The sequence below is a fragment of the Artibeus jamaicensis genome, unplaced genomic scaffold (assembly GCF_021234435.1).
Source record: "Artibeus jamaicensis isolate MK-2021 breed Jamaican fruit bat unplaced genomic scaffold, CSHL_Jam_final contig_548, whole genome shotgun sequence".
NCBI lineage: Eukaryota > Metazoa > Chordata > Mammalia > Chiroptera > Phyllostomidae > Artibeus > Artibeus jamaicensis.
Genome location: NW_026521883.1, coordinates 9,147,961 through 9,641,601, shown reverse-complemented (window position 1 = coordinate 9,641,601; position 493,641 = coordinate 9,147,961). Strand labels below are relative to the sequence as shown.

Here is a 493,641-nt window from a genome sequence, read left to right as displayed (position 1 = left end):
CCGGGTCAGAGGGCCTGCTTAGCAGGCCAGTGCCTCTGCCTGAGGCGCTGCACACCTGACCATCAGGTGCTTTTTGTGGGTGGTTAAAGTTTGGGGAGGGGTAGCCTGAGGCAGGAGAATGCAGCGGGCAGCACTGGTTTCTTGTACCCGGCTTGGGCAGGGGGGTTGTGGGGAGTGCCGGTACTGGCAGGTGTTTCTTTCCAACAGGTTGATTTTTTTTAAGTCTCTTGATTTCTTTCTACCCGCCTGTATTCTTATTACCACCTTTGATTTCGTCCTTCCAATCTTATATGCTTCCTTTGGCATAGCTGAAATATTATACACATGAAATGTTTTGTATCCTGTGCTTACTGTTTAACACTGTGTATTATAAGCGTTTTCTGTGTTGTTACGCGTCTTCACAAACTTTATCTGTACGCTGTGTCCCCATGGCCTTCCTCAGAGTGACTGTACCAGTTCCGGCTCATCCCTTGTTGTTGGATTCTCGGTTTTTCTGGTAACTTTTTACATTTTGATATAATTTCAAACTTAGTTATAGGACTATCCCAAAGAACTCCAATATTGATTTTTTTAAAGATTTTATTTATTTTCAGAGAAAGGGGAAGAGTGGTAGAAAAAGAGGGGGAGAAATGTACATCGGTTGCCTCTCGAAAGCACCCAGCCAGGAACCTGGCCCACGCCCCAGTCACGTGCCCTGACAGGGAATGGAACCAGCGACCAGTGACCTTTTGTTTTGCAGGACACTGTGCAAGCCGGTCAGGGCTCCAGTGTATTCTTTACCCAACATTCCCAAGTATTTACATTTTGCTGGAGGCTTTATGACGTAACAGTTTGTTTTATCTGAGTCATCTGAGAGTAGGTTTCGGATACTGTATCCCTGACACCCAGAACATCAGTGTGCATTTCCTTAGGAACAAGGACTTTCTCTCAAAGCTTGTGACAGTGAGTACAGTTACCAAAATCGAAAGGTTTTACACTGATGCAATAAATGCTGTTACCTAACCCGTGTTCCATGTTTAAATGTTGTCATTTGTCCCAATAATGTCCTTCATGGCAGTTCCCCTTCTCTTGGTGCAGGATCATTTGTTACTTTTAGTTGTTACACGTGACTACACATGTCTCCTTTAACCTAGGAGAGGTCCTCAGCCTTTCATCACTGTTGACACTTGAAGGAACACAGGCCAGGCGTCCTGGAGAAGGGGTCCTGGGTTGGCTCCATCTCATGGCTCCACACCCCTAGACCCAGGTTTGGCCCATGGGGCAGGAACTTCAAAGAAGTGTGGTCGGGTGGTCCCGTTAATGCTGACGTTTACTGATTTCTTGGTTCAGTTCATGTTGACCGGCTTTCTGCATTTTAAACTTACTGTTTTCTCCTTTGTGATGGACAAATAATGGGTGAGGAGATACGTTGAGACCATGTAAGTACCTCATCCAATGTGATTTTCTAATTCTATAATTTCTTCTACATTTATTGGCATTCTACTTTTAAAGAAAAGTATTAGTTCTCCCTATTTATTAATCTGCTTGTTTATCAATATGGATGAATGGATTTTTATTTTTCTCAAAGTTGCAAGCCATGGTTTTGATTTATTTTGATTTTCAATCCGTCCCAGATTTCTAGCAGGCTCCTTCACTTTTGAACACTTTCTTACTTTCTGGCTTAACAAGATGTTTCCAGCTTGTATCTTACCTGCCGCAGCCCTGGAATCAGCCATTTCTCCATGGAGTTTTGAGTCCTTTTAATAGAGAACTATACTTAGAAACCAAGATCTGGGCACTGGTGTGCCCATTGCTAGTGGGGCATCATTGCTTCTGGGCCTGGTCAAAAGAGCAAGGAAGTAAATATAAGTCTATATAGAAATATTGAGATGACATAAATTAAAAATTAGGTATTAAAATGATTAAATATTAAAAATTATGAATTCACACTAATAGTTTCAGTCTAGCCCTATAAGGTTTAGGCTAGTCTTCTCACTTTTCCATATTTATAACCTCTTCTCCAAAGAAGCTTAATTTTAAGTGTTTTATTTATTTTAGAGACAGGAAGAAAGGGAGAGAAACATCGATAATGTGAGAGGTACATCAATCAGTTACCTCTCATGTGCCCCCAGATGGGGACCTGGCCATGTGCAACCCAGGCCTGTGCCCTGACTGGGAACCGAACCAGTGACCTTTTGGCCCCCAGGCCGGCACTCAATCCACTGAGCCACACCAGCCAGGGTGAAACTTAATTTTAAAACTCCTTGTTTTGTTATGCTTTATGTTCCATCCATTGGTCATCTTGATGTAAGTCTGTTTTTATTATTTCCAAGGCCAACAGGGCCAGGCGTCTTCAGGGCCTGTGCATTTCAGCACAGATCTTGTGGACGGGGAAATCAAGAAGGCCAGTGGGGGCAGGGTGCGGAGTGAGAGGCCTGTAGGGGGAACAGTGACGCAGAAGAAGGAGGAGTCATTCCACCTGGAAACTCTGCTGGGACTATTCTGCCTTTCTCTGTCCTGGCGGCAGAGGTGGGCACCTCTAGGGAAATGCAGGTGGCTCGAGGTGGCCAGAGTCAGGTCAGAGGGTGGCCCATAAAGAGGGATGAGCAGAAGCCCAGGTCACAGGGCCTGGCGTGATTTTGAAGGCTCTGTGAACATTAGCCTGGAAGTTTGGGGAGCCACCAGAGTGATGTAAGCAGGAAATAACGTCGGCACCTTTGTGATTTAGATATGTCAGGTTTGAGGCAAGGCAAGGAGAGCCGCCAGACTCATGCTAGCCCGCTGGAGAGGCCCGTGGAAATGGGGCCGGAGCTCGGGAGAGGTTCCGACGGTGGAGATGGAGCCGAGGGGACCTGGTCGCAAGGGGAGGAGGCCTGGGAGCACCCGCAGGTGCAGGTGTCTGGCATGGATTTCAGGATACACAGGGAAGGCCTTCAGGACACAGGTAACCCAGGAGGCCAAATAGGTCTGGAGCAGCTGGGAAGGCAAGCACTGGGGACAGCAAGTGCTGACCCTGTCGTGTGAGCGGCTTCCCTGAATGGGGAGGGATACCGAGTGGGGAGGAAAGAAAGCTTTGATATAAAGGTGGGTCAGATTCAACATGTGAACAAAAGTCAGAGGAGAGAAAGAGAAGAGCCATCGTAGCCATGCCTGGGAGCAAATGCAGAGTAGGAGCAGGGAAGAAAGCTGGTGGGGTGGGGGCCGTTGCAGGGAGCAAAGGCCGCCTGCTTGCTCAGTGTTCTCAGAGAGGGGTGCCGGTGTACCTATTTTCAGCCCAGTGGTTTAGAGAAGAGGTGTGGACCTGAGACTGCACTTCCTCTGCTTCCCCTCGGGTTATTTCTCCTTCAGCTCTCGGGCTCTCGTGTCCAGAAAATGAGAACTTAGAGCTGGAGGGACCCGACATTCAGTGCTAGTAATTTACAGAGACAGAAGAAACGAGAGGAGTGAAAACGATAGTCAGGGTCACTTTCACACAGATACTTGCAACTTTGAACTCTTCCCACGTTTATATTCTGAATGCATCTGTAGCTGGGAACGCTAAAGTAAAATAACACTTTTGCAGCCCAACTTTTAAAAAGGGAGAAAGGGAGAGAAGATAGGGAAATCTACCAAAGATGGGGCCAGGAAGTGGTGATGGAAGGAGTATCCTTTGCAGAGTGTGGTTAGGGCCCACATGGATTGAAGACCATGGGTTTTGAGGGGCATCAGGCCCCGCCAGCGTGGGGATTTACTCACCAGTCCTCGGGGTAACAGGAAGGAGGGGGGAGGTCATGACAACCCCTCCCGGAGCCGAGGACACAGCCCTGCTGCAACCCCCTGCTCCGTGTCTGGGTCGAGGCAGGCCTGAGTGGAGTGAGAAATAGATGAGAGCAACACATCGCTGTCTGCTGGCCCCCAGTGTGTCACCACCCGCCGATGTCTGGTGACCCAGGTGCGTGGTTTCATGCTGGCTTTCTCCACCAAACAATAAACCCTCTGAAGTGGTACATCTTTATAACTCCATGGCCCTGGTAAAGGTTTAGGCTCAAAATAGGTGCCAAGTAGATGGCAGTCGAATGGTCTTCAGGTGCAGACACAGCCACCTGGCCTTCACAGCCTTCTGTGAGCAGGACCAGCCCGCCTTTTGTTTGTCTCCTTGCCTTTCACAGCCACACTGACACCCCCTGGGGACAGTCCAACTGTGCTCTTTCCCTTCCCACTCCTGTGTGGCCGAAGGGGCCTCCATACGTGGTGGGCTTCGTACAGGAAGTATCCTACCTCAGCTCCCGTCCCTCCCTCCAACCTCGCAGTTTCGCCTGTCTGAAACAGTGGGCCTGCCAGCCTGCGGACAGGGGTGCAGGGAGGTAGATGTGGAGGGCACTGGGCCGTGTGTTGGGAGACTGACGGGGTTCCCACGAACACCTCCAGAAACAGTCCATGAAGATGACTCTGCAAACATGGTGTTCATCCCAGCACCGCTTACAGTTGTAAAAACCGAAATCAGCAGGAAGGGATGAAATGAATTATGGTACAAAATACAATCGGATATTATGCAGTCACTGGAAATGATTTATAGCTCTATTCATTGACAAGGAAAACATTTTTGAGTGAAAAAGTAGGTTATAGAATACATGTATGGTCCACAGCTGTATAAACTCATATATACTCGAGAAGAATGTTGATTGAATCATTAACTATGGTTGCCGCTAAAGATGGTACTTTGCACGATTTAACATTTTTATACCATTTTATGTTGCTTGGAATTTCTATGTATTATTTTATAATCGTAAAGATTAAATAAAGCTATTTTTACTGTGGAAAAACAATCCGATGCATCCTTTGAGGCCTACTTTATATGTACATTCTCTAGGGAGCTTTCTTCGATGCACTGCCCCCCAGAATGGAACGGGAGCCCCGCCTCCTTCATAGTTCTTGGTGGGAACTGTCTTCGCCATCCTCGCAACCCTTCGGTCCTTCTCACCCTGTGTGCAGTGTGATGTCCCAGATGTAACCTCCTGGGCTCCGAACTGCTTGCAGTCATGGGCGCTTTGATGTTCTCACTCATCTGGGTGCCTTCTCTCCACCCCCGAAAGCAGCCTGAGGGGCAGTGGCCACCTTAGGCTCCAATGATTGTTGTTTCATGAACCTAAGGGCTCAGATGTCAGGTTTTATCAGAGATTCAGAAGTCAGGCCTGATTTGGGGTTCAGAAGGCCTTGATATGGCTGGCAGGGCTGGTGGGATGGTGCCCAGGCGGGGCCCGCGGGCTGGGAGGTGAAGCCATCTGCCTCCCATGCTGCCTCCTCTTCCCCCTCCTCGTCCCCTGTGGAAATGTGCCTTTGGCATGATGAGCAGACCTTTGGGGCAGAAAGCGCCTCCTCCCCAGGGCTGCCCAGCGGAAGCCGGCCTCTCGTATCCATAGGATGGATATACTTCGTCTACCCACAGGAAAACCCTGTTCAGTCCGAGGTAGGAGCTTTCTCTGAAGGGATGTGAGGACTGTTTCTGAATGACTGTGCTCAGCTTCCTCTTCCATTCTGAGTGACAGCAAGGAGGACCAAGGGGCCCTGGGGCAGCAGCAGCCTCCCCATAAAAGGAGACGGCACCTGGCAGCCGGAACGTGTGCAGGGTGGGGTCCAGACCGCCCCGACACTCTCCCTCCACCCCAGGGCCTACCAGCGGGGGCTGCCACGTGTTCTGCCCAGTGGGCATTGTCACCTCCCTTCAAAGACTGAGGCTCAGAGACCTTGAGAAGCCTGCCCGGGCTCCCACCCCAGAGCTGGCTGGAACCCAGTCTGCTCGGCTCAGCTTGTCTGCCATATCATTTCCCACAGGATCTGCAGGGGTGGATAAGAGGAACCTAGACATTAACCCCCTAAATTGTTTTTAGTTGCTTTTAGAGAGTGAGGACAAGAGAGAAACATCCCCTTGCTGTGTTCCACTTACTGATGCATTCATTCATTGGTTGATTTTTGCAGGTGCCCTGACCAGGGAGAAAACCTGCAAACTTGGCACAGCACTCCAATGCTCTGACCTACTGAGCTGCCAGTCAGGGCACCAAGTGGTTTTCTGAAAGACCTGAATAAATCTATACGGTAGGCCTGAGAAGGATAAGCTACTCACCTGACCTTGCAGGCATTTGAGCTTCTCTGAGCCCTGTGAGGTTCTCTCTCCCAGACAGGTGGTGTGTGGCCCAGCCTAGTAGCAGGTGCAGGAGCTGGAAGACAAAGCAGCAGCTGGGTGAGTAGCTGGGGACCGTCAATGGCAACAAACACTTCACCGGCCAAAAAATCACAGACTCACCCAGGGCCAGAGTGGGAGACAAGGGCACCTCCATTCCAGACTTCGAGGCCTGGCTTTCCCATTGTCCTCATGTCTGGGTCCCACGGTTCTCTTCATGATACACCCCTGTAACTCGAGGGTACCTGTGTGCATCTTTGTTCCTTGAATCCGAGTGCTGGGCACACCAGAGGAGCTGATTGGTTGGTCCACCCACATATCACTCCAGGGGGCTCAGAGCTGTTTTAGCACCAGAACTCCTCTGCCCCCTCCATGGGGCTGTGTGGCCTTGGATGCCGGTGACTGGGCCCTGAGGCCCTGGCTCATGTAGTCTGAAGCAGCTGAGCTGCCTCCTTTGCCCGGGGCAGGGGGCAGGTGACTCCTAGGAGTAACACAGCTGCTGAAGCCCACAGGCTGGAGCCTGCCTGTCCTCTGAGAAGGAGGGCACCAGCCACCCTGAGCCAAACTTTGCTTATGGGGTTGGGCTCAGGCAGACGCTTGTCAGAGGTGCCTTGCCAGCACAGCCTCTCCAGAGCCCAGTTCTCCACATACCTCAGTGTCCTCATCTGTGACATGGAGTCTGGACTAGCTCAATACTTTAAAGTGTTTTAGCAGCAGGACTACTTTTTAGACATCTACACCAAAGCCCAATATTTAAAACTGAAACATTCTTTCATTGTTATATTATTTCAAATTTACAAGATATACAATACTTAAGGCAAGCAATAAGTACTCCGAGGCTGTTAGAATTAACAGAACAGTTGCTAATTTACACCAACTTCTGCTTCCAAATTATTCTTTCACATTGTTTTGGTTGCACAATATTGAGAAAATCCGGAAAATTCTGATCACAGAGTCAGTAGTGAAATAATTAGTAGTTTCTTTTTTAAGCTAACTTCGCAATGTCAGGATACTGAAAGAGGAATAGTCGAGTTTGTTTTTACTGTTCAAAGTTGAATCAGTGACAATATATAGAATGAATCACATAATTGCTAATATCCCACAGTTTTGGCCTATGGAATGCCACATTCATATAATTCAGTGCAATCATAATAACTAACATTCAGTACTGTGTGCCAGGCCGCAGTGCATGTGAAACACTTGAGAAGCATGGTGTTAGTTAACGCACACAATTCTCCCGTGTCGGGGTGAGGACCCGGAGGCACAGGCATTGTCCAGGATTGCCCAGGTGGCCAGGGCTGGCCTGGGAGGAGCAGGCCACGCCCAGCCTTGCTCAGGCTCCCCGGGGCTGGGTCCCCTCTGAGCCAGTCCACTTCTGGCCACCTGCCTGGAAAAAAGAATCCAGCCCCTGTGCCCGGCAGCGCTGCCAGCTCAAGGCACCGGAGCTGCTTGTTTTCTTAACGGGGTTAATCAAACCTCCAGGGCAGCAAAAGCAGTGCCAGTGAGCAGGGCTCTGTGTGAGGGCAGCAGGAGGCGGGATGCAGCCCCTCCTGCTGGGGGCCTGTCAGGGGAGATGCCTGAACCCCCAGCCCCTCCTGCCCTCTGCTTGGCCTTGGTCCACACCCCCAGGCTCCAGGTCTGCTCAAGGCAGAGAGAGCAGCCCAGTTCCCTGACAGGGCAGCTGTGGGAGTCCCTGTGGTCCCCAACCTGTAGAGGCAGCGTCACCATGCCACTTGGAGGCTTCGGGCCTGGCCAGTGCATCCAGAAAACAGGTCGCCCCCCCCCCCCGAGATTGACAGGCCACATTATTGTTAGTGGCACTTGCCCAAGTGGGATCATCCACAGATGATTCGATCTAGAAATGCCCTGGACAAGGAAATGTGACCAGCCAGTACCTATAACCAACTTTCACCTAGAAATTTGGACATTAAATCCATATGTCAGAGAGCGATCGAGAAAAGACAAGGATTTGCCCAGAAAAACAACTTCTAAAACTGGAAGGCACTCTGAAGGGCCCCACATCTGTCACACTGCCTCGGACTTGGCTCTGAGCTCTAGTCCCATGCTGGCTGAAGCTTCACGTGCGCGGAACATTAACCTTGGCTCTGACCGGTAACTGCTTTGGGGTGTCCAGCAGCTCCTTTCAGGAAACTATTTTCCAAAACTTGTTTTCTGTTCTCAAAGACATCTTAAGTGGATCTGGTTTTCCTTCATTAATTTTTGCCCGGGCACCGTGGAAGGCTGTGGAATTTCACAAGTCATTCGTATCAAATCTCCCTGTGTAACTAATAATGAAAATCCATTGATTTGCAGCTTCTCAGGAACACTGGAAAATTAAGCAAATATCAAGGTGGACAGCACACAATCTAAAGAGAGAAAGAGAGGGGACAGGGGCCCGACTCTGAAGGTGTGGAGAGCACCCCTGTGGTTATGCCCGTGCTTGCCCCCCTCCAAACCTGGTAACCCCTGCTCCCGTCCTGCCTCTCTCCCAGGCCTCCCCCCTCTCCCTATCCTTTCCCCAACACCCCCCACCCCATGCATTCACACAGTCTTCCAGACAAGTGTTTTTTGAGCATCTACTTCATACCTGGCACCATGGCGGCAACTACTGGCAAGACAGACCAGGTCCCTGGCCTGATGGCGCTGAGTCTGGGGCAGAGTCCCGGAACCCAGGGAGACTCCTGATAAACAGTAACTACATTTTGGAAATGACAAGGTGACATGCTAAGGTGATTAGGAAGGAAGGCCTCTTTGAGGAGGTGAGTTTTAGGCTAAGACCTGGAAGTGTCAGGCTAAATCCATCACAAGAAGAGTCAGTACAAAGGCCCTGAGAAAGGAAAGAAGAGCTCGTTGGGTCTGCGGAACTGGAAGGAAGTCTGTGTGACCGGAGCCTGGTGCCCAGGTTTTAATTAAGCAGATGCCTTGGTGACAGGCGGTGCTGCTAGGTGGTGGGGAGTGGACTTTGTATGGAGGGAGGCCCTGAAAAACTGAGCGATTCATTTGGAGACTAGCAGTTTTCTAGGTGGTGGATACAGAGACGGAGGGGCAAAATCACTAGGACGGACAACCAAGAAGTTTAGAGGTTGGGGGGTCCCGGGAGGGGCCTCCTGGACAGCAGGACAAGCAGGGCAGGGTCCCTGAGTGATGGGGCCCTAGAGTGTAAGGCAGGAAATGAAACCCCAGCACTTCTCCTCACGGTGGGTCGTTTCCCTTCCAGGGAGTTTCAGCTTCTTGATTCTAGGGCCCTTGTGAGATTGGAATTTGGGGGGAAAGTGTGAAAAATAGTGTTGGTGAGCCTTGCTTTTCCCCGTTGGGGTTCATCTCTCAGCCTTTTCTACTCAGGTAGGAAGCTCCTCTGTGCCCGCAGGGGTGGAGCGAGTCAGCCCCCCCCCCCCCAGCCTCACCCCCTGAGACAGGTACTCCGCTTCCTCTTTCCCGCCACAGGCCTCCTGCTAGGTGTGAGCTCTTACAGACTGGGCCTCCTCTCCCTGCACCACCCACCCACCCAGGCCTTTTGGGGGAAGTCAGTAGAGTGGACTCTGTTGAATGACTGAGGGGTGGGAGGCTGAGGGGGGAGGAACAGAGACGCTTTCTAGCACAGGCAGTGGGAAAACTATGGATGGAAATCCTGCCACACACCCAGGAAGACCTGGGCAAGACCCAGAGGCCGGGCAAGAGCAGCCGAGTACCACCTTGCGCCGACCTGTCTTTTGCCCTGTACACCAACACTGCTCGTCTATGCCTCCAGGAGAAACCCACAGGCGGCCATTTCTCAACACGGACTCTGCCGCGGGCTTAACGGGGGATCAATTTTCATGCACTGTCCCCGGGGAGGCATATTATTCTAATTTCACAGATGAGCACAGGTCTACACAGTTTGGGGAAATCCAAGCTGTCTGACGCCAAAAGCAGAGCCTAGGTCCCTAAACTGCCTCTTCCCAGCAAACCAGGCCTGAAGCAGGTTGAACGGATTAAACAAACACACAAACACACACGCACCCCCACACACTAAAATGCAACAAAGAATGAATGAATGAATGGGCTTGTGGATGCGGGGGGCGGGGGATATCAAAACCAGATGGGGTCCACGCGTGGCCACTGTCACGGGGTCCAGGTTGAAGGTGGAGGGAAAGGGGTGGAGGGCAGCCTGCTCCCAGGAATGGGTGTGAGGAACGCAGGGAATGCCCCTGGTTGACCCCCAAAGTGAATGTTGACAAAAGCACGGCCCTCCGCCGAAGCGCGTCCTCAGTCCCCGCAGCAGCCGCCCCAGGCTCGGGGCCGGTTCCCTGCTGGGGACCGAATCTGCCCCCGGCAGGACCAGGCGCTCCAGGGGCCGCCCCGGGGCGGGGCCGGCGGGGCGGGGCGGGGCCGGCGCCTCGCGGGGAGAGTTACGGCTGCGATCTTCGCGCGAGGAGGGTGGAAAGGCTGGAGCGCGGATGCTGGAAGTTCACATCCCGTCCGTGGGGCCGGAGGCCGAGGCGCCCAGGCAGAGCCCCGAGAAAGGCCACATGGTGAGCGGGGGCAGTGGGTGTGAAGGGGCGCGGGGGCCCACGGGCTTTCTCCGCGCCGAGCGTAGTGGGGACCCCTCTTCCCGGGCCAGGCCGTCGGGGGACGCTCGGCTTTGCCCGCCCCGGGGACGGCGGTCCAGGCTCTGGAGGGACTGCGCCGAGCGGAGGGCGGGTCCGCCCGGCTCCGCTCGGAAGAGCCCGGGGAACGCGGCGGGGTCCCCGGGGAGCGGCGGCGCTCCGAGGCCGCTTGGTGCCTTTAAGCGCGGGAGGGCGTGCGGTCGCCCGGCGCCCGGCCTCACGCGCACCCGCCTGCCCGCGCCCGCCCGGCAGGTGTTCCGAGTGGAGGTGCAGTACCGCGGGCGCAGACACACCGTGCCGAGGCGCTACAGCGAGTTCCACGCGCTGCACAAGCGGGTGAGGCGGCGCGGCTGACCGACCGACCCCGGCCGGGCCCCGGACCAGCCTGGGAGGCTGCAGACGAGCTGCGGCCCCCGCCCGTGTCTCCCTCGTTATCACCTGAAGCCCTGGAGGGCTCAGGTCTTGGGCACTGACGTCTCTGCGGGCTGCGGGGCGGACACGGAGGGGCAAGTCTCAGCCGGTTCTGTTCAAGACCCTGCCCTGCAGGCTCATCCTCGGGCGTCTGCGGCTGTTGGGGCCTCTCGCCCCTGCCCCAGCCACACTCGCCCGGGCCGTCCTAGGGCAGAGCCTTAAGTTTGGGGGGGTGTGTGGGGGGAGACAGGGGAGAGCACTTGCGAGGGTGAAGTGAACTTAAGAGCTCAGTCGGGACACTGTGATCGCACCATGGTAACCTCCTGGCAGATCAAGAAACTGTACAAAGTGCCCGAATTCCCCTCGAAACGCCTGCCCAACTGGAGGGCGAGAGGATTGGAACATCGGCGGCAGGGCTTGGAGGCCTATATCCAGGTGGGCATGGGTCTCCGTCTGTTGCTGCTGGACTAGGGGTGTGGCCCAGAGAGGTGTGGGGGCATGGGGTGAGGTGGGATGCAAATGGTGGGCATGGTTTTTCCTACCCTAAGCATTAATTTTTCCAAACAGAATTTCAGAATTAATTGAATTCAGTTGCATTTAACTTTCATTGAACTGGGACCACCAGCCTTCTGGTTCCCAAGCATGTGGCCCCAGTTCAATGAATGCCAGTTCTTTTCCCCTCCAGGGTGAGTCCCTGCACTGACCTCATGAGGAAGCTGTAGGGCAGGGATATTTTCCCTCCTCCACACACAGCCATGCCAGAGTACAGGCCAGGTAGCTTCCTGGGCATGTACCCAGTGCTCTTGAACTTCGTATTCATTTTGGCAGGCCCCTGTGTCTTTCTTCATCTTGCCCTGGGCTCTGTGCATCACATAGCTGGGTCTCATACGGGCTTCCCCTGTCCTTCTCTCCAGGGCGTCTTGTACCTGAATCCGGATGTTCCTAAGGAGCTCCTAGAATTCCTGAATCTTCGGCACTTCCCCACAGACCCCAAAGCCAGCAGCTGGGGGTGAGCACCACTAGGGCCCATGGTTTGGCATGAAAGGGTCCCCAGTGTTGGCGAAAAGGGACTCTGCAGCAGGTGGAGGTTTCAGCCCAGTTCCTTTCACATCTGCCAGGCCTGAGCCTGGTTCTTTCACCTTGAGATATGACCACCCTCGTCAGTTTTCCTGACCCCGGTGGAGGGGCTGTGTTTGTATAGCCCTGGCTCCCCAGCCACCTCCGGAACTCAGCTAGTTACAAATAGAAGCAGTGGCCCCCTGGGAGGTGAAGTTCTGGTCTTCCGTGTCTCCACCCTTTCCTCATGCTCCCCTGGGCACCCCCAAGCAGCTCACATTCGTTCTTTTTTTCAGAGCCCTGGGGGAGTTCCTGCCTAATGACAGCAGGCAAGTTGAAGCCCCTTCCTGCTCCTGCTGCCGCCTGGTGGCCATAGGCCAGGGAGCTGGTCTGCGGTTTTTCTTACCTTTCCTACTGGTCCAGGTTTTCCTGTTGGTGACCCCTCCCCCCAAGACCAATGTCTGCTCATTTTTCCTTGTGGGTTGTCATCTCAGTTCCTAGTCTCTACCCAATAGAAGACTGCCCCACCTCACCTTCCACTGCTCCGCCCTTTTCGTCCTAGCTTGCAGCTGCACCATCAGCCTGTCATCGGCTTCTGCAGGGATCCCTACACCTGCATCTCATCCCCAGGTGAGGGGGTGCCTGACCTCTAACCCACATTTAGGGACCAGCCAGCAGGGTGGGAGTGGGGGGAACCTGCCACTTCTCAGCTTCTGGGACCCCTAAGCACTATGTCCCTCCTACTGCCCTCCTTTGGGACCACACCTGCTCTGCGGCTCCTGTGCCCCAGTAGCTGGCTTTGTATTCTCCAGGAAGCAGACACGGTAACATAAACTCGGCTCCCCGGTCTGCATTCCTCGCCAGCCTGGTGTTACCAAACTAATGTGAACTGCAAGAGCCCAGGCCTCACTTCAGGTGATGCACTGGCACCTGCTGCCTCGGCAGGGCCTCAGGGAGCGGCAAGCCCGAGGCCAGGGCCATCTCACACCACCTCTTCCCCTTCCTCTGGTTTCCCTCCCACCCCAGGGCCTCTGCCCAATGTTGTGGTAAATGGCGTGCTCCAGGGCTTCTACGGCTTCTGCACCAACCCAACGGACGCCCACCCAGGGGCTCCCAGTCTTCCTGCACCGTGGCCGCCGATGCCCTGACCAGCCCAGAGGCGTTTGGACTACCTGCCAGGACAGTCACATGCCTCAGTCTTGTGAGCCCCATAAAAGAGACATGGATTGGGTCCTCCTTGGCCTGGACTCAGGACTGACCCACCCCGGGGTCAGCACTAGTAGCTGGGATGACAGTCCCGCAGGCTTACAGCCCTGAGGCCAGGGCAGGGACAACAGAGGATGAGGATAAAGGGGAGAGTTAATTTAGGGGCAGGCCACGAAAAAGCACAGGTGTATTTCTTCACCTACACCAGCAGGGGGCAAGCAAAGTTTGAGGCATAATAGCTGGCAATTTAGAAGCAAGCAAAAAGCTGGAGAGTTTGTGAGTAGCGCCTGCAAAGGGTTCAGGCCAGAGCCCAAGAAAAGGATGGGCACCTGCTGCCACCGGCGTCCCTGTAGACTTGGGCAGAGGTGTTGCAGGCCCAAGAACCCAGTACATACACAGGTTATAGATTTTTTAAAAACACCTTTTTTTTTTAATTGGTCAGCGTTGGTAGGAGTCTGTTACAAAACTGGCCCTGTGGAATGTGAGGGGCGGGGTCCACTCTGTCAGATATCAGTGCCAGGGCCAGCGCGGCTTGGAGCCCTGTGGTGGGCTGGCTTCACCCCCACGGAGAGGGCAATGGGGCCAAACAGTCGCTCAGAGGGAAGAGGTCCCTGGGGCCTACTCCTTGGCAATGGCGAAGGGCTTTTCCACCTCGATCTTTCCACAGTCTGCAACGATCACGTCCTTCAGGGGCTTGTCCCGCCCATCCGTCTTGGTGCTTTCCACCTTCCGCACCACCTCCTGGGAAGGGAAGGTACAAACAAGGAGGCACAGTGGGTCAGGAGTCCACCACTCACAGAAGACGGGCCCCAGTGCATGGCCGGGGAGGACTGAGACCCCCACGGGACAAACAGCCTACAAACCCCGAGGCACCAATATCCTAACAGAATCACAGCCAGGTGTCAGCCCAGAGCAGCGAAAACCCAGCTGTGAGTAGGAGATGCAGCAATTTAATGCTCTGAAGTATAACCCAGGTTGGGCAAAGGATGAGGAGGAAGAGGGTGGCTGGGAAGTGGGTACCAAGTGCCCTGTACACCTCAGGTGCCATGCAAGCACACTGCATCCTGAGCGATGAAACGGAGGCCCCCTCGGTGGTGGGGGCCTGGCCGGCCTCTGCCTGGGGCCTGGGGGCCTGCAGGACACGGGAGGCACAGAGAGGCCAGCTGTGTATTCTTAAGTCCCCCCCAGATTTGCAGACATGAACACTGGTCTGAATCTGTGGGCTACCTTTTGGGAAAGGGATAAAATACAGGGGGCCCTGGCCTCAGAGGTCTGCCACATCCCTGGTAATGGCTGCCCAGGTTTAGCCCCCATCTCCGAAACTCACCATGCCCTCCAGAACTTTGCCAAACACTACATGCTTGCCATCCAGCCAGGATGTCTTGACCGTCGTGATAAAGAACTGGGAACCATTGGTGTCTTTGCCGGCGTTGGCCATGCTCACCCAGCCGGGCCCATAGTGTTTCAGCTTAAAGTTCTCATCGGGGAAGCGCTCACCGTAGATGCTCTTACCTGGGAATGCACAGGAGCAGGTCAGGGGAGCTGGGCTGGCACAGACCACACCGATCTTTGGGCTGAGGGTACCAGGGTCTCAGCCTGCCCTGTGGCAGCCCAGGCTCAAGTGGAGTGTGCAGGCTCACGGGCCGTTCCTGTCCTCGGCTCTGGCCTTTGGACCAGGCCATGCTGACAGGCAGGGCTGCTTCAGGGAACAGCTCACGTGATGGGTTACTTTGATAATGTAGTTTATGGCTTTTAAATAAGGCACATACTAAAGACCGGTGTTGGCGATGGCCCGAGAAGCCTGCCTCTGAGGGATTTTGGAGGAGAGAGGTGCTGGCTGGGATGCAGGGGGGGAGGGGGGGAGGGGGTAAGAAGCCTCTAGAAAAGAGGAATGTTGTGGTTGACTAGCTTTGCTTCCTCAGAGCACAAGATGCTGAGGTAGCTGCCATTTGGGTTCTGGAAAGTCAAGAATGGTTTCTTGTCAACAAATGAACGGAAAATAAAAGGTGACAATGAATGTATCGGTGTCCCTCCATAAGGGGGGGACCTGGGCCAGGGTACAGGAAAAGGAGCCAAGAGCAGACACAGTGTCAGGGACCCTGACGTACAGGGAAACACCTGCCTCCTTTTTGTCTCCTAGAGATTAACACTGAACTAGTGAACTGGCGCTGTGAGAAACCCAGCAATGAAGAATTAATTTTCATTTTGTTTTACTAGACACCTTCCAAAACCCTTTTCTCCCTCATCAGTACACTTGGTTTCACTCTGCGGTTCCACAGAGCGGAACCAGGTTGGGAAGTTTCCTAGACTGATGCTCCTCAGGGACATGCTTCTGTCCTTGACAGAAGCAGGTGGGGAAACACTGAAAACCCAGGATTTCTAGACTCTGGCTGGTAGGGGGTCCTGGCCCACGCCCACTTCTCAACCCCACACTGGAAGACACCAGTCTCTCCCACCGCAGTGCACCACCGGCTCCTGGCTGGCTGCGGACTAAAAGCCTCTCCATGCGAGAATCTCTGTAAATCTCAACTGGCTGCAGGGCTTTGATTATTAGCGACACCCACACAATCCCCAAATCCACATGGTTCGCTCCAGTCACTGTCCCAAGCGAGATGGCAAGGAGCTCCAAACTTAGAGGGGTGGTGCTTCAGGTTAAACTCCACATACATCGTTGTGCTTCCCAATGGACATCAGCTGCTCCTCTGCCAGCTCTTCCATGACACTGCGGCCCCCACCCTGGTCACGTGCTCTTTCTTTCTTGCCATTCCTGCTGCCCCCATGGCAGTAAGGGCTACTGCTCAGGGTGGTGACAGCGCCTGCCACTCTACACACAGAAAACCCCACAGGATGAGGCAGGAGCTACTTCAAAGATGAAGAAACTGAGATACAGAGAGGTTAACGGGACCCTAGCAAGGAAGCAGCCAAGCTGCAACTCAAACCAAGGGGGCCTGGCCCTCACATCTCTGCTCTTTCCCACTAGGTTGTCGTCCAGTCCTGGGGCTCCAGCCCCCATCACCCTACGCAGGCACAGTTACACCAGTCCCTTCGCCGGTCTGCCTGCCTGCTTCCACGTCCTTGTGGAATCTTGCCACTGAATTATTTTTCTTCAAACTTCTTTGTGGTTGGGTCTTCCCTCCCAGTTCAAGTTTTCAGGGGACCCTCACTCCATGTAGGACAAAGCAGTGTGCGCTACTTCCGTTCCCCTGACCCCACTGTGGCCAAGTTCCCACCGCAGAACACGGCTCATCACATCATCATCGTGCCTCTTTCCTGCCCATTCCCACTCCCCCAGCCAGGACCCCGCTCAGATCTCTCCTCACTGGTGAGGCTGTTTCCGAGCACCTTGGCCCCATGCCATTCCTCTGCTTGCCAGCCCTTGGCAATGGCTGACCTCAGCATGCACTGTGACCTGCCAGTCAAGGTCTCACCCAACCCTCCCAGCACCTGTGGCTCTGATCACTCTTCACACAGGAGAACGGGCCCAGAGGACTCACTTGCAAGGTCACAAAGCAAGAGGGCGGCAGACACCAGGTCACACCCAACTGTGTCTGCCTCCACGAACACGGTGCTTTGGGTTGTGTCTGCTTTGCCTCCTTCCACTGCGCTGCTGCCACCACTTGCATCGTGTATTGTTATGATGCCGGCCTAGTGTTTCCCCCTAGTTCTGCCCACCCACGTGATCACGGGAGGGCAGAGCCCAAGTCCTAGAGGCTGTAGCACAGCCGATGGGAGTGTTCAGGGACTAGAGTGAAAGGGAGTCGCCCGTGCACTGGTTGTTGTGTTCCAGCACCTGCCAGAGCCTGGCCCGGTAAGGACTCATTGGTCGGGGAGCTGCAGGTGTAGTCCGAGGGAAGAGCAGGCCACGCACCCAAGCATGGGGAGACCTGTGGGTTAGTCCAGGGTATCTGCCTGCCTGCCTGTCCTATGTTCACAAGTAATGCAGAGGGGAGACTCGGTCAGCTCTGGCCAAGCAGCCTCTTGTGGGAGACTACCAAGAAAAGCAACTTCTCCCACCCCCACAGGGGCTTCCACGGTCGTCCACACAGTCATTGCACACCTGACCTGGAATCAGCTACCCATGTGCTTCACTCTGCCCCTCTCCCACCATGAGGTACTGCAAGAAGCCACCAGGGCTGCAGGCCTGGCCCAGCAAGTCTGCCAGCTGGGTGAATCCTCTCATGTCCACCTGACCCCCCATGTCCACCTTACTCCCTCCTCTTTGTACTGGGCTCCGCGTACTAAGAAGGGGGCAGCTGGTCTCCATGCAGATGACAGGCCTGCCTCCAGAGCTGAGGAAGAGGCCTGTCTACCCAACAGAGCCCAGCCCCCCGCCTGCACTGACAGACCCCCGAGGGCCTGAGTTACCTCCAGTGCCATCTCCCCGAGTGAAGTCTCCACCCTGGATCATGAAGTCCTTGATCACACGATGGAATTTGCTGTTTTTGTAGCCAAATCCTTTCTAGAAAGAGGGGTGAGAAGGTGAGGAGGTGGCACGAGGCACCAGGCAGACATTAAACAGGCCCTGCAGGAACCCGGCACACAACTCCTGCTCATGGCAGAGACATCATGGCAGGCCAGTGCCATCGTTCACCATGCAGAGTGAGCAGTGACCACAGGCCAAGCTTGGGGCACGAGGGTCCACGAAAGGCTAGACTGCACATTCTTCTGCCTTTACACAATTCCAAGACTCTCTATAATTCTACCTCACATAACCCCTCTGCCTTTTCTTGCTCAGTTTTTCCTAGTCATAAGAACAGATGCAGTCTTGGCTGGTATGGCTCAGTGGATTGAGTGCCGGCCTGAGAACCAAAGGGTTGCCGGTTTGATTCCCAGTCAAGGCACATGCCTGGGTTATGGGCCAGGTTCCCAGTAGGGGATGCTTGAGAGGCAACCACACACTGATGTTTTTCTCCCTTTTTAAAAATAAGTAAAATCTTAAAAAAAAAAAAAAAAAAAGATACACAAAAAAAGGTTACTTGCTTAACCCAATGAAAAGTTGGAATATAAACTTTCATAAAACAGGGCCCTGTTGTCTCCTTAAAACCCGGGAAACTCTGGGCCCCTTGCCCTTAAAAGAAAGCTCTGGTGCGGAGACCACGGACTAGTTTCCACAGACATGCTTTCTTCAGTTATTGCAATGTCTTAAATATAAATTTTCTCAAAAGGAAAAATCCAAATTTCTGGATTCAGTCTAAAAAACTCAAGATCTGATAATACTGCCCAGGTGGGAGCTCTGGCCGTGGACTGATGGTGACGGCAGCGAAGGCCGGCTGGACGAAGGCCACGGCAGAGCGGGCAGGTGCGGGTGGCTGGCAGTAGAGGCGGCTGTGGTCTTCAGGGCGCTGTAGGTGGAGGCCTGGCTGGGCCAGCAGTGAGAACGGCAGTGAGGTGGCTTGGGGGGTACTTTGGGTGCCACAAAAGCAACTTGGAGAGCTTGGCCCAGGAGTAAACAACCAGCCATGCCCAATGAGAGGGGTCACTGCTGTGGGGAGACCGGCTGCTGCCCTACTCTGCACTCTGGTGGTTCTGGCTGCTCTGGACTGTCCTCGTCCTCTTTAGCTGCTGTTGCTGCTTACATCATTGACGAGCTGCAGCAACAGCAGTGGCAGCGTGAGACCCACTTGCTGGCCCACCACAGGCCATGCCATGGGGCCAGCCCTGTTCCTACCAGTCCACCGCTTGACCTTGGCCCCCTCAGCGCCTCCAACCCTCAGCTTACGAGGACATGGTTCACCACCTGGGCACACCACTACCTCCTTATACGGCGGTCCCAGGCTCCCCCATGACTGTTTCCAGGGAATGTTCCTCCTGCTCCTCCACCTCCGGCTGCCCTGCCCACTGCGAGGGAACAAATGTGGAAGGTGTTTCCTCCCACCACAGTGCCCCCCTCATTGGGGGGGGTGAGCCTGGGGCAGGGGTGAGCCCTGCCCCCACAACCCCCACTGTCACTGTCCCTGACTGACTGGTGACTCGGTCATCAAGCTCTGACCTTGTCCTGACTCCAGTGAGGGCGAGCCAGTCAAGGAGGCTAGGCTAGTGCCACCGGCCAGATCGAGGGGACCGCTGCCCTTGTGCGCTGCTTCTAGATCCCTAGATCCCATAGCCCCAGTTCCTTCTGTGGGGCTGGCTCCCGGTGAGGGTATATCCCATAGGCAGTTTTGGGAGGCTGGGTGAGTTACCTGCCCACTGGAAACAGCCCTGGTCCCAACTCTTTGAGTTCTCTCTGGTCTCTCTCTGCCCTCCTAGAGTCTGCCTGGAAGGGCTGGGGTCCTAAGGAGAGAGGCCACGTCTGGAGCACTGTGCCAGCTCTACCCACAGTGATGCACACAGGAGCCTTTGATCCCACTGAAGAAATGAATGGCAACAACAGAAAAAGATATGACACTGGGGTCCCCTTGCCGACAGGGCAGTCTGTCAGTGCTGGTGGCCACTGCTGAGGGCGGGCCATGCCCTGTGTTGTCTGCTGCCAGCCCTACTTGCCACCTTCACATGGTTTGAAATGGCCTACCTCCGCTCAAGCCACTTACCTCTCCTGTAGCTAAGGCCACGAAATTATCCACTGTTTTTGGAACTGTCTTTCCAAAGAGACCAATGACCACTCGGCCTATATCTTCATCTCCAATTCGAAGGTCGAAGTACACCTGAGGAAAAAGAGCATTCTAAACTCAGCCTCTTCAGAGGGGTCCTTGCTAGGGAAAGGAGGGCCCAAGAAGCTACCCCGAGGATGGCAGAAAAAACAGAGCATTATTCTAAGAGTAGTGTTTTCGAATCTGATTTTGGTCGTGACAAAAACCCTATGAGAATCTAATGAAAATTCCAGACCCATTTCCCAGAAAATGTTTACACTCTCCCTAGACAACAGGGGAAGAACCTCCGCTCTAGATAAATAATGAGCCCAGGCTCTACAAATTAACATTAAAAAAAAAAAAAAAAACAGCACGCAAGTTTAAACTATACTGCTGTGCTTTGTAATCGGAAGTGGCTAAAATCTGACCTAAGTACAGAAAGGACACACAATTTGGCAGACGTGATTTTTCACCGTTTCGCCAGCACTGCAAGTTATTTGCAAATAGGCTTCTTTCAGGCTGAAAAGAGATGGGACCAGCTGGGCAAACCCAGGGGCCGACTCCTGGGTCAGGGCAGGGATTTCGGGCAGGATCCGGGTCATTCTGTGATCTGAATGGGGGAAGATGGTCCAGGGACCACGAGGCCACAGCCGGGACATTAGGGAGGGGCTGAGCCAAATCCGAGGACGCCCAGGCCAAACCCAGGCAGCGGAAGAAGGGCCTTGCTAGACAGGTCTCGAGAGAAGGCAGGCCGGACCTTGACGGTGACTTTGGGTCCCTTCTTCTTTTCATCGGCCGTAGAGGATCCTGGCAATAGAAGGAAGAAAACGGAGCCCACGATCAAAGCAGCGGCGAAAAGAACCTTCATGTTCCGCTCTGAAAGGCGCAGCATCCACCAAAAGAGGAAAAAGGGGTCCCGGGAGCCAAGGGCCGGAAGAAGGTGGGGGCACGACAGCGTGAGCAGAGGCGCCGCCATCGAGAGAGGCCGTGGGGGGAGACCGGTGCTCCTGCAGGCCTCCTGAAAGGAGGTTAGCTTCATTTCCCCCCTGTGAATCGGCGACGGATAGTACGTCCCCCTGGGGGGCGGAGCCAGACTCGCATACTTGGCTGGTGAAGACGCGGGCTCGTGGGTGGATGCCACGTTACTGCATCCTCATTGGCTCCCCAGCTCCCGAAATGCCCACCCACAGGAAGAAGACCGCAGAAGGCCGTGCCCCTCGAAGAGCCCACGAATTGGGTTTCTGAAACTACAAAACCCAGCATGCAGAGCGGCACACCACTTGGCCCTCCCTGCCTTTACGGAAGTGGAAGACTTTTGGAGGGTTGTGGCAGTCACTTTATGTTAGGAAGTGCTTGGGTAGGGGCAGATGTTCACCATTGCCCTTATTGGGCCAGTCAACCACCAAGTTGAGTTTAAGTGTGGTAGTTTCCAAAACTCAGGGCGCGTTTATGCTCACTCAGACTATGACCTTATACAGCCCCTTGTACTTGTCGAAAAACTTGCTTCAAAACCCACTTTGACTTAATCCCTGCTATTTTACCTTTCCCTTCCCTTCTGTAATCTTACTGTGCTTACCACAGGATAAGTGCACGCTCTATTGTATACTGTTTTTCAACTTTCCCACGTAACTACATAGTGTGTGTGAGTGAGCAACCACACTGTGTTGCACTTATTTTGGATATAGCTCCCCCAATGTGCTGCAAGGCTAAGCGCTAGACAAATTAATAGTTGCGATAGTGAGAAAACGTCACATCAGCACCAACGTGGGAAATAATATGTGCAATGGCCTGAGGTTTCGTCTCCCTGTTCTAGAAACCTTCAGAAAAGTCTAGGTAGTTGTTAGGTGCCCTCACAGAACTATTCCAGGTCTTTACACACACTTGGTGTTCCAGTCTACAACATACTTACTTCAATATTGTAAATCTTAACATCCCAAAGTACATTCTTCCAAAACGTGGACCTATGCATTATTAAACATCGTAAAAATTAACTTTTAAAGGTTAACAGAAATTTCTTGTTTTCGCAGCTCATATTGAAGGTAAGCATGGCTCTTTCTATAGCTAAACTTAAGTTTGGGCTCTGCATGAGGTGCTGACCTAAGCTTGGGGTTATGCATAGCCACTGGCATTAACTTGTCCTTACTTGCACTGAAGTCACCGCATGCTGGCTGCAGGGCCTCAACAGACAGTTTGCACATAACACAAATGACATTGGCTATTTTTAATCTTCGCACCTTAATCCAGACCACCTCAATCAGGTGGTGGTTATTCTAGATAAAACTGTTGCACTGACAAATATGATCTTCCAAACAATTCCCCTCCCCTTCATTCTTTGGGTCTGCCAAGCCTTTTTCCTCCTATCACAAGTCTTCCACTACTGAAGCCACTGAGAAAAATGTTTACCAAACTGTTTTCAAAGTAGTCATCTCAACATGAGGAACAAATTCTAAAATGGCATAAAAACAGCCTTCCCCACCCGGGCAACCACTTCTTAAAGAATTAAAAAAGCTTGATGGATAACATGCTCTCAATATGAAGTTTTTCTCTCATAAGGATCTTAAACGTTTTTTCTGCTCTCATCTACCAGTGGGGGTGGGGAGGGAAGTCATTAAGTAGCAATTAATGTGATAGAAAAAAAGAACCGAAACCAGCCGATCATGTCCAGATTGGCAGCTGTTCTTGTGGCCAATATATGCCCTTTTGAGTTTATACAGAACACCACAGCTGTACCTTCTGTCTCTATAGATGTTCCCCATTAGTAGAACAGAATTACAAAGCTACTATTTCAAAGTTGTTAGGCAGAGTAGATCCTAACTTCCTACTGTTATACCATCCAAGAACCACAGGGATACTGGAACCAGTGTCAGTGATGATGTCCAAATTCTGCCAGGAGTATGTATATATTTCATAGAAACATTTATCTATTAGAGAGGGGAAAGGAGGGAGAGAGGGCGAGACATCGATATCCTAGAGAAGCATTGATCCGTTGCCTCTTGCACGCCCCCAACTGGGGGACCTGGCCCACAACTCAGGGAACTGAACCAGCAACTTCTCCGTCTGCAGGCTGGCACTCAATCTACTGAGCCACACACCAGCCAGGGCAGGAATATTTATTTTTAACATGACCCACAGGAGAAGGCAATGTTCAGCCCAAAGTATCAGACACTATTTTCACTCACAGGAGGCTTGAATCCTATCAAAGTTAGTCCCAGCCAGGTTCTTAGTTACGAATGAGCCAGTGGAGATAAAAGAAAACAGACAAAATCCAAACAAGCAAAATTAGCCAAGAAAGGTAAGACATTTTATTTTACATACAAAAAGGGTGCAAACTGAGTCCTTCCTCCCCAAACTGGGGAAGAGGTATACTTAAAGATCACATTTGTGTTTTCCATGGTGCCCTAGGAAATGGGCTACTCTGAGATAGCAGTATCAAGATCCACTTTCCATTTTCTCCAAAGAAGGCTACTTCCTCTGCGGAGGTGTTTTTCCTAATGATGTAACAAATCTCTCTCCTGGAGGAATCATTTCAAATACATTTGAAATTGACATTCATGTTTAAAAATACTACAAGTTTCATTTTCACAGCTGAGCTTTGTGACCAGTGCCAGAGTTTATGAAACATTACACATCTAAAAGGTAAAAAAAAAAAAAAGGCATTTAACAATGATCAGACACATCCACACATCAATTAAAACTGATTTCCACAGTTGATTTATACATTATCTAGTCTTAAAAAAAACTGCAACCAACATCCCAACATCTTTTTAAAAGTACAGTGGGCAAAGATGAAACAAACAAAATAATAATATAATAAATTAGAGCATGTAATATATCCAATAGGAATAGATGAATCAACATTATTTTCCATTGGGGGCTTTTATATTTTTGGTTTTATCTTTTATTTCCTGCTGTTTACTCTTCTGCTTGATAAATGGCGCTCATTCCCAGAGCCAGCTTGCCATGACATTAATTTGAGAAGCTCACTTGTTATTTGTTTACATCCTAGAATATTCAGGAACACATGGTCCCAGCAGCCTGGGCTGAGTTTTTATGAAGTGAAGTGCGCATAAATGAGCACACACACAAGTACACAAACGCAATCACACACAACCATCTGTAAATATTCCCCCCCAAAGAAATGGCTCATCTTTCCTGAGACATTCCTAACAAATTGATAAGCCTCAAAATAAAAAGCTTTCCGTGCAAGGGCTGGCCTGGGATTTGGTCTGGAGCTCGTGAAGAGGAACACTGAAAATGCCTCACCTGCCCTGAAAGAGGGGGTTTCAGGGTGCGGGGACAGTCAGGATAGCTGTCCTGGGGGTTAATGGGACCACTGCACCCTCCTTTCTTACCATGGAGAACCGACCCTCTGCACTGAGACTTTGAAGGTGATGATGGCACCAGAAAGATGACTGTGAGGAGTAAAGAAAGAAACTAGTGAAATAAACTGTCCACTGAACTGAGGTTTCTTAGTAACATCAAGTTTGGTAATCAAACTAGAAATATATGGAGTACACATTCACTTTTCTTTGTAAGCTGATTTACAAATACTGGAGTGGACCTCCTGGTTGCTTTTTGAAGAAATATGTTAACTACTACTGTCTAGATCCAGGGAACCTACTTACTATTTTGAATACAATGAGGAAACCTATCCTTTTGCACTTAGTCACCTGCAAAAGCAGTTGGAGAAACCACGTTCTTAAGACTGCTTGACTGATCAGACTTCCAAGATTTCTTATTTGTGGCTAAAAAACTGCTCAAAACTCTGCAAGCCCTCAGAAGGGCCAAGGTTTCCTCTTTCCTTATTCAGATACAAAATCAACACCACTACCCGTACCCCCCACCCTCCCACCAAAACAAAACCTTAGGAACCCCATTTTGATTCCTACCAACCCATTACAGGGAAGACTTGAGAGTCACTGTCCATCAACCTCTAGAAGAACTTGCCCGGAGCCCTGAAATCGGCAAAAGCAAGAACCCCAGATTTAAGTGCCTGTTACTTAGATGGCCAAAGCAGATGGTGTGCCTCGTTATTCTGGCTCCCTAAGCATCTCTGGAATTCGTCTGCCCACCCCAGGGCAGTGTGGGGATGGTGGCAGTGAACCGGCAAAGGCAATGTTGGCTGGATGCTGCTGCAAGCTCCCAGTCTGAGAAACTCTGGCCCTAACGTGGCGGCTTTGACACTGGAGATAACGTCAGGGCAACTCACTGGGAACGGGAAATGGGTTTAGATATGAGTATGGAAGAGGTAACTGGGACACAGGAGGCATGTGGACTGGGGAGAGATGCGTCAGAATGACCAAGTTCTCTTCAGAAGATGCTGTCTAGACTGCTATGGAATTACTTATTTTTAAAAAAATGCAGGCCATGCTTGCTCACTGGAAAGGGGTACATACAGTTATCTCTCTTGCATAAAAAGTTAAGGCTATGATCTTTAGTAACCACTCTGATAAAACAAACCATCACTGCATATTTTTAACATTCAAAGTGATTACTAACAGAATCAACACTGAATATGTACTACTACTGTACATTTCCAATGAACTAAACTGGAAGTTACTTTAAAGGCAATGGACACCTCTTTTGGCTAATGACAGGGGCTGTTTCTATGCACTTGGATTTCACTGAAAACTAACAGCCATTCGACACTTCCACAGTCAACCCCAGGATCCTGCTGTCTCCCGTTGCCCCTGCATTCCAAAGTGGAGCTCTAACTGGAGGCCAACCTCGTCACCTAACTCGCAGCTGTCTAGACCCAAACAGTGGGAGAGCGGTTCAGTGTGATAAGTTAAGGCAGTGAGGAAAGCACTCTGGCTGCTGGCCTGCGCTGCCTGCTCTCCCACAGCAGTCTGGGTTGGTGGGGTCAGTGGGCACCACCGAGGTGTGTACCGCAAGTGACCAACCCTTACATGCTGACTTCACAGCCACAAGTCACGCTCTGGTCACAAGGGAAGGACCCTTCGTGCCCGGGTGAAGTCCTAGCCTGCCCGCCTCAATCTGCTCAGGATGCAATGCCTGAAGGACTGTAGGACTTGGGAGAACTCTCAATGGAGTAATATTACAGTTTTTAAAAAAATGAACAGATGCTGTTAGTGCTTAATTCAGAAATAACTGCATCAATCCCAAAGAACAAGCTCTCCAGGCATCATGGCTGTGAAAATGAAGAAAGCTCACACCCTACCAGGCAAGTGGATCTGGGTGGGTGGAGGGAGCGCCCACCCCCACGGACCTGGCTGAGGCAAACAGCTAAGCAACTGCAGCTACAGAGCAGAGGAGGGAGCCCTGAGGTGCTGGTGAGAATGGAAATCACGGCCAAATTTCTCCTTAGGTATTCATTTATTTAAATTTTAAAGAAAATCACAGTAGGATTTCTCAGGGGTCTGGGAAATCCACCTTGGAGTGCCAGTGGCCCCAGAAGGGTCACCATTGTCCTGCGTGCCAGACGGGCCTGGGGCTCTTCACCTCTGTCATGAAAATCGTATCTTTAGTAAGAGATTTGTGGGCACACAAACAATACATTAAGAAGGGCCCCCCAAACTGCACAGGTTCAACCCCTCAAGAGCTAGCCTTTAAAAAATTTAAGACCAAAGAGGTCACAACCCAGCTGCAAGGAGGGGCTTGCCCTGCAGCAGAGCTGGGCACTGCCTTGGCTTTCCTGTGGGGGTGGGGGCGGGGAGGCACTTAGTGGGGTGTGGAGTGCAGGCATGTCCAGGCTCTGCCACCACTTCTCGCCCTCTCTCGGGAGGCGAGGCTTTTTCTATACAGGTATGAAAACGTTTCTATATAGGAAGTTAAAGTCACCCAAATGCCAATTAAGAAATTGTAAGTTTCCGTGATTACACCTTAATTACTAGATAATGTCAAGGAAACAAATCCCAATATTCAAAATCGTGGGGAAGGGGGTGTGACACCTCTGCTCAGTTTTGTGTACAAAAAAATTTCTTTTAAAGAAATGGAAGATTACAAAATTTACATAAGCTAAGCGGGTTTGAAGCCAGGAGAATAATATTTCCTGTCAAAGGCCTGACGGGACAGGGAAGCCCATGAACTCTGCTTTATGCTGCTGCTCCTTCTGCTCCGTACACCAGCAGGCAGCAGGCACCCCACACCCTGCAGTCCAAATGACAGCCTGACACCTCAAGTCAGGGGCATGTGTTCTCAACCCCCCCCAGACTAAGTCACCAGTCACTGTCCTGCATGCTTAGCTGTTTCCATTCCCAGATACAAGACCTTGTTCCCTGATGCAAACAATCCTTTCTCCTCTATCACATCTGGAATGTGAGGTCACTGAATAAGCCACTGAACTCAAATGAAAACTGAGCACGTGAAGACTGACTCCATACACTTAGAATTTTTAAAGCAGTGAATGAGGAACCAAGACCCCTCACAGTGGTATGCCACGTGACCACACCATGAGGGGAGGCAGAGTTTAATGGGGAGAACATGCTCTAGCTGCGTGGCCATCTTTGTTAAGAATGTACGTCCAACGGAGAAGATAATTTCAGAGCTTTCATTTTAGACTCCCTTCCCTCGGAATTTTCCAGCACCAACTAATCTTACCCTCCTGTGCCCTACAGCCCCATGAACTGAGTCCTCAGCTGGCTCCTGTGGACCTGCTTGGAGAAAAGTCTGCAGGTGCCTGGTTACAGCCAAATGCTGTAACTCAGCTCCATTCCAATTTTATTTCCTGGCCCTATGATGCCAAATCCTGAGTTTCCTTTGGCAGGTGGAAGGCAGGTTCACTTTCCTCCTCTTTTTGTCCACTAGTGGCAATATGGTGGTGGCTGCTTCATAACTAATTTTGCCCCCTAAGTCGCTAAGGAGGTCGCATGGCTATCTAGTTGGAAGTCCCTGGCAGTGGAGGAAATAGATGTTCAGATTTTCTAGTCATCTCCTTCTCTGGGATGAACCAGCTCCTCGGCCCAGTCTGGCTCGGATGGCCCCTCCCCCATGCTGGAGAGCGGGCTGTGCAGACTGCAGGCTGGTGAGGTTGAGGGGCTCTGGTAGGGACAGTGTTCAGTAGCTGAGAAGATAAATGAAAATTCAAGTATGTTTCCTTGCCAACCTGAGTATGTCCTCAGAATGACATCGAGTTTGGCTTCTTCTCTTCTGGGTGCTGCCGACCCAACTCTTTCCACAGAGAATGTCCTCTGCACTCATGTTCTCTCTGAATGGCTTGGCTGGCCCCATCCCCTCAAAACAGGAAAAAAAAACCTCCCAATATAACCAGACACAATATGCATCTGCCATGTTTTCTGTTAAAAAACAAAAAACAAAAATGAAACCCAAAAAAGTGCAATAAAGTCAGTTTTTTTTCCTTTGCTCAGAACAATTTGCATTGTTCTACCACTGACGGGAGAATTGAGTTCGCTTGTCAAGAAAGCTAGGAACGCCAACACGTGGGGACAGTAGACTGCAGATTTCTCACAGCTTGTGTCCTACAGTGTCACTTCACAGGAGGGAGGGAGGAAGCACCCCGCACCCCTTGGCTGGCTGGGGATGGAGGCGGCACAGGCACAGAGGAAGAGGGAGACATACTGTCAAATACACCTGGTGGGTGGAGAAGGTTCTTTTCCAGCTCAGGCCTGTCATCTTCCTCCTACTTTTTTGGCTGCACCCCAGCCTCTTGAGCTCCTTCAGCAGACAAAGCCTTCACACTCACTAGCTTTAGTGCTGGAAAGGATTGAGGGTGGGGCAAGAACCAGGAGTAAACTAAAGGGAGGAAAGAGAATAAGTAGTCCTTGAGTTTTTGTGAATGACACCTTCACTGTAAACAATAGGAAGGAGAGTCAACCAGGTGGCCCCAAGGGCAAGCAGTGGAGGAGCAGCAGCTCTGGGACCTGCTCAGAGCTGTAGGCAGGTGGGGATAGCCACTGACCCACTGGGCCCTGGCACCCCACACTGGCTCCTTCGGGGGGCATCTGTTTTCTTGGTTTTGGTTTGGATCTCCACCCTCCCTGACAGGGGAGTCCTTTCCAATAAAAATGGCAGGAGCTGCAGGTGCAATCGAGTCAGAGTCCCCAGGGCCTGAGGACTCCTGGGAGGCACTGGTCACTTGTGGCGCTGAGCAGTCTTCTTCCTTTTCCTCTTAAAGAAACAGCAGCACCTAAAGCACAAGGAACATTGCAAGTCAGTGTAAGAGGCCTGCAGCTTTCGACAGACTTCTGCCTGCTTCTGCTTATTGCAGGGGGTGGAATTTTCTCCCTGACACCCACCCGAGTGCTGCCCACCATCTACAGCGCACATCCGGAGGCGGGAGGCAGTGCCTGCCAGGGAAAGCCGAGGGAAGTAGCTGCTGCATTTCGCTCTGCAGCTACCAAACCTAATTATCAAAACGCTGCAGGCCAGGCAGGGCAAAAACAAGCATTTTTGGAAGGAGAATGAAGAAGGCTTATTTCCTACTCTAACACACTGCCCAAGATGCCTCATCCTTCTGTAGAACCAAGGCTGACAGTCCTCAGGGCTGCATGTGAATAGGCTACAATCGTCTGCCCCATGATATAGAGGGCAAAATTATTTAATGCAAATGCAGTGGTCAGCAGGTATGCAGGCTAAACTAAGGCAAACAAATCCCATGGAGAGTATAATGTTTGGAACCCTAGGAGGATCTCATGATGCTACCAATGAAGGCATAAGGATCCTCTCTATCCCCATCCCTGTCCCCTCAGAGCTACTTGGAGCAGGCAGAAGCAGCCCTGATAAGACCCATGAGACCGGATATCCTGACTGAAATCAGCATAGCCCACTCTTCATTCAGAGAAGATCAATGCCATGGCCCAGGAGCAGATTGCAAGGAGGCATCAGGTGGCAGGTCCTCCTCAACCTAGCTTCCGACACTGCTGCTGCTGTGCCACTCTGGGTTACCGGGTTGGCCCTGTTCAGGATGGTGGCTGGGGCCTGCTCCTTCCATGAGCCCTCCCAGTGCTGCTTGCTAGGCAACGGCCACAGCTCTGGCACATCCCTAAGCCTGAGTGTGCCCTCCCTACTCCTGCCCCTAGAATAGGGAGCACCCCTTGCTCGGTCAGTGACTAGTCCACAAGGAAGTGATGAGGGTGGTAGCAGGGCTGGTGCAAAAGATATGTCCTTTCCAGGATGCTGACAATTGGGAAATGAGAATGTGAGGGGCAGAAGGTGATGGATGAGTCAAAGATGTGTGATGAGGGAGGGGAGTAAAGTTGGAAGTTTAACTCAGGTTTGCTGGGCCCTTGAAAAAAAAGCTTTTCTGAGAAAATTATCTTTGAGTCGCTTTTCCAATCCTTCCAGGGTCAATGCCAGAAATATTCATTCACATGGAAATAAAGAACTGTTGCTTACTTCCTACCCCTAAGTTCTCCACTGTGGCTAAGATTCCCTCTTTTTTCAGTCAGACCCCTGGTATTTCCTACACCCATGGAGGTATAGTTATTAAAAATTTGGAGAACATTACTTAGAATGCAAAAATAAATATCTGCGCAGACATAATGGGCTTTAACAATATCTGAATGAATCAAACATGGATTTTGGAAACAGGAGCCTCTTAAGGTTGTAAGCTTTTCTAAGAGTATTAATGACATTTGTGAAATACCACTAATAGGTATGAACACAGGTACTAAACAAAGTGTCGTGAATTGGAGACTGAATGCATTCTTTTAAATAAAATGATCTTTATCTGGACACATATGCTTTAGAAGGCAGAGATTCTCCAAGTCAGATGTCCTGAGATCAGTACTGAATAGGGTGGAGGTTAGGCCCCACAGGAGCACTGGGATTTCAGTCAGTTACCTGTCCCCACACCCATGACTTTCAGAGGGCGACCAACACTGAAGCCAGTTTTTATTCTTACTCTTTTTAGAGGGTGCTAAGATGATGATTTTTTAAATCAAATTTTTATGACTCAATTAAACTTCTTTTTAATGTTTTTAAAAGATTTTACTTATTTATCTTTAGAAGGGAAGGGAAGGAGAGAGGGAGAGAAATATCAATGTATGGCAGCCTCTCGTGCTTCCCCTGCTGGGAACCGGCCCACAATCCAGGCATGTGCCCTGACTGGGAATCGAACCGGATTTTGCCTTTAAGTAAGAGCAATCATAACAAAGTTTGCAGTGCTGTTGGTATTTCTTTTTTACCGCCTCTGAGGTGAGCTGCAAGAATGAAGGAATGCTTATAAGCACATTGCGGCCTGATGTGTGGGGTTCAGCTCACCTGATCGGAGGAGACTGTGAGCTGTGGCTTAGGGCCCTATTTTAATTTTTGCTGGTTACTATAGCTAAAACTTTAACAGTAGCAGAAGCTTTTAACAGTTCTTTCCACAAGAAACAGGACCCATGAAACTGGGTCAAAAGCCAGACCAAACCCAGACTGGCTCTGTGCAGATGTCTCACTATCAGAAGAGAATGAAGGCACATGATGAACTCTTCCTGGGTTGTAGGTTTCCTTCCGGTTGATTCTTTGATTGGATGACCAGAAGTTCCTAACATGCTGCAGTGACACTTGATCTATTCTTCCTGTTCACAGGCCACTAAGTGCCCTTCCCCCAAGCCTCTGAGCCACTCACTTGCCTCTTCTATGAGGCTGCCGAGTGCTGCCAGAGGGGCCACAGCCACAGCTCTGGCACACCCCCTTACTCCTGCCTTTGGAATAGGGTATACCCCCTGTTCCGGCAGTGACTAGTCTAGAAGGGGGTGATGAGGGCTGTGGCTTGGCTGGTGCAAAAGATACGTCCTCTTACTGTATTCTGCCTTTCTCCCTTCCCCTATTCCTTTGCTATGCTTTTCTTTGCTCTTCTTGTGCATTCTTCCCCTGCTCTAATATCCGGCTCATGTCCCACAGTATTCATGAAGTCTTCCTCGACTATCCTGTCCACAGTGACCTCTCCGGTGTAATAACATAAATACCCTGGAGAACCACATGTCCTTTCGAGTCTCTATGTCTTACCTCTCCAGTGAGACAGAACCAAAGCTCTTTGGGGAGGGGGCCTTGGGACTCTAGGAGGTCCTAGAGTTCCAAGCACTGAGTTGGATGAGCACACCGTGGGCCATGTATTTGTAGTGAGAATCACGTGACTGACATCTTACAGGAAAAACCAGGCCATGACACTATCAGATCACTTAGACTCATGTCTGCAAAATAGGCCCAACGTACTTCTTAATACTGTGAGACTATAAAATCTATCTCCATGAAAGCCACTCGCTACCTCCAATACATCCCTGTCCCTGGGAAACCCCACAGGCAACTTGGCTGAGGGCTGGGAAACCGGTGCCCAACCCAGTCACTGAAGACAAATAGAAACAAAGCAGTCCCAGAGTCCAGCAGGCCATTACCACCACACAGAACGGGACCCCACGCATGCAGACAACGTGGGAGAGTCACACTTTCAGACTGCGGCAGACTGACCTAGTGAAGGAGCACCTGGAAGGTCACGGGCAGTGTCCAGGAAGAGACCTGGGCAGGGGCTCTGTCTCATAGCAAGAATGTGCCTCACCAAACCAGGCTTCTTTAGGGTTTCCCCTTGTGTGTACCTCATACTGTTCCTAAGAATGCATTCGAGGAGCTTGGAAAAGTGAGGCTCCGGTATCTCACCGGCCAAATCAGCTGTTGGCCCACTATAGTCTCTTATAGGGAAAGGGGGGAAAAAGGGCAATAAACAAAAAGTAAACAAACAAAAACCCCAAGACAACAAAATATCCATCTCTCCCCCAAAGGAACGCTCTTTTTTGAGAGACTCACATTCTGAACCTGGAAGACCCAGCTGAGTCAAAAAGTCATATTTTTTCAAAGCAGCTGATTTCCAGGTAGAGACCAAGTTGTAGAATGTGCCTATCTGGCAACAACTGTCTGTGGGGTTGTGAGGAATAATCTAAACAACTGAGGCAGTAGTAACTTTGTCCTCCTAACCCTGTCCCTCTCTGTCTGATATCTGGTTGCATTACTTTGAGAAAACAATTCACTCTTCTAGAAATAGAGAGAAAATTTTGAATGCTGTGGGGCAGATACTGTTTTGACAGGAGGAGGCAGCAATGAGGTGAGTATGAAAGGAAGACGGAAGAGATTAAGCCCTGGTACAGGCCTGCCCCACCCCACCTCACGGACCTAGTTCCCTGGTCTGGGCAGTTATGGCAAAGGTGGCACAGGGAAGCCATTCAGTGTTCCTAAGGCATTTTGTTTGGCTTTGCCGATCCCAGCCTAGTCTGGTCCACTCCCCTAGCATGTGGACTGGAGAGAGGGACTCACCACAGGTTGAGCATTTTCAGGCAGCTACAGAGTGTGTAAAGAGAAAAACACAGAAAGGAAGAGAGAGAGAAAGAGGTATTAGTCCACAGACGTGAGATGGAAGCGACTCCCTGTGAGCCATGCAAACATGCAGCATGTTGTGTCTGTGTTTAGTTCTTCCTCTGTCAGGGTAGAGGGAGTAGGCCCAGGCCACTTGGTCCACACACGGCAGTGGAGGAGGCCGGTCCCTGATAGAAGCATCACGGTGGGAGCTGGATCTTGGCGAGGGATAAGGCCCAGGAGGAAGAGAGCTCATGGGGGCCCCTTTCCTGGGCACATTCCAGAAAGGTAACAGAAAAGGAGCAAATGATCCTGCCTGTGAGAATTCAATCAAGCACCAAAGCCAAGCCATTTGGTATCTACATGAAGTCTTAGTGTGCAATTTGTAAAGCTAACCTCCCAACTATTCAGAGGGAAAGAGAAGCCCTGAGGCTTTCTGCAAGTCTAACATGCCTGACCAAGGCAGTGAACAGTTAGCTTGTCTTCTAAGGGGGAAATGAGGGTTAGGAGACACTTTATCTATGAGGACAGGACTCAGAGTGAGGAAGGTCACTGCTCTCGATTCAGGTATAACTGCCAGAGAAGAGCCCAATCCCACGCTTATTAATTTTCAGGGGAAATGACACCTGTATTTGCTAAAGTCAGTGGATAACCAAAAATTCCTAAAGTCAACCAAAACGCAGCCTTACCTCACTACCCTTCTAATCAAGTTTAAACAAGGACATGTGTCCTGTAGCCAGAGAAAAAGGAAATTGGATGTTTATTTTGTAAATGGAACAAAAACTAAGACCCTGAATTTCTCTCCTCCTTTACACAAAACAAGCTAAGTGAGAAAACCCAAATTAAGAGCTTGGAAGTGAACGTTTCAGTCTTCCCAGGACCTCAGTTGAACCTTAATACAGTACACAGCCCCCCCTTTCACAAGCAGACTGCAGAACAAACGGCATCACAGCTGCACGTAATGGGGGTTGTTGGGGCACCCTGTGCCTCTCTCTCTACTCTAGCCATGACTTCTTCTCATGCAAATGAGTAAGCAGGTGAACCCAGGCTCTGCCTCACTCTCCCCCAGTACACACAGTAGGCCAAGAAGAAAAACACGGCTGTGCCCTGAATGCTCCCTGGGCAAGATGGACCAGTACCTCATGACATCACTAGGGGAGTCAGCACACAAAATGACCACGCTGTAAGCTTTCGGATGACATTAGGCCAAATACAATTGCTCTCCTCTGGTTTCTACATCTTGAAGGCCCAGATCTAAGACTGGTGATAAAGAGACACAGCAGTCCCTTTTTTGCTAAGTGGGGAGATGTTAATCTCACTTTACATCCTAGAGTTTAGGTCATACCAAAACAGAATACACCAGCTTGGAATCTCTTTGTGTGAATGACTCCCTATCTCACACACAGGACACAAACACCACACTCACATACACAATTAATGTACACATTTACTGAAATGAAATGAGATGAATGGGTTCAGAAGATAAACCTGTATAGGGCATATTATACGATTAAAGCCCGTTCAATCTTGGTGTTTAAAGTACATTATTAAAATCAGAGCTAAATTTCTAGCCTTCAAAGTAACACGATGGTGAACTGAAAGTAAGGCTGGGTGGGAATGGGTGCAGCCATCTTTCGAGCCCAGACAATGTTCGGATCAGACCACACCGAGGGCAGTGGTTCCTACCCCTGGCTATACATTCCAGTCACCTCAACTTCGCACATTTCCGATGCTCGGGTCATATTCAGACAGATCAGATCAGAATCTCTGGGGCCAGGATCCAGGCATTCCTATATTCTAACAAGCTCCAGGTGACACCAAATTGCAGCCAAGGTTGAGAACCCATAGGGAAGGAGCACCGCATTGTTTACTTGGGAGAACAGAGTTTTGTCATGGAAACTGAAAAACTGTGAAAACCATTAAAATCTCCAAAGTACCTGAGAACAGGAAGCGTGTTTCCTTACTGAAAATAGTCTTTTCCTGGCATAAACACCCTCCCTGCCATCCTTATGTAGATGGAGACCTTATATAAACTGGGGGAGGAGCATCTGAAGCTGCCTATATTCAGCAGGGACTTGATAGGATAGAGTCCAAGTCATCCTCACTTGCTTTTATCTACTGGGTAAGAATCCTCAAGTCCTGGCTTTCTAAGAAAAAGACCTTTTGGAAGTGAAGTGAGCCCGGCATATGGATGGGCAGCAAGGACTGACATACACAGTGCGTCTGGAAGGAAGAAAAGCAGGTCTTGACTGGCCTCTCACTGCCTGACATCCAGAGGTGTAAGCAGGTTCTGGCTTGTATTTAGGTTATGTGGAGGCTCAAGAGACCACTTAGGATGCAATTTCACCCCATACATATGTTGTCTACCTCTGAGAACAGGACACTGGGATAGCCTGAATGTTTCAAGGGATTTACAAGATAAATATCTGTATCAGGCTTGGCAGCAGTTACTGATTGGTAAAGGACCTCTCTCTTCCTACCGTACTTCTTCTTGCAGGTTAAAACTGGATCTGAATTTGGGATGGGGCAAAAGGGAAACAGAGTGATAGAAATGCTGCTTTTGTAGAAGAATCAGCAGTTACTTCACCTTCCACCCCATATTCTTAGAGTTTAAACACAGAGCATGCAGAGAGTGCCAAGGGGCTGGTGGTACAGACGGGGCAAGACATTCACATGCAAGAGCAGCAGAAAAGGTGGTAGTGGTAAGGTAACCTCCTTGACCTCTTGGGATTGGTGTGATTTCCTTTCCTTTCCAAAACCCTTTCATTCATAGGTACAAAGGCTATCTTTCTTGCCTGACATATTTGAGTCTCTCTGAATCCAGAATCACTGAAGCAAGAACAAAATGGCCCTGAAACCCTTGCTCCAGGACTATATAGGCAGAGCGGTTAGCCAAGAACCAGAAATGTCATGCTGTGCAGCACAGCCTGGCTTACTGCAGAGACACGCAGATTGTTCTGTGTCCCGCAGGGAGCAAGCAGCTCCAGGGCACCAAGAGGCTCACGACTACTGTTTATTGTAGGTCTTCTACCACGACTCTTAGTTCACTATGTCATCTTCCCCATGTGAACCAGAAAAATGTGACTGTCTCCCAGAAATCACAACTAAAGAAGGGCAGCAGCAGCCTCAGGGTCCCATGCAAAAAATAAAATGTTCAGAACAAGAAAGCTGTGGACACAAGCATGAGGAATTCAGTTTGAGATGAGCAGCACACAGAGAGGAAGAAACAGATAAAAGATTTTTCAGTCTCTGACTCAGAGCCCCCTTGAAAGATGAACGTACTTAGCTTCCTCCACTACCTCCACCTCGGCATGAGCTGTGATTGGTGCATTGGAGTGAGCTCCTGTGGGGTCATCGACATTCAGCTCTCCATTGGTTGAGCTAACCACCTGAAACAGAAAGACAGAGTGTGACAGACACCACGACAAAAGGAGCCTCCTACTGGTGCCAGAGAGGGCCACTAAGGGAGAGCTGGTCTCTAGCTTAGGTACTAGTCAGGCAGTATCTGGAATGTGTTTTCCTGGGTTGAGTGGCCAACTGTCCTAATTCAGGAAAGGTACCCAGACCCTATCATGTAAGAACACAAAATTCAATCATGGAATCATGTAACGATAATCACTGAAGGCCTACTAGACTAGAGTCAGGGACTCTACTACAGTGCACGTGTGTGTACTGGGTATGTGTAAATTTAATCCTCGCAAAAAATTCCTATGCAACAGGCCATATTACTCTAATCGTGCTCCTCTTTACTTCCTCTGCTGTAATTGTGTATCGACTCACTGATGATGCTAAAAAAATTCTACAGGGGAAATCAACAGTGGGCATCAGAAACTATAAGCAATCAAACTTTCCTTTAGAAGTTTCTTCATGGCTTTGACCATCGGTTTGAAATTATTCAAATAACAAGACTGCCATGTCCTCTCTGGTGAGAGGGCAGACGGTAAGGAAACACTTTCCTTTGGAAGACCAGTCGTATTTCAACAACCTTTATTTTCAGGTTCAGTGTCATTCCATGTCTCACTGATGGTCCCCGAATTGTAACTGAAGGTTCTCACTCCTGCCATCTGGTTAATGTGGACCCGAACAGGCTTCTCTTGCTTGTACAGCTGCTTCTGCCACCTGGCTTCATTTCCAGCACATGATCCTGCTTATGTGGGTGCTGGGGAGTGGGAAAAGGGACCCCGCTGTACAAACCACTCTGCTGTTAAGGATCTTGGCTGAAACATGGGAAAGAACCACAAAATAGAATAAATGGTTCGGCTAGCATATGCACTTGGGTAAGTAACTTTATTTAGCTGAGACTGTTTCTTACAGGATGATGTGAGAACTATACAAGGAAATGTATAAGGCAGTGTCTGGTACAGTACTTGGTGCACAATAACAGAGGCAGCATAGCACACTACGTAAGAGACCGGCTCTGGACTCAGTCAGCTAGGGTTGGAACCCTAGCTCTACCACTTACTTGCTGTGGGTCTCTGGGCAAGATCCTCACTCTTTCTGTGCCTGAGCCTCCTAATCTGTAAAATGTGGACACAGTGCTGCTTACGTAATTGGGTTCCTATGCAGACAATCTACAGAAAGTGCTTAGGCCTGGGCCATGGTAGGTAGCAATGGCTCAATAAATATTCCTATTACTGTTATTCTCCCTTTATAAATGTTTATTCTTATCTCCCTCTAGATCTGGGGTCTTTACCAGCACTTCATTTGTAAAAATTTCCTGCATAGTCATAGAGAAGAAGGTGGGAGGAAATGCTTAGTATAAATAGTGTTTAGGGTATTTATTTAAAGAAGAAAGAGCAGACAAGGTTAAGTACAATACTAATTAGCAGTGTATGCCCACTATTACTACTAAATTAGAAATATTTATTGTCCTTATTAATAATACATGATTTAAAAAATGAAAATGATGCTGTATGATTAAAGAAACCTACAACATTAAATTTGGACTTACCCAAGGGAGACCCAAATTTCTCCTAGTGATCCAATTTAGCATCTCTGATTAATGGAACCATCCGATCTTATTTATCTCCTGACACGATATAATAAATACTGTATAACATTATCTATGTAGTAATCTCACCAAAATAAGTTTTTTCTGAATCTAAGTGTGATGAAAACAAACTGACAAATCCAAAACATGGGACATTCTACAGGACAACACGGCTGGAATCTTCAAATAAACATGTCTTAAAAAATCTTTTCTTCTTCCTTTTAAGACAGGGGTGACTTTCACAAATTAAAACAGATTAAGAATTCGGAGACCAAGAGTTTGAAAGAAACCAAAGAGGAATAACAACCAAATGCAATGCATGAACCCTGATTAAATCTGGAACACTGTAAAATTAATTTTGGGGACAATTGGGGGAAATATGATGTGAAGTGTTCATTAGCTATTATGGAAGTATTATTCATTTTCTTGGCTATGAACATACTGTTTTGGTTACGTGAGAATGTTTCTGTTCTTAGGAGATGCAGGCTGAAGTATTTTGATACAAAATGTAATGATGATGGCAACTTACATTCAAATAGTTTGGTGAACACTCCCCTTACTCCCAAACCCTCACAGAATTAAAGCAAATAAGGTAAAATCTTAATAATTTGCTAAACTAGGTTAAGGATATACACAGGTTTACTGCATCTTGCCCAACGTTCCCGCAACTTTTCTGTAGATTTGAAAATTTCAAGATAAAAAGTTGGGGAAAAACAAGCAAAAACTAGAAGTTGAGGAGAGAGAGGAGAACCACAGCTCCTCGTGCTAATGCTGTCCTGTTAACGTCCTCGGCCTGCAGTGGCTTCTCGCAGGAACATCCTGGCTGCACACTAGTGACAGTGCTGTAAGAGCACTCTGTGAGCACGAGGATTAACAGGAGAAATCACAGCAAGTTTCCTAACGAACAATTCAGCAACTAGACAAGATGTTAAGTAGTGTCCTGGCCTCCACTGACGTGGACAAAGCAGGAGCCAGCACCACCACTGCAAACAACCCGGTGACTCTGGGTCATGGGCCTGCTCGCAGTGTTTCTCACATCTCATACTAATTTCTCCTTGCTGTGGAGGCCCACGAGCAATGTGCTCGGGCACTCAAACAAAGGAAGAGGTTATCCTCACTTTATAGACTAGACATCTTGTCTGTGCCAGTGGAAATCTGGTCTCAAATGAATCAGGCACAAACCCTAACACCAGTTGCCTAACCTTAAACTTAAATTCTGGGCCTTCAGAGCACCCATTCAATTACTTTGGGGTGGAGGTGTAGTTTGTCAAGCCACTGAGCTGCTGCCTCCATGTGCAGTGGAAGAAAACAGTAGTGCAGGTGACCAAAGAGCTGGACTGCAGGCTTAGCTGATCCTCTGTGGGCCCTGGCTTCCAATTCTGTTTGGCTATGCCAATAACCTTGGTCTTAGCTACTTCATAATCACTGTACAATAATATCTAGGACAGCAACTGGAAAAATTGTAAAAAAAACCTTATGAATAAATTACTAATATTTTAAACAATGATAATACATTATTAGTATTTAAGAATATGTTATACTTTTTCTGTTGAACTTTTAAAATGTAACATCATTTTTAAAAATTTATTTTCAGAGAGAGGATAAGGGAGGAAGGGAGGGAGAGAAACATCAGTGTGTGGTTGTCTCTCGTGCTCCCCGTACTGGGGACTTGGCCTGCAACCCAGGCGAGTGCCTTGACTAGAAATCGAGTTCAGAGGCAGTTGAACACTTTGGTTCACAGGCCAGCACCCAATCCACTAAGCCACACCAAGCAGGGCAGTATAATGTCATTTTAAAAAAGCTTTATAGGTATATCTGGAATACTGACATTTATTTTGTTGTAATCACTATTAAAACTAATCCCACATTCCTCTGCTTATATCACACAAGAACAAAGTAATTAATATTTTATGGGATTATCCATGAATAAAGAGACTAAGGTGAAATACTGTTTGAAACTTGAGTTCTTAAATTGGTTAACATTCCTTTTGAGAGTCTCAAAAATTTGAGTTATTCATCCCATTTTTCAAAATATTAATGTGGCCCTGGCTGGTGTAGCTCAGTGGATTGAGCACGGGCCTGCGAACCAAAGGATTGCAGTTGGATTCCCAGTCAGGGCACATGCCTGGGTTGCAGGCCAGTTCCCAGCAAGGGACACATGAGAGGCAACCAGACATTGATATTTCTCTCCTTTTCTCCTTCCTTTCCCCTCTAAAGATAAATAAAATAAATAAAATCTTAAAAAAAATATTAATGTGAGGAAAAATCAAAGCCATGTAACAAATGAAGAAGTATTTTAGCTGATAATCGACATTTCAATCATACTTCTTATAACTAACATATTTGGTAATTCTCTAGTTTCCCTAACTATAATACTAAACTCAACAAGAATTATAAATAATTAAAAATTATAAAGACTTGAGCACAATAAATATTGGCTAAATATTACATTATTCTTAAGTCTTAGGCCCTTGATTGGTCCTAGATATGTCTAGGTATTTCCTATATAATTTATTTTTTAATTTTTAAAGTATATTTTATTGATTATGCTATTACAATTTCCCCATTTTTCTCTCCCCTTTATACACCTCTGCCCGGCACCCCCATACCTTCCAGCATTCCCCCCCCCACCTTAGTTCATGCCCATGGGTCGTACATATACATTCTTTGGCTTCTCCGTTTCCTATACTATTCTTAACCTCCACCTATTTTGTGCCTACCAGTTGTGCTTCTTATTCCCTGTACCTTTTCCCCCCATTCTCCTCCTCCCCAATGATAATCTTCCACGTGATCTCCATTTCTGTCATTCTTTTCCTATTCTAGTTTGTTACTTAGTTTTTGTTTTTCTTTTTTAGGTCCAGTTGTTTAAAGTTGTGTTTGTTGTCATTTTACTGTTCATAGTTTTTGATAAGTCCCTTTAACATTTCATATAATCCGGGCTTGGTGATGATGAACTCCTTTAATTTGACCTTATCTGGGAAGCACTCTTTCTGCCCTTCTCTTCTTAATGAAAGCTTTGCTGGATAGAGCAATCTTGGATGTTAAGTCCCTGCCTTTCCTGACTCTAAATACCTCTTTCCAGCTCCTTCTTGCCTGTAAGGTTTCTTTTGAGGAATCAACTGATATTCTTATGGGCACTTCTTTATAGGTAACTGTCTCCTTTTCTCTTGCTGCTTTGAAGATTCTCTCTTTATCTTTCATCTTGGGTAACAATTATATGAGTCTTGGTGTGTTTCTTCTTGGGTACAACTTCTTTGGGACTCTTTGATTATCCTGGACTTGCAAGTCTATTTCCTTTGTCAGATCAGGGAAGTTTTCCTTCATTATTTGTTCAAATAAATTTTCAACTTCTTGCTCTTCCTCTTCTCCTTCTAGAACCCCTACGATTCAGATGTTGGAATATTTAAAGTTGTCCTGGAGGTTCCTCAGCCTCTCCTTACTTTTTGAATTCTTGTTTCTTTATTCTGTTCTGATTGAACATTTATTTCTTCCTTTTGTTCCAAACCATTGATTTGAGTCCTGGTTTCCTTCCCTTCACTCTTGGTTCCCTATGTATTTTTCTTTATTTCACTCTGTATACACTTTGCTTCTTCCTTTATTCTACGACATACTCAACCATTTTTGTGAGCATCCTACCAGTGTTTTGAACTCCATCTGATAGGTTGGCTATTTCCTCCTTGCTTAGTTCTTTTTCTGGAGTTTTGATCTGTTCTTTGATTTGGGCCACATTTCTTTGTCTGGACACACTGGTTAACTTGTAAGGGGCAGAGACTTAGGTATTCATCAGGGTGGGGCAACCCACCTTGCTACGTTGTGGTGCTGTATGTGAGGGAGGGGTTAGAGAGCAAACAATGCCACTTGCTAGCTTGCTTGGCTCTTGCCCCACTTTTTGTCACTTCCCTTGCTTCCCACAAGCAGACTGTACCCTTTCAGGTGTTGATTCCCAGGTGGGTGGGCTTGTGTACCTTCTAGGACCCTGTGGGTCTCTCCAACAAACTCTCCCGTGGGACTGTTTCTCCTACTACAAACCCCCACAGGTTTTCAGGCTTTATTTCCTGCACTGGAACCCTGGGTTGTGCAGTTTGTCTCGCTCCCCAATTGTTCCTCCTGGCACATTGGTATGCAAATGTGGGACTGTCTGGTCCACCAGCCACTGCCTTGGCCTTGCTGCAAGTCCTCTCCACTCTGGCTGCCTGTCTCTGCCCCTCCCACCAGTCTGGGTGAATGTTTCTCCTTTAAATCCTTGGTTGTTAGACTTCCACACAGTTTTATTTTCTGGCAGTTCTGGTTATTTTTTGTTTTTAAATCGGCGGTTATCCTTCTTTTGGTTGTGCAAGGAAGTGAAGCGTACCGCCTCCATCTTCACTGGAACTAGATCACCTACAGGTATTTCCTGTTTTAATTTAAACAACTTTTGAGTTATATTTCTGAACAACAAAAATATACTGTCTTCCTGAATTTGGGCCCCTACATATGGAACACCCATGGAAATACTGGAAGGATGGGAATGTAGGGGCCTGCCTGTCAAGTAAGTTGGAATGGAAGCATCCACACGCTTCATCTGAGCGAACTTCTCTCATTTCAGAGTGCACTCCTAACAGGTCATGGTATCTGCAGGTCATCAAGGTTAGGCCAAGCATGATTTGACCATACTATCCTTGGGAAGTAAGACAACTCAGAAATATGAGCATCTGTTATGTTAGAAAAGGTACTGCTGATTGGTTTGCAAAAAAAGCATAACCTTTATCAGTTTATAAAAGTTGGGGCTAAAATCAAGGAGGTAGACACAGTGAGGAACAGTGGTGTCATAATATTAGGGAAGTGGCACAATTACATGCCCCCATTCAAATGTCAAAGAAGGTGGCAGAACTTAGTTTACAGGGAGTCAAGGAAGGTTGCCTTTTTTGAACGTGCTGACAAAAACTTTGATTGCAATTCTAATCTAAAGACAACCCCTCAGAGTAGACAGGAAACACTGTCCAAATGAGCACCCCTATGTTCTAAAAACACAAATCTAGTAAATAAAACTGTCCAAATATGCCTGACTATGAAGTGCTTCCATTTTAAAATTATTTATCTTTTTTTCCTAATTATAAAGTAAGCCTGTTTGTCCTGAAAAAATTAGAACATTAAAAAAGACAACATAAAAATGACAAGTTTGTAAGCGATATCATGTGGAAGTGACTAGTGGGAAATTTGATATATGTTCCCTGAGAACAAGGGGATGTAAAGTACTTACATGTAAGAACAGAGAATAAATACGATGGGCTCTGTGGGCTACAGAGTCTGTGTCAGAGCCACTTAACGCCACTGCGGCGTGAAAGCAGCCACAGGCAGTATGTGAACGAATGCGTGCGGCTGTGTTCTACAACACTTCCTGTACAAAAACCGGCACAGAGGGATTTGGTCCACTAGTTGTGCTTGCCCATCCCTCTTCTACATTATTTTTTTCTTCTGCATACACTAATATATATGTTTGTGTATATTCCCTTTAATAGTTTTTCATACATATATGAAAATAAATAAAAATGGGGCCAAATTTTACATACTGTTTTAAAACTTGCTCTTTCCACATCATATGTTGGACATTCCTGTAGTACCCACAGATGATCTCTCTCCACTGTATGTGAGCATCATATTTGTTTAGTTAACACTGAACTGATGAACATTAAGTTGCCTCTGATGTTCTGGTATTAGAAACAAGTCAGCAATAAACATCCTAGAACTGCACTGTCTAGTAATACAGTAGCTGCTAGCTGCATGTGGCTACTAAGTACTCAAAACACAGCTAGTCCAAATCGAGATGTTTGTTCTGTAAGTATAAGATCCATGCTAGATTTCAAAGACTTAGTTTAAAAAAAGGTAAAATATTTCTAATATTTTTAGATTTTACTTATTTACTTTTAGAAAGAGGAGAAGGGAGGAAGAGAAACATCAGTGTATGAGAGAGACAGTATCTGTTGCCTCTCACATGCCCCAACTGGGGACCTGGCCTGCAACCCAGGCATGTGCCCTGAGTGGGAATCAAACCAGTGACCTTTCAGTTCATAGACTGGCACTCAATCCACTGAGCCATACCAGCCAGGGCTATTTCTAGCATGTTGAATACTGACTACATGTTGGAATTATTTTAGATATATTGGGTTAAATATATTACTAAAATGTTTCACCTGTTTCTTTTTACTTTTTAAAATGTGGTTACTAGAAAGTTTTAAATTACAATCGTGACTCATATTTCTCTTAACAGCTGTGTTCTAGAACATATTTCTTTAGTATCTGTGCATTTCTGAAGGATATTTATCTGAAACTTGATTAACTAGATTGCAAAGTGTAGATGTTTAAGATTTTAATAGATATTGCCAAATTAGCCTACCAAATAGTTGTAAAACATTTCAACAAGATAGGCTATTATTAAACTTGCACATTTTTGCAAATGTGACTGACAAAAACTAATGTTTATTTACGTGTATGTATTTTTAATTGTCACATTTTACTTTTATCAGAGTTATATAAGCACACTGCATAAAGAATTAAGTATTTCTACAAGGATCGTTACAAAAAACAGCAGTCCCTTTCCCCCATTCCACTATTTCCCCTTCTTTGATAGCTGACTCTTGTTTTTTTACCTACGTATCTCTAAACAACATGCATTTTAATTAATCATTTTTGGAATCATAGCCAACTTTTCCATTCATCTATTCTCCCATTATAATTTATCCTGTACTTTTGACCAGATCAACTGATAGTGTTTGCATCACAACTATTAAGAGCTATTTACACTATATTATGGAGTATACTATGGTTATCTTTCCTTCCTTGTATAATTTGTCCTCCTTGGAGTTAATCATCTTTTATTAAAATTTATTTTTACTTAGCTTTAAAAAAAGACATTTATTTATTTGTTTGTTTATTTACTTGTTTTCAGAGAGAGGGGCAGGGAGGGAGAAAATGAGGGCAAGAAACATTAGTGTGAGAGAGAAACATTAGCTGGCTGCCTCTTGCATGCCCCCAACCAGGGACCAGGCCCACAACCCAGGCTTGTGCCCTGACTGGGAATCGAACCACCAACCTTTGAATTTAGCTTTTTATACATTAGTTACTTTCAAGTTATTCTGACATGTTGCCACCTAGTCAATCCATCATTTTGATAAAATTGCTCATAAAGCCTTCTGACCACCTCTGTCTGGGACAAACTATCCTATGCTGGGATCTCCCGACCTCGCCATTATACTTGGGAGTCCCTTTACTTCTCCTCTGGATTGGATTTCTTCTTTCCCATACACTTATTTTTCTCTCTTGGTTTATTCACTCGTTTTCATAGTGCACATCCTCTTGTAGCTTCATTAAAAAGGATGCATGAGAAGTAAAATTTTTGAGATCACAGATTTCTAAAAACACCCTTACTCTATTACATTCCCACCAGATTGACAGTGTGGCTGAGTAAATTCTAGGTTGAAAATAATTCTCCCCTCAGTCTTGAAGGCACTGCTCATTGGACTGCCATTCAGAAATTTGAAGCTATACTAAATCCTGACCCTTTCTTTGTATATGACTGTTTTCTCCTTCTGGAAGCTTAAAGACTTTTATTTGTCCTTGGTGTTCTGAAATTTCACAATGATGTGCCTTTGTATGGTTCTATCATCCATTATGGTGGGCATTCGGTGGACCCCTCTGATTTGGAAATAAGTCTTTATGAATTTTGGGAAATTATTTTGTTAATGATTTTTCTCCCCTCAACTTACTCTGTTCTCTCCCTGGAACTCCTATTTATTTAGAAATTAGACCTCCTGGGTTCTCCTTAAATGTTATATTGTTTTCTACTATTTTCATCTTGCCGTCACTTTACTTTCTGAGAGCCCTCCTCTCAACTTTATATTTCAAACTATTGAGTTTAACTTTTTTATTATGTTTTTATTTTCCAAGTGGTCTTTCTTTTTGTTTGTTTGCCATAAGAGGGTTCCTTTTGAAAACAGCATCCTTTCCTTGCTTCACAGTCACCTTATCTTCTGTTTCTGGGGAGATTCCGACAGTAAGGCTTTTATCGTTGCTGTTGCTGTTGTTTGCTTTGGTCTAATACATGCATTCCTTGGAAGTCTGGTACTCCCTGACTGTCTGCTCATATGTAAAAGTGGGGAATGCAAAGTTAATAGGCACTCTCAGGACAGGGGATAAAACTTTTAAAGTATGGATCTCACTGCAGAATGACCTGGTCGGGCTATTTCATTAGGGGGAACCCTTTTGTCAGCAAGCTCAGATGGTGTCTTTTAGGCTGGTCAGATTCCCCAGAGCCAACTTGATCGCCTGTCTGGAAAGTGCAGACCTGACTATCAGCACTCTGAAGAACTAAATGGGGAAAGCTGACATCAGAACGCACTCATTCACCTAATCTCCATTGTTTATCAGGCTGGTACTCTGCCCCCAAATGTACCTCATCTCCCCTAATACAGAGACCCTCTATTTTGGCTTTTTAAAGAATAAATCTTTGGTCTTTGCTGAGAATGGGGAAGAGCGTCTAGGGGTCTCTGGCTTTTGAAACAGACTTATTTAGCACATGCTCCTCCACACCCACCTCCCCCTTTAAAAGAGCCGACTGCTGAGCCTTCTGGGGATTCCCCAAGGCACGCGGGCTCCCAGCTTTCCCTTCTGCTGGCACAGGGTGCCATTTTCTTGAGAACCCTAAGTCATTTAACAAACTGCCCATCTGCTCTCCAGCTTCTAACACTTTGTTGCTATTGCCTCCTCTTTTATTTTCTCTATCCTTGTATGAATTTATGTCTTTCTAAGAAATTGCTTTATCGTTCTTTTAGTGTCATTTCAGGAGGGCGTGAGAGCAGATTTCCGTGTTTAATCCATCATTTTTACCTAGATGTTCCTGTGAGGTTTTTATAGGACCAGAGCTGTCTCCTAACTTCAGTGAATCACTCCATGTCAAGAGCATATCCTAGACAATCAAGCCTATCTCGATGCATTTTTGTGTGCAAAAGGTTTGTTTATCCCTTTGTAAAAATTTCTATTTGGTAGCTCTGGTTTCACTTCTGTGCTCCAATTGGTGGTGTCACTTAATATGAGAAAAACATTTTGGTTAAGATTAAGACAGTAACATAAGAAAAGTTAAGAGATACAAGTATTTCTTAAGTACTAGAAAGAACAGAGATTCACAACAGTCCAAATGAAGTCAGAAATAATTCCCCAAAACCACATTTACTCCAGGAGAAAATAGGAATCACCCAACCACTTGGGTACCCACTCAGAAACAGCTAGCCAGGTCTAATGAACATTCTCACCTTACACAATGAGGCACACAGCATCATGGAATGCGCTATAGACACAGTCCTGTATCCAAAAATACTTAATTTTATATACTTCAGGCCTTTACAATTCAGACTGAACACCAACACACTTCTACCCTGACATTACTCTTTATGGTCTATCATGAGGGCATCAAGACTGTAGAACTAGTTTCAGTAAAAATCAGTATCAGAAATCAGACATTTCTTAGTCAATGACAATAACCAGCAATCATGTCAATAAGTGACTCTTACAAGTCCATGTAGGTAGAAAATCAGCACAGATATTCAGTTACCTATTTCTATAGGTACCTCAACCTTGCTGTAAATTTCCATTTTACAGGAGCCTGAGTTTCAGAAGAAAGCCAACATTCTACTAGCCAAGCTGGGAAGGCCAGTAAAAAGCAATGAAGGCAGTAAATACCTGCACTGATCCCCCATGGCGGTCTGCAGCCAAGTGAGACGTCAGGTACGAGGTATTGGTCTGCCGGCTGGGCTGGATTTCCCACTCTCCTCGGCGCTCTGACGATGCAGTCTGCTCAGGCATTAGGAAGCATGAGAGCGAGATATTGAAGGAAAGGTGAAGCAATGGCAAGAAATAACAAAATCAAGTATATCAGCATCCCTGAGGGTTTTGTTTTTGTTTTGGATTTTAAATTAACAACTGCTGCAACGCACTGGGAAAAAGTTAGCTTGGCTACATTCAGTTCCGCCTGATGAACCAATACATGACAGTCTACGTACAACACACCATCCTCACCCAAGACACAGAAAAAAAATCACCAGAAAGAGTAAAACATAAATAAGTAAATAAAAATCAAAAGTCGGAAGCATCTTTTAGCTTCCATATTAATAAAATTTCAGTAGCCACTAAGCAGAATGTTTAGTAGCCACTAAATCAGAATGTTAAGACTGTTGAACAAAGGAATAATCATACTTGTAAATCATTTCCCTGACTATAGATCAATCTATCCATCTAAACAGAGAGCAGTCAATACAGAAAATTCCTAGCATTAGAAATCAAGATAATATGCCTTTTCCTTAAATAGGGAGCCCGCTATTTAACATAAAACTCCAGGAGACTTCAACCCAGACAAAATGAGCTGCGGGAGTGGCTAGAATATGCTTTCTTAAACAAAAGAACGAACAAACAATCTCTTCAAAAGCAGGTTCATAGATAAAGAATATGAAAAGATGGGGGGAGGGGGGAAGAAGGCTATAGTTTCCCCGATTCCTTTAATTAACAGTCCCGAGTCTGGAATCAGAAAAAGTTTAGATGCCATTATGAATTACTTTCTTCTAAAGCAAAAGGCAGATCTTTTATAAGAGGGCTTTCCATTCTAACTCTTTTTGGATTCTGCTTTCACCTTTGCAATCATTCGGGCGCTCTCCACCTCTTTTTTTAAATCTCACGTTATTCTGATCTTGCTCATACGTGACTTTTTTCTGAAGAATCTGTCTAGGCGCCTCTTCCCCTGTGCCAGATGGCTGAGGAGGCGTTAACATGATGCCCAGCTGTAACAGCCCTAAAGCTCTACAAAAATGAAAAACGAGGAGTTGGAGAGGCAGCAATAAAGGGATTAGTAAATCAAATTTTAATTGCTGCTGATATAAACAGCAGCAGGGGCTGTGATATGATATTGCTGCTCTGCACGAAACCAGTAAGAATTCTAGAAATCTTAGAAATGCTCTAAGCTATAAATGTTGTATTCTGTAAAAAAGAAAAGAATGATGAAGCAGTGGTTTAAGGTTCCATGTTCACACTCCCCTTTCTGTTGAAAACAGTTGTTTTAAGCTTACTTATAAGTCACCAAAAAGGTTATCCTTACTTTTTAAAAAAAGCCTCATATACTAGCTGCAGCTTACTCATCTTTGTTAATGGAATATGAAGTCATACGGATAATGGCACTATAAAGGAACCTGGCCATGCTTTCTGATGTTCCTCAATGAATGAGCATATTCTGTAAAAAGGCAGCTGTATTAATTTGTTTGCTATATGCTCTTACAATAGTGGGGTTTGGTTTTATACTGCTAGTCACATTTGAGAGAACCAAAGTTACCCAAAATATACACCCTCTCCAATTATTTCTGCTAACAGGGGTTCAGATGTTTCAGTTTCCAAAATAACACTGTGGTTTATAACATAGTCATAACTGTTTTATATAACTTACTGGCAATGTCCATATCCTCATAGCACTTAATCTCACTATTCTCACTACTAGAGATTTGGGGATAAATCTGTTCTTCTAATATTATAAGTAATATCTATTAGTGATAGCCTCTTCAGTTTTCTTTAGGACTTTTTTTAATTAGCAATAATCGCGCCTGAGATAAACCTCATTGGCTATGATACTGCCACTGCGCAAAGCTCTAGGACTTTTAAAAAATAATAATGTTGAGGCAGACTATTTAAAAGCTCCTTAACTATTATACAGAACTGTCAGTTATCAAAAAATTTAAATGCTTAAAAAATATCCAGATATTGGCCCTGGCTGGTGTAGCTCAGTGGATTGAGCACGGGCCTGCGAACCAGATAATCGCGGTTCGATTCCCAGTCAGGGCACATACCCGGGTTGCAGGCCGGTTCCCTGTAGGCCAGTTCCCAGCAGGGGATGCATGAAAGGCAACCATACATTGATGTTTCTCTCCCTCTCTCCTTCCCTTCCCCTCTAAAGATAAATAAATAAAATCTTTAAAAAAAAAATCCAGACATTTATAAGCCAACGGGGGGTGTTTTGAGTTCTACAATGTGTTCAGTGCAGTTACTTCTCTTATGAGTGCTCTCTATTTTGCAAGAAATGTACATAAAACATACATATGCTTTTAAGCTTAACAAATCTATAGTACTCTGCTAGTGCACAGCTGATCAACTAGTATTTCTTCTTCTTCTTGGCATGGATTTTTTAAAGAAAAATTTATTTACTTTCCGAGAGAGGGAAAGGGAGGGAGGAAAGAGAGGGAGAGAAACATTGATGTGTGGTTGCCTCTCACATGTGGTTGCCCCAACTGGGGACCTGGCCCCCAACCCAGGCATGTGCCATGACTGGGAATTGAACCAAGTGACCCTTTGGTTCTCAGACTGGCACTCGATCCACTGAGCTACAACAGCCAGGGAGGATTTTGCTTTGTTTGCCTGTTTAATAGCTAAGAGTCATTTTGGGTCATGTGTGATAAATGAGGTGGGAGATCACTTTAAAAAACAAAAAAAATGTGTGCTCTAAAGCAATAGAGATGATATTCTTCTGTTTCATGTGAACTAGGTGTAATGAAATTCCCAATCAACTATTATTTCAATTTTTATTGACATACATATCAGAAATCTGGTTTGATATTACTACTATCCTATTCACGGGGCTATGTACTTGTTTATATTCATTCTAGCTAAATAAATAAAAAAGAATCAAGGTATTTGTCTAAATGCAAATATCTGCAAATGCAGATATTTTTCAAAGGGCTAAAACTCACACTTCATTTCCACCCTCAAAGTACTGTGCTACTTATGTTTTAAAGAGAGAAAATGTTAACACTCCCAGTTGCTTCGTAAACACTTCCAACCGTGACAAAGGCAGAGCACACGGCACCGCCCTGTACTACTGCCTTCCAGTGCCTCCTGTGTTCTCTGGAAGCAACAAAACCAATGACAGATGCAAACCGGGGGCTGATAGGTTTATTACTTCGGAAATTGCCTTTTATCCTAACGCTAAGCTCTATGGCTGTTCTTTTCTGGAATTTACGGGCTTGGATTGGTATCTAAAAGTTGGTGCAGTAGGAAGGGTCACTGGCCAGTTTTAGAAAGCAACTAACTGAGCACCTAGGAGCCAGATGAAACCGAGAAATGTCAATAACTACAGTACTCTGCTAGTGCACCTTCCCCTGAAAGGTGTTCTAGGCAATGCTGGGTATGTAGGGGTTATGACTAGGCACAATCAGCACAGGAGCTGGGCAAACTGAAAGGGCATGTAAATGGAAACTGGCATGTGAAAACTTCCCTCTTAGAGATCACTCATGCCCGTACGTGTGTGTACCAAAAAGAGTATCAGGAGCATCTACAGACAGAAGAGCATTCAGCAAAATCAATCTCTGCGTTAATGCAGAGGCAGGGGTCCGCGAGGAGTGTGAATCCCTAAAGGTAGCAGTGAAGCAGTGGGAATTCCTTGGGGGGACACTTCAGAATTTCCAGTTGCAACTGTCTTACCGATGTGGAAATGCTTGGTAATATCCAGTAGGTGAGCGTGGAGACAGCGATCCAGCATGGCATACATCAAAGGCAAAGCTAACAAAAAATACTTCAGGGAAAACACAGAAGCCTGGTGTGAGAAGTCCAAACCACCACCTGTGGCCAGGGAAGAGGAAACCAACTTCTCCCAGAAGCCATTTGGCAGGAATTAAGGGACAAAGGAGAGAAGACACTAACAAGAGCACAGGAAAACAAAGTTTGCAAACACCTCAGATACCACCCTTATCTAGGCCTTAAAAATTATTTCAAATTCTTATTGGAGACAAAGATCCTGAAGCAAAAGGCAGGCAAAACATTTTTCTCCTGTATAGCAAACAAAAACAATCCTATTCTTTACATAAAGCTACTTCGAAAAAATAATTCTGATTACATCTACAAAGAATTTTATCCATTTCAGTATTTATTGCTCCCAAAATACTTTAAAAGTTGCCATCTACACAGAACATCTGGGCCTCCCGTCAGTCTTCTAAGACCTCATTTTATAATTTTCAACTACAATTCATAAGAATAGAGACTGAGCCCTGGCTGGTGTGGCTCAGTGGATTGAGCTCCAGACTGTGAGCCAAAGGGTCACCAGTTTGATTCCCAGTCAGGGCACAGGCCTGGGTTGCAGGGCAGGTCCCCCAGTAGGGGCTGTGCGAGAGGCAACCACACACTGTTGTTTCTTTCCCTCTTTCTCTCTGCTTTCCCCTCTCTCTAGAAGTAAATAAAATCTTAAAAACAAACAGAGACTGCATAGTACCAAAGGTTAGCAATAAACATACTATATTACATTATCTCTTACAACGCTTCCAAGATAAAAAGTTAATGTAATGGGAATAAGATGCAGAAGGAAGAATGGTAAAGGAAGCGCTTTAAGAAAATTTGGGGGTGTAATAAACCTTAGATAGGAAAATTTCAAAAGCTGGCAAGGTTATTGAAATATATACTTTAATGAAAATTAAAACTTCCTCCTATTAAGCTCATAAAATAGAACTAATTTTCCCACGCTGAACAAAGGTTATTCCATGTAACCTGTCATGTGTACTAAAAGTGACTTCCCATATTCTACAATACATACTTGATCATGTATCAGTGACATATGCAAATCATTGATAACTTGGAAGAAATGATTTCCAAGCTCAATGCCACGCAGGCCCACAGAGATGACAGTATCACTTCTGTGGAGCTCAGATAAAAACCACAGGGACCATCCTAGAGGTTTAAAACTCAGTACTTAAACCCTTGCCCTATTCCTACTCAAATGGTGTAAGATACCTTCCCTAGGAAATTATTATTTATCTAGGTGGGATTACTCCAAAATCACCTTCCTACAAGGAAATGCCTCAGGATACAGGGAGTCTGCTGAAATAAAAAATACTGAGGAATGCACGTACAAGAAAACTAGTGAGCAGCAGTGACTAGGTGATAGAATGGGAGAAACTAAGAGAAAGACTGCATTTCGGTTTTTCCTGTGCTTGTTTCAGTGTCCTCCGTGGAGTTAGGACTCCAGAAAGGAGGAGGGACAGGCCCATTCTGCACTGAGCTCCATGCTGGAGCGGGGCAGGGCAACTGTGAAATTTGTACACCTGACCTCCTGCTGGACAGCTGGCAGCAAGTTAAGAAATTGCACATGGGTGGGGAGGCAAATTATCTCTGAGCAAACTCATACACCCCTTCAACCAGCAAACTCTAAACCTCACTGAAAATGAAGTAGTACTCTGTAAAAAGGAAGGGAATATAGAATTAATCACTTTTTAAAAAGGCTACTGGACTTAAAAAAATAATAAAAGATATTTGCCTTATGAAGATCTCTGATCATCATGGCTACTAACAAATGTGGTCTAATTTCCCCTTTGGAAAAGCTATGCTTATAACATTCAGTAAGCACCACAGCACTAAACCACATATTTATCTAAGTCTACATAGTCCTTAAATCTAATCCCTTGGAGTGCAGACACAAACAGGTAAATGTGAAACCATTCTTTTACTGGAGGTACATCTTCTCTAGAACTCAGCATGACTGGACTCATTCCATTTTTGCTATTTATTTCTCATGTGTTTATAAGGTGCTGAGTTAGTTTAAATACAGTTCTAGAAGGATTAGTGCTCAGCTCTGCTGATTTTAGATTCATATTTTCCTACCTAGTCAAAATGGAGAATTTGCAAGTGAATGGTTCATCTAGTAGAAAATTACAAAGTATAAACTCTTTTCCTTAAACATATGCTACACATATAAAAACTAGTAAGCAATCTTTTGAGAGTCAATATTATCAGGGATAGGATACCATGTTTGGAAAAGTTTAATGGTTCTTGATGACCAACAGGACTCATTCCAACCTCAAAACAGATCTGTTCTCCCTAACCTTCTTCTGGGCCAAGTACCCTTTCTTCATGTGCCCACAGAAAAGCAACCAGACAAAAGGAGTCAAGGGGAGAAAAAGAAATGATCGAAATTGCTGAGGCATGGTAGTACATGTCTAAGTAGCATTTACCTGAGTAAGGACTGTCACAAGATTTAAAGTTCTAAAGGAGCAGGAAGCATGTATATCCTAGTTAATGCGGTATTTTATATTTAGTGTGTTGAACAAGCACACTGAATAAAACCCTCAACAGCACAATATACTCTAATGTTAGATCTCTGGACACTGGTAGGTCTTACTTCCTGATCAAAGTGGATCTGAAGAAAATGCAAGGGAAGCTCTGCCAGGTAGAAATAAGCAGAAGTATGAAAGTTTCCATTCCCTTCCCATGGGATGCAGAGTTCTTCAGAGAAGAACCAAAACCATGAAAAGATTTACCGTCTCTGGATCTGGGGAAAGACAAAGAGCCACGGTAAAAGTGACAGAAAAGACTAACCCATGGTAATCTTTCTGAATGGATCTGGTTTTTAGGAATATTTATTCTATCCAATCTCGTGATTTAATTACAGTTTTCTAGCTGGGTAAAAATTAATATTCAAAAATTGTTCTTAAAAAGCTGATATTACCACAGTTTTAAAAGACAGAGCCAACAAAGGTGAGTTTAATGCAGTTCTTTGAGATCTATTACCGCATCTGGGAACCAGACAGTACTCAATCCAAAACACCTACCACCTATACCAAAGCCATTTTCCCCTGGCAATTCTCACTGTGATGGAGAACTAACACAACTGCCTGAACTTACTCTGCCTCCAGAGCCCGCTGTGCTTTCTACACCTTTTCCTTGAGACAATCTAGCCCTATTCTGGCTGCCAATTGAGGCAGAATGTCTCTGTGGAAAAAGAAAACAAGTAGGCAGAAAAGTTTCAAATTTATTTTTCATGGGAGGTTAAATAAAATCTGGATCTTAACATCTGACTTCATTTATGCTCATGTGACAGATTCATTCATTCACTCAACCCATTATTTATCAAATGCCTACTATTCCAGGCATTGTTTTAGGTGTCAGAAATATAGTACACAATGAAACAACAAAAATCTCCATCGTTACAAGACTTGTATTTGAGAAAGATCCCCAAAGGTTAAATATCTATAGCCAAAGTCTTGGGATAAACAAACATCAAGTTCTCAGCTCCTCCTCTTTTTCCTCCTACTCTAAGTTTGGGGTCAAACAAGAGCCCTTTAACTCCCATGCTCACTACTCTACCACACAACTGATAGGCAGGTTTGCCCCAAATAAAGAGGGCTCTTTAAGCATTATCATCAACGTCATGTCCATGCCTCGATTTCCCAAAAGCTCTCCAGTGAAAGAGCTTTGAAAGCTATAGCTCTTTGAAAGCTATCCTCTGCCTACTAACCATCTTCAGCTGAGATACATTGCTAGTATTTCAAACTCAAGAAGCCTAAATTCAAACTCTAAATAAGTTTCTCCCCCAACTTTCCCATTTCTAGTAATAGTACCACCAACCTCCTAATTATCCAGGCTTAAAACCTCAGCAATGGCTTTGTCTCACTTTTCTCCCTCAACCCTGACACCATGCGCACTGCTAATTCTGATAGATTATATCCCCGCGCCATTTTCCAGTTCTGTTTCACTTTCACTACTATAGCCCATCAAGACAACCCCTTTACTTCTCAAGGGAACTCATTGTCTTCTTACTGGTCTGCATGCTGGTTGCCTAGCTGTTACTACCTTCTGGTGGAAATAACTTTCATTTCCACTTAATTCTTCTAAGAGCATTTTAAATGCAGCTTCTTTCATGAAATTCTTTGTCATGCTCAGAGTAGATGAAATGTCTCCTTCCAATCCTTGATGAGGGTAACTGGCATCTTGGGAAGCTTATCTGTTCTGCCTTATGCCATAGTTATCTGACTACTTGGCTTACCTGCTTGTCATTTCTTTGAGCACAAGGACTCATATTTAATCTGGTATCCCCAGGACATACCTCACATAGTAGGTCCTCAGCTAGATTCACTGAATCAAAATTGCTGAAAAAATATTTGCTGACTTCAAAACTTGAAGAGAATTAGTCTAAAAAATCATACTGCTTTTGACCCCAGAGTCATAAAAGGGACATATTTAGCTGTAATTTTTCTTAAAAAAAAAAAAAAAAGCACAAGAAAAACACCTTAGAGATGGAATACAGGCAATGAGATCACAGACCAAACACAGTGGAAAGGCTTAACAGACACTAGAACTCCGTTTACCCACAGGGCACAGGGCAGAAAGAATTCTACTCAGCAAGGACTCAGAATCCTGCTGGAAAGGAGATGTAAAATTTGCATTAATATGGGGAATTTCAATCCCTCAGCAGCCACAGGATACTAAAAATCCTGAAAGGGAAAAAAAAAAATCAGGGAGATCTTCAGATTCAACTCTTCAAAACAAAGTTTATTGCCTTTCAGATGAGATCTCATTTAAAAGTATACTGAAATTCTCTGTACTTTCTCAGACACTGTTTGACCTCATTTTCTACCTTGGCAATTTAAGTTTGCAACCATCTGTTGTTCCCATACTTTAAAAATCCCCTCAAAACAGCAGCACTGATTATGAATTCACTGAAGCAGAAAACACCAGGGAAACCAAAGGAAACACGTTGTAGTTCTCAAATATTCCCCAAACCATGAGCAGGTAGGTAGATATGTTGATTAGACTTCACTGCTTACTTAAATTATTTATTTTTCTAGATCTTTTCTATTTAAAAGCACTTTTTAAAAAAGGCAAATTCCAATAAATGCATTTTCATTATAAGGTAATAGAACTTCATTATAGAGTACTTTAGAAAAATATTACCCAGAATGCTACCTTTTCCAACACTAATTATGTTAATACTTTGGCATTATCTCCTTCCATTGATTCTCTCATTTTCCCTTTTCCTGGGGAGAAAGGTTTAGGGATTTCTAACTTTGTATTCTGATTTCTTCACTATGCAAACCATAAACATTTTCAGGTTGCTCCAAGTTTTCCTAAATATTTTTTAAGTGCCCACATAACATTTACAAGTCATTTTTTACTATAACCCAGTTTCTTTGATGAAGGATTTGAGCTGGATCCATAACCATTCCCTTACACCTGGACAGATGGGTCATTTCTGAAACTTTGCTGCAAATGGCATTGTGACAGCTTTATATATGTAACCTAATCTGTATCTTGGGTTGTTTTATTATGACTGATTCAAAGAAGTAAGATTATTCTATCAGACAGGACAGTAACTTTATCAAATTACTTTCTAAAATATTTGTAACAGTTTGCAAAGACCAATGTATGAGTCAGTTTAACTGTGTACTCAACCATGCTTTTAAAAATGGGGCAGGAGACAGAACAACTGCAGAAGTTGATGATATTCTGTTCTCAACATGCAATTCTGAGCTAACTGCTCTGGTCGAAGCACGCGACTTTAAATCTAATTAGGGTACATAGTGTGCTAACCCCATCTTTTTGCCTATCTACTCACTCATATATAAATTTCCTTCCTTTACACATTTCTTTTTCTTAACCACCAAGCCACACATTTTGCTAAGCACATGAACTTACTGGTGAGTCTATATTTTGCATGTACTTCACTGTACACACGTGTGTGTATTTCTATAGACTACTTTTAACCTATGTACTTTCACATGTGCACCTGTGAGAGGAGTGTTGTTGCACTGTCAAAACATCTGTGGAGACAAAAAGTGAGGTCAGGGGTGGGGAGAAACATGCTTATGTGACAGGCAATAATGGTTATGTGCGTGTGCACGCGCATGCAAGCACACGTGTATCTGTTTATCTATTTATTATTCTTTGCTTATTTGTCTACCGAAGTCCTCATTTTTCTCTTAGCAATACAATATAAAAATAACCATCATGTTCATTTCCCAATTAGTTTCCTCTCTTTAAATGTCATCAAGTTTGTAGATTTTTTTGTGTGTTTGCCTCCTCGGAAGAGAAGCCTCTCATTCAAACCACTAGCTTCCCTAGGCATGAACACTAAAAGGAAGATGTCACAGCCTTCCTGGAGTGGGCTGAAGCAAAGCTGGGTCTTCATCCATAAGTCTAAAGTTAACCTGAGTACAGGACAGAGGGGGGATGGAGGTGCCAGTTCATTTCCAGGTCAACTGGAAGTTCAAATCACCCACCCTTCAAAATAGCAAGGAGAAGCCAGCACTAGCAAGAGCTGCACACTGGGGGGCCACTGAGACCCAAAGTGGGTCAAGCCTGTACATCCTGTCCGTCTAGCAGGTCCTTTCGCCCAGTGGTTTCTGACAGGCCCAGATTCTCTAGGGCAGATGCTTCACGTAAGGCGGCTGGCTATGTTTCAGTGCCGTTACACAAATCTGGAGGGATGCTAGAACGCCACCCCACCACACCAGTGAAAGCTGGTGTGGCCTTTGTCTTTAATTTCAATATATACACTTAAGCAGAGAAGCTGAAGAATTTCGGTGCTGGCATTAGCCACAAATAAAGGGAATGTCTGAATCAGTGAAGGTCCAACACATACCTGATTTCGCAAAGGCTGTTGTGATGGCCGATCCCTGTGTGTGTGGCTTTCTCGAGTTATTGCAGATGCACCAGAATCTACATGAACTGACCCTACTGGAGTAGGCTGGAAAAATATAACAAAAAGTCAAATGGGGGAAAGAGGTCCAACTCATGCCTCTGCAAAGGACAGCGCCATTCAAATTCTAATAGAATAGTAGTGATTATTATTTTCGGCCACCAAAGGCAGTTTCAAGTCTCCTTGTCTTCTGTTTCTTTATCTAAAAAAAGGATGCAGCTTGGTTCTCAATGATTCATTGGAGAGTAGCTTGCCTTTGTAAATTAAACAAAAAATAAACCCTACAGTGACGTCTGTTGGCACGCTCTCAGGCCCTGCCATCCCCGGCCAGAAGAGCAAGTTCAGAAGTGTCCTGTGGTGCTGGGTTACACTCCTACAGAAGTCAAGCACCTTAACAGCTTATCCAGCTCCAGCTTCCAGATATTCAATAAAAATCCTTCAAAACTGGCTTAAATTCTGATGTCTTAGGACATAATGGTCATAATCTTAAAAACATATAAAGGCAGTTAGTTATTCCTACTTCCTAATTCTAGTAAGAGCAATCTATGGCATCACCCTGAAAAGGTTGGTAAGTGTTAAGTCTACAGTCAAAGGAATGTTTTTTTTCTGCTCCTAGATTTAAGCAGAAAGCCTGGCAAGTACAGGGGTGAGGTATTGCTGGCTACGGTGAGGAGGCAAAGAAGGACATACTCACAATAGGCCTCCCGACCCAGTCGTAGGCGTAGTCAAAGGTGTAGCCTTTCCTTTCGAAGAGGTCTGTGAAGAGGGTCCGTAAATACTCATAGTCAGGTTTTTCAAAGAAGTCTAATCGCCTGACGTATCGCAGGTAGGTCGCCATCTCCTCTGTTAGGAAAGAGGTGAAAGGCCACGCTCATTAGCTGAATGCTTCTCATGGGTAGAAGCTCTGGGCCAAGCAAGGAGTGTGGTAGAGGCTATTTGACACAGATGTTTTCTTTATGGACCAAATGAAAGCAATGAAACTTATCTTGGTCTAAATAACAATAAAAGAAAATTTAAGTTTTCTGGTGAGTGCCTTCACCTAGAGATTCCAAGTCACACTCTCCATCTACTTCAAAGGTTTAGTCATATTTACTAGCGTGTCCTTTTAGCATCTTACCTGGAAAGTTTTCACAGAGAGCTTCAATGGGAGTATTCCGTTTGGTGTCACCAATTTTTTGATATCTCTCTTTTAATGTATCAGCCTGAAGAGAGTAAAGAGAGAAACTTATTTGGAAAGAGGTACTAAGGAGGGGAGGCCCAGTGTGTCTGGGAACACAATGGTGGTTTCTCTCAAACTGGCAGGGTTTGTTAGATAGTCTCAATTGTTTTCTCTCAACACTAACAAGAAATGCAGTAGAGGCTATGTATTGAGATAAATATAAAACATCTACTCTGTTCTGCAATGTGTACTTAAAAATACACTTAGTAGTCTCAGATAAGCATCATGAAATGTAATGAGAAAAGTGGGTGGGAAAAGAAAATAAAAGTATATAGCAACATTATCAACACTGCAGAATCACAGTAGTCTCCCATGGCCACTGGGTTCAAAAGCGATTCAGCCTTCTCCTTACTAGAACAGCTCTATGACAAGATGAAAAATAAGCTCTATTACAAGATGAAAAATACTGCTAATCCAAGTTGGGGCAGATAGGCAGAGGGCTTTACATCGTGTGTATTGTGAAGTGGAACGGAAAACAGAGTAAGAAGTAGAAAACAGTGTCTTTCCACAATGAGGTTCCAGAGGGAGGTGTTATCTGCGATACAGGCATGGCTAATAAACAGGTCTGATCTATATCAGTGGCTCAAAGCAGCCAAGCATGGTTTGCCCAGCGCTACAGACAGGGCTTCTGGAGCTCGCACCGACAATGTGGTCTCCAGGGAGTCCCAGGGGGCTCTCCACCTGGCCTGCTGCACCTGGCTTGGAGCAGTGACATCCTGCAGCCAGGTGGAGACATTTTAGACCTATCATTAAAATGATTCATGGACCGTGAGAAAGTTTCAAATGATTAATCATACATACACGAATGCACTGTTTGGCTACATGATGAGCAAATGGGATGGGAAACCCTACTTGACAACTGTCAGTATCCATGAGAAGACATATATGACTAGGAGAAGACTAGAAGAGAGGAAGTTAAGGGGAAAGAAAGAAAAACTTCTCAAAAGGAAGGGGCAGAAGCCTTACTTTTCAAGATCATGTTCTAGAGAGCACAGCAAAATCAATCATTCTGCCCTTTCGGGGGGTAGAGAGTGTAGGAGGGGTTAGCAGGCATAGGAGTACTCAAAGCTAATGATTAAGTTTCATACTAACATGTTGATATAAATAAATTCAACTAAATAATATGTCTCACATTTAACTATCTAATGGGACTTAGCATGGGCTAGAAGCTTACCATTTTCTAGTCTACAGCCAGAGACACAGAGTAATTACAATGGTTGTATTTATAATTACAACGAACTTTGACATACGTGTACTGTACTGACACCTACCAAAGGAAGGCTGCTTCTTTAAGCTGCACATTTTGTAGGCCTCATTTGGTACAACACTGGAAGAGCACTGTTAAGCCTGTATTTTTGTTTTAGTTCAGGTGAGCACTCAGCCTACATACAACGAACAAATATTTTCCAGTTCCCCTTAGGAACACACCCAGCCCTGCTGGCCTTGCTGGTAAAATGTGTAGCAGCTGCTGTCATCAATTTGTCCCAGAAATGCCCCAACACACTGGGAACACTTGTCTTGCTACATAATAGTAGTGGGGGAGGCATAATGACAGAGAGAAAAGCGGAGTTGCCAAGGCTGGGAGGGAATGATGGAAGAGATTATGGAAAATCCAAAAACAAGGAATAAGGATTCAGAAGGGGAAATAGACAAATGTGAGCAAAACAGAGCTTCAAACTTCAGGTAGGCACCTATAAATACAGACTGATGTAACTAGTCCCTGCTTTTCGTCTCTTAGCCAGTCTTTTTCCCCTTTGCACTTCTTGCAGACAGCAAGTCAGCAACCCCTTCATTAACAACTGAGCAATGGAACAAAGACCTCCACCAAGCACTTTCAAAGATACCTTGAGTCCTTGCCAGGGCAGGCTGCCTCGAAGGAAATACATGAACATATGGCCTAGGGCTTCCAAATCATCCCGCCGACTTTGTTCTAAAAGGGAAGACAGATCACACATTACATTTGCAGTTATGGAAGTAGAAAGGGGCTCAAAACCAAAGCAGTCCATTCACAAACCCTTCTGTTCTCGAAGGGTTCTGTTTATGAATTCCTTGCATATTGAAACTAGGGATAGTATTTTAAACCAAGACAAGAGAAACAATGTGTACCTCCTCTGTCTAGACCTGTCACTGGCAGGTAAATATGAAGTGAAAAGAGCAAATACTAAGCTAAAACCAAGTCCAGACCACTAAATGGTGAGTAACCACCCCTCACTCAATACTGTCACCTTCCTGAAAGTACGATAATTTAAACGAAACGTTATTTTCAGTGTATGGGCTACGATTACCCTTAGTCACCATCAGAGAAAAGTGAGCAGCAGACTAGCAGCTAAAGCTGTTTAAACTGTCCATTCTGGCCAGGCCTGTGAAGACACAGCTGCAGAATGCCTGGCATACATGGCTAGTGCTTTCTATGTGTCATAAAAATTAATAATAAAAAAAACTAATACCAAAATTTCATTTGATAAAACCCAACATCAGTGTATAATCTCTCGACTCCATTCCATCCTCACCATGTTCCATAGCCACCTTAAGAAAAACTTAAAATTTATTACTGAGGTGCCCTTTGTGGGAATCTAAAACAGGATCCCTGCATTCTGGGAGCTTATCATAAGACAGGCTGCTGGGTTTTTCTTTCTTGTAATTGGACTGATGAAATGACAAAAAACTGCAGAACTGTGACTTCATCCCATCGCACCACTGGCTGTCAGACCGAGTTGTAGTTCATGCCTCCACTTCTAATTTACCAATTATGGTTCATCTCAGACATTTTATGGGTTTACTTTTCATAATCAAGTTTGGGGCTTTATTTAAAAAATACAGAAGCAAGACTAAGGGGCTACCTGAAATCTGACTGCTTTCACTGTGCGAAAGCAAAACCCAGGAGTCTGGGAAGGGGGGAAAGCTACTCAGCATGTGTTTAACTGCTGCACCAAGCATGGGCGGTTTGCACGAAAGAGTTAACAGTGCTCTACATAGAGACAAACAAAGAAAAGGCAACTTTCAAATCTGCCATTTGAAGGAGGTTTTTGGAAAGATGGTCAGTCACTAGAGGCACCCCAATATGATAAATAAGTAACATAAAATTGAGATGTACATCAATTGAAATGATCTTTAAAAGAATAAAATAAAACAGCAAGACCAGGAGCTTCTGTCTATTCAGCTGGCCTAAAGTTTGCAATAAATTTTATGTGTAATTGAAAACAAAAAGCCATCAGACAAAAGCAGAGTTTGGTAACAGAACTTAAACAAATTAAAAAGAAGAAGCACGGTGAGCTGAGGCCTTCCACAAATCAAGGATGAGAGAGAAACCACACCCTGTAGTTTCTCATGCTACATCACATCTACTCATCAGATCTCCATTTTTATATCCTGTAACAAGAGGCCCCTTGGTAATAAAAAATTCTCTACAAATGGTTGCACTTTAGTTAGTTGAACACTAGAGGGCGAAACTCTCCACATTTTCAATATTGATCAGCCCTACAGGAAAAAAGCAATTTCTTTCTCTTCACAACAAAACCTAGTCATTATGAGAGGAGACTTTTAAGAAACTACTAAAACTGATAAATGAATTCAGTGAAGTAGAGGATACAAAATTAATTTCCAGAAATCAGATGCATTTTATGTGTCAATAATGAACTATCAAAAAGGTGAATTAAAACAATCCCATTCAAATTGCTTCAAAAATAATAAAATGCACAGGAATAAATTTAACCAAGAATGTTAAATATCTGTACTCAGAAAATAAGAAGACACTGAAGAAATAAACTGAAGAAGATACAAGTAAGTGGAAACACATACACTGTTCATGGATAGGAAGAATTAACATCATTAAAACTCCCATACTACCCAAAGCAATCTATAGATTCAAAGCAATTCCTATCACCATACCAATGACATAGTTCATGGAACTAGAACAAGTATTTCAAAAATCTATACAGAACCACAAAGGCCCCCAAATGGCACCAGTGATGTTGAGAAAGAAGAACAAAGTTGGAGAAATAATGCTACCTAACATCAAACTACACTATAAGGCCATAGCAATTAAAACAGCTGGATACTGGCATAAAAACAGACACACAGATCAATGGAACAGAACAGTGAGCCCAGAAATAAACCATGACTTTGTAGTCAAGTGATATTTGACATAGGAGGCAAGCACACACAGCAGGCTAAAGATAGTTTATTCAATAAATGGTGCTGGGAAAATTGGACAGATGCATGCAGAAAAATGAAATTAGAGCACCTTCTTATGCCACACACAAGAATAAATTCAAAATGGATTAAAAACTTTAATGTTAAGACTTAAAACCATAAACACACGAAAGAAAACAGAGGCAGCAAAATCTTAAAACACTATTCATAGCAATATTTTTTCAGATATATCTCTTCAGGTAAGTGAAACAAACAAAAATAAACAAGTGGGACTACATCAAACTAAAAAAGATTCCGCACAGCAAAGGAAACTATCATAAAAAGATAACCCACTGAATGGGAGAACATATTCACCGATACATCTGATAAGGGGTTAATAACCAAACTTTATAAAGAACTTATAAAACTCAAGACGAAAAAAACAAACCAATTAAAAACTGGGCAAAGGACCTGAATTGACCCTTATCCAGAGAGAACATACAGATGGCCAATAGATCTATGAAAAGATGCTCAACATCACTAGTCATTAGTGAAATGCAATTAAAACCACAATCAGGTAACATCTCACCTAGGTCAGAAGACTATCATCAATAAATCGACAGACAACAAGTGCTGGTGAGGATGCGGAGAAAAGGGAACCCTTTTGCGTTGCTTGTGGGAATGCAGATTCGTACAGCTACTGTGGAAAGCAGTATGACGGTATCTCAAACAATTTAAAATGGGAGTGCCTTATGACCCAGTGATTCCACTTCTAGGAATTTATCCGAATAAACCTGAAACACTAATTTGAAAGAACATAAGCACCCCTATGTTCACTGCATTATTATTTACAATACCAAGATTTGGAAGCAGCCCATGTGTCCTCTGGCGGATGAGTAGATAAAACAACTATGGGACATTTACACAATGGGATATTACTTGGCAAAAAAAAAGGAAATTTACCCTTTGAGACAGCATAGATGAACCTGGAGAACATTATGCCAAGTGAAATAAGCCAGTCAGAGAAAGACAAGTATTATACAATTTCACTCATATGTAGAATCTAATGAGAAAACTGAACTAACAAACAAAATAAGAGACAGACTCAGCAGGGTGACAGCTCTAGGTAGGGGGTGGAAAGATGGACCAAAAAAGAAACAGGACTCATGGACATGAACAACAGTGTGGTGGTGATTGCAGCGGGGGGAAGGGGGGAAAAGTGAAAGAGGGTAAAAGGGGACAAGTGGTAATGAAAAAAATACAATAAAAAATAAGGTATTAAAATAATGAAACAGGTCCTGGCTGGTGTGGCTCAGTGGATTGAGCACCAGCCTGCAAACCAAAGGGTCGGCCAGTCGACTCCCAGTCAGGGCACATGCCTGGGCTGTGGGCCAGGTCCCCAGTAGGGTCGTGCGAGAGGTAACCACACATTGATGTTTCTCTCTCTCTATTTCTCACTCCCTTCCCCTCTCTCTAAAAATAGAATTAAAAAATTAAAAATTAAAAAATAAAAACCAACAGGATTAGAATTCCTATGAAAACCTCATTGGTCTGAGACACTGGTCCGAATTTAAAGGGCATTTGACAACCATCTATATGATTCTCTGTACCACTGGAAAAACAAAATATGGTGACAGGTTGGCTCTGACCTAAAAAAGCTCTGGAACCAGGAAGTCCAAGTTCGGAGAGGTTCCTGTAGAAATAGCTATACAAGAGATGAAGGCATCCAGTCTGACTAAAGTAGATGCTTAAAACATTTTGTTGATTAATAAGCGATAATTACCACTATAGAGTTTTTACTATCAGGCACTTTGCTAAACACTTCATATGCATTATTTCACAGAATCCTATAATTTAAAGTACTATTATCATGCCCATTTCATAGATGAAATAACTGAGGCAGAGGGAGGAAGGTTATTGGCCTAAAATCACCAATTTTAAGTGAAAAAGCCAAGATTCATATCCCTTTTCTTAAACATTACACTATACCTTATACAAATACAAAACATACCTAATCCCTCCCCTTGTCTGTTCTTGTCTTTCTTGAAAGAATAAAAAAATCAGAACTTAAACTGTGCTCCTAGGGAACACACACTGAAGCAACAATTTCTAGAGTCTGTTAGTTAAACCAAGCAATTATGACTTTCCTTTTCACAACACAGTCTGTCTCCTTGTAAAAAGAAGGGAATATTGAGCACTACGCAAGAGACCTTCACTACACATATCACCCACTCAATCCTCAAAACATCCTTGTGAAATGTTACTCTCTATTTTACAGGTGAGTTTCAGAAAGATTAAGTAATTTTTTAAAAATTTCATTTATTTATTTTTTGAGAGAGGGGAAGGGAGGGAGAAAGAGAGGGAGAGAAACATCAATGTGTGGTTGCCTCTCATGCATCCCCTGCGGGGACCTGGCCTGTGACCCAGGCATGTGTCCTGACTGGAAATCGAACGGTCAACCCTTTGGTTCACAAGCCAGCGCTCATCCACTGAGCCACACCAGCCAGGGCAGAAAGATTAAGTAATTTATCCAAAGTGACACTGACAGTAAATAGCAGAGGACCTTCTAGTCTAATTTTAAAGTATCAGTACTACATTTAGTAAGGATTTCCATGTGGTTACTGAAAAAATTCTGAGAGTATTCATGATTTCATCTCAAACTGTATCACACTACTTTGCAAATGTCATTTTTACTCTTTGCTTATATACTAATTCATCATTTGAATACCTGTGTAGTTTACTCAATGAGGCAACTTGGTAGCTATTTATCTTAGTCCTTACAATTACTAGTATATAACAGTTCACTAATATAGTTTTTTCATCCTTGCCCGAGGATTTGTCATCGATTTTACAGAGAGCCCTGGTCTGGTGGTTCAGTATGGGAGCACTGTCCCATACACCCAAAGGTCGCAGATTTGATCCTTAGTCTGGGTGCTTAAGGGAGGCAATTGATTGATGTTTCTGTCTCTCTCTCTTTCCCCCTCCCCGCTTCCTGTGTGTCTAAAATCAATAAGCATATCTTGGGTGAAGATTTAAAAAATTTTAGGAAAGACTTATATTTTAGAGAGAGAGTGAAACATGTGAGGCAACATCAGTTGCCTCCCATATGCGCCCTGACTGAGATTGAATCCTCAACTTAGGTATGAGCCCCGACTGGGAATTGAACCTGTCACCTTTTGGTGTACTGGATGATGCTCCAACCAACTGTGCCAACCAGCCAAGATGACATTTCACTAATATTTAAATACCTGTTATAATTAGCTGTGTTTAAGATTGTGGAACTTGCTAATATCCCATTTATATGTCTACTCTCTAGGGTGGTGATATTTAAGTTTTTAAATCACCTTGGAACCTTGTCTCCAAACAGCATTTTCCATGAAAGACCGATACATAAAACAGATAAAAAGGGAAGATTTCTGGAGAAGTTGATGAGCGGCCCGGGGCCCCACCTACCTGGCCTTCCACTGTTCTTTAGGTTTTTCTCACAGATACTCTCTCCTGGAGTAGCTCCTCTCAGAAGTAAGGATTTTTGCCCTGATTACAGCTTTTTGCAATATTAGTGCAAACTGTCTATTCTGAATACAATGCAAGGCCCATGGAAAAGCAAACATATTTTCACTGAGTAAGACATAGGCTCTTCCTTAAAGAATTATTCGTGGAATTGTGTACAGTGAACGGAAGCCTAGTCCATGTTTTAGTGAAGTGCTCTTCCCCAAAGAAGATACCAGCCTGATGCCATATACAAGGTCATCTGTACCAAACGCATCACTAAACTTACTCAAATGCTATCACCTCAATACAGTAATTCAGTTACCCACACAGCTAAGAAACTAAGCATGTGGAAATATAATACGGCTGACCCATGAACAACAGGGGGGATATGGGTATGGACTGACTAGAGTCAAAAATCTACATATTACTTTTGACTCCTCCAAAACTTTACTAAATATAAATAGCCTTCTGCTGACCATAAGCTTTACTGATAACATAGTCAATTATGTTATTTATAAAATATATGTATTATATACAGCATTTGTACAATAAAGCTACAGAAAAGGTTAAGAAAAATCACAAAGTATTTATCAAAAACTGCCCTCAAAACCCCACATAAGTGGATCTGTGAAGTCAAACTCATGCTGTTCAAGGGTCAGCTTACAAAGAATTAAAATCCTTAGGTTGTCAAGAGGATACTCAAGAAAGTCACTAACCTACCATTTTAAGTTCTCGAGTATAAAAACCACTTACCTTGTGAAGCAATAAGAATCACAAATTGTAATGCACAGTGGGGACAAAAGTGTTATTGAAATAAACAGTTGTTTTAAAAACCCACCCTGTTCATGGAGTAGAAAATAAACACACCTTTGCCGAGATGCGTGTTGATAGACATATATCTTGCAGTTCCAGTTAAACTCTTGTGTTCCCTGTAAGGTATATGTTTTTTGGTTTCAGGATCAATGTATTCCTTGGCCAGTCCAAAGTCTATAATGTGTATAACATGCTCTTTCTTATTGCCTTGTCGGCCAATCAGGAAGTTCTCTGGCTTAACATCTCGGTAAATGAGATTTTTTGAGTGCACATATTCCATTCGAGAAAGCTGAAAGAAAAAATAATAATACAAATAATCTAAAGAAGTTTATTAAAAAATACAGCAAAACATCTCCTTTATCAGCCCAAAGTGTTAATTATTGAAATGAAACTCATTTCTTTTTAGCACCCAGAGTCATTTTACTCTTCTATACCAGAACATATTTTTGGATACTAATATTCACATAACAAACGTCAAAATAAAAGAATAGGATCCGACAGTTCAGCTAAAGCTCATAATGTTGCAATCTGCAAATGATAAATAGAAGTAGGTGTTTTTATGCTATTTCGGAAAGTAAGCATATGAGAGGCAAGAAATATTTATTCCCAGACAGGATATCAAAGTGTGCTGGCAGCCTTTGAAGACAGGCCACTGCCACATGCACCTCCTGCCCACGCCTTCCTCCTGGTTGAACAGGACTGGCAATCTCCCCTCTCTTAGCAGCAGAAATAAGGGAAGTGAGGCCCAGAGAAGTTAACACTGGACTGATATCACAGAACTAGCAAGTAGCAAAGGTAAAGGTGCAGTTTACGGTATATGTGAAAGTAAAAATAGCCCAAAATAATCATGAAATCGTTTAAAATTTCATTAAGTTCATTTCTATCTAGAAAGCTTTTCTACTTACTACAGAAAGGAAAGCACATATATTTAAACTTGGACTCAAAAACTAAAGTCAATTTTCTACCATTTCCAAATTTTTGCTGTATGGTGGAGGGGTCCATCACTATCTCAGACCAATAAATATGCATTTGCATCCTCCCCGAGGGGCTGACAAACTTCTCAAAGGAACTGTCTTAACTGCTCCCTAAACTGGTAACAGTGTGGGATTCGGGAGGAGCTGAGAGGGCTGCCTCTTCAGCTGTGTCAGTCTCTGTGCGAACTGAAGGCCAGAAAACTAAGGCGGGAATCTGACTGTTAGGGCACTGTTCTCCATCTCCAGTCTCTCCTTGGATGCGACAGTGAGGGAGAGGGAGGACATGACCAAACCTTGCATTCATGTTTGTAAAACCTCTAAATAAAACACCTGAGAAATTATTTGCACTGTACCACTTCACCTAAACATGCTTTTTCTCCTTATTCTAAAGTATATGCTTCCACTTCATCTAAGTGTAGGGTATTGTACAGAGGTACAAATTCTCAAAATAGAGCAAAAGGCAGATGCAGTGTGACTTCTCTAGCTTAGGCCTTCTTGCCACAGCTAGCCTCCTAGAACGCCATTAAGCCTGTGAGTTTGCATCTACTGGGTGTCGCTGCACCTAAATCACCAAATCACCTAAGTCATCAAAAGGGACAAAAGGATGTGTTGGGGGTGGGGAATGGGACCTGACTATCCTTTTGCACAAGAGAAATGCCAACTTACCAACTGGATGGCTATCATTAACACAGTCTTCAAAGTAAAAGTTCGGTCACAGAGGTCAAACAAGTCCTCCAAGCTAGGGCCCAGGAGCTCCAGCACCATGGCATTGTATTTCCCACATGGTCCAAAGTAATACACCTGCGGGAGACCTTCACCTGAAAGCAGAGGGCAAATGGGATGGAGAATGGGGAACACAAAAACCAAAATATAAGATAGCTGCATCAGCACTGAGTAGATATAAAGAAAGTACAATTTGTAGGTTTCCATTTTCCTTCACAGTCCCTACTGAAGAACTAAACTGAGAACAATTGCTTCAAAGGAAACTAACAACGGGTGGGAAAGGGTGTGTCATTGCACAATATGTTCAAACAAGCAGTTATTTAATACCAGAGTGTCAGAGGCATTTCCACTGCTACATGAGACTGAGAATGGCTCCTGATCCATTACTTGATCAAAGTGTAAACTGTTCTTCCCCAAGGATGCCCAGAAGTGCACTATCATAATAGGTTCAAAAGGTGGCTTGCTGAGCTCAAAGGCCAGGCTAACAGACCCTGTTGTATTAAATGGTTTCATTTCACTTCCTATGCTTGCTGACAAAGCCACATATGGAGCTAATCGCGACTGTCGTCTCCAGGACAAATCAGACTGATGGGGTTAGGTCACAGATGGTACAGCCTAACCGTCTTCTCACAGGGAGACTCCACAGTTTCCTGTTTCATATTTGCAGGAGTAAAGTCAACAGACTGGATTTAGTTACAGATAAGCAATTAAGGAAAAAAAAAAAAGGCTGGTTGTCCTCTAGATTTGAAATTCACAAATATAAGAAACCAAAATCTAGATTTTCTTAACTAAGTGACAACCAGTGAATAAATTTCCTTCTTAGGGAGGAAACTGCAGGGCTTCTGGTCAAGATGGCAGCGTAAGCAGGCATGGCTCACCTCTTCACACACCACATCAAAACTACAACTAAAATACAGAACAACCACCGCTAAGAACTGTCAGAAATTGAGTTGAATGGAAGTCTGACAACTACAGAATCAATTTAAATGAAAGTCTGAAAACTAAAGAAATAGAGAAACCACATCCATCCAGACTCACAGGAAGGGTGCAGACACAGAATGGGCTTTTCCCGCACTCACGTGTGGTAGATAAAAATTTGGAAGGGATATCTTGGAATCAAGAAGTTCCAGCATCAAGACCCCAGACTAGGGTTTCTATGCCAGGAAGAAAACAACCCATAACTTCACGCTGCAAAAATCCGGTGGGGATTGAGTACATGGAATAAACTGCTAGAGCCCCATGCAGTTCCTTTTAAAGAACCCACACACAAACTCACCTACTCAGACTCACTCCTTCTGAGTTCCAGCACCAGGGTAGCAGCTGGAAAGGCACCAGTAGCATACAGAAAGAAACTGAAATGTCTGGCATCAAGGCAAGTAGAGGCCATTGTCCCTTTGCTAAACCCTCCCCCTACAGAGCTGGCAAGCTGGTGCCATATCTGAGATTCCATCAACCTGGCTAACACTGTTTGACCCACCTTGAAAATTCCCAGAGTCTTTGCCCAACCCAACTTACAGGCCCACCCAAGCTGCTTTTCCAAATGATTGGCTGGTCTTGGCTCATACTGCACAACTTCCTAAATACCCTCAAACAAGCAATAGCTGGCTTTAGTGCACCCCAGGCTGGGCACTAGCAGTAGCTATCTTAGATTCACAGCTTGGGACTCTCCAAGCCCAGCATAAGTAGCAGACATCTCAGATTGTTTCACAGCTCAGGCAGGGTGGCCTTATGCAACACAGGTGGGGGTTGACCTTGGCCGGCACCACCTGGGGAACCCCAGGGCCAGCATATCCACTCAACAGCTACAGACCATGTGGAAGCACATGCCCATGCCCCTGCACAGCTGATCCTCCATGGAGGACATAGATTGGTGGTGAGTGGTCACAGCAAGTCCTTGCAGCTGACTGGTCTGGGTAAATCCCTCCCATTGATCTGCCAACAGCAACCAACGCTCAACTACAAGAGGAGGGTGTCCTCAGGCCACATGAAGGGCACACTTTGAGTACCCAGCTTGGGTGACAGGGGAGGCTATGCCACTGGACCCTACAGGACACCTAGTATATTAGGACACACTGCCAAGACATGGAGTCAAAGAGGCCCTACCCAATATACAGAAACAAACACAGGGAGACTGCCAAAACAAAGAAACAATGAAACATGACCCAAATGAAAGAACATATCAAAACTCCAGAAAAAAGAGCTAAATGAAATGGAGATGAGCAATCTATCAGATGCAGAGTTCAAAACACTGGTTATAAGGATGCTCAAGGAATTTAGTGATGACCTCAACTAGGGACAATGAATGGCCTCTGCTTGCCTTGATGACCATAAAAAAGATCCAGTCAGAAACAAAGGATACACTAATTGAAATAAAGAACAATTTACAGGGAAACAACAGTAGGGTGGATGAAACTGAGAATTAAATCAATGATCTGGAACATAGAAACAAAAAAACAACCAATCATAACAGCAAGAAAAGAAGAATCCTCCCCCAAATGAGGACGGTATAAGCAGCCTCTGGGAAAACTTCCAGAGGTCCAATATTCCCATCATAGTGGTACCAAAAGAAGAGAAAGGGCAATAAATTAGAAATCTAGTTGACTGGTGTAGCTCAGGGGATTGAGCGCGGGCCTGCGAACCAGATAGTCGCGGTTCGATTCCCAGTCAGGGCACATGCCTGGGTTGCAGGCCATTTCCCTACAGGCCAGTTCCCAGCAGGGGATGCACAAAAGGCAACCATACATTGATGTTTCTCTCCCTCTCTCCTTCCCTTACCCTCTAAAGATAAATAAATAAAATCTTAAAAAAAAAAAAAAAAGAAAAGAAATCTAGTTGAAAAAAAATAATGAAAGAAAACTTCCCTAATTTGGTGAAGGAAATAGACATGCAAGTCCAGGAAGCACAGAGAGTCCCAAACAAGATGGATGCAAAGAGGCCCACTCCAAGACACATCATCATTAAAATGCCAAGGGTTAAAGATAAAGAGAGAATCTTAAAAGCAGCAAAAGAAAAGAAGTTAGTTACAAACAGGGCAGTTCCCCTAAGACAATCACTTGATTTCTCAAAAGGATCTTTGCAGGCTAGAAGGGATTGGCAAGATATACTCAAAGTCATGAAAAGCAGGGACCTAAAGCCAAAATTTTCTACCCAGCAAAGATATCATTTAAAATCAAAGGGCAGGTAATAAGTTTCCCAGACAAGAGAAAACTAAAGGAGTTCATCATCACCAAACCATTATTACATGAAATGTTACAGTGACTTATTCAAGAAAAAAATTAAAACTATGAATAATAAAATGGCAAAAAATATGTATCTATCAACAACTGAATCTAAAAAACAAACTAAGCAGCCCTGGCTGGTGTGGCTCACTGGGTTGAGTGCTGGCCTGCAAACCAAAGGGTGACCAGTCTGACTACCGGTCAAGGCACATGCCTGGGTTGTAGGCCAGGTCCCTGGTTGGGGGCGCATGAGAGGCAACCAGACATTGATGTTTCTCTCGCTCTTTCTCCCTCCCTTTCCCTCTCTCTAAAAATAAATAAATAAAATATTTTTAAAAATTAAAAACAAACTAAGCAAACAAGAAGGACAGAGACAGAATCATGGATACAGGGAGTATTTTGATGGTTGCCAGACAGGAGGGGTTGTGGGGGGTGGGTGAAGAGGTGAGGGGATTAAGAAGTTCAAACAGGTAGTTACAGAATAGCCACGGGGATGTAAAGTACAGATTAGAAAATGGAGTAGCCAAGAAACTTAAACTCGTGACTCATGGACATGAACAATGGTGGGGAGATCGCTGGAGGGTGTGGGGCTGTTGTGTGGAGGGGCAAATGGGGAAAAAATCAGGACAACTGTAATGGCATAATACAATATAATTTAAAGCAGTATATTGTAAATATGAAATATTCTGTAAGTAAATGTTAGATAGCACCATGTGAACAGTGATTATGTGTAAGGCCTCAGAACATTTAAAAAATCTGGTCTCACAGAGCAGAAACTCTTCCATCTTACATATTCATGTATACTATGGTCTACAGGTGAATATGGTCATTACTTCTTGCTTTTGCCTATAAGATTTTAGACAACAAAATTCTCTCCATCTTCCTATCCCTTTTTATTTGTATAGGCAGTGGTGCTTACATCTGCTAAGATCTGCATGTTTATGTCTACAAATTCATGTTGACACCTAATGCCCAGTGTGGCCTTTGGGAGGTGTTAGGTCATGAGGGCAGAGTCCTCAGGAATGAGATTATGGTTTATGAAAGAGTCACCCTCCACCTCAGCTTTCACCAAGTGAGGACACAGCAGGAATTCAGCAGTCTGCAATCCACAAGAGGGCCTTCACCAGAACCTAACCATGCTGGCACCCTCATCTTGAACTTCCAGCTTCTGAAACTGTGAGAAATAAATTTCTGTGTTCATAAGTCATCCAGTTATATGTGGTATTTTGATATAACAGCTCAAATGAATTAAGACAATATCCTCTACTTAAAACTTTAACCCACATACAGGCGGCCCATAGATATATGAAAGGATTCTCAACATCGCCAGCCATCAGAGAGATGCAAGTGATCATCTCACACCTGTCAGAATGGCCATCATTAATAAATCAACAAACAACAAGTGTTAGAGAGGCAACCCAAGTGCACTGTTGGTGGGAATGCAGACTAGGGCAGCCAGTATGGAAAACAGGATGGAATTTCCTCAAAAAATTAAAAATGGAACTGCCTTTTGACCCAACAATTCCACAGCTGGGAATATAGCCTAAGAATCCCAAAACACCAATTCAACAGCTTATGCACCACTATGTTCATTGCAGCGCCATTTACAATAGCCAAGATTTGGAAACAACCTAAGTGCCCATCAATAGATGAGTGGATTAAAAAAAAAAAACACACCCCACAGTGGTACATTTCTATAATGGAATACTATGCAGCAATGAAAAAGGAATCCTTACCCTTTGTGGTAGCAGAGATGGAACTGGAGACCTTCATGCTAAGTGAAATAAGCCAGTTGGTGAAAGACAACTACCAGGTGATCTCACTTATAAGTATAATCTAATGAATAAAATAAACTAAGGAGCAAAACAAAACCAGGGGCACAGAAACATGGAACAGACTGACAGGTGTAAGAGAGGAGGTGGGTGGTGTGGGGACCGGCTGAAAGAAGGTGAAGGGCTTAGTCAAAGAATGACCCATTCATGGGTATGAATGACCCATGGATCGTGACAATGGTGTGGCAACTGACTGTTGGAACGGGGGACAGGCTGGGTGGAGAGGAGCAAAAGGGGAAAAACCGAAACAACTTTAATAGCAATAAAATATTGAAATTAAAAAAAATAAAACTTTAACCTACTGTGTGCATCATTCTCTCCAGGGCAGGTCTTACATATCTGGAGATAGGACAATTCATTGTTATCTGTGTGTTTAAATATTTCACACATCAGTCTATCTTGTTCCATCTAAATACTAAACAACTTGAGTGTTTTAGTGAGTTCACTCCTAGCTTAGGTCATCTAATACAGCACATCCCACTCCTGCTGGCTCTACAGATGTCCACTGAATTGTCTGGGCGGTCATTTTCATTCTCCCTATCTCCAAAAGGAAACAGGATTTAATTTGAAATGTCTTTTCCCCTCTGTTGTTTTGAAGAACTCATTCTTCAGTTGATTTAAAATATATAAAACCTAACAGCTATTCCCAATGAGTCCTGCTGAGAATTCTAAAGAGAACACTATCACGAAGATTTGTTCCTTTTATTAATCAGACGCATGGTAGATGGCAGTCTGGGGACCTTTTAAATTTAAATTCATATTCTAAATATTTCTGATGTCACTAAAATCTGGTTTTCCTAATACAAGTATTTCTTCAAAACAGGATGCAGCAGATCTTTCTTAACAGCAGGACTCCTAATGACAGTGAGTGGCAACCTTCCCCAGGGATAAGCTTCCCGTCTCCCGTGATGACAGCAGTGACCAGACATGGAGGCAGAAATTGCTTACTGAGGCGGTTCCAGAAAAGCTCTTTCAAGGGAGATGACTCAAGTTGGAGTTATGTCCCTTTGAAGATGGCTGAAGCCCCAGAAGCCAGCTAGAACTAATAGGATATGTTAGTGCCAAGAATGGATAGAACAAAAAAAGAGAAAACCCTGAATCCCTGATGGCTGTGGCGTGACCATACCAATGCTGGAACTCCCTTCCCTCTGGACGCCAATGCAAAAGAAAACTCAGTCTCCACACCCTGGCTGAACTACCGTTGATTAGATTTTTAGAGGGAAACTTGATCATAATTAATAAATATAGTATTCCTTTAGTTGGTTAAACTGCCGCTTTGGGCACAACATCCTCCTTAAATGCAAGCTAAAAGTCAGGGCTGTTTAGAAATGTAATACTGGCATAATTTCCTAGACTTGCTGCCAATACTTAAGGATCAGTTTAAATGAGACAAATGATCATCTTGTTCCTGAGTCTTTAATATCAAATCAAGGCATCTCGTTAGAAATTTCTATGTTTACAAAAAAAGTCACAAAAGTATCCCGAGTGATGGCTATAATTTCTAACTGAAAGGTCTATCACTCGTGACTCCTGCCTAGTAACTTCAAAGACGTGAGAAGTTCCTCTCAGCAGCATTACTGTTCCTTTTATTAAATACCCTGGGACCTCACAATACCCTCGAGGGCTTTGGGCTGCTCAAGACAACTTCTCAATTACTGAGAGGCTTTGAAGCCTTTCTCAAAGATGGACTAGGTCCAAGTACTAGTCTTGGAACTAGTCTTAGTACAAGTCGGAGTCTTGGATCTAGTCTTTGTAAAGCCATAAAACCAGTATGAATCAAAGTTACTTCCATGTTACATAGAATATATGTGGTACAAATTCAAATATAAGCGGCAGTGGTGCTCAACTGGAAGTGTGTCTGTTAGAAATACCTCTGAAACTAAAAAACAGATGCAGTGACTTCATTTCAAACCCATGAAAACAGAACTTCTAGTGGTGGATGTAAGCACAGTTCCACAGGTGATTCTGAAAAGTAACCTTGGCTGCAAAATTCTGTATCTAGAGGGTAAGAATAAAGGGCATTTATTCGTTTATGACTAATATATTACCAGGCTCAGAAACCATTGACAGACCAGTTTCTTTCGTAAGTTCTTTCACATCAGAACAATTAGACTCAATACCATTTGAAGGGAATCATTTTAAGGCTATTTAAAAGGCTTGTTTAGAGTTTCTTAGATATTATAGAAAATGTGCTTCTGAGCAGAAAAGACTCTTTGGAAGATGTAGCTGTAATTTATTAGAACTACTTGTACAGAAAGACACCCACACAAGTTCCATTTCTGTGTCTGCTTTCTTGCATGACCTCCCGTAAGGTCAGCCAGTGCTGACGGTGACACACAGATACAACTCACTAAGAACATTTGTTTCTCTGGTCAGAGACCTAGCACAGTGATTATTTATCACTGGGCTGCATTTAAATGACAAACCTTGTGTTTTCTATTTTATTCTTCTCTTGCAGAGCCATCTTAAGCATCACTGCTTAAGAAACTTTTAATTATTCAACATTATGCTTTGAAATGCTTTAATAAGACTGGGTATGAGGGCAAAGCTATTAATGCAACATAAACTATACACGTGGGAAACAAGGTACTTCCTACAAATAATTATGAGGCAATGAAAATGAAGTAAAAGAGGTAGGCAAGGTAGACACACACTGAATTCTTCAATTCATGGTATTTTGGAAAGCAAATTAGTTTTATAATCTCTCATCTATTCTGGAAATAAAGCACTAATGAGTTCTCCCTTCAAAATTAAAGAAATGGATTCTGAATTTTCCTTTTTGAAGGATTTACAATAGATTTCATTATACTTCCTTTAGCCACAAGTTAAATCTCTTATAAACCAAAACTGCATATTATATTTTATATATTTCCATAGGGTACTAAGAAACAGTTTTCCCAGCCATCAATAGCATAGTCTTATAATCCTGCTGGACATATGGCTCACACATATATCAAGTTGCACAAAACAGGAAGTGAGATGTACAACACTCCAGCTAACATTCAGTCTGTCATACATTTAACTTGGATTAAACACACCAAATCAAGGATAGTGGTTTATGATCCCGGCTGTTACCTGAAAAGATTCCACAATGCATTATGAACAGTAACTACTCTAAGCAGAGATATTTTAAAATGTACATCAGGCTGAGAACTGAAATAGAACCACACTGAAGCTTTTGGTAATTTGATCACATTATTAACTAATAATTAGCCTTTCATCTTTTTGAAAAACTAAATTACCTACCTGTGAAGCAATTTCAAAGTCACATACCTATGTTAATATCTGGATATAAAAAAACCCAACTTCTATATTAATATTCTATGAAAAAATAAGTATATATTGGTGATAACTATCTTCCAAGGTCAGGGCTGGAAAAAACCTTTAAGGGCATAATTACTTCAGTAATTCCTTTCTTTTGTTTATAATCAGTTTTTTAACATTTAAAGAAGTAAGATAGTTTTTCTCCAAAAATTAAACTAGCCTTGGTCCCACCAATGGTAGTGGCTTCCAGCACAACTACCTAATGTTCTTTAGTGTTTGAGAGAATCAAGGAATTATTGATACTTGAGGAATTATCATCAATAATGTGAAACATGCCCTGGCTGGTGTAGCTCAGTGGATTGAGCATGGGCCTGTGAACCAGACAATTGCGGTTCGATTCCCAGTCGGGGTACATGCCTGGGTTGCAGGCCGGTTCCCTGCAGGCCAGTTCCCAGCAGGAGACACACGAAAGGCAACCATACATTGATGATTCTCTCCCTCTATCCTTCCCTTCCCCTCTAAAGATAAATAAATAAAATCTTAAAAAAATAATAATGTGAAACAAATCCAAGATAACAAGAAAGCAGAAAGAACAGGCAGATAAACAGGATGGTATTCCACAGGAAGAAGTGAAAGTGAAAAATGAAAGCATAACCTTTACAACTCAGGAAATAATTCAATTAAAACAAGGCATTACTACAAAGATATGAGACAATGCATGTGTTTCCCTTTTAAGAAAAGAACAGAATCCCTCTCATTTTTCTGACTCTGAAAAATGCCTCTTTGCAATATGAACCAGTTCAACATATGAATCTACTCAAAATGCTGGTTTAATAAAAAGAACAGCTAGACCCAGAATTAAGGAATCAGGATTACTCTGTGTGTCTTATAATGAAAAATGTTTTACATTCCTCTTGTTCACAGGCCTCTTGGGAACTGGAATATCATTAAACATATGCTGCTAACATGAGCTCAGATTTGTATAGGGCGGGGGTGGGGGTGGGGAGAGAAGGTGAGGAAACGCCGTGAGCCACAGAAACCGAGCTTTTACCATTTCTCTATAATACATACACAACTACCGAGGCCTTGAACCTTAAAGTAAACAGGTTCAAAGTTTTATCTATCCAAAGGAGTCAGGAAAGAAAGCTCAGGATAAGATGGATTCCTTCTGTAGTAGACAGCAGCTAAGATAAAAACCATTTATAAAGTATTTTGTGTATTGGAGGTGGGGATTCTCTTCCCCAAAAGACTAACTCAACTCATAACTAGTAAGTTTAGACACAACCAAGTTTAGAGACAACAAAATATCAGCAACAGAAAACACAGCCAGAACACAGAAAATTGAACTTTTCAGAAGTCTGATAACAACGAATTCTTCAGTCTGACCGGTAAGAGGGGCGAAGCCAGCAGCTGGCGGAGTGGGGTTGCACAGGAAAACTCGGTCAGATGGACTCAGGTGCACGGATCTCAGGCGTGGGGTTATAACGGGCAGACCCAGTGAGCGACCCAATGAGTGACCAGTGGACCCAGCGAGGGCGCAGGGCGGCAGGTTGACTGTGGTCACCCATTCCTGCGCAGATAGACTGGCGAAGGAGTAGATAGTGAGATGGGACCGAGCAGGCCGCAGCGGCCGGAGGCAGCAGAGGGGGCCGCCATTCCCCACCCACCCACGGCGTCACAACCCAGTGACCTGGGCGGCCCCGCCCTGGTGAAAACCTAAGGCTCTGCTCCTCATACTTAACGGGCACGGACAGACCAAAAATGGCTCAAGAAGATCTCAAAGCCCCAGAGCCCATAACTCTAAGCCACGAAGAAATAGCAAAACTTTCGGATGCACAGTTCAAAACACTGGTGATCAGGATCCTCACAGAACTGGTTGATTATAGCCACAAATTAGAGGAACATATGAAGGCTAAACTAATTGAAATGAAGAGAATTGCACAGGAAACCAATAGTAATGGAAAGGAAACTGGGACTCAAATCAAGGGAGTGAACCACAAGGAAGGAAAAAATGACCAAACAGGAAAATATGAAGAAACGAGAATTCAAAAATAATGAGGAGAGACTTAGGAACCTCCAGGACATCTTTAAACACTCCAACATCCGAATTATAGGGGTACCAGAAGGGAGAAAGGAACAGCCACCAGTGGAAAACTTATTTGAACAATTAATAAAGGAGAATTTCCGGACTTCCGCCAAGATGGAGACGTAGGTGGAACCACCTTGCCTCTGTGCAAAACCAAATCTAAGAACAACTATTTTTAACAACAATCACAACCAAGCCACATGGAAAATCGACAATACGAAGTCCAAAGACAACTAAATGCTCAGCTAAACCGGTAAGAAGCGAAACCAGCAGTGGAGCAGGTTAGCAAGAAAAAATTCCCTGGTGCGCGGTGCGTGCGCAAGCAGCCGAAGGCGCTGATCGCGAGCTAGCTACGGGAGCGCACAGGGAAGAGGTGCGGCGGGCTGTCTCGATCGGTTGCGCATCTGTGTGCGGATAAACCAGTGAGAAGGGAAGCTTGCGCGGGACAGCAGGCTTGCACAATTCAGATCAGATAAACAGGCCCGGGGCGAGTGGTGTGACTGGACGGACTGGGCTAGCGGAGAGGACGCCATTGGTCCCTCTCTGACCACGCCCCCACACACAGCGTCACAAAGCAGCGACCTGGGTCGCCCCGTCCTGGTAAACAACTAAGGCTTCGCTCCGCTTACTTAACGGCACGAATAGACCAAAAATGGCTCTAGGACAACTCAGAGCCCCAGAACCGATAGATCTAAGCCATGAAGAAATAGCCAGTCTTTCAGATGCACAGTTCAAAACACTGGTTATCAGGATCCTTACAGAACTGGTTGATTTTAGTCTCAAATTAGAGAAACATATGGAAGCTAAACTAATTGAAATGAATGGTAATACAAAGGAAACCAATAGTAATGGAAAGAAAATTGGGACTCAAATCAAGGGAGTGGACCACAAGGAAGAAAAAAATGATCAAACAGAAAAGAATGAAGAAATAAGAATTCAGAAAAATGAGGAGAAGCTTAGGAACCTCCAGGACATCTTTAAACGTTCCAACATCCGAATAGGGGTACCAGAAGGGGGAAAGGCACAGCCACCAGTGGGAAACTTATTTGAACAAATAATAAAGGAGAATTTCCCCAATCTGGCAAAGGAAATAGACTTCCAGGAAATCCAAGAAGCTCAGAGAGTCCCAAAGAAGTTGGACCCAAGAAGGAACACACCAAGGCACATCATCATTACATTAGCCAAGATTAAAATGAAAGAGAGAATCCTAGAAGCAGCAAGAGCTAAGGGGACAGTCACCTACAAAGGAGTTCCCATAAGACTGTCAGCTAATTTCTCAAAAGAGACTTTACAGGCAAGAAGGGGCTGGAAAGAGGTATTCCAAGTCATGAAAACCAAAGACCTACAACCAAGATTGCTCTACCCAGCAAAGTTTTCATTTAGAATGGAAGGACAGATAAAGTGCTTCTCAGATAAGACCAAATTCAAGGAGTTCATCATCACCAAGCCCTTATTATATGAAATGTTAAAGGGACTTACCTAAGAAAAAGAAGATGAAAAAGATGAACAGTGAAAGGACAGCAAACTCACAGTTAGTAACAACCACACCTAAATCAAAAGCAAACTAAGAGGACAGCTAGATCAGGAGCAGAACCATAGAAATGAAGATCTCATGGAGGGTTAGCAACAGGGGAGTGGGAGGAGGAGAAGGGGGGAGAAGGTACAGCAAATAAGTAGCATAGACAGTAGATAGAAAATAGATAGGGGGAGGGTAAGAATAGTAGGGGAAATACAGAATCTAAAGAATTCGAGACACGTGTTCATGAACTAAAGGGGGAAATGGTGGGGGAGGGGTATGCAGGGTGGAGGGGAATGGAGGGGGGGAATAGAGCAAATGTAATGGCATAATCAATTAAAAAAATAAAAATACTTTTCTTTTTCGCCATCTTGAACCCTGTGGTGACTGCCGGGAACCAAACTTCTGCAACAACAAATATGTCTGGAAGGCTGTGGTCCAAGGCCATTTTTTGCTGGCTATAAACGGGGTCTCCGGAACCAGAGGGAGCACACAGCTCTTCTTAAAATCGAAGGTGTTTATGCTCGAGATGAAACTGAATTCTATCTAGGAAAGAGATGTGCTTATGTGTACAAAGCAAAGAACAACACAGTGACTCCTGGTGGTAAACCAAACAAAACCAGAGTAATCTGGGGAAAGGTAACTCGTGCTCATGGAAACAGTGGCATGGTTCGTGCTAAATTCCGAAGCAACCTTCCTGCTAAGGCCATTGGACACAGAATCCGTGTAATGCTGTACCCCTCCAGGATTTAAACTTACTGATAAATAATAACCCTGACTGTGTGGCTCGGTTGTGGGCCCTCTGGCAAAGCAAAGGATTCCAGGTTGGGAGACATGGTTGGGTTGCAGGTTCAGTCCCTGGTCAAGATGCAAAGGATAGCCAACTAATGAATGTTTCACTCACACATCTATGGTTCTCATCTTTTTCTCCCTCTCCCCTCTCATATAAGTAAATAAAATCTATTTTAAAGAGTAAATAAAAAAATAAAAATAAAAATAAAAAAATAAAGGAGAATTTCCCCAATCTGGCAAAGGAAATAGACTTCCAGGAAATCCAGGAAGCTCAGAGAGTCCCAAAGAAGTTGGACCCAAGAAGGAACACACCAAGGCACATCATCATTACATTAGCCAAGATTAAAATGAAGGAGAGAATCCTAGAAGCAGCAAGAGCTAAGGGGACAGTCAACTACAAAGGAGTTCCCATCTGACTGTCAGCTGATTTCTCAAAAGAGACCTTACAGGCAAGAAGGGGCTGCAAAGAAGTATTCCAACTCATGAAATCCAAAGACCTACAACCAAGATTACTCTATCCAGCAAATCTTTCATTTAGAATGGGAGGACAGATAAAGTGCTTCTCAGCCAGATAAGATTAAATTCAAGGAGTTCATCATCATCAAGCCCTTATTATATGAAATATTAAAGGGACTTATCTAAGAAAAAGAAGATAAAAAAGATGAACAGTGAAAGGACAGCAAACTCAGTTATTAACAACCACACCTAAACCAAAAGCAAACTAAAAGAACAGCTAGAGCAGGAGTGAAAACACAGAAATGAAGATCTCATGGAGGGTTAGCAACAGGGGAGTGGGAGGAGGAGAAGGGGGGAGAAGGTACAGAAAATAAGTAGCATAGACAGTAGATAGAAAATAGATAGGGGGAGGGCAAGAATAGTATGGGAAATATAGAATCTAAAGAACTTGAGACACATGGTCATAAACTAAAGGGGGGAATGGTGGGGGGGTGCAGGGTGGAGGGGAATGAAGGGGGGAATAGAACAACTGTAATGGCATAATCAATAAAATAAAAATTAAAAAAAACTAGTAAGTTTAAGGGATAATAACCTAGTCTATGAAAGCTTTCCACTTTCCTTAGAATTAGAATTGCAGTTCCTGTGATTTAAGTTATGAAGACAGAATTTTTTTTAATCATCACCCAAGGACATTATATTTTCATTGCTTTTAGAGAGAGGGAGGGGGAGAGAGGGAAAGAAAGAAAGAAACACCAATGTGAGATAGAAACATTGATTGGATCTGACAGGGGATCGAACCTGCACCCTAACCGGGGGTCAAACCTACAACCTTTCAGTCCACACTGGCCAGGCCAGAGCACAAAGAGAATTTTAAAAGCCAAGAGGAGATGCCCAATTCCTCCTCACACATATCTGAATAACTAAAACATCAAAGTTCCAGCAAGCATCTAGAAGGAATGATAAGAAAAATAAAAAGTTGCTCAAAGTACAGTGATCCCCTTCCTGACTATCCTGCTCACTCCCATTACACTATTTTCATCCATGTGTCTATCTTCCTTACCACTGGAAGGTTGTATGAAGGTAGTGACTACTAAGTGTTAATTATGTTTGTATGTCAATGCCTAGGACCAGTTCAAGCACATGCTAGATAAAGGTAGAATAAGTACTAAGTAAGTAAATAAACACAGCTCAATGAAACACCACTTGAATTTTCTATTTGGATTGCACAATTCTCGTTTCAAAATGCTAAATACACATATATACACAGTAAAACAAATTAATCAGATTTTATTTATTTTTAGAGCGGGAGGAAGGGAGGAGAAGGAAGAGGGAGAGAAACATCGAAGTGTGACAGAAACATCTATCAGCTTCCTCTTGCATGCCCCCAACCGAGGACCTGGCCTGCAACCCAAGGAATCCAACTGGCGACCTTTCAGTTTGTGGGACAATGCCCAACCCAGGGAGCAACACTAATCAGGGAAAATTAATCAGATTTTAAATGTGCAGGGAATGCTAGCACAATTGATATTTCTGAGTGTTTTTTGTTTGAATTCCATAAGAATGATTAATTCAGAGTTGTCATTTTACGCTAACTTTCTTCTGTGTATTTTCTTCCATGACGGCTGTATGTGGTAATGGCAGTTTTATCTTGCTGTTCCCACGTGTAGGTGAACTATGTAAAATTATTTAGTAGCAGCAAAAGCTGCACACAAATATAAATGTGTTCTGCTTGCTTAGAAAACTACCCACCCATCTCAACAGATTAAATGACCAACAAAATTAGTCACCTAAGTCACCTAATGTGCAAAGGAAGTCTGATGACATCTTCCTTCCCCTTTCTTCTCCCAAACCATTTATAGGCCAATTCTTTATTTTGATCTTGGATAACGTGGAATTACATGTTTTTTTTTCTTTACATAAGTAGTCCTTGTCCATCTCACTTAAACCTCAGCCATCCTGTGAAGAAACGAGGGGAACCACTAACCCTAACTCCACACAGAAGACAGACCATGAGAGATGTTGTGTGTCCTTTCCTTGGTAACAGGTTTGCCCAAGTGAACGTAATCAGATCTCTCACCTGCAAATCCACTGCTCACTTCTTTTACTAGCTGCCCATATTCTCTGCCTCTGTTGTTCCCTTTCATTCATGTGATCGCCAAAATTATTCCCTGTGCTCCCTATCCCACCTCTTCCATCCCCCCACCCCAGGAAACTAGATCAGGGTGGATGCTTGAGCCATGTCAGTACATGACAGTAAACCCTAGGACTTCCTTGGAACCTCAGAGAAGCAGCATTCTCCGTCCCTCCCCCACCCCCGACCAGCTGTGATAGCTAATTGCAAGGAGCTGCCAGAGACTACTCCATAAGAATAGGTAGACTACCTATCTGAGAATGAAACTAAGACAGAGAAAGCAGAGCCGTGAGCAACAGACAGATGAACAAATATACCACATAACCTGAGGGCCAGGGAGAAGGCTGATCCTGGATCCGGCTGGCCTGAGGTGAGACTATTGCTGGACTTCTCAGTCCTGTTAGCCAAGAAATTCTTCCCCTACCCACTCTCTCTCTTAAGTGAGATGGAACTCATTCAAAAATGAAAGTGTTTAGACAAATATGCACATCATACTGCAACATATCCTTGTGCCCACATTTTTGGGCAAGGATGCATATTTAACATTCTAGCATATACTGCCAAATTATCATAGTTCTAAATCCTCTTCGGTCTCTGTTCTGTCCTGGGTCCTGTACCTATTTTCAACAGTTAGTACCATAGTCCTATTTCTTAAGTATTCAGGCCCATGGATATTTAAAAATGCTTTCAGAACCCTTCTTAACCCATTATTTCCAAAGCCTAGCATGAAGTTATCTCCTAGCTTTTAGAGGATGTCTCCTAGCTTTTTATCCAAATTATCATTGATATTTCAAAGTCAGGAGAATCCTTCCCACCCCATTATTTGTTCAATGCTACAATTAGAAAACTTCACTCAAAGAATACTCCTATCACAAAAGTCTATTAGCCCTAACCTGTTCTACAGGTTATGAAATATTTTTATATACCTGCTCCCATTTAAAACTAACAAGTACATATAGATATTTACTTGAAGTGACTGGTTTCTGTCACGTAACAGGTGGTACAGGCAAGACCCAAAACCCCAACTTTTGCCTCCAAGTCTCAGGCTTTTTTTTCTGTATCACATGTACCTGTCTATGCCCTAAATTCAAAGACATCTAGAGTGACAGCAAGTACTACTGAGTCACTTACTCTGACAGGAGATTAACTGATTTTATAAAGATTCCGTAAAACATGATCAGTACATGAACCTAATAGAGCATCACAACATACTGATGACGCCGAAAGATTATAAACTCAAGTAAATAAAGGTTATTATTTCCCTTATAAACGCACAGGTAAGATTAAATCAGAAATGCATTTAGTGGTATTTTTCTAATACAACTACTAAGGAGTCAACTGTCATATGAAGCCTAACGATCATTTAGAAATCCAGAAGGTAACTTGGCATATGTTTACATTAATAAAGAAAGTATAAAAAGCAGACAAGCACATGTTTTCATTAACTTGGGGACCATTTAACAAACCGTTCCCAGGAGTGCCCTGAGAAAGAACGAAACCCACCAAGGCGCACTGCCTAAGCACGGCACAGAACCAGAGTGCCCTTTATCACTGAACTCTGCTAATATTGAAATATCCCTTTTCTTAAGCATCATGATAGCCCAGGGAGAGGAAAGTACCAAGTGTCACCCTCACTTTCTGAATAGGAAAAGCAGGGTTTAAGTGGCTTGCCACAGAACCAAAACCAGTCGGTGGAACAGATGGTCCTGCCTGCCATTTTTTCCCCGCTTGGGCCTTCCCCCAAATCTCTCTCCAGTCAGAACAGCTGTGACCTGACAGGACATTCGAGATGACCTTTTAATTCTGATCACTGAGCAGGCATGGAGACGTGAATGGAAGCAAAAGTAAACTCATTTATCTTGCTGATTTTCAGTTAGACTGAGGAATAAGTTGCTGCAATGTTCCTGCTTCCCAGTTTCAAATCCAATTAAGCTTGAAGTGTCTGATGTTCAGTTTCTCCATTCATAAAACATCACAAATGAGAATGGAGTGCTGCTGTAACAGTAAAAAAGGGCATCTAACCTTGATGGAAGGAGCTGGAGCAAGCTTCACAGAACAGGGGTCATAGGCCAGCTCCTGAAGAAGGATGGTTAAGAACTCATTAGGCTGGTGGGGAGGGAGTGAATCTGCAGGCTGAGGGAGCTAAGTATATATATAGGGAGCTAAGAGCACTGAGGAAAAACTACAGTAACAACTCTCTAAAACTGGAAAAACTAAGGCTATTTTGCTTTCACCTGGAGTTCTTTTAATTCTGAACCACTGGTTGTTTGAGTAAATGTCTCTAAAGAATATGGCACAGGTCATTAATAAAATTGCAAAGACAAGGACATCTGAGTAAATAAAAAGATCAAAAGAATAAAAAAGTAAGGATTTATCTGAGTATTATTATACACCCATACTGCCTTAATATATCTTTAGTAACAGCTTCACAGGAAGTGTTTTCTTCTAAGCACACACTAGGAACTCACTGCTGCACTATAGCAGGCAGCACTCTATAACATAAATACAGTGCGAGCCATGAATGACAACAATGAATTTAATTTTTAGTTTTCTAGAAACCAGTTTTTTATAAACTTTTTTTAAATCCTCACCTGAGGATGTTTATTGATTTTAAAGGAGGGGGGAAAGAGTGAAAGAGAAAAAGAAAATATTGATGTGAGAGAGAAACATTGATCAGTTGCCACCCACACACACCCTGACCAAATATTGAACCCGCAACCTAGGTATGTGCCCAGACTGGATATTGAATCTGCAATCTTTTGGTGCATGGGACAATGCTCCAACTGAACCACCTGGCCAGGGCTAGAAGCCAAACTTTAAAAATAAAGAGACTTCCAGTCAAGGTGGTGATGTAGGCAGACATGGTTGGTCTCTTCACACAACCACATCAAAATAACAACAGAAATATGGAACAACCAGCACTCAGAACCTTCAGAAATTCAGCTGAATGGAAGTCTGACTACTACGGAATTAAATCACATCCATCCAGACTGGTAGAAAGGGCACAGGTGCAGAATGGGATGGTCTCTTATCCATATCTGGTGGGTAAAAATTCGAGGGGGATGTCGTGGTAGCCTCAACTCCATACCGGGCCCCTCAACCCAAGGTTCCAGTGCCAGGAAGACGAGTCTCCACTACTTCCTGCTATAAAAAAACAGTAGGGATTGAGTCAGTGGAAAAAACTGCTGGAGCCCCATGCAGTTCCTCTTAAAGAACCCACATAGGGACTTACCTACTCAGGTTCATCCCCTCTGAGTGAGTAGCACTCAGGGGAGCAGCTTAAAAATCACCAGTGGTATACAGGGAGAAACTGAAATGTCTGGCATCAAGGCAAGCAGAGGCCATTGTCCCTTTGCTAAACCCTCCCCCTACAGAGCTGGCAAGCTGGTGCCATATCTGAGATTCCATCAACCTGGCTAACACTGTTTGACCCACCTTGGAAATTCCCACAGTCTCTGCCCAACCCAACTTACAGGCCCACCCAAGCTGCTTTTCCACATGATTGGCTGGTCTTGGCTCATACTGCACAACTTCCTAAATACCCTCAAACAAGCAATAGCTGGCTTCAGTGCACCCTAGACTGGGCCCTAGCAGTAGCTATCTTAGATTCACAGCTTGGGAATCTCCAAGCCCAGCATGAGTAGCAGCCATCTCAGATTGTTTCACAGCTCAGGCAGGGTGGCCCTATGCAACGCAGGTGGGGGTTGACCTTGGCCAGCACCACCTGGGGAACCCCAGGGCCAGCACATCCACTCAACAGCTACAGACCATGTGGAAGCACATGCCCATGCCCCTACACAGCTGATCCTCCATGGAGGACATAGATTGGTGGTGAGTGGTCACAGCAAGTCCTTGCAGCTGACTGGTCTGGGTAAATCCCTCCCATTGATCTGCCAACAGCAACCAAGGCTCAACTACAAGAGGAGGGTGTCCTCAGGCCACATGAAGGGCACACTTTGAGTGCCCACCTTGGGTGACAGGGGAGGCTGTGCCACTGGACCCTACAGGACACCTAGTATATTATATATTAGGACACACTGCCAAGACATGGAGTCAAAGAGGCCCTACCCAATATACAGAAACAAACACAGGGAGACTGCCAAAACAAAGAAACAATGAAACATGACCCAAATGAAAGAACATATCAAAACTCCAGAAAAAAGAGCTAAATGAAATGGAGATGAGCAATCTATCAGATGCAGAGTTCAAAACATTGGTTATAAGGATGCTCAAGGAATTTAGTGATGACCTCAACTGCATAAAAAAGATCCAGTCAGAAATGAAGGATACACTAATTGAAATAAAGAACAATTTATAGGAAAACAACAGCAGAGTGGATGAAAAGAGAATCACATCAATGATTAGAAACACAAGGTAGCAAAAGACAACCAATCAGAACTAGAAGAAAAAGGAATCCCCCCAAATGAGGACAGTATAAGCAGCCCCTGGGGAAACTTCCAGAGGTCCGACATTCACATCACAGAGGTGCCAGAAGGACAAAACAAAGCAAGGAACTGAAAATCTATTTGAAAAAATCGTGAAAGAAAACTTTCCTAATTTGGTGAAGGAAATTAAATCCAGGAAGCACAGAGAATCCCCAACAAGATGGATACAAAGAGGCCTACTCCAAGACACACATCATCATTAAAATGCCAAGGGTAAGTTAAAGAGAGAAGTTTTAAAACAGCAAGAGGAAAGCTGTTAGTTACCTACAGGGGAATTCCCATAAGACTGTCAGCTGATTTCTCAAAAGGATCTTTGCAGGCTAGAAGGGAATGGCAAGAAATATTTAAAGTCATGAAAAAGCAGGGACCTACAGCCAAGATGGTTCTACCCAGCAAAGATATCATTTAGAATCGAAGTGCATATAATAAGTTTCCCAGACAAGAAGAAACTAAAGGAGTTCATCATCACCAAACCATTATTATATGGAATGTTAAAGGGACTCTCACTAAGACAAAGATCAAAATTATGAACAATAAAATGGCTACAGACACATATCTATCAGCAATTGAATCTAAAAGCAAAGAAACAATTTAATTTAAAAAACAAATGAAAGAACAGAGACAGAATCATGGCCACTGGAACATTTTTGATGGTTTCCAGATGGGAGGGGGAGCAGGGGAGGGGGAGAGTGGGTGAAGAGGTGAGGGAACTAAGAAGTACAAATAGGTAGTTATAGAATAGCCACAGGATGTAAAATACAGTATAGGAAATGCAGTAGACAAAGAACTATACACATGACCCATGGACATGAACAATGGTGGAACTGCCTGAGGGAGTGCGGGGGGCTGGATGAAGGGATAATGGGGGAAAAATCAGGACAACTGTAATAGCATTATCAATAAAATATAATTTAAAAAGTAAAAATAAAAAGAATTAGGTGGAATTACGTTTAATAATATATTTTATTTACCTCATATCCAAAATAGCATGTAATTAGTTTAAAAATTATTGGGATATTTTACATCCTTTTTGGAAGGAGCTAAATCTTTGAAACTCAGTGTGTATTTTATACTTATAATGTATTCAGATCTGCCACATTTTGCATGCTCATATGCACTTGTGGCTAGTGGCCCAGCTCTGTAAAGAGTTATGAAAAATATAACTGAGGCTGTCTTATGTACAAAACTGCAGCAGGAAAGAGCTCTTATACTTGGCAATCTGTATGACCTTAACCAAAAAGCCTTCTCCAACCCACAACTCTCTCCTTCCTTTAAACTCTCCAGAACTGCTAATTCTGTTCATCTAGAGACAATTTCAGGTTGTCTCTCTTTTAGAATATAAGTTTGGGGCAACGTGTCTATTCTTGTCCACCAGTGAATCCCCAGAGTATACCTTAAAACAGCCTTTAACCCAGCTGGGATAACTCAGTGAGTATCTCTTTAATAAATTCATGAACAAACACATACCTACCTGTCTCTGGATCTTAGCTTATTTTGTGCTTGGAGGGCTTTCTTACTCTTCTACTTGAACACATCCAAGTAAATCATACCCCCTTTTGAAAGTTTAGCCTCATAGCTCTCAATAAAACCTTTCCTATTCCAAATAATTATAAACATTTTTCCCTCAAAACTTCCATATAATTTTATCTGTAACTTAAAAAATAACATTCCACTGTTTTAGTTTGCATTATTACTCAGACACATTAATGAGCTCCTTGAGAGTAGTACAATACCTTACAATCAGTAAACATTAAATTTTCCTTCCAATAACGCTCCAGTCTCCTGTAGGGCAGAGACCATCTTGTTCATAACTCTCTGGCTCTCAAATTAATCAGCACAGTGCTATGAACTCAGCTGATGCTCTCTATGTTTTTGTTAGAGTAAATTTCATCTCCTTGCATTATGAATAAATTAATTGTTATTAGTTTAATAGCCTGTAGCAACAGGCTACTGAAAATGATGAATTAAAGCAAAATAGAGTTTAAAGAAATATGAAAAGTTAAAAGTGTGTCAGACTGTTGAAAGCATAAAAAAATGCAGAGGTGTATAGGGCTGACAAACTCTTCTTTTAAAGTGGGTAGAATAAAAACTACTTGCTTAGGAGTTGTAGCAAGAATGTAACGGGTCACAAATGTTAATAATCCACCTTTTTGTTGGTGTCTTAAACATGCTTATAATGTATATGTTGTAAATACAGAGGGCTCAGATAGAAACTAGATTACTATTTTAATAGTAGGTACATGAAGTTATCTGTATATAGTTTGTTACTGGAACTTGAAGAAAATATTCTCTCTCAGCAATGACGCTTGATAAGAAATGTATTAAGTTTTAATGCAAGACAGTGGGTACATGCTTCCCCTTCTCATAATCCATGGGAATGATTCACTTCAACGACTGACTCATCTTTTTCATTTCATAATACTCCATAGATTGAGGGATGTTAAATAAATGTTATCTTTCTTCTTAATGGAACTTTACAAACTATGAGTTAGTAAGGGTAGTGACTGAGGGCTACAGTCAGTCTTATAATAGTCACTAAGTTTACTCTAGTCCTTAGTTTGGACTGGAACTTTAGTCTTTCACCTCAAGTAAGCTTTCTTAATGTCTAAAGAATGGCTGTGAGAAGACGGAATGAAGAGGCCCATGCAGGTACGAGTTAAGAATAAAGACAGAAAAGTATGACCTTGAATTAGAGGGAGAAATGGCATCAGAACCCAGAGGGTCTGTGTCCCTTTATGAGCAAGCTCCCACTGACAGGCTTCGGTGACTGACACTTCCCAAACCTTTGTCTGCATAAGCACCATACAGCACCAGTTTTCTGGAACTGATTACAACGCTTCAGCCCAGTCCACTTACATATAAGTTACTTGGGTTTATTTTAGAACCTTATCTTCTGTTTTTCATGAAATTGCTTAAAAAAGACAAAATCCAAGTAACATATTTGGCCTTCACATTGAGCAAGTATCTCTAGCAGTTCTGCACTTTGCAAAACAATACACTGAAAAGGTGTTAGTATTTTGTGTTTCTGTGAGGTGTGTGCAGCACAAACAATTTCTATAATAAAACTCACAACACTCCATTTGCAATTAAAGAAATTATGGGCCCAACAAGTCTTCACCAGAAAAATGTTTAAAATAGAATCCCCTCAACCCAGAAGAGAGAAGGAAATTTTTATGTATGTGATTAAAGGAAATTACTCTATATGCTTCATGTGACTTAGAGCTATTTCAAAGTTTTAAGGGGCAGAAAAGGGACACATAGGGTTTAGCTCTAATAGATAAGGAAATCCTTACGGCATTAGATGTGAACTTTTTTGCTTATATTTTGTTGTACAACAGAGTACCTTATTAGCCATAATATATGAAATGTCTCAATGCTTTAAATTATGGAAAATACACATGAAGGACACACAACCATGGAATTTAGTCTAGAATGGCTGGGCTTCAGAAATATCAGTTCCTTTTTTGGTTAACTAGTATAGCTTGTTAATAAAGGTTTAGGTCCTATTTAATCCTTGGAAAATCAGATAGAAATTCACGGTACTATCACCACTGAATTAGCTCCATTAAATATTAGCAAGTATTAGTACTGAGTGTGTGAATCACACCTTTCCAAGCCCACTAAATCAAACAACCTGTTGTATTTTTTTCCTCACAAAATTAAGCATTAGTCGCAGATTGGACTTATGTTGGTAATATCAAGGAAAGCATTTAAATGTCCTTTTAAAATGTTTTCTGGACAATGTAGGTGGGTTTGGAAACAAATGCACAGACACACACACTCTTTAAAAGGAAAAGATGGTGACCACACCACACTTTCCTTGTCTGAAGTTTGTCCCACTATACTAATCTCAAGTTCTCGCTACCGACTCACCAACTCGAGCACACTTTTATATTTAGGTTCTGCTCCCTAAGAGGAACAACAGTGACGCAGGTGCTGCTCCTTCTGCAAAGAATACACACTAAGACTCAAACATTTTTTCCAACATCCTCCTTACCATTATTTACCCAGAAGACAGAACGTCACCTTTTTCGTTTTGAGTATGAGGTTGCTGCTATTGCTTTCATGTTTACTTACTTCCTATAGGTCCCTCACACTGAAAAGAGCCAATGCTTCCTAAAATGAAAGTAGATGATGCGGCTTTAAACCATAACTCATCATTCCGGACCCCTTCGAAGTATGAGACAGTCCGCCTTTCTTAACATAGGCCCAAAGCAGGTTTTTCTCCTAAGATTATTCTTTTCTTTCTCCTAAGATCAGTCTTGATGGGTAAGTACAATAAACACGGGTACAATTAATTGTTAAAAAGGAAGTTTTCTTCCTGGGATTACTCACTGCCCTATGCCAGGACACCATGCAGCTGTTTTAGGCTCTATTCCCCATTTAGAGAATCTCGAGATGTTGAATTGTCTCAAGGAAAAATGTTTTGCTTTCTAGCAAGGGACAGGAAAAGAGAAAAAGTAACAGCTGCAATTCTCTTGCCACACTATTAAGTGTTTTCTCCCAGTTCTTAAAGCCACATTCTTCGAGAACCTGCTTTCTGCTGCTGAGTGGCGGAGTCCACGAGACTCCACACCCTTTTGAATGAGGTACTTGGACCAGGACTGAAGAGCTGTTTCAAGTTCAATCAGCCAGTTCCTTTTCCAAGAACTTGCAGTTTGGACACTGGACTCCAGACAACCTCTGCTGGTGCTTGATTGGAGAGGGCCTGCTGCACAAAAGGCCTTTGCCTACAAAGTGTAAGGAGAAGCCGAGAAGGCTGGCGATGCGGAGAAAATGAAGAGGGCTAGCAGCAGCCAAGGCCAGAGATTTTGTGACCCTACCCAGAGGGAGAGCCCAGTGAAGTGTCAGAGTCCAGAAGAGTTGAACAGAAAGCCAGGGACAAAGAGCAGTTGTCTTGGTTCCTAGAGGCTTTTCAAGTCCTCTGTTCTAATCTCGAGTGAGACCTGTATTATTTCCTTACTTGGTCCACAATATGTCCCTGTGATCTTCTAGTAAACCTTTCAGATCTAAGCTAACTGGAGAAGATTCTGTTGTTTATAACCAAAAGAGTGTTGTCTAAGGCACACACATAACTGCTTGTCTTCCTCCACATTAACCATCATTTCCTAAATATTCACTATGTGCAAAACACTAACTTGCTACTTAGAAAGAAGAAAACCCCCCAAAAGATAAATAAGATACAGATTCTGCCCTTAGGGAGCTTACAGGTAGTAAACAGAGGTGAACAGCTAACCTGGTACTAGGGGAAGCCTTAAATAAAAATTTGTAAAATGAAGGAAGAGTGTGATGTGAAATGGCGTAAGAACCAAATTTAGCTACTCAAATTTAACGATATATGCTTGGCTAAAAAAAGCTTAAGAAAATTAAAAAACAAAGTATTTTGCAGATGTATACCTTATTACATCAACTCTGTACCACTGTATACACTATACATCTATGCTACGCAGTACTCATTTGCTGAACCTGGTAATACACACATCCACTTAGATTTCGACTTCCCATCAAGACAGCAGCATAGGTAAGCACGCCTTGCCTCTCCACAAAACCACACCAAAATTACAACTAAATTATAGAACCACCATCAGTCAGAGCCAACAGAAATCAAATTAATGGGAGTCTGACAACTACAGAATTAAAGAAACCACATTCATCCAGACTGGTGGGAGGGGCACAGACTCAGAACAGGCTGGTCCTACATCCAGGTGTGGTGGATAAAAATTTAGGAGGGATATCTTGGGAGCAAAGAGTCCCAGCCCCACACCAGGGGATCTCCAGGGTGGGGCAAACGGTGTTGGCCAGGTTGATGGAGTCTCAGATATGACGCCCACCTGCCAGCTCTGTGGCTCTCCCTGCCTTTCTGTCTGGAAGAAAGCTGTCCCACAGCTCTCACCTTGACACCAGACACTTTAGTTCTTCCCCGTGTGCCCCTGATGTCTTTCAAGCTGCTACCCAGGTGCTGAAGCTCAGAGGGAGTGAGTCTGAGTAAGTTCATGTATGGGTTCTTTAAGAGGAACTGATTGGGTCTCCAGAAGTTTCTCTCACCGACTCTTCCTTGGCACTTCTCTGCCTGGCACTGGAACCCTGGTATGGGGCTGGGACTCCTTGCTCCCCAGATACCCCTCCTGAATTTTTATCCACCACACGTGGATATGGGACCAGCCCATTCTGCGTCTCTGGCCCCTCCTATCAGTCTGGATGGATGTGGTTTAATTCTGTAGTTGTTAGACTTCCATTCAACTTGATTTTCTGATGGTTCTGAGTGACGGTTGTTCTACTACTTAGTTTAAATTTAAATATTTATTTATTTATTTATTTTTAGAGAGAGGGAGGGAGAAAGAGAAATGTCGATGTGTGAGAGATAGTTGGATCGGTTGTCTCTTGCACACCCCCAACTAAGGACCTGGCCTGCAACCCAGGCATGTGCCCTGACTGGGAATCGAATTGGTGACCCTTTGTTTTGAAGCTGGCACTCAATCCACTGAGCCACACCAGCCAGGACTAGAACTTACAAAATTTTTTAATTGAAAAAAAAGTTTTTCCTTTGGGCCAACTGCATGTAAATAATGGTAAATTCCTTCTCTAAACTTACTTTGTTTTTTTAGAGGGCAGAATATGAGATCTAGAATGGTATCTTTTCTGAACTATAACTATTAAAGAGTGGAGCCAAGCAAAAAGTTGATAAACTATGACCCCTGGTTTGATCTGACTGTGTCCAAATAACTCTCTAGCTGTTGATGGGCTAGTTATGTCTGAAGATCTGCAGTGCTACCGCCACTATATTAGTAAGAATCACACATAATTCTGACCTTCAAACAGCATAAATCCCAGAACTTTTACCATGGAGTTTTTGGATGCTCTGAGGTCACAGGTACTAGTAAATATACATGTCTCTAACTGTGTATCAAATCCTTATAGAAATAACTTGGGGACTCTGTTCTAATATCTTAAATTATTCATTCATATCTCTATTCTGTTTCCTTAATATAGTTTCTCAAGAATTGTTGGCATAAGCAAATGAAGAAGATGACAGTTTGGAGAAGAGAGTATGCTTGAAAGAAAGAGGCTGAAACTTAACATGATGATCTCATCACTAATGAAATCTACTCAAAGAGTTTATATATGAAGACTTCATCAATTTAACAATTTGTTGAGTCTCTTCTTTGGAACAAGCGAGATTCAAGTTTTACAATAATGAATGAAAGGTGTTTGTTGCCCTTAAAAAGCTTACGATCCAGCAGCACATTACACTGTGAGAAGTCTACAGGATGAGAGTGATACGGTTCTCTGTGCGTGCTCTCAATATAGTGCTTTAAGGGTGGAATATACTTCTCTGGGGTAACTTCTGTATTGGGCAAATTAAATGGAGTGGTCAAAAGGAATAGAAGTGTTGGTCACAGCCATTCCAGAGCAGGGGTCAGCAAAGTATAGCTCATAGGCCAAATCTGGCCCACCTACTTTTGTATGATAAGAATAATTTCTGCATTTAAAAATATTTGAAAAAATTTAATGAAGAGAATTTCATGACATGGGACTATTACATAAAACTCCGATTTCAGTGTCCACAAATGAGGCTTCCTGAGAACACAGTTCATTTGTTTATACAGTGTCCATGGCTGTTTTATGCTGCAAGGACAGAGCTGAACAGCTGCAGGAGAGACAGATGGTCCACAAAGCCGAAAATATTTACTACCTGTTCCTTTACACTATCCGAAAAAACAACTCCAGTAAAAAAGATCAAACTGCCGTACCGATCAGTTCTGTAAAACCATGTTGTGACCACAGCACAAGGACCAGTCCAGCCGGTTCAGTTCACGTTTGGTCCTGACCATAACTGGGGCTGTGGAAGTAAAATTGTTCCTTCTCACCAAAGAGGCTCGAATGAGAATAATTATGTTTCAACCTGACCACATTCAGCTCCTCTGAAAGAAACACTTCCCTCAGTATCATAGATGTGATGAGTTCCCAGTAGCCAGAATTTTGCTCTATAGAATCAGAGAAAGGACTGGGGAGTACCAAGTGACTATAGCTTGAGAATGCATCAGAAATTTTTCAAAAATGAAACTGTTCCCTACTCAATTCTTCTGTGGCATCCCATTTAGAGGAAATCTGTCCTTCATTCTGATATATTTTAAAGCTATGGGAAATGTAAATAGGATATTTCCATTTCTGCAGGAAAGTTAGATCTTCAATTTCAATATAAATCAATACTGCTTTGTTTAAGTAGACGTTTCCCTTAAGAATTCACAGCCTACAAAATTTTTCAAAATAAATAAATAAATTACAACAACAACAAAAAGTAAATAAAAGAATTCAAGGCCTTTACAGACATTACCTCATTCAACCCCAGTAGGTCTGCAAACTCATTAAGAAACAGAAGGTTTCCCTGTTGTCTGAATAAGGAAACTGAGGCACAGTACAGGCACAAGGTTCACACTCGAGTCACAAAAAAACAGCTGGAAAAACTGGGCCAAAACTTTCTCCACACTCCAATTCTTGGCTATAATTCACACTGCCTGTAATTAGAGATGGCAAGTGCCTAAATCTGCACAGTCCTCAAAATGTAATTTCAAGCCTCCCTTTTATACTATTTAAGACCAGTTTGTCCTGAATTTAGTGTTGTATGTCTCCTCCCTCTGTAATATCCCTGGCAGAGAGATTTGTAAAAACTTTTATACGTGGTAAGAAAGGATCCAGATTTCATTTTATTTCCCATAGATTCTTTTTTCTTGTTATAAAAACTTTCTGCCCAACTGGAGATCAAACAGTTTTTCTAAATTCTTTAAGCACTCCTGACTGTTGGGCATCTAAGTTGAGGCATATTACTTGTTCCCAACTACTCGTTATATGATTCACTTACATTTTAAGTAAAATTCCCATCTTTCCAGTATCTTTTCAAATGTTCTTATTTTTAATTTCCTGTGTACTGCTTCCTATGTTTGCCCAGCCTGTTTACAATGCACCCCTCAGGAAGTTCACAACATCACTGAAGGGTTTTGCTGATCTCACAATTTCTTACAATTTTCTTCAGAGTCATGCTTTATTCAGAGTCATCCTCTGTTGAAGCAGAACCATGTTCTTTTAATTTTTTTAAAAATATGGAACACTTCATGAATTTGTGCGTCATCAATGTGCTGGGGCCATGCTAATCTTCTCTGTATTATTCCAAGTTAGTGTAGCACCATGTTCTTTTTACTTTAACAGTTGCCTAGATTTGAAGCTCTTCTGGTACCAACCAGTACCTCCTATATTTTTTTATGACACACAATACCATTCCCTCCCAGAAACTTCAAAATTGCAAAGCTTGATCAGCTCTACAAACTATTCACAGCATAAAGGTTTCAGTGGGTGAAAATGGCTTGCACAGGATAGCTCTGAACTTCTCAGTTGTATACATGGTACATCTACTATTCAACATAAATGATTAATTTGTTTTGGAAAGAAATGTTTCACAACCTAGATCAGCAAAGGACATAAAAGGTTTTAAAGGCAACAAAGACAGCCTTCGAAGGCATGAGATTGCGGGTAACATGTGAAAAAGAAAATCTTATTCTTTCACTTGGGGGAGATTCTGGGCCTGCTTTAATTAAATATTTTTACTGCTATGTTCCACTGCTCTATTATAATTAGGTAAGGGATAATGGGTTAAAGGTCCCAAGTATCTGTTAAGTATGCGTATGTGTGTGTTCATATATATCACGAAAAACTGTAATATTTGTTCTAGTTGTGTGAAATACACCATCGGTATCTTGCGTTGAATCTATTGTACGAAAACACAGGGCAAACACTTCTAACTTAGTTTTGCCCACTGTGTGACCCTAGGCAAGTTAGTTACTAAACTTCTCTGTGCTCAAAAGTGGGAAAAATGAAGTAACAAATAAAGCACCTATTGGATACCTAAGTTGACTTGCATTCTCTGTCCCATGAGATTTTTGCCTTGGCTTTGTTACATTATGAAATTATAGTGAATATCTTGCTATCTTTTTAAAAAAACATTTTATTTATTTATTTTAGATAGGAGTGAAGGGAGGGAGAAAGAGAGGGAAAGAAACATGAATGTGTGGTTGCCTCTCTCATACCCCCTACTGGATACCTGACTTGGCTCACAACCCAGGCATCTGCCCTGACTGGGAATCGAACTGGTGACTCTTTGGTCTGCAGGCTAGCACTCAATCCACTGAGCCACACTCGCCAGGGCTCTTGCTGTCTTTTTTTACATCAGGATTAGCATCTCCTTTATAAGAGAGCCAAGGCAGAATAGTCATTAGTAAATCAGAATAGTTGCTCGAACTTAGATGACCTATGATATAATATTTATTTCTAGAGCCCTTGAGAATTCTTCCCAGGCAGGTTGCTAGGTAGGAATGGAATTAAATGTTTAACCAAAACAAGGTGAGTTACTCCACTACTTTTAGGACCTCTCATTATAATGAGGAAGGGTCCAGAAGCAAAGAGATCATTGCAGTGTCTGTCTATATTACAGTTAGGGCTTCCCAAATGCCTAGTGAGGTGGAGGAAATTTTTAGTCAAAGTAGTAGGGTAGGTTATTTACTATAAACATCAAAGCTATTGTTCAAAGTCACTGTTCCTAAGAAACAGTTAAACCTGAGAACAATAATAGAGGGAAACTTTATAGCCAGCAGCCAGAGGCCTCCACCATATTTTATCTATTTGCACTCTCATTTCCATATGCAGAGTCCTATTTTCTTGCCATTTACCAATCCCCATTCTCTTTTATTTGTTTCTGCCCTTTCTGACTCATTCCCTCACCTTCCCTCCCTTCTCCTGCTATTTCTGCTGCCTGCTTGGTTCTGGTTCATTCACCTTTTATGTAATTATCAAACACATATTATACCAGGCCCTTATCACGTGGCCCATATCTAGCTATGAACGTTCATGCTCATACTGTCCCTCACCTATCTTTAGGCTTCCTGTGTGTTTAGGCCACTGGGTTTGCCTATCTCTGTCCCAAACCTTTCATCTATCATGTCCAGTTTTTGTGTGTTAGGGTACAAGCAAAAGTGAGAGGCGTAGAAGTTTACTTCTGGGCAAGGGAATTTTAAAACTGACAATGTGTTTACTCCTCTAAGTAAGTGAAAGGACTCTGAGAACACAGGGAAACCTAAAAACATTCTTATAACAGAAAAATGTGGGACTTATACATGGTGACTATTATATAATTAACACAACACTGATGACTGAAGAAAATGCTAAGAACGTAAGAAAGATGGTTACGATTCAAAGGATGCTCTCATTTGCTGATTCCAAGGCTCACAGCTTTTAATTACCATGATTAAATACTGCTCTTCTTTCCTGTGAGACTGGATCACCGTGCCAAATCAATGCTGAAGCTCCCACGAAGGCCAGCGAGTTTCAGGGAACACAGAGTCCATGTTTAAGTCCCAGATTCCTAATCTAGTGTACTCACAACTTATAGAAACTACATCTGAAAAGCATAATTGTACTCAATTCCAAAGTCCTTTGGGCCTTGAAAATCAAAACATAGTGATATAAAAAGGCACAAAGCTGGGCAGGGGAGGCTGGGATGGGAAAAATAGACAAAAAACTGTACTTGAAAAATAACTAAATAAAATTTAAAAAAAAAAGGCACGAAGCAAAAATAAGACAAAACTGAATGATGTATTTGGTTTACTCACAGAGAAAAATCTAAAACTTTGATTTTCCAACACTGAGGAAAGAATAATAATTTTTCATAGTCATTACATATAGTTATAGAGTTTCATGTTTAAGAAGTTTTTCTTTGTAATAAATTTAGAAATTCCCCAGCACTCTCGGGTTCGAACCATGATTTGCATGTGAAACCCTACCTCGCCCCAGTCATCCAATTATGTGAAACACTAGACAATGTTCTCATTTTGATTCACGGTTCAATGAATGTCCATTTTGCCAGAGTTATATTTATAATGTAATTAAATTCTAAAAATATGTTTATGTTTTCTGAAACCAAGGAAGATACCAAGTATAATAAATATGTGTACTAAAATGTTTCTTATACAGTAATGTGTGGTCTTTTATTTTAACTTCTGGACAAGATGGAGGCATAGTTAGATATGCTTTGCTTTCTTGCACAACCAAAAGTAGGATAGCAACCAATTTAAAAACAGAAAACCACCAGAACTGCCAGAAAAATTGAACTGATGTTAAGTCCAACATCAAGGAGTTATAGGAAGAAACATTTATCCAGACTGGTAGGAGGGGTGGAGACAGGCAGCTGGGATGTATAGGACTCACAGCAAGGCAGAGGTTGGAAGACCAGGAGGTACCACATTCATATGCAAATAAATCAGGAGGAACAACTGGGGAGAAAGACCATGCAACCCAGGGTTCCAACGAAGGCAAAATAAAGCCTCAACATTTCTGGCTGTAAAAACCTGTGGGGGTTGCAGTGGTGGGAGAAACTCCTCATCTCACAGAAGAGTCCACTGGAGGACCCATGGGGTCCTAAAACAAACACAAATCCACCCACTTGGGAATCAGCACCAGAAGGGCCCAATTTGCTTGAGTGTAGCAGGGGAAGTGACTCAAAGCAGGGCGAGAGCTGAGCAAGTAGCACTGTTTGCTCTCTAACCCCTCCCCCTCATACAGCACAACAACATGGTGAAGAGGGTTGCCCCACCCTGGTGAATATGTAATGCTCCACCCCGTACAACATAACAGGTGTGCTGAGACAAAGAAATATGGTCCAAATGAAAGAACAGATCAAAACTGCAGAAAAAGAACTAACTAATGAGGAGATAGCTGGTGAGGAGAAAGTCAGTTTATCAGATGCAGAGTTCAACACACGGGCAATCAAAAGGCTCACAGAAATGATTGAGTACAGTCGCAAAATAAAAGAAGTGAAGGCTATACAAAGCAAAATAAAGAAAAATACACAGGGAACCAACAGTGAAGGGATGGAAACTGGGACTCAAATCAATGATTTGGAACAGAAGGAAGAAATAAACATTCAACCAGAACGGAATGAAGAAACAAGAATTTTAAAAAATGAGGAGAGGCTGAGGAACTTCTGGGACAACTTTAAATGTTCCAACATCCAAATCATAGAGATGCCAGAAGGAGAAGCGGAAGAACAAGAAATTAAAAACTTTTTGAAAAAATAATGAAGGAGAACTTCCCCAACCTGGTGATGGAAATAGACATGTAAGTCCAAGACACTCAGAGAGTCCCAAAGAAGTTGGATGCAAGGAGAAACACACAAGACACATCATAATTAAATTACCCAAGATTAAAGATAAGGAATCTTAAAAGCAGCAAGAGAAAAGAAGACAGTGCCTAAAAAAAGTTTCCATAAGACTATCAGCTGCTTTCTTGAAAGAAACCTTACAGGCAAAAAGGGCTGGAAATAAGTATTCAAAATCATGAAAGGCAAGGACCTACAACCAAGATTACTCTCTCCAACAAAGCTATCACTTAGAATGGGAGGGCAGATAAAGTGCTTTCCAGGTATGGTCAAGTTAAAATTCATTATCACTGAGCCCTTATTATATGAAATGTTTAAAGGACTTACCTAACAAAAAGAAGATGATCAAAACTGAACAGTAAAATGACAATAAACTCGCCACTATCAATAACTGAACCTAAAAAACAAAAACAAACTAAGCAAACAAGTAGAACAGGAACAGATTCACAGAAATGAAGATCCCAGGACGGTTATCAGTGGGGAGGGGGGTAGAATGGGGGAAAAGGCACAGGGAATAAGAAGCATAACTGGTAGGTACAAAATAGACAGAGGAAGGATAAGAACAGTACAGGAAATGGAAAAGCCAAAAAACTTATATGTATGACTCATGGACATGAACTAAGTGGAGGGAATGCTGGAAGGAGGTGGGGAATGCAGGGAAGAGGGGGATAAAGAGTGAAAAAAATGGGACAACTGCAATAATAGCATAATCAATAAAGTATACTTAAAAATTTTATTTTTAATAAAATCTTAGAATCAAGTAAGTCTTTAAAATCATGTATTCTAACTTTTTACCCCTGCACAATTCGCTCTCACAACATCCAGAATATATAAATGTTCACTTCTGCCTGAAAACTGCGCTCCCTCTAAGAGACAGGAAATCCTATTGCATAAGACAGCTTACTACAGTTCACAATTTGCTTTTAGTTCCTATAAGGTGTTTGAAAAGAAAGGAAACAAGGCATTGCATCACTTTAATCATTTGTTGAACTTATGCCTGAAACTCTTAACACACAGCTCAAGAGAAATGGGGACAGAAAGAGTTGCTTGGTGAGAGAAGAGGTAAGGGAAAGACAATAAAGCCACTGCTGCAGTCTTTAAAAAAATTAAGTAGCCTTGGCCAGTGTGGCTCAGTTGGTGGGTGTCATCCTGCAAAACATAAGGCTGATGATGGTGTGATTCTGTGTCTGGGCACGTGCCTGGGTTGCAGGTTTGCTCGGTTGCAGGCTGGGGCATGGGCATGTGTGAGAGGCAACCAATGTTCTCTCTCTCTTTCTCCCTCCCTTCCTCTCTCTCTAAAAATAACTAAATAAATCTTTTAAAAAATTAAGTGGATACTGTACAATAATGTATTCAAACTAAAACACACAATTTGTGTCTTTAAAAATTTAGTCATAACATTGGTCAGGGGAAAAATGCACAATACTAAAGAATTAAAGTCAAAATTTAAGTGACACTGCTTTCCATTTCTAATCGCACTCTTCAAAGATTATTGTTATTAAATTTTATGTATATCTACTCAGATATTTTATGCCCATGCTAACATCTGTATTATTATGTATGCATTTCTTACGCTATATAAACACAATCATGCTATATAGTTTTGTAAACCTTTTCCCTTAAAAATTTGTTGGGGCATCTTTTCATGAGTACCTAGGACTCCACCTTCTACACATCATCATTTTTTATCCAGATCCATGTTGACGACATTTAGATTACTTTCACACTGTTAAAACTGCCAAAATTTTTCTCCTGAAATTTGTTTCAGTTTTTTTGCTCTAGCATCATGTAGAATAAACTGAATCTATCATTTAATAGCTCCCTGAATATTTGAAAAATCGTCACCATTATCACAGAAACGGGAATAAATGGAAGAACATATGAAAGAAAAGTTCTGAGTGTCATAATACTCGGGAATCACAAAGAGTGGAAAATGATTTCCTTAAATAAAAGCGATCTAAATTGTTACAACACAAAATGGTTGGCTAAATTGTAGTTTTTGAAACTGATGAGATATTACACAGCGATTGCAAACAGGGACTCTGTAGCACCATGACAAACATTACAATGGCACAGTGAAAGAAAACACGCTGTTGCATGTGAACTGAGATTGTGACATATATCTGCATGTGAAAAGGAGGGAAACAGTCAAGTGAAATGTAGCTGCATTAGGGTGATAAGAGCATGAATCATTATTTCCTTTCAAAATATCCTTTAGTATTTTGTGATTTGGTTTCTATAATAAATGAAAAAAATGGTAGTTATTAGAAAGATCAACGTGCCCATTCTTAGTTTCATGGCCCTCAAGGCCCCCTTTGCTTTCTTCCCTGAATATACTCAGATATCAGCCCTTACAGTGAATAGTCAGGTCTTGAAATTCTTGATGGCAAAGCTACCATCAGCAAACAAAGCTTGAAGTGTAACTGCCCACGAGAGAACAGAGTGGGCTGGAAGGGAAGAAACAGAGATCGAACAAGAAAAAGAAGGGACAACCAGAAAGAGCTCCAACTTAAACCATGTTCATGATCGTCCAGTGCTACCATTTTTGTTCTATCTCCACATGAGTAGAAAACTGGTATAAATCTCCAGATCACATGGTCAGGACAACTTGGGAGTCAAAAACCCAGGGTAATGGTTAAGATCTAATGACTCAAGGAAGAAACAGCCATGTTCAAGCCAACACAAAAGTTGGCTATTCCTATTTTAAGAATTTAGAGCCTCAAGCTCTGGTCACAAAAGCAACAGCAGTATTCTTTAAATTCATAAGCACTCATTTCTCCCAAAAAGTTTCATCCATTTATTTTATAACTTCCTGAACAAACCTCAGTCACAATAATATTTTTTAAAAGTATATTTTGCAAATCACTGGTCTATACTGAATATTGACAAAGCATTGGTGAGTAAAAAGACAATCACATTATCTCAGTCACTGTGTGGTTCTGATGAGAGTGGCGTATGTGCCCTGGCTGCTCCAACATTAACTACTGAGGAGATGAGTCACATTTGCAGCTGGGAGCTCACTTCAGAAAAATAGGGACAGAAATACTTGTGCTTATAAGTTAGCAAAGAAGCTCTAGTGTTTGTGTTCACATTTATAGTGAGACGGTAAAACCTTGTCTACTTTCTTGTCAGCTGATCTACTTTCAATATAAATTTCCATTTTTGTCCATTCCCAGAGAATATTTTTTATTAATAACTTGGCAAAACTCTAAAAAGGTATGCTTATCAAATCTTTCTAACTCCTTTTGGTCACCAAAATACTTCCCAATTGCCTACTATGTGAAAGAACTATGTTGGGCCTTTACAACTGAGACACAAGGGTGAAGGTACAAGCTCTGTTCTTTAGGAGCTTACAGTCTTATGGGCAGTAGGGTATGCAATCGCAATTAAAACCAGCCTTTTAAAAACAGAATTGGGACTGAAAAATATCCCAGTATTAGTAATAATGGGATAAAAATAACATGACATGTAATTGCTCAAAGTCAATTACATAAGCACAGGATGCAAAAAGCCCTGATGGCAGCTTATATGAAAAATATGTAAAGGTTTCAGCTGAGTAAAACTCCATAAAATCGTAAAAACCAACTACGTAAACTGGCTGTTAAAGTAGTTACGATACGTTAAAAAAATATTGTGTTGAGATTAAGGAAGAGAACAATCCCACTCTCTCCATATCGAGTGTTACTGGTGCTGTTTTATGAAGCTAAAGAGGAACATCACAAAACTCGGAGTGATGGTGTCGCACATAAGTAAATGCTTGCTAGCAATGATGGTGAAGTATCTGTAAACCATATTATACAAAAAAAGACAATGAATTGAAGGCACACGGCTTAACACAAGACTTGGAGGGGGTGGTAGAAGGGCAGCATACGATTGTGATGAATGCTTTGGAGCTGGTAACCAAGGCCTCAATAGTGCTCCATGACAATAAAGAAGGGCAAATTTCGGCCGGAATTCCAATGCCTTCAGATTCCCAACAATGAATTACCTTATAGATTAATAAATTCTGTGGCTAGGAGTAGTCAAGCAGGGATGGATGACCAACTGTTAAGATGCAATTCTTACACTGAGTGGAAATTATAGATCTCTAAAGCTCGTCCTACCTTGGAAAAGCTTGTGGCTATCTTGTTAGCAGCAAGGATATCAAGAAGATGACACCCATCACAGCTACTCTAAGAACAGTGAACCGTCTCAAAAAGCAGAAAAGATGTTAGGATGTGAGGAATGACTACTGAACTTCATGTGAGACCTAAAAGGCTTTGTGACTTTTAGATGATTGTTAGAAGAGACACTGGGAGGACGGCCAATGGTGGCCAGCCTACCTGACTATGAGCCAACAGCTGGCCTGACCACTATAAAAGAAGCCTCCTATTCCCACTGATTGCAATAGATGTTCTGGTCTCAGAGGTTGCAGTTTTTCCTTGCTGCCTTAAGGGAAAGGCAATTTTTTAAGCCCACTTTCCTCCAATGATCTACCTATTTAATAATGTTCTCTGGCCCTGGCTGGTGTAGCTCAGTGGATTGAACATGGGCCTGCGAACCAAACGACCTCGGTTCGATTCCCAGTCAGGGCACATGCCTGGGTTGCAGGCCAATTCCCAGCAGGGAATGCACGAGAGGCAACCATACATTGATATTTCTCTCCCTCTCTCCTTCCCTTCCCCTCTAAAGATAAATAAATAAAATCTTTAAAAAAATAATGTTTTCTGTACATGCACAGTTCAAAATGTCAAGAATCTGTATGTTCTCCTATATTGGGGACAGTATGAAAACAGCAGCACAGATGCTATTCCTATGTTAACAGGTTCATGAGATGTTGGGGCTCCACAGTGAAAAGGGAGCATTGGCCTGATCCTGCAGGTCAATTTGGAAGGGCTTACAGAGGCAATTCTGTGAACTGGCCTGGTCACTTTTCTTAGACTCACTCAAACTTCGAAGCTGGGCTAGATCTATCGTATTTTTACCTGTGCCTTAAATTGTGAGACATGTACCAACACGTTTACCATCAGTGAGTTGTCATGATTATCACCATGAAATTTATGAAATTAGGAAACACTAACAACCAACCTTTAAAAGTTATGGGAAGTAAACCCTCAAGTTATACATATTTCCCATATGTCCTATGCACTCAGTTGCCACTCTTAAATCCTATGCACAAAAATAGCCAGGCACACTCCGTATTTAAGGATACCATCAGCGAACAAATAGTATATACTAAGAGGCTACTGTGAGCAAGAATTCCTGTGAAGTTCAATGAAAGACAAATGCTCATTCTGGCCAACTTAGGTTATGACTATGGCTGATTACTGCCATTGTCAGAGTATAGGACAGCTTTAATAACGCCAAGTGGCTCTTAAATAATTCTTTATATTCTAAAAAAGTGAAACTCAAATTCCTTCAATAGTACCTTCAATAGCGATACTTGAAGAAGAAACCACATTTTGGTCAATCATATAAAACTGTCACACTGGAGAACTCAGAAAGCAGAGGAATGTCTACCAATGTCAAGTAATGAAACTAGCACTTAAGGATTTCATCTTCTGTGAGAGATATGCTATAGGTCCAACTTCCTTAAGGTTGGTAAGCTCAGTCAAGATATTTTTTCTGGAAGCCAGTAAGGTATTTAAAAAAATTAAAGCTTTTAGGTAAACATAAAAAACAAAATGAACAAAGAGGCATGTCTTTAAAATAATAAACTTAATTTTTAAAAATCCTCAACGGCTGTAGGTCATTACCATTATATAAACAGATCTTCCAAATTAATGAGAACAATGGATAAAATGACGGTGTTATGGCATTTCAGAAAGTGTATTTTACAGTATGTCTTTAAAACGGACATACAGTCTCAGCATGGTAAAATATAGTTTGCAAATTACCAGCCACTCATCCTTTCTTTTGGTATAGATAAAGAAAAAGAAAGAGAATGAATAAACTACCAAAAAGCAAAACCCCATACTACTTGTGTTTCAGGTGGGGGAAAGCACTCGAAGGATGGTTTACAGTTACAGTAATAGCATCGCAGATCCCCAATCAACTCAACTGCTCTCCCAGGAGCCAAAGAGGAAGTAGCTTTTCAGTTGCCTATGTTTATTTTTTCTAGATAGCAAGTAGAGGAGATATACAGTCTGCTAAAAGAGTAAAGAAAATGTGCGTATTTTAAGGCTTCTGGTGAGCTGCATGTTAGTAAACGGAGAAAACAGAATTGACTTACCCGCACTGCCAAGCTGTTTATAAAACCTGTACTCTAAATGAAGCTGTGGGGCACGTGATTTTATTGGTTCCTGAAACCCAAAGAGAGATACTGTCATCAGAATTAGATATGGAATCTAAAGAACTTGTGACACATGGACATGAACTAAAGGAGTAGAATGGAGGGGGTGGGATGTGCAGGGTGGAGGGGAACGAAGGGGGGCGGAATGGGACAACTATAATGGCATAATCAATAAAACATTAAAAAAAAGAATTAGACAAGTAGATTTTTTTCTGTTCCTAAGTTTTCAGCATAAACCAGACTAAAACCTCTTAATATTTTTTGTATTTTTCTTCTTTTGACTTTAAATAATTTTTATTTTTCAATTACAATTGATTTACAGTATTATATTAGTTTCAGGTGTACACGCCAGTGATTAGACAGTATGTAACTTACTAAGTGGTCATCCCAATAAATCTCATACCCATCTGACACCATCCCTAGTTATTACAATATTAATGACTTTACATTCCGCCGACTATTCTGTAACTACAAATTTGTACTTCTTAATCCCTTTGACCTTTTTCACCCATAAGACCACTTAATATTTTAGAGATAATATCCATACGTGATAGCACTTTCTTACCACAATTTCTCTGTGAAATCAAAACAAGGGGGAAGATGAATCTAAACTACATACAATCCTTTCCACAGATATTTAAGTAAAAATATTCTGTATGAGCCATCATTCAAAAATAGCTCCCCCTCATCATTAAGTGTTCTCCTGAAGTGTATTTTCCTAGGAAACTGGATGCCAAACCTTTAAATTAACTATGGTGTGTATTTCCTGCTTGTTTTATTATGAATTTGGGGTGATAAACAGCTTTATTGTTTTTATAAAAATGCTATGTGCTCAGGAAGAAAATTTCAAATCAAAAATTAGGAAGAAACTAAAAATAATCTGAGTTCCTATCATTTTACAGAGAAGACTATTAACATTTTGGTGAATGTTTTTTCAAATATTCACGTATGTAAGTAGACTAAAAATATATTTTAAATAAATGAGATCATGCTGTATTTGCTGTTCTGTAATGTGCCTTGAAATTCAACAATGTGAGAATGACATTTTTCTGCGGCAGTAAGTAAAGCTGTATATTATTTTAATGACTGTAGGAACCCTCCGTATGTATGTATGTATGTACACACACACAATTTTTGGACACTTCGACTGCTTTCAGTTTTCTGTATTATTGAATAATGCAGTAGAAAAATTTTTACATATAGTTTTACATTTAAGAGAATTAGATTATAAATGCAATTGAAATATGTAACTTTAATCGATATGGTGTTCAAGTTTTCAAATACAGAGTTTTCTAAAGACCCCAGAGATAAAACAGACGAACTCCCACACTAGGCTCTATACCAAACTTCAAGAATTGGCTGGTTAATAATTTTGAGTTGACAGTATACCAGGCAACTAGGTAATGAGAAATTCAAACATTATCTTTAAAGATATATCTGCATACTTGGTAGGATGATTTTTATCGAAACCACAGAAAATAAGTATTGGCAAGGATATGGAGAAATTGAAATCCTTGTGCATTGCTGGTGGGAATGGAAAATGGTGAAGCTCATGTGAAAACAGTGGCAATTTCTCAAAACAGTGGCAATTTCTCAAAAAATTAAGCATGGAATCACCATAACATCCAGCAATCCCATTTCTGGATATCTACACACACACACACACACACACACACACACACACAAAATCAGAACTCAAATTGATATCTGTACACCTATGTTCACAGAGGCATTATTCACAACAGTCAAAAGATAGAAGCAACCCAGGTATCTATCAAAAAAGGAATAGATTAAAAAATGTGGGCACATTTTATTGCAAACTTAAGATGGAATATTATTCAGCCATACAAGAATATTTTGACACAGGCCGCAACATGGATGAACCTGAGGACAGTATGCCAAATGAAATAAGCCAGTCTCAAAAGAAAAAAAGCTACAGCATTCCATTTATACAGCAGTCAAATTCATAGATACAGGAGGTTCAGTAGTGGTTACCAGGAGGCAGAAGAAATGGAGAGCTAGTGTTTAATGAGTGCAGGACTTCAGGTGAGGAAGATGAAAAAGTTCTGGAGATGGGTGCTCAACAATGTGAATGTACTAAATACCACTAACCCATACACATAAAGAATGGTTAAAAAACCAAATTCTTGATGTCAACTCCTTGTCAGACATATGATTTTCAAATATTTTTCCCATTTCATGAGTTGCCTTTTCACTGTATTCAGAGTGCTTTAAAACAAAAATTTTTAATTTTGATAAAGTCCAACTTATCTATCATTCATTGCTTATACTTTTCCTTTTCATTGCTTATACTTTCAATGTCATGAAGTTTTCCCCTAAGTTTTCTTCTAGGAGGTTTATAGTTTTAGCTCTTGTGTTTAGGTCTTTGATCCATTTTGAGGGTCCACCTTCACTGCATGTAGATATCCAATTTTCCCAACACCATTTGTTGAAAAAACTGTCCTTTGCCCCATTAAATGGTTACTTATACTTTTTTTTTAATTGTCACGTGAGGACACGTTCACTGATTTTAGAGAGAAGCAAAGGAGGGTAGAGAGAGAGGAAAACAAATATTGGTGAGATAGAGAAACTTTATTGGGCAGTTGCCTCTGGCATGTGCCCTGACAGGGACCAAACCTGCAACCCAGTCAAACCAGCGACTCTTTGGTTTACGAAATGAAGTTCCAACCAACTGAGCCCCAACTAGCCACAACTGGCTGGGGCATTACTTACCCTATTTCTTAGACAGGCTCGAAGGAAGGGGATTCCACAGCTTCCCTTGATAATTCATGATGATGTTAAGTAAGTTTCATGGCAGGAAAGGTTTCTGTATGTAATTTAAATCTCTACCACTGAAATTTAAGCCTCTCTTTTATGTCCTCAAAAACAGATAAAATAGCTCCTCAATAATCTTCAAATAACAAAACTATTCAATCATTTCTCAGACTTCCTTTTTTCAGGCAAAGTAATTTCAATTCCTTTAACCTACCCTCATTGGTCTTATTTTTTAGCTCTTTGATCATCTCACAACTCTTTCTGAACCTACTTGAAGTTTTCTGCATTCTTCTTAAAATACAGAATACATTAAGTCACAAAATTCAGAGGTTTTCTTGAAGTTATCTGTCTATCCCTTTGCTTCTTAGGTTTTATCTAAATCAATTCATGCAGACTGGAACACAGTAGGTCCTCACTTAATGCTAGTAGGGTCCTGGAACTGTGGCAAAACAATGTATAATGGAACCAATTCTATACAACAGGCTAAGAGGTATAAAAAGCAGTTCCTAGGGCACTGATGAGTTGCCCTAATAAAACAACACTGAACAAAATGTTATTCAAGGACCTGCTGTATCATATTCCTAAGGAACGCTAAAGAACTCATTCCCTCATTTATTTGTAAAATCAGCGATCATTAGAGTTGGACTTCAAGTTTTTCAAGTTTCTTGTAGTTAGAAGAAAAATACCTAATATTAATTATCCTGCAGAGTCACTTCCTTATTCATTTAGCTCTTCAGATAGAAAGGGTCACTCTTGAGTCTCCTTTTGCTTTTAAATCTCCCACCTTACCACTCTCAAAGCTGGCAATTACAGAATTTGTTTGCAAGATCACAAATAATTCACATGGAATCAAACAAACATAATTAACAAAATTAATATGGAACCAGACACAGGTTGATCTAAATACTAAAATGCAAAAGTGTTTTTTCTGATGAAAAAGTCTGTTGGTTCTGACAAACCACAAGGGGCAACAGATCCTACATCAAACATAATGCTTTCAAAACTGTATAATGGAAATCTTTGTAAGAAATATTCAATCTGATTTTGGGTAATTAACTTAGCAGATAAAAAAGCAAAACCTCTTTAGATTTATAAGCTGAAAGTGGGAATACAATCACGTATGTTCAAAAATGAGGGGCTTTTATTGGCAAACAGAAGGACTTATAACCTCCTTCAGTACACAGTTCTAGCCTGCTCAGTCAATTGGAGCTTCAAGGTGCTCTTCTGGGAGCACTATGAATAAAGGACATCGGACACAATCAGCCTACAGCTTGTGGAAGGCAGCAAGATTAGCAGTGTGGAGAGATTTTTCTTTTTTACAATTGTTAGAAAAACTCTGTTAAAAATAAAACCAGAAATATCAATGAGGGTGAAGGAGGAACTCATTACCGAATTTTGTTTAAACTGTATATATATATATTTTTTAAATTATATTTTATTGATTATGCTATTATAGTTGTCCCAATTTTCCCTCCTTGCCCTCTTCCACTCAGTACCCCCTACTCTCTAAGGAAATCCCCACATGTTTGTTCATGTCCATGGGTCATGACTATAAATTCTTTGGCTACTCCATTTCCTATACTGTACATCCCCATGGCTATTCTGTAACTACCTATTTGTACTTCTTAATCCCCTCAGCTCTTTACCTATTCCCTCAAACCGCCCCTACCATCTGGTAAACATCAAAATGCTCTCCATATCCATGATTTCATCCCTGTTCTTTTTAAAAAACATTTATTCATTTTTAGAGAGAGGGGAAAGGAGGGAGAAAGCAAGAGAAACATCAATGTGTGGTTGCCTCTCATGCACCCCAAACCAGGGACCTGGCCCACAACCCAGGCATGTGCCTTGACTGGCAATTGAACTGGCCACCCTTTGGTTTGTAGGCCTGCACTCAATCCACTGAGCCACACCAGCCAGGGCTACTTAGTTTGTTTTTCAGATTCAGTTGTTGATAGATATGTATTTTTTGCCATTTTATTGCTCATAGTTTTGATCTTTTTCTTAAATAAGTCACTGTAACATTTCATGTAATAGTGGTTTGGTGATGATGAACTCCTTTAGCTTTCTCTTGACTGGGAAACGTATTACCTGTCCTTCCAGTCTAAATGATAGTTTTGCTGGGTAGAGGAATCTTGGCTTTAGGTCCCTGCTTTTCATGACTTTGAATATTTCCTGCCAATCCCTTCTAGCCTGCAAAGATTCTTTTCAGAAATCAGCCAACAGTCTTATGGGAACTCCCATGTAGTTAACTAACTTCTTTTCTCTTGCTGCTTTTAAGATTCTCTCTTTATCTTTAACCTTTGGCATTTTAATATGATGTTTCTTGGAGTGGGCCTCTTTGTGTCCATCTTGTTTGGGACTTTCTGCTTCCTGAATTTGCATGTCTGTTTCCTTCGCCTATTTAGGGAAGTTTTCTTTCATTATTTTTCAAATTAATTTCCAATTTCTTGATCTTTCTCTTCTTCTGGCACCCCTATGATGCAAATGTTGGAAAGCTTGAAGTTGTCTCAGAGGCTGCTTATACTGTCCTCATTTTGGGGGGATTCTTTTTTCTTCTTGTTGCTCCGATTGGTTGTTTTTTTGTTGCTTATGTTCCAAATTATTGATTTAATTCTCGGCTTCATCCACTCTATTGGTGATTCCTAGTAAATTGTTCTTTATTTCAATTAGTGTATCCCTCATTTCTGATTGAATCTTTTTAAAGCTGTTGAGGTTTTCACTAAGTTTCTTGAGCATCGTTATAACCAATGTTTTGAACTCTGCATCTGACAGATTGCTTATCTCCATTTTATTTAGTTGTTTTTTCTGGAGTTTTGATCTGTTCTTTCATTTGGGCCATACTTTTTTGTTTCTTTGTTTTGCCAGCCTCCCTGTGTTCATTTCTATGTATTAGGTAGAGCTGGTTGACCCCCTGTCTTGGTAGTGTGGCCTAATGTAGTAGATGTCCTGTAGGGTACAGCCTCCCCTTTTACCCAAGCCGGGTACTCAAGGTTTACCCACCACGTGGTCTGAGTACATTCTCCTCTTGTAGTTGAGCTTTGGCTGCTATTGGCAGGTCAATGGAAAGGATTTACCCAGCGGTCAGGTATAAGGACTGGCTGTGACCACTGACCACCAACCTCCTCCCTCTGTGGAGGACCAGCTGTGCAGGGGCAGAGTGGTGGTGCTCCAACATTATCTGTAGCTGTCCACCAGGTGTACAGGCTCTAGGGTTTCCTGGGTGGTACAAGGTCAGCTACCACCTATGTTCTGCTTGGGGCCACCCAGCATAAGCTACAAAGCAATCTGCAGATGGCTGCTCCTTGTGCTGGGCCTGGAGGTTGCCAGGTGAAGACAAGCTGTGAACCTAGCTTGGTGCCACTTAGCAAGAGATACAGGGGCTGCAGGCTCGATTGAAGCCAGCTGTTGCTTGTTTGAGACGACTTAGAAGATGTGAAGGATGAGCCAAAAACCAGTCATTCATGTGGAAAAACCACTGTTAAGAACTTGGGTGGGCTCCATAAGCTGGGTCGGACATTGCGTCAGAGAAACACCAGGGATGGCAAACTGTGTGAATTGAGTTGATGGAGTCTCAAATACAGCTGTCTCCTGCCAGCTCTGTGACTCTGTTCAGGTTCAAAAAAGAAATGATGGCCCCTGCCAGCTGTTCTTTCTGAGAGAATGTTGTCCCTCAGCTCTCGCCCTGATGCCAGACACTTCAGTTCCTCCCGGTGTGCCACTGGTCCCTTTCAAGGTGCTGCCCTGGTGCTGGAGCTCAGAGTAAGTGGGTCTGAATAAGTCTGTGTGGGGGTCTTTTAAGAGGAACTGCTTGGGATTCCAGAAGTTTCTCTCTCCTTGACTTAATCTCCGCTGGTTTTTACACACAGAAGTTATGGGGATTTGTCTTCCTGGCACTGGAACCCTGGACTAGGGGGCCTGGTGTGGGATTGGGACTCTTCACTCCTGAGATACCCCTCCCAAATATTTATCCACCACACATGGGTGTGGGACCAACCGGTTTCACGTCTCTGTCCCTCCTACCAGCCTGGACAGATGTTTACTTTAATTCCGCAGTTGTTAGACTTTCATTCAACTCAATTTCCGACAGTTCTGAGTGATGGCTGTGCTATAGATTAATTTAATTTTGTTGTGGTTGTGTAAAGGGGTGATCCGTGTTTACCTATACCTCTATCTTGACTGAAAGTCCCCAGAATCCACATTGTATATGATTAAAAAAATAGGTTCCTAGATATCCAAGAAATGAGAGCCCGCAATGAAGATCCAAACACAGTAGAACTGAAATAGTACCAGCAAGACTTCCTTTCATTTCTCTGCCGGATGCTGATTACACATTTCCTCAGAAGGAAGGCTATTTGCCAGAATCACAGTTATTCTGGAACACACATGTCTGCCTGAAATCCTAAACCAGCAGCAGCCAGTTACCTTGTAGGACTGTTAACACTTAAGGCCAATTTTGCTGTTACAATGAAAAGGGCTCAATTACTGCCCTTATATTGCCCACAAAGAATATAGACCAAACAGCAAGAGAGGAGACCCACAGACAAGATTGTTATCCTCTAAAAAGCCTTTATTTAAGATTTGTTTTAAAGAAAAATGAGGTGCTAAAATATACCATACTAGATAACATAAAGTCTATTTTTAGCTTTAATTCAGCCATATAAAATAGAATGAAGATTTATTAAAATTTAAAAGTAAAATGTAATCATCAGTCATGGCAACAATACATTATGCAAGTTTTATCTAAATAGGTCAACTAGTATGAATCTGGAAGGAGAAATCTAGATAGAATGGTCCCTAACAGAAGACTCAAAACATAGCTTGATAAATAAGAAACAATAACAAATACACAGTACTGAGGCAATATTTTAAAATATTTTAGGGGCTGCTTATTCCTGTTACTATTCCTACAGCATCAAAATTATTACAACTTACCAAAGTAATAAAACAGAAAAAGTAGAAGAGCAGATGAACTAGAGGACATATTTACAGAATAGCCAAATCTGTATAAAGTTTTAAATGGTTAATCCTTTTGATAGTCAATCTAAGAAAATATTTGGCATGCACTGTTACATTCATTACCTCTTCTTACTCCCATTTCTTCAACAAGAGTTCCAAGGTAACAACCAGAACACTTGGTTCCCTAGCAGCTACCTGCTTTAAGCCCTGCTCTTTGCTCACCTCTTTGTAGAGAAACCAACCCGATAACCGTCAGTTTTTCACAAGACAACTCTTAACTCCTCCACAAACTGACAAACTGAACAAGAGGAAGGGGCCAACCACAGAGCAGGTGTGGATGTAGTAGGTGAAACTCATGAGAAAAGAAGAGCATTTAATTGTCACAAGATCCAGCCTTCAACCATTAACCCCTCTGTCTTTGAAATAGTAAAGCCCCAAACTGCCCAGAACTACCTGCAAACCCTAGGAAACTTACTAGAATTTAGTGGGAGGACAAACATTTATACACATTTCATAGAAACTAGAAATATAAAACATTTCATATAACTAGAGATGGTTTTATATCAACCTTAAAAATAAAGAACTTTTTCTTCTAAAATTGTTAATCCTTAAAAATAATATAATTATTCTTTTTTAATAGGATGATATTTTCAATGACTAGTTAGTTATAAGATTAGGACTTACAAAACCAATTAAACTCTTTGCTTCAAGTTTGACCCCATGATGCAGTTTTCATGTTTGGCAGCTTTTTAAGACAATGGTTAGATGATTAAATTTGTTTCTGTATTAAATCTATTAACAAATATATTTTTAAAATTAATCCACCACCTTGACCAGTGTAGTTCAGTTGTTCTGGTGCTGTCCTGAAAAGTGAAAGGTCGCCAGTTCAATTCCTGGTCAGGGCACATGCCTGGGTTGCAGGTTTGGCCCCCAGTTGGGGTGCATCCAAGAGGCAACTGATTGATTTTTCTCTCTCACATTGAGGTTTCTCTCCCTTTCTTTCTCTCTCCCTTTCTTTCTCCCCCCTCTCTGAAAATAAATAAGTAAAAACCCTTTAAAAAATGAATCAGTCATATTCAAGAAAATGGTAAAATTTCCTAATTATTTTATCTTTCAAAGTAGCACTGTGAAAGATACGAAGTTCAGCAAAATTACTGTTTTTTCCAGTGATATTTTTTCCCTTCTGGCTGTTTTTTATTAACTACTTTTTATTCATCATGGCTAACATTATAGTTAGCATCATCTAATGCATACAGTGATTCATGATTATAACACCGTATACTGAAGAAAAACGACTATGTGGGATCATAGGCAAGTGGAAAAAAATCAATGTTAGTATTTTTGTAAATGTTCACAACTACTTCCTGTAACAAGAAAGATGTGAGGGGTGAGAGCATTAGCATATACTTAGCACAAACATAGATTCTACTCACCAGTTTGATAGCTACATATTCATTGGTGTAGAGATTTTTACCTAGGGGAAAAGCAAAATGTATGTTTTAGTGACATTTATTCAGGAAAATGCAAAGCAAAATTGTAGCTTACAGGTCATGAGAAAGGTCACATTTCCATATATGAAATATGATTTGAAAGTAAAAAGCTAAACAGTAATGATGAGACCCAGGAAGACAAAAAAAAACAAAACAGCTTTGAGTGTTTGAAAATTTAAGTTAGACATGAGAATTTTTTTAAAAAGAAAAGAACTCTCTTTTTCTCTCTCAAATATACAGGTTTTGTCAGTTAACATTTTTCCAATCATTAAACCATTGAGGCCAAGGGGGAAAAAAAGCCAGAATTTCAAAGATACAGAGATTTTTAACTCTTGGCACAATAAGCACAAATCCTCGCTTTTCTAACTCACTGACAAATGGGGATATTGAAATCATCTTTTTGTGCCTAGCAACAAACACAGTATCTCAGCAGTCCCCAACCTTTTTGGTACCAGAGACCAGTTTCCTGAAGGACTGGGGGGGGCAGGAGGAGCTCAGGTGAGCTTAGCTCCCTCACTGGCTATGGAGGTTTGGGCAGGAAGACAGAAGGTGGAGCTCCAGTGAGCTTTGCTGGCAGCCTGGTTCGCAGGTTGGGGACCCCTGTAGTATCTGATGTACAAGTGGTAACAGATGTTGCTAAGGGGAACCAAGTTGACTTGATACATAGAGAAGGTTCTGAGAAAGTTCTAGGGCAATAAAAAAAAGGCTAGTTTGGCCCTGGCTGCTGTGGCTCAGCGGATTGAGTGCTGGCCTGTGAACCAAAGGGTCACCTGTTTGATTCCCAGTCTAGGGCACATGCCTGGGTTGTGGGCCAGGTCTCCAGAGTAAGGGGTGTGCGAGAGGCAACCACACATTGATGTTTCTCTCCCTCTTTCCCCTTCCCTTGTCCCCTCTCTAAAAATAAATAAATAACATCTTAAAAAAAGAAGAAGGCTAGTTTAGAATCAGATGATGGGTAATCCTCAAAGCAAATGTAGGAGTTCCAACCTCATTATTCATTCACCTTGCTGAGAAAACACCAAAGGTCTTTTGCTAAGAGAAAAAGCACAATGGTCAAAGTTGTATTTTTTAAATACTAATTTGGTCCCAATGTGTAAGATAAAAGAGAGGACAGCAAGTTTTTATAGCAGAACATTTAAAGATTAACTCCTACCACATAAAGTGTGATTATGAAGATTACATGAGTTAGAATACATCAAAGTCCTTTGTAAACTGCAAGATGCTGGATAAACCTAATTTTTATTACTTTTATTATCATTATAGGTATGAGGCAATAATTTCTGAAAGAGAATGACTTAAAAGTAGGACTTATATCAAAGAAATTTTAAGAAACATCCAGCCACTTCTGGATTACATGTTAAAGTGAGGGGTGATGAAAAGAGAAAGGTCAAAAATGAGGCTCAATCAGTGCAGAACAAAAAGAGAACCAAGAGAGCAGGCAATGATCATTCCACTCCACCATGATGCCTTCCTCCAAGTTCTCACTAAACCTAAAAATAATAGACAAATTGAGAAATACTCCTCATCTTTGGTTTTCATGTCTGTATAAAAGATACAATCACAGAAGCGTAATAAATGAAACAGTCTGTGTAACGCCAAATGTGATGACTGATGCTTCACAAAATGCTAGCTTGCTTGTATTGGCATATTTTCGGGGGCAGGGCACCAAAAGAACTGAACACATGTCACCCCCTTAAAAAATAATTATCTTTACACCTAAGAAGCACTGGGAGTGACTAGATAATTCTCTTTGGCTATGCATTACTAGAATAAACTCCTTTGCCAGGGGGCATCATTAAGACAGAACAGGCAGACACAATATCTTTCCATGTAGGAAGGTAGACAATTATTCAATCACTATCCTCAATGATAGATGACAGTAAACAAAAATTTTGCTCTGGAAGATGCCCTTGCCAGGTAGCTCAGTTGGTTAGAGCATTGTCTTGATATGCCAAGGTTGTGGGTTCAATCCCTCATCAGGGCACATACAAGAACCAACCAATGAATTCATGAATAAGCAGGGGAACAAATTGATCTTTTCCTTTCTTTCTCTCCCCCGCTTCCTCCATCAAAAACATCTATCCAATTTTTTAAAAATTTGCTCTGGAAGAATTTAAATACCTCTTACTATTTCAACTAAATATTGATATATATGAATATATATTGATATATGTTGTATATAGTAACTGTAAGAAAGGCAGGGAGTTTAATGTATATAAAAATACCCGTGATAAGATGGCACAATCCCAAGAACTCAAAGCTTTTAGTGTCTGTTACATAAAATCCACAATGCTGCCCAAGCCCACTTCCTGGCTATTAATGGGTGTGGGGACGGGACTGCACTAGACAGTAGTTTTTGGAGCTTTACATCTAAACCCAGCCCATTGGAAGCAGCAGTCCTGGATGTGATGCTGCCGGTAAAACCTGCTGCATGAAGACTTCTTGTTTTAGTAAGACACCTACAGAGATGGCATTTATCATAAGCTTCATTGGACACAGCATTACTTCAAAGAACTAGCAGGTCTCAACTCTCAGTCACACTGATAAAGGAACACACAGCCTCAGGCTCTCAGTTTTAGTTAGATCTCCAGCTGTCAACATTTTCTTGCCCTAAAGTGAAAGCAGTACATTGATAAATTATTGCCTAGAATGTGTGAAAAACAAAATCCGGTCAAACCCTTATTAGTAGTTAAAACAAGAAACCAATTTTTTGTAACTGAAGACTGGCTACTATGGCCATGTAGGGTGAAGAGGACAGGCTGGCCTATTACCTCCACTACTCAGAGAGCACCTCTTTGAGAGCAGTATGATCAGGGGCACTACAACTTTAAAGAAAAGGCCAGAGGTCCTCCTCATTTATATTATGTTCCTTCTGCTAGTATATTAGTATACCATACAGAAACATTGCCCAAATGGTTAGCAGTTAACAGCGAGGGTAATGAAACCTGGAAAAGTCCATCTGACTCTAGGACTCTTAACGTCTTTCAGTTTGTTCCATCCATAGATCCTAAAAATTTGCAAATTTATTGAAAAATCTTAACAAGGTTATAGAAGCACACAACCTATCAGTTTTTCTGTTCTTTGGTTGGCTTGGGTCTTGGCTTTATTAGCCAAGACCCAAAACAGACAGCTCCATTTATTCAAAATGCTGAGATTTCCTAAGAAACTATGAAGAAAAAGTAACATTTTATATTACAATGACTTCATTTTCAATAAGAACACTTTTAAATCTCATGCTGTATCATAAGCCTACATCCCTTCAAATGAACAATTTTCAAAATTTTTTAATGTAGCAAAACCACATCTTTCAAACAAAATCTTATTAAAAACGTAATACACGTTGGTAACAGAAAGAGAGAGTACTGCTTGCTCACTATTCCTTCCCATTCTTTTGTAGTGGGAGATCGGGGCCCCAAGACTTTGTGGAACACAATAGAAACCAACTGCTTTAGAAAATATGTACCTGTAAACTGTTAATGATGGCAACTGCCCAAAACAGAACTGACTGCAGAGGCTGATGTTACAAATCTCAATTTAAGTTCATCAGTGATAGTTAAGTAATTCAGGTAAGAACAATTTGCAGAGAAGCTGTCATGTACACCCTACTTTAGTCCCAAAAGTTAGTGTCTTATTTTAGAAGCCAAGGAGGATTGTGTCACAGGACAAGCTGCTATCCTTAGCCAATCTACCTTTGTCAGAAACCCCCTTTGTGCATATTTCACCAGATACCAAAGAGGGAAAAAGAGTAAAAGAGTCAATTCTTAGTGCCTCCATTTTCTTGGTTGCAAGCAAAAACATTCTCTAACGATATCCTATTTCACAAGGATAATATGAAAATCATTAAACACAGGTACATAGCTATTTTACGTAAAAGAAATGTCAACTATCTACTTATTCTTGCAACTAAGAAGGAAAACAAGCTGTTATCTGTAGACTAGGGAAGGATATACATTTTCTTAATTCTGAAGGAACAGAATCATTTGTATCTTGATGCTTACATGATTCTTTCTAGGCCTGATTCAGCAGAAGAGTAAAAAACTTAAAAACAAATCCTCAAGATATTTCCCACATTCCTCAATTAATAAAAAACAACCTGCAGGTCTGTTTCCAGTTCTTTGTGTTCTCCTACCTTTCATCCATGACCAATCTTCCTTTCTCAAATATTCAAAATTTCTTTCTATTGAGGCAATATACACAGGTAAGAATAGAAATAATCTTTCCATTAAAAAATAGACAAAGGGCCCTGGCTGGTGTAGCTCAGTGGATTGAGCACAAGCCTGTGAAGCAGAGGGTCGCTGGTTCGATTCCCAGTCAGCGCACATGCCTGGGTTGCAGGCCAGGTCCCCAGTAGGGAACACACGAGAGTATCCACACATTGATGTTTCTCTCCCACGAACTAATTTCTTCCCTTCCCTTCCCCTCTCTCTAAAAAAATAAATAAATATTTTTTTTAAAAATAGACAAAGGCCACCAAGAAGCAACTCTCAGAAGAAATATAAATGGATGTGTAAAAATGTTCACCTTCTCCCACAAACTAATACACATCTAGTAAGGTACCATTTTCCGCATCCAACTAACACAGATGAAAAGATTCTTGATAATGTTCAAGGCTTTTGAAGGAGTAGGGAAACAACCAAAGAAATGTGCACACACAAGGGAATGGAAATCATCTTTCTAGAGAGCCAGCTGACAATGTGTGACGAATTTGCAGATATGTACATCCGTTGACTCAGAAAGTATTCATCTAGAATTTAACCTATGAAAAATAGCCAAGTTTGGACTAAGAAATGTAATACAAATATGTTCAGTATAACATTGTTTATAATATTAAAGAACAAAAAAAATTGTATGTCTTTGGACATACCTCTAAAGTAGAATTTGAAATTTTTTTGAAAAAAAAAATAACACGGTTATTTTTGACCCCTTCCCTCAAATCACACCTACAGTGTACTTCTGAAATGCCTCCTTAATTCATCCCTTCCTCTCCGTCTCACTGTCATTTTCAGAGCTAAGAACTAAGGACATGGTTAATTTCTTAAGTTTTTTTATAAAGGGTATTTTTTGCTTTTGTTTACTGTTTTTTTCTGATTACAAAATACATGTACTCATTTAAAAAAAAAGAACAAAGGGAGGAGGATAAAAGAAGCAAGCACCTCAGAAATAAATAAACAGGAGTGAAAGACCAGAGGCAATAATTAGCTAGCTCTCTCCTGCTTAAAAACCTTAGGGCACAAGGCTTTGCCTAACACCTCACACCTCCAGAAATTCTTTTCTTTTTACTTTTCAACTTCTCTAATCTTCAGCTCTTTTTCTCTTCTACCATCCCTTAAATGCACCCTCTTTCTCCCACTCATCAAAGTTCAGCATCATCTCATCATCAGGATTGCATGTGTATTACTAACACCTACATGGTGATGAATTCTTAATTCCTATTCTCAGGCCCAAACTTTTCTAAGTTGCAGATTCACGTTTCTGTACTCCACCTGATTTCTCCACCACACTCTAGCCCCATTAAATGTTTACTCAGTCACTTGGTCTCCCCAAGCTGACAAACTCAGTCACCTTCCCTCAAATCACACCTACAGTGTACTTCTGAAATGCCTCCCTAATTCACTCCTTCCTCTCTGTCTCACTGTCATTTTCAGAGCTAGGAACTAAGGCAGGCCTGGCCACTTCTGACCTGAACTATAAAGACAAACAAACATTCTTAAGTAACCATTATCTGCCATACACAGTAAAACGAGTTGAGACTATGAAGATTTAATGAAGCAAAGCACTAATCAGCCTAGCTGGAGACAGAGATGGAGGAAGATAATACAATGTGACAAGTTCTACAAGTACTAGAGCAAAATCCACAAGATGGCAATCTCTTTCCTATCTGATCTAATCTTATAACTACCTGAATTATCTTTCTAGAATACAAACCAGATCATATCACTCATCTGTTGTAAAATGCTGATGGTTCTACTTTACTGTCTACAGGATAAAGTCCAAATGCTTTAATACCATGCAAACACTTCACAATCTGGTCCCAACCTGCCAAATAGCTTCATCTGTTACTTTTTTTTCACTTCACACCCCCTCACCCAGCCCTGTACAACTAGTTGCTGCTCTAATAACACACTAAGCAATTGCACAACACCTAGTGTCTGTGCATTCTCCCGTTGCCAGAGTCCTTCTTCCTTGTGCCAAACCAGTGGGAAGTCCTGTCCTACTCTCCATCTCTGGAACCTTCATCAGTCTTCTCTGCCAATGTAGTTTTTACATAATCTGTTACAATACTTACCACTTTTTATTATAATTTGTTTTTTTTCTTTCCCTCTATCACTAGACTGTGAGATTCTTAAGGACAAAAAATATAGTTTGTTATTTCCAAATTTAGCAAGATGGTAAACATTTAAGAACTATTTTTTAAATGAATAATGAGGTAAAAACAGATTTGCAGAAAACCAAAATGTACTAACTATAACATTACATTTTTGTTTGGTATGGAATCCAGGGGTACACCCAAACATTAAAGCCATTACCTACCACCAGCCCCACATACCAGAAGCCCAAAGAAGCTCCTGGTTTTTTCTTCCCTCTTCCTATTCATCTGGCTATCTATCCACTCATTCCACAAATAACAGTAAATAATACAGGTAGAATCCCTACCCTCCAATGGGCTTATATTCAAGTAAGAAGAGACAATTAACAGGTAAACAACTATATTAAATCAATTCAGATAATGATAATGTGATGAATGAAATACAGCAGTTTCATGGGACAGAATACAGCTAAGAGTAAGAAATGCGCTACTTTAAAATGGAAGGGGTATCCTGGCCATATAGCTCAGATGGTTAGAGCATCATCCTGATATGCCAAGGTTGTGGGTTTGATCCCCAGGCAGGGCACATATAAGAATGGACCAATGAGTGCATAAATAAGTGGAATAACAAACCACTGTTTTCTTTCTCTCCCTCTTTCTTCCTCTCTCTCTAAAATTAATAAAACAAACAAACAAATAAATAAAATGGAGGTGGGAAAGAAATCATAGAAAGTTTCTCTGAGATTATAACATAAAAGCTGAGGCCTAAAGAATGAGAAGTAACCAGTTAAGCAAAATTTTGGAAAAAATCTGCAGGCGGAAGGAATATTAATTATAAAAGCTCTAATGCAGAAATGCACTTGGCTGTTTGAGAGACAGAAGAGACATCCTTGGTGGAGGACCAAGGCTACTTTGCCTTGAGTTTGGAATTTCCTAGTTTACATCTTTCTGTTGTCTGTACAATCTTCTACTTATGACTATCAGAGCAAGAGAATGCTGGATGGGTATACAGCACATGCTCTTGTTGGAAAATGTCAAATGATTCTGAAAGTACCTTCTTTGGTTTCTGCTGATAAAAAGAATTCCTAGATACAATACTGTAACAATATGGTCCCAGGGCTAATCAAAATCTGATAAGCACACAAGAATAAAACCACTTGAAAAGAAAGACAAGTTCTTTCTACTGACTACAAGGCAAGTCAAAACGAGAATAAAATTATCCTGGATTCATGAGAGAAATGAAAGACAACACTCTACTACTCTGAAAATATATACGGGCTACAAATTTATCCTTTACCCTTTTAACTGAGTGGATTTTTCCATTCCCGTGTAAACTTAGAGATCATATAATACAAATCTAGATCTAAGTGAACGGAACAGAGTTCCAGTTTTCATTGACCAAGGTTTTTCTTCAACTTTATAGAAATTAAACAATTTTATGATGTTTTGAGAATACATGGATTTATATGCATTCCAATCTGCCTTTTCAGCAGTAATTTTGTGCATGTTCATGTCATAATCTATTTAATTCAAGTACTACCATGATGTTAGAGCAAAGTCAATCCCTTATGTAAATGAATGCTCACAAAAGTAGCTGCTAAAGCAGCTTGGTAGTTACTAGGAACTCAAGCAGTGTGAAATTACACATCCTACTCCTATTCTCTGTAGCATCTGTGGGCTTTGCTAACCCGAACAGGAACACATCACTAAATGTGAAGAGCCTTTCATTATCCTACTCAGGTCTTAAAATTCCAGGATGCCAGCCTTCTACCAGTAAAAATAAATCCATTCTCAGCATCCTCAAATTCAGTTCTGCACCCAGTGATCTCTGGCTAGTGTAGTGATGTTTCCCTGAATCTCTCTACGGGGGATCAAAGGTAAGACTTTTTACCTCTTTTTTTGCAGAATCATCAGAAGTAGCAGAGGTAACAAGTAACTATTACCTTATGCTCCTACACTCCCATTCCCCTAAGGGCCAAAGTCTCCTACAAGAGGTCTTCATAATAATCCAAAGCACCAATGTTTATGAAGAAAAAGAAAACACTTTAGCCTAAAAGAGAACCTCTTCACATTCTCCAAGCTGATGCCCAACTTCAAACATTTGTAAGTTCTTTCATTCTCTCTTCCCTCATCATCTAGGAGGTGAATTAAAAATAAATACCCAGGAGACTTCCGCCAAGATGGAGGATTAAGGTGGATGTGCCTGCCTCCTCTCACAACCAAGTTTAAGGACAACTAAATATTAGCATCGGAAAACACAACCAGAACACGGAAAACTGAACTTTTCGGAAGTCCGCAAACAGCAAATCCTCCGGCCCGGCCGGTAAGAGGCAAACCGGCGGCGGCGGGTTGAGGAGTTACAAAGGAGAACTCGTTCGACCCGGACGCGGGCGCGGGACCCAGACGCGCGACTTTTCGGAAGTCCGCAAACAGCAGATTCTCCGGCCCGGCCGGTAAGAGGCAAACCTGCGGCGGCGGGTTGAGGAGTTACAAAGGAGAACTCGTTCGACCCGGGCGCGGGCGCGGGACCCAGACGCGCGACTTTTCGGAGGTCCGCAAACAGCAGATTCTCCGGCCCGGCCGGTAAGAGGCAAACCGGCGGCGGCGGGTTGAGGAGTTACAAAGGAGAACTCGTTCGACCCGGGCGCGGGCGCGGGACCCAGACGCGCGACTTTTCGGAAGTCCGCAAACAGCAAATTCTCCGGCCCGGCCGGTAAGAGGCAAACCGGCGGCGGCGGGTTGAGGAGTTACAAAGGAGAACTTGTTCGACCCGGCGCGGGCGCGGAACCCAGACGCGCGAATCCAGACGCACGGGTTCCAAACCCAGGATTGGACCTAGTGAGCAGCCCACCGGGTGAGTGACTACGGAGGAGTCAGTGGGGAGGCGGTGGCAGCGAGTTGACTGTGGGTGCCCGGTTACGCGCGGGTGAGGGAGTGAGCGGGGGACCGGCGGCGGCGCCATTTTCCCCCGCTCTGACCACGCCCCCACATACAGCGTCACAACCCAGCGACCTGGGACTCCAAGGCGCCGCTTCTCTCACTTAAAGGGCCAGAACAGACCAAAAAATGTCGCAGGGGGACCTCAAAGTCCCGGAGATAAATCTAAGTGACGAAGAAATAGCAAATCTCTCAGACGCACAGTTTAAAACACTGGTCGTCAGCTTCCTCACAGATCTGGTGGACTATAGCCACAAATTAGAGAAACATATGAAGGCTAAATTAAGGGAAATGAATGGAATTCCACAGGAAACCCATAGAGATGAAAAAAAAACTGGGACTCAACTCAATGGAGTAAACCAGAAGGAAGAAAAAAATGATCAATCAGAAAGGAATGAAGAAATAAGAATTCAGAAAAATGAGGAGAAGCTTAGGAACTTCCAGGACATCTATAAACGCTCCAATATCCGAATTATAGGGGTACCAGAAGGGGGAAAGACACAACCACCAGTGGAAAAACTATTTGAACAAATAATAAAAGAAAATTTCCCCAATCTGGCAAAGGAAACAGACTTCCAAGAAATCCAAGAAGCCCAGAGAGTACCAAAAAAGTTGGACTCAAGAAGGAACACACCAAGGCATATCATAATTACATTAGCCAAAATTAAAACGAAGGAGAGAATCCTGGAAGCAGCAAGAGCTAAGGGGACAATCACCTACAAAGGAGTCCCCATCAGGCTGTCAGCAGATTTCTCAAAAGAGACCTTACAGGCAAGAAGGGGCTGGAAAGAAATATTCCAAGTCATGAAAACTAAAGACCTACAACCAAGATTGCTCTACCCAGCAAAACTTTCATTTAGAACGGAAGGACATGGATAGCAATAGCGATCAACAACATTATAGAAATTAAAAGAAAGAAATAAGAAGGAGAAAAAGGAAAAAGAAAAAGAAACAGGCAAAAAGCAACAAGCGACCAGCAAACAAAAACCAAAACCAAACAAAGAAAACACAGGAATGGAGAGGGAACAAATAGAAAGGGAGAGCAGAATAGGGTAGTAAGGTAGGGGTGGGGGGGAAGGGAGAGAAGGCGGGGAAGGAAGGAGAAGAAAAAAGAGTAGAAAAGAGAAGAGGGAGGGATGGGATAGAGGGGGAGGGTAAGTGGAGAAACGAAAGCAAAGAGACGAGACAAAGGATAAAAGGGGGGGGTGTGGGGGGGTGGGGGGGGGGGGGGGGGAGGGAGGGGGAAAGGAATACACAACAAGAATAAAAAAAACAAAAAATAAAAAAAAAAAAAAAAAAAAAAAAATAAAAATAAATAAATACCCAATATCCTTCTCGATTCTGTATCTTCAAACTGGTGTATTTTGTCATTATTCATCATCTCACTTATAAATTTATACTTGAGATAAAAAAAATCTAGTTCCCTGTTGGAGAAAAACATTGCATAATTTCTTCCTAAAGTTTTAGTTAAATCCTGATGCTGGGATTTCCAAGAAGAAATGCAAACACAGTATCAGCTAGAAAGCCTCTCTAAACAGGATGTATACCTTATATCCTTGAAGATTAAATTTGGATATGACTGCCTTATTAAGGGCAGGGTTTGAATTAAAACAAGACCTTCCTTCCTTCTCAGGTGTGGAGTTCAGGGGCCAACAACATCCCAAGTATCTTGGAGTCTGTCAAAAGACAGAATTTAGGGCTCTACCTCTCAGACCAAGTAAATCAGAATCTCCATTTTATTGCAATCTGTATGCAGATCTCCTTACATTATAAAATCTCAGAACTGCTGGGAAATTTAAAATCCTATATTCACAGAGACAAACCTTGCATAACAATTATAACAGATAATGACTCTCCCATTCACAAATTCTTTAGTCCTCATAACAACCTTTTAAGGTCTTCCTTAAAAGAATTTCCCATAAAATTATAAACTGTTTGTCTGGAAACACACCACAGCTTATCACAGCTGCTGCTGTTGTTAGTGCAAATCACTGATATAACCAAGTTCTTACCTAATCTGAGCTCTCCGAAGTTCCCACACCCTATCTTCTTGCCAACCCTGAAGTTGGGTCCCACCATAAGAACCCCAGAGGATGAGGAGCCAGATGGTCGGGAACAGTGTGTACTTCTTTGTGCCATGGGTTTAGTGGTCCGTTGTTTTTCATCCTTCTCCCTACTGGGATGGTCCATGATCCTACAGGACAGAGTCTCTCCAGAATGAGTAGCCTCAGGCTGTATAACTCTCTTCAATACAAAAGTAGGTCCAAATAAAAGGTAAGAAGTTCTTTTGGCACCATATTTATGTTTCTAATATATCTCCAAGGGATGAAAAACCATTAGATTGTTCTTGTAGGACATGTAGTCTGTAGGTCTCAAGCATAGGAGGATATTTTGTAACCTAGGTAAAAATCAAGAAAACACAGAGTTAAAAATTTAATTTGAAAACAAATCGAGAAAGTTACCACTAATTAGAATGGCTCTTATCCAAAAATGAGCGAAGTGAATAGCTTCCTAAAATGGGTTTTGGTTTTATATCCTTCAACAGTTCAGCCATCTGGACTAGTTATTCATCAGGTAACATAAGCTCAGAAGGCTGTACACCATGGCAGCTACAGGAACACACAAGCCTTTAATGTAAATGCTCTCTTCCAATACTGTACATGTAACCCGAAAGGATGTTATTTGCTGGCTTTTTATCACTAACAGAAAGATCAGAGAGGGTTAAACCTAGTTAAATAAACTGAGGACAATTGAAAGGTCTTCCTTTAAATTCGCACACAGCCTGTAAGAAATGAGGTTACTCACTCCCCAGCCCCCACCCCATGTTTATCAAGCACTGACAGCAATCACACAACCCCAAACAAGTTACTGAATGACAGAGACACTTCTACAAAGGACTTTCCAAAACCCTACTGGTACTGAGCAGTACTAGACTAAACTAAAGCTTTGGAAAGCTCAACTTTTGGTCTGGTTTTCATTGTGGACTGTGTATACAAAGGCAGAGTGCTGGAAGATGATCTTATGCACAAATCCAAAGTGAAAATAAAGCTGAGAAACAAAAAATATCTTAAACTTCATCCCTATGGGAATTCTCCAGTGTTCCAAGTCAGGACCAAGCCCAAGACAAAAGTTTACACAGAGATAATTTGGATGCTATTCTTTTCTTTTTCTTTTTTTTAAGATTTTATCCATTTATTCCAGAGGGAAAAAAAGGGAGGAAGAAAGAGAGGGAGTGAAACATCAATCACAAGCCCCCAGCAGGGGGCTTGGCCAGAAACCCAGGCTTGTGCCCTGACCAGGAATGGAATGGGTGACGTTTTGATCCACAGACTGGCTGGTGCTCAATCCACTGAGCCACACCAGCCAGGGTTGATGGTATTTTTGATAATCCAGGTGAGTATCCTTAGCAAAAAAAATATTCTTATCACTAACACATACTTATATTTTCATTTTCATTAAATATTTCCCTTAAAACTTTAAGGAAGAGAATTACAACTGCTTGGTTATTATCATATAAATAATACACAACAAAGCATAAGTATCTAGTCTGTAAGTTTCTTATGCACAACTGTGAGCTGACAGTACAAATAGGTACATAGTCCAAGAGTATGTTTACTCAATTATAGTAGTAAAAATTATTTATTTTCATCTTTTGTTTTCTTTGCATTATTAAAACTGCACAATGACTTTAGGCTTCCGCACAGCTAATCATTAACAAAATACACTTCTCCAAATTCAGATAATATATGTACATTCATAATGTATACTAAAGAAAAAAATCAGGGTGATGAAAGGAGGTCAGCAATTACTGCTTTTCAACTACATGAGCAACATTATGAATTTATATTTTCCCCTATTCTTTGTCATATTTCCAAATGTAGCTAATATTCTCTGATTATCTTTTCTGTTCACCCAGAGTTCCTCAAACAATATTAGTAAGAAAATGGAAATACAGTTTAAGATTTTTCTTTAGACAGTCCCATCCTAACTGGCGGGAGGTGTCTCTGTGTGAGAAGCTGTCAGACTACACTTCCTTCCCTTATACTACAAACATTTTTGAAGACAGAAAAAGTCAGCCCATCCAAACAATTTTGAGCATTCAACTAACTCCCAAATTTTCATAAATTACTGTATCACTCTTATCATAGTCTCATATTTGTAAGATTTGGAAAACCATACTACCTTAACTATTGCCCTTTATATTTTTATTTGTATTAACTGTTATGCTAACAGAAGGAGGTTATTTTTATAATTCCTGTCATTAACGTTCTCCTTTGCACTCAGACTCATGTCACACTAAGGGGAGTAATCAGACACAGCTCTTCTTTTCCAGGAATACTTGCAAGGTTAGAAATCTGCGGAAAGCCTAAAATTGCCTTCAGCTGGGTAAAGAATGATTTTAACAGGGGCTTGAAGACCAGAAGAATACCTTTACTTCCTACATATATGGCAAAAAGTCGCACTTAAGATACCAATTTTCTAGTCTATGCTTGGGACATTAGTACAGACTCATCCATAGTTAATGAAAAATGAGTAATATTTAGTATCACTTTATGTGGTGCCTCTCATTTAACAAAGCACATTGAACAACTGAAATTTCAAAAATCCTATTTATCACCACCCACTGCTCAAAACAAATTTCTATTTTTTTAAATTTGTATTTATATTTAGAGAGAGGGGAAGGGAGGGAGAAAGAGAGAGAGAGAGACACATTGATCAGTTGCCTCTCACATGCACCACGAACAGGGACCGAACTTGCAACCCAGGTAAGTGTCCTGATGGGGAATCTAACCAGCAACCCTTCACTTTGCTGGACGATGCCCAAAAGAGCCACACTGGTCAGGGCTCACAACTAATATCTACAGAAGTTGCAAACTCGTTAGCTTGTCCTTTGAGTCCCTTCAATATCAACTCCTTATTTAAATTCATGTTACAAAGTTGGGGGTTTGATACCTGGTCAGGGCACATACAAGAAGAAACCAATGATGCATAAATAAGTGAAACAATCTCTCTCTCTCAAAAATCAACAAATAATTTTATAAAAGATCTTGTCATATCTCCTGAAGTTGCTTGCATATCACTGATACCAAATACTGAGATAACTATGATAGTCTTGCTTAACAGAAAATGAACTGATAGTGACATAACCAAATAATAAAAGTAAAGAGAACCCCAATTTACCTTAGGAACTCCTAGAAATCTGCCCTGGCTGGTGTGACTCAGTGGACTGAGTGCTGGCCTGCGAACTAAAAGGTCACAGGTTCGATTCCCAGTCAGGACACATGCCTGGGTTGCGGGCCAGGCCCCCAGTCTGGGCATGTGAGAATCTGGTGTTTCTCTCCCTCTCCTTCTCCCTCCTTTCCTCTCTCTAAAAATAAAGAAATAAAAATCTTTAAAGAAAAAAACCCCAAACTGAACTCATAGAATTCCTCCAGCAGGAAGTTAGTGTTATTTCACTTGAATTTAATAGTGTGAAGACATAGGCTAGTTACAATTTCACAAGGGTATTAAATAGTTTATTTACAGTTACTAAAAGACAGTAGACGAAAAGTTTGCTCAAGAACCAGGTCAAAGAGAATACCCATGGTAGTAAGTTATATTTTAACATTATTTTTAAAAAATGGTTTCCAGCCCTGGCTGGCGTAGCTCAGTGGATTGAGCGCGGGCCTGCGAACCAGAGTATCGCGGTTCGATTTCCAGTTAGGGCACATGCCTGGGTTGCAGGCCAGTTCCCAGCAGAGGACGCATGAGAGGCAACCACACATTGATATTTCTCTCCCACTCTTTCTCCTTCCCTTCCCCTCTCTTGAAAAATAAATAAATAAAATATTTTTAAAAAATGGTTTCCAAGGACAGTGGTAAATGACAAACTACATGCTTATATTATTTCTTCTTTTTAAATAGTAAAAACAAGGAGGTAAAGTAGATAAATTATACCAATATAATGAACAGAAATCACTTGTTACATATCCAATAAACATGTTAATGTTATGAATACGTATTTGAATTTTTGGAGTCACACCAGCAAGTTTCTTAAGAAGACTAATTCTAATACTTTCTGTTAATTGAAGCATGCCTGAATTAAAGGGAAAAATATTTTTTAAGGTATGAGACCCAACATATTCTTTGTTATCAAAAGTTATTTAAATAGCATAATCAATAAAATATATTTAAAAACCACAAGATATCACCTCCAAAAAAAGTTATGATTTATTTCAGAATCTGTTTATACCCTTCCCAGAAGGCATCACTCTATCAGTAAATCCCCACTTAGTGAATAAAAATAGATTTAGACAAATGGCTTTCTTGACTGAGAAATGATAAAAGCTCTCTAGCAGATTAAAGAATTGCTACCTATAGTGAAATCAACAAATCCAAGTCTACTGGGTTTACATTACAGATGAAAAATATGACTATCCTCAGAAGTAGTCAGTGAAAAGTCTTTCACAGACCGCTCTGTATGATATGTTATAGCATCCCATCATGTCGAAATGGAAGAAATTTATGCCTCTAATAACTACCACCCTGAGCCAACATATTAAAGATATAAGTCAAAAACAAGAGTGACTTTGGCTGAAAGTCACTCTCTTTAAAGCAGCAACAGATGCTTTGTTGGAGAGATAGGCACGGCCTACCATGAATGAAATGACTAAAGTAAATGTATTGCTTTATGTCATAGTATTGTGCTAAGCTGAAGTCTAAAAAAATTATATCGCATTATAAAATAATCAAAGAAAATATTAAAGAAAGACAGCTGTGAATCTGTTAAGTGAAAATAAATCACTGATTTACAGTTTATTTCAGGTTCTCATATACTGCTGCTGTAAAAAATGAGGCATATAAATATTTAAATTTTAAAGTCAAAAACACAGTCAGCCTTTGTTGATTGTCAAAACAAGAGGCGGCTGAGCTTCTTCTACGTCTCTTTTCTGATGTAATTTAGGATGAAATTGCTTATTGGTGTAGGAATTCTGGATTATATGGTAAGCGCAGGTTGAACTTTCAAGAATCTCCAAAGTGACCACTCTCCCCTTTCTACTGCTTCGTCTGCCACATGTTTGCTTTGGTTCTAATGCTTACAGATTCTAGGTCACAAGTTTCAGCTTCAGGTATCACTTCCCACACCAGTGTCCAAAACAGAAATGAAAGGCACTAGCAAAACAGCATCTGATTTTTCGTAAGAATAAAAATTCTTCCCAGAGCTCCCAGCAAAATTCCCCTGATGTTGAGTTGTCAGCAGTGTTTGCAATAATATCTGAAATTCCCAGTGAAAGCTTCTCAAAGAATGGCATCAAAGCCTAACCTAATGTTCAGAACACAGGATAAACTATTAAGAGCAGTGTTTTAACACCTGTAGAAGGTGATCAGCAAACGTTCAGTAAAAATGACATTTGCATGTGTACATGTCATGTGTATGCTAAAAAAACTATCAAAAATCACAGAACAATCACAGGACAATAAAAACAAATTATAGGCCAGGCTCTTGGTTGGGGGCTGTCCTGCACTTAAGGCGGGAAGATAGTGACCACAAAGACAATGAAAATGTCACTGGAGTCAATCAACTCTAGGCTCCAACTTGTTATGGAAAGTGGAAAGTGTGTGCTGGGGTACAAGCAGACTCGGAAGATGACCAGACAAGGCAAAGCAAAACTGGTCATCCTCGCCAACAAGTTTCCAGCTCTGAAGAAGATAAAACAGAGTGCCGTGCCATGTTGGCCAAGACGGTGTCCATCACTGCAGTTGCAATACTACTGAAGTGGGCACAGCGTGTGGAAAATACTCGAGTGTGCACACTATCCATCACTGGCCCAGAGGATTCTGATGTCATCAGAAGCATGCCAGCAGAGTGGTGAAAAGTAAATCATGCACAATTTTTCTTTAACAAAACTGCCCAGAGCTTGGTTTAAAAAAAGAAAAGTTATAGGGCAATTTAAGTAAGAGGCTCATAACTCACTTTAACTTTCTTAAAAAGGACACATTAAAAAACCTCACTTTAATGATCAAAATTGATTTATTTTAGCCAAAGTGCATTACGGGAGTGCTATTATTAAAGAGAAGAATAATATTTACAGATTCTGTTATGATTATTGTTTCTCTTTTCCACAAGTTTCAATTATTAATGTCTCTAATTCTTACCACTCCACCCCTCACTGCTCAGTCTATCTCCACCTGACCATTATTATTTCCAATTTTTAATATACAAATAACATAACAATGTATTAGTTTAAGGTGTACAATGTAATGACTGAACACAGGTATATACTGTTTTGGCCAAAAAGCCCATTAAGTTTTCTTCTGTACAATGGCTCTAGTAGTGCTTAGTTGTCTTTAACTTCATTTGAAACAATTTTCTTAGATTGTATAGTGACAGCTATCATTTCAGCATGTATTAAAAAAATCAAAATTGGTGAATTTTTGTGTAGCCATTTTAATATTAAAGATGGAAGAAGATAAGCAATAGCTTTGATATATCATGCTTTATTATTTCAAAAAAAAGGTAAAAACACAAATGAAATGCAAAAACGATTTGTGCGGTGTATGGAGAAGGTGTTGTGACTGATCAAAGGTGTCAAAAGTGGTTTGTGAAGTTTCCTGGTACTACTGACATTTTAGCCGAATAATTCTCTGCTTTGGGGCTGTCTTATTCCTTAGAAGATATTTAGCATCACCCCTGGCCTCTACTCACTAGAAGCCAATAGCGGGAGATAGCAGACATACTCAAAATATCCAAATCAATCAAGTTACTGGTGAAAATAAAAATATATCTTTTATCTTAAAAACCTAACAGACTTTCTGGCCAACCCAATATTATGAAACAATTGTTAAGTTTAGTTAACATCCATCATCATATATAAATTTTTCTTGTGATAACATTTTTGACAGCAACTCTCAAATATATAATACAGTATTGTTATCTATAGTCATTATGCTGCACATTGTACCCTCAGAACTTATAACTGGCAGTTTGTATCTTTTAACCATTTTCATTCATTTTATCCTCCCCTTCCTAAGAGTACCCCTTCCCACCCCCTGCTTCTGGCCATACCAATCTGTTTCCTGTTTTCATGAGTTCAGTTTTTTAAACTCCACATATTAGTGAGCCTACGATAGAGTATCTGTCCTCCTCTGTCTTATTTCACTTAGCATAATGCCCTCAAGGTCCATCCATGTTGTAAAAAATGGCAGGAGTTCCTTCATTTTTCATGGGTGAATAATATTCCACTGTGTGTATGTTTACCACATCTATCTATCTATCTATCTATCTATCTATCTATCTATCTATCTATCCACCCACCGAGAGGCACGTAAGCTGTTTCCATGTCTTGGCTATTGTAAATAATGCTACAAAGAACATGGGGGTTCAGGAAACTCTTTGAAATAGTGATTTCTTTTCTTTTGCATAAATGCCCAGAGGTAAAATTGCTGGGTCTTACCTTAGTTCTACTTATAATTTTTTGAGGAATTTCCATAATGTTTTCCATAGTGACTGCACCAATTTACATTGCCGCCAACAGTGCACCAGGGTTCCCTTTTCTCCACATCCTCACAGGCACTTATCTCTTGTCCTTTTTATGACAGCCAATGTAACAGATGCAAGGTGATATCTCAATGTGATTTTGAATTACATTTCCCTGATGATCAGTGATATTGAGCATCTTTTTATGTACCTATTAGTCATGTATGTCTTTAGAAAAATGTCTATTCAGTTCCTCTACCCATTTTTCATTCAAGTTACTTAGGTTTTCTTCCCTACTGAGTTTTAGAGTTCTTTATACATTTTACTTTTTTGCTAAATGAATTGAAGTTTATTATTATATTTCTATATTGAAATAATACCACATAGAAATGACAAAGAACGAAGTATTGGTAAATTCCACAACCTATATTTACCTCAAAAACACTGAACAGGACATAGACACAGAAGATGTGTGATTCCATTTATATAGCATTCAAGAACAGGCAAAACTGATGCATGGTGGTAGATATTAACCTCTGACCAAGGATATAGGACTTACAAATATTTTCTCTCATTCTGTAAGCTACCTTTTCATTTCATTGATGATTCCCCTTTGCTATTCAGAAACTTTTTAGTTTGATGTAGTCCCGCTTGTCTATTTTTGCTTTTGCTGCATCTTTGTTTTTGGTGTCAAGTCCAAAAAACCCAGGGATGTGCCCTGACTGGGAATCAAACTGGTGACCCCTTGGTTCACAAGCTGGGACTCAATTTACTGAGCTACCCCAGCCAGGGCCAAATGTTTCTTACTGATTTTGTCTGGATGATCTATCCATTATTAACAGTGGAGTACTGAAATCCCTTACTATTATTCTGTTACTCTCTACAGGTCTTTTAATATTTATTTACATTATAAAATTAGGTGCTCCTAGGTTGAGTGCATAAGTATGTACAAAAGCAATGTCCTTTTGTTTGACGGACAATACTATCATTATAATGACTTTGTCTCAAAGTCTGCTTTGTCTGTTTTAAGTATAGCTACTAATTACCACTGCTTTCTTTTGGCTTCCATCTCTTCACTTAAAAAAAAAAGATTTTATTTATTTTTATTTTTAGATAGAGGGGAAGGGAGGGAGAAAGAGAGACAGAAACATCAGTGTGTGGTTGCCTCTCACGTGGCTCCCACTGGGAACCTGGCCCGCGACCCAGGCATGTGCCCTGACTGGGAATCGAACTGGTGACCCTTTGGTTCACAGCCTGTGCACAACCCACTGAGGGATCAGCCTGTAGCTCAATCCACTGGAGCTACACCAGCCAGGGCTCCATCTCTTCACTTTCAATATGTGCCATTAAAGCCAGAGTGTCTCTGGTAGATAGCATATCATTGGTCCCATTAAGCCACTCTAAGTCTTTTGACTGGAAATTTTTATCTATTTATACTTAGAATAATTATTGATAGGTATGAACTTGCTGTTACCATTTTCCTGGCTGTTTTGTAATTCCTTTGTTCTGTTCTTGTTCTCTTAGTCTCTTCCTTTGTGACTTGATGATTTTCCTTGTGTATGCTTAGGTTTCATTCTCTTGGGCTTTTGTGTATCTATTATAGGTTTTAGTTTTGTGGTTGCAATAAGGCCTATATAAGACATTCCTAACAATATATTTTAAGCTGATAACAACATAAATTACAGTGCACACTAATGTCCATATTTTTACTTGCCCCCTCCACATTTTACATTTATTTTACTTTTTAATATATTTTATTCATTATGCAATTACAGTTATCCCATTGCCCCTTCATTCCCCTCCACCCTGCACACCTCTCCCACCCACATTCCCCCCCTTTAGTTCATGTCCATGCATCGTAAGTTCTTTACCTTCTACATTTCCCATACTATTCTTGCCTTCCCCCTGTCTATTTTCTACCTACCATCTATGCTTATTCTCTGTATCCTTTACCCCTTTTTCCTCCTCCCACTCCCGTTGCTAACCCTCCATGTGATCTCCATTTCTGTGGTTCTGTTCCTGTTCTAGTTGGTTTGCTTTTGTGTTGGGAACCATTCTGCCTAGTTTCAGGAATTGTAACTACCCCACGTGGCTAAGGATGAGAGAGTGACCTCCGGAATGTGAGCCAAAGGACACAAAAACTTGTCTCTAGTAGCAAACCCTGCCTTAGCTTACTCCCCTGTCCCCAAAAGCATGGTCGATGTTGATGATGGGTAAGACTCCTCACAGCGAGGGGCAACCTAAGCCAGACTCCATCACTTGGGAGGCCATCATGGAAGGACTCGGGGGGGCTGCAACTAAGAGGGAGCAATGGACCCTTGCCCCTCGGCTATGTGACATAGCCTGAGTCCCCATGTCCTCTGGGAGAAGTGTTTCCTGGCTCTAATCCACTTAAGCTGGAAACCTGATGGGGAGAGGTGCAGCTCCTTGCCTTGCTAGAGCGGTATCTGGGGTAAATCTAGCATAATAAAGAATTCCTAAAAAATCCTGTGAAATCTGCTTTGCTAAAAGTGCTTTCATTCATATGTTAAGGGTGCAAACAGAAAATGAGTATGTCTCCCAAAGTTTCTGTGCAAACCTCCTTTCCTTATAGACACTGACTCAGACTAAGCCCTCAGATTTCTTTGAAATGTTATCTACTGTTTGATTCTTGCCGCCTGTATTCCTGTATATTACAACCCAATAAAAGCCCCTAGAAGAAGGGCCTTGAGGCCTATTTCCTCTAAGAAACTGGCCACCTCTCCTCCCCAAGTAGATCATGTCTTGGTAGTGTTTACTTTCATCCGTAGCGGACAGAAAAACTTGAGGACAAAGTCACCCCCACACTTCGGCTTTTGTTTTAGGTGTGGTTGTTAATAATTGTGAGTTTGCTGTCATTTTACTGTACATGTTTTTTAATCTTTTTTCTTAGATAAGTCCCTTTAACATTTCATATAAGAGCTTGGTGATGATGAACTCCTTGAATTTGATCTTATCTGAGAAGCACTTTATCTGCCCTTCCATTCTAAATGAAAGCTTTGCTGGATAGAGCAATCTTGGATGTAGGACTTTGGATTTCATGACTTGGAATACCTCTTTCCAGCCCCTTCTTGCCTGGAAGGTCTCTTTTGAGAAATCAGCTGACAGTCTGATGGGAACGCCTTTGTAGGTGACTGTCCCCTTATCTCTTGCTGCTTCTAGGATTCTCTCCTTCATTTTCATCTTGGCTAATGTAATGATGATGTGCCTTGGTGTGTTTCTTCTTGGGTCCAACTTCTTTGGGACTCTCTGAGCTCCCTGGACTTCCTGGAAGTCTATTTGCTTTGCCAGATTGGGGAAGTTCTCCTTTATTATTTGTTCAAATAAGTTTTCCACTTGTTGCTCTTCCCCTTCTGGTACCCCTATAATTCACATGTTGGCACATTTAAAGATGTCCTGGAGGTTCCTAAGCCTCTCTTTTTAAAAATTCTTGTTTCTTCCTTCTTTTCTGTTTGTTTGTTTCTTTCTTCCTTCTGGTCCACTCTATTGATTTGAATCCCAGTTTTCTTCCCATCCTTATTGGTTCCCTGTATATTTTCCTTTATTTCACTGAGGGTAGCCTTCATTTGTTCATCTAATTTGTGACCAACTTCAACTAATTCTGTGAGCATCCTGATCACCAGTGCTTTGAACTGTGAATCTGATAGGCTGGCTATCTTTTGGTTGCTTAGTTGTATTATTTCTGGAGCTTTAATCTGTTCTTCTGTTTTGGCCTTTTTTTTTTTTTTTGGTCTTCTCGTTCCTGTTATATATGAGGGACAGAGCCTTAGGTGTTCACCAAGGCAGGGCAACCCAATTGCTGAGTCATGACGCTGTATGTGGGGGCGGGGTCCAAGAGGGAACAATGGTGCTTGCTTGGCTCTCTGTTGGATTTCAGTCCCTTCCATGCTTCACCCAAGCAAACTGGACCCTTCTAGTGCTGGTTCCTGGATGGGTGGGCTTGTGTATGTTCTAGGACCGTGTGGGTCTCTCCAATGAACTCTCCTGTGAGGCTGGGAGTCTCTACCAGCAACCTCAACCCCTACAGGTGTTTTCAATCAGTGCTTTTAGGCTTTATTTCCCAGTGCTGGGACCCTGGGTTGTGCAGTTTGTCTTGCTCCCCAGTTTCACCTAGTTTATCAGTATGTGAATGTGTAACTGCCCCATCAGCCAGCCACTTTGCATGCCTCGCTGGGTCCACCCACTGATGCCTTGTGTGCCCAGGGCCCGCCAGCCACCACTTTTTTTTTGCCGTGACCCCTCTCTGCCTGGTTCCTGACTCCACCCTTCCTACTGGTCTCGATGAATATGTCTATTTTAACTCCTTGGTTGTTGGACTTCCGTAGCGTTCAATTTTCTGTCAGTTCTGATTGGTTTTTGTTTCTAATTTTTCGTTGTCCTTATTTTGGTTGTGCAAGAAGGCACAGCGTATCTACCTACATCTCCATCTTGGCCGAAGTCCTCTACATTTTATATTTTTGATGCCACAATTTCTATCTTTTTACCTTGTGTATCCATTAACAAATTACTGTATAGTTATTTTTACTACTTTTCTCTTAAACTTTGTACTAGACTTGTACTTAGCCACTATCATTACATTAGAGCATTCTGAATTTAAATATATACTTATTATTACCACTGAGATTTATATGTTCATGTTTTCCTGTTACTAAATAGCATCCTTTAGTTTCAGCTTGAAGAAGTCCCTGTACAATTCCTTGTAAGGCAGCTCTAGTGGTAAGTAAATTCCTTAAGTTTTTGCTTGCCTGAAAAATTCTTTATCTCTAAAGGACCCCTAACCTCAGTGAGAATTTTTATGACCTTTTTAATGATCTTTATATAAAATCTTTATAATTGTTATAATCTTTTTCAGGTAAACCACTTATCTCTGCTTCATTAAGGTCTGTTTCTGAAGTTTTATCTTGTTATTTTGTTTGGAAAATATTTCTACTTCCTCATTTTCCTTGACTCTCTGAGTTGGTTTCTGTGTATTAGATAAAACAGCCACCTCTCCCATTCTTGATGGAGTCTGTAGAAAATTAAACTGATCATTCAACCATACCCTAGCTCTCTGCTGTCACTGAAATCTTTGTGATGGTTCAACCTGCTTTCTTTGTTCTTAGTGGCTCTCAGTAGATGAGGGTGTGCCAAGACCTGTCAATGTCCCAAAGGGGAGGATCTCAGTCCATCACCTAGATGCTAACTGGAAACAGGACCCTCGGGCAGCAGCTCCTAAGGTGTGCCAGTGGATCTCTTTCAGACAGAGACTGGGAGTTGGGTTTTTCAGTCTGCTTTCTCTTCACTAAGCCCTAAGGGGCGGGGGACGTAGGACAGAGAGAGTCAGTTAAGAACGGTTTCTTTGTTACAGTCCCGTGGGACCCACTAACACAAGCCCTGCTGCCCACCGTGACCAGGCAATCAAAATGTGTATCCCCTGGGAGGAAGCCACAAAAGCCAGGGCAGCAGACAAGTATACAAGCTCATTCCAGGGAGACACAAGTGACGTGGAGTGTGCCAGAGGGAGAATGAGATTTCACCTGCCAGCCTCCGGGATTTCAGAGGGAGACTGTAGTATGTACACAGATGTGTGCTAAAGTAGAAACCTGACCTGTAGGCAGCAGTTTTAAAATATGCAAATATTTTTCTCTTTCAGAGAAAGATGGGTAGTTAGGCCTTTCTGTCTTCTGCACGGAGCCCTGAGGGACGGAGCGTGGGTGGTGGTGGTGGTGCCATGGCAAGTCCTTGAGGGCCTGTTAAGAACTGTTTGTTATAGTCTTCAGCTTCCTGTGGACACAAGTCTTACTGTCTTTCAGAGTTAGGTGTATTGAGGGCTGTCCCTCAGGGGGAAGTCTTAAATGTTGGGGTGCTAGATATTGTGTCCAAACCCTTCACTCCTCAGGGAGAAGCTGGGGACTGTGACTTCCCTCCTGTGCCAGAGATGAGGTTTTTAAAAAGAGGCTTGTGTCTCAGCCTTCTCTACCCATTTTTATGTGGGTATTTTTCCTCGTTTGCCCACTGTGTAGGAGTTGCTCAGCTAGTTTCTAGATCCTTTCAGAGGGAATTCTTCTGTGTGCAGCTGTTGATTTGGTGTGTCCATGGAAGGAAGTAAATTCATCTTGAACTGAAATCAAACCAAGACCATCTGACAATTTTCATTTCTTTAGTACCTCACATTCTTTCACATTTCCCAGTTATAAAAAATAAAAATTTACTACCATTTAAAAAACAATATTCTCAGCCAGTTATTTTGTGAATATTGACAAACTGATTCTAAAGTTTACATGGCAAGATCAAAGACCCAGCACAGTCAACATACTATTGAAAGAGAAAAACCTGACACAAGCCAAGTTCAAGACTTACTATGAAGCTACAGTAATCAAGACAGTGTGGAACTGGCAAAAGAACAGACAAGTATGAGAACAAGTATAAAAGACACATGGACAAAAACTAGGGGGGGTGGAAATGGGAGGGAGGTAGGAAGGGCTGGAGGGGTGGGCTGGGATGGGAGTAAAAGACAGAAAACTGTACTTGAACAACAATTAAAATAATTTTTTTTAAAAAGGAACAGTACAGTAAAGACTAGAAAACAAAAAGAATACACAAGTAAATCAATGGAACAGAAAAGAAAGCTGAGAAACAGACCCACACAAAGACAATCAAACTAATCTTTGTCAAAGAAGCAAAGGCAACTCAGTGGAAGATTGTCTTTTTGACAAATGTTCCTGGAGCATATGTATCCCACATGCAAAAAAGTGTATCAAGACACAGACCTTTCACCTGCCACAAAAAATGAACTCAAAATGCATCACAGACATAAATGTAGAACATTAAATTATAAAACTACTAAGAGCTACAACAGGAGAAAATCTAAGTGACTTTGGGTTTGGCAATGATTTCTCATATACAACACCCACAGTGTTATCCATGAAAGAGAAAAAATTGATAAATTAGACTTAGTTAAGGTTAAAATTAATAACTCTACTCTGCAAAAATCACTGTTAAGAGAATGAAAAAACAAGCTGAAAAAAGACTTATCCAAAATATACAAAAAACTCTCAAAGCTGGACAAGAAAACAAACAACCCAATTAAAAAATGGGTTCATAATCTGAACAGATATGCACCAAAGATATACGGATCACAAATGAGCATATGAAAAGATCCTCAACATCATGCCATTAAAAAATTGCGAAATTAAAATGATATACTACTACACACTTCTTAGAATGGTAAAAATCCAAAACAATAACAACACCAAATACTAGTGAGGATGTAAAACAACAGAACTCTCTCACTCACTGCTAATGAAAATGCAAAATGTTACCACCTCTTTCAAAAAAAGTTTGATAGTTTCTTAATACATTAAAAACACTCTTACCATATACTATAGCAACCCTTCGTGTTTATTCAAATGAACAAGTCCATAAAAAATGGCTTCACATGACTAATTTTGGCAGCTTAATTTGAAACAGCCCCAAACTGGAAGCAACCACGATGTCTTTCACTGGTGTGTTTCAATGGTGAATGGATAAACTATGGTGTAGCCACACAATGAAATATTACACAGTTACTTTAAAAAATAAGGTTATCAAGCCACAAAGACATAGAGGAACCTTAAATGCATAGTGCTAAGTGAAGGAATCCAGCCTGAAAATGCTATATATTGTATTATGATTCCAACTATATGACATTCTGGAAAAGAAAAACTATATGGCAGATCAGTGGTTGCTAGGAATTCAGGAGGGAGGAGGGGAGAGGTGTAAGTATGTGTAGCAAAGGGGATTTTTAGAGCAGTGGAACTGTTCTACAGGATACTGTAATAGTAGATACATGTTATTATGTGCTTGTGAAAACCCAGAGAAGAGAGAATGCAAGGAGTGAACCCTCATGTAAACTACATACTAATGCAAGGGAAAATATTAATAGGAGAAAAATGAAGGTGTATGCAAAATAACAACAACAACAAAAAAAACAAATGAGAACTATCTATACCCTCTGATCAATTTTTTTAGGCACACCTGAGGACATGCTTATCAACTTTAGAGAAAGGTGAAGGGAGAAAGAGAAATATCAATATGAGAGAGAAACATAGATTGGTTTGCCTCTTATATGTGCCTGCATCAGGGATTGAACCCACAACCTAGGCACATGTCCTGACTGGGAATTAAATCTCCAACTTTTTGGTTTACAGGAAAACTATCCAATTAAGAAGACATGCAGGCTAGGGTTCCAAAATATCCAAAACTGAAGTCTTTTAAAATTATAATTCCATCTAAAATAGCATCAAGAAACTAAAAGTATATATGAATATATTTTAAAACATTTGTATGTACACATTAATACATTTATAATATAAAACATCTATAAAATGTTTGTGCTCAAAACTACAATAGACTGATGAGAAAAATTAAGTATCTAAATAGTTAGGACTTTCGGCCAAGATGGAGATGTAGGTAGATACACTTTGCTTCCTTACACAACCAAAAAAGCAAAACAAAAACAAACTTAAAAACATAAAACAACCAAAACTGCCAGAAAGTCAAACTGTATGGAAGCCTGACAACCAAGGAGTTAAAGAAGAAACATTCGTCCAGACTGGTAAGAGGAGCAGAGACGGGCAGCTGGGGCAGAGAAGACACACAGCAAGGCAGTGGCTGGAGGATGGGGCAGGCAGACTGGGACAGGCAAGGTGGACCAGGCGGTCCCACATTTGCGTGTGGATAAATCAGGAGGAACAACTGGGGAGCAAGACAGACCCATGCAACCCAAGGTTCAAGAGGGAAAATAAAGCCTCAAATCCGCTGGCTGTAAAAACCTGTGGGCATGTGGCAGTAGGAGAAACTCCCATACTACAGGAGGGTTCACTGGAAAGACCCACAGGGTCCTAGAATGTGCACAAACCCACCCACCCAGGAATCAGCACAAGAAGGCTCAACTTGCTTGTGAGTAGCAGGGGAAGTGACTGAAATCCTGCTAAGAGCCAAGCAAATGGTATTGTTACCCCTCTGACCCCCACGCCCCCTTCATACAGCACCATAATGCAGCAACGAGGGTTGCCCTGTCCTGGCAAATACGTAAGGTTCCACCCCCTACAACGTAACAGGTGTACTGAGACAGAGAAATATGGCCCAAATGAAAGAACACATCAAAACTCCAAAAATAGAACTAAATGATGAAGAGATAGCCAACCTATCAGATGCAGAGTTCAAAACACTGGTAATCAGGACACTCACAGAAATGGTTGTGTTTGGTCACAAAATAGAGGAAAAAGCGAAGGCTATGACAAGTGAAATAAAGGAAAATGTACAAGGAACTAACAGTGAAGGGAAGGAAAACAGGACTCAAATCAATGGTTTGGTGCAGAAGGAAGAAAGAAACAACCAAACAGAAAAGAATGAAGAAACAAGAATTCAAAAAAAATGAAGAGAGACTGACTTAGGAACCTCCTACACAACTTTAAATGTTCCAACATCTGAATCATAGGTGTGCCGGAAAGAGAAAAGACCAAGAAACTGAAATCCTATTTGAAAACATAAGGAAGGAGAACTTCCCTAATCTGGCAAAGGAAATAGACTTCCAGGAAGTTCAGGAAGCTCACAGAGTCCCAAAGGAGTTGGACCCAAGAAAACACACAGCAAGGAACATTATCATTATATTACTCAAGATGAAAGATAAGGAGAGAATCTTGAAAGTAGCAAAAGAAAAGGAGATAGTTACCTACCAAGGAGTTCCCATAAGACTATTAGCCGATTTCTCAAAAGAAACCTTGCAGGCAAGAAGGGGCTGGAAAGATGTATTCAAAGTCAAGAAAGGCAAGGACCTACATTCAAGATTACTCTATCCAGCAAAGTTATCATTTAGAATGGAAGGGCAGAGAAAGTGCTTCCCAGATAAGATCAAGTTAAAGGAGTTCATCATCACCAAGCCATTATTATATGAAATGTTAAAGGGACTTATCTAAGAAAAAGAAAATGACCAAAACTATGAACAGTAAAATGACAACAAACTCACAACTATCAACAACTGAACCTAAAAAAATAAAAACAAAAATGAACTAGGCAGATAACTAGAACAGGAACAGATTCACAGAAATAGAGATCACATGGAGGATTATTAGAGAGGAGGGGGAAGAGGGAGAATGGGGGAAAAGGTACAGGGATTAAGCAGCGTAAATGGTAAGTACAAAACAGACAGGAGGAGGTTAAGAACAGTATGGGAAATGGAGAAGCCAAAGAATTTATATGTATTACCCATGCACATGAACTAAGGTGGGGAAATGGTGGTGGGAGGGGGGTATGGGGCGGAGGGGAATAAAGAGGAGAAAAAAATGAGACAACTGTAATAGCATAATCAATAAAGTATATTTTTTTAAAAGGGAGGGAGGGAGGAATATCCACATGAGAAAGAAGCATCAAATGGATGCCTCTAGTACATGCCAGAACTGGGAATCAAATGCACAACCCAGGTATGTGCCCTGATGGGGAATAGAACCTGCAACCTTTTGGTCACAGGATGACTCTCCAACAAACTGAGCCACACTGGCCAGGGCAATAACTGTTTTACAAAAAGGAAAGTTTTTTAAATTGAGGACCTGTGGGAATCACTGGATCCTGCAACTAAAAAAGTAAATTGAAATGAATATCTTTGGGTTTGCATCTTTCACTTTTTCCTTTTTCAGTGAAAAGAATTAATCTTATTCCCACAAATTGGTTTGTTCCATTAGCTTTACATATTTAGAAGAGTCCATTCTTCGAGTAAAAATAAGAGGTTAAAGTAAACACAGGGACACTATCATTTTATCTGCCTCCCAACTCCCACTCATTCACTTCAATTTTACATACTTGTTCCGTGATGTCATCAACCTCTTAGGTCTCTCGATTCTTCCCTCTCTCCTCTGATCTCCTTAAGATTCTAAACTCTATCACTGCAATCACTATTAGCCAAAGCTCCCATCCTGTGTGAATCTAATGACTGGCCTTCTCTGTACTCACACCTGGGCTCTGCTGAGCACTGACAGAGAAGAATGTCACTACTAATACCAATATAAATAGGTGGTTTTCTAATACAGTGGAGACCTGAACCATGTTGAGTAGTCCTTCTGCTACCTGCCGCCATATCCTTACATGATCTCCTACCATACTTCACACCGGAAATAGAAGTCACATCCACTGTTGGAAAAGGTATGGATTGGCATAATATAATTTCAGGATAACTACACTGTTGAATATTTTAAACAAAATTTAGCTATAATTCTTTTGATTTTTAAGTCCTACTTTGACCAATCCATAAATAAGTATAGTAGTTCATAAAATGTGTGCTTAAAATATATAAGGGAGCCTTATCATACACATAAACCTTATGTCCTTAGAAAAATAAATACAATAGTGAAGCCCAATTCCACCCACCATTACAGTCTACAATGGAATAGCTTCAGGTATAATAAATTAGAGAAATGAATCTTGTTCCCTCCCACTACATTCATATGGGCTCTGAATATATGTGAGTCTCACAATAAAGAATGTAATTTCATTATTTGAAGATATGCATTTTTCATACATTATAACTATAGAACACACTAAAACTTCATCTGGTGCTCAACTAAAGAAATAGCATTCTTATCCAATGTTGGAAAAAACACTGACCACACTAGATTTACTTGAAGGCAGTGTATGTGTTTCCGAAAAGTATTATACGTGATCATATTAACCTGATGTAATAACTTTAGAATCAAACCCTGAGCCCCTACTATCCTGATAAGGACATTCACTGAGTGTTATTCTTAATAGCAAGAAATTAGAGTCAACTTAGATGTCCATGACTATGACAATGGTTAAATTACAGTAGGTCTATATTACATGGTAGTTAGTATATAGGGTACTGAAAAGAAAAACAAGGTAGATCTAAATGTGCTGGTTTTAGGAAGAAAGCAAATATATTACTAAGTTAAAAAATAATATATATAATATGCACACTAATATGTACAGTAGGATGCCACTTCAGAAAACCAACATTTGAAATCCTTTTACAATCTCCTGGTGTTGATACAGTTTACATGTACTTATAAGAAGTCCAACAGAATACATAAGAAACTGAATATCAGTCTCTGAGAAACTGGATTAAAGGGCAAGAAAGAAACTTTAAATTTCTATTTTACACTTCCGCATCATGAATAAGTTTAAATAAACACATAAACTTAGTTATCAAAATTTTTATCTGATGAGTTAACAGAAACAAAGAAATAAGATAAAAATTCCCTCAATTTTCTAATATCAAACCAGCAAAACATGCTGGCAAAGCTTCACCTTCCTGTTTCATATAGTCCAAAGCAAATCACTCATAAACTTCACTGTACTATCTCTGTAATTTATCCTCTTCCTCTCTGCTGACTTCTCATAATGAGCATTTAAACACTTTCCAATTTTTCCCATCAAAAACACAAGAAACAACACCCGCCCCTAACTCATTACTTCCTGTCCAGCTACCACCCTCTCTCCTGCAGGCCCTTCACATCCAAACCGAAGAGTGTCCTCACCCCCCGCTTTTATTTCCTCATTCCTGAACACTCTGCAATGGGGTTTTTAATCTCATCCTCCATAACCACTGGTATCTTTCTCTTCTCCAGGTAGACCGCATACTCCAAGGAACACTTTCAGTCCTCATCTTCTTCCTCTCCTGACCCTGGTGGCCTTTGCTTTCTCTCAAAATCTTCCTTCCACTCTGAGTTCATGCTCTCACTCTCCCCTGATTTGCCTCCCATCTCTCTGGCTCCTCCTTCTTACTCAACCTGTCCTTGAATTGTTTGATTTCCTCGAAAAACTGGCCCAAGCCTCTCATCTCACTCAAAACCACTCCGATGGCTTCTAGCAATGTATTCATTCAACAAATATTTTTTAAGCATCATTATGTAAAAGACACTGTTCCCAGGTAGTGCTACATTGTTTTAAGCATCCATACCATATTTTCATTTACATTCTGACAAATCCTAATTTACATCTCCAGCTATCACCTTTCTCCTGAGGTTGAGATCAATGTATTCAGGGGTATACTCAATTTTTCTACCTAAACAGGGAAAATTCAGACACCTCAAATTCAACAGTCCCAACTAAACTCATCTCTTGCCTCCCACTTTTCCCACCACTCATCTCCTCCCTAATCTACAATCTACTTTATTCTACTGGGTACTTATCTCAAGCCCCCCCATCTGAGTAAGATATGTTCCAAGATCCCCACTGGAGGCCTGAAGCCACAGACAGTACTGAAACCTATATAAACTATTTTTTTCCTATACATACATACCTATGATAAAGTTTAATGTATATATTAGGCACAGTAAGATGAACAATAATAACCATTATTGTTATAATAGAACCATTACAAGGACATACTGTAACAAAAGTTATATATGTGTGGCATTATTAAGTTAAATAAGGATTACTTGAACACAAGCACTGTGATTACACAACAGCCAATCTGACAACTGAGACAGCTACTAACTAAGTGAGAAAGGGGCGGGCAGCACACACTGCGCAGATATACTAGACAAAGGGATAATTCACGTCCTTGGATGGGACTGAGCAGACAGTGTGAGATTTCATCACACTACTCAGAACAGTGCACAACTGAAAACTTATGAATTGTTTATTTTTAAAAGTTGCTACTTAATATTTTCAGAATGAGGATGACCACAGGTAACTGATTCCACTGGAAGAGAAAGGGGGTTTACTGTACCACTAACCATGTACCCTGTGACCTAAACGAAACACAAAGCTGTCTATTTTAGCTCTTAAGTAACACTGGATCTATAAACTTCTTTCCATTTTTAGTCTCCCCCAGGAGGGAACAGACTCTCCTAACCTCCTCAATTCCAGGTTTCTCTTCTCAATTCCCTTATTCCCCACACCAGTCTGTGCACCACTGTAGCCAGAGGGAACTTTCCAAAATGCAAATCAGATCATGACACCTTCCAACTCAAAGGAATTCAACGGCATCCCAATGCCTTTAGAAAAATGGTAAAATCACTAGGTGGCTTAAAGTCCTTATGATCTGGCACTTGCTTATTTCTCCAGCTTCATTTCCATTAAATCCTCTTCTTACATTACATGTTAATAAGTACTAAATTTACTTCATTTCCTCCAAAAGCCAGGTTCTCCTTTTATCTCTGCTCCTCAAGTTAACTTATGCTCCTCCTTAACTTGTATTTTAAATGTCTCTCACTGGAAATCTTTTCCTGACTCCAATTCTGTAACACCTGCCCCTCTTATGCACTCTTTCAGAGCCTCACCATTCTGCAATCACAGTGCACTGTAACTGCTTGTTCACTTGCGTGTTAGCTCTGTGAAGGCAGAACCGTCTCGTTTACCATGTTATTCATAGGACCTAGCATAGTGGGTTTTCAGATAATGAACAAAGAAATATATAAGTGAACAAGTAAGTTCTCAATCTTGGTTTTCAAACAAAGAGCAGATTTAATTAAGTTAAAAACTTCAAATCCAAGAGATCCTAATTTCTGTCATCATTCTGAAGAAAAACATAATAACCCCAAGTACCATGACAATTATATCCTGCCTTAATTATACACAGTATGTCATTATTGGTCATTAACAGGCACCAGTCATTAGAATAGTATGACCCAAATTTTTACCCATCTTATCTGGTATGAGAGAGCATCAGGAAACAAAAACTCGTGACCAAGACACTGATTTTGTTTTAAATCCACTTCTAAGTATTCTCTTCTTGGAGCTTCTCTGGCATTATCAATATTTAGATAAGTAAATAAAAAATAAGTAAATAAAAAAGAGAGAGGCAAAGGGGGAAAAGTTGGGACAATTGTAATAGCATAACCAATAAAGTATAATTAAAAAGTTAAAATTATAAAAGGTAAATACTGCTGTCTAAAGGCTTAAAAAAACCCAAGTGATGGCCAAAGTGGATCAGGAATTTTTATAATTCCCCAAATAATTCCACTGAAACAGGCATGCATCGAGAAATAAACTCACTGATGAAGAAGCCGCAGTGCTGAGAAGGACCACACATGTATGGAGATGTGATGAGGGAGGACTTCTGCAAAGGTGTATAAAGTGTATAGTGGGCATCCCATCTAAAGTATTTCTCAGTTCCTACTGAGTTTGGCCATATAAAAGCACAGGCCCAATGCTGCCAACTCTTGATTTTTAAAAGTTGATAAGCACTGAAATTTCAATAAAATCTCCCATTTTTTATATTTTGACAATAAAGTTTCTAAATTTTTGATGTCCAAGACAACAGTGTGCAACCTCTGGTCTAATGCTGTTACAGTGAAATACAGCTTTTAATGTCTCTGGCATATGTAGTCTATGTTGCCAAAAACAAGGATGAAAACTCACAAAACAAGAAAAATAGTCCATGTTCAAAAAGTACCTTGTTCACTTTGGCAATAAGAACGAGTCTTACCAAGAAAAGTGAGGATATGAAATAATGATAATGCTTTCTACAGATAAATTCAGAATATCACAGTTAGTGTTGTTAACTAGATAAATTCAACTCATATGTTTCTTATTCAAGGGAAAATTTCCATTTCTTTTGCTCTGGCTAGTGTGGCTCAGTGGATTGAGTGCTGGCCTGCGAACCAAAGGGTTGCTGGTTCTATTCTCAGTACCTCAGAGTATACCCCTGAATACACTGATCTCAACTTCAGGAGAAAGGTGATAGCTGAAGATGTAAGTTAGTATTCATCAAAATGTAAATGAAAATTTCTCAGCGCCTGCAGTCAGGGCACATGCCTGGGTTGCAGGCCAGGCCTCCAGCTGAAGGTATACAAGAGGCAACCACACATTGGTGTTGATGTTTCTCTCCCTCCCTACTCCTCTAAAAAAATAAATAAATAAAATCTTGAAAAAGAAAGTTCCCATTTCTCAATTTCAAACCCAAATTAGAATAATTTCATGTATTATTTTAAGGAAATGAGCAGCACTAATAACCGTATTCCACATTAGATAATACAAACATTTCTATGAAGAACAGATGGGTGTATAAAGAAAAAGGACTATGATATACAATATAAATGACCAGAAGTCCATGCATGGGCTGATGATGAATATAGTTGCTCCTGATAGAGAACTAGGTTAAGTCCCAGATACTGTAAATTTCTAGGACTTAAAAGCATCTAGTGAAAAGACTTAACACTAATATTACTAAGTTTCCCCCATTGTGAAATGATCACATCATTTAACTTTCCTTGAACAAGCAAGGAAGTCACTAAGGTGAGGAGCAAGGAGGGGATTCGAGGTCGTAATGATTCTCTGTCCATAAAGCCTGAATTCCCTTTATGGATTTCCCACTAAATTTACTGAAAACCCACACAAGGCAGTAACAAACCTCACAAGAGTGCCTGCTAGGCTCTAATCAAATGTCACGTTATACCCCTGGCTGGTGTGGCTCAGTGGATTGAGAGCGGGCCTGAAAAGCAAAGGGTCACTGGTTAGATCCCCAGTCAGGGCACATGCCTGGGTTGCAGGCCAGGTCCCTTCTGGGGGGCACTGGAGAGGCAACCACACATGGATGTTTCTTTCCCTCTCTTCCTCCCTCCCCTCCTCTAAAACTTAATTAAATAATTATTAAAACCTTGTTATATTTCATTATATGTATTTTAATTCTTTTTTCTAAATTCAATTACTTTAAGTAGTAAATATCTTCCACCTTCTGAAATCCTTATCCTATAACATGTTTTCTTCTTGTGGAGCATAAGGGATTATAACATGAATGTTCCCATATTCAGGTTTCTCTTGGTTAGTTTTAGCTACAAAGAAATCTTTAGAGTGTCTACTGCATACTAGGTACTATACAAAACACTTCACCTGTGTGATCTTATTTAGTAATTATACTTTGGGACTGACATTATTATTCTCACTTTACCCATGGGAGAAATAAAGTTTAGAGATGTTAAATATTAATAATTAGCCTAACACTACCACAGCTAAGAAATGGCAGAGAACTAAAACTCAGATTTGACTGATTCCAAAGCTCTTACCCACATCATGTCTTATCATATCACATCACACCTCACCTCAGCCAACACTAATGAAAACATCTGTACTTCATTTTCAGTTAGTTTTATTGTTTTAAGATACAGACTTCAACAAATGATAGTATTACACTTCATTGAAAAGCTCCTTCATAGAAATACTTGGTTTCCTCTAACTCAGGGTAAGCCTAGAAATCAGAACATTATTTCCGTCTTTGGAATGATACTTCCAGAAGAGTTCATATAAAAATGCAGATTATTGGCTTATTTTAGAAGAATTGCTTGTTAGGACAATCTACAAAGAAAATGAACATGTGTTTCCAATACTTCTACCTATTACTTCAGAACATATCCTCTGTGAGAATGGTAAACCCACATAGGCTAATAGGAAAAATATATTTCAGTACCTAGTAGAAGGGTACTTTTTTCCTACTGAAATTATTTCAAAAAATAGTAACTTTCATGTGGCAGATTTTTCTTCTCTACTCAAGAAAAATAATAAAACTGTCATGATGAAGCCAGTATCAAAGATGCCACAAACACCTCTCATTGGTATAAAGAGTCATGAAGGTTTCTGAATCCTCATTTTCTTACAATTATTTTTTAAATTTTAAAATAAGGGCTTTGATAACTGCAGTTTGGAAATACAGGACAGTCAACACAATGGGCTTCAGAAAACCAACAAGCAGCCTTGGTGACGGTCCCAAATAACTCCTGGACTGAAATATCTCCAGTGCCTCATCCCTTTCTACCTTCCAAAGAACAATGTGTCTCCCTTCTAAATATTTACTTTGTAACTGAGGATTTGAACTGGTAAGCTTTAAAGTCACTCTTCACTTAATTTAAAAAAAAAAAAAAACCCTATCACAAACTTAGGAGTAGCGTCCCTCCATCATTGATGGCAAAAATTAAGATTTCAACATTCTGTATTGATCAAAGGAATATTAGAATGCCACACAAACTACATTCTGATGAGTTCCTCCAATGGAGAAAGTCAACTTAGTCCTACTGTTTCATGTCTTGTTTTAATTACTTCATTTCAAATACTTATATAGAAACAAAAGAAGATCTAACTAAAAGATTTAATGTCTGTAAACTCCTTCAATAGAGGAACAAATCTTTCTTGTTTGTCACTGTACTCCCAGTGCCAATACTGGGCCTAACACACAGTAGTTGCTCAACAAACTTATGATGCAAGAATCAATAATTCGAAAGAAGGGACTTCCGCCAAGATGGAGGCATAGGTGGAGACGCTGTGCTTCCTCACACAACCAAGTTTAAAGACAACTAAATATTAGCAACAGAAAACACAGCCAGAACACAGAAAATTGAACTTTTCGGAAGTCTGATAACAAATTCTTCAGCCTGACCAGTAAGAGGGGCGAAACCAGCAGCTGGCAGAGCGGGGTAGCACAGGAAAACTCGGTCAGACGGACTCAGGCGCGTGGAATCCAGGCGCAGGGTTGGACCTGGTGAGCAACTCAGCGAGTGACCGCGGGGAAACAGAGAAGGAGCACGGCTGCGGGTTGACTGTAGTCGCGCAGTCGCGCATTCGTGTGTGGATAGACAAGCGAGGGAGTGGGCGATTGGACGAGAGCCAGCAGCCCCAGCGGCAAGCAGCGGTGGAGGGCGCCACCATTTCCCCGCTCTGACCCCACCTCCACATACAGCGTCACAACCCGGCGACCTGGGAGTCCAAGGCTCCACTCCTCATACTTAACGAGGCGAACAGACCAAAAATGGCTCAAGAAGATGTCAAACCCCCAGAGCCTATAAATCTAAGCGATGAAGAAACAGCAAAACTCTCAGACACACAGTTTAAAACACTGGTCATCAGGATCCTCACAGAACTGGTTGATTATAGCCACAAATTAGAGAAACATATGAAGGCGAAACTAACTGAAATGAATGGAATTGCACAGGAAACCAATAGCAATGAAAAGGAAACTGAGACTCAAATCAATGGAGTGGACCAGAAGAAAGCAAATAATGGCCAAACAGAAAAGAGTGAAGAAACAAGAATTCAAAAAAAGGAGAGTCTCAGGAACCTTCAGGACATCTTTAAACGCTCCAACATCTGAATTATAGGGGTACTAGAAGGGGGAAAGGCACAGCCACCAGTGGAAAACTTATTTGAACAAATAATGAAGGAGAACTTCTCCAATCTGGCAAAGGAAATAGACTTCCAGGAAATCCAGGAAGCTCAGAGAGTCCCAAAGAAGTTGGACCCAAGAAGGAACACACCAAGGCACATCATCATTACATTAGCCAAGATGAAAATGAAGGAGAGAATCCTAGAAGCAGCAAGGGCTAAGGGGACAGTCAACTACAAAGGAGTCCCCATCAGACTGTCAGCTGATTTCTCAAAAGAAACCTTACAGGCAAGAAGGGGCTGGAAAGAGGTATTCCAAGTCATGAAATCCAAAGACCTACAACCAAGATTACTCTATCCAGCAAAGCTTTCATTTAGAATGGAAGGGCAGATAAAGTGCTTCTCAGATAAGATCAAATTCAAGGAGTTCATCATCACCAAGCCCTTATTATATGAAATGTTAAAGGGACTTATCGAAGAAAAAGAAGATAAAAAAGATGAACAGTGAAAGGACAACAAACTCACAGTTATTAACAACCACACCTAAAACAAAAGCAAACTAAGAGGACAGCTAGATCAGGAGTGGAAACATAGAAATGAAGATCTCAAGGAGGGTTAGCAACAGGGGAGTGGGAGGAGGAGAAGGGGGGGAGAAGGTACAGAAAATAAGTAGCATAGACAGTAGATAGAAAATAGATGGGGGGGCAAGAATAGTATGGGAAATATAGAATCTAAAGAACGTGAGACACATGGTCATAAACGAAAGGGGGGTAATGGTGAGGATGGGGGGTAGGGTGGAGGGGAATGAAGGGGGGAATAGAACAACTGTAACAGCATAATCAACAAAAAAATAAATTAAAAAAAGAATCAATAATTCAACATATATATAAATTATGTATACATGAATGAATAGTTCATATATACATCTTCACTAAACCAATTGATTGGGGCTATTTTTTTATCTGTCTGCTCACTAGACTGGAACTCTATGGAACCAGGGACTGCTGTCTTATGTACCTACACTACCAAGCACTGTGCCCAAAACAGAGCAGTGAATAAATGTTTAACTGAACTATTTACAATTAACTAAAATTTACTTAGCAGGCACTCTCAATTATTATTTCATTCCTTATTCTAATCACAAAAAAATGGTGAAACAAGATCACAATATATCCAAAATCCAAAACCCACACTCTATATATCCCTTCTTCTTTGTTTTAAGGCCAGGAAATCTACTAAACTCAGCAAAAATGCAACCAGCACTCAATACTTACCTACAACACTGAATATGCTCAAAACTATAGAGTAAAAGATTTATAATGTTCACAGGTTCTACCATCAGAGAAAGAGCCCACCTACAGTAAAAGGGGTATCAGTAGTATATTTTTAAATGACCAAGAAACAAAAGAATCATCATATAAACTAGTCTAGTTCACTCAATATACTATAAGCCTCTTAAGGGCAAAAACCCATTTCTTCTTAATCATGCCCCACAGTACCACAAAATACCTAAGTACAGTGAAAGTTAAAATAAGTTTTAAAAAGTTCTTCATAATCAATTAAACAGAAGTTAATTCTGTTGCTTAAATCCAGGCATTCTATATTCTTCTAATGGATTAATTTTTTTAATGTATATTTTATAAGAGTTTTTTTTTAAGTGTTATAATAGCCCTGGCTGGTATGGCTCAGTCGATTGAGCGTGGGCCTGCGAACCAGAGGATCGTGGTTTGATTCCCAGTCAGGGCACATGCCTGGGTTGCAGGCCAGTTCCCAGCAGGGGACACACTAGAGGCAACCATACATTGATATTTCTTTCCTTCTCTCCTTCCCTTCCCCTCTAAAAAAGATAAATAAATATTTTTTTAAGTGTTATAATAAATTATAAAAGCACAAGGTTTCAGAATTTATATAACCCAGCTACTCAAACAGTTAAAACAATAAATCAATCAGTGGTTAATTCCCTACTTTTAATCCTTTCTCTATTGAATGACTAATCGAAATGATTATGTCCCTTACTCAACTACCACTACATTAAATCAAGATCAATGCTTACATGTCACTGTAACAGTAATTCAAAACTCCTTCGTACATAAAGTTTAAAACAGGTGAAATTATTAGTAATTATTATACATATGAATACTGCTCATCTTCTATGCTTTTCAGGGCAAGAGCAAATAATCTACATTCTTCCTTTATAAAAGCCCTGCTTTCCCAGGAAATTGGATTTTGAATAGTTTTTACCCAGGTTTTAAGAAAGGCTGGACAAGTCCTCCTTCTGGCCAAGGTCAAGGAGCACACAAAAGCTGGCTGACATATGTTTCAGTCTGTACTCAGAACAAAAGAAGTAAGAGGCCATTTGTATTTGAACAGAAAGATTTGTTCAGCTGTAAAGGAAATATCTTGCTTTCCTGATTAATACTGTATCTCAAAACTAGAGAGACATAAATATTTTCAATAGTATAGAAGGTATTTCAATAGTATTCCATCAGACAAAAGATGGAATAAAAACAAATGTTCTTTTCTTGTTTAGTTGATGAAAAAAATTCGGTGTGGCTAATGAGTAAGACAAACTTATCTCATTCATTCTGTGGTTGTGCAAAGAGGATTTTTTAAAAAAAGTCTAAAGCATATTGCTATACGACCTTTCACTTAAAGATGTTTCTATACAGAAGTCTACTGAACAGCTGACTGCTAAGTAATGTTTACAGTACATATGCCTTAACTAATATTTAAAAAATATTTTTTCAAGATAAAGAGGTTAAAAAAGTAATTGATATAAACTAGAAAATATCTGTAACCAATTAAAACATAACTGTTAAGAGGAATTTTTACTTACATGTTAATGAAGGTACATAACTGACTACAGTCCTATGGCAAATTATCTAATCAAGGAACCCCCAAAATTTAATTGGTAAGATTATCAACAAAATTCAGAACTCAGACTTTCTGGGCAAAATTAAAATTTTCATATACATTTATGTTATATATTTGCTTTTCCCCGATTATACAAATAAATGCTTATTAGCAAAAAAAATCAGGAATCACAGAAAAATATGACACAAAAACTTTAAAAGTAAAACCTCACCCGGAAAGAAGACTGATGCTAAGTTTTTTTCCCGATCATGTATTAATATTTTTGTTTGTTTTTTTGCTGTGATGTATATATGTAAACTATTCATATTTATCATTTAATTATATACTGGGTTGGCAAAAAAACCTGTATGGTTTTTTCCACAAAATAAAAGACGCATTTTTCATATTTACCAATAACTTTATTGATTTGGATATTCTGAGGATGCTAGCTATCTCCCGCATGGTATAATGATGTTCTTAATTAATGCCTCGATTTGACTGCTATCAACTTCAGCTGGCCTACCCAGCAGTGGAGCACCATCCAGTGAGAAATCTCCAGAATAAAACTTCGCAAAGCACTTTTGACAAGTTTGATCAGTCACAGCACCTTCTCTATATGCTGCACAAATTTTGTATGTGTTTCAGTTGTGGTTTAACCTTTCTTGAAATAATAATGTATAATCTGCTGAAAATGTTGCCTATTTGATTCCATCTTCGATATTAAAATGGCTATGCAAAAATTCACCAATTTTGATATATTTTTAAATGCATGCTGATATGACAGCTGTCACAATACAATCTAACACAACTGTTTCGAATTAAATTAAAGACAACTAAATACTACTAGAGCCATCTACACCATCTTTTTGTTCATTCCCTCTACCCCCTAACCGCTCTTCCCACTAGCTGTCATCTGTTCTGCATCTATTAGTCAGTCTCTGTTTTGCTTGTTAGTTCAGTTTGTAAACTCTGAACCTCTTAAATAGCTCTTTCATCCTCCCCTTAGGCCCTTGTAACCTCTATTCTACTTTGTCTCTATGAATTTGCCTATTCTAAGTAACTCATGTAAGTGGAATCATATAATATTTGTCCTTTTATGTCTGATTTATTTCACAAAGCGTAATGTTTTCTAGGTCCGTGCATGTAAAGCATGTGTCAAACTTTCCTTCCTTTTAAAGGCCAAATAATATTCCATTATATGCATATACTACATTTGTTTATCCATTCATCTGTCAATGGACACTCGTTTATTTGCACCTTTGGCTACTATAAATAGTGCTGCTGTGAACAATAATGTACAAATATCTCTTCAAGACAGATTTCAGTTCTTTTCAATATACACCTAGGAATAGAATTGCTGGGACATATGGTAGTTCTATGTTTAACTTTTGAGAAACCACCAACCAGATTTTCACAACAGGTGCACTATTTTACTTTATCTTTAATATTTATTAAAATATATTTTATTTTATTGATTATGCTATTAGTTGTCCCATTCCCCCCCTTATTCTCCTCTGCCCTTCATCCCACCTCCCATACACATTCTCCCCACTTAGTTCATGTCCATGGGTTGTACATGTAAGTTCTTTGGCTTCTTCATTTCCTGTAGTATTCTTAACCTCTCCCTGTCTATTTTGTACCTACCATTTATGCTTCTCATTCCCTGTACCTTTTCTCCCATATTATCCCTTCCCCCTCCCCACTGATAACCCTCCATGTGATCTTCCCTTCTGTGATTCTGTTCCTGTTCTACTTGTTTGCTTACTTTGTTTTTGTTTTTCTTTTAGGTTCAGTTGTTGATAGTTGTGAGTTGTTGTCATTTTACTGTTCATATTTTTTACCATCTTCTTTATTTTTAGAAGTTTTTAAAAATCCTCACGAGGGTATACGCGCCTTTTTAAAAAACTGATTTTAGAGTTAGAGGAAAGAGAAAGAGAGACAAATGTTGATTGGTTGCCTCATATACACGCCCTGACTAGGGACTGAACCCGCAACCCGGGCACGTGCCCTGCAGGAATCAAACCAGCGACCTTTCAGTTTATGGAACAATGCCCAACCAACTGAGCCATACCTGTCAGGGTTAATTATTGTATTTTTTGTTTCTTCATTTTGTTTAATTATTTTGGACAATCCCCTATTACTGAGTCATACTTCCAATTCTCCCATTTGTTTCTTCAGATATAAAGTATATTTACTTTTATTTTTCAATTATAGTTTACATTCAGTAGCACACTTATATTTACATTCAGTATCCAGTAATGATAATATCTGAAGTCTCTGTGGGTCTGATTTGGGTGTTTGTTTTGCTAACAGTGACCTATTTCCTCATGGGCTTTATGCTTTTTTACAGAGAGGTCATGCTCTATGGAATACTATCTTTGATAATGCTTTAAGCCTTTGAGAGGATGTTCCTCCAGAAGATTTGGATTCACTTCTCTGTCTTTGCCTGGGCACAACACCGAGCTATAATTACTCCTGTCTCAGCTTAGAGACTTTATTTGAAACACAAAGGTAGCAGGGTCCCAAAACTCTATGTAGCATGTTTATAGTCATAAATATTCAGGGAAAACTTTCTCCCCCCATTCATGGCCAAGGCTCAGAAGGATATAAGTTTTCAGACTGTCTCTCTTTGCTAGGGTAATTTTTTCTTTCTGCTTTTTCCTTTTTTGGTGGGTACATAACCTTTTGTGAGTTCTGATTTTAGGAAGGTGGATCTCTGGCCTGATTCCTTATAATGTGTGACTTCTACTCTTTGTCTCCTGAGTCCCATGTGCACTTCTTAAAAACCAAAAATACAAGTCATCTGTAACTGGCAAATGCCCATAGCGCAGCAGTCATTAGGTGCTTACAAACCTTTCTGAATTTGATCTCTCATTTTTTTCATCTTACTTTTTGCTAACTCAGGGTGATTTTTTTTTTTAACTTAAAAAAATAAATAAATCCAGCTCTAACTGGTGTGGTTCAGTGGGCTGGGCATCATCCTGTGGACTGAAAGGTTCGCAGACGTGTTTCCTGGTCAGGGCATATGCCTGGGTTCCACGCAGGTCCCAGGCTGGAAACATGCAAGAGGCAACCAAGCAATGTTTTTCTCATACATTGATGTTTCTCCTCCTCTCTCCTACCCTTCCCCTCTCTCTAAAAATAAATAAAACTTCTAAAAAGAAATCAATTGATTATTTTTAGGTATTTAATAGCAGAAATACTTTTTTCTTTTAAAGATAGGTTCTGATATCACTGGAAATGAAGTAAAGGTAGACACCTATTCTTAACTGATAATTTAAGACTGTTATATCAAAGGTTCTGAAATTATAACTTCCTTATATATTTCATTTCCTTATTCTTCTCCTCCTTCACCCCTTCCAAGTTCCTTTCTTTTTTTTAAAAAGATTTTATTTATTTATCTTTAGAGGGGAAGGGAAGGAGAAAGGGAGAGGAACATCAATGCATGGTTGCCTCTCGTGTGTCCCCCTCTGGGAACCGGCCCGCAACCCAGGCATGCGCCCCAACTGGGAGCCGAACTGCCGTTGCTTGGTTCCCAGGTCTGCTCTCAGTCCACTGAACTACACCAGCCAGGGCCCAAGTTCCTTTCTAAGGAGTGCCCTTTATCAAATAACTATAAGGAAGTATGGCTGACCCTTTGAAAAACACAGGTTTGAACTGTGTGAATGCACGTATATGTAAATATTTTTCTTTTTTTTTTTTGCTTTTCTTGAAAATGATTAAGGGTGAAATTTATTTAGGTTATTTTTTTAATACTGTAAATATTTTTAATAAATAATAAAATATATTTCTCTTCCTTATAATGTTCTGAATAACATTTTCTTTCTCTAGCTTACTTTATTTTAAGAATACAGCATATAATACATATTAGCACGTATGTATTCATCGTTTTTATTATTAGTAAGGCTTCCTGGTCAACAGTAGACTATTAGTTATGTTTTTAGGAAAAAAATTTACAAGTATATTTTATAATAAAATCTGATGCAGTCCCAATATCACAATCTGCCAATAAAGGGAATCAGGCTGAAATCACTAACTAATAAATTATTACTGTATCAATGCACCTGCTCTGTAAAGAAGGAAGTTAGGACTGTTCCACAGCTCCAGGGTGGGGAAAACATAGAGACTCACAAAAGATTCAATGGTAAAGCAATGGACAGAGAATCTGGGGATAGTAAACTCTGATTATGTCTCAATTTCTTTATTGGTGAAGTAAGAATGACCACTAAGGAAAAACAACAAAATTGAAGATGTGGGGCAGCCCACCAAAAATATTCTCTCCCCTTATCCCTGTTCTTCCTGTAAAGCTTCAAAGCAGTAGGAGGAAGTATACAGGTAAGGAAAATGAGTAGACAAAAGACAACCATAACCTGTAAAGGGCCCTTTCCTTATATCCACACAGAGGGCCAAGGAGCGCAGAGTTTCTCCTGTTCTTGAACCTCTACACCAAACAGAATCCTCCGAAGAACTTGAATTTGTTCTGGCTTGTCTGACAGTTTATCTTCACCACAATTACACACAGACCCAGAAATTGCTCCTTCCATTCCTGTAACTCCATACTGGATTCACAATAATCCATTAGTCTCTGTCTATGTGCATAGTAGTATTTTCTGACTAGCAAATAGCCCCTCAATTGAAAACCTAGTGAATAAACTAAAAAGATGTTGGAGAGAAGTTCCGCAAGAAATAGCCTCCCACCACCCCAAAGGAGAATAATTACTGCTGACTCTGTATTTAAAACCATTGCACTAAGAGACATACATATCAGTTTCACTTTGAAATATTAAAAGCAATGAGTAAGAAGGGTGTTTCTTTTTTAAAGCCAAAAACAGCACAATAGAAAAAGAAACAATTGTAAGCCCACTAAAAAGAAAAAAACCCACCCCAAAGTCTGTACTTTAGTACTGCTTTGTGAAGCATTAAAATAAACCCTTCTTTAGTAGTTTGCTCAGAAATCAAACATACGCACCCCCACAGGATTCCCATAAGCCAGGACCCAATTCGGTTATCAAGACAGTATAGTGAAACACAAAATTTTGTACATTTGGCTTCATAAAAGTCCATGTCTAAAACAATGCTTTATAATTCTAAAAAAGAAAAATTCTGTTACTCAAAAAATATCCAGATTTCTCATGCCCCATTTTCTTTTATATCACTTGTTAATAATCATAAATCAGTGACATGAACTTTTCACTCTTGAAGACTAAATTATAATATCTGGTATTTACAAAACTCCTAGGGAAAAATGTGACATTACAATAAAAAATGAAAAATTTCCACTTAATATTCCAAGAATAAAATCATTAGCATATTAATCTTCAGATTAACCATTTTCTCTTCACCATCACTCACACCTACCTAAACATTCTGCTCTTTTCCATAATTAGCCTTTACCTTGTTAAATCTAATCTATCATGCCTCTACCAACCACAATTGTGTCTAACCCAAAACTTCTAAAAAATATATATGTGGGTAAATACGTCAAATTATATCTGTGCATAGATGTAAACATCTTTTTAAATTATTTATTTATTTATTTACTTTTAGAGAGGGGAAGGAAGGGGAAAGAGAGGGAGAGAAATATCAGTGTGTGGTTGCCTCTTATGTGGCCCTGACTGGGGACCTGGCCCACAACCCAGGCATGTGCCCTGAATGGGAATCAAACCAGCGACCCTTTGGTTTGCAGCCCTCGCTCAATCCACTGAGCTACACCAGCCAGGGTGATGTAAACATCTTTAAGTATAATAACCTTTTATTAGTCTAATCATGAGAATATTATCTCTTGAATAAATTTACTAAATTGAACTTTAAACACTTAAATCCTGAAACTAAAATATATATACTTTTATATTTAAGTAGAAGCCACTTTAAAAATAACTTAACCAATGGTCCTAATCAATACAGTAAGAAAAAGGAATGAGCTATAAATATAGAAAAGGAAGAGATCATTTTAGAGCATATTCTCACACATGGACTCTTAGGCAGCCAAATACATGACATTATGTGAATTTAACCTTTTCTGATGATCAGGAATAACCAGTATATGTTTCTATGAAAAATTATGTCATTTAGCTCTAATGAGTGTATATTCCAAATGTTACTATACTAAATGGCCTCGAGTTGCTGTATTTTTATAGTAGTTTTAAGACTACATTTTTTCTTATGTATTAAAAGTCACTTCTTATATATAACTAGTGTCTTCAGCTCTAGCAACACCTTCCTTCCCTGGTTTGTAATCTGCCTTCTTTAACTAACCTGCGATGAGCTATAACCAAACCTGTTAGTAAAGTTAGGTGCCTTAGTAAAGTCAGGTGACTATGCTCCTGGAAGCTTGAGAAGTATACTCTTAAGTACATGAGTTTTATTCAGGACTCATACTTTTATTTATTTTTAACATGTTTTTATTTATTTAGAATTTTTAAACAAAATTTATTGGAGTAACATAGGTTAATCAAATCATCTAGGTTTCAGGTATACAATTCTGTAATACATCATCTGTGTGTTGTGTTGCTTGTTACAGGTGTTCAGAACTAGGGCTGCCCTGGAATATAGGAAAAACCCCTACGAACTTGGTTGGGGGAAGGGGAAGCAGAGCTCGGCCATTAAGAGTTACTTTGCATATCTAAAGAAACTGGCCAGTGTTTTACTAATGTTAAGTAGCTGTGCCTGCCAGGTGGTAAGCAGGGATTCCTATACCTGGGAGAGACGCTTGGAGGCAGCTCCTGTGTCACAGGGCCACAACTGCCCAGACTAACAAAGGCACCAAGAGAAGGGCAGGAGATTGGGAGAATGGCATATATAACCCAGTGTGGGAGGAGATGGAGATGGGGTTACGGAGGAAGATGCACGCTGGGATTTAAACCCAAGCGCAGAGCAGCCAGGCTTTCTGGACCATGCAGCTTGGGAAGGAGAAGCCTCTTGACCATGTAGCTGCTGTGCACGTGGGGCCTTAGCCAAGCAGTTTGAAAAGGTGTAGGACTCACGCCGGCCCACTATGAGGAGGGGTTTTGGATTAGGAACAGGAGCCTAGCCAAGCACAGGCAACTGGAAGAAGCCAGAATACAGACAGGAATCTGCCCAGCTAAACTACAGATTTCCATTTCTTTTCCTGAGAGACAGACCCCTGACCGGCCTGGGTGGCAAGGGAGCCAGGACCGTGTGATTATGGGTGTTTTTTTGTTTCTAAAGGGAGTGGGATTTAACAGCAAAATTCCCCCATTGTTCTAAATCTAACTTTTGGATAAATAATCCCTTTCCTTTTCATAAGACTCTGGCACTGGGAGTCACAATTTTTTTTTTTTTTTTTTGGCAGCAGGCAATAGAACCCAGAGTGTTTGTTTCATGTTCACCACCCCAAGTTCAGTCTCTTTCTGTCACCATTTACCCCCTCTATACCCTCTTCTACCTCTCCCCACTTGGTAATTATCATACTGTTATCTGTGCCTATGAGTTTTGGGGTTTTTTCCCCCTTAATCCCTTCACCTTCTTCACCTAGTTCCACAACTCCTCTCCCCTCCTAGAGATGTCAGTCTGTTCTCTATCCATGAGGACTCAGACTTTTAGAATACAAACTTCCTAGCCTACACACGAGTTTGCAGCTGTGCACATACGAAGGTTTTAGGGAAATAAATCTATAAGAGTTCCTATGGGTGTAAATCTATGACTGAATAAAGAGAGGTCACTTCATTTCCTAATTAAGACAAAGAAAGCAGATCCAAAAGCAGTGGTTTTAAAAACACATGATTTCTGTACTGAAAATGATTTATGCTCTTTAATTCCTAAGAAATTGCTTTATACTTTAGAAAGGGCAGACTAGTTTCAAGATCACCTCAATAGTGTCTTTCTTAACTAATAAATTGTAATAATTTTACAAATTTTTAATGGTATTTTGTGTGTTCAAATACAAACAATAAACCGAGTTAATAAAAACGTAATTTCTACTTAGGAGTCTACTGCCATTCTTAATACAAATAAATAGAAAGAATCTATAATTATAATGTCAAATATAAAGGCCTCTAAAGCAATTTCCTCTTTGTTAGGTGAACCATTGCCTCTATTATTCTGATTCCACCAATAATTTTCTTAGCAAACCATCTTTTCCATAGCTGTTTTCAGACAAGGGTAGAGATGATTCTTAGTAGCCATAACCTAATAACCCTCAGTACCACGTAATGGTTGTACCACATAAAAACTCATGGTGGGCTCATCAGCACACTCTACCAGTCCTGCACATATGACGATGCAAACTAGAAAGAACGGGTCCTTTGCTAATTTAATTGACATATAACATGTCAGGAATTAATACAATCTGCCGTGGCTCAAGCTGTACAAACTTGTTTTTACATAAGTTTTATTTCATTTTACTTTCTTATTGCCCAATGTATAACATCCAAAGGCATGGATCTTAATATGAATTAAGATCCACGTTTCATATTATACATATGAAGTGCACATTAAAGATGTTATATAAAAATAACATTTCTTAATCTATAACACTGGTAAAGATGAAAGAAAACCATGGATGCCCAATGTTAGCCAAATCCAGGGAAGTACCTTCTCATGCCTTGATAAGAGGTCTACACCAGCTCTCTGGAACACTCCCTAGTAATGCTGAGTGAGCCTTAAGAAATAAATAATAATGTTTATCTATTACACCCTAAGGAAATAAGTTTCCTAAAGAAGTAGTCAAAATTATTATTGAGGATTTATGGAAGTATCTGGAAAAAAAAAAACCAACAGAGGTATAGTTAAATAATTTATCTTATATAGTCATTTAGTAATTACCTGGTATGAAATATTTTCTTAATTTTAGGTTAAATAAAAATACTCGACTGTATAATTTAGAGTTATTTGAAATATACTTTAGTCCTGAGTGGTATGGCTTGCCTGGGCATCATCCCACAAAGTGAAAGGTCATCAGTTTGATTCACGGTCAGGGCACATGCCTGGGTTATGGGTTTGGGTCCCTAGTGAGGGCACATACAAGAGGTAATCATTCGATGTTTCTTTCTCGCATTGATGTTTCTCTCCCTTCTCTTTCTCCCTCCCCTCCCCTCTCTCTAAAAATATAAATAAATAAAACCTTTAAAAATTATTTAAAAAATAAGTATAGCTCATAAAATAATAGAACAAATTGGAAATGATAGAACAAGTTGCTAATAATAGTTACTCTCTAGGAAGAATTACATGTGGTTTTATTTTGTGCTTTATAGCTTTCCAATGTTCAAATTTTTTTTGCAATACTCATATATGAAATAACCACATAAATTATTTGAAAAAGAAAGCAAATTAAATACTTTCTCCATATCCTCAAAAAAGTGCAAAACACAGATATGACTAAGAAAAAAAGCTTTTTAAATAGGAAAATAATAAACAGTATAAAGTAGCCTGGCTGGAGCAGCTCAGTGGATTAAGTGAGGGCTGCAAACCAAAGGATCGTTGGTTCAATTCCCAGTCACGGCACATGCCTGGGTTGCAGGCCAGGTCCCCCCCAATGGGGGATTCATGAGAGGCAACCACACACTAATGTTTCTCTCCCTCTCTTTCTCCTTCCCTTCTCTCTAAAAATAAATAAATAAAACCTTTTTTAAAAAGGTCTTCATTTGCTTATATGTTTAAAAAACACTACGAAGTACATATGATAATAAGAATTGAAAATATATAAACAATAGCATATATAAAGAAATATGATTTAAACACACATTAAACTGTCAAATTTCTACATGGAAAAAGATTTATAAGCACTCAAACTTTGTTAAAAATTTGCAAAATGCTGAAACTTCATAATATAAATAAACTTCTTAGAATGATAGAAAGTCTTACTAATACTATTTAAATGAAAATGACATTTGCAAGGAAACATTAATCTGAGAATTTAATGAAACTAAAGTGACAAAACAAGTAGTTACTGGTTAAAAGTACATATAATGTCAAATTTAATAACACTTCACCTTTCATACTTTATTGTATTACATTTAAATTACACTGAATTTAGGGTGTTATAAAATTCACAATCATAGTATAGTAAAGTTACACATCTTGTAATCCTTGAAAAATTTATAAATTAAGTTCCACAGTAACCTGCTTCCAGTAGAGGTCTTTGATGATTTAAAAACCCAAACTTCTGTGCACAGCATACATTACTTCTTACTGGGCACACAGAGCTTATTCATTCTCAGGTAAAAGGAAGCTCTGAATTCTCGTCACTCAATTCAAAGACAATATTAAATTCTTCCAACCCTGTAACCTGTCATCCTGAACTCAAGGCCGTATAACAATATGGAGAATCAATATAATTTTATTTATTTATTTATTTATTTATTTATTTATTTATTTATTTATTTTAAAGGGGAAGGGAAGGAGAGAGAGAAATATCAATGTATGGTCACCTCTTGTGCATCTCCCACTGGGAACTGGCCTGCAACCCAGACATGTGCCCTGACTGGGAATCGAACTGCGGTTGTTTGGTTCGCAGAATCAGTACAATTTAATATAAAAATTGAGTGGACTCAAAGTGTAGTTCCTCCGCATAAAAAATTTGAGGATTCTGAGAAACCAACTCAAAACCTTAATATACTTTAACACCAAAAGAAAACGAATGCAGGAAAGCCAAAGGCGCACACACTTGTGAACAGGGAAGAACATCTCATATAGAGGAACTGAATGTAAGAACTGAACCAAGACCTAAAAATTCTAAATTCTATTCATAGATAAGCCAGTGACCCAAGTTAATACTTATCTCAATGTTCTCAATCATAAATTGAGACTAATCAAAAATAAATCATAAAATATTTGGGGAAAAAAGAACTAAAACAAATTTTTTAGCCAAAGAAAAAGAATTCATTTTCCTAATCTGGTCTCCACAGAGACAAGTCCCAGTGGCCCTAAAATCAGTACTGGAAAGTGCAGCAATTTAGAAAGATTTAAGTTATATCCAGTAGTAGTTGATGGCATTTTAATACCGAGGATCGTAAACCTCAGTTTAATCGTAGCTGAGCAAATGAACAGGTTTATGCTGTCAGCACCATCCTAACGAGAAGGATACAGCACAGCCTTCCCTACAGAATGACTAAGAGTGTGCAGTTCAAGAAAAAAAGATAATGGTTAACTATAAAATATAAAATGCTATTAATTTACTATTTATTAGCATATATTAAAATATATTAACTAAAATGTTTCATTTATATTAAATACATAAATACAGTAAAAATGTGAATATACTTCATGAAATCTGTGCTTAACCATTCTCAAATAATACCTATAGTAAATACTTAGCTTATTAGTCTTTCCTTCAACAATCATCTTAGCTACCTGCCTGCTTTTTTGGATCTTTGCGTTATTATCTTATTATCTACAAAAGTACTGTTACTGACATTTCTATATTTGGTAAGTTAAAACTAGTATGTCAGAACTAAACAATTTTGTTTCAAAAATTTGTAAAACTTGTAACACTGGGTAAAGTTAATTATAAGAAAAATGATGAAACAAGTTAACAGCAAGATTTGGGAATTACCAATGGGAAAAACAGCTTGCATGAAGAAAACAAAAGGATCTACGCTTCAATTTTTGGAAATATGGAAGACTACACAACCTGCCTGCTTAAAAACTGAAAATGCTGAACTAAAGCGGCAATCCAGGTATTTTTCAGCTCAAAATAATTTTTACTTTTTCTTATATCCATTTTTCTCCTATTTTCATGATTACCTTTAAATCCTAAAGCTTTTTTAAAAAAGATTTTATTTACTTATTTTTAGAGAGAGGGTAAGGGAGAGGAGAGGAACATTAATGTCTGGCTGCCTCTCATGTGTCCCCCACCGGGGACCTGGCCCGCAACTCAGGCATGTGCCCCGACTGGGAATCGAACCAGTAACCCTTTGGTTCGCAGGCCAGCGCTCACCCCACTGACCCACACCAGTCAAGGCTTAAAGCTTTTTTATAATTATTTTTAAAGTCCGTGTGCAGAGGTGCAAGAGCTTCTGGCTGAAATGGAGGCATACGTAGATACACTTCGTGTCCTTGTACAACTAAAAGAAGGATAACAGCCAATTTAAAAACAAAAATAAGAACTGTCAGAAAACAAACTTCATGGAAGTTCAACAACCAAGGAATTGAAGAAGATACATTCATCCAGACTGGTAGGAAGAGCACAGATGGACAGCTGGTGGAGAGAGGACATGCAGCAAGGAGGTGGCTGGTGGATAAACTGGGAGGAGAAACTAGAGGGCAAGGCACATTATTATTAAGTTACCCAAGATGAAAGACAAGGAGAGAATCTTCAAAACAACAAGAAAAAAAAGGAGAGAGTTACCTACAAAAGAGTCCCCATAAGACTATCAGCTGATTTCTCAAAAGAAACCTAAGGCAAGAAAGGGCTGGAAAGAAGTATTCAGAGTCATGAAAGTCATGGACCTACATTCAAGATTACTCTATCCAGCAAAGCTATCATTTAGAATGGAAAGGGGGATAAAGTGCTTCCCAGGCAAGGTCAAGTTAAAGGAGTTCATCATCACCAAGCCCTTATTATATAAAATTAAATTAAAGGGACTTATCTAAAAAAAAAGAGAGATCAAGGCCCTGGCTGGTGTAGCTCAGTGGATTGAGCACGGGCCTGCTAACCAGATAATCACAGTTCGATTCCCAGTCAGGGCACATGCCAGGGTTGCAGGCCGATTCCCTCCAGGCCAGTTCCCAGCAGGGGAAGCACGAGGGGCAACCATACATTGATGTTTCTCTCCCTCTCTCCTTCCTTTCCCCTCTAAAGATAAATAAATAAAATCTTAAAAAAAAAGATCAAAACTATGAACAGTGAAATGACAGCAAACTCACAACTATCAACAACTGAACCTCAAAAACAAAAACAAAACTAAGCAAACAAGTAGAACAGTAACAGAATCACAGAAATGGAGATCACATGGAAGATTATCAAAGGGAAAGGGGGAGAATGGGGGAAAAGGTACAGGGAATAAGAAGCATAATTGGTAGGTACAAAATAGAAGGGGGGGGCGGGGTGTAGTTAAGAATACTACAGGAAATGGAGGAGCCAAAGAACTTATATGTATGACCCATGGACATGAACTAAGTAGAGGAGGGGGATGCTGGTGGGAGGGGAAGTACAGGGGGATAAAGGGAAGGAAAAATGGGACAACTGTTATATGATAATCAATAAAATATACTTAAAAATAAAGTCCTTGTATAATATTCTATCATCTCAGCATTTCAAGGTCTATTTCTATTGAATGATTTTTCTTCTAGCTATGACATTTTCTAACTTATCTACCTACCTAATTAATACAAAATTAAGGATCATGGTTCCTTCTAGGAGGTCAGAAAAAAGGGACACACAGACCCTCCTAAAGTACTGGTAATGTTTTATCTCTAGAATGATGGGTATAGTGTTTACTTTTACTTTGAAGTACATGTGACTCTGTATGTATACTGTATTTCTTGAAAAAATATTATAAAAATTAGGTAAATGCTTTCAAAAATTCAGAAAAAAAAACTTAAAAAGGAGGGGAGCAGGGGAAGGACATCACCAAAAAAGGCAGAGTACTGAACTCTAGGGCTCCATCCTCCCCACTAAAACAACAAATTAGCTGGCATAAATAGAATCAACTTCTGCATAAGTTTGGAATCAAACAATAATAACAACTACAACGAAAACAGCAACCAAGGAAAGGTTTAGCAAAGAAGCACTGCAATAGAAGAGTGCTATGGGGTTTGAAGTTACCACCATCTCTTACTTCCCAGTTCAGCAGAGGTAGCGAAGATGGCAGCCATATTCCCGGTACAGGCTGATAGTGCCAAGGAGGCAATACAAATATGGCTCAAAGAATTATGACTGAAACTTGTGACCTGACAATTTCCTCAAAGACTGCCACAAGTGTTCTCTGCCTTTGTAATGCCTGACCTGGGGCATTTCTAGGGAAAGCAGCCTGGGGCAAGGGAAAACAGAACTACACACCTGAGATGAGAGAGTATGAGAAAAGAAGATATGTGGGGAGAAATGGGCTTCATAAGATCTCACATGAAAGGTCTATCTAGAAAAAGTCCAGCCATTATTAATACAATAAGATCTTTGTGCTACATCGATGTAACCTGGCAGCCAAGGAGAGTAGACTGGAATGTGCATGGGTGAATAATGGTAATTTCACTGTACTAGTCTGTGGGGTGAGTAGACATCTTAGAGTGAATATATATACTGTGTAGCCCTCGCAGTCAAAATGACTGAGCAAGTACAGCAACAAATCTGCAACAGATTTTGCATTAAGCTTGAACACTCCTCCATGGAAACCATTCGGATGATTCAGAAGGCTTTCAGGAACAATGCAAGAAGTGCAGTGCAAATAAAAATGTGGCACAAATGCTTCAAAGACGGACAAGAATCTTTTAAAAGGGACCCATATTGTGGAAGGCCTACAACAAGCAGTACACCTGAAAATGTTGAACATGTATGGGCTGCAATCAACAAGGGTTAGCAGCTGACAACAAGAACTAGAGAGTGATCTGGGGATTCCAAAAACTACTGTGTCCGAGATTTTGATGGAGGATCTAGGCATGAAATATGTTGTGGCAAAATTGGTTCCACAGCTTCTAGTATCAGAGCAGAAGGCACATCATGCTGCAGTTGCTAATGACTTGATTCAAACTGCCACCAATGAACCAGATTTCCTCAAGAAGGTCATAACCAGAGATGAACTGGAGGTCTATGGATATGATCTGGAAATGAAAGCCCATCATCCATGCCCGAAGAAGGCACAGCAAAGTCACAGCAAGATCAAGACCATGTTGGAACAAGTATGAAAGACACAGAGATGAGGACTGGGGGGGGGGGGGGAAGATTTAAAAAAAGTACTGAGTACTTATTTTTTAAAGATGTAACTGTGTTTTTTCATTGGAAAGGTCTTGTCCATCACTAGTATACCCTTCCAGGCCAAATAATTAATAAGGAGTACTACACCTCAATGTTCTTCATAAACTGAGAGATGCAATATGATAAACAACAGCCACAGCTATGGGCAACTGCTGACTGGCAGCTTCATCATGACAATGTGCCTGCCTGTGCATATGTCTTGTGCAGAGATTTTAGGAGAAATATCAAATCGCCTAAGTGACTCAGCCCCACTACAGCCCAGATTTGGTGCCCTGTGACTTCTGGCCTTTCCCAAAACTAAAATCATCTTAGTGAAGAGATTTCAGGTCATATATGAAATTTAGAAAAATGTGATGGTTGTGACGGTGATTCCTATTTCGTAGAGGTTTTGAACAGTGCAAGAGACACTGGGAGAACAGTGTGAGGTCCCAAGGTGCCTACTTTGAAGGGGACTGAGGTGTCATTGCTCTATGTACAATGTTTCTTGTATCTTGTTCAATAAATGTCTCTATTTTTGATAGTGTGTAGCTGAATACTTTCTGGACAGACCTTGTTGTATATAATAAGAAATCTTCTTAGAAGCCACACACATAACACAAGGCTGAACAAAACAGGGTTAAGAAGCCCCTAAGTTTTCACCTCCAGTTTACCTTCAGGCTCCACAGAAACAGGAAGTGAAAACTAAGGCAGCATTGCGAACAGCCTGGTTAAGTATTAAAAGAGTAACCAAACACAAAACCATTCATCCAAAATGTACATAAAAAGTATTTTCCTTACTTCATCTTAATGTTTTTCTTTTCTGAGCTCCATGGGTATTAGGAAACTTCGTTGATTACTAAGCTCATGGTACAAAGACTTCAATAATCACACATGACAAAGAACACATACTTTACAAGAAATAGTTTAGAAAAGGCACTTAATCCACAAATAATAATAATAATAATAATAATAATAGTAATAATAAACTCTGGGATGGAAAAAATCTGATGTCTAAACTTGGCACATAGTAATATTCAAAACATTCAATTTTCCATAAAAAAATTGAGGTATGCAAAGAAATGAGAAATGGTCCATTTCTCATTTATGGTCCATTCTCAGGGAAAAAAAGACATTCACACAAAAACTGTACCTGAAGCTCAGGCAAAGGAAACCAAAAAGAACTAAAGGAAATCAAGAAAACGGAATCACACCAAGTAGAGAATATCAATAAAGAAATAGGAATTACAAAACTTCCAGTCAAGATGACTAAGTAGGTATACACAGCACCCCTTCCCCTGATAACCGTATATAAATTACAACTAAAGTACAGATCAATCATCATTCAGAACCATCTTAAATCTGGCTGAAGGATGTCTTCCCACTATGGAGTTAAACAAGCCACATCAAGACTTAGTAGGAGAGGCAGAGACTCAGAACAGGCTCTTCCCACACTCACATGTGGCAGATAAAAACTGGGAAGAATCTCTACTGCACAGGTCTCCCCACAAAACTGAGGGGTCCCAGCCCCTCACTAGGCTCCCCAGTGCCAGGAAAATAGTCCCTAGACCTTCTGGCTGTAAAAACCAGGGGAGATTGAGGCTGAGAGAGACAGAGGGTATCTGGAGTCTCAGGCAGTTCCCCTTAAAGGCCCACCACCCATGGACTTATCCAGACTCACTCCCTCTGATGTCCAGCGCTGGGGAAGCAGATTGAGGGGCACCAGAGACACATGGGGAGGAAATGAATAGGCCAGCAAAAGAGTGTGAGCTGAAGGGGGGCAGCTTTCTCCCAGACAAAAATGCTGGCAAAAGCCATTGTTCCTTTGTTGAGCCCCCACCCCCCAATGCCAGCTCTGTGGTGGGGGATGAGGGTAGAAGCATATTTGAGACTCCATCAACTTGGCTCACACACTGCCCTGCCATGGTGATTCCCTGAGGTCTCACCCCATCCAACTTTCAGGCCCACTCAAGCTGTTTCCAGTAGCTTTTCCACACTAATAACCTGTCTTGGCTCATCCTTCAGATTTTCCTAAAAGCTCTCAAATCAGCAGTATCTGGCCTCAGCGTGGTCTGTACGTTTTACTAACTGGCCCAGGCCTAAAACTAACAGCAGCTGAGCTCGGGGTTGCAGCTTTGCCTCACCTGGGCACCTCCAAGCCTAGCAAAAGTGGCAGTCATCTGCAGATCTGTTTATAGCTCAGGCCAGGTGGCCCCAGGAAGAACACAGGTGGGGGCTGACCTTGATATGCACCTCCTGGAAGGCCCAAAGCAAGCACTACCAGCAGACAGCTTCAGACCACATCGAAGCACCACCAGGAGACATAACATGTTAGACTACAAGACAAGTCTCAATAAAGCTTAAAAGAGTGAAATCATATAAAGTTTATTTTCTGATAATAGAATAAAAGTAGGTATCAGGCTTCCGGCCAAGATGGAGGCATAGGTGGAAACACTGTCTTCTCCCACAACCAAGTTTAAAGACAACAAAGTTTTTGTAACAAAAACGCAGCCAAAACACAGAAAATTGAACTGTACAGAAGTCTGACAACAACAGAACATTCAGCTAGACTGGTAAAAGGGGTGGAGTTGGCGGCTGGCGGAGCGGGGTCGGGCAGGAAGAAGCAGCCCTACTGATCCAGGCACACAGGCGGCAGTTGGTGAATCCCAGGCGTGGGGTGGCAACGGGTGGACCCAGTGAGGGCACAAGGCGGCTGGCTGAGCATGGTCACACATTTGCACGCAGATAAACCAAGCAAAGGAACGAGCAGTGAGACAGACCGCTCAGGCTAGGGCCCCAGTGACTAGAATTAGAGCCTGAAAACACCAATTTGAAAGACTTTCGGGGTCCAGGTGCCAGGAGACTTCGTTGGAGAGACCCACAGGGTCCTGGAGGGTACACAAGCCCACACACACGGGAACGGGCACCAGGGGGGCCCAGTTTGCTTGTGGGAAGCAACAGAGGGGACAGAAATCTGAGAGCAGAACAAACACCATTGCCCCTCTCTGACCCCGCCTCCATATACAGTATCACAATCCAGCAAATGGGTCGCCCCACCCTCGTGAACACCTAAGGCTCCACCCCCTCATACATAACAGGCGAGAACAGACCAAAACATTATGGCTCAAGAAGAACAGCTCAAAGCCCCAGAGCCAATAAATCTAAGCAAAGAAGAAATAGCCAAACTTTCAGATGCACAGTTCAAAACACTGGTGATCAGGATGCTCACAGAACTGGTTGATTTTAGTCACAAATTAGAGGAACATATGAAGGCTAAACTAATTGAAATGAAGGGAAATGCACAGGAAACCAACAGTGATGGAAAGAAAACTGGGACTCAAATCAAGGGAGTGGACTAGAAGGAAGAAAAAAATGACCAAACAGAAAAGAATGAAGAAACAAGAATTTTAAAAAAGAGGAGAGGCTTAGGAACCTTCAGGACATCTTTAAACGTTCCAACATCCGAATTATAGGGGTATCAGAAGGGGAAGAGGAACAGCCATGAGTGGAAAAGTTATTTGAACAAATAATAAAGGAGAACTTCCCCAATCTGGCAAAGGAAATAGACTTCCAGGAAATCCAGGAAGCTCAGAGAGTCCCAAAGAAGTTGGACCCAAGAAGGCACACACCAAGGCACATCATAATTACATTACCCAAGATTAAAATAAAGGAGAGAATCCTAGAAGCAGCAAGAGATAAGGGGACAGTCACCTACAAAGGAGTTCCCATCAGAATGTCAGCTGACTTGTCAAAAGACACTTTGCAGGCAAGAAGGAGCTGGAAAGAGGTATTCCAAGTCATGAAATCCAAAGACCTACATCCAAGATCGCTCTATCCAGCAAAGCTTTCATTTAGAATGGAAGGGCAGATAAAGTGCTTCTCAGATAAGATCAAATTCAAAACGTTCATCATCACCAAGCCCTTATTATATGAAATGTTAAAAGGCCTAATCTAAGAAAAAGAAGATAAGAAGATAAAAAATATGAACAGTGAAAGGACAGCAAACTCACAGTTATTAACAACCACACCTAAAACAAAAACAATCTAAGAGGACAGCTAGATCAGGAGCAGAACCACAGAAATGGAGATCACATGGAGGGTTAGCAACAGGGGAGTGGGAGGAGGAGAAGGAGGAAGAAGGTACAGAGAATAAGTAGCATAGACAGTAGGTAGAAAATAGACAGGGGGAGGGCAAGAACAGTATGGGAAATATAGAATCTAAAGATCTTGTGACACATGGACATAAACGAAAGGGGGGGAATGGTGGGGGAGGGGTATGCAGGGTGGAGGGGAATGAAGGGGGAATGGGACAATTGTAATGGCATAATCAATAAAATATATTTAAAAAATAAAAAATAAAGTTAATTTTGTCTGTAAAAAATAAAAAATAAATAATAGGTAAAAAGGATTATAATTGAATACTATAAAGAATAGTACACCAACAAATCAAGTAACCTATATGTCCTATGAATACACAAAGTACCAAAACCAATTCCAGAAGAAACACAAAATCTGAGCAAACTCGATCAGGTAGACTGAATCATTATCAAAAACTTCCACCAAAAGAAGCCCTGGCTGCTGTAGCTCAGTGGATTAAGTGCGGGCCTGCGAACCAAACAATCGCGGTTCAATTCCCAGTCAGGGCACATACTGGGGTTGCAGGCCAGTTCCCAGCAGGGGACGCATGAAAAGCAACCACACATTGATGTTTCTCTCCCTCTCTCCTTCCCTTCCCCTTTAAAGATAAATAAATAAAATCTTAAAAAAAAAAAAACTTCCCCCAAAAGAAATGTCCAGGACCATGTTGGCTTCACTGATAAATTCTACCAAAGAATAATTATGAATAATTACTTTGAGAAACCATCTTTCTCAAACTCTCTCAACATCTGGAAAAGGACAGAACACTTCCTAACTCATTCTGTAAAGCAAGCCATGATTACCTTGGTATGAAAACTAGGTAAAAAACATAAAAAAATTATAGACCAACATCCCTTACAAATACAGATGCAACAATCCTCAATAAAATACCGTACTAGCAGACCTTATCTAACAGCATAATAAAAGGATTATACGTTATGACGAATTGAGATTTATGTCAGATGGGCCAGCTACAAAAATCAACACAATACACTACTTTAACATAATGAAGAGAAAAACTACATGATCATCTCCATTAATACAAAAATAAAGCATTTGACAAAATCTATCACTATCATGACAAAAATATTCAAACTAGGAATAGTATAAAACTTCTTAACCTAAAAAGTGATTTTACAAAAAACCCAGTTAAAATACTCAATGGATGAAAGACTGAAAGCTGGCCCTTCCCCCAAGATTAAACAAGACAGGGATGCTTTCATTTGGCACTTCTATTCAACAATGTACTGGAAGTTCTAGCTAGAAAAACTAGGCAAAAAGGACAAAAATAAAGAAATAAAAGCTATCCAAATTGGAGAGAGTAAAATTATCTATTCACAGTTGACATGATCCAACAGAAAGAACATACACAAAAAAATTACTAGAGCTATTAAATTTAGCACAAAAATCAGTTGTAGTCCTATACGCTAGCAATGAACAATCTGAAAATGAAATTAGAAAATAATTCCATTTATAATAGCATCATAAATATACTCAGAGATAAATTTAGTTAACAAGATGTAAGAAATGTACACTAAGAACTGGGGAAAAATTACTGGAAAAAAAAAACCCCACAATATAAATAATGGAAAAAATCCTGTCATCCATGGATTGGAAGACTTTAAATATTAAGACAGCAATATAGCCCTGGATGGTGTGGCTCAGTGAACTGAGTGCTGGCCTGCAAACAAAAGGGGTGCAGGTTCGATTCCCAGTCTAAGGCACACGCTGGGGTTGCAGGCCAGGCCCCCAGTTAGGAATGCATGAGAGGTAGCCACATGTTGGTGTTTCTCTTCTTTCCCTCCCCTTTCTAAAATAAATAATAAAAAAAAATTTTAAGACAGCAATACAATTCAAAGCAACCTATGTATTCAATACAATCTCTGTCAAACTCCCAATGGCCTTTTTACAGAAATGAAAAAGCTGTTCCTAAAATTCATATAGACATTATAGTTTCTGCTTCTATATGTAAAGAGCATAGAAGTTGTGGTTCCCAAACTTGTAAAAAAGTGAAAAAATAAGAACTCTCTTCATATCCATCAAAGAATTGTGATCAGAGTAAATCACTACCCTGAAAACTAGAGAGGACATAGAGAATCACAGGTAACTAGAATCAAAAGCCCAGGAGCATGAAGCCCACTGCTGGAGAGACATTATTTCTTTTAACAAACCTTACAAGCATGGAGAGAATAGGATGAAACACTTAAAATGACAGACAGAAAGAAAAAACACCAGCCTAGACTGCTGTATCCAGTGACATTATTCTTCAATAGTAAAGAAGAAATAAAGGCCCTGGCTGCTGTGGCTCAGTGGATTGAGTGCTGGCCTACAAACCAAGGGTGGCCGGTTTGATACCCAGCCAAGGCACATGCCTGGGTTGCAGTCCAGGTCGCCAGTGGGGGACACACAAAAGGCAACCACACATTGATGTTTCTCTCCCTCTCTTACTCCCTTCCCTTCTCTCTAAAAATAAATAAATGAAATCTTAAAAAGAAAAGAGAAATGAAGACTTTCTCAGACAAACAAGAACAGAGAGAATTTGGTGCCAAGAGACCTGCCAATGTAAGAAATGTCAAAAGAAGTTCTTTAGAAAGATGACTGGCCAAAAACTCAAAGTTACATAAAGATGAGCATTAGAAAGAGAATAATTAAAAGTAAAAATAAAATCTCTTTCTTTTTCTGAATTGATCTAATAACTAGCTATTGGTTCAAAATAATCATAAAAAGTGTTTCAGGTGATTATAGTTTATGGGTAAGTATAACAAATCACAGAAATGTTATAAGAGATAGGAGGGAGGACTTGGAAATCCTATTATAAGGTACCTGCCGACTATGAAGCAGAATAGTGTTACTTGGAAGCAGCATTAAGTAGTTGTAAATGTATACTGCAAGTCATAAGGCAACCACTAATTTTTTTTATTCACATGCAGTTACAAGTAACAATAAATAGCCAAAATGCAAATAGTAAATCTTGGAAAATCTTGAAAAATAAAATTAGAGGGCTAACACCTCATGACTGCAAAACTACTACAAAGCTACAGTAATCAAAACAGTGTGGTACAGGCATCTAGAGAAATGCTCTATATGCTAGCTAGAAATGCTAAAGGCATATAGAGAAATGCAACAGAGGTAAGAGTCCAGAAATAAACCCACACATCTATGACCAACTGATTTTCAAAAAGAATTCCAAGATCACTTACTAGGGAAAGAATAGTCTCATCTATAAATAGTAACAGCAAAATTGGATACCCATATGCAAAAGAATGAAGTTGGGCCTTAACCTCACACTGTATAATTCAAAATGGATCAAAGACCTAAATATAAAAACTACAACCATGAAACTCTTACAACACACAGATTCTCAACATCACTTGTGACTATAAAAAATGCAATTCAAAACATGAGATACCACTTTACACTTAAAAGCATGGCTATAATCAAAATATAGAAAATAAGTGTTGGCGAGGTTGTTGAGAAATCTAGAATCCTTATGTACTGCTGATGGGAATGCTGCATGATATAGCAGCTGTGGAAAGCAGTAAGATTGATTCCTCAAGAGTTAAACATACAATTACCATATGACCCAGCAGTTCTACTTGTATATATGTATACCTAGAACAATTGAAAGCAAGGACGGATGCTTGTACACCGGTGTTCACCAGCATTTCAGCTGAAAAAAATGAAAAAGTCTGGACCTGGCTGGTGTAGCTCAGTGGATTGAGCACAGGCCTGCGAACCAGATAATCTCGGTTTGATTCCCAGTCAGGGCACATACCAGGGTTGCAGGCCAGTTCCCAGCAGGGGACGCATGAAAGGCAACCATGCACTGATGTTTCTCTCCCTCTCTCCTTCCCCTCTAAAGATAAATAAATAAAAACTAAAAAATAAAAAAAAAAAGTCTGGAGATACTGGTGATAATTGCAAAACAATGTGAATGCATAGAAACATACACTTAAAATCATCAAAAGGGTAAACTTTATGTTATGTGTATTTTACCAAATTTTTTTAAAGCAAGAATAGAAATGGAAGGAACTACTGTGTGAATCTGTGTAGTCACCACTTACAAAATACAGCAGCTTGAGATAGAGGTCCATTTAATAAGTACCTACTTAAAATATGAAATAGGACCAATTATAAACAAAGTGAAAAATCTCTACCAAAAAATGGGCAAAGGCCTTGAATAGACATTTCATCAGAAAAGATATCAAATGGCCAATAAATGTAAGAAAAACTTGCTCCGCTAGGGAAATGCAAAGCAAAGTCACAAGTTACATGCACTAGGATGGCTGTAATGTAATTAAAAACAAGAAAAGATGTCCTGGCTGGTGTGGAGTGCTTCCCAGACAAGGTCAAGTTAAAGGAGTTCATCATCACTAAGCCATTATTACATGAAATGTTTAAGGAACTCATTTAGGAAAAAGGTCACAACTATGAATATTGAAATGACAACAAACTCACAACTATCAACAACTGAATCTAAAAAAAAAAAACACTAAGCAAACAATGAGAACAGAAACAGTAATAGATATGGAGATTATTTGGAAGGTTGTCAGCAGGGAAGGTTGTCACTTGGAAGGGAGAGAATGGAGAAAAAGGTACAGAGATTAAGAAGCATAATGGGAAGGTACAAAATACACAGGGGGATGTTAAGTTCAGTATAGGAAATGGAGAAGCCAAAAAACGTATACGCACAACTCATGGGCATGAACTAAGGTGGGGGAACTAAGGTGGAGGGAAGGGGGGTACCGGACAGAGGGGGAGGCAAAGGGAGAAAAACTGGAACAACTGTAATAGCATAATTAGTAAAATATACTTTAAAAAATGTTTTAATTTAAAAAAAAAAGCTGGATGAGGTGGTTCTTCTACTTTAGTCACCATGAGCAATAGGACAAAACCCAGAAACAGCTATTACAAGTCACTTCACAGATATGGTATCACAAGAACTTTATACCTAAAAAACACAATACAAAAATTTCCATTTCTCACAATCACCTTTACAAGGCAGTTTTACATGGGCTAAATAACTCGCCCCACTATCCACTGTAAGCCCGATTTCCCTCCTATCAGTGACTTCCCCTTGTTATGTCACCCGGAATTAAAACTTAGCTCTGAGTCAGTCTTCTCCTTTATCTCATGGTCTCCAGATATAATTAGCTGTTCCTTCAAAAGAAGCTTTAGAGGCAGAGATACTTGACATTCTGTGTATACCCCTCACTGGAGTGCAAACTTTGGCGGTAATCTTCCATTCTTTGCTTCATTGCCTGATCTGTAAAATGGCAATAGCCACTCCTCAAGTGGCTTGCTGTGAGGATGAAATAAGATAATGTATCCAAAGAATTTAACATGCTGCCTATAACATAAGCACTCAATAAACTGCCATATTTCGTTACAACAGGCCCTCGCTGCTACTCGATTATGTCTGTACGTCTTCAACTGGCTACCTTCATTCCCACATTTTGGTAGTTCAAAGGGTTCTGCACACCAGATTTACCTTTCATACACACAAATACATCCTGTAGTAACAGCTTAAAAAAACTTCCATTCCATGGCCTTGACTGGTATAGCTCAGTGGATTGAGTGCTGACCTGCAAACTGAAGGGTCATTGGTTCAATCCCCACTCGGGACACATGCCTGGGTTGTGGGCCAGGTCCCCAGTTGGGGACATGTGAGAAACAACTGTTTCTCTCTCACACAAAAATGTTTCTCTTCCTCTCTTTGTCCCTTCCTCCCCCTCTCTCTAAATATAAATAAATAAAATCTGAAAAAAAAAAGAAACCTTCCATGGATCCCTAATTATGACAATATCAAATCTACCTTCCTTTAATTATCCTCTAGTAAGAGCTACTCTTAAACTTTAGGTTACACAGGAATCATGTGGAGTGCTTGTTAAAACATATTATTGTACCCTGCCTCTAGAGCAGGACTGTGATGACCAGGCATGTGCCCTGACTGGGAACTGGTCGGGTGACATTTTGGTTCATAGGCCAGCACTCAATCCACATCAGCCAGGGCCCAAAACATTTTCTTGCCTATCCAAATGATAACAATTCTTTAAGGCTGTGGTTCTCAACACTGCCTGTAAGTTATAATCACCTGAGAAAGCTTTTAAAACCATGGATATATCACCCACCAGATTCTGATTCAAATGATCATAGGATTCTGATCCCAATGATCATCACCCATTTGATTCTGATGAGCACTCAATTACATAACAGATTATATTACTTTGTACCTTTCAAGTATTGTTTCTCCAACTTGGTCTGTGATTGTATCTTCAATTTCTACATTCCTATAGCACTAGTATGGTGATGAACACATAGTAGGAGCTCTGTGGTTATTTTATTCATTATGGATTCAAAAGAGAGTTCAGAGCTTTAAAATATTTCTAATCTATCCAATTCAAGAAACTATACTCCCTCTTTTTAAATAAAGTTTTGCAACAAACTAATTTTGTTATGTTGAGTCATTTAACTAATGTGTTCCTGCCCCAATAAACAAATTGGGAAGAAATATACTAATGTATCAAAATGCCACGAATAATAATACAATGATTAATATCATAAACAGCTTCACAGTTGCTTACTTACAGCAAATGGCCTTTTCTAAATCCATTAAGACTGTTCCAAAACAGTTAAAGAGAATGAAAGCACACATATTTAAAGATGCAGAAGCTCTGAATAGTTCTGATTTGTTTTCTCAACAGATGTGCATCTTTCAAGTCCTGAATTCACCAGATGCATATTAAATTAATCCATACTTTTAATTTTTACATAACACACCACTCTAGTTTTATAAATACACCACCACATTGAGCAGAATCCATTGTTGCTTTACAACATTAAATATTAACAGATTATCTCCACTGTGCAAAAAAAAAGGCCCTGGCTGGTGTAGCTCAGTGAATTGAGTCCAGGCCTGCAAACCAAAGCATCACCAGTTTGACTCCCAGTCAGGTCACATGCCTGGGTTGCAGGCCATATCCCTGGTATGGGGTGTGCTAGAGGCAACCACACATTGATGTTCCACTCCCTCTCTTTCCCCCTTCATTTCCTATCTCTCTAAAATAAATTTTAAAAATTTTTAATACATAAAAATGCACTTTAATGCAGCCAAACGTGTGCTTGCTAAATATAGGTTATAATATCCCCATTATTTTTAAATTGGCCAATTTGTATCTAGAATGTGAAAAATAAATTTGCTCTTAACTAAAGATCCAATGACATCTGGTACTTAAGGAAAAAAAAAAACCTCACTCAACACTTTAGAAACTACCTAGAGAATTCAACCAAATATTTGAAATCTAATAATGTAGTAGTTTAATAGCCCAATTAAATTTCCTGGAAAATGTACTTCTCATAAAATCCTAATTTCTGAAGAAAAATTAAATTATACTTTCTTCATTAACTAAAATGAACCAATTAGTGTATTCTATCAAAAACAGGAATGGACTAAGATTCGGGAGCCCTGGGCTCCAATCTGACTCATTATCTATAAAATCTTGAACCAGTCACTTAGCGTTTAAGCAATCTCAGCTTAACAAGAAAGAGTCTAACTAGACCATTTCCATGTTTTCATTTAGATTTATGATTCCACAACCTATGAAACTCAAGAAACATAAGCATTAACCAGAGGGATCCCATTAAAGATTAAATGATCCTACCTATTGAATACCTGATCTCTGGAAAACCTAACTGCTTTCATACAGATGGTTCCCTGTGTCCACTAAACATGAAGTTTCTAAACAGTTTTTATATCATATCCCAGATAACCAGAATATTTGGATGTCACAGTATTAAGATATTATAGAATAACAAAGGGTGTCCTGTAAGTCCAGCACAGGACAGTTATGAAGCTAAGTGAAAGAGGATTCTAGCTAACAATTACTAATTAGGCTATGTAAGAAACAGTGTGTCAGGACAGCATTTTATTACTTGTATAATAGATATTCCCACCCTGGGTCAGAATTGGAAGTAATCAGGCAACTACAGTAGTACCCATGTACTCTTCCTACTCAATCTTTGCCAGCTTAAGCTTCTGGATAGTCTTTGGTAGTGTAAGAAGCAGGAAACATGGAGCTCTGGCCAAGAAATCTGCATAGCTGACACCCTGAACAACAGTAAAATGCAAATGGCAAAGGATCTTATCTTTAGTGATGGTTCAAAAATTCTAAATTTAGATCTTCTTTACCACTTGCAACTGTCATATGGCCAGTACTTTTAGCTCACACTTCCTAATCTCAAAGAATTAGATACCTGTCAGTTAACTCCTAATGATCTAATATCAATCTTTTTAAAAGAAAAAAATTAAGACTCTGAACAATACTTCTAATCACATCTCAACATGTTAGGAAAATCTCCGTTCAAATCTACTCCCACAGATTATTTTATTCATTTTAGTTTCTCTTAAAAAAAAGCCCTGGCTGGTGCAGCTCAGTGGATTGAGTACCGGCCTGAGAACCAAAGGATTGTGTTTTGATTCCCAGTCAGGGCACATGCCTGGGTTGTGGACCAGGTCCACAGAAGGGAGCGAGTGAGAGGCAACCACACATTGATGTTTCTCTCCCTCTTTCTCCCTCCCTCCCCCTCTCTCTGAGTTTGGTGTTGAGTTTTCAGATGTAACACCAAAAGTGCTCAATGAAAAGAAAAACTTTGCCTGGCTGGTGTAGCTCAGTGGATTGAGCACGGGCCTGCGAACCAGACAATCGTGGTTCAATTCCCAGTCAGGGCACATGCCAGGGTTGCAGGCAAGTTCCCTGAAGGCCAGTTCCCAACAGGGGACACACGAAAGGCAATCACACATTGATGTTTCTCTCCTTCTCTCCTTCCCTTCCCCTCTAAAAGATAAATAAATAAAATCTAAAAAGAAAAGAAAAACTTGGCAAGTTGGACCTTTACTAAACTTAAAAACATCCATACTATGGAAGACACTTAAGAGAATAAAGACACAAGCCACAAATGAAAAGGAAATATTAGCTAAATACATGTCTGATACAGTTTTTATATGCAAAATATACAAAACATTTAAAATTCAACAATAAGAAAAGAAACAACTTAATAAGGGGCAAAAGATCTAATAGGTCACCAAAGAAAACATACAGATGGCAAATGAGTATATGAAAAGATGTTTAACACTGAAAGGTAAGATAAATTAAAACACCTACTTGAATGGCTTAAGCACAAAAACTGATAATACCAAATACTGGCAAGGATGTGGAGAATAGAAATGCTCATTGCTGCTGGGAATGAAAAATGGTACAAACACTTTGGAAAGCAATTTGGCAGTAATTTACAAAATTAAATTAAACATAGTCTTTATTTGAAAAATAATTAAATAAATTTTAAAAAAAGAAAAAAATTTAAAAAAACAACAAAAAAACCCACATAGTCTTATAAGGTCCTGCAATCATGTCCTGAGATATTTACCCAAAGGAGTTAATGTCTAGCCCTGACTGGTATGGCTCAGTGGGTAGAGCATTGTCTCATAAACCTAAAGGTCACTGGTTCGATTCACAGTTCAAACCGGGTCAGGGCACACACCTGGGCTGCAGGCTAGGTCCCCAGTTAGGGGTGTGCAAGAGGCAACAGATTGATGTTTCTCTCCCTGTCTTTCTCCTTCCTTTCCCCTCTCTCTAAAAATAAATTAATTAATTTTAAAAAAAAGAAAGAAAGCATATATCTAGAGAAAACTCTGCACGTGCATATTTATAGCAGCTGAATTCATAATCACCAAAAAAAAAAAAAGAAAGCTGCCAAGATGTCCTTCAGTAACTGAAAGGATATGCCCTGGCTGGTATGGCTCAGTTGGTTGGAGCACAGTAATCGAAAGGTTGTGGGTTCAATTCCCAGTCAGGACACATACCTAGGTTGCAGGTTGACCCTCGGACTGACAGCCAAATATCGATGTTTCTCTCTTCCTTCCTCTCTCCCTAAAAATGCAATGAAAAAATGTCCTTGGGTAAGGATTAAAAAAGTGAAGGGATAAACAACTGTGGTACATCAATATAATAGAAAATTATTCAGGAATAAAAGGAAATTATTCCTCAAGCTCATTGATACTCATGTCTTTGACACAGAGAAAGTTAAATGCATACTGCTAAGTGAAAAAAAAGTATAAAAATACTACATACTATATGATTCCAACTATATGAAATTTTGGAACAGGCAAAAACTATATAGAGACAGTAAAAAGGTCAGTGGTTGCTAGGGATTCTGGAGGAATGAGAGGAGGGTAGTAAAACTATTCTGTATGAAACTGTAATGATGGAAAATGTTACTATGCATTTGTTAAAACCCATGGAACCATATAACGCAAAGAGTGAACCTTAATGAAAACTATGGATTATAGTGAGCACTAATGTACCAACATAGGCAACATTGGTTCATTAACTGTAACTAATGTGCCACACTGATACAAGATGTTATTAATAGGGAAAGTGGGGGGAGGAACATGTGGATGAGAGAGAGGAACTGTACCTGCTCAATTATTCTGTACACCAAAAACTGTTCCCCAAAAAGTCAGTTTGGTTTTTTTTCAACACGTCCCCCCATTCACAACACAGACCAGGCAAAGGGCCTGGGCCGACGTGTATATGGGGTGGGTTCACTCTGCCTCCTCCTTCTGTACAGGTGGTGTAAGACCACAGCCCGTGGTAAGCACTGGGAGGCCCAAAAAGTCAGTTTTTTAAAAAACTAGACATCTGCAATCCCAAAAGGTAAATACTGCTACTTTTACAGAAAGTCTAGTCAGTGAAAAAATAAAATTAACTTTAAATAAAATCAAATTTTAATTTAAATAATTTAAATTAAAAAATAATTTACCTTGAATCCCTTTGCCTTTTTCCTGGCATTAATCATATCGGTCATATCCCTGCTCACTAGCACCTACATCAGAGAGTGACAGCTAGGAAATGGAGAAGATACCCAGCTAGGAAGCTGCTTGATCAGTTATGGTTAGCAATTGAGCCTGAAGAACTAAAATGAGATCTGATGACTATCATGGACACTCAAGCATGCACACAGACACACACTTTTTCACATAATTCATTATTGCCAACCACTCAGTGTGTATTTATAAATTTACCAAGAAGGAAGTAAATGTATGGTACTTTCAGTCAGAGTCACCAATCTTCAAAACCCCTTTTTGTAGATTAAAGAGTTAGAATGTATAAGCCAGAGAAATCAGTGTGGGTCCAATGCTATTTTCCCCTAGAAATTTATGTGACATTTTGATGGAGACACCAACTGCAGTATTCTGACGAGCTTACCCAGCATTTAGAGCTGTTGCACCAAGTCCTTTGTGATGGTAAGGGCAATGGTTACCTGTTCACTCAGCTTCTCTGGCCAAGGCCAAATCCAAGAGAATTATCTCTTACCTTGGTATGCCAATGCCTCCATTGTGATGGGTGAGCAATTATTGAAGAACAATTCTCATCCCTGACACCCCGGCCCTACATAACTACCCACCCAGCGTTTCTGGGTAACTAACAGACTACAGAGGTGTAGGAGCAGTCCATCTGTCTCCCTACATCACCAGAACACTCCCGCTGAAAACATTAAGAATGGCTCTATTCTGTCCAGGTGGCTCTCTTCAGTCTACTCTGGGATACCACACCAGTTTTACTTAGAGTTTCTCAAAGATGCCTGGGTCTTTCTGGTCCATATCAGATGTCAACTACTGTAACCTGAACAAGTTATGGTCTTTTCCAGCTCAGTAAACCCAAAAGCTTGACTTCAGGATTTATTAATATCCAAACTGAAAAGTAACAAGCATGTGCCCTATGATCTGTATGGTACTATTTACATGAAAACTATAGAAACTGCCATAATGTATAACAAAACTAACTACCAAAAGACTAAGCTTAAGTGGATCACCAAATTAAAAATCGCCAGCAGAAGCTTCTCTTCTGGTTGTGACATCAAAGAGAAAAAAAGATTTATTCGGGACCTCCATAATCCATTTTCTTGGCAACTCCATCAGGAGTGGCCTTTGGTTAAGCACTACTAACAAGAATCTCTTTTTTGATCTTTAGAGACAGAAAGGAAGAGAGAGGGGAAGAGTGAAAAGGGGGAGCATCGATTTGTTGATCCACTTATTACGCATTCACTGGCTGGTTCTTGTATGTGCTCTGACAAGGGGTTGAATCTGCAACCTTGGTGTATTAGGAGAATACTCTAAAAAACTGAGCTACTCAGAGCATTTGTAACCTTGCTCCCTGGTGTATGTGCTTAGTTCGGCTCAAATAAAATCATAAAACTTCTCTTAAAAAAAAAAAGAACAAAAAATAATGGTTTATTCCGTGAATGACAACAAAGATACATGAAGCTACCTAATGAGTATGTAGTCTGAATAAACAATTACTTTTAACAAATGTCTGTGATCTTTCTGTGTAACTCAGCATAAAAATGCAAAAAAATGCAAATTCTATTAGTTACGTGTTCACTGAAACAGCTGACATTATAAAACCTAAATCTGAGGATTTTTATTTTTGAAAAATAATCTGATGAATTCAAAGCCACAAAACACAAAGGGGTGAGAAAATAAGGAATCTGAAACAGATGGCATCTGATTTTTTTCCTGAGTCCATCTTGAACACAATCTCAATAATGTCAAAATCCAATCTAGCTCTTCAAATAAGTTATTTCCCAAAGACAATGATAATTCTGAAATAAATTTACTTTTTCCCCTTATAGCTTCTCAAAGTTTTTTATATTAGGCAGAAATGAGTAGAGAGAAGTTAAATGTTTAAAAAATATTGTTTCACAAAGTCTAAAGTTCTTTCATGAAACTCTACTTTCACTTATCTCAAGCCATAGAAGCACGGACTCAACACTGATGACAGTAAAATCTGTCTATATCAGCCTTTTTTCTGGATACAATAATTATTTATCCTTATTACAGAAGACCACATTGTATTTTTTAAATGCTTTACAATAGAAACAAGTTCTGGAAGAATACTCATTTGGTTCGAGTAAAGCATTGTCTGGCCTTTTAACAACATTTCCAAGGCCCTGACTGGTATAGCTCAATGGATTGAGTGTGGGCCTTCGAACCAGAGTATCACGGTTCGATTCCCAGCCGGGGCACATGCCTGGGTTGCAGGCCAGTTCCCAGCAGGGAACCCATGAGAGGCAACCATACATTGATATTCTCTCCCTCTCTCCTTCCCTTCCCTTCTAAACATAAATAAATAAAGTGTTTTAAATAAATAAATATAAAGAAATAAGAACATTTCCATAGTAACTTTCACTCCTGATTTGGCAACACCAATAAAACTAACTGTACTGTGTTTATTACTTGATTTTAGCACATGGTATATAAACTTTCCCAATCTTTCCTAAAACTTTCTGAGATCATCTAAGAGATGGATATTAAAGGAAGGTTTAGTCATTTTTAGGTTTCCTGACAAGCAAATTCCATTAACTGACAACTGCAAAGATCCTTACAATGGCCTCATACTTTCAGTGGAAAAGGTCGCTGAGAAAAGCATCATCTCTAACAATCTCTATTGGTGCCTGTAATTTAAATAGATCTTTTCACTGTAACAGCTAGTATCCTCTTATACCATTATATGGTTTATTAAAGTTTTATGGGAAGACAGTGAAAAAACAGCTTCTGATAGTTTTACCAACAAAGCAAAACTTTATAAAAGTTGAAAAGATGAAAAAAAGGATCTAGGAAAATACAACTAAAAGCTTTAAAGATACACTAAAGACTTTACACTCTTAAGAAAGTAATTTAGAAAGCTAAATAATCTTACAGAAAACTACAACTACTAAAAACATAATTTCAACTTTAAAAAAGCATAGTTTATTAAATAATTTTAAATATATCCATTTATTTATCAACCAATATTTATTGCTTATTATATAGCTACAGCAGTGGATAAAATTTAAAATAGTATTTCTACCTCAAGGAGCATGCAATATAGTTAGAGACATTACAGTTTCATTTTTTTTTCTAATTCAACACTGTTTAAAAGACAGCTACATGAAGAAAAATACATTTGAAATTTCCCCTCTAAATTATGAAAGATCTATAAACCTCTAAGAGTGATACTGTATTACAAACTTTGTTAATGCTTTCACACATACAAAAACTATTGTTAAAGCAAGTCAGTTGATATTTATCCTTTGAGTATAAAGTGAGTACTTAATTTAAAAATTAAAGAAGTATGGTACTATCTACTACTGCCCTGTCTAGTGTGGCTCAGTTGGTCATCCCATAAACTGAAAGGTCACGGGTTTGATTCCTTGTCAGGGCATATGCCTACTACAAGGGTTTGGTCTGCTATTGTGCATATAGGAGAGGCAACTGATTGATACACCTCTCTGTCTCTCTCTCATCTTTATTCTCCCTCATATCGATGTTTCTCTCTCTCTCCCTCCTTCCCTTTGCCTCTCTCTAAGATCGATCAGCATGTCTTCCTATGAGGATGAAAACTAAACTAAACTAAACTAAACTAAACTAAACTAAACTAAACTAGCCCTGCCTGGTGTGGCTCAGTGGATTGAGTGCTGGCCTGGGAACAGAAAGGCTACTAGTTGGATTCCCGGTCAGGGCACATGCCTAGGTTGCATGCCAGGTCCCTGGTTGGGGGCATGCAAGAGGCACCCATAGATGTTTCTTTCCCACTCTTTCTCTCTCCCCTTCCCTCTCTCTGAAAACAAATAAAATCTTTTTTTTAAAAGCCATTTGTTAAAAAAATAAAAGTACTAGCTACAAGTTACATCAGAAAGCAAACTGGAAATTTGACATATAATAGGATATTTTTTAAACTATAAAATAAATTATAAAGACTTCGTGTTTGAGATTTATTTCTTATATTCTCACAATGTTTTAAAGGCAAAAATTTATTTCATTGTCATTTATTCTACAGATTATACATATAAAAATTCTGTAAGTTTTGCTAATAGTTTAAATCTAATTAAGATGAGTTACGCCACTGATGTTGATTTTAATCTTAGACTACAATTAGTTTCTATTTTATGCCCCAATTTTAATTCTCTTCAGAGACATAGGATGTTAATTAAAATTTACATAAATTACTTTTTAAATGGGTTTCCTATCAATCCATACTATACACATCACAAATCTGAGAACACCTTTGAAACAGTATTGATCTTTTGAATAAATGCACATATTCTGCTTTATTTTTAAGAGCTTTAAGAAACTACTGATAACTGAATTTCATGCCACTTATGATCAATTTCTATAAATCACTGAAAGTCCTGTTCTATATATACATTTTGGAATATTATTACCCAATTCCCTTCTCATCCCGAACTTCATTCTTCAAAACCGGTCTACCTTTACTGTGTAAGCTAATGATAATTAATCTTTCAATTAGAAGGTGATTCCACTTAAAGTGGGCTGTCATTTAAACATATTACCCCCCTCACAATATTGGTAAGAATTTTAACTCATTTTACTTAAGAAGAAAATGAATCTGTGGTAGGTTCCCTGATTTGCCCAAGGTCAACAGCTAGCCAGTGTCAGTCTAGGTTCAATCCGAGATTTATCAACCTCAAAGCCAAAACTTCCACTTGACTACAATTATCTCCTTAAAAGATTAAGAGACTGGCTCAAAAGCAGACAATCCTGTCTCTCTGAACATATCTATTCTAAAATATCACCACACAGTACTTACGATTCAATCACTGATTGAAATGAAAATGAAGAGCATCTTTCTGTTTCACTTAAACTAGGCCGGACTTACTGGCAGGTAAAAAGGAGGTTGGAAAAGGCTTGCCTCAACATGTCTCCCCTAAACCTCTATATCTATATGGTTGTCCTAGTCCATTTTTTATAAACACGCAAATCTACCAAACAAGGCTACGCGGGACCAGCTTACAGTTGGTGCTTTTCAGAACTGCACTTTTCTAAGGTAATTTATACGATTTAGTATAGAACTGAGAGGCATTGTTTCACATGCTATACTGACTTTCCAAACATTTGAAGTATCATTTAGAGGCAACAAACCCAGTTCCACCCTCTTTCTCTCTTACGCTGAGATGCCTGCCCCACTTGGGGGACACCGCTCTGGTACAACGCTGGGGCAAGGGCAGTAAAGGAAGAAGTGGGGGAAGCGCACGGAAGTTGGGTGGAGGGAGGTCTCCTTACCCACTCTTCTGCCCTAGCTCTGCCAAGGGCGGCTCCTCACGGTGCCCAGCCGACTCACAACCCCCATAAACCTCGAAACCGGGCTATGTCCCAGCGGGGTGGGCAGGGAAGCAGGCAACGGAAGCTTTGTATTGCTCCAAACCACCCTGCCAAGATCCATGCTCTCCTTTCGGCCCGGAGGATGCTTTCCCTTTCAAAGCAAGTCCTCCAGGTGGCAAACTCCCGGTCCACACCGGCTGAAGTCTTCTGCATCCAAGGGGGCGCCTTCTCCGCAACCTTCACCCAGCCACCCGAAACTCTCTGCCACGATGTCCACCAATCCCTCTCTCCACCCCCGCAACCCTCCACAGACACACACGCCTGCCTGCGCCCCACCCAGGATCTCGGCGTACCCCTCCCCGAACCGGAGGAGGGCCCCCACACCAGCCCCCAAAGGCACACACCCCCTCCTCAGGCTCCAACCTCCTGGATCCCGTCGAAGCTGGATCGAGTACCTGGTCTGGCGGTGCTCTGGGGCTCAGAGGGGTTGGGAGCGATCCCCTTCCACTGGCGCGGAGCGCTCCCTTACCCACCAGAAGCGGTGGCTTCTCTCTTTCCCAGGAACGGGAGGGTGGAGAAGTGTGGGAGGGGAGGGGAGGGGTAAGCGAGAAGCCCAGGGGACGCCAGGGGCCGAACCGGAATCACTAGCGCCGGCCCCACCCTCGGCCTGGCGCAAAGCACCCGAGCCCTCTGGATAGGACAAACTAAAGCAGGCAGCGAGAAATGAACACCACCACTTCCGGGTCGCCCCTCTACTGCCCCTCCTTAGCAACCGCGTGGGGTTGCTAAGCGGAAGTACCTCAAAGACAGCACCCTCATTTCTTCTGGGACTGTCAGGAGGTAGCTGGGAGCGTATATATTTCTTTGGCAACACCCTTCTGCCTTCTCCTCCCGGTCTTAGACCGAGCCCACGCTTCCCAGCCGGAGTCACAAAGCCCATCCTGCTCTTCCCTTCAGTTGTACTACCCACCCCTCCCCCAACTCTCGTCTACTATGTAGACAAGCTTCCTCCTGCTGAGTCCCAGGCCGACCCATTGGCTCTTAAGGCTCTCTCTCTCAATGGTCCCTCGTGGGAGTTATCTTTTCTGGTAGTTTAGCAAGCATCTCCCTCTTGAGGATTTTCAGTTGTGTTTCAATTGGGTTATAAAAATCTTCAATGTTGTAAAAGCTTTCTCATGTACTTTGTTCTCCTATGACAGCTCATGAAACAGCAGTGAGAAAAGTTCTGTCTTCGCCTATCTTTTGTAAGGACAGTACATGGTTGTGTATGATCTGTAAATAACCTAGTTAAATGAAAGAGTAAAACAAAGATTCGCTGTAAATTGAGTAGAGTGATTTTAATCCTTAACAGAAAAGCAATGAGGAAAGGCCAAAGGAAGACTGTAATCAAGCTTCAGAAGGAGGAAGAAATTTAATCCTCCACTAGGAAAAAACGTTCATGCCTACACTGTGGACAAGAAAAGTGTTGCCAAGACTTCATTTATTCTTGTGTCAAAGTGATGTAAGCATGAACTACTAGTTGGAAAAACTACTAGTTGTTTATTGCTGGTAAAAACCAGCAATATAATTAATAATCTTTAGAAAAATGATCCATAACACTATGGCAGTTCATAGAAATGTAGTTGGGCATACAGAGAAAAACAAGTAAAAATCTTGGCTTTACTTTCCAATCTTAAATAAGTCTGTTTAAAAGCAGTAAAGCTTAAGAGTCGCCCCTGAATTTGTTCTCTGTTCCATGGCAGTAAATGTACTGGCAACTACAGCTTTAATTTTCTTCATCGTCATGATAACCTCTTAGTTACCAATAATGAACTTTGTCCACCTCAGCTGGTGCTGATGAAATGAGCTTTGGTAGCTTAAAAGAAACAGCAGGTATGTTGGTTCCCTTACATATGGGACAGAATTAAATTGTTTTATCCTAGACAGTTCAGTAAAAGCTTTAGGAACTCACTTCAGATTAAAATGTCAGTAGTAGGGTGTTATAAGTCTAAAACATTGCAACTCTTCTCATAGGGCATGCATACTTCCACATGTATGCATATACTTCCACACACACACACACAATTCATATTTAATCTGAGCACATCCAGTAATTAATTGTCCTTTTAAAAACCTGTCTGTAAGAAAGTAAGTGATAAGCCATTATCATGACAAAATAGAGCTTAGAATTTTAATTGCCAACAGATTTATTTAAAAAGTTAGAGAAATAAAACCATGAGCCCAACGAACAATGACTTATCTAAAACTACGGTGCACTTAAATGTCTCTAAAATTTTTAAAACATGATTTTGGCATGTGTTCTAAAGCAAGAAATGTTTTCTTGGGAAAAGTTAAGTTAAAATTAAATGTGGTATTTTAGGCCAATATAGAAATATAGATTCCTATTATGCACTATCCATTTTTCCCATTACCTGAAGAAATATGACCTGAACAGTATTCACTTAGATCTTTTCTTCCTACACTTTTTAAAATTATTGGTCACTTTTCAATAGGTATGTTAATAACTGGCTTGACTCCTAAATGGCCACATGACTTCTGTTATTCTATTTTCAACATAGACATTGTTTGGAGACCTCTAAACATATACAGCACAATCCACAGCTGAAATTAGCTATGTAGGTGTAGCTACACTTACAGGGTTTTGTGATCAGTACTATAGGAATCTATATTCTTTTTTTAAAAGATTTTATTAATTTATTTTTAGTGATAGGAGAAAGCAGGGAGAAAGGGAGAGAAACTTCAATGTGTGGTTGCCTGTCATGTGGCCCTCACTGGGGACCTGGCCTGCAACCGAGGCATGTGCCCTGACTGGGAATCGAACTGGGGACTTCCTGGTTTGCAGCCCACGCTCAATCCACTGAGCCACACCAGCCAGGACTGGAATCTATATTCTTAATATGAACCATAACTAAGTGCTTTCAGATCTAAGCTAGATCTCAAATGGCCTTCAAAGTCAGTACGGTATCTTCATCCTATAGATCAATGACTTCCTGCCTTTTTTCTGCTTATAAAAGGGTTTTTTTTTCATTTTTTTATTGCTTCATTAAATCACTTAAGAAGAATTAGGCTACCTAATGTTTATTTTTTTGGGAAATGCAACTCTGTTATACAATAATGAACATTTAACTATTACTAGAAATTAATATTCAAATATTTATAGAGGTCCACTGGCATCTCCAAATATAAAAGATACCAAAACTAAAGTCTAACAATTGATGACTACTTGGGATCGGTTACTAGAAATGTAGTCAAGTTTAGTTTGTGCCTAAGCAATATATAGCACGAAAGACCCTAACACAAGTGTCTTAGAGAAATTTAGAATATATGTGACATAAATAGGATGTTTAGCCTTTGGAAGAGAAAACTAAAGGATGTACTAGCTGTTTTTAAATACTTGAAGGCTGCCACGTGGAAGAAATAACTTGTTCTGTGTTATGTCAAGGACAGAACCAAGACTGGGAAGAGGGAAGTTAGAAAAATTCAAATTTTAAACTAAGAATGTTTTTCACAAGTTGCCAACCAATAAAGCGGAAAGCAGTCCCTCTAATAAACAGCTGTATTTGGGTTGAAAAAGATGACTTCTAAAGTTTTGAGTTAGTAAAAACCACTCCCATCTCCACAGTCTATCCTCAAAGGTAAAAGGAACTATTATAACAATGTTGTCTGGACCAAGGCCTAGCTGAACCTTCAGTTTTTCCGAAAGTGTCCTAGCCTCAAGGATTCTAAATACATTGAGATTTGTAAGCAGTGTACATATGTGAAAGTTTCAGTTAGTTTAGGCTTCATTTTCTGATTTTTAAAAAGTGATAAGCATTCATCTTATAAATAACTCTTTAAGCATACTTCATAATTGTGGATATAGTACTGCTCTTCCTTTGTAAAACCATGTAAACACAAAACACATGTGATCCTCACAATGTTCTAGCATTCAAAAATTCCAGAAAAGTAACGTTAATCATTGTTTGGCCAGGTATTCAACACTAGCATTAACAATTTGAATAATCCAATTAAAGGGGAATACCAAATTAGCTTTGTGAAGAAGGGTACAAAATTACAAAATTAATTATTTTGATGTGTATTATTTTTGATATTATTTCAACAGAAACAGGGAGTCTATACCTCTGTTATGTTTAGAAGAGGCTAAATTGCCAATCTACATTTTCAAAAAGTTTTGAGAAGTAAACAGATTACAGCAGACCTCTGCCTTTTAAAAGTGAGATATCCATCACCCTTGCTGAGTAGTTCAAGTCAATCCATGTTTCTCTCTCTCCCCCCCCCCACTTCTTGTCTCTAAAATCAACCAATAAATTAAAAATTTTTAAATGTAATCGACACTCTTCAGGACTCAATTTGGACACTGATAAAAATCAGATCAATGGACAAATTTGTATTTGGAAGGAATAAAATAGAAGTATTTAGTAGAATATAATCTTAGAAAGCACACAAATGGCTATAGTCTATTTTGAAAATAAGTATTTATTTATTAAAAAAACAGAAAACATGTCTGTTAAAACCTGGTTAGTTTTGACATCGGATGTCAGTGATCAAAAAAGTGTAATGAGCAAGCAAGCAAGAATTACTGTTACTAAGTAATATTATATCCACCTCTTCAATTATACCCCATTGAAAAATATAATGGTAGCTTTAAGAACTTTAGACATAGCTCTGGGTTTATGTCATTATTTGCCTTTCATGTTTTAGTGATGTCCAGAGGGTAATATTCTATTATACCAAATCAAATGCACATTCTAAGAAAGTCCTTCTCTTTTAACATAGTCTATTAAATCTTCCTGTCTGAAACCCTCAGGACCAAATGGCCTTTACATTTGTCTAAGGAGAAGACGCATAGCCATCAAGTTTTTTTGACATTGCATCTTTGGCCCCCATTCTTAAAAAGAATATAGGTGTAGTTTAATTAATACTGATTTTTTTTAATGTGCAGAAATCTAACCCTGCTTTTTAAATCAAATAAAAAGGAAAATATGGCACCATTCCAAAAATCTAAGGCCAATAAAAAATGGCAGCTGTACAAAGATATAAGCAAATCATAAATACAGCAAATTTGTTGTACAAAACATACAATGATTTATTTTTAGTAAGAACAAGCTTAATAACAGGCAAAAGAAACCAAATACTGCATTATATTGAATACTAAGGTTAAGTAACCATAATCATCTCATAAATCTTCCAATATCATAACTACTTGCTTTTTAATAACTATATGTAACCCTCATTTTTAAATTAAATGTCTATTCAACAATGCTAACTGATACAAATACATTTATGCAAATTTACATCCTAGGACACCAGAGTAAGTATAAGACATTAGTCAAGGATGAATAAAAAAGTTCTATTCTTCTTCATCATCTGTATGATCAGGTGGCAAAGGACGTACTCTGTGGAAAGAACAAAGAACTTCAATAGTCAGCATCAACTACTTAAAACACAACAAAAAATTGTTACAAAGTTATAAATTAGAACATTAATTAATAATGCAGTGAGTCTAGTCAAGTGACTGGAAATGAGAGAAAAACCATTAATTGATAAACAACTACAAATTCCAAGCGCTACAGCAACAAATTTTTAAACAATTTATTTTCTCTGTTAATTTGCCAAATCAATGTTTCTCCTCTAGGTTCACTGCCATCTTAATTAAAAAAGAAATTCGTTTCTATAAGATCAATTTTCAACATGTTAAGTGGATGACAAAAGTGGAATATAATCCTTCAGCAAGGACTTTGTGATAATAAAAAGCAAGAAATTTAACAACCCTCCTGAGTAGACAAAACAGCAACAAGTTGTCATATTTGACTACATACCCTTTTGGACCATATAAATGTATTACTTGATTAGAAAGCTCCCCCAATTGTTTAAGGTGGCACATGGTAGTTAGAACTTTTGAAAAATAATTAACATTATCCCAAGCCATTTGTACTCATTACACTTTGTACAGATAAAAGTCAATTAAAAACATAATCATAAATCAGAATTGTTTTTAGAGCTAATGAAAATTTGTGAGATCTATCCTAAAATAATCAGTTTTCAAATCAGATCCAGTAACCTGAAGAGTCATAGAGCTAAACAGTTAAATGAAGGTAGCTAAAATGAAGGTATTCTGACTTGATATGAGATTCTCATTGACTCTCCTATTAGATTACTGAGAGGACTTCATTTTATTTTCTTGGAAATTGAATCCAGTTAACAGAGAACACTATCATGAACCAAAGTTCCTTTTGGGAAGGACTTGATTGACTTTAGTCATCATGATTCTGTTCAGATTTTAAGTAACTAGTCTCACTTGATTCTGACTCCCCCATGCAACTGATTCAGTAAACTGATTCAGTTTGCTCTGCCTCTGTGAGAAAAATAAAGCCAAAGATTTATGAAATAGGGAGTTAATAGAAGAAGCCCTTCTGATAAACTGAGTTAACAATTTACTGTTAATAGTTAATCTACTGATTTACTATCAATAAAGGGTACTTACAACTCTCCTAAACAAAGAGCAATCTAAGAAAAGCACTAAAGGAATAATATAAACTTTTAAAATTATACCATAGATCCAAGTGCTTTATGAGACTACATGTGTAATCTTTCTCCATGTGGTGGAGAAAGATAGTTTTTATTACTATGATGATCAATGGTATAACCATATTTGGCTATTTTGCCAAATATTGTTTCCTTAATGGAAGTCACAAATAACTCAAAAGTCTCAAATAATTCAAAAGTAATATATTCAAGAGCTGATACTATTAGCTTGTTTATATTCAAATAACAAGGAAGAATGATGCCAGACAATTAGAGGGAACCGGAAGAGACAAAATGTAAAATTTAGTTACTATTCCAGAGTCTGACACTCCTTTCAAATATTGCATAAGATAGTAAGCATTTAGTAACCATTTACTAAATAACCTTATGAACATTGGCTAATTCTTAAAATTTTATATGCATAGACATCACTTTATATGTCAAATACTTTAATTGCTCTCCCATCCATTAATTTTTATTTAGCTTGTATTTAATGCAAATCAATTCCAAACATAATGTACAATGCAAAAAAGATGTATAGTGTTCATATATGAAGCAAAAGAGTGTTCATGTACACACACAGATCTCACGTAGCTTGAGATCTGTTGGATCTGGTTATTCCTGTGTGGGTTTCTAAAGATGGCACATATTGGGGGGAAGTAGAGGAGAATATAAGGTGGATAATGGAAGGAGACTTATCTTGGGATGCTGACAACACAATACAATATACAGATGATGTATTATAGGATTGTACACCTGAAGCCTATATTATTTTATTAATCAATGTCACCCCAATAAATTCAATAAAAACATAAAAAAATAAATAAGTAAAAATGGCAAATATTGGCTTTAGACTTAAGAATACTATGGCCATGCTGAATACTGTAATATCTAAGCATTGGTGTGTGAACTTGTGAACCAAAGATTTCATGCAGTGTCTATTTTTAAAAAGGCTTTTTTGTAGATCAAGGCAGCTGTAAAAGTTTCAATTTCCAGAATCAAGTACACTTAGGTTTAGGATCAAGTTCTAACAAACTAAAAAACACTGACTGATATAGAAAGTATTCCAAATGTAGCTATTCTGATTCATAAAACTTAAAATAGTTACAGAAAGAGCACAAGAGTTGTGAATTTAATGCAGCAAGTTTCCAGTCTTCATTTTCCAAATACCTAATAAACATTCTTTTTGTCTCCTTCATATATTTGCCTTTTAATTTCAGGATTTGTCAAACATGACTTCACAACATAAATTTTTAAATTACAAAAATTATTCAATACATGCAGAAATAAAAAGCAGTATTTTTTAAGATTGATATCAATGCACTTCTAATCTTTGGAATCAACTTAGGTTATCCAAGTTAGCTAAATGAATCTGGCACTCCTATAGGGTGGGAATGTGTGATAGGAAATACCTATCATTTGGTTTTTAGTGTATATGCAAGAATGACTCATGGCTGGATTTGTAGTAGATTCCAATCCATTATTACCCTGGCATATGTCAATTACTACATTAAATGCATTGTCAATTCCAAAGCTCCAGAGGAAAGAGTTAAGTTCCCAAAAGAATAATGAAAACTTAACAATGTAAAACTTTATGTAGAGCATATCAGAATTAAATTAGGGCTGCTGAAATACACACAGAATTTATAGTAACACCTGGTAGTTCCTTCAAATGTACATATAAATGAATCACAGAAGCTTTTTATTTTACCTAATCATTTTATTGCCTTCTAGATTTACCGAAGCAGAGTGAAAGCTGACTCTCCATTCCACAGTTCATCCTTTTTCTTGATCCAGGTGAAACTACTCTTATTTTCAAGGTAAAGTTTTAAGTGTCCTTACTTAAAAATTTTGAGCTACGTTCAATCACATCATTTTCAACGTTGTTTCTCTCTGTTCTTGCACATGAAACTCCAGCAAATTTAATATTGCATTCATTACGTAGTCAAACCTTCAGATCTTTAAACCAGTCCAATGTGAGATTCTCAACATTTTCCTCATTGGTAGATTAGTAATTCATAGATTTGATGAAGACTTGTTTTTTCTTTGCCACATTGGACTGCAAGATGCCATATGAATTGGGCCGTAGAATATGGGTTGGTGAACCGTAGATGTTTCTTGGCCTAAGTCTCTCAAAGGTAGAGATGTAGAAGGGCAAAAAAGACTGCGAAGAGACTGGCTGTTAACTGCAGGGCACAACTGTGCCTTGTGGTTTCAATACGCTCTGGTGTGCTGGTCAAAGGAACGTGCGAATAAATCCGCGCGGGTAGAAGCAACACCAGAAGCAGCAGCGCCAGACTGAGCCCGGCCACCAACGTCTTGCCCATGTTGGTTACCGCACCTCGGATCAGACTTGCCACCGTTTGGTGCGATGGAGGATCTTGGGCTCCAGCATGGTGCAGGAGAGGTAACTAGCAGGCTCTTATATCAGGAGGCATCATAATGGAAGTGATGTGGCACTACCCACCCACATGCACTCACCATTGGCCACTCCCAATCAAATAACTTGTTTTCAAAATAAAGTATTTCAGCTGTTTAGAGAATCTGGCCCCTCTATCACTTATTAATCTATACGAAATGTTTCCACTGTCTTTTCTTTCCAGGTGGCACTATTTATTTTCCTGATTCTTAAAGTAACAGGTATGTTTGTTGTTGAAAATTGTTAACGCTTGCAAGACAACCTCAACCTCTGGGCAGCAACCAGCAGGATGAAGAAGCAGGAGAAGGCAACTGAAGAGCCTTCAGGTCCCTGGCCATTGGTTCACCCACAACCCCCATCGTCATGCATCCTTTCTTGTCACAATCACTAAACATCTAGTGCTAAACCTACCTGTATGGGCAGCATAGATAATGCTACTCAGATCTGCTTCCCTACCTACCCCCTGAGAAGCAGTTTCAGGTAAATCTTCATGGGCATTTCTGGATTGATGGTGGCTTTGAGCCCACAGAAGCTTTCTTTTCAAATTGTGCAAGCAAGTATATTCTGAAAGAGGCATTTTACTATGTCTCTTCATGGTTGTGAAATCCAGGCAAAAGCAATGAGGAAGTTTAGAAAGGAGAATTAGCCAAAATGGGCTACAATGATATTTAAATCATCCATTTAAAGTGAGCTGATCATGCTATGGCTGGTGTGGCTCAGTAAATTGAGCGTCGGCCTGGGAACCAAAGAATTACTGGTTCAACTCCCAGTCAGGGCACATGTCTTGGTTTCAGGCCAGGTCCCCAGTAAGGGGTATGTCAGAACCAATCACCCACTGATGTTTCTCTCTCTCCTTCTCCCACCCTTCCCCACTGTCTAAAGATAAAAATCTTTAAAATAAAGATATTATTTTATTTAAAATAAATAAAATCTTTAAAAATAAAATAAAATAAGCTGATTGTGTGGGGGGCTGGATAGAGGGAGCAAGGGGGAAATGGGACAACTGTAATAGCATAAAATATGTTATTACATAAGAATAAAATATTTTTAAAAGAATAAAGTGAGCTGATAGTATTTTGCTAATAAACAGGGTACATCTTGTACACGCAAAAATGAATTCACCTCTCTCTGCAGCTAATGGAAAACTGTTAAGGGGAGCCGATCCAAAGAGAACATTTGCTCCTTTCCATCATCTTAGCACCTTGTTTTGCCTCTTCAAATCATGATGTGCACAAACCGTCTTTTCAATGCAATGCAGCTAGTATTTTGATACCTGTAACTCTGGGGGCAGGGTGCAATTGTTTAAGAATCATGGATTTATTTTTTGGATGTCTTTGGCTATTGTCCTTGTGTATCCTGACAGTGCCATGTGTATCAGCCCATGTCAGTCAAGATGGGTAATCATTGAAATGCCAGATTTCTAAGTTAAATGTTCAAGAACTCAACATGTAAATAAATGCTGTTTTGGGGATATGAAAGAAAGAAAGAAAGAAAGAGAGAAAGAGAGAGAGAGAGAGAGAGAGAGAAAGAAGCATCTAATTAAAATATGAGGGAAGGTTTTTGCCCAGAGATGACCTCTATTAATATTTGGTGTATTTTATACATGTTATACTTTTGCATCCTGAATGTTTGCTTAATACTCATCATGAGCATTTTCCTCACATTAAAAGCTTAAAAAGCAGCCCTGGCTGGTGTAGCTCAGTGGATTGAGCGCAGGCTGCAAACCAAAGGGTCGTCAGTTTGAGTCCCAGTCAGGACACATGCCTGGGTTGCAGGCTAGGTCTCCAGTGAAGGCCATGTGAGAGGCAAACCACACATTGATGTTTCTCTCTTTCTTCTTCCCTTCCCCTCTCTAAAAATAAATAAATAAAATCTTTTTTAAAAAGCTTAAAAAGCATGAGTTAATTGGCACACTGAATTCTGTGTGTGTGCAGTTTTATCCCCACCTTATTTTGAAGTATTCTGATGTATTTATAAAGAAGTTGTAAAGAGAATATACCATGGAGTTTGTTTTGATTGTTTCTAAATGATGGGGTTTCTATATTTTCCAACTTTTCTACATTGTTCATATATTTCTTCTGGAGATTGAAGGAGTAGTTTTTTAAGGGATAAGATTAATGGAACTCAGACTAGATTAAAACAACATGGAAACAGCTTTTTGGAAAAGACTATAGAAAATAGACTGTAACATTTAAAGAATAAAGACAGGAAGTTTGTGGTTAATACAGTAGCACTCATCTTGATGGGATCCTCTGTAAGTGGCTAGACTGAGTAAAAATAATATCTTTCATTGATGTTTAAAATTTGGGGGTGACCATTATTAAAAGATTAGCACACGTTTTTAAAATCCTTGGTTTGTATTTTCTTACCTTCTCAAAGAGAAACCTTAAAGTTACTCAATATCCTGTTGTCTTTTATTTTCAAGAATACAATTATTTTCTTAAATTCCAGAATGTAAAGACTCACTTTCTCTTTCCTTTTCCTAGGCCACTGCTTCCTGCCTCTTCAGGAATCCGATTCTCTTTTTCAGAATCTTTAGGGGACAGGCTGAAGAATTCTCCAATTCCTTTTTGCCATTTAGGAGTTGGGCGCACACAAACTGGATTCCCTCCTGCATATTTATTTTCAGCTATAAAATATAAACAGATAGAACTAAATAAGAACTAAGCATACAGTAGCCATCCCTTAAAGGGATACAATTTCTTAATATTAAATCTAAAGGGTATTAAATGATAGTACCATCTTAAAATATAGAATTGGAAAATGTGACAAAAAAGTATCAGTATAATGTATAACAATACTGTTTTCATATCCTTTAACTAGAAAAATAGCATGAAGAGTTTTTATAATTGGAAAATATTTTTTCATATTTTGCCTACAAACAGAGCTATTTGAATAGCCTTATATACTGCCATAATAAAGTTTGATGCACTTTTCCTAATATAAGGTAGCACCCTGTGGTATAAACTGCCAAATTTCAACTTAATAAGATCATTTAGTTAAAACTCACACATAAAACATGTGCAGCAGTGAACATTTTCACATAAACAGTTCCACTCTTCAAAGCACTTGGCTCCTTTTCAGTTCATAAGGTAAATCCAATTCCTGATTATTATAAAACAGTAATCTAAAGGAAAAATTGAGGGAAAACTCCCGTCCTTTTTATGAAGTAATGATTAGAATACCAAGAGGAGCAAATTATTATTTTGATACCTATATCTTTTGTTTTAAAAACATTTGTCACAAACTCTAGCTATTAAAAAATACTATCAAAAACTCTAGCTGATAAAAAATACTTCCATATATACCGTCTGAAATTATATTGCTTGTATTTTTAAGAAAATAAAAATGGTCTTGCCCTGGCTGGTGTAGCTCAGTGGATTGAGCACGGGCCTTCGGACCATATGATCGTGGTTCGATTCCCAGTTAGGTCAGGGCACATGCCTGGGTTACAGGCCAGTTCCCAGCAAGGGTTTCACAAGAAGCAACCATACATTGATATTTCTCTCCTTCCCTTCCTCTCTAAAGATAAATAAATAAAATCTTAAAAAAATAAAATAAAATGGTCTTTAAGTATTAGTGATTTTTTGGTTCATAATTTTCTTGAAGAAACCTTATGGGAATGCTTTTACTAATAAGAAGTACTAATAAGAAGTATATAGTAGCAACAGATGGCTCAGCATAGAATTCAAACTCAGCTCTGCAGATTTAGGTGTGTCTTTTACTGAGGTAACACAACTTAATGAACTCAAATTTCCTCATCTTTAAAATAAGAGTATCACCGATTTCACATAGTTGATTATTGACTAAAAATAGAGATACGTGGCCCTGACCAGTGTGGCTCAGTTGGTTGGGCGCTGTCCCACAAAGGGTCACCAGTTTGATTCCCAGTGAGGGCACATGCCTCAGTTGCAGCCAAGTCCCTGGTTGGGGCATGTGAGAGTGGCCATCTGTTGATGTTTCTCTCACACATCGATGTTTCTCTTTCTCTTTTTCCCTCCCCTCCTCTCTCTCTAAAAGTAAATAAATAAATAAAATATTTTGTACAAACACAGAGATCTGTAAAATGCCTCAATAGGTGGATTTTCCAACAGAAGTTCACGAAGGGCCTATTCAGTTGTGTTTCAGCAGTGGGCCACACAATGTGCCCCTAACTGGAATTTAGTCTAGCGATACAGGGTATAAGATACTCTCAATAAATTCATCCACTTTCAGAAAATGTTTACTTATGATTCCTTTTTTATCTAAACAGATTGAAATAGGCCCTGGCAGAGTATCTCAGTTGGTTAAAGCATCATCTCCATACACCAAGGTTGCAGGTTCGATCACCAGTCAAGATACAGACAAGAAGCACCAGTGAATGCATAAATCAATGCATAAATCAATGCGAACAACAAATCAATGTTTCTCTCTCAAAAAAATCAATAAATAAAAAATTAGAGAGATTGAAATAGTAAATATTTTCTAATGAAATGCTTAGAATATGGGGAAGACGGAATTAACAGAAAAACCCATGAAGTCCTTCACAGTGCTTCCCTGTCTGTTTACTTAAATAGACCTTGTGGAATTAATCTTCCTTACTGCTCAATTCCCACCGAAAGGAATGAGGCACCAGATGGCATGGTGTTTTCTCAACCTATTCTTGCACAGGAGCAGTGTGAACCTATTTCCCTAGCAGCGTTTTTGATACTATGACTCGGAGGCAGCGTCCCAAGCTGCAAAGTTGGAAAACACACAGACACCACACCCTCCTCCCAAAATGTAAGGGAAAAGAAAAACATGCCGAAATGAAAATAAAACATTTACACTAAAAAGCCAATGTGATTGGTACTGTCAACGATCGCCCTAATTCTTAAATCAGTAAAGGGATGCTTACATAAGCTCTTACAAGGAGAAGCTATTCGCCAATATTAAAAACAAAAACACTAAAGCAGAAAAAATAAGTTTGGAGATAACTTGTGTTTGTCCCCAACGCCGGGACTCGAGACTCTCTTCCGTGCAAGCCCCACCTCTACACCAGCTCGCCCAGAGGCCAAGGCCCCCCATTATATCATAGCGCAAGGAAGGAATTCGGGCCCGAGGATGTCAGGAAAATAAATTCCACGCTGGTCGGGGATTTGCAGCTGGGAGAAATGTGGCGCCAGGCCCGATTCCCCTTTTGAGAGTGTTCTTCCAGGAGCTTGCAGGGCGGGGCACTTTTTACCTTTCCTCGATGAAGGGGACCTGGAATTAGCGGAGGTGCAGGAACCAAGCACCTTCCTGGGGGCTCGAGAAGCCACCACTGCGGAGAAAGGCAAAGACGGGCGTTCAGAAGGGGACAACAAGGAGTCTCGGAACTACATTCTCACCACAGTCCCCGACCCAAGCTCTTGGGAGAGCCCCACGATGCACAACCCTCCCCTGCCCTCTCAGCTCCTTCTTCCTCTTTAAGGGGCTGGGCCGCTGCTTCGCCCGACAGTGGGGGACCACCCCCATCTCTTCCGCCCCCGGCGCGGGGTGTGAGGGAGCAACCCCTGCCCTCCGCTACGGAGCTGCGTTGCCTCACCTTTTCTGTAGGTGCCTGGGACACTGTCTGCTTTAGTCCGCACCATACTCAAACTCGAGGAGATGAAAGCAACCAAATGGTTTTCTAGCTGAGAGTGTTTCCCTGGACAAAACCCCGAAAATGAATCTCCCGCCACGGTTTATACTGGTCTCTTTCCCGCGCACTCCGCCGAGTCTCCCCATTGGTTCCGCGCCTTCTCCCCATTGGTTCTGCGCTGCACCCCGCGACCAATTGCCAGTGTCCAGTGAGCACAGAGAGGGGGCTGGGCACAGTGCCAGCACATCCATCAACTCGCAGAAGCTTGTGATTTGTGCCCCCCTCAAGATGGGCGGCGCTGGGGTGCTTTCCTCGGGTGCCCAGTGTGTGGGTGCTAAGATTTTGAACTAGGGAAATGTGCCTCCTCTGAAAAGAAAACCCAGAAAAAAAAAAAAAGAATTCTACCGTTCGTTTAAAAATTACCTCAGGGTTAAATCCATAGTGATTGACTCCTGGAAGTGAAATCTGAAACGAAGCGGACGTTTTCATGCAAATCAAATTAAATATAACTTTTTAATTTGTCTTTTTTAAGACTTCATGCAGAAACGCTCTCCTCGGCGTCCCTAACTAAAACAATTTTACGGGATGGGAGAATAGGAAACTAATACAACTTATTTACTTTATTTTAATTGTTGTTCAAGTACAACAATTAAAGACAGACAGTTTTCTGTCTTTTATTCCCATCCCAGCCCACCCCCTAATACAATTTATTTATAGGTTGTTTTTTTAGGGTGGTGTGAACCTAAGGGAAAAAAGCAATGAATCGTATATACAGATACACATAAAAGGAACAAATTAATAAAAAGTCTTCTCGAGACCTGTATAGGTGTCGAGACCCAGAGCTGTTTAAAAAAACATGCCAAATGTGCTTACAGTACATCTCTGGCAGACAGCATAATTCTAAAATAGGAGCTCATAACTATTTTCTATTCCTGTGCCTATCTTCTAATTAGTCACAGTACCCCTGGGGAGTGATTTTCACTCTCTGAATACCATACATAAAACATCAGATGAGCTTGCTTTGGAATTTTTTTAAATGCTCACTTGAAAAGTAACCCTGAACACATAAGCACAGCCTTGATTTTCTCCAATAAATTTTGTTTGAACTTTTGGAACCGCTTAGTACTTTAACAGAATCAACAACTACTTTGTGTTTTACAATTAAATAATCTAGACAAGTGAAATTAGCATTATAATAACAGGAATTGTATTGAAAAATCACTTGTAGCTTTGTCTAAGCCTTGGACTCTAAGTTTACAGCCAAATTCCTATCAGAAAAATCAACAAGCCCCAGGGTATATTCCTTTGTTATTTATCATCATGCCCGGCCCAATACACAATGGTTCTTCAATACACATTATTTCCCTTTAAGTGGCTTCCACAAAGACCTAAAATACTTAATATGAACTCATATTCCAGATCCCTGCAGAAATTAGAACCGCATAGAGAATTTGTTTGTTTTTTCTCCTGGTTGCAAAGAACTGCAAATATTGTTTTGCGCACAAGTATAGTCCACAGCCAGGTGTGTCAAACCCTCTGGTGTCTTTGGGCCACACTGGAAGAAGAGTTGTCTTGGACCACACATTATATACATTGCAATACGTGATCACAAAAAAAATCTCATAATGTTTTAATTAAATTTGCAATTTTGTTTTGGGGTGCATTCATAGCCATCCTGGGACACATACGGCTTGTGGGCCACATTTGGACACCCATAGACACATTACTACAGCTGTGTTTGTAGGTTTGTCTTTTTAATACCAATTGTGATTGGGAAGGACACATGTTAGAGTAGAAAAATAGGGAAAGAGCAGTAATCACTAGTAAAAATTCTTAATTTTAATGTTTGCCTTGAGGGAGTGCTTCTCCTTTAAAGTTATATAAAACAGAGAGTTCTGTGGTGTGAATATGAAAATTTCAAAGGCCTAGGACATTAAGAAAAATAATGGAATATATGAATAAAATTTATGCCTAAATTTATATGAAAGAATATCTTTAGGTCATGTTAAATAGATGTGCTTGCTTTGCTCGAGCAGAATGCATTTTAATAAATAGTAATGATTGTAAATGGCATCACATTATATTACAGTCATTACAAACTACAGATCACAATCCTTAACATGCCCTATGCAGAAAGAACATTTTATTTTTGAGTACCTAGTAATTTCATCATAATATGTATGATGTAGTAAGTTTTATTATAAAAAAACAAGTCATACTCCATCTTCAAGAAGTTAATATTTTATTTATTCTATTTTTTAATGTTCTTTTATTTTTTATTTTTTTAAAGATTTTTAAAATTTATTTATCTTTAGAGGGGAAGAGAAGGAGAGAAGGAGAGAAACATCGATGTATGGTTGCCGTATGGTTGCCTTTCGTGCGTCCCCTGCTGGGAACTGGCCTGCAACCCAGGCATGTGCCCTGACTGGGAATGGAACCCCTGTTGTCTGGTTCACAGGCCTGCGCTCAATTCACTGAGCTAGCCAGGGCCATTTATTCTATTTTTTTAAAGATTTTATTTATTTATTTTTAGACAGAGGAGAATGGAGGGAGAAGGAGAGTGAGAGAAACATTAAGGTGTGGTTATCTCTCACATGCCCCTCACTGGGAACCTGGCCTACTACACAGGCATGCGCTCTGCCTGGGAATTAAACTGACAACCCTTTGGTCTGCAAATGAGTGCTCAATCCACTGAGCCACAGCAGCCAGGGCAAAAAGTTAGTACTTTAGTTGTGGGGACTGAAAAGATAAAGAAACAGGTAAACTATTTGATACGTTATAATTAATATTAAGTGCGGAGGATTTTTATGAACAAAACTTGTACCTACGATTAATGAACGTTCACAGAGTATTTTAAACTAGCAAATCACGTTTTCCAAATTAATTAATAACAGACTAAGATCAATGTAAATCAATACACTTATGATTTTATTTATGTCAATAAAAACATTAACATAAAAAGATGAAACAGCAACCAATTAATGTAATTACTTAGTCTAAATAGCCTAATGGAGATGGAGAACCTGTAAGTATAAACCAAAGCCAGCCAATCAAACATATTGGTTAAATATATCAGAAGACATTATGCTCTTCATAAAAGTCTGGTTAATTTTTCCCCAGTCCACAGTGGATTACGGAAAAGCTGGGTTGAAATACATAACTTCAACTTCTTAAAAATCACTACGGAGACTTCATATGGAAGGTCTTCAAAGCCATAACCCAACACCTGTGTTATTAAAAGTTTCTCTACTCGAGTTTGCTGGTCTTGGTCATCTTGAAAAACACCTGGCTCAAAAAATGAAATAGCAAGAGGCTTTAGCAACGTGAATCTATTATTAAACTACGGCGAAGGTAAGAGGAAGCGGAATTAATAACATCACTACCACTAAAGTAAATCCTTATAGTGCTTTACTCTAGCTTCCAAATACTATTTTAAATGTTTTACATAAAACCAGACAATTTAAAATTGGCCCCTGAAAAATAAAAATAAAAACGGCCCCTCAGATTACGGGTTTTGTTTTTCTTAAACTGTAGTTTTCACAGGTATCTTTACTGTCTTCTCAACAGAATTCCCCATTTTCAAGTCCTAGGACTGATGGTGCGGAAGAATCACAAGCAGATTCTCTGCTACCTGTGTAAATACTACTCGCAGCTTGCAGGAGGAAGAGCCGGCAGAGGTGGGAGGGATCTGTGCAAAGGGCTTCTCAACTGCGCAGAGCGGTGCTGCCTGGCGGAACCCTGGTAAACGATGTCGGTGTTGCGATGGGAACGAGTCCGGCGCCGGACTCGAGGCTTTCTCAGCGCAGCTGATTCCGGCCGGGGAAAATGGCGGTGGCTGGGGCGGCGTCCAGAGAGCAGCTGGTGGGGTGGTGTACCCAGCAGCTACGGAAAACTTTTGGCTTGGATGTCAGCGAGGAGATCATGCAGTAAGACCGGCTCGGGTCCGAGGGGGGAAGGAGGTTTGGGATGTGATCTGGCTGAGGGAATCAGGATACAGGGAGGATTAAAAAGTTAATGAAAATGAGGTAATGTGTTAGACGGCTGCTGTTCGTCTCTAGGCACCGAATTTTCACCTTCGGTCTTATAATTTAGTTTCTAGAGTAGGGTGTCATGTTCCACAATCGCCCGATTGGGCCTTTTTTTCTGTGGAAACGCCACATTCCTGTAATTAGAACTTGTAAGATTATCCCGAGAGTCAGTTGCCATGTAGATTTTAGAGAGAAGGGGCAAGCCAAATTGTCTTTTCAAAAATATCCTACTCTGGAACATTTTACTCTGCCCGAACTGGGTTGTGTCACATAGGACCTAGGATTTAAATGGGGGCGGCGTGATAACGATGCAAAGCTCCTGATTCAAGAGACCCAGGTTCTATTTTTTGTTGTCACTTACTAGTTTTGGAACCTTGGGCAACTTAATCTCCTCTTCTGTACCTTGGTTTTCTCATCCATAAACTGACTAGTACAGCTTATCATATATTTTATGATTTTTATGAAGAGATGGTGACATAATTTGATATCTATTTTCAGTTGATTTGTTTAACAAATATTTGTTGCGCTACTACCAGCCAGGTACTGGAGCATCAAAGAAATTGCTACAATCGGGTTCTGATTGGTTGATGAGTCTTCAAGTAGGGAAAATTTAAGGTGCTGTGGGAGCACTGAATAAAGTACTGTCTTAAGATATGAGCAACTTCAAAGTTTACTGAAACAGATGACTTTCACCCTGAGAACTAAAATATGGCTAGGTGGATATGCAGTGTACAGGTGAGAAGGAAAAACTTCCACAAAAATTGGTCTTGATTAGGGAATCTGTGTTCCTTGATTTGATTCCTTTTTCGTTGATGCTGTAACCAGAATTGCAATTCGAGGACTTTTGTAGGAAGTAAGGAGAGTTTCTGAGTTTGGGAGAAAATAGACTTATTAGTAAAGAGAAAGGTAAGAGAGCTTGTATTAAAGGATTTTTTTGAAACACTGGAATAGATTTATCAGAAACAAACCAATCTAAAAACCAGCCAGATAGTATGGCTTGGCTTTACCCTTGGTTGAGGACAAGATCTGGGCAAGTAATTTTTCGAACATTTTTTTAAAACAGTAGAATGCTGTCAATTGGAATAATGAGACTTTTTTTTTCAACATACCAAACAAAAAAGTCATTCAGTTAAACATATTGGGGCTATTTTTGATGGATTAAACATGGACTATGGATTAGGGCAGTCTTCTGTGTCTTCGAACCCAGTGGTACTTTGCTTACACAGCATCAGGAAAATTCTAATTCTCATAGATTGTGATTAAAAGCTTATTTTGCAGCTAGATTTTTCTCTGTTAAACTTATCTACACCCTTGAAAGAGGAGTGATCAGAAATTTAAAGTTAAAGCACCAAGTATAGCTAAACACCTGCTTGCATTTTTTAAAAAGATTTTGTTTGTTTATTCTTGGTGAGAGGGGGAGGGAGAGAGAAAGAGAGGGAAGAGAACATTGATGTGAGAGAGAAACATCAATCAGTTGCTTCTTATATGTGCTTGGAATGACCAGGGAACCAAACCTGCAACCTAGACATGTGCCCTGACTGTGACTCAAACCAGTTCCCAACCAACTGAGAGCCACACTGGTCAGGGCCCTGCCTGTATTTTTAAAAATTCAGAAATATAAGTTAGCTGAGAATTATTCAATATTTAAAATAAGCTCTAAAGCTATTTATATAATGTATTTGAACCACTTGGTTTTTACTAGTTATTGCACAACAAGCTATGATGCCATGATGAAAGTATTTGCTGTGTAAATTCATTGTGCCTTGACTAGTATTTGAGAATTACCCAGGTATACTGTAGGTATCTGGTAATACGAATAATTTGACTTGAGTGGCCTGAACTGAAAAACAAAACAAAACCCCAGCATAGAGCTCTTACTTCCCTAATCAGTGACAAATATATGAGACATTAAGATCTATACACAGATTTTGCAAAGTAAATTTTGCCCAACTGTTGGGGAAAATTGAAAGCTCTGTGCGTAGGGAGTGACTCGCTGTTTTGGAAATACAGCACAGCAATTAGGGGACTGTTTTTACAGCCCAGGTGTTTAACAGCCCAGTGATTTGCCTTGTTTCTTGTGGCTTATCGACTACATACCAGAGATAATGAAACGCTCTGCTTTCTGCTTCTGTAAATTGTCTCCTGCTTTGGTCTGAAGGACGGGCCTCCCCGCCCCGCTCCTGCTCTATAAAATAACTGCTTTGCCTTTGTTCAAGGCCCAGAATTTGGAAACTGACTCCTCTGGGTCTGCGGGTAAAGTAAACTTCCACTCTGTACACCGGAAAGCGGCTGAGTTGTTTTCTATAACACAACCATCTACATTAGTTCATGTTTTGGTTGTCTATATTTTGATAAGATTTGGTATGTAACACATTTGGGTGTATATTGTTCTTTATTAAATAGTAAAAATGACATTTATTCAAATGTTTCCAGACCTCTTTAAGTATTTCCCTAGTGGTTTGAATACTCCAGAGTTCAATGATCCTTTGAGGTTCCTTGCAGCTCTGTGAGTCCTTAGTAGCAATAGATTTTTTGATGAGGGCTAGTAAATTTGGGGGTCAAGTCAATTGAACTGTAGAAGTCCTGAAACGATGGGACAATTGCATGATGTTTGTGGCCATTTTTTTAGAGAGAAGAGAGAGAGAAACATCAATGTGAGAGAGAAACAACAGTCATTTGCCTCCCATATGTGACCCAGTCAGGGATTGAACCAGCAACCTTTTGGTTATGGAACAGTGTTGCAGCTAACTGAGCCACCCAGCCAGGAGTCTTGATTTATAATTTTTTTAAAAGATTTTATTTATTTATTCCCAGAGAGAGGGAAAGGGAGGGAGAAAGAGGGAGAGAAACATCAGTGTGCAAGAGATTCATCGATCAGTTGCCTCTCATAGGCCCCCAAATGGGGACCTAGCCTGCACCCCAGGCATGCACCCTCACTGGGAATCAAACCGGCAAACCTTCATTTCACAGGCCAATGCTCAATCCACCAGCCAGGGCAAGATTTATAATTTTTAAGAATATTAAATCACTAACTGGTTAGATTTTAGTATATATTCATATTTTGGTGAATATTTTAGATTATATATTTGGTGAATATAGAAATTAAGTAATTTATATTGTTCCTAGGAAAATATAATAATTGCAGATATGTAGTTATAGAAAGTATTCTGCCAACTGTACTTTAATAAAAATTTAAAAAGAAACTATTCCTATGTTAAGGGTAGCCCCACAAACCTATATTCAAAACACTGATTTGATTTTAGAAATACAAGAAGTTTGTACCCAGTTTATATTATGAACTGCTTAAGGTCAGGGTCTTTGTCCTAATCAAATTTATATCCTTAGCATCTAGGGTAGAACTTGACTCAAAATAAACACTCGAATGGATTTATTACTGGTTTTTACTACCTTCATCTCTTGTTATGATTATTGAAAAACATAGTGTAAGCTAGTCTTGTTTCAACAACTTTTATCTTTTCTTCCTGAGGTATGTTTTGTCAATTGAGAGTGCTGAAGAGATACGAGAATATGTTACTGACCTCCTTCAGGGAAATGAGGGCAAAAAAGGTCAATTCATAGAAGAGCTTGTAAACAAATGGCAAAAGAACGATCAGGAGTTTATTTCTGATGCACTGCAGCAGTCCTTCAAAAAAGATGGTGAGTTAAGTTAATGTAATGAAGTAATGATTTGAAATATTGGTAGAGGGCTGGTTTATAGGACTTGGTATTTTCTGTCACTCTGTGTTTCCTCACAGCTAACTTAAACAGTCATATATATACATATTTTTAATTCAGTTCTTCTCAATCTGTGATGAGTATTATTCTAGTTCAGACTTTTTCAAGTTAGAAAATATCACACACTGCAGAAATAAATGTGGCTTTAGAATAATTTGAAAAATTTATACATGGGTTAAAAAAACACTTTTCAGTTATATGCATACCTGGATGAAGGTAAATGTTGACCATTTTTAATATAAACAGATTTAGGAGTAACAATTTAGTTAAACAGTAAAAAAGATAACACAAAACTACATAATCTTAAGTCATTATTTCACAACCTGAAATATAAGATTTTAATTTAACTTCTTAATCCTGGCCAATAGTCTTTATCATTGACTACAGTCTTAAAAATAATGGTTTAAATGCAATTCTTGTTTGAAAGAAGGTAATTTAAAAACCTGCCTGGCTTCATAACTTGGCTTTAAATATTAAGTATCACCTTCTCTTTATTAGCTATTAGTCCACCAAACTATCTATGTACACATATGTATATTTTTTCTTTAAAGAAATTTTAGATGGGCAGAGATCAGGAGACCAGCTAAAGAGGAGCAGACGGAAGGGGAGAAATAGACAGGAAGTTCCTGCATTTGCTGAACCTGATACAACTGTAGATGTCAAAACACCTTTTGATTTAGCCAAGGTAAGTGCATATATAATGAAATTTCTTTTTGGCTACATGAAGAAGAGGAAATGACTGATGAGAAAAATATACAGATTAATCTATCATGACAATCTTTCAACAGATGCATAAATTTTATGAAGAGAAAGCGGTAATTACTTTTTGTATGATAGTTTTTCGGGCAGCCTGATTAAATAAGTATTGTAAGGACATCTTTACTTAGAGGTGATGTGTGCGTGTGTGTGTGTGTGTACACACTCACACACACACTAAAATTATTTTCCATCGTGTGTGTGTATACATATATACACATACATATATATGATGGGAAATAATTAATGAAGTATATCTCCAAATTCAATATTTTTGTGTGGGTTTACGCTAAAAGAATATACAATTCTAGTAGTTATTAACAGTATTCCTCTTTTGGGCCATCCACTACCACCACCACTATCCTCTTTATCATTTAGTTTTTAGAACTTTTGTTATTCCCTCTATGTATTTGTAGGTAAGCAGAAATATTTATTTAATTTTTTTCTATTTTTAATAGGCAGAAATATTTATAATCAGGACAATTTTACCAGCTAAATTTACTAACATAAGGGAAAGGTTAATTATGCTAAAATGGAAGAGTATGATCAAAAAATTCTGAGTGTGATAATTATGTAAAAAAAACTTGGCAAAATATTTATAAAATAACATTAAAGTAAAAAACCTGAGATTTAAGCCTTTTATCAGTTGAAATAAAATGAGCAAGGACCACAAGCAAAAGATAAAGCACAAGTGACTGATACACATGAAAAGATCTCTAACCTTAATAGTAATTAAGGAGACCAGTTCGTCACCCTAATTTCCTGGGGCTTTTTAAGTTTGAGCGTCTTTTAGTCCCACGCAAATCAGGATGGTTGGTTACTGTATTAATAATCAAATAAATACATATTAAATCCCTGAGATTCTGCCTGTCAAATTGTCAACTATATAGAGTATTTAGAGATGATGAAGCAATAAAACAGTAACCTCCTGTACAGTGCTGATGGCAGTGTAAATTGGTTTACGCTTTGAGGACAGTTTGGCAGCATATATGAAGAACCATGGAAAATGTTCATATACTTTTGATTTATTGATCTAAGAAAATAATTCAAAATGAATGTTAAACACTATTTCTGTACAATTTTATTTATAATACTGAAAATTTGAACTGACCTGATTGTTTAGCCATAAGAAAAAGATTAAATAAATTATAGTTTCCTCTTGTATGCCTGAACCATGGACATGAACAGTGATGTGGGGATTGCCTGACAGAGCGGGGTGTGCTGGGTAGAAGGGGGCAAAGGGGGGAGAACTGGGACAACCGTAATAGCATAATCAATAAAGTATAATTTAAAAAGTTAAGAGTTCCCTCATTTGATGGAATACAATGCAGTTAATAAAGTTATTCTTCAAAATATAGAATTTGGGAAAATGTTCATCACAGTTAGGTTTGTAATCCACCTAAACATTATTTGAGTAATTTTTTGTATTACTCTTACTAATAAAAATACTTGCTTTCAAAGTAGAAGTATTTATAAATGGGTATGAATATATATTTTATGTGTCAATTGCAAGTATATAGAATCTTAATGTAAAAGTAACATAAAAATATAACAAAAATATTATCTGATTAATATGATGAATAATGGATGAAATTTTTAAAGCCTTATTTCATAATTTTTAAAGTAATTATGAAATAACAGTATGATAACAAACTTGTAATAAATTAACTTTTTTTTTTTAAGATTTTATTTATTTATCTTTAGAGGGGAAGGAGAGAGGGAGAGAAACATCAATGTATGGTTGCCTTTCATGCATCCCCTGCTGGGAACTGGCCTGCAGGGAACCAGCATGCAACCCAGGCATGTGCCCTGACTGGGAATAAATTAACTTTTAACATCCAGGACAGAAAGTTGCTGAAAATAGCTTGAAAACTATTATCTCTGTTATCTCTGCTTGTCCGTTATCTCCGTTGTCTCTGCCAGGATAGAAAGTTGTTATCTAATAGTCTGGGAACTATTACTCTGTTTGGGGATTACAAGTAAATTTTAGCAAGTCAGCAGATTCACAGATCTGTAAGCATAAGTAATGATTATAAAGTGTACCTACAAATGGACCTATAGATAAATCTATCTTCAACTTTCACAGACAGTTCATCTGGCTATTCAGAAATTTTTATTGCATGTTTGAGTCAGTGTCCTAAGGATGCTTTCTAAACAAATTCTAGTTTTCTTTTTAAATATTATTGGTAAATATTTTTAACTTTATATGTACAAATTTTTTAAGCATTTATTTTTAATAATTATTTAATATTTTTCTTTATTCGGTCCTATATTGCTTTAATGTGTTTGGTCAGTGCACTCATTTACCAATCCACATTAAAGAAGCCTGCATCGGCTATGTGATAACTAGATTTTTAGTGTGGTAAGTGCCAATTATAATTTGACAGAGAACTTTGCTGTTTATATTAATGGTCTTTAATGGATAAGGTGCCTTGATGCTTGTTGTTAAGTAGGTTTCATAAGGTGAAGTGAAAGCTGGGGACCACTCTTAAATTTCCAGATGAGTAGGGAAAAATCTTCAAATTAATAATGATTTAATAATAAATTTTATATTTCTTAATGCTTTCAGAGCAATTTATCTCTCAAGAACCTGTTTCTGAGTCTACGTTTTGTCCTTACGTGTTTGTATTCATTAAGCAAACTTGAAAAATAAGTTTGAAAAAATGGTTTATCCCCTATGTAGTAATTTCCCATTAAAGCCCCAGTGTATATACTGAATTAGTGAATACTGAACTTTCTAGGGGCCTACATGAGAGCCTCTGGTCACAACAGTTCCATCAGCCCATCAGTACATAGCCTTATTTCATGTGTGTTTTTATTTAAAGACACTTTATTTAATATATGTTGTTGAGTCATTAACATTGACTCACAGCCAACAGCACTGTAACTCATGGCAGAAGAAAACTTATTAATAAGACATGTATTTTCTATGTAAAGTACAGCCGTCTCATGCTTCGGAACACAGGACAGCACTTCAGCACTGTGCATGGGGGCCATTTTAAGTGGTGAGATCACCAGTGAGAAGCATAAAAGTGTGAAAACGTGTCACCAAATAATCTAAAAAACAACACATGTTTATGCAGTGAGAGCTGAAACAAGAAGGCAAATCATGGCCTTGCTTGACCTTAGCTGGAAATACGTTCCTTTGGTGACTCAAATTCATTGCCATTCTGTGAAAGCACTTGGAGTATTGATTTGGGGGTTACAAGTAAATTTTAGCAAGTAGGCAAATTCACAGATCTGAAAGCATGAGTAATGATTATCAAAGTGTACCTACAAATGGACCTATAGATAAATCTATCTTCAGCTTTCACAGACAGTTCATCTGGCTATTCAGAAATTTTTATTGCATGTTGCTGTGTGTCAAGAACTGATTTATACATTAGAGTTATAGCAGTAAACAAGACACATTAGACTTTCTTGCTCTCCTGGAGTTTACATTTTAGTGGTTCAGAGGAAAAGTGGAAAAAAGAGTCAAAGAAAAAAATTTTGAGTAATAATAGATGGTGAAAACTGCCATGAAAGAAATAAAAACAACAGTGTGATTAGTAGTAATTGGTAGGACAGATATTAGTTTAGGTAGGTTATTCAGAGAAAGTGTCTCTAAAGGACTGAAATAACAGCTGAGACCTGAATATGAAAAGGAGTCAGTGTGTAAAGAGACAGGCTAGAAACAGTACAGATAGAGCAAGGGCAAAGGGGAGATGGGCAAAGGTGTTGTAGGAAGAATCAGAAGCTTTGTGTCCCTGCAGCATAATGGGCAGGAAAAGAATGATATGTAGATGAAGTTGAAGAGTACATGGAGGCCATATGTAAGGCTTTATGGTTATTAGAATGCAGCTTGGATTTTATTACAAGCACAGTGGGAAGCCAGTGACGATTTTAAGTAGTGGGATGATATGCTGTGAATTGTGTTGCTTGCCCCTTTTTCCCCTTCTCTATTTTTCTCCCTCTCTTCCTCTCAATAAATACTTACCGCCCATTATATATGAGACCTCATTAAAGCCCTGCTCTTAATTAATCCCTCCAACCTTATTTCATTGTAGCTGGATACTGTAATGAGAGTCAAATACAAATTTCTGCTTAGAGATTTTAATATTCCCTCCACTAGCAGCCCTGAGAGACAAAGATATAATTGACTATATTGAAAAACTGTGACCTGCTAGACTATATAAAATCTAGCACTTGTCTGACATTTTAATTTTTACCTAAATTGACTTATTGGATTTTATCTTAGCTCAGCTTTTTGTTTTGGACATTAGAGCATGTCACATCTCTTTTTTCCCCTTTCTTTTTATTGTTGACAGTATTATAGATGTCCCCATCCCTCCATCTTTGGCTGCCTCTACCCAGCCCCACTGTTCCTATCACATCTCTTTATACTTACTAAAGATTTGTTTCTCTTCCTTATATTTTTGCATCCCCTAGAACTCTTGAGATTTTTCTACTATGAAACTTCAGTCTCTGGAAATAATTGAGAAACTCTCCGTTTAAAGGGAAATAAGACCACAGCATGAGAGAAGTATTTATACGCTTTATGTGTGAGAGGCAGCTATGGTTTACATGTTTGTATCCCCCAGAAATGCACATGTTGAAATGCTAATGCCCAACGTGATGATATCGGGGTGCTGGGCCTTTGAGAGATTCCTGTGTCATGAGAGTGGAACTCTCATGGATGAGATTAGTGTTCTTATAGAAGAGACTCCACAGAGTTCCCTGGCCCCTTTCACTACATGAGGACACAGTGACCTAGGTGTCATTTCTGTAACCTGGAAGAAGGCCCTCACCCAACCATGCAACACCCTGATCTTGGACTTCCAACCTCCAGAACGTTGAGAAATAAATTTCTGCTGTTTGTAAATTACCCAGTCTATGGTGTTTTGTTATAACAGCCTAAATGGACTAACACGGAGGCTAATAAATACAGTTCACTTTTGAAACTTTTTATTTTATAACTTGCATATTGAATTGAACAAATGGATTTTGACTCATACCTGTATAAACAGAAACAAAACATTATCATTCCTCTAGGTGACCCCCAGTGTGTCCCCAAATGATAACCCTCTCCAGGAAAACAGCTTTTTGACTTCTAATATCATAGATTACTATTCTTGCTTATGGACTTTGTATAAATGGAGCTAAATAACATGCACTCTTTTGTTTTTGGCTTCTTTCAATTAACATGCTTTATGAGAATTATCCATATTGTTTTATATAGCTATACTTTTTCATTCTCATTGCTACATAGGATCTTATTACGTGAATACATCAATGCTGTTGACATTTGGGTAGTTTCCAATTCCAGTGCTGCAATGAACATTCTTTTGCATGTCTTCTAGTGACATATTTATACATTCTGTTGCGTATATATCCAAGAATTGAATCACACGGTTACAGGATATGCATATGTTCAGCTTTAGTAATTACCAGTTTATACTCCAACAGTGTATGAGAGCTCCAATCGCTCTGTATCCTTGCCAGTACTCTGTATCTTCTATCTTTCAATTTAGCCATTCTGCTTGGTATGTCGTTGTATGCATTGTGGTTTTATTGTGCATTTTCTTGATAACTAATGAAGTTAGGCACCTTTTCATGATACTATTGGCCATTTGGATATCTTCTTTTTTTTTTAAGATTTTCATTTATTTATTTTTAGAGAGAGGGGAAGGGAAGGAGAAAGACAGGGAAAGAAACATCAATGTGTAGTTGCCTCTCATGTGCTTCCCACTGGGTATGTGCCCTGATTAGGAATTGAACCAGCAACCCTTTGGTTTATAGGCGAGTGCTCAACCCACTGACCCACACCAGCCAAAGCTGGATATTTTGTTTTTGAAAAAAAAAAAAAAAAAAGATTTATTTTTAGACAGAGGGGAAGGGAAGGAAAAAGAAAGGGAGAAAAACATCGGTTGGTTGCCTCTCGCACAAGCACCAACTGGGGGCAAGGCTTGCAACCCAGGCATGTACCCTGAATGGGAATCAAACCAGCAACCTTTTGCTTTGCCGGACAGTGCTCAACCAGCTGAGCCATGCTGGTCAGGGCTGGGTATCTTCTTTTATGACATTCCTATTTAGGCCATTTGCCCCCTTTTCTATTGTGTTTTCTGTCTGAGTCTATTTTACTGAATCTGTTTTTTACTGATTTTTTTCTTATTTGTATTTCCAAGTCTGTGAGTATCATCTGCTTTTATTTTTTTTAAGATTTAATTTATTTATCTTTAGAGGGGAAAGGAAGGAGAGAGGGAGAGAAATATTAATGTATGGTTGCCTCTCATGCATCCCCCGCTGGGAATTGGTCTGCAACCCAGGCTTGTGCTCTGACTGGGAATCGAACCATGATCCTTTGGTCGGCAGGCCTGAGCTCAATCCACTGAGCTAAACCAGCCAGGGCCATCTGCTTTTATTTTTTAAAAGATTTTATTTATTTATTTTTAGAGAGAGGGAAAAGGAGAGAGAAAAAGAGGGAAACAGCAGTCGGATGCTTCTGTCACACCCCCAACTCTGGACCTGGCCTGCAACCCAGGCATGTACCCTGACTACGAATTGAACCAGCAGCCTTTCAGTCTGCAGGTCGGCACTCAGTCCATTCAACCACACTAGCCAGGGCAAATACCATCTGTTTTTAGAGTCATTTTTGTTTCTCGTGATCTTCAAGTTATGCTTAAATACGTCACAATCAGTTTTTACTGCTACAACTACTTTCCACCAGCTATAATAGAGGGTCAAAAAGGCAAAGTCTGTTAGCTCATTTTTCTAGAGCATAATCTTTCTTTAGACCCCTGATTATAACTAATTTGTATTTCTCCTACTCCTTTCTTTCTTGGCTCCAAGGTAGCGTGTAAGTTGTTATTAAACAGAACTGAGGTTTTTCTCTTTTCAACTATTTGTATTGTCATTAACTATTTGATGTTATTTCTGATATTTTTGTACACTTAGGCACAAGAGACCAGCAACTCCTTAAAGAAGAAGACGAAGTTCGTTAATTTATACACAAAAGAGGGACAAGACAAACTTGCAGTCCTGATCCCAGGTCGCCACCCTTGTGATTGCTTGGGCCAGAAGCACAAGCTGATCAATAACTGTCTGATCTGTGGGCGTATAGTCTGTGAACAAGAGGGCTCTGGCCCTTGCTTATTCTGCGGTTCTCTGGTAATAGTTTTTTATTTTATTTTACTTTACCGGTTTAATAATAAGTGGGGACATTTACATCTCTCGTACTCTTTTTCATAGTAAATTTTTTCCCTACAATATCCAGTAAACTGTAGTAGCAGGATTTTTTTAGGCAAAAACTCAAGGTTACATCCTAATAATGAGGCTCGTTAGTAAGAAGAGTTCAGAGAAGACATATGTTGAGAGACCCAAGTCTTGTGTCAGATTAACTTCAAGAAAACATTAGGGCCTAAAATGTCAGACTTTCTGGTCAAAATCTTTGGACATATCCCCACCGTGACAAAACCACTGTGACATAATCCTCAGGTCATTAACACCTGTATTTCTAGGATACTTCCTCTTTATTGCTCTGTAGTGAGAGAATGACCTCAAGAGTGTAGCAGCAATGCCTCTGTTAAAAACACCCTAATGAACTGTCTAGAAAGCTTATTCTGCCAGTTGAGCTGGCTGGCTGAAGCAGTGGCATTTGGTGTTGGTAAAGGGTACTATTTTATATTGTTTTATTTTACCTTTAATTGCTTTGTTTAGGAGCCTTTACTTTTTCAATATACTCAGAGAACAAGCTGATAGAAAATGGATAACCTGAAAAATGTAATGTCTACTACCAGAAATGTTCAGAAAATGGCAGTGAATGTCCTCCCAGATGAAGCTTTCTCTAGAGAAACAACCTATTGCTCCTGGAAGGAACTCTGTCCAACTACTGTGAAATACAGGGTTTTCAGTTAGATCCCCTGGAAATCTAACAGTTCAAGAAACAGGAATGTAAAGTAGATTGTCCTTTAAGCCTGGCAGTTTTATAAGCAACTCTTTAACTAATTCCTTCTCTGCCTCCCTTCTTACAATTGCAGTGATTTTTTTTTTTTAAGATTTTATTTATTTATCTTTAGAGGGGAATGGAAGGAGACAGGGAGAGAAATATCAATGTATGGTTGCCTCTCGTGCGTCCCCTGCTGGGAACTGGCCTGCAACCTAGGCATGTGCCCTGACTGGGAATCGAACCGTGATCCTCTGGTTTGCAGGCCCGCGCTCAATCCACTGAGCTACACCAGCCAGGGCCAACAGTTGCAGTGATTTTATTTTATTTTTTTCATCCTCACCTGAGGTTATGTTTATTGGTTCTAGAGAGAGAGAGAAAGAGAAACACCGATGTGAGAGAAAAACATTAATCAGTACCCTCCCCTATGCACCCAAAATGGGATTGAATTCACAACTAGGTAGGTGCCCTGCCTTGGAATTGAACCCCCCAACCTTTTGGTGCACGGGGTGATGCTCCAACCAACTGAGCCCCCCAGTCAGGGCTGCAGTGATTTTATAATAAACAAAACTTTATTTTGCTTAATGTAGTCATTATTTTATAATATTCGAAGGCAAAAACAAAATATGTATGGCATAAAAGCTAGACAGGATTTCACTAGTGATACTGTAATTTGCTTTTTTCTCTATGTCTTTATAATAAGATATCTGCTTATAATTTCTCCTACAAGACATGGACTGCATGATTAGAACTGGAAGGCTTTTTTAAAAAGTGTTGAATATTTTTTGCAGTATTCTCAATGATGGCAAATCTTTCTCCTTTAAAAGTTAAAATTGTTTTAAAGATTTTATTTATCTACTTTTATTATTTTTAAAGATTTTATTTATATTTAGAGAGAGGAGAACAGAAGGAGAAAGAGAGGGAAACATTAGTGCGTGGTTGCCTCTTGCACACCCCCTACTGGGGACCTGGCCCACAACCCAGGCATGTGTCCTGACTGGGAATTGAACTGGCGACCCTTTGGTTTTCAGCCCATGCTCAATCCACTGACTACACCAGACAGGGCTATCTGTTTACTTGTAGAGAGAGGGGAAGGGAAGGAGAAAAAGAGGGAAAGAAACAGATTGCTATCTGAGAGATATATCAATTGATTGTCTCTAGCATGCCCCAGTTGGAGACCTGGCCTGCAACCAGGCATGTTCCCTGCCTGGGAATCAAACCATTGACCTTGTGGTTCACAGGTCACCACTCAGTCCACTGCACCACACCAGCCATGGCAGGTTAGATTTCTTTTTAAAACTGCCAAGTCATTCAGGGTCTCTTGTAGTGAGATCAGTTTTTTGTATAGTTCATCAAAGAAGGGAGAAATAGAAAGAGTTGGGTAAAACTCAATTTGAATATATATTTTTTGGTATATTTGGATAAAAAAATGTCAATGGTCTCATTTTTTTATTGCCAAACTAATGTGTAATTTAAGTTTACTTTTTAGGTATATCAGGAAAACAACATAAATAAGTATTGGATCATGTGACTTTTATTACTTTATAGGTATGTACGCGTGAAGAGCAGGATATTTTACAACGTGACTCAAACAAGAGCCAGAAACTGCTCAAGAAGCTCATGTCAGGTAGGCAGTAATCTTCTGATTACTCTCCCTCTCTTATGTTTGAGCACATAACATTGAGTGAAAAAACAAGTAATTGTAGTGGACTATAACCCAATGAGTAAAGTTAATATCTTGAATTAACTAAATGGGGAGAAGGGACAGCTCTTTCTTATAGAAGAATTCTAAGTGAATGAATCTGATGTTTTGAGTTGACATATACTAATACTCAAAGTGTGCAGTTTTCAACAAAAAATTATGAGGCATGCAGAAAAACTGAGAAATTATGGCCCATTCATAGGAAAAAAGATATTAACATGGAAGTTGTGTCTGTAGCTCAGGCTAAGGAAACAATGAAGAACTCAGAAAACCAAGAAAACTGTTACACCAACTAGAGAATATTAGTAAAGAAATAGGAATTATAGGACTGCCAGTTAAGATGGCTGCATAGGAAGTACTCCCTCCTCCTACAACCACCTCAAAATTACAACTTAACTACAGAACAAACATCATTCAGAACTACCTGAAATCTGGCTGGCTGGAAGTTCTACAACTAGGGAATTAAAGAAGAAGCTACATTGAGACTTGGCAGATACTCTAAATGGGCTGGTCCACACCCACATGTGAATAAAATTTGGGAGGGATATCTTGTAGCAGAAGTCCCTCTGAGGAGCAAGAGGTCCCAGCCCTATACCAGGCCCCGCAGCCCAGGGTTTCAGTGCCAGGAAGAGAAGGTTCCATAACCTCTGGTTGGAAAAACTAGTGCAGATTGAGGCCGAGGGAGACAGAGTAGCTGGAGTCCCAGGCAGTTCCTCTTAAAGGGCTCACACACACAGACTCATTCTGACTCACTTTGAGCTCTAGTGCTGGGGCAGCAGCTAAAAAGGCACCAAGGCTATACATGGAAGGAACTGGATCATGTAGGAAAAGGGTGAAAGCTGAAGGTGTGGCAGCTTTCTCCCTGACAGAATTGCAGTTAGAGGCCATTGTTCCTTTGGTGAGCCCTTCCCTACCCAGAACCTGAAGGCAGGGGGCCATATCTGAGACTCCCATCAACCTGGCTCATACTGCTGCATCCTGGTGATTCCCTGAGGTCCCACCCCATCCAATTTTCAGGCCCACTCAAGCTGTTTCCAGTAGCTTTTTCACATAAATGGCCTGCCTTGGCTCATCTTTCAGATTTTCCTGAAATCTCTCAAACCAGCAGCATCTGGCTTCAGCATACTCTGTACCTCTCACTAAGTGGCCCCAGGCCCAGCACCAGCAGCAATCAGGCTCAGTGTTCTAACTCTCTCTCACCTGGGCACCTCTAAGCCCAGTACAAGTAGCAGCCATCTGCAGATTGCTTTGTAGGTCACGCCTGGTGGTCCCAGGCAGAGCATAGATGGTGGCTGACCTTGGCCCATACCTGCTGGGAGGCCCCAGAACCTGCACACCCAGTGGACAGTTTCAGACCACACCAAAGCACTACCACCCAACCTACAGGCTACATGCTTAAGGGGCTGACTCAGCAGGCAACAGAGCCCTGCTGAAGTAAGTACTGTTGTGTGGGGTGAGCTTCTGCATAGCTGATCTTCCATGGTGGTTGGAGGCCGGGGTGGGTAAATTACTCCCATTGATGTGCCAACAACAATCAAGCTCAGTTATAAGAGGAGCATTTACACAGCCCACATGTGTGGAGCATACCTTGAATGCCCAGTTTGGGTGATCGGGGAGGCTGTGCCACTGGATCCTACAGAACACCTACATTAGGCCACTGTGCCAAACCTGGGAAACATAGCAGCTCTACCTAATACAGAGAAACACACACAGGGGGGCTGCTAAAATGAAGAGATAAACATTCCCCAAATGAAAGAACAGAACAAAACTCCAGAAAAAGAACTAAACAAAATGGAAACAAGTAACCTACTAGATGCAGAGTTCAAAATGCTGGTTATAAGGATACTCAGAGAACTTACTAAGAAATTCAAGAGCATAAAAAAGGACCAGTTAGAAATGGGGGGGAAAAAAAAACAAATTAAGAGGAATTTACAGGGAATCAAGAGTAGAGTAGATGAAGCCAAGAATCGTATCAGTGATTTGATTGGGTATTTTTACCCAAATCAGGACAGCAAAAATACCCAATCAGGACAGCAAAAAAAAGAGTCCCTCCAAAATGATCATAGTGTAAGCAGTTTCTGGAACAACTTCAGGAGTACCAGCATTCTCATCATGGGAGTGTTGGAAGGAGAAAGAGTAAAAAATTGAAAACCTATTTGAAAAAATAACGACAAAAATCTTCCCTAATTTGGTGAAAAGAAAATAGACATACAATTCCAGGAAGCATAGAGTCAGTCCCACACAAGACAAACTTAAAGAGACCCACGCCGGGATACATCATAATTAAAATGCCAAAGTTTAAAGACAAAGAATGTTAAAAGCAATAGAAGAAAAGCATTAGTTACCTAGAGGGAGCATTCATAAGACTGTCAGCTGATTCCTCAACAGAAATTTTGCGTGCCAGTGGGATTGGCAAGAAAAATTCAAAGTGAAGAAAATAAGGAACCTACAACCAAGATTACCCAGCAAAGCTATACTTAAAATTGAAGAACAGATAAAGAGGTTCCCAGACAAGAAAAAGCTAAAGGAGTTCACTACCACCAAATCAGTATTTTTTGTTTTATATGTTTAATCGGTGTTAGAAAGATAAGAAGGCAGAAAGAGAGAAACATCATTGTGAGAAACATCAATTGGTTGCCTCCCATACACTCCCTGTTCTGGGATCATACTAATAACCTAGGTACGAGCTCTGACAAGGAATTGAACCCACAGCCTTTTGGTGTACAGGACAATACTTCAGCCAACTGAGCCATTGTCCAGGGCACCACCAAACCAGAATTACGTGAAATGTTAAACATGTCCAACCTTTTGGCATCTCTGGGCCACACTGGAAGAAGAAGAGTTGTCTTGGGCCACACATTAAATACACAGACACTAGTAAAAACTGATGAGCAAAAAAAGGTTTTAAGTAAATTTACAGTTTTGTATTGGGCTGCATTCATAGCGACCTTGGGCCACACGTAGTGTGCAGTCCGTGAGTTGGACACATGGGTTGGCCAGTTAAAGGTGGTTCTTTAAGAGGAACAAGAAGAAAAGATAAAAAATGTGAACATTAGCCCTGGCCAGTGTGGCACAATTGGTTGGAGCATTATCCTTTTAATCTAAAAGGTCGTGGGTTTGCATATAACTAGGTTGTGTGTTCTGTCCCCAGTTGGGGCACATACGAGAGGCAGTAGATGTTTCTCTCTCACGTCAATATTTCCCTCTCTCTCTCTCCCACACTTCCCCTGTCTCTAAAATCAGTAAGCATGTCTTCAGGTAAGGATAAGAAATAAAAATTTAAAAATATATGTGTATATTAAAATGTCAATAACTACATACCTATCAACAATTGAATCTAAAAAAACAAATAACAGAACAAGCAGAACAGAACACAGACCTAGATACAGAGAACATTTTGATGGTTGCCAGATGGGAGGGGGATGAGGCATGGGTGAAGAAGGTGAAGGGATTAAGAAGTGCAAATTGGTAGTTACAGAAAAGTCACGGGGATGTAAGGTACAGCATAGGAATAATATTATAATAACTATGTATGGTGTCAGATTGATGTGAGATTTATTTGGATGATCACTTAGTAAGTTATGTAATGTATGATCACTGGGATATACACCTGAAACTGATATAATAATGTATGTCAAGTGTGATTGAAAAAATTTTTAAATGATTAAAAAAATTTTTTTAAATATAAAATGAGAGAATGAGGATAATAAAAAATCATCATTAGAACACCATAAGAGCAGTAACGGTTACAGTTAAGATCCGCCAGTGTGTGCTAAAAGTGTTGGATGAACATTAAGAATAGAATTTGCGCCCTGGCTGGTGTAGCTCAGTAGATTGAGCACGGGCCTGTGAACTAGACAATCGCAGTTCGATTCCCAGTCAGGACACATGCCTGGGTTGCAGGCCGGTTCCCTGCAGGCCAGTTCCCAGCAGGGGACACACGAGGGGCAACCATACATTGATGTTTCTCTCCCTCTCTCCTTCCCTTCCCCTCTAAAGATAAATAAATAAAATTATTAAAAAAAAAAAAAGAATAGAATTTGCAAAGTTACAAAAGACAAGAATTGTCACAGATTGGAGGAGACTAAGACTTGACAACTAACTGCGATACAGGATCCTGAACTGGACCCCAGAACAGGAAAATAACTTTAATGAAAAAAATGTTGAAATCCAAATAAAGTCTGTAATTTAGCTAATAGCATTGTACCGATGTTAATTTCTTACTTTTGATATTTGTGCTATGGTTATATAAGATAAGTTATTAATGGAAGCTGAATGAAATTTATCAGGAGCTCTCTTTTTTTGCAACTCTTTTTTAAGTCTTTAATAGTTGAAAAACATGTGAATAAATAGTTAAGGACATTGCTTTTTTTTTTATTCTTGTTCAATACAGTTGTCTCCATTTTCCCCCTACCAGATAAGGACATTTTTAAAAGAAAAAATCATATTTATTCATTTCCACATATGAAAATATTTGGGCCCTGGCTGGTATAGCTCAGTGGATTGAGCGCGGGCCTGCGAACCACACGATCGCGGTTCGATTCCCAGTCAGGGCACATGCTTGGGTTGCAGGCCGGTTCCCTGCAGGCCAGTTCCCAGCAGGGGACGCAAGAAAGGCAACCACACATTGATGTTCCTCTCTCTCTCTCCTTCCCCCCTTCCCCTCTAAAGATAAATAAATAAAAATTTAAAAAAAAAGAAAATATTTGGGGGGTTTTAAATATTATAAAGGAGTGATCAGAGTGTGTATATTTGTTTCTCCTATTTTCAATTAACATTTTTAAATTAGTGTTTATGTTACTACATAGTCTTCATATTTATTGTTTTTCATGGCTAAAAATAATCTATTAACTCAATTTATTGTACTATGATCACTTATTTTCTACTGGATATTTTGACCCTTTCCAAATTATCAATAATACCACAAGTGGTCATTTTTTGTTAATATATCTTTTTATTTGTTTTCTTGTGATAAATTCCTGAGAAAAGGATATTGCGTTAAAGAATATTGATAATTTTTGACACTTAAGATGTATTTATCTTATTACATTACCAAAACATATTGTACCATCTACAACGATATTAGTTTTATACCTGAGATCCTGTCATCACTGAGTTTTGACATTTCAAATTTTTAATTTTTCATAGTTGTAATTTTTCAGAATTATTAATGAGGTTGAACAGGTCTCCATACTTTTCAAGTTAGGATTTCTATAAGGTCATTATTATGAGAAAAGGTAATTCTAAGTGTTTTTTTAAAAAAGATTTTATTTAGTCCTGGCTGGTGTGGCTCAGTGGATTGAGTGCGGGTCTGCGACCAAAGGGTCGCCAGTTCGATTCCCAGTCTAGGGCACATGCCTGCGTTGTGGGGGCCAGGTCCCCAATAGGGGGCTCACAAGACACAACCACACATTGATGTTTTTCTCCCTCTCTTTCTCCTTCCCGTCCCCTCTCTCTAAAAATAAATTAAAAATCTTTAAAAAAAGATTTTATTTATTTAGCCCTGAATGGCTAGCTCAGTTGGTTAGAGCATCAGATCCTCGGTTAGGGCATGTAGGAGAATCAACCAGTGAAAGCATGAATAAGTAGAACAACAAACTGATCGATCGATCAATCGATCTATCTCTCTGTCTCTCTGTCTCACAAATTACTAAATTAAAAGAACAAAAAGATTTTATTTATTTATTTTTTAGAGAGGGAGGGAAGGGAGGAGAAAGACAGGGAGAGAAAACATCAATTGGTTGCCTCTCACACGCCCCCATCTGGGGACCCGCAACCTAGTCATGTGCCCTCATGGGATTCGAACTGGCAACCTTTCAGTTCATAGACTGGCATTCAGTCCACTGAGCGACACCATCCAGGGCATCTAAACTCTTTTATAATATTCAGAATATAAGAATCAGTCAGTCTCCCTCTCTTGCTTTCGCTCTTGCTTTCTTTAAATTTTAAAAGAAAGATTTTAAAAGAAGAATTTTGGTTTGTAGGCTGGAGCTCAGTCCACTGAGCCACACCAGCCAGGGCAGATTTTACAGGATTTTGAACAGGCCTCAAGTTTTATGTAAAGAGATAGGTGAGCCGTTATTATCACCTAGTTGTTTTCCTAACTAATTTTGGTTTTATCACAATTTATGGCTCTCTTTTCTGGGAGATATATATATATATGTATGTGTGTGTATGTATATGGATACATAGATATTTATACTATGTTTTCACAAAGGAGATAACACATGGGCCAAGGAATTAATGTAGGCTTTAGATTTAGACCTAAGTTTAAATTTTCTTTGTACCTTCTAATTTCTCTGTGAACTCAGTAAGCTCATTGTTTCTGAACTTTTATTTCTTATCTGTATAACAAAGATGATACAAACTTTCTAACAAGGTTATCATGAAGATTAAATAATACAATATATATTAAGTGCCCTAGCATCTAATAAGTTCTCATTATTACTGTCTCCTTTCTACAGTTGCTTCCCTTTTTTCTTCTATTATTTAGTTTTTAGTTTTGATATGTAGAAGTATGTTTAGAGGTGATATTCAGTTCAACTCAATAAAGTTTTCTATTTATAAGGCATTATATATTGTGTGGTTAAATAGTTTGGTGATCCAGATTTCCACAGCGGAAGAAAGGGAGCTTAACAATTACCGAGAACCTATTACATGTCAAGCACTGTCTGTGTACTTATTTGTTTTCCATTGAAATGAAGTCTGTTGGTCATCAGAGTAGAGTCAGATCTTCTGATACTTTATTTTCTGCTGCGCAATATTAACAATTAACTTGTGTTATAGGCTGACATCATTTGATTTCCTTATTGAATTTCAGGGTCAGAGAGTTCTGTAAAGGTGGATGTCTCTACCAAGGACCTTCCTCATCAAGAATTGCGATTTAAGTCTGGTCTGGAGAAGGCTGTCAAGCATAAAGACAAACTGTTAGAGTTTGACAGAACTAGGTATGATGTGGTTAGAATAACAAATGCTAGGAAGCAGGTTAGTCCACAGATTCTGCCTATTAAAACATTATTTTGGCCCTGGCCAGGTAACTCCGTTGATAAGAATGTTGTCTCAATACGCCAAAGTTGTGGGTTCAATCCCTGGTTAAGGCACATACTAGAACTACCCAGTGAACACATAAATAAGTGGAACAACAAATGGATGTTTCTTTCTCTTCTCCTCTCGCTCTAAAATCAATAAGTAAGAAATTAAAAGAACCTGGCTGGTGTAGCTCAGTGGATTGAGCACAGGTCTGTGAACCTGAGGATCATGGTTCGATTCCCAGTCAGGGCACATGCCTGGGTTGCAGGCCAGTTTTCAGCAGGGGACGCATGAGAGGCAACCATACATTGATATTTCTCTCCCACTCTTTCTCCTTCCCTTCCTCTCTCTCGAAAAATAAATAAATAAAATATTTTTAAAACAATTAAAAGAAAAATCATTATTTTGGCACTTGATACAGCCTTAGGAATGGAATGTGAAAAAATTTATAGGAAAAGAACAATAGGATGCTTTACATAGGAAGCCTACATTTGTTTTTGAATTCATGTTTGAATAAGATTGGCTCCCACAAGAGGATCCTGCATTGAAACATTTTTTGATTTTTGGCACATGCTAGTGTACTCCCCAGAAAGTTGATTTGGGTTGACAGAATTCCCCACTTGTTTCACTTGTAGCCATTCAATCATCGTATATGTTAGAGTGCCTGTCGTGTGCACACTGCTGTGCTCGGCTCTGGGGAGTCTGTGAGATACAGCCTCTGGGAGAGCCTAGGTAATGGCACTTCAGGGGAAGGCATGATTTACCCTTCTCCTTCCTTTGGACACTAAATGTGTTTTCTGATTCAATGATTAACATATTAAAATGTCCCTAAGTTGGCTTTTATATTCCTACGCTTTTGTCATTTAGCTTATTGACTTCTCTTCAGGAAACAATTTGCTAGTTCTATTTTTTTCTTTCTTTCTCTCTTTTATTTTTTCTTCTTTTGTACCAAATGCATATATTGAAGACCAGTTAGTGGTAAAGCAAATATTAAATATCACTTAAATGCTCACACTTCAAATGGCCATGTGAGAGTGTGAAGGTTCCTAGAGAGACTCCTAATCTCTTACTTATTGTAACTGACCTAGTCATCTATCCCTGGCATTATGATCCTTTGGTTAGACACACCTACCACTACCAAACAGCTTGCTATGAATACATGAGATATAACTCTGAAAGCTAGTCCTTAAGTACATCCATCACAAGGTTTATAATTCCATATTTACTCTTAATCCTTTAAAAATCACTTTTAGCCCTACTCAGTAAAACTTAACATTAGAAATAGAATTAGAAATGGAGTACATTTCTAGATAAATAAAAACTGGAAAAGTGTCTCCCTATTGAAATGGCCTTTTTGTTGATGTGTTCAATAGCACCAGTTTCATTATTTAGATTTACATATAGGACCAATTTTCTCCTGAGGCATCTTAAACTTCTCACTCTCGGTCTACGTAATAACCTACAAATCGAGCTGAATGCTGAATAATTGAAATAAATATATGAATATGATTTCATTGTCTCCCTATGCCTATGTAAAGGCATGTTATAAATTGGTAATTATGCACAAATTCAATTGATTTGTGACTTTAGAGTCAGTTCACTTCTGTGAGCCCTGGGTTTATCATCTGTAGAATGAGAGAGTGGATCAAGATTTCTAGTTCTCAGTTTCTTTTTTGGTGTAATCTTAGAAACAGGCCTGATTATCATATCTTAGACTGGCTATTGTATTAGTAAGGTACTGTAGATTTGAGCAGGGGGAACTGACATGTAGTAGTAGAATACTAGGGTGTCCTAAGAGTAAGCCACAGGACTTCGAATCCAGATTAGAGCACCAGTTTCTAAGGGAAAGGGTAGCAATTGGCCCTAGCAGGAATAGACTGGGTCCCAACTATAGAGGGACTCTGGTGTTAAGTAAGCTGCCAAAGCATGAACTCAGATGCAACAAAACCAGGCAAAAGCCCAATTTCAGAAGATGAGGACTAGAGTAGTAAGAAGGCTAGAAGGACAGTGGATTAGGATGCTTTGTCTTTTCCTGCCTGAGGATGAGATTAGTTTTAGGAGCTAAACTGAGCCTGCAGTTGGAATAAGATATATGCAGGAGCTGGGAACCAAGCGGAGTTTGACTTGCTTTTAGAACATTATTGGGCCTCCTTGTTTGATATAATAACCTTTAGAACAGCGAGCTGCCTTGAAATACTTTACCAGGAATCGAGTCTTTATTTGTCAATAGGTGGCCTAATTGCCAGGTCTTTTTTTTCCTTTTTTTTTTTAGCATTCGAAGGACCCAAGTAATTGATGATGAGTCAGATTACTTTGCCAGTGATTCTAACCAGTGGTTGTCCAAAATTGAGCGGGAAACTCTGCAGAAGCGAGAGGAGGAGCTAAGGGAATTTCGACATGCCTCTCGGCTCTCTAAGAAAATCACCATTGACTTTGCAGGCAGGAAGATTGTGGAAGATGAAAATCCGCTAGCTGAGTATCATAGCAGGTAAGTGGATAGCAGAAAGGGTCTGAAAGAAGGGGGTGGTTTGACTGTAAAAGATTTGCCCCTTCTAATGGATCTATTATTTTTGTTTTAAAAATTAATATATTTATTTGGAATAAAAACATGTAAGAGTAGCTAATAAAATTTTAAAAATGGCCCTGGCTGGTGTAGCTCAGTGGATTGAGCACGGGCCGGAGGGTGTGACCGGGAATGTGGCAGGGTGGGGCCACACATTGATGTTTCTCTCCCACTCTTTCTCCTTCCCTTCCCCTCTCTCTAAAAATAAATAAATAAAATATTATTAAAAAAAAATGAACAGAGAGGGGAGCTTGTCCTACTAGACAATCACTGTTTTATTAAAAACTGTTTTTAAAACAATGAGTTACAGTTTGGGCACAGCACTAGATCACTGAAACGTAATAGAATCCAGAAAGAGACCTGTGGGTCTACATTGTGTGTGTGCATGGTTGTGTGTCTGTGTGTAAATTTAGTAACTGATAAAGGTAGTATTTCTGAACAGTAAGGAAAGGATTAAATATACGATGGGATGATTGACCACCAGCTTAGAAAAAAAATCTAGAATAGATCTCTGCCTCAAGTCATTCTGTGATAAATTTGACTAAGAAGGTAAATATTAAAAAAATAAAAGAATCAGAAAGAAATATAGAAATAAAGGAGAATATAGTTAGTCTTGGTGTGATAAATCTCTTTCTAGGCAGGATATAAAACCCCAAAGTCAAAAAGACCTAAGATATTTTAAATAAAGTAAAAAAGTACCAGACTGAAAGGAAATATTTTCAACATTTTTAATAGTCAAAGAGTAGCCCTGGCTGGTGTGGCTCAGTGGATTGAGCCTGGGAACCAAAGGGTTACCTAGGTTGTGGGCCAGGTCCCCAGCTGGGGGCACGCAAGAAGCAACTGTACATTCATGTTTTTTTCCTCTTTCTCCCTCCCTTCCCGTCTCTTTAAAAATAAATGAATAAATATTAAAAATAGTCAAAGAGTAATATCTGTATTATATAAAGACTTGCAAATTAAAAGAAAAAGACAAAAAAATTGTAGTGGAATAATGGGCAGAGGTTGAGTATAGACAATTTAGAGGTAAGAAAATATAAATAGTCATTAAACATTTGAAAAGATGCTCAACTAGTTATCAAAGAAATGCAGATTTTTAAAGTATCATAAAATTGGCTGAAATAAAATATATAATATTGCATAATCTGTGAGTGTAGGAAAATGGGTATGCTCTTTTACTGTGGATGGGACTACTAAAATGGTACAGCCTCTATCAGGCATACAGCTTAGTGATCAGACAGTTATATACCCTACAGTTGGATGCCTTTTTAGGAGATAAACAAGCACAAGCAAGATTAGACTTTGAGGTGCCTTGTGTCCCATGTGTTCATGTGTCATGAACAATGGCCAGTGTGAATTACACAGCAGAGGGCCAGTCCCTAGTTCTGAACTAAATATATATGAGTGGTATATATATATATATATATATATATATGTGTGTGTGTGTGTGTGTGTGTGTAGAGACACACACAGCTGCACAGAAGGAAGAGCATAGGGAGCCCCCCCAAATCAGTACAAATAAAAATAATAAAACAGTACAGCCACAACACCAAGAGTGAATTTTAATGTACACTATGGATTTGGGGTGATAATGATGTGTCATTGTAGGTTGATTAATTGTTACAAATGTACCACTCTAGTGAGGGATGGTTGATAATAGGGGAGGCTCTGAATGTGTGGGGCCAGGGAATATATGGGGAATTTCTGAATCTTACATTCAGTTGTGTTATAAACCTAAAACTGCTCTAAAAAATTAAATCTTGGAAAAATTGCCATTATGGCCACTTAGAGTTGGCAAGAGGTGCACATATTGGCTCCAGCACAGTACTGAAAAGAAAGCTCATAGAGATCTTACCCTGATTTCCGTTTTGAAAAAGACACACCTCTCTTCCTGTGTGTGTGTCTGTCTCTCATACACACACATGCACCCCTGGATAATACTGAAAACAGTAGTGTTTTCACAAGGCCCAGTCCTTGGCTTTTCTCTTTCAGTCCTGGAAAGTCTACCATAGAATGTTCCTAAACAAAGGTTATTCTCTCCTATAAGAAATTCTACCACTAGATTTTAAATAATTATTTATTTTTACCTATTATGTATATGATACACAGATATAAAGAAAAAATATTTCTGAGCGATGGGTTTAGGAATTTCTTTTCTTTCTGTATTAATTTGTATTTCTCATAATGAAGGTGGATTGCTTTACCAATAAAAATCATTTCATATCTAATAAAAAAGAGGGTAAGCCTTTTAGAAGTTAAATTGGGCAGCATCTCAAAATTTAAATTGTGTAAACTTTTTGTCTTATCAGCTATACACCAGATATCAAGTGCTAGTTTCTTCATTCTCTTCTCAACAATTAAAGAACATATTTTCCATTTTGACACATGAAAAATTGTATTTCATTATAATTTATATTTACATGTCTATGCTTTGGTTGTATGCTGGTAAATCTGAACATTCTAAAAATGATTAGCTATTTGTATTATTTCTTTTATACATTATACAGTTCTGGATACACTTAGCAGTGTATTGTGTCTTAAACCTACAGTATTTCCCCCCTTCAGATCCCACCGCCCCACCACTGTATTTTAGACTCACCTCTTCCTTCAAATTCTTGTACTCTTTTTTTTTTTAAACTTTATGTCTCTGTTTTTGCTTCTTTGGTTTGGAAATTCCCTCCCCCAACCTCTGCCTTTCAAATATCTGCTTCTCTCCTGAACCTACTAACTACAGCACATGGGATGATAGGATAATAACCACCAGATGGATTGTGTCTCATAGTATTAATTACATTCTCTCATGTTTTGTTCATCTTTATAGCTGTCTTAAACCTGCAAATTAGATTCTAGGCTTTTTGAAGGCAGGAACCAATGTCCTCCACACCTTTTAAGTTGCCTTGCATATAAGAGGTTCCTAACAACTATCTCTTTGATTATATTCAAGGTCAGGTTCAGCCTTTTTTACTGGTAGAAGCTTTTCATTATGTTGTGCCTCAGAATTATCATCATCCACACTGGTCAAGTATCCAGCAGGGGCATGGAGTAAAGTAGTAGTATAGAATAGAATAAGATACTGTTTCTGCAGGACCTGTGGTCTCTTACTTTTCTAGGAGAATGAGTTCCACAAATGAAAATTATCACATAGGTTTAGAGCCTGATAGTCATACCAAACATGATCACAGGTTGTATCTGATGATTAAGTAGTAGGTGCTACAGGACTTCAGAGAAAGGTGGAAGCATTTTTGTATGGGGCTAGTAGAGGGCCTCAATAGAACTTTGGGGCCTTGAGGCAAATTCAGATCAGCAGGGAAGAGTGTAGTGAGGGATTCCTGAGTGGGCAGTGAAATAATCGAATGTGTTGAGTAGATAGGCTGCCATAGAATAATACTCTCTTGAGGGTCAGACTGTTTCTAGGCTACTTTTCTAGTTCTGACATTTTAATAATCTGGGTAAACAGATGAATGACTGTAGTTTGCCCAACGTATTTTCTTAGCATTCTGGAACATTTGCTGACTCATTCCTTAGTGTTGTTGGAGTGAACAGAAGGAAATTGTGGGGCCAGGGAAGGGGGTCATCCATGAACCCCTCTTTGAATTTTAAATTTTATTACTGTGGAAGGGTTGTTGGTGATGGTAAGTAAGGATGTTCTGAGCATAGAACATTACCAATTATTGCATCCTTTGGTTTGTTAACCACAGACGAGATGAGGCAATACAGGCCATTGCCAGTGGAACCTTGAACCAACCACTGACCAAATTGGATAGATCTTCTGAAGAGCCTTTGAGAATTCTGGTGAATCCCAACCTGTACCAGTCCCCTCCCCAGGTTAGTGGACCTTTGCTCTAACTGATAATGGAAGAAGTTTGGGCCCCTATTTCTCCTTTCAAGTATGCCTCTTCATTAGGCTTTAAATACTAATCTGCTTTCTCAACACACTTACCAAGACTGGCTCAATATATTCCAGTCTTTTTGCAGCACTTCTGACAAGTTGACCTGTATTATCTTCTGAGTATTTCCAAAAAGAGGTCTTTGTTAAGTGCTGTGGAGATTTAGACAGTAATTTCATGGTCCTTTTGTTAGTGGTTTATTTTTGGGGTGGAGTGTATAGAATATGGGTAGTCCCATAAGTGATGTTTTATATTAATACATTAATTCACATACTCATTATTGTCATTTATTTTTCTTTTCTTTTTTTTAAAGATTTTATTTATTTGTCTTTAGAGGGGAAAGAAAGAAGAGAGGGAGAGAAATATCCATGTATGGTTACCCCTTGTGCATCCCCTGCTGAGAACTGGCCTGCAACCCAGGCATGTGCCCTGACTGGGAATCAGATGGTGATCGTCTGGTTCACAGGCCCGTGCTCAATCCACTGAGCTATACCAGCCATGGCTGTCATTTATTTTTCTGTCAAGTACATTAAACATTTGCTCTGTACAAGGACAGTAGAAAGTGGTCAACCAGACATTATTTCTATCTTTAAAGAATTCATAGACAAGTAGGGGAAAAGATTACATAGGCAGCTCTGAGACTAATGGAGATATAAATGAAGTATGTGGAAACCTGAGGAAGGAAAGACCACTCCCAGTTGAGGGGAACAAAAAATGCTTTTATATGGAAGCTGGCATTGATTAAAAGTAACTATCCAAGAAATGGATTTTTGGGCATGATGGGAAAAAATATTTCAGGTAGAATGAACTGTGGGAATAGGCATGGCTACACAAAAGCATGGGAGATATATATGGAGTAGTGAATGTAGGCCACCTGGCTAGTACTCATAAAAGGGATTATTATGAAATTATTAGAGTAGGGTTATGAGATTATTAGAGTAGGGTTAGGTAGGTAGAAACCAGAGCTTAAATGTTTAAGTAGGAAGTTTTTGTATTTTTATTTTGTAAATAAATGTGAGCCAGAGAAGGTTCTTAAACAGAAGATGCAGTCAGAGCAGTGGTTTAGACAGCTGAACTGGAAGTATTTGCTATCAACACAGTGTACATGCCAGGTTCTTTACTAGGTGCTGGAAGATTAAAAGATAAAGCCCCAGCTCCTGTCCTTAAGGACTTCAAATTTAGTGGGAAGAATATTTGAATACAAGTAATTAAAATTCATTAAGGTAATTGCTATGATGGGCACATATCATAGGTATAATAGGACTTCTAGAGAGAGTTCATAAGCCCACCAAAGAAGTCACGAAAGAGTGTTTGAGAGGATACTTAAGGAATGAATAGAAATTTCCAAGCAGACAAATCTGGGAAGGGAATTCCAGATATAAGGTACAACATGTACCAAGGCTCAGCAGCTCGAGAGCATTGTAGGTTTGGAGAACCACAAGTAATTAAGTATTGTTAGAAATTAAAATTGAACTAGTAAGTAAATTAGTCTCCTAGGGAAGCCATGTAGCGCAACTGGATGTTGGCCTACAACAACAGAAATGTATTTTTGTTACTGTTCTCAACACTGAAATCAAGGTGTTGGCAAGGCCACGCTCCCTCGGAAACGCTCTACTGAAGAATGCTTTCTTGCCTCTTTGAGCATCTGGTACCTGCAGTGTGTCCTTTGGTTTGTAGCTGTGTCACTCTAATCTTTGCCTCCATCTTCCTGTGGCCTTTTTCTGTGTGCCTTTGTCTCTGTGTGTTCTCTTTTTTCATAAGGACACCAATCATTAGATATGGGGTCCACCCTAATCCATTATGACCCTATCTTCACTTAATTACATCTGCAAAGACTGTATTTCCAAGTGAGGCTCTGGGTGGACATAAACTCTGGGAGGATACTACTAAATCCAGTATAGCAGGCAACATCTCATCATGAAAGCCTTTGTATCTCATGCTAGGGAGTATGGTTTAATCCTAATATAGTGAAAGAAGAGGCCTTGATGAATTTTAGTAAGTTGGCTTGACTTCCATGCCTGTGTGGAGAATGGATTGGGGGGAGGAGTAAGACTAGAAGCAAGGAAATTGCTGAGAAGGTTGTTACAGTAGCCTGGTGGGGAGATGCCGAGGGCCTAAATTAGTGTAGTGCTAACAGGACAGTAGAGTTATTCAGAGACTAAAAATGTAGATGAGGAGTCCAGTTAGCAGGCTCTATAATAGTATTTTTTTAAACTTTTTTATTGATTATGCCATTACATTTGTTCTATTCCCCCCCTCCATTCCCCTCCTCCCCACACACCCCTCCCCCACCACCTCCCCCCTCAGTTCATGAACACATGTCTCAAATTCTTTAGATTCTGTATTTCCCCTACTATTCTTACCCTCCCCCCTATCTATTTTCTATCTACTGTCTATGCCACTTATTTTCTGTACCTTCTCCCCCCTTCTCTTCCTCCCACTCTCCTGTTGCTAGCCCTCCATGTAATCTTCATTTCTATGGTTCTGCTCCTGTTCTAGCTGTCCTCTTAGTTTGCTTTTGTTTTAGGTGTGGTTGTTACTAACTGTGAGTTTGCTGTCCTTTCACTGTTCATCTTTTTTATCTTCTTTTTCTTAGGTAAGTCCCTTTAACATTTCATATAATAAGGGCTTGGTGATGATGAACTCCTTGAATTTGGTCTTATCTGAGAAGCACTTTATCTGTCCTTCCATTCTAAATGAAAACTTTGCTGGGTAGAGCAATCTTGGTTGTAGGTCTTTGGATTTCATGACTTGGAATACTTCTTTCCAGTCCCTTCTTGCCTGTAAGGTCTCTTTTGAGAAATCAGCTGACAGTCAGATGGGAACTCCTTTGTAGGTGACTGTCCCCTTAGCTCTTGCTGCTTCTAGGATTCTCTCCTTCATTTTAATCTTGGCTAATGTAATGATGATGTGTCTTGGTGTGTTCCTTCTTGGGTCCAACTTCTTTGGGACTCTCTGAGCTTCCTGGATTTCCTGGAAGTCTATTTCCTTTGCCAGAACAGAGAAGTTCTCCTTTATTATCTGTTCAAATAAGGTTTCCACTCGTGACTCTTCCCCTTCTGGTACCCCTATAATTCGAATGTTGGAACGTTTAAAGATGTCCTGGAGGTTCCTAAGCTTCTCATTTTTCTGAATTCTTATTTCTTCATTCTTTTCTGTTTGATCATTTTTTTCTTCTTTCTGGTCCACTCCCTTGATTTGAGTCCGAATTTTCTTTCCATTACTATTGGTTTCCTTTGTATTACCATTCATTTCAATTAGTTTAGCTTCCATATGTTTCTCTAATTTGTGACTAAAATCAACCAGTTCTGTAAGGATCCTGATAACCAGTGTTTTGAACTGTGCATCTGAAAGACTGGCTATTTCTTCATCGCTTAGATCTATCGGTTCTGGGGCTCTGAGTTGTCCTAGAGCCATTTTTGGTCTATTCGTGCCATTAAGTAAGCAGATCGAAGCCTTAGTTGTTTACCAGGATGGGGCGACCCAGGTCGCTGGTTTGTGACGCTGTGTGTGGGGGCGTGGTCAGAGAGGGAGCAATGGCGTCCTCTCTGCTAGCCCAGTCCGTCCAGTCACACCACTCGCCCTGGGCCTGTTTATCCGATCTGAATTGTGGAGCCTGCTGCCCCACGCAAGCTTCCCTTCTCAATGGTTTATCCGCACGCAAATGCGTGACCGACCTCAGACAGCCCGCCACGCCTCTTCCCTGTGCGCTCCCGTAGCTAGCTGCGCGCACCACCCGGGAATTTTTTCTTGCTAACCTGCTCCGCTGCTGGCTTCGCTCCTCCTACCGGTTTAGCTGAGCATTTAGTTGTCTTTGGACTCCGTATTGTCGATTTTCTGTGTGGCTTGGTTGTGTTTATTGCTGTTAAAAATAGTTGTTCTTAGATTTGGTTGTGCACAGAGGCAAGGTGGTTCCACCTACGTCTCCATCTTGGCAGAAGTCTATAATAGTATTATTGAAAGGTAATAAGATTGAGTAAAAAGGAAAAATGACTCATGGACAACATTGTGGCAATTGGGGAGAGGAGTAGGGTATAGGGGGACAGATGGTAATGAGAAAATGTCAATTAAAAAATAAAAACTTAGAGTCAGAACTCAATAAAAGTAATAGATTAATTTAGCAAAGTGGCTGTGAATATAGAGAAACTGGTATTAACAAGAACTGTAAGAGAAGTAGAGAATTTTGGCCTCAGAATTGTTCAGATACCAACATTTTTATGAAATCACTTCCCCTCTAATGGATCAGTTCTTCCACTGTGTTCCTACTTAAGGGCTTATATCCCTGTGTAGTATTTACTCAATTCTGCCTTATGTTTTGGATAGTTATTTATCCAAATAACTATCTGTCTGTCTTCTATTAGGATTATAAGTTCCTTGAATGCAAGAATTGTATCTTTTTTATATTTTATGTGTTGCTACTTTATGCCTTTTCATATAGTTAAGTATTTACATATTTCTTTTTAAGACACAAAACAGTTAATTAGACTTATAAGATTTTATTACAGAAGGATTCTTAGGGATTAATTTAGTCCAACCCATCATTTTACAGTTGAGAAAACGGAAACCTTTAGGGGTTAAATGATTGCTCAGAGTTTCTAGACTACCACTCTAGCATTTCTTATCCTGTAAATTATACTAAATAGTCAAAAATTAAGGCAACTAACCCCAACCTCACCATGCTAGTAAAGCCTCTTTCCCCCCTTAAATTTCGGAACACACAATCTTCTTGCTCTGGGTGGAAGGAACATTAACCTTTGTCATTCTCTGACTGAGCTACTGCCAGGACTTTTCCTTCTCCTTACCCATACTCTGTAATTTTTCTATTCTCTTAACATGTTGGGACCCTTGTTTCTGTAGTGATTCATCTTTCTTTTGGGTGACAAGTTGTTCAGTTCAGGGTAAGAGAGTACTTCATGCATCCAAGAGTCAGACTGCTGCCCCTGACAACATCTGTCTGACTTTATCACAGTACCAGCATTCGATCCTGCACCCTAAGTATATGACAAATGTGTAGATTAAACTGTTGAACCTTCATTTGGCTGGTAGATTTGTGTTGGGAAACTTTCCAGCATCCAGTATGTGATATTAACAAGCATAAAGTGGGAAAAAAAATTACAGATCAATTATTTGGTCTGATAGTTGTGCAATTGCTGGAATTAGGAAGCTTTGTATGGAGATTTCAGTATTCTAATTATCTTTTAAGATGAGACCTTGTTATCATACCTGGGGCTCCTACTGAATTTATACCTTCTCTAGCATTTTTGGCCCTGTTTCGGACAAAGATGGGATAAAATTTTCTAAGAATATGTTCCTGCTATGATTTCTTCATGGTTAGCAGCATTCATATTATTTTTTATACCTACTTCAAGTTCTTCCCTTTTCAGAACGTATGTTTGGTTTTTTTCCCATGTAGTGGATAGATCAGACAGGTGCAGCCTCTCAGAAGAAGCCTTTGCATTCAGCAGGATCAGAACAGTTCAACTCAAACCGGCACCAGTTGCGAATCCAGGACGAAGAATTTCAAGAAGGCTTTGATGGTGGCTGGTGCCTGTCTATGCATCAGCCCTGGGCTTCTCTGCTTGTTAGAGGGATTAAAAGGTAAGAACAGCAATGAATCTTGGCAGTGAGAGATTTTACAGTGACATTTAGAGAGATTTAGAATTATGGATTGTAATCTGTTTTCCCTAATCTAGTGATGATTTAGAATATTCTTTAGTACATAGAATTTTAAGTGATATATTAATGTTACTAACTTAATAAAAATTGAGGTTTAAATGGTTACGGATTTTAATCATAACAAAGAATAGAATGCCAGTTTTTTTCATCTTTGCAAGAGGCTATTGATAAAAGTTCTCTTGGCTTTGCCTTTGTAATGTACCACTCAACAACTTTAATGGTTTGATCCTATTTGAAATCCAAAGTTTTTAATGTCTCTTTATTAATTTTTTAAGATTCTAGCCTAACTGTGCTTTCCCCCTCCCTCCCTCCCTCCCTCCCTCCCTTCCTTCCTCCCTCCCTCCCTTCCATCCATCCATCCATCCATCCATCCATCCATCCATCTACTTATCTGTCTGAGTAACCATACCGAGAAACTATTTTACCACAAATTCCTTTTCTACAAAAAATGAGGGAGTAGTGAGGGATTGTAGCGGTGTAATGGAATTGAGTCATATACCTATTAGTGATGGCAGTAATAGTTTACAATTCCATGGTTTTGTACATTTCTTCTCAATACAGTTTTTAAAAATAGGATTTTTTTTGCTTTTATAATGTAAATAAAAATGGGAAGGTACAGAAAAATAGCTAGAAAAAGAAAGATCACCTGTAATTCCATCACCTAGGAACAGCTACTGTTAGCATTTTGGAGTGTTTATATTCTTTTTTCCTATGCAAACTGTTATATAGTGAGTTCATAATATATACAGGGTTCAGCACAAGTAATACCCTTTTTTCATTACCAAGTATTTTATTATAAAATCGTAAGCATGTAATTCTGTAACATAACAATATCACACTCAAGTACATGTGACATTTTAGGTGAAATGTTCAAATTAAAATATAAATTACACATATTATTACCCTACCAACCACACTCAAGCACGCATTACTTCTGCCAGACTCTATTTTAATGTTTGTGTTTTTCTTCTTTCACTTATCATTACAGTTATTTTTCCTTTTTTATCCATTTTATTAAGATAAAACTGACATATAACATTGTATTTGTTTAAGATATACAGCATAATGATTTGATTCACATGTATATATTGCAAAATGATTGTCAAAATGAGTTTAGCACCCATCACCCGCTGCACATAGTTACACATTTTTTGGGTTTTGTCACGACAATTTTTAAGATCTATTTTCTTTTTAAAGATTTTATTTATTTACTTTTAGAGAGAGGGGAAGAAAGGGAGAGAAACATCAATGTGTGGTTGCCTCTGTTGCACACCCCCAACTGAGGACCTGGCCTGCAACCCAGGCATGTGCCCTGACTGGGAATCGAACTGGTGACCCTTTGGTTCACAGGCTAGCACTCAGTCCACTGAGCTACACCAGCCAGTGCAGCTCTATTTTCTTAGCAGCTTTCAGATATATACAATAAAGTATTGTTAACTTTAGTCACCACGCTGTATGTCACCAGGACTTGTAAGTGGAAGTTTGTAACTTTTTACTATTTCCCCTATTTCCTTCTGGCAACTACCAATCTGTTTTCTGTATCTATGAGTTTGTTTTTTTTGCATTCTACATGTGAGTGAGATCATGTAGTATTTGTCTTTCTCTAACTTATTTCACTCAGCAAAATGCCCTCAATATCTGACCATGTTGTTGCAAATGGCAGGATCTCTTTAATTTTTGTGGCTGTGAATAATATTTAATTATATATAATCACATTTTTTAATCCATTCATTTGTCATTGGACACTTAGGTTGTTTCCCTGTCTTGGCCACTGTGAATAATGCTGCACCGAGTGTGGGGGTGCAGACACCTCTTTTGTTCCGTCCTATTTATCAATTAGGATTTTATATGCCTGGCAGTGTCCTAAATCAGAACAGTGATGACACTTTATATTTAAATAGAATTTTACAGTTTTCAAAGCAATAACGCTATATTGATCAGGCCAGTGTTATTACAGTCTTGGACAAATGAGGACCCTTGAGCAGGCAAAGGAAAAGTAGCTTGCTCTGAATTACAAAGTTAGTTTGTGGAAGAGATGGTTCAGATTTCAAAGTGTTTTTTGCACTCTGTGTAAGCTTCAGTCATTCCTCCACTTTCCTGAAAGAAAATTTATCATTAGCATTTAGGAACAGTCATTTGTGTGTTAGTGTTTTCATGATTAGTTGTGATTTTCCTCCTTTGTTAAGGTGCATTACTGTTTTTCTACCCCCTTGAAGATGGGGCTTTCTTGCTTTGGCTCCTAATTGTTTTATGGTTCATGTGTGTAATGCTCTTAGGGCAAGTGCATTTTTTAAAAGACTTTACGTATTTATTTTTAGAGAGAGGAGAAGGAAAGGAGAAAGAGAGGGAAAGAAACATAGATTGGTTGCCTCTTGCATGCCACCAACAGGGGTCCTGGCCCACAACCCAGGCATGTGCCCTGGCTGAGAATCGAGCCAGCGATCCTTTCTTTTGCAGGCTGGCACTCAGTCCACTGAACCACAATACCAGCTAGGGCATAGCCAGTGCATTTGAGTTTGCGTCTGCTCCAGGGCAACAAGGCTCTCAGATGTCTGTTTTCTCATTCAGTTCTCTGCAATTTAGGTGTCTACCTTTTTATTTTTATTTTCTTTTTCAGTGTTTACATATTTATTTTAGAGAGAGAGAGAGAAACATCACTTTGTTGTTCCATTTATTTATGCATTCGTTGGTGGTTTCTTATATGTGTCCTGACCAAGGATCCAACTTGCAACCTTGGTGTATTGGACAACATTCTAACCAACTGACCTGGCCAGGGTAGGTGTTTTTCTTTTAAAACAATTAAAAAATATATGTTGCCCTGGCTGGTATATCTCAGTGGATTGAGCGCTGGCTATGAACCAAAGGGTCACAGTTTGATTGCCAGTCAGGGCAGATGCCTGGGTTGCGGGCTGGGTCCCCAGTGGGAGCCACATGAGAGGCAACCACACACTGATGTTTCTCTCCCTCTCTTTCTCTTTCCCTTCCCCTCTCTCTAAAAATTAAAAATAAAGAAATAAAAAATATGTTTATTGATGTTAGACAGGAAGGAGGATAGAGAAAGAAAGAAACATCAATGTGAAAAAGTAACATTGATTGAAAAAGTAACATTGATTGGTTGCCTGCCGTATGCTCCCTGACTGGAAACTGAACCTACAACCTAGCTGTGTGCCCTTACTGGGAATCGAACCCCAAGCCTTTTGGTGTTTGGGATGACACTTCAACCAACTGAGTCACACGGGCCAGGGCAGGTGCTTTCCTTTTTTAAGGTAGAAAACTAAACAGCTTGTTCTCTGCTGAGGGAATCAGAATGTTTACACTTTCCTCACCCTGTTTTGGATCTGTATTACTCAGATTTTCTCATCCTGAAAAGAACAGGATGAGCAGCATCCAACTCACAATCACTAGTCCCGTATAAATAAAGTGGGTGGTTCTGCCACACTTGTGAGATTATTTTCCCAGTAATCCTTAAGGTTACTTGGTGTAGATTCATTCCTCATTTACTGAGTACTTCCTATGTGCCCAGCACTCTTCTAATTTATCTATATTGGAAAACTAAGGATATGAGAAATTCCCTATTTCCCATTATAAGAATAGTATCATAGGGGTGTATTATCAGTGTTCTTTATTTTATTGATGGGAGCTAAAAGAGAAACATCTTTTTGTAATCTTTGGAGTAATTACATTCTCTTGAATACATTCTGTTATTCCACATAAAAATTCATTCATACTAGTCAACAGGTTGTTTAATCATCTACAAAGGACATAACCCTTTATAGAATACTTAAAAATACAAATGCCTGGCTGGTGTAGCTCAGTGGATTGAGCATGAGCCTGCAAACCAAAGTGTTGCTGGTTGGATTCCCAGTCAGGGAACAGGCCTGGGTTGTGGGCCAGGTCCTCAGCAAGGGACATGTGAGAGGCAACCACACATTGATGTTTCTCTCCTTCTCTTTCTCCCTCCCTTCCCCTCTCTCTAAAAATAAATCTTAAAGAAATATATGAATGAATGTGGTTGCAATTTAAAGAGTAAAGATGATGAGCATTTTTACTGAATTAAATTCTATTAAATAATAATTATAAAAGTAACTATTCTTGAGTTATTTGTGGGTGAGAATGTTTCTGTCAGGTTGAAGAACAATTAACAAATCTTTCAGGAATAAGTTAGCTTTTGACTCAAAGAAAGGCAAGGATTTTCATTTTTGCAGGACAACTTGGATGCCTTGAAAATAGAAGATTAAGATTTAGATTATCAAAATTCCAAGGCTAGTGAAAGCTTCCAGTCTGAGTTACAGAAATTAGATTCAAAGATTGGAACTGAGAGAGATTAATTGTCTTTGGTCTAATGATTGGAAAAACAAGAGAACATAGTTCATACTCAAGTGAGGGAATTGTTTTTCCCCCAAAATACCTGTCTTGTTGAGGTGTCATCTACAGATCTCTTTATATTCAACTGGATAATTTGCTGTATATTTTTCCCGGACACTAGAATGTAGATTCTTTTTGCTAAATTTATACTTGTTTAAGGGTGGAAGGCAGAAGCTGGTATACCCCTCACAGAGGAAGACTTTGGATAGCAGCCACAGCCAAAAGACCCTCCCCTCAAGAAGTCTCAGAACTCCAGACTACATATCGTTTTCTTCGTGGGGAAGGTAACAGCCGTGTATTCTCCCTTCAGTATTATTTTGTGGGAGACTTCATTAACATTCACATTTTTTACTGCTTTCTGTGGCATTTTGGGGGGCTGAAAGTGACTTTAAACTGTATGTATGTTTAGTGGCAAATTATAGACACCTGTTGAAAGTATTAATTTGCCAAACAGTGCAAATAAAAATATCAGACAAAACACCAGAAATCAACCAACTAGTCTTACTTTTAGGTGAGAAATTTTTCTTTCTTTCTTTCTTTTTTTTTTTTTAAACTATAAAATGACCGCTATACCCTCTGGGATCTTTAGATTAGGAACAATCACAAATAAGAATTTCTGTCTAGAATAACCCAAATAAACACCTGCTGTTGGATTTGGACAGATCAAAGTTGGTTGACTTAGCAGTATATTTGGGGGATCACCCCCAGGACACTAAATTTGGATCCTAAGATACACTTTTGACCCTTGGGTGTCTTGTTTTCCTTCCTTTTATCCAGCTCATACAGTTCTTTTTAAGGTAGAATGAGAAGATAATTAGAGAAACACCTATAAGAAGTTTTTGTTTTTATCTTTTTAAAAGATTTTATTTATTTATTTTTAGAGAAAGGAGGCAGGAGGGAGAAAGAGAGGGAGAGAAACATCAATGTGTGGTTGCCTCTCACACACCTCCCACTGGGGACCTGGCCCACAGCCCAGGTGTGTGCCCTGACTGGGAATCCAACTGCAACCCTTCAGTTTGTAGGCCCATGCTCATTCCACTGAGCCATACTAGCCAAGGCACCCTATAAGAAATTTTTAAGAAATCAAGCTTTAGGAATCAAAAGTACTGTTTCCATAAAAATAATGTTGTGTCATTCTTACGTGTTTTTTTAAACACATTTTTATGTGTTTTCTCTTGATACCTGTATCTTGTTTCCAAAACCCATCACCACCAAACTCCAATCAGATCCAGTTGAGTGTAGTGGATTTGGTTTTTTGGAGTGAAGTTCTGGGATCTTTGAATTTTGATGGTGTGGGGGTAATTTTCCTATGGTTTAGAATGTGTATAGTAGACTAAAGCAGCCACTCAAATTTTTTTGCTAAAAGTGAACAGTTGAACCAAATAAAAACCTCATTGTTTTCCTTGTGTGTAAATATATAGTAGAGAAAGAGTTTTGTTCAGAATTGAAAATGGATTTGTGAGGTCCAGGTCAAAAAGAAGGAAATTTAATCCTTCTGTTATTCTTGATTCAGATGTGGAATTTCCCAACGACTATCCATCAGGTTGTCTTCTGGGCTGTGTGGACCTCATTGACTGCTTGTCTCAGAAACAGTTTAAGGATCAGGTAAGTAAGAATACTATCTTGGGCAGACACTTGGTTTGCCACCACAGCAGGCTATGGATCCTTCAACACAGGATATCATGAAGATAGTAAGGTGCTAGCAACTGAATTTAGACATGGGAAGAGAACCTTCTAATTCAGAAATATTGGGAAGAGAAAGGAACATGGTGGAAATAAATATAGTGATGCTTTAGTTTCCAGTATATAGAGGACAGGTACATACATATTTCTACATAACTCTTGCCATAGTCCAGCTAACAGGTATAGGGTTCTCATTTCTTAATAAAAGTTTGCTGCTTTTAGTGAAGAAATACTCTAATATTCTTCAAATTTCAGTTAGGTGGGGGAATAGTAGAATTTGTTACTACTGTTTCTGGAACATTTGGTCTAGGCCAGAGAATTCATGATAATCAGTTTGTGAACTCTGGTTGCCTGGACTGTGTAAACTTTGGGGGAGGTATGTGTACATATGTGTGTTTATGTATGTGTTTTTATTTATTTTGTTCATTAAAGATTGAACTGACATAACTAAAGTACCCTTTTGAACAGCAGAGGGAGCCCAAGGACTTTAGCTTAATTGGTAAACTTGAAATTAAAAGCCTTATGTTTAGACTCAACCGAAGAAATCCTCACTGGGAAGGTGCATCCTTGAAGCATGAACAGCATTACCTAAGGACATGTTTGTCCTGTTTTTTGAGTAGTTACTTGAAGCAGTAGGGCTTTCACCACTGTGCTTAAGAAAATGTTCTTCAGCTTAATTTTTCTCAGTAAATGTTTTCCAGACTTACTTGCCTTTCATTAGTGTTACTACCATCTGATTTAATTTTTAATTTTTTAGATTTTTTATTTACTTTTGGCGTGAATTTCTACTCCTAGCCTTTTTTTTTTCCTACTCTTAGCACCTGATCTAGACCTAGACAAAACCATAGACATGAGGAGGCTCTTTATTTTCCACACTTTTGTGCCTATTTTGTACCTCTATGGGCCCTTTGCTTGCTTTTCCAGTGTCTTTTTTTCCCCTCTACTTTTCTCCTTTTTTTTTTTTTCTGTTAGTCTAGAAGTAATATAAAGCTTTACACTTTAGAGACCCTCACAGTCATTAACAGCATAGTATAACTATTATATTTTCCTCTTGGGATACTTGCATTCTAAAAAAGAACCCAGGAGCATCTGGCAGTGTGGGTGGTGGTTTTGGCAAGGGACCTTCCTTTGCTTTCTCATTTGTCAGTCACGCAAACTACCACCTGATAGAAGATCAAATGATTCATATCGCCAGAAAGGTAGGCAGTCTTCTCTCTGCACAACTTTTGCAGAGAAGGGTAGGAAACTGTAATCCTAGTCTCCGGAGTAGCACAAGGCCTACAGAAATTAAAAATCTAATTAACCATACAGATCTTTTTGGTTTCTCCAGGCTACCCATCTTTCAGGGTAGCATGATACTTCTCCCTGAATATAAGTATATTCTTTCTCTCTCTTTTTTTAAAGACTTTATTTATTTATCTTTAGAGAGAAAGGGAAGGAGAGAGGGAGAGAAATATCAATGTATGGTTACCTCTTGTGCGTCCCCTGCTAAGAACTGGCCTGCAACCCGGGCATGTGCCCTGACTGGGAATCGAACCGTGATTGTCTGGTTTGCAGGCCTGTGCGCAATCCACTGAGCTACACCAGCCAGGGCAGTATATTCTCTCTTTTATCCTCAAAATGCTGAGGGGAGTGCATAGAAGTGTGGGGATCCTTCCAGATGTTTCCAGCCGGAAGTCATGGCAACTCTACTTATGAATTTCCTGGTGCAAAAATGCCAGAAGCCTCTAAGTTTCATTAAACACAGGAATCCTATGCTTATTTTCCCTATGGTCAGCTTTTCTGTGGCTTTTCTTCATTGTTTCTACTCTGTATTTGAGGGTAGCACATGAATGTATTCAGAGTTAATATTATCCCTATTTGGTGATTGTTTATCAGGTAAGAATCTTACCACTTTTAAAATAGTAGCTTTTCTAGCTGGCTGCTTTTGCAAAATCTCTCAAGCACCCTTGGTAATCTCTTTGTGCTCGGGTTCTATGATGTACAAAATATGATTGCCTAGTCTTTTACCAACCTTACTCTCATTTCTGCCAGAATGAGTTGAGAGTTGAGGAATGATAACCTGAGACTAGCATTTCCCAAACTATTCCATGGCATAGGTGTGCTCTGAAAAAAAAAAAAGGCGGGTCAGGGGAATGATTGTGAGGCTTCATGGACACATGCATTGGGAAAATGTATTTGGATTACATAAATTTGTTTACTGAAGACCTTGTCAGAGCTCTTAATTTGCTAGTGTGTATTTTAACTCTCTGATATCACTCTCTGGTATTTCTGGTGGATATAACTTGGAATGTTCACAAAACTTTTTGACCACAACCTACCCCCACCTTCTACACATACACATACACATACACACACACAGAGACAGAAACACTACCTACATGCATACTTTAGAACTGGTATCTTGTATGTACAGTTTAGGAAGTGCTAGCCTGGATGTGTTTGGTTTTCTTTTATCCTCATAGGTCAGCTTACTGAGGGAGTATCATCCAGGAGACACTTTCCTGACCTGTGTCTTCTTTCTGCGTTCGCTCACGCATTTCTCATCACCCAGCTGAACTGCATTTTCTTAGAAGACCAATGTGGAGACAGTGATTCTTATTTCAACTGAAACTAATCTCCTATGTGACTTGGGCCACATTTTACTTCTCCATGTTGCTCCAAATTTTCCTTTCCCCAAAGAAACTCTAACTTACTTCCTGACCTTGTATTTTTGGCCTTTCTTTGATATGTTAAAATATACTAAGCCCTCACTCTGTTCAGCATAGTGTGATCATTTAGTTAAAAAAGAAAATAACGAATAGCCCTGGTCTGTGAGTCTCAGTGTACTGAGCACTGGCATGTGAACCAAAAGGTAACTAGTTCAATTCCTAGTCAGGGGACACGCCTGGGTTGCAGGCCAGGTCCCCCCAGTAGGGGGCATGTGAGAGGCAACTGGGTTGTCCATGTATCTCTCACACATCCATATTTCTCTCTCTTTCTCCTTCACTTCCCATCTCTCTAAAAATAAATAAAATCTTTAAAATATATATAACAGAAAAGGTTTTATTAGTGGTTGTTTAAAATCAAGTGCACTACAGGAGAAGCAGCTTTAAAATATGTGCTTAAAGTTCTTTCCCCTGAGCTAAGAATTTGTCTTCCTTTTTATCTTTTAAGAATAGTGTGACTGGCATGGCTGATTTGTGCCAGAAAAAAAATCCTACTAGACCTTCAACCCTCCCAAGTAATAGCAGGAGATCAGCCTAGACAAGGTAACAGTACTACAGAAAGTGCTGTAGGCTCAGCTCAGGAGAGAGGTAGATGAGAGCCATCTAGATAAAACTTCCGTATTCCCCTGGAAGGAGCCCATGCCGTTTGCCAGCATTTTATCTGCCAGCAGCAGATGTAAGCCCTCAGAAACAGCAGGGAGGATGTTGACTGCAACAATGCATCAAGGCTGTGGTTTGTAACCTCAATAGTAAGGCAGTTAAAACTTTTTTTTTTTAAACAAAGACATTTTGATCGCCAAATCCATAACCATTAGCAGCTGTGGCTTGAACAGTTCTCTAGACCTAACAAGTTTTTAAACAGAAAGTTGAGTTAGTAGCTTTTATTTCTGCATGTCTGTTCTGTGTTATGTTTGTGCTATTTATATCTCTGCCTCCAATAGAAAATCTGATTTGTCTGAAATCTCCAAGGTCATTGATTATTTAGTGATCTTTATACTGAATTCATTTCTCTCCTACCATTTTACCAAACCTCTAGTCCATTTGATCTTACGGTTTTTATAATAACTGATACCCTGTCTTTAAGGAATTATGTTGAAGAAGTTCTACTCCTGGGTGCCTATATAACTGACATTAGCAGTAGAATTGCAGTCTTCCAGTGGGGAAGACTTCTGTAAGAGTAGCCAGGCAATACCGATCTTCAGGAAAATTGCAGATACCGAAATTCAGGAAAATTTGCACTTCATATGTGCAAATCATTGGCTTGTATCACCTATGGATTGATTGTAAGTCTGAGAGGTGAAAAATTAGAAAATGAAGAAAGCAATTAATAGTAATTATTCAAACCAGGCATCGGCCCTAAATAATTTGGAGTCCCCAAATTCTCTGATCTAAAATATATGAAAAGGTCCTCTCTCTTGAGAAAACCCGCCAATTTATAGACCTGGAAATGTATGTTTCTAAGGGATTTTGAGGGCTGTATCTGAGAAGCAGCAAAGAGGAGAATTGAGTATTTGCCACAATCAGCCTAACCCTAGGCAGTTCTTTTTAAAATCACAGCTCACTTCAGGGTGACAGGGAATGTAGTTTCAGAGTTCCAATGATGACTAGAACATTTACTACACTTTCTGACTGTCAGAACAGTCTTTCAAGTTGTTTGTGACCCGAATATCAAGTGTTCGTTTAATGAGTTGACAGCCATGTACATTATTTTAATAATCTAGTAAGCATGATGCTTTCTCTTGTATTTATCCTGAAGATAAGAGGAGAATATTAACACTTTTATGTACATTTTTTAATGTTTAGCTTTTCATCTGAAAATGAATATGTAATTCTTAAGACTTTTTTTTTGGCTTCTAGATTTTAATTTTAATGGTCTTGAAACAACACAGTTTAGTACCACATGTTTCATTCAACACACATTATAATCACTAAACTGTGAAATCAGCATTTTTTATATCTGATCAGCTATGTAAAACTCATTGATTTTTTTTTTATGAAAAAAACAGTACAGTCCTGGCTCGTGTAGCTCAGTGGATTGAATACCAGCCTGTGAATCAAAGGGTTGCCAGTTTGATTCCCAGTCAAGGCACATGCCTGGGTTGCAGGCCAGGTCCCCAGTTGGGGGAGTATAAGAGGCAATCATACATCAATGTTTCTCTCTTTCTTCCTCCCTTCCCCTCTGTCAAAAAATAAATAAATAAAATTTCAAAGAATAAGGGAGAAACCACTAATTAAAGGCCATGTTTACTGATCTAGCACCATAATTCCAGTCTCCGGACCTCCCAAGCAACTGGAAGGAGAAAGAGAAGAGGTGAGGATATTGGGAAAGTAAGGATAGTGCTTAACTTGTGGCCCCATGTGTGCTCTAGGGCCACGCAGGGTCCAGGAAAGGCTGAGACTAGAGAGTAAGACACAGCTTTTGGTGGAGCAGAGTAGGATCAGGATTTCCTGGAGGTGGTGCTAGAGTGGGCCTCATGAACTACAGGGTGTCTTCTTAGCATCTGGTCCTTTTTAATTTCTTTGAGTTTTTAGCCAGGTTTGGTATGTCATAGGTCCGAGCCAGATACATTCCAAGCGGGTTGCCAGAAGTAAATCCAAGCAGGAATTGGAGCACGATGTCAGTGAAGAGGGTGCCAAGGGTGGTGGCAGGTCGGTGGGCCGTTCCTCAGATTTTTTTTTTTAAAGATTTTATTTATTTATCTTTAGAGGGGAAGGGAAGGAGAGAGGGAGAGAAATATCAATGTATGGTTGCCTCTCATGCATCCTCTGCTGAGAACTGGCCTGCAGCCCAGGCATGCGCCCTGACTGGGAATTGAACCGCGATACTCTGGTTTGCAGGCCCACGCTCAATTCACTGAGCTACACCAGCCAGGGCTCTCAGATTTTCTTAAGTATTTATTCGTCAATATATACTTGAGTGTCTTCCACAAATCAGACAGTGTTTTAGACACTAAAGAAAACAAAAAGTTAAACCAGGCATGGATTCTATCCTCAGAATATTTGAAAGACCGCAAGGTATATAAGATATGTGTATAAACCAATACAAAATGAAAAGCAAAGACAACTGTTTCAAGAGGAGTAAAGACTGCCTCTCAGGAATGTAAAGGAAATAAAGGTTTCCTTCTACCTGGGAGGTATCACAAAAAGGCTTTATGAAAAAGATGGCTTTTGAATTAGCCTTGAAGAATAGTAATAATAAAATCTGTTACTTTTTGTTCAATTATGTGTCATGCCTGTTATATATGTTATTTTCCAATCCTCGTAACAAGTCCAAGCAAGATATCATTACCCTTCTTTTAGAAATGATGGAATTGAAGACTAAGAGAGTTAAAATAACTGTGTATTGTTGGTCAGTAAATGGTAGAATTAGGATTGCTGTTAAAATCTTCCCATTTAGATGACAGAAAAGCATATTCCAAGAAAAGGGAGTAAGGTGAGGTAGGAAAATACGGGCCTGGATGGAGAGTAATACCAAACCAGTTTGTTGAGGGAAGAGTGTGAGTGAAGAGGGACAAGCAGCAAACAAAAATGGAAACAAATGTTTTGGTTAGAGGTGGATACCTTTGAGTGGTAGGCTACAGGGGGAAGACTTTTCTGTAGTCATTTGTGGGAAGGGGAAAGGCATTTTGAAGGTGATCAGAGCCTCACTTGAGGAACATGAATCTGGCGGCAATATGGAAGATGAAGTGCCATGAAAAGACTGATGGTAGGAAGACTAGTGAACAGGCAGTTACTGTCCAACATAGAGATATTTTTAAAATTCTGCTCTGGTAATGCCAGTGCAATTAGATAAGACAGATGCAAGAGGTTTTATGTAGGTAGAATCAACCACTTACTGTGACACCTTCATTTTACCTGTAAGTAAACTCAGGCTTAGAGAGAAAGTGGTCTGTTTGATCTAGAAGGAATCTGCTGTAGTCTTGCTGTCTTACTGCAATTTTTCCAAGGCTTCTTGATTTGTCATCCAGTCTACTGTATGAACAAGGTGGCAGATCATCTAATTTTAGATTTTATTGCTCAGAACATCATGTAATCATACATTCAGCAAGTATTTATTGACCATGTGTCACATACCAGGTACTGTGCTAAAGACTAAGGATCCAGAGTTTTAACAAGATATTTCATTCCCTTTAGATTTTAAAGTCTACTAGAAGAGAACTAGACAAGAAAACCCTTCCATAATATTATCATATGAACAAAGGCATACACAAAAGAGGGGACCTAACTCCTAACTCAGCTGGAGGGTAGGGTAGAGAGGGCTCAGGAGGCTTCTAAAAACTGTTAGTCCTAGAGACGGCAGAATTTATGTCTTCCTCAATACATACTGTGCTGTATCATGTGTCTGTGCTCTTGCCCACAAGGAGAGTTTCCTGTTCATTCTTTAAAACAGCTCAGGTGTCTCTCTTTCTGTAGTCTTGCTTGACCTCAGCTCATTTCCTCCTTGGCAGGATGAATTGCTTCTTTCTCTGGGCTACTGTGTTGATATTTCTATTATTGCATTTCTTTACCTTTTTTTTTTTTTCTGTAATTACCAAAAACATTTGTTCACCTTTAGTTTCTTTAGATGGTCACCATCTGTGTCTCATTTATCTTTTTATCTTCGGTACCCTAGCGTATAGCCTGGTACATAGTAAGTGCTCAGTAAAAGTGCTAACAATATATTGAGATGCAGGCAATGGTTGATATATGAAAAGCCATAAATGCTTTGTGAAGGAATTCAAGTTGTAGTCTGAAGGCAATCGTGTAAGTGATATAATGAGATGTGTACTTTAGGAAGATTGTTCAGGCAGCAGTAGGAAGGAAGGACTGGGTGGGGCAAGCCTAAAAACAAGGAGATCATTGTCTAGGTGAGGCATGATGAAGGCTCTGCAACAATATTCTGGCAGTTGAGTTGGACAGAAAGGAACAAATGATTGGAATATTTAGGACATAAAGTCTATAGGACTTGGTGATTTGATTGGATATAAAGAATGAGAGGAAGAAGTCTAGGATAAAAATGAGTGTCTGGTTGTGGTGAGTGGGTGAATGGTAGTACCATTAGTCCCCGTGGAGTATATGAAAGAAGAGAAATTTCTTTTAACTGATTTTTTAAAATAAATGAGCTATTATTACAGCAGTGAAGAAGGGGTGTTCTTTAGTGTGTGATCACCATACAAAAAATCAATTTTTCTGTAAATTTTTCTTTGCATTGTTTAAAATATTTTAATGTTTTGGGGTTTTTTTAAAGATTTTATTTACTTTTAGAAGAGAGGAAGAGAAATATCGATTGGTTACCTCTCGCATGCCCCTAACTGGGGAACTGGCCTGCAACCCAGACACGGGAATCAAACCAGCCACCTTTTGATTTACAGGCTGGTACTCAGTCCACTGAGCCACACCAGCCATGGCTAATGTTTTGTTCTAAAAGACAAATCTTATGTAATATAGAGGTACTGTTAGTATTAATAATACCAGATTACTTGATAATGATTTTACCTTGATATGTCATCTGAGGTGAAAGGATTCTGAACTCTGCTTCAAAATAGTTCTCAGTTAAGTCAAACCAGATATTGGAAGATAATATCTAAATTTGGCAGAGTCCTTATCTCAAGAGAAGTCTTAGCATTCTGAGGTATTAGTTTCAATGTAGACTCCAGTGATTAAGAACCTTACAATGTAGTATGTTTAATTAAAAGCAATTTAATTTTGGTTCTCACTAGTTTAAGTTGGAGTGAAAGCCTGCTATATGAAAATTAAGACCAGAAATAGTTATGAATGGGTAATTTCCATTTAGGTCTTGAAAACTCAGGGCAGAAAACTATGGCGTTAATTTTAGAGAAATATACGTGAGTGAGTTCTACCGCATGTGGAGGTTCCAGCACAGGGTTCCAAAAGGCACAGAAAGCCTCAGTGGAAATTTTACAGTGAGTAGGATGGGACCAGGAGACCAGTGCTATGTGGCTTCAACCACATCATCACCCTCAAATGGCTTTAAGACCCATAAGCCACATACCACTTATCTGTTATTCTTTCTACCTGGAGCAGATATGCATTGTCTGTATCACTGAGCTGGAGCCTCATGTCTTTGATACATGGTTTGAATTGTCTGCTGGTAAATACATGGGAGTGAAGCTATCCCACTTTGGGCTGGTTGGTATGATTTTATTTAGCCCCAATCAAATATGCAGTGGTCAAAGTACCATGAGTTATTCTGATGTGAGAACCCTTTTGTCCCCCAGTAGAGTGGGGCCTGAGGTGCTAGTTATCCTTTGAACACCTTGAATTGCTTGAAGGAAAATGTAAACAAGAACTACTTATCAGAGAACACAGTTGCATTCAGGTTCTGCTGCTTTGGATTTCTGCTTGTGGCCTTTTTATCAGATTCATTTCCTTCTCTCTTTCTGTGTCTTATCACCTTGATCTACTTGGAGTTTGTTTTCAGCTCACTAGATTTCAGAACCTGATTTTATGTCCTATCTAGTTCCTCAAAATTAAACCAAGAAAGCCTATAGCACATATATGTTCCTTGTCAGTGGCTTTCTTCTTGACTGCATTAGCTCTTAGTTCTTTGGAGACAATTACAAGATTAATAGGTCATCTCAGGATTTGTGAACAATGACATCATTTAGGAGTTACTGATCATTTCAGTACAAGGACTGAAATGGAGGCACACTGGCAAAGTTGGTAGAAATGCCCACTTGGTTCTGAGTCAGTAGTGGTTGCCCAAAAGTACTAAACTTTTTTTTCCTTTTATGAAAATGGCAAAAGAAATGTTTTCCCATGACTGGTGAACAATCTTCCTCTGGAGGGGAGAAGAAAATGACTGTTTAGTAGTTAATTACCTGTTATGTTAAACAGCTGTGGAACTTATGAGGCATGAAAGAAGAGTTCACGCCCCTCGCCACCCCCCTCAGGCTGGAAACCAGTTGTTTTAGGCAAGAACAGTATTGACTTCCTGAGGAGTCTGTGACTGAATCTGAATGGTTGCTTTGCGTTGTCGCTTGGTTTTATAATCCACAATATCTATTGTGCTGTGTCCTTAATCTAACATTTTCCCTTAATTGGATATGACATAAGAGTTCATTGACCTGGCTGGCATGGCTCGGTGGCTTGAGCACGGGCCTGCGAACCAAAGGATCGCGGTTCGATTCCCAATCAGGGCACATGCCTGGGTTGCAGGCCAGTTCCCAGCAGGGGACACATGAGAGGCAACCATATATGGATATTTCTCTCCCTCCTTCCCTTCCCCTCTAAAGATAAAGAAATAAAATCTTAAAAAAGAAAAAGTTTATTGACATTCTTTTTTTTTTTTTTAAAGATTTTATTTATTTATTTTTAGAGGGGAAAGGAAGGAGAGAGGGAGAGAACTGGCCTGCAACCCAGGCATGTGCCCTGACTGGGAATCGAACCGTGGTTGCTTGGTTCCCAGGCCCGCGCTCAATCCACTGAGCTACACCAGCCAGGGCTTGACATTCTTCATAAATATGAATCCTCTCTTAATTTAGTCTTTCTCCGAGTCAGCTGCATTTTAGTTTTGACTCTAAGACCAGAAATTCCTTTCTTGTCTCTGACTTGTATTGTAGTATGTAATGTGGTCCGAAGCGCCCAGGCCACAGTTGCAGATTGTGTTTTGGGGGGGTACTGAGGTCCTACCAAGCTGAATTTGCTTTAATGCATTTTGCCATAAAAAATAATCTCTTCTCCCAATGCATAGGCCTTACTTTCCTTTATTCCTTGTAAGCTACTTTGTTCTTCAGCTCAGTTTTTTAATAATCCTCTTGAAGTTCAGTGATAGAGCTTGGGAAAAGGGACAGTCACATGAAACTTGGATTTAGACTCAGTTGGGAAAGTTGATTTTTTTTTTATTGAGTTTATTGGTTCACAAGAGAGATGATTTTAATGATTATCTTTATTGTGAGGCATGAATGGGTGCAAGGAACCTGTTGTCTGTAATTTTACTTATACATTCCTTTTCCCTTTATTTGATATTTGCTTACTGTGTTAATATGCATCAGGGTAGTTTTTATTAAACATAGGGCCTTTTGGACACTTGCTAAGACACAGAAGTATTAATTTAGCTTGAGGTATAACACATTACAGCGTTGCACCTGCTTTTACCCAGTTACGGTCCGAGGAGTCTCTGGTTCCCAGCATGTGCGTATTCAGCATTATTAAGTAAAACTTAATGCACAGGTTTGTAAATTCCTTATTCATTCATTCAACAAGTATTTACTGATTTCCCAGCTATATGCCAGGCATGATTCTAGGTGCTGAGAAGTAAATTTTGACAAAAATACCTGCCTTCTTGGAGGTTTCATCCTAGTAAGGGGAGGCCAAATTAAAATTTTTAAATAAGTAAATATAGTATCAAATGCTATATAGTAGGTGCTGTCAAAGAAAAAAAAAAAGGTAGGAGAGAAAGTTAGGAATGCCAGGTTTGTGAGACTGGTGCTGAATGTTAGAAAGAATAATCAGAGAAGACTCAACAAACTTGACATTTACAGTCCTGAACAAAGAGAGGAAGCTCTGTGGGTATCTAGAGGGGGACCATTCCAGGAAGAGGAAATAGGCAAGTGCAAAGACCCTGAGGCAGGAGTAGCAAGGAAGCCAGAGTGGCTGGGGTGAAAGGAAAATGGGGAGAGCAGTAGGAAAAGGCATCAGAAAGGAAATGGGGCCGAGATTGTCTAGGGACCTATAGGTCATGGAGAGGAGTTAGGCTGTCATTCTGACTGAGATGAAAAGCCTTTAGAGAGTTTTAAGCAGAGTCACATGATCTGATTTTTTTTTTTTTAATTGCTCTGGCTGCTGTTTTGAGAATAGACAAGAGGGGGTTAAGGGCCAAAACAGAGAGACCAATTAGGAGGTTATTGTGATTATCCAAGTAGACATTATGATGGCTTGTACCAGGGAAGTAGCTGTAGAGGTCTTCAGAAATGGTGAAATATTGGATATCTTTTGAAGGTTGGGTTGACAGGCTTTCCCAGTGGGTCAGTTGTGGGTTTTTTGGCCTGAACAACTAGAAGGATGGAATAGCTATTTATTTATTTTATTTCTTTTTGTTTTTTAATTTTATTTATTTATTTTTAGAGAGAGGGAAAAGGAGGGAGAAAGAGAGAAACATCAATGTGTGGTTGCCTCTTATGCACCCCCTACTGGAGACCTGGCCCACAATCGAGGCATGTGCCCTAACTGGGAATTGAACTAATGACCCTTTGATTCACAGGCTGGCACTCAGTCCACTGAGCCACACCAGCCAGCGCTATTTATTTTAAAAGGGTATGACTAAGAGAGGAACAGGTTTGGGAAGGAAATCCAGGACTTTGATTTATTTTATTTTATTATTTTATTTTATTTTATTTTACTTTATTTTATTTTTAGTGTGGTAAAATGTCTATAATATAAAAGTTACCATTTGAAGCATTTAAAGTGTACAATTCACTGGCATTAAGTACATTCACAGTGTTGTGCAACTGTCACCACCACCCAGCTCCAGAACTTTTATTATTCCAGACAGAAACTCTTTACCCATTAATTAAGTAATAATTCCTTCTTTCTCTGCCTCTCTCCCTCAGCCCCTGGGAACCTCCATTCTACTTTCCATTTCTATGAATTTGCCTATTCTAAGTACCACATACAGGGTATGGCTGAAGTAACGCCTGCTTGAGTGTGGTTCGTAGGGTAATAATTTATAGTTTTAATTTGAACATTTCACCTAAAATGTCATATGCTGTGTTTTGGTGTGATAGTGTTTTGTTACAGAATTTCATGCTTATGATTTTGTAATAAAAGATTTTGTAATAAAAAAGGGGGCTAGACCTTGTATAAGGGGAATCATACAATATAAGCCCCATTCACTGATTTCACTTAGCATTATTTGTCAAGATTCATTCATATGTAGCATGTATCAGAACTTCATTTATTTTTTAAGGATGAATAATATTTGTTCTTTGTGTATACCACATTTTCTTTATTCATTTATCTACTGATGGACATTTGGATTGTGGAAACTAGTGGCTATTGTGACAAATGCTACTATGAATATCTATCTTTGGAGTCTCTTTCAGTTCTTTTGGGTATATACCTAGGAGTGGACTGGCTGGATCATATCATATTCTGTGTTTAAGTTTTTGAAGAAACACCAAACTGTTTTTACATAGCAGCTGCCCTATTTTACATTCACACCAACAGTGTATGAGGGTTTCAGTATTTATTCTTACTAACACTTGTTATTGTCCATATTTTTGTTTTTGTTTTTTTAATAATATCCATGCTAGTTAGTGCATCTCTCATTTTGATATACATTTTCAGGGCTCTATTTTTATTTTTTTTTTTAGTTTTATTGAGATATAATTGATATATAACATTGTATTAATTTAAGGTATACAAATAAGGATTTGATATATGTATAAACTAGAAAATGATTACCACAATAAATTAACATCCATCACTTCTCATAGTTACAAATCCAGGAGAGAAGAGGCTAGACCTGACCCCTGAAGCATGCCAACATTTAAAGGGTGGGGAGATGAGGAGCAGTCAGTAAAGCAACAAAAGTAGGAAGAGAATGCTATGCTGGAAGCCAGGTGAGAAATATGTTCCAAGAAGGAGGGAGAGAAGAATTTTGTCAGGTTCTACAGATAAGTAATTCAAATGAAAATTGAGAAACTTGGAAAAGAACAGTGACCTTTACAAGAATAGTTTCGGTGGAATGATGGGAGTGAAAGCCTGTTGATAGTGAATTCAAGAAAAGATAGAAGAGGAGTTTAAGACAGGGAGTACAGGTAATTTTTTAATGAATTTTATTAAAGGGAGTCAGAAATGGGGAAGTAGTTAGAGGAGAATGTGAGATCTGGAGAGTTTGTTTTATAGCAGAAAGTATATTTGTTAATGAGGTTAATTAAGTAGAGAATATTTATTTATTTTATTGTACTATTACAGTTGTCCCATTCCCCACCTTATTGTCCTCTGCCCCGCACTCCCTCCCACCCGAATTCCCCCCTCCCATCGCACTCCCCTCTTAGTTCGTGTCCATGGGTCATACATATAAGTTCTTTGGCTTCTCCATTTCCTATACTGTTCTTAACTCCTCCTATCTATTTTGTACCTACCAGTTATGCTTCTTATTCCCTGTATCTTTTCCCTTATTCTCCCCCCTCTCGCTCCCTGTTGATAACTCTCCATGTGATCTGTATTTCTGTGATTCTGTTCCTGTTCTAGTTGTTTGCTTAGTTTGTTTTTGTTTTTTTAGGTTCAGTTGTTGATAGTTGTGATTTTGTTGTCATTTTACTGCTCATATTTTTTATCTTCTTTTTCTTAGATAAGTCCCTTTAACATTTCATATAATAAAGGCTTGGTGATGATAAACTCCTTTAACTTGGCTTTATCTGGGAAGCACTTTATCTGCCCTTCCATTCGAAATGATAGCTTTGCTGGATAAAGTAATCTTGGTTGTAGGTCCTTGCTTATCATGACTTTGGATACTTCTTTCCAGCCCCTTCTTGCCTGCAAGGTTTCTTTTGAGAAATCAGCTGATAGTCTAATGGGAACTCCTTTGTAGGTAATTGTCTTCTTTTCTCTTGCTGCTTTGAAGATTCTCCCCTTATCTTTAATCTTGGGTAATGTAATGATGATGTGCCTTGGTGTTTGTTTCCTTGGGCCCAACTTCTTTGGGACTCATCGAGCTCCTGGATTTCCTGGAAGTCTTTTTTTTTTTTTTGCCAGACTGGGAAATTTCTCCTTCATTATTTGTTCAAATAAGTTTTCAATTTCTTGCTCTTCCTCTTTTCCTTCTGGCACCACTATGATTCAGATGTTGGAACATTTAAAGTTATTGTGGAAATTCCTCAGCCTCTCCTTATTTCTTTGAATTCTTATTTCTTCATTCTGTTCCAGTTGAATGTTTATTTCTTCTTTGTGCTCCAGATCGTTGGTTTGAGCCCCCGTTTCCTTCACTTTACTGTTGGTTCCCTGTACATTTTCCTTTATTTCACTTTGTATAGCCTTTACTTTTTCCTCTATTTTTCATACCATACTCAACCATTTCTGTGAGCATCCCGATTACCAGTGTTTTGAACTCTGCATCCAATAGGTTGGTTATCTGTTCATTGCTTAGTTATATTGTTGGATCTTTGTTCTGTTCTTTCATTAGGGCTATATTTTTTTGTCTTGGGCACCTGTTACATAGTAAGAGGTAGACCTTTATGTATTTGCCAGGGCCAGGCAACCCATATTGCTGTACTGTGATACTGTATGTGGGAGAGGGGTCCAAGAGGGAACAGTGCCTCATGCTGGGCTCTTGGCCAGCTTTCAGTCACTTCCCCCACTACCCACAAGCAAATTGGGCCCTTTTGGTGTTGGTTCCTGGGTGGGTGGGCTTGTTTACATTATAGGACCCTGTGAGTCGCTCCAATGAACTCTCTGGTGAGGCTGGGAGTTTCTCCCGCTGCTGGAACCCCCACAGGTTTTAATACCAGAGGTTTTATTTCCCTGTGCTGGACCCTGTGATGTGCGGTCTGTCTCACTTCCCAGTTGTCTTTTCCAGTTACCTGAACACAAATGTGGGACCGCTGGGTCAACCAACCACCCACCGCCTTGCTGTGGGTCCTCTCTGCCCCAGCTGCCCATTTCTTCCCCTCCTACCTGTCTGAATGAATGTTTCTTCTTTAACTCTTTGGTTGTTGGACTTCCATAAAGTTCAGTTTTCTGGCAGTTCTGTTATTTTTTCTCTTTAAATGTGTTGTTCTTCTTTTGGGTGTGTGATGAGGCAACATGTATCTCTACCTGTCCCTCCATCTTGGCCAGAAGTCCAAGTGAATGTTTATTGATGCAGATAAAAAAGGAGAGAGTAGCTGAAATGGCTTGTAGTTTTGAAAAAGCAGAGCCTGTGAAGTCCTGGCAGCATTACCTTCTGCCTTGACATTCTAACACAAAGAAGAGAGAGCAGGAAAAGTAAAGAGATGTTAATTGTGATTACTGTTGCTTTGGCCTCTGTAAAATTAGGTTTAAAGATCTTGATAGCAGCCTCTGGTTTTATTTGCACCCCAGCAGTAACAGGTGGACCCTACTTTTCTTTGAGTTCTAAAGATCTAGGGGATAAAGAAAGAAGAGGGTTTATCCTCCCATCTTTAGTCTTTCTTTTCTACCATGAACATTTTGACCTTTCCTGTGAATGTAATTGTGGCTGATACTTGATATTAAGCTATGTTTTAATCAAAGTACATGCCACACCTGTCCCATACTGAAAAGTCATGGTATGTTGGCAGGACCAAAAGCTGTTTAAAATCCTTTTTTTCTCCACAGCATTACTTACCACCTAGCCAGTAAAGAAGTTTAACTGTTCATGCTTCCACTTGTTGCAGTGAAATTTGAATTTTCTTACTGAATGTTCCATTTCTACTTTAGAGCCTTAGATTTGTGAAGGACACATCTTAGCAGGTGAATAAGAGTGGAAAATAATTTCACACTTTTGATGGTAATTACTAGGATGAAGTTGCCTCTGGTAATGTAGCCTGACCCATGCTCACGAAGTATGAGTCATAATTGTTGAACATGCTAAATACAAGATATCTCAAGGTATGGAATAATGAAATAGCAGGTTAATTGGGCATTGCTGGAGAGTGCTTTCTGCCAGTCCCCAGTTTCTTAAATTGCAATTGCATGGTCAGCATAATCTTACTCTAAGTTTTGTGTCTGTCTCTGCAGAGGGAATAAAAGTCCAAAGTACTCACCCAGTTTTGTTTTGTGTTAAGAGATCCAAAGGAGGCTTCTAAGTAATTTTCAGAATCACCCTATCAGTTACCTTTTCACCCTATCTAAAACACATCCAGCAAAACAGCTTCTCCATGTTCATACCTTTCAGAATGAATCATCTTCCTTCCCTTTAGTAAGAGAAGGGCTCCATTGACTATTTCTAGCAGAATTTCTACAGATGTTCTATTTTTCTTAAATCTTCCTGTGTTTCACTTGAGTTGAACCTAAGTGGTGCCCAGTGTTCTTAAAAGAGACCTCTGAATCTCCCAATTCACACCTATGTTGAAGGAACAGTCAATTCTTATTCTACTGGGAAAATCTCAGGCATCCTTTTTTTAAATAAGTTGTTCCCATTATAGGAAGTCAAAATGGTAGACAATAAACTGTGGTAAGGCCTGGGGAAAGGTGAAGATCTGTTCTTGTTTGTTGAGCATAATCTTCTTTATCTGAGTGTGAACTGAAGATACTGGCACCAGCATGTCGAGGTGAAATCTGGGACAGTGAATGATCTTTTTGAAACTCAAAATTTGTCCCAAACAGACTGAACTTTTTATTTTTATATTTCACAGTACCCAGACATGAGTCAAGAATCTGATTCTCCATTTGTTTTCATCTGCACAAATCCCCAGGAAATGATTGTGAAGTTTCCTATTAAAGGAAATCCAAAAATCTGTAAGTGACAAACTTCGATGGTCTAATTTTTTTACTTTGCATCTCACTTGTTTAACTTTAATTTTTTTTCTCTCTTTACCCTCTTCTATAGCATCTCAAGTGTTGGGAGATTAATAAAATTATATTTATTGATAACTTCAATATCAGGTTAACTACAGGAGAGTCTTTCCAAAGTGAACCTTGATCCACAATTATTGGCATGCTAGTGAATCACTCTAAATTTCAATTTTAGGACCCAGGACATTGAAATCCTATTTGTCAACCCAGAGAGTATGCTTTGTTCTGCTATGCTGCTCATTAAAGGAAGTAGTAAGCCAGCGCCAGTGGCAGCATTGTCATTTATTCATTGTTCCTCAGCATTCAGTCTAAGAATAAGACAACTTTTTAAGTGTCTATTCTTGAGTATCTATTTTGGAGGCATCACTTCCTAGAGCTTTGCCCTGACCCTCTTACTTTTCATCTCTTCAAAACCTCTTGAGGATTTTTTTTCTGTAACTTTTGCTTCTATGTATTTGTAGTTATATGTCTGTATATTCACTCCTTAGGTAGATCTTTCAGCTTTCAACTTTTCTTCAACTTCTGTCTTCTCTTCTTCTGTCTTCTACAGCAGCCTTTTCTATTTCAGAGCAGTATCAAGAAACATATAGTGGTGTTCTCCCGGCCTAACTTTCCTTCAGAAACAGCATCAACAACTCTCCCATTTGCTCACATCAGTTACTGTTTTGTGCCTCTGTGACATTGCTTTCCCATAGTGTAAACTGGATGATTCTTGGGTGAGCATTGTCTTTAGCTATACACAGATCTGCCTCACCTGGTACCTTGGAGACCCACTAGCCGTTTTATAAATCTGTTCTGTTGAGAAGTGCCTCTAAACTATAATGCACATAAAAATCATTTATAAACCTATATAGACAGGTTTCTAGGCCTTCTCACAAATGATATTGATGTCGTTGGTCAACTGAGTACACTTTGAGTAATACTGCTTTCAATCACAAAATGAAATTCTTTGAGTATGAATTCAGGTTAAGGTATACTCACTATAAAATTCAGGCAAACCTCATAATTTAAGTGTTGTACGTTTTTGAGTTTCCTACAAATCTGAAAATCTGAACATAAGTTGCTCTTAATTTAAACAAATTATTTGCTTCAGATTATACATCAGTTGGTATCCAGGTGGCCCTGGAAATTCTTTTTTCCTCTTTTTCACTATATAGGATTTAAATTTCTCTTTTCCTCTCCCTCTTTTTTGGTAGTGGCATTCTACCTCCTCCTCCTGTTTCAGTCTCACCTTACTCTGGGCTCTGGTAGCAACACTGGTAGGAGGAGGGGAATATGGTGGTAGGGCTCCTCTGCCAGGTACACTGCCATCTTCATCTTTAGTTCAAAGTGAACTAAAGTTACCCAGTTACCTTTTCTTAGCTTCCTCCTCTATCTCAGTTTTTATCTGCTGCTTAAGCTCCTGTGAGAAAATGTTCTGTGTAAACAGAGATTAGATACTCTCTGAAATGTTTTACTTTCTCTGTCTAGACAGAGACTCACCTTCAGCACATATACAGCCTTCACTTTTTTCCATAAGGTTTAATAGGGGTGGGACAGTGATGCTCTTAGGGAACCAGCTTTAATAACCTCTTGATTTTCCCCATTGTTTCTGTTAGTTAAAAGCTTTAAAAAGCCAAAATGGGCTGTATGTTTATTTCAGGGACAACAGGGCTAGATAGAAATTATGAGTCTACAGCTTCTTCCATTGTGGACCAGACAAGGGGAAAAACAGTGGTCAGAAACAATAAGTAGTGAAAATTTATTTTTTAAAAAAGGAAAAAAACAGGCTTATCAATCCCTGTTTGTCTCAGAAAAAAATTCTGTTGAGAGGGAGCCAGAGTGAGAATTTAGCTTGGTATAAAATTTCTATTCTCTGTAACTCCCTATTCCTTTACCCTTCATTCAATCTTACCATCTCTGAAAACCTTACACTCTGCCAGAACTTCCTTGCCTTAGGTTGTAGGGGCCACCTCTAGTAGTTTAAAGCTGGGAAAGTCTTTAATCCCATTGCCATGGGGAAAAAATACATAGTTGGCTCTTAATTTGGAATGCTTCATGGTTTATTCAAGATATATTGTTACTTGAAGTGGTTAAGTTCTGTTCCATAGTATGAATAACATTACTCCTCCACTTAAATTACAGCCATAACTATGGCTTAATTTTTATCTATCTATCTATCTATCTATCTATCTATCTACTTATTTATTTATTTTTGTGGTGTGGCTTAGGGACCTAGCCACCTTTTGTAGATAAGTTCTATGAGAAATATATTCCAAGTTCTAAACTTTTGACTTGCAAATAAACTTACAGACTACATCCCATTTCCATGTCGTATCACTTGTGTGTGTGTGTGTGTGTGTGTGTGTGTATATATATATATATATATATATATATATATATATGCCTTCAGCTAAAAGTTTATATTTTGATTTATGTTCTTGGCCATATAAACTTGAGCTTACTTGACCTGGGGATAATTGTGTTTCTTGAAATTGAAATAATTCAGAAAAGAGCAATGTGCAATATTGTATCATTTGGCTGTGTGTCTGCTCAAATTAGGATATGTAAAATAGTTAAGTATAGTAGAATATATAGTTGAATATTTAAAAAGATAAAGGAATCTTTTAACTTTAAGTGAACTACATGCTCTATAAATTCATGCAAATACTGCCTTATATTTTATGCAAAGCATGTGAAAATCCCTACGGGAGCTCTATTGATAGATGACAAATATTTTTCCCCTTTCAACTTCTTGCCCATCTGCTGCACATGCACATGATTTTCTTTTAGCCACCATGATTGAGGATGTGGTTTAACACTAAAATGATGCAGGTACTAAATGTGAAAGGATTGGGAAAATACAGAAAATAAGCATTATCACTCTGCTTTTAAGAGAGTGTACTGTGCGTTACTGTACTTAACTGCCCAGGTCCTAAGTCTTGAAAGACCAGGCAGAACTAGAACTCTGAGTTCAGAATTCATGTAATCCAAGGGCAGCCATGATTACTGCTTCTTCACACAAACCCCATCCTTTGTCCTCACTGTCCACAGCTGACCCAAGAATTGCTTCTGTTGCCAGTCACTGTGGTAGGTGTTAGGAAATGCAAAGAAGTCCTTATTTGTAAGACAATCACAAATTGATGGCACATGTATGGGTTTTTTTAGGCAACAGGGGATAAAAAAATTTCTGAATCACTGGGAATGTCCTGGAAATATTTGTTACTCTATATCTCCTTCCTCCTGTTAGTTTTCCATTTTATGAAATCGTCATTGAAGCCAGAGATTAGTCTGCCTACCGCTGAGCGCTTTGCTCTGATGGGTTCATCTTACCTGAGCTGGTGTTACATGAGGGTTTTCATAATCAGACTGGAGGTTTCTGAAAATTATATTTGGAAAGTTCTATATAGTAAAGCTTTGAGAGTGTGGAGAAAGTAATGTCTCTTTTTTTTAATATGAGGAATCTGAAATAAATATAATGAAAAGATTTGCCTAGAGTTACATGGTAAATTAAAAGTAAAACTGAGGCCATAACTAAGAAACACAACTCTTACCCTTACCTTTCAGAGAACTTTGAGCTTCTGAGGCATTTTAACAAATGTATTTCAATTAGTTATTTGATTAAATGACTTAGTGTATGTAAAATACTTAGCACAGTGGTTGCTATATAGAAAACACTTAATGTTACCTGTAATCCTTTCAACAACTTTACAAGTTAGTAGGAATTTTTCCTCCTTTTATTTTTTAGTTGAGTAAACAGGTTTATAGGAATTACATTTTGCTCACATCTTTTTGCTTCTAGGTTTCCTACCTTTTTCTAGGCTTTTTGCTTTTTTTTATATTGCCTGAAAAACATCATTTTAATTTACATTTCATTTTTAGGACACAATATCATAGAGCTGGAAAGGGGCTTCAGTGATATATAGTCCAGTTTCTTAGCATTGATAAAGTTAAAGATAAGAGTGGTTAAGTGATCTTCAGGTTATACAGCTAGGTAGTCTCACGCCCAAAACTGGAACCTGTTTCTTCTAACTTATTCAGTAAAGAGAACTAGAAGTCCAGAGACCTGGAGTCCTAGGTGGAATTCTAAATTCTGCCCTGCCTTCTTCTAAAAAGCTAGATGAGACACAGACTCTGCCTCTGGGTACCACCACCTTTATAGTGGGTACGCTTATGTTTATCTGATACCTGTTTTTGGTTAATAGTGTGACCTATCATGTAAAGGTTTTGAAATTTGTAGTGTCTGCCTTCTTTGTTTAATTCATTTGATGAAAACATTTATTGACCCCTGGCCACGTGGCTCAGTTGGTTGGAGCGCTGTCCCATATACCAAAAGGTTGTGGATTCAATCCCTAGTCAGGTACCTAGATTGTAGGTTTGTTCCCCTGTTAGGGCACATACAGAAGGCAACTGATTGATGTTTCCTCTCACATTGATGTTTCTTTCTTTCTGTCTCTCCCTTCCTCTCTCTCTCGAATCAGTAAACATATTCTCTGGTGAGGATTAAAAAGAAAAAAAAACTTTATTGAGCACCTGTCATTTGGTTGCCACTATGGTAGTGTTAGGGATACAAAGACAAATTTGCCGTATATTAGGGCTTTTTGCCAGATTGCTGTCACATGTTTGTATCTTCAACCAGGCAGCCTGGGGGATAAAAGCACTTCTAAATCCTTGGGAATACCCTGTGCTCTAAGGCCCAAATTAAAATCAACAGCCTTGTGACCATTGTGGATGGCATGTAGGGTATCATTTAGTGAAGGTTTCTGAAGCCAGAAAAGAAAGTAATTGTATTCCAAATGTAGGTGTAGCCCTTTAGAGGTGGGGGTGGGGAGGTGGAATTAGAAAACAGGGAAACTTGTTAGGTTGAGGTTATTTTTCTCACAGTTTTTTTGTGCAGTGCTCACAATATGTATTCTTAATTGGACAAATGAGACTATTGAAGTCCAGATAGAAAATGACTTGCCCCAGCCCAGGTCACACAGCTAGTTAATATCAGACAAGGGTAGACTAAAACATGAGTCTTAAGATTCCTAGGCTAGTGCTCTCTTACATTTGATTGCTGCAGCCAATGAAAGTGACAGCATATGAGGGGCAGTGGTTGTAGGTATGGGCATGTGGTGCAGTAGTACAGGGAGGCTTCCTTTTTTTTTTTTTTTTAAGTGCTGCGGCTGATGTTCAATTTAATTGTTTCTGTTTCCAGCATCAGCATTGCTACTGACTTAAATGAGATTTTTTTTTTTTAAAAAAGCAACCTGCAAGCTCTTTTCTCAGGCCAGACAGACAGGAAGGAACTCTATTAAGATTCCCTTCATGAGATGGATGGTTCCTAAGGCTGCTACCACTGAACCAAACTCTGTCCTCATAAATCTGAGGAGTCAGAGGTCAGACACCACAGCAGTGAAGAACCTCTTCTTAGGGTCACCTGGGACAGGAAAGTTGCTTGTTCTCTAACTTTAACACTTAGAAGAGTCATACAGCCTATGACCTTTGCCCTTCTTAGCTGGTGATAGGGGCCCTTTGTCAGTAAAGCATTCATGTGGGTTCTACTCCACTGTTTCAGGTCACTCCCCCTATTAAGTCTGAGGCAGGATAGGGGTGAGTTGGTTGAACTGCTTTTCTCATTGTGAGGGAGGTTCATGCATTATGCTCAGCCAGTTAACAGGTCAGAGGAATGGGTTTCCCACTGTGTGAAATGCCCTTTTTTTAAAATTAAATGTTTATATTCTTTAAAAACTCATCTTAGTATTAGACACTGTGGAAAAGGTGACATTTCTTTTCTTGTAGCTATACAATTAGAAATATTAACTTAGATTCTTTAGGCGAATACTTGTGTTTGTGTGCATGCTTTTGTGTCTCTCTGTGGTGTTCCCACTGCTTCCTCATTCTCATAGAATGAGGCTCTGAAGTTTGAAAGTGTCTGAGTCCTGAAGCAAGATAATTGAATGTGACGGGAACACAGTAACCAGAAGACCTGGGAGGCCATGAAAGATTTGCATTGCAAATATAAAAAATAAATAACGAGGCTTCTTTTTTTCCCTTACAGGGAAACTGGATTCCAAGATCCATCAAGGCGCAAAGAAGGGGTTAATGAAGCAGAATAAAGCTGTCTGACCCAGGAGGAAAGGACCTATGCGGCATAGTGGAGTTTTGTGTACTAAAATTGTTATACACTGGCCCTTTGGAATCTCAAGCAGTAGAAATCTCAAGGCTTGGCCATCAGTATGAGAAGATGAGATCTCAGTACTTAAACTCTTACCAAAACTTGTATATTTTTCTTAAAGAGTGGGATTCTTACTTTAAGTAGTGGGTCAAAATCTTTGAATACATTATTTATAAAAACCTATTTTAAAAATTCTAGGTCTTAAGAGTTTTTTTTCTCAGAGTGGTATTGGAAGAGAAAGGAACAAGTTGGAAATTAATTTCCTCTCTTGGGCTTGGGTTTTGTAGTTTGGAAAAATTTAACCTAGGTTAACAATGGGCAGGGGAGCACTTGAATTTTAACGTTTCTTTGCCTCCCACCCCGCTCTGCCCCCCCCAAATGATAGCCTAATAGAGAATTTGAATGTCTGAGGAATCCTGTGTTTGATACAGACTGTGGTGAGACAGAAAGCTTTTTAGCAAGTTTTCTGTACCAGTCCATCATCTCTTAAAGTGAGTCTGACATCATCAAAAGCTGAGTAATCTTCACTGGCAATTTTTTTTTTTTGAAGAGATGACCCAAAGAGGTGCAGTCATTTTGTTTTTTGGTTTGAGACATTAGGCATAAGAAGATCAGACTGGGAAGAGATGGAGCCACCTGCTAAAGCAGCATGAAACTGCCCTATTTATTTTATTGGTATTGCAAAAGTATCACTTTTTTGTTGGGGCAATTAGAAACAAACCAAAAAATAAAATCCCTTCAGTAATTGCATCCAGATACTCCCAGATGTTGAACCTAAACCCTTTAAACCATCCACACCCCAGGAAGCTATGAGCTTTGGGAAAAAATCGGAGCTTATTTTGAAAAGAGATTTTTACTAGTCAGTCTGGCCCCACTTAGGGAAGCCCTTTCTTCTGAGGCTGTTCAGAAGAGCTGTCAGAATCTCAGTTGCTGGCATCCTCAGGAAATTCATGCTCTTAAATGTGTATGTTCTGCTTTTTATAAAGCAGCACCACCACACTGGGGAAGTTGGATTCCCTCCAGCAGTCGTGTGCATGACTTAAAAAAGAGCACAAGGGAGAAAAAAAAAGTGACCTGTGTTATGAAAAAGATTAATTTCCCCTTTCTTTAATCCTTCATATTCAGCTTTTATTTGCATTGAAATGCCTCCACTCATTATGCATTGATGTTCACTCAGCTGTGAACCCTGCTTGTTGCATAGCTCAAGGCACTGGGTTTGTGGGACCTGATCACTCTGGATTCCCAGGGAAAACCCGCCCGATTCTTGTTCTGGTGGTGCACACTTTCTTTTCCTGTTCAACCTCTGTAGAGAGATTGGAAAGGACAGCTAATGGCACTTCTTTAGGGAAAAAACTCCCTGCCCTCCTACAGACCCTGGTACTGTTAATGAAGCCACATTGGGTTCATTATGTAGTTAATAGTTCACCAAGCAGTACGTAGCACCTTGAATTCTGAGCTGGAACTGTCTGGTTTTCTTAATACCAAAATAACACGGAAAGGCAGAAGGTAGAGAACCTATAAATGGTGGCGGGGGTGGGGAGCGGGGTGTTTATATACTTCTGTGTTTGAATGACAGCCTGAGCACAGAAGACTCTGGATTGATTTTTCCACCTGGACAGATTGTGTATGTGCCTAGAGAAAAATACCAGGAGCTGCAAGAGTTCAGGTTATGAAGCTGTTTTGTGTGTCATGATAAGAAAGTTTACAAGAACCTTACAAGTTTATAAGAACCCACCTCAGCATCCAAAATACGCAGTTGGAGCCACATGAGAAGATGACAGAGTAACTTGGAAACTTCTTTTCATGGTTAGACTGTGAAAGTCTGTCTTTAGTTCATTGGTGGCAGTAAAATGTGTCTTATTTGCAGAGACACCAGAGAGGAAGTGTGGAAGAGACTTGAGGGTTGATGGCTCTCCATTGCTCAGTGATGAATAGCATAATTTAAAGCTTAGTGGAAATTCTGAGCAGCCCGAGTACAAACTCACCCTGGAATAGACAGCTTCTCAGTGCTTTACACTTTGCGCTGACCTTGTAACTGTATAACAACAGCTCATCCTGGGGGATGTCTTCACGTTTCTGAGCTGGTTTTCTTTTGCAGCCTCAAAATCTGCACCCCCTTTTGGTTGATTGGGTTCAGTAGCTCCCAGTTGGTATAGTACTTAAAGGATTCAGTGTTTTTATATTTGTTTTTCCAGGCAGGACCCAGTCTCAAACAAGCTCAGAGTAGGATATATATTTATATATATAAATAAATAAAACCGGAGACATTCTCCATCAGGATTTAGGAGGCTTTAGCTTTGCAGTCAGATGTTTGGAATGGGGTAAGCGATTTTTTTTTTGGTTGCTAGAGCTAATGTGGAAAAAAAGAACTGTGTGTCCCCTCTTTTCTTTTTACGCTGTAAATTTACAGAAACTGATTTTTTTCCTAGGGAGTAGGTATGAAAAAATTAGACTTTCACAATTACTTTTACAAATAATTACAGAGTTAGGACTTTTAAGAGTTATAACCCCAAATCTCTTTCCATTTTGATTATGTAATAAATAGTCTTTAAAGCCTATTTATATGGAGTTCATTTACTTTGGTTAAAAAAAAAATTAATGCCTTTGCTAAAGCTCCTAGCCAAGATTGAGATAGTATGGAGTGGTTTCTTTTGCCTATCTGGAAAAGGCCAGTGAAAAGCAAGTATCTATTAAAGTAGAGAAATCAGTTAATTTCAGTTTATTAGGCCAGGGGGAAGAGAGAAAGTCCAGTGATGAAGGATGTTTTCTCTTTGAGATTCAAATAGCTAGTACACATCTGCTGTTCTCAGCTTTTGCGAATGTGTTTGGGTGGAGGCAGTCCATGTCACAGGCTCTAGCAGCAAACGAGGGATCCAGCATTTGGATGGCTGTTCTACTTCTCTTATGGGGAGAACAGAGAGTGCTGTCCTCTGACACAAAGTGACTTGTGTAAATGTCCATTTCTCATGTAAATGTCTGTGTGTGCTCATGTGGATTAATTCATGGTGTGAAATTTGGTAAATTGATCAGATTTCAGATTTCAGTCATGACAATGGGTAATCCAGAAAGAACCTAGTAAGTGTTGTATCCCAACTTGGAGTCATTTAAATAGGGTCAGGGAAAGGGAGCTGGGAACTGGACTAAGTATCCATAGAGAGATGTGTCATAGGAAAAGATGTTGGGACAAAGGGTGAAAAAGGTCAATACAGAAGATTTGAGAAGAGTCTAGAGCTGTACTGTCTAATAAATATGATAGCCATCAGCCACATGTGAGTATTTAAATGAAACTAAGAATTCAGTTCTTCAGTTACATTAACCATATTTCAAGTGCTCAAATAGCCACACGTGGCTAGTGAATTTGGAATTAGTGCAAATATATACTATTCCCAACATTGCAAAAAGTTCTATTGGACAGTGCTTGTTAGGAGCAGGGGTCAACATACTTTTTCTGTAAAGGACCAGGTAGCAAATATTTCAGGCTTATAGGCCAGCCATACAGTCTGTTACTATTCCAACTCTGCTGTCATAATGCAAACGCATCCAAGAAAATAAGTAAATAAGCATGGCTTATTATTGAAACTTCATTTATGCACACTGACATTTGACTTTTATATAGTTTTCATATCACAAAATTTTTTCTTTTGATTATTTTTCAGCCATTTAAAAATGTAAAAACCACTCTTAGCTCATGGCACACACCAAAACAAGTGGTGAGCCTGATTCGATATGTGGGCCATAATTTGTCAACCCCTCTCTAGAGGAACAGGAAGTCAAAACTTAAAAGTTTTTTACTATAGAGGATATCAATCACTTGAAAATTTTAGTGGTTCTTCCAGACTTGAGAACTTTCTCTGTATAAAAATCAGGGTTCACTGTAGGAATGTCTTCCTTTGTTTCCTAATTTTGCAGTCCAGTCTCTAATAGAGTCATGTTCTTCAATGGAAGATGACTACTCAGGTATTAACTTTTAATTAAGTCATACAAGTCTAAAACACTAAACCCTACTCTTTCTCAACCTGCTAAGGAGATGAATCATCATTGGTAATATCACCTACTACAGGCTAGAAGTTTGCTGTCACATGAGATCAGTTCTGTCCTTGTACTGCTCTAAGCAAGCTGAATATTGGTGAACCAAGGGGAGATTATCATCCTAGGTCAGTAGGCCAGACAGCCTTAATAATCATCTTCAGTCATCACCCCCACCGCCAAACACATAAAACAGACACACACATTTGTGTGTAGCGAGAGAGAGTTAGGGATTTTATGACTTGGCTCTGTCCTCAACACTATGTTGCCCGCAGCTGTTGAAAGATGCCTCAGGGAAAGCAAAGAAAGAAAAGATAAAAACTGCAGTTGAGTCCTGGCAGGGTCGCTGGGTTGGTTAAAGCATTGTCCCCAAATCCCGAGGTAATGGGTTTGATCCCTGGTCAGGGCACATATAAGAATCAACCAAGGGAAGCATAAATAAATGGAACAACAAATCACTATTTTTATCTCTAAAATCAAAATTTAAAAAAATTAAGGGGGTGTGCAGGGTGGAGGGGAATGAAGGGGGAAATAGAACAACTGTAATGGCATAATCAATAAAATATATTTTAAAAAAGGAAAAAATTACAATAAAAACCTGCAGAGTTGACTGAGATGGTCAAGGACACAGGAAGGATGTAGTAGGGGTTAAAATGTGGAGAGCCTGGAGAATTAAGATAAACTTCTGTTTGCTGTGGAAGAAGGTAGAAGTTTTAGGAAAGGAGGTCCTGAAGATTATGTTTCACAGTGAAAAGTGGGCTTGTTTATACAAACCTGAACTGAATACTGTGTATTAGATAGTGTTCTGGGTAATTGGAGATGAATGGCAGGTAAATACAAGTTACAGTCGTTAGTATGATGGGTTGGAAAAGCACAGAATAAGACTTTTACATAATAAAAAAGTAGTAAGATTTGATGGTAGGATGGTGAGGAGAAAAGGTATATAGAAGGATTAGAAATGGTACTTTTAAGAGGAAAACAAATGGAAATCCGAGAAAAGGAAACCGGAGGACAAAGGATAAAAATGTAGGGGGTTGATATTTTGCTGAACCAAGGGATAAAATGGATGAAACCATCATGAGCTGTGCTCGCTCTTCGCTTTGTGGATGTTAACGTTCAGACCCCGTAGGGCCCTTTTCCCACAGTCGAAGGACACCTACAGAATTGGTGTCTTCTGTATTTAAGTTACCCTACCCAGAGACCTCTCTGCGAGGAAGTCTGGTCCAGCGAGAGTTCTTTCCACGAGGAGAGAGCGTTAGGTTCGAGCTTCCAATCCAGGTTTCTTCGAGTTTATCTCTGTTTTAACCGGCTCGCCGGGTTTTCCAGCATTCCCAGAGCAGACTCTAATCCTGGCTCCTAGTGACCGCGCATTCCGAGACCCAGGATTTGGCTTGTCTATCCAGGTTCCGGGTTTCCCCTGCGCTCTCCCGCTCCAGACTCCACACCAGCCTGGAATCCGGATCCGAGGGCCTTTTAGTCCAGTGTCCGGGACTTCCGGGCGGCCCTGCTTGTCCCGGATCGCGGCGGCGGCGGCGGTGGCGGCGGCTGAGGGACCCGCGGCCCCGGACACAGCGGCACCGGCCGGGCGGGGCGGAGCGGCGCGGGGAGGGGCGGAGAGCCGGAGCGGAGGCGGGGTGGGGTGGGGGGGAGGGGCTGCGGGAACGGATGGCGGCCTGGGCCCGGTAGCAGCGGCGGCTCTACGGCCCGGGGCCCCGGGCCAGAGGAGGTGGCGGCTCCCGGGACCGGCCGCGCGGTGAGTCCGGAGCTTTGTGTGGAGCTGGGGCTGGGGGAGGTGGGAGGCGGCAGGCGGCGTCGCTGAGTGGGTCCGGGGGGCAGCGGCTCAGGATGGAGGAAGTGGGGGTTGGGGGGCCGGGGCGGAGCTTGGGGGAAGGTGTGTTTGGGGGGGTAGGAGGGGGGTCGTTGCGTGGGTGGGGGAGGGGGGCGTCTAGGGACCTGGGGTGAAGTTCAAATCACGGCTGGAGCCAATTCAGGGTGAAGGTAGGGGTGCCCAACAGGGAATTAGGGTCTGGTCAGGTTGTGGGGTCAGGCCAGAGAGTTTGAGGCCAGTCTGGTTATCTTGAGGGGGCCCATGGAAACTGGGGCTAGTCGGAGAGTTAGGGGGGTTCAGAGCTAAGGGTTCGTAGCAGGACGTGTGCGTGGCCCAGAATCGGGGAGCAAGGTAGCTGGGAGTGTGCAGTAAGTAGGTTGTGGGTGTGTGCTCCTTCTAGTCGTCAGGTCATATTTACCCCTGTCCTCTACAAGATGGAGGGATTCTTGGGCCTGGCCCTTAATTCTGTCCTTGTTACCCCACCCCCGCCCCCCCTGCAGGGTTTGTGACCCTGTCCTGTTTGGGAAACCCATGCTGCCCTCTTTTCCCTTTATGTGTAATTACGGTTGGATCATCTCTGTGCTTTGCTCAGATTCTCCTTCCTCCCTCTGGGGTTGAGGAGGAGGAGACACATCTGACCAATTAATGTGTGTTTGTGAAACAGGGAGCAGCAAACAGTCATTTCAGCTTCTAGGAATTAGGCTCACACAGGGTGGAGAGATCAGAGCCCTTCAGGGAGAATATTTCTGAACAATTCATAGATGATTGAATTCTCCAAGAAACAGCTTCCTACCTAAAATGAGAGTAGGGAAGATGGGGGAGAAAGCCTGTCTGTTTCCAGCCATGTGTCCAGAGCCCCAGGGGTTGAGTAGAGTCCCCAGTCCCCAACAGGCCTCTCTTCTCTGTATTAGGCTTTGCTCTGCAGCCTTGAGTTAATTTCACCCCTGCTGCTTTGTCTTGGGGGAGGGAGTGCTGGTTTAGGCCGTTGTGAAGAGATGACTGTTCTGCTGCCACACACAATAGTCGTGTCATTTTATCGGGAGTGCTACCCCAGGGCTGAGAACTGCTGCTGCAGAGATAAACCGGTCCCTCTCACCCGCCTATTGTGTACACAGTGAAGGTCATAGGTTCAAGTCTTGTCTGAGAGCTTTGGATATGCTCCATCTCCCAGGCTTCTCAGTGCCATTTTCTTCCTTTTCCAGACTGGGGCTTGCCATTGGAGGAGGCCAGACAGAAAGGCTCTTCTTTTTGAGTGAGGAACAATGCAGAGCTCATTGGCACACATTTTTCAGAAGAATAGGGGATGCCAGCCATGTTGTGCCTGTCTCTTTAGCTAGCCTGTACTAAGTTGTGGAGGAATAGTGTCTGGGAGACTCGGCCCCGGTGTTTATGTCAGATCTCCAAGGGAAGGTTTCTATTCTTGTTGAACCATCATATTTAATTCTTTTTATAGGGATGGGACATTCATAAATGATTTTTGTGCATTTGTTTAGGAATACCACCAAAAACCTATACAGGGTTAATACAGGCAGTCAAGGACCCAGTATCTTTTTAGTGGTCACTTCCTGGTCAGTAGTAATTGCACAACAAAAAAGCCACAGAATTTGCCTATCTGGTCAAGGGGTATAGGAAGAAATTAACTTTCCTTTTAACCTTTATTTTAATACTGATGAAAGGAGATGATTTGCTTATTGTGCAGAAAGTCCATATCTGCCTCTTTATTAAGGAGAACTGTGCCAAAGAGATGAACATTTAAAAAATCTTTTGAGAGCTTGAGAGTTATTAATGAGTGAAAGATAAGAACAAGCTAGAAGGAATCCTATTCCTACATATATCTCATAGAAATGTTCAAAATACTTTTAGGTAAAAAAAAAAACAAAAACATTTGTTGCTAGAAATGAGGTTTTAATTTAAAACACTAAAGAAAACTTTTGTTTATAAAGAGATAGGAATGTTGTGAGAGAGCAGTTGTACACAATAGCCAACCATTTCACATAGGGTATTGTTGAATAGAAACTTGAGCCTTTGGTTTTGGTAAAGGTCTTTCTGAGGTGCTGAATCTATGTTGCCTCCCTGATTACTTTAGTTCAATGAGTCTTTCAAAATGATGGGTCACTGCTTAGGTGTTGGGCTCTGTTAGGAAGTTGTTCTGACCTTTGTATTTCCTAATGACAACTGTCTTAAGGTCTTACTAGAGGGGTCTGTCTTTAGGCTACTTTTAGTTGGTATGTGTCCTAGGTGTCTGAGTGAAGCCTCAGCTAAACTGAGTCCAAAGCTTTTTGCTCTTGGGCTGTTGGCATTCTTTTCTGAATCCTGTCAGGTGACAATGAAGGCAGAAGCCTCAGGTTAATTTGCCCTGATTAGATATAGTGGTTTCAAATTTGGGCCCTTGCCACAAGGAGTCTCATGAGTCTTCTGATTGTGATTATCCTTCAGACAGCACTTTGGATTCTACCACTCCCCACCCCAGTATCTTGGTAGAAAGTATTTCTCTGTGAGAAGTCTAGATAGCTGGACAGATTTGTCCTTTTTTGTGTGTGAGGATATGGAAGCATAATTTTGGCTCCTGGTAGTAATTATGTTGCAATTAGCATATAGCAACTAAATGACTGGAACAGGATAATTTGTTGAGGGGTTTGCTGATTGCTCTGTCAAGTGGAAGTGCCACTCCTTATTTATTTGACTGGGAACTCCACTGCCTGGACTCTACCATGGAGATTTACAAAGTATAGGAATGACGTGTGGTCCCCAGAACTTCTTGCCCTGCTTGCTCTCTCTTATTACTGCCAGGTATCCTGCACCTTCTACTGCCACTTTCTCCATCTCCAAAGGTGGTCGCTAAGCAGTTGTGGAAAATTGGTCATGGATGGTAATACTGACAGACAGATGGGGTCACTCTGAGATAAGGCACCTTTATGTTGTGAGGCAAGTTTTCTTTTCAGCAGCTGAATTCTCACTGCTACTTGATTTTTAATTTTTTAAATTTATTTACTTTTAGAGGGAGGGTAAGGAAAGGAGAAAAAGAGGGAGAGAAATATCAGTGTGTGAGAGATAAATCAATCAGTTGCCTTTCAAGCGCCCCCAACTGGGGACCTGGCGGGCAACCCAAGCATGTGCCCTGAATGGTAATTGAACCATCAACCTTTAGGTTTGCAGACTGGTGCTCAATCTACTGGGCCCCACCAGGCAAGGGACTGCTACTTGATTTTTAAAATCCAGTTTTCTTAAAAAAAAAAAACAAAAAAAACCCCAAAGAACAAGAACAACAAAACCTCACAAAATACAAAAATCACATAGTATGCAAAATAGGCCTTCATAATGTCTCATAAAAGTTGGCTGTTACAGACAAAACGAAGATAAGGTGATTGCTGATTGGCAGATTCTGGGCCCACTAAGTGTCAGTGAAGGACTCTTTTCATTAGGGAACAGGTAATTCACCAAAGCACCTGCCTAGCTGGGCATGTGAAATTGGCAGCAGCTGTGCAGCTGAAGAGGGATTATTGAGCAGGTGGTTAAAGAATCACATGCCACAGTGACAAGAAAATACTTGGTCTTTCGTGGTTTAGGTTCAGTTCATATGTGTGAAATTGCTCTTTGTTTTATATTTCTTAATGCCTGATACTGGTTTGTTAGTGAGACAATAATGGAATAGAGAAAAGAGATTTCTTTTTTTCTTTGTTTCTTTTAAATTACTGAGTAGCTTGCCTTAGACATGGTCCTATAGAGCCCTATTGTATTTCTGTGAGTTCTGGCTTTATGCCCTATGAATGGGAAGGAAATAGTGGTAATTCAGTGTTTCTAGTACTTGTTTATTAAAGGGAAATGGGAAGGAGAAAACTCTTTGCTTTCAGTGTGGTGAAAAAGATTTAGCCCACTGGGAGGATACCCATCAGGTTTTGGGCAAAGTGGGTAATTGACTTTTTGAATTAGGTCTATCTGACATGCCTTACTTAAGAAATAGACATGTGTTTTTACTTTATGAATATAAGTCTATGTGAAATTTACATCTCTTCAGTTTGTTTTATTTCCTTTTTCGTTTCTCCCAACACCTTTATAACTTTTAAACTCTGGCATTATGATTAACATCACTTGTTAGAATCAAATGATCACCAGAGGACCATATCATATTAAGGAAATATCTCCACTAAATATTTATCTTTAAAACAAGAGGAGGATTTTCTATAACTTAGAGGAAGACTTTCTATTTGATGTTTTCTGCAAATTTCCAGATTTTCCTTGAAGGTATCATCTTTTGTTAATACAATTTTCTTTCACATGGTCATGCCACTAGAGTAGGCAGTACCATAGAGCCTAAATTTTATAAGCAAGTAACTTGGTATTTATTTTCTGACTTTTTTAGTGCCTTCCAGTTGTTAGGCTGATGGGTTGTGTGCTGCTTCTATTGACGTGTGCACGTGTATGCACATACACTATGTATATGTGTGTGTATGGATATATGTACCTAATGAAGTCATGGGGTATTAATTAACAGTTGATTGACGAAAAAAAGGCATATTAACTGTTTCAGAGTCCAGAAATCCCTTTTTCAAGCGGAGTGAAGGCTCTTACCTGTATGTCAGAGAAACAGATATAGGTAGGTAGGGAGCTGGATAGGTAGATAGGTAGGTAGATTGATCTGGGGTGAAGGGAGGCAAAAGGTATGACTCTGAGGCTGGGGCCAGTGGACCATTGTAGAGACAGGAACATCAGGAAGAATCTACTTGAACCTAGTTTGTAATCTAGCTTTTAAGTGGGAGCCTAGCAATTATTTGTTTAGTTTTTACTTCTGGGAAAAAAATACAAACCTCTTCATTTCCCCATATGAAGCCATCACAGTTGTTTGTTTTAAGCAGTTCACGAAGCACCATATACTTTCCTAGCATTCTCAGTAGTTTGCTTTCTCATGCTTTTTTCCTCCCGCACCTCCCATCCTACTTCTGTGCTCTGAAGACTTCTCTCTAGCAGCTTGGAAACACTCTAATTACTGTAGCTATTATAGTCACAACCCAGATCTTCCACCTCCTTCCCACTCACCCCTTTCTATCTTCCTTCCCCCTCCCCTTGCTTTAGCAGCAGGAGTTGAACTGCAGTCTCATGAGCACAGTCAGATCTATGAATGAGCTTTATATCTTGTCAGGGCAGAACTCCAGATCCAACAGGGCTGATTTTTCATGGTTTTCTTGCTGTTTGTTCTTGGATCAGAGTCCCAGAAATAAGAGATGGCAAATACCTATTAGGTCATATCTAGTCCATCACTCAGGAGCAAACCTACAATCTTTCTCTTGTCTCTGTGAGAATTTTTCCCTTCTTTCTTTTGTAGGTGAGAGCTCTCTGATGCCAGGCAGGCTCTGAAACTGCCTTCTTTTTATTGTGCTCTCTGGTCATTAGTGACTGGCTAACTTTGCTCTCTTGAATTTTTATTCTTATCCCATTTTTAGGATTACTTGCTCCCTGCAATATCTACCCCTTCACTGTCAGTCCTTTCTTCATTGTTGTTGTGCCACATTTGTGGGTTCCTTTTGCATAATCAATATTCTATGGCAGCAGTTACTACTTTTCACACCTTTGCCATAAAAAGATGCATTTGATGGAATCACAAGATGCACATCTGAAGGTGGTAGTTAGTGAAATGGCTGAGAAAACGTGCAAGGTTGTGCCCTTAAGAAAGCCCTGTACTATATGAACAAGTGCTGCTTCCTTCTGTTTAATTTGGGGTACTTCCTGGTCTAATGCTTTGTTCTCTTTATGGATGAATTTTATTTTTGTGTGGCTTCATTACAGTTACAATTAAGTTATCGTCTGATTTAATAGTACTATGTGTTTTCTTTGTTTTTGATAGAATTAGGTGTCATAAAACCTAGGTTCTCATCACTACTCTGTCTCTAGCTGTGTGATCTTGTGCTAGTCATGCCTTTGTTTTCACTGTCCTTATCTGTAAAATGGGCACATTAGACAAGATCATCTCTAAGGTTCCATTTAACTGTAGAATTTTATGATATCAAGTTTGGGAGGAAAGCAGGTTTCCCACTGACTGGAAAGTGATAGAAGTAAGCAGTTTATAGTTACTGCATGAAAAATATAGTCAATATTCAGAAGGGCTTATGAGTACAGCCTCAGTTTTCTGGGGCTTGACTCTCACTCCCCTGAGAGTCAAGGGACTCTATATGTTTGTAAAGCTTATGCTGTGCTTTTTTAAAACTAGGCCATTTTCTTTTGAGGGGTCTTGTATCCTCATTCTGCTGGTTCACCAGCTTGTCAAATATATTTTTGTAGTCTGCCCAACCCATAACAATGGGAATCAGAAATCTGCAGAAAACCAACCTCAGCTTGTAAGAAGGAAATCATACCTGGAAGGATTTGGCAGATACCAATAAGTAATTTTGTGTGGTCAGTCAGGGATCTAAGATCTTAAATCTCTTATATCAAGTCTTTAAACCAAATGGGACTGATTGTGAACCTGGCTTGAGCATTTTTCCCTTTTTGAACTGTCTGTGGAAAACCTGCTTTCTTCTTGGGATCGAATATATGAGTTATTAACTGTGTTTTGTTTAGAAAATAAAATTGTTATTTTTAATGCTGTAAATCCTAAATTAGTGACATTTGGTGAAGTATGACTAACAAGGAGGAACTCTGAAATACCTGGTAAAAGGGACTGAAGGATTGAAAGCTGGTGACTGTGGGAACTGTGAAGTTGACAGTAATGTAGGAAATCTTTGTTTTCAAGCAGTTTAAAGGAATAAATGCATAAGCAAGTTAATTCCCCAAGTTAGGATTTTTATCAATATTTCCTAGCTAATTCTTGGATTTGGGACTTCAAAAGCAGCTGTTTATTGAATGTTAAGAGGATGACAGTCGTTTAGTCTTTTTGTTTGTTTGTTAACTTAGTATAATCCCATGTTTAATCTACTTCTGAACATTGGAAGAAGCATTCACTGTTTTTAAATTTTTGTGCTTGAAACATCCATCAATCTATAATAGGAAAATTTGGTGGGCAGAACTGATTTGTTTTGTACTCACAAAAAGCTCTGGGAGTACTTTGCTTCATTCCCAGGCATCTGTAGCATGTTACTAATTTTCAGGTAATCTAAAGGTTGTTGAAAGTAGTGTGAGATTTTAGAAAGATTTACATTAGAAATATAAGTAGTTTTTGTAGATAGTTTTTTTTTAAAGGTGGCAACTGAAACCTAGGGTATTGAATTGGAAAGTGGCCAGTGTAGATGCCAGGTGACCTTTAGAGGTCAAACCATGCCATGAATCAAATCCAGATCCTGGCAGTTAGGCCACATTGCATGCTGATACCATGCCGCATGCTAGTAACTAGTTTCTTAGGCTGGAAGTTCAGTATATGTAGAGGAAGGCAGCAGTGCCTACTCTATTCTTTTTTTTTTTTTTTTAATTTTCATTTATTGATTTGGGGGGAGAGAGAGAAACATTGATTGGTGTTATTCATACATTCATTGATTGCTTGTTGTATGTGCCCTCATCAGAGATCAAACCTGAGATCTTGGTGTATTAGGACAATGCTCTAACCAACTGAGGTACCTGGCCAAGGTGCTCTATACCAAATACAGCATGCAGCCAGTATGCCAGCAGTATAGCTAGCAACATTCCCAGGTGAAGCACTTTGGATTTGGTTGGGATGAATTTTCATTCACATGAGTACAAGTGAATGTTTAAGAATATACCTTGTATACCTTAGTTACAAATTCTGAGGTTTGGTGTGAAACCCAGCACTTGACTTTGTTCTGGAATTGATACTTCTAAAGCAGTCTTAAAGAATTATATCAGAAATAGAACTATAGGCCCTGGCTGATGGCTTAGTGGATTGAGCACTAGCCTGTGAACTAAAGGGTTGCTGATTCGATTCCCAGTCAGGGCACATGCTTGGGTTTCAGGCCAGACCCCCAGTAGGGGGCCTGCGAGAGGCAACCACACATTGATGTTTCTCTCCCTCTCTTTCTCCCTCCCTTGCCCTCTGTCTAAAAATAAAATAAGTTTTAAAAAAAGAAATAGAACTATAGGAAGATAAATTTGAATTGTGGAGCTTATAGTGTAAATGAATCTGAAAGCTATTCAGGAAAGGGGGAAATTTTTTCTACTTTGTTTTCAATGGCACCTCCAGTCCATCATTTCTGGAACCTACCTACCCCTTTCTCCCCTAAACATTATAGCTTCTTCTAGTTGCCATGGCACAAAACTTTGACTTACATTTGGTCAGTTTTGTGCCTCACCATCTCATCTAATCATTCATTACATTTGGATTATTCTGGCTATCTTGCCACTTTTTCATTTGACTCACTTAGTTTAGGCTTTCATCTGTATATTACTGTAATAACCTCATGGTTAATGCTTCTTTCTATATTCCATACTACTGAGTGCTGCAGTGTTACTATGATTTTTATTTATTCATTTATCTACTATTTATTGAGCACTTATATGCAAGGCCAGACATGGCCTTTCCTTTCAGGACTTAAAATTCTAGTGCAGGAGACCACCAATCAAGTAATGAACGTCCGATTATGAACTGCAGTACTCTCAGAGGAAAGGATTTGGTTCTAGAAGAGTATGTAGCAAGGAATGCCATCTCCTCTTAAAGCCTCTCTTAAACCCTCTTCTTCCCACGAAACTGTCTCTTTCATCTTCTTCTGTATCTCTTTTAACTCTTTGCTAGGATCTCTGTTATATAGCATTTTATCACATGTTGTCTTTAATTATAGTTAAGTAATTATAATTATTTGCGAATATATTTTTTCCTCCTCCATTCTAAACTCCATAGGAGACCTGTGTCTCCTTTGTTCTCATGGCTTCTAGCCGAGTGCTTTGAATATAACTTTATGTTTAATTAATGCTTGCTGAATTGAATTGGAATTTAATTTTTGAAAATAGAAACTTCTTGTGATTTTTTTTCAGGCTTTCTTTTATACTAAGGTAACTTCTGTTCTACATATTTTATCCCAAACTGAATAATGTAGGAACAAGACAGACTATGAAAGCCTTCAGAATTTCTTCAGATGCAAGGACAAGCATTTGGTGCCTTTACTGCCTACATCAGTACCGTGGTTTCATATATTCTCCCTGGTTAGAGACTTGGGGGTGGGGGCAAAGGGTAGTATGTGGCTGGTAGAGGCCATGTAGGTCAGTCATAGGAACAAGACTGGTTCTATGAGAGGGATATAAAGCCATTGTTGGGCCTCTGGGTATTGTTGACCTCTGGAAGGTATTTTAGTGTTTTTTTTAATTTACTTCTTTTATTCCATATTTATTGGAATAAATAATCCAATAAATAAATTTATTGGATTCCTACTAAAGATGAAGTCCTGTTCTAGCTATTTAAAATCTATCAGTGAACAAAATAGACAAAAAAGTCCCAATCTCATGGATCTTTTAACAGAAGGAAACAGAAATAAGCATAATAAATGATTTTATGAGGTCTGTCCAGAAAAAGTCCAGCCATCGCTAATATAATAACGGTTTGTATGATATTATCTATGTAACCTGGCAGTCAATGAGAGTGGACTAGAATGGGCATGTGTGAACAGTGCTGATTTCACTTCACTAGTCAGAGGGGTGGTAGATGTTATTGAGTGAGCATATCTACTGTGTGGCTATCACATTCAAAATGATTGAGCGGATAGAGCAATGAATCTGGATCAAATTTTGCGTTTAGCTTGAACGATCTTCCACAGAAACTATTTGGATGATTCAGAAGGCCAAAGCTGTGGGCAACTGGTGATTGGCAGCTTCATCACGACAACAGTCCCACCCATGCATCACATCCCGTGCAGAGTTTTTTGGTGAAACATCATATCACCCAGGTGACTCAGCCCCGTTATAGCCCAGATTATAGCTTGTGACTTATGGCTTTTCCCAAAACTAAAATCACCTTTGAAAGGGAAGAGATTTCAGACTGTCAGTGAGATTCAGGAAAATACTACAGGGCAGCTGATGGCGATTGGGAGAACTCTGTGAGGTCCCAAGGTGCCTACTTTGAAAGGGACTGAGACATTGTCCTATGTACACTCTTTCTTGTATCTTCAATAAATGTCTCTATTTTTCATATTACATGGCTGGATACCTTCTGGACAGACCTCGTATAATATTTAAAGGGTGATAAATTACGAGGGTAAAAATAGAGCAGGGTAGGGGTATTAGGAGTGTGGAGGAGGGATAGATGGGAAAGTAGGGAGTTTACAGCTTTAAATAAGGTGGTCAGAGTAGGCCTCTTTGAGAAATATCGTGCCAGCATGTTTCTGAATTGTTAGGTACTTCCCCAACATTGCTGAATGCTCTTCTGCCCAGCAGACAGAAAGAGGCAGAGGCTGCAGTTGTTCCAAAGAGTTCAACTGACATTGAGGGGAAATAGCACTCGTTAATGTTCTTTTCTCCTGGGTGCTGCTTTGGCTGGCATTCCTGGAAGTTAATCATGGTGAAAATTGAAGTCAGTCTTGTCTGGAAGACACCAGGGGTGGAACTGGAAGCCTTGTAGCCATTTCCCTGAGGGGTGGGATTTACGCTACTGTTAACTGGGCCTTGGTTACCTAGAGTAATGGGTGAGCCTGGCCTCTGGGTTTTCTCCTTTCTCAATGGGAAAGGCCCAGTGTCGTGACCTTACCCCTTTCTAGTGAGGGCTCAGCAACTGTATTTGGGTGGCTCTTCAAAAATAAGTTTTTAAGGAGCATGCACTCTGCTCTCAGCTTACAAATTGAATTTTCAGGTTTGTGGTATTTTTTTACTTCCTCTCAGCACTTAGCTAGATATGTTCTGGAAGTCTCAGTACCTAAATCATTAGCTGGAGGATGAAGATGTCTTAATGATGTCTAGGTGCTGTGCTGTCTTGTCTGACTTGTGTATTGTGAATTTTCTTATAATTTTCTTGATTGTCCTTTATTCACCCTTCTACTTCTTCATTATTTTTCCTGTTACTTCTTTCCTTTTTTTCTTACATGAAGATGATAGGAAACAGAAATTTCTTAGACCAGACTGCTGTTTTGGTAATTGACTTCAAGCTAAAATTCCTACATAATATACAAGAGAGGGAATGTCTTATTTCTGTCCTGAGTTATGTAGAATGCAGCTTGTGGACATCAAGCTCTCAGCCTGTTAATGCTGAATGCTGTGTGATGTTGCCGAGGTGCGGGGTACCTGTACATGCTATTTTTATTTATCTCATCAGCTTGTGCAGTTGGCAGTGCACAAGGAGGCAGACCTATTTGCCCTTCTATAAAAATGTGTTCTTTTTCCTCTCTAATTTTAGAATAAGGTTCTATTATTCTTACTGTTGATTTTAGAGAGAAGGGAGAGGGAGAGAAAACCATCAATTTGTTGTTCCCTTGCTTAAACATTCATTGGTTGATTCTTTTATGCATCCTGACCAGGGGTGGAACCAGCAATCTCGGTCTATTGGGATGATGCTCGCTGAGCTGCCCAGCCAGGGCTAGAATAAGGTTCTTCATGAACTCTGGTCCATGCTAAAAGAAATCTGCTACTTTTAGGCAGATGTGGTTCTTATGTTAGGTGAGCTTTCAGGCAGATTTCACAGGGCTTTTCTCTGGATTTGCTGTATATCAAATGTGAAGTCCAGCATTCTCACTACAAGTGCTTAAGTAGTACAGTAACGTATTACTGATATTATGAACTTTAAAGCCAGCAGCTGTTAATTCAAGTGTATATTTTCCCTGCTTCCCAAGCAGATTAAAAAGACTTCCAGGTCAAATGATGATAGATGCTTAATTTTTTTTTCTGATTGGAACATGGATTAATCTTTTTAAAAGCACAGAAAGTAGAGAAAGATATAAAGAACACCCAGGAATTATCCCAGAAATGTTAATATTTATTTAGTATTTCCAGTGCACTTTTTCGCATTTTTTTCTAGCTGCCTAGGCCTTTCTTCCTTTCTTTTTCAATATTTTATTTATTTATTTTTCAGAGAGAGGGGAAGGGAGGAAGAGAAACATCTATTGTTTGCCTCTTAGGCCCCCAACTGGGGACCTGGCCCACAACCCAGGCATGTGCCCTGAGCGGGAATCGAACCAGGAACCTTTTGGTTTCTGAGGTGGTGCCCAAACCATCAAGCCACACCAGCCAGAGCTGCCTAGGCTTTTCTTCATCAAATCAATAAACTTGATGAAATAATATTTGTTCAAGAATTTAGAAAGAATTCAGGAATAAACTATAGAATTCTTAGTGAAAGTACAGGGTCCGGCAGAATTAACATCTGCTGAAGTGTGATTGGTAGGATAATAATATGGATGTAATAATTTATAGTTTTAATTTTAACATTTCACCTAAAATGTCATATGGTGTGCTTGAGCATGATATTATTATGTTACAGAATTTTATGCTTATGATTTTGTATTAAAAAGGGGTGTTATTTGTGCCAGGCCCTGTACATCACTTCTAGTTGTAAAGAACATGATCACTACACTCATGCTGGCCTAAATTTCAAGTGTTTTTCTCTCAAAAAGAAGGTTTGGAGGTGGGAGGACTAAAAACTATATTGGAAAATTGGTAAAATGTAAATTAAAGATTGAGATGACATTGTACCACTTATATAACATTGTAGCTAAGGCAATGTGTGAATTTACATAAGAAGTCATGTAACAAATTATTAACAATTTTGTGTGTAACAGTTTTGTTATAATTATAACAATTTTGTTACGATTTTGTAACAAAGTTGTTACCAGTGGATATTGTTTACTTTGAAAAGACTTAGAAAAGTCAGGCCAAAGGCTATTTAAAAACTTTAGTCATGGCCATGGACAAAATGTTTTGTTGTGCATTAGCAAACTGATTTTCTGACCGTGAACACTTCATACATCATTCCATAGTCCCTTCTCTGTGGTTCTAAAAAGCAAAAGCTCTGAAAACAAAATTTTTTTTGTAAGGTAGGCACCACCTGACTTCAGCTAATAAGAAGCTACTTATATTGTTTTTTTGTTCTACTTCAGGTAAATATTCATTTTGCTGTAGGGATATTAATGAGTTTGATATAAGAGTGCTGCTCTATTTTCTATACTGTATTATGGTATATTAATTATCTTAGCTTTTTACAGGTGAAATAACTTAGGTTCAAATAAGTGCAATGACTTGCCCTGGATGCAAGGGTGTCCAGCTTGCACCCTGCAGGCCGCATGCAGCCCAGGATGGCTATGAATGTGGCCCAACACAAACTTGTAAATTTACTTGAAACGTTGTGAGATTTTTTTATGATTGCATATTGCAATGTATTTAATGTGTGGACCAAGACAACTCTTCTTCCAGGGCAACCCAGAGACACCAAAAGGTTGGACACTCCTGCTAGAGATTGTTACACTTGTATGGGAATAGGGGAGAGTAAAAAGTCAAATTGAGCATTTCTACTTCCTCTCTCGTTGTAGTTTTCCCTTGTTGCCCTGTGCTGGTTCCTTATGACATTACCTCCAAAAACCATATTGATAAATTCTTCTAGGTGCAAGAGTTTAAGCAGTGACACTTACCTTATTTCTTGTTTGACACTAGTAAATGTTTTCCAGTCCTGACTGGTGTGGCTTAGTGGGTTGGGTGTCATCCCCCAAATCAAAAGGTCACCAGTTTGATTCCTGGTCAGGGCATATGCCTGGGTTGCAGTCAGGTCCCCAGTTGGGGGCATGTGAGAGGCAATAGATCAATGTTTCTCTTGCTCTTGCATGTCAGTGTTTCCCTCCCTGTCTCCCTCCCTTTTCCACTCTCTAAAAATAAATAAATAAATTCTTAAAAAATATTTGCCATAAGTGACATAATTAGGTTTCCCCATGATATTAAGCCTTTTCAGGTAGTTAGGTTCCCAAATTGTTTGGAGTATAGTTTAGGATATCTTGGCTGATGTGGGTAGATGGAAGGAGTATCTTGTGTGTGGGAGATGAAAAATAGATCAGCTTCGGTATAGACAAATATTACATTTAAAAGAAGCAGAAAAGTCATTATTATATGAAATGTTAAAGGGACTTAGCTAAAAAAAGAAGATAAAAAAATAGGAACAATAAAATGACAACAAACTCCCAACTATCAACAAATGAACCTAAAAGAAAAGAAAAACAACAAAAACAAAAACTAAGCAAATAGAACAGGAGCAGAATCAGAGAAATGAACATCACATGGAGGGATTTCAGTGGAGAGGGGCAAGGGAGGAATAGGGGGGAAAAGGTATAGGGAAAAAGAAGCATAATTAGTAGGCATTAAAAGACAGAGCTAAAAAAAAAACCAGTATAGAAAACAGAGGACTCAAAGAATTTATATGTACAACCCATGGACATGAACTAAGGGGGAGAATGCTGGAGGGTTGGGGGGGCAGCGCAGAGGGGGGATAAAGGGCAAAAATTGGGAAAACTGATAGCATAATCAATAAAAAATACTTTAAAAAATAGCAGAAAAGTCCAAACCACTTTCTTAGTGTGATTAACTTCTATCTAACAATTGTAGTTCCCAAAGGAGACTAGGAATCTTGGTAAACTATTCCTAGAAAAATTAGCTCAGTGTGCTGCCAGGGGAATGTTTGGCATCATTAGAAAGAGAATCAGAACTACATAAAGATAAAAATAACTCCCCTCTGTACAAAACCAAACTTTGTCTGTGTTTGTAATAACTGTATTCTCTTGATCCCCAAGAAGTACATATCAGAGCTGATGACCAGAGGAGGTGAAGACTTTAATGAAGACATGTAAAAAATAATATTCAGTTTTTTAAAAATAGAGGAAATATTTTCAAATCCTATCTAGTGAAGAGAAGAAGATAAAGACTTACCAGTTCCTTACCAGATCTCAGTCAAATCTCCCCAGTTTTACTTGTACCTGTTTGTGAATCTGTATACTTAGTTTTGTGCAATTTCATGACTGCTGTCAAGAAGCAGAACAGTCCTGCTACCAGAGGGCCTTGTATTGCCCCTGGATAGCCACACTTGCCTCACTTCTGCTGCTCTTCCTCCCATCTCCCAAAGGTCTTCAAAATTATTGAATTGATATATTTTATAATAACCTATTAAGAAAAGCAAGGGATATCTTGAGGTATACAGACAATCCCCAACTTAATAATTCAGCCTATGCTTTTTTCAAATTTACAATGGTGTGCAAACAATAACATTCAGTAAAAACTGTACTTTGAATTTTAATCATTTCCCGGGCTAGCAACATACCATATAATATTGTCTTGTGATGCTAGGCAGTGGCAGTGAGATGATTTTGCCCAAATATAAGTAATCTGAGCATGTTTAAGGGAGGCTAGGCTAAGGCTAAAACTGTTAACTTTGGTAGGCTAGGTATATTAAATGCATTTTTGACTTTTTTATATTTGCAACTTACAGTGGGTTTATCAGGATGTAACCCCCATCATAAGTCAAGGAACATTGGTATATTCTCAGCTTTTTATAAAATTGTTTTAAAATGTTCTACTTATCAAATTAATATACATAACTTGTTTATTTTCTCTTCCCATGAAATTTATATTAAACGTCAAATAGTACTATAGCTTTCAATGAAACTCAGCACTCCACTGTTTACTCCTTGTCACCACCAAGTTTCACTTCCAAGTCAACTGCTTTAAACTTCTTAATCTTTTTTCTTGTATTTACTCCCATGTTTCTAAATAATAATATGCTCTTCTATTGCCCTCTTTTTGTCAAATTCCACTAATATAGATATGTCACAGTTTTTAGTTAGATTAATCAATGTTCACTGTTTATTATGTTAAGGATTGTTTATTATTGAACTAAACAATTACTTAGTATACATTACTTAGTATACAGTAATGTTTTCCTCTACAATTTTTTTTCTATCCTCACCCGAGGACATCCTCTCATTGCTTTTAGAGAGGGATAAAGGGAGAGAAAGCAACATCAGTGCAAGAGAGAAGCATCGATTGGTTGCCTTCCATAGTAACTGGTACTGGGGATCGTACACTCCAGACTGGAGATTGAACCACAACCCAGGTATGTGCCCTGGCTGGGAATTAAACCGTTTCAGTTACAGACACGATCCAACCAACTGAACCACCCAGCCAGGGTTACAACTTTTTTTTTTTCCCCAGGATTTACTCTCAGTAATTACCTCATTTTTAAAAAAAGATTTTATTTATTTATTTTTAGAGAAAGGGAAGGGAAGGAGAAAGAGAGGGAGAGAAACAATGTGTGATTGCTTCTTATGTGGCCCCTGTTGGGGGCCTGGCCCACAACCCAGGCAAGACCCTTTGGTTCAAAGGCCAGCACTCAGTCCACTGAGCCACACCAGCCAGGGATAATCACCTCATTTTTTTTCTTTAAGCTTGTTGTTACTGTTTCTATCACTAATTAATTCTTTCAGTCTCCTCAACAGATCTGTTTTACAATGTAGTTAAACTTAGGGTAATATGTAAGTAAGTAGTTAGGTTCTTTCATCTTTTTCTTTCTTTTTTTCCTTCTTACCATCCCCCTAAATATTCTAACCTAAGAAGATCGATGACATGATTCCCTTTTACCATTATCACATAAAATACTGCTTGAGGACTAGAACCATGATCTAGTGTTGCAGTTCTTTTATTCATAGGTAGTTACTATTTTATTTTATTTGTGGAAGTATAATGTGATAATAAGTTGCATTAAGTATACTAATCGTAATTTTACAACTCACTTTTCCATATTTATAACCACTATGCTGTTCAAGATAGAAACATTTCCCGCATCCCACAAAGTTTCCTCATGCTTCTTCCCAGTCAGTAACCCTCTCCCAGACATGACCACTTTTCTGACTTCTGTCACTTTTAATTCACAAGTGTTTAAAATGTAAGGACTAGGTGGCTTAAGTCTGATAGTCTGACCTATAATACATTGAAGAATATACACGAGGGCTCTCGGGAGTCGGTTATGTCCAGACTACCTGACTTGTGGATTAACCCTATTTTGGAAAGCAACTGTGTATGTATAAGACTGAAGGCTAAGAATAGTCAGGAGCAGTTAGGCATTTTAAGAAATGTGGGGACTGTTTTGTTCAATTTGCATCCTTTTTGTGGTTGTTACTCTAAAATTTTTATTTATTTTAGAGAGAGAGGGAAAGAGAGGGAGAGAAACACTGATATGAGAGAGAAACATCTATTGGTTGCCTCTTGTAGGCGCAATGACTCGGGATTGAACCTACAACCCTTCACTTTGTGGGGTGACACCCAGCCAACTGAGCTACACAGGTCAGGCTGAATCTGCCTCTTTTATTCTAGAGAGAGGAATCCACACTCTGTTCTAGTAAGTTTGAGGATTATCAAGTAATTGAGATAGTTTATAATAGTGACAAATCAAGTCAAAGTAAGAATGGGGAGAAGTGGCAACCTAGGCACTATTTTGATCTATGGATTGAGGAAAGCAGTGTTTGATCACTCATTTATTGACCAAAATATCTGAGGCTGGACTGTGAACCAAACACTGTTCTTAGGATATGGTGTGCAGGGTGCTTAACTGTAGGGTACAGTTAAGCAGGGTGCTGACAGTCTACTGGTGGAAACAAATATTAATCAAATCATCCCACATTGAGAGGTAGGATGTGCACAGGGAGTGTCAGATAAAGGCCATAAGGCAGTAAGATGGTAGTGGGATGCAGAGGACAAGAGTGTGGTCATGAAACAAGGCTAGAGAAGTAGACATGGCTTAGATATTCTTAAGGATGTGATTGTGGATTCTACCATTCTTTATGGCTAGTCCAAAGTGTAGATGTTATCTTTTGATAGACAAGTTTTCTTTGCTCTTTAGAGTAACTATAGGATAGTAGCTCTTGTGTAAGAAATTTGGGTAGGGAGGTGTGGTCCAGAATATAAAAAGTGAAGGCAAATTGTGTATTTCTTGACAAATACTTAGGTTTTTCTTTTTCCTTTATGCCTTTGACCCATATTATTCCTCATTTTAGAGATGAGGAGACTGACATACAGAAAAGCTTTGACACAATAATTCTGTGTGGAAAGCCCATTTCTTAGATCTCCTGATTCCTATCCATCACCAACCACTATTCACTTTTTTTCTGAGAAGTTGATATCACCTCTTTCTCGTTAGCACAGGAAGTTTACCTCTGGGAATGAGAACTAAATTAAAAATGGCTACATAGCCATCATTATTAGGAGACAAGGAATGGTGGATTTCTCTATTATTTACTTGAGATGATCTTGGCCTTCTGCTTCTTGAACTTCTTACACTTAGACCTTGGTAGGGGTTTTCTTTGTGGACTAGTTCCACCAAATGAAACTAGTTCCCTAGTTCCTTATTGGGTTGGGACTGAATTATTTACATATTCAATATGCTGTTTAGCCTGTTGTGGGATGCATGCCTGCACAGAGCAGTATCAACAAACACCCAAGCTCTAAACCTGCACCCTGTTGAATAGCTATGTCCTGGTGGAAGTCTGGTGGAAGTGTCAGTTCTTCTGTGAAATGAAACAGGTCAATCCTCATGATCTCTGAGAACAGCATCCTGTGAGGGCTATAACACTATTCATGCGATGCAGTGTATTAACACTCAGAGACTGAGAAATGCTACACTTTCACTCTATGTCCTTAGGTGACACATGGTCAGATGAGCCCTGTTGAATTGTATCCCTCTTCTCAAATTGGCACTGTTAGTCTGTTCTTTATCTGATCCTCATTGGAGGTATAAGCTGAGAGCTGTGGTACTTGAGGAGATGACACAGTTTCTTTGTTACAGTAATTAATGTAATAAATTAAGGGAGATACCCAAAGGAAAGTTGATTGTTTCTCGTTAGAGCCCTAGGTGGAAATTGAATTGATTAGCGAGCTCCTATGAAGCATGGCAGTTGGAGAGGGAGATGCCTGATCTAGCAGGGTGAGCTCAGCATCACTGAGGTGGGTTTACATTTTGTATGAGCCTCACCTGAGGTTGGCTAAGTACAAAGTGATTTAAGGTAGCATATGGAATTCGGGAAAGATGGTATGATAGAGTTTTCTTCTAGCAACCTTGCTATATCCCATTTATTATTTATTAACAGTTCCCTGGGGCATCAAATCCTATGAAACACTCACAATTTAGATTTGAAGGCCTGTCCTCTCAGTGGGGTCAGCATCCTAGTGTATTGGAACAGTTGGTAGAGAGGTAGTCCAGATGTTAAAACCATGAGCTTTGAGATTAGTCTTTTGTTACTGAGAGATTTTAAAGCAAGATGGAGTCTTTTTGTCAGACACTATAGTGGAGAGTTTTATGAGCCATACCTCAAGGTAGGAGTGCCATAAAGGGAAAACCCAGAACTCTGAATTTGTTAAAGAAAGGATTGCCATTTTCTTTCATAGAACTCAAATGGATGTCAGTACTACCTATAATTTAATTTGTAAAACAAAAAACTTTTTAAACATTTTTCTTTATTTTTAAAATGCCTTAGATAACTTTATACAGGTATAACTATGAAACAGTCCTCTAAGTTCAGACACCAGAACATTATCAGAATATTTGGGTCATTTTTTGTTTTTTAGTTGTTTTATATTTTTCAGATTTGCATTCTCATAATATGCTTAGAGTCGTGATGGATTCTCCTTCCATTTTATAATGAAAAAATTAATATTTAAAGGAGCAGCTTGGCTAGAATCTGGCTAGCATCAATGGATATTGGAGTCCAGAAATCACATCTCTTGATTCTAAGTTCTGTACTCTTTTTCCTACACCATGCTACATTCCTAGAATTTGGTGTCGCATTTTTTTCTTCATACATAGAGCTCTTGGAGGGAACTACCTAGCCAGACAGATCACCCTCACATCCAAATGTGTATGACCTTTGTGTTCCCAAGTAGATTATACACAGTGGTTGCTTACCCAGGTCAAAGCCTATAAGAAGATTGATTCAAAACTCATAAGGAGAGGGGATAACAAATAAATTTACAGTAGAATAACATTGGACAATTTGCCACTTAGATTATATTATCTCTGGGTCATTGGCAATTAAAGAGATCCTCCCTCTGAAGCCCTCTAGGATGGATACAGAGCTCTGTCTAGGTGGAAAGCAAAGTACTGTTCTCACTATGTTTACACTTAGGTAAGGTCAGTTGCTGCCTGTGTCCTCAGGCTAGGGGCAGAAACCTCACATGAGGACTTTTTTATTTCTCTTCCTGAACCTCTTGAAGAGGTCTTGCTCATTTTTGAGTGGTGTGATCTATGTCATGTGCCCTAAAAAAGCAGTCAGTGACCTGATATCTGTGATAGCAAACCAGTCTATGGACTGGGAGTCTGAGAGATCAAGTCAAGTTCCAAAGAAGAAACTGGAATTTGAACTACTGTTGTTAAGGTACAGGGTATGGGGAATGATTGTGATGACCTAGTTTCATCCCCACAGAGAGGAAATCAGGTGCAGGAACAAGTCACAAATGGTACTGACAAGGAATTCCTGAGTCTGATGAATTGTGGCCCTAAACAGAGAAGTGGAATACAATTAGGCAGAAGGAGAAAAGAGAGAGGAAAATATTTAAGGAGGCTCTGGCAAGTTGAAAGTGCCTTGTATTCTCTGTAAGGTATTGGTTCTCCTGATTCCTGATTCTATCCTTTCTCTGCCACGGAAACAAGAGGTCAGTGTGTTTCATTTCCAGATAGCATGTTAGTGGCCCTACCTCCTGGGGTTAAACATCTCTGCAGTGACCTGTCAGAGAGTTGATTATTAGCTGTGTAAAGCGAGGGATACTGTAGGGAGCAGATGGGAAGTGGCTTGGCTGTTGCAGCCAGGCTGATTAAAGAATCTTTGGCAGTTTTACAGTGTGTTTTTGGAAATGTACCATCAAAGTTACTATGAGGTCTGCTGGGTTTGGAAAGCCGGATTTCTGAAAAGTCACCTGGTTGAGAAGTACTACTCATAAAAACTCTTAACACCCTCGAAAATAGGACAGTGGTTCTCTACAGAGAACATCAGTACTCCTAAAGATCAGTCTTCATAATATGTTTTCTTTGCATCCTGGTCATTCAGAAATTCTGGGTAGTTTTCTAGTAGGGAAAATACTCTATTATAGCAATATTAATAGAATTACAGACTTGAAAGAAGCCCTAGGTATGTCCAGACTACCCTCACCACACATAGAGGAATTCTTTGTGTAATTTAATTGCCAGGTGGTTATGCTTTTTCTGCTCAATACTTTCAGTAATAAAGATATAGTGTCATTAGGCATTGTGAGCCATTGTTGGAAATCTCAGGTTGTTAATTTTTTTCCTGAGTTAAATATCTGTTTTTCTGTAATTTCTACTTACTGGTCTTGTTTCTTCCCTCAACATCACAAAATAAATTTCTCTCTTCTACATTGCAGTAATCATATATTTAAAGCTAACTAGCCGGTCTCCCTTCAGTATTCTTCTTTCTGGACTAAAGAATAGTAGTTATAAGATCTTTTGTCTTATGAAATGGCTTCTTGGTCTTAAACTATACTCCTCTGACATCCCTCCATTTAATATCTCACTCAAGATGTGCAACCTGACCCTGGCTGTTGTGGCTCAGTTGGTTGGAGCCATTGTCACTTACACCAAAATGTTGTAGAGTCGATTCCTAATCAGGGTACATACCTAGGTTGCATGTTCAGTCCCCGGTGGAGATGCTTATGGGAGGCAACCTATTGATGTTTCTCTCTTACATTGATGTTTCTCTCTCACATTGATGTTTCTCTCTCTCTCTCTCTCTTTCTCTCTCTCCCCCCCCTTCCTGTCTGTCTAAAATCAATGAAAATATCCTTGGGTGAGGATTAAAAGAAAGATATGGAATCTGGAAATGAGCACAGACAGTCAGATGTTCTTTTCATATTCTGAAAAGCACAGTTTTTAAAAAAATGTAATGGCAGTATTTCATGTTTACTAGAAAAAACAAAACAATTACAAGAATTATTCAAATTTATGCTATGCTGAACTGATTTTAGTGCTTCAAATAATTTTTAACAGGATGGATATATGTGTTCTTACATAACTGAAAATCGATTGCTTTTACATATGACAACTTGATTCACTGTGAGACCCCTAACAGCTGCTTTTTTCTCTTGAAAATTTTGTAGACTTTTAATTCTCATTTTAGTGAGTTTTTTAAATATATATTTTATTGATTATGCTATTGTAGTCTCAATTTTCCCCCTCCACCTGGTACCCCCTATTCTCTCTGGCAGTCCCCCCCTTAGTTCATGTAGTTTGGGGTTGGCCCAGTTTTTGTCTTTTTATAAAGGAAGATGGGGTTTCTTCCTATTTTCATACAACAGATCAGCCAATATACAGAGAGCTGTCAGAATCTCTCAGTGTGCACTAAAATTTTTATGTACTTTATATTCTTTCCTTTACATAGTCCTTTAGCGTCTTTCTCTTCCAGTACCATTCTGCTTCCTAGAGAAAGGTTTCTTTTTTTATTTTTTATTTTTAAAATTTTATTTCTTTATCTTTAGAGGGGAAGGGAAGGAGAGAGGGAGAGAAATATCAATGTATGGTTGCCTCTTGTGCGTCCCCTGCTGAGAACTGGCCTGCAACCCAAGTATGTGCCCTGACTGGGAATTGAACCGCGATCTTCTGATTCTCAGGCCTGTGCTCAATCCACTGAGCTACACCAGCCAGGGCAGGTTTCTTTTTTCTTTAAAGGAACATATTTTGGAAGTTTTATTGTTTTTCCAAGACTAAACAAACCTGGGGTTGTTGTAATGGTTACATTGGTTAAATCACATACTAATGAGAGTGTGGCTCTGGAGAAAAGTGGTAAGCCTTAGTTGAATGTGAGTTATGCTATAAGACTAGCCACACTTGCAAAGATTAAAGGGGTGGCCCTGGCTGGTGTGACTCAGTGGATTGAGTGCTGGCCTGTGAACCAAAAGGTCACCAGTTCTATTCCCAGTCAGGGCACATGCCTGGGTTTGCGGGCCAGGTCCCCACTTGGAGGCATATGAGGCAACCCATCAATATATCTTTCACACATCAATGTCTCTCCCTCTCTTTCTCACTTTCTTCCCTCTTTCTAAATAAATAAAAATCTTTAAAAAAGGTTAAAGAGGTGATTAATTATGATGATGGGGAGAACTATGTTTTAATCCTCTATAATGCAGATTCACTTAGCATTCCCTTTTCTAGAAATGCTTTCTGCCCTTTATAATAGAATAATTTCCAGTACCATGTTCCCCTGTGTTACTATCTTAACTTGCAGCTGTATTTCCAGTGCCTGGCACATAGTAGGAAACATTGAATGAATGAACAAATATATACTACACTACTCTTTTATATAGGCCAAGTCTTATGCAGTGTTGAGAATTCCAAACATTTTACTAAAAATTTATTCAGGATTCTAAATCATTTTGCAGAGGTATTTCTCTGACTGTTCAACAGTTATGTTTCCTTTACCTTGTAGGTGGCATTTTTCGTAGTTCCTACATCATGTTCCCTATTACACATACACTTTTGAAAATATATATTTATTAAATTTATTGATTTTTTTCTTTTCTTTTTTTTCTTTTTTTTTGGAGGGAGAGGAAGGTGGGGGAAAGAAACAGCAGTTTGTTCCTCTACTTTTTTATGCATTCATTGGTTGCTTCTTATATGTGCCCTGAGTGAACCCACAACTTTGGCGTGTCAGGATGACTCTCTGACCAACTGAGCTACACAGCCAGGCCACACACACATTTTTCTCATCCTTTTTTGAAGTAAGACCTGTATAGACTTGATGCCACCAGTGGTTGCTTGCTGTTGGCATTAAGCTTTCCTTGGGTAAAGGATTATTTTCTCTTCAGATCTCCAGCTAAATGGCAGATTAATGTGCCCACTTTTCTCTCTTAAATCCAGTTGCTAACAGGCATCCACTTGGTACAGTTTTGCTTTCCTAGGATGACATCTTTTCATGTAAGTGCAGCCTGGTTCTTTGACGCTGTCTTGAGAGAATAGGTAAAAAGGTACAATTTGTCTAGTCTCTGTCCCATCCGTAGCATTTACCTGTTAGAAATCCACTTTGTAGGATTCATTGTGCCACCACTGGTTTGCTCTTTTTGCTCTGTTACCTTATGAATTATTTTCTAAAAGGATGTAGAATGATGGTGGAGGACAGTGAGCAAGAACAGAACTCTTTGGTTTTGTCATAAAGTAGTATCAGGATGGTATATGTTGGCTGCTAGGTTTTCTAGATGGTATACTCCTCAGGTCTCATGAGTAAGGAATTGGGGAGATATAAACGACCCTTTTTACCACCACCGCCCCAACCATTTTAGCCTATCTATTTCTTGTGGTGAGGCCAAGACAGTGCCATCAATCTTCAACAAGAATGTAGAGAGTTATCCCACATTCTAGTGTTAGGTTTTTCAGTAGTTGTTTTTAGTAGTTCAGTTATTGATGAGGTAACATTTTTTTCCTTTTTCTTTCTTCTTTTGTGTGTGTGTGTGTGTGTGTATGTGTTTTCATAGACATTTTAGTGGTAAGTGGAGAGGCCACATTCAATTCCGCTGTTTGGATATAATTTGAAACCTGGAGTTTACTAAGGCTGATTTAACAGAATTTAAATTAATTGGTTGAGGCATCTCTGAGGATAGTTCCTAGTTACAGTTTTTTGTCCTGTATCCTGATGTATTTTTCCCAGTTCTGCTTGCTTTTATATTTTATTTGTACTTACCCATAATTAGATACCCCATCCCCTAACAGTAAAAAGACAGTCTTTTTATTATTTTTAGTAGGGACAGGCCATGTTAATAGAGGGCTTCTTTTTTTAAATTTTCATTTATTGATTTTGGAGAAAGAAACATCAATTTATTGTTCTCTTTATTCACTCATTCATTGGTTGCTTCTTGCATGTGCCCTGACCAGACATCAAACCCAAAACCTTGGTGTATCTGGATGACGCTAACCAACTAAGCTACCAGGCCAGGGCAGTAGAGGGCTTTTAAAGCTTTTGCTAGTCTGTGGTCTGAGTCTCTGGTAATTCAAGAACTAGCAGGGAGAAAAAAGGGTTATGAGTAACAAAGTTGTGCTAGAACTTGAATCTGTGTTGTGCCAGGGCTTGTATTTATTGAGGGAAGATTGCCAGCTGGCAATGGTAGTAGAAATAAGTCTCTTGGGAAGGGGAAACTAACTCTAGAGAATTTCTAGTTAAGATTTACCATCGAATCTCTGGGCTTTTGGAAATATTGTATTCTTCCTTGGGGAGATGAAGTGGGAATTAACTTTTCTCTGGTCCAATGTGACTTGTTTAGAAATACAATTGAACTTGTTTGTTTTGTCCATTATGATGTGATAGCCCCCTAGGAAAGGGTCTGTTTTGTGTGGGAGTTTATTTCAGGCTGTCTCCTTGCCTGTATTGTTTTCTTTAACAGCTTTTCAAATTTTCTTTTTCCAGCAATGATGTTGTCCACTGGGCATGTACTGACCAATGTGGCAGGTCTGAGAACATAGCTGAAGCTGAAAATAGGAAAGCTGGGGGCAAGGAAGAGCCTTGAATCTTGAGGTGGGACGTTGACTCTAAGATGTCCTTGAGCAGTGGAGCCTCCGGAGGGAAAGGAGTGGATGCAAACCCGGTTGAGACATACGACAGTGGGGATGAATGGGACATTGGAGTAGGGAATCTCATCATTGACCTGGACGCCGATCTGGAAAAGGACCAGCAGAAACTGGAAATGTCAGGCTCAAAGGAGGTGGGGATACCGGCTCCCAATGCTGTGGCCACACTACCAGACAACATCAAGTTTGTGACCCCAGTACCAGGTCCTCAAGGGAAGGAAGGCAAATCAAAATCCAAAAGGAATAAGAGTGGCAAAGACACTAGCAAACCCACTCCAGGGACTTCCCTGTTCACTCCAAGTGAGGGGGCAGCTAGCAAGAAGGAGGTGCAGGGACGCTCAGGAGATGGTGCCAATGCAGGAAGCCTGGTTGCTGCTATTGCTCCCAAGGGCTCAGAGAAGGCGACTAAGGCATCCCGTAGTATAGCCGGCTCTAAAAAGGAGAAGGAGAACAGCTCATCTAAGAGCAAGAAGGAGAGAAGCGAAGGAGTGGGGACTTGTTCAGAAAAGGATCCTGGGGTCCTCCAGCCAGTCCCTTTGGGATCACGGGGTGGTCAGTATGATGGAAGTGCAGGGGTGGATACAGGAGCTGTGGAGCCACTTGGGAGTATAGCTATTGAGCCTGGGGCAGCGCTCAATCCCTTGGGAGCTAAACCGGAGCCAGAGGAAGGGGAGAATGAGTGTCGCCCGCTAAAGAAAGTCAAGTCTGAAAAGGTAAGAGGTGGCCAGATCTGGCTGCCTGGTGCCAGTCAGAACTGCCCTGGGTGAACCACCAAATGCTCTGTGTGCTCTGTGGGAGATTCAGTAGTTCGTGGGGAATGACCATTTACAAGGTCAGAGCAGTTGGTAATGATAATATGGTTTTGTTTTAAATCAGGGGATTTGCTACAGATTCCTTAACAGTGGGCCTGGACATTTTGGAGAAGAATATTTATTGTTGGGGGGAGCTACTTGTAGAATGAATTTTCTATTAAGTCAAACTGAGAACCTCCCACCTTGTTTTTGTCCTACCTCAGACACTTGTTGCCAGAAAGTAGCATTACACTTCATGTGGTTCCCAGCTTGACTGGCATTTCGTCCTCTAAGCCATTGGTCAATTTAATAATAAGTCGATAAACTTAATAGCATTTCTGTTGAATGCTGTTCTTAATGGGATAAATGTTGTTGCTGGGTCTTGGGAGGAGAAAAGAGTTAAGTCCCATGGCATGATGTCCACCAGGTACAGTATTGGTGGCTACCAAAGAGCAAAGGGGAACAATGAGGGACAGGTAAACAAGGGGGGAGGAGGTACTGACTATACTATGAGGTACTTAATCAGGATTTATGAATTAGTGTGGTAGCTGTGAAAGTTTAGCCTTGAAAGAGATTCTTTGGCCACAAAAGGTATAGATCTTGGCCAGGTATCTCACTTAACTATTGGGAATCAAAGTCTCCTCGTGGTTTAATAGCTGCCAAACAATGTAATGATGATACCATGCCTTCTGTTTGACTTGGAAGGACAGGTGCCTGCAGCCTCGGGAGGGACTCTAGTCTGGGAAGATGATCTTAGTTCACGTCTCAGGAAATGGAGCTTGCAGAGCTGGAGTAGAGAGGTGAGAGGCTAGGGTCAGCTCAGACTGCCTTAAACTTCAGCAGTTTACAATCGCCTGCAGAGTGGTTGGCCTGGGGACAAGCTGTTCATTGGCTCTTGATTTTCTGCTCTGTGTTCTGCTCACCCTGTGCTTTCAGTGGATCCCAGTAGATGTAGTATAAATTGATTTCTCTGTAATTACATCAGCTGCAACAGGGAATACCTATTTTCATATGTAAGTGTTAATAAATAGAAGGTGGATTTGTATGTTTAGGTGGTGGTGCCCTCTCAGTGTCTGATTCCAGTGGTAGCTTATGCTTTTTTGCTGTAGATATTTTGGTCTTTGCCTGTGGCACATCTGTAGCTCTTAGCAACATCTGGGCTTCCTTGGCAACAGGGCAATGAATTTTCTTCTACTAATAACACAATGGTTTATTCCCTTTTACCAGTGGCAGCTGCCAGAGAAGCTGCCTGTGTTTAGGTGGCAGATGCTATCGTCCACCTCAGCAGAGTCAAGTTCCAGCTGGTTACTGGCATGGTTCATCCTAAGCTGGCTGCAATTTACCATTTTCTCTGGGGTGCAGATGGATAATACTGTTTTGAAGAGGCCTTGGAGTACCAGGAGTTCTTGCTTCTGTTCCAGGCCCATTAGACTGTTTCCTACATCTGGCTTCAGTAAAGTCTTGCCATATATACCCAAGTTCATAATCATTGTTCCTCCTTTGCTGAAAGTAGCCACTTCTAAGACTGGCCTTCATTTTCCTTTCTGTTTAGGATTCTTGCCTCAAATGCTGCAATCTTCTAAGCCCAGTATTTGTCTATGGGTGAAAGGATTAATGATGCTTAGCTTCATGTAGGATTTAATTCTAAATGTGCATGATAGTCTCCAACAGAGAGGCAAATGGAACACATTTTCTCTTATAGATGCAAAGACTGGTTGAGTGGCCCTTCAAATTATAATTGGGCTGAAGGATGCAGTCCATTTGGCTAAGAATACACCTTGGTGCTGGGGGAGTTTTGTCCCTTAATAATGTAGCTGTGTTATAAGCCTTGTGGCCCGGGGAGACTGAGAGCAGTAGAATGAGAGAGAAAAGGTAGAGAAACTGTGCTTCAGTTTTTGCAAAGAAGATAAAATTGCTGGGAATTACTTTCAGAAATAGAGCATTTGTTGTGCATTTTGATGTTAACTGTAAACAGGAACCAGCTTTCTTGGTTCCTTTCCCTGTTCCCTCAATCGTTTTGAGGGTGCTTTAACATAAAACCTCTGACCATGAAAATAATTATTTAAATAAATGTTTGGACATTGCTAGGAGATGAAAACACTTTGTGCAGGGAGACGGTGATTCTGGGAGGAGGAAAAGGCTCAGGAAAAAAGGGCTAACAATCTTGGAGTTGAGTAGCTTTTGAGAAAGTAGGACCTCTAGGATTAGGGCATGATAGGTGTTTAGTCAGTGTTTGATGATTAATACAATAGCTTATGGGCTAAGTCTTTGAAAACCTCTTTTAAGATTTTCTCTCTGAGCCCTGACTGGTGTGGCTCAGTTGGGTAGGCATCACAAACCGAAAGGTCACCAATTTGATTCCCAGTCAGGGTACATGCTAGAGTTGCGGACAAGATTCCCAGTTGGGGGCATGTGGGAAGCAGTTGATCAATCTTTGTCACATACTGATGTGATGTTTTTCTCCCTTGTCGCCCCTGCTTTAAAAAAATAAAATCTTTAAGCAATAAAAAACATTTTTCATTCTGAGATATGGGCTTGCCTATGGCTTTACTGGTTTGCAATGTTTCTTCCATGTGGGACAGCCAACAGAGTCAAAACAGCAAAACACATGTTTTGATATAATCTAGGAATCACATACTCTGAGTTGGGAATTGTCCTGAAGAAAGAAAACTCAATATTTTGGGAGTGTCTTGACCTGAGTCCCCCTGCCCACCCCTCCTCGGAGAGAGGAGAGTAGACAAATGGAGTTTGTGGTATAGGGTAGAATTGTCACGTGTCTTCCACTAGCTAATAAGGAAGGTTTGAATATTCAGATTACCTCAGGACCTTTTCTTTCATACACGTATGTATCTTATGCTATAACTGAGGGAATTTTCTGTTAGCCAAGGATGTGGATTTCCCTTCATGGGACCACTTCTCCACCACACCTCTCTCTGGCATGGCTCACTGTGCTGTTTCAGAGTCCAGAGATGGCTCTTAGCAACTGCCGCTGCCCCGAATTGTTGAGCACGCCTGCCTCATACTTTCTGCTAGCTGGAGAGATGAGGATGGGGGCGGATTGTTGAGGAATAAACAAGACTGAGCCTTCTGGCTCCTGCCTGTTCCCTTGCCTGTGGTTTGATTGATAGGTTGTTAAGTTAGGGACCACTGCCTGTCTGAATGTTCCAAGCTTAATGCTTGCACTGCCACTCTGACAGGCAAGAAAAAAAGAATTTACAAACCACAGAAGGCAGTGATCTATCTGTGACAACTCTTGTCATGCAGACAGAGCCAGGGCTGAAACCAGGAGTTTAAGTGAGACTCCTTTTTTTTTCAAGTCATATAAAGTAACCAGTAGGCTCTAGTGGCTAAAGGATCTAGAAGTTTGCAACCAGGAGCTCCTCTTACCTCTTTAGCTGCTGCTTTTGATCTTGCAAGGTAGAAACACTCTGCTGCTGCTGCTGCCGCTCTCAGAATGCTGCATATATTACCACTTCCCCCATTACTTTAGGATACAAAGAAAATGATAAAGTATGTTCTTAGCTATTTTGCCTTCTGATCATGCTTGCTATTATATCTTATATCCTTTGTTCTAAGCATCTTACTTTGCCCTTGGTTTTGTTTTCCTGCCCTGGTTTCTGCCTTCCAACTCAGTTCTATTGTGTTGCAATCCCTCATTGCCCAACCAAGGTCAGGTCTCTTGTATTCCTACTGATACAAGACTTTCTCTCTTAACACCTTCATCCTTTTGTAGCTGTTCTTTCTCAGTGATAGCTTAGCAGTCAGCTTTGCTTCCTGAAGCCAAATTACCTCAAGCATTTTCCTTCATGGAAAAAATTTATGTGGAACAGAGATGTATTCTTTAACTACAGTGGAGCCTGAGCTTAATTTATTTTTTCTTCAGCAGCTCTGTTTTCCACCTCGGTGTTGTAATTCAAGGAGGGCTCAGGGAAAGATTATCTTGTCCAACCTCCTCATTTTATAGAAGAGGAAACTAAGACCAGGGAGGTCATGTGACTTGTCTGGGATCTCCCAGGTAGTCAGTGGCAAAGCCAGACATAGAAGCCAGGTATTTTGTTACCACATTTTTATATCATGTTGTCACTCCAGGATTCTTAACAAATCTTTAACTGTTATGAGACATTTTTTGTTTTCCCACTTTAAAAATTACCTCAGAAACTTTGGATGTAAATGCCCAAATACTCTCAAGACTTTTTTTAAATTTATTTTTTTGACTTTATTTACTTTTAGAGAGGGGAAAGAAGGGAGAAAGAGGAAGAGAAACATCATTGTGTGGTTGTCTCTCATGTACCCCCTACTGGGGACCTGACCCACAACCCAGGCATGTACCCTCACCGGGAATCGAACTGGCGACCCTATGGTTTGCAGGCCATTGCTCAATCCACTGAGCCACAGCAGCCAGAGCAAGACTTTTTTTTTTTAATTAAAATTTATTGGGGTGACATCAGTTAGTAAAATTATATAGGTTTCAAGTGGACAGTTCTATAATTAGCACCTGTATATTGCATTGTGTGTTTACTACCCAAAGTCAAATCATCTTCCATCCCCACATATTGTAGCCTCCTCATCCTTTATCACCTACCCACTCTCTCCTCCCTCTGATAACCACCATACTGTTGTCGGTGTCTACAGGTTTTTGTTTGTCTTGTTTGTTCATTTGTTGCTCTTAGTTTTACAGCTCATATGAGTGAAATCATACGGACTTTTTCCATTTGACTTGTTTTGCTTAGCCTGATATTCTCAAGATCCATTCACGTTGTCACAAATGGCTGTATTTCATTTTTTCTTATGGCTGAGAATTCCATTGTATGTATGTATCTCATCTTATTTATCCCATTCAGCTAACAAAGGACACTTTGGTTGTTTCCATGTCTTGGCCACCATGAACAATGCTGCAGTGAACATAGGGATACATGTATCTTTACAAATCAATATTTTGAAAATTTGGGGGAGGTACCCAGAGGAGGGGTTGCTAGGTCATATGGTAACTGAATTCTTAATTTGAGGGGAAACCTCCAGACTGTTTTCCGTAGTGGCTGTACCAGGTTACATTCCCACCAGCAGTGAATGAGAGCTCCTTTTCCCCCACAACCTCTCCAACGCGTGTTTTTACTTGTCTTGTTGATAACAGCCATTCTAACAGGCGTGAGGTGGTATCGCATTGTAGTTTTGATTCGTCTTTCCCTAAAAGCTAGTGAAGTTGAGCATCTTTTCACATACAAGGTGGGGGGAAAATAAGTGTAGAGCTGTGAGTATGCAAAACACAGTTTATTCTTATATTATTTATTAATTCTTATATTTTCTATACCAACAACTGTAAACCTGCTTTTGCCCTATCTTGCATCTGTTGGCCATTTGTATGGGAGAAATGTCTGTTCTGGTCCTGGTGCATATATCTCTGCCCATTTTTTAATTGGATTGTTTTGTTGTTGTTGACTTGTATGAGTTATATATTTTGGATATTAACCCATTATTGGAAGTGTTGTTTGCAAATAACTTCTTCCATTTGGTTGGTGGCCTTTTGTCTCGTTATTAGTTTCTTTTGCTGTGCAGAAGCTTTATTTATTTATTTAGTTTAAATTTATTGATTTTATTAACCCATTATTGGAAGTGTTGTTGCAAATAACTTCTTCCATTTGGTTGGCGGCCTTTTTGTCTCGTTATTAGTTTCTTTTGCCGTGCAGAAGCTTTATTTATTTATTTAGTTAGTTTAAATTTATTGATTTTAGAGAAAGAGGAAGCGAGAGGGAAAAACATTGATCTGCTACTCCACTCATACATACATTCATTGGCTGACTCCTATATGTGACCTGACTGGGAATGAAAACTGCAACTCTGGCATTTCAGGACAATGCTCTGACCAACTGAGCCAACTGAGCTACCTAGCCAGAGGTGCAGGAGCTTTTTAGTTTGATATAGTCCCATTCATTAATTTTTGCTTTTACTTCCCTTGCCTTTTGAGGTTCTCTCTGTCTCTCTCTCTTTTTTTTTTTAAGATTTTATTTACTTATCTTTAGAGGGGAAGGGAAGGAGAGAGGGAGAGAAATATCAATGTATGGTTGCCTATCATGTGTCTCCTGCTGGGAACTGGCCTACAACCCAGGCATTTGCCCTGACTGGGAATCGAACCATGATACTCTGGTTCCCAGGCCTGCGCTCAATCCACTGAGCTACACCAGCTAGGGCTCTCTTCTTCTTTTTTTTTTTTTAAGGTTTTATTTATTTTTAGAGAGGGCAAGGGAGGGAGTAAGAGGGAGAATAACATCAGTGTGTGGTTGCCTCTTACATGGCCCCCATTAGGGACCTGGCCTGCAACCCAGGCATGTGCCCTGACTGGGAATCAAACCGGCAACCCTTATGTTTCACAGCCCACGCTCAATCCACTGAGCTACACCAGCCAGGGCTATGTTTTCCCTTATATACAGTAATTTATTGTTTCATGTTTTATATTTAGGTCCTTGATCCATTTTGAGTTAATTTTTGTTTGGTTCAAGAGTGCTTTAATTTGTTTTCATACTGATTTTAACATTGTCAACAATAAAAGGATCTTTGAGTTTGGGTTTTTTGGTAAGATGACCATGCTTGCAAAGAACAACCATTTACAGCTGACACCGAACCTATCCTATTACATATAAAGAGGGGAAAGTTACTTTTAAACTGCTACTTGGCAAGTGACTCTTAAATATTGCATTCAGTCAAATTTACATTGTAATCATTGAGGCATTACCAGTTCCTTCTTTATTTTGCAATTGCAGGTAAGGAAAAAAATAACTCTTCCTTGGTACTTCCTGGACATATCATTAATTGACGAGTTTTTAAAAGATGATAGACCATTATCACCTTTCATCATTTAGTACATTAATTGAATGCATGTTAGGTTCCAGATATTGTGCTTGGTGCTGAGTATACACTGGCAAGTACAGCAGAGGTGGTTCCTGCTCTGTGAGGAGCTCACAGGTTACCATCTGAAGCAGAGTTCCTGAAAGTGTGGCCCATAAAACCATGTGCATCACATCACCTGCATGTCAGAAATGAAGATTCTTGGATGCTACCTCAGATCTGCTAAAATACATTAGTGGTAGGGGCCCAGAATCTACTTCCAGAAGACTCTCCAGATAATTGCTCTATACTTTAATATTTCAGCACCATCATGAATTTTCTTTATACAGTGGGCATTGGGAGCCATTTCTTACTTAAAACCCCAGCCTTCTGAACTTAAATTTCACATCAACTGATGTATAACTTAGTGGTTAAGAGTTTAAAGCCTGTTAAAATATAAAAAAAACAGATTATCTGGTTTTTGTATTTCAACTTTACCACTTATTAACTGAGTGATCTTGAGCAAGTTACTTAACTGCTCTACCTCAGTTTTCTCTTCTGCATAATGAGGAAAACAGTAGTTTCTATGTAGTAGTGTTGGAAGATTAAGTTAGTTAACCCATATAAAATGTTTAGAACAGTGCGTGGCACTTGGGAAGCATTCAACAAATAGTAAAAAAGAAGAAAAATGTGATTTGAGTTAAAATATGTCTCAGCTCACCCTAGGTAAAGAATGGACTGAAGTATAAAAACCTTCTGCCTATACAGGAAGCCCAGTATGAGGAGATAAACATGTTGGTTAAGACTTTCAGCACTATGTGCAAAAGAAGTTTCAAATTTGGGTTGGAAAATTTGCATACTGGTGATGTGTTCTAAAGCCCCTGATACTTACATTAGGGTTGGGGTGGGGTGGGAGAGACCAAAATTGGCTTTAAAGGATATTGAAGTGACCTGTTGAATTTCAGATTTCATATGAATTGTGTTTTTTTTTTCTGGTCATAGCCCTGGTGTGGGGCTGGGTATGTGGGATAGCTGTCGCTGTGGGTTTGCCAGCACGTGCAGTCTCGTATGCTGGCAGAGCACTAAATGTTTTTGTTTCTGCACACGAGTGCGTGGAGAATCTAAGTTCCAGTCCTTAATCTTCCTCCCCCAGTGTGAACTTGTATATTTGCCATTTGGGTATAAGAGCTTTTACCTGCAGAGCTCATCCAGGGAGGCAGCAGGGCTTGGGCTTTTAGGCTGGAGGTGGCAGTAACATGCACAGCTGAGATCCTGCCACTGCTGGCTGGCTGAGTCCTCCTCTCTGTGGTTTTCACTCTTCAGGCCATGCTTGAGTAACCTGCCTCCAGAGCTGCTGACAAGGCCGTGTTCAGAGGCCTTGGAAATTACACTGTTCATTTCCTTATCATCCCCTGACCTGCAGTGCAGAGCCTTCTGGTGCAGGAACAAGGCAGAAAAAAATCCAGACGGCTCCCAGCCAGCATGTGTCAAGGGCTACAAAGAAGGAAATTGGACTTGCTCACTTAAAAACCATGGGTTTAGGCTTTGATTTTGGGCTCCTGCTGAGAGTTATTTGTGGGGGAGAGAGAGAGAGAGAGAGAGAGTGTGTGTGTGTGTGTATAAAATGAGTCTGCATGGCAAAGCTGTAGAGGAGGAGCATCTGAAAGTAGAGAGCAGAGGGGAGATTGCTTTTCTCTTCAGTTAATTTCCCAGTTGTGCCATTGGGATGGGCCTGGAAGGATTAGCATCAGGAAGGTGCCAGGCCATATTAATATTTTAAAATATATTTCTCTTGGTACAGTTTAGTCATGGTTGAGAGCACCCATCCAAGAAAGAAGCTTTCCTGGTTGACTGAGGAGACATTTTTAACAAATCCTATTCCCTGAAGTCGTTTATCCTAGATGACATTGGCATAATCAATATTTAAGCTGCCTAAGAAAGTGTAGACTTGGGGTCTGTCTTGGATAAAAGGAATAGCTTCTTTGAGATGCAGGATAATGTGACAAAGGAGAGGTAAAGAGGAATTTATAGCATTCTGAGATTTTCTGTTGTGTTTTTTTTTTAAGATTTCGTTTATTTATCTTTAGAGGGGAAGGAGAGGGGGAGAGAAACATCAATGTATGGTTGCCTCTAGTGCATCCCCTGCTGGGAACTGGCCTGCAGGGAACTGGCCTGCAACCCAGGCATGTGCCCTGACTGGGAATCAAACTGCAATCCTCTGGTTTGCAGGCCTGCGCTCAATCCACTGAGCTACACCAGTCAGGGCAAATTTTCTGTTTATAGGGCAAAATTCTGTTATAATATCAGAGCCTGTCCTCATTTTTTTCAGTATTAAGAAACAATCTACTTCCTTTTCCTATTGGCACCTCTCTTGCCCTAGGAGAGCCAAAGGAAACACTTTTCAGGCTGAAGATGTAAAAAGTGGATGTAAGAGGTTGTTGAGGGGAGTTTGCAATCATTCAGTTCTTAATTTCCCTTTTTCTGGATTTCCACTGCCGTGGTGACATTGGAGCTTTTGTGAAGTGGGGGTAAAAAAAAGTTATACTTTAGCTTTCAGACTCTGGAGGTGTTTTTAAATCCTAAGTGTCTCTCTTGTTGGAAGTACTCTGTAGAGAAGTGTTTTCACATGAGAAGGTAATAGCTAAGGTAAGAGTGGATTACCTCATTTACCTTCTCATAAAGCAGTGGTCCCTGTACCAGCATCACCACCAGCAGTGCCTGGGAACTTGTTAGAAATTCAGTACCCATCCCAGGCCACCAAATCAGAAACTCTAGGGGTGAGGCCTAGCAGTCTGTGTTTGAACATTAGCTCTCCCATTGACCATGACACACAGTAAAGTTTGAGGCCCACTATTACAGATTACTCTTCCCTTCTTTTAATTTAAATTTTATTTATTGATTTGAGAGAGATTTATTGTTCCACTCATTTATGCATTCATTGGTTGATTCTTGTATGTGCCCTCAATAAATATTAGCTGTTGCTGATATTATATGGTAATGTTATTAGCTGCGAGGTACAAGCTCATTATGAAATTAAGGAGAAGGGATATCCTTAGAGACTTTGAAAAGTTAAGCCCACAAAGGTTTTGGAAAATAATGAGTTTATGATAGCTAATATTCTCACTCCTACTGATTTCCAGGAAGGCTTAAGGAGGGATTGATTCAGAGCCTTTGAAGTCATTGAGGTTTGGGGTTGTATTGTTTGGTTGACTTGTTAGTTTGGAAGGGTTTGTTGGACTTCTTTTGGTACAGGGCTGATCTCAGGTTGAAGATTCATGGCCTTATGATTATTTTAGGTTAGAAACTTTTTTTTAATTTTCCTCTTTTAATCCTTGACAAGTATAGACTTTAGCCTTTTGAAGGGATTAGAATTCCTATAGGTAGTATGAACAGTCAGGAGAAGAATGAAGATTGAGAAGCAATATTTCGCTATGTATAATGGGTATCCACAGTGTCTGTGTGTATTATACACGGGACTGCTATACCTGTGGTATATAATCATTATGCCTAAGTGTAATGTGCATTCTTATTTTTCCCTCAAAAATATGGGCAAAAAGTACACATTATACATGGCAAAATATGGTACCTCTTTCTGTGAGTTTATCACTAGCTGCAGGAAATAAAAAGACAATTCTTAGATTTTTATTTGGAGGTGGTGAGTTTTCAACTTGAAATGTTCATTGAAAGAGTATAATTTAACCATATGCCTGAAAAAATACTGTAATTGCTCTTTAAATTTGAGACCACTGCATTCCAGCCCTGGTGGCAAACACTGCTGATGGATTGATTGCGTTTGGATGAGCCAAACCTGGCCATTAAATTCTTTCTTGGCCTCTTTTAATTAATTAATTTATTTTTAAGGTTTTATTTATTTACTATTGAGAAAGGGGGGCAGGTAGGGAGAAAGAGGAGAGAAACATCAGTGTGCAAGAGATATGTTGATTGGTTTCTCTCGCACACTCTGAAGTGGGGACCTAACCCACAGCTCAGGAATGTGCCCTGACTGGGAATCGAACCAGCAGCCTTTTCATTCTCAGGCTGATGCTCAATCCACTGAGCCACACTGGCAAGGGCACTAGCCTCTTAAAAAATTTTGAGGTATAATTAACATAATATTAGTTTCTGGTATACAATGCAAAGGTTTGATATTTGTATATAGTAAAATGATCACCTCAGTAAGTCTAGTTAGTATTTGTTACCATAAATAGTTAGAATTTTTTTCTTGTGATGAGAACTTTCAAGATCCACTTTCCTAGCTACTTTCAAATATGCAGTACAATATTATCGACGCTACTTACAATGCTGTATATTACATCCCCCTGACTTACTCATTGTATAACTGGAAATTTGTACCTGTTGACCCCCTTCAACCAGTTCGCTCATCCTCCACTCCTGACCTTAAGCTACCACCAGTCTATTCTCTATATCCATGAGCTTTGTTTGTTTTAGATTCCACATATAATGGGACATACAGTATTTATCTTTTCCTCTCTGACTTACTTCACTCAGTATAATGCCTTCAAGGATCATCCATGTTGTTGCAAATGGCAAGATTCCGTTCTTTTTTGTGGTTGAGTAGTATTCCATTGTATGTTCACACCTCATTTTCTTTATCCATTCATCCGTCAGTAGACATTTAGGTTGTTTCCGTATCTTGGTTATTGTGAATAATACTGTCATAAACATGTAATTTAGAATTAGTGTTTTTATATTTTCACATAAATACCCAAAAGTGTTGCTGGATCATTATACTAGTTCTGTCTCTAAGTTTTTGAGAAACCTTCGTACTGTTGGCTATAGTGGCTGCACCAATTTTAAACCCCACCAGCAGTGAACAAGGGTTTCCTTTTTCTTTTTTATCCTCACCCAAGGATATGTTTATTGATTTGAGAAAGAGAGGAATGGAGTGAGGGATGGAGCAGGGGAGAGGAAGGGAGGGGAGGGAGAGGGAGAGAGAAACACTGAAACACCAATGTGAAAGAGAAGCATCCATCAGTTGCCTCTTGTACATGCCCTTACGGGAATAGAACCTGCAATCTAGGTATGGCCCAGACCAGGAATTGAACTCACAACCTTTTGGTGTACAGGGCATGCTGCAACCAACTGAGCCACCTGGCCAGGGCAAGGGTTTTCTTTTCTTTCACGTTCTTACCAACAATTGTTATTTCTTGTTTTTCTGATAATATTTATTCTAACAGGTGTGAGGTGACATCTCAGTGTGGTTTTAATTTGCTTTTCCCTAATGATTAGTATGTTGAGCTGCTTCTCATGTGTGTGTTGGCCACCTGTACGTCTTCTCTTGGCCTCTGTTTTTGTTAGTCATGGGTTCTCTTTATTAGGAAGAGTTTTTTATGAACTGGTACCCAGCTTAGAGTTGATATTTCCTATTGATGTGTTTCTTCAGAAGTTAAGTACTTAGCTCTGCACTGAATCAAACCTTAGTGAAAGGTACAGAAAGTATTGTAGAAAAGAGACGTACCATGTCATCATACTCACACCAACCAAAGTAGCATGAGGTTAGAGAAATCAACATTCAGGCTGAAGAGTCGCTTGGTGCTCAGGCTTCTCAACTGGAGGTGCATATCGGAATCACTTCTGGAGCTTTTACAAAGTAAAAGTGCCCTACTGAAGTAAAATCTTTAGGGTAGGGGACTCCAGGCATGCAATTTTTTTTTTAAACTTCAACAGGTACTTTTAAATTTCTCTTGTTTAAAATCCACTACCATTTGGAAAGGACTTTAGCTTCGCTAAACAGCCTCTGGGAACCCCTGTTACTCCCTTGGCCAGGGGAATTCCGAAAGTTGTTCTTGCTTTTTGCCATTTTTAAATAGAGCTATACACAGAACTTTAGATATCCTGTGATCCTCAAGTATTTTACAGAATGCGCAAGATTCTTCTTCAGCTCTCCTTTTTCATTGCCCAATCATGTTGGGATCAGTCATTTAGAAATATAACTATAATGAATCTGACTTCTTATTATCCTCTTAATTAGAAGAATTATTTAATTCCGATAGTTACAGCCTTTAAGATAGAACATCCATATTAGTATTACTAATTAAATTTTTAGTTAGTGGTCCAGCATTTTTAAGGGAAATTTGAGCAAAATTCTTATGAGTACATACGTTTGCCAATATAGGCAAGTTGTGATATTTTTCTATGTAAATTAGAAGGGAGTCGAAGACAGGTTTAGACAATCTAAATTTACTCCTAATTTCTTTTCTCATTGACTTGTGAATATATTTCTGAGTTTATGTTGGGCAATAGGTATTCTTAATTTTCTGGAAATCTGTGGTACCCTAAAATAAAATAAGGCAGCTATCCAATAAAGACCTTATTCCTGAGTCTGCTTCTAAACACATTCAAATTAAGAGGAAGGAGCATCATCACTTCACAGAAATAGAAGTTCCCTGTTTAAGTTCTTTGCTTTTTTATATATAAACACATACTATTTCTTTGAAGTCAAGAGGAGAAATAAATGTTCTTGAATATGAAGTATTTCCCTGCTGGGACTTTAAGTCTCATACCTAAGGAAGGTAATTTGGATGCTAGTTATTATCAGAAATGAATGAACACATACTTGAATGTGCTGCAAACTTACAGTTAAAAAGTAGAATATTGGCCCTGGCCGGGGCAGCGCAGTTGGTTAGAGCACCATCCCAATAGACCAAGATTGCTGGTTCCATTGCTGGGTCCACCCCTGGTCAGGAGATACATAGAGGAATCAACTGACGAACGCATAAGCAAGTGGAGCAACAAACTAATGTCTGTCTCTCTCCCCATTCCTCTCTCTCTGAAATCAATAAATTAAAAATGGACTGTTGTATTTTGGCCAAAATTATATAACCTTAAATTCTCATAATAAAATTTAAAATGTTTTTATTACCGGTACTATATAAATCTACACTTTCAACAGATATTTTTAGGTTTTGGAGTATTTCAGATACATATTCCACTGAATGGGAGAAAAAATTGGCAAATAGGGGAAGAATCATACAAAGTAACTCCACATTTATATATACCATATTAGACTAGATCTCAGTTCCATCAGTATGCAGATTCCTAAACATCTGGTAGAGTGTTTTAGATAAAATATGCCATAAGGCATTTTTCATTTTGATTATACATATGTGCTCGGATTGAGACTGTGGGGACTTGAAATTTAAAAAGCTGACTGCTTATTACAATTCCATAAAGAGGTTGAGAAATTAGAAAAATGAAATTCTTTCATTTTTGTTTGCCTCTGGTATCTCTCCTGTTGTTTCCCATTTCTTACATCAGATTCTAAAGTTAAGGTCAAGGTATATTGTAAACATTTGGTCAGAAAGTACCCTTCAGAATTACTTAGGATGATTCCATGTTGGAGACTGACATACTGGCTTCATAAATTCAACACATTTATTTTCTTCAGCATTGAAGCAAACCATTATTTCTTCAGTTTAGGTCTCATGTAAAAGCTGGCTTGTGTTAAGGGACTGTATTGATGCAACATGTGTATTTGTAAATACTAGAATTACCTTAACCCTGGTGAGATGCACATGCCATGAGAGGCACATGGGAATGGAAACCAGATAAGTGAACAAGCTAGGTCAAGTCTCCATTCTGTGTCCCCCTCTGTGGCTTATACAAAATGTGTAGAATAATTGAGGCCTAAATGATTCAAATTGTTCTTTTCTTCTTTCTTCTTTTTTGCCAGCTACATATAGTTTATGTGATTTTGTTAAATATACATATCCAGTTATCTGTTTGCTATACAAAGGTATTTTATAACAGTAGAGGAAATCTTGGGGTCCAGATTCTCTCTGTAGTGGAAATTTACAGGTCCATGGATTCAGTCCATCTTAATATAATGTTTATTCTTTTGTAATGTTTACTTTTAAATTCTGACTTTCACATTCACTCACAAGACCCACAAATTCCTTCTCTTCAGGTTCCCTTGGTCTCTGAAGAAATAAGGTTGTTTCTGTATGGTAGCCGCAGGTCTTACCCTTGAGTTAAATGAGAACTATCCTGACAGCAGACGGGAGCACAGAGATAGTCACGTGTTACAGCATAAATAGCCCTGAGCCTAGCTAGTCTCTCTCTCAGGTTCAGTGCCTTTTATAATTTCTTTGACCTGCCTTTCGCTTTCTATCCTTTTCTCTGACTTTCAGCAAGAATCTAAACCAGCGATGTTCAGTCAGTGTGCTACAAGAATTTTTAAAAACAGGCAGTACCTAGCCCTGGTCGGGCTGCTCAGTTGGTTGGCACATTGTCCCATATACCAAAAAGTTGTGGGTTCAGTTCCCCGTCAGAGCACATACCTAGGTTGCGGGTTTCACCTCTGGTTGGAATGGGTTGCAGTATGGAAGGCAGCTAACTGATTGATGTCCCTCCCTCTTTCCTTTCTTTTTCAATTATTTATTTTAAGAGTGAGAAGAAGGGGAGGAAAAAGACAAGGAAACATGTGCTGATGTTTCAGTGTGAGAAACATCAGTCGGTTTTCTGCTATGCACCCAACTAGGGACATGCCCTGACCAGGAATCAAACCAGTGGCCTTTTGGTTTGTAGGAGGACACCCAACCAACTGAGCCACACAGATTAGGGTGATATGTTTCTCTTTCACATTGATCTTTCTCTGTCTTTCTCCCCAACTACCTTTCTCCCTCCTTTTCTCTCTCTAATAAACAAAAATAAACAAAAAAGAAATATGCAATACCTGACTATTTAGTCAGGGGCACTTACCTCTTTTTCCTTAGGTTCTCAAATTAAAAAATAACAACAGCTAACAACCATAGCCATCCGGTGTGAATGAATCAAAATTACTCCCTTTTATTTTGTCAGATCGGCAAAAGATATATTTTTTGGTGTGCTGCAGAATTTTAGTAATTAGTTTATATGTGCCATGAGAGGAAATGGGTTAAAAATTGCTGACATAAACCATGTTTTTTAAAAATCCTATTGTTGTTTTAGCCCTGGCTGCCATGACTCAGTAGACTGAATGCTGGCCTGTGAACCAGAGGGCTGCAGGTTCGATTCCCAGTCAGGGCACACGCCTGGGTTGTAGGCCAGGTTCCCAGTTTGGGGTGCGTGAGGGGCTACCCACATATTGATGTTTCTGTCCTTCTCTTTCTCCCTCCCTTCCCCTCTGTCTAAAAATAAATAAATAAAATCTTTTTTTAAATCCTATTGTTGTTTTAATTATTTTTTGTTATTTCTGGGACTCACTTATACATTTATAGGTCATTTAACCAGATGGGATTATATTTAGTCATGCTGATTTAGAGAGGACTTTTGTCCTCTTCCCCAGTTGAAAATAAGTAACCAGGAAAACGTAGTCCTTTTTATGTGTTCCACCATGGACATTTGTGGCAGTCTGGGCACAGCACTGGTTGTATCAAGAAAATGACTGTACTATTTGACAGTGAGGTTTTATCCATTTTGAAATCGCTATTAGCTACTCCTTAGAGATGACATTGCTGTGAATAGTATACTCACAACATACTATTTGCATAATGTGAGTATACACATTGAAGATTTGGTGCCAACGTCATACTTTTAGCTGTTCTGTTCAAGAGCTAGTGGCAGCTCTTGGACCAAACATTGCAATTGCCCAGTAGCACAGGTGGCAAACACAAGGCCCACCGGCTGAATCCAGCCCAGCACCTTGTTTCTGCCCAGCAGCAGCACCGAGCTCCTTGCCCCTAGTTAAGGAGTAGTTACATCTATACAGTCCTAAAACTACATTCGGCCCTTTGAAGGCACCTGCAAGGCTGATGTGGCCCCTGGTGAAAATGAGTTTGACACCCCTGCCCTGTAGGATAGGAGAGGCAGAAATTTTCATTTGAAGAGCTAAAAAAATGATTCTGGGTGTAGGCCAATACAGTGTCACTGAGGAATAAGAAAAGTTACAGTTTGTCTTTTCCTGGGAAGCAGTTTGGCTAGGGGAAAACTCCCAGAAATGGATATTCTAAGCTTACTAATTTGTGAAACTCTGGGTTTTCACCTGCCAGCCTTTGTGAGATGTAGCTTCTTTTCAGAGTAGGGGAAAAGATGGGATAGGGCAAATTAAAGGCTTAAAATAAGGTCACTTCCCAACCCTCTAATCACCCTCTTGGAATTAAGCAGGTAGGTGACCTCAGATGTCACACGCATAGGGAAACATTGACTGTTTAGAAGTCAAGTTAGGTTATTGCTGTTCCTAACCTCTGTTGAATTAGTGACCTGAAGTGGCATTCCGAGCAGAGTCTGGGAAGATAGTCGGAAAATTATGTGTACCCCAGTGACATTTTCATATCTGACAAATTTTCACATATTTCCATTTGTATTCCCTAGTCATGTTTCATCCTCCATTTCATATTGAATAAGCAGAGGCAGGAGAAAAAGAGCCAGGCAACCCCCACTGTGATTCCTCCCATTCCCTTGCCCCCGTCAAGCTTGGGTGCTGGTGAAAGCTTGTTCAAATGAAGCAGGAGCAGTGGGGAATGAGTCTTGGATATAAACTTGGATGGTTTACTTTTATTTTTAACAAAAGCACACAAAACGCAGCACTTTATCTACCTCCTATTTACTTGCTGTTGGCAAGAAGAAGAGCAAAAAAACTGGTTTAGCATCCTGTAGGGTGTGTTTTGGCCAGAAATTTAAGATTAGTGAAATTATGGAGTTGATAGCAAGAAATGATATCTTTGGTCTAAGTAGTACTTCCCAGAAAACAAACTGTTTTTAAAAGAATCTTAGATTTCAGTATGGATTATTCAGTTAGTAAAAATTATCTTTTCTTAAATGTTCTTGTATTGATCTTATCCTGGGACTGGTTCCTTATCCTTGCATTTATTCTGCTTATATGTTGCTGTATCTTTCAGAACCATTGCCAAAGTTCATCTTGCAGGCTACTGAATTATAAGTCCATTGAGGCATACAGTCTGGTAAGAGAGACAGAATGGAATCAAGTAATCCCATGCATATATCAGTGTAATCATAAGAAACGTCCAAACCTGTAGAAAAATTTTACAAGTTTATTCGGGCCAAACTGATGATAATTGCCAGGAAGCAAAATCTCAATGGATTGAGAAAATATTCCAGAGAATGGCAGTTTGACACCTTATTTTATACATTACAGTCAAAGGAGGTTGTAAAAGGAGGGTTGCATGAAATTCATTGGTGATAGATTAGGGAGGCAGGTGAAAGTAGGGTGGACCAAAGCAAATCTCATCGCTTAGATTGTATAAAAATAAGTGAAGAGACAATTTTTTTTATATCGGTGGGTACAAGATGGCTAACGGTTAATATTAACAGCATATAGAGATGGTATGCAGCAGAACAAGATAACAATGTCGGGTCTCTAAAAAGGGGGTTGCTCTGATGTGCAAAAAGCAGTAATAGGCTCAGTTAAGATAAAGATTGACATTTGTTGGGAAGGATATTGGCCTACCCCCGGCCTGGGGGCTCAGTTGGTTGGAGCAATATCTCATACACCAAAAGGTTGTGGGTTCAATTCCTGGTCAGGGGACATACCTAAATTGCAGGTTCAATCCCCAGGTATGGGAGGCAACAAATCAATTTCTCTTTCTCTCTCAAATCAATAAATATATCCTAGAGTGAGAATTTAAAAAAGAAAAATACCAGCTTAGAACAAGACTACCTGCTATGACTTACTTTTAGTTTAGAAATTTTAATTTCAGACCATCCTATGTGGTTACTTTCAGTCTCTGAGTTTATGAGGCTGCCACGCAGGCCTCCCCTGGGCTTGTCGGGGTTAGACTGTGGCCCCTTTTTTGTCCACATCAGGATGGGGGTCAGAAAAACTACCCCTGAAGTTTGAGCAAATATCTGAAGGATGAATAGTAGTTAATTTGAAGGAGTTAAATCAATTCAATGAAATGTCCCTTAAGGTCTGGGGGTCATGAGAAAGAACTGGAAATCTAAAAATGTAGGAGTTTCCAGTGTGAACAAATAAAGAGTAATTGATGCTATAGAAGTGGGTGCACTTTGCTGGGGAAAATGTGTCTTTTGAATGATATTAAAAGAAGGGGCCCAGGATTGATTCCTGAGGAATACCAAGACAGTAGCCAACTTAGATGGCATGTTAGGAAGTTCTTCCCTGTGCAGTGGAGAGCATACAAAACTACAAGTGGGAACACATGTCCCCCCAAAAAACATTTTAAAATTCCCTAAAAGAGGTTAAAAGAGCTTGCTTGGTTCTAAGGTTAGATTTGGTTTACTGTATTGAGTCATGCTTTAAGGAAAGAAAAGGTTTTTTTCCCATGTTACCTATGAGCAATGAAAGACTGATCTCTGCTTTTTATTTCAACCATTTCCTATGGTTTTTCTCCTTTTCACTATCCCAAGACATTGTCAACTTCCATAATGGAATTAAAATGAAAGCGTAGATTTTGATTAGACTTGTGTTTGAATCTCAGCACTGCAACTTCATTGATGTAGAATCTTGCAAATTACCTACCTTTCTGAAACTCATTTTCCTTAAATTTGGTATGGATGAGAAGTACACTGTAAATTCATAGTGTATGGTGGTCTAGTAGTTGTAGGCCAGCAACAAAGGTTCATTCTGCTGCTTTTCTTTGCAGCTTCTCCTTTTTTCGAGGTAGGCGAGTTGTTTCATCTGTGACCGTTGAGGCGTGCTGTGTCCCATCTCCTCGTGGTATTGTGCAACAACAGCTTCTCTGCTAGAGCAAAAGAGTTTTACGTTTTAGTGGTAGAAGTCCCTTCTGGGGAGGAAGTACAAGGAGGATTTCTGGGTTGTTATGATCCAGGGTTTCTCAACAACAGCACCATTGGTGTTTGGAGCTAGGTAGTTCTTTGTGGTGGGGCAGTCCTGTGTTCTGTAGGATGTTTAGTATCATCCTTACCTTGACCCATTAGATGCCAGTAGAATGGTCCCCAAGTTAAGACAACCAAAAATGTCTCCAGACATTACCACATGTCCCCAAAAGGGCAAATCTCTGTTTAAGAACTGTTTGCTAGGGGAAAAAACAAACTTTTTTTATATGGGTAGTACTTACACAGCTGTGTATACATATGAAAATGCTGTGAGTTGTACATACATGATATATGCACTTTTCTGTCGTGAGTGTTATGTTTTCACAAAAAAGGTTTTTTTAAAAATCTTCACTCAAGGATATGTTTATTGATTTTAGGGAAGGAGAGAGGAACATTGATCAGTTGCCTCCCATACGTGCTCCAACCAGGGATTGAACCCATGTCCTAGATATGTACCCTGACCAGGAATCGAACCCACAGCCTTTTGGTATACTGGACGATGCTCCAACAAATTGAGCCACTTGGCCAGGGCTCCACAAAAAATTTAAAAAACAATTTTTTTTCACCTAACACATTAGAGAACTGGGCTCTAACCTGTAACTATGTCTAAGTATATCTAAGTTTTCATTCTTCTTGGTCCCTACAAGATGTGGAATTAAGGGAAGGAAGGATACCTAGGTAGATTGGAAAGGCAGCAAAAAATAGTCTGAAAACCTGGCTTCCACTTGTCTCTTTTCAACTTCTAGTCAGTAGGTTGTAGAATTCAACTTAGGAGAATTTCTGTTATAAAATTTCAGAAATAAACTCTGCAGCACGTGACAGTTTAATTGTCAGCAAAACAGGTATCTTCCTCCCCATTCTCTCTGTTACACTGTGACAGCAAAGGAGAGAATTATTTCGACCCCATTCTTAGTAGCCGTTGAAGTAACTTCTGAAAGTGTTTGCTTTTACCTTAACATAAAATCTTTCAGTCCTTCTCTACTTTGTATGGGCAGATAGAATGTCCTTTCATGTTGGATGACATCGCCTGCTTCTGAGAATACAGTCCCTAGAAAAGTCCTTGAGTAGGAAGCAGGAGGTTAAGTAACCCACCACAGTGTCTTGAGAGGAGTCCAAGAAAAGATCCCATTTTGAAGTTTGAAAGATCCTATAAAGAGAGGGCAGGCCTCGGGCCAAGCAGCCTTTGAGGTGGTAACCAGCTCGTAAACAAGAACTGGCATGTGCCAACAGTGCCTCTCATTCTGGCTCAAGAGTTGGCTGAGGAGAGAAATGTGTGGAAGACTCTATAAGTGGAAGGATTGTTGTTGGCTTTGGGTGTAGTGTGGCTGAAAGTGGAGCAGGAAGGGAGCTTGGACCTGGGGCCCAGGCACTAAGAGGAAGGTTTTTGCTCCCCTGCTTCTAGCCCCCACCCCCACCCAGTCTTTCTCTTATTTTGTTTTTGTTTTTTTCTTTTTCCTCCCTTCAAGGTGCAGGAAATGGTTGGATATGTAGTGTTTTACAACTCTTGTAGGGCAGCGTATTACTGTTCTGATCTGCCAAGACGAAAGCCAGAGGGATTTAACTAGGTAGAATCAAGGCCCATAAGTTTTATGAAAGTGCCCTAAGCAAGGTACCCTCAGTTTATTTGGAAGTGTTTAAGTTTTACTACAATCCCTTCATCGCCAACATGGTTTTTTAAGTATAAGTAGACAGCCAGGTGGCTAAACCAAGAAGACCAGTAAGACTTGAAATTGGCATCAGAGCGAGCCATCTGAGGACAATAGGAGAGCACTGGTATGGGAAAGAGGTGCAACTGTGGCTCTGAACCCCTGTCCTCTCATTATTCTTTACTGGCCCTGGCAGCTGCCAAAGCTTGCTCAACAGAGTTGTGGGCAGGGGATTATTTCTTAATGCCTGCATGGGAGTACCAAACTTCAGCTGTGTTATCTAGGCTCTGAGCTGCTGGCACTTGCTGAGGCATCTGGTGACTCTAGACAAAAGCCTGTTTTGTCAGAGAAAAGACTGGGGCAAAGTACAACCATTGTTACTCTGATGCCCTCAGAGCAAACTGTCTACTTGGCAAATGGAAATGTCTTGACCTTGTGAATTACACAACTGGTTTACTTGGTCTTATGTTTTTTGAGATTATTGTCTACTAATGAAGTTTCAGCATTCAGGTGTTGAAACCTACTATTAATGCTTTTTAAAAACTGTTTTAAATATCATAAAAGTGCCTTGGCTGGTGTGGCTCAGTGGATTGAGTGCTGGCCTGTAAAACGAAGGGTCGCTGGTTCCATTCCCAGTCAGGACACATGCCTGGGTTGCCAGCCAGGTCCCCAGTGGGGGACACAACAGAAGCAACCACACATTGATGTTTCTCTCCTTCTCTTTTCTCCCTCCCTTCTCCTCTCTCTAAAAGTAAATAAATAAATAAATCTTTAAAAAATATCATAAAAGTAATAAGTGCTTTATTATGAAGAATTTGGAAAATGTAGATAGGTAAAAGAAACAATAGAAAAATCATATTGTACCATATTCATTTTCTTAACAGAAGAATTTCTTTAATGTTGTGAAACTGGCTAAGATTGGTTCAGGACTGGCTTGGGCATGCTCATGAATCTCAACCCTGTTCCCTTAAACATCTTTAATTTTTCCATTTGAGAATTAACCTAGTCTGGCCCTGCTTGTCTAGATTTTACTACATTTGATGAAATCTCACCCTGGATTATGAACCTCTATCTTCTATATTTATGTTTTTGTAACTTGTCTTAGGCCAAGTTTTTTTTTTAATAAAAATTTTATTTATTTTCAGACACAGGGAAAGAATGGGAGAAGGAGAGGGAGAGAAACATCAGTGTGTGGTTGCCTCTCACATACTCCCTATGGGGGGGATCTGGCCTGCAACCCAGGCCAGACTGGGAATCAAACCAGTGATCCTTTGGTTCTCAGGCCAACACTCAATCCACTGAGCCACACCAACCAGGACTTAAGCCAAGTTTTTATCTTCATCTTGATTGTCGTTAGAAGTCTGGGTGTTTATTTATTTTTTAAATTAGTGGTGATGAATAAATGTGTGTGTGGGGGGGGGTTTATTACTTTTAAAGGCTGAGTGTTGACCTGCTTTAATATTTTTGGAAAGAGATATCTGTGGTGTCAATTAATATAACATTTTGCTTTCATCGAAAGTCTTAGAAGATTCCTTGTAGAAGAAGAAAAGGGCTGTCTTTCATGGCATCCTGACACAGACTGAGCCACGGGGACTTTTTCTTTTCCTTTAGAGTAATGTTTTAGTTAAGGCAACTGCACAGAAACAAATCTCTTTTTTCAATATAATTTTCTACTGGGTTTATATGGACCAGTGTGGAAGTTTGGCTTACTAGATGGTTAGATTTTCATTTAAAACTTAGAGGTTTATAATAAAGAAAATAGAAATATTGGCCTACTAGAGAAATGTATTTTGGACTTATTTATTGTTCCTCCCTAATGTTAAAAATTGTTGGGGACTACAAGAGACTGGTGTCTGAAAGCACTCTGGTATTGGCAATGTCAGGGGTAACTATTCCCCAAAGAAACCTTCATTAACACTGTAAACTCTTATAGTCTTTTGACAGGAAAGAAATGGGGGGAGATGCTAGCTGGGTATATTTTAATTTATATTCTCTGGAAGTATGCATTCTATACTGATAGGTTATTTTGTAGATTATCTTTTCATTTAACATGGACTCTCCATATAGTAGGGGAGGAGTAGTTTCCAGTCAAAATAATTACTCTAGCAGTTCTGAGACTAATCTTCAGAACTGTTGTCAGCACTATGGTTTGAAGAAATCAAATCAAGATTGACTACTTAATAGTAGGATTTGACTAAGAGACTGACTTAAGAATTGAAGTAAGTCTGGGAAAATCTTTCATGTGATTAACTTAAGTTTCCTATGAATGGAGGGTTGAGAAACGATGTCTGGTAGCCTAAGTTGTGGGTAGAATTTCTGCTGTTTGCTTGTTTATAAGATACCTTTACTGTTCTGTCTTCTTTTATTTATTGTCAAAAAGTAGAAAATAATCTGTTTCCAGATCTCGTGAAGCAGTGGTACTGAGTGGGAGAATTTGGAGGGAAGAGGTGAGCTAACCAGGTTATATATGAGGATTTTTTTTTACCTCATACAAGTTTTTAACAATTAAGGGGACTTCTGCCAAGATGGAGGCATAGGTGGAAACACTTTGCTTCCTTGCACAACCAAATCTAAAAACAACAAAGTTTTAACAACAATAAACATAACCAAACCACAGAAAATTGAACAATATGGGGTCCAAAAATAAAGAACCGCTCAGCTAAACCGGTGAGAGGGATGAAGCCAGCAGTGGAGCAGGTTGGGCAAAAAAGATCCCCGACCCAGGCGGCGTGCAGGCCTCTGAGGGTGCGGATCCCAGGTGCAGGGGAGCTACAGGTGGACCCAGGGAAGGCGCAGCGCAGCATAAACCAGTGAAGAGACGAGCATTGAGACAGACCATGCAGGCCCTGGCGCAAGGCGGCAGGCTCGCACATTTGCGCTCAGATAAACAGGAGGGGGTGAGTGGTGAGGCAGACTGGGCTAGCAGAGAGGACCGCCATTGCTCCCTCTCTGACCCCACATACAGCCTCACAAACCAGCGACGTGGGTGGCCCCGCCCTGGTGAACATCTAAGGTACCTCTCCTCATACGTAACAGGTACAAACAGATCAAAACATGGCTCAAGAACAACTCAGAGCCCCAGAGCCAATAAATCTAAGCAATGAAGAAATAGCCAAACTTTCAGATGCACAGTTCAAAACACTGGTGCTCAGGATGCTCACAGAACTGGTTGATTTTAGTCACAAATTAGAGGGACATATGAAAGCTAAACTAATTGAAATGAATGGAAATGCACAGGAAACCAATAGTAATGGAAAGAAAACTGGGACTCAAATCAAGGGAGCAGACCAGAAGGAAGGAAAAAATGACCAAACAGAAAAATATGAAGAAACAAGAATTCAAAAAAATGAGGAGAGACTTAGGAACCTCCAGGACATCTTTAAAATGCTCCAGCATCCGAATTATAGGAGTGCCAGAAGGAGAAGAAGAACAGTCATGAGTGGAAACCTTATCTGAACAAATAATGAAAGAGAACTTCCCCAATCTGGCAAAGGAAATACACTTCTAGGAAATCCAGGAAGCTCAGAGAGTCCCAAAGAAGTTGTACCCAAGAAGGAACACACCAAGGTACATCATCATTATATTAGCCAAGATTAAAATGAAGGAGAGAATCCTAGAAGCAGCAAGAGATGAGGGGACAGTCACCTATGAAGGAGTTCCCATCAGACTGTCAGCTGATTTCTCAAAAGAGACCTTACAGGCAAGAAGGGGCTGGAAAGAGGTATTCCAAGTCATGAAATCCAAAGACCTACAACCAAGATTGCTCTATCCAGCAAAGCTTTCATTTAGAATGGAAGGGCAGATAAAGTGCTTCTCAGATAAGATCAAATTCAAGAAGTTCATCATCACCAAGCCCTTATTATATGAAATGTTAAAGGGACTTATCTAAGAAAAAGAAGATAAAAAAGATGAACAGTGAAAGGACAGCAAACTCACAGTTAATAACAACCACACCTAAAACAAAAGCAAATTTAGAGGACAGCTAGATCAGGAGTGAACCATAGAAATGAAGATCACGTGGAGGGTTAGCAACAGGGGAGTGGGAGAAGGAGAAGGGGGGAGAAGGTACAGAAAATAAGTAGCATAGATGGTAGGTAGAAAATAGATAGGGGGGAGGATAAGAATAGTAGGGGAAATACAGAATCTAAAGAACTTGAGACACGTGTTCATGAACTAAAGGGGGTGCAGGGTGGAGGGTAATGAAGGGGGGAATAGAACAAATGCAATGGCATAATCAGTAAAAAAAAGAAACTGAAAAAAAAACAAGATACATTTTCTTTTTAAGTGTATGATTCAGTGGTTTTATAGTATATTTACAATATTGTGCCACCATCACTATTATTTAATTTCAGAATATTTTCATCACCCCCAAAAGAAGCCTGTAGACTCATTAGTATTATTTCTCTCTCTCTCTCTCTCTCTCTCTCTCTCTCTCTCACTCTCACACACACACACACACACACACACACACACACACCAGTTCCTGGTCAGCCAACACTTGTTATTGTCCATTTTTTTATAATAACCATTCTGGTGAATATGAAAGGGGTATCTCATTGTGACTTTGATTTTCATTTCCTTAATGACTAATGATTCTGAGCGTCTTTTCATGTGCTTATTGGCCACTTATATTTCTTTGGAGACATGTCTATTTAAATTCTTTGCCTATGTTTTAATTGAGTTGTCTTTTTATTGTTAAGTAGTAGTGTAAGAGTGTACATATTCTGGATACTACTCTCAAGAGATATAAGATTGGCTGATATTTTCTCCCATTTGTATGGATTGTCTTCACTTTCTTGATAGTGTCAATTTAAAGCACAATAGTTTTAAATTTTGAAGACTAATTTATTTTTCTTTAGTTGCTGTGCTTTTGGTGTCATATCTAAAAAAAATTGCCTAGTACAAAGTCATGAAGATTTACATCTATGCATTCTTCAAAGAGTTTTGCAGTTTTAGCTCTTAACATTTAGATCTTTGATCAATTTTGAGTTAATTTTTGTACACATATAGTGTGAGATAGGGATCCATTTATTCTTTTACTTGCAGATAGATACCCAGTTTTCCCAGCACCACTTGTTGAAAGACTGTTTTTTCACCATTGGATTGTCTTGACACCATTGGATTTGTAGAAAATCGACTGACTATATATAATAGACAGGTTTTTATCTGGCCTCTCAGTTATGTTTCACTGATCTATATATCTCTCCTTGTGACAGTATTATTGTCTTGATTTTTATAGCTTTGTGACAAGTGTTGAAATCAGGAATTGTGAGTTTTCCAGCATTGTTTGTCTTTTCAAGATGAGTTTGGCTATTCTGAGTCCCTTGAATTTCCATGTGAATTTTAGGATTGGCTTGTCAGTTTCTCAAAAAAAAACCTAGCTAGGATTTTGGTAGAGATTGTTGACTCTGTTACACAATTTGGAGAGTATTGCAGTTTTTTGTTTTTATTTTATTTTATTTATTTATTTTTAGAGAGAGAGGAAGGGAAGGAGAAAGAGTGGGAGAAAAACGTCAATGTGTGGTTGCCTCTCTTGTGTCCCCTGCTGGAGACCTGGCCTGCAACCCAGGCATGTGCCCTGACTGGGAATTGAACTGGCAACCCTTTGCTTCACAGGCCCATGCTCAATCCACTGAGCTACACCAGCCAGGGCAAGAGTATTGCAGTTTTAATGGTTTTAAGTTTTTCGATTCATGTATGTACATGGGTTTTCTTTCCATTTATATGTCTTTATGACATAATTTTGTCTATAACAAAATTATGACTTATTTCTAAAGCCCATCTCCTCCATGCTTTCTCACTTTTAGTGGGAATTTTTTCATTTCCCCAAACTAGAAACTTCTGTGTGATACTTGACACCTTTTCCTCACTGCTTACACTTAGTGTATCACAAAGGCCCTTTGAGAGACCATCTCCTAAATTATCCCTTGTTACCTCTCTCCCCTTCTCTGTACTTGTTCAGACCCTCATCATTAGTTACTAGGACCAAACTCCACTTTCACCCCCTTTCTTTCCTACTTGGAACGTTAATTGTCATTCAGGATCCAGCTTACACGTCACTTCCCCTTTATTGAATATTCTTTTATTTTTTCAAAGATTTTATTGTACAGAAATAAAAGATTTCTGTTGTACAATAAATAAAAGATTTTATTTATTTTTAGAGTAAGGGAGGGAGGGAAACATCAATGTGTGGTTGCCTCTCACACACAACCTAGCCCACAACCCAGGCATATGGCCTGACTGGGAATTGAACCGGTGACCTTTTCGTTTGCAGGCTGGTGCTCAATCTACTGAGCCACACCACCCAGGGCTCTTCATTGCATATTCTTGTTATCCAACTCCTCAGACTTCCAAGTGAAATTAAATATCCTTCTATAGTCATGTGGAGCTTAATGACAGGGATATGTTGGGAGAAATACATTGTAGGCAAATTTTGCCATTGTGCGAAAATCACAGACTATACTTTCTCAAACCTAGATAGTATAGCCTGTCATACACCCAGGCTGTATGGGATAGCCTCGCTCCTAGGCTACAAGCCTGTACATCATGTTAATGTACAAAACTGCATGAGATTAAATCAAGCACAGGAGAAAATGATGCAATCATGAGACACAGTAAGCACAAGTTCTAAAGCTGCTGCCAGCATAATACAGCATACTTTAAAGCAAAAATATTTTTATAAGTAGAAAGATTCCACTCTAAACTAATGACATAAAGTATACTGAAGTATAGTATCATATATACATAAACTAATAACAGTTGTAATTATCATTACTATTATACTATACATAATTGTATGTGCATATTTTCATAGTAGGTTTGTTACATCAACATCACCACAAATAGATAAGTAATGTGTTACACTACCACTTTATGATGACTGTAACCATTAGCAATAGAAAATTTTCAGCTCTATTATAATCTTATGAGACCACTGTTGTATATGCGGTCTGTCATCAAGCAAAACATCTTTCTGTAGCATTTGTATTAATGTTGTGGAAGTATTGAACATTGTATAGTTATTAATAGTGTAAGTTTTAGAATCATATAGACTTGAGTTAGAATCCTAGTTCTTAATAGCTATATGACCTTAAGCATAAAGCTAATAACCACTTCATGGAGCAGAAATGAAGATTAAGTGCAATTATGAAGGTAATTATTATAATAATATGGCCACAATGTATTGAACATTTATTATTGGTTAAGCACTGAGCTAAGTGTAATACTTGGTCCATATTGCTCATTTAAAACAGATCAGTGCCAGATAGATAGCAGACATTTGGTAAAGTAAAGCTAGTTATTTTGTTGTTGTCATCTGGACAGACCATCTTAATGGCAAGAACTATGCCTTATCTTTGTGATTGACAGTACAGTAGTTCATCAATAAACAGTTGCTGAGTTTGAATTTATTTAGTGTGATTTGAGACAAGCTAGGAGTTCTTCAAGATAGCACTCCCTGCTAACTTGACTTCATTTCATTTGGGATATGAAGGTTTTGACTTTTCTATTCAAGCATCCATATCCCTGGAGAGAGATAACCATTTGTGCTATTATCAACAACTACCCCATGGGAATTAGTTGTTTACCACCTGCTTTCGAACCTGAGAAAGACCTTGCAAGGTGAGACTGAGCTAGAAAAAGAAGGGAGAGGGAGAGATTGGAGTACACAGTATCACAGGGAACAAAATTGCTATTTCCCATTTGCCTCAGAATTACTTTTTAAAAAAAATTTGTGATGGACATACACTACCTAATACACATGGTCAACATTTGGTAGTCTTGGCTCCATTGTTGCTCCATAAGGTTAGATTGTATAAAATTGAGTCATTTCTGTTACTCGAAAGTCTGAATTAGTCAGGTTATTTAGTACGTTGTGGTATAATGGGCATGACTGCAGATTCATTCCTTATATAGGCAGTTAATAAATATATATATTGAGTCTGAGAAAATATTTTAGACCTGGTCCCTCATTTTGGCCAGCTTTCTTATAAATGAATGGCAGCTACTGCTGCCCTGTGAACTGCTGAGAGGATTATTGAACACAAGATGAGATGCTAAACCGGAAAGCACTGAAAAGGCTACACAAATGCAAAGTGGATGATTCCAGACTTTAATACATGACTGTGGAAAACTCACTTAACTTCCTGGGCCTCAGTTTTCTTATCTCTGAAAAAATTATTTCCAAGGCCCCGTCAGTTCTGAAATTCTGAGAGACTTTATTCTATTGCTCCTTCTTACTGGTGTCTCTTGCTTCAACCCAGTCTCAACACACCAGCCATAGTTACTGTTTTAGAACTTGTCAAATCACTATTACTCCCTTCCTCAGAACCCACCATTGGCCCTTCAGTTCATTCAGAGAGAAAGCCATTGATTGATTGGTCTGTAAGTTCCGACATGATCTGTACTTCTCCCTGCCATACTTCTGTAGCCTCATCTCTTAGTTTTCCCCTCTCTCAGTCCTCTCCAGCCTTACTGGACTCTGCTGTTCCTTGATCATCTCAGCCATGCCCCCCTTCCTTTAGGGGTTGTATAGTGAAGATTCCCGCTGCTAGCCTTCTCTTTTTACAGACAGCATCATCAGCTCTCTCATCTCCAAGTTTTTACTCAGAATCATCCTATTTTGAATTTGCTACTGCCTCTGTACTCTTTCCCCCACTCCTTTACCCTGTCCCATCATAGTAATAATAATAATTATTATTATTATTATTATAATTATTATTATTATTATTATTATTATTACTGAGTTTAGAGAGGGAGGAAGAGAGAGAGAAAGGAACATCAATCCATTGCTCCACTCATTCACGTATTCACTGGTCAACTCCCACATGTGCCCCAATCAGGGGTTGAACCCATAATTCTGAGGCATTGGTACAATGCTCCAATCAACTGAGCTACCTGGCCAGAGCCCCATTTTTTTTCAAAGTACTAATCTTCTGATTTACTAAGTATGTGCTTAATTATTATGTTTATAATTTATTGTCTGACTCTATCTGCTAGAATGTAAGCTCTACCTGGGAAAAGGTTTTCTGGTTTGTTTTGGTTTGTTTGCCCTTGTTTTCCAAGCACCTTTAATAGTACCTGGGCTAGTAAATATTTGTTAAACATGGATGGGCAGTCTGATGAACACTAATCTCATTTTTAGCTGATATGAACCACAGTTGACTCATTTATGAACTGCTGCTTTTGATCTGTATCATTTATGTTAGAGGTTTTCTTCACATACCTGGTAGTCCTTGGTTATCTGCTCATGCCCTTTCCTATGCCTGGAGCACCCTAGGCCAGAGATTCTCTATTTGATCCTTTTCAGAAAATAAATCTCTAGTCTCTTTTGAGTTGGTGGTGGAAGGGCATCTCAGTGAGTAAAGCAATTAAGGATATAATTGCTTCTTAAACATTTTTCAATCAGTCTTACTAAAACTGAATCATCCCCACCTTAAGTTATCTGATGTTACCAGTTCCTGAACTCTTGCCGGGAGTGGGTTGGGGGAGATTCTGTGGTGTTGATTGGTGTGTATAGTTGGAAGTTTTCCCTTTTGCAGGTGTAGTATTCAACATTCTTATGTTTGCTTAGTCTGTTACCATTCTTTCATTTGCTTTCTAGATTACAAAATCTTTCTGTTGTCTCCTCCTCTTCCCTTCCTTGTAGGTTTAAGCCTTTAAAAAAATCCTGTATTATGGTTTTAGTGTGGTTTTGTCTATTTTATTTATCACAGCTATTTTGCTGTCTGTCCTTTGTTTTGTTTTAAATTGACATTTTTATTGAGATAATTGTAGAGTCACATGCCATTGTAAGAAATACACAGATCTCGTGTACACTTTAACCCAGTTTCCCCAAATGGTAACATTTTGCAAAACTATAGTATAACATCACAACCAGGATAGCAATATTGATACAATCCACTAATATCATTCAGATTTGCCCAGTTTTGTGTGTGTGCACTTTCTTGCATGCGTGTGTGCGTGTGTATGTAGTTTTTTACAATCTTATTGCATGTGTATTCACCACCACTATCAAGATTCTGAACTGTTCCATCACCACAGGGATCCCTGTTATTGTCCTTTTGTACTAAAGCCACCTCCCTGTCTGTGTAACACCCTTACCCCCATGAATCCAAGGCAACCACTAATCTACATTTTTGCTATATTAATAATGTTACCTATGAAATTATAAGTATGTTAGTAACCTTTTGGAATTGTCTTTCTTCAGTCAGAAAGTCCATATGGCTTTTTCTGTGCAATAAAAGACACATTTTTCATTTTCACCAATAACTTTCTTGATTTGGGTATTTTGAGTATGTCGGCTATCTTCCACTGTTGGCTTGTAGTGGGTAGAGGCGGGCAGGGCTGCTGAACATCTTCCAATGTATAAGACAGCCCCACAGCAAAGAATTGTTTGCCCAAAATGTCAGTACTACCAAAACTTCACAAACCACTTTTGATGTGTTTGATCAGTCATAGCACCTTCTCCATATACTGCACAAATCATTTTTTAGCATTTCAGTTGTGTTTTACCTTTCTTGAATTAATAAGGCATAATATGCCTAAAATTGCTTATTTTCTCCCATCTTCAATATTAAAATGGCTTCAAAAAATCCACCAGTTTTGATACTTTTTTCAATGCATGCTAATATGACAGCTGTCACAATACAATCTAACAAAATAGTTTCAAATGAAGTTAAAGACAACCGAGTACTACTAGAATCATAGTACAGAAAAATACTAAATGAACTCTTTAGCCAGCCCAATAGTTCATTCCTTTTTATTGCTGAGTTTCGATGGCATGGGTGTGTGTTTGCCACAGTTTGTTAGACCAATCACCAATCACACTTGAGCTGTTTTCAGTTTTGGACTATTATAAAAATAAATTGCTGTGAACATTCATATACAGGTTTTATGCAAACATAAGTTTTCATTTCTCTGGGATAAATGCCCAAGAGTACAATTGCTGGGTATATGGTAATTCTGTGTCGAGTGTTTTAAGAAACTGCTAAGTAATTTTCCAGAGTGGCTGTACCATTTTACATACCAGCAATGCATGAGAATCCATTTGCTTTGCATCCTTGCCAGTATTTAGTGTTATCACTACTTTTATTTTAGCCATTCTGATAGGTGTATAGCGATATCTCATGGTGGTTTTAATTTTATTTCCCTAATGACTAGCATTGTTGAAGATCTTTTCATGTACTTGTCATCTGTGTACCTCCTTCAATGAAAAGTCTCTGAATGCCTTTTGCCCGTTTTCCAATTTTGTTTACTGTTGGTTTTGGAGTTCTTTATATATTCTAAATCCAGTCCCTTGTGAGATATGTGGTTGCATGTATGTTTTACACTTAAGCCAGGGATTCCTTTTTTTCCCCCTCAGGGGCCACTCAGTTTTGAGTGAAATTGTATAGAAGGTATGAGGTTTAGGTTGAGGCTCATTTTGTGTGTGTGTGTGCCTATGGATGTCCCAGTTGCTCTGGCATCATTTGTTGAAAGGGCCTTCCATCATTTAATTGCTTGGCACCTTGGTCAGAATCATTTGAGCGCACATGTATATATCTATTTCTGGGTTTTCTGCTCTGTTCCGTCAATCCGTGTGTCTGTCTCTCTGCCGGTACTACATTGTCTTGATTACTGCAGCTATTTAATAAGATTTAATATGGGGTAGAGTGATTCTTTCCATTTTATTTTTCTCTATTAAGCTTATTTTAGTTATTGTTAGGACATTGCCTTTCCATATAAATTTTAGAATTAGGTTATCTATATCTACAAAAAAATCTTGCTAGGATTTTGATGACGATGCACTATGGAGAAAATTCCCATCTTTTTTTTTTTTAAGTTTACTTATGTGTTTTTAGTCTTTGTTTTTTGTTCTGGACTGTAAAGCAAGCTTTTTTTTTTTAAAATATTTTATTTATTTATTTTTCGAGAGAGGGGAAGGGAAGGAGAAAGAGTGGGAGAGAAATATCACTGTATGGTTGCCTCTCATGAGTCCTCTGCTGGGAACTGGCCTGCAACCCAGGCATGTGCCCTGACTGGGAATCGAACTGCGATACTCTGGTTCGCAGGCCCGCGCTCAATCCACTGAGCTACGCCAGCCAGGGCTAAAGCAAGCTCTTTTGTAATTAAAGTATAGTTGACATACAATATTAGTGTCAGGTGTACAATGTAGAGACTTGACATTTACATGCTTTACAAAGTCAAGTCATTTACATGACATCACCATGAAAAATCCAGTATCCATCCATCACCTTACTAAGTTATGAGATACTATTAACTGTATTCCCTATGTTGTACTGTACGTTCCCCAAAATATGGAACGCTTCATGAATTTGCATGTCATCTGTGTCTGAGGGCCATGCTAATCTTTGTATCATTCCACTTTTAGTAGATGTGCTGCTAAAGCAAATACTGTCGTTTTAGTTGTATAGAAATTTGTATTTAATGAAATCAGTTGATTTTTTTAATCACTCCTGAATTTCATGTCTAATTTAAAAAGAACTTCCTCACCCCAAGATTATAAAGATACTAACCTATATTTTTTACTCTAAATATTTTGTTGTTTTAAGTTTGGTTTTTAAGAACCATTTGGTATTTATTTTGAGGTACTATAGAAACCTCATTTTAAAAAAAATCCAGTTAGAGAGTCATTGTCCTCTTATCATTTTGTAAATATTCTTCAGAGTTTTTCACTGATTCGAGATGCCATCTTTATCATAACCTAAATTGTTATATATATTTGGATCTGCTGCTAGTCTTGTATGTCCAGTTATCTGTTATATCATGTCATACTTTTTCTTTTAAATCCTTACCTGAGGATATGTTTGTTGACTTTAGAGAGAGGAAAAGGTAGAGAGAAGAGAAAGGGAGAAATATCCACATGAGAAACATCAATCAGTTGCCTTCCATATGCACCCTGATGGGAATCGCACCAGCAACATGAGCGTATGGGATGACACTCCAGCCAACTGGGCCACTTGACCGGGTCATCATATCATACTCTCAATGAGCTGTTGTGGGTCTATGAGATATAATGCTTAGGAAGAGGCACAGGATCATATAACTAAGTAAAGAGCTTAACTCGGAGGTTAAACTAGTTGAATGCTAGCTCCACCATTTACCAGTTAGATGACTTAGTGCAAATTACTTATATTCTGTGGGCCTCAGTATTGTCTGTAAAATGAGTATTATGATATATTATAGGGTTATTATGAGGATTAAATGCATTAATTATGGAAAGCTTTTTAAATTCTTTGTACAATAACATAGTATGTGCCACACAGGAGTTAGGCTGTTGTAAAAGGCAAAGTTGTCCTCATATTTCTCTTTCTAGTTTAGCTTTAAAATGTTTCAGTAGGCCCTGGCCAGGTAGCTCAGTTATTTAGAGAGTCATCCTGATACACCAAGGCTGTAGGTTCTATCCCCAGTGAGGGCACATACAAGAATCAACCAATGAATGTAAAATAAGTGGAACAACAAATTGATGTCTGTCTGCCTGCCTTCCTGCCTGCCTGCCTCTCTGTCTGTCTCTCAATAAATAAAATTTTTAAAAATATTTTATTTTTTATTTTATTTTTAGACAGAGGGGAAGGGAGGGAGAAACAGAGGGAGAGAAACATCAATGGCTGGTTGCTTTGTGCCTGCCCTGTACTGGGAACTTGGCCCACAATCTAGGCACTTGCCTTGACTGGGAATCGAGCTGGTGACCTTTGGTTTACAGGCCAGCGTTTAATCCACTGTGAGCCACACTAGCCAGGGCAATAAATAAAAAAATTTTTAATGTTTTTTATATTCTTTTCAAAATCCAATTCAACTATTGATTGGAATTACATTGATTTTATGAGTTTAATTTGAGGGAGAAATGGCCTTTATAATAATGTAGTAAGTTATCGCACTATTCTTATATAACACTATTCTTATATAGCACTATTCTTATATAACATTGGCTTACCACCTAAAGACGTGGTATATCTATATGTCTTCTTTTATTCAAGTCTAGGGTCTTGTGTCAGTTCTAGACTTAATAGGTCGAGGTACTGTTTTCTATTCTTACCCAGTCTAAAACACAGAAGGGAATATTGGAACCTTTGTAAACTTTACAGGTGTGACATTATTGGCTCATTTCTTCCCTCAGGATGACAGCAGTAAAAAACCTGATGTCATACACCACATCATTAGATGTTGTACATACAGGTGTTTGAACCATGCTGGTGGTTTAAGCAGGTTTTCTCAGTGCTCTCATGTTCCTTCACCCTCAAGTGCATGAGTGTTTGAATGAATAAAGAAGAAAAATTGAAGCAATGATAACCTTTGGAACAATAATAATAAAACTCAGAATATATGTGAGTGTGTGTGTGTGTGTGTGTGTGTGTGTGTGTGTGTGAATGTTGAATGAATATATTTAAATGAAATATGCCAATGTAGTGGTTCTTTGAATTTGGCCACTGGGAGTTTCCTAAGGGGGCGACTCCCCACCCCAACACCAGATCCCTGCTCTGTAGTGAATGCCCGTATACTCAGTTTTTTCAGTCACTATCTTCTTTCCTCTCCTCCATCTGCCTTACCATCTGCCTGTGAATTCTAGCTAGAATTCTTGTTTATTTTTAAAGGAGAAACTACTTTTGGTTGTGTATAAAAGAGCTGCTGGAAACCCAGTCTCCAACCTGCATATATCAATTTGCTGTTTCAAGAAAATAGTGAAAGATTCCAGTGAAGGCTGTAGGTAGAAGATTCATATACACATGCACTTAAATTATGCTTGTTTCTGTTTTCCTGATTCTTATTTTGACTAAGAAATGTTGAACTGAAAGATCATTAGAGATGACAGTCAAAACACAGCAATACATTTATACTAGTTCTCTGATTTTGGTATATGTCCGAAGTTTTTAATAACATTTTGGGAGTACAATAATGCGTATAAGTAAATAAATAAAGGTATTAATTATCAGTTATGTAAAATAATATGTACTTTAAAAAAAAGACATTTTAGCCCTGGCTGGGTAGCCCAGTTTGTTAGAGCATCATCCAGATATACTAAGGTTGTGGTTTGATCCCCAGTCAGGGCACACACAAGAAGCAACCAATGAATGCATGGATAAGAAGAACAACAAACTGATGTTTCTCTCACACTCTCTTTCCTTCTCTCTCTTCTTCTCCCTCTCTCTCCTTCCCTTTCTGTCTCTCTCTGTCTCCTTTTCTCTCTTTAAAATCAAGAAATAAAAGTGAAAAAACATTTTATTATATATATATAAAAGTATACTATAAGTTATAGCTTGATGAATTTTTACAATTTTAACACACCCATGTAACCAGCACCCAGATCCAGAAACAAAACATTACTAGCTCCTCTAACACTATGCTGACTTCTAACATCACACCTTAGTTTTGCCTGTTTTTAATTTTTATATATACATTTGAGCCTATGAGAGTCATAAACATAATTGCATATAGTTGTAGTTTGCTCACTCTCATTTCTCTATACTAGCCCATTATGAAAATATACCACAATTACTTAACAATTTTACTGTTGATGAATATTTGAGCATTTATACTTTTAGATTACTTCTTACCCATTTAAAAAATATATATTGTAGGGGCTATGGAAATTTTCTGAAATATAATACTGAGGAAATCTGAAAAATTTTATTTGTCATTTCTCTAGAAATTTCATAAAGGTGATTTTACACTCTTTACTTTAGAAACTCATTTGTCCACATATATTCCAAACCTCTTACTTAAGTTATCCATTACCTCAGATAGCTTTTGCTGTATAAAAAGCAACCCAACTTAATGGCTTAAAACAACAATTATTTACTTAGCTTTCTTTCTAATTTTGAGGGTTAGTAGTTCAGGCTGTATTCTGCTCTGTGGTTCTGGTGATCCGTGCCAGACTTGGCTTACCTTGGTTGGGCCAACTGAGCTACCTTCTCCATGCGGTTGCTCCTCCTCTAGCAAGCTGTATAAGGGAAGTCTCCCTGCCCAGGAGGAAGTGCGGGATGTGTGCCTGGCCTCTGGAAGCGCACACAGAGAATTGCCACTACTTTGCTTCCTTTGCTTTGTACTGTCCAAGGCTAAAAGCAAGTCACACGGCTAGCACAGGTTTAAGTGGTAAAGAAGTAGAATTCCATCTCTCTTTTTTCTTTTAAGATTTTATTTTTGATTGCTGGGGGCGTGGTGATATAAGGGGAGTAAATGGTATTAGGAAAAAGTACAATAAAGATTAAATTTTTAAAAAGATTTTTATTGTTATTTATTCATAGAGAGAGGAGAAAGGAGGGAGAAAGAGAGGGAGAGAAACATCAATGTGTGAGAGAAATATTGACCTGTTACCCCTCTCCACACGCCCAAACTGGGGACTAGGTCCCAACCTAGGCATGTGCCCTCTCCAGGAATCAAACCTGCGACCTTTTACTTTGTGGGAAGATGCTCAACCAGCTGAGCCATGCACATCAGGGCAGAATTCCATCTCTTGATGAGAGAATTGCAAATGAGTGGGTTCAGGGAAGGGAAGAATTTGTGACTTGTTTTGCAATCTGCAATATCCAGCTTTGCATTTGCTTTTAGGAAAATAAATCCCAGTGATCCAACTTGACTGACATCTTTTTGGTTTTGATATGCATTTATAGAAACTTTCATTTTCACCTGTTTAAAACTGTTTGGATTGATAAATGAAACTAGGCCTATCTCCTGTGAAGATGGTATTTTAATTTTATTTGTTCTTCTTCTCCCTGCCTTTTTTTCTGTGCTATTCATTTTATCATTCCAGATGCTTAAGAAGACCTCTTCAACAAAACCTTTCCTGAGTTTGTGTTGTTGCCCTTCACCTCTACCCTGGCATCTTTATTCTGAACTCCCACGGCAATATTTAGCATCCATAATATTTTATTATATCCAGTTTTCATATCTGTCTGTTTTCTCGTATTAGATTCTAAGCTTCTATATGTATCCCCAGTGTCTGACATACAGATCTTTTAAAATGATGAATTGTGAGACAGCTTCTAGAGTTTTTCTTTACCAAATCTAGCTACACTATTTTAGTACAAAATTGTTTACCCCTGTACTTCTCTGCTGCTAAGTTGACTAGATGACAGTTACTATTTAGATTTAAGTTACTGAGAAAGGTTAAATATCACCATCCATATATGCAAATAATTGCTATTACTTCTTTTTGTACTATTCATGTTATTTTGATTAAATACATGTTTTCCCCCTAAGATACTGTGCTTTTATTTAGAATCTAGTACTTTATATAGACATGCCCTTAATACTTTGAAAGATGGAATAATTCAGTATATTAAAAGAACATTTTATCTTTTGTTGGGGGTTGGCTAACAACTATCAGAGCCTCTGCCCTTTGGGGCAGTTCCTCACCATGTAAGTCCAATGTCTGTAAAATCAGAAAACACCAGATTCTTACTTTTACTGGCTCTCTTAGCAATGAGGGCTTGAGACCTTGACCCAAATTTCACCACCAGATATATCAGCTCTAATATTTTCAGTCAGTTCCTCATGTCAAGGGACAGTGGAAAACTGTTTACAGTGGTGGTGGTAACAGCACCATACTGTATCAGTGCCATCAGGGGTTCAGTGAGGAAGGCAGCAGTGTTATCGGACTGATAGTGGTTCTGGTTGTGTTCTCTGTGCCTGCTTCTTTTTTGAGCCTAATTCTCCAGACTTCCTGGGCGTTTTAGGAGTTACCCACTAACCTTTCATCTTTTGCTTCAATCAGCCAGAATTTCATTTCTGTAAGCAGCTATGTATGAACCATGAGTAATTTAGTAAGTAGTTGAGTTATAAGAGTAGAAACCACAGTACATGTTAAATGTTGTACCAGCACATGCCTTGGAAAGACTTAAGTAGTAACAAAAGGTTGTCTTTTTTTTTTTTTTTTAAATCTACTGACAGGTTGCTCTAGTAACCAAAAGAAGTGAAGGAGGAAGCAGCTGCCTCACGGCCCAGATATTGTTGTTCAGTTGTTTAAATGCAAGAAAGCACATCTTATTCGGAAACAAAACTTATGAAATATTAGATTTATAATACACAGAAATGTGATAAATTATATAACATAGTTTATACATGATTTAAAGAAAGGAAAAATCAATGGAAGAGTTTTTGGAGACAGGTTTATTGAAGAAGTGTATTGGGCATATTAGGAGTCAAGTAATAGAATTTGGATAGAAAGAAGAAATGTTTGGAAAGGTACATGCCAGTCAGGAAAACGTAATTGTTAATTATTGTCACTGAGAATTTTTAATAATATTTAGATGTTCCTGCTTCATACTGAGCGAAAACCAAAAGGATAAAAGGAAGGGGGATGTTAAGGTTATATATTTAAGTAGGCCAGAAAAGTGTGTGCTCTCACTCTTAGTAATTGTAATGACTAGGTATGTATATGGGAATGTTACAAGTCTGCCTGTGAAAACTATGTGGACATTTATTTATTTATTTATTTGGTAGGCATTTATTTTTGCAGAATTTCTTGTTTTCATATTCCCTGAAGGCTATCAACATTTTTTAAGGGGCAGGAAGATTTAGCTGTTCTTTCTTTCTGGTTTTTAAAAAACCTTTAAAAAATAACTGATCTATAAATAAAGTTTTGAAACTCATACTTTCTAAAATCTGTTGATAACCAGTAATTTATTTTTCTGTCAGCTGTCTGAAGCCTTGCTCCCATGATTATTTTGCAAACTTTATTGTAGCACTGATTTGTCTTAATCTGTTCTAGTTTTTGTTTTTACATCTGATCGCCAACCTCCCCACCCCTATCTATGGGCTGTTTGATAAAGACAGGCTCTTACTCATCTCTTCTTCTCCAGTATCTGGCATGTAATTGAGCTCAATAATATTTTTAAAATATTTAATGAATTCTTTAAGCACTCTTTGAAAGAAGTTGAGAGAATTAAGATTTTTCTTTAGCTCAGTGTTATCATGGACAATAAGTATTGTATAGCTGATCTGGTATGTATGTTTATTTTAGTTATGTGAAAAGACTTAAGACACCTTGGTCCAGATGTGATTTGTTTTGGGATCTAGTGATTTCTGACAGTTCACTAACTCTGGCCTGGAATTGTGGTGTTAAGCATTTTTTTAATAGACTTTATTTTTTAAACTGTTTTTAATTTACAGGAAGTTTGAGACAATAGTACACAGAGTTCTCATATATCCCACCCCCATATTCCCCCATTGTTAACATCTTACTAATTAGTATGGTACATTTGTTACTATTACTTAACCAATATAAGATGTTATTATTAACTCATTTCCATACTTTATTCAGATTTTCTTAGTTTCTGCCAAATATCCTTTTCTATTCTAGGATCCCATCCAGGGGACCACATTACGTTTAGTTATCACATCTCCTGAAACTCCTCTTCACTGTGACAGTTTTTCAGATTTTCCTTGTTTTTGATGACCTTGACAGCTTGGAGGTGTTGTGGTCAGATATTGTATAGAATGCCCTCAAATGGTATTTGTCTGGTTTCCTTCAGGATTAGAACGTAGTTAATGGGTTTTGGGAAGAAGAACCACAGATGTAAAGTAACATTTTCACCCATTATATCAAAAATACATACTATTTACCTGATTTAGCATGCTGATGTTGAACTTGATCACCTGGATAAGATAGTGTTAGGTTTTTATACTGTTAAGTTACTCATTCCTCATCTTTTGCTACTATGCTTTGTGGGAGGAAGTCATCATGGGTAGCCCACCCTTAAAGGGATGAGGAGTCAAGTGCTCTCTCTCCTTGAAATCAGAGTGTCTACTTAAATTATTTGGAATTCTTCTGCATGGATGATTCTGTTACACTTTTTAATGACTCAGTTTATGGTGGTGAGGAAGGTGGGAAGCTATATGGTATTTGGCAGAACTCCCCAGCTCCAAGGGCGTGGTCCCTAGGTTCTTGTCTTTGTGGATAGTTATGCCAAGTGCTCTAAATAAACACTATTGGGTTGTGATTTATTGGTCTATATTGCTTTTGCTTCACTGCATTTTGCTTCCTAGACTTTCTTTTCTTTTTAAGATTTCATTTATTTATTTTTAGACAGAGCGGGAGGGAGAGAAACATCAATGTATAGTTGCCTCTCATACGCCCCCAACTGGGGAACCAGCCCACAGTCCAGGCATTTGCCCTGACTGAGAATCGAACCAGTGACCCTTTGGTTTGCAGGCTTGCGCTCAATCCAGTTAGCCACATCAGCCAAGGCTAGATTTTCTTTAAAATTATGTTAGTGAGCTTCTGGAAAACACTAACTGCTTTGTCTATGTACCTGTGTCCAAAAAAATGTACTTAGTGCTCCAATGGTTTAAGAATAGTCGGCTCCAGTTTTAAGGAAGGAGATTTTATGACTACATACAGCCACATTGCATATTGAAAGAAAACATCTGTTATAACTCATACTGCTTTAGTTGCCAAAGATCAAGACCCACGGAAGTAAATAAAAGAATGTATATCTTCACCTTTTCTTAAATGTTTATGTCTGATGCATGACTGTCAGAGTAAATATTTCACTCGAGTTTAGATCACTAGTGAAATATTTGGTGGTTTTGAGTGTGGTCCCCAGATCAGCAGCATCACCATCATATGACAGTCTGTCAAAAATGCAGGTTTCTATCTCCGTCCCAGACCTGCCATCTCAGAAATCCTGGGGTTGAGGCCCAGCAATCTTTCTGAACAATTCCCTTCCTTCCCCCATAATGAGTCTCATACATTCTAAAGTTTGAGTATCTGGTTTGGTTTATTGAGTGTGCATGGTAGTCTTTATAGCAATTCTTACAGCATATTGCTTTTCCTACAGAGTAGCATTTGCTTTTCCTAAAGGGCCATGAAAAATATTTGCTCTTTTAATTAGAGTTTCTGACTCCTAAAATGGTAGTTCATATTCTCCTCCCATAAGATCACATTTGCTCAACTGTTATATCGAGAACAAGGGTTGGCAAGCCACAGACTGCAGACCAAACCAGGTCTACCTCCTGTTTCTGTACAGTCTGTGAGCTAAGAATGGTTTTAACCATTTTTTAAAAAATGGTTTGTGATATGGTTTATATATCATAAATTTTACCCATTTAAAAGGTTTCAAAGGTTTCAAATGTATGAAAGGTTCATACATTTCAAAGGTTTTTAGTATATATTCACAGAGTTGAATAGTTCATCAGTGTCTAATTTTAGAACACTTTTATGGCCCCCAAAAGAGCCTGTATACTTGAGCAATCAAATAACCCAAATACTCATTATGTTTAAATCAGCATGTCTAAAATGATTTTTATCTTTCTGCCTAAACCTGATTGTCCATTGATATTCCATATCTTGGTATTGCTTAATGGGTCACCCACTCAATTGCTGACGCTGAAACAGAATTGTCCCAGATCCTCTTCTTTCCACTTATTCCAGAAGTTATGTCATGTGAATGATTTCTTTTAAAAATATTCTCTCTCCTCACCATCGCCACTTCTCTGCTTTAGTTGGACCTTACCACTTACTACTTGCTTCATCCCAGTCACTTTCCAGTCGGTCACCCTGCTCCTGATTTAGCATCTCTCAGACCTTTCTCTACTTTGCTGCCAGGTTATCCTTCTAAAATGACAGCATGATATCAGACTCCTGTGTAAAATATTTTCATTATTTCCCCAACACAGCTTCAGAATCCCATTCCAGTCTGCTTTTTCTAGCTTTATCTTCAACCACTCCTCTTTTATCTCAGCCACACTAAGGTACCTGCAGTTTCCTAGACATGCCTTCGTATTTCATAACTCCTATTGTTTTATGTCATTGTGCCTTTGTACATACTTTTTTTCTCCGCCTAGAACACCTTTCTCTGCCTTTTTTTTTTTTTTTTTTTTGGATCAAATAACTTCTAGTTCTGTTTCAAGAATCACTAAAAATTTTACTCTGGGAAACCCTTATTTCCCAAGATCTCATATGAATTTTGTCATAGCATTTAACACACAATTCTGTATGAATTAATTCTCTCTTTTCCATCTAGACTGTAAGATTTTGTTGATGGCAAGTGTTAATGTCATTTTTACTTTAGGTACTGTATTACTTACCATAGGAGCTGGTTCCAAGTAGCTGTTCCATAAATGCTTATTGCCTGAATGAATCTCATTCAAAAGAGGGGGAAAAAAGTAAATAGAGCAAAAAGGTTTTCAACCTGACAGAATCATATAATTGGAAAGGACTACCGGGCCTATTGGAATATAAGTGGAAATGCTTTATACTTCATACAGTTCACTGGTTTTTGGTATCCAGACTCATGCAAAAGCAATTAAGGTAATTTTTGTCAACTAGACAAATGGTGCTAGGTTGGAAGTTCTCTTTTCAGGCTGGTTTTTCTTCTATAGCCTTATCTGAACCCTTTTCCAAGGTCATGGGTCACTGTCAGTCTTAGCCCAGGGTTTTCTCAACAGCAAAGCTAGGTCTAATCCCTTTTCCTAAATCCTCTAATCGGTCAGCAAACAAACCCCTTTTTGCAAGTCTAGCATGAAAGCCATGAGCTGGGAATACAGGTCAGGTCCATTGTTGGTTAAAAGGCATTTGATTTTCAGTTTCCAGAAGTTGTAGGTGTTGTACCGCATGTATCAAGGTGGTCCCCAGATGGTGAACAATTACAGAAAGCTGTAATTTTCCTATAATGAAAGAACTATGTTCCTGTGGTTTTTCCATTCTGATTAGCAGGTAAAAGACGTTAAGAGCAGCTACTTACCATGATTAAATTAGACTAGGAACCCGCCTCTGCTTAAGGTACTTTCAGCCAGAGATGCTGGATAAAAGGAAAGAGAAGATAAGGGTGAGAAGATTCAGATAATCAAGATTTTAACAAATAAATTTATTGCAGTATCTATATAGTAAAAATCATACATTTTGAGTGTCAGATTGATGGTTTTTGACAAATGAATACCTCCGTTCAACCAGTACCCAACCTGAGATATAGAATATTTTAATTTCCATAGAAAGTACCTTTGTGTCTCCTTGCAATCAGCCTTCTCTTCCCATCCATTACTGCCAACCACTAACCTGATTTCCAGCACTACATAGTAATTTTGCCTGGGCCAAGGTTTTATATAAAAGGAACTATACAGTATGTACTTTTTTGTGTCCAGCTTCTTTTTCTCAGTATTTCTTTGAAAGTTGTCCATATTGTTGCATATATTAGCTGTTTCTTTTTATTGTTGAGTACCTGAGTTAATTGTATAGTTATACCACAATTTGTTTATTCACCAATGAAGAAATCTTGGGTTATTTCTAGTGTGGGCTTTTGTAAATAAAACTGTGCATATCTATGTATATATATAATTTATGAATTTCTTTTTGTCGTTGTTGTTAAATACCTAAGACTGGAATTAGTGGGTCATATGGTAAGAGTATATTTAACTTTTATAAGAAATCGGTACAGGCCTGCAAACCAACGGATTGAGATTCGATTCCCAGTCAGGGCACATGCCTGGGTTACAGGCCAGTTCCCAGCTGGGGACACACGAGAGGCAACCATACATTGATATTTCTCTCCCTCACTCCTTCCCTTCCCCTCTAAAGATAAATGAATAAAATGTTTTAAAATAAATAAATAAATAAATAAATTTTATGACATTACATGTTGGAACATTAAAAAAAAATCAGTAAACTGTTTTCCTAAGTGGTTACACTCTCACCAGCAGCTCGATGAGAGTTCTGAGTGCTGCACATCCTTTCCAGGACTGATGTTATTTGTCTTCTTCATTATAATATCCTAGTGGATTAAAAAATCTCATTGTGATTTTAATTTTTCATTTTGTGATATTATAAATGGTATTTAATAAAATTTTATTTTTTATTTATTTGTTGCCAATATAAAAAAGTGCAGTTAAACTTTGTATATGACCTTATATCAAAGTCATTTAGTTCTTATTTCTAGCAAGGTTTTGGGGTTTGTTTTGTTTTAGATTCCCTAGGATTTTTTTTAACATAGACCCACCATAGTGTCAGTATTACACTTATCTTACTCAGCTTTGTGTAGTAGGGTAGAATCCATGTAATCTGGATTTTTGGCCTGTTTAGTGTTCTGGCTAGATATTTGAAAACCCTAGCCTTGTAGACCTCTGCAGTCATGTTAGGATGACATAATTGAAGTGGGAACATTGAATATGAAGTGGATGAATACATTTGCAGTAATAATCTTATGTAGAATTGGTATGGCAGATGGTAAACAAGGCTGTTTTGCCCTCTGGGCTTTTGAAAATTTAGAAAGAAAGCCCTGTGCTCTGAAGAACAATAAAATTTGTCTGAGGCCCAAAAGAAGCACTTCCCAAAACCAGGTTACAACTAAGGATAACGGAATTACCTCTGGCCATTTGTAAGGCTGTTTACCAATTCATTGATTGGACAAATATTTAGTGAGTACATGTCCACCAGAGAGCAGGCACTGTTTTGGTACTTGGGACACACCAGTGAACAAAACAGTTTTAGACAACCCCTGTTTTGATTACATTCTAGTGAGAGAAATACACAGTAAATATTAAGCATGAAAATCTATCTATTTAGAGCAAAAAGGCTTTGAAGAAAAATGAGGTAGAGAAGGGGAATAAGAGTGTATAGACTCTAACGTGTTTTTTTTTTAAAGACTTTATTTATTTATCTTTAGAGGGGAAGGGAAGGAGAGAGGGAGAGAAATATCAATGTATGGTTGCCTCTCGTGTATCCCCTGCCAGGAACTGGCCTGCAACCCAGGCATGTGCCCTGACTGGGAATTAAACCACAATACTCTGGTTCACAGGCCCACGCTCCATCCATTGAGCTATACCAGCCAGGGCTCTCACATGTTTATAAGACCCTTACAGACTACTAGATTAAAGCTGGAAAGTCATCAGTCACCTCACAAACCAAGTAGCAGGAAAAAAAGATAATTCATAATTATTCAGTCACTGATGATCCTCTCATGAGGATGATTTCAAGTTTAGATATATATTCATCATTGATTTGCTTCTCCAACCTAACTGTCCTATTCGTAAGGAAGAATTTTAGGAGAAATGGTTCCAAGCAAACTACACTAATCTCTTACCACAAAACATTCCATTTTCACAGAAAAACATTTAATTTCTCCAACATCTACAAATGCAGTATAAGAAACAAGGATCATAACCTTACATAATTACAGAACTGTTCATTTTACCGTGTTGCTTAGAAATGGTTAATATTATATTTGAGATCAGTTAAGAAAAGGAAGTAAAAAGGTGCCACTTCTCAGTAATATTCTTCTTACGGACATTGTAAAACATAAGCTGTCATAAAAACAACACTACACCAGATGGCTGTTAAATCCAGTGCTTTTCATTATGGACTGGTGAATCAAGAGACATTAGTTAATGTGCCCAGTTAATACTACTGGTTAGAATCCCTGAAAAAAAAATTAAGACCATCTACTAAAACAAACTACTTGATGAAATATTCAAAATTGAAAATGAAGTTTTTGATTCATGGATAGGAAGAATAAGCATCATTAAAATATCCATATTACCCAAAGCAATCTATAGATTCAATGCAATTTCTATCAAGGTTCCAATGATGTATTTCTCAGAACTGGAACAAATATTTTGAAAATTTATATGGAACCACAAAAGGCACTGCATAGCAACAGTGGTCCTGGGAAAAAAAGAACTAAGTTAGAGGAATCACACTACCTAATATGAAAGTATAAGGCCATAGTAATCACAGCTGCATGGTACTGGCATAAAAACTGACACATAGATCAATGGAACAGAATAGAAAGCCTGGGAATAACCCACAACTTTATAGTCAATATTCAACAGAGGAACAAGCACCTACAATGGGCTAAAGATAGTTTATTAATAAATAGTGTTGGGAAAATTGGGCAATACATGCAGAAGAATGAAACTAGACTGCCTTCTTATACCACACACAAGAATAAATTCAAAATGGATCAAAGACTTAAATGTTAAATCCAAAACCATAAAAATCCTAGGAGAAAACATAGCTAGCAAAATCTCGGACATTACCCATACTAGTATTTTATCAAATATATCTCCCCAGGCAAGGGGAACCAAAGAAAAGTAAACAAATGGGACTACATTGAACTAAATAAGTTTTTGCACAGAAAATCATCAACAAAGTGAAAAGACAACCCACAGAATGGGAGAACATATTCACTGATACATCTGGTAAGGGGTTAATATCCAAAATTTGTATCTTACAAAACTCAGCACCAAAAAAAACCCCAAACAAACCCAATTCAAAAATGAGCAAAGGAACTGAATAGACACTTCTCCAAAGAGGAGATACAGATGGCCAATAGACTTATGAACACTAATCATGAGAGAAATGCAAATTAAAATCACAATGAAATATCATCTCATGTGTCAGAATGGCTATCATCAATAAATGAACAAACAGCAAGTGCTGGCTAGGATGTGGAAAAAGGGGAACCCTTTAGCACTGTTGGTAGGAATGCAGATTGGTGCTGCCACTGTGGAAAGCAGTATGGAGATACCTCAAAAAATTAAAAATTGATCTGCCTTTTGACCCAGTGATCTCACATCTCAGAATACATCTGAAGGAACCCAAAACACTAATTCGAAAGAACATAAGTACCCCTATGTTCATTGCAGCATTATTTACAGTGCCAAGATATGGAAGCAGTCCAAGTGTCCATCAGTAGATAAGTGGATAAAACAACTATGAGACATTTACACAATGGAATACTACTTGGCTATAAAAAAGAAAAGGAAAGAAAATTTTACCCTTTGCAACAGTATGGATGGATCTGGAGAACATTTTGCTAAGTAAAAGAAGCTAGTCAGGACTTCACCAAGATGGATGCGTAGGTGGAAACACTGTGCCTTCTTGCACAACCAAGTTTAAAGACCACAAAGTTTTAGTAACAAAAAAACGCATCCAAAACACAGAAAATTGAACTATACTGAAGTCCGACAACAATGAACCACTCAGCCAGACCAGTAAGAGTGGCAGAGCCAGCGGCTGGGGGAGTGGGGTTGCGCAGGAAAACTCAACCAGACCGACCCAGGCTGGTTGGAAAGGAAACTGGGACAAAATCAAGGGAGTGGACCAGAAGGAAGAAAAAAATGACCAAACAGAAAAGAATGAAGAAACAAGAATTCAAAAAAATGAGGAGAGGCTTAGGAACCTCCAGGACATTTTTAAACGCCCCAACATCCAAATTATAGGGGTACCAGAAGGGGAAGAGGAACAGCGACAAGTGGAAAACTTATTTGAACAAATAATAAAGGAGAACTTCCCCAATCTGGCAAAGGAAATAGACTTCCAGGAAGTCCAGGAAGCTCAGAGAGTCCCAAAGAAGTTGGACCCAAGAAGGAACACACCAAGACACATAATTATAATAGCCAAGATTAAAATGAAGGAGAGAATCCTAGAAGCAGCAAGAGATAAGGAGACACTCACCTACAAAGGAGTCTCCATCAGACTGTCAGCTGATTTCTCAAAAGAGACTTTACAGGCAAGAAGGGGCTGGAAAGAGGTATTCCAAGTCATGAAATCCAAAGACCTACAACCAAGATTGCTCTATCCAGCAAACCTTTCATTTAGAATGGAAGGACAGATAAAGCGCTTCTCAGATAAGATCAAATTCAAGGAGTTCATCATCACCAAGCCATTATTATATGAAATGTTAAAGGGACTTACCTAAGAAAAAGAAGATAAAAAAAGATGAACAGTGAAAGGACAGCAAACTCACAGTTAATAACAACCACACCTAAAACAAAAGCAAACTAAGAGGACAGCTAGATCAGGAGCAGAACCATAGAAATGAAGATCTCATGGAGGGTTAGCAACAGGGGAGTGGGAGGAGGAGAAGGGGGGAGAAGGTACAGAAAATAAGTAGCATAGATGGTAGGTAGAAAATAGATAGGAGGGAGGGTAAGAATAGTAGGGGAAATACAGAATCTAAAGAACTTGAGACACATGGTCATAAACTAAAGAGGGGGAATGGTGGGGGAGGGGGGTGCAGGGTGGAGGGAAATGAAGGGGGCAATAGAACAACTGTAATGACATAATCAATAAAATACATTTTAAAAAATAAATAAAATGAAATAAGCCAGTCAGAGAAATTCACTCAGGTGGAATCTAATGAACAAACTGTACTAACAAGAAAATGGGGACAAACTCTTAGGCGGAGAGCAGGATGACAGCTAGTGCAGGGAGAAGTTAGGGGGGTGGAGGGATTGGGCAAAAAGGAAAAAGGACTCATGGATATGGACAACAGTGTGGTGATTGCTGGGGGGAGGGAGGTGTAAGGTGTCTAAATGATAAAGGAAAAAATACAATAAAGATTAAATTTTTAAAAAATGGAATCTTTGAAAAAATAAGGCATATGGAAATCTTTCCTTAGTTGGTGTGTTAGTGCTGCTTTGTATCAGGAATTTATATGAATACAAGCACACAAATTATTTTATTCAGTTTTGCATGGGAGAAACTCAGTTTTGCCTGCAGGCCTGAATTCTGCATTAAATTATCTTTTCAAAATGGTGAATCTAATAGTAACAAATGCTTACAATAGGACTCACCGTGTGCTAATACTGTTGTGAGAAGTTCACATATATGTACTAATTCAATTATCACAAGGTAATAATGTAGGTACTTTTATGTCATCTCATCTGTGGCTGAGGAAATGAGGTACAGACCACTTATATAGCTAGGAAGTAGCAGAGCCAAGACTCAAAGTCAGGTAGTCTGCTTCCAAAGTGATTCTGGGCTTTTTTTTTTTTTTTTTAATGTACAAAAAATCTAGTAAAACATATATAACAAAAAATTTATCACCTTAACCATTTTTAAGTGTACAAATCTACTGATAAATAGAATATGCAGAGTATCAATATATTCATATTGTTGTGCAACCAATCTCCAGAACCCTTTTCATCTTGCAAAACTGAAACCATATCCATTAAACAATTTCCTATTCCTTTCTTCTCTGCCTTTGGCAACTATGATTCTACTTTCTGTCTCTATGAATCTGACTACTCTAGGTACCTCATAAAAGTAGAATCATACAGTATTTGTCTTGTAACTGGCCTATTATACTTAGCATAATGTTCTCAAGGTTCATTCATGTTGAACCATGTATCAGAATTACTTCCTTTTTAAGGTCGAATAGTATTTTATTGTATGTATATAGCACACTTTGTTTATCTATGCATATTTCGATGAATACTGAATGGCTTCCCCCTTTTGGCTGCTGTGAATAATGTTGCAGTGAATATATGTGTGCAAGTATTAGCTTGAGTCTCAGCTGGCTGATAATGGTAATTTTATGTTTAATTTTTTGAGAAATTGCCGTATTGCTGTCCTTAGTAGCTACATCATTTTTTCTATTCCTATACCAACAGTGTGGCTTGTCTGATGGTAGTAGGTTATCAGAACTCAAATAAAGTTTATGCCAACAGTACACAAGGGTTCCAGTTTCTCCGTATCCTCACCAACATTTATTGTTTGTTTTTTGGTTTTGTTTTGCTTTTGAAAAATCAGCTGAGAGTCTTATGGGAACTCCTTTGTAGGTAACTGTCTCTTTTCTCTTGTTGTTTTTAAGATTCTCTCCTTATCTTTAATCTTGGGTAATGTAATTATGATGTGTCTTGGTGCATTTCTTCTTGGATTTCTTGGAGTCCCAGTTTCTTTGGGACTCTCTCAACTTCCTGAACTTGGATGTCTACTTCCTTTGCCACATTAGGGTAGTTTTCTTTCATTATTTGTTCAAATAAGTTTTCAATTTCTTGCTCTTCGTCTTCTCCTTCTGGCACCCCTATGATTTGGATGTTGGAATGTTTAAAGTTGTCCCGGATGTTCCTAAGCCTCTCCTTATTTTTTTGAATTCTTGTTTCTTCATTCTGTTCTGGTTCAATGTTTATTTCTTCCTTTTGTTCCAAATTGTTGATTTGAGTACTGGTTTCCTTCCCTTCACTCTTGGTACCCTGTGTATTTTTCTTTATTTCACTTTGTATAGCCTTCACTTCTTCCTTTATTTTGTGGCCATTCTTAGTCATTTCTGTGAACATCCTGATTACCAGTGTTTTGAACTCTGCATCTGATAGGTTGGCCATCTCCTTGTCACTTAGATCTTTTTCTGGAGTTTTGATCTCTTCTTTCATTTGGGCCATACTTCTGTGTCGTGGTGCCCCTGTACATACTTAGGTATTCTCTAAGATGGAGCAGTTCACTTTGCTGTGTTGTGGCCCTGTGGGGGGGGGGGCGGAATCTGAGAGGAAACAATGCTGCTTTCTCTGCTCTCGTCCTGCTTTCAAGAGAATGGAAGTTTCTCATGCTGTCACAGTCCCCACAGGTTTTTACATCCAGAGGTTCTGAGGATTTATTTTCCCAACGCTGGAACCTTGGGTCCTGTACTTTGTCTCGCTCCCCAGTTGTTCCTCCCAGTTTATCTGCACCCAAATGTGGTACCGCCTGGTCCACCAGCCGCCACCTTCCCTGCCCAGTCCACCAGCAGCTGCTGCCTTGCCCCACCTCCTCTCCTCCCTGGCTGCCTGTCTCTGCCCCCTCCTACCAGCCTGGATGAGTGTTTTTTTTAATTCCTTGGTTTTCAGACTTCCATATAGTTTGATTTTCTGGCAGTTCTGGTTGTCTTTTGTATTTAAATTGGTTGTTTTCTTCCTTGGTTGTGCAAGGAGGGGAAGTGTATCTACTTACGCCTCCATCTTGGCTGGAACTCCAGGAATATTTTTAATTTTATTTTTTAAAGATCTTATTTATTTATATTTAGACAGAGAGGAAGGGAGGGAGAAAGAGAGGGAGAGAAACATCAATGTGTGGTTGCCTCTCACACGCCCCCATCTTGGGACCAAGCCCACAACCCAGACATTTGCCCTGACTGGAAACCGAACCAGGGACCCCCTGGTTCTGACTGGCACTCAATCCACTGAGCCGCACCAGCCAGAACCAAAAATTGTTTTTTACAGAGCATTGAATAAGGGCTCAATTTTTCAAACTTACCTAAAAGTTTAACATAGAAAATTTTGACCTTGCCTCCTAGCCACTAATATTTAACACTACTAGTCTTTGTCATAATAGCAGTATATAGATAATTGAGATTTTTTGTGGTGACTAGATTTAGTGTGTATTTAAAGTTATTCACCACTTGAGAGAATTTTTAAATTATTATTTATAGCCTATCTGATTTGAAAAAGAATTTAATGCAATTTACAATAAATAAGGCATGCAGTAGGAGTTTTATTTTTATTTTATTTTTTTTTACCCTAACCATTAAATTTAGTTCTTTTTACTGACATTTTTGATAGGAATGAAATTGTGGCTCTCGGAGGATAGTCCAGACTCATTCATTTGAAATTTTGACATTTGGTATGTCAGGTATTGTCCAAAATGCTAAAATATCTGCCACTAAAATCTGAAGTGGAGCTCTTTATACTTTTCATTAGTCAGTGGTCAAAATTTTTTTATAAATGTAGAAAGCATTGAGAAATATTAAGGTACTGGTTCTTTTTGCTCTAATTCTCCCTCTTCTCCCTCTATGTACCCACTCAAAATTGTGAAACTGTGTAAGGATGTTAAGTATATTGTCGGTAGGTTGAAGTATTACACAAAGTGTTAAATTAAAAAATATATATATATTTAAATTTTACTTTTTGATTTTAGAGAGTGAGGGGAATAGATTGGGGAGAGAGAGAAACATGGATTTGTTGTTCTACTTATTTATGCATTCATTGGTTGATTTTCGTATGTGCCCTAACATACTCGCAACCTTGGCATATCAAGACAACATTCTGACAAACTGAGCTAAGTGGCCAGGGGTCTTCTAAATTTTTATTCAATAATGATGGTTTGTTCCAAGGGCAAAAACCAAAATTTTAATGGGGCTGAAATTTGTAGTTGGGATTGGTGGAAATCCAAAAATAAGGTTGAGAAGAAAAGTGGAGGTCATTTTACGAAGACTCGACAATTTTGAATGAATCTTAGTCAGTGGAATACTCTTAAAGACTTTTTGAACAGGGTAGTGATATCATGGAAATAGTACTTTAGGAAGTTGAATTCTTTTTTTATTTTTATTTTTAGAGAGAGAGGAAGGGAGGAAGAGAGGGAGAGAAGCATCAATGTGTGGTGGCCTCTCTTGTGGCCCCCACTGAGGGAACTGGCCTTCAACCCAGGCATGTGCCCTGACTGGGAATCGAACTGGTGACCCTTTGGTTCACAGCCCGCACTCAATCCACTGAGCTACACCAGCTGGGGCAGGAAGTTGAATTCTGATAGTGGTATATGGAAAGATTGTCTTAAAGAAAGAAACACCAAGAAATCACTAATAGACTACTGCTGTAATACACACACTAATTATTCTTGATGGCTACCTTAACCTTAGATACTCCACTTTAATCTGGTTTCTTTTAAATTTCCATTCTTAACCTCTCCCAAGAACCCACCATATTGAACTTCCTTCAATTCTTGCTGTATGTTTTTTCAAAGTGTTAGTGCATACATTTCTCTGCCTATCACACTTTCATTTCTTCTTCTCTTACCCTTTCTTTCCACCCTCACCCCTCACCTCTTATCGAGAGAGAGAGACAGAGAGACCGAGAGAGAGACAGGAGAACCTCTAGAGAACCTGGGTTCTCATCCTCATTCTGCCTCTTTTTAGCTGTGTGACTTTGGCAGTTAATCTCTTAAAGCCTCAATTTCTTCATGTATACAAGGTAGATAATAATAATAATTACTGCTTTATGGGGTTGTTGGGAGAATTAATGGGTAAATATATGGAGTACTCTTAAAATGGTACTTGAGCCCAGGTTGGTGTGCCTCAGTGGATTGAGCACCACTCTGGCAACCAAAGGGTCGCCAGTTCAATTCCAAGTCAGGGCACATGCCTGGGTTGCAGGCCAGGTCCCCAGCTGGGGGTGTGCAAGAGGCAACCACACATTGATGTTTCTCTCCCTCTCTTTCTCCTTCCCTTCCCCTCTGTCTAAAAATAAATTAATAAATAGAAAAATAAATAAAATGGTACTTGGCAATTAAGTGTTATATAAATATTGTTGTTATTGTTGTCTGGTTCATATTCATTTATCTGATCTCAGTTGAGATTTTACTTCTGGGAAGTCTTTGCTGACCCAGAGCTGGATTAGATGCTCCTTTGTTGTGTTCCCATAGACTCCTGTACTCCCCTTGTCCTGTATCATCATCGCCTAGCTGTTTAACTGGCACAAGTTATTTTTCTGCTAGCATCACATCATCATATCCTCCTTGATGTGCACATAGTAACTGCTCAATAAGTACTTATTGTCTAGCACACACAGTTCAAATAGAAAACTTAAATTGACTGCTATCTGGGAAAATTTTGGTATTTCAACTAAATTACTGCTGCTTATTTCAGAGTTTTATTTTACAGATTCCTTTGTATAGCATCGAAACTCTAAAACACTTTCATTGTCTTACTTTATTTAGTGTTTTGTTTTGTTTTCTGTTACCATTCCCTTTTAGTCAGCAAATCTTTCATCTAGACCTTGACCCCAAAAGTTAAGATTTTTCGATTTCATCCTATTTCCATTCTTCAGTCTGAAATCAAGCAGTTGTACTAAGTGACCTTTTCAGGGCTGGAAGGAATTCATGCACTTGCAGTTAAATTCACCACTTTTGCTGTAACTGGAAAATGAAGAAGTGCCCAGGGAGGGAATAATTCCCAGAATGGGCCCTAACCTTGTGAACTGTTTTAATGTGGAGCCTCAAAGATGTAAAATTTTCATTTAAGTCAAAGAAGTGCTTGTTATTCTGCCTTAATTGCAACATCTGTTTGGAAAGAAAAGATAGCTCGGCTTAAAGGTGGAATCAAAAGGAGATGATGACGGTGAGATTTTAGTCCTGGAGATAAACAGTCAGCTGGGGATGGAGTGGAAGAGAACCCCAAGGATTAAGAGTAGCTGAGTGGTAACAATCAACTGGAAGGGATGATAGCTATAGCTGAGACCCTGGAATCTATAGCAAACCACTGGTGCCCAAGGCAGGACCTTTAAAAGCGGCCCTGCAGCAGAGCACTAGAAGAGCCACCTTTGTGTGAAGTATTCCCAGTACTGACATTCATTTATCACTTGTTGTGTTCCAGGTGCAGTGGCCATTGTTGGGGGGGGTAAAAATGACATGGCCTCCTAGAGAATTTTGGCGATGACTATAAAGTTTGGGGGGAGTCAAAAGTTACATATAATTTTCAACTGTACAGGGGTTGACATCCCTAACTGCCACATTTTTCAAAGATCAGCCATACACTAATAACTGCTAACATTCCTTGCCATGTCCAAGAATATAAACATCATGAGAACACCACATCTGTTTTGTGTCTGGCACATAGTAGTTGCTCAGTAGGTATTAACTGAATAAGTGAACTTGTTTAAGCTCATTTAGCCTTCCACCTTTCTCATCTGTTTGCACCTTTGTGAAGTAAGCAAGATGGATAATCGTGTTCATAAGAGTAACAGTGTAACATAAGACAGAATAAATTGAGCTAAATAAAAGTTCAAATATGAGACTTTAAAGGAGAAAAAAGACAATTCTGGCTTGGTAGGGTCACAGAAAGCCTGTAAAAGGACATACTTTTTTTAACTAGGCCTTTTAAGGGAATAACATTTTGACAAATGAGAGTAGAGGGAAATAAGCCCACTGTAGTGTAGCTGTATCCTGCACCGCGTGAGCTGCTACACTCTGTCCTGCATCTAGAGTGACCACATGTTTTCATTCAGCCTTCCTCTTGTCTACCTAGTTGTTTGCTTAATTTTTTTTCAGCAAAGAATCCTTTGGCTTTCTGCAACCCATCAGATGCTATTCCAGAGTTTATTCCTTGTCGATATTACTGTCTTACCCAGTAAATCTCTTGTTTTCTTTCCTGGAAATAATATACTCTTTCCTACTCATTATTGATATTCTAACATAGGAAACTCAGGGACCTCTACAGGGTAATCTCTTCAGTTCTCTACCTGTCTTGTGCATTCATACACACAACACATGTTAAGAAAAAGGGGGGAGGAAAAGAAAAAGAGATGGAACAGAGCTTAAAGTAGGATGTTTGGCAAAGGAAAAAAATAAACATTATGAAGGAGAGATTGGCAGGACTATCTTAACTGACTGGATTAGGGGACCAAAGAAGAGAAACAGGTCAAAAACGACTGACTGCTATAGAATGTGAGTGTGTGTGTGTGTGTGTGTGTGTGTTTTAATCCTCACCTGAGGCTATGTTTATTGATTGGGAGTGGGGGTGGGGTGAGAGAGAAACATCTATGTGAAAGAGAAATATTGATCAGTTGCTTCGATTACATGTCCTGACCACGGATCAAAGGTGCAACCTTTTGGTGTGTGGAATGATGCTCCAACCAACTGAGCCACTGGACCAGGGCCTATAGAATGTATACTTTAGCCCTGGCTGGTGTAGCTCAGTGGATTGAGTGCATGCCTGCAAACCAGAGCATCATGGTTTGATTCCCAGTCAGGGCACATGCCTGGATTGCAGGCCAGTTCCCAGCAGGGGACTCATGAGAGGCAACCATATATTGATATTTCTCTCCTTTTCTCCTTCCCTTCCCCTCTAAAGATAAATAAATAAAATCTTTTAAAAATGTATACTTTAATTTAATTTTTAAACTTCCTCCATACATTTTTCAGGAACTTTGAAAGGCTTTCTATGAACCTGTGAACTGTTATAGAAAACAACATCTTTACATTTCAATTATAGTCTTAATGTCACTAATTCCTCTGCTTAAAATACTCTAATGACTTACCAAATTAAAATAAAATGCAAATTTTTTCCAAAGTCAAACAGTCCTACATATCCGACCTACATATCAGTCATACCATGACTGCCTATTTAACTGATTTTAACCACTGTTCCACATTCAGATACCAGCCACACAAGCCTTCTGTCTGGCCCCGTCTCAGAGTTTGTGCACTTGCTCCCCACTCAACCTGGTTGCTGCTCCCTAGTACCATGCTTACTCATCATTCAGCCATCAGTTCTAGGCCCATTTATCTAATGGTACCTTTATTTTTATTCTAACCCATTACCTTGTTTTATTTTTGTAGTAGCATGTAGGCCGCCTAAAAGTGTCTTATTTATTTTATTGTTTCTCAGACTTATAGAGAAGTCTTTGTGAGAGTTGTTCCTTATCTGTTCACTGATCACTGTAGTCTGGTTGCCCAGCCTTCTTATTGAACAGTTGTTGTTGTTGTTATTATTATTATTATTATTAATTTCAGAGAGAGTTCACTTGTGTTCCTTCCACTTGTTTATGCATTCACTGATTGCTTCTTGTTTGTGCCCTGACCAGGGATAGAACCTGCAACCTTGGTGTATCAATGCAACACTAACCAATTGAGCTACCTGGCCAGGGTGTTATTGAACAGTCTTAAAATAACAGACCAAAACAGGATACATCTTAACTTCAAAAAAATAATAATGCTACTTGTTATGATTTAAGACCTGAGGTTACTGTATTCTCTAACTCCCTTTTTAGAGTGTAAAATGGATTCTTTACTGATAGTTTTCACTTCAGACTCTTAGAACCCATCTCTAGAGAGAAACTTTTACCAACCAAGGTCTTATGGCCAAAAACCTATTGTAGGCAACAGATCAAGTGTTGACATTGTTTCTTCTTCTCCTCTGAGGAGCAGGAACCAAACACTGTTGTGTTTGGGTATTGTGAGAATGAAAGTGGTTTGGTTATTTCTCAGAGCAGGCTTAATGTGCCATTTTGTTTAAAAAAAAAGTTTGTTTTCAAGTTTCAGTGAGATAAGGGTGTTACCTCCTGCTGCCTGTGAATATTTTTATACTGTGTTTAACATTGTATCATCTGACATCTGAATTACCTATCCCTTTGAGTTTTACAAATCTTCAAACTTTGCCCTGGCCGTTATTTTGTAAATAACAAAAGGTTGGTGTTTCGATTCCTGGTCAGGGCACATAACTAGGTTGTGGGTCTTGCTCTCTCTCTCTCTCTCTCTCTCTCTCTCTCTCTCTCTCTCATTAAAAACCATATTTAAAAAAAAATTTTTAAACCCAACTTTTGCAAAATCCTGAGATTAAATCTCAGACTCTAGTATAAAATCCAGTAATTTCAGTTCAATCTTTTCATTATCCAAGGTCCACTTTTCACTCTTTCAAGTACAGTCTGTTTCTTATTTGGGTATACTACCTAGAAGATTAATGAATGTTGGTTGCTAAAGGAATGTAAAAATTCTGTTCACTGAATGTAATTGTGATTAGTAATAATAGTGTAATTTATTTTGAGTGCCTTCAAAAAAGACTGTACTAGGCAACAGTTCATCTTGATAATCTCACAACTTTGACAAGTAGGTGCTAACTATTTGCATTTCACATTTGAAGAAACCTCATCTTAGAAGCATTTACTTCCCCAAGATCACACAACTGGAAAGGATCAGAAGTTGATTTATCACCTAGGTCTGTGTATAACTTCAAAGCTGGTCATCTTACCACAATGCTTGGCTGCCCATATCATTTAATTTGATGGGGGCACTAATGTTACACACACCAGGCTCAGATGTTGCTAATAATCCCTCTCTATCACAGCCACACACGTGCTTGGAGTTCCTGGCTGAAATAAGTACATAATTCTATTAAATTTCTCAAATTTAACTAATGGTGCTAGACAAATGGCAAGGGGGTTTTACAGTCTTTATTTATTTGCATCGGCCTTATGAATGGCATAATTAAACAATAACCTGCATTTGGTTCAGAAGCAGAAGATGGCAGAAACTTTAATTTTAATACTAGCAGCAGCTTCATGTGGTGGGGGAGGGATTTTCCTAGAACAGGGGTGTCAGACTCATTTTCTTCGGGAACCACATCAGCCTCACGGTTGGTTGCCTTCAAAGGGCTGAATGTAGTTTTAGGACTGTATAAATGTAACTACTCCTTAACTAGGGGCAAGGAGCTCTACATTCAACCCCTTGAAGGCAACCATGGGGTTAATGTGGCCTCTGGTGAAAATGAGTTTGACACCCGTGGCCTAGAAGGAGAGAGAAAGCAGTTAGTACGCAAAGAGGTGAGGTCACTTCTGAAGTCTTATTGTATGGGGGAGGGGGGACTATACTTACAACATGGATTACGAAGGTAACTACACCAAATAATATATAAGCCAGATGAGTGACATTTACAGGAATTGCCTCTCAGAGAAGAGTGTGCTGTTTGTTGTCTGGAAAGCTGCTTGCGAAACTCACTGTAGCACAAGGTAATCGCGTAAGAGTTGCTGTAAGTACTCTATACTGAGTGTTGTATTACTGTATCACTGGTCTTATTAAGTTGGGGGATCATATAAAGGAGAGATTAACATTTAGAGGTTGGAAGCAAACAGTGAAGGTTTATTTTGATTTTACTTTTTACAGCACCTCTTTTTAGGCATGATGGTATCCATCCCTTAGAATTGACTCTTCTTCACTGGTATCTTGTCATATTCACAAGGGACACCAGGGCCTGTATGTTTTATAGGGCAAATTGAGAGAAGTGCGTACACGTATACCCATTTCAGTGTGGCTTCAGTCCGTGTGCTCCGAGTGTACACTGGCTGTATGTCAGAGCGTGCCACACTCAGCCACTGCCGTTCACCCCACTTAGACCACAGTGAACGACAGCGTTGTCACGGAGCCAGTTGTGCGCATATTGCTCACAAAACATATCCTTTTATTTGCCAGGTTTCTTAATTTTTGTAAGTGCTTGTCTCTTTACTAGGACAAAGTACTTTATTAATAAATTATAAAACTGCTCCATAGTTATTTTTAATGTTTGCTTAGGCAACTAGGAATACTCACTAAGTCACATAAGCATTTTAGTAAATGAATTTGTCTTTAATTTCAGAAGCATTGAGTGCAGAATTGAAAACTGGCAAAATTAGGCTTGGCGAGGGTATTTGAAGTCATTGTTATGGTGATTTTGATCATCTCTTAAGAGAACCAAGATAGAATAGGCATTCTTAATAATTGAGCTGTTTCTTTTGTGTGTGTGTCCATCGAAATTTACCATGAGTTTCGCATAGAGTATGGAGGACAATAAGTACCCACTTGAACACTGATCTGTACATTTATTTAGGCACTTTTCTGTTGACATATTTTTAAAAATATTTATTTATTTTAGAGCTAGGGGGAGGGAGGGAGAAAGGGAGGAAGAAAAACATTGATAGGTTGCCTCTTGCACGTGCCCTGATGGGGGACTGAACCTGCAACCCAAGCATGTGCCCTGACCAGGAATCAAACCAGCAATCTTTCAGTTCACTGGCTGACAGTCAACCTAGCCACGCCAGTTGACATATTTCAAATGAGCCTCCTGGACTAGCCATGGAGAAAAAAGTAAGCACAACCAGTCAATGGCTCACACTTGAACTGACTGAAAAGTGGATTTGGTTTTATAGGAACTTCAAACAAGACTCCAAAGGTGAGCATACTTCAGAATGTATACATATATAATATATATTAGAATTGGTGGCCATGATGTGATTTGAGGAGGCCACTTAGAGAAATTCTAACCATTTCTAAAAAGACCAGTTAGTTAAACATATTTAATTAGGATCAATTTATTTAGTTGACTCACAGCTTAGAATTAAATGTGAGTAAAGGAACAGATACAAAAGAGATGGGGAAAGGTTTAGAATTGGAGGGTCCTAAGCTGTCAGTGGAGGAGGGAGTGGTAGAAACAGTATTGCCTACTTCCCAGTTTTACCTTGGGTGACCCTAAATATATTATTTCAGTAACTCTGAGCTGCTTTGGAGAGCTACTGGAGAGAGATTGTATTACAGCCTAGTGGTACATTACTCAGTTCTGCTAGAGGCCACCATCCTCTTCCAGATCATGGGTGGTATCCCTTAGTGTCATTCGGAGGTTAGGACTCTTTCATGGTAAGCAGCCCGAAGCTGCTGATAGCGCAGAGGACTTCCGTGGCAAGCTTTGGGAAATCTGATTCCTGGAAGGTGTGAAACAGCGTAAACTACATAGTATGTAATATGGAAGTAAAGGGCTAAAAGGGGTCTGGCTACACAGAATTGACAGAAAATACTTACAAAGAGATTTCAAATATTTGCAAAATATTTGAAAAGCAGGCTCTTTATATTTTTAATTGGGATAGCATGAACTGGCATCTTTAAAAGCCTGGCATTCAATTTTTAAAAAGTACCAGCTCAGCTTTTGAAACATAATGTACTTACTATATTGTGGCAAGATATTTTCTCTCTCCCAGCTTTTTTTTTATGTGCAATTTTAAGTATACAAAAAAGTTAAGAGAAGTAAAATGATCACCTACCACTAGGTTTAATTGTTAGTTTTACCATACTGTGTAATGTATAGTTTATTTATTAGTTTTGTTGAACAATTTGGAAGTTTGAGACATTATGATGTTTCTTTCCTAAATAATTCAACATGCATTTCAAAAAACTGAGGGCATTTGCTTATACAGCCAAAATGCCATTATTATACTACACAATAATTTTTTAATATCATCTGTTATTTGTATACAGCAAGATTCAGCCACTTACTTAAGTTTGTTTTTCCTAACCCCAGTAACCCTACTTCCCCCAGGGCTTTGTTTCTTATCACTTTGCCATCCATGCGCAGCAGCAATTGGTGAAATTGTTGGAATGTTCAGACTGGTTATAGGGTTCCTATTTGCTATCACAATGAGTCTCCTAGTGAATTAGCATCAAGAGCAATTATGCTATCTTAGTACTTCTCCCTCTGAACAGGAATTTGTTGATTAACCTTTGGGTAATACTAGAGAAACAGAATGTGCTGATAAGCCATTCTTTCATTGTGTATCGCTGTCAGTGAAGGAGACAGCATTAGCCAGCCAGTTAGCTTTCTATGTTGTCCTTTCCAGCCCCCCCACCCCCTCAAAAAAAGCAGTAATTTCACATAGAATACTCTTGAATTTTCTTGTGAGTGTAATTTTTTAAGCTTTAATTTGTTGATCTTATTACTATGTGCCAGCCACTAAATGACTAGAACATTTCTCATGTCATTTTTGTGAGGTAGGAACTATTGCTTATTCCTGTGTTATACGTGAGCATACTAAGTTTTAGGAGGTTAAGAAACTTGTCCTAGCTGGTGATTTGCGGAACCAGGTAGTCTGACTTTATATTCCACAATTTAAATCATGCTTCTTCCCGTTACATCCTTTTCTTTTCTTCATCATTTAGTATTTCTAGAAAAGGCATTTGAGATGACTCAGGATAAATTGATGTCTCAAAGCAACAGATACCAGGAAAATAGTTCTTAGTGGCCTTGCCCAGAGGCAATGAGCTAATCAATCTTAAAGAACAGTAGCAGCACCATTTATTAATGTGTGATAGTGGATGAGTCTGGAGAGTGGAACCAAAATTCTTGACTTCACTTTTCTTTAAGCCTTCTGATTATTTTTCTATATCTGTTGTGGTAAATGCCTGGATTCTAGGCTGTCTTTATAACAAAGTATCCAAAAGGAGCATTTATATTAAATCCTAAATTTTTTTTGAGACATACTAACATTATAAAATGAGTTAACTCCTTTTATTTTCATGTTACAGTTTGTGGGACAAGTCAGATTGGCCCAGATTTGAACAAAATCGTCACACTGTGTTGCTAAGGTTAGTTTAACATGAGGAAAACAGTCTCATGTGGCACTCTGAAGACGGCTGCTTTCCATACATCATCTTGCAACTTGTGTATGGTCTGACTGGCATGCAATTCAATTTTTAAAAATGTTGTAAAATTTATGGTTTTGAGTAGGACAGCTCAATTGCAATATGCTTCCTTATTAAAGAAGGTGAAATTTAAGAAAGAATGAGCCATGCGCTAATAATACCTAGTTCCCCTTTAATATCAAATTAAATTTCCTTCTTCACCATGATACTGACATCACACTGAAATTGCCTGATCTTAAATGTCAAGGTCATTTGTCACTTTATTTCTGCAAACATTTATTAGCACCTATCACTGCCCTAAGTACTATGTGTCTCACTGCATACTTAAGATGATCAGATTTCATCACAGGGCCCTATGTTAGAGGTCCCTGAACTTTCTTGGTTGTCAGCGTTCTTAGTGTCTCAGTAATTTTTTTCACAGCACACAATCAAAAGATCTACTGTTTCTATTTATTAAATTTTAGGTTTAAACAACTTAAGTATTTACATTCTAATAACATAATCATCATTTGTAAAAATAATACGCAAAATTAAAAGAAAAAATCTTTTATTTCATTCTTAAAATAACCATAGTTGCTTACCGATGTGACACGTACCCCTGTTGGGAACTGCACGAGTTCTCAGTTTTGGAAATCACATTAGACCACCACCCTCGTTTCCCATCCCCAGTTGATTTTCACATACTGGCTTTTTATCACACTTGTTGAAAACCCAGTTTGCAAAACATATAGAATGATCTGATGTTGAAACTGTGAATGACCTGTAGTTCGTGTGGTGCCCTACAGATGTTGAGCATTACCGTGTTTCCTTCAAAAATTTAAAATATTTATCGGTGCCTTTTTGAGTTTGTTGTGCTGCCACAGGATTGGGGAATGTAGCCCCGTGCAAAAAAAAAGTAGTCCCTATGTAACAATTTGTATTTCATACTGCTCCCCTGCTGACACTTTAGTCCCTGCCTGGCCCTCCAAAGATACATATATTTGCCTTTGTTTATGCATAGCACACTCGTTTGTACCTCTGGTTTATGCCATTCTTTCCACTTCACACTCACCTCCTTCCTTAATCACCTTTCCCCTTCTTTTCTCGAAACCATATCTCTAACCTCCTGAAGTCACTTTAAGACATATCTCTTTAGACTCTGGATACCACTTTTTTTGCCATTTTTTATATTCTGCTGTGGTAAACTGGGGAGAAAAATGGTTCCTCCAAGAGATATCCACATCCTAATCCCTGGACCCTGTGAATGTTTCCTTAGGTGGAAAAAGTGTTTTTCCAGTTATGGTTAAGGATTTTTTTTTAACTATAAGAGAAAGTTTATTTAGAAAGTCACCGAGGTAGAATAAGTGAGCTATAGAAGAAATGGGCTCAGGAAACAAGTTACAGAGGCAAAAGAAGGGCCCTCAGAGCTTAGGAGAGAGGAAGGTAAAGGTAATGGGTGCCTAGGGGGAGGGGGAAGGCTTTGGCGTGGTCCCAGGAGGGAGAGGTTTTAAGAAGAAGGAAGTTATCTTTGATTATCTAGGTGGGCTCTAAATGCAATCACTTGTATGTAATCTTACAAGAAAGAGGCAGAGGGAGATTTGAATTTGCAGAAGAGAACAGTGATGTGAAGACTGGAGCAGAGAGAGATTTAAAGATTCTGGCCCTGAAGATTAGAGTAATGTAGCCACAGCCAAGGAATGCTGGCAGCTGGGAGAAGCTGGAATAGTCAAAGAACAGATTCTCTCCTACAGCTTCCAGAGGAAGCCTGGCCCTGCTCACATGCGTTTCAAACCAGTGAAACTGATTGTGGGCTCTGGCCTCCATAGCTGTGAGAATAAATTTATGTTGTGTTAAGCCACTAAATTTTTGTTAATTTGTCACAGCAGCCACAGGAAACTAATATATGTGCCTTCTAGATTAGTTAACACTTTTGTATACAGTGTATCTGGCATGTTTCTTCTTTATAGGGCCAAATTCTAAGAAGTTCACTTCCATGCTAACAAAAGTTCTCTTTGATCTGATTGACCTGTCTAAAAAATTAAACATATCTAATTGGCTAATTCATTTATTCACTTACATATTTGTTCATTCAAGAAATTTTTGAGAATTTGCTGTGTACCAAGCACTGCACCTGACATCATTTCATGATTAAATAGTCCCCAAAAAAGATACCCACTCATAAGTTAAATGTACTTATTTGTTGTAAATCATAATTAAGTTTCAGTAATTAATAATTCAGGCTGTTGCTTTCTCTCTTTTCCCCCTCATTTTTCAAACTGAGAGCAAGCTGATCTTGCTAGAGCTTGTTTAGAAGGAAAATCATGTTGCTAATCCTAAAATAATATACTGTTCTGTTCTGTATTTGGCTTCAAACCCACATTGTTAATAGACACCTTCTAAGACACCTTAGAAGTAATTAGCCTACTCCTTGTTTTCTGTGTATAGGAACTGAGGTCTAAAGAGGAGAAGTGATTTGCCTGAAGTCATAAAAATAAAGGCAGAATTAGACATCCCAGTTTACCCTTCTTTCCACTGTGGGCAGAATGAAGTTTACTCTGTTAGCCTCAGTTTTCCTTCTAAACTTAGATCTAGTGTTAAAAGCCTAAGACTCCCTTTGTTTTAGACTGTATTTATCTATTTCTTGGTTTCCTTCCTATTAGAATTACCGTATGGGCCACTTTGAACTGGCGTTTCTGTGGGCTAATGGGAAAACTGCTGCATTGGGAGTTAACAGATTTATATTCTGGTTCCAAGTCTATAGTGAACTAACTATAAGTAACTGAGCAAATCAGCAAATAACTTTCTTTTTCTGAACTTCATTTTATTTATATGTAAGATGAGAGATTAATGTGGATAACCTCTAACATTGTGTGGGTCAGTGAATCCAGGGATTTTGCTCTCCAGTTCCACACTACCTCACTATTTGCCCTCTAGAGGCTTTTAAAAGTGTATGATCCATAAGGACAGTCTATGTCTTTTTCTTTTTTAAAGTCCATGCCACTGCCAGGAATAAGAGATCACTTTGCAGAGTGAGTGCTGAGGTTGATATGTGCATTGCTTCTATAGACCATTAATCCTAGAAGGAAGACAAAGAACTTTGGAACACTGATCCTTCAGTGGAGCACAGAGTTAGGCAGAGTGCTTAGATACTTCCGTAGGATAGGTCATAATGCCGCCACAGTTGATGATGATAATGAGCATGACAGTGACTTTATTCACTGTGTGCTAAATACAGTACTAAGCTCTTTAAATGTCTTAATGAGTGGATTAAATGGGTTAATAAATGTAACACATGGAATAATGCCTGGTATGTGGTGAGAGCTATATAAGTAATATCTGCTGTCATTATCTTTATTGTTATATTATTGTGGTCATGGTTGTAATTCATCTTCACAGCAGCCCTATATGGTAGGTACTGTTTTTATCCATTTTGCAGATGGAGAAGCTGAATGTCAGAAATTATGCAAAGAAATAGAATTCAAGTCTTTAGTCAATGCACTTAAGACTTCGTTTGGTTAGGAGTGTGTAGGGAGATTGGGTAACTATACTCCTTTAGAGTAGCCAGGGAAGGCCCCTTTGAGAGGTGACATTTAGGCTAAGATTGAAAGATCAAACATAAGCCATATGAAAATTGGGGTGCAGGCTGCCAGGAGGAGTTCTGAGCAAGAAAGTAAGGCAGGTGCAAAGGCCTGGTGGGGAGAATGGGTTTGGTGAGGTTCTAAACATACAAATGGCACCTTCTCTGTGCATCGGTCCTTCCATGAATTCTCTGAAATTGCGTACCTACACAAACTTTCTTTTCCCTCTTCTCTATTTTATTTTCTCCATAACACTTGTCACATAACTATCTAATTTAGTTTGTCTCTGTCTGTATCCCCCACAACAGGATATAAGCTCCATAAGGGCAGAGATTTTTGTCTGACTTGTTTGTCACTGTAACTAGGGCCTCTCTTAGGCCATGGAGCTTCTTACTGCAAAGTAGGAAAAAAGTCTCCTTTCCAGGAGGTTGCAGCCCTACACCAGGACGTGCAGCTCAGCTAACAAAGCATGCTCTGGGTTTCAGGTTCATCCTGCCTCCTCAGCTAGGAACCCTTATACAAGACATAATTGAACGACCATTACGTGACAGTCCTATGTGCATCCATAGTCCCTACAACAGCACTAGCATGTAGCAGTCACTGCATAAATATTTCTAGAATGACAGAAGAGTTTAGAGTGAAGGAAGGAGTGGTTATGAGATAAGAAGGTAGTCAAGAAACTAGCTCTGATAGGAACTTCTAAGTTTTAACTTTTTTCCCCCTAACAGTCAGCTGTAGAGTCCCTTGGAATACTTTTTATTGAACAATAATCTTCTGTATTTTTAATAAGCAATGCGAGTAATTCTGTAGTAAGGAAAGGCATGAGCCAAGTTAGTTGAAGTCCACCTTGCAGTGCTTTTGGACCCTGGCCTTGGGGTATGTCTCCTGCCTTCTTTACCCTTGTCTATTTGTCATTGCATTTGATGTGCATATGTTGGTTTACCGTGGTCTGTCAAGCTCTGTGTGAGGAGGGGCTTTGGGATGAGCTATATATAAAATAACAGTTTTTTTTTCTTGCAACCTCCATCGAGTCACTGTAAAGTAGAATTTTTAAATCAGAGTTTTTAACAGAAAACCCAGGACCTCTGGTCCTTATGATTGAATAGTGCGAATGGGGAGTGAGGGCACCAAACATTATTTAGGAACTTCCTGTGTGATTACTCAAAATCCATCTCATTTTTCATCAGTTCCTACCCTCACCTCCCAAAACCCACTAGCCTTCACTAATGTAATTTAGGGTTTTCTGTTCATTGAGGAGATGACAGCTGGGATCTTGGCATTAAGTGACTGCGCTTTTGTTTCTCTTTCATGCTGATGTTTTCTTGGCACCCATGGCCTTATTCAAAAGTTCACTTCCTCTGTGAGATTTTTTGTTGGCAGTTTTTATCTTATTGCCTCTCTCTTCTGTGATAGGATGAGGATGCAGCTTGAAAAAGAAGGAAACTGCAGAGGTTTATTGATGGAGTTCCTGCCCCACTGTGCCCTAGGCCTAGTATGTGCAGGCTTCTGATGAATCACTGCTGTTAGTATTTAGTATTTACTGATCCTTATATCTCAGTATTGTGCAAAGCATAGAATCTGCCCAAGGGACTTCATAGCTAAATCACCCACTTGATCTGTTGGCTTTCTCCCTTCCTCATCTTTGTTGGTGGCTACAGAGAGGAAAATGGAAGATACGAAACTAAGCAAGAGGAAATCTAGACTATCTCACTTTACTGCTGCCTGGGAAGTAGCCTGGGAGTTCAGATGCAAGGATTGGATGCTGTGTGCAGCTGCCATAAATCACCCGCTCTCATTGGGGTGAGGAGGAAGTGTTTCCACATGGTTGCTCAAGCCTGTCTTCTCTTTGACCTGTTGCTCCCTCTTTCTTTTTCATTAATTGCTTAGCAGTTGCTGATGCAATTAAAACGAGATGTGTCTGCAGCCTCGGTGGTTTGCTGTCAAGGCCCTATCTCTAAGGTCTTCATCTTGCAGCTAAGGATGGGTGAACATCTGATTTTGCAGCAAAAGGAGGGAGGGACCTGTGGCTGCCATTAAGTGCTTTTTTTTTTTTTGAAAAGCAGCAGCTTGCAGAGCTAGATTTCTCCTGACACTCTAATCATTTTACCAAGCCAAGTCCTAGTCCCTAGTGCTGTTCATTAATGGGGCTTATATTTGGCAGTAAAGTATATAGAAATGAATCCTGCTGAATTGCTCTTGTTGGTGATATAGAAAGTGCTTTTTACTTTTTAAACAGGCAAGAATGAGACAGAAACAGCAGGCTCGAAGTGCAGAAGAGTGAAAACCAAATCTGCGTGTTTCCATGGAAAACAAGAACCTGGAGATGTTAAGAGGACTAGATTGCAGCATTTAGTCTATTCCAGGTCACTGTGTGGAATATACACTACACCTGTTATTATGTATGTCTCCCTCCTGACCAGCATGCTTCTTGACTTCTGTTCCTCTTTGCTTTTTCATGGACTTTGAAATTGCCACAAAAAGCTCAGAGGATTTAACCATTGTGTTTCTACTCTGTTTTGGATAGAGGAGCGTTGACTCCCTCTCCAGTGGTGCTTTGGTAATCATATGGCAGGTGGGTTGCTGTGGGACATGAATTCTTCATCTTCTTACTTGTACCCCAGACTGCTGTATGTGTTTGCCATGCTCACAGAGGGATCTGCTGCCTCCAACATTGATACTCAAATGTTAGCAGGCATAGGAATCACCTAGGGAGCATGTCGAAACATAGGTTTCTAAGCTGAACCCTCAGAGATTCTGATTCAGTACATCTAGGGTGAAGTCCATGTGCATTTTGAAAAAGATTTATTTACCTATTTATTTATTTTTAGAGGGGAGAGGAAGGGAGGAAGAAAGAGGAAGAAAATCATTAATGTGTGGTTGCCTCTCCCATGTCCCCCACTGGGGACCTGGGCCACAACCCAGGCATGTGCCCTTGGTTGAACTGGGAATTGAACTGGCAACCCTTTGGTTCACAGGCCAGCACTCAGTCCACTGAGCTACACCAGCCAGGGCCCATATGCACTTTTAACAAGTCACCAGTAAGTGGTGATGCTCCCAATCTGGAGACCACACTTAGAGCAGTACAGGTCCAGGGATAATGCCTTCCTTACACATAGCCAAGACTCAATATTCGTTGATTTAATTTGACTTTTCTAGTACTTAGGTCTCTCTTAGTATGTGATAGATTCCAAAGATTTTTATCCGCTCTTACTTTTAAGCAAAGCTAATCTATTGAAATTATTATCTGACTTTTTAATTTTAAGCCATTCTCCCCCTTACAGATCTCTTATCAATACATCCATGTTTGTTGCTGACTCTGTATTTGTTAGAGTGCTTCATTCTGATAGGCACAGATATACTTTGAAACTTAAATGTTTTATATTTATAATTAGACAACTGATCTGATGGATGACAGGTTTTGTTTTTCCCCCCTAAGGTGTAGGGGAGGTGTTTCTTTGTGAACTCTGATTTACTGAATTCCTTCCCCCACCCTGGTTTGGTCAGATCACATTCTGACCTGGCAGTGGGGATAATTATTGTTTCTTATTTTTAATAGACTTTATTTTTTTAGAATAGTTTTAGATTTACACAGAAGTTGAGAAAATAGTATGGAGAATTCTCTTTTCCCTATTATTAATATCTGCTATTATTAGTTTGAAACATTTGCTATAATTGATAGACCAATATTGATATTATTATTAAACTAAAGTCTGTATCTTATGTAGTTAATTTACTTATTATTTCTTCTTGTTTCAGAATCATAGCTAGGATACCACATTCCATTTAGTTGTCCTGTCTCTTTAGGCTCCTCTTGTCTGTGGCATTTTCTCAGACTTTCCTTGCTTTGATGACCTTGACAGTTATGAGTATTAGTCATGTATTTTGTAGGCTGCTCCACTATGAGAATTGGTCATATGTTTTCCTCATGATAATACTGGAATAATAGGTTATTGGGAAGATAACCTCAGAAGTAAAGTGTCATTTTCATCACATCATATTAAATCTTCATACTGTTAACATGATTGATGGGTGCTGATGTTGACCTTGATCACCTGGCTGAGGTAGCGTTTGTCAGGTTCCAGACTGTAAAGTTACTCTTTCCTCCCCTTTCCATATTGTGCTCTCTGGAGAGAAGTCATCGTGCACAGTCCACAGCCTAAGGAGTGGGAAGTTAGTTATCCTACTCCTCCTTAGGGGCAGAGTATCTATGTAAATTACTTGGAATTCTACATGGAAGACTTGTCTCTTCTGGTCCATTTATTAATTTATCCATCATTTATATCAGTATGGACTCATGGATATTTGTTTTATATTTTGTGTTATATACTACTTTATATTTTGTGTCAATACTAGTCATTTAAATTGTTCTAGCTTTGGTCGTTAGGAGCCCTTTCTGTCCATTTTTATGTTCCTTTAACATGTCTCATTAGCATGTGTATGTGTGCACATGCACATTCCCCCATGCATGCATGCTTGTGTGCACCATTGTTTGAGTGCTCCCTCGCATTCTGGCACTGCAAAATGCAGTCGACTCATCTTGTATACATCTTTCCTGCCCCAGTCCAGGAATCAGCCATTTCTCTAAGGATCCCTGATTCCTTTTATTAGAGAATGCAGTTAGGAAACAACATCTGACATCAAAATTACAATTAAAATATAGAACAACCATTGCTCAGAACCATCAGAAATTCAGTTGAATGGAAGTCTGACAACTACAGAATAAAAGAAATCACATCCATTCAGACTGGTAGGAGGGACAGAGATAAAGAATGGGCTGGTCCCACAACCATGTATGGTGGATACAAATTCGGGAGGGGTGTCTCAGGAGTGAAGTCCCCAGCCCACACTAGGCCCCCAGCCCACAGTTCCAGAGCCAGGAAGATAAGTCCCCATAACTTTTGGCTGCAAAAACTAGCGGGGATTGAGTCAGTGGAAAAAACCTCTGGGTCCCAAGCAGCTCCCTTTAAAGAACCCACACACAAACTTATTCAGACTCATTCGCTCTGAGCTCCAGCACCAGGGTAGCATCTTGAAGGCACCAGTGGCACACAGGGAGAAACTGAAGTGTCTGGCATCAAGGCAGGAGCTGGAGTCAGCTTTGTTCCAGACAGAAAGGCAAGTAGAGGCCATTGTCCTTTTTCTGAGCCCTTTCCCCACAGAGCCATAGACCTGGCAGGCAGGGCCCATATCTGAGATTCTATCAACCTGGCTAACATGGTTTGCCCTGTCCTAGAGATCCTAAGACTGTTGACCTTGATTGGTCTTGGCTCATGTTTCACAACTTCCTAAATCCTCTTAAACAAGCAACAACCAACCTCAGTAAGCCCCCAGCCCCATACCTCTTCCTAAGTGGCCCCAGGCCCAGCACTAGCAGCAGCCAGCTTTGGAACACAGCTTGGCATTGCCTGGGAATCTCCAAGCCCAGCACAAGTAGCAGCCATCTCAGATTGCTTTATAGCTCAGGTAGGGTGACCCAGGGCAAAACACAGTCAGCCTCCACCACCCAGTAAACCTCAGAGCCTGCACACCCACTGGACAACTACAGACCATGTCAGAATACTGTCACCTGCACAACTTCCCTTGCACAGCTTATCCTCCACAGAGGGCAGATGTTGGTCATCAGTGGTCACAGACAGTCCTTGCAGCTGACTGGCCTGGGTAAATCCCTCCCATTGACCAGCCGATAGCAATCAAGGCTTAACTACAAGAGGAGGGTGTACTCAGCCCACAAGAAGAACACGCCTCAAGTACCCAGCTTGGGTGATAGGGGAGGCTATTCCACTGGACCCTACAGGACACCTACTTATATTAGGCCACACTACCAACCCAAGGAGTCAGAGCAGCTTTACCTAATACACAGAAACAAACACAGGGAGGCTGCCAAAACCAAGACAAAAAAACATGGCTCAAATGAAAGAACAGATCAAAACGCCAGAAAAAGAGCTGAAATGGAGATAAGCAGTCTATCAGATGCAGAGTTCAAAACACTGGTTATAAGGATGCTCAAGAAACTTATTGAGGACCTTTGCAGCATAAAACAGATCCTCTCATAAATGAAGGATAAACTAATTAAAATAAAGAACAATTTACAGGGAAACAACAGAGTGGATGAAGTTGAGAATCAAATCAATGATTCGAAACATGAAGAAGCAAACAACAAGAACAACCAATCAAAACAAAAAGAAGAAAAAAGAATCCAAAAAAAACGAGGATAAGAGTAAGGAGCCTCTGGGACAATGTCAAGAGGTCCAATGTTCGCATCATAAGGGTACTAGAAGAAGAAGAGAAAGAGCAAGAAATTGGGAATCTGCCTGAAAAAAATGCTGAAAGAAATTTGTCTACTTAGTTAAAAGAAATAGACATGCAGGTTTAGGAAGCACAGAGTCCCAAACAAGATGGATGCAAAGAGGCCCACTCCAAGACACATCAGAATTAAAATGCCAAAGGTTAAAGATAAAGAGAGAATTTTAAGAGAATCTTGAGTTTTTTGTTATTTTACTGTTCATAGTTTTGATCATCTTTATTTATCTTTAAGAAATAAAGAGAAATTAGATACCTACAGGGGGCAGATTCCGATAAGACTGTCAGCTGATTTCTCACAAGACACTTTGCAGGCTAGAAGGGATTGGCAAGAAATATTCAAAGTCAGGAAAAGCAGGGACCTACAGCCAAGATTGCTCTACCCAGCAAAGATACCACTTAGAATTGAAGGGCAGATAAAGAGCTTCCCAGATAAGAAAGAAACTAATGGAGTTCATCATCACCAAACCACTATTATATAAAATGTTAAAGGGACTTATTTAAGAAATAGAAGATCAAAGCTGTGAACAATAAAATGGCAATAAATACATATCTATCAACAATTGAATCTAAAAAACAAAGTAAACAAACAAGAACAGAAACAGAATCATGGATATGGAGGGGGTTTTGATGGTTGCCAGATGGGAGAGAGGTGTGAGGGAATGGGTGAAGAGGTGAGAATATTAGGAAATACAAATAGGTAGTTACAGAATAGCCATAGGGACATAAAGTACAGTATAGGAAATGGAGTAGCCAAAAAACTTACATGCATGACCCATGGACCTGGACAATTCCCAGGTATGGGAATTGCCTGAAGGAGTGAGGGGTGCTGGTTATGGGTGGAGAAGGTCAAAGGGGGAAAATTGGGACAACTGTAATGGCATGATCAATAAAATATAATTTAGGATACTTATAAGGTTCTAGCCAAGATGGAGATATAGGTATTTATGTTTTACTTCCTCACACAACCAAAAAAAGGATACCAATTTAAAAACAAAAAAACAACCATAACTGCCTGAAAATCAAACTGTATGGAAGTCTGACAACCAAGGAGTTAAAGAAGAAACATTCATCCAGACATTCATCCAGAATAGATAAAGTGCTTCCTAGATAAGGTCAAGTTAAAAGAATTCATGATCAGCAAGCCCTTATTATATGAAATCTTAAAGGGACTTATATAAGAAAAAGAAGATGATCAAAACTATGAACAGTAAAATAACAACAAACTCAAGTCTATCGACAACTGAACCTAAAAAAAAACTAAGCAAACAACTAGAACAGGAACAGAATCACAGAAATGGAGATCACAGGGAGGATTATCAGCGAGGAAGGGGAGAATGGGAGAGAAAGGTACAGGGAATAAGAAGCATAATTGGTGGGCACAAAGTAAACAGGGGAAGGTTAAGAATAGTATAGGAGCCCTGGCTCGTGTAACTCAGTGGATTGAGCACAGGCCTGCGAACCAAACAACCACAGTTTGATTTTCAGTCAGGGCACATGCCTGGGTTGCAGGCCAGTTCCCAGCAGGGTACGCATGAGAGGCAACTATACATTGATACTTCTCTCCCTCTCTCCTTCCCTTCCCCTCTAAAGATAAATAAATAAAATCTTTTAAAAAAAATAGTATAGGAAATGGAGAATTCAAAGAACTTACATGTGTGACCCATGGACATGAACTGAGAAGAAGGGAATGCTGGAGAGAGGGGTGTGCGTGGTGGAGGGGGATAAAGAGGAGAAAAAAATGGAACAAGTACAATAGCATAGTCAATAAAATGTACTTTAAAAATAAAATATAATTTTAAAAATAAAAAATTTTAAAAATCTAAAGAAAAAAATTTATGCTTTTTGCTACTGGAGTGGGGCATTTTTTTTAATATATTTTATTTTCTTATCTTTAAAGAGAGGTAAAAGGGAGAGAAATATCAAGGTGTCAGAAAGCATCAGTCAGTTACCTCTCCCACACCCCCAACTGGGGACCTCGCCCACAACCCAGGCGTGTGCCCTGACTAGGACTCAACCAACTACCTTAGGCCCATCCACTGAGCCACACCAGTCACGGCAGGGGCCATTGTTTTTTAAATAAACCTGTTAATACCATTATTTTATATTTTTGGTAGTACAGTAGTTTTCCCTTATCTGTGGTTTCACTTTCTATGCTCAACCACAGTTCAAAAATGTTAAATGGAAAATTTCAGAAATTAACAATTCATAAGTTAAAGTGCTTGCCATTCTGAGTAGTGTGATAAAATTGGTGTCATCCCTCTCCATCCTGCCCAGGCATGAATTGTTTGTTTGTCTGATGTGTCTATGCTGTATACACTACCCACCCATTTTCCTCACAGCCATCTTGGTTATCTGGCAGACTATTGCTATATTACAGTGCAAGCAACTCTTATTTTAATTTAATGGCCCCAAAGTACTGGAGTAGTGATGCTGGAGATTTGGATGTGTCAAAGAGAAGTTGTAAAGTGCTCCCTTTTAAGTGAAAGGTATGTATATATAGGGAAAAACAGTATGTGTAGGGTTTCATACTGTCTGCAGTTTCAGGCATCCACTTGGAGTCTTGGAACATTTCTCCTTTGGGATAATGGGAGACTACTATATTAGTAAATAAACAAATTCGTTGCTATTAAATTTAAATATAGTTTCTACAGAGGTTGAGACTACATTGTCTCAAATGCTTATTGTTTTAGACACCCTTATGTATTTTTAACCAAATTTCTCCATTTGAGAGACTTTCCTAGTACTGAGTGAGCCTTGACTATTGGGTTTGAGAATGTTGGATTGATTGTAGGCATTGAGGAGCAACAAGACATCAGAGAACCAAAGGGGAAAGTCCAGAATGTTCCCTGCTTACAGTTTTCATTAAAGGAGAAAAGGAGAGATTTTCCTAGAACACTGGTGTTTTGAATGTTGACACCCAGAGGTTGGGTATGGGGGGGGGGCGAGACAGAAGAAGGGTGGGGCAGAAATCGCCTGGTGATCAAAGCAGGGATTCGACTCCTCGATACATAGCATTTTCCTCTTATAAAATTACTACATTGTGAATCTTACGGGGGCAGAATGGGAATCACAGTCATCGTGGAAGTCCTTTATTTCCTCAGGGAGGTTGACATCTTTGTTTTCTCCTGATACTTAATTCCCTTCCTTATTCGGGTTTTGTGTGCTACTAATTATATAAATTAATGAGATCCTGGGCAGTATGGCTGTGCGTAGGACTGTGTGTTCACAAAAAAAGAAGGTCTTGAAATTTTGGCAAGGTGAACTTAATGATATAGCCACTCAAACTTTACCAATATTTGGAGTTTAATCTATGTTTCAACCAAACAAGCTGGCTTTATCCAATTGAGAAAAATGTAAATACAAAAAAAAATACTTGATATATTGAGAAATTGATAAAATTAGAGACTAATCAGGATTAAGCACCTTGAAAAGCCAAAATCCCTAGTTTGGCTTCTTTTAGTTCTAATTTATCTATTTTTGTTTATATCAGAACTTGCATATGTAAAAATATGATTTTTGTTATTAATAACTACAGTTTATTCAGTGCCTACTTGCTGCCAGTTTCACGAGGCTTTCTTTAAACATTAACTCTGACTGTAGGCTAGCATAAATGTATTATAAATTATGATGCAGACTCCTGCTGTCACATGTGCCTGAGTTCCTATGTCAATTAAAAATCCATCATCAAATTTTTGTTCTAAAAGTTAAAAAGAAAGTTAGTGCATTTGTTGTCAGAATTACATTCAACAACAGAGCTTAGAATTGGTTTTTTTTCAGCCAAACTATCAATCTTGCCTGAAAAGCTGGAATAAATTTACAGTGTCTCAAAAAATGTATTTCCCATACACCATCTAGAAAGCTACTAGAAAATGTTCTCCACAAAATAAGGGTGGAAATGAGGAAAAAGCTAAACATGTAACAGAGGAAACAAGAACTCCAGTAAACAAGAAGGGCTAGGGGATGGCTTCCTCAGAGGAGTGGAGACTTCAGGTAACGCCTTGTCAACACTGAGAGGGCAGCCAGCCCACGGTAGTGACCCGAGACTTCTTTGGGGAGTGAAATAGAATACTGGATGGGCCTCAGTGTCTTGAGAGGAAATTTATATAGTTGACAAAGATTTTCTGGGGAGAAATGTTGATAAATACATAGAAAATCTAAGCAAATGAATAAAAAAGATAATAATGACAAGAAAAGCAAAAAGCTGTACAGTTAAGGAAAGAAACATCATGGTTTACTATATGAGTCAAGTGTGAGTTGTCTTAATTGTAATGGTACATTGAATATTGAACTAATAAATGTATAATGTCATTATGTAGGGTAGTTGGGGAGATAGAAAGGATGTGGGTACTGAAGGAGAAAAGAGGTCTGTCTAAATCATCATCTTCCAAAGTGGGAAATTGATAGATAATTCCCAAAAGTGAAAAATCAGGAGGTGGCCATACAAGCAAGTCATTTAGAAATGTGAAGGTCAGTTCCAGGTAGAAGTGGGGCAGCAGCAGGGCTACAGCTACTGTTTTTCTGAACTAACTCATTTTGATCTTCGAAAAGTAGCTGTGCCTAGGAGAAAAATGGCAAAGAAAAAACACAATTTAAAGCAGTTACTTTCTAAACAAACTTTACTGTGGTAAGAATCCTAGTTCAGTGCATACTTCTTTGTCCAAATTGCTGATTTATCATTTACCGTGCTTTGGCTGCCAGTCACAGAAACCCTATTTTTAAATGGCTTAATTAAGGAAACCTTTTATCAGTCTTAACAGAATTTCAGAGGTCAGTTGGGTTGGGGGGGGGTGTTGAATGATGTGATGGCTGTAGCTTTGTAAGCATTTCATCCAAAAACCATAAGGTGAGAGTAGGAAGACACATCTGCTTTATTTCCTAGGGGCAAAAAGCCTTTCCCAGAAGCTCGCTGCAGACTTTGATCCTCCCATATCTTTGACCATAACAGGGTCATAAGCCCTCTTTTTAAACTACTTCCTGACAGGGGAAATGAGATTTTTGTGATTATCTTAAACTGATTATCTCAGGTGAAATGGAAGTTGGGTGTCAACCACAGAATCTACTGCCCCAGTCATTACCTATTAAGTACTCAGTGGGAACCCACTCCTCTTTCAAGAAGCTTTTACTGTTTAGCCCTAGCAGAGTGTCTCAGTTGGTTGGCATATCCTCACAGACACAAAAATGTTTTGGGTTTGATTCCCAGTCATGGCACATACGTAGATCGTGGGTTCAATTCCCTGTCGAGGTGGGTACATCACTGTTTCTCTCTTGCATCAATGTTTCTGTCTTTTACTCTCTCCCTTTCTCTCTGTAAAATCAATAAACATATCCTTAGGTGAGGATTAAAGGAAAGAAAAAGTTTCACTGTTTAAAGAGAAAAACAAAATGAGTGGGTAAAACAACTTACCGTCAATAACATGACCAGTACCACAGTTACTCAGTAAATAGCTCCTGAATGAATTAGGTGAACATAGTACCAGCATGCACCCATGTTTCTGTGTGCATTATACACAGTATTATGCATTATGCCCATGGTATGTAATCATTACACCCATGTATAATGCACATCCTTATTTTTCCTTCAAAAATTTTAGCAAAAATGTGCATTATACATGGCAAAATACAGTAAAACTTTTTGACATTGACATAAGTGCTTTAGGAGTTCTAAATTAGGGGAAAATACATGAAGTTTAGACTAGACCAGGAAGCTTCTTGAAGAGGAAGACTTGAGTTACTGTTTACTCATCAGCTGGTCACAGTGTTATCCTACTAGAATAAATACTCTTTTGTCCACAGTGTGCTGGTAAATGTTTAACCAGCTTGGAGGAGGGGACAGGGCTTAAGTGTAGTGTTTACCAGTTTCCGTGGCATAAATAATGTCACCCTGGCCAATTTTAGTCTGTCCACATGGAGTCACTAACTGCCTCGTACACCACTGCTTCTCTCTAACAACAGCATTTTTAATATCTCACATTAACTTACTAAAACCACATATTGATAAAAGCAACATTTAGCTTTTTTAGCCTTGTAAATAATAATAAAACCTAGATTACTGATATGAGGTAGTTTTGGTGTTTTGGACAATGGTGTGTATTGGAAAATGGTAATATTAAATATTGATCTTTGTAGACTGAGAAATGAAAAAAAAACCTTGCTGTTTTAGGTGCTAGACAAAATTTTATTAATTGAGTCTTTATGGAGCACCAGCTACATGCTAAGTGCTATAAAAACAAAAATAAGTTAAGACTAGAATCCTAAGGGCCTCCCCTCAAGTCTGTTAGGAAGATGGTTACCAACATATGACTTCCAGTGGAAGAAGAGTGTTAAGAGTTTTAAAGTGCCATGAGAACACAAAGGAGAGGACGACTAAATGAGGGGACATCATGGAAGGGCATATTTGAATTAAATCTTGAAAGGAAATAATGGCATTTGCATTGACAAGATGAAGGAAAAGGATCATTCCAGGCAGTAGGAATAACATGTCCCTAACTGCTGAGGGATGAAAAATCTCACATGTTCCATGTGTTTGTTTTGTGATTTGCAGGTAAAACTCAGGGTGGGTAGGGTATAGAGAAGAAACAGGAAAAAATAAGCCAAGGTCAGATTGTGAAAGGCCTTAAATTGTATCAAGAAGTTTGGATTTTGGTCTCTTCCTGCAGTTGTGGCTCAAGAGTAGAGTACAAACTGCTGTCGGGGAAAGAAAGGGTGGAGAGATTCAACCAGTTAGCATGAAAGAGGGAAATAAAGTTCTTCCAGGATATGGAGGCACTAAAGTAGTTCTAGACCAGCATTGTTTCTTATTTAGAGATGGTGAACTTCTTGGAAAGTGTGTAGACTGAAATAAATCACTGTTGAGATGGCATCATGTGACACAGCCCATTTTGCTGAAATACTGAAATCTTTCATCATGTAAATAATTTCCATGTCTCTTTTATAATAAACTAATGGCATTCAGTGTCTTTTAAAATTTACTTTCACTGTACTGATATAAACATTTTCAAATAAAAATACATAAATAAATGGTCAAAAGAAAAGCTTGAATTTCATTATTATTAAGTATGAAACTCCTTAATATAAACAAGATTTTAATTTGCAAGTTTCTGTTTCTCCATATCTTTACCTAAACTGTGTTTATCATTTTTTACAGTTAGGCTAATGAGGTGGCAGAGTTGCTTTGTCATTTTAATTTGTGCCTTTCTACCTATTACTATGGCTGAATATAATTTAAAAACATATCAATTAGTAATTTATATTTTTTGTATTCTGCTTGTTCATATTCTTTACTCATTTTTATATGGAATTATTTGTTTTAATGAATGATTTATATAAATTATGGACATGAATCCTTCATTTTAAGAGGTTTTTTTTAAGACTATAATTCTGACCTTTGTGATGGATGTATTGGAAAAAGGAGAGACTGTTGTCACATTGGCCAGTTGGGAGATATGGCAATAACCAATAGCTGTACACCGAGGCGATATGGAGTTAACTGTGGCAATGGGAGAGAAGAAGGCAAATTAGAGATCAAGCTGCCACGCAGTGACTTCAAAGTGGATCTTAGATTAAATGTCAGTACCACTGCCTTTTAATTTAATGCTCTTTCTAGATTACATCATTGTCTCCTTGACTCTCTTTTCCTTTTGATTCTTTGAAAGAAAAATGAGAGGTGTTTTTTTTTAATCCTCTCCTGGGGATATGCTTATTGATTTTTACAGAGAGAGGAATGGGGAGAGAGCGCAAGAGAGAGACACTGATGTGAGAAACATTGATTGGTTGCCCCGACCAGGGATGTAACCCCAGTCGACCCGCAACCTTTCGGTATACGGAACACTGCTCCAACCAACTGAGCCACACAGCCAGGGCAAAAGAGAAATGAGAGGAGGTTTTTTTTTTTAAAGGTTGTATTTATTTATTTTTAGAGAGAGGTCAGAGGAGGGAAAAAGAGAGAGAGAGAAACATTAATTTGTGGTTGCCCCCTGGTTTGCAGGCTGGCACTCAGTCCACTAAGACACACCAGCTAGGGCAAAAAATCAGAGTTTTAAGCAGTAAGCTTAAATAGACTAAGGGCCTAACTTAAGAATCTTGGATATAAAAAGAATGTAGATGAATATTTTTTCTCTGTTCTCAGGTTATGAAAAACTTTCTAAGCAAAGCATGAATGCAAAGAAAAGAAACACAGGAAAAAAGTGATAGTTTCTACTAAGTAAATATTTAAAATTTCTTGATATCATAAACATCTCCAAAGGATCCTGCTTCACTGCAGTCCTCTCAGGCAGTAGCTGTCCTTTCTGTCACGTTCGTTGTACTACTGAACCTAAAGGGGTGTCCTTCAGTTGTTCTTGCCCGTTGCCCGAAGAGAGATCATTCTCTCTTTTTTCTCTAAAATCTCTCAGGAATACAAATTGTCATTTGTCTATTTTAGTCATTTTACAGACTCTAGGGTTACTTCCTCCCATCCTTTCATTGGAATGTTTAATTTATATGTAATGTAATTATTGATGGCATTTATGTCTACCATTTTCTTTCTTTAATTTGAAAAATGCAGAATGTATTTTTACAGTAAATATTGTACAGTTGGGTTTACTCTCAGCCAAAAGGTAAATAAAGTGAAGTAAATTAACGTTGTGAACAGTAATGCAGCGTGTGTCTTCCTTCTTAGCCTGACACAGTGTTAGTGGTTAAAGTTTGGTGGGTGACTGAAAAAATCATTTGCAAATTTATGTTCCACTTTTCCATCACCAAAGTCAGTGTGGACTGGTGTGTTCACGCTGCAGGTTTAATTTGTCCTCTGAGCAGAGCTCACCTGCCATCTTCCTCCCATTTCCAACCTGGATTTCTTGCCCCAGGCTCTCTATCCCGTTGCCTCTGTAAAATATGACATTAATTGAATTCCAGGTGCATCTCTGCACTATTTTCTATGTGTCATGTCTTTTTGTTACTCTATTCCTCTACAAGTCTTTGTGTTAAATAAATGTTCTAAAAAATAAAAATAAATAAATAGATATGTTCTAGTGTACCATTTCTTTAATCAGTCCCCTTGTTTCTTTTTTTTTGTATTTGTTTGTTTGTTTATTTTAGGGGGGAAGGAGGGAGAAAGAGAGGGAGAGAAATGTCAATGTGTGGTTGCTCTCACACGCACCTGAGCACCTGACCTGCAACCCATACATGTGCCCTGACTGGGAATTGAACCAGGGACCCTATGGTTCACAGCCTGGCCATCAATCCACTGAGCCACACGAGCCAGGGCCCCTTGTTATTTCTTTCTCTTTTCTTTTTTAATTATTTATTTCTAGAGAGAGGAGGAGGTAAGGAGAAAGGGCGAAACATCAAGTGTGTGGTTGCCTCTCTCATGCCCCCCACTAGGGACCTGGCCTGCAACCCAGGCATGTGCCCTGACTGGGAAGTGAACCAGCGACCCCTTGGTTCAAAGTCTGCGCTCAGTCCACTGGGCTATACCAGCCAGGGCCCCTTATTATTTCTTATAATGTTTTGAGTTATTTTCTTAGTAGTAGTCCCAGTGATTATAATTAACACCTTAATTTATAATAATCTAGGATTAATGCCTGTTTAATTTCAGTAGCATGCAAAATCTTTGTTCTTCGTTCCCTCCTCCTTTGTGCTGTTAGTATCATACATATTTAAACATTATTTGCCCATAAATGCAGAATATAATTTTTGCTTTCTGCAGCTATCTTTTAAATTAGGTAAGAGAAACAAAAAGTTACAAAAATACATTTGCACTCTCTTTTGTATTTACCTGCTGTAGTAGTCAGAATAATGGAATGACACCCTGGAAAATCTGTGTCTCGATGCCTGGTGCTTGTGAATGTTACCTTAAATAGTAAAAGAGTGTGTATTGATATGGCTAAGTAAAGGATTTTGAGATAGAGAAGTTAGCCTGATTTATCCAGGTGGGCCCAGTGTAATCACAAGGGTCTTTACAAGGGAAAGAAGTAGGAAAGTAACAGAGTTTTAAAGATACTACGCTGCTAGTTTTGAAGATGGAGGAAGGGGCCATGAGCCAAGGAATGCAGGCTGCTTCTAGAAGCTGGGAAAAGCAAGAAAGCAGATTTTTTCCTGAAGCCTGTACAAAGAATGAAAGAAACCCTGTCAAGATCTTGATTTTAGCCCCTCGAGAACCGTTTCGGCCTTCCAACCTCCAGAGTCGTCGTAAGTTGTGTCGTTTTAAGCCTCTGAGTTTGTGGTAATATGTTGCAACAGTGATAGAAAACCAACACAGCTCTGCAGTTAGCTTTACCGGTGTTTATTCTTTCTTTTTCTCTCTTTTTTAAAAAGCTTTTTCGATTTTTTAATTTTTATTTATTTTTAGAGAGAGGGAAGGAAAAGAGAGAGGGAGAGAATCAGCAGTGCATGGTTGCCTCTTGCACACCCCCAACTGGGGACCTGGTGGCCCACGACCCAGGCATGTCCCCTGACTAAGAATCGAACCAGCTACCCTTGAGTTCACAGGCGGGCACTCAATCCACTAAGCCACACCAGCTGGGGCAGTTATTTCTTCCTGTGTTTTCAAGTTACTGCCTACTGTCCTTCCATCCTGAAGGATTCCATTTAGTATAACTATAGGGCAGGTCTGCTAGCATTGAATTTTCTGTTTTTGTTTATCTGGGAATATCTTAATTTCTCCTGGTTTTTGTAGAATAGTTTTCCAGGATGTAGAATTTAACACTCAGCCAGGCAGTTGTCAGCTCTGTGCTTGTGCAGAGCCTCAAGGTCAACCAGAGTTGAAAGTGTAAAGCCTTCTCAGGCCTTTCCTGAGTGCATCCTCAGCCCTGGGCATGCACACGGCCTTGTGTATTCTTAGATTCCCAGGAATACATCAGAGCTTTTCAAAGCCCCTGTAGACATCTCCTTCCATACCTTTCCTTTTTAAGCTTTTTGGTTAATCTGTTATTTGCCCCAACTGTTACCCATCATTGCCTTAGGCAGCCACTGAGTTAAATAAACACTTGCCTGCCTCTTCAACCAGTGCTCCTACCCTCAGGGAAAAGCTTTTCACACTGGGCAAGCTCTAAATCTAGTCGGTAGACAACCTTACAAGTGGGGGTCTTCCAAGAAACCATCAGAAAGGTTAAAATAATGACAATTTGGGGGGAGTGAAGCTTTGAAGTCGCCCCAACCCTCTTCTGCCTCCTCAGGTGGTTGTCAGGCTGCTACTTTTTACTGTGATTGTAAGCTGTTGGTCTTCAGATCGGGGTGGGATTCAGCGCTTCTTGAATAAATGTGCCCCAGATTACACGAGCCTTGGATGAATTTCCAGAATTCTGAAGAACTTGATTCTGACAATTTTTGCCAGTTTCCTTACTGCTTTTATGGAGGAATTTTCAGAGATTTCTCCCATATTTGCCCACGTCCCCATCGTTCCTTTGAGTTGTAGTTTCTGGCTCACAGTTTCTCTCCAGCATTACTCCTGGCTTAATCCTTGGTAAATTCAATGTCCATATTAATGATCTTGCCAATACCTTTTCTTTTTAGTTCATTGGATACCTCTCTCCCAATGATTTTGTCCCCCATCCTGTCTCAGCTACTACTTTAGTAGTTATACCCTGGACTGGTGCCCCTGGGCCAAACTGTTAATTTTTTAAGTAAAGTGTATTTAAATACAGCCTTGCTCCTTTGTTTATGTATCATCTACAGTGTTTTTCCCACAGTGCCACAGCAGAGATCAGTATCGCTGCAGAGACCATTGTCTTGAAAAGCCAAAAATATTCATTATCTGACCCTTTACAGAAAAAGTTTGCTGACTCCTTCCCTAGACCTAGTTGATAAGAGCTGCAGCTCTATTAATTGTCAAGCATCCTGTTCTTTAACCATTCCCCATTTATTTATTTATTTACTTACTTACTTATTTATTTTGCTGTGCCCTTCTTCTGCAGGCGTGTGCAATCTGCGGCTCTTGGATGGCTATAAATGCAGCCCAACATAAAATTATTAATTTACTTTAAACATTATGAGACTTTTTTTTGTGATTACACGTCACAATATAATGTGTAGCCCAAGACAACTCTTCTTCCATTGTGGCTGAGAGACGCCAAAAGGTTGGATGCCCCCACTAGAGTCTCAACTTACTGGTCCTTTGGCCTCACCAACTTTTGCCCTGTACATCTGACTTTTTTTTCCAAATCTTTACTTCCCTCCTACCTCCTTACATTATAATTACTTTTGTCTATACTTTCCTAAAGTGCTCATTGACAAAACCTCAACCATGGTTAAATCCAACTTTTGGCTTACTCCAAGCCTGTACCTGTACATCGAAATGTAGCTATGCACCACCATGCAATTATTCTGCCTGTTCTCACTTTAAGTTCATGATTATTAGCTGTAAGTTGGCCTTTAATACTTCACAGCCATGCTACTATACATTTTCCTATCTATGCACTCTTTCATACCTTCTTAACTCCTCAAACTTCCTGCACTCCTCTCCCATCTTCATTCTCACCTTGCTTACTGTTTCACTAAAAAAAAAAAAAAAGAAGAGCTTCAACCCATTCTACACATATCTTCCCATTTATTTTTACTCACATGTACCCATTTGTCTATGTCTTTGCCAACGAGCTGCTTGTATACCTATGCAGAGCTGATATTCCTTATACATGAGATCTCTTCCTCTTGTCTACTCGAGGACTTCACTCCAGTATTTTTCCTTTCTATTGCAGAATTATTTTCCCTGTATGCAGGATCATTCCAATCAGCAGAAAACATGCACTATAAATACCTTTGATCTTTTAAAAACAAGCTCTCTCGATCCCACATCGTCATTCAGAAAGTACCCTATTTCTCAGCTCCCTGTAGCGAAACTTCTCAAAGAGTAGTCTATATTCCAATTATAATGCAGACCCAGTTATAGCCTACACTGCAATCTCCATTTAGCTCCTCCTTTTCTCTCCTAAACCAACCCTAATCTGGCTTTTACCTCTGCTGTTCTGCGGAAACTGCCCTTGTCACAGACACTAGTGACCTTTTCATGCGTAAACCCAAAGGTCAGTTCTCAATATTTTTTCAAGTAGTTGCTTCCTTGAGATATAAAAATTCACCTTTTGAATGTATAGACTAAAGGGGATTTTAGTATATTCACAGAGCTGTGGATTACTACAGTCTAATTTTAGAACCTTATTACTACTACAAAAAGAAACCCTGTGCCCCTTAGTAGTCACTCCATGTTTCTGCCTTCCTTTAGCCCTTAGAAACCATTATGCCGCTTTCTGACTGTGAATTTGCCTGTTCCAGACACTTCATATAAATGGAATCATACAATATATGGCCTTGTGACTGGTTTCTTTCATTTTGCATAATGTTTTTATGGATCATCCACATTACACTTTGTTCCGTTTTGTGGCCAATATTTCAGTGTAAGGATATACATCACGTTTTGATTATACATTCATCAGTTGATGGACACATTTGAGTTATTTCTACTTTCTGGCTATTATGAACGATGCTGCTATGAACATTGATGTACAAGTTTGGTGCGGACATATGTATTCAGGTTGCTTGGATACATACCGAGTAGAATTGCTGAGTCATTTGGTAACTGTTTAACGTTTTGAGAAGCTGCAAAACTTTTTTTCCAAAGGGGCTACACTAGTTTATAATTCCACCAGGAACTTAAAAAGGTTCCAATTTCTCCGTATCCTCACCAGCACTTGTTACTTTTTTATGCTAGCCATGGTAGTGGGTGTGAAGTAGTATCACGTGGTGATTTTAATTTGCTTTCCTAATGGCTAATGATTCTGAGCATCTTTTCATGTGCTCATTGGCTGTTTGTATATTTTCTTTGGAAAATGTCTATTTAGATCCTTTGCTCATTTTTAATTGGGCTGTTCGTCTTCTCACTAAGGGGTTGCAAGAGTTTTTTGTTTATGTTTTTTTTGACATATTCTGGATACAAGTCTCTTAACAGATACATGATTTGCAACTATTTTGCACCGTTTTGTAACAGGTTGTCTTTTTACTTTCTTGATAGTCCTTACTTCTCTCTGTCTTTATCTTAACTTCTCAAAAGATTCTAAAGTATCTTCAGATACTTTCTTCACTTGATTTCTATAACCACAGTCTCCTGATTTTTTTCCTCGCCTTATCGCATGCTTCACCTTATTCTCCTTTCCTGCTTATTTATAATTTCTCCAACTTCAAAACACTGGAGTGCCCCCTGGCTTGGTCCTCAGACTACTTCTTCTGTCACCCCACTCTTTGTTATCTCCTCCGCTGTCATTTATATGCTGACAGCTTCACATTGACAATCAGTCTCGTATATTTATCTGCCTACTTGACATTTTTACTTAGATATCTGTTAGGCATTTCAAACTTAATACGTCCAAAGCCAGACTCTTGACTTTTTTTTCTCTCCAAAACCTATCTTCCTCAGTCTTTCTCACCTCAGTAAATAGCAATTCCATTTTTCTAATTGCTTGGGCCAAGGCAGCATTCTTTTTCTTTTCTTAATTTATTTTAGAGTTTATTTAGTTTTAGAAAGGAGGAAGAAAGAGGGAAGGGAGAAAGAGAAGGAGAGTAACATCAAGGTGAGAGAGAAACATCCACTGGTTTCCTCTCTTTACCCTGACCAGGGACTACACCTGCATCTCAGGCAGGAGCCCTTGACTGGGAATCAGACTGGTGAATTTTGCCTTGTGAGTTGACACCCAACCAAGCCATGCCGGTCAGTGCTAACCAGTCATTCTTGACTCCTCATTCTCTCTCTTCCCACATACGATCCACCTACAAATCCTACTGGCTTTATCTTCAATATATTTAAAATCCAATCTCTTCTCACCACCTTCACTGCTACCACCTGCTCCACACCACTTTTTAACCTCATCTGGATTATTGTAATAAGACTTAACTAAACTCCATGATCTTAGTGCCCTATATCTTTCTCAACATAGCATTCAGAATGATCCTTTTAAAGCATGTCAGCCCCATGGATTCTTTTTTCTTCTTGTTCTGATTGATTGTTTTTGCTTCCTTATGTCCCTAATCATTGATCTGATCCTCAGCTTCATGCACTCTACTGTTGTTTTCTGTAAATTGTTCTTTATTTCAATTAGTGTATCCTTCGTTTCTGACAGGATCTTTTTTTATGCTGTTAGGGTCTCCACTAAGTGCCTTGAGCATCCTTATAACCAGTGTTTTGAACTCTGCATCTGACAGATTGCTTATCTCCATTTTGTTTAGCTCTTTCTGGAGTTTTGATCGGTTCTTTCATTTAAGCCATGTTTCTTTGTCTCCTGGTTTTGACAGCCACCCTGCTTCTGTTTCTATGTATTAAGTAGAGCTGCTCTGACTCCATGTCTTGGTAGTGTGGTCTAATGTAGTAGGTGTCCTGTAGGGTCCAGCGGCACAGCCTCCCCTATCACATAAGCTGGGTACTTGAGGTGTGCCCTTCTTGTGGGCTGAGTCCACCCTCCTCTTGTAGTTGAGCCTTGGTTGCTGTTGGCTGGTCAGTGGGAGAGATTTAGCCAGGCCAGTCAGCTGCAGGGATTGGCTGTGACTTCTTACCACTAACCCCCACCCTCTGTGTAGAATTAGCTGTGCAGGAGCAGGGTAATGGTGCTCCAGCAGGGTCTATAGCTGGGTGCGCACTGGCCCTGGGGTTTCCCGGGCAGTACAGGCCAAGGTCAGCCCCCACTTGTGTTTTGCCCTGGGACACCCTGACTGAGCTATAAAGTAATCTGACAAGGCTGCTTGATACTTGTGCTGGGCTTGGAGATTCCCAGATGAAGCCAACCTGTGAATCTAGGTTGGCTGCTGCTAGTGCCAGGCCTGGGGCTTACCGAGGCCAGCTGTTGCTTGTTTGAGAGGATTTAGGAAGTTATGAAGCATGAGCCAAGACCATTCATTCATATGGAAAAGCAGCTTGGATGGGCCTGTAAGTCTGGTGGGGCAGAGTCTTTGGGGATTTCCAAGACAGGTCAAGCTGTGTTAGCCAGATTCATGGAATCTCAGATATTGCGGCAGCTTGTGAGCTCTGTGGCTCTGTGGGGAGAAGATTTAGAAAAGGGACAATGGCCTGTGCTTGCCTTGATGCCAGATACTTCAGTTTCTCCCTGTGTGCCACTTGTACCTCTCAAACTGCTACCCTGGTGCTGGAGCTCGAAGGAAGTGAGTCTGAGTAGCGAGTCCACATGTGGGTTCTTTAAGAGGAGCTGCTTAGGTCTCAAGCAGTTTCTCCCACTGACTCAATCCCCACTGGGGGGTTTGCAGCCAGAAGTCATGGGGACTTACCTTCCTGACACTGAAACCCTGGGGTGGAGGGCCTGGTAGGGGGCTGGGACTCCTTGCTCCCTCCTGAACTTTTTATCCACCACGAGTGGATGTGGGACCAGCCCATTCCACATCTCTGCCCCTCCTACGAGTCTGGATGGATATGGTTTCTTTAATTCTGTAGCTGTCAGTCTTCCATTCAACTGGGTTTTTGATGATTCTGGTTGTTCTATATTTTTGTTGTAATTTTGATGTGGTTGAGTGAACAGGCAAGCCATGTTTACCTATGCCGCCATCAAGACCAGCAGCTGATTATATCTTTTAAACACTCTGTGCTCATCTTCCTATTTTGAGCCCTATCCTCTTTTCAGAAGTACCTGATGCCACTAAGCTTTTCCTGGGTTTTCAATGTTTCCTAGCACACATAGTTCCTTCATTTTGTCTTAAAGGCTTAAGGTCTCTTACAGCTTCAGCTTCTTTTGATGTACTAGCATTTGTCCCTCTGCATTCTAGTTTCCAAAACGTTTTTGTCATACCCGCTATTCTCGTCTCTCTTTGTCCTTAAGAATTTATGTCTGTTTTTGTTTCTTCGTTTTCACTTTAATGAGGTTTGGGAATAGAGAAGAGAGAAACAAGTATGTAGGGCAGTCACCCTCAGTTGTAGGGGGTGAGCCCTTCTCACGTCCTGCAGCGGGCGGGGTTGAATGAAGGGTTGAAGTCCAGCCTGAGCTCGGCTCACAGCACCTGCAACATGGTTGGCCTAGAGGAAGGCTGCTTCTCCCTGATTCACGAAGGCCTTACACAGGTGGTAGAGCAGGGGTGTCTCTTCATTGCCACGATCTTTAGGTGGTCACTTGAATCTGACATACAGTTCTCCTTTATTTTTTCAGTTCTGTAGCATATTGTGAATGCTTTTTACTGGGTTAAGTTACCCAGTTTTTTTGTAAGTATTCCTAATATTCCCTTTGTGTATAGGAATAAATAACTTTTATTTCTAAATCTTCTTGATAGTTTATGGTGTAACTACCTAGCAGCTAACTGGGTGCTCTGGATCCTTAGTTAATGCTCATTTGCCTTGGGCTTTATCGACCTCTGTGCGTACCATACTTGGTCAATTCAGGCATGACCAAATTATTTCAACGTTCTGAGTATTAAATTCTTGTCCCATAAATAGTGATTCACAGAGAAGGAGGCTTAATCTAAGAAATTTCGAAATGCTTATTTTTAATTGAGATGATGTACAAAAGGACATATGCCTTATGAAGTAAAATTATTGAGACCTTGTTAAATTTTTAGGAACAAGTCAATCTCCTAAGAAGACAGCGGAAGCAAAGTTTATTTTGAGGAGCACTGCTTGTCCCCCTCAAGTCCTACCTAATTACACTACTCACCATCTTTGATTTCTTTACTTTTAGGTTGGCTTAAGGAAAAGGGAGGGAGGAAAGGGAGTCAGGAATAACTTGAGCTGATAATAGGCTTCAGCAGTATTTTCTGCTGTGCCCTCAAAGGAATGCTGTGCAGAATGATGACTGTATTGAAGCAGAATGAAAGGCAGCCAAAGACTTGAGTTTGGTGAAATGAAATATTCTCAAGTTTATTACAACCACCGTGTAATGTTTTTTCATTAGTTGCCTCTAATTTTAACCTTTCCCATAAAGTGTAGACAGAGAGGCAGCTGTAATGTGGGAACCTATGGCTCTTCTCTTTATCCCCAGAATAGAGGATATTTATCTTCAAGATAATTTTTTTCTTTGTAGCTTTTCATCCTAGAAATGATCGTCCCTGCCCATTGCTTTCTAGAAGAGGTTCTGGAAGGACAGCGTTTTGGTGTTCAATATTTTAGGATTAAAAAATATTTATTATTTTGTTACTCTGTAGAACAAAGATTTAATTCACAAGAATGGCAAAGACTAAAGGAATTAGTTCAACGTTTAAAGCAGCTGAAGTAAATAGCAGCCCATTGTTTTCCAAAGTGGATCTTGCCACCCACCAGTTGTTGAAATCTCACCCCTGCCTTTGTACACACTTCACTGTCCTAAGCAGTCAATGGGAAAATCCTATCTTACCATCACCCTTTACACATGGGGTGACTCGAGTGTAGACGAATGGGGCTCACCCAGTAAGTGCCCTGATTATGGCCAGTAAGTGATTGAGGACCATGTGAGCACCTGTCAGTGCGTTGTGTACTGAAGTCTGTCTTTTCCTTCTCTCTCCCTCTCTAAAAGAAGCAAACCCAAAGGAATGCAAGGATGGGAGTTTAACCCCAAGATTTATAAGGTACAAAGTATCACTTCCTTTGACTACCATGAAACAAGGACAATATACTAAGATAACGTCCTTCTAAATATCTGTGAATATAGGCTTTCCCTTTGAATGGAATGTCTAGTCTAATTAGGATGGTAAGGAAATAACTTGGTGCTTTCCCACCTGGCTTGAAATACTGTGTATGAAACGAGGACTTCTTAGAATGTGGCTTCATTTTTTTTGCCTCTTTCTGCAGGAGATTAGAAAATTTATTTGTTTTACTATAGGCAAAACCTTAGTTTTGAGGGAGAACAGAAACATCTACTTTGGGTTTGCTGTTCTCACGATACAGCAGAGTGGTGCACACAGTGAAGTTTTACTAGGAGTTTCTCTGTAAACTGGTGGAATGATTGAACACTGATTGAAGACAGCGGTAAACAAGCCGAAAAGCATGTATTTCGGGCACATGTACTTGTTAGAAATATAAAAGTAACATTTCTCTTCTGTACAGTTGTGACTTCATGTATTTAGTTTCTTACTAGTTCTTGAATGTGTGTGCCTGCTGTCTTACTCCAATCTGTTACTTAATCAGATCGATTCAGCTTTGAGGTTAGAAATCCTTAGAATCTCTTCAAGCACCTGGGCGAAACCTAAAAAGAAAAAATAGAGTATCTCTGGAACTGTGCTGTGGAACACTGGAGATGTGAAAATCATACCAAAATAGGCCATTTTAATATTTCATAGGTTGAAAGAAGACATCTCTTTGCCCAAGGGACAAATGCATCTGAACTGTTTCACCATTTACTGCATTTGAAATACACGTGCATCTGCGAAGCTCAGAACATTGCGATTCTCCTAACACCTGTCAGGCGTGGACCCTGGGCAGGGTGTCAGTCCAGAGCCGCTGTGGTTTGGGCCCTGCCTTTATCTCATTCGTATCGTTTTGAAGAGATTCCTGGTTGGCAGTGTTTTGTTTTTTGTACTGAAAATGCTGTCTGAATGTAGAGGTTTTCACTTTGATAGACACCCTTGTGATAAAGCTCCAGTGAACAGCAGCACTGGGAAGGAGAGCTGCCCCCTGACACTCATACCAGTTTGGATTTAGGCAAGATTAGAATTTAGAAGAGAGACTAAAATCCTACCATTTTATTAATCTCCTAAGGAAACTGATGCCAAGAGAACCTAAGCAACTGCAGCTAATGTCTAGAAATGTTTTCAGGGTACTAGAAACTGAGGGAGAGGAGCCAGGAAAATTTCCGCTGCAGATTTAACGTCTGCTTGTTATACAGGCCAGGGGAGGAGCGGACTGAGGAGACCTCCCATCATTTTAAAGACCCCTCAAGTATCTGTGCTGTGGGCATTTTCCCCTTAAAAGCTGCCCCACCCACTTGTTTTTCCAAAGGTTTCTTCTCAAGCTGGTGATTAGCCAAATGCCTCATTGAAGTGGAGATTAAGTGCTTGCTCTCTAACTCCTTAGAGAATTATAGGATTATTACCAATTTGTCACCTGCTGACCAGTTTTATCTGCTTGGGGAGACTGTGGGTTATGCAGTCTGTTCTACAAGGAGGAGAAGATTGTGCAGATTACTGGCGATCTATTTCCTAGTCTTAGTTGTGCAAAAAGAACAATGTGCCAGCTACCCGAATAGGGCAAGCAGTTTAACTACACATCAGAACATTATCTGGGGACTTTCTGCCCTGGGTTCGTTTCTGGCTTGCTCAGAACACTAGCAAGTTCCATTTCAACAAGAATTGTGGAAGGTGTACTCACCTTACGTGCACATATTACAACGTGAAATAAGGATGGGCTTGCAAAGCTAAAAAGACTCATTTGATATTTTTTTAAAGACTTTATATATTTCTAGAGGGGAAGGAAAGGAGAAAGGGAGAGAAATACCAATGTATGGTTGCCTCTTGTGTGTCCCCTGCTGGGAACTAGCCTGCAACCCAGGCATGTGCCCTGACTGGGAATCGAACCCAGGTTGTTTCGTTCGAAGGCCTGTGCTCAATCCACTGAGTCATTTGATATTTTAAATTGATGATTTAGTAGCCCACTCCTGATTTGCTGTTAGCCTGTAGAGAGTTGCTGATATCTAGCTGGTGAACCTTCTAATCTTTGTTCTAAAGGGAAAGAAAGGTCAGTGCATGAAGCCCCTTCGGAGAGTCCCTAGGGCACATTTAATAATAACAGAAACTGCAGCAAGAGTATTTAACATTTACTGTGGTATGTGCCAGGCAACAATGCTAAATACCTTTTATATATTTCATTTAATCCTCGCAATAGCGCTGTGAGATACATACTGACCTGATTTCTATTTTACTAATTGGATACAAGTTAAATGACTTGCTGTGTAAAACTGCCAGCTAGTGGTGGTGGATCTAGTCTGAACAAGCTGCCTATCTTCAACATCTGTTTCTCTTAATGATTTCCTCTTACTTATCTTTACCCTTTACTTCTGTTTGAAGAAGTCTTCCCATATTTTATCCATTCTTAAACCCAAATCCTCCTCTGCTACTTCTTAAAATAGTCCTCATCTATGAAATTTTTCAGGGATTTTTTTTTAAATGTGAGATTTTCTTTTCTACAAGGTTAAAATTATAAATAAAATGGTTAAGAATTTTTATATGTTGGAAACAGACCCAGAAACTTAAGAGGTTGGTTCATTATAGAGATTTGGCAGGAAAAACTGTCCTTTTGAAAAGCTCTTGATAGTATTCACAGATAAGTAACTGAGAACTGAAACTAATAGATTCTGGTAAACAATGAAATGGTCTGGCTGATTACACTGATTATAGTAAAAGCTAAAACATTATTCTAGTTTACTAGAAAGTCGAAGAGCTACCAGGAAAAGTTGGAGAGAAGAAAAAATGCATACTGTGCATGGCCATTTACCTTATGAACTTAAAAGTTCCTGTCTGGTAACTACTCACTGATTAGAAATCTCAACTCCTAACCTGTACTCTAAGAAATCTAGCCTTTTATTGTCCTGGCTTAAGAGGAACTCACTCTTCCCAGAATTCAAGATCTTGGACCTGAACCAATTGAATATTATCTGTGGATAATACAAGGTCATGCATATTCGGCGTGTGGGAGCATCAGATAAGCTGACCTCCACAAGTATATATAGTGCATATTGTATGTTGTATATTAAATATCTCATACATATATATTCAAGTTAACCCTAGAAAGCCTGTAAGTTGATAAAGCAGCCTATATCAAAAAATCTTGGAACCCTGGCTGGTGTGGCTCAGTGGATTGACCACAGGACTGCAAACCAAAGGATCTCCAGTTCAATTCCTAGTCAGGGCACATGCCTGGGTTGTGGGCCAGTTCCCCAGTAGGGGGCGCTCAAGCAGCAACTACACATTGATGTTTCTCTCTCTCTCTCCCTCCCTTCCCCTTTCTAAAAATAAATAAATAAAATCTTTTTTAGAAAATATTAAAAAACATACATAGCTTTGAATATGATGTTAACCTGTGAAAGTAGTGCAATAGGTGCTAGAAATTTTGCATTAAGATATTCCACTCAGCTTGTTTTTACAAATGAAAATTCAGACATCCTCAATATCTACCTGCAGGACATTGGTCAAATAAATTATGGTTTATTCAAAAGAATACTATTCAAACATTTAAAGTTGTATTTTAAAGTAATAGCTAATTGGCACAGAAATGTTCTGATAATCTGCCTTTTTGCAATCCAAAAATTCCAGTTGGTCTTCAAGAAAGTTCCCATATTCAAGAATAATCCATAATGTTTTTTGATGATCCAACCATAACTCATTTCTGTAGTAGAATTGAGTGGATAAGAATAGAGTTGTAGGTTCAATTGTAATAGAATTAAATTGGATAAAAAGAATTGGTGTTTGCCGTGTGGCCCTATTAATACTTTTGTGGTAGAACTCCTTGGCTATCATTCAAGTATTTTGTTTAAGGAATATGCAAAAATATAATACTTTTAAGATCAAGAGAGGTTCGAAGGGTTTTATATCATGAACAGGCATATTAATAAGGATGAAACATGACTTCACCTTCTAAAAAATGAAATTGATATTTTTTATCAGTAGCTTATTTGAGAAGAAATAGATTGATGCTGAATCCACTGCACAGCTGGGTGACTGGGGAGGCTCTGTGATTACCCGTATTGCCAGGAACACATGGTGATACAGGGGCAGTTTTACTTTGGGGAGGAGGGATGCTGAGCAGATAAAAATTACACGTACCCTTCTTTAAAAAGAAGAAAACCTGAAAAGAGAAATACTTGGAAGGAGCATGTTCAAATGTTTACAAAACAAAAAAATTTTTAGGGACTTCTGCCAAGATGGAGGCATAGGTGGAGACGCTGTGCCTTCTCACACAACCAAGTTTAGAGACAAAACTTTAGCAATAGAAAACACAGCCAAAACACAGAAAATTAAACTTTTCGGAAGTCTGATAACAAATTCTTCAGTCTGACCAATAAGAGGGGCGAAGCCAGCAGCTGGCAGAGCGGGGTTGCACAGGAAAACTCGGTCAGACAGACTCAGGCGTGGGGTTGCAACGGCGGACCCAGCGAATGATGGGCCGACCCAGTGAGGGCGCAGGGCGACAGGCTGACCGTGGTCACACATTCACGCGCAGGTAGACCCACGAAGGAGTGAGTAGTGAGACAGACCGCTCAGGCCCCAGCAGCAGGAAGCAGCAGAGGAGGCCACCATTGCCCCACTCTGACCCCGCCCCCACATATAGCATCACAACCCAGTAACCTGGGTAGCCCCGCCCTAGTGAACCCCTAAGGCTCTACTCCTCATACATAACAGGCACAAACAGATAAAAACATGGCTCAAGAACAACTCGGAGCCCCAGAGCCCATAACTCTAAGCAACCAAGAAATAGCAAAACTTTCAGATGCACAGTTCAAAATACTGGTGATCAGGATGCTCACAGAACTGGTTGATTTTTGTCACAAATTAGAGGAACATATGAAGGCTAAACTAATTGAAATGAAGGGAATTGCACAGGAAAGCAATAGTGATGGAAAGGAAACTGGGACTCAAATCAAGGGAGTGGACCAGAAGGAAGAAAAAAATGACCAAACAGAAAAGAATGAAGAAACAAGAATTCAAAAAAATGAGGAGAGACTTAGGAACCTCCAGGACATCTTTAAATGCCCCAACATCCGAATTATAGGGGTACCAGAAGGGGAAGAGGAACAGCCATGAGTGGAAAACGTATTTGAACAAATAATAAAGGAGAACTTCCCCATTCTGGCAAAGGAAATAGACTTCCAGGAAATCCAGGAAGCTCAGAGAGTCCCAAAGAAGTTGGACCCAAGAAGGAACACATCAAGGCACATCATAATTACATTAGCCAAGATTAAAATGAAAGAATCCTAGAAGCAGCAAGAGATAAGGGGACAGTCACCTACGAAGGAGTTCCCATCAGACTGTCAGCTGATTTCTCAAAAGACACCTTACAGGCAAGAAGGGGCTGGAAAGAGGTATTCCAAGTCATGAAATCCAAAGACCTACAACCAAGATTGCTCTACCCAGCAAAGCTTTCATTTAGAATGGAAGGACAATAAAGTGCTTCTCAGATAAGATCAAATTTAAGGAGTTCCTCATCACCAGGCCCTTATTATATGAAATGTTAAAGGGACTTATCTAAGAAAAAGAAGATAAAAAAGATGAACAGTGAAAGGACAGAAAACTCACAGTTAATAACAACCACACCTAAAACAAAAGCAAAGAGGAGAGCTAGATCAGGAGCAGAACCATAGAAATGAAGATCTCATGGAGGGTTAGCAACAGGGGAGTGGGAGGAGGAGAAGGGGGGAGAAGGTACAGAAAATAAGTAGCATAGATGGTAGGTAGAAAATAGATAGGGGGAGGGGAAATATAGAATCTAAAGAACTTGAGACACGTGGTCATAAACTAAAGGGGGGAAATAGTGGGGGCGGGGGGTGCAGGGTGGAGGGGAATGAAGGGGGGGAATAGAACAACTATAATGGCATAATCAATAAAATCAAATAAAAAAGGTTTGTTTTAATTTAAACATTTTAAGGGTCATTGGCTATTCTACCCCAGAAGCTGGATCAGTCAGGAGTTTTGTTACAATGGTCAGAAAAGAATTTTTTTACTGGGCTTGGAGTTAGTTACAAGCTTGTAAAGCTTGAACTGGTGCAGCTGCCTTGACACCTAGGGAGAGAGCCTGTCTGAAAATGAAGCTGGACCCGGGACAACAGCACTGAGGGAGGGTGGGATCGAAACTGGGCCTCCACGACACTGTGTAAGCCCCTGAATCAGCCCATGCCCGACTCAGACTTCTTTCACTATATGAGAGCCGCTAAATTCCTTTTTTGTCTAAGCCAGTTTGGCTGTGGTTTTCTGTCCCTTGTCATTGAAAAAGGCCCTAATGCAATCTCCTTAAAGCTCATAAGGTCCAACCACTTTATTTCATCAGGTTGAAGCTTGGAGAAGTGAAGTGACTCATCTAAGGTTATGCAGCTAAGTGGTAGAAAACTGCGACTAAAACGTGGCCCTGCTACCTCCTGCACAAGCTCATTACTCCAACATAAATCAGTTAAAGTAGGTTTGGGGTAAAGTCTGTGATAGACTCGAGAATGCCATTTAAAGCAAACTAGTGGACATCATTTCTGCTGTTACAAAATGTGTCTTTTGGAATGACAGTGATTACTGTTAGCAGAGAATTGACCCCAGTCATTGTAGCTCTGATTTTTCTAAACTATTGGATAAGCGTTATATCCATAGCATTTTATAATTTATATCTTAATAACTGGTCATCTGTGAATTTAGTGGATAATATTTGGCCAGCTGTTCTAATGTTGCCTGTTCCCTGGGGCTCCTAAGCTTCTAGAATCAGCACCCAAACATTTTTCCATGGATGTGCCCAGTAATATGAAATGAAAAATGGACCTTAAATATATGCCAAATTCTTTCCTACCTTAGGGGTTTGCATATGTTGTTCCCTCTGCCTGAATCGCTTATCCCTAAGCCCTTATGTCTTCTCATCTTTCAGGCCTCAGCTGAAACCCAGCCTCTTCAGAGGTACCATTCCTGACTGCCTTAGGGAGTCACATTATTCTCTTATCACTTGCCCTGTTTGTTCCTTAATTAGTTTCTAATTCATATTTATTTACCAGAAGCTTTCATTTACTATTCCATACCCAGTGTCTAGCACAGGACCTATGCATAGGGGGTACTGGGTAATTCTTTATTAAATGATTGAATTTTATGTATTAAAGGCTTAAAGAAAAACAATAAAAAGCACTAAGTATTTGGGTCTTTCTCCTAGCCTGCTCCAAGTACCTTAATTGTGCTCACGCCTCCACTGACCAAACACATGACACAAATCAGGAACAGAGAGGAAACTAAAAACTACTTAACTACTGTACTGATTGATTATTGTGTCGGGCATTTTTGAGTTAAAATTTTAGTACCTCTGTTCTTCAGCATGTCATACCTTGCTCTTTCTCTTCTTGGTGACTTCTCACCTACCCACTTGACCCTGACACAGATTCCTCACACTAACAGGGTGTATCAGAGAAGTGGGGTTGCCCTGAGGGGGGGGGATGGAATGGCAAGGGCCACCAGCAATCTCTTTCAGGACTCTAATTGCTCTAAGGTCACCATTTAGAGTCTAGAATGAGAGAGACTTGGAGTGCCTTTTTTCTTGCTCACTGCCCTCTACTTGAGTGCTTAGCTGGCAGGAAGGAACCTTTTCCTCCTCAGTTACTGTCAGAGCAACATGAAGGTCAGGCAGAGAGAGACAAATGAGAGCAGCTCAGGGAAGGGAGGTTACCACGGTAACAAGCAGGCAGGACTGCTATTTGGAAACCAGCCTAATCTTTATCCTCCTCCCTCCTTCTCAGAGCAAGAAGATGGGTATTGTTTAGCTGACCTGCATCCTTGGGGTGGGAACCATAATCCCTTTCTGACAGTTCCCAGTGACACTGGAGTGAGCTGCTTTGCATTTTAATTCGATAAGCAGCAGCAGTGATTTTCTCTGAAGTGCTAGAAACATGGCTTTTTCTGGCCTTGTTCCAGGTAGGATTCTGGCTACCTCAGACAGGGTTTGGAATTGTTTATTTCTCAACAAACATTTTGTATATTTGCACATGCGTGAAAGATGCCACATAGTTTTCAATGAGAATCAAGTGAATATAGGCAGTCCCTAGGTTATGAATACCTGCCTTATGAAGGTCATAAAAATGTACATTTCTTAGGAACCACTCAGCTGTTAGGAAGCTCTCAGCTAGGGGCCAGTCCTGTTGCCAGTGACCTGTGCAATGGATGTGCTAACTTAATGCCCTTACCCTTGTGCCTCCCCCATCTACCTGCATGCCCCACTGTTCTTACGTTTGTCACCTACCTGCTAATTTTCTCATCAGCCTCCGCCCCTTTTCTTATAATATGCCTAAACCTTCATATATGTAAACATCTTTCCCCTTTCTTTTAAAATAGAAATAGCCTTTTAAAAACTAGAATAATACATGCTCAATAATCATATAGAGAACAATTTAACATTCATGGGCTAATCTAGTGCATGCTGTATTGTGACCTTTTATTCACTCAAAAATATGCTGTGGATATTTGTCCTTGATAGGAGATAGAGATCTATGCTGTTACTGCCATTTAGATTGTTTCGGTGGGGGGGGGGGCTTTCTTTGTTTGTTTGGCTATTAAAAGCAACACTGAATTGCCCTGGCTGGTTTGGCTCAGGGGGTTGCCTGTCATCCTGCAAACCAAAAGGTCACCGGTTTGATTCCCAGTCAGGGCACATGCCTGGGTTGTAGACCAGTCCCTGGTTGGGAGTGTGTTCGAGAAGCAACTGATCGATGTTTCTTCCCTTCTCTTTCTTCTTACCTTCCCCTCTCTCTAAAAATAAATAAAATCTTTTTAAAAATAAAATAAAAGCAGCACTGAATCGAACTGCATATCATGCATCTTCGTGCACTTGTCCTGTTAACTTCTTAATACAAATTTTAGAGATGGAATATGAACAAAAGAGCATGTGCATTTTACATATTGATACACAGTGCCAAATCGTCCTCTCCAGACTTCCAATTTATATTCCCACTGACTAATACTGCATCAGAGGGCCTGTGTTTTCCACATCCTTGCCAGCTTGGATATTGTTCAACTCTTTCATCTTTGCCAGATAGGTAGAAAATTATATTGTGTTTTAATTTGTATTTCTCTATTATTCTGAAGTCCTAATTTTGCTCTTGAAGACCTACGGTACCTAATTTTTGTCTTCTTTTCCTTGAGTATGGCAACTAAGCAAAGTATTGAGTTGGCCAAAAAGTCTATATGGTTTTTTCCATAAAATAAAAGTCACATTTTTTATTTTCACCCATAACTTTATTGATTTGGTAATTTTGAGTATGTCAGCTATCTTCTGCATGGTATAACATTGATTGGTCTCAATTAATGTCTAATTTGATTACCATCAACTTCAGTTGGCCTACTCCACCATGAAGCATCGTCCAGCGAGAAATCTCCAGCATGAAACTTAGAAAATCTCTTTGGACACATTCCATGAGTCACAGCACCTTCTCCATGCACTGCACAAATCTTTTTTATGCATTTTACTTGCATTTCTACCTTTCTTGAAACAATAAAGTTTGCTGAACATGTTGCTAATTTTCTTCCATCTTCAGTATTAAAATGGCTGCGCAAAAAATTCTCCAATTTTGATTTTTAAATGATATGACAGCTGTCACAATAAAATCTAACAAAATTGTTTTGAATGAAGTTAAAGACAACTAAACACTACTAGAGCCATCATACAGGAAAAAAAAAAACAAAACCTTTGGCCAACCAGTCAAAACAAAACAAAAACTAATGAAGTCCTCTTTCTCTAGCCTCTCTCCAAATCAAAACCGAAACCTCTTCTTCTTCTCCCTTTTAGTTCAGTAATGAAATATCACTTGAATTTAAGCTCCAGAGGCTGGGATTTTGGTCTGTTTTGTTCATGGTATATGCTCATCACCTAGAATAGTGCCTGGCATGTATTAGGTGCTCAGTAAATACTTGTGGAATGAAATCATCCCCCAACCATCTGAATCAGACATTATAATCATACCTGACTCCTTTTTTGATTACCTACATGTCTGATATCTCATGAAGTCAAATTGCCTATACATCCTGCATGTCTCTTGAGTCCTTCCCAACTTCTGACGTACTGGTTTTATGAAATAGGCATCCACCTAGGAGCCCTTCTTTTCAATTTCTTTGTCTACTCCCTTCTATTAATTTTATCTTTAAATATACAAATCTGAGGGCCTGGCCAGGTAGCTCGATTGGTTGGAGAGTCATCCCGATACACCATGGTTGCGGGTTTGATCCCCAGCCAGGGCACATACAAGAATCGACCAGTGAATAAATAGATAAGTGGAAACAACAAATTAATGTTTCTCTCTTTCTGTCTCTTTTCCCATTCTCTTTCTCCGAAATCAATAAATAAAAAATTAAAAATAAATATACAAATCTGATAACTTCACTTCTTTGCTCTAATTCCTCAGTAGTTTCTTAATACTTGCAAAGTTAAGTTCAAATTCAACTCTCCTGTACCCTTTACTCTAACCAAACCAAACAACTTGCAGCTTTTGAATATATTATTTGTTCATGCCTCTCAGTACCTTTGAACAGACTGTTCCTTTCTTCTCCTCTTCAGAGACTCTTATCAGTTAGATCCACTCCAGTATGAAGTGTTCCCTATTCTTTTTAGCAGTTACTCCCTCACCTAAAATGTTGTGTGGTGTGCTTGAGTGTGATGTTGTTGTGTTACAGAATTACATGCACATGATTTTGTAATAAAAGATTTTGTAATAAAAAAGGGACGCGACTTGTGCCTGGCCCCATGACCTTACCTACTGCCCTGACCTTTCTCCTGAGTTCCAGTTCTCTGTCTCCAGTTACCTGCTGAAAACTCATGTCTAAAGTTTAACTTGTTTTCTGATTCTACCTGAAATTCGTTATCGTTGCTGTTTGTTATTTTTGTTTATCTCCTGTCTGAGATAATGGCCCAGGAACCTGGAATTCAACCCAGGTATTTCTTACCTCTTTAATATAGAGTCAACCTCCAAGTCCTATTGATTTCACCTCTAACTCCTTTCCATTACAACTACCGCTGCCTTGGCTCAGCCATATTATTTGGACTGTTATAGTGGGCTTCTACCTGTTTGGGGTTGTTTTTTTTTTTTTGCCTTCTGATTAATCTCTTTCAGACCCAAGTAAAAATTTAAAAGGGTATTGGATCATATCACTTTCCTGCTAAAAACTCCAGTTACTCCCTTTAAAATGGCATGTAAGCTCCTGCACCCTTCTGCCTCTCCGTGCCAAATTGTGTGGCTCCCTCTCAGGCCATGTATTTGGTACCGCAGCTGACGAAAATAACCTGGTTTTCCTTACCTTTCTGTTGAGCGTATTCCTCAGGACTCTGGTAAAGTGTTACTTGCCTTTCTCCCAGGTATACACAAGTTATTTTGTCCCCTTTGTACTTACCTCATTTGCACCCTTTATTACATTGCTTTAATTATTTGTTCACATTTGTTTGCCCCACTTGACCTAATCACAATGTTTGTGCACTTTTGTTTATCCCACCAGACCTAGGAGCAGGCTATTTAAAAAGCACTAGCTATAAACAAGGTATAAGCTTTTCGGCTGGTATCCCTAAGTTTCTGTATATATGTGGTAAAAAAAGATAATTTTATGTGCATAGCTATTTATCTTGTGTTTATTTTCATATTAAGATTCATCACATAGTATTATGCTTAGGCCATGTTAAGTATATAATGTTTCTGAATGAAGAAAGGATGCAGAAAAAGAATGCTTATTAGAACCAAATTAAGTTCTAAAGCAAGACGCTCTAAACATTCTTTCTTCCCAATAGAGTTATAGGGTAGGTAGAATAGAATGCTTTGATTTCTTCAAGGTGTTTGAAAAAGCCTTTTATGATATCCTTGGTGACATATCGATGAAATGTAGACTGGATGGTGATACAGTTGGGTGACTTTATAGCAGACTGAGAGCTATATTTAAAGAATATTGATGACTAAATGTCTGTAACCTAGGTGGTATGCCAAAAGACTCTGCCTTTGGTCCAGTCTTGTTCAATCTTTTTATTTTAACTTCCATGACTAATCAGAAAGTTAGCCTACAAATCTGTGGGGGACACATAGTGCTTTTTCAGCTGTAACGGAGACCTGGCTGAAGCTGGTTTACACAAACGAGGAATCTGTAGGTCCCACAGATGGAGTTTATTGGTTTCATGCAGGGGCTTAAATAATTTCATCCAGGTTCTGTTTTAATCGTCCCCCTCTTCTACTTTCCCCGAATAGGCTTTATTCTTAGATAAGCCTTCTTCATGTGTTAGGAGAAATGACCACTGGCAGCTCCAGATTTAATCAGTCCTTTTATCTTAAGGGACCACCAGAAAAAGAAGGAATCTCCATAGCCTGTGGAGAACTGCTTCCACATAGTTTGGGTAGAGTTGGGCCACTCCTGTAGTGGAATGAGGTTGGGGGAGTAGATTTCCCATATGAAAGAAAAATTCCTCTGCCAGAGGAAGAAGGAAGGGAAAGTATGAGGAAAAGTCAAAACCAAGTATCATGAGCCACTATAGACAGATATAGCTCAAGCACTGAATGTCTGAATAGAGAATGACAGTGTCATAAGAGACTGAAAGATGGAATAAAATTGTTAAGATATTGTTATGATTACTTTCATCATTATTATTATTAGCTAATATATATTGAACTCTGTGTCTTGGGCACTGTACACCAGCACTTTACATGTAATTAATTGCTATACAATGACCATATAAAATATTGATGCCTTTGATGTTTTTTTTTTTTAGATTTTTATTTATGTTTAGAGAGAGGGGAAGGGAATGAGAAAGAAAGGGAGAGAAACATCAGTGTGTGGTTGCCTCTCATGTGGCCCCTGCTGGGGACCTGTTCCACAACCCAGGCATGTGCCCTGACTGGGAATCAAACTGATGGCCCCGATGCCCTTGATGTTTTTATTTTACAGAAAAAGAAACTGAGGCTCAGAAAGATTGAATAATATGTCTGTGATCACCCCACTATTAAATTATAGAGTTGATGCCCTGGCTGGTGTAGCTCAGTGGATTGAGCGTGGGCCTTTGAACCAAAGGATCATGGTTCGATTCCCAGTGAGGGCACATGCCTGGGTTGCAGGCCAGTTCCCAGAGGGGACGCATGAGAGGCAACCATACATTGATACTCTCTCCCTCTCTCCTTCCCTTCCCCTCTAAAGATAAAATAAATAGCTAGCTAGCTAGCTAGCTAGCTAGATTGATTATGGAGTTGAGATTTCACCCTGTCTGGTTGAAATGAACACTTTAAAACAGTTACCTACATTTTTTAAAAATTTTCTTGGTATATTAGTCATATTTCTAAACTCTTTTTTTTTATTTAAGATTTTTAAAATTTATCTTTAGAGGGGAAGGGAAGGACAGAAGAAGAGAAATATCAGTGTATGGTTGCCTCCCGTGTGTCCCCTGCTGGGAACTGGCCTGCAACCCAGGCATGTGCCCTGATTGGGAATCGATACCTACATTTTTATTACAAGAATAAATAAGGTACAGAATAGTGTATATAGTGCACTTCACTTGTGAAAAAAAGGAAAGGTTCATATAAACAAGCAAATATATATGCATTATATCGGTTGTTTCTGGGAAAGAAAACGGGGGGTGGGTTAAGGGTGGAAGAGAGTCTTTTCAAAATTTGATTAGAAAAGGTCCAGGGAGTTTTAACAAACATGAAATTCAGTATAAGCTTTCAAAAGTGACTTGACTCTTAGAATAGTTGGTAATGGCTGACATTTGAGATTGCCAGAATATTGTAGGTATACTGCTAGGCACTTGATGTATATTAAGGAATTTTATCTTTTTTTAATTATGTTTCCAATTGAATTTATTGGGGATGACAAAATTACACAGGTTTCAGATGCATAATTCTAGAACACATCATCTGTACACCATATTGTGTGTTTACCACCCCGAGTCAAGTCTCTGTCCGTCACCATTTATCCCCACCCCGTACCTCCTTCACCCCCTCTCCCCCAAGCAATCACAGCTCTGTTGTCTGTGTCCATTAGTTTTTTTTCTCTTTTTTTTCTTTTATTGCTTAATCTGTTCAACAGTGCCCTCACAAACGCACTCAGTGCCTTCCCTTCCCTGACAGCTGTCAGCCTGCTTTCTCTAAGTGTGTTTCTATTTGGCTTGTTAGTTCATTTTGTTCACTGGGTTCCACATGTGAGTGAAGTCATATGGTATTTTTCTTTCTCTGGCTGGCTTATTTCACTTAGCATGATGCTCACCAGGTCCACATATGCTGTCACAAAGGGTAAGATCTCCTTTTTTACAGCCAAGTACTATTCCGTTATATTAATGCACCACAGCTTTCTTAACCCACTCATCTACTGATGGACACTTGAGCTGCTTTCAAATCTCAGCATTGTAAATAATGCTGCAGTGAACATAGGGGTGCATGTATTCTTTCAAATTAGTGTTTCAGGTTTCTTCCAATAAATTCCCAGAAGTGGAATTGCTGGGTCATAAAGCAATTCCATTTTTAATTTTTTCAGTTAACTTCATACTGCTTTCCACAGCGGCTGCACCAATCTGTATTCCCCCTAAACAGTACATGAGGGTTCCCCTTTTCTCCACAACCTTGCCAACACTTGATGTTTGTTGATTTATTGATGGTGGCCATTCTGACAGGTGTGAGGTTATATCTCATTGTGGTTTTAATTTGCATCTCTCTGATGATCAGTGACATTGAGCATCTTTTCATGTATCTGTTGGCCATCTGTGTATCCTCTCCAGAGAAATATCTGTTCAGATCCTTTGCCTATTTTTTAATTAGATTGTTTGTGGGGAGTTGTTGCTTGAGTTTAATATTAACCCCCTTATCACGTGAATCAGCAAATATGTTCTCCCATTCAGTGGGTTGTCTTTTCAAGGAATTTAATCTTTTAAATCACCCCAGTAAAGTAAGGATCGTTTTGTCCACCCATAAGGAGATGAAGTTCAAATAGAGGTTTTATGAAATACCTATTAGAGAAAAGATTTCACTCTTGAGTGGTTAGTTAGATAATTTTTAAGATTATTCCGTGGTAAGATCTTGTCTGTGCATATTCTTTTAGGAGCACATACATGATGTAAAATGAGAAACTAATGCCCTCGAGGAACTGAAAGCAGCTTTGCTGCTGATTAAGATGCTTTCTTTCTTTACTTTTTTTTTTCATTGCAGACATTTTTTAAAATTTTTATTTTATTGATTATGCCATTATATTCCCCCCTTCATTCCCTCCACCCTGCACCCCCTCACCCCTACCATTCCCCCCCTTTAGTTTATGTCCATGTGTCTCGAGTTCTTTAGATTCTATATTTCCCATACTATTCTTGCCCTCCCCCTATCTATTTTCTACCTACCATCTATGCTACTTATTTTCTGTACCTTCTCCCCCCTTCTCCTCCCACTCCCCTGTTGCTAACTCTCCATGAGATCTTCATTTCTATGGTTCACTCCTGATCTAGCTGTCCTTTTAGCTTGCTTTTGTTTCAGATGTGGTTGTTAATAACTGTGCATTTGCTGTCCTTTCACTGTTCATCTTTTTTATCTTCTTTTTCTTAGATAAGTCCCTTTAACATTTCACATAATAAGGGCCTGGTGATGAGGAACTCCTTGAATTTGATCTTATCTGAGAAGCACTTTATCTGCCCTTCCATTCTAAATGAAAGCTTTGCTGGATAGAGCAATCTTGGTTGTAGGTCTTTGGATTTCATGACTTGGAATACCTCTTTCCAGCCCCTTCTTGCCTGTAAGGTGTCTTTTGAGAAATCAGCTGACAGTCTGATGGGAACTCCTTTGTAGGTGACTGTCCCCTTAGCTCTTGCTGCTTCTAGGATTCTCTCTTTCATTTTAATCTTGGCTAATGTAATGATGATGTGCCTTGGTGTGTTTCTTCTTGGGTCCAACTTCTTTGGGACTCTCTGAGCTTCCTGGATTTCCTGGAAGTCTATTTCCTTTGCCAGATTGGGGAAATTCTCCTTTATTATTTGTTCAAATAAGTTTTGTCACTCGTGGCTGTTCGTTTCCCCCTTCTGGTACCCCTATAATTCGGATGTTGGGGCGTTTAAAGATGTCCTGGAGGTTCCTAGGTCTCTCCTCATTTTTTGAATTCTTGTTTCTTCATTCTTTTCTGGTTGGTCATTTTTTTCCTCCTTCTGGTCCACTCCTTTGATTTGAGTCCCAGTTTCCTTTCCATTACTATTGGTTTCCTGTACGTTGCCATTCATTTCAATTAGTTTAGCCTTCATATGTTCCTCTAATTTGTGACTAAAATCAACCAGTTCTGTGAGGATCCTGATCACCAGTGTTTTGAACTGTGTATCTAAAAGTTTTGCAATTTCTTCGTCACTTAGATTTATGGGCTTTGGGGCTTTGAGATCTTCTTGAGCCATTTTTGGTCTGTTTGCTCCCATTAAGTATGAGGAGCGGAGCCTTAGGGGTGGGGCGGGGCCTCCAGGGCCGGGTCGCTGGGTTGTGACGCTGTATGTGGGGGCGGGGTCAGAGCCGGAAATGGCGGCTGTCTCTGCTGCCTTCCGTCTCTGGGACCTGCTCGGTCCCGTCTCACTGCCCACTCCCTCGCCAGTCTATCTGCACAGGAATGCGCCAGCACAGTCAACCCGCTGCCCTTCACCCTCCATGGATCCGCCAGTCGCTCACTGGGTCTGCCCTTTGCAACCCCACGCCTGGGATCTGTGCACCTGAGTCTGTCTAACCGAGTTTTCCTGTGCAACCCTGCTCCGCCAGCTGCTGGTTTCGCCCCTCTTACCGGTCAGGCTGAAGAATTCGTTGTTGTTGGACTTCCGAAAAGTTCAATTTTCTGTGTTCTGGCTGTGTTTTCTGTTGCTAATATTTTGTTGTCTCTAAACTTGGTTGTGTAAGAAAGCACGGCGTCTCCACCTATGCCTCCATCTTGGCGGAAGTCTCTACTTTTTTTTCTTGAGAGTATATTTATTAAAGCTGAGGACAGGGAAACAAGGAAGGGTTTAGGACAGAAGAAGCAACAGGAGAGCCTAGGTGGGGCTGCTTTGGCTCCCTGGAACTCGGAGAAAAGGGGGCCTTGGAAACAGTCTCAGGGGATTAGCCTGGGACTAGCTGTCGCTGCCCACAGCTCCCCTGGTTGCAAGTCTCCTGGGGTCCCTTAGAGTTTAGGAGATACGTGCCTGAGAGGGATGAAGAGGTGGGAAGCGTGCCCTTAGGGGGCTTCCTTTAGGTAAAATGACCTCTCATTGGAACTAACCTACTGTTTCCTGTAAAATTTGTGAGTCTTAATGTGGAAGTTAAACAAAATTAGTGGATATTCTAATATCCACTAATACAGTAATTGTTGATAGTTGCAATCTTCAAAACACAAAATCACCCAGGAGGCACTTGGGCAGTAAAGCCTATCTTAACAGGTGGCCATTTCCCTCTCAGTTTTCCAGTGCTACCGTGTCCATGACCAGGAGTTAATCCATCCTGTACAGCATGCTTCACACTGCTTTTGGAGTTGTATCTCTATACCTTTAGCTTACATAGTGAAGACGAGGAAGATTTCTGTTGGAAATGATGACTCCTGTCTAATTAAAGACCCATTAAAATGTATTTTAGATAATGGCATGTATAATTTGCGAACTACTATGTTATAATTTTAGAGAAGTCTTATCCTTGGCAGTTTGAAAACACATAGGCATGGATTTCCCCCTCCCCTTATACAAGGATAAGGGTCAATTTTTTCCGTTGTTAATGTCCATTATTAATTTGTCTATTTTCTAAACATTTAACTGAGCCCTTCATTCTCCCAAATTTTTAAAATACTAGTTTCAGTTGCTGAAATTTATTAATCCCTAACTCATAAACATCCCTTATTTATAAGGTCCTTAGTGAATGGATTTTCAGACCACTCTTTCCTGCTTCACTCTTGCTAATAGTTTTCCCCACCTTTGTATCTCTCTTTCCTTCACCCAAACCAGGACACTCTTGTTTGCCTAATGAACAGGCAGTCTCCCTCAACTTCTTGCCACCAGAATCCCAGTTTTGTTTAGGAATGAGATGGGCATATGCTCCTGGAGAAGCTGATCACTCCCCCAGTCCCAGAACATGAAACTTGATTAGTTCTCAAAATATAACCCTTAGACCCCTAGGTATCTCTGACACCTTTTCAGAGGTTCTGCTAGGTCAAAACTATTTTTATAATAATACTAGGACATCATTTGCCCTCTCACTCCATTGACTGCAAAAGCAGTGGTGGGTAAAATGTTGGCATCTTGGCATGAATCAAATCAGTGGCACCAAATTGCACTACTAGCCATTGCATTCTTCATTGATATGCCCTTTTAGTAATAGATTTAAAAAATTATAAAGCTAGTTTCACTTTATTTTTTATTTTATTAAAAATTTTTAATTGATGTGAGAGAGAAGAATGAAGAAGAAGGAAAGTAGGGAGAGAGAGAGAGACATTGACAATGATTTGTGCTCTACTTATCGATGCATTCACTGGTTGGTTCTTGTATGTGCCCTGACCAGGAATTGAACCCCCAACCGTGGTTGGAGACAATGCTCTAACCAACTGAGCTACCCAGTTGGGGCATAAAGCCAGTTTCACTTTGTAATATCTTTAATAAAGCAGTAAAAATGATGAATTAATCTAATCTCAACCTTTAAATACATGCCATTTTATATTGTATGTGACAAAAAAGAAAGTACGCATTGAAACACCTGTGTAATTGAGTTGTTAGCTAACCTAGCCATTTTCTTCTTTCTTTTTTAAAAATTTTATTGTACTTTTTATATTACCATTCAGTCCCCTTTTATCGACCCCCACAATTACCCCACTGTTGTCCATGTCCATGAGTCCTTTATCCTTTTTGCTCAATCCCTTCACCCTTTAACCTCTCCCCCCTTAGCTGTCATCCTACTCTTATTGTCTGAGTCTATTTCTATTTTGCTTGTTCATTCAGTTTGTTCAGTAGATTCCACATATGAGTGAAATCATGTGGTATTTGTCTTATTACACTTAATGTAATGTTCTCCAGGTCCATTCATACAGCCGCAATGGGTAAAATATTCTTTTTTTTTTTTAACAGCTGAGTAGTATTTCTTTGTGTAAATGTCCCACAGTTGTTTTATCCACTCATCCACTGATGGACATTTGGGCTGCTTTCATATCTTGGCTATTGTAAATAAGTCTGCAATGAACGTAGGGGTGCTTATGTTCTTTCAAGTTAGTGTTTTTGGTTCCTTCTTATGTGTTTCTAGAAGTAAGATTGCTGGGTCAAAAGGTGGGTTCATTTTTTATTTTTTGAGGTATCTTCATACTGCTTTCCACAGTGGCTGTACCAATCTGCCTTCCCACCAACAGTGTAATAGGGTTCCCCCTTTCTCCACAACCTCACCAACACTTGTTGTTTGTTTTTTGTAAATATATTTTTGATTATACTATAACAATTGTCCCAATTTGTCCCCTCCACCTAATACCCCCCATTCCTACCAGCAGTCCCACACCTTAATTCATGTCCATGGATCATGCATATAAGTTCTTTGGCTACTCCATTTCCTATACTGTTTTTGACATCCCCCTGCGTATTCTGTACCTACTAATCCCTGCATCTTTTCCCCCGTTCTCCCCCTTCCCCCTCCCAATGGGTAACCATCCAAATGAGCCCCACATTTATGATTCTGTTTTGTTTCTGCTTCTTTGCTTAGTTTGTTTTTAGCTTCAATTGTTGATAGTTGTGTTTGTTGTTATTTTATTATTCATAGTTTTGATCTTTTTTTTTCCTTAGATAAGTCCCTTTAACATTTCATATACTAAGATTTTGCTGATGTTGAACTCCTTTAACTTGACCTTATCTGAGAAGCACTTTATCTGCCCTTCAATTCTAAATGATAGCTTTGCTGGATGAAGTAATATAGGTTGAAGGTCCCTGCTTTTCATGATTTTGAATACTTCTTGCCAGTCCCTTCTAGCCTGCAAAGTTTCTTTTGAGAAATCAGATGATAGTCTTATGGGAACTCCCCTGTAGGTAACTCTCTGCTTTTCTCTTGCTGCTTTTAAGATTCTCTCTCTCTCTCTTTAATATACTTTATTTATTATGCCATTACAGTTCCATTTCTTCCCCTTCATTTTCCTCCACCCTGCACGCCCCTCCCACCCACATTCCCCTGCTTTAGTTCATGTCCATGTGTCATAAGTTCTTTAGCTTCTACATTTCCCATACTATTCTTGCCCTCTCCCTGTCTGTTTTCTACCTACCATCTATGCTACTTATTCTCTGTACCTTTTCCCCCTCTCTCCTCCTCCCACTCCCCTGTTGCTATCCCTCCATGTGATCTCCGTTTCTGTAGTTCTGTTCCTGTTCTAGTTGTTTGCTTAGTTTGCTTTTGTTTTAGGTGTGGTTGTTAATAACTGTGAGCTCGCTGTCTTTTTACTGTTCATATTTTTATCTTCTTTTTCTTAGCTAATTCCCTTTAATATTTCATATAATAAGGGCTTAGTGATGATGAACTCCTTGAACTTGATGTTATCTGAGAAGCACTTTATCTGCCCTTCCATTCTAAATAAAGTGCCCTCAACAGTGCAGTAGGCAGCACATCAATCTCATAATCTCTCTCTCTTTTTACCTGTGGCATTTTAATGACGATGTGTCTTGGCTTGGTACTCTTTGCATCCATCTTGTCCAGGACTCTCTGTGCTTCCTGGACTTGTATGTCAATTTCCTTCAGCAAATTGGGGAAGTTTTCTGTCATTATTTTTTCAAATAAGTTTTTAATTTCTTGCTCTTTCTCTTCTCCTTCTAGCACCCCTATGATGTGAATGTTGGAATGCTTGAAGTTGTCACAGAAGCACCTTACCCTATCGTAGATTTTTCTTCAGGGGGATTCTTTTTTTCTTGCTGCTTTCTAATTGAATTTTTTTACTTTCCTTATGTTCCAGATCATTGACTTGATTATCAGCTTCATCTACACCACTGTTGATTCCCTGTTTATTTTATGAAAAAATTAAGTAAATTTTTTCTTTATTTCATTTTGTATAACTTTTATTTCTGCCTGGGGTTTTTTTATGCTGTCGAAGTACCCAGTGAGTTCCTTGAGCACCCTAATAATCAGTGTTTTAAACTCTGCATCTAATAGATTGTTTATTTCCATTTTGTTTAGTTTTTTCCCTGGAGTTTTGTTCTGTTTTTTGGTTTTTTTTTTTTGTTTTTTTCATTTGGGCCATATTTCTTTTTCTTCTCATTTTGGCAGCCTCCCTGTTTGTGTTTCCATGTATTAGGTAGAGACGCTTTAACACCCTGTCTTAGTACCATGGCCTAATGTAAAAAAGTGCATCACTAAATTGGATGTGGTGGGACCTTAGGTAATCACCAGGGTAGGGCAACCCCTGTGAACTGGGTTGATGGAATCTCAGATACAGTGAGGCCGCTCTGTGGCTCAGTGGCCCCTACCTGGCCTCTGGAGTTTTATACAAGAGGAAGTTGTACCCCAGCACTTGCTCTAATGCCAGGCACTTCAGTTTCTTCTTGTATACCACTAGTGCTCTTCAAGCTGCTGCTCTGGTGCTGTAGCTTAGAGGGAGGGAGTCTGCCTAAGTCTATTGCAGGCCCTTTAAGAGGAGATGCCTGAGAATCCCATAGTTTCTTCTGCCACCCCACCCTTCTGGTTCTTATAGCCAGAAGTTATGGGGACTTATCTTCCTGGCATTGGAACCCTGGGCTGGGTGGTCTGGTGTGAGTCCAAGATCCCTCACTCCCGAGATATCCTTCCCTATTTTATCCACCACACATGGGTGTGGGACTGTCTATTCTACATCTCTGCCCCGCTACCTGTCTGAATAAATGTGACTTCTTTAATTTCTTGGTTGTCAGCCTTCCGTACAGCTTGATTTTCTGACAATTTTGGGTGACAGTATTTTGTAGTTGTATTTTTGTTGTGATATGCAAATAGGCGAGCCATGTTTACCTGTGCTGCCTACTTGACTGTAAGTGTTATTTGTTGATTTATTGATGATAGCCATTCTGACAAGTGTGAGATGATATCTCATAGTGGGTTGGTTTTTTAAGTTTTTTATTTATTTATTTTTAGAGAGAGGGAGAAAAATATCAATGTGTGGTTGCCTCTTATGTGACTTCCACTGGGGACTTGGCCTGCAACCCAGGCATGTGCCCTGAATGGCAAACGAACCGGTGACCCTTTGGTGTGCAGCCCGCACTCAATCCACTGAGCCACACCAGCCAGGGCTCATAGTGGTTTACTTTGCATTTCTCTGATGATTAGTTACATTGAGCATCTTTTCATATGTCTATTTGGCATCAGCATGTGTTCTTTGGAGAAGTTTCTATTCAGGTCCTTTGCCCACTTTTTAATTGGGTTGTTTATTTGGTGGGGTTTTTTTCAGACTTGAGTCTTGTAAGTTCTTTATAAATTTTGGGTATTAACACCTTATCGAATGTATTGGCAAATATGTTCTTTCATTCTGTGGCTTATCTTTTTATTTTGTTGATGGTTTCCTTTGCTGTGCAAAATCTTTTTAGTTTGATGTAGTGTCATTTGTTTATTTTTTTCTTTTGTTTCCGTTGCTTGGGGAGATGTATCAGAAAAATATTGCTAGAGCAATATCCAATATTTTGCCACCTATGTTTCTTTTTCTATGATTTATATGGTTTTGGATCTAAACATTTAAATCTTTAATCTCTTTTGAATTTATTCTTGTGTGTGGTATAAGAAGGTAGTCTAGTTTCATTTTTCTGCATGTATCTGTCCAATTTTTCCAACACCATTTGTTGAATAAACTATCTTTAGTCCATTGTATGTGCTTGCTTTCTCTATCAAAAATTAATGGATTAGGAAGGTGTGGTTTTATTTCTGGGCTCTCTATTGTGTTCCACTGATCTATGTGTCTGTTTTTATGCCAGTACCAAGCTGTTTTGATTACTATGGCCCTATAGCATAGTTTGATATTAGGTAGCGTGCTTCCTCCACCTTTGTTCTTTTTTTTTTTTTAAGATTTCTATTTATTTTTAGAGAGAGGTGAAGGGAGGGAGATAGAGAGGGAAACATCAATGTGTAGTTGCCTCTTGCACGCCCCCTACTAGGGACCTGGCCCATAACCCAGGCATGTGCCCTGACTGGGAATCAAACCAGCGACCCTTTGGTTTGCAGGCCAGCACTCAATCCCCTGAGCCTCACCAGCCAGGGCTCACAGCAGAGATATTGACATTGATGCAATCCTCCTATCTTGTTCAGCTTTCCCCCATTTTAGTTGTGTGTGTGTGTGTTCTATGCAAATTTATGACATGTGTAGGTTTGGGTATTTATACATAGTCAAGATATACAACAGTTCCATTGCTACCAGAATCCCTTGTGTTGCCCTTTCCTAACCTCATCTACATCCCATACCCCTGGCCATTACTAACCTATTCTTTGTCTCTAATTTTATCAATTCAAAATTGTTAGTTGTTTTCAGTAAGTTAACTATAAATATTTAAATCTTTGTTTTAATTTATAATATGGTAAATACCAGTACATACGGTCTATATAAATAATAGTTCTGTAAAAGGTTCTCAATTTTTAAGACTCCAAAGATTTCTCAAGACCAAAAAAATTGAAGAACAGCTGGTTAAAGCAGGGAGCATCATTCCCATTTCTCCCTCCCAAGGTACTGGAGAGCAAGATGTGGTTTGTGATGTCTCAATTTAGAATTCTTATGTTTTCTCATAGGACCGTCAATATGAATGATGATTATGTTTTTAGTACACTTTGGTCCATTTATGTTATAAGTAAATTGAGACTTTTCTTCCAATATGTTTCTGAATAATTCAAAAATAGCCTTCAGTTTTCTGTTGTGTTTACCTTATTTGATTTGTGGGCTATTTTTTGTGTTTTTGTTTGTTTTGTATCCTTGGGGGTAAGAGAATGGAGTGGCAATGAAAAGCTCCAGCCCTGGCTTTTAGGAAATGAGTGTGTGAAAGGAGGTAAAAAGTGTGCTCAGCCGAGGAAGTAATTCAAGCCAGAGAATGAATTTTTCTCAGATTCTTTATTCTTGAGAAGCTAATTCCAGCACTTTCCTGGGAACAATATAGGAATGGTAAGGATTATCATCAGCCTTCCGTGGGGGGAAAATTAGTTGCAGAGGCAGTACTTAGGTACCTGTTATCACTCGTCAGCTGCAAAGTTAATAGTTTTGCCGAAGGAAAATGTGAATTTCAAGCAGGCAGGAGATTGTAGAGTGAGAAGACTTTAGAAGAGCAGAATAGATGCTTCATTTAGCAAAACCTTTGCCACAGTAATGGACACTGCCATGTGATTTGTGTTTTGCATTGATTTCATTTATGGGATTTTTTTTCCCCTTTGTTTAATTTCCTGCATAATTAATCCATTCCCACACACTGGGAATTTAGACGGGCTTGAGTATTTAGGATCCTTTGATTCACTATCCCCTCTTTACCAGAAGAGGTCTTCAGGGTCTAAGTCTGAGACTGTATAAAGGTCATTGCAGCGGAACGCCCTATGGTTAGTGTGTAGTCTTCAAATGATATGATATGTTCACTGTACTTAAGTTTTCTAGTACACACTTAGCCTTCACTGCTGATCTTGACCAGGTTCAGATTGGTTTAAATGGGGTGCTAAAGTAAGTTTTCTGTGACTAGAATATGTAGCTTTTCAGAACTATTTGATGTCTGGTTATGGTGCCAGCAACCATGCCTTTTTTCTTCTTTTTCCTCTGCCTTCTGCTACAAGATGTCTTGGAAATTAACCAGAGTTACAATCAAATTCTTTTTCCAAGCAGCCAGAGCAAAATCTGTAAGCTCAGCAAACCAGCTTTGGAAGGACTCCCTCCCCTCCCCTCCCCTTCCCCTCCCTTTCCCTTTCTCCCTTCTTCCCTCCATCCTGCCGTTTTGGTTTTTTTTTCCTTTTCTTTTCTTTCCTTCCAGCCTTCCTTCCTCCCTTTAATTTTTTTGGTTTTATGTTTTGTTTTGTTTTGTTTTAAGTAGAGGCAGGGTCAAAGAAGGCTCTGGGGAAAATCTGGGAGGGACTGAGTTCTGTGACTGCAGGACAGAGGACAACTTTCCCTTGCATGCCCAGACTGTGCAGACTTCTCCCTTCACACAGCCAAATCTTGATCTGTTTGGACCTGATAAACTCTGTCGGCCTCACCCTGACAACTCCCTGAGACCTCACCCCACCACAGAGGTGCACCCTGGGACACTTCCTGGGCTGCCTCAGATCCAGCACAGGCACCAAGACTGACCCTTCAGCGATCCTAGTGAGCACCGCTTTTCCCTACCTGGTGACTCACTGAGAACCTACCTCTTGCCCAAGTCTCATTCAGTGACTGGGCCTAACAGGCAGCCTGCAGGTGGAGACAGGTGGAGGCAGGTCTGGGGTGTCTTGGTCCCTTGGCTGGCCTGCCCCCAGGCCCGGTGCTGGTAAAAGCCAGCCTAGGTGCAAAGAGTACTTAGTGTTTAAAAGCAACTGATTTGTTTTAGGGTTTACTTTGAATGTTTTGTTGCATTCTGACAAGAGCTATATGGAAAGGAGGAATTTAGATGCCTGCCTTTCCTTCAGGTATTCCATGATTTCTACCTGCCAGGCTCTCCAAACAAGGAATTGTTGCTATTTCAGAATAATCAAAAATAATCCTTAATTGTTTTTAAAAATACAATAACTTATTTTGTTTCAAAATCCCAGTCAGCATGAAGCAGCTCAAATAACTGAGGATAGTTTCCTTTTTTTAAATTTCATTCACCAATAACATAATAAGTTAATAAATGTGATTTTTAAAATATTACTCTTTAATAATCTACAATGAAAACTTCGTGGGCAAGTCAAGTTTTACATAATGTGTCACGGGAGTATTTACGTATTTGTCCAGGAATCAGGAATCTGTATTACTGTTGGTGGTATTGATGCTGAGTCACTGTAAAATCTTGAAGGACCTTTGTAGATATTGAAGAAAGGCAACATCTTATTAATATAGTATTTAGTATTTTGATGGCATTCTACTTTCTACATGTTCTTACCTGATAATTCTGAATAAATATGAAGATTCGTCTAACCACAGTCCCCCAGTTATCTTTCCTTTTTGGGTGAAAGGGGAGTTTCTTAGAGCTACTGCAGTTACCAGGAGAACCTGCTTCCTTTCTGCCTTTTGACTGCGAAGGTGAAAATGTCAGACTCATATTTGTATAGAGGAGAGGGGAGGGTATGAACCAAATATTCCTTCACTGCGTTTTCTACCCCCAAAATTCTGTTGCAGCCTTGAAATTTTCCTCCAGCCATGCCTCTCATGTGTGGGAAGCAGCTGAAGTCGGTGTATGGTTACTTCTCGTGGGGAGATTAATGACTCTGGCCTTTCTTTATTCTCTCTAGTCCGCATTTCATGTCACCTGCCTGTCAGCACTCATATCCCTAATAGGTGCTAATATCTAAAGGTGAGTTGAAAAGAAATACCATTAAAAGATAAAGGACATAAATTGTTGGGAGACTTAAGAGATTCCCATTTTTAAATTCTCTCTCTTTTCAGGTTTTTTGTTTTGTTGTTCACCTCCACATTCAAAGAGCCCCAGATGCCTTGATGGCACTTAGCATTTCAGAGTGAGAATTGGCCCAGCTTTTGTTGCTCTGGTTGTTAAGGTGTTTAATTACCTTAACTTTTTCTGTGCCTGTTCCTTATTTTCCCTGCTAGCATCAATCTCCTGACAATCCCTGCTCTTATATCCTAAGTATATGGCAAAGATGGCAGAATGAGTCCTTTTCTGATTTTTATTCTCTCCTGGAGAGTGATAAATGAAGCTTTGTTTGTTCCAATGAATAGTAGAATATGAAATCCGAGAAAGCCACCTAGGTTATTAGATAAATTATCACAGAGCTGCTTATTACGCACTGTGGCTTAATGTAGATTATGGACGTGACCAAATGGTAATGATCAGAGCTGAAGCTCTAATTAAACATTATTGTGCTGTGCCGTGATTTCTCCTTAGGTTTCTATTGCAAAGTGGAAGGAAACTGAATAGTTCCAAACCCACAGGTAGATTTCTTCACTTCTCCCCCACCGCACACACAAATCTCTTTTAATTAACTAAATAATTAAATAAAGGCATCCTCACATGGAGATTCCGAACTCTAAGTAATGACTCTGATCAGTAAGGTAGTTTGATGCATATACATGCTAATCAGTTCCTCATGAGTATTACTTCTTGTTATTCTTAGTGATCAGTTGGGCTAAGTTTCTTCTCTTTAGGTTTCTGTAGCAGGGTTTAATTTTGGCAAAGTGCTTGAATGCAATATTGGTGTTGCCACCTTAATATCTTAGATGTTGTTTTTTGGATCTATCAGTAGGGAACTAGGGGCTTGGCTTGACTTCACCTAGAATGTTAGTAGCTTTTCTTCTCTCTGGACCCCCACAGCACCGAATAACTCAGCAGAAAATGAATCCACTTCCAGAAAAGAGCTGTCCTTGATGCCGGAGAGAATGTGTAGGTGATTCCCTGGGGACTTACCTCCTTCTGTGCTTGGGATTGCTGCCTTAGCAGTGGAGCAGATTGGCCACGGGCCATGTTCAAACAAGGCAATCAGAAAGTTCACAGGAGTGACCTAGAAGGTTTAGGTTGGTTTCTGTGTCCCAGAAAGAGGACCTTGTAGGAATGTCTCTTGCTAGTAGAATAAAGGTATAGAAAAGAGAATAAACTCTAAGCAAAGGAAATGCACACCCTGACTGCAAATTGCTTCTGTCCCAGTTTTTCCCGAAGAGAAAGAACAGAGAAACAGAGGTAAGGCCAAGGGGAAAGCTGATCTGTATAATCTGCCTCTAATTTCTCCTTCTAGTAACTCTCAAGGGTAGACTCTCCAGGAAGCTTTCTCTCCAAAGAGCTACGATCCACTTTCTTGTAGCATTCCTGAAAGGGCTTAATAATTAGAGCCAAATTCTAGCACTACACAGGAGTAGGAGGGAGTCTAGTTTACTTTTTCTGTGCTGTTTCTACCTTCAGGTCTGTGCATGGAAATGTTAAAGGGTCTTTCAAGAATGTACCACTCCCAAGAAGGTTGCCAAATTAAATTCTAAATGCCTGATTTTCAAGAGAGCAAAAATGCCTTTTGGCATTTATCATCATGCAGAAGATTCATTATACAGGCTTCCACTTTCATATCATTTTATGAAAAAGACGGAGTTAGGGAAGTACAAGGTGGGTGTATATGACAACAAGCAGATAAGGATAATGTTTTGGCAGCTTTTCAGGGACTAGATTACTCAGAATTGGTGTTTTAGCAGTCTGTGGGCTCTGACAGTGATGATCCGCAAATAGCAGTGACTTACAAGCCAGGATGTCAGGGCTAACTGCTGAGAATGGATGCAATCCCCAGATGTCAGTGTTAAGAGGAAGTAGTGGATTAGAGGTAGAGTAGTGGTCATGCAGGGAACTACTCCAAACCAGAGTTCTGTTGTAGAGCTGTCCAGCAGCTTGGTTTGTGGGTCCGTTGTGTGGCTGTCTCTGAATGTAGGTCTGTAGAAGTACATTCAACCTGAACTAAAACGTCTTTGACAGAGAGAGAGGGTCTCTGTCATTTTTAAGTCTGCTGATTGGTATCGTACCAGACCAGTCGATGTGTATGAGTGCCTTCTTTGAACATGCGCTATGTTCAGTTAGGGTCTGGGCACTGTAGACTCAGAGTTTGTACTTTGTCAGCCCGATAAATGCTAGGATTTAACTAGTTAAGGAATTACTGTATTTTGCTGTGTATAATGCTCATTTCTTTTGCCCAAATTTTTGAAGGAAAAATAAGGATGTGTATTATACCTTGGCAGTGCTAATTCTTTATCTATATAAATGTTTTTAATTCTTTTATTTATACTTATGTGTTAATGGTATAACTCTAGAAAGCAATAACTACCTGTATGCAAAATAATACCCCGAAATATACTATTTCATTTTTGTTTCTGAATATAAATAATTGAATTGAAAAATCAAAACAAAAGATTTTTTTCTACAAGTTTGAGCCCAAAATGTGGGTACGCATTATACACAGGAATGCATTATACATGGCAAAATACAGTATTACCCTCTTTGTTATAACTTTAACTCTAAATGTGTTACATTTTTCTTGGAATCTGAGAAATTGCATTTTTGTGAGAAGTTCTAGGTTCAGAGGTAGATTGTTGTCCTTATGTTCAGTCGTTTCTATCTGTGTGTGTGTAATCGATTTCATCAGCCGACTGCCACCCATTGGCTTCTGGGTCGTAACAACACCTCCTGTTTCCTGCAGATAAATTTGATGTTAGATTCACATTCCAAAATGCCATTCTCATTAACTAATTGCTGTTATAAAAGAAAGTTTCATTAGGTTGCTCCCAGCCTTCCTATATAACTTTTAAGATGATTTTTTTTCTATCTAAAGATGAATTAAAGCTCCTGTGTCCTTGAAGTGGCATTTCGAGATTCTGGATGTTTCTCCCCCTTTGTCTCCCCACCTGTGTTCCTTGGGTTTCAAACCTGGTTAGTGGGTCACGTCCTGGAGGACAGACTGTTGGGAAATGGAGTGGCAGCGGTGGCAGAACATGGCTCAGAAACTGGTCGTTTTCCTTCTCGTCAGTCTGTGTGCCCTGTTCCTACTGAAAACTGGGCCTGATTTTCTTTCACTAGAGATTTTTAAATGAGACAAGGTTCTTTTTTATGCTTCTAGACATGCATGGTGTGTGTGGGAAACTGTTATTAAGAAATAGAGCTTCTCCTAGCACGGGGAGCACTCTTGCAAACTGCTAGATTTGTTGTGGTGTCATGAGGTAGAACTTGAAAGGAAAGACCAAAGTCTTATATTTAGAGCCCTGTGAACTCTGGCAGGAAAGAATGTAGGACTAGATTAAATACAGAAAAGGTATTTCCTCTGAATGTTCTTCCTGCAACTCAGCTACTACTTTCTCTTCCTCCACAGATGGAGTCCCCTGTCTCTACACCAGCAGTGCTGCCGCTGCACCTTTTGGTGCCAGTGGTCAGTAATGACATCTCATCTCCCTGTGAGCAGATTATGGTTCGTACTCGATCAGTCGGGGTCAACACATGTGATGTGGCTCTAGCCACCGAGCCTGAATGCCTGGGCCCCTGTGAACCCGGGACAAGTGTCAACCTCGAGGGCATTGTGTGGCAGGAAACAGAAGATGGTAAGTGCTACCTACATGTGGCTTTCCTGTCCCTTCTCAGCCTGCTTCTGCAGAGTTTTATTGTTAATAATACCAAGTGTTTATTAGGAGTCTCAAGTGACCGTAGTCTACTGGTGATACCTACCCAGAGGATCACAGTAAACTTCTTAGTAAGGTCTCCCAGCTTGTAGAGATTGCCAGTTTTAATTGTCTCCCCTTCAGAGCAGTGCAACAGTGTTGGCCCTGGTACTTAAGTGGTCAGTTGATAGGAGCTGGCGAGGTAATTCAAACTGTCTGTGCTCTCCACACCCCCATCTATCACGTTTTTATGGGAGAATTCAAGTAAATGAACTTTTGGGTGAGGCTTGAAGAGAAAAAGTAATAAAAGGGCAGCTGTAGGAGTCAAGGAAATGGAAAACAGTCACTCTGAAATTGACTTGGTGTTGGCTCATCGAATGTGCAGCTCTTGCCTTTTTTAACACCTAGAGATGTAGCCAGCTCCTTCCCAGTGGTTGCCTCATTGCCCAGCCACCCACGCCACTTCATGCATCTGTCAGTGCAGACTTTGTAGGCCTAGGCAACAGGGAAATGTTTACACAGTCTCGTTCTCAGGTACCCACTGAACAGCTGGCTCACTGTAGGGTGCTGCTGCCCAGGGCCACAGTCCAGACTTATATGTTCCGTTTGCCCCTGAGAACAGAATCTCTTCTCTTTCAGGAGTTCTTAACCCAGAAAAAATAAGAATGCAAAGGGACTTACTAGGTATTTCAGATCCCTTCATACTATCTGTGGCAATTTTATTTCAGCAAATGCATTTTCTAATTAAAAACCCAAGTCCTTGTCAAAGTATGTGTGGTTAGAAAGTCTGGGCCTCAGAGTCCCCTCAAGTCCTGCGTCAATAACCAGACTTTCAAAGCGTCCCCACCCTGAGGAATTTAGAGGCCCGGAGGAGCCCAGCTGCTTATTTCTGGTTATCATAAGCTATCATGTCCTGCTGCCCATGGAAATTCAGGCTTTTCATTCTTGTCATTCTGATAGAAATATGTTCCTCTGACTATGTGTTGTGATTCAGTATTTATTTATTTAAAGTCTACCATGAAGTTGGCAATGAATGTGATACAGGTTAAGAATTCTGTGTTATTGGCTGTCATCATTAATTACGTAATAAAGGTTCAGCTTTTAGAATAATTGCTAATGAGGTTTTATTGTGTGCCTGAGACAATATCAAAAAAATCCTGTTGTGTTAGAAACTGATGCAGAGAAACTGGACAAAGAGCTTAACTGTAGAGATTGGCTCTGGGTGTATGTATACAATACCCAGTCTGGAAATCACAAGTGGCTATCTCTGATTTTTAAAATATCATTTGCCTGTGGCCAAACATCTCAACAGCCAATGTCTGTTGGAATGACAAACATTTCCAGACCACAGCTCTGTGCCATCAAGCAACCTTCGGGGACTGTTGCCTCAATATATTGAAGATAAAAGACATCAATTTCCTGCCTATTTATTGTATCCATCTTTATGATGGTGATTTTCTCCAAGGGCGAGATGCTTTCCCTGTAGGTGAACCTGATGAAAACTTGGCAAGAGAGTGAGGCTCACCTTTTACTCTCCTGAGACTAATGGATACCTTTTTATCTGAAGACCCCTGTTCTCCCTCCCTGATGGTTTTTCTAAAATAACTTTTTTGCTGTGAAAGGCTCTCTGAATGTCACTGGCAGCCTATTGCTGAGTTCCCCTGTTAATACACCTTTAATGCACTCTCCACTTTATTGCACAGCACTCATTGCAATTTGCAGTGCTGTGTATATAGATAGATGCTCCTCGACTTGCAGTGGGGTCACATCCTGATAAAACCATTGTAAGTCAAAAATATTGTAAGTGGAAAATGCATTTAACACCTACCCTACCAAACATCATAGCTTAGCCTAGCCTACCTTAAACATACTCAGAACACTCACATTAGTCTATAGTTGGGCAAAATCATCTTACTGCTGCTGTCCAGCATCACAAGAGCATCATACACTGTATCAGTAACCTGGAAAAGATCAAAATTTGAAGTTTGATTCCTACTGAATGTATATGGCTTTCACACAGTCCTAAAGCTGAGAAATCTTAAGTGAGACCATTATTGATCAGGAACCATCTGTAATTATATTTTTCTGTTCATGTGTATCTTGTCTACTACTTGAGAAGTTCTGTGAGCTCAGAGTCTCTGTTTTGCTCACCATTGTATCCCCAACACTTAATACCTAACACTTGTAGTAAGCCCTTAAAAATATTTTTGTGAATGAATGAAAGCTTGCATCTGTGTCATTGTAGTTTCTGGATCTAGGTTAATGTAGATCTGATAGATACTGTCATATTGTTTGAACTTAGGAGCCATGTCAAATACTTTCCAAAATTCTTCACCTTCTCTGAAACTCAGAATAAATGCTACTTACATCAGGTTTAAAATCACTTTCATTTACTTAGTTAAATCTTTTAAGATTTTTAGTTCTCCTACTTTTTTTTTCTAAAGATTTCATTTAGCCCTGGCTGGTGTAGCTCAGTGGATTGAGCGTGGACCTGCGAACCAAAGGATCGCTGTTCGATTCCTGGTCAGGGCACATGCCTGGGTTGCAGGCCAGTTCCCAGCAGGGGACCCACTAGAGTCAACCTCACATTGATATTTCTCTCCTTCTCTCCTTCCTTCCCCTCTAAAGATAAGTAAATTTTTTTAAACCTTTTAAAAAATAATAAAGATTTCATTCATTTATTTTTAGAGAGAGGGGAAGGGAAGGGAGAAGGAGTGAGAGAAACATCAATGTGTGGTTTTCTCTTGTGCACCCCCTACTGGGAACCTGGCCCAAAACCCCAGGCATGTGCCCTGACTGGAAATCAAACTGGCAACCCTTTGGTTCACAGGCCAGCACTCAATCCACTGAGTTACACCAGCCAGGGCAAGTTCTCCTACTTTTAATATCATATTTTATCTCACTTAATCATATTGGGTTTTGCACTTTCCTTCTTTTTTTTCCCCCATCCCAAGGGAAACAGAACTATTCTGCAATTACATGCTCTGCTTTCTGGCTGCTCCAGAGGGCATTCACCTGAGCTGTCAGCTGGCCCAAGTCTGAATTCTTATCAGAGTTGGTTCACATTCCTTTTCATCTTCAGGTAACAGAGATGTCCTGCAAAGATCATTCTCTGCAGAACTGTAAGATCTAGCTAGTATACCGACTCAGCCCTCAAGTTCATAATAAGAACTACATACAGATACTTTGGGGGGAAAAAAACTCTTCCAGCCTTCTAGGCTTTTTGTTTTGCTACCATACTCTTTGTACTTCTGCCTCTTTGCCTGGCCAACTACTGCCTTCAAGTGGAAAAGCCCTTAGAGGGAAGCTGTGAATGCTTGGCCTCTGAGGGGAACAGAGGACCCTCAGGTCCGTGTAGAACTGAGCCACCTTGCTGAGAACAGGTGTAGGGTTCATGGCCTCAGTCCTTTCTTGTTTCTTTGCTTACCTGTACTGCAGTGTTGCTTCTTTCTTCCCTACCTCTCATTGTAAACCTTGCTTGGAGGCACTTGGAAATTCCTGCAAGTCCCATCTCTTTTTAGGCTGCTTGTAATTCAGCCAGCGCTGCAAAGTTGCTGGACTAAACTCAGCCTTAAGACTATTAAGGAAGACCCAGATGTACCCTGGAATGATTTCCTTGGCTTTTGGAGACTTATTCTTCGCAATTATGCAGAACAGAGGTCTGATTCCACCTGATTTCTTTTTGTCTCACCACACTTCAAATCAAAATAATAGGTCCCAAGGCTACTTCTGGTTTACACAGCTTACCTTGACCCAGGACCCTGGAAACAATCTATATGCAGAAGCCTTAAGGTGGTATGTATGCTTTTGCTGAGGCAAAATTGCTCACTAGCTTCTATAGTATTTTAAAGAAAGGCAAGGCTGACTTTAAAAAAGAATTCTAGGGGATGCTATGGGGTTTTCCTTTTTAGAGCATAGCACTTAACTGGGTGTATCACCACTAGTGATAATGCATTTTACTCTGGCAGATGTGCTCTCTGGAAGAATTTGTGGGATAGTGCCAAGGGCACTGAAGTGAAATCAGGAGACCTCCGCCACTATTACTGTGACTTTGGGCAAGTTTCTTGGCTTGTTTGGGCCTCAGTTACCTCATCTCTTGAACTAATGACCAATAAGGACCTATTCAGCTTCTAAGTTGTAAGAATCTGTAGCTTAACCCTTGGAATAAGCACAGATCCCGTACTGGTTGGCTGTGGCATCTTGAAAATAAACAGTTTTGTATACTAGTCATGAGAATAAAAACTGAAAAACATCAGTACCAATAAAATGTCATTATATACTTGTTATATAGATTTATCATCAGAAAAATGAATCTATTCTCCTTGTCAGTCTCAAATTCAAGAAGTCTTTCCCCCCCCCCCCCATTTTCCAACTCCTGATTGTAGACTGGCAAGTGGAAGAATTCACAAAACCCAGCTCTTCGGCAGCTGACATAAGCAGAGCTCACAGTACTGCTCACCAATCCCTTCATCTCCCTATTAATTCACATTCCCCAATATTTATTTCATTTTCAAGATTCTTAGCCCAATTCACACTCGTAAACTAAGATCAAAGATGTCTACCTTTATACTCCAGCCTCCCTCCTCTCTTTCTTAAAATGCATTTTTCTTACCCTATTATTTCCTTTTTCTCTCCTTATTCTGAAGATTCTTTGAGACTTTACCATGAATATTTTCTGTTTTTTCATCTTCTTTCTTTGCCCTTCTGTTAACTCTTTTCTCTCTATAACACTTTCTTGCTATGAAAATATTTCCTCATCCTTCCTACCCCTTTGATCTAATGATCTCTTGCCTTTTCTTCACTCTTTGCCATTGCTGTTTTCAGTGTCTTTTTACTTGCCCAGTATCAAATAACATCTTGCATCAGATTTCTTCTGCCACTATTTGACTGAAACATTTCTCATACTGATGATCATTTATTTTCCAAAGGTCTTCTCTCAGTCCATTCTAGACTTAGAAACTCTACTATTTCTTTATTCTTTTTTGTTTTTTAATCCTCACCCTAGAACGTGCTCATTAATTTTAGAGAGAGGGGAAGGGAGGCAGAGAGACATCGATGCGGGAAACATTGATTTGTTCCCTCTCAAATGTGCCCTGACCAGGGGCAGAACCCACAACCCAGACATGTGCTCTGACTGAGAATCAACCTGTGATCCCCTCGGTCTACCACACTTGCCAGGGCTATTTCTTCATTCCTGAAACTCTTCTCTCTTGCCTTTGTCACACTGCACTTCCCTAAATCACTCTCATTTCTCAAAATTCCATTTGGGTTTTAGGATGCTGAAATATGGTCAATTCTGTCTTGTTGGCCTCTAGCTGGGGCCTGCAGCAGCTGGTACCACACCGTATTTCCCCTGAGACAAGCAGCCTTACCCACAATATGTTTTTCACTTACTATGTGTACCATAGTAGGGAAATATTGAGATAATGGGATTTGGCTGCTAGGAAAGAAGATAAAGTAATAATGATTTAATGTAGGAGAATTCTGAAGGTGGGCAGTCCAGGGCAGGTTGATGGCTTCCCAATGTGGTCCATGTGCCAGGTTCTTTCAAGCTAATTTTTTCCTGCAAAGTTGCTAATCTAGCTTTAGCCATCACATTTACTTTCCAGGCCAGAAAAGAATAAAACAACATTTGCCTCTCACCTAATGTTTCCCTTTGACAAGCTTTTCCAGAAGCCAAACCTTAAGACTGCTGCCTGCATCTCATTGGCTATCCCTTCTGCAAGGAAGCCAAGTAAATGAAGCTTTTCAGCTGGATACATTGCTTCCCTATGCAAAATAGAGGCTCATACTAAGGAAAAATAGGAAAAAATAGCCACTCTTTTGTACTTAAACTTCATACATCATAATTCCCAAAAGTTGTTATCTTGGTTGCTTTAAGTGAGCACGGTGTTAATGTACATAGCTTCAGCCCTCTCCCTGGTACGATGGTCCTGAAAACTTTATCTCCAGACCTTACCTTTTGCCTAATCCAGTTTCTTACTGGACTTGAACATCTTCTGGTGACTTGAGCATCACCAGAAACCGATTTCTTAAATTTAGAATGTCTAAAGAAGAATAATCATCTGGCTCCTGAAATTGCAGTTCTCTTTCCTTCTTCTCTGTTTCTCTTCATTACAACTACCTTCATCACCTGCATTACCATCCTACCAGTTTTCTAGGCTCAGACCTCCCTAGTTGTCTTCGATTCTTAACTCATCAGCTCTTGGTATACTTAGTTTTTTAGTGGAATATAGAAATCTTACCACCATTTAAGTCCCTTTACTCTCCTTCTTTCTGTTGTAATTGTCTTATACCCACTGCATGCTTTTCCATGGCCCAGAGCAGTGGTATCAAACTCATTTTCACCAGGGCCCACATCAGCCTCGCAGTTGCCTTCAAAGGGCCGAATGTAAGTTTAGGACTGTATAGATGTAACTACTGAACAGTTAAGCAAGAGCTCGGTGCTGCCGCCAGGTAGAAAAAAGGTGCTGAGCCGGATAAAACAAGGTGGAGTGCCGGATTCAGCCCGAGGGCCTTGTGTTTGCCAACTGTTACCTATAGGACTTACAGAAACAGGAAGTATTTTTTAATGTTTGGGGATAAACTTCACAAGAAGAATATTATGTGAAATTATCTAACCACTGTACTGTAAACCTGAAACTAACACAAAGTAATATTGAAAGTAAACTGTAATTGAAAAATATTTTTTAAAAATTATATGACATGACATGAAAATTCTATGAAATCCAAATTTCAGTGTCCATATAGAAAGTTTTATTAGAACTCAAGCACATTCATTTCATGTATTATCAGCCAGATTTGCCCTCCTGAGACAGAGTAGATAGAGACCATATGACTTGCAAAGTCAAAAATATTTACTATGTGGTACTTTTACCAAAAAAGTTTGCAAACACCTGATCTTATGTATTATATCAAATGCATAGAAAATGTCATCAACTTTTTTTATTTAAAGAGAAGTTTTTTATAGATTTACTTATTTATTTTTAGACAGAGGGGAAGGGAAGGAGAAGAGAGAGAGAAACATCGATGTGTGGCCACCTCTCACAGGCTCCCCACTAGGGACCCAGCCCACAGCCCAGGCATGTGCCCGGACAGGGAATCGAACCAACGACCACTCGGTTCACAGGTCAGCACTCAGTCCACTGAGCCACACCATCCAGGGCATTAGGCAACCTTTTTAATTCTTTCCTTTTTAAGCATCATATATACTTTGAAGAACTGAAGAGAATAGTTTATTATGTGTGTGCATTATTTAACATTTCAGTTCTTCTTCTTTCACTCCTACTGTTCTGAGAGTCCCTCTGTTTCCCTTCTGCCCAAAGAGTTGTTTTTAGTAACTCTTTTAGACCACCATCATCTCTTAAATTGTTCTGCCGGAAGTAATGTGATTTTCTCCTGGTTGATTCCTGTCATTTTTACTATTTCATCTGTGACGTGTGATGTGTCTCAATGGGCCTTGAGGGGTTGTCCTGTTTGCTGGTTCACTTAGCTTTTTGAATCTGTAAATTTGTACTTTTTTTCAGATTTTGGGAGTCTTCGGTTATCATTTCTTCAAACAATTTTTTCTGTACACCATCTTTTTTTGACAAAAATAAAAGTTAGTCCTCATTTTTTCCACCTGGGATTCCTATGTTCTCTTCTTTATTAAACTATAAGATAGCTGATTCAGGGAATTGCATTTTATATATCATTTTATTTCCCCAAGGACTAGCTTAGTTTTTACACAAAAATAGTAAATATTTGATTAATAAAATTGACTCTGCCTTGTACCCACGTATTTCAGGCATGTAGGTAAAAGTGGTAATTTTTTGTAACCTCTCTAAAACACTTGTTATGTTTTATCTAAAAATGATAAGGGATTTTATATTATACTTGCTTTTTAAATTTTTAACAGTGTCTTCCACCACCAGTGTTTTGAAATTATGAAAGCCAGAGATAGAACCTTCAGGTCTTTTCAAAGAAAATGGTCTGCAGTTGTACTCTGAGGAACCTGGACGTAAGAGGACCTCAGAAGCAGTCCTGGGGCGCGAGGGGTGCTAAGCGGGCAGGCCGCAGCCCCCGCCTCTGCTACCCAGCCAGATGCGGCTCAGAGCAGTTCTTTCCACCTGTGGGTGATTTGTGTGTGAGGCTTCTTTGTAAAACTGTGTTTGAAGAGGATTCCTCAGCCCCCAGAAAGTTGAATAATCTTTTACCGAGGTTCATCCTCTCACTCCATATAGAAATCCTTCTTATAACATCTCAGAAATTAGTCTGGCCTTTTTTTACCAGAGTATCAGAAAGACAGAGGTTGTAAGTGCTAAACCATGTTTTCGAAGCTGAAGTGAGTATAACTCCCTTACATGCCAGAGGGTATGAAAAGCTATGTGATAAGCTTGGCCTGTCTGCTGAAGTTGAATTCTAGCTTAATGATTTGGTGGGGAGGAGGGAGTTTTCCATTTTTGCCCTTGGTGAAGGTTTTATCATAGACGTGCACAAGCATACACACAAAGGTTATGCATCCCCATCTCCACAGTAGGGTACACATGTTTGTTCCAACAGATAGAAGCATCCGGAACTATTTGAGAAGAACCGTGTCAAGGAGTAATAGTGCCTTCAAGGCACGGCAGTGCAGAACACCCATCTCTGAACTAGAGTCAGGAGAGTTGGATTCTAGAACAGACTGTGCCTGTAGCTAGCTGTGTAATCTTAAGTGAGTCTCTTGGTCTTAGATGTCTGATGTGGGTGGGATGGAGGGGGAGCCTTGGGCCAGGTCTGCACTAGAACTTTTTGTGTTAGAAATACGCTGTCCAGCCCTGGCTGGTGTAGCTCAGTGGATTGAGCAAAGGGTTGTGAACCAAAGCATCACCGGTTTGATTCCCAATCAGGGCACATGCCCGGGTTGCAGTATGGGGCCATATCCCCAGTATGGGGCGTGCTAGAGGCAACCATACGCATTAATGTTCTACTCCCTCTCATTCTCCCTCCCTTCCCCATCTCTCTAAAATAAATAAATAAAATCTTTTAAAAAAAAAAGAAATATGTTGTCCAAAATGGTCATCTAGTCCCATGCGATGTTGAGCACCTGAAATGTGGCATGTGGAACTGAGGAGTTGAGTTTTAAACTTATGTAGTTACATGTAGCTAGTGGTTTACCATTTCGGGCAGCATAGGGGTTGGATGATCTTTAATTTTCATAGAACGTAAAAGTGTATATACTCTGAGGTAGGAAAGAAGAGTAACTGTGGAAGAACGGAGAGGCTGAGTAAATAGCTGACATCTATACAGGCCCGGGGCGATTTCTGTGTGCTCTGGCTCCTTTCACCTGACAAAACATTTGGCCCTGCTACAAACTCTGTGGTTGAGCCCTGTGCTTTGGTCTGTGGGTTGCAGTTTCTTGTTATCAGAGTAATAGGCAGTGGTTTTGCTTAGCAGGAAGTTAGCTTGCCTGTGGTAGCACCGCTGAGAAACTGCCTCAGCTGTTCTTGTCCTCATCTGATTGCAGATCTCGGCTGTGGGTCTTTATCTTTCTCACTAAAAGGAAGGGGCTGCCCATTCATCTTCCTCCTGGCAATAGTAACCTTGGGAGTTACCCTTGGCTTCTTCTGTGTGATTGTGATGTAGGAAAGTATGCATGTGAACTGTGAAATATCTAACTTTGTCTATACTGGAAAGTTAAGATGGTACGCAGCTCCTGGTTTGTGTTTTTCCTTGGCTGTAATTAACACTCCTACACCTTCAGTCTTGCCTCAGGCAGCATTTACCTGGAGAGTGATGGTACACAGTGACCAGGCAGGCTTTCTCCACTGCTCAGCCAATTGCCTGCTAGCCTGACTCCCGCAGAGACCCCTCTTGCAATAGCACAGTCATAAAGAGCCTGGCAGCCATTGTCTGGCACCACAAATCTTCATAGCAACAGCCCACCACATGGCAACAGCAACCACACAAAGGAAACATTCGGGAAATCAATACTTACTTTCTCCCACCCTTCCCCCACCCCGAACAACAGCCTGCACATTCCTTCCACCCAGCACCTTCCTCCTAGGGGATGCTTTAGGGCAGTTATGAGCTTACATACCCTTGCGGATTATGTTATCCACCCACTGTCATATATCCCGAAGCCCCAAGGAAATTGTTCAGTTACAGGCTTTTTTGAGTTCCCTTTTACAAATTGCAATATAAACTAACCTCCAAGGGGGTGGTTCAGAAGGAAAGAGAGGTCATTTTGTGCATTCTCACCCACCTCCTTCCTGCAAAGCACGGTCAGGCAGTTCAGTTGCCCAGGCTGCAGGGTTGCTAGGTAGGTGAGGTTGTTTAGAGGAGATTCTTCTGATATTTCAGTAACAAAACCATCAGAGATGGGCTCTAGGACAGACCTATTTTGTTGCTAATGCCATCCTTTAACAAATACTTTTGTTCCTGATACTTATGTGTGAACTCAGTGATACCTAGGCAGTAAATATAGTTCTGGTATAAACTGGGACTAATCACCAGATGTAGCTAAGTCAGCTTCACCATCAGATTGCAAGAGGAAAAGGCCCCGTTTGTGAACCTTGATGTTTTCTTGCCCTGTTAAGGTCACTTAACTGTCTGGGCTTTAGTTTATTCATTTATAAAATGAGGAGGTTCGATTACATATTTCTGTGGTCCTTTTGGCTCTGATAGTTACAACTCTGTGCTCATTTGGGACAGAAGAGGGAACTGCCTTTGTTAATCATTGGTTTTGGCGAGATCTGCTGGAAGAACTTGAACCCTCCAGTCTCAGTGCTTACACTACTAAAAACAGGGCCTGGCCCTGCCCTGATTGATAAAGTCGCAGTAACAGTGATGAGCAGGAGCTATTTAACGACCTTGGCAGCTAGCCTCTTCTCCCACAGCAGTAGTTTCAGACCAGCTCAGGAAGAGCTTTGCTCCCAGGTCATTGCTGCTGCCTCTTAATAACACCAGTGAAATATCTCGTGTGTTCTCTCTCTCTCTCATACACACACGGTCTCTCTTCTCTGTCTCTGACTACTCTGAAACAAGAGGCCATTCTCCACCTCTTCTGATACATCCCCCCAGCTCCCTCAGACTGTATAGAACAAAGAAATCATAGGGCATCAACTTTATAATTTAGGCAGCTGGAGATATTTTCCCCAGGATAGGGTGAGTAGGTAGCTGATTCCCCCTGGCATGAGGCTTCATTGCTAAATAGCCTTGTGTTCTATCTGCCAGGCTTAGGCTCTGTGAGGCCCATTCAGGCTTCTCTGTGTTTGAGTTAAATTATAGTGGCTACCCAGAGCCATGTACTTGTAGAGGGGTAGGGGTGAGGCAAAAATGGAAAGTGTGTCATTTCCTATGCCTTGCTACTTGCTAATTGCTCGAGAAATTTTTGTTCAATCCACTGTCCCTGTGCTTACTCCTGCCAGATCCTTTATTTCCCTTACTTGCTGCCTTCATGGCCTTCTCCATAGCAACAAGCTCTGTGACAAAAAGGCTGTGGTGAGAATCAAGTAGTCTCCCCTCCCACAAGTTGTACTCTGTTTTCTCTTAAGGATATCTTTTAAAAGCCTAAAAGACTGCCATCAAATAATTTTCTACCCCCATTGAACTCATAATCAAATGAAACTTTTAACCCTGAACTAATTCGCTGAACAACCTGCCTTCCCCTTATGTGACTCTAATTATCCTCATCTTTTGAAAAATGTCCCCTTTCATTCAATACACTTGAAATACTGTTCATCTTCCATTTACCAAGCTCCCCTCTGCTTTTGGCTTTTAGCTTGCTCCTTAGAATTATTATATTTTAAAAAGAAAAAACTCGTAGAATTAAGAATCATTGTGGAGAAAGAAGAGATGAAAAACGTGGGAAGCAGCCTCCATCCCTGCACCCCCACGTGCTGTCGCGTTCGAAACGAGACGCGTCCGCTGCCCTGGAGGCCGGGCTGCGTGCCTGCAGAACTCACCTGCCTGTCTGCCGCTCCTGGCTCAGATCTCCAGGAGTCGTGAACCCAAAGGTTTGCTCTGGTTTTTATGTGATAGATCTTCCTGAATAGTAATATGAGTATAAATATGTACACAAATCTTGAGCATGAAGATCATTGAACTTTCAAAGTGAACACACTTCGTGGTACCAGCACCCAAATGAAGAAAAACAGTATTACCAGAAGCCTAGTAGTCCCTTCAGACCTCCCTCCAATAGCCAAGCGCCCTCCAAAAAATCAATTCTGACTGATAACATCATAGATTAGTGTTACCCATTTTCAACATGACATGCATAGAATCATTACATATGTACTTTTTAATGTCTAGCTGTTCAACATATGCCAGTGAAATCCATCCATATTGATGCATGTAGTTGTACCTTGTTTAGTCTGGTTATTTTACAGTATTTCATGATGTGAATACAGTAGCCCACCCTTACCTACAGTTTCACTTTCCATGGCTAACTGCCCTCACTCCTTATCTACAGTCTTGCTTTCTATGGTTAACTGCAATCTGAAAATATTAAATGAAAAATTCCAGCAATAAACAATTCATAAGTTTTAAATTGCACACCATTATTAGTAGCGTAATAAAATGCCCTGCCATCCAGCTGCATCCTGTCCAGGTCTGTGCATCAACCCTTTTTCTAGTGTATTCACACTGTACATACTACCTCCCCACTGGTCACTTAGCAGTCGTCTCCGTTAGCAGATCCGCTATGGCAGCATAGCAGCGCCTTTTCAAGTCGCCCTTGTTTTACTTACTAATGGCCCCAAAGCATGAGCGTAGTGATGCTAGCAATTCTGATATGCCTTTATATGCCTAATGTACATAAAATTAGGAATGGAATTCCTAGATCATAGGTATGCGTGTGATCAGCTTCAACAGAGATTGCTGGTTTCCTGAAGTATCTGAATCAGTTTATACCCCTGCTTCCGACTGGAATCCTGGGGGTTCTGCAGCCCTAGCAGCACTTCCTTGTCTTTTTCCTTTGTGCCGTTCTGGTGGCTGTGCGGTGGTGTCTCATTGTGGTGTTGATTGTGTTTTCATAATCAGTCGTGAAATTGAGCATCTTTTCATGGGCTTATTCTTATTGGGAAATCTTTTATGAAGTGCATTTTCCCCATTTTTGGATTGTGTTGAATGTTTTCTTCTTACTGATTTGTAGGAGGTCTTTGTGTGTTCTGGTCATAAGCCCTTTATCAGATACGTGTATTATAAATATTTTCTATTCCATATCTTGCTTTTTGTCTTAATGGTGCCTTTTCATGAATGGAATTTCTTCATTTTTGTAAAGTCTAGTTTGTTGTGTTTTTTAAAAAATTTATTCATTTATTATAGAAAGGGGGAAGTGAGGGAAGAAGAGAGGGAGAGAAACATTGCTGTGTGAGAGGAAGCACGGATTGGTTGAGTCTTGCAACTCAGGGTACCAGGTCTGCAACCCAGGCATGTACCCTGACTGGGAATTGCACCGGCGACCTTTCACTTTGCGGGATGACACCCAACCAGCTGAGCCACACCGGTCAGGGCCAGTTACTGTTTTACTTTTATAGTTAATGCTTTTTGTGTCCTGCCTGTTTAAGGAAATTTTGCCTTTCCCAAGATAACAAAAATAGTTTTCTATGTTTTTTTCCAAGAACTTTATTGCTTTCTCTACTTGGATCTACAATCTATCTGAAATTGATTTTTGTTTAGGGTGTGAGCTGAGAGTCAAGATTCTGTTTTTATGTGGATACCTAACGGACCCAGCACCTTATTGAAGAGACTGTGGTTCCCCACTCGCCCTGCACTACAGTGTCACAATTGTCGTAAATCAAATGACGTGTCCGGGTTTATTTCGGGCCCTGCCTCTCCTGTTCCATTCATCCCCTTGTGTAGTCTGGTGTCAGTACTACGCTGTCTTAACAACCCTAGTTGAATAAGTCTGGGTACCTAGTAGTGCCAGTCCTCCAGCTTTATTGTACGTCAAGGTTCTTTGTTCTTGGCCTTGTGTATTTCCATATAAATTTTAGGATCGGGTTGTGAATTTTTATTTTTAAAACCTGCTGAGACTTTAATTGAGATTTACATTGAAGCTACAGATCAATTGGGGAAAGACCCAAAGTTTTATCCTTTTTATTTAAGCTAGTGTTTCTCAGTTTGGGGGAGAGATGGGAAATCAAGTCAGTGATATCACTTGGGAGGCTTATTTAAAATACATGTTAGCTATCCCCCACCCCTCATATTCTGAATCAGTAGGTTAGGATGGAGCTTGGACATGTTTATTGTGATAAAGCACCCCTGGAAATTGTTCTGCTGCTGTAACCACTGTTCTCTACCACCCTGTTTGAGAAGTACTGGCCTAGACTGTAATCTCCTTCGCTAGCAGAGTACTTCACTAAAGCCAGTTAAAGGTAATATCTAACTGATTCAGTCAATGCCAAGTCTGCTTTGAGGCTGTATTAGGTTTTATAGGGCTGCAATAACAAAGTATGAAGTGCTGGATCACTTAAAACAACAAATATATTGTCTCAGTTTTGGAGGCTAGAGGTGAGAAATCAAAGTGTTGGCAGGGCTCTGCTCTCTTGGGTGGTTCCGGGGGAGATGCTTCCTCGCTCCTTCCAGCGTCTGGGGTGTGCCGGCGGTCCTGGCGCCCCTCCCGCCCTTGGCTCGTCGGTGCCACCACTCCAGGTACATGGTGGTGGTCTCCATGTGCGCCCTCATGTCTTCTCTGAGTGCATGTCTGCCATTGCATCCAAATTTCTCCATTTTAATAGGGCACCAGTTGTATTGGATTAGAGCCCACTTAAATGACCTCATTTTAACTTGATCGCCTCTGTAAAGACCCTACTTCTAAATAAGATCACAGTCTGATGTCCTGGGGGTTAGGGCTTCGGCATATAGGGTGTGGCACAAATAACACCCCTTTTTTTAATTACAGGATCAGAAGCATGTAATTCTGTAACATAGCAATATCACACTCAAGCACACCTTATGATAATTTAGGTGAAATGTTCACATTGAAACTATAAATCTTTACACCCATATTATTACCCTACCAATCAAGCAGGCCTTACTTCTGCTGGACCCTATGTCTTTTGGGAGGACACAGTTCAAACCCATAACAGAGACCATCAAAAAGTTTTAGGTAATTATTGTCACAAGTTAGAGAGAGGCAGGAACTCTAGAACTGTATGTAATAATGAGAGGCACTGCTTGTTAAAGCCAGTCTGGGCAGAAGAACATCCACCCTCTGATCCCAGCTGTCCCTCCCCCTGCATCACTCTCCGCCCTCTGCTTGGCACTGAGAGCCAGTGTCTTCCGTTCTGCTCTGTTAACAAACCCTGAAAATGCCAAGTGGAGGTTACCAAAAAGAAAAGGAGGTTTCAGCGGTTAGCTGCATCTGTCAGCATCTCGCTAAAGGAGGCTGAAAGGAAAAGTGCCTTGTGGAGGGCAGGTCCTGGCCACGTGTTTCTCCTGGTTCTTCCTGTGAGGTCAGAAAGCCATGAAACTGGGAGCAAGTGGGATTCCATCTTGGCCCCAGGCCAAGTATCTCCTCAGAGCTGTTGCAGTGGGTTTCAGACAAGGGCTCCAGAGGGCACAATGACCTCTACTAAGCCACCTCCCTCTGTGGGTACAGTGTGAGGTTACCTCAGCAAGAGGAAAAGGGGGGGTGTGAGTTAAGGGTGTGGTGAACCAGGTTTTGTCGCGCTTACAGAGTTTCCTCGGTAAGGGGGGTAAAGGGACTAGTAGACGGGAGGAGGAACTGTATCAGATCGTTAGTGTTTCTCCCCGGCCTCCCCCACAGCCTAGGGGTGGGGTGGTTTGTATTTGGTGGATGCTGCATCGTGGTCTGACATCTGTTCTTTACCAGTTCCTTTCCTGCTTACAGTTTTTAGCAGTAACAGATCTACCTAATCACTCCCCACATTGGTGTTTGCTTGGTAATCTTTTCAGCTGGCTCTCCATTATCCCGAGATTCTGTTTCAATCCCATGGTCATGTAGAGGTGGTCTTAGGGTGATGCATGTGTGTCACCTTTGTGCATTCTTTGGCTCATTCTGCCCCAAAAGATCTCAGAAATAAGGACTCAGGACTTTTATTGCCTGTCAGTCCGAGGACTGAAGGCAGAATTTAAGACACCATTTGCTGTAGTGGTGGTTCCCAGATCTTGCTGCACATTAGAATATAGGGGCAGGGATTTTAAAAATCCATATGCCCGTGGCCTGCCCAGTTAAATTAGAAGTCCGTAGGTGGGAACCAGGTGTTGTTAGTAGTCTTGAAAGATCTCCAGGTGTATACAATGTGCAGCACAGCTTGGAAAACACTGCTCCACAGGTTTCAAACATTTCAGGGGAAGACCTTTCCCCAAATTGCTTTATTGTGTAATCTCAGATTTACACTTAGAATGTTAATAAAGGGCTCCTGAGACATGTAGATTCTCTCTAGAACTGTCCTCTCTAAAGGAGTAATGACCATATTTCTGCCTTTGGGTTTCTGCTTCTGGAAGACCCTCTGCATGATTTAACCCTTCCTTACAGTAATAGCCATGACTTGTAAATGATTCGATTGCCAGGATATGTGACATAAAAACCTGGAGATGTTGCTGTTAGCTGATTTGAGGTTCTGCCTGAAAGAGGTTTGGTAGGAGATAAGAATTTTAGCATAGCAAAGCATTCTCTGGTAATTTTCACTATACTAGACAAATTTGGGGCTTGGGTATTTTCCCCCTGAAATATGACATTACTTATGGCAAACTCATTTTTAAAAAAGAATGGTTTTCAGATTATCAGCCAATTTGTGGGGAGAGATCTTAAGTAGTAGATGAGCCACAGATGGTTGTCATTTCTCCTGCTCTTTTTCACTTCTGAAGGCTACTCACCTACCTTGTCACCTCCATCTCTGGTTTGAACTTTTGTCCTGGAAGAAACAGTGCTCAGGAATTTGCCTAATCTCTAATCATGGGGCAAGATTAAATATTAGATAATACTATACCAGAGATCAGCTGTAGGAAGTAAACAGTTACTACATTCCCCAGCTGGTGCTTCCACGGAAGTAGTGATACCCAGAGTTCCAAACCAGCCTTCCTCATGAGCATCCTCTTCTGCCTCTCCCTTCTCTCAACTCCATCCAGGTTCCTGTGGGTGCTGCTGTAGCCCGAGATGCAGCTGTGCTGGTAGGGTTCCAGAAGCTGTGGTTTATTTACTTTAGTATGATCTCTTCCTCCATCCCATCTCTAAAAAGGGTTAGAAAACCTGAAACTACTATTGACTGGGCATAGAGGTAGTTGTTGCAGATCATCCTCCCTCTTGTCCTCCACTCTTAACGTTAGTGGACAAATGTGTGTGTTATTCTCCTTGAGAAAGAAATGGGAATGACGCAGAGCCCATTAACAGGCTCTTCATCATTTAGTGGTAGCTAAAAAGACCTTTGGCCCATGTAAGAAGTTTGGGTGAGTAAAGAGGACTTGAGCAGAAAAGCAAAGAGCACAGCTAAAGGCATATTCGACTTCTAGAGAACGAGACTGCACTGAACAGTTTGGCACAGGTGTAAAGAGTGTCAACGACAACCATTAGTGTCTGTTACTAACCACTCCCATTAGCGCTGGACATGAAGCTCAGCACTTTTCCATTCTCTATCAAGTTAAGGAAATACAGCTTACAAGGGAATCTTATTTTTAAGATGACCAGCTTTTTAAAAAGAAGAAAATAAAGAAAAAGAAACACGGGTCTTTAAAAAAATCACAGGTGATAGAACTGGTGTTTACACACCTAAGAATAAATCCCTTAACCAGAGCTTCTGCTTTGAGATGTCAGTCTAAGTGTCAGTTATAAATTGCATAAAATATATAAAAATTTTTAATATATTTTACAAAAGGGCTGTTGCTAACTAAGTCTGTTAATTTTAAGTCCAGTGTGGGCACTGTGCAAATGATCTGACATGCTATCTGGAGGTGGTGGGCAAAGTTGATGAGCTCTTTATCCAGTTGGTGGCTTTGTTTTTATTATGAAAGTTGGTAAGTTGAAAGTTTGAAGAAGAGAAGTTTTTGTACATATTTTTGGACCAAGAGATCATCTGCTAGGTCACATTGTAGTGAAAGGAGGAATGGGTATGCTTCAAAGTCTTTGTTTTAGCCCTGGCTGGTATAGCTCAGTGGATTGAGTGTGGGCCTGTAAACCAGACGATCGTGGTTCAATTCCCATCAGGGGACCCATGAGAGGCAACCATACATTGATATTTCTCTTCCTCTCTCCTTCCCTTCCCCTCTAAAGATAAATAAATAAAATCTTTTTTAAAAAGTCTTTGTTTTAAGCTGTGTTATACTGTACTTCCGAATGAGAGGCAATAATTCTACATTTTCTACCCCACCACTAGCAACTAGTTTTTCTTATGTTTTATAAAAATTACATTTTTTTAAAGATTTTATTTATTTATCTTTAGAGGGGAAAGGAAGGAGAGGAGAGAAATATCAATGTATGGTTGCCTCTCGTGCGTCCCCTGCTGGGAACTGGCCTGCAACCCAGACATGTGCCCTGACTGGGAATCGAACGGCGATCGTCTGGTTCACAGGCCTGCGCTCAATCCACTGAGCTATACCAGCCAGGGCTACAAATTACGTTTTTTTTACTTATTTAAAAAGTGGCAACAAAAGAAAAAATAGATATATTTGATTTCATCAAAATTTTAAACTTTTGGCCCTGGCTGGCGTGGCTCAGTGGATTGAGTGCCAGTCTGCAAACCAGAGGGTCACCGGTTCAATTCCCAATCAGGGCATATGCCTGGGTTGCAGGCTGGGCCCCCAGTGGGGGGCACATGAGAGGCAACCACACATCGATGTTTCTCTCCCTTCCCCTCTCTCTAAAAATGGGTAAATAAAATCTTTTAAATTTTTTTAAAACTTTTGTCCAACAAAAGACATTCTCAAGAGAGTAAAAAAAAAAAAAACAACTCACACAATGGGAGAAAAGTTTTGTAAATCATATATCTGATAAGGGATTAATATCCAGAATATATGAAGAACTCCCACAACTCAACAAAGGAAAGAGAGAGAGAGAGAGAGAAAGAATGAGGCACGGAAGTAACCCAATTCAAAACTGAGCAAAGGACTTAAATAGACATTTTGCCAAAAACAATGTACAAATGACCAGTAAGCACATGAAAAGATGTTCAACATCATTAATCATAAGGCAAATTTTAATCAAACCATGAGCCCTGGCTGGTGTGGCTCAATGGATTGAGTGCCAGCCTGCAAACCAAAGGGTTGCAGGTTCGATTCATAGTTAGGGCATGTGCCTGGATTGTAGGCCAGGTCCCCAGTAGGGGGCACACAAGAGGCAACCACACATTGATGTTTCTCTCTCTCTCTCTTTCTCCCTCCTTTCCCCTCATCTAAAAAGAAATAAATAAAATATTTAAAAAAAAACACGATAAGATAACCACTTCACACCTACTAGGGTAGCTGTTATTTAAAAAATTGAAAATAAGTTGTTGGAGAGAATGTAGAGAATTTGGAACCCTTGTGGATTACAGATGGGAACATAAAAATGTTGCAGCCATTGTGGAAAACAGTTTGGTGGTTTCTCAAAAAATAAACATAGAATTAACAGCCCTGGCCAGGGCTCAACTGGTTGGAGCATCCTCCCATACACCAAAAGGTTCAATCCTGGGCCAGGGCACATACCTAGATTGGGAGTTCAGTCCTTGGTTGGGGCGCACACAGGAGGCAACCGAGTGACGTTTCTCTCTCACATCAGTGTTTCTATCTCTCTGTCCCTTCCTGGCTCTCAAAAATCCATAAATATGCCCTTGGGTGAGGATTTTTTTTTAAACATGGAATTAACCTGATCTAGCAATTCCACTCCTAGGTGTATACCCTGAAGAATTGAAAACAGGTGCTCAGACAAAACTTGTGCATGAGTATTTATAGCAGTATTATTCACAATAACCAAAAGATGGAAACAGCCCAGTGTCTATCAACACTTAAATGGGGAAACAAATGTGGTAATATACTTACAGTGCAATATTACTCAGAAATAAAAAAGAATAAAATTCTGATACATTCTACAATGTGAATAAACCTTGAAAAAAATGTGCTAAGTGAAATAAGCCAGGCACAATAGAACAAGTATTGTGTGATTCCACTTTATGAGGTATCTAGAATAGGCAAATTTGTGAGGACAGAAAGTATAATAGTTACTAGGAGATAGAGGGCATAGGGAATAGGGGGGTATTGCTTAATGGTTACAGAGTTTCTTTTTCAGGTGATGAAAACCTTTTGGAACTATCTTAATAGTGAAGGTTCAAAAAAAAGGTAACAGTCTTTTTATTGTTGAAAATTCAGGAAACAAAGCAAAAGGAGAAATCACAAACCACAAAGAAGAACATCAGAAATCACCCAGAGATAGCCACTATTATGATTTTGTTATATTGTACATACATTTTCGTTGTTTTATTTTTAACAAATTGTCTTCTGTCTATTTGTAAACTTCTTTGTTGGAAGAGGAATACATCACATTCTCCTGTAACATTAAATGGTCTCCTATAATGTTTTAAATAACCACCCATTATTCATGTTAACTTGACTAAATCAGTCAGTACTGATTGTATGTAATATGATTGATTTAGTGAAGTTACATCCTTTTTTTATGGCTTAAAAAAAGATACTTCCTGCTCTGGCTGGTGTAGCTCAGTGGATTGAGTGGGGGCTGTGGATCAAAGGGCTGCCAGTTCGATTCCCAGTCAGGGCACATGCCTGGGTTGCAGGCCAGGTCCCCAGTTAGAGGCATGTGAGAGGCAACTAATTGGTGTATCTCTCACATATTGACATTTCTCTCTCTCTTCCTACCTTCCTCACTCTCTAAGAAATAAATAAGTAAAATAGTCTTTTTAAAAAAAGATACTTCTGAAAATTTCCAGCTCTTTAAGAGCTTTATTTCTAATATTATCAATAAAATACAGACAAAGGAAATACCTTTTATGTTTTATAAGAAACCTTGCAGTTTTGGAATTTTGAGATTCTGTCATTTTGGTGCCTTTTGCTTGCTTTGACATTTTCTTTTTCTTCTCACCTCTTCTGCTCTATGTCTTTCCCTTTGCCACCAGTAAGCAGCTTTATTGCTGCTTCTATTTCTTTTCTGGTAGGGAGAGGTCAAACGTAAAATCAATAACCTGCATCTCAGCCAAAAATAAGCCTACAAGTATTGATGTCTTTTGCTCTAATCTACGATTGTATTCTCGAGTGCACTACGTGGACTGTTTAGTCTTTCACACTTGGAAATTTGAGCTGCTGAGAACCAAGAAAGTATATCTCCATCTTGCAAAGAAACCATAGTTGAAAATAGAGGCTTTAGTTTAGAGTCAAACTGATTTGGATTCAGATTCTGGCTTTGCACCTTATGTAGCTAGCTATGTAACTAACATTGGAGCAGATTGCTCTGAGCTTCCATCTCTTCACCTGTAAAATGAGAATGGTAATACTTTGGGAGCTGTGGAGAGGACTGAGTATCAGAAAATATATGGAAGACTCTTAAGTGCAGTAAATGGTAACTATTATCTTAAAAGCCATCAAGGCTTCACAGAAATGCTGTACACTCTGCTCCAAAAAATCAGAGGGCAACAAAGGATTTAACCTGCAGTGTCTGGGGCTAAGCATCTTTACTTTTTCTGTCATTAGGGCTTGAGAAACCGCTTCCACAACTTACTGGGGGTATATCAAAGTCTAATCTTAACTGAGAGGGCAGATTCAGTGTGGAATAGCAGTTAAGGTCTGAGGTGCTACTCGTAGTTATTCTGGTGGGTGGAAGGGGAAGATAGGTGCTTATTGCAAATTCTACAACAAATTTTGTCTGGCAGCAAGATGTAAATAAAAGGTAAGAATTTGAACTGACATCAGCTTTGAGCAAATTCAGAAATTTGCTTTTAACTATGAACCCACTGACATAAAATACATGTATGGTGGATTTGGTTTTTATAGTCGGTGTTAACCCTTAGATGAATTTTGAAAAAGTAGAATTATTGTCACTTTAAATGAAATATCAGAAATATAGGACTCAGTTTTATTTTATTTGTCATTTTTAAAAATAATTCAAAATCTTTACACTACATTTTAATACCAGAAACTTACTGCTGTGTAGAATGGTGTCACTTAGGCTTGTTAATAACAATCCTTCCCTGAATCACACACACACACACACACACACACAGTTCTACTAGAAATCTGGTGAACCACGCCGGGTTGAGAATCACAAAGTAACCGAGATTCTTTGAAAGAAGGAAGAGTAAGGACTTGCTGTCAGCTCACCAGCCAGCGATGAGATCTGGTCCATCCACACCCTGCCTGAAGGGTTACACCAGTGGTGGGGCTGCTTATTATGTTCATTCGTTACTGAGTGCCTGCTAAGTATTTAGGAAAGAAACGTAGGTGTTATCTCTTTTCACATGGTATCATTGGGGTTTTGGGAGGGAGCAGGTGTTACTTTTTATTTTTACATGCATACATGAGTGGCACGACATTACGAAGTTATGAAAAGGTTAGACAGTACAAATCTTCCCATGTCTACTAGCCAACCTGTCCTGAAGCAACACAGTTACAATATCAAAGTATAGTTAGCAATATTAAGTTGGCCAAAAAAATCTGTTTAGTTGTTTCTATAAAATAAAAGGCATTTTACATTTTCACCAATAACTTTATTGATTTGGATGTTTTGAGTATGTCAGCTCTCTCTCACTATTGGCTTCTAGTGGGTAGAGATCAGGGGTGTTACTAAACATCTTCCAGTGCATAAGATAGTCCAACAGCAAAGAATTATTTGGCCAAAATGTCAGTAGGTACCAAGAAACTCACAAACCACTCTTGGCACATGCCATCGGTCACGGCACCTCTCCATACACTGCACAAATCTTTTTTTGTATTTCAGTTGCATTTTTACCTTCTTGCAATAATAAAACATAATACATTGAAAATGTTACGTATTTTCTTCCATATTCTATATTAAAATGACTACATAAAATTTCGCCAATTTTGATTTTTTTTTTTTGATGCACATTGATAGGACAGCTGTCACTATACAGTCTAACAAAATTGTTTCAAATGAAGTTAAGGACAATTAAGCACTATTAGAGTCATCATACAGAAGAAACTAAATGAACTTTTTGACCAACCCAATATTTTTAAAATCAGAATACGTATCTAGAGATAGAAATGTAACAGACATAGGGATACATTTTGGAATATCAGATAAGAAATTAGGTAAAGTAAACCATTAATTTCTAAATCAGTAAGTCACAACAGACAACATAAAATTTGTATCTGGAAGCCTTGGGCTATGATGATTGAAGAAGATAGGTTAAGTTTAGAGGAGGTATAGAAAATTCATAAGTGAAAGATACCATACCTGTAAGGCAAGACAACCAGTGAATCAGAAAGGTTTTAAAGGGAAAGAGGTCCTTCCTGCCCACTCCAGTGACTTACCTTTAGTATCACAGCCCCCTAAAGGTAGGAGCCGAGGAGCTGGGCATAGGTAGAGGGAGAGACCGTGACACAGGGTATTGGAAAAGGAGACTAGTATACAGGGTTGTCCAACCCACGGCTTGCCGGCCATGTGCAGCCCAGGATGGCTGTGAAGGCGGCCCAATACAGAATCGTAAATGTACTTAAAACCTTTTTTTTTTTTTACCCATCCGTTTTCATTAGTGTTTATGTATTTAATGTGTGGCCCAAAACAAAAACTCTTCTTCCAGTTTGGCCCATAGACACCAAAATGGTGGACACCCTGCTAGAACTTTGAGGGCAAACCTTGCAGAGTTTATATTTTACCTAAGACTAAGAATAGCTAACATGATTGTGAAATAAAATATTTGTTCATTATACAGTATGTTTTTGAGGGGACAATTAGGGAAATCCTTTGCCATTTATTTAAAGCTAATTAAAAAAACTATAAAAACACTGTTTGGTAATGACCCAGTAGAGCCTATTTGGCAGTAGAGAAACAGACCCTAATCTAGAAGCAAACCAACGAACATGGGAAGGATTTTTTTGTTAGATGGTATTGGGAAAATCCTCCGTGAGGGAAAAAAGGTGATTTGGAAACCCATCTGAAACTGTGTGTCTCTCTACATCTGTTTTATATAAGTTTATGTAAGTGTACACATCTCAGCTCAACATGTACACTTTAAGAATCTTACAATTTTGTCATTAACCTTCAGTAAGAAAGGAAAATTTTTAAATAATAAAAATAAGGAAATAATTTTCAAAATAAAACTAATTAATTTCTGGTTATTAAATGATAGTTACAGATATTACAAATAACCTTACAGATTAGTTATAATATAGCAGTATGGATGACTCTTAACTACATAGTGCCACGTTGAAAAAGCAGGATGAGCTCTGTGACATAATAATATACACATAAATTAAAATGCATAGACTTAGGCCCTGGACAGTGTGGCTCACTTGGTTGGGTGTCGTCCCACAAAGCTGAAGGTCATCAGTTCAACAATTCCCGGTCAGAGCGCGGGCAAGAGGCAGCTGATCCGTGTTTCTCTGACACATCACTGGTTCTCTCCCTTTCTGTCTCCCTCCTTTCCCCTCTCTCTAAAAGGAAAACATTTTTAAATACATAAAATAATAATATAAATTTTATATGAACTTATACAAATAAAAATGTGTACATTAACTATAAAGAGGACCTTGGGGGAAGGAGCATGGAAACTGTGTAAAATGAATCAAGTAATTGAATAACAAAAAAAACTGAAAGCCAAACTTGGATTCTTACATAGTAGATGAGCAGCAGTAATGGGGCAGAGTGAATTAAGCAACCCAGCCCACCAATCAAGATTTCTTGTCTTATTTTCTGTCTATAACTTATTTGAATGCACAAGTCAGTAACAATTAACAAGTATTTATTTAGCATCAAGCATTGGACTAGCTTCTTCAAGGTCTTCTTCCCGTTCTCCAACAGCCTCAGCTCATCACACGGTTTCAGTCTTTCTCATGGGCGCCATGCTCATCCTAGATCCCCTTATGATTTACAAAAATCCTTCCTATTCTTTCTCTGCTCTGTTGCACTCCATGGCTACACCACAGTATATAGCATATGTGTTTTTTTTAACTATTGATTTTATGTATCTTCATTTCCCTCCCTCCAAATAGAGTAAAACTTTCAGTTCTATGTAAGTTTTGAATCTCCAATAGCAAGTACTTGGTACAACGATGGGGTCTAATAAGTAATATATAGCTTTTGATTATCTCTTGATACTACATCCATTGTATTTACCATAAGAGGAATTAAAACTGAGAAACACAATGTGTATTTATTAATCTATTTAAAAATAACAATAAACCTATATTGCATGTTAACAACATATTTATGAAAACTATAGTTTCCAGTTTTAAGTATATTTTATTGATTATGCTATTACAGTTTGTCCCATTTTTTCTCCCCTTTATTCTTCTCTGCCCTGCACCCTCCTTCCCACCAGTATTCCCCCAATTAGTTCATGTCCATGGGTCGTACATAGAAGTTCTTTGGCTTCTCCATTTCCTGTACTATTCTTAACCTCCCCTGTCTATTGTGTACCTACCAATTATGCTTCTTATTCCCTGTACCTTTTTCCCCATTTTCCCCCTCCCCCTCCATGTGATCTCCATTTCTGTGATTCTGTTCCTGTTCTAGTGGTTTGCTTAGTTTGTTTTTGTTTTTTAGGTTCAGTTGTTGATAGTTGTGAGTTTGTTGTCATTTTACTGTTTATAGCTTTGATCTTCTTTTTCTTAGTTAAGTCCCGTTAACATTTCATACAGTAAGGTGATGATGAACTTCTTGACCTTTACCTTATCTGGGAAGCACTTTATCTGCCCTTTCATTCTAAATGATAGCTTTGCTGGACAGAGTAATCCTGGATGTAGGTCTTTGCCTTTCATGACTTCATATACTTCTTTCCAGCCGCTTCTTGCCTGTAAGGTTTCTTCTGAGAAATCAGCTGATAGTCTTATAAGAACTCCTTAGTAGGTAACTGTCTCCTTTTCTCTTGCTGCTTTTAAGATTCTCTTATCTTTCATCTTGGGTAATTTAATTGTGATGTGTTTTTGTGTGTTCCTCCTTGGGTCCAATTTCTTTGGGACTCTCTGGTCTCCTGGACTTCCTAGAAGTCTATTTCCTTGGCCAGATTGGGGGAGTTCTCCTTCATTATTTTTTCAAATAAGTTTTCAATTTCTTACTCTTCTTCTTCTCCTTCTGGCACCCCTATGATTCGGATGTTGGAACTTTTAAAGTTATTCCGGAGGTTCCTAAGCCTCACCTCATTTTTTTGAATTCTTGTTTCTTTATTCTGTTCTGGTTGAATGTTTATTTCTTCCTTTTGCTTCAAATTGTTGGTCTGAGTCCTGGTTTCCTTCCCTTCACTGTTCATTCCTTATATATTTTTCTTTATTTCACTTTGCGTGGCCTTCACTTTTTTCTGTATTTTGCCACCATACGCAGTCATTTCTGTGACCATCTTGATTACCAGTGTTTTGAACTCTGCATCTGATAGGTTAGCTATCTCTTTGAGGTTTAGTTCTGTTTTTGGAGTTTTGATCTCTTCTTTCATTTGGTCCATATTTCTTTGTCTTGGCACACCAGCCTGAATGAATGTTTCTTCTTTAACTCCTTGGTTGTCGGACTTCCTTACAGTTCAATTTTCTAACAGTTCTGGTTATTTTTTGTTTTTAAATGTGTTGTCCTTTTTTTGGTTGTCTGAGGAGGCAAGATGTATCTAACCTATGCCTCCATCTTGGACAGCAGTGAAAACTGTAGTTTCTAAAACATAAATATTTAGTGAGAAGAATAGCACTGTTTTACATTTTTACTAATTTTTTGATGTGTGGCTTAATAGATGACAAGCTAGATTTTCATATATACAGGGTCCAGCATAAATAATGCCCCATTTTTATTACAAAATCTTTTATTACAAAATCATGTAATTCTATAACATGGCAATATCACACACAAGCATGCCATATGACATTTTAGGTGAGATGTTCAAATTAAAACTATAAATTATTACACCCATATTGTTACCCTACCAACCACACTCAAGCAGGCCTTACTTCTGCTAGACCCTGTATTTGTATATTCACTGTTGAAATATCACATGTCATGAATCCTCTGGAAAACTCATGTGCTCTCATGAGAGAATAAAAATAAAAAGACAAGCTCTGGCTGGTGTAGCTCAGTGGATTGAGCGTGAGCCTACTAACCACACAATCGAGGTTCAATTCCCAGTCAGGGCACATGCCTGGGTTGCAGGCCAGTTCTCAGCAGGGGACACGCAAGAGGCAACCATACATCGATGTTTCTCTCCCTCTCTCCTTCCCTTCCCTTCTCTTCTCTAATGATAAATAAAATCTTTTAATTTAAAAAATAAAAAGACAAATTTGTCTTAGAACTATTGTGAAAATAGTTTTGACTTTGTAGACCCCTTAAAACTGTCTTTGGGCCTTCCAGGGTCCCCAGCCCGTACTTTGAGAACCTCTGTCTTAAGCAATTCTTCTTAGTTTTTTCTATCTAAGAGAGCCTTAAAGATGCATGTTTCGTTTTGTAGCAGTGTCTAGGCATTCTTACTTGGCACCTGTACTGAGACCTTAATTACTCATTGGTAGAAATAACACACTTAAAAGAGGAGTAAAAACAGCTCTTCAATTTTGAAAATTGTGTTTATTGAACTTTGACTACATACACCCACACACTGCCTTCCAGGCTCACAGACAAACTAGTTCCAGGGAGTTACCAAAATTGGTTTTGTCTGACTGGTGATTCCTCGGTTTACTTGCTGGAGAACTTTTTGCCATAGATTTTGAGTTCCAAATATAACACTCTTGAGAGAATCATGTAATTAATTAATGGATGTGGAATACAAGTGACCATGAAATCAGATTAGAGGACCTGCGGGGCCTGATGATGCAGCTACAGTGGTGTTTTTGCCCGGACTCCCTCATCTAGAGTAGATTACAAGAAGGGAGTTGGATGTGACACAGAGGTCGGCAGTAGGGGAAGCAGTGCCGCTGCAAGGAGTGCAGACACATTAATGTGAAGCAAAGGGTGGCCAGTTCCACTCCCAGTCAGGGCACATGCCCAGATTGCGGGCCAGGTCCCCCAGTAGGGGACACATGAGAGGCAACCACACATCGATGTTTCTCTCCTACTCTTTCTCCTCCTCTTCCCCTCTCTCTAAAAATAAATAAATAAAATATTTTTTTTAAAGGAAAGAAAAGTATGGTAACTGCTGACAACCAGAGAGGAGACTGGAAAGCAAAACACAAAACCTCAGCAGAGCAGCTTGGCCCAGTTAATAGAAGGCTGTTAACCTGTAACACCGTAGTGCTCTTTAAAGAGATGATGCCATAGGATGATCTTATCTAGAATAATGTCCCTGTGTAATGAAGAAAAAGATGAAAATAGCCTCTGTCTAGAGTCTTCCACTTATAGATGGCTTGTATTTCAAAGTTAATTTTCAAAACATTTTCTTGTAACTCTAAATATTTTTCTATGAAAACAGTTAAACAATTGTTATTTTGAGTCCCAAACTGATTTTTCATTTTCATCTGTTCGGCAAACAACTTTTAGTGCCTAATATTACCATAAGTATTTCAGTTAGCTCTCTTTTATAGCTAACCTCCCCTTTATCCAGAGAGTAGTTGTGAACATCAACCGAAATTGAAAATACAGATTGAAATAAGATCTAAAAGCAACATAAAAGTAAATGTTGATGTTTCATTTGAAACCTCAGTTACTGGAGTATTCAGTCACACAGGACCCCGCACCCCTGCCCTTCCCCTTTTCTGTCCCTTATGTTGAAAGCAGGCTTCTGGCCTCATTTATCTTTGCTCTCCAGTACCTAGTACAGTGAATTCCACAAAGTAGGCTCTTTATAAATATTTGCTCTCAGCTCAGGAATGGACCTTCATGTCTTCTTAGCTGTTTTATGTAATTTCAGTACTTAGCACAATATCTGGCAAATAATAGAAGCTCAGTATATATTTGGTCCAGGAAGGAATAAGTAAGTTAAACAATGACTTTGCCTACTCAGGATAAGACACAGCTTCAGATTATCCATTGATTTTCTGTGAGTCAAGAATTTAGGAGTGTCTAGGTAGCTGGTTCTGTCTCAAGGTCTTTCATGAGGTCACAGTCAAGATGTCATCCAGGGCTGCCATCATCCAGAATTTCGTCTGAGGCCGGAGGATTCGCTTCCATGTTGGCCTGTCTCATGGCTGTCAGCAGGATGCCTCCGTTTCTGGCCTCATGGGCCTCTGTATAGCGTGCACTGCCTGAGTGTCCTCACAGCACGGCGGCTGTCTTCCCTAAAAGGAGTAATCCAAGAGCAAAAGTAAGGAGCAACCCTCACTGCCTTTCATTGCTTAGTCTGAGAAGCCATGCATATCACTTCCACCACATTCTGTTTATTAGAAATTGCTGAAGTGCAACCCACATTCAAGATGGGGGAATTAGGTCTCACCTTTTAAAGGGGGAAAGTCAAAGAATTTGTGGACATATTTTCAAACTGCCACAATCACTCTGATAATCTGAATTGAATAGAGAAGTTACCCATTTAAGGAAATAAGACAAGGTTTCAGAGATAGTGTCTATCCTGCCACTTGAACGCCCTTTTCAAGTTCAATATTGCTGCATTCTTTCCTAACAGGAAAAATTGAAAAACATTTTTTAATATTCCTACCAAAATTAATAACTATTTTTATCTTTTGTAAAAAATAAGTAAGACATGCATGTGGTGTAAAATTTCTAGGTAAAATGAGCATAGAATAAAAAACAAGTTTCTCTTGCCTAGAGAAAGACCACTATAATATCCTTCCAGAGGCATACTATACACTTATAAATACATATTCACTCACTTATTTTTTACACAGATGGTAGCATACTATAGTAACAATTCTGTATCATATTTTTTCTTTGCTCACTTGTATATCTAAGTATTTGTTCTATATCAGCTTATTTATAGTTGTTTCAGTCTTTTTAACAGCTGCATAGTATTCCATTGTGTGAATGTACAAAAATTGTATTTAATGGGCCCCTCATTGAAGGGCATTCAGTTTGTCTCCCACCTTTTGTTGTTAATCACTATTGCAACAAATGCCTTATTTTTTACACTGAGAATATTTATGGGTAAATACCTGTAATATAGGTATTCAAGGTTTCATGACAATTTCATATACCCACCAGTAGTAGATAACATGGTGATTTCCCCCTCTAGGCATAGAAATAATATAGAAAACTCTAGAGATTTCACAATTTAAATATCTTGAGCTTAATTACTAAAATGAACGGCAAAAACTATGTGGAGTAGTGTTGCCAATAAACAAAGCATCATATACATTGTTCCCAACACAGTCCCCTGGCTCATGTTGACAGCCGGTCATTGTTTATTGATTACTCTCAGGGGAGGGCCACTTTCCCTACAGAAGTTAACTAACTGAGCTGGTTACCATATTCCAGAAAGCTTTCAAAATCTCAAGAGAGTAGGACGCTACTGAGAGGGAATGCACTGCCTGTTGTAGATCACTTTAATGTTCTATTGAAATATAACATAAATAAAATTCCCAAATATTAAGTACATGGCCTGATGAATGTTTACACACATATATAGCTGTGTGTCCACTACCTAGGTCCAGAATTAGAACATTCCCAGCACCCCTAGAATAGGGGTATCAAACTCATTTTCATCGGGGGCCACATCAGCCTCACAGTTGCTTTCTAAGGGCCGAATGTAATTTTAGGACTGTATAGATGTAACTACTCCTTAACTGTTAAGCAAGAGCTCAGTGCTGCCGCTGGGTCAAAACAAGGTGCGGGGCCAGATAAAACAAGGTGGAGGGCCAGAGTCAGCCTACGGGCCTTCCGTTTGCCACCTGTGGTCTAGAAGGTTCCCTCATGCGTTGTCCAGTCAATACCACTGCAAACAGTAACCACCATTCTGACTTTTTATCACCATAGATGAGTTTCTATCTGGAAATGTGGTCACATGGTATGTACTTTTTCCCCCAACTTCTTTCACTTAACATACTCTGTGAGAGCCCTCCATGCTGTAGTATGTGAGCATAATTCATTCTTCAGTGCTGTGTAGTATTGCATTATAAATATGCCACAATTTATCTATCCATTCTACTTTTTGTGAGTTGTTTCCAGTTTGGGGCTATTGTGAGTGAAGCTGCTATAAACATTCTTTTGCATGTCTCTTGGTGAGAATAAGCTTTTATTTCTAAGAACTGCTTGGCCATAGGGTAGGTACATGTTTAGTGTTAGAAGATCTGTTTAGAAATACATGAGCTTTGGTAGAAATAAAATTAGTTTTCCAGAGTGCTTTTACCAACTTATATTCCCACTCAGGTAAAATTGTTTTTCCAGCCCTGGCTGGTGTAGCTCAATGGATTGAGCACCGACCTGCGAACCACACAATCGCGGTTCGATTCCCAGTCAGGGCACATGCCTGGGTTGCAGGCCGGTTCCCTGCGGGACACTTCCCAGCAGGGGACACACGAAAGGCAACCACACATTGATGTTTCTCTCCCTCTCTCCTTCCCTTCCCCTCTAAAGATAAATAAATAAACTCTTAAAAAAAATTGTTTTTCCAGGTAAATAATGCCTGGAATGACACACCTTATACTTTATGCCTTGTATTTTCTTTACCTTAAGTCTTTGATCATTGTTAAAACTTCATGGGAAATGCAGTTTTATACTTTTTAGAAGTCACTTATACATTTAAGTGCTTGAGTTTCATAGCCTCTCACAGAACCACGGAATTCTAGAGTTGGAAGGAGAGACTTGAAGGTCATCTAGCCCAACCATCTCATTTTACAGATGAAAAGAGTAAAACCGAGGAGGATAAAGTATATTGCTGGGAGTTATACAGCTAGTTACCATCTGAGCTGGTTGAAGGAGATGCTTAGCCCACAAAATAAGTCATTCGTTTCAAACTTTAGTAAGACTCCTTCAACTTATTATGAATAAGGATGAAACTCCTTGTGAGGTTTTATTTCTTTGAACAGAATTTTTGGAGAGAAATGAGGAACATTCATTCAGTTAACATATACTGTGTTTATTGAGCACCTATTAATATACCAAACATGTTTCTAGTAGTTACAGATACAGCAAGTGAAAAATACTGATAAAAATCCTTGCCTTCATGGAGCTTACATTCTAATAGGACTGAACAGACAATAAACAAGATAAATAAATAAAAGTTCTGTTTTACATACTGATGAATACTATGGAGGGGGGAATAGGAAAGGGAACTCAGGACCATATAAGTGGGAATTAGGGATAGCCTCGTAAGCTTTGAGTCTATGTTGCAGGTAAATGGAATGGCAGGTTCAAAAGCCATGAGAGGGCAACATGCCTGTTGTGTTCGAAGAGCAGGTAGGGCCCCGTGCTGGAGCGGAGTGAGGAGCAGAGTTGTGGAAGGCGACATTGGTCCAGGAGGTAATGCAGTACCACATCATGTGAGCCCTTTGAGGTCACCCTTAGAATGTAAGCCTTTCATCTGGGTGGTGTGGAAAGGCGGTTTTGGGGGGTTTTGAGCAGAGGAATCATAGGATATGATTTAGGTTTTATCAGTATCTCTCTGGCTCCAGCCCTATGAATAGGTCAGAGAGGGACAAGGACAGGTGTAAGTTAGGGGGCTGTTGCCATAATTTAAGGAGCTCTTGGAGCTGGAGAAGTGCAGGTAGTGAAATGTGGTCAAAATCTGGGTATATTTTGAAGGTCGAGCAAACAAGATTTGCTTGTCAGATGTGGGGCTTGAGAAGAAGAGAGGAGTCTAGTAAACTCCGAAGGTTTTGAATCTGAGCCCCAGAAAGGAGGAGGAGCCCATTACCTGAAATAGGGGGAAACTCAGAGCCAGTTGCTGGTTCGCTGGGGAGGGGGTGTGGGGAGAACGGATATCTGAAGCTCAGTTTGGGTCATGTTAAGTCAGATCTCTATATAGACATTAAATGGAAATGTCAAATTTGCAATTAGATGTATGAATCCTGGAGTTCAGGGGAAAGGTTGGGGCTGGAGATGGAAGTTCAAGAGTCATCAATTAGACATAAAGAGGCAAAAAAGATGCCAAGGAATGACCAGAAAAATGAGGGGGGAGTCAAGAGAGTCCTTGTCCTGAAAGCCAAGTGAGGGGAATGTTTTGAGGAGAGGGGTCAGCTGAGCAGGAAGGTAGGTGCAGGATCCCTGAGAGAAAGTGTGTACCAGTGCAAATGGTAAAACGAGGGCCCGGGGACCCGCGTGGATCCGTCTTGAGTATGCAACAGTTCTGAGGCACACTTGTCCTTTCGACTGTCCTCTGAAGCACAGCAGTGCTGCTTTGGGAACGGGTTTTGTGTCAACATGGCGCTTTTCCCTGAGACCCCGGCAGACTTGACTGCTGCCTCAGACCTCAGTCTCTCCCCTTTCCTCTGCCCCAGGGTTGGTCAGCCTTAGGAGGGAGAGCACTCAACGCTTACTGTTTCATGAGGAGTTGTCTGAGAGACCCTCGGGAGCTCTGAAACTAACCACCTGGAGAAACACGAGGCACAATTTCTTACTACTAGCTTTAGCATTATTTCTATCTTCAAACGAGCCAAGTCTTTCCCTATTTTGTGAACACTTACTCAAAGTAGGAAGCTTTATAAAATGAAAATCAATATTTCTCTTTCTCTTCAGCTTACTTACTGCCCTAAAGCTAGCCCCTAATAGAGAAACTAGGTCTGTTAAGTGTTATTTTTCTGCTTTTTCTTTCCTGTCCTCTTATTCTCCCAGCTGTCTCAACTCAGAACCTTGTAGGAAGAGAGTTACACTTCAGAAAAATGTTGCTTTGACATTTAAACAAGCCTCCATTTTGGTTTTCCGTGCAGTTTTTCCTCTTCCCCTGTGCCATTTCCAGCACTCTGTCTGCCCCGGCTTCTTTTCAGCTCACTCATTATTGCTAAGGTTTGCAGATCATACCAGCAGAAGAAGGCAGATTTATAAATGTGTTCCTGCCCAGCTGTTTCGAGAGTAAGACTAACATTGGTCTTCCAATTGTATGCCTGCTCTTTATACACAGCTGTGCTCATCTGCCCTTATTAATGAGGTGCCTGCCTCTAAGTCTTACCTTGTGTAGAGATAAGTAGATTCTATTCCTGTTCAAATTGGTTATACAGTAATCAGAGCAGCCCACCACTGGGAGGAAACATCCTCCTTGAAGTCACTTGTTAGTAGCCAGAGAGAATTTAGTCTAGTTACTTCCTTAGGTTTGCCATGTCCCTTAAGAAGCCAGGGCCCTAGAAAAGGGTAGAAGGGACAGGACTCCTGTCCTTCCCCTCCAGATCTCCCCCTCTCCCCCAGACCGCCCTGCAATCCTGTATGTGTTGTTTTGTTTTTTTTATCTAAGATGAAGATAAAGGAGAATTTTGAGAAAATTGTGTAAAACTAATCAGAATCCACTAGAGATAGCTGTGTAGTGCCTTTAAGGTCTGACCACTAATAAATAATGAGACTTTTGGTAAATTACTTAACCTTTCTGAGCTTTCATCTCCTGATTTGCAAAGTAGCTTTAACAATCGCTACACGGCGGGAGTGTTGGGAGGACTATGCTTTGTCTTAATGGCACGACTTGTTCAAAAAGCGATTTAAGACTAAATATTTGATAAGCTAATGAATATCAAAACATCTATCACATAATAGATGTTCAGTAAATGCTTAAATTAGAATCTAATGGGCTAAACCAAAGTTCTTTCCTGCTCTAATTTTATTAGATCTAGTAGGATAATCCTTTTTCCCCCCAGCTTCCTTCTCTGATCTGGTTTTATGACACAGCATCCTAAAATCTGATCCCCAAAAGCACAGAGGCTAAATAAGGTCTTATTTAGAAGCATGCCCCAAAGTTCAGGGCTCTGGTCCTGACACCCATCATGTGTCTGAGCACTTTCTTTATGTTGACATATTAAAAGCCTACTATGGGCTAGTTATTTAATTTAAAATCTTATTCATTTGTTTTAATTCTGTAGTATTGATTAAAACTCAGAGATTCAGAGAGGTTAACTGTCTTGTTCAAGGTTATGCTATAGCAGAGCGGGGATTTGGACTACAGTTGTCTAACTCCAAGTCCAGTGGTGTTTAGACAGCAGTCTCCATTAAAGAAGTGAGTAAGTGAGTTACTACAGACAGGCCCCAGGGATGGAGCAATGGATCAGAGTATTGTATTAGTGTATGACCAAACAAAGGGCTAATTCCACAGTTCCCCGACTTACTCTCTAGATACCCTGAGAATGTGCCTTGGGACTTCCAATCAAAATGACTGTGTTCAAATGTTTGATACATCCCCTCTGGTCCAAACACATGGCAAGAACTGAAATATATCAAGTGAAAATCAAAGAACATATTTGGGCTCAAAAACAAAATAACCATCTCCGGGCATCAGAAGTAGGAGAGATGTAAGTCACTGAGGGAAGCAGCGGGCCTGCCAGCCTCTAGACCTGGGAGCAGAGATTGGTGCCTGAGAAATGCATTTCTGAGCGATAACTGGATACTGAAAATGCCCCCTAAAGAGATAGAACTTGAGGCCAGGGAGTGAAATGCCGACCCCCAACCAGCCTCATGGAAGGAGACTTTAGAACGGCTAACTGAGTAGGGGAGGAAGAAAGCCTCAGGAGTTGCGGAGAAGCACGTCAGGCTGCCTGCTGGTTCAATGATCAGAACTATGATATTCTAAATTTCTTCCAGTGGCACAGCCATTAGAAGACCTGTCCAGACTAGGTCCTCAGGGGACTAAATGGAAGAATTTGCAAAGTAGCAGACACAGCAGGAGAAAATCAGTAACAAAAACATCTCACTCAAAAAGCCTGCAAACCAAAATTTTGTATAATAGAAATCTAAAGCTAACAAAAATTACCAAGCCCTGACCATTGTGGTTCAGTGGGTTGAGCGTTGTTCACAAAGCCAAAGGTCACAGGTTGGATTCCCAGTCAGAGCATATGCCTAGGTTGTGGGTTTGGTACCCGGTCACAGAGCATGTAGTGTTTCTCACCTCATTGATGTTTTTCTCCCTCCCTTCCCCTCCCTTCCCCTCTCTCTTTAAAAAAAAAAAGACAACCAATAAAATTTAACTAGGACTTCCACTTTGGGAAAGATGAATTAGACATAAAAGAAGGCAGGCCAGCCCTGGCTGCTTTGGCTCAGTGGATTGATCCCACTCCTGGGTTGCATACCAGATCCTCGGCTGGGGGGTGTGCAGGAAATACTTCTCCCTCTCTTTATCCCTCCTTCCCATCATGGTGGTGAGTTTTTTGGGTTTTCTTTTTGCCTCATATGTCCCAGACACGGAGCTGAACATTGTACTTCAGGGTGAAAAACTGAATGCTTCCCCCCGCCCCCCCAAGAGCAGGAACAAGGAGAGGATGCCAGCTCTCACTGCTCCTATTCATCATAGTGCTGGAAGGTCTAGCTGTTGCAACAACACAAAATAAGAGGCATGCAGATCAAAAGGAAGAAATACAGCTGTAGTTATTTGCCCAGCACTCTGATTGCCTACAGAGAAAATCCCAATGACCATATTAAAAAAAACTCCTAGAAATAATAAGTCACTTTAGCTAAGTCATAGAATATAAGATAAACGAAACCAATTATATGTCTGTTATATGCTAGCTATGAACACATGGGCACTGAATTTTAAAAATATACCATTTACAATAGCTCAAAACAATTAAACACTTAGGAGTAAATTTATTTTTTGAATCCTCACCCAAGTATATATGTACTGATTTTAGAGAGAGGGAGAGGAGAGAAAGAGCGAGAGAGAGAGAGAGAGATCAACGTGAAAGAAAAACATCAATTGGTGGCCTCCTGTATGCTTCCTGACCAGGGATCGAGCCCACAGCCTAAGTATGTTCCCTGACTAAGAATCAAATCTGCAACCTTTCAGTGTACAGGAAAATGCTCCAACCAGCTGAGCCACCCAGCCAAAGGCAGGAGTAAATTTTTTTTATTTTTACTTACTAATTTTAGAGACAGAGGGAGGAAGGGAGAGAGAGAGAGGCAGAGGGAGAGAAAAACATCAATTTGTTGTTCCAGTTATCTGTGCATTCATTGGTTGATTCTTGTACGTGCCCTGACCAGGGATCAAACCCACAACATTGGCATATTGGGATGATGCTCTAACCTACTAAGCTCTACCTGGTCGGGGCTGCTTAGGAGTAAATTACAAAACATCTACAAGATTTGTGTGCTGAAGGTATGTAATGCTGGTAAAAGAAATCCAAGAAGATCTAAATAAATAGGGAGCACATAGTGGAGATGTCACTTTTTCCCAAATTGATACACAAGTTAATTCGATTTCTGTCAGAATTCCAGCAAGATATTTTGTGGATATAGATAAAACTATTCTAAAATGTCTATGTAATGGCCAAAGGAACTAAAATAGCTAATACAGTTTTGAGAAAGAATAAAGTGGGAAGACTCAGATGTTTACAGAGCCGCAGTGACCAATGAGACTGTGATGTTCGCAGAGGCATAGACACTGAAACCAACCAATGGAACAGAGCAGAGAACTCAGAAACGGACACACAGATACACCCAACTGGTTTTGGCAAAGGTGCAGAAGCAATTCTTGGAATGAAAGGTAGCCTTTTCAACAAGTGGGATTGGAACAAAGGGACATCATGGGGGGGAAAAACTCATACAAAAAATGACTCAAAATGAATCAAGGCCTAAAACAGAAAACTGTAAAACTTTAGGGAAAAGAACATAAAAGAAAATCTTCAGTGGGCAAAAAGTTCTTAGACTTGACACCAAAAACATGACTCATAAATGGCACAAAACCTTGTAAGTCATTCAGTGGTGGGTACATGAGTTTTTATTAGGTTATTCTTTGTATTTTTTAGTACATTTGAGATAACACACAATTTTTTAAGGATGTGTGTTTTTGGGTTTTGTTTTGTCTTTTATTTTAGAGAAGAAGGGGGAAGGGAGAGAAAAACATCGATTTGTTGTTTCACTTCTTTAAGTTACAAAAATACAACCTTAACTGGACCATGAAATCTTTGCAAGTGTCACCCGTGCTAAGGGCCCTCGTAGTGCTGCAGGCTGTCCCCACAGAGCTCTTCCGCCCAACCCCGTCTGTCCCCCTGCGACCCCTAGCAGCCCTCAGCTCTCCTTCAGGAGCCAAAATGCTACTCAAATGGAAAATCTCAGTGGCCAGAAGGGCTCCTCTTGTCTATATCTGAGTCTTCTGTCTTCCAGGGATGCTGGTGGTGAACGTAACGTGGAGGAACAAGACGTATGTAGGTACCCTTCTCGACTGCACACGGCATGACTGGGCACCACCCAGGTGAGCACGCCGCGGCTTTTCAGTTTTCGGTTGACTCAGCCACCCGGACCAGTGATCCCTTGTATCTTCATCCTGCTGGGGCTGGACAGTATTTAGAAGCCGCCCAAACCAGCAGACTCTTGGTTGCCTGGCAGGCTCCCTTGCGAGTGAAAGACACACACCCAGCTTTGGGCCGTACACCTGAAACCGGTACAATACTGTACAGCAACTGTCACTGAAAAATAAAAATTACTTATTTAAAAAAGGAAGAATTTTAAAAATTAACAGCATCTCATAATGGTAATTTCCACCTTAGATATCATAGATATATTTCTATAAAATAAAAGCGTTTGCCATGGGGGGGGGAAGACTCCCAGCTTTTAAAGAATGTTACGGTGCAGAGACGGGGGAGGCCTGGTATCCGTCTGGAATGTAAGAGAAGTAAATGAATTGGGCATTGATAAGCTGGGTAGAAATGGGGGGAGGAGGTCCTGTTTAAACCTTTTTTTCTGTTTAAACCTTTGTCTGGATTTATTGAACTCTGACTGCTCCCTGTAGTCTCCTTGAAACCAAGGCAATAGAGCCTGACTCCCGGCGAACAAACATTCATTAGTGATCCATTTTGATGGTAGCTGTCTCTCAGAGGTTTAAACTCAAAAATATTTTAGGGTTTTTTTTAAATATTTTATTTATTTATTTTAGAGAGAGGGCAAGGAAAGGAGAAAGAGAGGGAGAGAAACATCAGTGTGTGGTTGCCTTTTGCGCACTCCCTACTGGGGACCTGGCCCGCGACCCAGGCATGTGCCCCACCTGGGAACCAAACAGGTGACCCTTTGGTTTGCAGGCCGGTGCTCAATCCACTGAGCCACACCAGCCAGGGCTATTTCAGTTTTTTTAAACTCTACTAGGGTTTCACAAGGATGTTTGCAAATTGCAGTTTGATCTTAAGATTGACACCTGAGTGAATGGCACCTCAGAGCTCATTCCTAATATTAGTCTGCAGTCTGCTGGGGTTCGGGGAGCCCAGATGTGGGGCAGTAACATACAGCCAGTGTGCCAGCTGCACTCCACGAGCTCCCCACTCGAAGTTCCCACTCTTTCCAAAGTTCCTGTAACAAATCATATTCATCAAAAATGATAGACACCATCTGGACAGTTCTTCTGGAGACTGCAGCTAAACTGGTTTAAAGATATTTTCTCTTTTCAGTAATATCCTGTTGTGTTTGTCCTTTGCCAAGGTTCTGTGACTCCCCCACCAGTGACTTGGAAATGCGGAATGGTCGGGGCAGAGGCAAACGCATGCGCCCCAACAGTAACACACCCGTCAACGAGACGGCCGCAGCCTCTGACAGCAAAGGGACCAGCAGCAGCAGCAAAACCCGAGCAGGAGCCAATAGCAAAGGCCGCCGGGGCAGCCAGAACTCCTCAGAGCATCGCCCACCTGCCAGTAGCACCTCCGAGGATGTCAAGGCCAGCCCTTCCTCAGTGAATAAGCGGAAAAGCAAACCTCTTTCAGACATGGAGCTGAATTCTAGCTCAGAGGACTCCAAAGGGAGCAAGCGTGTCCGTACAAATTCCATGGGCTCAGCCACTGGCCCCCTCCCTGGGACCAAGGTGGAAACCACTGTTCTAGACAGAAATTGTCCCTCCCCAGTCCTGATCGACTGTCCCCACCCAAACTGTAACAAAAAGTACAAGCACATCAATGGACTTAAGTACCATCAGGCTCACGCCCACACAGACGACGACAGCAAGCCGGAAGCAGATGGAGACAGTGAGTACGGAGAGGAGCCCCCACTCCACGCAGACCTCGGGAGCTGCAATGGCGCGTCTGTCTCCCAGAAAGGTTCCTTGTCCCCTGCCCGCTCAGCTACCCCCAAAGTTCGACTCGTAGAGCCCCACAGCCCTTCTCCTTCCAGCAAGTTCAGCACAAAAGGCCTCTGTAAGAAAAAGCTGAGTGGAGAAGGGGACACAGACCTTGGAGCCTTGTCCAATGACGGCTCTGACGACGGACCCTCGGTAATGGACGAAACAAGCAACGATGCCTTTGATTCTTTGGAAAGGAAGTGTATAGAAAAAGAAAAGTGTAAAAAACCCTCCAGTTTGAAACCTGAAAAGATGCCTTCCAAGAGCTTAAAGTCAGCCCGGCCCATCGCCCCGGCCATCCCCCCGCAGCAGATCTACACCTTCCAGACCGCCACCTTCACAGCCGCCAGCCCAGGCTCCTCCTCGGGCCTGACCACCACGGTGGTCCAGGCCATGCCCAACAGCCCCCAGCTCAAACCCATTCAGCCCAAGCCCACTGTGATGGGAGAACCTTTCGCAATCAACCCTGCCTTGACTCCAGCCAAGGACAAGAAAAAGAAAGACAAAAAAAAGAAGGAGTCTTCAAAGGAACTTGAAAGTCCTCTGACTCCTGGGAAGGTGTGTCGAGCAGAAGAAGGCAAAAGCCCGTTCAGGGAACCATCAGGAGATGGGGTGAGAACGGAGGGGCTCCTAAATGGCTCGTCGGACCCCCACCAGAGCCGACTGGCTAGCATCAAGGCCGAAGCTGATAAGATCTACAGCTTCACAGACAACGCCCCCAGCCCTTCCATTGGAGGCGGCAGCCGCCTGGACAGTGCCACCCCGACCCAGCCCCTGACTCCCTTACACGTAGTGACTCAGAATGGAGCGGAAGCGGGCTCAGTCAAGACCAACAGCCCTGCCTACTCCGACATCTCGGACGCCGGGGAGGATGGGGAGGGCAAAGTGGATGGTGTCAAATCAAAGGACCCTGAACAGTTGGTTAAAGAAGGGGCTAAGAAAACTCTTTTCCCCGCTCAGCCACAGAGCAAAGACTCCCCATATTACCAAGGCTTTGAGAGCTACTACTCTCCAAATTACGCACAGTCCAGCCCAGGGGCGCTGAACCCCGGCAGCCAGGCAGGAGTGGAAAGCCAGGCCCTGAAGGCAAAAAAGGACGAGGAGCCTGAGAGCACAGAGGGGAAAGTCAAGAGCGATGCCTGCGAGGACAAGAAGCCAGAGATGAGCAGCTCCAGTCAGCAGCCCTCGGTCATCCAGCAGCGGCCCAGCATGTACATGCAGTCCCTCTACTACAACCAGTATGCCTACGTGCCCCCCTACGGCTACAGTGACCAGGGCTACCATACCCACCTCCTGAGCACCAACACGGCCTACCGGCAGCAGTACGAGGAGCAGCAGAAGCGGCAGAGCTTGGAGCAGCAGCAGCGGGGACTGGACAAGAAGGCAGAGCTGGGTCTGAAGGAGCGGGAGGCAGCACTCAAGGAAGAGTGGAAGCAAAAGCCGTCGATTCCGCCAACTCTCACCAAGGCCCCCAGCCTGACAGACCTGGTGAAGTCAGGACCCAGCAAGGCCAAGGAGCCAGGGGCTGACCCTGCCAAATCGGTCATTATTCCCAAGTTAGATGACTCTTCCAAACTCCCCAACCAGGCCCCAGAAACACTTAAAATGAAGCTGAGTGAGGCCAGCCACCTAGGCAAGGAGGCCCCTGAGGCTAAGACAGGGGCTGAGTGTGGCCGCCAGGCAGAGGTGGATCCGATACTCTGGTACCGACAGGTAACTGTTCTGGAAAGAAACAGAAACACTATTTAATTGTCTCTCTCCTCCTCACAATCAAGGCTGTCCTGATGTACGAGACGGACAGAATATAGATTAGTGGAAGAAATCTATAGTTTTAGGGATTTTTTTACCTTTGTAAATGATTTTAATGGTTTTTAAAAAGCATGTTTACATTCGTAAAGTGTTTTCCCATGTGACAAGAGAGGTCCGGGCACATTAGCTTGGCCTGCCTAGGGTTACGGGACTTGCCTAGCGGAGCCGGAATTGGAACCCAGGTGTCCCGATTCTTGGTCCGCTCTTTGGTTCCTGGGGAACAAGTTCATGGCGATCTGTGCGTGTTTAGATTGGACCAGAAGTGCACTTCTCAGACTGAGCTACTTTCAGAAAGATTTTATAGGAAGAGGTAGAACCAAGACTTGTCACGTCTTGTTCTGCTCAAGAGACTTAGGGAGTCTTCCCTTCCCTCCCGGTGCCACAGTGAGACCTTCCCCCCCCCCCGCCCCCCCGCCCCCGCCCCCAAGCTCACCCCGGAGAAGTGCAGCCTTGGCGAGGCAGCCTCTTCTCTGCAAAGAGCCATTTCCCCAGAAGTTGGTTCTGTCCTAGAGGAGACCCACTGATGGCTTTTCCTTTTCTTTCCCCACATCTTACTTCCTTTTGGTCAGAGAGGGGACAGCCTTTTTAAGTAGAAGGGACCAGAGTTCATTACAAACGATCAGTACAGGCCACGATCATAGTCTGCCCCAGGTGTCTGGTATTATCTGTTTGGTGTTTCTGCTGGGACCCTGGGCTTAAATCTTTCCCCCTCCACTTCTCTCTCTCCTACCCCTCCCCTCCCCCCTCTTTTGTACAATGCACTCAGTGCACATTCTGTGACTGTTGTAGGAAGCAGAGCCCCGGATGTGGACATACGTTTACCCTGCCAAGTACTCAGACCTCAAGTCAGAAGATGAGCGGTGGAAAGAGGAGCGGGACCGCAAATTGAAGGAGGAAAGGAGTCGGAGTAAGGACTCTGTCCCCAAGGAGGATGGGAAAGAAAGCACAAGTAGTGACTGCAAGCTGCCCACGTCTGAGGAACCCCGCCTTGGGAGCAAGGAGCCCCGACCAAGTGTCCATGTGCCTGTGTCCTCCCCACTCACCCAGCACCAGTCCTACATCCCCTACATGCACGGCTACTCCTACAGCCAGTCCTATGACCCCAGCCACCCCAGCTACCGGGGCATGCCTGCTGTGATGATGCAGAACTACCCAGGTACGGCACCCCTTCCAGCGGCCGTGCCGTTGAGCGCGCAGGGAAGGGAAGCAGAGATTTCAAATCCAGTTTTCTTGCTTAGTCCTAAGGCTTTTTGAGGCTCGGGTAGGTGACAGCCCTTTTCTGAATGTGACCACTCTAAACCTAAACTCCTTGAATGACCCCTAATTACAGTGTGTGGGACCACTTCTCCCTGCCTTGGGCCAGCTAGAGGGTTGCCTCTACAGTCATATTTCATGGATAACTAAAAGTAAACCCCTGCTCTTTTCCACTGCCTTCTTTTCCCTGCTGGGACTTTTTGAACATGTATTCTACATTTCGCATTCAGCACTGTGGAGAATACAAAAGAAATAGGGAAGACTAGTTTCTCCCCTGAAGGAGCTTACAACTTAATTGTAGCAGGAGAGGCACGTGGAACAAATAACATTCAAACATTGTTTTTCAGTGTGTGTGTTCACTGGCAAGATCATGTTCACTGGCAAGGTTGGAAGGCAGCAGAGGGGAGGAGCCGTTGGAAGTCAGGTTGTGGGGCAGACCAGCTAGAATAGGTGCAGCTTGGGAAAGATAAGCTTTTTATACCGCTATCCGTGGGTGTTTGGGAAGGGGGACACAAAGTAGGAGTTTGTGTTTCTGAACATGTTAGAAGAAATGACCTTATTAACTCCACTCACTGGTTCCTGTTGCCTCAAGAGCCATGTGTGACGCTTCTGGGGTGGGAGAGAGTTTCGGTCTTTAAAGCTGCCACGTTCCTACAGGAGAGCAGCCTAAATAGCCTGAATGTTCTGGCAAACTCTAAGGCAAGTGAGCCTTCAGACAGAGGAAATTGTCTCACCCTGTGGTTTTCCTTCCTCCTGTTACCCCTGTTCATCTATAAAAAATAATAGTTCCATTCGACGGGTGCCTGATCTGGCCAGACTCTGTGCTAGGCATTTAAGGACATTACCGCAGTTAATCCTCCCCTCACCCTGTGAAATAAGGTTCAGTATCTTTATTTCAGAAATAAGGAAACTGAAGCTCAGAAAGGTGGTTAATTTGCTCACAATTTGCTCAAGACCATCCACCTGGGGAATCTCAGCGGTCGGGTCTGAGCCCAAGGCCGTCTGCCTCTGTTCCCTGTGACTGCACATCCCGATTATCCTCTCCCCAAGGGGAAGCCTGGAGACTGGGCCTCTAGGGAAATTGATTCCCAGAGACGGAGAGTCATGTTCCTACTATCCCTGAGCCAGTTTTGCCTCTAGAGCTCAGTAAAGAAAGGACAAACTACTAGTCTCAGCCCAAAGACCTGGGTAGAAGAAACTATCCCTACGCCTAGGGAAGCTAATGGCCTCCCAGCCACACCCACTAAAGCAGTTTCTCTTTGACCGATTGATTTCTCCTTTCCCAGGTTCCTACCTGCCTTCTAGCTACTCTTTCTCCCCATATGGCAGCAAGGTCTCAGGGGGCGATGATGCCGACAAGGCACGAGCCAGCCCCAGTGTCGGCTGTAAATCCAGCTCAGAGTCCAAAGCCCTGGACATCTTGCAGCAGCACGCCAGTCACTACAAGAGCAAGTCCCCCACGGTAAGGGGGGTGCAGTTACATTGGCTGTTAGCAAACGCCAGTGGGGCCGGAATCAGGGTCTGGCAGAAGGTGGGCAAGTTCAGGTCCTAACCGTAGTACAGTTGGGCTGATTTGACCTTGGCTCCCCCAGGCATCACCTTGATTCTTAGGGGTCCTGCATGTTTTGTTTTTTTAATTTTTTTTTTTTTTTGAGAGAGAGAGGGAGGGAGGGAGGGAGAGAGGGAGAGAAACATCCGAAACATCCATGTGTGGTTGCCTCTTGTATGCCCCACTGGGGACCCAGCCCATAACCCAGACATGTGCCCTGACTAGGAATCAAACCAGCAACCTTTCGGTTCGCAGGCTGGACCTCAGTCCACTGAGCCACAGCAGCCAGGGCAGGCAGATCCTGCATGTTTTAAGAGCCAGGATTTGAGCTCTGGGTGTCTTGCTGTTGTGTGTGTGGCTCACAGTAGTGCTTTTGTGTCTGCTTTCTTTTCCAGATAAGTGATAAAACTTCTCAGGAGAGAGATCGGGGAGGCTGTGGGGTGGTTGGGGGTGGTGGCAGCTGCAGCAGCATCGGGGGAGCGGGCACCAGTGAAAGGAGTGTAGACCGGCCCCGCACCTCCCCTTCCCAGCGCCTGATGTCCACACACCACCACCACCACCACTTGGGCTACTCCTTGCTCCCGGCACAGTACAACCTACCCTACGCAGCAGGTGAGCCTGCATTCCCACTGCCTCTCTCTAACTCCGTCCCGGTAGCATTGCCCACAGCAAGGGGCCTCTAGCGAGTTTGGGGGGTATTTCTGGTTTTTGAGTTTCCAATCTGTCAGAATCCTAGCCTCCTGCAAACCATCAGTAAAGCACATGACATTTATTTCCTCTCTTGGAGCTTGGGATTCTCAAACTCTAGAAAATTGGCCTTCATATTCAGGAGAATAAGGAACAGGTGTTCCACAGTCAAAGAGAAAGAAAGAGCTGAAAAATGGAGCCCTCCTATCTATGCCCAGTAACTACACCTGACCAAGTATATTTTTTCTGTCAGCACCCCAAAACTGGGTGAAGTTGGGAATTTAAGTAAGGAGAAACCCCTCCCAGTCCCCACCCAGCTGATCAAGACAATGTGCTTATTAACTGAAAGGGGCTGGGATGCGGCACTAACCTGTCCTCCTGCCCACGAAGGGCTCTCTTCTACAGCCATTGTTGCCAGCCAGCAAGGCTCAACTCCCTCGCTGTACCCACCGCCCCGGAGGTGAGAATGGTAAGTAACTTCCTACTTTGGGGCAACACACCAAGTAAGGAGAGCTGGTGTTTGGATCACAGAGGGTCTGTGGAGCCTGGGCGAGGGACGGCTGTGTGGGGTCAGCCACCTGGAAATGGTGGAACCCGGGCCAGGCTTCCTGTACTCGTCTCCCTGAAGCCACGTGCATCTGAGAGGAGCCTGGGGAGCGTCTGTCCTGTATGGAGACCTGTAGCGGGCCTCCCCTACAGTTCGTTTTCTTGGAGCGCCACCTTGTGGTCATTGTGCTAGCCGGCTGAGTGCCTGGTTCTCTGTCCGTGTTTCCCTTGCAGAACACCAAGTGCCCGGATAAAGTCAGCCTCACGGGCCGGAACTGGCTCACCCAAGGAGGTGATGGAGGTGCCATTTAGACATCAGTTAAATGGTGTTGATCATCCTGTTTGCCGTGTTCCCACCATGACTGAAGGCAGACCCTTGGCTATCTCGCCTCCACCGGGCCCCCGGACTCCCCCACCCTCCCTCTTCCTCAGGAGCTGGAGAGCTGGTACTTAGCAAAAATATTTATTCTCTCGGCCACAGTCGTGACTGTTGTGGCCTCTGTGGAGATGAAGGCACGGGGAGCAACCAGGGGAAAGTGGCCTCAGCCCAGAGAAGTCACTGCTCTGTTCCCCAAACCCGAGTCACCTGCCGGAGGAGCACCACCCCCCAGGGAGGGCCCCCCCCAGCCCTGGGTAAGGTCCGAAGACAGCACAGCAGCCATGCCCTCTCACCATCATTGCCACCGTGACCAGACCCTGTGTCTCCCCGACGGTCTGGGCCCTGCAAATTGGCAGCACGTGGAGGAATGAGAATCTCAGGAAAGAAATTGGGGGCTGTTTTCTCTACAATTGTGAAAACAAGGTCTTCAAATGTGAAGACTTCTCCCCTCTCCCATGAGCACATTTAAATGCTCAGAGCCCAGCCTGGAAAGGAAGATTGAGGTACCCGCCCCCACCAAGGCCTTGGGCTGTCCGTCAAGCAGAGGGCCAGGGGTCCCCACACCAGCACAGGGCTCCCCAGGGATACTGGGGGTCAGCTGGAGCTGGAGCATGAATGGAGTCTGTGAAGTAGAACCCGTGCCCCCACTAAGTCCTGCTGCTTCTTAGCCAACACTTGCCCTTGTCTCTCTTCCCTCCTGACCCCTTGGTGCCTTTCCCAGGGGGAGCCCCACACTGATCTCTCTTCTTCTCTGCTGCTTGGTTCTTGAGACTCAGGCAGGTAAAGCAGTTTTCCCCAGCCTGGGTAGCCTTGGATTCTGCCCGGTCACCTGAGGGCAAGGCCCAGAGGCAATTCTTAAGAGATGTCCTGTCCATTCAGCCATGTGAGTGTCCTTCTTATGTAGGGCCACAAATACAGCCCAGTTCCTCTGTATACAGTATGTGGTTTTGCATCTCCGCCTATAACCCCGTGTGTGCCAATATGAGCCTCGTTTCTTGTATCACAGATTTTTTGTTTTAGGGACCACTGACCAGGGGAGGTTATGTGTCCCTCAGACCCTGGCATGAGACATCAAGCCATCACTCCTCTGAGCCACGGAGTGCGCTCAGTGGGAGCTGTGCTGAGAAGCAGCAGGCATCCCTCTGCTCTCCTTAGAAACGCAGTCTCCCGTCCAAGCTCTGCGCTCTGAGTACTGGGCATGGACGATGATTTGGTGGCTTTGTTGGGGTCACTTCTTCCCCAAGGCATGGGGAGCTTTAGCTCTTTCTTTGCTTTTGAGGTATCATCCCTTTGTTCTCCTCCTCTCCTGTCCTTGACCTTCTGGATTGAGAGAAAGATAGACCGACAGACACCAGCCTAGGCTACAGAGAGGTATTTGTGACCAGAGTGCCAAAAGCGACCATGTGAAAGCAGGGTCTTGACTGACAGTGTGGGGCATGGAGGTGGAGGGCAGTGAGTAAGCACAATGTCCTGCAGGGGCTGCTTTCCAAGGGCCCCCCGAGCCCTCCTGTGGAGAGCCTCAGGCTCTTTTGCCCAAGAGGAACCCCTCTGGCCTATAGACCTTTCCTCCAGGTTTTATGTTCTTGTTCCAGTTGGGTTCTGAGCCCATCCAAAAAACTCGCCGTTTCAGGCCTCTTAGCAGGCCCCCAAGCAGACTCCCTCCTTCCCTCTGCCTCCTGCCGCCTCAGCGGGCAGTGCTCTAGCAGTGACTTCCCTTTCATCCGCAGAATAGTTGGTGTGGACACCTCACCTCACCCGAGTCACCACCAACCAAGATGACTGAATTTCAGCCTGAGTATGCCCTCCCACACTCCTGTGGGGTGAAGCCAAGGGCCTGTCTCTTTTCCTGTTGGTTTTTTCAATATTGTTGTGTTTTGTATTTGTGGTGCTGGCTTACAGCGTGCTCTGTACATATTGTAAAGAAATCGTTTGGAATAATTTTTCCCCATCGGGTGGGCATGGTCTGCATTCCTGCCCTTTCTACTTTGTTCTGTGACACAGAGAAGAGGAAATCCGTATTAGCAGGGCAGCCCTGGGTTCTACAGAAGGGAACAGCTTTTTCTTTTTCCTTTTCCCCCTTAAAAAACATTTGGCTCTTGGCTCCTGCCCCGAAGAGCAGATAGAAGCCAGTAACAGTAGGACGGCACTACCTCTCCCTGGTCCCTGACCCTCCTGGTCTCAGATCCTTGCCAGGTCCAGTCTCCCTTCCCTGCAAGAGCATGAAGCAGCAGCAGTGGAGGAAACAGATCCTTGACGAGTGCCCAGTGAAGGATTTTCTGTCCCCCTCCAGCCTCTGTACATGGGGAGGAGAAACACAGGTGATGGAACCTGTGGCACCCATGACCTGGTCAGAGGGACAAGACATGCAGCAAGGACTCCCTCTCCACCCTTCCCTGTGAGCAAAAACTAGAAAAGTTTACCGCTAAGGCCCCAGATCACCAGACCGAGGCTCTCGAAGCCCCGCCACCCCCCCATCCCCCTCCCGCCCCTGGGAGCCAAGGCCTGGAGCTGCTGCTCAGGATGGACATCCTCTTCCTCCCCACTCAAGGTATCACCGCCCTTCATCCCCTTCCCCTATCTGTACATGTATGTGTACATGTATGACATTTCCTTATCTCACCCCCTCCGTACATCAAGGTCAAAGGCCACATGCAGAATGGTTAAGAGGGCACACCCCATGAAATGAAATGGCAATTCTTGAATCTCTTCTCTCCAGGCTCCAAGGTGGGGGTGGGGCAACCAGGCCTCAGTAGTGGGAGGGTAAGACGCAGAAGGGCTAAGAGTTGCATACAGGTTTTGAGGTCACCCGTGTCACTAATCCTCCCATATATCCTATCGCCATCCCACTGTCTACTCTGATGCCCCCAAGATTCCACTGGGCAGCTAGCTGGCCCCATAACTCTGGGCCTCTGTTACTTGTTTTATCACTAGGGCATTCCCAGGATGCTTTCTGATGATCCTCTGCCACGGGCCCCTCCTGGGATTGTGCCCCTCCCACGTCCCATCCCAGCCCCTCCTGCCCCAGCCCACCCGCTTGCCTTGGTGCTCAGCCCCCCATTGGGAGCAGGTTGGGGCGAGCTGGAGGCCCGGGCTGGAGGGGCAGTGTTGCTGTTCATAGCTTTTGTTCCATTGGCGTTGCTTTGTTGGATTTAATTTCAGTCTTCCTGATTCTTCCCTTCTGTAAAGTGTACATTACCAAGTTCCTTGTTTTTTTATATATATATATAAATATATATATATACAAACTGTACTCTTTTTGCCTTTGTACATTCAGGCAAGAAGAGAAAAATAAATCTTTTTAAGAGACAATCACAAATCTGTGAGGGCTGCTGGTTATTTCTCCTGGAGTTTGCTGCTGAGCTGCCTCCTCCTCCTTCCTCCCCACCTTTCCATTCCCTCAGCTTCCCCGCCTTCCTGGTCCTGCTCCTGCTCCTGCTCCTGCTCCATGCGCATCCTCAGCCCCACCTTCTCTGGCTGATGGCAAGCTGTTGAACCCAGTGTCCAGACTACCTGCCCTGCAGTCCTCTCCTGCCCAGCATTGCTTTTCAGCTTGGCCACTGGCTAACCCAGGAGCTTTAACTGGTGTCCTGGCCTCTCCTCCTTTCCCTTAGATCCCATTCACCGAAGTGGCTTTGGACCCCTGGGTACTCTGGGACCTCCCAGAGACCCTGGTTTTGGACACTCACCTGCGAAACTATGCAGCTAGGAGCTTTCTGCCTAAGCGTTTGCACTATTTCAACCTGCTTGGGAGTTAGAACAGATGGTTTTTTAGAAAATGAGTGGGACACTCCCCCCAGACTCCAGCCTCCAGAGAATCATTCCCGGTTGGTGGGCTTCCGTGGCTGCCCCATCAGAACAGGTGCTAAGGGTTTACCTACGGGTCAAGAGCATGTGATCAGAATCTCAAAGGGCGGTACATCCTAAAACAGCCCAACCAAATCACTGTTGCACCTCTTCTCCCTCTTGATTTCTCCTCCCCTCCTTCTGTTTCCTTTTCTTAATTGGCTCTGGAACTGAAGTATTTTTTAAATTATTTGTTGTATTTATTGAATAAAGTTTTTAATATCCCTGTTCTTAAATTTAGACTTAGTTTGCCTTTCACATCTTCCCTCTCTATCATCCCCCCAAATACTCTACCTTTAAGTTGCTTTTTTAATTGGAGTGCAGATTTTGGGTGCCTGCTGTATTTCTTTGCTGTCGGTGGTCTTATCCAGCAAAGGCTTTTCTTTTTGGAAGGGAAATCTCACCTAGGTTTCCGATTTGACCTAACTCCAGCTGTTTTAAAGAGGACCCACCAGTAGGTGGCAGCAGAATCAGGCATATTCCCTGTCCACTCGGCTAGCTTTGGGGACAATAAAGGACTGAGTGTTGTCTTGGTGCTTCAACCTGTCTTGTAAGTTCCTTGGGTTTGAGTTTTACCATCTGAAATCTAAACTGCCTACACTAACTTGGCCGCTGTCAGCATTCACATGGCTGTGCCGTGTCACTGTTTTTCAGTCACTGCCTTTATGCTGCCTCAGGGGTTTTCTGCTCAGCGGAGGACACCTTCAGGCCCTCCTCTAGGCCCAGACCTCCTCCTCAAACTGTGGAGGGTGCAGGTGCTGAACTCACTTCTTTTAATGAATACCAGGTAGGTTCCAAGGTTAATGACTTACCCCTTGCGAGAACACAGGGAAGTTTCAGAAAGAACAATGTAAAAATGGGCCAAAGACCCAGAGAAAGTCAAGACGGCCACGTCTCAACAGTGAGTGTGCCGAAGCTACAGGAGGTGGAAAAACAGGCCCCGCACCTCACTGAGGAAAACAGAGGAGAGAAATGCTACTAAGCCCTTGGGGAATTAAAAGACAACCACAGGCGACGAGTGTCCTAGCCCCCTCTGGTGACATGAGGGCTTCCCCTCGTCAGGGTCAGGCTGGTGTGAGAATGGCAGCCATGCCTCAGAACCCTGAGAGGAGAAAACCATCTTCCTAAGGAAAGTGCTTGCTGCTTCCTTCAAACACCTCCAGGAATGGGAACATCAGCTCCATGTAAAAGCCAGAACCCGTCAGGACCACTCCTATACAAAGGACCACGTAAGAACAGCTTAGCTCCCGGGGACACAGCCCGTGTGTGGACGCAGCTACTGTGTGCACACCCAACACGGCTTCTGGCAGTGCGCCCCAGACTCCTAGCAACCCCATCTTTGCATGTGACGTGGCCCCAGAGACCTCAGCCCGTTCACCTGCCCTGCCGCACTGCAACTTTCCTCCTGAGAAGCGCGCATCACAGCCCCACTAGGTTAGGCTCCAGATTCTACAGACGGGAGTGGTAGGAAGCTGGTCCTGGTACAGAAATAAGGAACAGACCAGCCACAACTTTAAATCCGTTTATTGACACAGAAACACAACACACTTGCCTCCCTGACACCCCCACCCCCTCACCCAGAGTAGATCTCTCCCCCTTCCTCCCCCCATAGAACAGCTGTTCCTTGAAACAGAAAAGGGCAGGCCACTCCCGCAGCCCCAGTCCCACCTCCAGGCTCCGTGAGGCGAGGGTCTCAGGCACTGTGGAGAGCCTGTCAGAGGGCTGGGGAGGGGTGTGCAGTTAGCCCTGTACTCAGCCAGGCAGAGGCATCCAGTTCTTAGGAAGATTCCCCCTCCACCCCCGGGCCCTGAGTCGCCATTCCTCTTCCTCTCTGCTCTTTGTGATACTAGGAAGGAGACATGCTGGGGCCTGGGCCTATCGCCAGGAATGAGAACTCCTGGCTGTGAGCTGAGAATTGGAGTTTGGCTAGTGTTTCTTAAGGTCCAGGCACCCTAAAAAAAGCCCTGGTGGTGGGAGTGAACTTCAATGCCCCTATTAAAAATGCACCGACAACATTAAACAGATTAAGCCAGCTTAACCAAATGCCAGGATAACAGTAAGCTGTACAGAAGGAGGGGGTCTGACCAGCTTTCCCCAGGCCAGACACAGACGCACACAGAGAAGCCCAGGTGGAGTGTCAGAAAACAAAAGGACACTGCTTGCGCAGGGGTCAAAAAGCCAGTACTCAGGAGCCCCTGGGGTGACAGGAAGCAAGGAGAGGAAATACACAAGTCTTAAAAACCAGAAAGCCCCACAGCCGGGGAGCCTGAGCCTGACAGTGCTGCCCACAGGCCCTCCGGGCCTTGCCCTGGACTCGGACAGTCCCTCCCCTGTGGGCAGCGTCCTCCCTACACACATCACACAGCGCAGTTTAAAAGCTTCTAATGCCAGTTCATAAACATCTTCATTTACTATTGGTGATTACGTGTGAATAATATGTTTATACTGTTCTTTATGGAAAACAATTTCAACAAGTCAACTCCAAGAACACAACAGGCAACCCTCACCCTGAGCCCCTCAGCGCCCTTCCCTAGACAGCAAGGAGCCCCCACCTCTGCCTCAGGGCTGCCCGACTTCCCCTCCTTCCCCTCTGTAGCTCTTGGGCAAAGCATCCTCTGACCATTAGTCCTCATCGGACGAGTTCTGGTCCAGGGGGTAAACCATGAACATCACATCTGGCCGAGAGGGGACACAGGGATGGCCTGGACGAACAATCTCAAAGCCCAAGAAGCTGAAGGTCTTCAGGAGTGGAGCTGCAGAAGAGAAGAGTGTAAAAAGGGTTCTTACGGGAAATACAAGAGTAGGGTCAAATCAAGGAAAAACCCAAATAAAAACGGAAAGAGTGCCAGGCCTTGACTGAAGACCCTCCGGGCACTACCCCCCATGACCACCCGGCTTTGTACAGGAGACTCAAGGGCCCCACCCCACTGCAGAGGACCCCCTTTCCCCCTCCCCAGAACCCATTTTCTGGGAAGCAGGTCTCAGGCTGCTTTGACCCCTCACCTCTGTCTTCCCGGCCCTTCTTGAAGCAGACAAAGACGCAGTTCACCTTCATCTTCTCTTCAGCGAACTCTAGCAGTGCTAACAATCTGCAAGGAGAGAAAACTTAGGCCCACTACCCCCTCTCAAGACTTCCCACCTACCTACTCCCGAAAAAGGCTTTTCTGAGGCTTACAGCGCCATTATCAACAGAGAAACTTCAGGGAGGAGGTTCCTATTTCAAGACCACAAGAGCCTGGGTTCAGAGAAGGATAAGCCACACTCAGAAAAATGTTGTTGCGTGATCTTTTCCTGGAACAGGGATTCCTACTCTGAAAGGAACACTGACCGGCTTAACTACTGTGGTTTTTAAGATGGTATGGGGCCTCAGAAGAGAAGCCAGTTTTTCAGGGGCCTTCCAAAGCTGCCGAGTTTGACAATGACTGCCTGCCACTGACAGGAACTCCTGGACCCAACACCACCAAAAGGGGTCTCAAGAGGCTGGAGCCACTTAAGAGAATTCCGTCCTCAAGACTGTTTCTCCCACACCTGGGCTTGGAGGGCCCAGCCCAGTCCAGTAAAATCCCACCGGCTCGCAGAGCTTCCTGGCCTTTTGAGCACACCACTGTTTACTGGCTCAAGGAGGGCTTAGAGTCTGCTGGGAAGAGTGAAACATGGGGTGATTAATGACAGGGATTTGGTGAGTGTGATAATGACCTGCTTTAATGATAACCTAGAGCAGAACTGTTTTACTGGCTAAAAATAACATGTTTCAAATTCAAAATGCATCTGCTTGGGAGGCCTAGAGCTGGGAAGAATGCAGACTCCCTGCTCCTGTTCTCCCCAGTAAGCACATGCCTTTCTCTGGGAGGGCCCTCTTTCCCCATGTGCTCCTTCCCTTTCCCCAGCCCTTGCTCCTTACCCTTCTTTGCTCCCATCAGCTAATACTCCATCTGGGATTTCTACAAACAGGCTCTGGCTGGACAGGACTGCATCCCAGGAAGAGACTGTCACCTCGGTGACCTCATACTGGAAGTGGACGATGTGAGGCTTTCCATCGTTCACAGGGAGATCCTGGGTCACAGTGAGCTTCTCGTCCTGGAAGGAGATTAGTTAGCGACCATGCCGCTACTGCTTCTGGCCACACTGTAGGCTCCCCAACCTGGGTGGTGATGAGTCCTCTACAGTCCATCTCAGGGTAGCATGGGGTAGAGGGCACAGTGAAAATGGAGAGCTGCATGCTGGCCGAGTGTCATTCATCACTCATCAGGCACTAAGACTGGTTGGCACTAAAAGCCAGTGTGATGGGATGGGAAATATTTACCAAGTGTCCGCTAGATGCCAAATACTGTGCACAGTACTTTTCAACCACCACAAGCACTTGAGGTAGGAGTTAATATCGACATTTTAAATCTGAGATACTAGAGACCCACACAAATTAAGCAACTGACCCAAGGCTCCACAGCCAGTCAATGGCACAGCTGAGATTCAAACCAGGTCTCCCTAACTCAAAGCCTGTGCTTGTCCCAACACCATACTCTTTCCCTTCCCTCTGAAAGAAACGTTGGAAATAATAAAGATATGTGTGGGGCTTGGCGGGGGCCCAGGTCAACCAAAGCCTGCTTTCAGGTCAACTGCTGGGTCCATGTTGTATCTCCTGGCCACAACCTCGAGAGCCCAGAGCTCAGCTGCCCTGCTACCCTTCAATGCCAGTCTTAGGAAGAAGCTAAACCAACTTCTAGGCCTCAATCACAGGAAGTTGAAAGCCAGCAAAGGCTGCCCCAGCCCAGATCACTCCCAGGCAGATTCTCAGCATTCTCTAAAGCCCACCCCTGGGCTGTGCTATATGCAACCAGGTGATGGAGATGCAAGGCCCCCTCGCCTTCCTACCTCCCCCCCAACCTCCCCAGTCAGGCTGGTAAGGGATAAAAGTCAGGGTGCCAAAGGACGAGGACAATGGGAAAACTACCCTTGGTATTTCTCAGAGAACTGGGAGTAAGGGCTCTCTCTCACCCTAAACTCATCATGAGATGGGGGTGCTTGGCACATCCTTCTTATGAGTCCCTTCTGGGACTAAGGGGTGAACGCCTTAAAGGGTCTGAGAAGGCTCTGCCCCAGAGTCGTCCTTACCTTATATATTAGAGCTGAGAGAGAAGGATCCCTGCTGCCCCCTCGCCCACCGGGGATCTTCGACAGTGGGTGAGGGGCATCAGGAGCACCACAGAGGCCCTGGAACAATGTGCCTGCAGCACTGGAGCTGGGGACAGTTACTCAAAGGCAAAATACTACTGCAAGAGACAGAGAAGGTGAGAGTGTAAACACCAACACTTGAATATTTAATTCTTTATCCCATCCCAGCCCTGGCTCTCCTTAAACAAGTGCTCTAAGGCTCCACCACTGGGCCAGTCTTTTCAGCTGTAGCTTTCAGAACCACCTCTGCTCTTAAAGGACAGAAGCCCACCACCCTGCAGAAGCACAGGCAGTCCCAGAAGGGCTTAGGGAGTCCAGCCGAGTATCTGGGCAGAGAAGGACCATCAAACAACAAACAAATCTCTTCGGTGCTGGCAGCCCTTGGGAGGAGCCAGACCCAGGCCTGCCTGCTAGGCCCAGAGCCCTGTACCCTCCAACAGCCCGGTTCCCTGCCCCAGCAATGTCGCAACCACCTACGGGCAAACCCACAAAGCCTACACGATGACTTCAGGCTGCAGAGGCCTACAGGCCTCGGGAAGTCACGTGGGCTGGGCAACCTGTCCCTGAGGAGTTCCCAAGGCTACTTTTCCAAATCTGGCCTCCTCCCTGAAACAGGAATAACTTGACAGAATCGCTTACCCAGATCCATCTAGGGTAAAGAACTGAATTCAATCCAGGGACCTGGCTCCCAGAAAGGAAGCGCACTGTAGTACAAGGCACTATGCTATCTCCAGTTTGTCCTGGTGTGCCACCAAATGGTGGAATGGGCTTCCTTGCCCTTCTTTGCTCGAATATGACCTGAGCATGGGAGTTTAGGCAAAATGTCGACATGGTCAGAATGGACACTCAAGGACTGGGGGGGTTGCTGGGAGGAGACAAACATGCTGAAAGCCAATAATCATCTCCAGATACGTGCCCTGACCGGCCACCATAATTTTCAGGTGGATCCAAGAGGGTTCCAGGTCTGCCCCACTGCCCACTTTGAATCCAGTGTAACAGCTCCTTAGGCTGACTCCACAGGCCAGGGGCAAGTGAAGCAATGAAAGAGGAACCCATCTGTGCATGCGCGCACCACGCCTCGCCCAGCAGCGCACGTCTCTTCCCCACTGGGTGCTGAAGGGTACCATGTTGGCAACCTGCATCAGCTCCAGAAGTGTTTTCACCCCAGAAATCAGCAAATACTATAAATCAAGGCTCCCCCCCCAAAAAAATCAGTCGTAAAATAATGTGAGGCGCTATTCTTCATCCTGTCCTTTGCTTTATATGGCACTGCACACCAGACTGGGGTTTTTCATGGAGGCTCTGAAACAGGACTGAACTCACACCTAACCTGGCAATGGCAACCAAGGGGCTGCCCACTGAGGCCCTCAGTACAAACAGACCTGCATAAGCATTACAGCTGAGTTGGGAAGTCCAAACCCATCACTGCTCTAGCACAGCTCCTCTGTCTTCAAGGATTTCAACAGGGGTCTAAAATTATACTCGGGAACTTCACTGGGAGATGCCATTCCCAGGGCAGTGTCAGTGGGCCCACCGCAGCATCAGCACCTGAGGGTGGTAACCACAGGCACCACCCCTGCCTGCTCCGGAGAGTCTCAGGGAATCCTCACCTCCCCCATTCCTGGCCTCACCAAGAGATAGTAGAAGGGGCATGACTGAGAACTACACTACTATTTTCAAAGGATGGGGTTTACTTTCTATGAGGGACACTGAGTTCTTATAATCCCCCCTTCCAGTGTGTTAAGGGATAGAACAGAGTAGAGTCCAGGTTGAAAAAAACAGGACAGCTGGGCCTTTCCCCAAACGAAAGCACACACACATCCCACATGCTATGTTTGCCTTCCCATTCCCTAGTGGCTACTCCAGGCCTCTGGAGAAAGCAGGCTTGCTTGTATTGCTCAGTGAAATTACTAAGGTCTGGGCAAACCTCCTCTGGGGCGACAGATGAGATACGGCCTTGTATTATACCAGAACTACATGGGTTCACCAAACAACCAGATCACCAAGGAAGGCCCTTGCAAATCTGGGATTCTGGTGCTGGCTCACTTAACTTCAGGCTCCTACTTCCAGAAGTCACAATTTCCAGAGAAATCGCCCCTCCAAGGTCTTTAGACGGAGAGCCGCAGTCAACTCCTCACCTTCATTCCAACCACCCTCTTTATGGCGAGCTAATTTTCACATGCAAATGGCAGAAACACTGGGGCCAAGCCAATGAAGAAGTCAAAGGTGGGTTTTCCTTCTTTTTAGGTCCAGAACCCCCTTTTGTCCTCCTAGAAAAAAAGCCCTTAGGGTCTGCCCTGTGTCCAGCATGAATGTATGAGCTCATGCTGTGCCTGGTGTCCTGATCTCACTCCTCTTCAGGTAAATGCAAGCAGTCTGTTTCACAGTAACAAATCATTTACTTCTGCCATCACACACAAAGATCCTGGCAACTCTTTCCTCCTCCCCCACAAAGTCTACACAGAAAGCAAGTGTGAATGTGAGTAGGGATGTTAGGGGTTTCAGAGCCCCATGCAGGTATCCAGTTCCAGTTCCTGAAACAGCTGGGGTTTCTAATACACTTAGTAGACAGTAGATCACAATAATCATCTTCACTGCCCACCCTGCTGGATGTTTTATTACTTGCTGCAAATGGCAAATTGCTTCTCACAAAAAACCTGATCATCAATTCTCCAGAGACGGGAAGGGTGATGGGTACAAATGTAGTAATTAAAGAAAGTAAGGGGCATGAGAACAGTGGCCTCCTCTTGTTGGATTAACTTTAGTGCTCAAATGGTGTTATGGCAAAATATGCCACCAACCTCAGGAAAAGAGGATCCTAGAGGAACTTAAGCACAAGAGAAAGTGGCTTCTAAACACAAGTCTTCCTGTCACAAGATCCAAACCTGGTTGGACTACGTATTCAGTTTAGTTGTGTTCCTATTGGTTCCAATGCTCATTTTCCAGCCTCTCCTCACACCCTGCTCACCCCACTGGGGGCAGGACTGGTTTCATCTCTACCACCAAAAGTCTAATTTAAGGTCAATCTAGAGGCTGAAAAGATCACAACTGATTAAAGAGAATCAAATGTATCAGAACAAACCCAAACATCCGGTGCAGCTGGATGCTCCTGTTCTTGGAGAAGAAAAAAATACACCATGCTGGAAATGAGGGTCAGGTACCCAAGTCAATTCAGAAGAGAGATGGGAGATTGGAGCCAATCTGTTAGTGCCTTTTATTTGCTCAGTTGTTACTGGACATGCTCTTGGAAACACTCCTCAGGATACATGAGTGCTACCCTCACATCCTGCTGCCTCCAACATAAAGCATTCTGTGACTGCTGTCTGAAATGTCCTTAGCAGGCTGTAATTTCATCCACTGGCTACAGATGGGCAGTGCATGAAGCAGATGTATTTCAGGGGAATGCTGCTGGTAAATCGAAGTTTTAAAATTCAGATCCTGTTTTTAAATCTGCAGGGTGCTTACCATTTAAAGAAAGTAACCTCAAATTTCTTGATAAAGGATCTCCTGCCAAAAGTCACTTCCAGTTGACCATGTCAGTTTTGATTTTTACATTAACTTTGTTCAAAACAAGTAGCCTATTACATAGAGACTTAATATAAAAGTTAATTCTGTGGCTAACTTCCATTCAGCTATATCTAACAAATACTCGAATTCATATTCTCCATATACTTTTGATCACGTTTTACTTGAATCAGTGACGTGAGCTTAAGTCTGCACCCTCTCTCCCCAGTTTCTATCACATGACAGAGGAAGGTCAGGCAGCCTTGGTTTCACCCACTTTGTGGTATCAAGTTAAAAGACATAAAAACCATATTCCCAAACAGTCTGGGTTCACTCCTCCCTTTTCATCCTCTCCTGACCCATTTCTGTCTCTGGCCCTGCTTCTTAGAACACTACAGTGCCCAGCTTCCACACACAGGCTGCTCTGAAGACTAGGAAGGTCTCTGATGACCACCCCCTGTGCAGAGGGACCAATCTAGGGCTGCCAATCACACTTGGCTAAACAGAAACATGAAGAAAGGCGGGAGGTGATGGCCACCTCCAGTCTAGAGTGCGGGAAGAGGCTGACTTCCAGCTGCCAGTTCCCTTTCCATTTGAGAAAGGGCGCTGGTTGGATGCCAGGCATAAGTTATTCACTGAGGCTCTTCTGTGTGCCAAAGGGAGTCTACTTGCTAGGCCTGATTATAAAGAAAATGACATCACCACTCTGAATCACAGACTGAAATCAAAACTGGCTTTTGGTTGGTTCTCCACCAGAAACACCCGGTGGCAGCTAGAATATCTGTGCCTCTGAGGTCTGCTTATCTTAATTACACAGATGACACTGCCACACCTTCCACCAAAGGTGGGCACAACTGCAGGTGCTGTCAGAGGCTGGGGGACAGCTAGGTAATCATGCCTTAAACCAGACCTTCAGTTTACATTTTAAGTACCTCCATCTAGTTTTTATCATAAAGTCATCACCCAGTTCTGGCCTCTTCCCAGGATGGAATCGCTTCATTGTTTATATAGTATCAAAGGCCTAGGAAATTTTCTTAAGGCTTATCTTAGACAAAACATTTTATTCTGCTGCTAACCCTGAGCTACCCATTTGGATCATTTCGAGTAACAAAATTCTTACTCACCTACTTGACCCTTTCTCGTCTATAGCTTTCAATTAGGCTTCACAGCCTTCCAAATCATGGCACCAACCTGAATCAGTTCTGCAAACTATTTCAAAATGGGATTACTATTTTTCCCTAAGAAAGCACATATGTAACATCATCCCTCTACCCCAATCCTCAGTCCCGTTTTTCATGTTTCTGAGCAGCTCTGAGGCTAAATTTGGATTTCTTGGCAGAGTGAGAAGTATTAGTTCGCACTGCTTTCTGAAGCATACCCCCAATTTGGGGGAATTCCTGACTATACTTAGGAGTTTCTCTCTCTCTCTTCCTCTCTGGGGTGACCTTGAAGGCACCCAACAGGAAAACTCCCTCTCCCTACCATCCCACATCCAACCAGCCACAGTGCCAACAAATAAGGAATAACTAAAACCAAGTTCTTTGGGGGGAAGAGACTGAAGTCCCATTCTCCAGGGAACCATTCAGTGAAGGTGCTCAAGGCAGCTCTGGTGCACTCTGTGCCCTCTCCACTCCCAGAAGAAGCACCTGTGGAAGCAATGCTTCTCCTCAAAGCCTGTCAGACACGGGCTGATTAGAACACAGATCTGGAGCCAGGGAGAGCTCTTCTCCACATACTGTACTGTCACAGGTACTAAGCCAGACCTAGTCAGAGACTATCTTCCTGCCCCTACGAATGAATCCAGGAAGAGAAAGGCCATGACGCTTGATTTCCTTGGATCTGAACCTCACGTTCAAAAACTGGAATAAAAACAGTGCCTGTACTTGTGTCTTCTTCCTTCCCCCACGACTGGGCATTTTGACATTCTGGAGGTACTAATCAGAACAAAACTGGAAAGGAAGAGCCTGTTTTCAAAACATACTGCCCGCTCCTCTGCAACTGTTTCTTCCAGGAAACCAAGCCCCCACCTCTTGAGCATTTCACTGGAGCCAGGAATGCTGGAAAGCCCATCCCCCACCCAATGGGAGTTACTCAGCCAGCTCCCCCCTCTGGGGATACAAAACACCAAGAACATCCGGCTCCTATCAGAATCCCTAGTTAAGGCTCTACGAGGATTTCGTTTAGAAAAGTTAAGAGGCAGCCCAGAGGAGGCTGGGAAACATACTATGGAAACAGGATTGCCATAACTCAAAGAAACCAGACACCCTGCACACACCGCCCCACCCCCAGGCCAAAGTGGAGCAGCCTGAGCCAAGGCCTTGCTCCTGCCCAGGCCCTGGCAGGCCACTGGCTCCTCCCTCCACCTGCCTGTCACACAGCCAAGCCCCTCAAATTACCAACACACTAAGCAAGGGCCCTGGAGAAAAGCAAGCCTGTTTTGCCACTTAGGAAGCGGGAAGGAATCTCAAGTTAAGTGAATCCAACCCCCTCTTTTTACATGTACGTGCACTGGCTAAGCCAAAACTAAAACTCAGGTCTCAACCTCGCAGTCAGTGAAGACCCTTAGGTGCTGCTCCCAAGGACCCCAAAGAATGCCTGCTGAGACCACACCACCTTCCAAACCCACTGTGGAGACAAACATAAAGACCAGAAAAGAAGATTTTCCCATAGGCTCCTCTGCTTCCCTCCACCCCTGCACCTCATTCTGCCATCTGTCCTCAGAACACACACAGCCTTTTCTACCACGAGTAATACCTTTTGCATCCAGCACCATCCAGGTATACATCTACCTCCACCTTCTCCGCTCCAGAAGGGCTGGGTTAGAGAAGATGGAATAAAAGACAGGACTGCAGAGGGCAATGGACATGGAGAGTCTCAGGAAATAAACATAAAACAGCAGAATGGGACTGCAGGTAGAGGGCTTGGGAGGTGGGGAAACGGGTAAAATCAGACCATAAAAAACAGGAAATAAGGAATAAATTTTCTTTCTGCATATAGGGAAGAAACAGAAGTGTGGGGGCTAGACAACAGTCTGAAAATAATGGCCATTGGCTGAGAACTGAGTAACTAAAGGTAGGAGAATTTAAAAGGCTGCTGCAGGTATCTTGGGTATTTCTGGTTAGTACCTGGGGCAGGAAAACTAAGGAAATCCCTGAAGACAAGGCCCTTTTCAGTAAAGGGCTGACACCCACAAAAGGAAAACGATGGGAAGGGTCTTCTGTGGGGAGGGGTGGAGAGGCAGCGTTTCTTGAACCTGGCTGCACATGGGAATTGCCAGGGAGCCTTACAAATATGTACTAATAACCAGGCCGTACCCTATGCCAGCAGGTAGTTGAGGCAGGGACCAGTTGACTGATTTCTCAAACGTGCAGCCAGAGTTAAGAAGCAATGAGGAAAAAGAAAAACCAAAGACCCAGCTGGACTGTTTAAGGATGGTGCTTGCTGTGAAGTGGGAAACGGCAGGTTAGAGGCCATTTTAGTGATAAAGGAGCCCACATCTGAGAGGGAACCTTCAGTGGTAATCAGAACCCTATGTAAAAAAAAGCAGTAAGAAAGGCCATGTTTATAAGAGAAACTAAAGTCTAGTTTTAATCAAACCAAGGCACAATTTAAGGAAGATCTGCAAGAAATGGATCTGCTTGCAAAATTGTGAGGCCCAAGTGAGGAACAGAGGCCATAAGCCCAAATATGGGGACAAAGGGGCCAGTGTGGGTAACTAATGAGCTTCAGACTCATTTTGGAGGGGGCAGCACAAGTCTCGGGAAAATAGGAGGAAGATAATTAGACCCGAATTGTAAATAGAAGCCGTTCTGATGTAGAAACAATCAGTGTTAAAATTTGTGGGGAATCAGGAAATTATGGAACAGTTTTAAAGAGTCTGGAGCAGAAACATGGAGTGTTTGAGGGGGAGATGGAGGACAAGGGCTGCCCTGGAGAATGAGAGGTGGAGAGGAAAAGTAAACGATGAATCCTCCCTATTTTGAGCAGGGGGAAGTATATACGATTTAAGTTTAGAAAACCACTGGTTCTGCGTGAGAAAGACGTGCATCCTTTCTCTCCAACTAACAGGGGCCGGGTTTTGAGGGAGGAAACTTTGCAAAGGCCCAGGGTCCAGAGTACGGAGGCACTGGAGGTAGGGAAAGAGGGTAAGCCTTCAATCGGAACCAGGGTCGGCTGAGTTCTGTAATCTACTAATTTACAGAAGGGGTTCAGTTAAGATGGGAAGAGTGAAAGTAAAGATGAGTTCCAGTTGACAGTGTTTAAAGGGCAGGAGTATTTAAAAGAGTGTTTGGGGGAACCCCATTTAGGGCAACAGGATGGAAGATAGGGGTCAAGTCCAAAGTGCTGGAGAAATCAAAGGAATGAGGTTGGGAGACAGGAAAATTGGGAAAGGGGTGTTAAGGGAGGAAGGAAGGGAGAGATGAAGCTGGAGTGAAGGACTAAGAGGGCTGGGCATCCTAGTAAAGACTATGAGGCCTGGAAGGGGGATGGGTGGGTGACGGTAGGTCCAACCGAGAACTTAAGGATGGAGCCTGATTTGGGGTGAGGGGCGGGGGTAGGAGGAAGCCACACTGATGAGAGATCTGGTTGGAGGGTGCAGTTTGAGGGAAGGGATTCAAAGGATAGGATTAAGTGACTTAAAGAGGGGGGAGGAAAGATTTGAGGAAGATAGGAAACAATCTGGAGAATCTGTAAGAAGGAAAAACCCACTTTGGGGAATTCAGCACCATGTGGCGGAGCTGAAGGAAAATGGGGACGTGATTGGAGGACTGGGCTCCGGTTTGTGGGGACCTTACTGGAGGAGGCCCGGAGGAGGGGGATGGGCAAGGCTGGCGGGAGTGGGGCTGAAGGACGGAAGGAGGCCCCGGGGGGGACTGGGGCTCCGACTGGGGTGGCTGAAGTCGGAAAGGGTCTGAGAGCGGAGCGAAAGGCGCTCTGCGGGGGGAGCGGGGGGGGCGGCGCGGGAACCGGCTAGTTGGTCAGGGAGGAGGCCGTCTGGAGACGGTGAGAGGAGGATGGGGGCGGGGAGCCTGGGCCGGGCCGTTACCTGTCCTGGGTGTTTATCATCCTCGGCGGCTCTGCTCAGGGTGGGAGGAGGCGGCGCAGGGAGTGGGTAGGTGGATGAGTGGGTGGGTGTGGGGTCGCGCGCGCGGGGCCGATCTCGCGGGTTAAGTCCCTGTCAGGCCGCAGGCCCAGAACCCTCCTCCTGCCTCAGCAAGCGCCTGCCTCCAACTGACCCTCCCCGGCCGCCGCCGACGCCGCCGCAACCGCCCCGCCCCCAAGTTTCTCATCTGCATAGCCCCACCTCAGCGCCGCACGGTGTCCTGGGAAACTGGGGCTCACAACAAAGGGCGATGCACCGCCCAGCCTCCGCGCAGGCGCACTAGGGGAAGGAAGCGGGACGCGGGGAGAAGAGGGCTGAAAGTCCGGATGAGAAGTTTGTCGTGGGGGAAATGACTGTGGTTGTGCTGCCTTGAAGTTGCGTTGCATTTGAAGTAGAGTTTTTTGGGGTTTGACCTGACCTAGACTCCTTGATTGCGCGGATCAAGCAGGGCTGTGTCATTTGTAAGTTCCGGGAGGATATTTATAAAGCAAAAACAAAATCTGCATTCTTAAGAATACATATTAGCACCATTACCAGACTGAGCCCAGGCCCACAGATCTCAGGTACCTCAGCTCATAATGCAGATCAATAGCCTCAGCTGTCAGTTCAGATCAACAATCTGTGCCTTGAAGACATATCTCAGGTCAATGGGCAAGGCCTGGCACTGGCTGGTGGCCATCTGAAGCCAGTGGTATCTGTGGGTCGGGATCACAGTCACCTGACAGCAGTGGTGGAGGGTACAAACTTATTCACAGTCACTTTAGATCACAGTCACACCAGG

The 493,641-nt window shown here is 40.6% G+C and overlaps 8 protein-coding genes, 2 non-coding genes and 3 pseudogenes across 26 annotated transcripts; 4 read left to right on the top strand and 9 right to left on the bottom strand.

Moving 5' to 3' along the window:
- The first annotated feature begins 10,519 nt into the window (after nt 1–10,519).
- Nucleotides 10,520–13,711, top strand: SNX22 (sorting nexin 22). 2 transcript variants are annotated; one of them, XM_037155718.2, is made up of 7 exons: nt 10,520–10,647; nt 10,975–11,058; nt 11,464–11,568; nt 12,048–12,142; nt 12,486–12,518; nt 12,752–12,819; nt 13,216–13,711. In XM_037155718.2, exons 1-7 carry the CDS (start codon nt 10,573–10,575, stop codon nt 13,335–13,337), a joined length of 582 nt encoding a protein of 193 aa, XP_037011613.2. In that variant the 5' UTR covers nt 10,520–10,572; the 3' UTR covers nt 13,338–13,711. The 2 variants fall into 2 exon arrangements, with proteins under 2 accessions (XP_037011613.2, XP_037011614.2); XM_037155719.2 differs by lacking the exon at nt 10,975–11,058.
- Nucleotides 13,712–13,828: 117 nt separating this feature from the next.
- PPIB (peptidylprolyl isomerase B) lies at nt 13,829–20,913 on the bottom strand. The gene is made up of 5 exons (XM_037155717.2): nt 20,719–20,913; nt 19,923–20,036; nt 17,761–17,854; nt 14,723–14,907; nt 13,829–14,136 (listed from the first exon to the last, which is right to left on the bottom strand). Exons 1-5 carry the CDS (start codon nt 20,851–20,853, stop codon nt 14,014–14,016), a joined length of 651 nt encoding a protein of 216 aa, XP_037011612.2. The 5' UTR covers nt 20,854–20,913; the 3' UTR covers nt 13,829–14,013.
- A 2,327-nt stretch (nt 20,914–23,240) lies between these two features.
- Nucleotides 23,241–194,928, bottom strand: CSNK1G1 (casein kinase 1 gamma 1). Of its 7 annotated transcripts, none has more exons than XM_037155590.2 (13): nt 194,634–194,928; nt 129,705–130,090; nt 118,392–118,432; nt 109,165–109,234; nt 69,956–70,107; nt 68,370–68,604; nt 61,724–61,809; nt 59,778–59,862; nt 59,355–59,503; nt 58,604–58,708; nt 47,911–48,021; nt 36,492–36,598; nt 23,241–29,067 (listed from the first exon to the last, which is right to left on the bottom strand). In XM_037155590.2, exons 2-13 carry the CDS (start codon nt 129,880–129,882, stop codon nt 29,013–29,015), a joined length of 1,374 nt encoding a protein of 457 aa, XP_037011485.1. In that variant the 5' UTR covers nt 129,883–130,090; nt 194,634–194,928; the 3' UTR covers nt 23,241–29,012. The 7 variants fall into 7 exon arrangements, with proteins under 7 accessions (XP_037011485.1, XP_037011484.1, XP_037011486.1 ...); XM_037155589.2 differs by having other exon boundaries at nt 194,685–194,928; XM_037155591.2 differs by having other exon boundaries at nt 194,653–194,679.
- LOC119057132 (U4 spliceosomal RNA) lies at nt 49,719–49,856 on the bottom strand. Its single transcript, XR_005084000.2, has one exon. It is a non-coding gene; the product is annotated as a U4 spliceosomal RNA (small nuclear RNA).
- Nucleotides 82,333–82,833, top strand: LOC119065420 (60S ribosomal protein L35a-like). The gene is given in 2 exon segments (XM_037167458.2): nt 82,333–82,377; nt 82,379–82,833. Coding segments are annotated over 2 exon segments (333 nt in total). The 5' UTR covers nt 82,333–82,347; the 3' UTR covers nt 82,682–82,833.
- LOC119057139 (uncharacterized) lies at nt 98,845–98,957 on the bottom strand (annotated as a pseudogene).
- On the bottom strand, nt 188,605–188,736 carry LOC119057154 (small nucleolar RNA SNORA51). The gene has a single exon (XR_005084019.1). It is a non-coding gene; the product is annotated as a small nucleolar RNA SNORA51 (small nucleolar RNA).
- Nucleotides 194,929–198,737: 3,809 nt separating the features above from the next.
- Nucleotides 198,738–208,876, bottom strand: PCLAF (PCNA clamp associated factor). Of its 2 annotated transcripts, XM_037155540.2 has the most exons (4): nt 208,719–208,871; nt 208,377–208,454; nt 205,640–205,802; nt 198,738–199,625 (listed from the first exon to the last, which is right to left on the bottom strand). In XM_037155540.2, the coding sequence occupies exons 1-4, from the start codon at nt 208,762–208,764 to the stop codon at nt 199,580–199,582; spliced, it is 333 nt and encodes a 110-aa protein (XP_037011435.2). In that variant the 5' UTR covers nt 208,765–208,871; the 3' UTR covers nt 198,738–199,579. The 2 variants fall into 2 exon arrangements, with proteins under 2 accessions (XP_037011435.2, XP_037011436.2); XM_037155541.2 differs by lacking the exon at nt 205,640–205,802 and having other exon boundaries at nt 208,719–208,876.
- Nucleotides 208,877–212,535: 3,659 nt separating this feature from the next.
- On the top strand, nt 212,536–275,585 carry TRIP4 (thyroid hormone receptor interactor 4). 3 transcript variants are annotated; one of them, XM_037155743.2, is made up of 13 exons: nt 212,537–212,680; nt 216,270–216,439; nt 217,069–217,202; nt 224,207–224,419; nt 226,743–226,821; nt 233,717–233,843; nt 236,198–236,413; nt 240,184–240,310; nt 245,786–245,970; nt 250,573–250,697; nt 251,927–252,018; nt 269,102–269,204; nt 275,284–275,585. In XM_037155743.2, exons 1-13 carry the CDS (start codon nt 212,580–212,582, stop codon nt 275,349–275,351), a joined length of 1,740 nt encoding a protein of 579 aa, XP_037011638.2. In that variant the 5' UTR covers nt 212,537–212,579; the 3' UTR covers nt 275,352–275,585. The 3 variants fall into 3 exon arrangements, with proteins under 3 accessions (XP_037011639.2, XP_037011638.2, XP_053526114.1); XM_037155744.2 differs by lacking the exon at nt 269,102–269,204 and having other exon boundaries at nt 212,536–212,680; XM_053670139.1 differs by lacking the exons at nt 212,537–212,680; nt 216,270–216,439; nt 217,069–217,202 and adding an exon at nt 223,710–223,840.
- On the bottom strand, nt 257,277–262,937 carry LOC119057006 (short transmembrane mitochondrial protein 1-like; annotated as a pseudogene).
- A 5,493-nt stretch (nt 275,586–281,078) lies between the features above and the next one.
- On the top strand, nt 281,079–479,668 carry ZNF609 (zinc finger protein 609). Of its 7 annotated transcripts, XR_005083977.2 has the most exons (11): nt 281,079–281,179; nt 306,529–307,402; nt 428,640–428,865; nt 467,084–467,171; nt 468,389–470,729; nt 471,615–471,981; nt 473,366–473,541; nt 474,024–474,240; nt 474,706–474,784; nt 475,096–475,307; nt 476,968–479,661. XR_005083977.2 is itself a non-coding variant. In XM_053670030.1 (10 exons), exons 2-9 carry the CDS (start codon nt 306,656–306,658, stop codon nt 474,777–474,779), a joined length of 3,657 nt encoding a protein of 1,218 aa, XP_053526005.1. In that variant the 5' UTR covers nt 281,079–281,179; nt 306,529–306,655; the 3' UTR covers nt 474,780–474,784; nt 475,096–479,667. The 7 variants fall into 7 exon arrangements, 6 of the variants coding, with proteins under 6 accessions (XP_053526005.1, XP_037011443.2, XP_037011441.2 ...); XM_053670030.1 differs by having other exon boundaries at nt 306,529–306,823; nt 475,096–479,667; XM_037155548.2 differs by having other exon boundaries at nt 468,389–470,558; nt 475,096–479,667.
- Nucleotides 340,989–341,088, bottom strand: LOC119057143 (uncharacterized; annotated as a pseudogene).
- Nucleotides 479,669–480,661: 993 nt separating the features above from the next.
- On the bottom strand, nt 480,662–493,007 carry OAZ2 (ornithine decarboxylase antizyme 2). Its single transcript, XM_037155551.2, is given in 7 exon segments — nt 480,662–481,836; nt 482,087–482,172; nt 482,985–483,160; nt 484,193–484,273; nt 484,275–484,350; nt 490,511–490,570; nt 492,804–493,007. Coding segments are annotated over 7 exon segments (630 nt in total). The 5' UTR covers nt 492,824–493,007; the 3' UTR covers nt 480,662–481,705.
- Nucleotides 493,008–493,641: the final 634 nt, after the last annotated feature.

Coding starts and splice junctions, on each gene's coding strand:
- SNX22 (XM_037155718.2), top strand. CDS start 10,573: ATGCTGGAAGTTCACATCCCGTCCGTGGGGCCGGAGGCCGAGGCGCCC. Junction 10,648..10,974: donor GCCCCGAGAAAGGCCACATG/GTGAGCGGGGGC, acceptor CCCGCCCGGCAG/GTGTTCCGAGTGGAGGTGCA. Junction 11,059..11,463: donor TCCACGCGCTGCACAAGCGG/GTGAGGCGGCGC, acceptor ACCTCCTGGCAG/ATCAAGAAACTGTACAAAGT.
- PPIB (XM_037155717.2), bottom strand. CDS start 20,853: ATGCTGCGCCTTTCAGAGCGGAACATGAAGGTTCTTTTCGCCGCTGCT. Junction 17,855..19,922: donor TGGCCTTAGCTACAGGAGAG/GTAAGTGGCTTG, acceptor CCCTCTTTCTAG/AAAGGATTTGGCTACAAAAA. Junction 14,137..14,722: donor GCAAAGTTCTGGAGGGCATG/GTGAGTTTCGGA, acceptor TTCCCTTCCCAG/GAGGTGGTGCGGAAGGTGGA.
- CSNK1G1 (XM_037155590.2), bottom strand. CDS start 129,882: ATGGACCATCCCAGTAGGGAGAAGGATGAAAAACAACGGACCACTAAA. Junction 58,709..59,354: donor ACTGGGTCGGGAGGCCTATT/GTGAGTATGTCC, acceptor ATATTTTTCCAG/CCTACTCCAGTAGGGTCAGT. Junction 36,599..47,910: donor GCCATGGGGGATCAGTGCAG/GTATTTACTGCC, acceptor TTTCTGTTTCAG/GTGGTTAGCTCAACCAATGG.
- PCLAF (XM_037155540.2), bottom strand. CDS start 208,764: ATGGTGCGGACTAAAGCAGACAGTGTCCCAGGCACCTACAGAAAAG. Junction 205,803..208,376: donor GTCCCCTTCATCGAGGAAAG/GTAAAAAGTGCC, acceptor TATATTTTATAG/CTGAAAATAAATATGCAGGA. Junction 199,626..205,639: donor CTAGGAAAAGGAAAGAGAAA/GTGAGTCTTTAC, acceptor TTCTTTCCACAG/AGTACGTCCTTTGCCACCTG.
- TRIP4 (XM_037155743.2), top strand. CDS start 212,580: ATGGCGGTGGCTGGGGCGGCGTCCAGAGAGCAGCTGGTGGGGTGGTGT. Junction 216,440..217,068: donor GCAGTCCTTCAAAAAAGATG/GTGAGTTAAGTT, acceptor TTTTCTTTAAAG/AAATTTTAGATGGGCAGAGA. Junction 245,971..250,572: donor CTTGTTAGAGGGATTAAAAG/GTAAGAACAGCA, acceptor TACTTGTTTAAG/GGTGGAAGGCAGAAGCTGGT.
- ZNF609 (XM_037155546.2), top strand. CDS start 306,656: ATGTCCTTGAGCAGTGGAGCCTCCGGAGGGAAAGGAGTGGATGCAAAC. Junction 307,403..428,639: donor AGAAAGTCAAGTCTGAAAAG/GTAAGAGGTGGC, acceptor CTTCCTCCACAG/ATGGAGTCCCCTGTCTCTAC. Junction 471,982..473,365: donor GATGATGCAGAACTACCCAG/GTACGGCACCCC, acceptor CTCCTTTCCCAG/GTTCCTACCTGCCTTCTAGC.